General features: G+C 40.6%; 8 protein-coding genes across 12 annotated transcripts in view; 5 read left to right on the top strand and 3 right to left on the bottom strand.

Moving 5' to 3' along the window:
• Nucleotides 1-15,737, bottom strand: part of DOCK1 (dedicator of cytokinesis 1) — a 298,792-nt gene extending 283,055 nt beyond the window's left edge. The window contains exon 1 of the mRNA XM_074158901.1: nucleotides 15,625-15,737. Coding sequence (XP_074015002.1) covers nucleotides 15,625-15,670 — 46 coding nt within the window. The 5' untranslated portion in view covers nucleotides 15,671-15,737. The remainder of the gene's footprint in view (nucleotides 1-15,624) is intronic.
• Nucleotides 15,738-96,466: 80,729 nt separating this feature from the next.
• On the top strand, nucleotides 96,467-164,907 carry C15H10orf90 (chromosome 15 C10orf90 homolog). The gene is given in 10 exon segments (XM_074159095.1): nucleotides 96,467-96,563; nucleotides 96,566-96,745; nucleotides 129,423-129,517; nucleotides 131,772-132,837; nucleotides 147,508-147,798; nucleotides 149,866-150,059; nucleotides 151,046-151,244; nucleotides 162,169-162,232; nucleotides 163,457-163,556; nucleotides 163,998-164,907. Coding segments are annotated over 10 exon segments (2,325 nt in total). The 3' UTR covers nucleotides 164,037-164,907.
• Nucleotides 164,908-178,440: 13,533 nt separating this feature from the next.
• ADAM12 (ADAM metallopeptidase domain 12) lies at nucleotides 178,441-361,171 on the top strand. The gene is made up of 23 exons (XM_074158846.1): nucleotides 178,441-178,562; nucleotides 195,382-195,515; nucleotides 225,728-225,801; nucleotides 280,368-280,446; nucleotides 284,032-284,108; nucleotides 295,352-295,538; nucleotides 299,896-299,961; nucleotides 300,893-300,964; nucleotides 302,699-302,868; nucleotides 304,052-304,136; nucleotides 310,232-310,380; nucleotides 329,620-329,797; nucleotides 334,614-334,703; nucleotides 336,244-336,439; nucleotides 343,900-344,008; nucleotides 344,103-344,301; nucleotides 346,772-346,849; nucleotides 349,249-349,357; nucleotides 352,409-352,544; nucleotides 353,183-353,291; nucleotides 353,746-353,928; nucleotides 358,377-358,504; nucleotides 359,819-361,171. The coding sequence occupies exons 1-23, from the start codon at nucleotides 178,445-178,447 to the stop codon at nucleotides 359,877-359,879; spliced, it is 2,787 nt and encodes a 928-aa protein (XP_074014947.1). The 5' UTR covers nucleotides 178,441-178,444; the 3' UTR covers nucleotides 359,880-361,171.
• Nucleotides 361,172-386,346: 25,175 nt separating this feature from the next.
• Nucleotides 386,347-410,992, top strand: DHX32 (DEAH-box helicase 32 (putative)). Its single transcript, XM_074158984.1, has 11 exons — nucleotides 386,347-386,616; nucleotides 389,409-389,602; nucleotides 391,071-391,443; nucleotides 393,615-393,860; nucleotides 396,079-396,178; nucleotides 396,307-396,465; nucleotides 405,680-405,871; nucleotides 407,115-407,264; nucleotides 408,383-408,573; nucleotides 409,442-409,623; nucleotides 410,803-410,992. Exons 1-11 carry the CDS (start codon nucleotides 386,347-386,349, stop codon nucleotides 410,990-410,992), a joined length of 2,247 nt encoding a protein of 748 aa, XP_074015085.1.
• On the bottom strand, nucleotides 410,389-421,551 carry BCCIP (BRCA2 and CDKN1A interacting protein). Its single transcript, XM_074158990.1, has 7 exons — nucleotides 421,334-421,551; nucleotides 418,151-418,225; nucleotides 417,396-417,476; nucleotides 416,166-416,255; nucleotides 415,442-415,629; nucleotides 413,933-414,110; nucleotides 410,389-411,624 (listed from the first exon to the last, which is right to left on the bottom strand). Exons 1-7 carry the CDS (start codon nucleotides 421,451-421,453, stop codon nucleotides 411,454-411,456), a joined length of 903 nt encoding a protein of 300 aa, XP_074015091.1. The 5' UTR covers nucleotides 421,454-421,551; the 3' UTR covers nucleotides 410,389-411,453.
• Nucleotides 421,514-438,386, top strand: UROS (uroporphyrinogen III synthase). Of its 5 annotated transcripts, XM_074158986.1 has the most exons (12): nucleotides 421,540-421,715; nucleotides 421,930-422,025; nucleotides 426,987-427,049; nucleotides 427,191-427,280; nucleotides 428,064-428,147; nucleotides 429,487-429,583; nucleotides 431,389-431,463; nucleotides 431,937-432,011; nucleotides 434,509-434,592; nucleotides 435,035-435,120; nucleotides 435,978-436,076; nucleotides 436,798-438,386. In XM_074158986.1, the coding sequence occupies exons 4-12, from the start codon at nucleotides 427,218-427,220 to the stop codon at nucleotides 436,942-436,944; spliced, it is 810 nt and encodes a 269-aa protein (XP_074015087.1). In that variant the 5' UTR covers nucleotides 421,540-421,715; nucleotides 421,930-422,025; nucleotides 426,987-427,049; nucleotides 427,191-427,217; the 3' UTR covers nucleotides 436,945-438,386. The 5 variants fall into 5 exon arrangements, with proteins under 5 accessions (XP_074015086.1, XP_074015088.1, XP_074015087.1 ...); XM_074158985.1 differs by lacking the exon at nucleotides 426,987-427,049 and having other exon boundaries at nucleotides 421,514-421,715; XM_074158987.1 differs by lacking the exons at nucleotides 421,930-422,025; nucleotides 426,987-427,049 and having other exon boundaries at nucleotides 421,514-421,715.
• Nucleotides 438,359-462,297, bottom strand: EDRF1 (erythroid differentiation regulatory factor 1). The gene is made up of 25 exons (XM_074158983.1): nucleotides 462,143-462,297; nucleotides 461,165-461,373; nucleotides 459,672-459,738; nucleotides 458,606-458,731; nucleotides 457,994-458,118; nucleotides 457,383-457,542; nucleotides 456,048-456,149; nucleotides 455,638-455,759; nucleotides 454,520-454,631; nucleotides 453,663-453,810; nucleotides 453,450-453,558; nucleotides 453,040-453,151; nucleotides 451,706-451,966; nucleotides 450,189-450,260; nucleotides 449,923-450,073; nucleotides 447,472-447,660; nucleotides 446,245-446,445; nucleotides 445,633-445,851; nucleotides 444,870-445,093; nucleotides 444,289-444,447; nucleotides 443,864-444,013; nucleotides 443,098-443,251; nucleotides 442,739-442,854; nucleotides 441,710-441,873; nucleotides 438,359-439,177 (listed from the first exon to the last, which is right to left on the bottom strand). Exons 1-25 carry the CDS (start codon nucleotides 462,206-462,208, stop codon nucleotides 439,009-439,011), a joined length of 3,687 nt encoding a protein of 1,228 aa, XP_074015084.1. The 5' UTR covers nucleotides 462,209-462,297; the 3' UTR covers nucleotides 438,359-439,008.
• A 2,992-nt stretch (nucleotides 462,298-465,289) lies between these two features.
• Nucleotides 465,290-470,524, top strand: TEX36 (testis expressed 36). Its single transcript, XM_074159212.1, has 3 exons — nucleotides 465,290-465,340; nucleotides 466,130-466,261; nucleotides 470,276-470,524. Exons 1-3 carry the CDS (start codon nucleotides 465,290-465,292, stop codon nucleotides 470,522-470,524), a joined length of 432 nt encoding a protein of 143 aa, XP_074015313.1.
• The last annotated feature ends 96,835 nt before the right edge of the window (nucleotides 470,525-567,359 follow it).

The raw sequence follows: 567,359 nt of genomic DNA, 5'->3' as shown, positions 1-567,359 counted from the left end.
GATTTTTAATATTAAAAAGTACATTAACTGAAACACATTGCATGCACAAAGTAATCATACCACCCCATGCTCTTAAGATTGCCTTTTGTAGAAAAACAAGATGCTGATTTAGGCGAACAGAAAACATGACCGAGAGGCAGATGCCTTGGCATCTCTCTTCTGGTAACGCAGAATCACGAAGTACGTGAGCTTTGATGTTCCCTTGCTTTTCCAACATCTCACAGAAGTGATAAGTTGGCTCTTGCTATGGTGGGTCCACAGGCAACATCCTTGAAGAAGGCAAAGACAGCACTGTGCTTACCAGCATGCACATGAAGAAGGACTTTGGTGCTTTTAAGTAACTAAAATTCAAAACAGGCTCTACCTGAAGTCTTTGCAAAATTCACAAAACCTTCAATATCGCTATGTATAAAATGCATCTCATGCTGGGCATGGGAAGGAAGGAAGGAAAAGAGTTAAACACTGGAGGGGAGGAGGAACTAATTCAGCTTATGGTCAACGCTGGCAGAAGATCAAATGGGAATGAACTTGTCATGAGTCAACGTCAGGCCATGTCATTAGATGGAGGTTCCCCAAGAGATGATAAGTGACCCATGCTGGCAGCGCTGCAGCTCCCCACCCATTCCTGGCTTGATGGGCCTCCAGCTGCATGTCCCTGTCCCTTCCCTTGCGCTGCCGCCCACCTCAGCCCTCTGCCAACAGTTGCAAGGAGCTCAGCTAGCTCAAAACCTCAACGCTTTTTTTTCCGGAATAGCTCCGTAAATAACTCGGAGCAATCAGGGAAAACCAGCAAGGGCAGAAGAGTGAAGGCAGCAGCACATAGCCAAGCACAGCAGGGCGACAGCACCAACTCCAACAGACACCACCCACAGCCTTAAGAGAAGATCCCAATTAAAGCACTGCTGTTCAAAACTGTCCTGTCAAACACAGAACCAGGTGCAAACATCCCCAAAATGCAACAAGCTCAACCTTAAAACCAGCTTATGAAAGGGACTATATTAGAGTCACGCACACAACCCGAAGTCCTTCCCAATCCAGTGCTCCAGGCTGAAAAAGCACAAGTTATGCTCAAAGTCTGCACAGGCACCGATGTTCAACCACAAGCTGGTGCTCAAGTAGGGCATAAAGCTTCCCAAGTGACTGGGAGCAGCACCTCTTACACAGGTTGGATAGAAGACTGATCGTGGATGACGGACACAGCCAGTTCCTCAGGACCTTCATCCTTCACAGGATACAGCAGAACCTTTCTGAAAATACCTTTTTGGCTTTCTGCTGCCAGGCAAAAGCCAGCAAGAATGAAGCCCAGCTATATCTGCATGAGGATTTTAATAAAACCAATCCACACCACGCTCATCTTAGCTCCATCGGAAGATGTTTGACGCATCAGTCCCCTGCTTCAAGCTTCTCCCTTCCCACTGCAGCAGGTCTCTATTGCGCTGAACATAATTTTGCACAGAGGGTGTCTTTTACTAAGCCTTTCTATAGCAGTGAGCTTAATGTCACAGCTATATTTTAATAGTCATTTCAATGACTATAAAAATCAAGTTCAACACAATAAAACTGCTATCACACCACTGCGGAAATAGTTAGCAAAAAAATGGCCCCTGCAAGACACTATTCCCTGCAATATAGAGCTGATGATGCAGAGCAAAAAGCCTAAAGCAAGGGGAAAATGGGGCGATGGGAAGCAGCTTTCATTTCCTACTGTTCTTCCTCCTCAGCATTTCTACAAGGGAAAACAAAATCAGAATTCCTCCGTTGCTTTTTCAGGAAACTTATGGAGTGAGGAAGAGAGGAGAAGGGGTTTTAGGCTTTTCACACATCAAACTTTACTCAATTTATTTTGACTTGCCATCACCTTATTTGTCTCTCAGTCCTTCAAGCTGTCTCCAAGAGCAAGAACTACAGAGAAAAGAGCACGGATCCAGAGTCAAATAACCCCCGAGGAACTTGTCCTGCTTTCTTAGAAATAACAATCAGAGAGAAGAATTACCTGCTAAGAGCCACAGTTTGATCCACCAACACTTTCTCTTTCCTACAACAACTAGGCTATTGCAGAAATAGGAAATATGTGATATTTTTCCTGAAGTTGCATCTTATACCAGAATGAATGCAAAAACGTAACCATGGAAGCGAGTCAAACAGCACTGAATGCATTAAAAGATAAGAGCGGCATTTTGGAAAAACAGGGAAAAATTGTTTTTCTCCAAACCAGAAAGAAATCACATGCCTCGTGCCACTTCCAGTGCAGCAACAGAGTTGGCTCGGCAACCAGCCTCAACAAAGAGCCACTGTCCGGCTCCCTCCAGGCCGCAGAGAGTCAGGCGCATCATCAACCCCTTCCATTAGAATCGGAGTTTCCCCACAGGGCTCTCACAGGGAGCTCATATCCCGACAAACTCCGTGTTTCCCACCAAAAGTGAATCCTTGGAACCCCTACTAATTTTTATGTTCGTTCTGGAAGAAACAGGGAGAAGGAAATGTAACTGATATGGCATTCCTAGACTTCAAAAGCCCAGCATCACATTTTACTCTCTCCATAAATCAAATATACAAACTTCTGGGAAGTGGGGAAAGCCGGAGCAGAGAAACACCCAAAAGTTCTGCTGATGGACATTGAACTCCACACCTTTTTGCGCAACAGCAACCTACATTTATAGTTACAACACTTAACTTTATCACGAGTTAATCTGATTATTCTAAAGACTTTCCTAGTCTAATTAGAGTTGGTCTAGCCCAATAATCTATCACAAATGAATTTGGGAAATTCCCAGACGAGACCGTCCCACCAGCAGCCACTGAGTCTTGTCCTACTGACCAATTTGGTTCCCCGTTGCTAGGACAAGCCTCAGAAATGCATCAAAGGTGACCCTGTAAGTTATACCCTTACTCCTCCAAGCCTCAAAATCACCCTCATTAATTCAGGATAACTCAAGGCCATAACAATTTACTTCCTAAGCGTAACCACCCCAAGAGAGTGTATTTTAAAAACACCACTGATGGTCATGTATATTAATGCTAGCAGGGGGGTTAAGGTGCCACTAACCCAGCGGTAACTTGCCAACCTGTTGCTGTAAGAGAAAAATATTTTAACTATTCTTTTTCATGTGTTATCTTCCCAGCATCGTTCCAGCTCCCTGCTGAGAAGAGGGGCAGCGTTAGCACAGAGCACACACATGCTGGTAGCCCAGGGTAGGGCCAGCCAGAGGAGACAAGGGCCAGTTCCTGGCTAGAGGAGCAGATCCCTGCCATTTCTAGCACTGCCCCGTTGGAAACAACGGGTTACAAAGAACCATTTCCTTGGAACAATTTTCAAAGCAACACAGCAGATACTGAATCTGCTCCAATGTTTGTATTTGGCAAGCTCCAACAGGTAGCACAAGCTTGTGCTAAACTGGACAGTAGATCTGTCCTCCACAACCACCTGTACCTTAAAACATTTGTTTTCCCCGCTGTAAAAATACTCCATTAGTCTAATAAATAGTTGAGAAATAACCACTGGTTGAGTTATTCAGCACTTTCAGGACCTCTACCTCAAAACAAAACTATTAAAAAAAAAACAAACTAATGATACCTAGCACATTGTATGCTTAATTCAAGTTCCAATGTCCAGCAAAACGGCTCATTTTTAATATATAAATCAAAAGACATTTGTTCTGGTTAAGTTTAGTGAAAATATCCTACAAGACACCCGGACCGCTCCGCAGCCCACAGCCTGCCTGTCGAAAAGGGTGGGGAGGGGGAGAGCATTTGTGCCATTTTTGTGTAGAAATACAACTTCCTCCTCTCTATTAGGAGCCTCCAGTGTTCTGGAGAAAAACATTTTAAACTGTAAAAATGTTTCTTGGTCCATCAGTGTCCCAAGAGCAAGACTGTGTTGCTGCTTGTAAATGTAACAACAGAAACACCTGCAATGTGCAGATGCACTAAGTAGGGAAACACGGCGGTAGAGCCCAAGGCTTCTCTAGTGTTCACCAATATTTTACTTTTTACTAAATTTACTCAGTCCTTTCTCATCGCCATCATCATCCTCCCCACCTTATCAATACTTGAGCTGGCATTCAATTATTCTATTTCCCCTCTGCAAAACTACTTTCTATTTCCCACGTTCCTCATGTAAATGTTATAGAAGAGACACTATTATACAAACGCAATACATGAACTCCTAGAGTTTATATCTTGATGTAAGAACGGCTCCCAGATCAGCACAGATGTTATAGATGGTATCACGCCTGGATTGTAAAAGCCTACACAGTTATCCCAATATTTTAGATATTCAAGCCCTAATAGTACTAAAGCGTCTTCCAGAGTTCAGCCGAGAACACGTTCACCTTCCTGTGCTCTAACTGCAGAAACCAGCAACTGCTGCATTAAGCCCAAACTCTACTTTCTGTGTTTAAGACACAAATCTGAACCAGTTAAATCACTCGGTTATCATAGTTCACTACATGAACAGAAGCTTCTTTTGCAGCAAAAGTGCTTGATAAAAATCTGTTAATAAATCATTTCAGGAATACATTCAACTAGAAAATCAAACACAAGCTGAACCCACACAAAACTTCTAAAAATGTAAACAGCACCGCAACTGACTAATTCTCTCAAGCCTTTATTAAAAAGTGCTTATCTGGCTATATCCAGTCCACCGCTTCATTTTTCAGGAATAAGAATTCCCACAGAGCTTGAAGCGAGCTACTTTAGTCACTCCTCAAAGACCCACTTGCATCTCAAGGAATTTTTTTTCCCCAAATAAAACCTTGCTAATGGGACACTCTCCCCATTATCTGGGCAGCGTGCACTGACTAAACGAGTAACTCCCCATCCTTGTGGAAGGCGGCACTGGTTTAACGAAGGGTTGGTTATAATCACATTAAGACTTGCACGTGTGCTACTGGTGTCAACATCCCAGTAGCACAATTCACCGAGAGACCAGACTGGACTAAACGGAGCCTAAAGTCCAGTTCCCATAAGCAGCATTTTAGAGACACACCAAGACCTTACACCAGGCAATTCTGTATTAGCCACTACTAACAAAATTCCCTCGTCCGTCAGCATCTTATCAGTCCTGGAGCTGTTTAGGACAGCAACGCTCAGCGTTAAAGCAATCCAATCTAACATAATGCAGATGTCTCTATTATCCAGATAAATGTCCAACGCTTTTTTTTTTTTAATCCTTTTAGACTCTTAGTTACAGCAAAACATTCAAGAACAAAACCAACAAATAAACAAAGTGTAACATAATAAATACCAAAAGAATATTTGGCTCTCCATCAAAAGTTGGAGTTGGGTTTTATCCCATTTGACTCACACACTATGGAAACTACTGCCTAAGAAATACCTCTGCGCCACAGAAATATCTGTTCTCATCTCCAGCCGCTTAACTCGTGAGCGAGAACAACTGTTTTCTCACCAGAAGAGCTCAGTAACTGAAAACTCTGGGAAAAGGATCTTTATCTACTGCTTCGATCCCTTCCAGTGCCTTGTCGTATGTCACTAAACTAATTTTAAAAAGAAGTCAGTGCCACCCACTGGGTTTGTGTCTTACAGGAATTCCAAGCTCCACTTCTGCTCACTGCTGCCCATCGCCCGGGAAGTCCAGGAGAAAAAAAGATGGTCTTCTTTATGCCCAACCGTCAGCAAGCAGCATCAGAAGAGACATAAAAAAAGCACAGAACAGACTTGACAAGGTCACACAGGGGTGGAAGCCAGAGTGTCAGAAGCGAGAGGCATTGCTGACAGGCTGTCAAGGAAGGAGGCAGAGTCAGATACTGCCATAGCAAAGACATACCTTCCACAGAGTAACTCTGATTTGAAACAGAAGCCCAACTACCTCCAAAACTAAACTAAAAAAACCCACAAACCACTTCTTTTTTAAACCAACTTACTAAAAACACTACCAGTAAAACCATTGCTTTAGTTAGACCACTTACCCTGTGCATTCCAAATTTCACAGAGATCATGCCACAGAAGCAAAAAACAAAAAAAACCCACATCCAACCCCAAAACTACACCAGCCTCAAGGGAGGAAAAAAAAAAAGTCTCCCAAGTCTATTCCACCTAAGATTCTTGGTCAAAGAAACATCGGGAAGGCTATGGATTGATGGAGACACAACCAAGGTTTCCCATCAAAGTGAGGGGTGAAACAGGGATCTCCAGGTAAGTAGGAAGGAAGAAATTCCATTAAGAACAAGACGATGGGCGATGCCTGCAGAAAACTGGTGTCTAAGGATAAAATATGAGAAATAAAGAAAAGAGTTTGGAAATCTTTAAAAATTAAGAAGCATATGACAGATTATAAAACAAAGAAGGGAAAATAACCAAGTAGTGAGAAAGGTTTTGTGTATAATCATATTTTCCCCAAAAGATCCAAAGCAACACGTTGCTATCCGTGGAGCCCAAAGCCACCAGGCCACCCAGCAGCCAAGGCCAGACACCAGGCAACACCACCACTACCTCACATCAGAGAGAGCACACTACAGGCTTGAATATAAGCATTATTTTCTACATATCTGAGTTATGAATGAGCCATAGATTGTCTGACATGGAACAGCAGAAATGGTAACATGCTCCTGCGAGATCCCAAAGCAAGAAGAAAAAATAAATAAAAGAGGAGGACAAGCTTTTCAATGCCAGGCTGTATCGCAAGGCAGAAGCAAGGGTGGAGGGACTCAGAGCCTACTATACGACAGTCTCCACAGCAGCTAAGGCGGGAATAAGCACAGGTTTGGTCCCTCCTGCAGCTCTTTCCTTCTTCAGATCCATTGACCAACTGGACAAATCAAACAAGAGCCAATGAACAAACCCTCTTTTAGCTCCTTCCATCACTTAATAAATAGTAATAATTAAAGTAAAGGTAAAAACTTCACGTCTTGCCATCATGACTTTATTTTTTATTCTTATGCTCCTATTTTGGGAGAATAACCTTAAGTTTAAACGAGAGAAAGTTTAAAGCTTCCCACAGACCCTTATCTATAACTTTCCTGACCCAAGCAACTCGCTTAACCGTATCTCTTAGTCATTACAACTGCAGTGCAACAGAGGACAGTATTTATAGGACATTCCAAGTCACTGCCTTGATAATCCGCAGTCATTTCAGGGTCACGATTTGTTCACTGGAGTCATATGCACAGCAGATTTTTTTTGAAAGCAAGCGTCCCTTTAAATTGTTCACCATCTGTGTCAAGACTTGGAAACTCAAATTATCATCAGCTACTTCCATCTGGCTCAGCGTCGAGATAATTCCTGTTTCAGGGTCCCCTACAGGAATACTTTTTACATCACCAGTTGCCATCATTTCACTTCATCTCTGGTACTTGGCCCTCCCTACAGACAATACTATACACACACCACGCTGAAGCAGAAGCAACTCCTCAATGAAAGCGCCCAACGCTGTTCACTGAACCATTCCCTATGGCCAACACTTTTTCCTGCAGAGCAGCTGGCAGGACTGGGAGGATGCTAAAGGCGAAAGCAGGAGCTGGGAGGCAGCCATGCTGCTGGAGATATGGTAAAAGCAGAGCTTTCCACGATCCTGTATTCCTGCCGCCTTCCAAAAACCCCCTTTAGCCCTACGCAAGGACCACAGGCACCATCAGCACCAGGGTTTGCCATCTTAATTCTAAATTTTTTTTTTTTTTTTTTTTTTTAATTCCATGCATGGAAGTGCAGAAAGCCCTCCTCTTCTAACAGAGCACAGTTGAAGGTCCTTAAGCATGAGGTCTGGGTACGGTCCGGCATCATCAACTCCTTGCTTGGCAGCAGCAACCTCCTCCTGGGACCCATGGGCTATTCAGCCACCTTCCCTAAACATGTGTTATTTCATTATGCTCAACTTCAAACCAAGTGATGTCAGTATTTCCGTGCTTTGTTTGCAGAAGCAGGAGCAGGCAGTCAGAATAAACACAAACACCCAAGGCTGGGCTTCCAGAAGGTATCTGGATGCCTGAAGCAGCTTCACAAAGCTCTGCCGGCAACCAGGTAGGAACTCACCACACCAAGCCACGAGATTCCTCCATGAGGAAGACAATTCTTCATGATGCCACCGTACACAGGATTCCTCAGGCACTCCTATGTTCCAACAGCACCTTCCCGAAATTCCTGTACCTTGCTCAGCACCAGAGCTGCTCAGGCAGGTTTTCAAGCTCAACATTGATTAATTTGTGTAGTATAAACATTAAAGTGACACAGCTGCCACAACACTAGAGATGTACAGAACAGAGTGCTATAAGAAACCAAGTGCCTACAGGCATATATACCAAATTATGCCCACTTTTACCTCCATTTGTGTTCATAAATTACACAACAAACCCTATATTGCTCATTGCTTGTATTTTCTAATGGGTAATAGAAAGACATTTTGCAACTCCAACACCCTGTGGTAAAATCAGCCACCACAAACCTCTGAAAACATGTCATAAAAAGGTCTGTGCTAAAATAATATAAACAGTACTTGAAATAAAGCAGAAGTGCTAAGAAATATTATTAAAAAAAAACCAAATTCAAGTATATTGGCCAATAGTTACTTTAGTTATTCATCCATCTGTTTGTTTTGTTATGAATATGGATACATGATTACACATAATAGTTCTCAATGTAATTATTTCAGTTTAGTTACAAAGCTATATGGAGCGGAAAAATATTTCCAGAGATATTTCATATTTTGCTGATGAAACTGAAATTCAGCAACTGCTGCTTCTTGTATTACAAGTCTTTACATCAGAAATCAGATTTAATGCACAAATTACATAAATAAGGGAAGATAAATAATACTATAAATATATAAATGTTTTCACAACTACAGCCTGAAAATGTAGATAAAGAATTACCTCTTTTTGAATATTCTTCCAGTTTAGACAGGGAATGATTTCAATTCCCCCCCCCACCAAGCTAAAGGAGGAGAGTATTCCAGTAACTCATTAAGGAATTCATTAAAGCATTATTCAGAAAACAACTGTTGTTAGAATAGCCTTGGGATCTACCACAGGCCAGAAAACAGAATTAAAAATGTTTTTAAATTTACCAAAAAAAAAAAAAGATATGCTAATTTTTCAGTGGTCCATCTCCCTTTCAAGGAAGGTCCGTGAAGAAGAGCAGCCCCTGTATTTCACAGAGACAGTGAGTGGCCACCACTGATTGCTTTGTGAACATTTCAGACCTGGAGTAAGTAGAAGAGGAGAGGTAAGGCTGACATCTTTAATGGAGTAAATACCTTAAAACTGGATTAGCACTAGTTCCTCATTTGAGCTTCGATTCATTAATATGTCAGCTTTCAGCTCTTTATCTAAAGCTGGACACATCTATGGGTATTTAACAAGATGTATTAGATTTCAGTCCTGAAGGACTACTAAAGGATTAGACAAAGCATATCCTGCATGTGTTCTACAGCCAATACTGGACACACTCCAGAAACACAAATATTTCAAAGAAAAAACATATTGTAATGCTTATGCCTGTAGTTGCAAGCTGACAGAAAGCCTTCTCAGAGATGCTGGTTTGACTCTCAGTTACCTCCAGTTTACCTTCCCCTTCCCTGAAAACTTTGTCTATGCAGAGGGGAAAATGCATGTATAAGACAAAGAAAGCCGTGCCAAGTATTGCAACAAGTCTAAAATTAAGATCGTATCAGCGCACCTAAATCAAGCATTTGTGGCAATGAGAGATAAAGAGGAAAACTACAAAATCCACCAAGAAATTCAGATGGAAATTCAGAAATGGCTTTCCCTCTGAATGAATACCAACCCAAAAACCTTACATCAGGACCTTGTCCTACTGTCACTTCCATACAATGTAAAGTGTAAATCTTCATCTTGTAAAAATTCCCCATCCCCTTTTATTTTCTAGGAACAAGAGTGATGATTAATGGCTGAAAGTTTCCTAAACTGACTGAAAACCTTCTCTGCAGAGTTAAAGAAATGCTCTGCATTAGGCCCGTAGGCAGCCAGTCGCCTACAAGAAGTCAGTATGTCCTCTATGAGGAAAAAGTGAAGATTTCCACTAAATCCCTATAGGAATCATTTCTCTGAACAATCCCAGTCTGCAATGTTGTCACTGACCTGGACAAAACCAAACAGAGGAGTTCTCCCACTTTTCCGGTATCTTTATCCCTCTCCAATCTGCTGCTTTGAGCAAGTGTTTATTGACGGGGAGCAATAGTGACTGCTGAGTAAACGGAGCGTGATCAAGCACATGCTTACAGTCTCATTAAAGTCATTCATTTAAGAAGAGGTCCCTACCGGTCCCTCACCTCTGCTTCACGTGATGCCAGGGATGGGGGAACACAGAAATGCATCCAGGGAGTTAAAAGGTATTGTAAAGATATCACAAAATAAAACTCTCATCTGGGCATACAGCAGGGTACGTCGCCTCCAGGAGACCGAATTTGTACACGCTTTCTCAAAATGGTAATACACTGATAAATACATAGGCAAATACTGCATAGACATTTTTACCCCATCAATTTGGGACGTGTCAGAGCTTGGTTCTGCTGTCACTAACAGCACAAAGGTCCTGTCCTGCCAGACCGCTCCAAGCCTCACCCACAACACAGCATCACTACAAATCCTAAGATGCATCACTAAGATGCAACGTTTTTCAATTTCCTAAAAATCTTTTCTTCCCTACTGTAAGGCACGAACACGCAAGCACAAGATCATCAACTCTCTTACTAAACAAGAGTCTCCACGTGCCACCACCAACCTCAAGCCACAGAAGGGGAGCAGCAGCGCTCGGCCATAGCAGTTCCTGTGCTCTCAATGGCTCTGCTCTTCCCAAATTTCTATCTCCCCCTTTCAAAGAGTCATTACAAGAGCACAACTCAGTTGCAAAATTTATATATAGATCATCAATCATAGAATTGTTTTTCTAGGTCTAGGTTGGAAGAGACCTTTAAGATCATCTAGTCCAACCATCAACCTAACTCTGATAAAAACCATCACTAAACCATGTCTCTAAGCACGATGTCAACCCGTCTTTTAAATACCTCCAGGGATGGTGCCTCAACCCCTTCCCCGGGCAGCCCATTCCAAGGCTTAATAACCCCTTCAGTGTAAACGTTTTTCCTGATATCCAATCTGAACCTCCCCTGGCACAACTTGAGGCCATTTCCTCTTGTCCCATCACCTGTGACTTGGGAGAAGAGACCGACCCCCCCCTGGCTACAGCCTCCTTTCAGGGAGTTGTAGAGAGGGATAAGGTCTCCCCAAAACCTCCTTTTCTCCAGGCTGAACACCCCCAGCCCCCTCAGCCTCTCCTCATAAGACTTGTGACCTCTGTATCACCCCTTGGTCCACCAATTTGTTATAATTCTCCCCTAGTAATAAATAAAAAAATAATAAAAAATAAATATAATAAAATATAAATAAAATTTAAGAAATAAATATATTTCTTCTGGTTTGAAGATACTTCTATATATACCTTTTGAAAACCTATCCTGATCTCAGAGAGGGACTAAAATATCTTAACCTTGAAATGTGGCCCAAGTCCATCCTGTTTCAAAGCATCTAAGTCAGGCTAATTACAATTTGCTCTGTCATGACACGCATCAGTAACTCACCAGTCCCAAACAAAAACACAGGAACTCCCAACTGGTGTGGCTCACGCTAAAATTGGTTTGGTTTGTGGGAAAGGTTGAGCGCACCTAGATATGCCACAGACATGCAACAATTGTACATACACAGTCACAGAAGTACAGATTTATTTCTAAAACGCTGGTGTCTTTGACATACACGTTATCTTTGACCTAATACATGGCATTAGGAAGCACCTACCCAGGCATCACGAGGTCTCCTGAAGCAATAACCCCCATCGCAGCTCCCCGCACAGATATCCAGCCCTTTCTTCCTCAGGGTTTGCATTTATGAAGCTGTCCAAAGGCAGGAGCGCTTTGCCTGCAAGGCAGAGCCCGCGCTGCCTTACTGGTCACGGCATGGGCATGATTATCCATGTTTTCCAGTGACTCATCAGGAATAGCAGAGGAAAGCAGAGTCAGCATCCTGAAAATTAACAGGATCTCAGAGAACGCAAGCCCCGTAGCCAGGAAGTTCTTCTTCTCTCTGACCATGCATGGACATGCCTGGCACTATTTTTCTATTTTCCCCCTTTATTAAAAAAAAAAAAAAAAAACAAAACACAAAAAAAAAAACACCAAAAACCAAACCAAAACAAACAAACAAAAAAAAACCACAACGAAAAAACCCAGATTAAACTATCGTAGTGGTGGATTAGTTACTCCATATCTGCACATACTTTTGAAGACGGTATTTGTGGTAACCGTAGTAGTTCCAGTTCTACCTCTTACTACAGCTCTAAGTCCAAAGGAAAAGGGTCAAAAGGCAGTAGAAGCCAAGAGGATTTGGAAGGCACTAAAGCCACTTTCTGCTCTCTCAGAAGCGCTATTCAGGTTCACAGACTTCCCAAAGCAGCTCATAACATCTTCTCTCCACCAGCGAAAGGAAGAACACCAAAATTACAATTTTCGCACTGCACTAAAAGCGGGAAATGCAAGACTGAGCAGCTGCTTGGGACATGGAGGGTACGGAGCAGACATAAGCAGCTTCTGGGGCTCTCTGAAAGCCTCTAATGTGCCTTCCGAGGAAGCTGCTCACCCAGGTGGCCGTCTCACCACCACTGCAGCCTCCCCACCGGCTCGGCGAGAGATGAAATACAGAGCCAGGCACCGAGACGAAGGAGAAGGATACGCCACATAGGGGGGGGAGAAAAGCTACTTCAATTAAGCTGATCGTTTTCCTGTTTCGGATGGTTCCCCGTACGTTAATCTAATAACTGTATTATACCATTATATCCACACCCATTCCTCATCCAGCCTCCCCGCACGCCGAGCCCTGAATTCTCTCAGGAAGCGGAGCTGAGTCACGCTCACAACTGCCTGCTGAGATAATGCCTGTGCACTTCGAGACAGCATTCCTCATTTTAAGGCAATAAATTCAGTTTATGCATGTGCTGGACATCCAGCATCATCTGCAAACCCCACCGTGCAGGGTGGGAAGGGGTCAGCGGGAGGAGCGTTCCTTAACACACCTGTATCCTATCACAGTTTCAGCACAGGTGTGTTGCAGTAATTTATTCCAACCTCATCACAGCCAGCAAATCTTTGGGACGGGAGATGTTAAGAAGGCTTAGTTGTGCATAGGAACACACTAGTCAAGAGGAGAAAAAAGGTATATGTATGTATTACATATACACACGTGCATATTTATATACACACAATTTATATATATATACACATGTATGTATACACACACGCATTTCTGAGCTCCCACAACTGCAGCATAAGTAACAAAACCCACAACCAGAGATACTTCCCTGTTATTTCTGCTTCAGTAAAGCACACGCGCTAAGTATATTATATGCATATGACTAAGATGGCAGTTCCAGTAACAATCCAATTAACATCAATCAATTAACAGTTCAATTAAATGGAAAGAGGCAGATGTTTCTGTCCCACCGTCAGACTCCAGGACTGGCCACAGTAAATTGTTAGGAACAAAAATACTCCTTTATTAGCGTGTTCACCTTAACAGTGCCTTCTCCATTTCTGTTTCGGACTATATATCTGCTACTTCAATTCTCCACAACCTGGAAGTTTCACAAGCAAGTTTTTTAACACAAAGATGTGTAAAACACATGCATCCAAACTGAATATTCACCTTCCTAAGGAGGAAACCCAGTGGCACCAAAAAGAAGCCACCCCTCCCAAAGCGGCGTCTAACAGCACAGCACGGGCCAGTGAATCGCAACGTTCAATTAGCTCTAAATCCGATTTTATCTCCTTGCAACACCACATCTACTTTCCACTCTCACACCCCTGCAGTTCAGCAGAGAAATACCCTAATTTTGCTGAGGATCACTCCTCCCAGCTAACTGGCAGGGAAAGGAAAAGAAACTTATCATAGAAAAACAAACCTATTATAAAACCATAACAAACTTCTCTCCAGAGCAGCAGGCGCAAACAAAAACCACTAACCGAGCACCAATTGAGCACGTAATCCTGTGCTTTTTGAAACTGTGAAACAGGTTTTTTTTTCTTAAATTACATTGCAGTCTAGTTCTCTTACTACACATACAATTTCCCACACTGGATATCCAAATACATTTAAAGTGTATTTCACAATACTCAGTTTATTCCATGTTTCTTCTTCTCTCACCCTTTCAAAAGCACTTCCAAGATATTGATTCCTGGAAACCCAGGTCGGGGAAATCTCCTTTGCCACAGTGTTAGACACAAGTTCCTATAAAAGAGGAACTTGCTTTCGAGTGTCACTGACTTTTAACACCAGTGTATACGATTTTCTCGTTCCAGTCTTTCAGAAATACCCTACCTGAAGCAGGTACTATGAAAAACTTAATGAGCGGCTGCTACCTGTAGCATTTCTGCTTCCTTATATTCACCCTGCATCCTCAGCACTGGTATTTCCCCCAGCTCTCACACAGTCTAACTGGCCGTCTAGGATTTGCCAGTCATTTAAAAGTCATGCTCTCCTTTTCTAGGGATGCACACCCAGAATTTTAAATTAATTCCTAAAACTCACTTGGGCTCTACTTAGACCCAGAAACGCCCTTCTTCCTGCTCACATTGTTTATACAAGGCTTAGCTGGGGCTATATATGAAAAGTAAATTGTTCTTCACAACCAATAGAGTCCGAGAATGGTGGTAGACACTGAACTTTGTATTTCCAAATTGAATAGTCAGATTTATTATTTCCTTCCCCAAGACAAACGCTCTCACTCATGCCAGTAAAGTCTTCTTCTCCATAACCCCTAAAAAACGCTTTCGATCAAAATGAAACATCTTCAGCGTCAGTACAGGCCCTCTCGGCACAACACTGCCCAAAACCACACCAGAGTTTGGTTCCGTTTAATTAAAAGCGGAGAGGTTTTAACTACAGAGAACAATCCCCCTCTGTTTGCGAGGGACGGAAGAAGCAGAGTACGAAATGGATCCCCGGACAGCAGCGCGCAGGGGGGAACCCTTCATCTGTATGAAAATCACACTCCCTGCACAACGAAGAGCCTTTTCCCTCGGTGGCCTTAAACCCAGCCTCTCCCGAGGGGGGACAGGAGATGGGGGAGCATCCCCATGGTGCTGGCTGGGCTGCCCAGCTCCCGCCGAGGATCCCGCACCGGGAGCGTATCCTGTTTAGCTGCCATCAGGGAAGAGAAAGAAAGAAAGAAAAAAAAAAAAAGAAACCAATGTAAAAATAACTCAAAGCCCTCTTCTATTCAGACAAAGTAGCACTCGGGAAGAATAAAAGATATCTAGGAGAAAAAAAAAGCCGACTTTTTTTGCGCGAGGACGGCTCAAGCGCAGGTTGCCCGGCGTTTCCAGACAAGTTCCTAAACTTTCCCGCAGCAAAGCCCGGCGGGGAGCGGGGGCCGCCGGCCGAACCCCCCGCTCCCTCCCGGCCCCGCGGTTCCCTCGGGCGGCGGGGAACCGGCGGGTGCTGCCGCCCGGGGAAGCGCGGCCCCGGCCCGGGGAGCGGAGCGGGCCGCCGCCGGAGACCGGCTCCGGGGGAGCCCAGGCGGGATGGGGGGGAGGAAGGCCCGCGGCTGGGGGTTCCCCGCGGGCAGGCGGAGCGCAACAGGCGGGAGCGGGGCCGGGAGGGTCCTCACCTACGCCGTATTTTTCCTCCCTTTTGGTGGGAACCCAGCGGGTCATGGCGCTGGGGGTGGCCGGACCGGGCGGGGGATGCGAGAGCCCCGCTCTTACGCCGCCATTTTCCAACCGCGGGACGGGAAAAGTTTCTCCCGACGGCGGAGTCATGTGGTGCGGGCGGAGCCAGCGGCCTGGAGCCCCGGCCGGCCCGGCCGCGGGGGAGGCGGGCGATGGCGGGACGATCAGCCCAGCTTGGCCAGCGGCGGGAGGAGCGCGGGCAGTCCCTGGGGTGCTGAGGGGGACGGCGGGCGGCCCGTCTCGGGGGGTCCCCGTCCCCGGGGTGCTGAGGGGGACGGCGGGCGGCCCGCCTCAGGGCTCCCCGTCCTTGGGGAGCTGAGGTGGACGGCGGGCAGTCCGCCTCAGGGCGTTACCCCGTCGCCAGGATGCTGAAGGGGATAGCGGGGACCCCCTGAGGCAGGCCTCCCGCCGTCCCCCCTCAGCACCGCGGGGACGGGGACCCCCTCAGGCAGGCCGCCCGCCGTCCCCCTCAGCGCCCCGCAAACAAGGGGACCCCCTGAGGCGGTTCCGCCTCAGGGGGTCCCCTTGTTTGCGGGGCGCTGAGGGGGACGGCGGGCGGCCTGCAGTTGAAGGAAAACCTGCCCAGGTGCCGGCTGTTTTCCACCCAAAAGGAAAGCTGGACGGGAGGTGGTGCTGCCATGGTGGTCTCCCTAATTGTGTCATTTTTTCTAGGTACACCTGGCCTTGCTTTTGCCGAAAAGTTCCTTTACCTACACAAAACCAGCGCTGTAGTGAAACCGACAGGATTTTCCTCGGTGCCACGTTGCCAGGCAGCTCCAGCAGAAGGATCCCGGTCTGCTCCTGGGGAAGTCGCCAGTTTCTTGGTTGTTTTCTGGCTCCTGCTGTGATCTCTCCAGCCACCTGGCCCTCGAGGATTTCTCTGCTTCCCACCTAGAGATGCGGCGCTAAAACAAGGTTTCTATTAATGTTTTATACCAGCATTTGGGTGTTGCCACGTTGATGAGCCCACCATTCCTGAAGAAGTCCTTCCTTGGCCATAAAGATCAGAAACCTGATTTCTAAAGCTAGATAAAAAACCTAGTCCAAACTGTACATCTCCTGGCTAATTAGAGGGTGGAATATGTGATTACAAAAGAATAAGCAAGGGAAAGGAGCTTCCTGATTCCCCAGCCCTTGTATTCCTGGAGAGACCCAGGACAATAATTTAAAAAGAAAATTAGAAAATAGTCTTTAGCAAAAAGAAAATAAACTGAGCAAAAGGAAAATAAACTGTGTTAAAGACAACAGAAAGCAGAAGGACCTAACAATAACACGTAAGAGAAATGAGGAGAGGTGAAATGCCTGACTGGCTGTCATTTGTTAAGACACCTCCTTCACCAAAGGAAAAACCCCGTACTGCAAATTAAAGAATGAAAATAGGTCCTCTTTCAAGGTCAGGGTTGAATCTCTTTGTCTCCTCTTATTTTCTTGTATCATTAGGAATTTCTGCAACAGCATTTGCTATGACCTTTAAGGTCCTTTCCCACCCAAACCATTGTATGATTCGTTCATTACTGTCAGGTTTTTGAGAGCAAGTGTTCATCTCAAACATCTGAGGAGTCCTCTTTCCTTGTACCTTCCCTTTTCCCATCCTCGAGATGTGTTTCCCAGGTCACCGCCTACACATTCGAACTAACCTGAATTTCCTTGCTCCTGTCCTGCAGAACTGACAGGCCCTTGTGACGGAGCGAACTGGTGCACCTTTCTGCACGATGCCTGGGAGTGAGAAGATCAAAAAGGTTTTCAAAGTCAGTTTCATGGCTCATCATCTTTATCCTGCATTAATGGGTAAATGATTAGAGCCTTACCAAAGACTACTTACAAGTGAGCGCTTTGATTTAACAGGTTTATTTATATAAGATAAATCAAAGTGAAGTAACTGAAATAATGGACGTACTTGCCCTGTTCCTGTAGTGATCTTTGGTTTTCCACGCAAGGGAAAGGAGAAATGAAGTGTCAAAGCGGTGCAGCAGTAGTATTTATTTCTAATGATGAGTATTTGGCGGTTCTATGCAACTGAGGCATTATTTTTGCAGTGCTACATATTTATGTGCTGCAAATCTGCCAAAGCTGCTCATTAAATGCTTTAGAGATTTTTAAGACTATTACTTTAATAATCTGTAAATCGGAGAACCTGATTGACTTTTTATTTAGATGACTGATAACCAGGAACCACTTCCCCGAACACCATGGTGGCTTTGCAGACACAGGGTGTGAATAGGGGATACGAAGCAGCCCTTGATGTTAATTTAAACCTGCAGATAGCTGTAATTAGCTAATGAAGTGAGCTATTGCTATATTCTCTCCTTTCTGAGCCTCGAGGTTCCAATCTGAAACACAAACAGTGGTTTTTGTTTCTGTTTTGAGGTTTCCCTTCATGAGAAATGTACGGCTGACAGCCTTTCTTCAGGTGTTAACTAAGGGTTAAATTAAATTCTCCTATAGGTTGGCCCTCCTTAGTCTCGGTTTACATGTATATCTGCACTAAATGGGAATTATATACACCTAAGATTAAGTACACTCCTCAGGCAGGAAGTGTCAGCTTCAATAAAACGAAAGCTAGAGAATTACTCATGGCTTCTGCATTTGAAACCCACGTTCAGTATTACAATAGCGACATTTATTTTGATGTCAGTGGAAAAAGAGGTTTGTCCCGTTGTCTGGTCATGATCTGTAACAGAAACAACACGAGTGATCCCATGACAACACAGAGCCCCACAAACACCCATGAGGGTCTATATTAATTTAATTACTTTCCACATGTTCATTTTAATGAAAACATGTTACAAATAGAGCTAATGCCATTAAAAATTTGCCAAACAGTAAAAAATTCTCCTAATTCTTAATGCATAATCCCAGTGCTGGTGTTTTGCAGCTAGGGAAAAAATGGTAATGGGATAGGACTGTAATACTGAGAAAATAAAATATTTTTATTTTTCTCTGGCAAACATGATATAAAGTATCCTGAAAAATATTTTTCATTAAACTGTAAAATGTTCAAGCTGACATATTTTACATACTTAGGCATAAAGTATTTCTTCACATTGTGCGTATATGTTCTTCATTTATGAAGAAGAAACTGAAAAATGCATCTTTCCATAAAATGTGAAAGTTTTATCACATCATTATGTCAGCTCTTTGGATTCTCACCTTATTTTTTAATGCATCCCATTGATTTGGAGGCAATTCTCTTGAAGCAAAGACACATTCCTTTTCATAACATTAACTCCAAGAAATCCAAATGCAGTATTTGGCCATGAATGATATTTGAAATTCTTGTCAGAGAGATTAGGGGTATTTTTTGAAGAGGCTGAATGGAAACAGAACCATTACCCTGCCTGAAATATACGTGAAATAAATAAGAGATACTCAAGATTAGGGGTATCTTTTGAAGAGGCTGAATGGAAACAGAACCATTACCCTGCCTGAAATATACGTGAAATAAATGAGAGATACTCTATAAATGTACAGATGCAATCGAGTTACATTTCACTGCATATGACTACACGAGAGGAATGTTTGTTCCGTCTCAGTTGAATATCACAGTTTTTGTAATAATTTTTTTTCATTGTCACACCTTGTAGGTAAATTCAACGTTTTCAGTCGACACATAAAAGTAGTTATTCTACACACACAATGCAAATTCCTCTTGGAAACATTCTTCCCAGGAGGTGATGTGGACGACCTGTAAAATCATGTAATAAATAATTGGTTTGTTTTTCTATTTCTATTGAAGACGTTCTGTTGGAAATGTTATTGCTTCCATTCCAGAGACTCATCATCTATTCCTGCTGTACAATTTTCACTTGGGGTGAGTGACCTCTATGCTCTCCATCATTTCTGTGATGAATGGCTACCTGTGTTTCTTGTTTGGGTAAGAGTTTTTTATACTTGATGAAAAGACATTTGTAAAGACGCTTTTTTTTTTTTTTAATGTATGGCTCTTAATCAGAATGGAAATAAAATTAAGTTCATGAGTTTGTGTTACAAAAATTACTTCAGCCTTGGTTTTAAATATACCTGATATAGGTATGATTGTCTTGGGGATGTCTTGCAGACAAACATGGGAAGTTTTCAGGGTGAATTAAAAAGCTAAAACTGAATTTCCTTTGGTGTTCCTGTTGGCTTCAGTCGGCCAAGGCGTGGCATTTATAGACCTGGACTGAAGTTTGACAATAGCTGGAGGGAAGGTTTGGGCTCTTCCAGGCTTTGCCCACGTGTTTTTGAAGTACGATCAGTAATCTTTAATCTTCCTTTTACTTTTATGGAAGCATTTTGGTTATATATGGGTGTGCCTTAAGCTTTTTTTCCAGTAGGATGACATTTGTGATAACCAGCTTGTTGGATGCAGGGCTTCAGTTGCCAGCAGAAGTATTCGAAGGCACGATTTGAATTTATATAGCTATTATGAATTATACTACATTCATGGCACTGGTGTGGTATCTTTCAGATGGGTTAAAGAGAGCGCCTCTCCTTCCATTCTGCTGCCTCGTAATCAGCATTTACTTCCTTCTTGCATTTGAATTTTTATATTTACAGATTACGGGGCTATTAGGGATATAAAGGCCAATTAATTCTTTTCAAGTTCAGAAAGTAGATAAAGATTATTAAGTAGTATTTTTTATTAAACTGTTCATGTTTTAGCTTAAAAAATGGGGCTTGTGTGTATGTAATGAAAGGGATTGTTTCATAAGTTATGTTCCTTCAGAAATACTTCAGGCTGTTCTTACTGTATTATATTGAAAGTGCTATAACGAACAAGACAACTTCAGCGGGTTTGATGTTTAAATGCAAATGTGTGAACATCTACTTACTTCTTATAAATACACAAGGATTTCCAAAGTGATGTGTTTTAGGAAGGATATGATTATCATACATACAGCTTAGTTTATACCCTGGTATTTTATCTTGTACTCTAAAATAAAAAAAAAAAAAATAAATTACAGGAGTTTTACAGTGCTACAGTAAATGTAAGCGGCTTCATTTCTGCAAAAGGGGAAAATCTGTTTTCTGATCACGCCAGAGTGCAAGATTCTACATTCTGCAGGGAAAAAGCGCCATGAGATTTTACGATGGGTCAGTCTCTGACCCTATGTGCTCTGCAGAAATACTGTTTACATCAACAGCGCATCTTGTTCTGTCAAAAGCATCGTAGGCATCACCTTCAATAGTGTGGTTGTTTGATTTACTGTGTATCTTGGACATTGACTATTAACTAGTTAACTTTGGAAAGGTTGCCCTATTAATGGTACCTTTCTCCACAGGGTGATGAAGCAGCGAAGCCGTGTATTTGCCCCGCTCTCCTCCTTCTGAGGGAGGATGTTTATTGCTGCAGGACTGAAGCAGCTGAAGCACCTGGGAAATTATGTCAGCAATTTCAGGTTTATCCAGCCTCATCGCAGCCCAAGATTTCACCAAATCCAGGTTTACTTTTTTATTTCCAACTGAAATACGTAGCAACATGAGCAAGATAGATACACTCACATGAGTGTTACGTTGTGAACTCCAAAGCACACAAAACTTCATTTTTCATCAGTTCCTTATGCGAGCTGGACTTTAACCCTTACTTAATAGCAAGGGACTCACACCCATGAGTAAGTGCTTGGGAATATCATTACAAATTTTACAGTCAAAGCAGTTAAGGGGAAGGGGAGTACAAATGCTTGCGTATAGTTTACTGTTGGTTAGTGGCAACCTGTTCCTCTTTCCAATAGCTTAAAATAACATGGGGTTTTTTTCTGTTTAGTGTTTACTGATGCATTTTTCATATATTTGATATTTATACTCAAAATGAGATTATGAATTCAATTTACATACACTTTGGCAAACTCAGAGGTAACTGGTAGAATAAAATGCTCTGTGTAACAAGATAAGGAAGAATGATTCCCAGAGACCATTTAGTTTAAATTTATGAACTCCAACAGATATATGATTTTAAATCTGACACATTATGTTCAAGTCTCATGATAAAAATTAGGAACATTTTCCAAGAAAAGCAAGAAAGATATTTTCTGGGACTATATTCTGGTAAAACTGTTATTTATTAAAAGCTAGATAATGATCAGACAGAAGAGTACAGGCTCTAGATGAAAACATAAATTATTCCTGTTAATAACGCTCAGCACTTATGTAGCACTTAACATTTTGAAAGCACTGAACAAATATTAACTCTCTCTTGTGAGACAGAAAGCCGTTCTTATCTCCATTTACAACCGAGAGGCAGCTGAGCTAAGGCCAGCTCTCTCAAGTGTGACAGGCGTTCAGAAATGGAGAAACTCAGAATATCAGACCACTTCTGTCACCTCTTGATTATGTGATTTTCCTAAGGCCAAAAGTGACACATTAGCCGGGGCAGGGTTAGATTTTATGATTTCCTCGGTCTGCAGACAATGTTCCCTCTCATCCTTTGATGATATGAGATGACAATGAGAAATGACAATGAAAGAACATGATGTACTTGCACCTGTTATAAGGTTTGAGAAACTAGTTACTGAAATACCAAGTATTTGAAGCAATGATGAAAAGGATTTTGTGGGAAGAAAGAAGCTGGCAGGATTCACAGAAATGGACTGCACATATAAAAAAAAGTGTTAATTTTTAAATAAAAAATAAAAAATATCCTATCGACTTTTAATCTATAATTACAAAGCCATTTGAGCACTTAAAAGAGCAAGTTAGAAGGGGATGGGAGGATGCCCAGGAGGCCGCGTGTGGAAGAAGCTGACAAGGCTTTCGATAACAGCTTCTGCTGCTTCCCCGTGGCTTTGGATAGAGTCCACCATTCGGCCACTCTCAGAGCAGATGAAGGGATGGGAACTCCACGCTTCCCAGCAGTGTTGGCATCACAGGCCCAGTTCCATTTGGAAAAAAAAAACAATTTCCATTGAACCTCATACCTCACAATTGATTAAAGTAGCTCACAACAGCTTCTCCAAAATGAGGTACTATTTATCCACCTGGGAACATACAGCAAGCTGAGAACTCAGCCACTTGCTTTTGAACTTCTATAAGTCTTAGCCTTTTTTTCCAAGCCTTTTTTTCTATTTTGGCACAGTCAGAAATTTTAAAGATGAAGCTTCTTTTAAGCTTCTCTACCTGAATAGACCCCACACAGTTACTAGCTCACACTATTTTAACTTTGACTTTTTCTTGTCCATATTGCTACACAAATTTTTAATAATTCTGATACAGTCTCCTTGTGGTTATTAACAGTAAACGTTAGCTGATAAATATAAAATAGCTAGCAACCGGGTTCACCGGGACAATTTTGAAATTTGCTTAGGAATAAATATTCCTTTCTGAAACTAGCTGCATTTTTTATCTTTTTTTTTTTCTTCTTCTTTTTGTATAAGATCCAGGATCCTGGAAAAGTTCAGTCAGATGCTGCCTCCGTTTGCCCGAGTCTCAAGGGGGAGGCAGGTTCAGGTTTCCACATTGAGCTGTTTTGCTATTATACTGCAGTTGGCTACCAAAAATTAAAGGGTGCATTGCTACACCTAGGAAAAAAAAAAAGAGCTGATCTAATTCTCAGTGCCTTCCTTCTGTCTTAGAGAAACATCTCAAAATTCTCTCCTGTCATGCTAGAAAAATGTCACTTTTTTTACTTTCATGGTGCTACTGCACTGAGATGAGTCAAATACAATAAAGTCAGTCTCTGTGTTCCTGAGCTTGCTCTGACTGTGCCAAAACTTCAACTTGCAAACTATTTATGTGGAGTTGTTTGGGAATATAAAGTTGTGAGTGCTGTTCCTCGTTCTACAGTCACTGTGTCACCCGTAGTAACCGCTCACAAACGGGCACAGACAGAGGTTGAAATGGAAATGCAGAACTCTTTGTCCGAAAAGGAGGAAATCCTCCTCCTCTGCAGAAGCCTCTGCCTGAAAAACAATGATTTACTTATTTGACAGGGAGAGAAATACTGATAAACCCTTATCTAGACCATTTTGAATGTTCTTCATCTGCCTACATGAATATGCACACATATCTATAAAATACATATATTTGCCATAAACTGCAATAAAAATATTAATATTCTGGACAGGAATGCAATTTTATCTTTAAGCAGCATTTGCAGGGGATTGCTAAATCATATAATGGAAGCTTTGTCTAGACAGTTTTCTCACTGGCCAACTTAATTTTTTTTTTTTTATTTTGATTGTTTTTAGTGTATTTCCTGGAACAGAAAGTCCCAATAATTTGTTTACAACCTTTTCTGGAAACTATGTCAGTTTTATAATATTCAGAACTGATAATAATTTTTCTAAAGCAAGCCATATATTCCTGGAGCCTGAATGTTCTCAGAGAGAACCATTAGCTGTAAATTCTCTCAGATTGTTATAAAAAAAGTTAGGTTTTTTTTCAAGTGAAACATTGTCAAGTGCATTACTTGGAAAGGGGCAAAGCTTTCTTTCAATGACTCTGAGATGTTTCCATCTGATGATTTTTACGACCAGTTACTATATATAAAATGACTCAGTGTATTTCACAGTGGAAAATCCAGATTATGATCGTTATCAAATCCACCACTACGACAGTAGTGACATGGCTTAGAGTCTCAACAGTGGTCTCACTGGAAGAAAGGGTGAGAAGGTTTTGAGCAGGGTTTTTAAAGCTGCTGCCTTTATTCTGTCAACCCTGGCCTTGGTCCAGGGTCTCTGAAATCAGTGGAAGGTCTCAGTGGAAGGTCTCACATAGATTTTAGTGGGCTTCAAGCTCTAGAACGGCTCTGGAGTGAAGAGGTTTCAGACTTTCAGTCTCAATCAAAACCTTAAACCAGGCCTGACAGAATGTTACTGGTTTGGACAATGCTGCAGGTGCTGCTCCTAAGGCCTGTAATGTCATGTTTTCATTTACTTTTGAATCCACTTCATTAACAGAGTATTATTTTCTTCCCCTTTCAGGGTGTGTTCCTTGGATCACCTCAAAGGCATACAAAGAATGCTAAGACACATTTTAAAGGCTGAAATGGATGTATGAAGCTGAATTATCACCAAAGGCCACAGGTTCATTGGCAACACCTTTTTTTTGATTTGTGTTCTTGGTGGTTTTTTTAAGTGAACTTTCCTTTACACACTTTCCCCATTTTTTTCTTTCAAAATGAATTCTCTTTAGCTTCACACTCCCTGCTTTCTAAGAACTTCTGCATCAGTCAGAAAGGAGGAAGTGAAACCCGTTAATTAGATGAATAAAGCAGAATTAGTCCTGCCAGGAAACTGAGCTTCCTGCCTCCGCAGAAGCACCCACCAGTAAGTGGTCCTGGTAAGTGCCTGCTGGTGATTCCGCCTGGAAGGCTTCTTGGATTGCCCTGGTACACTGGGCACATCCCAGATGAAATCGCCAGGTACCTTTGCTGGCATCAGGCCGTATGGTTTCCATGGCCATCCCCTTCCTCTTGCTGCTGGCACCACCGCTACCTTAAAATGCAATGGTTTCACTTTCCCATTTAGAAAGGTCTGTGCTTATGTATTAAAATCGTCACATTTTGACAGTTCTTTTCATGCTTTAAAACTGAACTTTTAATTCAACTTCAGAGTAAGAAATATTTTTTCTTGAACCCTTTGTATTTATATAGCTATCTGTCTTTAGATTAGACAAGCAGATACAAGAATTGTCTTGTAAAATTGTAGTTTCCCTTTAATAAGCCACTCTGACAGGCAATTATTCATGCAGTCTGCTCTGTGCTAAATGTTTTTTCATGCTGTGCATCCCTGTCTCTTGATTGCAGGAATGTGCTCCTGTGAATTATAATTATAAGTAAATATGAACTGGTATGTACAAAATGATTTACTAGACCTTCCATTGCTACATGATATTGATTCTGTTCCTCTGCATTATAAAGATACAGGAGTTCTAACAGATAACATGTATTTTTTTGTTCTTTGGACTTTTGAGATTGCTGCTAGTGTTTACTGCAAATTATTTTGACAGAAGTTGGAGATAGTACACACAAAAAAAATTCTTCAGTGACAAATTGTTTGCTAATATTTAAATTTCAAGACCAAAAAAAGTGTTAAGGTTTGGTCCTGGAAAAATTCATGTATGACACAGATACCACAAGGTGAGTCAAATTCACCTTTATAATTATGCAATTTTCAGCAGATACTTTGAAACAAGCAAAAGACATTGTGGTACTGAATGCTGTCTTCAGGTTTGGGAGCTTTCAAAGAACAATTCAGATTATTGGTGTCATTGGTTTTGTTTTTATTAGGTAATAATTTGGGGCAGAACTTCTCTACTTGTAAGGAGTTGGAGCCTGGTTGAAGCTCATCATCTGGGATGCCTCATGACCAGTGGAGAAAGGAGTTCTCTGCAGGAAGCACTCATCCCATTTATCTCAGGTGCATCAGGATGGGATACATCATCTCCTGATGGTACCCATCCTTCTCCTTAACTGGACAGCCTATGTAGACTCTACAGACTAGAGACCAAACAACTCTTCAGGTACTAACACCTAAACTGCACTTACCAGTAATTGAAAATTCTATAGGATGAATATATATGTATGAAGTTAAAAGATTTTCTGCTGGGGAGAGATTTATGCAACCAGCGTGTCATATTTAACATCACAAAATAGACATTCACTCATGATAAAAAGAGAAGTCTGGTCTCACTCTGTATAGATCTGTGTATATTTGGGCTATACCAAGTAAAAATGTAAAACTGTATAAAAACTATGTAGTAATAACATGCCATTTTGCTCTTTGGCCTCAAAAATGAGCTGTGTGAAAGAAATGCACCAGGAAAGCACAAAAATTGAAATAACATTGCGGGTCTTTTAGGATATAAGGTATTTTTACTCTCGAAACAACTACTGTTGACTGAAATGCCATGCTTCCTCAGAGAAAACATTTGAAGCTAATGTAAGGTTCACAGCTGCATTTCATTTTAAAAACAGTATCACTTACATGGGTATGTAAAGAACAAATCATGCCAAACAAAAAATTATTACTTTTTTAATTAAATTGTAAATTAGCAGAAGAAGGGAAGGAAGTACATTAAAGGATCTAGAATTTACTAAAGCATTTGACATGGTGTGTCTCAAAATTGTGTTTGACAAATGAATCAAAATGGATTACATAGAAATGCAATTACGAGTACAAGTAATTGGCTGAGGAATGTACTAAGGAGTAATGATAAACATGAGAGTGAAATCCTGGTCCCACGCAGGACTTTATTAGGGTTTCACTACACTGTGTGGAAGGAGGTTTCTGGTTGTTGCAGAACCAATTTAACTTACTCACTGGGTTGTGTACCTGGCAGAAATGAGGATTCAAGGTTACACAAATATTTTTCCCTTAATTCCTGCAATCATTGCTGCTTTCTCTAGCTGCAGGCGTTGGTGGGCCCCAGAGATCTAGAGCTTGGCTCTGATATCAGATACACCTATTTTACATGTTTAACCTTTACTGATTCAGCAGAATGATTTCTCTGATTTACAGTGTTGCAGAAAGACTTCAGTGCCCAACATCACCTCCTGTGCAAGGCTGTCACCTTTTGAAGCTGTTTCCTCATGGCTCAACCCATGAAAATGCTAATTAAACCATCGTATTCGCTCATGACAGGACAGCAGTAACTTACAGACCTCAGTTTTTTTCTGACCAAGCATATCCCTGCTGACTGAATGCTAGGAATCACGACGGAAAAGACTTCCTGGCTGTTAAAGCTTTAAGGCTAGACAAGAAATAAATGTAAGTCTATGTGTCAGCTCAGCAATTGCCTTCACAGTGAAGAGCAAACCTGAGTAAAATACAAGCTTGGATTACACAGCAAGGAAGCAACAGGCTAGGGTGGAAATAATAATTGGCCTATTTGACAATTCTACCTTCTGTGTTCAGTTATAACCCCATAAAGAGAGTGCAAAGTGTTGCAGTTTGGGGTTGTGGTCCCGGTTTCCCCTTTATACTGTTTTGCTCTGGTGTAAATGATTACTCAGGTGCAGAGGTGATGGATTTGGCTCTGCAAATACAGTGCAGCTGTGATGAGCAAGATGGGGTATAAAAAAAAACTAAGATCAGTTCTCTAGAATATATAAATAGATGAAAATGAAGCAAGACCTGTATCTTATTGCTCAGGCTACAGCACCACGGTGGTCTATTGAGCAGTACAGAAAGCTGAATATTTACTTAAGCGCTCTATCAGTTATAGTGGATTAAAAAAATGCTGCATACAATATGGGATGGGGTATGGCTTCTAGGCCCTATATTCTGCCACAAGGGCTAAATGTGTTCCTTAAGTGGAGTTTATCAGCATTCATGGCAGCAGCTCTGATTTTAGACACGTAGACGAGGTGCTGAGGGACATGGTTTAGTGGCAACTTGGAAGGGTTGGGTTAACAATCAGACTTGATGATCTTAGAGGTCTCTTCTAACCAAAACAACTCTATGACTGTTCTCACCATTTCTGTCAGAGCAGTTCAGCTAGGTTATATCTCACCTACCTAAAATAGTTCAAAGAGTAAATATTTAGTCTATGCTTTCATCTAGTCTCCCTCAGTGGTCAGTGAAGGGAGGATAATTCATCTCATTTTAAAATATGTACAAAATAGGTCACAGCATAAATCAACTCATCTTTTTCTGTTGCATAAAGTTATCCTAAGCAACTGCACCCAGCTGGACTTTACCAGCCAATAGAGGTGCATTCAGTTCTTAAAATCCAACAGTTTTGTTACCCACCTCAGCTTTACTTACTAATAAGGTTATTGACAGTAGCACATCCTATTTTTTATTTTGCCCTACATTTTTTCTCCTACCTGCAAACTCCTGTTCTGTCATTCATCCCTTCTGTCGTGCAGGGATCTGCATTTGAGGTTTTAAAGTAGACTTGAGTCCACCTCTGCCATGCAAATTACATTCATCAACACAGATGATCAATCTTTAGAAACCATCAGGAACTTTTTCATTAAACAGAAAATAATTTTTTCCTCTAGGGAAACCTTTCCACCAGCACTACAGTGTTAGAAAGAAGCCTTTCAGCTGAGAATGTTTTATATATAATAGGGGAGCATTTGGCCAGAATATTTCAATCAATTCAATTAATATATTTCAATCAAGTTGATGGAAAAGCACTGAGTTTGTGGAGGTGCTTTAAGGTTTTTTTGATTCCCATGAGTGTAAACCAGCTCCACCTGCCCACAACTGAGGCCACCTGGGCTGGCAAATCCCAGTGACAGGCCTGAGCTGACTACCATGGATGAATAATACCATTCGTAGTATTTTTAAAAAATTAACTGCCTCAGTATTCAATAATCAAATAGCATAAAGACATCTAATGACCTAGTAGTCTTCAGTTTTATTTCTACATCAAGCAGGCACCAGCACTGAGCAATGGATTGTCGCAGTTGTGAGTAATGACCCTGAAAAGTGGACACTTTCTTAATTTGCTAAAAATAAGATTTTAAATTTCTATGAAAGTGGTTTCTCTCACTCCTTTGGATGATTAAATACTGCGCTGAGATGTTATGTGACATAACGTACAGAATGAGAGAGAAGTCTCTATTTAAACGGAGCAGATAGACTGCCTAAAGTTCGGTCTTTAATCCTTTCATGTATGGTGGTCTCGGAGGGAGAATATAAAACATGAATAGTGGAATCATAGTTGTAAAATAAAGAAAGTAAAAGGGCTTAACATTGGGACTATGAAAGCAGTTTTCAAACAGTCCTTATTGAAATCAGTTTTTAATCTGGTAAAAATAGAGAATACATTTACAAGGTTCTATATAAATGGACTAGCAATACTGTGTAATAAAAAGCTCCATAGTTTATCCAGTGTGTTACTGTTCGCTTTTATGAGAATTGTGTCATTGACAGAACAAATACTGTAAGCATTTCGTGATTTTGTCCATCTACTTGGGAAAATAACAAAACACAGAAATCATTATTTATTTTTCTCTGTCTGTTTGTTCTGATAGAGCTCTCTATCTCTCTCCAAGTTATTTTTCTTCAGTCTTTGTGATAAATGGGACTTTATAGGGAGCAATCATAATACTCTCATAGTTTGTTTGTTGCACATTGCTTATATGCGTTTTAAAAGAACATTGTGTCATAATAAACATCCATGAAAAATTATTTATACTGATCAGTTGTACTAACAAGCATTTGTAGAATAAATCTTAAAATTCACGTACGTCTAATCCTTTCAGTGGATTCTGTTTGCCAGACTGCAGGGCATGGATTTTACTTCATTTTTCTTTAATTTTTTTTTTTTTTTTATTTCAGCTTTGGTTATTTTTAGACTTACTTTCCCATACAATTTGAAGGTGTATCATTCATCCATCCATCCATCCCTCCCTCTCTCCCTCCCTTCCTGCTTCCAATGGCACTAAAAATGGGATTTCTATGTTTGTCTCCACCGAATTCCAGGGGGGTTCTTTCCATTTCTCCCGCTGTGAGCTCTGTCGGAGTTACGCTGCAGGACGACGTGGATGCAAGCTCAGATTCTGACCTGTGAAGAGCACATTCGTCTCAGACAACTTGGCTTTAAGTTCTAGTTGCTCAGAGAAGTCAAACAAGATATGTTATATCGTTATGTTCTCTCTAATGAAGTTAATCTCCCTTTTCCAATTAGGCTTTTCTTTTTTATCAGTTCACACAGTTAATAATATCTACAATGACTAATATAAATTTTAGTTAATAGTGTCTATTAACAACTGACTTTATAAGAATTTATCTCACATTTAAATATCTGTGGTCATAGTAACTGAAATAATTTAGGACTAAATGAGTTTTCAGCCTTGAGCATTTAATAGATTGCATTATTTCCTTTTTGTTATTTATACAGCATCATAAGTATGGATGGTACTTTATCAGGAGCTCGCAGTTTAAATTACACCTATCGCACAGGTATTTTATGAGGATCATAAACAACATATAGGAGAGTGCTGGAGTTTTTCATTCTTGTGCAGTATTCTTGACAATCCCTTTTTAATTTAATTAGCAGAGATGATCTCTGGAATGATGGCCAGGAAGGAAGATCAGCAATGGAATGCAGACCAAAAGCTGTCAATTTTGAACAGAATTTGTTTACACCAGCATAGGCTGTGCACAGGTTTGATACCTACATTTATTGCCGAATCATGTTTTTCTGTTTTGAATGTATGTCAAAAAACCCCACCTTTTCTTCTTACAGTTTTGTTCAAATCTTTTGTTTTCAATTTCAAGGGGATTTTCAGATGTAAGATTTAGTAAGGCAAAAGGAAGATCTTTAATTTGACCCATATAACGACCCTATAGCTAGTTAAAACTATACAGAACTTAAAACGCATATCACCTGATTAAAAATAGCACTTAGTAGGCATGCAAATGTCTTTTTCATGTGTCACTCACCTGGCAAGGTGTTTAATGGCTGTAAAGAGGCCAGCAAAGGTGAATGTACACTGGGGCTCCACAGCACCACCAGAGCAGAGCTCTGTGGAATCCAGTTGAACAGGGACCCAGAGCATTGTGTACAGTGGAGTGGGCTTTCTTGGAAAGAAATGAGTGAGTAAAGCAAATCAAGATATAAATCTATGTTTTTATACTCTATTTTTGCTAGGGTAACAAAAGTGGGAAAGGGTCAATATCCACTTATTTAAAGGCACAGAATAACAGTACTTTTCCTATAAATCACATTTTCTTTTAAGATAGAGCAGATAGCACGGTTGGTCCCTCCAATGCATAGGACTAATATTCTGGTTTGCAGCCCATTTCAGATCCATCTAATGATGTTCACACCTTGTTGCGGTGTTAACCAAGGATCTGTGTGTCAACAGCATTGGTGTGGCACCAAGAGCCTGCCCTGCTTCAGCTGCAGAAGAGGTGATGTAGAAGCCCAGTGCTGGACCACTTGGCCACAGATGTTGCTGCTTGCAGATCTGCAGGTACCAGGGCAGGACCAATCTACCTGGGCAGTTGTCTCAAATGGTTACTACATTCCATTCCCTTCCTGAAGGGCTCACGTTGAGTTTCTTCAGGTTCTCCTGCGAGCAGAGCCTGCTCCTCTCCACTGCCCTGGCCGCATGCTGCTCACCCATGTGAGCAGACACTTTCTGTATCGTTGATGCCAACAGCAGGATCAGCAGGTTAATGTTGCTTTTCTTAACCTGAAATATCATCCTTCTCTGCTACCAAGTGATCCGAAGACAGAACTGGACGTTACATGATGAAGAGATTTCAGCACAGGTTTGGTATCTCTCATAAGTTCCTTTCTTGTTAGCACTTGTATTTCTGTACCATCAGAATTCAGAAAAGTTACTTTCCTATTGAAAAGCTGTACAGTTGCCACCCATTTTAACCACTGAACAAGTCTGGAAATGAAGTACAAAAATAGTGCCACACAGAACAAACTCCTGAACAGACAATAATTCTGTCTAGTCCCAGCTGAGGCCAACGCTTCCACTACCAAAATTTCCATAACCATAATTTTTAATCAACGAAAATGAAACCTACAGCGCAGCCATGTGAATTTCATGACAGATCAGAAGGCAGCAGTGAGTTACTGTCAGTCTGTTTCAATATATTGCTCATCATTAATTAGGGCCAGATCTTCTGCTGGGACCAAAGGGCATCACTTTCAAGCTGTGGATAGTGTATGGGACTGTGCTGCTTCACGCGCACTGAGGATCTTTACTTGCTTCCTGTCTAAATTTAAATGATATAAAATGGTGATGTAAAAGTAGAAAATTTCAAGGCCAAAAGCTGGTGAAGGATCTGGACTCAAGGATGGATTGATGTGCTAAGAAGCTCTTACCTGTATTACATGTGCTAACCACTCTCTGCATGTTCTGGGGTTTTTTTCATCCCCTTTTTCTCTTTTCTTTATCTCTACATTCTGTTTGCTTTTTTTCTCTTTCATTATATTTCTTTTCTCATACTAGCGATTAGTGTAACCTATATTCTTTTACATTTTCCAGGGACATTCTTCCCCTTTCTATTTTTCTTGATTTATTTTTTTCTCTTTACTTTTTTTGGTAATTTCCATTTTGTACTCTTTGTATGAAGATTATATTAAGTGACAAGAATAATGTCAAATAAATGAGATTATATTAATGAACAGATCTTGTCGCATTTCCGTGATTCACAGGAAAAAATATTCACACTGGCTGATTTTTCAATTAAATCATTTGCTGTGTTATCTGTTCAGCGTATCTTTATGGATATGCATAACTGTAATGCATTTAAATTATTTCAGGTCTTTTGTTATCCTCAGAAAGCCACAAGGTGCCTACTAGCAAAGTAGGGGATTTTTTTTGCTTTTTGTGTAAAAATCAGGATACTTTGTTTTCGCCTTGATATCTTTTTCAAGGAAGTACAGGGGATTTGATGTTTGAGAAAGCGTCTTGATTCTTTCCAGAGATAACAGACTTATTCTTTTGTTGTTCAACTTATTTCATCTTAAAAGTATTATCTTTTTTTTGGTTTTTTTTTTTAATATTTTCTATAATGTCTGTTTATCCCATGAGGACTCTCACCACTAGCAAGTGCATCCAAAAATGCCTAGTAAAGAATCTGTGGAAAATTAGCTGTAACTTCAAAGATATTAGAAGTATTAATTTTGAAGTGAGAGATTGCTACTACCCACACACAAAGGGGACCTTTTGGGAATGCAAGTGGAGTTTCTTGAACATTTCTTTCCTATGGCTGTGAAAGAATTACAAGGTCTGGCACATGGTTACTGGCAAGTGCCAGCACTGCTTATTTCCAAGCCTGTAACAAAATGTTGTCTAGATGTCGCAGTTTTAAAATGAAAAACTTTTATCATCAGCTGAAAAAACGTACTCTCATGGACATGTTCCCAGAGGTTTTCTTTACTGAAATTACTTAAATTGGTTCTCCAGTGAGATTTCACTGAAAATGAGACATCAATGCCTTATGCCGTGTGTGCCACAAAGGAGCGAGGAGGATCTCCCTTTCCTCTCCGGACAGGAGGCTCCAAATGTTGGACAATTTGGGGAATTATAAGGGAAAAATTACATGAGCTGCTAGTTGTTTTCTGAAGGAAATCACGCTGTGTGGACATACCTCCTCTCCAGACTCAGTCTGTCACCCTTTGTGGGCTTTCCCATTTGATCTGGATTTAAATGACTCTACTAGGGACCACGTTAAAACTAAAACATAAATAGAGGATTAAAATATTGCAGCAGCACGTGTTTAATTCAGTATGTAATTTTATTGCGGTTGTGCAATATATGTTTCTACTTTATGTGGCACAGAGTACCGTAATAATTTTTTTGCTTAATGGAAGCTTAACAACCTTCTAAACTTAGACTTTATGTCTTTCTATATGTAAAATAAGACTGCTTGCTAATGTGGAAAATATTCTTTCATTATAAAACATGATATTTTATGTATTTGGTAAGTCTAGAACAGCAACAATATTAACTAACAATCTCCAGAATATTTTATTTGAGATTTTTATGGAATTCATCAGAAAAATTTGGGTGATATCTAAATAAATAACCCCTTGTCATATATCCTCTTTGTAGCTTATCAAGTCCATAAATGAGGAGAATATAGAAAAATATTGGCTTAATATGTTATAGGCAAATCCAGAATTAAAAATATCATGTGCAACCAGTATTATCCAGTCAGTGACAGGGCTGATAAGGAATATTTTTGTCCCTCCAGTGGGGGAACTGTGGCTGGTTGAAGGAGACATTGCAGTGTGTTGGGGAAACGCTTCCCACTCGTAACAGCAAAACTAATGGTTATAAAGACAGTAAAGACAACATTATGAGGAATATTGTATCCTATATTCAGGAATATTAGATGTTAAGATGAAAACTAAGATGGTTGAATAGGTTAGAGTCCAAGGACAGACAAGGGACCATGGCGGTCCTCCTTCTCTTTCTTCCATGCTGGTCAAAGCTCCCTTCTTTCCCCAGCGCAGGGTCAGATGTTGGGGTCAGATCACCCTGCCCTCACTCACTGATTAGGGTCAGAAGTTTCCACTTCCATCACTCAGTCTTCTCCTACTCTTCTGTCCCCTCCGGGGCAGAAGGGTCTCCAATTTCAGTGACCTCTTCAACTCTCTTGGATATGGGTCATTCTCCCAAAACCACTGTTCCTTGTTGTCCCCAGCTTCGTTAGTTCTGATGACCACTTTGACTTTGGATTGCTTAGGCTCTAGTTAGTTTAAATGCCTCTGTCTTTTGCTGACTCTCCTCATTTTATAAGAAATAAGTGTCACTAATCGATATCCATTATTCTGTTAAATTCATTATATCTTAATTGCTGACAGGGTGCTTGCCCTGCACCATGTCCGCTGTAGAGTTGGAATCCAAATATTGCCCATGTGGCACTGCCGGAGGTGAAGTGTTTCACCTCTACTCTACTCTGTTAACCCTCAGGATGGATGTTTTGGTGGGAACCATAACACAATAACCAGAGTTTTGAAAATCACATCACTGTAACATTAAAAATACAAGTAGAATTGACTTTCTGCCAGAAGTTCTTGATTTTCTGGGAGCGCTGTTCCCTAAAATATGCTTGAATTTACACCCTCAAGGGTTTAAACAAAGAAGATAATTAAACAGATCCTTCAAAGCAGAGACCTACTGGTGTGATGGAAAACGGTGGTTAGGCACATTCTTTTATTTGAAAACTGTACCTTTGCACATAGTTCTTTTATCTTTCCTCACCCATCTTTTATGCTTCCAGAATTATTGTATGCTAGTAACAGCTAATTCAGTTTTGAAGGCAAAATGAGAAATACATTCTTCGGGTTCCATCTCAGGACTCGGATTGTGAACTAGCACAGTCCAAAATTTTCTCCTGATCCTGAAAAAAAGCTGTCATGCCAGGTCTAGAATGAGAACATCGCAGCTTGTTAAAACCCCTTGGGTTTTAAAAATTAAAGTTTTCAAAAATTGCATCAGTTCTTCTGCAAGGCTCTCTTAGGCCCCCAATAGACTCACTGGTTTCCAGTAGGCAGGAGAGAAAGAGAAAATGGGGAGAAAAAAGCATGATCCTTTACAGAGTAATGTGAAAATAAAGTTAGCTTTAGTAATCACCTTAGGAAATGAAGTCTCTCAAGTCTTGACTGCCTTCTTTCACGGTATAATTATTTCTATTTTGAAATAGTATCTTTAAATCACTTGCAAATATTTATTGAGAGTAACTGCATAATAATATAATGCTATTTTGTGATTTACAGAAGAAATAAATCCATCCATTACCAGGGGAGTCAGTGGGCTTTGCATTCTCAGAGCGGCAAATGTCTCTTCCTTCCCTCCTACATGCTACAGGTGTGACACAGAATGACATCACACCTTGCAATCTTTGGTACTGTTTAGTCAGACTATTGTGCAAACAAAACCAGACAAAATGACAGAGATATTTGTAACTCTCAATATTTGAGCACTGTTGTTAACAGATGGGCAAATAAATAAGGATTTTAAATCTTAGATTGTTTTTCCTCTAATTACATAATTAATTTCAAACCTCATCTCGTAGCTTCTTAAGAGCTTAGAAGGATATATGCATTTTTTTGAGTCTCTTTAAATAGACTTCAGTAGAGCTGAGAAATAAAAGTGAAATCTTGTGTTTCAGTGGGAACCTCCTTCAGTGAAGCAAAGCTTGAGGACAGTTCAGCAGCCCTGGGAGAAATGAATCCCTACAACACAGATCCATGAAGCGGCACTCCAAAAAGTTTCCAGTGAGATGAGATCTCAGGAAGAAATTCTTTGCTGTGAGGGTGGTGAGAGCCTGGCCCAGGGTGCCCAGAGAAGCTGTGGCTGCCCCATCCCTGGAGGGGTTCAAGGCCAGGTTGGACCCAACTTTGAGCAACGTGGTCTGGTGGGAGGTGTCCGTGCCCAGGGCAGGGGGTTGGAACTGGATGGTCTTCAAGGTCCCTTCCAACCAAAAGCGTTCTATGGTTCTATGGTTAAAGAAATGAGTGATATTTGGAAAGGTGCCTAGCTGTAGGTTGCTGTACATGATATATTTGCTTTGTACCTATTTTTTGCTTAGCTTTTGCCCACATGAGCCATGGGAGAACTTAATATAGGGCCAGGAAACCACTCGTGGATGCCAGGTTTCCACTACATGTGGGGAAAAAAGAATTGAACTGGAAATTAGAGCATTAACAAAGAGTTTCACAAAAGGAGTGAGAGAAAATGGGCAAGAAAATGAGAGATGCAAGTTTGCTAAATTTTAAAGTAGCTATCTTTGAGGATTTTTATGTTCCACTCATCTTTCCTAGTGCATCCCATTGGGAATCTGTGCATGATAGTTCAGAGCTCCATCTTCATGGGAGATGAAAGGCGAAGCCATTCAGTGGTGAGAGCCAGCTTCTGAGAAGTGCATCCAACCTCACGGAACTGCAATTAAATTAAAGTACACAACATTACTGGTTAAGGGGCAAGTGCAGTACTCAGCGCTCTACAAGGTAGAATGAATAATAAGTGCTGAAAATAGCCATAGATCAGATAAATTTGCAACACTGGTGGTGTTAGCTGAAAAATTAGTTACTGGGGATTAACTGGGAGAGCGTGCTGCTATAAATTAGAGACACATGCTAAAGATCATCAATAAAGTTTTAAAAAAATGCTCTTTAAATTAGCTTTCTAATTGATCAGGAAAAGTTCTGAGGAAAGATATGAAAGGACTAGATGATCTTTAAGGTCCGTTCCAACTCTAACCATTCTATGATTCTATGATTTGAGCCCCTGAAGTCTGTAAGCACATTCTGGACCTTGAAAAGTCTCGGTAGTTCTTCATAACTGAAGAGTTACGCAGAGAAGCTCTCAAAACCTGACTCACCTTGCTGTGTTTCAGCTTATGGAGAAGCAGAACTCAGTGAGTCAGGAGAAGGAAACGTTAACTGATTCAATGGGTGCTGAGAATTAAGATGTTTTCCTTTCTTTTCCTAAATATTATGAAATATGACTAATGCAGAAGTTTTAGTGTTACTTTGCTTGCTGACTTGCCCGTACATTTAGAGGAGCAAAGAATAACAGGCATTTATTAGCAGAAATAGCTATGTGAATGTTTAAGACCTGGAAATATTTCTCTATTTTCAGCTGAGCCTCTGACAGAACTGCAGAACACCGAATCAATGAGGTTTTTTCTGGGTTGTTTTTGAGTTTGTCTTCTTTCCTATTTAGTTTCCACTTCATTCCTAAATTTGGGTAATTTTCCCTTACTTTCAGCTGTGCAAGATATTATGGTTTAACTCTGGAAAAATCCTAGCCCCCTGTGCCGTGGGGTGTGCAGGCAGTGACGCTGATTCATGGAGTGGGCATCACCTCATCTGCAGCCATGGACCAGCTGAGAAACCAGCCCATATTCTGCTGGCAGCCAGGACTGGCTGAGCTCCCCCCCAAAAACGCACATCCGATTTCTGCTGAGGCTGGTTGCATGCAATTTGAATGCCGGAAAGGCTAAAATAAAACTCATCGGCTGTTAAACATAAGCAGAAGAAGATAAATAGAAGCAGCAAGCATCAGTGGCCACATGAATTATTTTATCTGTCTTCTGAGATCCTGTCATCGCATTGAAGTTTTAAGACAATCCTAATAGGATTCATATTTAGGATTTATAGCAAGTAAGTCTGTGAAGGTTCACATTCCTTTGCCTGCCTTGGGGTGGCATTACAAAATGCAATAAGCAGGATATGTCATCTTCATTCCCTGGTTCAGATTCCTTCACCTTTCCTGCCACTCACAGCACTTTCAAACATCATTAATCATGTCATGATAAAAGTTCACTTTGCATATGTCTTACTATGCTCGCAGTTGCTTCAGTTAGCTTGTAACAGTTAGCTCGTCGTAGGTCAAATGATAAAAGGAGATGAAAGAGCAGGCATTAAGGATACCTCTTCTGAAAGGGTTCTCCTATCTCCTCATGTCCTGCCGTCACATATTTCTACCTGGGAGAGCAGGAGATAATTATAATCCCAGAATGGGAAAACAACCATCTACCTCCTAACTGCCACCCTGGGGAGCATATAAGCACTATTTAACCACAGGTTAAGCGTTGCTGGCTTTACAGTAAAGTTTAAGTACGACTGGCTTTGAATAAGTACAGGGTCTGCTCTCATGGAAGTGCTTTGAGGGCAATCATCTCTTCAGAGACATCAATTGGTAAGATTGGCTGGCACCTGAGCTGCCTGCAAAAAACTCTTTCAGCAGTTGAGTTGCTGAAGAGTTCAATAATTTAAAAATGGAAGAGATGTACTAAATTATCTAGGTAATTTCCTGGATATGGGTTTAACTTAATTTTCTATGTCTGAAGCAAAGCAGTGCCCAACATTTCCCTTGGGACCCGTCCTAATGAATCTCATTGCCAGAGAATTTTCCCTTATATTCAACCTAATTTTTCCCTGTCTTAATTTAATCCCATTACTTCTGCTTATGCTCCCTCTTGCTAGACTAAATAATTCAGTGTCAGTAATTAGGTACAATTATAGATGCATCAATTAACGTTCATCAGCGTGGCTACAATGCTATGGGAAATGTCCACAAGACCTGGCTGAATTTGTGGAGTTCCAGGAACTGATGAACATGGATGAGGAGATTCACTCGTCTGGTCCCTTCCAGGCTTTCATCTCCTTCCCACTTCTGCTCTATATATAGCTGAAGTTGCTGGGCAGAACAGTGGAGATATTCTTATCAGCTTTTCATTATTCTGATGACATTGAATTGTGTCACATGATCCCCCAACGCAGTAAGTCCTGTGTAGGCTAATAATTAGCAAGATAGATCACTGAAGGGCATGTGGATATAAAAACATAGATGTATAAAACCATCACTAGTTGTAAGAAATACTTGGGTTTGTATTAACCCCGTTAATGGTTGAAAGAGAGCAGTAATGCCAGTTCAGCTCATGCCGGTACACCATATACTGCTTTGGTGAATTTTTACAGTCTTGAGACTGAACAGTTTGTGATACTGGTTTCTCTGTTTAAGGCTTGATGTTTCCTTTTATTAAACAACACCACACTGTTTCTCTTGTTTCCTCTAACAGTAACTGTAATACTATATATATTTTAACTGCTGAACACTCAGCTGGAAAAGATTGACTGTAGCTGTTTTTATAAATATGTTTGATGCACAGATGTTCTAAGAACCTATTTTGCATGCTTGCCCGACTTGGTTTCCTTTCAGTTTTTTAAGGGAGATTCCACTTATTACATCCATTTGCAACTCCTCTACTCCCTTGCCCATAACAAAAAGAACAAAAAATCTTGACCTGCATTTTCCTACAGTTTGGTTAAATGGATCCCACAGTAAGCTCAGCGGATGGACAGTGTGCAGCTGATGGAGCCAGAGAGAATTCTTCCATGTCAGTAATTCAAGACCCTCTTCAGATAGGAAGTGTCCTGTCCAATGCAGCAGTAGATCTGCAAGAAGTGACAGTACCTGGTCAGCCCAACCACAGCGCTCGTTGGCATCTTCCCTGGCTCCACAGCCCCAAACCCAGCGCCATCACCCCCTGCAGCGAGGAGGCACAGCCTTCATGTTGGACAGCCCTTGACACTCTCTGTTGGTAACAAAGTTCTCTGATTCCCATGTATTTTTGATGGCATGAAATTGTTTGCTGAAACTGCAGAATAAAAATTCATAGAATCATAGAACGGTTTGGGTTGGAAGGGACATTAAAGACCATCTCATTCCACCCCCCTGCCCTGGGCAGGGACACCTCCCACCAGACCAGGTTGCTCAAAGCCCCTTCCAGCCTGGCCTTGAACCCCTCCAGGGATGGGGCATTCAGCGGGAATGCTCCAGGAGAGGCATTGGATAGGATTGCCCCAGAAACTCCAAAATCGGCAATTTATTTCTCGCATCATCCCTATGTTCCATGGTTTGAGGGGTACCAGACCCAGATGTTAAAGCCTATCCGTATTCCAGCTGATGACCCTGGATCTCTCCAGAGAATTAAAGAGCAGTGTTATCCGTTCCCTTGACCTATATTATACTTCCAGTTCAGCAATAGAACCAATCCTGTGATACTATTATTCCATATAAATTGGCTTATCCTTTTGAAAAGATCTGTGTTTGCTCTTGTTGATATTTCAGCAGAGATCCACATGAACTTATTTCAATGCATTTTAAATCTTTAAAAAAATTAAAAATCCCGAAATAGCATGAGCGAATGAACGGGAAACAACTGTTAATTTTTTCATTTTAGGAAAAAAAAGCTACTTCAGCTGGAAAGAAGGAACCTCAGGGTGATTTTGCCAGAGAAGTTCTTGCATATCTTGTTCTCTATCCTATCACCAATGTAACAGACCGTCTTCCTGACCTTAGAGGGGAAACGAAAAGGTGCTTAAGCTTAATGCATTTAAAAATAATTAATCATCTATTATATATGGCTAAGTTCAAGAAACAATAAATTGCTTTTTATCTTTTATCAGGGAAATCATAATTCCAGTTTGAAGAACAGATAAATCTAGGTCAGTGGATGGATTTTCTGTGGTTTCTCTGACTTCTGAGTAAATTAAAAATACATTTTGAACACTGAACAAATCAATCACAACGTATCCAAAAAATGAATATGCCCAGAAAAGAAATTTTGGGATTGGTCCCTCAGTAGTTTGCTTCTCAAAGCATGGGTTCAGCCACAATTTCATAATAAACATATTTTAAATTGTATTATGCTCTCTGACATGGCCAAGCTACTATTTTCATTGTGACTTTTGGGCATGTAAGGCGAGCATTTCTCTGGTATAACTTATTTTGGCTTTTCCTTTCTTAAAGTCAAGCTGTGACTGTTGGTTGTACTTTTCCCACACCGTGGCACTGCCTCACTCAGAGCTTTGATACAAGCATCTTTGTCCTGGTCAGTTGTAATTAAGTCATAAATCCATCAAATTTCAGCAAGGTGAAATTGTGCTATTTCCTGAAAATTCTCTTCCTACACCTGACACTTGTAGTTCTCTGTCATTTCTTCCTCCTCTTGGTCTTCTCTTCTCCAGGCTGAACAGCCCCGGGTCTGTCAGCCTTTCCTCATCAGAGAGGTCCTCCAGTCCCTTGATCATCTTCGTAGCCTCCGCTGAACTCTCTCCAACAGTTCCCTGTGCTTCTTGAACTGGGGAGCCCAGAACTGGACCCAGTGCTCCAGATGTGGCCTCACCAGGGCAGAAAGGGGCTACTGTTGTACCCACAGATCTGAACACCCACCCCAGGACAGACAGTCCCTGGGGGTTATCTGAGCAGTTAAAGCAGACATAAAAAAGAAAATCTGTGATCCCACTGATGCTGTATTCAACCTTTGGTCAAGGAAAGCAAAAGGAAAGGTAACTGCAAACTGTGATGGAGCAGAGGAAAGAGTGCTCCAGAGTATGTACTTAGTTCTGCCATAGTTGGACTCGCCAGAGGTAAATGAGGTAGGGTTTTTTTTCTGATAAATAACTAGTGTTTATTTCATCACTTGACAACAGGTTCTCTTCAGGCACCCACTGCATCTGCAAAGAATCCATTAGTTGAACATCTTGTTTCAATTATTTTGGAGGCTGTTGAGAGCGCTAGTCTAAAACATGAAAAAACCCACCTCTTTCCTAGTTTGCTGGTTATGTGAACCCAAGAAAAAGACTCCAGACAACATCTCTCCAATTTTGTTATGGCTTTTTCCTTGTACAGTACAACCCCATTTTCCCCTGACCCCACACCCAAACCCCTGCCAAAATTTGGGCTTCCCACTCACAGGATTACACCTTAAAGAGGCTGGAGGATTTCATTCTTCCCCCACTTGAAGAGTATCAGAACATTTGTCAACTATTAATGAGATGTGGAAGATGAGGACTTTTAATTTCTTGATTCTCAGGATATAGTAGTTATATTCTGTTTTTCCCACAGGATGAGATTCTCCTTTGGTGCACAGGTCCTGTGTAAAAGGGTAAAGTTTTCCCGGGGAGGTTTGGTCGATGCAGAAGTGATTCTGAGCCACCCTGTACAGGAGAGAGAGCACCGTGGGATCCAGATCCACACACACCAAGGAGGAAAGACACCGCTTCTCCTGCATGGGCATCCCATGAGGGGAAGCCCCAAATGGGAAAAAGCAGGGCTTCAGTGGAACTTTGAAGTTAATCTGAGTAGTTTCAAAGCACCTTTCTTAGCCTTAGCTAAATTGGAGCAAAACAAGAAGGAAACTGAAGTTTCTTACTGATTTGGAACTCACAAACTACATAATTTCAAATGACGGTAGGTTTGGTAATTTTAAGACAGATTTCCTGGGAATCCCTAAGGGCAAACTTTACGCAAGCAAAAGCAGAATGATGGATGTGCTATCTAGGACAGGCAGCTCCACATCTGCGGATATTTTAGTAAAATAAGATTAAATGAGGAGAAACTGTATTCTTTTTAATTTCCCTTGGGTTTGGTTAAACCTCCAGAGACAAAAAGCTTCCCTATAGGTACCAGACAACTGGGAAAAAAAATAATCAGCCTCCCAATTGGGAAAGTGAGACAGCACATCCACAAAGTTCCTTCGTGGGAAACTGGAAGTTGCTGAGGGATGAACCCGACACAAGAATCCAAACCCAAAAAGGACATTACTGTCTTGGCCCCTGTGCAGGGAGGGTCCCCATCGTAGGAGCTCCATGGCAGCGTGTATCCGCAGCACCGGCCCTGTGATAAATCCTCGCCCGCTGCAGCAAACCCTGCCATTTCTCCAGACGCACCCTGGCTGCTGATTTACTCCCGTAAAAGAGAAAGCAACTGCGCTGCCACAGGGCTTTTAACATCTCCTCGTCTGTCTCTGAGCACCGGGGAGCCTGAGCAGCGGCGTAAAGCGCAGGGTGAAGAGTACAGTGGAGCCCACTGGAAAAAAAGCTGTAGTCATTAATATGGATTCCAGGGTAATTTTATATTTCATGAGCTTCTTTTCTCTTTCTCCTTGAGCCCCCAGGAGATGGCAGATGTTTTTGAGTATCACATGGAGAGCAATGTGTCTTTTCTATTTTTTTTTTTTTTATTGTGAAGATTCCTCCTCACTTGAAAGGATTAAGAGAGGAAAATCTTTTTCTTTTTTTTTTTTTTTTTTGTCAAATGCCTAACTCAGATCTTCTTCCCCAAATGCAATCAGCATTGCTGAAAAGTTTGCAGTCATAAAGCCTCATAGAGCATTTGCCCTTTCAAAGGTATGAACGTGTTCATTAAAGCTGGCTGCCCAGAAAGCTTGGATCCCTTATCTCCTTCAGGGGTACAGCTCAGATGCAATAAAAATATCAGGATCAGTGAAACTGCAAAATGTTTGTGCTATTCTCAGATTGTACATTTGCTCCACAGACATTATCGTCCCCTTCTAAACCAAATTCAGAGCAAAACACCTTGTTAAATCAAATCTATACATAATATTTGAAAAATTAGGTCTAATCTTGCAGTCTGTAGCAAAAGAAAGATATTACAAATAAAACCATTGCAAAAGCCACATTCAATTTCTTTTGGCAAAATCCGACATTAGCAATAAACCACTGTAACAATGGGCATGATCTCAGAAGAAAAGTGAGGGGACATAAAATCTCTATTTTCCTCACTATAGCATTACTCTATCTCAGCATTGCACATGCATCTATTGAACTTATCTATAATTGTGCCTTCAATTCCATTTTGTTGGTTTCTTGATTTCCTTTAACAATAAAATAATTTTCTTCCTCTTCTGCATACAGATGTAAAGGTGGTAAGACAGAGTACATGTTTTTCCTGAAAAACGGTAAAAATTACAGTGTATTAATTCATTGTACCCGGTAGTTGCCTAAATACAGAAATATCTACCATGAAGGGCCACATCAATGGCTGTGACTGTGTCAACGGCCAACCAGCTCTTAGCGCCGAGTTCTTTGCACCATGGATTTCTACCTAAATCTTTCCTTCTCTACCCAGACTGTGGCTTTGGCCAGAAGATACTGGACCCTTCCAGCCTGAAGGCAAGACCTCTGCACCATAACTTTCAAGTGCTGGATGTATTCAACCAAAAAAAGGCAAGTTCAAAAGACTGGTTGTGCATTCATGATGTGTAAGGGTGCTGGAGATTGCACCTTCTCCATGGCCTACTCCAGGAGTGTTTTGGAAATGCTCCATGAAATGGGGATGGAGACTCATATTGCAAATTTTGGCTGAGTGGGGGCTATTGGTGCTCAGTCACTGCGTTGCTACCAGTGGGCAAGGCTGGAAACGTCTGTGAATTCTCTTGGAGTGTGGGCATTCAGTGAGGGTGAGTCAACCATTAAAGGCAATAGATATAAATACAGCAAAGGAGCACCAGAAGAAATGTCAAAGTCCTACCAACTCTACTCCCTCACCCAACTTTTATTTTAGCTTAAAATGTAAGAAATAATTTACTTCTTAGCAAATATGGAGGCCAATTCATGAAGTATTAATTTCCCCCTACCTTGGTGTTTAAGGTGGCTCTATTTTTTTTCCTCCTATTTCCAGGGAGGGGAACAGACAGCAAACATTCTACTGAATGAAAGATATATGAACCATAAAATTGCCAGAGAATCTCTAATGTACATGGTCAAGTCATCAAGCTTCAGCTCTTTTTAAGTGGGAGTGAGGACTCTGACTATTCTTGTGTTTGGCTGACACTAGAAGGTTTAAAAAAATATTTTAAAGGACAAAAGCTAAAATAACTTTTATATATTTCACTTAAAGTAACCAGAAATATATTACAGAGCGATGGAGATTATATTTCCTTACCCTAATGGGAAGAGTCCCCCAAACCAGATCTTGTAATATTGGCTGCACGGAGGAAAAAAATATTAATTTTAATGTCCCTTCACAATTTTACTCTGCCTTATCACTTTCACATGATGCTCACAAAAATAAAATGCTTATGGACATGGCAAAAAAATCCTTTTAGTATTTCTCATAAAATGAGATACATTAGGCTCTATCAGAATCTCCTGACGGTTACAATAGAGAGAGGCAGCTTGAAGCCCTAGACTAATTTTGCAATAGGTGTGTTGTTATACAATGAGAACTTGAAACAAAGAGCTGGAAGGAGGATAAGATGATGATGGAGTCCTTCCTCAGTGTGTGATGTTCCTTTTGCCCATTCCCAAGAAACAAGGAAGAAAAGTTTTGTAAAAATTGTCAGCAATATGAAAGCACATTATCTGGGACACGAAAGAAAAAAAAGATCATAACTTTTGCTCTGTATCCTGTCTATTCCCCTGGTGTCAAATGATATAACTTTAAAATGCTCCTTTTTGTTTTATTCCTTGGAAAAGTGGAACAAAGTTACAAACCTGAAGTCTTAGATAACCATATTTTAGAAGAAACTTCTTCTAATGATATTTTTGCTTAAAAATGACTTGATGTGTGATATTGTGTTCCCTTCCTGGGCGCACGGGGTAAAGGTTTGCTCCTGGGATGCTCCAGGAGGTGCCCAGCTTGTAGCAGGCAGAAGGGGCTGTGGTGGGCTTGGTCGGAGGGGAAGGGATGGAGTTGGGGTTCCCTTCTGCTCTGGATCTAGCACGAGGCCTTTACACGCTGGTCTACTGGAGGGTGATGTAAATGGATGTGGGGAAATTGTTTAAGCAAACGGTACGTGAAAAATAAATAAACTACAGACCTGAAAATACCTCAGTGCAAGTAATATTTGCAGAACTGAGAGGTGACTGCTGGAAGTGGGGGAGTACCAGGGAAATCCGTCAAAAATGGCTGCGTTAGGGTAAAACATGAACAGATGTATGAGCTGGCAAATACGCAACTGTCCATAAGAACCAACTAAAATATCAATAGACCTGAATGTTCTTCCCCCTCCAAATAATTCATTTAAATCATTGCAATTTCTTCATTTCTTTTTCCCCCAAGGGGTGAATATTCCAGCTAAAAAACCCACTACATGGAAGAAAACCCCAAACCCATTAAATTAGCTGCCATTGTCCATGCAGCAGTTTTTCCTCACATTGTACATCTCAGGAATACCTGAAAATAATAAAAAAACCGTGCTGTAGTACAAAATCTGACTGGGGCAGCTGGGGTGGATTTCACGGCTGGCGTGAGAATCAGACAGGGGACTCTGGAGAAAAGGTGGGAAACCAGAGCCACACGACGGATGGTCTGGCAAAGGCTGAGGTTGTTTTTGCCACTCTGTGGAGGCTCTTGGGTTGGCGTGGGTGAGCGTGGGGTGCAGGGCTGCTGGGGACCTCCCACACCAGGGTTAGGGAGGCTGAGCTCTTCTGCAGATGTAAGGCGGCAGGATGGGAGCCTGAGGTTCAGTGAGCGTGCAATTATGTGTGAGATTCAATTATGGGCTTTTGAAGGCATGCCTTCTTCATTTTGACCAGTATTTATATAACTTCTGCATGATATATATAGTTCTTACTGCTTACTAAACTAGAAGCAAAATCCCCATCAGAATAAAAAGTTCCCCTGGAATTTGATTCCTGATGCATTTTTCTTATGTAAACAGCTTCTGGGAAGGGAATAATCTCCGGAAGGGAGTTACTGTTCTCTCCACGTTGATTCAAAAGAAGGGATGAGAATTCTTCAAAATACAGTTCATCATTTCCTTAACCGTGGCTCTGACATGCTCTCCTGAGAAAACACACACCCATTCTATCATTTCACATCAAGCCTGACACTTTCGAATCACATTTCACTGTCATGCATTTCGCCCTAGCATCCACTCCACAATTTATTTTGACGGTAATATATTTCCCACGCCTTTTCACAAGGCAGTCATTACCAAGGGGTGCAGTCCATAGGAAGCACGGGTCGTGGTCACCCAGTGACGATGGGACTGTCACGCTGAGGAACAGAGGAACAGCACAGGGTCCCGTTGCGTTCTGGCTGGGAGCCCCTCTCAAAGGAGAATTTATAAAAGGTAAGCAAAAAAGAAAATTTAAACCATTAGGTTTTCATCTAATGTAGATTAATGTATTTCTTATGTGTGTTAGAATTGTAAATTTTCTCCCCTTTTGCAAAATCACAAGAACATGGTTACAAATGCAAATTGTTTGACCTCCAAGGCTTATCACCATTTATACACACAGATAGACAAGCTGAGAGGAGCAGATAGTCCACCACACTAATAAAGCCTGCTGATGACAGAAGCCAAGATAAGGACCTAAGCTGATATGACAGAAATAATTTCAACCTGTCTCCTTGTTCTGTGTTGCTGTGTTTGAAACAGGGAGGTATTTCCAGGACCTGTGGATGGATTGCTGACGTGTTCATAGTAACAGCATTTTGCATATTGCCTTCTACTCCTGTGCACTTCAAGGACTGAAATGCTTCTACAAATAGGAAATTGAGAAACAGAGGAGTGATGCGATTCCTTCGAGATGAAGGGCACTTGATCAGGAAACAGTGACTTGGGGAAAAAGCCAGGAACAGGTATTTCATTTTCGGATTCGGTCCTATTCCCAGGCAGTGCACGGTGCTTTCCTCTGCCCCCTCTGGGTGCTGCACCCCTGGCCATGCGAGAGAGGAAGAGTCCCTTTCTCCCCGGGGAGGACAGCATTTAATGTCTTACTTTAATGTGCTTTTACAATGGAAAATCTTCTCCTCAGCTACTTCTGATTAGTACTTTTGGTCTTCAACAATAGCACTTACGACAGTGAATGGAAACCTTTATTCAAGGGATATATATGTGGAGCACAGATTAAGCACACGCTGCTCATAAATATAGTTTATGATCTAAAGTAAGTTTTTTTATATGCAATTCATCAGTTAACATATTGTCTGAGTTCTTCTTTTTCTTTGAAGATATTTAATGTTTTGGGGGAATTTTTTTTAACAAATAGGAACATTCATATTTAAAGAATAATTTGAAATAATATGCTTGTATTTCAAATCTATTTTTACTCTCATTACTGATTTTTTTATAAATACCTCTAGAAATCTATAAATTAAAGAAATCTCCTTAAGCAAGGGACTAATATTGATTGTTTTGAGAGGAGAAAACGCAGGAGAAATTATAATAAATGAAGCAATCGCTTGAGGCTGATCCACAGCCATGGTCAGTGGGAGATGCTTCACCAGAGAACTTCAGATAATTCCCACATGCACCAGAAGAGGAGGCCGTCTCAGGGACACAAGAAAATAGAAGTGGAGACAAAGCATTAAATGCTCTTTGTTGTTAAGTTCTCTCCAATATTCATTTGTTACAATTTTCCCAATTGTGCCCTTTTTTTCTTTTTGACTGAAAAACTGGAAAATATTTTTTCCTAAAATCCTGTTATTCAAATGTGGGAACAGTTAGGAAACATAACTAATGGAGAAAGCCATCGTCTGGGCAACAGGAGAGATATTTAGAGAGAAATGAGGTTTCTCAGACCAGATCTCTGAGGTTAAAATTTATCTGTTCTACAGGGCCAGCGGCAGGAAAGTGCTACCAGAGGAAAACGAAGCTTTTCGGGAAAAAATATTTCAATATTGTGACTTCCAGCTGGTGGCAGTGTGAAATGAGGGCTGGTTCATTCCCCAGGGTGGGAGCTGGGGTTGCCCCAGTGTAGGGGGCCCACCCACCCCACGAGTCCCTGGCTTTTCAGGTATAACTGTGGACATGGGTGAAAGACATCATCCAAATGCTGGTTGTTTCACTCCAGTTTAGTGTAATTGCCTGGGCAGGGTTTGTTCTGTGTCTCCACCAGCTCCCCTGGGTTACAGTAAATAGCTGCATACTCTCATTTTTGTCAAGTGATGGGTGGGATAAAGCGTGATCACACCTTCTTAACTAGTAAGTACTATGGCCTTAAGTGCATAAGCTTAGCTTGTTTTTCATTATTCTTCTGTTATTCCTATCAAATCACATCACCTGAGCTTGTGACGTATCCAAACCAAAGTTCCTATAGCCACGTTGTCATTCTTCTGCACAGGTAGAAGTTACCATACACAACATTAATGTTGAGCACGTGGCAATGTGGAACCAGGCGTTTGAGCCTTAGTTCTGCCTTCGAAACAGTTTGATCGTGAAGGATTTTGTGCACATGAACATTTTTCTTTGCAGAGGGAAGAATAAAAGCATGCAGATTGTGTTCTAGTATGAAACTCCTCTGCTAAAACACTGCTAAACAAACACACACGCTAAACTGTGCCTATAATAAGCACAAGCTCTTGATCTAGAAAACAACATCAAACAGCTTTTCAGAATCCAGTTAATTATTAAACGACCCATGAAGATTTTGAATGCATGACTGGCTTTTATGAGCTCATCTGATGGACTGAGTTTCTCTGTTTAGTTTATATAGATAACTTCAATTTCTTCTCTTTTCTTGAGAATATATCTTTACGGATAGATGAGAACATGTGTTCATTTTGAGTAAGGTACACTTTTATGAGGCGTGACAGAGAAATGATTGCTCCAGAAATGTTAAAAGTAGAATAAGAGAGTCACAGATAAGTCCATTCTTGGCACTAAATAAAGGTCAGATTCAATTATTATTAGAGGTTATTAAGAAAATGCTGGAGGCAAAGTAATCACATTGGCTGACATACTGAGGAAAACCAGGTGTATAATCCCATGGTCCTTACAACCAAAACACATTCTCACTAGCAGGTTTAAAAAGCCCACATTGTACTTGTGCGTAAACATTTTCTGACTTTCTAAGCCCAGTTTTAGAAGCCCGTACAGGTCTGTCGTTTCTGCTTTCTGCCTCTGGTCGGTTCCCATACTGTTTTTCATTGCACTTTTGAGGAGAAGCGCCAGGACACAGGAGATATTTGTCACACGGCTCTGATGATTGCCATTTCTGGGCAAGGATACCAAAACGCTGCTGATGGAACATTGTGCGTTGCGTGCCGTCCCTGATGGTGCATAGCTTAATTCGAAAAAGCATGTAATTAAGTGTGTGTTAATTTTTCATTTCCATAATGAGCTTTTATAATTCTGTGCAGAGCATGAAAAAAAGACATTTCCAAAATAGAAGTGATTTACATTGCAGGCCTTCCTGTGGATTGATTGCTGCTCTCACCGAGCTGCTGGCAGATGAGCAGCGTCCCTTCACCGCAGAATTACTTAGCGCCACTATCACAGACCTCGGTCCTACTCCATTACAGGAGCTCGGTCAGAGGGACCCCCTTATCTACTGCTGCTAGGTGATGGGCACGGCTAAAAAGTGAAATCTCTAACGATAGAAGAAATGGAATAACTGCATCGTAAATAAATCCATTTCAGACACTTAAGAAGGGCTAAACTCTCTGATTATTTCTCCAGAATAGGAATTATTATTTCTTTAGTAACTGGAACCCGTGAAGTAGGTAATAAAGTGAACCCAAGTCCTAGGTGAGACGACAACTGGCATATAGTCAGAGCTACAGACTATAATGATTAGAGCATAATGACTATTCCTATTATTTTTGGGGGGATCACAATCAAATGCCCCTCCTGCCAGCACAAAGCCCTGTTGAAATCAGTGAAGTTCATTGCCAATAAAAAATGAGTTTACTCCAAAGTCACTATTGGGAGGCTTAGTGTTATTTAAGTATTTTAAGTGCTTATGTTTATACAAGGAATATTTTCAAAGGAAGTTACCACAATTGAATTGGAAGAAATTCTTTAGCATGAGGATGTTGAGGCACTGGCCCTGATCACCCAAAGAAGCTGTGGCTGCCCCATCCCTGGAGGGGTTCAAGGCCAGGCTGGATGGGGCTTTGAGCAACCTGGTCTGGTGGGAGGTGTCCCTGCCCAGGGCAGGGGGTTGGAACTTGATGATCTTAAGGTCCCTTCCAACTCTGACCATTCTATGATTCTATGAGTATGCTTGTAGAGAAAGATGGGTTATGTATTACCATAGCTACCTCAAAAAATCATTTTCTGAGAAAGCACATTATGCTTAAAGAAACTGGTATAAGATAAGATAGAGATGTATATGCATGCTTTCCTCTTCTTGGTACAATACTCTTACCTTGTTCATCTCCAGCAGATCAGTATGTAGGCTTGGTTCTCTGTCTTTTTACTCCTTCAGCTATTATTATCCTCTGATTCAGGTCTTAAATATTGAGTAGATTCAAATCACGATCAAGTTTCAAAGTGATTGAGATCTGTGAGGAAGTATTTTAAGATAATTATGGGGAATCTTAATAGGAAAAAGTGGAAGTTTTGTGCAATTTGCATGAAATCATATTAAATGTCTTGGAGTGAGCCAGAGTCAGACCTGCTACTCCACCGGTCTAAATCAGCTCAGCCACATCAGGCAAAACTGAGTCCATATTTGAAAAATCACATATTTAATTACCCTAAACCCGCACTTGTGGCCCTATACTATACTGGCTGTAAAATGCTTTCAAAGCAATGTAAAAGTTGTCCTCTGGACAATAGAATAAAACTAGTAATTTGTTATAGATGAAAAAAGAACTTCTAGTTTTTGATCCTGTAGTTTGCCGGTCCAAATAAATGATTTTATATTCATGCTTTGAGGTATCCTCATTCTCTTCAAGCAAATGTTAACGCTGTAGTTATAATGGGAACAAAGCTCCACCAGTTTCCTCAGCTTTTATCTGCTCTTTTCCCCACCATTGTTACTATAATACAGACATTTTAATGCTTTTTAAACACTGATCTTTCTTTTGATTGCCCATTGATCCTAATGTCTAAATCCATACCTGCTTCAGTGAGGTATATCTTACTATATATTGATAAATCTATATTTTTACAATCCATTATCCAAAAGAAAACTAAGTTCAATGTGATGCATAGTTTTATGTTACCGTATTATTTGTGTATAAATAACAGTGGAGCTGAGGACAATCTGTTTAACCTGCCTGTATGCTGTCATTCCACAATTACGGTCATACATTATTCTTAGGTTTTGCATGCTTCATGAGTAATGAAAAAAAGTAAGCCAGATATGGATCCTTTGTATATATTAAAATGTAGGATTTTCATTGCTTTATTTTCTGTCGTAGAATGTGGTAAATTTTCAGCATGTAAATAGACTTCATTGATTTGTTTGGTGCTTAAATATGTTCTGGCTTCAGATCTTAACATGTAAGGAGACAAGTCTCTTCTTAATAGCACTGATGTCAACTGCTAGTTTATTTTTCGTTAGAATGAGATTTTCTCAAAAAAAGAGAAAGACTGAAGAAGTCCCATTTGAAATCACACTGAGAATACATGGCCATGGCCACGACGGGCCGTGGCACCACCGGTGCTGCACGTGGTGGGAGCGAGAGCAGAGTAAACATCCCTGGAGTGGCCCAAAGAAGGATGCTGCCCATGAGTTTTCTTGCTAACGCAGCTGTCTTGACATAGGATAAAATTCTTTTTAAGGCTGTCTGACATATTTCCAAATGGTCTTTCCATCCCTGGAAGTGTCTTAAACTCAGCCTCAACAGTATCTTATGGCAAAGAGACATAAAGGCCAGCTATGCATGAGATGAAAAATTAATTCTATTTTATTCATAATTTCAATGAATTTTCATCAAGTAGGACTTTAGGCAAGGCATAAAAGTAGATTGGAGAAAACAGAAGTACATATTAACATGCTGGGGCTGAAATTAACTCACAAACCACTTACCTAATTATGTCTCTGAGTTACAAACATTGGTTTGAGTTTAGACAACAGAAAAAGAGGCCTTTTCTGTTCTGAATCTGATAAACGGGCTGATGTCCCAAACATGATACACAACACATTTCTAAGAAATAGCTTAAACCAGGGGGGAGCAAGAGTTTGATCCAGAGCAAATTAAAGCCTGGAGACACACCTGGAAGGCAGGGGTGCGTTCAAACCAACCATCCTCTTCTTCCCTCCAGGGCTCAGGGACCCACGGAGCTGTGACCTGGAGCAACACAAACTTTCCACCCTGCCCCATGGAGAAACCCCTCCACTGATGCACAATGGCAATTCCGGCTGTGAAATTCCACATGAATTTCAGCGTGGCTGGCCGAGTTGTACACATGCACTCAACTCACATGGGAATATGGTTGTAAAAACATTTTAAAAAATATTTTGCAACCTGGACCATGTAGACAAGGAGGGCTGCTGAGACAGCTCTACCAGTGCCGTTGCACAGATTAAAGTCATTGAGAGGAAACTCCAGGAATTCATGCTTGTGGCAGCCAGAGTCCTGCGATGCTCCACAGCATCTCTGCTCGCTTTAACTCCCAGATCCAGTCCTTGTGCCACACTCAGCTATTGACCCTGTATGTGAGCAAGGTGGGGGGGTTTTGGCCAAGTTTGGGTTCTCTAATGGTGCAAAACCCTACACATAACAGCTCCCTCATTTTTCCGTCTCTCAGAAGGGGCCGAGTAATGGGCAGAAGCCACCAGGTAGGACCATTCAGGTCCTGTGGCTTGCTGCAGCTGGACATACTGGCGTCAAAATGCGATGTGATGCTCTGGGGACAATATAACCCCAAGAGGCGCTATTTCAGAGTAAAACTTGGTAAAACAGCCCTGAATCTTCTATTCTGAATGGGGAGAATAAGTTATTTAGCCCAAGGGCCAGCACTTTCCCTAACTGCCAAAGGTATGTTCCAGTCAAGTCCCTAGCACTGTCGTTACAAGACCTTATGTGATCAGCATCGATCCCCTGCTCTACATTCTTCAATAATTCAGTCTTCAGTAACTGCCCATTATTGTTGTTCAATTTCCTGCTGGAATGACCAACTATAGCTGCATTTTATATCTTATTCTTTCAGTCTGTGAATCTGTGCTGCTTTTCATGTTGTTTTTTTATATCTGATTAATAGGTTTAAGCTCTACGTTTATATTATCTTGTCTAACACTTGCTTTAGTCGTATCAATCAAGTCACTTAAGGTAGCCCAGCGCAGAGGAGCTTATTCTTCTCAGCATTATTTCCTTCTAGCATTTTTCATCCTTGCTGCTCTTTACAACTTATTTTGCTTTAAAGGTTATGTGGATGGCCTGTTTTAAGAAGTGGTGTTTTAAGAACTACTTAAACAGGATGCCAGCTGTGCAATATTTTATCTAGACTTTAATAACAGCAGCAGAGAACCAGTTCTCCCTTCCTTGATGCCAGGAACACCCATGTGTCAGTTCATTTCTGCTGTAGCCCACGTACAGGACCATTGCATATGCAAACGTGGAGGTAGGGCAGGCAATTTAGATATTGTCAATGAAAAGCAGAAAGGAGGTTTTTTGGAAGTACTTGCTTTGCCTTTCCCTGATAATTTGACACTGAAAGGCATAAGCTTCTGTGAAGACAATGACTAAAACATGCATAAAACAAGGCCTTGTGATGGTTAGAATATACTGCAAATGGCAAGGAAATGGCATGGAAATGGCATGGAAATGGCAAGACACATTTCCTAACGCCCCTACATATTAGGATTCCTTTTCTTCTTACCCAAATATGTGACATGTAACTTTACAGCATAGTACAACATCCAACCCCATAAATAAAAACAATGCTGAATGTTGGTGCTTCATTTCATTTTTAAATTACAATGAAATGAAAAGGAATTTAATCACCCTATACTGCTTTATAACAAATAAAGTCATTGTCATTAATGTTACTATACACGATACCTAATTAATTTAAAATTAAATCACTCTTGCAGTCAGTTAAGTACCTACAACCAAAGCCGGCAGCCCTTTCTGAAATGACACGCCAACTAAAAGGTCACTGAAATTCCTGATACCAGGCAAAGTGCGATACAAGGGGAGGAGGCAGAGCCCGGAGAGAAAGCTCGAGTGAGCTCAGGAGTGATTCCGTTTATAGGCAACGGAAAGTTTCGAATGGATACATTTTTTAATGAGAGGAGATGGATTAAGAGTGCATGAATTTCTAATTCGATTAACAGATCACAGCTGCAATTCTGACTTTACCTCTTTGGCCTCATTCCGCTCGTGGTTTCTGCACTGCCAGGTCCATCACTTTTCTACGTTTAATTGTAGGATTACAGAAAGTTAACAATGTTAATAATTAATCCTTCCTTTTGAGGTGGAATATGTGAGGATTTGGGGGTGGTGGGATTCTGCCTTCTGCCCTGACTTGCTGTATCTGAATGTCCCACCTGCTGTAGGGCAGCTCACCGCATCAAGTCTTATTCTCAGCGAGAAAGAGTTTGTAAGCCTGAGGCTGCCTGGTGGTTTTGGTAGGTGTGGGCACGTTGTAAATACATTCAGACCAGCAGTGGTTAAAGCAGTTTACAAAACTAAATCCATGCACGATAGTAAAGAGTTCCTCTCTCTTTTTGAACCAAAAGTTCGATTAAAGGCACAGAAAATATAGTTATTTTGTCAAGTATTTTTGATTCATTAGCAGAAACTAAATAATTTTGAGACCGGATTTAGAACCGATTTTGGTTTTAAAAGCAATTTCTTTGCTTTCACCACAGGAAGGGCTGTGGCCAGTTCTGGGGTTCAATGAGGCATTTTGATGGGACAACTCAGATGGTTCAACAAGGTTGTTCTGCAGAGCTGTTCAGCTCAAACACCTAACTTTCCTCCTCCCACCGCATTTCGTCAGCCCCCAAATCTAAATACACTATGATGTAATATTAATTCAGGGTGAACAAAAGCAAATGAGAGCAGCTGGATCCGAATTTCTGCCGTCGTTGTTTTCCCGGGGACCAGAAGCAGAACAACACAAGCTGTGACACCAACCCTCCCTCCCGTGAAGGAACAGTCGTCCCCTGCCACCCCATCTGCACAGCTCTGCCTTTCCCTGGCGACAGAGATGCCTTTGTTGGCCGAGGGTAAAACACAGAGTCCTTTTTTTGTACTGGAATTCATAATACACTGTAAATTGTTTGGGAAAGAGTAAACTTTTTCAGAGATTCTAAACAGATTTTTTTTTTTTTTTTTTTTTTTTGCCAGAAATTCTAAGCAGTTTGCAGAGTCTTTCCAGGAAAATGCTTGTCAGAGATACGAAAAGAAAGTATTTTCAGGCAAAAAGGTTGGACAGAAAAACTCCTAAATACGATAATGATTGTTGCTGAATTCACTTGAAGCTTAATATGAGAGCAGCAAGAGCGAAGCTCTTCTTATCACTTTGTTTTAGAGTACCCGGTAGTTTTAGTGTTTACGGCTGATCCTCTCCAGGGGATAAAATCTCCACATTTCCTATTCAAAATGCTAAAAACGTTAGATGTTTTAAAAGATTTCTGTTCTTTAAAAGGCAAAGACAAGCGGGAAAACATGGCAGTGACTCTCATTTTATGACAGTCATATACACCGAAACTGTTCACAATTTATTTATCTGACAAGAAACCATTACTTTTCCTTAGCCGATGCCTCAGGATTTCAATCATGAGCAGAACTGAACAAGCCAAGGAGGAGTTAGTTCATGCCCTCTCACGGAAATTATTATCCATCCCTTCTCTCTGTCTCTCTCAGGTTTCGGTGACAAACCCCACCTCGAGCACCACGGCGTTGGGAGGTGCCGGTTCACATCATGAGTCTTTCAAAAAACAAGAACCCTTTGTTTTCCAATGGGTTTGGGGAGGCTTGAAGTGACTTTTGGCTGATGCAGCAATTAAATAACAACAGTTGAAGGAGACTTTGGCATCATAAAAAGCTCTCCCTACTAGTTGCATTTTCTGCCTCAGGGACTCTGTTTCCGAGAAGGTGACAAACTGTATGAAGCCACATACCTGACTATGCCCATGAAGTACCTGGAAGTAAAAAAACTGCACATCATCGGCTTTTCAAAAGAAACTTAGTTATCACTTCATGAATTCAGAGTAATCTATTTTCCTGCGCTTAATGCTTTATTGGATCTGCACAGCCCCCTGCAGATAAGCACAGAAATGCTGCATAACCTGCAGTGGCAGATCTTTCATAGCAGTGAATGTTAATCTCATTATAAAGCAGATTAAGAATTCGGAGGCATAAATATCTGGCACATAGCACCTGTAGTTATTTTACTTTTTTAAATAATTCATTATTTAAATGCTTAAATGCATATTAAATATTGCAAGTTCTATTGCATTGCAAGAGAAAAAGACTAAATTAATCCTCAGTCCCTGGAGCTGATATACACTGAAAGATAAATTCATGAAAATGCTCTTCTTTCACGGTGTGGAAGACCACACATTTTTTTGGGTCCAGTGCAGGTGTAGGGGGACTAGAAAATAAAGCAGTGCCCCTCGGCCATCCCTGGCCACCCACTCGATGGACACGCCATAGACACATGAAATGCAGCGGAAGAAGTGGTCCTGTCCCTCTCTGCGCCCTACTCAGAGCTTATTTATCTCGGTGAGAGATACACGATGATCGCTACCGACAAAACCTCTCTTTGCCCCGAAGCTGCTGTTGCAATGTCGTTGCCCCCTCGGACATGGCTGGGCTTTAACAGGGCAATACGTCTCCTCATTTAAGGAGTCAAACTAATCATCCCTTTGCTGTTCTTTCCCCTGCTCTTTGGCCAACGTTAGGGCTTGGCTGGTTTCCTCAGACAGTCGGAACATAAGGACGCAGCCCGGAAACACCGCCCAAGATCCAGGACATAATTAGAGCAGAACAAAACGCTGCATTTCACAGCTCGGGGGGAAAGCCTTTCCATCAGCACAGAGGGGAAAGTTTCACCCGTGGTGCCAGCCCTGGCAATTTAGTGCGCAAAAAGCAGAGGGGTAAGAGTATGGTCAGCTCTCAAGGGGCAGGAAAACTCTTTCCTTTCCCTGGACACCCTTCCGAATTAAATCACTATACCAATGTCAGTCCAAGGGCAGCTCAGGAACAGGCTGTGTAGGTCCAAACAGACACAAGCACAATGCCATTACAGAAATTACATTTATAAATTAAATTTTTTGACAGGAAGAGCAGATTTCCTCAGGTATACAAAAGCTACAATCCCACAACTGCTGGCACACCAGATGACCCTCTCTCCTCCACTGTGCCCCGGGCTGTTTTGTCTCCCCCCGTGAATGGTTCCAGCACAGAAACCCCGAGGTTTTCACACCATCAACTTAATGGTTTTACGGAACAGTATTAGTTTATTTCTCCACTCACATGACTTGTTGCTGTCAAGTTGCATTTTTCATCTGTATGTTTGGTTTTCCTAGCACATTTTCAATTTTAGCATGGAAAATAGTCTGAAATAGCCCAACATCTATCTCGAAGCAAGACATACACCTGCATCAAATCTTGCAGCAAACTGTGAACATAGCCAGCGTACTGTGTAAGTACACAGGCCTTTTTTGAATACATTCATTGTGGAAAAACTTGTTCTGCTGCTTCATTGTATTATCACAAATGTTTTTGCTGACTTCAACTCCTCTGATGACTCACACAGAGGCAATTGGGCTCCCAGAATAAAACACTGTTGTAGCAGTTTTTTCATATAAAAGGCAAGTGTTTCAGGGATCCTGCTTCAACAGGATTTTATTTTTTAATGTAGATAATACGTGTTCATTGTAATCTCTCATGCATTATGTGGAAGCTCTATGTTTGTATGTAAACTACCAAGGATGGTCTCCCACTGAAGCCGTCTGGAGGAGGAAGCCACAAACCTTAATAGGCCAACTAAATTTGGATGAGAAATAGATTTGTCTCCTGAGAGAGCATTATCTCTGTATGGTTTCTGTGGTTGCTAGTTAGGGTCATTCTACTCCTCCTCATGAAGTCTCTCTCTCTGAAAAAAAATCTAATTGAAGTATTGCTGACACATTTATATTGTAGCATGGACATATTTGACATGAGCGACTGACATTTTTCAAGCCACGTGACTATATTAACTGGACACATTTGAATTGTGAGCACTTGTGAGCTGCTGAAGAAACGCCACCTGTACCCTAATGCCCGTGTCTCCTGAAAAAACCAAGGTGTTAAGATTTGCAGGAGGAGAATGAGATGCGTCATACAAAGGCGGTGCTGGCTGTCTTTGAAGAAAGCCAGTTCTGCCTAATAAAGGCAGAGACAGGCAAATCCTGACTTTCACTAGAGTTCCTGCAGTGGAAGGACTGGCTTTCTGTTTGCTTCTTAAGTTTTTTTTTTGCCAGGGACTTTAAATGGTGTCCGTTTATTTTCATTTTGCCTGTTTAAGTGAATCTGCCTGGATTTGGCACTGAATTCTTCCTTGTAGACCCAATGGCTGAGCGCCTCAGACCATCCTCCCTGGAATTCAGCCACAGAAGCAGTACTGCATGGTGGGGGACAGTTTGTGTCCTACAGCAGGCAGCAAAATCCTGGTTCTTCTAAATGGGCAAATTTCATTAACTAACTTCATCAGCACACAGTACTAACCAAGGTGTCGTTTATCTTTTTTTTGCTGTGACCCTTCTTTGCCTACACAACCCATTTGGGCTTGGTGCTCTAGACCTGCTGAACCTGTAGCCGTTTCCTTGCTGTGCTTTGGTACAACACTACCATATAGACATGGCCTCTTGACGATAAAGAAGTATCAGTGGTAATGTAAATTAGGAGAAGAGATTTTGTTGTTGTAAATCAAAATACTTTACGAAAAATATCTAGTAATACAGTCCTGCCAGTGTGTGAGGATTCAGCTGTCCTAAAAGCATCCAAGAGTATACAGAACTCGTTGTTGCACCTCTGTTACACGAGCCTCTTTTATTAAAGAATAATTTGACAAAATGTACTCTGTGTAGGAATTTATTTCTTACTCAAGTGTATATCCTATCTTGTCTAACTGTTAGGATGCTGCTTCTGTTATACGCACCCTCACTTATCACTCATGTTAAGGAAAAGAGCTTTTGCAGCTTTTTTCTGCAAAACTCCAGTGCTCTGGAGACTCTCTAAAAGACATTTAATAATTATTTAAAACCGGACCTTTGAGGCTAAAAAATACAGCTACTTGCCTGGCAATTAGATACTGCGTTTCAGAGCATCTTTCTCAGTGTGAAATAAGGTCGCGCCTTTGAAACTGGAGCGGTGGGAGACACCCGATAACCGTGGGACGATGGAGCAGCACCACGAACACGGGGTGAAACGTGGGCCAGCCGATGCTTTCAGGGACTTGGTAGGGCAGTGTAATGCCAGGGATGAGGATCTGCATGCCAAAATATCTCTCCGGAGCTTTAGATACAGCAGGCTTGAAAACTTTATCTCACGGTTTGAAAGCAATTGGGCGGGGAGGTTAAGTGAGCGGGTTTGATGGCAGCTCCAAAAAGCTCTCAGCACCTGAACGGAGAACAAAGAGGGTTCTGTTCCTCCGCCGGGCGTCCCGACAGCACCAGCGTTCCCTCCAGCATGAAGGATTCAGGAGATTCTGCTGCATCTCTTGCAGGGAAGAGTCTTCAAGTGATGCTGAATGTGTGCTCAAGAAACACCGGCTACGATGCTCTCAGACACAATCTGAAGACGCTCATGCGGTGAGAACCAATTTTGTGGAAAGTAACTGAAAAAGGAAAGCTAAAAAAAAGAAAATAGTTTTGTCTGCACCTGCTAGGCACTGGAGGACAAAGACAACTAGCATGTGGAAGGTAAAGATGAGGGTAAATTCATAATTGCGGGGAAAAGTGTCAATCTGCTGAAGTGAGAAATGTTTAGATACAAGTAGAAGCTTCAGACGTTCTAACTGACACCACAGCCGTGTGAAATCCTGAATGATAAAAAGTTTAAATTGCATTTTTCTTTTAGATAATGCTTAGACTAAGATGATGAATGTGAGATAGTTTGCATTAGTAGCTATTTACCAATATGGAGAAGGAAACAGATGTACAAGGGCCCAACTTTGCAGCCTATTACTTGTCAGGGACCTCGCTCCAAGAGCATGGGATTGCAGCGAGAGGCTCTGCACATTGTCACTTATTTATGAAACAAGGATTTCTCTACTTCCAAAACTTCAACATGTCACTTCAGATTTAATTAATTGTCCTATCCTTTAAAGTTCTAGAAAGAAAATAAATATCAGAAATATAGATGCTTTTTACTGTGGGTCTTTTGTTTCACTTCTGCATATCTCATAAACTTTCGGATATATTGTATGTCTCAGACAAAGCAAGTCCCCTCATGTTTGGGAGAGATTATTCTCACAAAAGAGAATCGCTTTGTCAAAACAATGAGAATAAGAAAGTTTTCAAGATTAAAATGTCAGGGAGATAAACACATTACTTTGAACCCTATTTGTATTCCATGGCTGGTTCAAACACTCAGGCAGTTATCTCTCAAAAAGTAAACATGCATGAAATCTGATCAGCTTTTTATTGTACATGGAATAAATTATGCAAGGCATTGTAGTAGACTCCTATATGGCTCATTTACACATCTTTTGATAAATGTAATATGCAGATTCCTAGTCCTTTGTGAGACATTAACCTTCGTGCATATTGATGCTGTTATTCTGAAAGATGACAGGCACTCAAAGACCTTTCCATGTCTCTCTGAAAGCCAGTGAGCCCCCTTACGAGGGAGGGACCTGCTCAGTGATGTACTAATGAACTTTCTTTAGACTTCAGTCTCATCATAAATTTTCATCTCAATGTCAAAGAATTAAAGGTTTCAAGTATTTTTAATGGTGGTATAAAGCAGTCAGGATAGGAGACCTGCAGTTAGTGCACAATCCGAACATTATTTGGAAGGAAGTCAGTCCTAATTCACCAGCTGTGGGAATTAGTAGAAAGTTATTTTACTTGTCCTGGATGATAGAAATTCACATTAAATGGCTAAACTCTTTGAAGATAAATGATTTGGGATCCTTATCTCAGTTTCAAGCACCCAGCGAGGCTATTTTTCAGGAAGGGAAGAACTCCTTAAGTATCTCAATTTGGCACTCCATACCTGAAGTGACAATCCCCGCTTGCGAAATGCTGGCACGGAGAACTGCTGGAAGCTTTTCACAAGTACCCGTGTAACAGTAGTTTTTGCTAATACCTTGTCTGATAGGGCTACAAAGCAATATAGGCATGTCTTGCTACAGAACATTTGCTGATAAATGGGATTGAAATTATGGGTATGCTCTTTTTTGTGCAAAAATATTCCTTTTCCTTATTTGGCAGCAAAAAGAGAATCTAAAGGTGAGAATCTAAATCTCTAAAGGTAAGGATTTTTAGATTTTTATTTTGAAAGAATAAAATCCTAAGGAAAATCTGAAGGGTTACATTTCTATTCTATTTTAAAGTCAAAGCTAGAAGAAGATCTTTTGGCAAAGGGAGAAAAAAAAAAAGGAAAAAAGAAAAAAAAAAAGCAGCATTTCGTGACACATACTGTTCCTTGCTTGGGTTAATTATCGGGTCAGAGCACTTTTCAAACATCGGCCCACCTGCTGTCCTGAAGGGCAGCGCAGCGCATTGCAGTCAATGCCCTGCTCGCGCTGAAAGGTCCATTTGTCTGAGCCTCCCACTGCAGGTTTGAATAACCTTGGCTGGAAGAGCTGCCCGGAGGGGTGAGGCTGGAGGAGCCGCGGCACAACCTGCTCCTTGGGTCTGTGGCCGGAGGGGCTCAACTGGGTGGTGGGTGCTTGTCCTCACCCATGGCTGGGGTCGTTTGTTTAACCGATCCTCTGCTACATATGGGCAGCAGAGAAGGTGCTGATGTGATATCAGCAGTAAAATAGAATAAAATTGGTAAACCGACCTCTCTGAGAGATTTCCTCTCGGTTCAGCCTCTCCTGTGGGATGACCCCAGCACGTGTGGGCTGGTGGATGTAAGGAGAGTGGAAGTTTGCCGGATTACACAAGTCTCCGGTTAAATAAAACAGCTGGAGGACTGAAACAGAAGATGTAATTTGCTTGACAACACAATGATTCCACTTGACAAGGTAGGGAAGGACTTTGTTGCAAAACATCCTCAAGCCTAGACCTTTTCTCTTGATTCCCATTTTCATTCTGGCCAGGAGGAACTGGAAAGGAATTGAGGAGCTGGAGAAAGAGGAAAAGAGTAAATGACTTTTTCTACAAATCGTTAGAGTATGGAAAAATCAAGCTGTTGCAGATAATTGAACAGAAATGTTCAAAATAAGCTAGAACTTGGTGAAACCTCCAAACAAGTAGGTCTGCTTTACAGTAAAGGAGCATTCTTAAAAGCCACAGTACCATCAGGGTGGCATTGGCTTAGTCCTCATGCAAACATGGTAAAAGGAACTCCACCAAAGAGCTTTTCAGCCTAAATTAGGTCTTACTCAGACTTTCAGGACTGTGAAGTCCTTTGCGTTGCTCTAACACTAAAAAACTTCTAACACACTTCCCAAAAAAGCTCTATAAATTGTTAGCCACACAAAACTCTCATTTTAAGTTTGCAGAAATATAGTTAAAGATAATAGCTGGTATACTTGGTTCTGCGTTGCTGTTCTACAGGGGAGAGTAAATTCCTCATCTTTCCTCTGTTTGCAGTAAAGATGTAGCCAAGATGCAGGGTAAGAGCAGTCATTACATTAAAACTGTCATCAGGTCAACAAGATAGTTACTGGATCAAAAATAATGGGATTAAGGTAATTATATGTATACAGATATACAGTAAATGAGAGTATATTGATTATTTTATGGGTTTGAGTGTGTAGGATGCATTTGCTCGAAAAACCTGGAAGGGCATGTACGACCGTCCGAGCTTGGAACAGACTTTCATCCTAAAACAAAAAAAAAAAAAAAGGAAAAAACAAGAACAGGAAAGCAAAGAGCAGAGTGCAGTCATGTGCCTTTAGGAGCCATGTCAGGAACACGCTGCAACGGTGAGACTTGGCAACACCGCGGCCGTGCCAGAAAACAGCATTATCAGGGGGATTAATTCCCGGTGTCTGCCTGGCAAGAAACGCTTTAAAGACTGTTGTTAATGGGAAAGGATGGACTTGAAAGGGATCAGAGTGAAAAAACAATTAAACAAACATGCTATTTCCTGATCCCTCTTACGCCAATTCTGGACTAATGAGAAAGATCAGCCTACGGGCCCCCTGACTTGGTAGAACATTTGATAACTACACATTTTCAGTTAAATCTACAGCTCAGTGGATGTGTTTGGTGCTTGTCTCTGAAGGGAAGAATTACTCACTCTCAAAATTACTTGCTGGCTGCTAGCATGGAAAAACGTTCTTTGTATTTTTCTGCCCTGGACAGGAAGGCTTTCAGATGTTTATTTTAGGTACCAATATTTCCCTGTTAAATGATATACGAACATCTGACAATTTTTTTATGTATGCATTTTCACAATGCTCCTGTGGGATGAGTAAATGTGATTAATCTATTTTCCAGGCAGGGAACTGAAGCAGAGAAAAACCAAGGCTCAGATCTGTGGAAATCTTAAAATGCCCAACGACACTCTGAAGTTTAAAAGAAAAAAATACCAACCCCAAAAAACCCAACCTTGTTCAATATCTCATCAAAATCTTCCAGCAGCCCCTTGGTAGCTTCACCAGCAGACTGTCCTGGATAAGGAAGGAGATGAATCTCCCCTAAAAGTCAAGAAACAGTCACAACTTTTATCACCTTTACCATCCTGGCTGCTTCTATACCAATGCCCATGTGTCAGGGCCCTGCTGTCGGCAGCATCAACAGCTCCAGAGCAAGCATCTGAACCATGTAATTAGTTTTACACTCCTAATTAAGATTCCTCTAAATGCAGTGATATAGCCAATGAGGTCTTCAGAAATCCAGAACCTCCCTAAAATCAGAGTATATCACTTACTTTTGGAAAGGTACTCACAGACCACTTCTTTTATGTAGTTCTGTCCTGACCTACTTTGAAAGACATTTCTAAAATAGCTTATTTTGTACAGCAATAATTGAGTAAGCAGACAAAAAAATAGTGCTGTGATGCCCATTTTCTGCAGTTGTGCAAGCACCGTAAAAATGTGCTTGTTAATAGGAAAAAATAAATTAATTATTTGTTCCAGAGGGATAAAATTGTCAATAAAAACTGAAAAAGAGAACAACATTTCACAGTGTTCCATGCAAAAAGCACCCCAGACTATTTTGCATCATAAAATAAGAAGGAAATGTATATTTTAGGAGGAGGAAAGCGCAAGGATTATCCCTCTGTTGATTATTTTGGTGTAACATGTCCTTTCATGTCAAACTTGCTCAAGAGAGAGTGGCTTGGGCTCTTCCTTCCTTCTGCCCCACGTTTTGGGAGTTGCTGAGGAGCAGCGGAGGGTGCGTCGCATCGTCTCCCTTGGCACATTGTGCCTTTCACGCTGCGCTGAAACACTTTCTTGCTTCAAAGAGGGTCCTCTGCCTTAGATATTATAGCCAGAGGAAGCTAGAGTGAATTTTTTGCTTTTCTGCTGCCTTATTCTGGGTTTTAAAACTGCATACTAAAAAACCCCCTTCAAATACAGAAGTAGGATTCCGTACTACCACTATGGCTAAGCTAATTTAGGGAAAATATATCGAAACCCAAATTCCAGACAGGATATAAAAATTGCAGCTTGACTCATGGAGATTAAACCAAGTATAACATACCTGTTTTCTCACCCACTCCGCAAGTTGAAGGCGAAAAAAGGACTCATTAATTATGGCTCTTTTCAGGCAGCAGTATGTTCTTGAGTTAAGACTTCCCGTTGATAATTGATCTGCATAGATAAGCAGACTGTAGAAGTGAAGACAGACACGTAAGATATACTTCTGACATCCAGACTAAAATTATCACAGGGAGTAGGGAAAAAAAAATGACCAAAACCTGAATTTGTTGGTCTTGCCAGGCTTTCTTTAGAACCGGGAGGCTGTTTGAACAGTAGCTCATGATGTATATAGCAATCTGAAAATTATCCTCCGGTTCCCAAGCAACCACTCATTTGGAGGGTGGGGTATGGCATTTTCCTCTGACCTTCATGAACCAATGGAAGTTCTAAAAAGCTAAGAGTTGAGTTTTATTCTATTTCTTCAGTCAGCGTTTTCTACAATGAACAAAATCAATACAGTACAAAATCTACATGGGGTTTTGGATGAGTGGGCTGTAAAAAAACCCCAATGAAGTGTTCAGAAAAGGTCAAGTAAAAAATAAAAAGGCAAGACCCGCATGGCAAAAAAAAATCACCAATTCCTTCAGAAAGTGTCCCTTAACTCTTTGCACTGCTTCGGTGACTGCAGTGCTGGCTACGGCTACAGTTTCACAGCAAGTGCTTGGCAGAATCACACCACATTACGCAAACCCCAGAATCTAAATACTTTGGGAAAATTTTTTACAGCCATTTGCTCTGCTCCTGATAAAGGTGGATCTACTGGCTTGTATCTCATCTGGTTAATTAGTAGTATCCTGCCCCATTAACTATGTGACAAATCGTGCCTCATTGGCATAACACAATGTACATAAAATTCTCTAATGAAAAATAAAAAGAGCTCATGTTTTTACAAACTAATTTTTTTCCCCTCATGTAGTGCTAGATATCAAATTGTAACGGATACAGGTTGATGATAATCTAAGTTGCCTACAGCAAAAATTTTGAGACGGGCAGATATTTTCTTCCCCATTCTGCAGATCTGTTATTATAGAAATATTGGAAAGTATTTAAAAGAGTACTTGTGAAATGTGCAGTGTTAAGTAAAAAAGGGAGTTACAGAGAAAAGAGTCGATTCTGAGTTTTTTACATGCTGTGCTGAAAGGTCGTTGTGAGCAGCTGAGATTCAGATGCATTTAAAAGCTCTGAAACTAAATTGAGAGAGCAGAGACTCTGCAAAGGAGGTTGTGGGGAACTCGAGGGACAATTTGTAGCTGTGACTCTTTAGCACCGTAAAATACTTTGCAGGAGAAGATGTGCCACAAACACCCCCCACCCCCCAGCCCCCCCATACGTGCACACAAAACACAGGTGGAGCTGGAGCTGGTGGGGCTCACATCCAGACCTGGGCACTGCTTAAAGCCAATGGACGCTATCTTTAAACCCAAAAATAGAACAAAAGCCCTCTGTAAGGCAGAGATCCACCCGCAGGACCTTCATCCACCTGAAAGTAGCCGTCTTTTGCTCTTTAAGAAGAGATTATAAACCTGATGCTGCTGTAACTGGTTTGATTTGACCCAAGCTGGTTTTTTCTCCATCCGCACCTGAAGGGCTGCACAGGAGTGAAGTCACGTCAGGTCCTGACACTGAGGAGCTTTTCCCATGAACTTTTAATGCCTTTGAAGTCAACGCTGTTAGAGGAAAGAAATTAATCATGGCTGTAGCCAGGTTGGCTGGAACACAAGCGGGGACAGAGGTTTTGCACAAATCTCTGCGCTGCTCAAACCCACAGGTGAAGCCGGGGCACACGGTGCCTACAGGAGAGGGGGGGTTTGCCCGAAAGAGATGTCGGGCAGTTGTCGGTTTATGACTGTAAAGGCTCTTCCCCCTGTGAAATGAGTGTGTCTCCTCAATCTGAGGTGAATAACAGGCATGGTCTGGGTACACCCACTGGAAAAGCCAGGAAAGCATTTCATCTCGGTGCAGCAGCAACAGCATCTTTCTAAATTCTGATTTTCAGCCTGTGTGTCACCCCCCCCCCAAGGTTAAAATAAAATACAGACCAGCTAAATATTCCCACTGAAAGTGATCACATAAAGGTGAAATTACACGTAAGTACTATGCTTTATTTGAATAATGTTATATTATCTTGTCCATAGAAAAAAAAACCCAATTTACTTTTTTTAAAGGCTACTAAAACTCAGGTTAGTTGCAAAAACTATGGAGTGATGACATTTTTATTCATTATTTTTAATCTAAAAATTCTACCACTTAAAATCAGACAAGGGATATTATCTTTGTAATAAAAGGCAATTGAGAATCTAAATGAGAAATCAAATGCTTTTTCATGCTGATTTATTTTAGATTAGAAAAACTTAAACCAGATGTAAACACGAATTGCTGAAGCATGAAAAGGGAATCACAGCAGAGTGATAAATCTGAGTCATGTTGTTATAGGTGCAGATTTGCATTAACTAAAATAAATTGATCTGTAAGCTTTTCTAAAACTTAATTAATGCTGCAGAACAAAGCTGGAGATCAATTATCAGCTTGATATCTTGGCACAGATAAATTTGAACTAAATTAACCATCCAAAAGTGTATGTTATCAATATCATACTGAAATGATGACTGTCATAGGGTAGAGATGGATCCCGGTGCAGCCTGAGCACAGGCTCCTCCATTATACCCAGATGTTGGAAATGCAGGAAGTATATCTGTAAATTCTAACTTTCTCTTTGCAAAATGTGCATTTTCTACTGAAATAAATGAGAAGCGAGAGACTAGCAAAGAACAAACATAAGTATTTTTCTAAACCTGCTCAGGAGCAGGCATGACTAAGTTTTTTTTTTCCAGAGGACGAGAATTCACTGTTGAGCTGGTGGACAGCTATCATGAAATTGTTAGTTACTGTCATGAATTTTGTGGCAGTATCGAATTAGTGAGACAAAGATATAATTTCCTTTCCTGGAGTCTGGTAACTCTTCTGGTACTTTCTTTTTGCCACTTTTTTTCTGCTCTTTCTTTAGGCCAAATGTTTCTGCCTTTAGGTCTGCATTGTAATTAGACTTTTTTATTAGAAGTCTGTACAGTGCCATGTTGTCTGTGTCGTGAAATGAGCATAAGAGATGTACATAGAAATGCAGAGTCCCTGGTTAGGAGGTTCAGAAATACAGATAAAATGTTTAGGTATACACTAAGGTGAAAAGTTGTCCTGGAGGATGTATTCAAAAATTCTCTAAATTCATTAATTTACTGCAATCTCAACACTATTTGTAATGAAGGCATGCCTGAAAAGTCCTATATCAAAGCATCCCAAATGAGATTCATGACTCCAAGACTGCATTCTATATAAGAAATATAAGTTAATAGTGCATCTAATCCATTGCATCTGAATCTACATACTTCTTGTCGTGGTCACACGCTGAATCTGAATTTCCTGTTGTCTTTACAAGACAAATTAAAACTCCAGTTCAATCAGTGCACAACTTGGTTTTCAGGTAGGAATGAATGGATGGATGGATGGATGGATGGATGGATGGATGGATGGATGGAAAGATGGATGGATGGGTGGATGGATGGATGGATGGATGGATGGATAGTTGAATGGGTAGGTGGGTGAGTGGATGGATGGGTGAATGGGTGGATGGATGGAAGCACGGGTGGATGGTTGGATAGATGGATGAATAAATCAGTGAATGGGTGCATGGATGAAGGGTTCTGTGTTTTCCTTCTCTTATCTGCTAAACTACATCTTGTGGAAGCTAAAAATACATGAGCGGGTGTCTTGTCATCGACATCATCTTCTCCATGATCCCTAATCTTTCTAAAAACATGACAGGTTCACCAACTCCTTTTCACACAGTTTTATTTAAAGGCAATGGCTCCATTTGAATTTTTTTTTAGTGTTATTTGCCCCCATTCTAAAAGCACCCAGCTAATGGTGTAGGAGGCTGTGAGGCTGGCATGCACTTCAACCTCTACTTAAGCAAGGCATTCAAAAAGTTTTCAAGGCAGAAATAAAATAACCCAGACATGGGTTTAGCTCTCTTCAATCAATTGTATTGATCAAACAGCGCTCCATTTAAAATTCTGAGTCAGATAACCCTAATTTGTTTATAAAGGGGTCTCTTTGAAGATTGTCTTAATTAAGTAGAAGGAAAAATAACATGTCATTAATGTGAAGAGAGCAATATAGACAGCTAAATAAATATCCCATCACTGAAGACACTTGCTAGTGTTAAACCTTTATAAGAGAATGATTAGGGAATCACTAAATATAAAGGTATTTGTCCTTTGATCAAGGACTTCTGCTTGAGTCCCAACCAGATAACAGACAGCTTCCTCATTTGCTGTATTCACCGAATAGCAATGACTGTGTGCATGAAGCGCACTGGCAAATTCAGCCTCAGAAATGTGATTTATCCAAATGTTTGTCTACTGCCCAGCACCAGGGGGACCCGTTCCCAGGGGGGCCTCTAGGAGCTGCTGTAATTCAGGGAAACCACAGAAGTCCTGTGACTCATGGGGGCTGGTTGAGTCAAAAGTTCACTCTGATCATTTGCCTGTAGCCACCACCCACAGTGAACTCGATTATAAATCAAACACAGCATCTCCTGCTGAGCTAATAGCTGTATTAACAAAAATGTGAATAAATAGTATTTCACCTCTCCCGTGCTGCTGCATTGTGTCCTGTGGGTGTACAACCCTGCCGGCTTCATTACACCTTGTAGGAAAATACAATGGACTCGGAATAATTCTTCCCCCTCTAACAGTTTTTCTCTGTCACAGAGTATTTCAGTATGTTGGTTGATCATGGCTTGTTACTTAGTTTTTACAGTTCCTTTGAAGTCATCAATATCCTGGCTTCATTTTGTGGCAGAGTTAGCTCAGGGGAGAGGAGAAGGAACATATCATGCATTCAATTCCACAGCTAACTGCTTATTGGGAGGCTGATCCTGTAACCCTTAATCAAGCAAAAACTGCTGTCCTCAGTGAGAGAGGGTGAAAATGCTCCGGGATACTTCTTTGACTTGTTTTCATCCTGATACTCATTATTTGAAGATTACATATCCAGTAAGTGCAAAAATAGGGGGTTGTTTTTATGTCCCTGCAAGAGAGTCATTTCATCTCGGAAAGATAGCTAAGAGAAACGAAAGCCTTTCCCATAAAGTGTGGTGAATTGCTTCCTAGCTACAAGACCAGCTTGTGGAGCTTTTATTTCCATTTCGCTTATTAACTATTAATAATGATATATGCTCTCTGAAGTACACTCTGTTTACACATAAAGAGCATAATGTAACGGCAATGACAAAGAGTAAGGTAAATCTGGATTTATAAACAAAACGTTTTGAAATGATAAAGCAGTTACAAGCAAAACAACACGAGAAGAATTTTGGTCACTTGGGGTACTGTTGCTGACTTTGGGGATTATCGAAAGATTGCTGAGTAAATTAGATTAAAATCACCACAGCACACAATTAAATATTCATGAAAAAATGAATTTTAAATATTGATGATAATCTTTTCTTACAAACCACTTAAAAAAATAACTCTAGCATCACTGAAATACAGTGGCACGAGTGAGAGTTATACAAGCAGTAATATCCATTCAGTGCGTCAGCGTAAATCATCTGCAAAGCCAGCCCCGTTCCTTTAATGTCATCTGTGTGGGCCAAACCCTCCAACGCGTGGTCAGACTTTGCCGTCAGGTTAATGGAAAGTTTCATTTCAGAGGCAGACGGTGTATAATAAGATACGTAGCCAGGGCTGGTATTCTTTCCACTGAGGTAGTCATCTCGAACTGCTGAAGATTTGAGAGATTTTCAACAGGTCCAAGTGACAGGTTCAAGACCAGGTTGGACGGGGCTTTGAGCAAGCTGCTCTACTAGTGGGAGGTGTCCCAGTCCATGGCAGGGGGTTGGAACTAGATGATCCTTAAGGTCCCTTCCAACCCAAACCATTCTATGGTTCCATGACAGACAACGACTTCCCTGATGGAAGGGAAAGGTGGTTGTTGCAGGAAATTCTTGTTACTCTTTGAAACAAATCTGCTCTCTGCTGGGTATCCCTTTCTCCATGCCCTGACAAAGCCTCCGTGGAAGGTGGAAAAATACACTCAACAGATGAGAGTTATACAACTTCTCATTCCAACAACAATCTCCTCCCTGCTGCTGACAGGGGAGACCGTGCTTTTGTAGGGTCCCTGCTCCCACGCCTTCAGGTCTCCTCAGTCTGGTTTTGCCAGGTTCTGACTCAACAGGCACAAGAGGGAGCAAATTGGGGGCAGAGAGGTTACACGCAGGGAAGGAACTGCAGGTAGCAATGGCTTTTCTCTGTGTTTTTTCTTTTTAAGAGTCTCAGGAGCCGTGAATGTTTCCAACGGTGGAGTTATTTAGTACTACCAGAAAGGCAAGAAAAGCAATGTTATGTTAGCTACAAGGTAAAATGTACCAAAAAATGCATTTATAGAGTTTTCATATGCAATTATTTAGCATATAATTTAAAATGTAAAGAAGAAACTAAGAAGAGGAATACTGGAGTGAGTTTTCTTTGTGGGCCACTGCAGTACGTTCTGCTGTTGGTGCTGAGTAAATAATTTCCCTTAATACATTAAGGATGAAATCTGGTGAAGTGACGCTGCTCTTCGGATGTATTCCTGGGTGCTCACCTGGTTCTCTGGGTAACCAGAGCAGAGAATAAAAGGTGGTGAAACAAATGCATCTTCTAGGTCAAATCTTGGCCACCGAAGTTAATGGCAGAAACCTCTTTGACTTTCCTTTTGCTGTTTCAGTCGGGCCAGGATTTCATCAGGAGGAAACTGAACTTTCGATCTCAGGTTTAAAGTAAAAAAAAAAACCAACCAAGAATTGTTCTCTACCTTTGCACTCTGCTGAAAACAGTGAGAATACTTCTAACAGAGCAATTAACAGGATATACTATTTAGGTTTTGATTTATGGCTGGGCTGAAAAAAAACAGTGTTTTTTTTTTTTTTTCATTGAGGTTAACTGTGCCTCATTCAAATAACTTAAAAATAAATAATGTACCATTGTTATTCTTTTCTCCATTTGCAATTTTCTTAGCATTCATTGTAATGTAGAGATAGTTCTTGTTTCTGTTGCTATGGAAGTCGTGTCTTAAGGCTTACCGGAGAAAATAGTTTAAAAAAATGTAAATGGGAGATTGACTCAAAGACATTGATTGTTTCTACAGAGTGCATTATAATTTCATTCTCTTCTTGCTATATACCTTTTTTGGTATCAGAGTAGAAATTGAACTTAAATTTCAAAGTTATAACAGAATTCTTACATCAGAAAAGAATTATGTCAGTAATTATAGGAGATTTTTAAAAAATTGTGGGCAATTTAGACCCTGAAAATGGTAAGGAGAACTGTGAATGTAAAAAGAATAGTGCACAACTCACCGACTTTATCAGTCCAGGTAGTAAAAATATCTGGAGTTGTTGAAAGTATTTTTTTTTTATTGATGTCCTTTAAAGAGAAAAAAAAAAAAAGCTTATTTCAAATGATGCAAAGAGCTCAGAATTTCTCTTTTAGGAATGATATTTAGAAAAAAAAGGTTTAAAGCCAAGCACATCTTGACTTACACATTCTGTATTGTTGAGAAATGAGTATTATTTCCTACTTGTAGACTTAAATCTGAAGCTTTGGAGCAAGTGCTCTAGAAATCTCATTCTTTATATACTGCATTTATGGCTTGGGTTTTGTTGATTTTTTTGGTTGTTTTATTTTCCAAGGAGTAGATGACTTAATTCCCTGAGGAAAAAATATACAGCACTGAACTTTGCTGTGAAACTGTATTATAAGAATCTCCAGGACAAATTAGCTATAAACCTTTTCATGCAGTATGAGGCCACTTGAAGATAAGTGGGTAGGTGGGCAGGCAGGCAGATGGGCTGATAGATAGATCTACAGATCTCTACAGGAATTCTAAACTTGTTTGGAATATTGTCCTGAACTGCCCTGGAATCACAGCAAAATTGTTCAGCCGAAATGTATAAAGAGACTAAAACTAGATTTTATAATATTTGAGCAGGGAATTTAAAGAGTTTTAGCTCCAGCAATATATAGGCTATTTGTAGCAATTAAATTGCTGGGTTACTCTTGATTAGATCAGAGAGCTGGGGTAAATGCTTAGAAAAATGCAATACTGGAGTCTGTCTGATAATCAGATTTACATTCTTAGGCTCCTCAGCAACTCTTGAAAACGGATTATAAACCCCTTGGTCACTTAGGCAACACAGGCATTTCTCAGGAAAATACCCTGAAACCCCCAATAACCCAGCAATAACATTAGCCATTGCTGGAAAATGAGAGAAAGAAGAAGAAAAGGCCACTCACAGCAACACATTCACTCTATGCTGTAGCAACCTGTCCCTCTTGTCCCGGCTGCCTCGGAGCCGAGCAGAATGGAGCCAGGAACGCAACATGGCTTTTTCTGCAACCTATGTTGCTTGGTAAAACCGTGGTTCATGAGCTACTCGTACTTCACTTGTACATTCTAATGATCACAACCCTTCCAACCTTCACCTGAATGTCAAGCTTACCTTTTTCCTTGCCTGTCTTTGCTTCAGCTCCCAGCCTGATGGGTGGAACTGGTGGTTGCCCTCCTAGAGCCATTCCAGCGAGGGAGATATCAGTTAAAACACTCTAAAACATACTCTGGCTTTAACATGGCTTTTGAAACTATCTAAATTATGGCCTGCAGATTCGTGTTACTCTCAGAATCTCTTTGGTTTCTCCTGTTTATTGGACACGACATCATGCCTGCAACCTTATTTCGTTCAATCACCAACATAACAAACAAGTTTTTATGCATGATTTGCTCATTAGTGGCTGCTTCAAACATCCCATCTCCCGGTACATAATCCAATTTTAAAAATAATTGGGAAAATGATGTAGTGTAATTAGCATTCAGAAATCTGTTTTAATCCATATGGCTCTCGATCAGTTCAGGAGAAGTAATTTCAATTAGTCATTAATTGTTTGGATTGGGGGGGAGCAGGGGGAGTTTGTGTGTTACACAATCCTGCGGTATCACCTCCTGCTGCGGCCGACTTGGCCGAGGGGGTCCATGCGGCAGGGAATCAGATCTTCCAGAAAACACAAACTTGCCAACGATTCACTTGGCAGAGCTTTTTTCCCTTGATTTATTTCAAATGCGAGGATCTGATCTTGCACCTTTTGAAGCTGGAGCAAGTTTAGCAATTTGCTTCCGCGGAGGTGAGATCGGAGCTTAAATCCCAGGTTAATGCAGACTGACACAGTCGTTGGAACCGGGCTCGTTAAGAGTTCCTGTGGTTCCTCCGTGTGTGTATGTGTGCATGCATGTGTGAAAGTGGAGTGCTAATGTTAATACCTTGGCCACCTACCAATTTCAGTAATGCCACATAAGTAAAATTCAGCCCGAAGCCTCAGCCAGGAGAGCTCTTCACAGCCAGGCCGGGAATGCCCTTGGTAAGTGACTCATTTGTGGTGCTGCCCAGGTGGATACTGCTCTGTGACATCTCCTGTTTAGTCTCTCGGGATAAGCTAAGTAGGCAAAAAGTAGCAGTCAAAAGAAACAAATGAGAGCAGACATTATTAAGGTTGGGAATATCTTTATAAAACCGTCCTGTGTGGATAAATGGAGATTTTTATTGCTATGCAAATGACTGTTATGCACAAGTCTAACAGGCTGCAGTGGAGATGAATCATTTAAATTAACTTAATCACTACATATTCTGTTAAGGGGTTACCTGCAAATCTCATGAAGTATCACTGCTAATGGTTGACGTGTTTAGGACATTGTTTTGAAACTCAGAAGTCACAAAATTTCCCACCTGACAAAGGAGTAAAATCCTAGAAGCACAACAGCCTGACTTTGTGTTTTGGATGCTTCATTTAATAACTCCTTGGAGAAAAAGAATGACAGCATTGGGATTTATGTGCTCACTTCAAGGTATTCCACAATTCATCTTGAGAGACTCTGAGCATTTTCTTAAGCAATTTAAAATAGAATTATTTAGGGTTGGTAAGTATATCCATTTCTAACTTGTTGCTTGCGCACTTTTGAATTAAGTACCTGGGGATGCTACAATTATCACATTGCTGGGTTTGCCAGCACTGTAACAGCCCCCCTCTCTCTCACCTCATTTAACAAAATTTAACAAAAACACTATTGATACAGGACGGTGCTGCGTAGCTGTATTGCACGCATTTCTAAGATACCTCAGCCATCAAATTTCACAGTTTATGATGCTGGGAAGGCGACATACCTGGTATTTCACATCGGCACCGCTCAGCTCCCCATCTGGGACTCACGCCACTGAGAAGTCCCGCTAGCTTCCTTTTTTTTCCTCCATATTAGCTTTAATTGTACTGGCTAATACAAGGATTTAGTGGATCAGCTTGGGCAATATTTCTTAATGATATAAAGTAGTGTGGGAGGGCAGAGCTTGAAGCAGAGGGTTGAATTCTCAGGCTTAATGAGACGCCAGGTTTCAGCTTCTCTATTCAAGCAGGGATTTTTATTGACAGAAGGAGCATGAATGCAAGGCTTGGAAGCGAAGCGAGTACGGCAGCAGCTTCCCAGAAGATCACCTTGACTGCAGCTCCTGCGGGCAGATGTCCACTCTGTCCTCAGGCTTCCAGGAACCTTCTGCGTTATCCCCTTCCTCAGTCTGAACCGAAAATCCAAAGATTTGAACTCATCCTTCTCATTTACTCCCCTGGCAGAGCAGCTGGCACAGGGGCCTGCCTCTGCCCTCCCCATCTTCTCTTCCCTCCCTCAGGAATTTTCCACTTTGCACCCCCCTCCACCTGCTCCCCTAACTTGTTGCAAATCAGATTGGTTTTATGCAAAATGGACTTGATCCTCCAGAGCTGTGCCAGTGCATGCAATGAAGGAATGCATAAATATATATATATATATATACTTGCTCATGATATTCTTAGCTACTATAGATTATATGCATGGGGGTGTAATTTGCAAACTCAGTAGTTTAATACAGTCTCTTTACCCACATAATTTTAAATAATTTTAAGCTGGAAGAGGGGAGATTTTGATGAGATATTAGGAAGAAATTCTTTGCTGTGAGGGTGGTGAGAGCCTGGCCCAGGTTACCTAGAGAAGCCGTGGCTGCCCCATCCCTGGAGGGGTTCAAGGCCAGGTTGGAGGGGGCTTGGAGCAACCTGGTCTGGTGGGAGGTGTCTCTGCCCAGGGCAGGGGGGCTGGAATGAGATGATCTTTAAGGCCCCTTCCAACCCAAACCATTCTATGATTTTATGATTCTATGATAATTTTATTGCTGCTGTATCATTGAGGCTGGTTGGGGTGGGCACAGAAGCTGCCCCCCCTCTCTGGGCAGGGATGTCAACAGGTCTGCAGAGGAACATGACATCTGGCTTTAATGATGGGACGGTGGAATTATGTTAAATGACGTTAAGATGAAGAGGGTGGGAGCAGGGTATTACAGCTCAGGCTGCTGCAGCAGGGGGATCCCAGGGGATGCTGAGCATCTGCCACTGAAAGTGAAGGATTTGAGGCACAACCCCAAACCCAGCGTGGAAGGTGACAAAGCTAGTCACATCCAGCTTTTTATTTCTGGTGATCGCATGGCACGCTTTTAAACCTATCAAGAAACACTCAAGTACTACCGCTGCACTTCTTTATAGCTTTAAAACTGATGTAAATTTACATGCAAATTAGGTGCAGCCCTCGAGCTCTTGGCGATTTGCCACCGCAGCCTTCGATATTGCCCCTGAGTAGATCATCTTTTATGAGAAAGCCATCAGTCATCCCGCAATACTGGAGGAGGATAATTTCCCTGCATGAGCTGCATGAAGATGGCACTGCGCATCCAGCAGAGCACAGCCCCCAGTGCTCTGCTACCAAAAGGATGGAGAGGAAATAGTTCTGCTTTCAGGGATCGCTTGGATGGTTGGCTTCTTTTCTAGGCTATTGAGCAACTGCAGAAGTTGGATTTATAGGATTAAAACAATAGTTTTTTGGAACGGAAGTTCAGCGTTCTCATGGATTGGATCCTTGGATGAAAAGTACAATTTAACTGTCTTGTGTACATTCCCTGATACAGCTCATGGAAAATATTGTATTTCTTCCTACTTCACTGGTTTATTGGTTCAATTTACCTGCCTGTAAGGAATGTCACAGAGAAAAATAATTCCTGGGGGCATAATTCCCATAATGACTGGTCATCCCTACAAAAATATTTTGGAGGAGCAGTTACTGCGTAAGAGTCATTACAATTGCTTACTGCTATAAATTCCTACTGTTTACTGCTTGATTGCTTGTTTTAGTGAAATGTTAATAATGCAGCAGTGGATAGAAAGAGTCGATAATGAGGTAATGTGTATTTATGGGATATATGTCCAAATGATCCTTAGTGCGTGGTTATTTGAAAATAAATAGTGTATTGATTGAAACAGCTACGGAACAAAATGGTATTTCAACACGTGGTGATAGTTAATAATTACTTAGAAGCCATTTTTTTGTTGTTGTTAATATAGCAACTAGTCTATTTTTAGCTCCTTTGTATAGAGAGGCAAATCCACTTAGGAAAATATGATAATGTTTTCCAGAGGTTTCTGTATCGATTTGAAAATTCTGCCTCTGATGAAAAGACAATATTCATCCATATGTCCCATCACGAGGATATCTACATAGTCCCATTTTGACATGGTCAATACCAATTTGAAAGAGGTTTTAAATGGCATTTAATGTAGCCATATTAATAATACTTCATTAAAACCACATAATCTTCTGCTATGGGAAAAATCAACAGAACCCATTACCATGAGCTTCATGTAGTGGAAACTTATAGGGTACAATATCCAAAAGTACCCTGAAGTTTTGGGAGTGAACTCTTTCACAGCAATATTTTTGGGTAAACAGATGAAATTTATTAGCAAGATGAAAAAACTATGAAAAAAAAAAGCAGGGGAGGACTATCAGATGAATGGATTCTCCTCTGTGATTTGGTGGACCCTGATCTCATATTCTGTTTTCCTTGTTTTCTAAAGGAAACAGATAAAATTCCTACACAGAGGACGAGCTGAAATAATTTACTGGGTTAATATCTGATTTTTAAAAAATAAATCAGTTTTGAAAAAGCTAGAATAGTTTGTAAATTCGGAGTAAATGAAGCACCAGCTTCAATAAAAAAAAAATAGCAGTAACTTGCTGCTTTTTTCATCTGAAAAAAATACATGAAAAATTAAAGATGATTTTTAAATCATTAACTATCCGTATTCTGACCTGCAGGCAGTAGAATTGGATTTTATTAAATATTTGGGATTTGGGGATGTTTCAACCAAACATTAGGTATTGATATTTACCACTGAAAAACTAATCCCAAATATTTGGCATTGACTCTTGCAAAGGGATGTAAATATTGACTTGCAAAGCTGATCTCAGAGAGAAGAAGATACTTTACCTCTCTCTGTTTTGCCTTACAGTCAACACACATTACAATTACTAACTTCATTGTCTAGTACTGTGATTTTACAGTTGGAAAAAATGTAGATTAAAGACTTCTGAGGACTTTTTCGCTCTCCAAAGTATGACATACCCAGCATGTAACGCAAAGCCTCCTCCACCTGCCTTTAACCTTTAAAGATCCCTTTCAGATAGGTCACAGCTAAGAGGAGCACAATATCGTCTCCTGTAGGCATTTTTAAAGTGATATTAGAGGCATAAAATCTATAGCCATCTGTCCCTTGGCCTCTTTTATAATTCATCAAGTATTTTGCAGTTGTGATCATCTATATTAAGTATTTCCAAACTACTAAACTATGAAGTTCAATCACATTTAATTGCCTGCCTGCAGCATCAGAAAGCAAAAAATTGCATTATTTCTTCATTTATAAACCGTCTCTGCACAGCACATCCAACTTCCTAGATTTAAGAACAGCTATCTTAATACCTGTTAGTTTAAAATGGAAATGAGGATAAGCATTTACCAAACAGCAGTGGTATTTTTTGCTCTAGGAAGGCAGAAAGCAGCACACAAGTATACCATTTTGGTAATTTGAATGGTATTTAAGGGTTTGAGGGGTGGGGTTTTTTTGCATAGGAAAAAGCAGGGTAATAGGGCATTTGTTGAAGCAGTTGTAAAGCCAACCCAGTTTCTGTAATTGCCAGTACGAGTCGAACCGCGCAGCCCGCAGCAGTTGCACCACTACAGCTCTGTTTATTGATCCCTGTGATTCACTGTTTTTGCTCGTGGGCGTAAGTCAGCACTTTCAGCAGATCAGCACAACGGCTGAAGGATCAATCGTTACTTCCCCCTCCTGATCCATTTTAATTGTGATATCAAAGATGGAGTAATCCTTTCTCAGCTTAGAAGATGTATATTTGAAGCCGGGACAAAACTGGGTTATAAAAGCAGGGAGACTCCGTTATGCAGATCTAAAGGAAAACCTACTAATTCCAGGAACCGACCTGAAAGGAGCAGCCAGCGATGCTGAGCTTAGTTTAAATTGTTACAACAACCAACTCAATAAATAAAGTGGTTCACTTCCCTCACCTCTCCCTTGGCAGCAGCCAAGAACTGAAAGGCAAACCGTCTCTGCAGGACAATGGCGCTCCAGGGAAATTATTAAGCTCAGACTCAGAGTCTTTATTTTGACATTCAGGAATAACCCAGAGTGCAGATGTGTTAGCAGGCATGTGAGGGCTGAGCTCATTTGAACTTTAGCTCTGTCTTCTTCTTCTCTTTTTTTTTTTTTTTTTTTTAATTTCTCTTTCCTTCCATCCACAGTGTTTAACCAATAAGAAATAATTTCTTAAAAAAAAAAAAGCTTTACAGAACAGCTGCTGGTTGTTGTACTTAATGAAGAGGTGTAATTAAAGGGCTGGGATAGCAGCTTGGCAAAACACAGGATTGCTGTTTGTGGTGGGGTTAGGGCTTTTGTTCCTTTGCTTAGAGGTTTGTCCCTTCTGCCTTTGGCTATGTTGGATATTAAGGCTTCCATACTCTATGTGGAAGATTGATCCATAGCTTATGAGGTTTTACTGGCAGCTGCCCTATGAAGGGAGTCTGTTAGGAGCCACGAAGAGAGGCGGAGGGAGAAAGGAGGCTTCTTCAGGGCTTCTGTACTGGTGTGCCATCAAGACAATGTGCTCAAGGTTGTTTGGAGTGACACATAATCTCCTGATCTTCTCCCACCTTGTTTGCGTTTTTCTCCATCCTCTAGTCCTAAGAACTCTTCCAAGGAAGTTAGAGTCGGCAAGTTTTCAAGATCTGCTGTAGGCTTCTAGGCTTCCTTGCCTAGGAGAAGGCATCTTGCCCCTAGGCTACTGCTGTCCCTTGCAGACAGCCTCCTTCTCCGCAAAAGCAGAGGAATCTCAGAAGTGGACCAGGAGAATCAAGAGGATTTTCGTCTGGGAAAGTCTCTAGGAATTTTAAGTCATTCGGCTGCTACTCAAGAGGTGTAAGGAGGACAGAAGAAACCAGGTGTAAGGAGGACAGAAGCCAGGTGGGGTGGCTGGAGGTTTTGATCCAGAGAGCAACTGGCTAATGCAAGAGCTGCAATTAAAGGGTTTTGCTGGAGAGGTGCAGAATTTGCCCCCAAGGTCCTGACCAAGTCAGTCACCATGTGGGGGGAAACTGCGAGTGGCTGTAACACCGGACATCTCTCTCCTGCAGCCGGTGGAAAGGTGAAGCAAGGGCTTTCTGGTCTAATTAATTTAGAGTGGCCTGCAGATAAATCAAGGCTGAAAACACACAGCTTGCTTTAGCTTTGAAATTACATTCGAGGCACATAGTTATCTGGTGGCTTTTGTTCTGGGCTCCAGCAGCACTATCTTATGGCAAGAGCATGTTCCCCTGGTTCCTGCTGAGCTGCCGTTCACCTGGGCCTGACACACACCTGGCAGAAGCAGGCTTGGGCCCTGCTGCAAGATTAATTCCTTGCTTGTTCATGAGAAATTTACTTAACAAGGGCCTTTTGGTGAAGAGGAAGCCAAGGCAGCTGCTGGCCTCTCTTCGCATCCCCATGTTCCCGGGGAGATGTTGCACCAGCGCCCTCAGATTCATGCCTGATTTCAGCTTTCCCTGGTCCATAAGGGAGAAACATCCATGGATGTGGAACAAGGAGATGGGACATAACAGGCATTGGGAGACAGGGCATGAGGGATTGGTTTTTTTTATGTCTGTTTTGTCAAATTTTGTTTTCTTTGAGAACTAGGGATAATTTTGCCTTTTGGCCAGTCCAGTGTAGTTTCACGCTGTGTTGTGGGAGCAGAGAGATGCCAACCAGAAGCAAGACTGTGTGTCCAGTATTGGACCTGGAGACTCCTCAGCTGACCCCTGCAGCACCCTCACACAACAAAGCATGAGGTAATTCTGGATAATTTGATTCCTCAAATTGTCCTTCAAAACTGACATATTGTCCTCATTTAATTTTGCATTTAACTGCAATTGCAATGGTTGACTCTTTCCTATTAGTGATATTAGATTAAAAAGGCTTCTGTCTACACAAATTGTGTAGCGTGTCCTCCCACCTTATTTACATCCACAAATGGGCAAAAATTCAAAATCATCCTGTGTACATTTGAAGTGGTGAATCTGTGACAGAGATACGGTAAAGATGGGAGCGCCGAGTGGGAAAGGTATATGCGTAAATAAAATAATTAGGCAAAAAGTGTCAGCATACAAAGCAGGGGAGGGACAGAATAAGAGAAGCAAAGCAAATGCAGGTTCAGTGGGATGGGAAGGCACAGCAGGTGTTTGGACAGCAAACAGGCAATAGTAGATGATTTTATGGCAACCCCACAGTGAAATGAGGTCATGCTGCAGACGGAGGCAAATTAATGGACAAAGATGGGTGCCTTTAAAAATTAAGATGTACAGAAAGAGGTTATTGGAGGTAGAACTGGCATAAAAATGCAGAGATGGATGGAGAGGTATTGACAAAGAGGAAAATGGTAGGAGAGAAGAGAAGGAGAGGAAGTGTATCACGTACTCCCTGTAGAGAAAATGATTATCACTTCCAGATAACTTTAATAGTCAGAATCCTTGAGATACTGTTATCAGGAGAAGGAGCTTGAAATACAGCACTAGATAAAAGCAAATCGGAGCTCTGACACAACTTCTGTAATAGCATCCCACCTCTGTAAGGCGATGCTGAGGAAGTTCAGATTTTGATCTGCTGCTGCACTGCGCTGGGTGAGATCCAGTGCTCCAGAAGTCAGCACGGTTTGATGCTCGGCGTATGACTTTCATTGTGTTTTATGTCTAAGGCAAGGCAATTTTCTGGATTAACAGGTTTTCTCTGAAAAATAGCAGTTGGGCCAGGTAGCCTGGAGCTGAATTGAGGACAGAAATGCAGTGGTTTTGTTCTGATTTGCTATGAAGCGCTGATGGTTTGTTTTTTTCTTTCCCCATTTGGGAACCAAAATTCAAACTATTTGCAAAGGTCTTTTCAAGGCTGTTTTCCTCACTTCACATAATTTATTATGTATATATAGGTAGATTACATATATAATATAGATATAAACTTATAAATATAAATTATACTACTGTAAGCTATACTTTGGTACTCCTGCCCTGCCATTTTAGCCTTTGGTGGCTCTTGTGCATTTATCTTTTATTTTCCCTTTCTTTTCTCATGTATATGGTGATCTCAGCTATTTTCTAATCTGTAATAGCATTTCTCCTCCCCTACCTAAGGCATTGGAAACCAAAAAATTTGTTGCCTGAGAAGCAGTGTCAGAAAATGCACTCTATGAGTTAAAGGTATGGCTCTGTCTAATAATCCTGTTATCCCTTCTGTTCAGAGCACTGAGCCAATACTTGATGTCCTGCCGGTTGTTTCCATTAGGATGAGAAAGCGATGACAGAGTGGTGTGTGGTCCCTCTGATGAGCCCCTCTTTGTTTCTAGGGCACGTTCATTCTCCCGTTTCCCTCTGTGCGGCAGGGCTCGAGCTGTCAGAGCTCTTTTCCTCACTCACCACACCGATCCCCCTCTACTCAACGTTCGTTACCAGAGATGTTTGCTTAGCTTTACCTCTGGGCAACTCCACAGCTCTTCTGTGGCCCTGGGTAATGCCTCTATGCTGCCTTATCTTGCCGTTTCTTCTTTTTTTTTTCCTTTTTTTTTTTTTTTTTTTTTCCACCAATGCACGAAACATCCCAAAGCAGTCTCGGAAATCTCTGCACCTGTGTGTGCTTGGCACTCAGGGGGGTTTGCATGGCGGCTGCTGCTCTTCATCCATTAATTCTGCTACCCACATTACTGAGAGAGCTTACTGTGTGAATTATTTTTTCTAAAAGACAGGGTGTTTTTTTTTCAGCTAGTGAGCTAAATCAGAGCTAATCCAACCTGCAAGAATAATCTCTCTGATCTGATACCTGACCGGGGCTGGCTATCATTGCACCTTGTTACAGGTATGCTTCTAATAATAGTATGGGGGTTTTACTGCCCCTTTCTTTAATATTTATTTAAATTTTCTGTGCTATCAGTCTGAGTAGCCAAAAAGAAACGTCTTCTGAAAGCTAGGTCATACTGTGGGATCTTCCCTAAGCCAGGTGGAAAATCCCTCTTGCAAATCATGGCTGAGTGTGTAATAAATGTCAGCTCAGTGTTTGCTTTGCAGTAAAAAGTTGCAAACTCGCCTATGAAACCATCTACCAGAGCCATCCACTCTACGGCAAACGCCCGTAATTCACGTCAAGGGTGTGTTTAAAATAACAGGAGAAGTGGAAGATTTGCTATGGTGGTGAGACGCTGCAAGGTTGCAAAGAGAAGGGCCAGCTGCTCGTATCTCACAGCCAAATCCGCTCTAGGAGCTCGCTTTAGGGGAATCTGTGCTTTACCAGAGATATTGAAACCCTCCTCGGGTATTCAGGTAGACCAATGACTCTGTATCTCCATTCTTCCCAGCTTCTGGCTGAAATGGCTTGATTATTTTGTAGGTTTTGTGCTGTCTTTTTGTCTAAGGCTTTGATAGTTGTATTAAGGGGAAACCAACTGGAGGTGATAGGCGTTGCAGCCAGTTCTGAATGCGATGAGGTCAATGATGAGGTCATCCTCACCTGGTTGTAATGTGTGCCACGCTCCTACCGTGATTTCTGCAGGGGTTGTCTCTTGTTCTCACAGGCCTCCTGGTGTTCGGCATGGTTCATTTACATAAAAATAAAATAAGAAATTACTGAAGAAAAGCAGCGTTAAGTAGCTAGTAAGCTAAAATGCTCATTTTTAAGAAGTGGCTCATGTTTATTGCACGATGCAGGGGGAAAAGTCCTTTAATTAATATTAACAATTGAGAGAAGATTAGACAAAAATACCCTATTGCCACTTTCTCTAATCCACCTATAATTGTGTACCAAGCTACCGGGGAAGCACTTAAAACCTGAAAATGCCTGAGTAAGAACCAGAAGGCAATTGTCCGCTTCAGCATCTTCGGCAGTTGGACATGGACATAATCCAGCTACTATTGTCTTTTATTCTGCACTTGAAACGCTCTTCACCATCCTGCCATGGTTTGGGCTGTTAAATGGAGTCCACGAGGTGTAGCCAAACACCCAAAATGCAGAAAATGCCACCAAGGAGGAAATTTATTGCAGCGTGATAGGAATAAGGTTGTCCTCCTGGATTTTTGCAGTAGAGAGGTACCCTGTCTTCAGAGATCTGCCCCTCTGTATTAGAAACAGTACATGTTTTGGCATTATTAAAATAATTTAGATGACTTTGCCTGGAAAAATGTGGATCTGATTACCACTAGTTTGCACCCCCTCTTACTTAAGTTTGGAGAAGGCAAACCTCTCCAGTGAATTAATTAATTTCACTCAATTTTGACAGACTGCTTAAATCGGCTTAGAGGTGCCACAGCTGAGTAAACCCATCTAGCAGTTTATGATTGCTTCTTTTGGAAGGACCTGCTCGATACCGGCAGCAACTGAAACAGTGCGTTAAGGAGAACCACTTAATTAAATAACTGCTACAAGAGCAGACAATGGTAAAATGTGTACAGTTCTTATAAGAAATTGATATGAAGTTTTAGAGAGAGTTAAGGATTTATTTTTTTTTTTTTAACATTCCTACATTTACCTTCATGATTTAGTGGAAGAAGTTTCACTGTGTCACAGATCCGATCGCCCTTTAGCTTTCCAGCTCTCCGTGTGTATACACAGCACGCTCGCACCCCACAGACAGAAGTCTGCAGCTGTCTTTTTCCAAGAGATTTTGGAAGATATTTTGTTGGTATGTAATTAAATTACTTAATTAACCTGAAGTTTTCAGAACTTGTATGTTAAACATATATATATAAGCATATACATAAATATATATACATAAATATATATAAGCATATATATATAAACATATATATATTTCACTCACACTTTTGTCTCTAATATAAATTTCACTCTTGAAAGTTCCATCAGACTTTCATGTGACAGTCTGGCATGAACTCTAAACTCATGTGACAGTCTGGCATGAACTGTCCTAAAGAAAATGTACAATTAAAATGTACACACCTGTGAGGATGAGCTGGCAGACCTCTAGACCAAAGTGGCTTTCCATATTGGTCTGAGTGCGCACAGCTTGTGGACCATCTTCTATGAAATATGAATTCCTTCCTTGCCTACCTTTTAATTGTTGTGGTTTTTTTTTTTCTTTCAAGTGCAGCAAAATTTTAAGATGGAATTAATGCATAGTTTCTTAATTAACAGATCTCTCTGCCTTTAACTTCTGCAGAAGATATTTTCACATGGTTTATTTTTATCATGAGAAAAAAATTAAAATGCAGTCACCTACAACTTAGAGATGGGAATAGCATTTGTGTTATCCTTAATCACTGTTGTGTTTTCCCGAGTCCCAGAGCATAATTGTAGCCATCAACCTCATTGACCTGCTTAAGTTCTAATTTACTGGAGACCTGCCATTACTGTGACCTCTTCAGAAATGATACCCTTCCTAGCAACAGTCGTAGTCAGATGAACTTTTGTCATCTCCTGATTTGCCTCTTTCCTTTTGAATTATTTACAAAGGTCATGAATTTCCTAGAAAATCAGGCAACAAGACACTGAGAAGTTACAAAAGCCCTCTGTATGTTTGTATCTGGGAATTAATTTACTTGAATTCGGAGATGATACTATGGCCAAAGGGAAAATGTGAAACCCCATACACCACACAATGAAATTACTTCTTGTTGCACATTGTTTCAGGTCGAGCAGGTTACTGTGCCTGTAAATTTCTTTTATATGAGACCCAGTTGCTGCAGACGACAAAGTAATCAAAACCTATACACCTTGGGGAGCCTCAGCAATTTACATGGCAAAGCAAAGACGATACGGGATTTGTACCTAGTAGCAGCCGATGTGAGGTTTTCCATCTGCTGCAGAGGAGCCAAGATTTCATCCAGGATGGCTTTGAAGAGCTTCTGACTAAAATAGACCCAAAGAAAAGGCACAGCAGTAGGAAATGGTGATCAGTAGATGAGAGTGCAGGATATGTTCCTGGGCTTGTTCTGACACTTTGTGGTAGCATGTACGTTTTCATAATTTTATTCAAAAAATTAATCATTTCTGGTTTTAAACGTGTTGGGGCCACCAACATAAGAAGGACATGGACGTGTTGGAGTGGGGGCAGAGGAGGCCATGGAGATGCTGTGAGGGCTGGAGCCCCTCTGCTGTGAGGACAGGCTGAGAGAGTTGGGGGGTCCAGCCCAGAGAAGAGAAGGCTCCAGGGAGACCTTAGAGCCCCTTCCAGTCCCTAAAGGGGCACCAGAAAAGTTGGGGAAGGACTTCCTCACAGGGAGGGGAGCCACAGGACAAGGGGGAATGGTTTTAAACTGAAAGAGGGGACTTTTAGATGAGATGTCAGGAAGAAATTCTTTGCTGTGAGGGTGGTGAGAGCCTGGCCCAGGTTGCCCAGAGAAGCTGTGGCTGCCCCATCCCTGGGGGGGTTCAAGGCCAGGTTGGACGGGGCTTTGAGCAACCTGGTCTAGTGACAGGGGACTAGATGATCTTCAAGGTCCCTTCCAACCCAAACGATTCTATGATTCTATAATGAAAGAACTGAACAGCACAGGTAATACTAAAATTGTGATCTAATTCTATTCCATTATCTAAGTAATTCCAAAGTTGTAGTGGGCAAACAGGACTTTTTATTTTCTCTTCTGTCTTTTTTTTCATCATGTAGATTTCTGGTAGAAATCAGTGCAGCCTCTTAGGCTGTGAATCAGTACGTTTCTGAGCAAACCAGCTAGATGTGTGGATTTACCATGATCAAGGGCAGAGGAGCCGAGGGACGGGTTCCTGGGGAGGCTGCGCCACCCCCATCCTTGGAGGTTTCAAGACCCACTGGGGGGAAAGCCCCGAGCAGCCGAGTCTGAGCCTGGAGCCGGCCCAGCTCGGAACAGGGTTGGACCTGAGCCCTCCCAAATCCTTTCCCATGAGGATTATCCTGGGATCCTGTGAACTGGGCAGAGAAGACAATTTTCTAAACATCAACTGAGAAATTTTGTAGATATTGTAAAGGCTTTCTCCTGGTTCACATGTACCACTTTTTTTCAGCTGACCTCTCATGTGACCCACGGAAATATGAAAGGGTAAGCATTAAATTGATCTGGTCTGAAATGATCTATTTATTTTGGTGTGGCTGCCAAATGGAGAATCAGGGTCCCATCTGTACTGCAGTGCCGGCCAGCCGTCTCAGCTCATCGGGACAGGCACTTAACAGAAACTGAAATGTGGTAACGCTGCCAAAGAATTTACTGTTGAAGTAAAAGCTGGGAAAATATGGGTGGCTCTCACAAAAAACTGTGAGAAATACAAGCTGATCGTGAGGATCCCAAGCACTGTCCTTGGACTTCAGTTCCTTGACCGTTATCGAGGTGTTTGGTGGTTTTTCTCTGCAGGAGTCACAGCAGAGGTGAGCTTTAAGGGAGGGCTGGAAAGAGGAAAATCAGATCTCCTTTTAGATTTTGAGAGGGGAATTCTTTCAGTCCATTAAGACTGGAATGAAATGCAATGAAGAACTGAGAGGTACGCCAGAGCAGCAGCCAGGGCTGTGTCCCTATCAGAGCAGAGGCAGGGATCAACAGCTCCGTAATAGTTTGTGTTTGCAGCAATAGGGAAGAGCGGGCAGTGTAGGGCTGCGAACAGAAGAGTCATTTGGCTGAAGCAATGAGCCAGAAAAATTATCTGTGAAAAAGGATGGCCATAAGTGAGCTGGTTTGGGATTTGTCAGGGTCAGAGAGATGTTTCTAATAGTCCAAGACAGAGGTTAATCAAGACCAATACGAGCAATGTGCAGTTAAAAAGCAAAACTCTTTCATTTGTTGTCTAAGAAAGACCTTAGGAATGTTGTGCAGGAAAAGCACAGAATTTGACTCTAACTCCATCTAACTTATTTCAAATGATGAATGTGAACTAATGGTAGGACTTGTCTCTTCATAAACTTGGATAATGTTGCTTCTGGGAAGCAAAGGCAATATTAAATGATTGGATCTATGTAAAAGATCGTAACTTCTTCTCCCTCTCTTTATTCGCATTCAATGTGTTTAGGATTCTTTAAAACAGTAATAGTGTTGTGTTGGTGATGCAGAGATGAAGATATAATCCAAGTCCAGGATTGCTACTCGGGACCCATGAACAGCACTGCCAGTTACCAAACTTATTTCTATTTCACTACTTGAACTTGATTAATATAAAATGGTTTATTAGCCATTAAATGCCTTATGTTTAAATTTAAAAAATGTTTGGGAGATAAATATTTGAGGAAACAGAGGCTATTACAGATGCTTTGTCAGTTTAGATACTTGGCACGTCGATTTATTATTATATTTATTGTGAGAAACTAAAATGACTCAGAAAAGCAAATGCTTCCTCTCTGCACAAATTGCCCATGACGCGAATCATTAAGTGATAGGGTCTATCTTTTGTACAGAAGAGTTGCTCTGGGCAGCTGATCGCTACGGTCCAGACAGTGCAATACAAACTGTCCTTCGTAATAGTCTCTGCTGTGTTAACAAAGAAGTCTAGTGAAGAATTTAGGTGGCATTATTTTTTAATAACAAAAAGGAAGGGATGTTTCACTCCAAGTTTTAGAGACACTTGTAAACAAAGCCTCTTGTTTCTCTCTTGTGTCTGTGAATATGATGTCCTGTAGCACAGTTATACAAGACATCCTCCCTTTTTCCTTGTCCCTCTCCAGCAGTTCCACGGGGTCTTCCTTGGCCATCAGGGTCTCTGGTGGTGGACATCAGTTGAGGCATTGGGCATGCATCTCTCTCATGCTGCCCATCTCTGTCCCGCTTCTGCAGCTGAAGGCAACTGCAACTTCTCTTGCCTCTTATCCACCACCAGCTCAGAAGTCTTGGTCTGTAGCTGAAGTGGTGGTGATTAATGACTTATTAAATCGGTATTAAACAAAGAATGATGGCCCACAGGCATTGTGGAGGTCTGTATCAGAAAGATATCCCTCATATCTAAGTAAAGAGTGGATGGCATTAAAAGGATGGGGCGTATTAGGCTTCTGGTAAAGTCTGGTCACCTATAAAGGTGTGGGCAGATCTGCTATTGTCTCTGAAAGAACCAAGGTTTCACCTGTGTTGTAGCAGACCCTTGGGAAAGTAACTCTTAACTACAGTAAAATACTTCACCAATATTTAGAATTTTAAAGTCCATGCAAAAGGTATTTGAAGTTACCAATTACTTTTTATATTCATAAAATAATGATATTCACAGAATGATATCTAAATGAAGTTTAGAGAAGTATCTTGATGAATAATGACGGGAAGAAACCATTGTGGGAACAATTGCTACAGAATTGCAGGGGACAAATAATATGCAGCTTGGCTTGCTGTTGTGGTATGAATGTTTATCAGGGAGACATTTGCTACCCGCATTTTCTTGGTGATTTTGCAAAACTGCACTGCTCTCCCTTCTAGTAGTTTACCGTCAACTAGTCCCACTAATGGGAATTCTGAGCCCACGTTCATCTCTGGAAAACCACTGCCTGAGTCTGCCTGTGATGAAGGGGGCTTGCGGGAGATCCAGTACTGGATTGCAGCCAAAAAGGCTCTGACCTGTATTGAGAAAAATGCTGGGTCTCTTTGTTTCCCACCGATTTCAGTGTAGCTGATTATACTCAGTATTTTGTAATGCCATGTTCTACTGTAGGGAAAAAAAAAAAGTTAATTACACTCCATACAAATATTTAGCCACTTTATGTAATGCATCTGAAATGTGAGCCAACAAACTATCCCCTCAGTCCACTTATCAGTATTTTTTCCTGACTTTCTAACTTCAATTATTTTCTCATCATTGCACTGTTCTTCTTTAATGTATGGATTACATGATGGAACAGTAATATGTTCTTGTTTATTCAAGGGAAAAATTACACGAGTACTTTTATTGCATGTCTTTATAAACAAAGCAACTTGTTTTCTGAAGTGTCTTCATACATATTACAAACATAGAGGAATTATATAAAACAGTACTATGGTATTTATTAACAGATAATATTTTCTTTCCCTTGACTCTGTCCTGATGTAAAAAACATCCTTGCTCTTAGGTTTAAATTATGTTTTAATTATGTTGTTATAAAATCACCTGTGACTTTATTAATCTTGCAAAAATAATAGTTGTTTCATGTACATGGTGGCTGGAGAACAGTAGTTTGTGTTTGTTTAAACTGCTTGTTTTGTTAAATTAAGTGCTTAAACTAATTAAAGACATTTTTTGGGATGTCTCAGCTTTAGCCTAATAAATGAGAGGCATAGGAAGGTACACATAGATACTTCCTTATTGCCTATAAATCCGTACTTACTACAACTGTAAAGTCTGGAATGTAGTTTTATGACTCCCATTTCATTGAAAACTATATAGGCTATTACTGATGCTAGATATTTGAATAAGAGCAATTTTGAATTTTGGGTTTGATTGCTTTTAATTGCGAATTATGCTGAAGCTGCTGTAGTCATTATGTTAAAAACTATTTAATTAAATGTAAGTATCCAGCTGTGTGTATTTTCAAAGAGTCAAAATGCTCTAAGATCTTGAACAGAAGAGCAATATATAGATGTATCGCAAGGTTTGCAAAAACCTTCCCTCCTCAGTTTTATTAGAATCTCTTACTTTGGGGCGTTTCATTTGCAGCCTTAATGATTGTTTTAGTTGCTATTTCTTGTGTGCAATTTGAATTTTTGAAATAATAAGCAGAAATTAAAGATGGGACTCAGCTATGAGGTTCAACATGCAAAGCATCCTGGGAAGAGGGAGGAAAGGAGACTTGAATCATGTTCCAGCCTGGCTACCAGAGGGACAAATCTAATATGCCCTGACTCTTCTGTCCACTGCCGCCAAATGTGAGCTTTTTTTCTCTCTTGATTTTTCTTCTTCAGCCTCTCACAGTCCTAATTACATTTCTTCCCCTTTGAGAGAGCATTGTCCTCCTTCCATTTTCACTCCAGTCCCCATCTTTGTGCCAGATCGATACCAGATCCCTATCCAAGTCGCTCTCCTCTCACTCTCTGGGTTTTTTTTCACAATTATTCCCTATCTTTCCTGTCTGAACTTCTTTCTTTCCCTGGCCAGCTTTTAACTCATGTCTTCTCTCTTGGTTTTCTCATTTGTCAGTGTCCTTAATCTTTCTTTTTCTGGCAGTCTCCGGGATGAGCTTATCTCTTCTCTCACCTCCCTTCCCCTACCTAATTTCTCAGGAAATCTGTCTCTTGATTGCTCCCCTTTTTTCCCCCATACCAGTGGCATCCAGCCTCTTAACTCAGCCATTCCCTTTTCTCCTCCTATATTTATATATGAATTTGTGTGTTTATATATGTATTTTGTGTAAATTTGTGTATGTAAATTTGTGTATTTATATATGAATTCAGATGTGTGAATCCTCAGCCAGTTACACAAACCAGCAAGAGTTCAGCTGAGGCTTCTGCCCAGCCTTCAGGCATGCCTCCGAGTTAATGACTTGAGTTAAAGAATCAGCATTAACTTTGAATTTTCTGGCTTTTGACTTTTCTTTTCACAGCTTGACATTTTTGTAATGCTTTGTTTTTCTGGTACTTCAAAAAAAAAAAAAACAGATGGGGAATAAAAAGCAGAATGCACAGCCCTGGCTTTGGCAAGTCTGCCACCCCATTACCGCAGGGCTGGTTAATGGTGTTGTCCTCAGTCATCCTGGAGCATTGCCCCTCCTGGTGTCACGTGCCAGAAGAGCCACCGTTTGGTGTCTTATCTGAAAGCTGGCTTGGCCACCTTGGGTAGATGTCACCTCGGGTAGGGGCCACCTTGGGTAGGTGGCAGCCGTAGAGAGGCCTCTCAGCAGGGAGCACATGGCCTGCCAATGGGCCAAGGAACAGCAACTCAAAAAAGCTAAATAACCGAGGTGACACGCTGAAAGACAGCCAACAGGGAAGGGTCAGACATGGGCAGAGCAGAGAATTGATTCTCTAACCTCCTAGATGCATCTCACTGATTTTCTGCAATACCTTGACAGAAACCAGATACTACAGTGATAGCTAATTTGAAGGTATCAATAGACAGTCACACTCCAATCTCCTGAATCCCAAATCTATTCTGTAGTCACAAGATCACTTTGTCCCTCCCCAGCTACACAATATGCTTAATCTGTGAGATATTATACACTTCTTCTTTGAACTGTGACAGACACCTTGCAAACCATTTCAAAGGTATGATGCACCTTAGTATATTCTAGGAATGATTTCAAGTAATTACATACATGGATGCAGCTTTGCACAAAGGCTTTTTTTTTTTTTTTTTTTTTTTTTTTTTTTTTTTTTAAATGAGCAGTGGAGATTTACTGGAGGGATGTAGCTCTGAGGGTCCCCACTGGAGCCCTACGCGCTGTATCTCACAGGTCAGCGGGAGGCTGCATAGCTCCCCCGTATCCACATCCCAGCTCAGCTGCCTAGAGGAAACAAATGGAATTAAAAATGCTTGATTTGAACTGAATGCCATCATCTGGATTTTTAAAATGGAATGGAATCAATTTGATCTGAAAAAATATATGATAACGTAATTGGGGGTTAAAGTGTTACTAGGTCCTTCTGAAATGTAATTAGAGAGATACTATTCATGTTGTGAACAGCACACCTTTAATCTTAAACTATTTCAGAAGCTCCATTTGTGTGGTTTTTTGTTCTGCATTTGCAGGAAAGTTCCAGCCTAGGTTAATAATATAGTGGCAGTACTTCACAATGCTCTCCACCGTACAGAAGTAGCTATTAAACTGTCAACAGCACTAAAAGATGATATTTTGATGGCAATGGATAGGAACCCCATCTTCCTGCTCATGCTACTCAACGTTTCTGTAGCTTTCAAGCACAGTCAACCATAATTTGTCACTGACTTGCGTACGTGACAACAGCTGAATAGGTAGTCTGAGCTACAACTGCGTCAATCAATTTTTCAGGCAAAACTCACATGGCATCAGTAGGCAGCCGTTCCCATTCCTTCTCTATAGCTCTTGCGCTCATTCCTGTTCACCAGCTACCTGGAGACCTCTAGAGAACTTGCAGGACATGCCAACTTCATTGCTGAAGCTGTTCTGCTGATATTGACCTGCATAATCCCCTTCCACAGCTGCAGCCAGAGATATCATTATATATATATATTATACAGAACGAAGAGCAAATTCAGTCTCGGTGCATCCTGCGGGGAAATGTTTCCCAGTACTGAGTTGGCCAGTATCTGTCAGTCTGTCTTCTCCTTTTCTGCCTAACCTTTCCTTTAGTGTTGCACGTATCCTGAAGGACCTTTTCAACATTTAGTGCAGGTGAGGAAATAGTGTTATTTCGGGTGAAAACATATTTTTTGGCCACCATAGGCCAAAAAATTATTAGAAGTCCACCATAGGAGGGACTGACATCAGCAGTGATGTCTGAAATCACCACCTTGAAATCCTATGGTATCTGCAATCTGGAAGAAACAGCAAATTCTAGTTTGTGTCAAAATCTAGCAAATTCTGTTCCTGCTGCAGTTTTAAGCTGGTGATCAGTCTTAAAAATCATTCAATCCCATCTACGTCAAACACTGAATAAAGTCATGCTTTTTTCAGCCTAAAACAGTCTAGAATAAGACTATTAGAGGCAGAAATAAGCTTTACTTGTAAGTTCTCGGGCAAAATGAAATTACTTCATATCCTTGTGTCGAGGTTGTTTTTCTTTCTTGTCTTAACTGGAATGATGAAAAAATGGTGGGAGGAAAAGTGCATCCACCTGGGTTGTTCTAGAAAGCCTCAGCAGCAAGCATTATGAAGTCTGCTATGAAACGTTCATCAGCCTAATTTGCATTACAATGTAATGGTTCTCTGGATGAAATCTTGAGATAAGTGCAAGTTTTTTTGATTTCAAGATTACCAAAATCACTATACGCAACTGGTAGGAAGATTTGTACTGGAGACTTCAATGAACCACAGGAACACAATACAACGCTAACAGGATTTCAAGAAATTTGTTCTTATGTTCTCTACATTTTAAGTCTTTAAAGCTGTCCTGAGTCCAGTAACTTTTTGCTGTTTGTCTGGCAAAAGCATATCTTCTGGAAGGGTATCTAGGAAAGGCAGAGGTCACTAATGTACTCAGTAGATTTTTGTAGCAGGTAATCACCACCTCCATTAGAAATATGTACCTCAGAAGTACTTCTGTCCCAGGTATTTTGTCCTTGTAAAGCCCTTTATACACTGTAGTCAAGTTAACTCTTAAGATCCTTTTTGACAGCAAACCAGCTTGATTCACATGTTTTTAAGTCCTTTATCTTTAGTGAGTTCAAGTAATTTCTGCAGTGATTTTCTATGCTCTCTGATTTGCCAGTGTCCTACTTAGAATATGGATACCAAAACTAATATAGTATTTCAGTGCTCTTCTTGGCAGTATCAGATAAGATGGTAAAATCTGTGTGTATATAATGTGTTATATAACTACATAGGTAATTGATTAAAAAATCCTTCATTGTGTTCAATGATAAGTTTTGGGATCAATTAATCAGAATTATGATTACTGTTATTATTTTCAGTCAGTGTAGGTTTCTAGATGGTAAGCATTGAGGAAAATAATCATACTGTTGATTATTTAAAAAAGATTAAATAAAAAAATATCACATTGAAAAAATATCACCTTCAAAACCTTCTTTTAAAAATAGCACTGCAATGTACGATGATTTTTTCAAAAAGTAAATTATAAATTTGCTGGGATTCATTGTGGGTTTTTTTTTCCCTATCTTGTGCTTAGAACAAGAACATTTTGGAAGCCAGGTGTCAGCTATTTAGCAGTCCAAGAGGTCATTACAGAAATATGCGCACAACCACGTGCGAGCAGCGTACTTGGAGATTTCCTCTTAACTTCCCTCAAGAAGCACTCAGAAACAGAGAGCCCAGCTTCAATATCTAAGTCCAGAAAATGAAACATTCGTGTGCTGTAGCTAGATATTGTTGCTGTAGCCGAACAACCCACACCTTCGGTTGAGGATGCACAACCAAATTCACATTCTGGCCGTAAAACCTGTGTTTAGGGACACAAAGTCTAACCAATCAGACTAAATAAATCAGCAGGCCCAGGTTTTATCATCACAGATAACCCTCATTAATCCAGCAAGCTTTTCCTGAAGACAAAGGACAAAATGAATCGCTTCATTGGAGCTGCCTGAGCGGCATGCTAATGCGGGGAGGTGGAAGGCATGAATTATTCATGCCCTTGCAGCCCGAGAACGGGCAGATCCTGGTTTTTCCTGTCACCATTGCAACAAGTGGCGGTTGTCCCAGCCGCTCTCGGGCCAACGCACGTCCCGGGAGAGCACGGAAATGCCTTCGGGAGAGGGAAAACCTCCGTGTCTCCGCTGCGCCCGACACAGCCGGGTGGATTTTCAGGTTAAGCCTTGTGCAAAATGGACCCGGGAAACACAGTCTTTTGTAACTCAGCTGTACTTGACCATAAACTACTCCTCTTGGAAGAAAACAGGTGGCTGTGGTAAGTTTGTGCAACTTTTGGTGTTTTCTGAATCCGCTGTAAGCTCTTTTCAGTTTACAATAACTTTAAAGTGCATTGTTTTACCAGTCCTTCTAAAAATAGTCTGCGTTCTTTTTGCTTTTAAAATGACCAAAAGAACCCCAAAAAGGCAGCCAATATATTTATTTTTAGCTCTAGAAAACATGTAAACAGTATCTACAGAACTGACTCTAAAGTTACGATCAAGCCTTCTTAAATTAACTTGTATTATTTAAATGTTTAAAGCCCCATAGCACACTACTAAACCAAAACATATTTATGATCCAAGTCTGATTTCTTGCAACCAAAACTGAGAGTAATGTAATTCAGTGTCAAACTGGAGAATCTGAAAGAAGATGTGGTTTGTTTTTTTTTTTTCATAAGAAATGTTGGTTCCCTGTTGAGACTTGTAACCTGTATTGTTGCTCTTTATTCAGCCCTGGTTGGGCTGGGAACAGGAACTGAGACCTGCAGAACATTCTTACTATGCATTAAATATTCTGTTGTATCGTAAAATAGTTGAAAAGCATCAGTAACTTACCCAATTTTACTAAGGATAGGGAGAAAATATATTTTGTATGTAAAGCATATGGCAGTGACAGACTAAGGCTAGACTTGCCACTTCTTTAAAGGTGACAAGCTTGTTTTTACTTCATTATTCCTTATCAGTATACCTACCTATAATATTTTTTTCAATTGTTTGTCTGATTTTTGTTATTTTCCAGTAGCGATACCATCAGCATTGCCTGAGAACTCTCAGGTAGCTCGCTACCTGGCACAGTTAAAAAACTGATGTAAAGAATCAGCTCCCAAGAGCAGAGGCCGTGGGTAGGAGCGTGAATATGAAATGAATCCTGAATGAGTTTTGATTGTGGATAACAAGCTCCCCCTCTTTTTATTTGTTTGTTTTTAATTACATAGTCCAGATTCTGCTGCTTCTACTTTATTTTCTTTGTTTTGATCATAAAAGCATTTTCTTTGACATCCAAGAGACAGCCAAATTTCGAAAGGATAAAAGTACAGCATAATGATATCTAGTGCTAACAGTAATTAAATGCTCTGTGTTTTAGATAAAAAAAAAAAAAAAAAAAAAACAAGAGGTGAAAATAGGGATATGTAAATAACAGGAGATATGCAAACAATGGATGTAATCCTGCACTCCTTAATCATGGGAGTAATCCTTATTCACGTAAGTAATCCTGTTGGTTTCAATAGACTCGCATCAGAGGTGCCGGAGTAGAAGGCCCATGTTTTTCAAGGAGATAACAGTGTCTGTTTTACCTGTTTTTTCTGTAATGTAATTTTAGCAACACAGTTTTTAGTGATGTGTTTGAATGCATTAGTGATAATATTAAATTAGGCTTTACCAAATGTCTATTTTGCTTCTAAAAGTATAAAAGAGAAAAATGGAATAATGGATTAGATGTGTCAGTAAGAAGGTACAAGCCCCACATATTTCATGAGAGACGTGCTTGCGGTGGAATAGCACTGCTCACCCTGTTGACTGTGTTTGTAGGTTACTTTGTGGTACGTGAGGTGTAATAAACTTTACTTCTTTTAGGATAGGATGCAACTTCAGCAAAAAATCACTATGACACCTGATGTCTCACCAGGTACATTTGGGTCTCCATGAGAGCGATGTTGATAAATATTATTCATCTTTTGCATTTAAATACACGGAGTTTGTGGTAACGTCCTGTGAATATTTTTATTGCTGTTGTGGTCTCTGATCTTGCTAAAATAAAACCTGCAGTTCTGTCTTGGGAGTAATGCATTTGTAGAAATGTTGTGGTTGTGTTACCCTCCTCATCAGCCCCACTTGGTGCTTCTGAGCTTTCCACCCCAAGACCACATGGTGCTGCCCTGTAACCACCTGTGTGCCCTTCCCCAGGCAACGCATCTGTTAATGAGGGAAACTAATTACTTAAAAGCTTTTAGAACAATGGGGGTTGAGAGGTATAAATAGTCATGAGCTGGTGCTCTGCAAGCCATTGGCCTGTGTTCGTGCTGGATGCCAGCAGTGGTGGTGTGGATATGAACATCACCCTACGACCATTGCAGTCATTGCTGGGTTAAGATGCTTCCTTTGTGGAAATATTCTCTTGTGTGCCCCCTGAAGGGATCAAAATAGAAATGAGGTAAAAATGCAATGGACGGCGGTTCCAGATGGCATACAAAACTTACATTGAAGTGAAGCTGGTAGTAAGTACCCGTTGGCTTTTTGTTGGTTGCATTGAGATCTTGAGAATGAACTGATTGTTCTTTAATCAGCTTCGTTACATGGCAAAGATTCTGGTGTTTTGTATTTGCAGGAGCATGAAGTTTCTCCAGGTAAGTTCCTTTCTGTCCCCTGCCTGTGAGGTCAATTATAGAATCATAGAATGATTTGGGTTGGAAGGGACCTCAAAGATCGCATCATCTTGTTCTAATTCCTAATCCCTGCAGAACCCCACATCTGTTTGTTGCACATTAACTTGAACTTTATAACCGCAGTTTTGCGGGTACTTTTTCCTACATCCATTCTCCTTTGTTGACTTATGTAAAAAAAACTCCACATGAAGCTATTTTTCTTTAAGGATCTCCTGGCAATGGGCATAAGTCAGGTGCCCGTTCTAATTTTTACTACCTATTGGGAATTTCAGAGGTGGCTGTTCATGCAAATTTATTGAAGAATCTTTAAAACTTGGCTGAAAAAAGTGCTCTGGAGTCATTCAGCTCATTTTGAATCAAAAATCATGCATGTGGTGACTTGGAGCAGCCTGTTTGCTTTTTTTTCTTTGTGCATACAAACTATGTACAGTAAGGGGTGTTTTCTTTAATCACTGGTAGGTCATCCTCATGATTCCCTTCATTAGAGGACGCCTGTGTCTCCTTGCTTCCCACCCAAGGCAGAGGGCACGGGGGATGCGTAGTCTCCGCTATTTCCCCAGGTTAGAAGCTCTGTGCAAGCAAAGCTCTGGGTGTGCGCGCTGCGAGCGGTGGCAGGAGCAGGTTCCTTGTGGTTTGGCAGCACTCCCTCCTTTGTGCAAGATGTGTTTTGCTGCTCTTTGGGGCTGGTGACACAAAGGCAGCGCATTGTGGCTGTTCTGCCTGGCTGTGGGCATTGCTAAGGTTGATGGACTTTGCTGCATTGATGTGGAAGCATCCTGAGGTTCCCTACTTAGGGCTTCCATGGCAAAGCTTGAAAAAAATGGGCTAAGATATTTAAAACAACACAAACCTCCAGTTCTAAGCCCAAGTAATGCACAAAATAAAAGGCGAGTTTCAAAGTACAGGTAGAGGAAATTTTTTGGCTGTAGTTTTGCAGTTGTCTGGGAGCAGGTGGCAGAGAAAGCGGACAGACTGGAAAAGCCAGCGTGCAGCCCGCACAGCGTGGGGATTGAGCAAAGGCTGGGACCGTGGCCCTGGGAAAGCCAAGCAGTGGCTGAACGTCAGCCACTTACTTTACTTTCTCCCAGGTCACAGCCACGTAGCACAATTTGGCCACTGGCTATGGAGCAAAGCCTGGAGCAGGAGACGCATCCCGTGGTCCAGTATGTTCTTGTGATGGGACACTTGCCACATTTGTTGTGTGTAGGACCTTGGGGACAGCAGTGCCACGTGCATGAGCAGGGAAGAGTCTCCAGCAGAAGGAAACCACATGACATTGTGGATGACTCGGTTTGGTCTTTAACCTTGACAAAAGACTAAACCAACATAACCACCTTAATTAGTAGTAAGCTTATTAGTAGCTCTCTAGTGGCTTCTAAGGGGAAAAGCTGGGCTGATATGACAACAGCACAGATAAAACTGCAGTGCATATGAACTTCCTAAAATAAAGGTTTTTCACTTGTTCTCCATGTGTTCCTTTGCTGTACATCCCTTTCTTCTGGGAGCAGCCAGGCCTGGAGAAGCAGCAGTCCTCACCCTCTTTGCGGTCTAGCCCAACCCCAAGCTGATATCTCCCCAGGGCATGTTTCAAGAGCGTTCTTCTTTCATATAACACTGCTCCTGTTTCACATGACATTTCTGTCTGTGTATCCCTCCAGAGAGGGAGGAGTGAGCAGAGGACAGTCACACTCAAACCTATGTGTGTGGTCCTGGGCCCAAACCTTTCTCAGATTTCCATCGGCGCTGTGCAACATTCATTATCGTGGTTGTGTGATGGTGTAACACGTCAGTTGTACTCCCACGGCATGTAAAATTCAGGCATGAAAGATTCATCCTCAAGTTTTGAATCGCATAGTTCTTTGGGAAAGCGCATTTCTTCCTCCCAGTGGGGTAATTAGTTCAGGAATTAGCTGAGCTCCTGAGGAGGATTTGTGTGTGTGTGTGCACCCAGTAGTGACACCTAGTGATATCCAAGGCAGATTTGATTTCTTGAGCAGAAGAGTGGGCTGGGAGCAAGAAGAGAGAGCCCCAGACTCTTTCTTGGTTGAACTGCAGATGATGAAATCATTCAGAGCTACAAAAAGGGAAGTTCTGAACCTGAATGTCAGCCTTAATATATGTAAATGACAACTACTGAACTGTCACCTAATGGTTGACAGTAATTACTAACAGGCAGAAAGCAACTGTTTTTATAACCTGCATTTGAAGAAGCCTAAGCTGTAAAGCACATTGAGGGCCCATGCCACAGCCTTGTCATGTAGCCACGACTGGTGAACAAAGCATCTCCTCCAGGCCTGAAATTGCTATAGTAGATGAGTAAAAAACATTGATTGAAAACTTTATATTTCATAGCCTTCAAGGGCTGACTTGAAGCGCTGTCTGTAGCGCGTGTTGCTGTACTGTGCTGAGTGCAATTAGTTGGAAGAGTGTGTTCATTTTCATTCATTAGTTGACAGTGGTGCCTTTCAAAATGATCTCCAGCATTATGAGCAGTAAATGATGGTATGCTTTCAAAGGTTAAACTTTTTTTTTTTTTTTTTTTAAGTATAATTCACTTACATTCAGAGAAGCAATGTTAGAAATATTATTAGACACTGGAGTCTCCCTCTAACCGTTACGGTAATGAACAACTGTTGGAAGCTGTTTGGTATTTCCATGGTTTGAGGCATCAGTGGCCCCAGAGGAGAGAAATGTGTTATCTTTCAACCAAGTCTTTAATTGTTTCCTCAGTCGGTAAAGGAGTTAATCTATTACTGGCAAGATACTTCCTTCAGTTGTGGGTGAATCTTAAAAAACCTTTTCAGTCGCTGTCAGAGTCAAGCGATCCGAGTGAATTACTCTGAATAATACTGCGGTGTTTTTCTGTAGCATCCACTTTGCCATTTTTGCTGTTTTCACGTTTCCTGGCAGTACTTTTCTGAAGGGCTTTGATGTCGCTGTGGAATTACGCTTGTGACCCCCTCCTGTGGCACTGTCTGGCACCTGACAGTCCACCAGCAACAACTGGAAAATTCAGCATAAACTACTGCCAGGTGTATGGCAATGACCACTGCCTGTTTTGAACTTGTTTAATCTTTCCTCAACTCCCTGCAAAGCATACGCAGCCCCTTTCTGAGTGTTGTATCCTGACTTGATGGTGTGTTACAATCCTGTGCAGGACCCTAATTATTAATGGTATCACAAACAACTAAAAATATGCCTTTGCCTCCTTTATATAAACCTTTCCTGATGATTAAAGACCATCAGTGCAGCCTTTATAAGGGACAGAGGATGTAATGGTACAGAACAAAACATGTAATAAAAAGTGATGAAATTAGCTATTTCCAGTTACTTTGGCCATCTTTTGGAAGATGAAGAATTAAGTCAAGAGACTATAGATACAATTTCCTTTGTATCTGTAGTAAAGCTCAGGATAAACATGGAATATGGAAAAGAAGAAGTGTTGCACATCAGAAGACCGAGCAGAAGGTAACGCAAGCTGCAGCCCTCGTGGGTAGCATGGAGCGCCTCTGGGATTGTGTTTCAAATCTAACGATTTGAATTTAATTGATTGCATGTATTTTTATACTTCTGTCTATCCAGACTTGTAGTGGCTCTTATTGCTGCATACATGTAAAATAAAGTTGGGGGGTTGAGTACACAGCAACTGGGCAGTCTGGGGAGATACCTTGCATGGCTTGGCTTGGAAATCGCCAATGGGAAGTGAGAGCAAGGCAGAGCCCGTGGCCGCACACGGGCAGCTACTTTCTGCAACTCTTCTGCCTATTGTTTCTTCTGAAACCACCAACTGCTGTGTTTTGGATGCGGAAAAGGAGCCCGTTCCCCTCTCCGTGTCACCAGTACAGTGCTGGTTCAGCTCTCCTCACATCCAGCATTTCTGCCACGGAGGTGAAGCAAACACAGTCACAGCTGTCAGACGATTCTACGTGTAAATCAATCCTATTTCCTATTTTGGAAATGTGTTTTAAATGATTTTTTTGAATTTTTTTGTTCCCGATAATATCAGAATTTAACAGGCGAAGTTCCCCTCCAAAGTCTTACAGAAGGAGGGTAATTTTTTCCTGGGTAGTCAGGTTTTTTTAACATATCACTTTTAAGGCTAAATTATACTGAAAGCAAGGTTTAATCAACAACGATGTGGCTGGTCTTCGCTTTGCTAAATTTCATTCAACCATCTTTTTGCTCATGTGACTGCGTGAATGAAAATGAGACACCCATTAAACTGAAGGCTGGTTCTCACTTCCATTAATAATATTATGCAGCATTGCAAAGCCAGAAGAGAATTCTGCAGTGAGATTCCCTGCTCACCTGCAGGTAACAGCACAACATTTCTCGGCGAGCTTTTGCAAAAAGGAATAGAAGCCATGGGATTTCATTCTCATTTCCTACATCTAGAATTGGATGTGGACAATACAATGTGCATTGTCACAGTGAGTACGATATACCATAGAGTGCGTTCTGGATATATCTCTCATACAATCATTTCCATACAGAATAAAATAGTTGGATGGAGATACAGACTTAATGGGAGAAAAGAAAATGCTGCCTACCAGAATGGACCTAGCAAATTGTTAACTGCTGCTCCAGTAGATTTAGGAGGGTTGCTATGGTTTCTTTTATAAAAATCTTCCAGCCACAGAAATGACTCTTGCAAACAAGGCTGCGTGTAGGTGTAAAGAGACGTATCACACGTGCAGCACCAGCCCGTGCGCACAGGGCCACGCTCACCAGAGAACGTTCAGCTCTTGGTGGGTGCTGAGCATGGCCAGCTCGGTCATTCCCTGTCCTCACCTCAAAATTAAATTGTCATAATGCAAATAGAGAACTGCCCAGTGGTAACAGCCATTGATTGGTGAAAACGTGAGCACATAGCATGGCATTGCTGAAACACCCCAACTCTGATTTTCCTGTTGTATCCTCCTCTTTTTGTTATCTCATATTTCTGCATTTCTCAATGTTGAAATTTTTAGGGCAAAGGCTGCTTGCTTCTGGGTGGGGTTTTTTGTTCTTTCTTTGCTTACGTAGTGCCTTGAACAACAGCTCATGACCTAGTTCTGTCTTTTAATTGCTACTGCAATATGAATTTTAATTCCAACTAGAGTCCAGATGTATTGAGGATACGCAGCACATGTCAGGGCCAGTGCCATTAATCTTACAGGCCAGTGTTTGCCAGCCCTTTGAATTCAGGGAACCCTTAACCTTTTTGAAAAAAAATTTCTTAAAACATCATCATGTATTTCACTGTTGTCTGGTGATGGGAAATAGACATAATAACTGTTAATCAAAATGCTAACGTGTATTTTCTCTTACAGATTAGTTTGTTTTACTGTTATTTAAGCTTTGACTAAAAATACTAATGGAGATGAATGTGAGCCTTGTGTTTGCATTCTTCAGTGCCCAAGAGAACCTGGCCATGGGCACTGCCAATTTCTAGGAGCTCATCTCTGCTTATAGATACTTAAAATTGTTTGCTTCTTTTCATGACCATTTTTGGTGATTTATGGACATTGGTGGTAGAAGAGTGGGTCATCAAGAACTGTAGGTGTTATGCATCTGGTGAAGACCACAACTTGATGAGCAAAGTATTAGATTTAGCATGCTCCAAAATTTGGAGCAATGTAAACTTTGTTCACAAAAAATATCTTTATTTACTTCTCTGCACTTCAGAAGAAACACTGGCTACATTTACTGCATTCTGAGCATCCCACAGATTTCCTCTATCGGTTGATATTTAGCTGTTGCGCTTAGCTAAGATTTCCCTCTTTTGCTTCACTGAAATGGGTAGTGAAGGCAAGTTATCAGTATGCCTTCTACTGACTGCTCTAGAAAGGGCTTAATGTTAATCATTCTATGATTGCAGCTTGTGAAATCCTTTGGGAGGGAAAAAAAAAAAGCATGTATAAAAACCTAAGCTGTTTTAGGTTAGATTAGATCTTGAAATACTGGGATACACTAGTACTCAGCATAGAAGTTTAATTATTCATATTAAGGAAGCTACGAAATGGAGAAAAAATAGCAGGTTTTTGTGCACACATAAGCATGTCCTACCCAAAATATACACATACGAGGCACATGTGAGCAAAGGAGTTTTTCTCTATATTGTACCAGTTGATGTAGAATGCAGGAAAAAATATAGTTGGTAATACTCTGGAGAGAGAGAGAGGAGGAGCAGAAAGCTGAGGACACAGTCATGGACAACCACTGGAGATGGGGCTGGGAAGAGAAACCCAGCAAAAGACAGCACGTTAATTGAGTGCTGGTAAAAAGCTGGTAAATCTGGACCTAGGAGCAGAGCGTCTGCCTGGGCTGCGGCCCCACGGGCTCCTCCATAGGCAGTCAAGGCTCTGCATCATCTTTGGGAAGGTGCACAGAGGAGGATCCTTGTCTTCGTCATTACTCTTTCCCAAAAACTACTTGCCAGACCCCGGTGCTTGCTAGTCACTCTACCAAGCAGAGATTTAAAAGCACAGCTACATCAAATTGTTATCACAGTGATAGATTACAGATAACAATGTATATTGCAACTTGTTCTCACAGTAGACGTAATGTTACTGTCTTATATTATTACTGATATTTGATGTACAATACAGCTATATTTAATTAGCTAAATAAAATGCATTTTCTATCAGAGATATGGTGAGCAAGAGGGAAAATCACCTTCTTGGAGAAATGCCTCATAGCAGGATGACTAAAAAAAGCAGATAGTACAGCCTGAGAAACAGAAATTTCATACATTAATCCCAAAGACCGCCCCCCCCCAAAAGCTGTGGAACCTTGCAGCTGAGTTTTCAGAATACAAACCAGCAATTTAGCTGTAAAATAAATCTCTTTAAAAGGAAACCATCATAATACTACCTATAAACATTTTAGAACAGCCAATTAATCTAAAGGTTGTGAGTAAATTAGGAGAAAGTTGCTTCTGTGCTCAAAGGATAAGTACTTTTGTTTCGGGGAAAAGATCTTCTGTTCTTCAGCCAAAGGGCTGAAGTCTTGCCCGGGGAGTCATCCCTAACACAACCGCGCTTATGTCACCTCCTTGATACCCACATTCACAGTGGCAACATGGGATCATTAAAAAAGGTTTGATCTGCTTTTTGCATCCTCCGTGGAGGCAGGAGACCAAGTTTGTTGGCCAGCAGTTTGTGTCGGTCTCTCAGCTCCTCGTTGTGTGGTTGATGGCAATTTCTACGCTGCCATGCTGCCCAAAGCCAAAGCCTCCCTCGGCAGCGGAGCCATCAGCAATCACTTTCATGTGCGTCGCTCCTGTGGGAAACGTGGGCTGACTCGGTTATTGTACGTGGGAGGAGGATGTGAGAACAGGAGCCAAACACCTCTGCAGGTCCCTTTTCTCTTGCAGGTGGAAAGATAAAAGGGCTTGTAAATGGGTCTCTGAGCCCTCTTTCATAAAACCAGGGTTTTCTTCTTCCTCAGGGCTCATCAGGGGGCTGGGAGAAAGGTCCCCTCTTGCATAGGCATCTATTGTTTTCACCCTGCAAGGCTGGCGTAGGGTGCAAGGGCTGCAACGGGGCAGGATCCCAGCTCCTGGTTGGGGCACGTTTGTGACTCCAAAATTGTGTTGCTATCTGCAAACCTGCCCCAAAACAAATAGGACTGCACAGGGAATGCTTGTGAGAAGTGTTAGTTAGGCTTTAGAATGTGGGTTGATAGGCTTGTGCAGAGTTAGAGAGCTGTTTTGGTGGCTCCTTCCAGGAGCTCATCCAGCTTGGGGAGCAAAAAAGAGTCAGGGGGGAGAAACCTGAGGAATGGCTCAGCGAGCTGCAGGGAAACTTGTGCTCCTGTCTGCATTTTACGGGCTGGTAAATGAAGTCCTGTCCAGGGTCTGTGAGGAGCAGCTAAGGAATGAGCACAAAATGCTCTTGCTGCTGGGACCACCTTTCCAACCTTCCAGCTGATAGATGATCACGGCAGGTTCCCATGTAATGACTTAGTCTTAATCATCTATGCTCATTTACTGTCTGGATCTTCAGTGAGCTTCTCTTCCTCTTACTCACATCTGAATTCTGTTTTATTACTTTTAATGTTGTTTCTCTTCCCCTGTGCGCTCCTCAGGTAGCAACTGCGTTTTAGCGTGTTTTCGGAAACCAGCAATAATATTTCCTGAGACGATTCATTTCTTTAATTTGTTGTTGTTCTGGTGTCTGACACTTCCCGCTCGTGCAGAGCTCTCCCTGGACTCGAGAGTCTCTCTGCAGTACGTGTATCTTGAACGCAGTTTATTTTAATCAGGGCTCCCGGAATTCGGTAATACTTCAGGCCAATTTCTACAATAAATCTGAACACGCTCAGCAAAAACATGTGCAGCCAGTGATCAGACATAATTGCCAACAATTTCACACCCACAGAATCCTTACTTGACTCTAACATTCCTGAAGCCCCATCTTTCCCATCACCGTTTCAAGCAGGAATCTAGTGGTTGCTAGGGGATGGAATTTTTTTTATGCGCTTATATATGAAATATTTTTAGCATGAAGTGGAGAATTATCCACACAGTTTTCTGGTTAATATTTGCTGTATTAAAATGGAAGGACCAAAATGCAGTGAGAAACAAATCTCTAGATGTCCAGAGACCAGGTTTGATACAGGTACTATCCAGGCATTCAAAATATTACTTGAATCCGTGTCTGCTGAATTTAGCCGGAGCTCTGACAATTACAGGCTGTCACCGGAGACTTCCACTTCTACTCCTGACTCAATTACCAGGTCTCATGCTTCTCATAATATTACCATTGCTGTAAATAAAGTCAAATTCATTCTCCTTTTTCTTTGCTGTTCTAAGGAAAAAGGAAGTGGCTGACTTCTACCACCTAGCATCGAATTGAGCCCAGGCCTCAGAGGAACTCTTAGTTGAATTTGAATTAAATATTTTTTTCAGAAAATTTGGGGTTATTGATGCACTGAGCTTAGGAAACAAAGCCTTCCATATTTATTGCCCATTCCCAAATTCTTGCTATAAGAACACTCGGTACCTAAAGGCTAAAAGTAACAGATATACCTGAACAACTTATGTCTCCTTAAAATTTTACAGATAAGATCAGTAGTAGACAGAATACTTTAGCATACCACTGGATTATGTTTAGTGCTACTGCACTTTCCATAATGCATTCTGTTCCTTATGCAGCCTAATACTTGTTTTCCTTTTTGCCTATTCTCGCATGCTGAAAAGATGTTTATGTTAAGCTGTTTGTGACTCTTGGTCTTTTTCCTAAGTGATTAGTTGATTGCAGCTCAATAATGTTTGAGTAGTTCAAATTATTTCATGCACTTCATGTTTGTAGCCATCTGAGTCTGTCTATATACAACTTCTGAATTGTGTCCAATTCTGGGACTCATTAAATGTGCATGTGTCAGGCAGACGCCGCTTCCAGTGTAAGGGCTTTGCTTCTCTTGCTTCTCTCCTTCTCCAAGGGCTTGCACAGGCTGATTCCACAAAAGGGTATCAGCAGAGGATCATCCCTGGAAGCGCTCTCCTGTTGAAATGAAATTCCTCTAAACCTGGGATTCCCAAATGGTGAAGTGTGCACACCATAGTGCTACTAGAATATTGGATGGGTTGCTCCCACGTGCCTTCGTAGAAATACTTAACTGAGCTGCGTGAGATAAATGCCTCCATACAGGCAATACCCCAAAAAAGAATCAATATCTTGTGGAGGTCCTTTCCATAACCCTATAGCTCTACCCTTCTTCCAGCTCAGGTGAGCTCCCCCTGAGACCCCACTTAGCTGCAAGGTATTCACGCTGACACGTGAAGAGGTGGGGTTGGATTTGACTTCTGGATGTCAAGTATGGTATCGAGGACGGAGGTGTGTGAGAAATGGTAGAAAGGCTGGGGAAGTGGGAAATATTTTGGGGTCCTACATTGGTCTGTGAGGATTTGATATGGTTTAATAGAGGAAGAAGTACTTGATGCAAGTCTTGCACTTGTGCACCATGCCTCTCTGGTCCAGGACGTATACCTTTAATCAGTTTAACCAAGGGTGATAATACAACGAAAAGAAACAGGTGGTAGTAGGATGAAAACCCCATGGAAGAAATGCGGTTTAGCAAACAAGGGTATATTCTGTGTTACAGAGCTTACTGCCACTTATGTTGGTTTTGCAGCAGCAAAAGGGAATGACTGGGTTGTAGTCTTGGTTCTTATTTTTTAATGTACTTTATTCAAGTACTTTTTGTAGTGCAAAATGCATGAGCAGTCCCTGGAGCAAGGATTTTGTTATAGCAGTGGATTGCCTCCCCTATTCCTTTATGTGCTTTCTTACATCCCATGAACCTTCTTGTTTTTCTTTTACCTGACCCACCCGCTAGCCCAGCTATGGGTTTCTTCTGGGAACTGGGAAAATACACTTCTGAATCTCAGGTCTAGAGTCCATCTCCTGGTTCTTTAGCCCTTTAATGAGCCATTTACCTATAACTAGAGAAAATAGCTGAAACACCTGATGTGAAGGAGTGGGTTTGGGCTGAGGATCCCAGCGCCTGGGAAGATGGGAGTTGAGATATGCCCTCCCCATTAGCCCATCAGCTGGTTTGAGCACTGTCTCCTCCACCTCCTCTCTTTGAATTCTCACACCTCTTGTCTCTAAAGCGTGAGACTTTTTCGATGGATTCATGGGACCAGGGCACCTCAGAAGACACCCCTGGCTCTGTGCTGAAGCTGGAAACTGGCCTCTATTGAGTCCATCTCCTCAGCCATGTACAAGGCATGGGCTCAGATCAGCCCAACCCCATGAGTAGGGTTGCAAATTGGGAGAAAGTCTTCAGCACAATGCCTTGGATGCAAAACTCAGGCACGGTGGTAAGAGGGAACTGTACGTGCAAGAGGACAACTGCTATGTGAAAATGAATCTTCTCCAAAAAACGTAGTTCTGCATAGACATCCCACCTCTGCCTTGTACCACCATGGACTGTACACCCACCTGCCAAAATACACCAAGATCCACAAAATGTCAACAGCAAGAAAATGCTGCATTTGCTTAGAGGTTTCACACAGATTCTGCTGTTTCTGGTAGGCGCTGCTGGAGAGAGGTGAAGTCTCTGTCTTTGGGCAAATAGTGCCATCACTGAAGCTTTGCATTAAGAGGGTTCATTAACTCCACAGTGCTCTTTCTGAAGATGAAAAGTCTTCTTTTCACAGTGCAGGAGTTTTAACTGTGCCCTGGCTAAAGATTACCTCAACCTGCTATAAATTGAGATGTTTCACTAATTGGTTTCTTGGTTCATTAGCCAAATTGTGTGTATGAGGGAAATGGGAAAAGCTCAGAATGAATTTCCCTTGCAATCCTTAATTTAAATGGTGAATAATAATTTTACGTTGAACAAAAACATGTCATGTGATTTGCGGTTGATGAGGTTAATTTTTTACTTTGGGATCATTTGCTTTGTGGGAAAAATGATCCTCAGCTATGCCTCATTCTGCCATGGTGTGACACCAGGTAGGAAAGTATAATCGTTATAGTATAATGTAATAATCACAAATTTTATACAGAATTACTTTGTCATGGGCAGTTCCTCCTCATATATTGCTTTAAGTAGCGAGGTAACAGAGATAAACAGCAAAAATCTTTAAAAGTCAGCTTTACTGCAATGGATGCTGGGGCTCTATTTCCGCTACAGCTACATGAGTAACAAAAAATACGTGTTCCTGGTTTACTCTGTCCAATGTGGTACACTCAGCTAAAAATCAAAGATTAACTCTGAGCCGCTAAAGGGAACAAATTCCACTAATTCATCAAAGCGAACACTGTAGAATTTAATCTGTTTTATGAATTTTCTACCATTGATTGTTATGCCATGATTGGGGCCCGGAAGGTCATCTGTGAGCACTGAATTGCTAGTTGTGTGACGGTAAAAAAAGAAGGCTAAAAGAAAGGTTAAATTAAAGAAGCTGCTAGAAGCTATTTTTGTAAGATGAATGTATATTATCTAAATTAATGACAGCAAACCTCCAATTAGCTGAATGTTGATGCAGAATTACAGCTTTATAAGGTAAATACATGTTTCCTCAAGCCAAGGGGTTGGGGAAGGAAATGTTTAGCCTGCAACTGCGATAGGGTTACAGGTAGATGAATATTTTCTGTGTATTGGGGCACAGTGACCTCACCACTGTTGCTGACAAATCTTTACAATAAATCTGTCGTTGCTTCCTAACAGCAATACAGACTATGAAAGTTATGACCTTGTTCTCCAGAGGATCCTACCAAAATATGGGATGGGCAAAAGCTTTGAATGTGCTGGTTTGTTTTTCCATAAACAGCTTAGCTTTTATTTTAGAACAGAGGTTTCTTTTTCAGCCCAGCGTGTGTTGTTTTGGCACAAATAAGTTTGAAGTGGAACTTCTAAACTTGTTTCTGTTTCATTAATTTATTGAATTCCTCTGTAAATATACATCAAAGAGAACAGTAGCTACAAACTCCTTTTGCTGTGTTTTTTTGGTGCAATTTATAAATACTAAAATAATTGCATAATGGATTTATTTGAACAATTTACTCCTTGGAAAGGGCAGAATTTTCTTGCAGATTGTCTGTGTGAAAGGTGGGTTAATCTAGATGTGTCCGCTCACATTCATGAATACTTGCGGTATACCATTTAGCTGTGTATAGGAGTTTAGTGTCATTATGGCTTTGAAGATCACCAAAAAATGTCTGATCCATAACAAAAACACCCCACAAACCAACAAAAATTGAAAAAAAAAAAAAAAACCCAAACCACCACAAAAACCCCACTAACAAACAAAAAACCCACTAACAAACAAAATCCCATCCCAACCCCCAAACAACAATAAAAAAACCACCCCAAACCCACCTTTGTATTATTTCTTGAGATCTTATTTTCCTAACTATTTCTAAAGGATGCCTACATTATAGAGTCCCTGTGACAGGAACATAACAGCAACACTGGGTCAGAGCCAGGATCCAGTTACATCATTATCCTGATTATGGTCATTTGGGTTCATGTTTTAGTTAGGTGTTGTGCAGAAAAAGTATCTTCTGACATATGTGTACCTACCCAGTAGTTTCACATCTCCCCATGCCTCTTCCCATGCATCTTTCGAAAGCTGTTTGTCATTTTTGTAGATCTCTACCTTATTGCTTGACTTTTGTGGACAAGTCCCAACTTATTTAGTATCAGTATTTTGCAGTAATGGTCCTCTTCCTGGGCCATTCTGGAAAAATATTGGTTCTTAGCATACTTCTGCTGTTTTAGGATGGAAATTGAGTTTAAGGAGATCTTGAGGTACTGCTGTGTGTATTTTATTTATTTACCTACTTTACTGCATATTTTCCTTGGTTTCTGGCTCTGCTCCTTTGTCAGCCTGGTCTTCTGTCATTTCTATATAATTTGTACTGGGTTTTTTTTTTTCATAGTGTCCACTGATTTATCTTAATTCCGTCACATTTCTGAGATGCCTGTGATATCAATATCCCTTTTTTAAAAATAAACAGACATTCTGGATTACTCAGCGCTTCTACGCGATGTATGCTTTTTCGAACTCACACAGTTAGCATTGCTTTGGTTGTTATTTTTACGCTCCATGTATAAATGCAGTCTTACTTGTCTTGACTGTTCTTTGCAATTATTCTTTTTTTACCAAAGACTCACCCTCCCTGCTATGTCCAAAGATAGAGAGGCTTTTATAACCAACTTTTCTTCAGCTTTTAGTTGGGGGAAAAAAAAAAAAAAAGAGAAAAAGAAAAAACCAACAAAGAAAACTCAGCTTTAAAAGCATTAACTGTGCTGTTCTATTCTGGTGTAGATGGAGCCAGGCTTTCTTTGCAGTTCTCCTCCTTAGTCCCCAGAGTTTTCCCAGTAAAGCTCTCCTTTTTCCTTCTCTCGGTTGCATTTTCCTGCACAGGCACTGCTCTGTTAGGATGGGACTATTTTTTTTCTGTGAGGGTTTTCCTTCTTTTCTTCATCTTTCCCAGTTTCTCTAACTGACTACCTGAGGAGAAGTCTCCCTCGTTTTGAAAGCTGAGTGGCATTTCCAACACACATAATCAAAGACAAATAGTTATATATGTTTCTTGACCCAGATCACTGGCTGGACACCAGCTCACCTTTTCCTTAATTCATTTTTTTCCTAGCTTTGATCCCCACTGCTGTTTATTTTACATTTCTAGCAATCTCTAAGAGACATTTAGCAAAGGCTTTGGATACAAGATGAATTCCAAAATCCATAGCTTTTCCTCATACTGTGTTTTCGAACTGAAATCCTCTTGAAAGGTCACTTAAAGGCTTGAAATACTTGAGCATGTAGGTTGATGTTGATTTTTCTCGTGGTGATTGACTAGCCATCAAGCTCATCATGCTCTTTTACTAAAAACAGAGTAAATGGTTACATAATCTTCTCTAGTAAAGAAAGAACCCCCTGAAATTCTTTAATACAGCTGCTGGTGGAACTGCATTATGCACAGATAGATATCCACAGAAATGACACAGGTATGAGAACAATAAGGGTTGACCCTGTTGTGCAGAGGAGAAGCCATTTCATATGTGTGCGCTGTAGTTAAAGGAAAACACTAATCTATTTTGAAATGCTGATGATGGCTGGTTTATTTTCACAGCTCAGTATGGCAGCATTTGAGTTGTGATGGTTCTATGCATCCCCAGTGAGATGTGATGGTGACTTCTTTATTGGCAGTAGCTGGTTTGTCTAGAGTTTTTTTATTAAGTGAATGGTCTGTGTCATCATGCTAATAACATGTTTTTAGTTGTACAGTTAACTGTGGATGTGTTGTATAGGATAATGTATTTATAGCTGGAGGCTTGATTTGATATCCTGTCACCAAGCCTGGCTGAAATAAGGATTATTGAGTTCAGTTCTACAGGCAATCCCAAATAATGTATAATGTCACAGACATTTAATGGTAGATTAGCACATAGAATTGACAAGTCTTGTGAGGAGTGGCTGAGGGAGGTAGCGGTGTTCAGCCTGAAGAAAAGGAGGCTGAGGGGAGACCTTCTCCCTCTCTACAACTCCCTGAAAGGAGGGTGTAACCAGGGGGGGTCGGTCTCTTCTCCCAAGGAACAAGTGATAGGACAAGAGGAAATGGCCTGAAGTTGCACCAGGGGAGGTTTAGGATGGATATTAGGAAAAATTTCTTCACCAAAAGGGTCGTCGCACATTAGAACAGGCTGGTTAGATTGTTGGTTAGACGGTAGTAACTTCTTTCATCATTGACTTGCCTACATATGAGTTCAGTGCTGTTTTAATTAGTCTTTTTAAGCCGCATGATGAAGCATGTAAACTTACATGTGTCATCTCAGTACTCTTTTCTCTCTGAGATCAGTATATTTCTGTTGTTCCGCTCCTTAGTTCATGGCCTTAAAATACTTTTCCATTTAGCTTCCAGGCTTTAATGATCCAGCTCTGCATTGACAAAATGCAGAGGATTGAGTTATGGTAGAAAAATGTTAATAGCATACAGTGATTTTTTTTTTTTTTTTTTTTTCTTCTTGGGAGAAGATAGATCATGTAAATGAGGCAATCATTGCTGAGAAGCTAACTTATATTTTTTTGTTTCTCCAGTACAAAGTGCCAAGCCTTTTTAAGAAAATGGAAGATTGTAATTGCTTGATGGAAATCAGTAGCAAAAATATAATAGCTCTGTGTATCCCACTTTGAAAAGCTGCAAGTTTGGTTTTTTTTGTAATGAGTGAAAAAGTAAATTGTATATTATTTCTGCAGAGAATTAGCTTTTATTTATTTAAGACAATCAGTGTTTATTATAATTTACGCATTTGGAGAAGCAGATTTTAAAAAAACATACTCTCTTGGATTTACAATGGGAGTTGTGTGTTTAATTTTCACCACAATTAAATGAAACCTTACCCTTAAAAAAGAACTATTAATGTTCTTCAATTCTTATTAAATGTTCTTCAATTCTGTATAATCCTGTATCATCTTCTATTTGGCAGCTGCACAACAGCTGTTTGCTCACTGTCTTTTGATTAATACTCTTACTGTTCCATAGTGTAATGTACCTAGTTTGTTTAGAGAAAGGGAATATGTTTCATATTTAAAAATCCCTTTTACTGCAGTTACTGCATCTTTGCAGATTAAATTAGGTCTCAGTCCCTTCCAAATCATGTAAGTCAAAGGTCCCATCCTACTCGTCCCTGAGGCATCATTACAAAAAGTCCCCAGATGGAGTCTAGTTTCTAACTGATGACTTTACCATATAGGGGCTAATTACTTCTAATCTTACACATTGATGAGACTGTATGTTATGTCTCTGAGCCACTGAAACTGTAACTGCCAAATTATCCTCTACTGTAATACGCGGGTTATTTCCCCATTAAATGGACTGGCTTCACAAATGACAATCCCTTCCTGCCAGGCTCTTGCATTTTAAGCCATAATTATTTCTGGCGCACGGTTTTGTCTGATGAGGCCTTGTTAATCCACGTTATGATCTCGGATAAACTGCTAGCGCCGGGCTGATTTAAGCCAGGAAGGGTTGAGCGGAGCAAAGCAGGGGAGCTGGGACCCTGAGTACCGGGGAGACGTGGGAGACTCTCTCTGGGGCTGCAGCCGGCTGGCTGCCTTTCACTTAGCCCTGCCTTGAACCTGCCTTTTTTCTTTTTATGAGCAATAACCTCCATCAGATCTTCAAAAGAAATGACTCAACACTTTCCCCCTCTGAGAGGGAAAAATTGTATTTGGAAGTCTATAATGCATGAAGGTGTTGGAAGCCTAATCTAGTATAAGCTGCCTTCAGTTAGCCCTCTTAAGCACCAGGGAAGAGAAATGAATATCTAAAAAGCAGAAAATAACTACAATTGCACTCTGATTTCATGGCTATATGTGATAGAGGTCAGTAACATAAAGCTGTTTATTTCTTCATACAAAGCAGCGGCTGTTATCATAACTTGCTGTAGGTGAAGGTATTGGAAACTCCTCATTCAAGGAAATATTGTATTTTATTACAGCATTACTTCATACTGTGTAGCCTCTCTTTCCTTCTCCTTTCTCTATTAGTTTTGAGCCAGTCTGATGGATCTAACCTCGGGGTTGGTTCCTCAAAGGAGGAGTTTATGCCAAGAATCCGAACGTGAAGTTGTAATAATTTGGGTTTAGTATATTCCAGATCTTAATCCAGCTCTGCCGATAAGTGACCACTACCTGGAAGCTTTGGTAAAAAAGCAAGGGGGTTGGAAGCATAAATTTTGGAGATGGTAGAACTTTCCCTTGGCTAGTCTCAGGGAAGTGAACAGCACCTTATTGAATTAGCTATTACTTTTTAAAAGCAACAGGGAACTAAGTTGGCAATACTGTCTGGAGGGGGGAAAAAACCTCAAAACACCAAAAACCAAACCAACACAAACCCCCCAACCTTGAAAATCCTGGGAAAATTCTAGTGTAATCACTATAGCTACCACAACCAGAAACACTAACTCATACCCAAGGTGCAGAAACATTTTGTGTTCAGTTTCAGTACTTTATTTACATTAAATTAATAAAATTTTAAAAACAGCCCATCACCTAATTGTGGATTAATAAAATTTCCTTAAATGTTGAATGAAGTATATAAATCTGCATTTATATACCTGTCAGCATTAATATTCTGACCAAGGTGTTAATCCCAATATTACTTTAACTAATGCAGTAATACATGTAGAGTAATAAGATAATCCTAAATCAATATGACATAGAGTACATTGATCTTCCAAAGCAATGCTTTCAGTCTAGGGTATGAGAAGCATTTTTTCCCTTTTATTTTAAATACCATAAATCACTTGGTCAGACACTGGAATAGGCTGCCCAGGGAGGTGGTTGACTCGCCATCCCTGGATGTGTTTAAGAGTTGTTTAGATGTGGTGTTGGGGGATATGGTGTAGGGGAGAACTTTGTAGAGTAGGGTTGATCATTGGACTTAATGATCCCAAGGGTCTTTTTGAACCTGAATGATTCTATGATTCTATGACTTGCTGAAATTTTTGTTTCTTTGTTTACATGATAGATGGCTTCTATCCCACTAAGCGTTCAAATATGAGTGCATTTGATTTTTATTTTTTCTTTTTAAAAAGGCAGTATCCTGAAAGCCTGTGTTTTAGTGAATTTAAGGGGGTCAAAACCTTTAAACCAAAGAAACGTAAGATTAAGCACATTGTTGTGCCTGCCCTTGCAGGTATCCCTGCAGCCTGTGTGTAACCCCAGTCCCTGCTATAGGATTGTGATTAACAGGATAGATTAAGCAATGTACAAAAGAGTAGCCCTGAATTTGCTTTTTCTTTCTTAGCATTATTTCACCTTAGTCTTTTCAGTGATTAATGCAACACATGAATTTTGTGCTAATCCTCTAAAGCTGGCTTCAGTTGCTGGGATTTTAGTTTACAGTAAATACTTCTCTTGTAAAGATTGGCCTTTTAGTTTCAACTCTCTTGAATAATGCAGTACTCTATAGAATCAATACCTGTGTATACACATCTGTTTACCGTTCTCACTGACCAAATTGCATGGGTGCATCATGGGAAACAAAATACAAGATCTTTCAGGTCCAACAGGAGGATCAATGTCCATGGTTCAAAATAAAACGTTACTGGCTTGTGTGACTCTGTTTGCCTCCTCGTGGTGGGGCAGCTATTGGAATGCTCTCAGCATGCATCTATACATGTCGCAGCAAAGGCCAAGCTTTTATCCGTTTTGCCTTTGGACATAAAAGTCACCAAGTTTGCTTTTTTGGTTTGTAATGAAGATTTTTTTTATGTCCATCCAAAAAAGTTAACAGCAGAACAGCTAAAACCCCACCCGATCCTAAAAATTGTTGAAAGTTAACCGAAGTAACTTCTAGTAATGCAATAAAGACATCTACCTGAGCCTAAGGGCCCAAGAAAATTAGGATAAAAAGAGGATGCAGTTGTGCTATGAGAAAGGCTGGGAGAGGGTGCAGGCTACTCAGAGGAGAAGCGAAGTTGTTATTTCTGGAAGGAGGTACATCATAGTTGGTGGAAATGAAATACTTCACTGGCCTCTCACAGCTACCTGCAGTGGTTTTGTGGCTGGGAATTTAGCCAGGACACCATCCTAAAGTGGGAAAGCATGGGCCCAGCAGCAGAGCGACAGACAGGAGTGTACCCACAGTAAATGCCTTAGTTACCTGGGGTTACCCCAGGAGTATGGTGGTGGGGTGAAGAAGGGTGGGAGCTGTATTTTCCCAAGGATTCAGAAGCCAGGTAGAACTAGTTATTGTGTTTTGCCGATACATGCATTAACTAAGTGAGTTAATGTGGCTGGCAGTGAGTAATCCACTGGTGCGGTGTATTTGCAAGTCTGGTGCAAGGAGGTCGGTTTAATAATTGCAACCTATTCTATAAAACGCCCACTGTTTCCAAGGGATTTTCCTTTGGTGCTTTTGCTTGGGTTAGAGAGGATGAGGGGGGAGAGTTGTGAGAGAGTTCAGCTGTGAACCAGCCCAAAATGGAGAGCAGAGACTGCAAAATATGATTTGCATGAGCAAATGTAGAAATTTGCTACAAAATTTGCACCGCAGCAATATAGAATGGCTGTAGAGTTTTATGTGTAAACTAAATCTCCAGCTGAAAGTTTCCTAAAAGAAAATTCCACCTGAACTTCTCTTTTGCCACAGCTTGTGCTGGCTCTCTCTGCACAAGGATGAATCTCCCCTGCTCCCCGTGCAAAGTTCATTGCTCTTGGCTTCAGATAGACCACCACCTGGGCACGTCCCACCTGAGCATCGATGTCTCTAGTACGGGGTTGTGAACTCTTAGTGTTCTCCTTGTTAAGCCTGAAAATGCTTGGTAATGCCCTATAGGTCATTCTGCAGCTTCTAGCCGCAGGATTTAATGGTGGCTAATGTTAGAGAGAATATCGATAATGACCAAAGAGGTTTTTGAAAGCACATTCAACAAAGTCTGTCTCCTGTAACTGGTGGATTCAAAGAGACCTTTGGGATCAACTCTTATCTCAGAGCACACAGTGAAAAGACTGAAATTCAGAGGGGTCAGAATTTGGCTGGGGGAGCTGTGCTGGATGAAGAGTGCAGCTAAATTATTTAATGGCTTATGCGTTGGCTCTGGATCAGAGATTGTCGCTGAACAGAACAACTGTAGGACAAACAAAGTGGTGGTGGTAATCATCCAGAACAACTTAATTTTGCCTTCGATAGATAGTTAGTTCAGCAGTTCATTATACCCACCTAAACTGTTCAGTTATTACTTCACAAGGCATGATTCCAGGTATTCTCTGTAGTAAAATTTGGGTGTCCAATGCTGTGTCTATCATAGCAGGCACATTTAGGAAGATAACTACTCCAGTAATGGTTTGCTATGTGACTTTAAAGAGGACAGATGTTGTACATGATTACGTCTAAGGAAAGGCAATACTGCGGTCAAGCAGCTACAGCATCATTAGATCGGCCTCCAGTGCTTAACTTTTCTTTAAGCCTCCAATTTCCATAATCCTAGCATGAGATTTCCATATTTTTTCAGAGAATTAAAATGAAAAGATTAAATTGAAAAAACAGACTAAGAAGGAAGAGACCAAGCTGATGAGTTGGTACCCCAAGACCCAAGTCTTCCTGGTGCTGCTCCCTCCTCCCTGCATCTCCTCACCCACCCCCTCTTCCCCCTGTCCCCCCACCCTGTGCCTCCTCGTTGCTCCTGGGACAAGGACCAGCGCCCACCACCACCGATGTGGCACTAGGGATGTCCTGCCCAGCTGGTAAATGTGTTTGTGTATCAAAGAGGGGGAGACGTGGTGAATTCTCTCTGTGGCAGCCTCTCATTTCTACAAAGCCATTGATTTTTGCAATAAGCTTGTTGGAGATCAGCTATCGACCCTTCCGTCATGTTGGCTGAAACAGCCCGCAAGCTCAAAAGCTCCAGGTTGGACAGACGGAAGGATAGGGCATAAATCAAAATTCCCTCTGGAAATCAGGCTAAAAATTTGTTCCAAGTAGAGAGCACAGTGCAAAAGTGTTGTTGGAGGGGTTTTTTTGGTTGTTATTATTTCTTTAAATTTTTCACTTGTTGTAAATAATAATTAGGAAAAATCAGGACTTCTAAAACACAGGGACAACTTCCCTGCAAGCATAGTTTTGTCGTGCTACCCAGCATACCAATGCCAGCGTGAACGTGACCCTTTGTGATTGGCCCTGAGTCAGTCTTAGTGACCTCATCATTAAAACACTTAAATATATGAATTACTTTATTCGTAGAAGTCGATTCTCGGGGACAACTATTGTGAAAATAACTACTCACATATTGAAATATTTTCCAGATTGGTCTGGCACCAAAAGGTGCTGGGGACTGTATGTATATTTTGCGACTGCAACACGGAGAGCAAGGAAGTCTTGCAGCCAGTAAAGGAAAATACGTATTCTTATCCATCTGTTGCAGCTCTGATGTTGCTGAATGCAATAATTTGGGATCTGAGCTTTTAGTTTTGCACAAGAAATGGAATATACAAACAATCATGAGTTTTGGGTTGTTGCTAGGCAGCAGGTTATTGCTTGTGGGAAAAGCGGCCACGGCTGCCTGGTCCGGCCGGTGGGGCCGGGTGGGTGCTGGCAGCTCCCGGCCCTGCCTTCTTATTTGGGTGACATCTGCAGCCAAAAGAGAGCTCAAGAACTCTAAATGTCATTCCTTGCCACCAGTATTTAAAAGACACCAAAAATTAAGGTTCTGAGGGCTTTAACAGTTAATCATTGATTCCAAGCTTTTCTGCCCCCTGCCTTTCCGAGTTGAAAGCCTGAGTGATTAAACAAACAAGCAAACAAAAGCAATTACCAGGTATCTTTTGTTGAATCTGGTAGTAAACCCAAAATCCACCATGCCCTGTTTTATATTTGTATTCCTATATTTTTGCTTTAATCTCTGGCATGATCTGTGTTTCTAAACCTGTTGCAATGGAATTCAAAAGGGCTAATTCCAAGATCAAACAAATCACAGCTGCGTGGTAAAAGAATGCTATGAATAGAGATGGGTTTTTCAGTTTCCCTTCAAAAGGCAAATGTAGGTATTATTTCACCAACCAAAAAGTTTTACGTGGTAGAATAATTACTAAGTTCAGTTGTGTGAAGAGTTGCTAGATTTAGAGTCAAGGCAAGTCAGTGGCAACTGCAATTAGTGGGAGCTGCATAGTATTTCTTAAATTATGCAAAATAAAAGTTTTTACTTTGTGATAAAACTAGTGACTTAGAAACTTTACTTTTTAGACTCCATACTTACTTAAATCTTAGCTATTGTGGTTTTATCCTGTGAACACTGATGTTTTTTTCTCTTGGTTCTAGCCTGCTGCATCCCCTATTATCAAGCAGTTTCTGATGTCTGTAATCACAGCAGTTAATGTGAAAGGCTCTCCAGAAAGAAAAAGTATCCCAAGTATTACACAAAAATGAATGCTTCTATTATACAAAAGTAACATGAAAAGTCTATATTAAATCTGGCATGACTGGTGCTCCACTGAGTTTAGTTCCGTTGTACAAATTGTTCAGTGTCAAATTTGGCTCATGTGAACATCCTGTTTCTTTGTTTTGGAAACAAAATTGGTCTAATACAGATGTGTGTTGGAATCACTACTTTGATGTCTTGACAAAAGCATCTATACCCACAGCACACATCATTTTCTGGAGCCACCACTGTATTAAGAGTATTAAAAAGGGAAAAAAAAAATCAATAAAGCAAATACCATTGTTAAGCAAAAGCATGGTGAAAAATCCGTGCAGCAGGATATATATTGAGCTATAAAATGCATGGATAACAGACAATGCACAGGTTTTCTCTTGTCCTCTCTACAGTCTCTTGTCTTAAAGTTATGCTCTTACAAAAGCAGATAAATGTAAGAAATACTGAATCACTGAGGCCAAACAATTACCTCTAGCTCTTATTATGCATAAGCAGCTTTAGGCAAATGTGCCTGTTTTGTAATTGCTACCAGTTCTGAGTAACATGGGTGGAATTTTTATTTACAAAACCCATTTGTACCATCAAATTCTGTGCATGTTATGACCTTTATATGAATACACGTAATAGCACTAAAATAACTCTCATAAATATATTTTTTGGCTGCAGAACTGCTTCTCCTTTGTTTGCTTATGCATAGTATTTGTCATGTTTACAGTCACTTCAGAATTTTCTGGCGATCTTAAACATTCTCATACTGTCAGAAAGGGATGTGGTCACTAAAATGTGGATGTCTTAATAACATGCTGCGAAGGGGATTTTAAGAGTGGTGGAGGATCCCTTCCAACAGTTCTCTCCGTATGAAATGTTCCTGTTAGTTACATCTTTATTTTGAAAGTACATTACGTACTCAGTTGTCAATAAGCCAAATAATGTTACAATAGGTACTAATGGATCTTAGTGCAAGGATCTGGACCATGAATAGTATTGAGAATGCCTTAAAATTAGAGATAAGAGGAATGGTAAAAATGTAAATGCTGATGTTCCTTGCACTCTCTTCCTTTCTTTGTCTCTATCTCCCATCTACCTTCTTTTCTGTAGAAACTTCTGGCACATCCAGTATTCACGTTTAAATGTTTTATTCAAGTTTCTCTAACTCAAAAGTCAGCATTAGGTATTTCTTGCATGAAGCAACAGGCCTCCAGTAGTCACCTTGCTCTTGGTTTTTCTCCTCTCCAGCCTCCTGCACCATGTTGGTGACAGACTTTCAGAACCCATCAGCCCTTCATCTCCATTTGGTTGCCATCAATCTGCCTGTTCATGCATGGTTCCAAATATCACCTCCAGGACAAAACCTCTGCAGGTGATTCCTCTGCTTCCAGAACTCCTGGAGCCCTACAGAAGGACTTGTTTAAAAAAATCCCCAAAAACTTTTTAGTGACAGCAGCTTTCCAAAAAAATAAGATGGCCACCAAACAAGCACTTTGACAAGAAACCAAAGGTTTCTCCCTTGTGCTGCCCCGTGCCTTGGTGTGAGGATAGAGCACCTCACACAAGAATCACATTTGTCAGGATCAGAGTTATAGAATCAGAGAATAGTTTGGGTTGGAAGGGACCTTTAAAGGTCATCTAGTCCACCCCCTCCCTGCAATGAACAGGGACATCTTCAACTAGATCAGGTTGCTCAGAGTCCTGTTCAACCTCACCTTACTTATACCTTCTTCAAGGATAATTTGGTTTATTTTGCTGCTTGTGCACAACATCTCACTGCTTCGTAACATCCTCTTAGGAAAACATGTCCAAATCATACAAAAGTATCCATCTCCCAGAATCTTGGTGAAATATATCGACAATATTGCATTGCTTTTAGCAGTGCAAAGAGATGTCTGGAAGCCAGTCCCACCAGTCATCAAAGCTGGGGGAACCATGGAACTTCAAGACCTCTGTTGTTTGGTTCATCTGCATTGAGGAGCTTGATGGCTTGCTCCTTGTCTCCAGTACTTCTTACTGCCACAGGAATAGGACCCTGTGACATTTATGACATCTTTTCCATTTCTGCAATGAAAGTATTGAAGAAAAATTATGAAAGAAAATGATTTGGCTATTAAACTATTATCCCTTGTGATCCACCCCAGTTCTCCATGCTTTACAGGTATCCTTCCTCTAATACCTTGTCTTTGAGCTCCTCATTCCCCTCCTACCACATTTTATAAAGATCTTGGAGGAGCTCCAGCAGGGAGATCCAGTGACAGACCATGTTATTTAGACTGAAGAAATCAAACCTGTGTCAGTTAAATCTTCCTGTGTACTCCCATTTGAGTCCTTGGCCTGAGTTATGTCCACACAGCTGGGCTTCGGCAGGTTTGGTGAGTCAGTCACTGCTTCTAGGGACTGAGATTTGTCAGCATAAGTTTATGCTGCCTAGAGAAACCTAGGAATGTGTTCCCCCACATACCACTGAAAATTAAAAAAAAAAAGAAAAACAAACCAAACAAAAAACTTGGAGGATGAGGAGAAAAGGGAAAAAGGAGAAAGTGAGGAAGGTACTTAGTTTTGTTTGTGTGTGTGTGATGGATATGTTGGGGGTGATTCCCCACTTTATTTTATTAAGTGAAGATAAAGAATCATAACAATGCATAATGAAAACACAATATTTTTTTCTCTTATGCATGGGTTTCGAGATATAATTCCAGTGCTCTTTCTAACCCCCTGATGAGTACCTTGCTTCTAATGGCATGGATAATGAGAGATTTATGACTTCTGGCTTTTTGATAGCAGACCAGAACTCATTTGTCCGTTCCGTGGCAGATCCTGTAATCATCTCTGCAGGCAGCCAGCTACAGCTTCAAGGTGTGCAAGCAGGGAAAGATAATTCAGTTAACAAATCTCATGATGCTACTTGTAATAGAAGAAAATCCATCCTGACATCTTAAAAAAATATTTTTCTATTTTGTTTACATAATGAATCCTGTTCAGACTGAAATGATTTCAGGCTGTTTTCCTTACCTTGATTTGAAAATCTTCCCAACAAAGCTGCCTTAAAATACTGTTATCTTTGTGCAACTGTGTTCAAGTACTTGTTTTTGTGGCAGGGTACTTGTTTGTATTGGTTTGGCTTTTTTCATGACAAGAAAGATTTCAAGAAAAGAGTTGGCAGCTGCTTTCTCCCCTTTTATTGCTGTTTGACCCCCATTGTAAGTAGGTGCATGCTACTTCTTATGAGTTCAGCAAAGATGCTTTAACAGGGCTGATGGGCTCTCCCTCTGTCATCCTCTCTTGATGGGTAAGTACAGTGTGGTTTCTAGCTGTGTTTGAGCTATCAGGATGACACCGTGTGCTCCCTAAGTAACTCAGTGAAAACTGCTGTCTCTTCTCACATGAAGGCAGCTGAATGGCAAATCCTGCAGAGGTGATATTCGGGTGCATTTTTATGAGATCGTAAGGGGATAAAATCCACGTGTGGCTATGGGGCCCTGCTCCTGCCCTGTCTTCGCTGGGATGCTGCCCTCAGACCATTGTCAACATGATACCTCACCTCTTTCTTGAAGTTAACGTCAGTTCTGAAGGCTCAGGATAATGTCCATGATGGATTCCAAGGCTTTCTGGAGATGCATCACTCTGTCCACTAACAAGTAAACACAACATTCACCAGTAAAGTCCCTATAAATCAATTTAATATCAGCAGGGACTTCGGTTTAAGGTAGGATTTTCAGCATTTGTCTGCCTCTACTTTTAATTCCGGGCATGTGAACTTTCGCTTCGTCGTTTAGTTTTATTTTTAGATTACAATAATCTCTGCAATTTCATGATATTCTTTCTTTATGACACATGAAGAAGATCAGGAGGTGTGGGTTTGGTTCTGGTGTTCATTCTGACTTGGCTTTCATCTTAGATGTATCTGTAATGACCGGATGGTTTTTCTGAATGACTCACTTCAGATCTGAAGAAGTGAATTATGATCTCTCCCAACCCTTACTGAGAGGGAGCGTGGTGAATCTTTAATGATGACACTCCTTTCCTCAAGGCTTCCTCAGGTATTTGAGTTAAATAAGTCACAAGAAAATTTAAACAAATCCAATGTTTTAAACAGAATAAAGTATAAATTAATTCCTCCAAGTTGATTTTTAAGAAGGGAAAAAAGGAAGACCTGGGGAACTACAGGCTGGTCAGTCTCAGATCATGGAGCAGATCCTCCTGGAAACTATGCAAAGGGACATGGAAAATAAGGAAGTGATTGGTGACAGCCAATGTGGCTTCACTAAGGGTAAATGGTGTCTGACAAATTCGGTGGCCTACAATGGGGTTACAGCATTGGTGGACAAGGGAAGAGCAACTGACATCATCTACCTGGACTTGTGCAAGGCATTTGACACTGTCCCGCAAGACATTCTTGTCTCTAAATTGGAGAGACATGGAGTTGATGGATGGACCATGGAGGATTTGGAGGAGGTGGTCTGTGGACCTGGGAGGGACCCTGACTCCCTTTGGAGTCATGACAAAAACTGGACATGAGGCCAGGCCCACTGGTCTAAAGTCGTTCCAGCTCTGCCCAGTGTCATCAAACGACCGCCCCTAGCATGGCAGTCTGTATGTGTCTAGCAAAGACCTGAAACGCTGGCAAAATAGCATTATCCGTGGACTATTTTCATGTGGGCCTCAAATTTTGTACAAAACCTCAGCTGGCTACAAACTGGGCTGTCCTCTGCATGCCAAATATTCGCGGTACACTATTTTTCACCAGCACCCTCACCTTTGCAATCCATCTGTGTTTTAGCAAGCTGATTTACAAGTACATCTTTTCTGAATCATTATCTGAGCTGTCTGCCAGTTGGCCCGAGGCAGACATCCAGGCACTCGAGACTGGGAGAATCGGTTCCAGCTGCACTCCGTAATTAGGAAAACCCTGGTCTGTAGCCGGATGTCCAGATGCCTTGCCAAGGAGCATATCATTTGGTTCAACAAACAGTATTTGCAGGGGGAAAAAATAAAAAAGAGTGAGGATGTAATAGGACAAAGTTCATATGCCAGCGACTGCTCCTCTGTTCCTCATCGCACCTCCCATTTGTAAGCTGGAGAGGTGGGTCACGGTGGGAAGGGAAGGTCTGGGGAGGTTAAACAAATCCTCAGGATTTCAACTCGGATAGAAATAAGTTTCTCATACTCCCCACGGGGATGGAAAGTACTTGAAATGCCATTTCTTTCATGCTTTCGCACCAGGGAAAAACTGAACTTTGCATTTGGTTGTGTAACAAGAGTTACAGCGCAATGTGTTTTGTCAGCAATAAGAGTTTGTATGAAAACCTCTGTATGTGAGACAGCTCAGCTAAAACCTTGTGCTCCCTGAAGTTTCTTCATTTCAAATGCAGATTTAAGCTCTTTTTAAAGGTTTGGGGTTTTTTTTCCCCTTGTTCTGTTGACATGAATTAACAAATGTGAAGCTTCCTAGAATAGATTCAATAATATCATGAAAAATACCAGAGCTTTTGCCACCAATGCCATTTAATCTATCTCAGCGACTAGTTGAAATGACTTGCCAAAAGTCTGAGTGTTTTTCAACAATAGGATTCCCATAGTAATATGAGAATGCCGTTGCACAGGATATGGTACAAAATGCAATGCAAAACACCACTCTGGACGATTTAGCAAAGACAATAAACGTTTCCTCCTCTTCTTCCCACCTCGCTTCTTCCTATCTCTCCTGCTTCAGAAACAGCTACTTTTTAGAGTTAAAAGCGCATGAACTAATTAATCTAATCCAAGGGATCTGTGTGAAATAGGAAGGTTCTACCTACAGATTATTGCTAATTACAGGAGGTTACTTTGATAAGAATAACTTACGTGTTATACGTAATCTACTGTGTGGATTTTGACAACTTGTTCTTGTTTGACCCTGTAGTATTCAGTCTTCCTCTTGTGCTGGAAATACATTTGAATGAAATTCATGAAAAGCCATCTGGCAAAACATGCCTGTCTGGAACTGATTTATCTCCGGCCAGCCTTCTGGATTTCCTCGCACACTGGTTGACATTCACATGTTGATGTTCTCCTGTTGTAGCTCTGCAGCCTGATCTGAGACAACTGTGGTTTTCTTACTGTACAATGTTTGAGGAAAATATTCATAACTTACATGAAGTTGTTGCTTTAATTAGATACGTTTTGTTTATCAAACTTATGGATTTTTTTTAGGTCTTGCTCTACATCAATTCAACAATTTCTTCTTTATCCTTCTCTGCAAGTTATTCCCTACTTAGTTGTTTAAAAAAGTAAATAAGACAGCGCATGTAGTAGCTCTTCATCATGAAGGTATCACATATAACTCACCAGAGTACTGATACACTGAAAATAACCTCTCCATCAGGCTGACCCAGCAGTTACCCCTATCCCACTGCTCCTGGATACAGGTGGATTTTGTCCTTCGCAGGAAGCGCGTCTCCTCACTGTATACCACAACAGGATGAGGACCAGGCTCCAAGGGCATCTTGCCCGTGTTTTGTGCCAGCAGTTACCATCATCCAATGCTAGATCAGGTTCATTGCATTTTCACTGATTGCAACTGTGCATTATTTCTTTGCCAAAAGATATGTAGTTCGGCCCTCTGCTCCGGCTATTTTCTGGATTCTCTTTTTTTCCATACTGTGGCTAATGAGTCCAGCTGTTTTCTCTGTTGCTCAGGACCTTCTTTTGCTCAATGACAAAAGCAAACCTCTTTTTTTTTTTTTCATGCCAGCTGTGAATTACACAGTGGCATTGGCATCTTGGAGCTATGCAAATAAAATATACTCTAGTAAAGTATACCTTAGCATACCTTATTAAACTAGAAGGTTAATCCAACATCCTGGTGGTGTTTTGTGGTTGCTGTTCTGTGGTGGGACTCAAGGAGATCTCTCGATGGGAGACAGACCTGATACCTTCCCACTCTTTCCCTTCCACTCCTTAGCTGCACCCAAGGAGATGAAACCATCCTGTTATAGTGGATATGCTTTAATGAGCAATTTTTAATGTGATTTATACTCCTTTGTTAATATAATGTTACATATAAACTGAAATTCTGCTGGGTGAAAAATGATCAACTTCTGTGGCAAGCGAAGTGAAAGGAAAAAACAAAAGGTCTTACTGGTGGCGTGACTTGTTGCTGTAAAGCAGCAGCCAGTAATGTCAAGGGATTTCAGTCCAAATGGAGAATTTTTGAAAATTAATTTTGCATGCTTATTACAAGATAGAAAGTAACGTCATTTCTGGCAAAACTCTTGACAGCAGACGTAATGCATCATTGCAACAGCCCAGGCTCCGTGTTATATGGAAATTAGGTCCGTGTAAAAAGCTGCAGACAGGCTAGCGCTCACAGAAAGCAAAAGATGACAAAATCAGAGACTGAGATACTGATGTAATAGTTATCGCTGAATTAGAAAAGCTATGATGTAATAGAATTTCCAAATATGATTTAAAATTTCTGTAATTGTCTAAATGTGAAGGTGACTTAGTTCAAATGAAATCAGACTCAGAGCATCCGGCCCATTAATGTCCACACTTGTGCTCCCAGTTCTGCAGTTCCAGACTACACAAAAGTGACATTTGTTGAAATCCACATTTCCCATCTTCCCTGACTCCCCCACACTCATGCCTGAGGCCGTGGAAATCAAAAGCAGAGATATTCAAGCTTTGGATCAGCCCTGAGCACACTGTTAGACTGTCCACAAACGCATCTTTGCAACAGGATCCCAGGGGTATTTCAAGCGCTGCTCCTGGGAAGGGGGAGAAATAGGATCCCTCTGATAACAAGATCCCAGGGCAATCAGATCATTTACAGTAGCTTTTTCCCTCCTGCTGGCACGACATTCAAACCTACATTCTTGAACTCATCTCCTCCAGGACACTGAAATAATATTACTTTCTCTGCTCTTTTTTTCCCCAGGAGTGACACAGAAGCCATGGGGCACTGATGGTCAGAGGACATGCACAGGCCTTCAGAGGCAGAGTGCTGTGGAGGGAAAATCAGGCTCTACCAAGGTAAAATAAATAAATTCTGTTTAGACAGCGGTCAGCAGAATGCATTCAGGTTTTAAAAACAATCAGTGATTGCTGAGCAGGGTATTTGGAGTGGGTTTTGTTTAGCTAGGCTTAGCTCAGGCAGCAGAAAAGCCAAATAAAATGATGGCTAAATGTTGTGATTCGATGTGCTCTTGGTGAGGAGGAAAAAAATTGTATCTTTTGTGAGGAGAAAAGAAGTTGTTAAAAACACCTCAGGAGAGTAAATCAAGTGGTATCCCAAATATCAGTACACTCTGTCTCAGATGTTCTCAAGATAAAGCCTGAGGTTTTCAGTTCACCACAATTACTTTGTGTAAGTGCAGATTTTTTTTCACAAGATGCAGTGAAGCTTGAAAGCTCCCAACGAGCATAGGATCAGCTGGTCAAACCTTAAAGATCCATTTATTTGCCAAAGATCGGGAGGAAGGAATAATACATATACTTAAGCAGAAAAAGGAAAAGCAAATTATTTAAAATATCGGTGCATGAGTTTGAAGCTAATTGGGAGCATTTTTGACATGCCTTTGGACTCTTCCAGGATGTCTCCATCTGTGCAGCCCTTAACAAAAGAAATAAATGTCAAATTAACTACTGGAGCATGAGAAATGCATCCAAAATAAAGTATTTCAAGCAACATTCTTCTTCAATGCCCTGTAGAAATCTCTGGGAAGTCAAGAGTTTTGGAAAGCATGCAAAGGTCTTAAACCTGTAGGTAGAAGTAAATGCAGTGCAGAAAATATGAGGTAAATGTTGTTACAAACCATGAAAGAAACAAAGACGGAAGAAAATTCTTTCCCTGGGGCTGAGAAATTATTGAATTGTCAAAACCACAGGCAGCTGGTTTAAAGAGTTGATAGAATTTACCTGGCACTTCACTTTGTTAATAAACTCTTGATCTAACTCTCCCTATTTGGGTTCCCAAATCAGCCTTCCCAAGAGTCACAAAGGAGCCTGTTGTCTGTGTTGCTTCCATGGATGGGAGACAGGAGCACAGGGATAGTTTTCCCCAAGGGCTTCGATGCAGGGTCCTGTCTCTTGCACCCAAGCCCTGAGAAGGATGACTGTGGCACCTGGGAGGCCACAACTCTGTCACTCACACAGTCTTCCCTGAGGGAGAATAATATTATGTTTTTGTGAAATACTTGTCAAGTACCAGCATTGGTTATCAGATGATGGACACCCAGGTACGACTGAGATGAATTCATAACAAGCAGCCAGCGAATGGCACCTAAACCCCGAATGAACTTCACCGAGCTTTCATCATGGAGCTAATCCTCAGAATTTGCATGCCAATTCAGTGTTGGTTTTTTTCCTATTAGGACCGGGAGATGTAGGAACACAGGGCAGGAGCAATCTAATCAGCCAATTTACAGCAGCAATGAGATTAGGCCAGATGCTTTATAGCATGTGACTTATGTGACCAGCCGTGTGGATAATAAGAGCAGGAGATTTTAAACTCAGGTTTACTCTTTGTCAGATAGCTTTAACATAAAAGCACCTCCTTTATCACATCAAGTAAAGTAATGTCCGGTCTATCAAGATAGATATTTACTGTCATGGTTGGAAAAATGAATCTGGGCCCCTGTTGATTAATCTCGGACATATGTGGTTTTCCATCGTTGACAGGTGCCACCAAGTAATGGTAAGCTAGAGAGAACTAATGAATTAAAATGGTACCTGCAGCCCTTAAAGGAAACTATATCACTTGCAGGAGGGATCATAGAGAAGTTTTTTTTAACCGGTGAGGTTGTAGAGCAGTCATGACCCTGGTGCCCACATGTCCTCTGCAGCATGTGGTGGCACACGTGGACCTTCAGGATAACGATCCACAATATATTTAAATGCATTTTGAATTCCAGCAGACTGTCATGAAAGAACAGTTTAGAGTCTGAAACTGGCAATTGCCCTTGATGTGCCCATTTTTAAAGAAATGTAGTGACTATAAATCCCAACTGCAACAATGGGTTAAATACTGAAAATAATAGTATAGAATACACATTTTTTACTTTATTTTTTTTTTTGCACCAGAGTGATAAGGTTTTTATTGAAGTCTCCCAGACAATTCAGGGCTTATTTCAAGAACGTGTGTTTTTAAATGACAAAAAAGTTAGGATGAATAGAAATTTAACAAGAAATCTCAAACAAAACTGTCCAGTGTGATAGATGGTAGATGAGAAACGTTTATATATGTTATGATAGAGTATGTTGATAATTTGAATCTTTTCATTTGCAGGAATCTCTGTCATCACAAAATATGAAATTGATTTCACCAATACTTATTTCGCAGATGATTGATGAGAATAAATCAAAAGAAAATTGGCCCGCTTTGCCTATGCAGTCCACCATCCCCCAGCCCAGTGCTTATCACATGAAGCAATCCTTGGCTAACCATCGTGCATTTACGGTACTTCCCAGCAGATTAGAAATTCAAGCATCTTTAGATGACACCACGTCTCCATCAGACTCTCCCATCGCAGAGGGAAAGCAGTGTCAAAACCAGCCGAAAGGGTTTGCCTCCATAACTATTACAGCCAGGCGTGTTGCTGCAGGCTCCAGAGACCCAGCATGTGGAGCTGCAGCTGCACAAGAGCCCAACACCATGTCCCCCACCTTGAGCAAAACCCCTGCTGCCCTCCGTCACTGGCCTCCACTGGGCCACGCAAACCAAAATGTCTCTCTATTAAAGATTTCTGAATCTTGCATGCAATTAAGTGAAGAGCCACGAAAGCGGATTTTTGACCCTGGAAACGTGAAGAATGGCGTGGATCTTCAAAGCAGTGATGGGAGAGAGAAAGTACCACCTTCGTTCATCTCATGTGTCCACCTTCAGCTTTCTCAGCAGTGTTCAAATACCATCTATTACTTAGACAAGTCGCTCAACGTGTGCATTGACCAACCTCGAATTAAATGCCAAAAAATTCACAGATCAGTGTTGTCCTTCAATATAAATTGCAGTTCATCTAGATTAACAGCAGATGGAGTAGATGGCATAGCTAATGGAGAGCCAATAGAGGAGATACATAAGACGAGGCTCCTAGGAGAAAACAAGATTCCACTCATATCAAACTGGAGTGCAGGCTTAACAGAAAAGAATGTAATTAATAGAGAGACAACAAATGAAGGCTATTTGGGTAGTACATACCCTTTACAAAGTGTCTTTGTCTCTGAACTTCCAGCATTTGTGGATATACCCAGAGGACCTCATAACGTAGTAACAGCAAAGAAAGATGATGATAAGCAATCTGGCAGCTATTGCACTGCATTTTGTCTCCAGCTTCCTAATTCAAGTGATGAGGCAGGTAAGTAATTTCCAGAAACCTCAGGCTGGTGGAGCGGAGGTTCAGGCTGGAACAGACCCACCACAATGATTTTATGTGAGCAGATAATAGTAATCTTTCCTTCTGCAAAGGCACGGTGAGTCAGAGCACAACCCAGACATTTTCACTTCCAGGACTACCATGAATATATTTGCCATGCTAGTGATGCGTGCTGCTCATCAGGTGACACAGAAAACTGCCTGTGTTTTCTGCATTAAACCTCTATTTTTAACCATTTATAACTGCAATTTAGTGTTTTCTCCCAGCAACATGCAAGTGCTTAGCCCCTGAAAATTTCTTTGCATAAGGGCTGAATTTCAAGGTGTGATATTAAGGAGATGGCTGCACTGAGCTTGGTTTTGTGCTCCTTGTGATTAAAAAGGATCATTTTCAGCTTTTATTTAGAAGGCTATAGCAATAAGCCCAGGCCTTTATAACTAATGGCTCCGGGTAAATGGTTTGCAAATCTTTAACGCATTTGTTTGAAACATCTCCAAGCATTTTGCCAACATAAAATTTTCTTTGCAACGTTGCTCTCAGGGAAGGGAAAGGCACCGTGGGGATTGCTTCATGCCCAGAGTGGTACAGCTTCTGCTGCACTGGGCTGTAGCAGCTATTTTACAGTGCACTCGAATAACCACAGCTGAGTTTATTGACTCTCCAGGAAGGGAGAGGGAGTGTGGATGGGAAGAATGTCAATGAGCGAGTCTGGTTTTTACCAAAAACACTAAGGTTAAAACTTACCCCACATGTATCCTGCGACCTTGGGCTGCATTTAGTTGTAATTACCTTGTTCTTACGTGGTCTTTTCGATCTAAGGGTCAGTATGTGAACAGAAGCTGCTTCCTAAGATTCATTTGTACCTTCATCTTTCCAGTGTACAAGTGTACAAATGAAGAGAAAAAAAAAAAGAGAAAGATGAGAACTTGTGTGCTGTCTCATGGGATGGACAAGGTACAAAACCCGGGCTGCACCATTTCTTTGCACCTTGGTGTTACTGCTGAAACCAGTGGGACTGCTCTTGCAGTTATCAAGTGAGAAGGTGCTGCTTTATTCGGAGGCCTCCTGCTTTAACCTTTAAGAAAATTACCAACAGAGCCAGGATCTTCCACAAAGAAACTGTTGGTGTCAGTAATTCCAGAGTCAGGCTCTTAAGTGAAAGCTGGGGGGGTCTGCAGGGTGAAGCACCCCTTGGAGTGGCTGCTGAAATAAGCCTGAGATTAAATCATAGAATCATAGAATGGTTTGGGTTGGAAGGGACCTTAAAGATCATCTCATTCCAGCCCCCCTGCCCTGGGCAGGGACACCTCCCACCAGACCAGGTTGCTCAAAGCCCCATCCAGCCTGGCCTTGAACCCCTCCAGGGATGGGGCAGCCACAACTTCTCTGGGCAACCTGGGCCAGTGTCTCACCACTCTCACAGTGAAGAATTTCTTTCTAGTATCCGGTCTAAATCTCCCCTCTTTCAGTTTAAATATTTCTTTATGTTTTATAAGCGTAATACAGGTTGCCTGTTGTTGAAGGGGAGATGCCACAGTGGGAGCAGGAGAGGGAAGATGCTAACCAGAGCTAAAGCAAGGAAGAAATGTAAAGGGGTGAGGGTTAGTGAGGACCTTCCACTGACCAATACTGGCAAATTATGTCTTTCAGCTTTGGACTTCATTGCATACCATCCTAATGTCAAATAACAATGTCCTCCTAAGGTTTCCGTACAAAGTACTGTGCATTCAAGGCTTTTTTCAACACTACCTAAGGTCTGTTTGTGATATACCACAGAAACAAGGATTAGAATAATATTGAGCCTTCCCTGAGCTTGGTAATATGGTGGTGGTGATGAAAGGATCACTTTTACTAGAAGTCATTAGAAAGTGAAATAGGACGCTTCTCATGGTTCCACAGTTTTACTAAAAAGAGGAAATAAGTGAGGTAACCAGCTGAGAAATACTGGGTTTTGAAAAATTATTTCCACCATTTGTGTACATAAGAATACAGGTGTAAATAAACATGGGAAGCGTTACCTTTTTAACTGCTTCCACCTTTTGTGTAAGCAATAATGTAGAATGTAAAGATATATATTTCTCTTGATCAGACCCTTTGTAATATAAGAAGGTGTTTATCAGCTTACTACTTACTTACTTTCCTGTGTGAAATTTGTACCAACAGCCAGAATAATACTTCAAAACAACAGTCTTTCTCACCAGGATCCCCAAAGTAATGAGCTCTTGCATAGCCGTCAGCTATTAAATGTGACAAATCATAAGAAACCTAGTTAAATGCGTGAGACATCCGCACTGCTCATTAAAATGAAAGGCAATTGGTATGATTTTAACCTGGGAGAAAATGAAAAGGTGAGTTCCCTTTAGTTCCGAAAATGGGTGAAGTGAGGGAGAGAAGTGATTTCCGAGGTCCAATTCTCTGTTCTGGTGCAAATCTGGTACAGTCCTACAGCCTGTTATATGTTGTTGGTGTTTTTTTTTTTTCCTGGACTAGTTTGAAATATCTAAGGAAAGCTCTAATGGGACACAGTTGCCTTCCTGCTTTTTGCTGTGGCCTTTCTGTGTACACAGCTCAAAATTACAAGACCTGTGTTGCAAGATGCTGCTGTACGAGCAACACAAAATGACTGCCCCATCAGCAAAGTCCTTTATACCATTACAGATTCCCAATTCTTTTAGATAATTTTTTCCTCTGATGTTTACTAGCTCAAATCCATTCACCTTAAGCTTTGGTCTGACACATGTTTATGGAATGAAGTGTTCGTGAAATGAAATGTTTAAAAAGAAGGAAGAACTTGCAAAGAAGGGGCAGCAAACAATTTTTGACACCGTGTTAATACTTTAATGTAGTTATCTTATGGATGAAGGAACTGCGGAGAGCGGTTCGTCCATCACATTTCTGATGACCCAGAAAGTTTGAGTTTATATTAGTTTGCAGCTGTAGGCAATACCTTCCTGCCAGCAGAAATACAAGTGGTAATAACATCACCATGGGGAGAAAAAAAAAAAAAAAAAAGAAAAGAAAGAAAAATTACTTTCAAGGCTAGACTTTTCTGTATGAAATCTGTAAATGTAGTTTCCAGGATGTACAGGCTGCCTTATTAGGAGCTGAAGTGGAATGAGTACCCAAATACTTCTCTGCTTTACAGGTACTGGAGCCAGGTTTGCTGTTTCCTATAGGGCTGGTTGAGTCATGGCCTCTCCGGAACATCCTTTTTCTAATTTTTCATGTGGCTTCACTAACGTAATGATGATTCTACTTACAGTATTACTCATACTATTTCATGTTCAAAGCCAACTATTCAAGACTTGGCTTTACACGGACCTGGATAACCTAATCTAAGGCCCTGCTTGCAGCAAGTGGTTGGTCCAGATAATCTCCAGAGGTATATATTTCCACAATATGCCACACATGAAATGGATATTTTAGGAATATTAATGAAATGTAAATCTTGGGCTATGCTCATGGATGGTAATTATACCTAGAAATCAAAATCTCTCAAACTCAGTTAGCGTTCAAAGCTGTGTTTCATGCTATTGCATCCCAAGGATGGAATATGATCTCGTGATTTCACCACCATGGACGGTATCTTCTACTGGCTCTGTTGCTTTGGTTCCTTTACTTCTAATATCTGGCAAGAAACTGGACTGTAAGTGCTGGAAAATCCATATTACACACAAAGTCAGATTTGATCTGTGGGAGGACACAGAGTCGTAGGACATAATTGTATTTATTTTAAGTGAGTGGCCAGCATTTAAATCCCCTGGGCGGTTCAAGGAACATGTACCTGTGAAATGGCCCACTGAGGGCCACATGACCCACCTCAGGGGTACAAGCAAGGGTACAAGCTCCATGAGGTCCTTGTCACAGGTGATCGATGTGCATCACCCTGCCTTCGGTCACAGCTTTTAACAATCTGTCAGAACTTGCTAACGTTGCTTTTAAGTGAATGCTGCAATTTCCTTTACTGTCTGTAGCTGATGTCTCATAAATAAAAGGTAAGTTAAAAATGAAAAGATTTGTCTTGTTTCTGCTGAAGACAGGAGCATTTTTAATCTTAATTTCTCACCTACCTTTCATGAAGAATATATTCCACACGAATATCTAGTTTTCCATCCATCTTTTACGATATATTACCTACTGGGGTCTATGCTGAATTATTAAAAAGGGGCAAAGAGAAGAAAATGGGACAACTTTAAATTTATTTTGACCTCTCGATTAAACAATATCATCACTTTCCTATGAAAGATTATAAATGCCAACATCTAAATTTATGTTTAAGCTTAGATAATTGTAAATGTCTTGATGCCTGAGCACCTTCACGAATGTCAGCTACGTTATAAACGGAAATAATTTCTGCTAACACCTCAACTTCTATCACATCTGCACTTTTGTTTTTCTTTTGTTGTCACGCCCAAAACTGCGGTGCGGAGTTATTAAGGAAGAACAGCTGAGGTGAAGAGAAACGTAAATCCAGTTTGGATGGTAGGTGCTGTGCTGGCTCCCACAGCCCTATGTTGAGATACAGAAGATGTGAAGAATGAGCAAGGAGGGTGGGGGGAAATGACAAAAGGGCATCTCATGAATCACAGTTGTATGTAAACTACCCACAACTAGGGAAATCAGGACAGGAGAGATTGAGAGGGACTCTTGATCAGGGAGGGGAGTGATATGGTGAGGGGTTACAGCTTTAAACTGAAAGAGGGGAGATTTAGATTAGCTATTAGGAAGAAATTCTTTACTGTGATGAGACACTGGCCCAAGTTGCGCAGAGAAGCTGTGGATACCCCATCCCTGCAGGTGTTCAAGGCCAGGCTGGATGGGGCTTGGAGCAACCTGATCTGGTGGGAGGTGCCCCCGGCAGGGGGTTGAAACTAGATGGTCTTCGAGGTCCCTTCCAACCCAAACCATTCTATGGTTCTGTGATGAAGTATGAGTGAGTCAGCAATGGAAGGTGAATATAGTGCAGTGGTGGTGGTTGTGACCATGGACATGGGCAGCAGTAAGTGCAAACACAGGGCATGTCTGGGCTGGGGGGCTGCACTGCCGAGGTCCCTTCTGCAGAATTCAGGAATGAAGCACTCAAGAAGGGGAAGAACACATTTAAATCAGTGAACAAGACAGATCAGAGAGCTGATATTGTGGTTGCCTTTTTCCACAAGAGAATGGCAGGTGACTTGAAAGCATAATTTTCTTAATTAAAGCAACCCAAGACAGTGAATAGGGAAAACTGAAATGGGATCTGGGCTTTTGGGGTGTTGAATGGCCCCAGGTGATTATAGACTTCTGTTTCCTTCTTAAACAAGAGTTTTATTAACAAGTGCTGAAGCCAGCAGCATGTTTATTAAGGGGTAAATAACTAGACTAATTTGTTTCAGAAGCTATTTTAATTTTTTATGTAGTGTGCATGTCTCTCTATATATGCTTGTATTAGAGTAAAATCATAACAGTTGGTGCTGTGGGATTTTGATATGTTGCTACCTGTAAAGCAAAAAAACGTTTTTGTTTTAAATACAGATTGAAAATGGCATTTGAGATGTTTGTATATCAAGAAAATATTTGTAGGTCACCTTTAAACTAATATATACTCAGGGTAATCATGATGGGCTAATGTAGGCAACCTTAAAGCTGAAGACTATTAATTGTATTTACTTTCAATTATTAAATAGTATTTGAAGTGTTGCGATGAATGAATGTGGCCTGTCTGGTGTTCTCACTTCATTTTCTGTTTATGGGAAAGTCACCACGCAATAACCCAGAGAACAAGATAGTGTGTGTGTGTGAAATATATATATATATACACGAACAAGATATAATTAGACGAAAGCTGTTCCTTACAATATGGAATTTATTGTATAGAAACTTGAGTAGCTACAGCTGATGCTAATTAACTCTCCAGCCTGAGAATGTGTACAGCAGTAGTGATGGTGAAGACAGGAGAAATATGAAATATGGCACAGAAGATTTTACTTTAGCTTGCACCTGCTAAGCATGAGGAGCCAAATCTTCAGCTGATGTCAACCAATAGAAATATCTGCCTTCAGAGGAGTGACACTGGTTTACATCAGCCGAGGATCTGGCTGGGGACATTACTGACTTGGCATTATGGACATAGCAGCTGGTGCTGACTTGTTAAGAACAAAGGACCGCATGCCAAAAAGCCCATTAAAAGGAGCTCCTTTGATGTTTCACTTCATCTGGTATAAATTTAAAATGGAGGAGGTTGTCAATTTTCCTTAGTCTAGACGTTTTGTGTCATTGGGTCTGTGTCATGTTGCAATGTGACCTTCATATACTGTATGAAAGCTGAGAAATTGAGGACTCAGTCCTTACAGATGTTGAAAACTCAGTGAGGAAGTGGCAGTCCTTGGCTATGAGTGACTCTGGAAGATGCTGACAGCCTTTGAGACAGACCCCAATCTGTGTGATGGGCAGTAGGAGTTGCCTCCCCTTAACTTGGAAGTTTTTTTATTCATTGTAAAAGGAAGGGTATGCCTCCTCTTTTCTGGAGGGTCCTTTTATGTTTATGGAGTACCAACGTCTTGAGCTTTGCTCCTTGTTTCAAATGCCTGTTGCCAATTTCCCTATCCTCTGGTGTGACAAAGGAAGGGCTGATGCTGCTTGTCAGGTGTTAAGAGGAGAATCAAGGGATCAGTGTGGCGTTTTCACTTATTTAGAAAAACTATGAAGCTCAGAAGAGCAATGTGGACTTTTGCCCCATCATATGGATGTATAGCTACCATTAGAGGTCATAGCATCAGACGTAAGCAAGAGGGAGAGATGGTGCCCAAGGCTGTGTCAGCCAAAGTTACCCCTAGACTGGTTTTCAGTGATGGCACTGGTGATTTGGTGGCACTGTGATGTGCCTGTGAATAGAGCACTCGCATTTCCCCTTGGAGCTAACTGTTCTTTAGTAATTTCTTTGTGGTTTTAGGCAACAAGCAGCCATGGATGGGTGGGAGTGGGGCTTGGTTTTTTGTTTCGTTTTGTGGGGGTTTTTCGTTGTTTTTTTCCCACTTGTTTAAGGGCATGACCATAAAGTAATTTGACTGGAGCTGAAGGAGCTCCCCACCTGCAGGAAACATGCCTTTCGCAGACTAAAGGCTTAGTTTTATACTATGGGGCATAGCAGTGAATCTTTGGATAGAAAGACCATTGTTTCCATTGAAGTCAGAAGGTTGTCTGCCCTGTTAATGATGCACAGCATTCCATGAATGAAACAGATAAATTAGAATAATTTTCCCAAAGATGATCATATTGTCTGCTGAAGATCCAAATTAAAGTTCAGCTCTCCTTGTTTTGGCACCTGAAAGTTAAAGGTTTGATTTTTCCACTGTTTTCCATCTTGTTCAGGGTGGACATTTTTATCTTGAGTTGTCAGAGTTGGTAAAAATGTGAGACAATTTGAAGTGAAAGACTCTGGAGGGGGCAAGTCACTCGTTAGCACTCAGGGCAAGCGCTGGAGGACTGAATACTAGAATCGTTAAAATAATGATTAAGAGAAAGAGATGGGCTATGTGGATTCGGTGACTGCATTATGCCACTGGAGTAAAGGGCCTCATTTTCCCCTTATTCACACTTGGTTTAAACTAGGAGCAAGTCTTCTGCAGTCTGTGAAATGAGTACTTGGCTCAGTCTGGCTGCGGTAAATTATCAGAAAGAGCTGAACAACTAGGTGTCTTTGACATGATGAGAATACCAAGTGGTTGATACATTTCTTACCCTGCAAATCACCATTTAAATGTTCTGAATCATCCAGAATTTTTTTTTTTTTTAAAGTCACACTGCATCAGATTACTCCTTCAGTCACTACAATAGTGCCTGATAGCTTCTTGCATGACACCCTTGAAATGCAAACATGGGTGTCTAACTCTGAGATTTTTGTTACGTGGATGTTACAGAGAATGTCTCATAAGTACAGCAGCAAATTTCAAAGTATTTTCAATAACCATTTCCATGGTTCTTAACAATATGAACAGAGATCCTCTCAGTCGCAGGACCAGTTGCCTGGGAGTGTTGGGTTTGTTAAAGACACACATAGAAAGGCCCACAATTCACGACAAGAAAAACAATGATGATTCGAGGCATGAGTCTAAAATCTAAGACCAATTATCTTCAATGGGAAAATAATTACCAGGTGATTGACCAACCTCCAAATTATGAAAGGTTTAATGAAAAGGGAATATTTTTCCTTTTATCCTATCCCAGTACATAGGAAGCAAAGGGGGAAAACATTAGTAAAACACACAAACGCCATTGTCGACCAGCTGGGTATTGGGAACTCACTGGTGCAAGCAGTCAAATCAAATCATGTGGGTGGATTATTTCCTGACCGCTAAAATATTCTGCAGCAATAATATGTTCTCGTGATTCAGAGTGTAAGAGGATCTCCTGCAGGTGCCAGGCAGGAACATATCCTTTTTGCTGGTACAGTCATTGCAAATTACACTCTTGTTCCACCAAACTTCTCAGTGCGCGGTTGGGAGTCAGCGCGTCACATCCTGTCCTGAGCGGCACGTTGCTACCCATTAGCTCCCTGAAATAAGTGGCGTTCCCTTATTTAACACCAAGAGAGAGAAGATTGATTAATTATTTGTAAAGTGTTTTGAGAAAATAAATTGGCAGTCACCACAGAGAGACTTATTGTTAGGTGCCGTTGATTAGCTGCATTATGGGATTGTTTGCTCTGAAGCCAAGTGTTGGACTACACTCTAATTTTGCCAAAAGCCTTCTGTAAACAAGCTGTTTCTTGACATCAAGAGGCTCTTCCTACTTTGGACTGATTATAGGTTTGAAGCCTAATAGCTCTTAGGTACACTTGATAAGCTTTCTCTTTTGAATTATTACAGCTTTCTACAGACAAATATCAGCTTTTGCGAAAAGAAAGCATCTTCCTTCTGAGAAATATGCCCACAGCTGTCAACGTCATTAAAAAAAACCACCAAAAAAACCAACCCCAAAACCCCAAAAAAGCTGGCTAGAAAAAAAACAGCCTTTTTTGTTAGAAATATTTTTTAATCTAGACTTTTAGCTTGAGCTGTTATTGATATATCTGAGATAATTAAGTCCTATCCTCACCAGGCAGGGCTGTTTAAGGAAGCATTAGTATTGGTACAATGTCATATTAATTGGGAGTAACAGTCTGGCTGATTCTCTTGGTTCAAGCTTGTGAAGTTCCCTTGACTTTGGGTGTATATAATTCTGGGAATGGAGCTGAGGACATGGCCCAGCCCTGTTTCTTAGGATCCAGCCCAGGTTTTTATTGAAAGTTAAATCCAAGACCTCGTTAAGCATTACGTTTTGATCAGGGAGCATGGGCAGAGCTACATTACTCTCAGGTTTTTTTGCTATTCAAATAGTTTCCATGGATGCCAATGCTGAACAGCATCTGACACTGGAGCCATTTGACAAACATCGAAAGCCAGTTGGGGACACAGGTGTCACTGCTGGTCAGCAGAAATTTTAGTAAAAACATTTCACTTTTGCAGCCCTCCTTGCCGACTGACTACGAGTGATATCTTTTCCTCGGCAGTGATCTGAGCAATGAATTATCCATCCTATCCTCCATCCCTTGACAAACACTGAAATAACTAATAATATTGTCATTGCTCTCAATGTTTCCATTTTTCTGTGTTACCAGGCTGTTGAGATGATGCGGTCTGTTTACTTATATCTAAGATCGTATGGCTTAGCTGTGGTAATACTTGATTCATGAGAGGAATTGAGTCATCAGTCTTTGTCATCGGGAGGCTGGAGTCTTGGTTTGGATCACGGGTCGCTGCTTGCCCGCTTGAGGCACGTGTGGGCTCTGTACAACCTACGCCTACGTGTGCCTGGGTCTAAATCTCGATGAAGGTAGAAGTTTCTCACATTTAAGGAACGTTAATTGCTGCTCCTCTCTGCTTGGGGTATTGGCAGTGTCAGCTCCCATCACGGAGGTCTGGGAGAGCTCAGCAGCCCAGGGCATGGGGCTTTTATTAAATTTAAAAAAAAAAAAAAGAAAAACCCAGCAGGTGGTCTGTAATGTAAAGCCTACCTACAGTGGCGATGTCTGATCTCGTTAATGACACACAGTGAATCAACGCTGTGTGTCTCCTTCCCCGGCCGCCTCTTGTCAGGCTTGCTTGGTGGTCGGGGAGGATTTGTAGCGCTGCGTCTGTTAAAAGGAGCTTTGGCCAGTTTCAAAGAAGTGCTTTGTCATGAATTGTCAAAAATCCACACTGAAAGGCTAGGAAGAGTTTTACATGAAAGTATGAAAAGCTGCATTATCCTGTTGTAAAGTGAAAAGGGGGAAAAAAAAAAAAGTAACAATGGAAAAGTGGATGTTTGCCTGAATTGTCCGTGTTTCAAGGAAAGGCAAGTTTAACCTGCTGTAATGCAGGGTCACTTCCTGTTAGCAAAACCCCCTGAAGGGAGAGGGAGGAAAATGTAAAAAGATACTTTACAGTAAAACAATATACTCATTTTACTCAGAGATCAAGGACTCTTGAAAAAAAAAAAAAGAGCTTTTGAAAACCTGCCCCTGGTTTTACAGAATATTTTTAACTCCTCCAATATCATATGGTTTTCACTAAGTCATTATTTAAAAATTGAACTGTTGTATTTTTTTTTTTCTTGCATAGGGCAAAAATGACTTTTTTCCGAATGTAATTATGATTTTGTTCCTTAACTTTTTCTCCTGTAAGCAGCTGAACTTTTACAACCAGGATCTGTATTTGCTGAATTTTATTAAGGGAGTCATTCTGCTTTCTGTTTCTTCAAGTTTTGTTCTCCTGTATCTCCCAAAGCATTACACTTGCATGTCTTTGTTCATTAGTTTTAAAGTCTTTCTTCAGCTGGGATAATAGAAAAAACACATATTGCTCGTCATCCAGTTGCAATTCTAGCTATTCTCAGAGGGGCATATATATTTCAAGTTTGGTGTGTGGGGATTTAGATATACAATTCCAGATAGTCTTAATGAGAGTAACAGTCCTAATTCCCCACATAGTATATTAAAAATGGGTCCAGAACGTACAGAGTGAAACTCTGTGATCTTACCTTTAAGTACCTTTGCCTATTTCTTTTTTTTTTTTTTCTAAATATCATTTGCATCTGCATCCGTTAGTTAAGGTAATTGACAGCTGCTTTGAGGATGAGGGAGTTGATCTTTGGAGTCCATGTCTGGTTTGCTTTGCTGTGTTTTCCTGGGAATTGACTGCGCCTGGGCGTACCTTTTGCATTGAAAGGTTAATTCAAGAGGGAGTTAGAGGAAAGAATTTAGCAAATCAGCTCCGTTATTATTCTGATTGCCTTCTATGTTAGACAAGAACAAGGCGCACCTTTTCTTATTGCCTTAATTAACTACACAAAAAAAATCCCCACCATACTATGAATCTAATAAGGATTAAGATTTAGTTATAATATTAGTGCAAGATCTAAGGAAGGCACTTTTCATGCAGAAAGGATGCAGTGGTTTTATACCTGAATTTCATAAGGAATTGTGCTTTTTTAAATTCTTTCCTAGGCATCTTTTTGTTGCCATAAAATGCTAAGAAGCAGCCATCATCTTTTTCTCTCCCCATCCACACCTCTGCAGGCATTCCCCAGACCGTATGGGCAGAATGCCACTGGGGATGTTTCTCTTAGCAGGGAAGGGGTGCAGTGCAAAAGGGAAGGCTGTCTCCATTTGCACTATATGTAAGAAATATTCCTGGGGCTTAATTCTCAGTTCTTGAAGGTTACTGTACTTACACTTGGAAGCCAATATCCACAAATAGGGAGTTTGGTACTTAGGAGTAAATGGAGTGTGAATACTCTAGGCAACTCTTCTTTCTTTTGTTCAGATCTGTATTCTAAGACTTTAGAGAGATGTGACTTACAGACAACTCCTTCGCTCACTCTGGTCTCCACTGTTTTATTCTGCTACCTGGCAGCCCATTTTCACCACCATGATGATTCGTGCTGTAGTTTTGGATACCAGTGCCCAGCTGCAGCAAATAGCCTCTCCTGGGGACACAGCAGTGGTGGAAGCGCTCTGACGATCCGTGTGAAGAAGCTGTTTGGCTTCACAACACACACATTTATTGCACAGACCATTTCTTGATACGAAGGCAAATTATCTCCTACTGTGATGCTGCCTTGGATGAGCAGAAACTCTTTCCTCCGTTCCACTTTCTTTTCTTCTCTCTGCTTTCTGCTGGCCAGTAAACTATTTTAATTTAAAAGATGATTTAAAGAGATAATCTGTTTTCCATTCGAGTTCTTTCTGTGGCTTAGCTGCCCTCCTTTTTTTTTCTTTCTATCCTTCTAGTATCTTGGCTGCCTTTGTGAAGAGACTTCCTTCTCTGCCGCTCTGCAGTTACTTAATGCTACCTGCTGCTTTCTTCATCTTCTCCTACCATGCTTCTTGTTTCTACCTCCTCCCACAAACACTCTTTGATGCCCATGACCCCATTAATCTGTCCCAGTGGTTTTTTTCCCTTTATATGTCATAAAACATTTGTAGAAACACAGTGTGTAACTGCAGGTATGGGATCGGTTGGGGAATGAAGGAACAGATCACTGTGTATGCATGAGCTCCAACTGGGATAGAATTGAGTCTATCCAGTTTGTTGAGAGTATTTGCATCAAAACTATATTGAGAAGAGAGCTAAGCTTTGACAAAAGACAAGGAGAATATTTGCAATGTGTGAAAAACAAGGAGAAAAGTAAGTTATACCAGGGAGAAGAGGGACAACTTGGATGCTAGCCTAGAATTTGGGAGCACTGTGTGCACTTCCTTGCTTTCACCAGATTTTCTCTATGGCTGTGAAATTGCTTAGGACGGGGTTTATCACAGTGAAGTTAATTAGAAAAAAGTTAATTTTTCTGTCTATGCTGATCTTCATGGATCCCTGATGAGAGGATCTCCAGAAGAGTTGAGTCCTTCTTCCTGTATGGGCAGTTACATAAATCTTTTAACAAAGATGTTAAAAGCTTTCTGATCTGCATGGTAAAGGAAGAACATGATGCTGTACCTTAATGCCTCTGTTTTCCTCAGAAATACAGGTTGATCAAAAAAGAAACATGAGCCATTCAGAACATTAGAATGTGTAGGAGACCGTCATTTTGTGGCAAAGAATATTTCTCATCTATTGTGAGTGGATTAAGAATAGGAAAGAGAACTGAAAGCTTCCTGCACCACAGTGCAGGATCTAATTTTACTTAATGACTGTGACATAAGGAAGCGTCTAACGTGATGTGGCATGTCACCTGTCCTCGTGGATTGGATCAAAGGAGAAAAACACTTCTAATCTTCCCTCTGTCCTCAGCCAAGACATTGGAAAGAAGTGTTTAGAGAGGGGCAGCTGTTGAGGATGAGTCAGCAGAGAAAAGAATTATGTGGCTGCTTTTGAAAAAGTGTTTGTCATGAAACACGAGTCGTTTATTAAATATGTTATGTCCACAATACAGAATGGGACAAGCCCTGCCTGATTTGTTTGGGCTTATGGTTAAGTCTGAAACCACTTGGGTTTTTTTTTCCCTTCTACCTCCCAAATCTCTCAGTTGCCTTCTTTCAGAGTTTTTTAATAGCTATTGGTCATTTCCACCTACATAAATCTCTAGGTCTCGAGTCAGCCTGTGACTAGGGCTGCTAATAGACAAGTTATGCACATGATTAAAAAAAAGAAGAGCAGAGTCGTGCTGTGTGCATGGCCGTGTGGGTCCCGCATACCAGGGACCACTGCAGGGTGGTTTTATAGAGACATAAAACAGTTCCCATCTGCTCATTCTTTCTCTCCTCTCTTTGCTGATTCTGATGCCCTTTTCATCTTGTCCCTAATTCTTTGGATTTCACCTCCTGATTATTTTTTTTCCCCTATTCTCTTTTCTCCCTTCAAAATTCTGCCTTAAATGCCCTTTGGAAAATGGACACTTCTGTGTACTGATTTTCCCAGACTCTCAGTTTTCTAGGGTTTTGCTGGCAGCCGTGGTGGGCAGCTTGAATCATCTTCCAAGGTTTGTATAGCACAGAGCTTTCCTGACTAGCTCTGTCGCTTTTGACGTGGCTGTCCTGCAGCTGTAGCTGCTGTGATACATCCTCCTTATCAAAACAATTTCAGTGGAAAACATATCTTGCACAAATCTGACCTTTTTGCTGCTGGTTCCTGCTGCAGCTTTGCACAGAGGCAGAACAGGGCACTAGAAATTTTGGAGATGGGGGATGCTCCTGAGGCAGCCACCCTGCTATGGAGAGCTTAAAAACCTGATCCCCAAACCACTTTGACATCAATTCTCATCACAGCCACTGTTGGATCTGAAATGATAATTTTGATCAGGTTTAACCAATCTAAAATATTCCTCTCAAGAGAATAAGAGGCAAGAGGAGGACACATAATGTACCTTTATGTTAGAGGTATCTTGACTCCTTCCATGATGCTCATCAGGGTGTATCTATATTATTTAGAATGGTAATTTATTTTTATGAAGAGTATCCTCTGTGATTATTTCTATCAGAAACATTTTGTTGCAGCACAGTCATGATAAAATTTGTATCAGTTACAACTTTTAAAATATATGACCAGAAGCAGTTTCACAGGAAATAAAAATTGTGAGGACCAGAGAACTGAGAAGAGAAATGTTCCCATGCTGTAGTATTTGGGGTTGGTTTTTTTTCTTTTCTGTTTTTCACAGGAACACAAATGCTGTCGGGAAGCAAGAAGCAGCAATGCACCACGGGCAGGAGCAGCGCAAGGGCCTCTGGCTCTCTTCCAGACACAGCTTCCAGAAAGGCAAGCGCTGCTGCTACTGAGGGCTCATCGGAAAGGAGAGATCCCTCCAAGGGCACCTCCAAATCCAAAGAGATCCAAGCACAGGGTGTCCTGAAACCAAAAATCTCTGTCTCCCGGAGTATGTGCAATATAAAAGCTTCATCAAGGATCCTCTGGGAAGAAAATGTTCACATGCAAAACCAGCTCCTAAAAAGTAAGGTACAAATCCTACTGTGGTTGTTAGGAATATGGTTTCAATAATAAGATGAGATCAGTCTCAAAGAAAAAAGTGAAATAATGGAAAGTCAGTCCGTTTTTGTCCAGCTTTAAGTGCTGAGTATGAGTCATCTGGTGAGAGATCAATCAACTAATCTGACTGTATACATTGCTATGGTTAATAGAAAACAAGATTAAAATGGGAAAGATAGGCTTACTTTGTAAGTAGATTCAAAAAGTCTTGAAAAAGCATTAAAATTGCAGAGTCAAGCATTCCCAGTCCAACCAAGAAACACCAGAAGTGAGGTTAGTTTTATAACCTTGTTCTGATACCTTTCTTTCACTTCTGTGATCTTTTTTTTTTTGACACAACAACCTGAACTATGTGCTGCACAAGCATAGCACAAAATACCTCATTTGCAGAGATTATTGTGAAGAAAAGAAAAGAAGAGGTTTAACAATTGATTATCAGCAAGGTTTCAGCACATAAAATGTAATTTCTTCTAGGTAGCACCATTTGGGATGTCTTATTTCCAGCACTTATTCACACAGCTAAAACAGAGATGACACAAGCAGATATATTCATGCACAAGGTGTTCTTGCAGAAGGCATCTGGGATATTCTATAGATTAATTTGTCTTTAGCATCAATAGGTTTGTGAGAAATTTACTCCAAGACGACCTTAAAAATGCTATAATGATCATATAGCCTTTTTTTCTTACAACATTTTTTACAGATTTTTTGCAGGCAGGTAGGCAAAGCTTTTTCATTATTGACTATAAAGCTACTGAATGTAACACCCATTTAGCTGAGAAAAGCCCACATTCTGCTTTCAGTGCCTGAAGTTAAATCATGCCATGTCACTAGCTGGAAGTAACTTAGTTTTACAAAAGTGAAGCATCCACTGAGATCTGTCAAAGATAAAGTTAATCAACACCTCTGTAAACCTGACTTATCGAGGAGTTTAATTTCATGTTCGCAAGTTTCAAGATTTTTTCCAAAATGTTAACAAGAACAGTATTAGGGAGGAAATGCAGTTCAGGCTTTTATAAGGCACATGTACCCAACACAGATCATTTTAATATTTTTTTAAGTACAATATAATATGTACAATATGTCATAAAGAGGAAAATATTTTAAGTTTATTGTAACCAAAAATTGAAATAAAACAGTAATGGGCTTTATTCCCAGATATTTAGTTCTAGAAATCAAATTATTTGGCAAGGAAGAAGTACTCCAGTGTGACTTTTCAAAATAGCTCATATGGAGCTCTTCTGAAGTTCTTTTGTTATTTTGGATTAATTTTGTCCTCTAAATGAGAATCTTGTCAACTCTGGGTTTTGAGCACATAGCCTCTTTTGGTCCTAATTTGTGCAGGGAGTATCAGTCATAGAGCATTAAAGCATAATTAAAAGTCTAGAAAAAAAATCTTTTTTTCTCAATGTGAATTGACAGCTTTCATAATAATAGGCTATAATGCATGTTAACCTTTTGTTTATTATTTTTTTCAAGGAGTCTTTCCACTGGAAAGACTGAATATATAGAATGAATATATGAATGAATGAATATATAGAAATGGTAATGAAATCATATTATCAGCAAAGGAAAAAGTAAAAAGAGTAGTGTTTATTAAAGTCTCAGTATCGTCAAAGAGAAATGATATGTGATTAAGGTCCATCACAATATGTTATTTCCTACATACGTGCAATAAATTGAAATGAACTCAAGCTGCAAGTCGCAGCGGGGAATCCTTTGCTTTCATGATGCCACTTCTGTGTTACAGAACCGTCTTGCTTTTGGGAAGCAAATACCAGCAAATAGAGCTAAGCATCTGAGCGGTTTAATTATGCTTCGATGTGATGTCTGGCTTAATGTGAAAGATACTCTGGGTGTCACAGGGCAGTGAGTAGCACCTATGATTAGATTTGATCTATTCTGCTTAATGAGGCCTATTAATAATACCTTGGCATTCTTATTTCAGAAATTGCCCTCTATGTCTAATGAGGTGGAGAACCCAATAAAAAATTAACCATGCACTCTTAATGAACTTTTAAATCTCTCGAAGGTGATTATGAATTCTGTGGTTCAAGTGACAAAATAAAGGAATGCAAGGAGGAGGACAAGTGGGAGCGAGCCAGCCGGGTAATGCTATCCGTGGCTCTCTCACCAGATGCTGCTCGTGAGAAAAACAACGCGCTCACCCAGCCAGAAACCGGCTCCCAGCCTGAGAAAACCCCACCAGTCCCGTGGACACTGCGGGTAAAATATCAATTTGTTGTTATTGTTGCTGTTAATATGGGGATTGATTTTTTTTTTTTTTTTCTTTTTTCTTTTTTCTTTCGTGGATGGGCTTTGCTTCCTGGTAAGTGGCTGAGGGCAGAAGTTTGCATTACCTTGACTTTTCTCCTTTCCAGTGAAGTTTTGGTAACTTGCATAAGCTGCTAAGACTTGCTTGGCTGTTTGGTTGTACAGTGTCCCCATTCTAAGCTCCACCTGCCATTCCTGTAGAGGAACATGGTAAAAGTCTGAGGATTTACAACTTTCCCAAAGACACTTTGGAGACACAAGACACCCTTGGAACTGCCAGTTTCCCAAATGGGGATGACATCCAGCGCCATGAGCGGCAGCCGTGGGTATGGACGTGACCCCAGGTTGATACCAAGCACCGTCACCAGAAGCGCTTTCCTGTCTTCTCCTCCAGCATGTGTTGAAGATCAATCTCCACTCCCATCTTCTGCCCTGAGACATTCCTAGATGCTGAAACAGCCTTTGACTGGGAAGCGTTCTCTTTCTGGATCATCCACGAATAGATCTGCATGACAATCTAAATAAACAGGAAAGTTTGTGAACTGTTAGTGACAAGCTGCTTCGGCAATGGGGTGAGACAAGGAAATAGGCAAAACACCAAGAACTTGAATTTGGATAACTTATAAAAATACGTACTTCAAAACCTTTTGGATCTGTTTTCTGAAAGTTGGGTTTGGGTTTGATATTTTTTTGTTGGTGGTGGGTTTTTTGTTTTTTTTTCCGAAATTCTCCTTTGTCTGGTCTGGAAATTTCACACCAAAGCAGCTTTCTAATAGCAAAGGAAGTAAAGACATACAGGAAGGTAGTTTGCTAACTTCTGTGTAGAAAAGCAATGATTTTCATTAATCATCTCTTACTGAATCCACTTAGATGCATATCACAATTTTTTCTTCCTTTTAATTTTTTTTAAAACAAAGTGTTTTCTCTGTTGCATTTAGGAAGCACTGGAAATCCATAAGCCTCAGTTCATCTCTCGTTCACAAGAAAGGCTGAGGAGGCTCGAACACATGGTCCAGCTGAGGAAAGCCCAGCAGAGCGATGCTCCTGCAGGCAACCACGCAGCCCTTGCTCGCAAGCTTTCTTCAACATCCACTTCAAGCAAAAAAAAGCAATACACCATTCCTCACCCTCTCAGTGGTAAGTTGAATTGTGACCCACTACAGGTCTGTAGCTGTCTTTGAAATCTTGCCACGTGTATAGTGTTTCCATATTAATTTTGTGAGAAAACATGAGACCTGCTGCTCCTGTTCCACCCCATCACCGCTCCAGCATCTGTCCCAATGCTCGGAGCAGAAAGTCTCTGAAGCACAGAGATGGGTTAGTGGGGATGAGGTGTTTTCTGTGGTTTGTGGCAGCAGAAGGAGACTTCCTGGAGGACCTTTTTGTCATTGTCACCTGCAGTCATGTTCTTCGTCATGATGCAAGTTGCTGCTAGTAGTAGAGGTGATAGCAATAAATGGCATTTCATACTTCTTACAGCTCACAGAAAGAGCAGTCAGGGGAGAGATGTGACAAGTAGGGGGACAGGTAGGGTTTGGGAATAGGACTCCCAATCTGGTCTTCTCAGCAGCTTCAGGTGTGGACTTCCCACTTGACTGATGAAGCCCTCAGCAGTGAGAGAGCTGTGAAAGTACGCTCGTCTGCCCAGCAGCTGTATGCAAGGCTGCTAAATCAATGCATCTAAACTCTATGATTTCTTAATTCAAGTTGATTAGGTTGTTTTATTGCCCTGGTGGTAAACAGACTCAATATCCAATGAGTTAAAACAGTTCTCTCTGAGAAGCTCCCTCGCAGCTGCCTCCCAATGGCACCTCTGTAAATATTATCTAGAATCAGGTCATTAAACAAATTACTTTTGTTTTTCCTTTCTTTTTTTTTTTTTTTTTTTAATTGCCATCTGGCTGTTACTTAATCCAGTTGACTAAAGAAAAAGATTCATTTGATTGATTGGCATTCCTCTTTCCATTTCAGTTTTAAATCTGTGGCTGTTTGAAGTCACATAATTCTCCTGAAAAGTAAATCAATTGAAAACATTAAACAACTAGTTGGGTCACCTGGAAGAAGCAGAAAAGAAAATCTTTGATACCCTCAACACTGGAAAACATGTCTAGTTTTTTGTGCTCCCTTGGGAATGAGATGGTGTGCAGGAAAGTTGGGTGCACTCCCAGTCTTGGGGCTCTTGGAATGCTTTGCATTGGAGAGTCCCGATTTCTATCACTACATCTGTGCCATCTGTTATGGTATGATGGAGTCTGCCTTACATCAGATACTATAAAAACCCATTATGTTAGAGCTAAATAAACATAAGTAAACAAAGCACAAAACATGAATTATATTTTAAAGAGTCAATAAAATTAATTCACTACTTCAATTATCCAAGTTAATTTTCTTGAGTTCAGATCTCTCAGGGCTGTGCTGCTCCGTGGTGTTGGTGCTGCCAGCACCAGCAAACCCTCTCAGCAGGCAGCGGCCCAGGCCAGGAGTTTGTCATATACCATAGAAGATGTGGCAAATATCTCCGCCTTTATTTGGGCATCTTTGGAAGTCCCCCAAATCCCTCTGCAATTCTTTATGAAACAAAAAACTGAAAGGTTAAACCTATTTCTCCTTAAATTATAATTAAAGATTAATCTTTATGCTTGTTTAATGAGTAATAAAAGCATAATATTGAAATATATTCATTAATTATTCAAGTAAATTACTATTTCCCTCTTCTAGTGGTTAGTCATTAAAGATAAATTTGTCTAAAGAGACTCTTTAGTTTCCGTAACTCATCCGCCTTCCTGTAGCTACATGTAATTTTCTGTTTGTAAGATCTTAATATTTTCATAATGGCAGAAGTGTCACGTCTGTTATTTAAACATAAGTGTAATTAATTTTGTAAATTTTAGGTCCCTGATAAAGCACAACTGTGTAGGCTGCAGTTCAGAGGGCTGTGCAGGAGTGTACTGAGCATATTTAATTTGCTCTGAGTCCTGGCAATTGGTATTTTAGGACTTCCGCTGGCCGATGCTGTTGTGCTGAAGGACTAGTATCGTTAATGAGCCCCAGAGTGGGGGATCTTTGTTTCCTACAGATGCTCCCAAACTTTTCTAGCTGCAACCCCTCTTGCAGCAGAGACAAGGGCTTCCCCCTCGCGCTCACCAAGGGCACTGCCTGCCGGTTTCCTTCTGGTGTCTCCCCTGGTGACACCGGGGTCACAACCTTCTCCTTCCCTTCTGCCTGCCCCCCAGAGCTGGAAGGAAGAGAAATTATCATTTGTTGTCATCATTATTCTGTATTGTCTGGAAAAAAACCCCTCTTTAGCAGGTAAAATGGGCTTTTAAAGCAAAGAAGGACTTTGTCTCATGTTTCAGAAAACAAAAGTAAAACAAAATGAAAATGCTGCTGTAGTCGAGGTCAGGGATGCAAGCACAGTTTCATTTACTGAGATGGGAAGCAGACATCAAAATCCCAGTGATCTGAGGGTGTCATTTCACATTATAACCTGGGGCAAGGAATACCGTGGGCACAGGCGGCAGTGTCACCACCTGCTCTGTCGCTGTGTGTGGCCCATCCGTGCCCCCATATTTCAGCTGGATCTAGCAGGAGCTGCTTTTTAATGCTTTTTTTTTTTTTTTCTTTTAAATTAGGATTCCCTCTTTGAGTTTTTGTCAAGCCAAATGACTGACCCAGCTTGTCGAACAGTGTTGTGATGGGATGAGCTGGCGCGGGGGAGGTGAGAGGGAGGGTGGGTGATGGTGAAGGAGGAAGGGAGGAGAGCAGCACCTCCTGCCTTGGCACCCGCCTCTCATTTTTATGGGTGTAATGAGACCCAAAGAGAGCCCCCAGGCTGCTCCTGCGCTGCACCCATGCACAGATGACACCAAAGCTGGCTGAGCAAAGGAGACATGGCAGGGTTCATCCCTGACAACGTACTTCAAAGCCAGCTTTTCAAGTAGTAGAGAGCTTGGGATTTATGCAGGGCACAAAGTGCCCAGGAAAGGAAAAATATCCTCAGGCGTGTCTGAATGTCCAACCACAGAAAGTCCTGAGTGCCTCCTCCATCTCTGGCTAAACCTGGTTGTGAGTTGGTCGTGGTCCAGGAGCCGCTGACTGTGACACCAACGCTGGGGACAGGAGCCGGTGGCTGGAGCTCAGTGCTGTGTTATCACAACCATTGTTTTCCAGGGTATGGTCCCACTGCCCAGGGTGCACTGGGCAGGAGCAGAGGGCACAGACCTGCCCTATGTCACCATGTACATTCCTATGGTCATCTGGAAGCCCCTGTCTGTCGCAGTCACCTATAAAGGCCAAAACAGATATTAGAGCTCAGCTGTCATTAGAAGTCAAGGGCCTTAACTGGGCACCAAACACTTCTGTGCACGCAGGGCAGTTGCTCTGCCACGTCCCAACAGTCCCAACAGGAAATTTTATTTGGTACTGGTATTAATAGTTCTCCTCTTCTCCCTGCTAGTCTTAAAAAACCTGAGCCAGATGCAGCCCACCTGCAGGTTTCTTGCTCTCGGGAAGCCAGCTCCTCTTTCACAGCAACACACATTGAAACAACATTTGAAAGTAAGAACCCAAGAGAGTAAAATGATGACCTGGAAACTTGCTTAAGTATACAGCGTCGTATTGATGGCACCTCTAGGCTTCAGGGTGTGATCTTGTGGTTGCTTTCTTTCAGTCTGACAGTTTCCTCCTTTCTCGTTTTTTCTCTTCCCTGATGTCTTTGGGATTTGTGGAGGCAGAGGTCTTTATGGCTCTGAGGTTCACAGGGCTCGTTGCCAGCACACCCTCATACATTCTCCAATGGTCCTTTTCTCTAAGAGGAGGTTTGCTGATGAGTTTAATTTCCACTGACCCCGACACAGTGACCCCGAGGAAGGATTATAAGCACATTTGTGGCTGGGCAAGAGCAGATTGTCTCTGTGCAACCCAGAGATGCTTGCAGAGCAGGTCGCTGCAGCACGCTTGCGGCAAGCACTGACAATATCATTATTAATTTTCTGCCACCGGCAGACATTCCTCTCAGTTCTCCATGTGCACGGGGAGGTGGCACGGGGGGGGAGAGCCGGGACTGTCCCTGTGGGTGCCAACCTGCTTTTATGGAGGTGTAAATGGGGGTTAAACTGCAGCCCGAGATGTTGCCCTCTTCGCTTGACAAGTTTGCTGCAGTAAATATCTCTCTGAAATAAGCTTGTTACATGTGCTTCACTCTGGACTTGCAGCTTTTATTTCAATAAAATAATTCTCACCGAGAAAAAAAAGCAATGACCTTCAGAGACTTTTCTCCACCTGACATTGTTCTATCAGACTAAAGTGTCTTTATCAATAACAAAAAATTATTAGCTAGCATGGTTTTCCACTGTTTTGACAGTATTGTTACAACTATAGTTTCTTGTAGGAGAAGGAAATAATTGGCATTTCACATCATTTCCATATAAATACCAACATCTGTGCAGTTTCCGTTTACCTTCTCATCCTCAAAAACCCAAAGTTGTTTACCATTTTTAATTGTAACTCATGAGCAGGATTTTACGAAATGCTGAAAGTAATCTTAGAAAAATGAAAATGTTTATCCTGCAGAAGATTTTATCGTCACAAGAGCACTTTGAAGGCAGAGAACCTGCAACTCTCATGCTAGCCTTTGTGCTGTGTAATGTGTACTGCTAAATTTTGAGAGTGCTAATTAGTCCAAGATAGACTACTCTGCTGTTGACTATGTCGAACAAATTAGAGATCCCACTGTGATGAACTGAATAGAAACAATGTTCAAATAACTGGATTTAAATCTCGAAAACCGTAATGTAATTACTTCAGTGACAGGACTACCAGCTGTTTATAGGCCTTTAAATCTGCATAATGAACAGCCTTGTGATCTTAGTGTACACAAGCACTTTCAGAGGTTTAAAAAAATTTCTCAGGCACACATGGTTTTTTCATACCTTGCATTTTCCTCTCCTTTGAGAGGGTGGTGGTTCACTGGAAATGGCAATACAAGTTGAACGTTACTATTCAACCCCTACCACGGTACCTGCTGTGCATCTCTGGATTTGCATCCAAATTCTTTATCTTTACTAATATTTTGGAAGGAAGTTTATACCTCCTCAGCTGTGCTTCTAAACCTTTCCAAAATGCTTTATTGTAACTGCAAAAGCCTGGAGGCTAAGGATGACTGTTTGTTTGGGTTTTCAAGGGTTCTTGAGAAGCTCTACGCCAGGGAGGTTTTTATTTGGTCTGTAGAAAGAGAAGAAGATGGCAATAGGGGAATTTGGAATAAGTGTGCAGCCGGAAAATCCTGCAGCCACTAACGTGCATCCTTGTGGTCTTCAGGTGCTGTTGGTGGCTGATGAGATCTTTGCAACCATCAACCTGTCTCTGTTCATGTGTGACTTTAGTTGTGCTCTTTCTCAGGTTCCTTTTCCCTGTCAAAACTCATAGCTAGCAGTAGCGCCACCAGTCCTGTTGGCGCTTGTCCTCTTGGTTAAAGCTGACAGCTCTGAATAAAGACCAACCTGCAGTCAGGTAATTGAATTAGGATGAGGAATAACCTATTCTTATGGTAGTATTCTTCATCACATTGAGTGGAGCGGTGCCTATGAGTCAGCTGAGCACAGCGGCACATTGCAGGTCACTGGCAGTGGGTGACAAGGTCCCTCTGGAGCCCGATGCTTGAACTCACTATGACAACAGGGGAGGAGGTGATGCAGTGAGTGGGGTGACCAGTATGTCCCCTCTGTGCCCTCATCCTTGCCAAGAGGGGAGATAGCCAACCTCTCTGCAAGGAAGGTGGCAATAAATTGGAAAATCTTCAAATGCGAAGAGTTTTGTGTGGGTGACGACAGCACTGAAACAATGTGCTTTATAACGGGTGACTCACAAAGCTCGGTCAATTTGCTGGGAAATAATTTCACTGGAGTCTTAAAGCAGCCAAATAGAAAACTGAGCTTTTGATGATGAACTTTTAAATCCAGGAGTAAAAGGTCTGATTTCACCCCTGATTAGAAACTGCAACTAAAGAAGCCAGGATTAAGAAGCTGGTGCAAATTTTACCAAAGATTAAATTAATCTTTTGATTAATTTACCAAGATCTGCTGTACCTTCCTCATTAATTGCTTTTTTTTGAAAGAATTTTTATTCTTTTCAAGACTACATGCTGTAATCAAACAAGAATGATTTTGGAAGTTTGGAAGGCCAGGTGAGTAGCTAATTAAATTTTCTGGATGAAATCCGTGAATGTTCAAGTATCATCTGGACAGAGGGGTCTGAAATCTCCTGCACCACGTCCAAAATTAATGTAGTATGAAAAAGTTTTCATAAACCTGTGAACTTTACAGCTTTTTTTAGAGATACTAGTTATGTTTTCCATTTTCAAGACTGAAATATTAAGGAGGATGAGAAGTCTCAATAACCACAGTGTAGGACAGACCTGAAGAGCTGGAAAGCCCACCTTTGAACCACCTTCCGGTGGGTCCTCTTGGGTGAAGAACCACTTTTGAGCTTCAGCGTGTCTCTGAGATGAGCAGAAAGTCCAGGCAGTCTTACCACCAAACCTTTAACTAGTGGGTTATTGCAGTTTTTTATAAATAATACCAAAACCTCATCTGTTGACCGCAGCTAAAATAATTTGCTACATGAAGTCATTGACATACAATGTGCAAAGCTTTGGGCAGCACCCTTGGGTGTAGGCAGTAGTTCATATTCTCTGGATGAATTCCCAGTCAAGCACTATGGGCCTGCTAAGCTGAATGCCACCTTGACATTTATCTCAGATTCAAGGCTAATTTATTTTTTAGGAGACTGTTGATTTAAAAAAGCAGTGTCTAAAAAAACTCTTTTCTGTCTTAGGAGTTCTCTGGGTGAAGGGGCTTTTGGTGAGTTATTTTTTCAGTTCGGTAAAAAAGCAGTTTAATTAAAGAACCACCACTATCAGTGCTTTGCTTTTCAGGGGCTGGCAGCACATCCTCAAAGGCATGTTTTAGCTCCTAACAAACTTTGAGAATTTGCATTCCTGTTAGGAGGAAAATGTATGTATATTCTGATGGGCAGAGTTTAGCCTTTGATAACTTTTGCCACTCTTTTTCTTTTTTAAGTGTCTCAGTGATTTAGTGGTAAATAGGAAGTCAGGGGACAGTTCCAACACAATCATTTTATCTGTTCTCTGTCTAAACATTTACTAACTTCCCTGCTCAGGAAGTTACTCATCCTGTCTGAGGTGCAGTTCAGCAGTAGTTAAAATATATTACAGTGATGACCCATTTACTTTCATTTACAACTTGCTGAAGTGGCTTCTTTCTCCCACTACGGAGACGTCAGATGGTTGCACACAGTGTTGGTGTAAATACCAGAAGTTCGGTAGTTTCACAAGGTTTGAATAAAACACCAATTAAATGTTTCATGCCCATCTTGTTGTGGACACCCTATCCCTGGAGGTGTTCAAGGCCAGGCTGGATGGGGCTTTGAGAAACCTGCTCTAGTGAAGGTGTCCCTGCCCAGGGCAGGGGGGTTGGAACTCAATGATCTTTAAGGTCCCTTCCAACTCTAACCGTTCTATGATTCTATGATCTGTCTGTAAGATTTTTAACTGCCGTGCATCACTGGAAATGCTGAATGTCTGCTTTGAAATCCCTTCTTTTCTACCCTTCAGAATAGTTTTCTGCAAAAGTAATACAAGGCTATGAAACTTGATAAGGAACTTTGATAAAATGCAATTTAGAGGACTATCAGCCTGGGGAATTGTCCACCTTATGCTTCACTTTGATCTTCGCTTGGTAGGAAAGAATGTTAATTCAGGTCTTCATGATGTGTTTGGCAGGTTATTATAGTTCTGAATGTGTGCTTCCACTTTGAAATATGTTTTCTTCTTGGTGTTGAATATTAACAAATATTTAAATGCACATATGATTTTTATTTTCTCAGTTACACTAATTTATATTTACTGTTCAGATAATTTTTAAATTCTAGTCCTAAAATCCATCAAGGATTAGTCTTATTTCTGCTCGATTGCTTGCATGTAATTTTTTTTTTCTTATACAGTGTCCTGAGAGCGAGCTGAGAGACACTACGTGAATGTTTACTCCTAAGTGTTAACTTTTTGACTCTGAGCTGCTTCACAAAGGGTATTTTTGTAACCAAGGTAGATTTATTTTTTTCTTGGAGGATTTTCCCCAGAGTCTCTTTTTAATCCTTCCCTTCAAAGCCACCGGAACAGCCACATACATAGTTCTAGGCAGAATCATGGGCAGTGATGGGGCTGCTGCCCTACAAGACCATCAGGAGAGGATTGTTCTGGAGGAGTTGCCATACGCTCCGGCAGCCCCACAGCTCTCGGCCTCTGTGGTGCTTCCCAACACTCGAACACAGAGGCCAGCCTGTCTTAGTGACTCATAACAAAAATACAAATTAACTTGTCGTGCTGTTTACAAGACAGGTCGCTGGCCTGCAGATCCCTGGCTGGGTTTTTCGTCCCTTGCATGGTGGCTACGCACAGAGGTCTGGAAATGTTAATGTGTCGTTAACAGCTTTTATTTAGGAAAAATGCAGAGAGGGGAAACTCTAAAACAATAAGTTTTGTTCTAGAAATCCTACGTCTGAGAATTTCTGGAATAAAAATATCATAAATTTGAGCAGATGTCTCTTGCAGTGCATAGGAAATCATATAAAACCCAGGCTTTGTGCTGTCTGATAGTGTCGCATCCTGGGAGAGGTCTGCCTTGACCTGCTGCAGGAGGACATGGTGCAGGTAGTGCAGGTTTCTGCTTGGGGGGTGATTCCCATTGCCCTCAGCTGCTCTTCTGTGCGCAAGGACCTCGGAACACACAAGGGAACTAGCTGTCACACCAGGGATCTCATAGTGAGGACCATATTGCCACACAGCCAAAAAAGATGTCTGAAGTTGCTGTGCAGCATGAAACACCTCCAATTTTTGTTTTAGAGCTGTAGAGAACCCATAGTGATGACTTTATACAATTTCAGCCTGATCCCATGCCATTCTCTGGGACAGAGGACGTGCCTCATGGGAAAGGATGCATCCTGCAACCCTGAGCTGTCAGAAGGAGGTGTGCAACCTCCAGCAGCAAGGGACTATGCTGAGGCTGCTCTGAAGTGTGCTGGGATCCACACCGATTCCAGAAAATCAATGATTCCAGACCTTAATCCTTCTCCAGGACCGTCCAGGTCACAGGCAATCTGCTCCCTCAAGTTTCAGGGTTATTTGGACAGCAATAGCATCCAAGTGTTCATTCCTTTTAAGTTAATGAATATATAAATGAACATAAAAACACTAATAAATAAAAAGCAATTCATATTTTCCTGGCAAATTGAGTATGTTGCTTGTGTGTACTGGAGATTTAATACGCATGATTAAGTGTTAGAAAACCGCTGAGTAGAGAAAAGTTAGTCCTCGGGCAGAGGAGGCTTCTCAGCCTCCCCTCCTCTCTCAGTTAGTGTTTTGAAAACCCTACCAGTTCATAATAGGAACTGTTGCAAATGTCCCTTTTATTTTTACATTGATATACAACAGTGATCTTAAAGGACATGTAGTGTTTTCCTGAGAAACACAATAATCTGAGGACGACTTTGCCTGTGGGTATGGCCCCATAAGCTGCGCAGGCTCTTTGGTTGCTAAGACATCTTGCATAAAAAAAACCCTGAAACATTTGGTGTCCTAAACAGCAGGGAAGGAGAACTGGTGGGGAAAGGGTAGTGCTTGCTGTATCTGTTCAGGGCCAGTGTCTGCACTGGGCAGTTCTGGAACGAATTCTGTACTCTGTATTTACTTCTCTGCCTTGATCAGTGTATTTTGTCTTTTCGGTGAGATGGCAGAAAGAGGCCAGTGTGGTGCCCGCTGTGATATATGTCTTCCAAACTTCCTTGGAAAATGGAAGTGCTAAAAAGTTTGCACATATATTTATCTCATACATACATTCTGTAAAGATACTGGCAAATACCTTTGATGTTCAGATTGCTATGACTACACAGGGCATCGTACCCCTGTCCTCAGTGCCCTGGGGAAACCACTTGGACCTGGCTGGGCATAGGCAATGCTCTGATTGTCCTTGTGTTGAGAGACTGCAATGTAAAACCATTTTTTTCCTACACCTGGTCTGAGAAGCTCAGGCTATAACCATCCACGTTGCTTGCATACAGCAGGGTGGCAGCTTGTGCTCCTCGGGGTTGTTCTTTCCCCCCTCTGGATGGTCCTGCTGGAAAGAGCGGGACCCCATTTTTTCTTGCATCATCCTGGTGTAAATATAAGTAATGCAGCTGTGCAGGCAGCAGTCCTCTTCTCCCTCCTCTCACTGATAAGTGTGGTAGACACAGTCTCCGTCATCAAGGACCAGTTCTGGTCCTTGATGACTTACACATGTATAGTCTACATATTTACTGGGTTCCCACTGATATCCCTTCCCATTCAGAAACTATTTTTGCAAGGATGGTGTTAAAATTACCTATTCCTGAGACTCACCAACTGCTAAGATTGGTAATTATTTTCCCCTATCCAGGGAAATGCTGATTGGAAGTATCACAGATATCTTCATATTTGATCAGGAAAGAGTAATACAATTTTCCTCCTCCTAACGCTCGACATAATTATTCACAGCCCTGCAAAACAGGTGTAAATTGAATCAGAAATGATCATACCAGGCCAAGTTCCCAACACACATCAACTGAAGATGTGGCCAGTGTGTGTGGGTGCAATTGCCTGCATATGGGGAAAATAGGTGGCTTGATACAATAGTAATCTGCCCTGGTTCTTAATCTGAATAAAAGGTGTACACAGCTGTATGTGAGAATGACAGAAGTCATATGCATTTAAAATAAATGAACTCTGCAATGAAGCTGGTTGCTATGGGTCTTCTCCATCCTTCCCTTTCTGCAGGGTGGCTTCGGGAACTAATTCGGCTCCAGATGAAGTTGTTAAATGTCCTTTCATTGACCTACAGAGAGTTGGATCTGGCCTTAAGTCATCAAAAATTTAATCAGAAGTATCGTATCATGACTACATGGAATGAAACATTTAAAATTTCAGTAAATGCAGATTCCTCCAATATTAATTTTATTTTCCCCCCACTAGATAACCTCTTCAAACCAAAGGAAAGATTCATTCCGGAGAAGGAGATGCATATGAGATCAAAAAGGTACAAATCGCTTCACTTTAGAGTTCACTGCGAATCACTGCCATCTCACGCCTAAGGCAGTGTACTTCCGTGTCATCTCCATTAGCTGGAGGGTTGGTCTGTCACGCTGCTCACCACACTTTTGTGCAACGCTCATGTTTTTCTTCCACTGTATCAGTTTGATGTATTTGGTGCAGCTCTGCCCTTTCAGCATCCTTTGTCCAGCAGTTTCAGATGGCACGGGGTACCATTGGGTGAAAACAAAGTCCCTGAGAGGTACCTCATGCTGGACCTTCAAAAATGTAAGCAGTAGAGTCACTTTGGGTTTTTTTTCATTCTGATTATGGCGTGTAGTGTGGGAATTACAGCAAACTCTTAGAAATGGGGTGTCTGACCTTTAGCTGCATTGCATTTCACGCCATCATTTACAGCAAGGAAAGTGGCTACTGTGCAGAATTCACACCATTTTTAAGAGTGTTCAAGATGTGTCCCATTTTTCTCCTCCAAAATACAATCTCCTGAGGGCAAGAGCTGCTTCAAGAACTCAGTATTGCAAAAATAGGAGGAAGAAAAATCAGAACTAACAGGCATTGCATGCATGCAAAGAACAGGACTGCTGCAAAGGAAGGTCCAACTTTCTTTTCAAACCCCTGGAAATTTTATCACTGATTTCGCTGGAAAAAAGAATCAGACCAGAAGTCGCCTTTTTGAGGGCAACTTGTCTTATTTTTAAAATGGACAGATTATGTTCTCCTTGGTAAAAAGAGCTCCTAATGACAGTGAAAAAATGTTAACAGCCTCCAGTCTTATAATGATGGTTTTCTTACATTTTAGAAAAATATTTGAAAATAATTGCTTGGTATTAATTTTACGACATAAATATTAAAAAAAAAAAAGTGTACAGGCCAGATTCTGGTTTGAAATATGTTGCTATAAATCGAACCCAGCTCCACTGGGCTCATTAGAAGCTACTCCAGAATTACGCTGCTGCATTGGGATAACTTGATCCCATCTTTTTCTTCACTTTTTAGTCCAAAATTATAAGTGTTTTTCAACAAGTCAGATTTTATAAAAATGTTAGTGTTAATAACTTCTAATTTCCATGCCATAAGTCTAATTCAAGCACTTGGAGATGCCCATTAATGAAAAGTATTGCATTGAAGGCAAACATTTCCTATAGGAAACCCAAACTATTTGTGAGTCCCAGGGATGACGTGTGAAGTTAACTCTCTAAATTCATTCCAGGATTTATGACAATTTACCAGAAGTAAAAAAGAAACAAGAAGAGAAACAGAAACGCATCATCATCCAAAGTAACAGACTGCGTGTTGAGATCTTTAAAAAGGTAAGGATTTATTGTGAATGCAAAGCGTAACTTTGTAACCTTTCTTTACCTGTGAATGGGGTCCATAGAGGCAGCATCTACCTCATGGGCAAACCCTGAGAGGAAAGGATGTTTTTTTAAATCTTGTCCTTGGGGTTAGGTACTTCTTTTCAACTTCAATTTCAACTTTAAACCAGCTCCATGATACACTCAAGTACCAGTTTTTCCTTGTTTAAGTGCTCTGTTCCTTCATCTAATGATACCCTTCCTGTCCAAGATGGAAAAGCTTTCAGTGTTTTGGGGGTTTTTTTTGAGCAATGTAGCCAGTAGATTTGAAGTCTGAGAATGCTGTTGCCATCTCACCTGCAGTGTCACTGAAGATTTCTGCAGTTCTATCCACCTCATGTATTTTAACGATATCTTAAGGCTGTTTTGTTTTGTTTGTTTGTTTGTTTTCCCCAGCAATTACTGGACCAGCTCCTTCAAAGAAACACAGAGTGATGAGGGATTCTCTTGCACATCATCCTAATTGGATCTTGAATGCCTTTGACTGCTATATAAGCCATAAAATTTACTCTTATCTCAATTACTTGGAGGTATTTTTCTGATCTTTGGCTCTTTATATAAAGAAAGATTGTTTATAGTTCAACTGAAATTTTAGGGCAACTTTCAAGTAATCAAAAACAGTCTAAAAGGGAACGCAGCTGTTTCAGAGCATCACCTTTTGGTCAGTTTACCCAGAGGAAATAATTTTAAGAATTTTTAATGCAAATAATGAATTACAGTGCTATTATTTATCTTAGTCTTTTAAAAAGTATACATCTCTGTAGCAATAGAACTGGGTTTATAAGATCTGGAAAACTTATTTCTCTGAAGTATTCTATTAATTGATTTCCTGTGAGTTAAATACTTGAAGTAAAGAAAAATGAATATGATTATTTGTTATGTTTAGAAACTAGCTGAAATAGCATTACCACATAATCATAGCAGCAGCAGTTTCACATTAATACTTAACATACCAAAAGGGACCAATATTTTAGCTCTCTGAAGAACTCTATTTTTGTTTATATAGTGAATCTACATAGCAAACTTACCTTTTAAAGAGCAATATTTCAAAAATTGATTATAACACTGTTTTTCGTGTTTTTCATTGTAACATATATTTTACTCCACTTCTGTGAGCATTAAGTATTTATAGAAATGGCATATTAAGAAGTGGTGCCAAGAAGTAAGTTTGCATCAAAACTGCAGAACTAAAACCATCTGTAATGTTTCCTCCAAAAATATTTAAATCTTTATTTGTACATTTTGGAAGTAAAAACAACCAGCTTACAAACCAATGGAGTTTATTTATGGAATAAAAGATGAATATAATATTGATCCAACTGCTATGTTTTTATTTGGTACTGTTAAATATAACACAATTATTGAAACTGAGAAGCCATGCCTTTGTATGCCACAAATCCGATGGTAAAAAAAATATTACCCATAAAATCATTGTGAGTGTTAACCTCTGTTGCACGAACACTCAATTGAGAGTGTTTGAATGGGGCTGGAATTTGGCCTTTGATATATAGGCTTTATTTTTCTAATCTAGCCTGAGATGTAAGGTCAGTTTTTTTGGAAGAGGGATGTTTGTGAGCAGGGCTTTGGCCACTGAGACAGCCTCCAGCTGTGTGACCCTGACTGGACACAAGGAACCTAGTTATATTTTGTGCTCTGACTGTCTCCATTAGATTACTTTGCCTCTTTGTGTGTTTCAGCTTCCCAGTTTGCAAAATAGGATTAATGATGTTAATTTTTGCACACAGAGAAGATAGAGAGTTATTGAACAAATATATTGGATTCCAGATAGGTATTTTTAAAAACACATCAATTAGTTCAATACATTTTGAGAGGGCATGTAAGGTAAGGTAGTGCTCGCTATGTAGAAGGAACTGCCTGATTCTTCCCCCCAAAAAAGTCTTTTTCACCAAGCAAACAGTGCTGTACTGGGAACCAACATCAGGGCTAGACCACACATGGCTCCAAGTAGAACTTGTAAAAGGCATTGCGAGAAGAAGCATCCTCCAAGCTACGCAGCTCAGCTGCCTAATAGATCTGCTCTCCTGTGGGTTTATTGATCCCTCTTGCTGCTTTCCAGGAAAAACATGTGGCCTGCCTCAAGCAGGAGGGCCTTTCTCTCTGGTGGACTTCTGGGTCTCCACCACAGAGTGATAAATTATAGCCATAAACACACCCTCACACATGGTCTCCCAGACTGAATCTGAAGGATTATCTTTCAACCTTTCATCCAGTTATAATCTGCTATAACAACTAGAGCCATTTCCTACTGCCAAAATCCCCTTTGATTTCAGTAGGAACCTCGCATTTTTCCCCCTTGGTTCCTTAGTCTCTAGTTTCTTGACTTCAGAGAAATGCAGCTTTGGTTCATCAAGTTTGCACCCTTCAGGAGAATTATTTCCTGCACACATCCATAGAGGAATACTATAGACCCTTATCCTGCTTCACTGTATACATTTAAGCCTGCTTGTAGTCTTACCCTAGAGCCACAGCAAGATGTTTTAGTACGGAGACAAGACATTTGGTATTTGATGTCCATGGGCATCTGGATGGACTGCAGAGGAGCACACAGCAAGATACTCACAGCCTGGGTAAGGGATGGCCCCTGGTCTGGCACTGACACCTAGTGCCACCAGGAGAAGAGAGACCCAAAACTTTTCCCACTTCTCTGGCAGAGTGAAAGAGCCAGAATCTTCCTTGTTGGGAGTGAAAGAGTATTTTACATGAAAAGAGTGTTTTACATGGAAATCAGAGTTCGGTCCTGCAGGATGCCCAGGAACTAAAGGGATATGGCTTAATCTAACTGTCATAATATATCCCTCCTCCATGTTCATACAATTTTATATGCATATGTAAGTGAATCTAAATACATATGCATTCCCAGACGCTGGGAATATCAAACAGAGAAGCTGATCCTCCTTGGAAGTCACAGCACCCAGGTTCTTGTAAGGAAATCCCACATGAGCAACTGGGATGAATGGCACAGGGTTGGTGTGACATGGCTCAGCGTGGTTTCTGCCCCTTGGCACCCCATCGGCATGCTGACCCGGGCAGGACACTTCTCAACTGGCCTGGTCTCCTCTCATTTCTACTGACCATCCTCGGAGACAGGGTACCGCACCAGCCTGCTGCATCCTCACCTCCCCTGGCTCATGAGCAACTCCACCTTCTCACAGACTTAAAGCCGGTGAGCTATTCACAAAATTGTTTGGGTTTGTAGAAGGGTTATTTCCAACTGTTTTTATTTTCTCTAACTGTAATTTTCAAAATCTGCAGGACAAATTTGTGGCAATTTGGAGTGGAAATTCTCTTGTATAAATAACCTTGGGAGTATACCTGGTGACAAAATGCACAATGCAAAGCACTGTCTGAGAATATATGATATGAAACCTTTGCTTCAGAAGACCAAAAATGATCTCTGTTGCAAACCTAATTTCTCTTTCTGGGCCTCAGAAAAGAAGGTATCTGGTAATGTACCCAGCAAACAATTCTGACATTCATTTCAGCTCTACAATCCAGTCATTGTGATAGAAAATAGACTGCACGGGAAAATGTTACTTCAGAAAAACATGAGCCTCGCAGCCTTAGCCCTATAAGAGCAGGCATCAACTTAATGAAGTTTAGAGTTAGGAAAAAAAATTGGCATAATTTCACTTTGGACTTGCAGGCGTTTCAAAGTAAAGAGTACATTTGCCATCGCATAGAACTCAACATGGAAAATTCTCCAGCCTAAATTGGAGATCACCCACTCTTGTCAAAGACTGGAATTTTCCTTCTTGTTGGATGCTGTTTGAGTTCAGGTTCTCTGGCTGTTGGCCCGTGCCCTGTGTCTTCAGGAGGGACCTATTTTCCTGCTGGTACAACTCTACAAGGATTAACATCTCTGGTAACAGGCACTACCGTTTGTTCCCCGTCTCCCTTGTTGGGTCATCTCTTTTAACGCTGCTGATTTGTACACGCCAGCAGAATGGTATTTAATAATGAATGTTAATGTTGGTTAGGGTGAGGTATTTAGATGATTTTGGGGCATTAAGGCACAGAGCCTGCATAGACTTGCCAACACATTGACTTGGCATTCTCCTTCTGAAACAGAAAACCTCTCAAAAGGGTTGACATTTTGCATTACTCAAAATGGAGCCCACACGGGGAACGCAGAGTGTCTGAGGTGTGCAAGACATGGCGTTTGTTTGCTTGCTGGCATCATTAATTTCATCTGACAGAAATACCTCATTAAGGGTTGCAAGTCATTGCAACCTAAAGCACGGAGGGTTACAGTATTCTGGGGATTTATTTTAAACCCAAATATTTTCCTGTGTATGTGTATGCAAGTCATTAGTTACTTCTTCGCGTTTACTCAGCTGGTCAGATAGATGAGGAGACTGTCTGGGTAAGACTTTTTAGGAGTTTTGTTGTTGAGTATCTGGGATTGGTCATGTTAGTGTAATGTTTTCTGTGAGAGAGCTGATTTACAAGGAAAACAACACAGAAAAGCAGGGATAAAGTTTCTGGCAGCTCTCTCCAGAGGAAACCGTTCCCTGATACAGCCATCGCAGCAAGAGCTCCATGGCTAAAAATACCCCTGCTTGCCTCATCCACAGAGATGGTTGCCCCTTTCACTCCAGGGACAAAAATGCCTGTGTGCTTTGATGGGTGGGTAATTATCTTTGCAGGAGCATTGACTGGCCACTTGTTCACTGATGGAGCAGATCAGTATGTGGGGTTGTCCCACAGGGTCATATTTCATCAAGCCACTATGACTTAAGCCTGTGTAGTTTATTACTTGGTGTGCTTTGTGCTGAGCTGGGTGACGGCCGAGTGGATGCCTGTGAGATGCCCTCACTGTGCTCCCCCGCCGTCGTGGCCACAGGTCAGCACCAGGCAGTGGGAGGACTGAGAAGTCCCAACCCCAGCTGAGACCATTCCCAATCTGCAGTCTTCTGAGTAAAAGATTATTAGGAAGCAGTGACACAAACTAAAATGCAAAGACACCTGGGCATAAAAACGGATTAGGATGAAAGAAGATACTGAAAATCTTTCAAATGTATTGTATGTAGAGAAGCTCAGTGTATGTATGAAAGCTTTGATTTAAATATGCATCTACTGATATCACAATCACCAAAATCCTTGCCCAAAATCCTTATTCAGAGATTTTGTGTTGCTCATTGATTCTAGGCTGGTGTACCCAATGATAATGGCATACCGACGTGCCAGGATCTGGAAGCAAAACTTGTCTCCCAGCTGAACCACTGGAGGTGTTTTGGGAGGTCAGGATTTTCTCTCTTGCAATGTCCGTTTAGCTACGACAAAACTGTTGAAAGAAGTGTGTCATACGAGAACACATTTCTATGTTGGAAATAAAAAGCATCCCCTTTTTTAAGTCAGGCATCTTACTTTTCCTAGTTCTCCTTGGCTCCGTACCAAAGCTGTAGGAGGCAGAATGACTTAATATCCATTTTAGATGACCCACAGAATAAGATAATGAGGTGTATCATCTTCCTACCAGCTGCAGAGTGATTAACAAAAAAAAAGGGGGAGAAAAAACTGCACAAATGTGCTCACGGTACACAACAATTATATAAAATTAGTAAATAGGAAAAGTGCAATGAAGTGCTTGAGGTTTGTGTTGCATAGATAGGAATATGTAAAAGAGCCCCTAATTGCAGAGATTTTTGATTTTTTATGTTGAAATTGGTCACAGTGATGTATTTTTACATTTTGTGTTTTAAATACTTTTATCTTTTACAGTATCTGTTAATACACCATCTAATGTGCTCGTGCAGCTCTGAAGCTCTGCTTGAAGAATGGGGAGATTTCCATTTTTATTTCATGTTTCTGTTGCTTTTTAGAACTTTTTGTTCTCTAAAGTAAGCGAGCGCTTTGTATCCCCTTCTGGGGGGATGTGAGGGAAGTTAATAAAGAACGTGACCAAAGGATGGCCATGGGAATGGTGTCCAGTCTGATATTGGACTAATCAGAGGATTACCTGATAATGGTGTTTGAAAAAAAGGTCCCTCGGCAATCATTTTAATGAATTGTAATATATAATTGTGGCCAGGGAGTTTAAAAAAAAAAAAAAAGCATATTCAGGACAGAAGTAGGTTTTTGTAACAGGGTTGTCCTCTGAAATTGTGTCACTGCAGAAGGAGGCAGGGAACGAGGCTGGAGACGGACATGTGTCATGATTTGGGGTAGAAACGAAGAAAGGACAACGCTCTTCTCTACAGATAAATAATATCGGAGGACTGCCCAGCCAGGGCTGCTGGACGCCTTGCCCTCAATGACAATAACACAGAGTATTTTGAATAATCCCCCAGTCACAGCGCTGTGGTCTTCAACGGCATTGCAGTGACGGCAGGAAAAGGGAATTACCACTGTATTCTACACTGCCGATTTATAGAGAAATAAACCAGTGCTCAAACATTATACCCACATTAGTTCTTCGTGACTAATGTTGTTACAATGAATACCAGAGGAATTAGTAATGAATACCCACTTACTGTAAAGTGTCGCCAAATATATACTTAATTTGTAATGCTACTGGGAGCACATATATAATTTTTGTGTTTGTTATTATGTAAAAATATAACTTTGAGGGCTCATTGGTCTAAATTTAATTATGTAATGGCATAAGTTAAACTGCATGAAACATATATAATTATGGGATGACTGTTCTATCTAATACCATTAGCTGATGTTACAAAACCAACATTTTACTTCTGTTTGGTTTAGTTTTGGGAGGTTTCACTTACTGTGTTTGTGACACAATGCAAATGAAAGTTTTGCAACAGAATCTAACAATCAGAAAATGCCTGTAATCAAAGAGGTTCTGTTTCACTCTTCCTTTCATAAATAATATGAGATTAAAACCTAATTGATTTCATTCACCCGTGGTGTATACCACAGTACTGTCTAATGATTTCTCTCAAATTTCCCATTAGGAATATTTATTTTTCTTTAAAAACACCCCAAAATATGCTGTCCTCCTAATTTACTGTCCCAGCATTTATGATGATGGATGTTGCATTGTTTTGTGGTTTGCAGAGGGCTAGACAGGAATGTTAAAAATATATGACTTCATAATTTTTAGTCTGAGTTGAATACTGTCCTCTTGTGAGACATGTAAAAATTTGTGGCTTTTTTTCTTTCTTTTGTTTTCAGGGAGACACTGAAATCTGTAGCAACAGATCAAAGTGCTTATTCTCAATGTTTGGTCTGAAGTCAGAAAAACATATTTAATGGATTATTTGTTGTATGAAAAGGGGTTTTAGCACAGGAAACCTTCCTGCCATGCTGTCCTGTCCTGTCTGGTGTCAGGATCCTGCTGGAGAATCATCGCTTCTCTGAATGAGTAGTGAAATTAGCAGGAAAGCTTAAAATGATGTTTCTTCCACCACACTGAAACAAGGATCTATTCAGGTCGTCTGAAAAATAATGAGCTATTCAGGTTCTCAGGGGGAGGGTAGAGGATGTCCAGAACATAGGCACAAATTACTCTGGTCTGGACATTATCAGGATTTTTCTGTAGCAGGCTGTTGTGCAGAAAAACCTTGGTGCTTCTTCCTATGTGGCAGAATTTCATTCTCACTACAGTAAACAGGGGTTGATCAACAGCAGAGCACCAAATGGGAAGACAGCACAAACTTTTTATTATTATTATTTTGCAAAATATTAATTCCTGTCTGGTAACATTCACAAGGTGGCGTGCCACGGCTCCTCGCTGTGCACTACGAGGGACAGAGGGGGGTCATCGCTTACTGCAATAAGTTTGGGTAAGAAAATGGCAGCACCAGAACAAAAAGTGGAATTTTAGGGCTGTGCAGGCATGCTGAAGTTTATTTATTTATTTTTTATTTATCATAGAAACACAGAATGGTTTGGCTTGGAAGGGACCTTAAAGCTCATCCAGTGCCACCCCCTGTGATGGGCAGGAACACCTCCCACCAGAGCAGGTTGCTCCAAGCCCCATCCAACCTGGCCTTGAACCCCTCCAGGGATGGGGCAGCCACAGCTTCTCTGGGCAACCTGGGCCAGGCTCTCACCACTCTCATAGTGAAAAATTTCTTCCTAATATCTAATCTAAATCTACCCTCTTCTAGTTTGAATCCATTACCCTATTTTTGAAGATAAGTATTTGGTCACGTGTTACTAAAACAGAAGAAAGTTTAGTTTGTGTGGCTTTTCCCTCTTCCTGGAGAAAGGCTGGAAGAGGAAAATGTCAATGGCTATTTTGACGTGGGATGAAGCTGAGAGCTGAGCCCTCTTTCATCTCCCGGGACACTGAGGTTGTTGGGTCAGGGTGCTGGGGGCTGTGGGGGCGCCCCAAGGGATGCTCATCTGTGGGGCGGGGGAACGGGATGCTCAGCTCCGGTGGTGGCTGTGTTCATGCAGAGCTCTGTGTTTTCATGACTGAGGGTTTATGCTACAGGAAAAGAATGTAACTCGGGACCGTGTGAGGTTTGGGTTTTTGTGTTTTAACTGCCGAAGAATTTCGGGGGTTGCTGTTGTTGTTGTTAAGGTCCTGTATCCTTGGAGCGGTGGGTTTCTTTGTTTGCTCTTGCTTGAGCTCCTCTTGGCTTTTTCACCCTTGGCCCTGTTACAGCAGCCTGCAACAGTCGCTGTGTAGTTTCCCTATAAAGCAGTATATAGAGCTTAATCAGCATTAAAGCAGAGCTGACTCCCCTGCTTTGTTAGAGAAAATGAGCTGTTTTCCAAAACGGTGTTGTAGTGGCGGGGCAGGATGGACTGGGCAGAGAAGGCAGGGGAAGAGGAACATGATGAGCATGTACCACTCACCATCAGCCCTGCTATCTGTCTTCCAGGTAGGAACGATGCTAGCAGGCAGTGTTCTCCAAACATGGCTTCGTGGAAGGGGCTGTCTCCCTTGGATTGTTTTATCCCTGAGACAGACTAAAAATACTGCATCTCATTTATTAAATATAGAAATAACTGCAGAATGGCCGTGTCGATTTTACTCATGTGAATATTAACGTTATAATTCTTTATTATTCGAACAAGGTAGAGGTTGCTCTAGTTTATTCTCTAGCAAAAAGGAGGTATCTAGAAATATTTCAGTTTGGGGGTTCCATGATAAAATGGAAAAGACGAGGGGTAATGGGTACAAGTTACTCCTGGGGAGATTCCAATTGGACACAAGAGGACAATTTTTCCCAAAGAGAACAATCAGCCATTGGAATAATCTCCCTAGGGAAGTGGTGGATTCCCCATCATTGGACACTCTTAAGATCCAGCTGGACAGAGTGCTGGGCCGTCTTGTCTAGACCGTGCTTTTGCCAAGAATGGTTGGACCAGATGATCCTTGAGGTCCCTTCCAATCTGGTATGCTATGATTCTATGATTCTGTGAAAATTAATTTAGTATTATATCTTGTTGATCAGCTGCAGCGGTTCAAGGATCTCTCCAAGTATAAAGGACCACATTACTTCAAATAGCTCACAGGTACGTCTCGGAAAGAAGCAGTCTCCACTCAACAAAACCCCAACTGTATAAGCGTGTCCCTTGCATGTGTGCAACAAGGGAGAAGCTGAGTAAGTCCTTGGTTCGCAGAGTCAGGAGGAGTCTATCCCTGGGATTACACAGAACTTTATTGAAACTCATGGGGCACCAGCTGGGCAATGGGAGTCCATTGACTCAGATGAACTGGCAAACCATGGCTTCGTGGCCAGCGTCTGGTGGCAGCAAAGCACCAGCTGGTTTTCCCCCTGCTCACTGCTCCCAGCTGCACTGCCAAATTCAAAGCTGTAGGGCAAAAATGCCAGATAAATTCAACGTTATGGTACCTTTAGGACAAGAAGAGAAAAGGGTCGAAGCCAAAGTAGGGACCTGCAAGGGAGGAGGAGGTAGGAATGTATTTATTGATAACAGAGAGGTCAGATTGCTGCCTGTGCATTGCATTTCATGGGCCAAACGGCTTGGTCCAGACTCGCTGTGCTGCTCAGGGCACACGCTGGGTAAAGACACGGAGGGTGGAATCTTGCCCTCCTGGACTAGGAAATCTATAGAATGCAACTTCTCTCAAGTATGTGCAGTAAACAATATTTACAGCCAGTATTTTATTTCAGCGTGCAGAGCTGATGGACGCTATTCTGGGGAAGCATGCTATTTCATGTCTGAATGCTGCGACAGGGGTCCGTGGCAAAGCTCCGTGGCTAAATGTCATGCTGTATTATGGTATATCTGTGCCTGTTAATTATAGAGAGCTCTAATCTGCCACTGCAGTCACAATTCAGCTGGATCTTGATTCTGCAGAGAGTTCATGAAGTGAGGGAGGACTGGAGACACAAAGTCTCAGCAGCTGGCTAGGGGACACACAGATTTCAAAGGGAAAAGCTTTTTTTGTTTTATTTTGTTTACTCTAAGAAGCAAAAACTTCAGCCCGGAGGCCCCAAAACTGTAGATCCCTGTAGCTAAGCCCAGACAAGTCTTCATGCATTTTGGCACACACGGGAATAAAAGGACTTGGATTTCTGGATAATACTCGATGCTGTGACTACAGCGAGGTTTCCTGGATATCCAAAAGGAGATCACGGCTGATCTGGGACGATGTGAGAGCAGGGTTACAGAAGTGCTTTCTCCCCACCAGAATCTCTTCTCTTGAAATTGTTCAACTGTCTGGTGGTTTATTCTCTCTTCGTTTAACTCAGGCTATAATGCAGGGATGCAATTCCTGCTCTAGCAGAGAACGATACCAGACATAGCTTTCTTTTTCTTTTTCTTTTTCTTTTTCTTTTTCTTTTTCTTTTTCTTTTTCTTTTTCTTTTTCTTTTTCTTTTTCTTTTTCTTTTTCTTTTTCTTTTTCTTTTTCTTTTTCTTTTTCTTTTTCTTTTTCTTTCTCTTTTTCTTTCTCTTTTTCTTTCTCTTTTTCTTTCTCTTTTTCTTTCTCTTTTTCTTTCTCTTTTTCTCTTTTTCTTTTTCTTTCTCTTTTTCTCTTTTTCTTTTTCTTTTTCTTTTTCTTTTTCTTTTTCTTTTTCTTTTTCTTTTTCTTTTTCTTTTTCTTTTTCTTTTTCTTTTTCTTTTTCTTTTTCTTTTTTTCTCTTTTTTTCTCTTTTTCTCTTTTTCTCTTTTTTTCTCTTTTTCTTTTTCTTTTTCTTTTTCTTTTTCTTTTTCTTTTTCTTTTTCTTTTTCTTCTTTTTCTCTTTTTTTCTCTTTTTCTTTTTCTTTTTCTTTTTCTTTTTCTTTTTCTTTTTCTTTTTCTTTTTCTTCTTTTTCTTTTTTCTTTTCTTCTCTTTACTACTCCAAACCCTATAGCATACCATAATCCATCTCACAAGTGCCATAGAGTTTGTTACAGTGCCTTCCATCTAACGTCACTAAATCATACAGTATCATAGGCTGGAGGTTTTAGACTTAATATATGTTTTCTCCACTCCTTTTTTTTTTTTTTTTCATGTTGTTTCCATCAGTTGCTAATTCCTTCTCAAAAGCCCTTTGACCAAAGGGAAATAATGGAAGTTGACATTTTCCTCAGTGCATCCTCTTCCTGTCTGGTGTCTGTACTAACTCGTATGTTATGCTTGTTTCCAGGTGAGTTATTCCATGCTGCTCTCTTCCATACTGCTCTCTTCCGAACTGACCTTTTTGGTGCCATGTGAATTAAAGCTCCTGCATGAATTACTAATTTGATAACCAGAGTCTAAGACAACTGCCTGTATTGTCATACAGTCAAATATTAACTGTTAAAAAATCATGAGTGCTCTTTACGTCAAATTATTTTGGTATGTAAATGCAAACTGAAAGCTAAGAGACTTCAAGTTGACCTATTAAGGTGACACTGTGACACAAGTCAGAGGCAGGTACGAGAGCTGGAGAGGAAAGGTTGCAGAGCCCTGCTTGGTGAATGACAAGAGGTAACGATTAATGCAGGACACATTCCTGAGTACCAATTCTCACAGCATCCAGCTGAAGGAGGTGCGTTAAATGTTTCCAAACCACTCCACGGGGAAGTGGGGGGTGATGCAGTTGAAAGACATGCCTGAAGAGGGGTCCCAAGAGGGTCTCAGAGATCCTTGTCACTTCATTCCTTGCTCTTTCCTCGAGCCATAGGTGACCTGCGGCCGCAGGGTGGGATATTTCATCCACACATCTTGAAGTACAGAGAAGCTACCGCAGTGGGATGGGTCGCTAGTGACTGGTTTGCTTTTCCTGCAGAGGCTGAGGTTTAAAGCAAGGGGCAAACCAAGCTACCAGCACATGCCACTGTCTATAGGAATACGGAAGAAATAGCAGTATATTAGGTTTCCCTTTCCCAAGGAAAAAAAAAAAATAGCAAAAAGACTATCATATGTCATTGCTATTGCAGGATAGCCCTGAACTAGCGCAGAGCAGAGTGCACGCTTTGAAAACAAAAGCTTCTTGTGCTTGAAGTAAAGAAAAACTAAATACATGTAGCAAGGAAGATAAGGGGGGAGGAGGGGGAGGCATAAAGAGCTAGTAGCAAAAGATACAAAAGTAAGGAAAATCCCAGAAGTGGCGAGACACCCCCCCCACACCCCCACAGCCCTTCCCCTGACAATGCTAAAGAACAAAGCTGGGAAGGAAGGAAGGAAAGAAGGATGGATGGATGGATGGATGGATGGATGGATGGATGAAGGATGGATAGAGAGGCATTGCCTGCAGGAATAACCTGGAGAATCAGGATCGCTGGCGCCCTTTGAAGCAGCCACACAACCTGGATGCAATTTTCATTTCCTGCAGGGAAACCCAGCCTTGTTCTTCTGAAGTGGATGAACCAAGCCTCGTAAAACTAATTGTGGGAGCTGGTTTGACATGAGAAATTAAAAGTCAAGGTTTGGCCTCTCTTATTCACGTAGTAGTGAAGCAGGGGCACTTTTTCCTTATTGGTTTTTTTTTTCCAAAAGAGTTTTGAAACTCCTGTGAAACTGTACTGTTGTTCTCCAGAGCCAGGGGTATCTGCAATTCAGTAGCATTCCTTTATGGATGTCGTTAATAAATTATTTGGGACTCTTGTGATAAACTATCAATTTATCTATCAACTTCAAGACCATAAAATTGGTGTGGTAAAATCTAAGTGTTCCTTTCTGGTTAAGTTTTGGGGGAGGAGGAGGAGTTCTGATAATATCTAGGTCATTCATGCTAGTGAATGTCCAAGATATAGTTGGCTCCTCATTCTCTGTTAGCAAATATTGTTACTCCAAATAAAAATATTACCATTTAAGTGAAAAGCCATGTGGGATTACCAAAACCCTACTTAGAAGTCTTTAGCTCCCTTTGACTGATTTTTTTTAATGGGGAAAATACCTTCAAAGGATAAAATGTCTACATTGCTTTTATGGTGGCCTTCCACAAAGGAATCGTCTGGTTTAATACTAACATTTTTAAGCAATGTGCAGTGTGGAGCATGTATGTCCTTAACGAGATAGTCAATAGAGTTCATTAGTTTATATTTTAAGGGATGAAATGTTGCTGACTTTAGCTGTTAAGATGTAATTGATAATGGCTGGGTAGGGATAATTTAGCATTTGGATATTTAAAGCTGTACGTAGGGTAATCCTTGGCTGCTCGCAAGGACAGGGGTTTCCTGGGAAAGGGGGTGGTGAAGAAAACGCGTGCTGCTGAGGGGAGATGTGGGGGGTAAATGTAGGCAGAGTTCAAAATCCAGAGTTTCTACTGGGTCATTTATCCCCTGAGCAGGGAAAAGGTATAGTCGGGATCACTGTGAATAGTTACCAGCCTCTGCTCCAGAACAGACCCAAATCCATGGTCCCAAAATCAATTTTTTTAAGTAGGATTGCATGGCTGTTGTGCCTTCTGACGTACAGACATCTATTAGGCCAGTTTTGCCAATTGTTTCGTGCACAAGGAACATGGGGCCAATCTGCAGAATTAAGCACCAATATTCAAACACTAAGATTTGGGAAGAATTTTAACAAATTCAAAATAAAACTGCACAATAAAAGTCTGTGAGGATTTACAGGATTAGGATCTTTCCTTCTACTGCTCTACAGCATTCTGCGCAACATGTGGGCATTATATGTATTTTGGTGGTATGTTAAGGAATAGATAATCTGTATTTAGTTATTCTCCCAGACAGTCAGTAATAATAATTCGAATGAGGAAGATTTTAAAAAACGCATCTGGCAACTCTGTGGGTGTGTTGCTTGTGGGTTTGTGTTGGTTGGTTTTTTGTTTTTTGGTTTTTTTTTCTTTAAAAAGCCCCACAGTATAAAATAAGTCGGAGGCACCAGAAACAACTCTGAAATAATTATGGAACCAATAAATAATCCCTGAGCTCTAACGTATGCAGATGGCTTTCCAGAGGAAGCAGCCAGGGCTGCGTGTGCAGCAGAAAGGGGGAATCCTTGGCAGCTGGGGGATGGGGGGGCCCGGACCCCAGACGCCCCCCCCCCGCCTTCCGACCCCGGAGCCGCGGAGCTGCCTGCGCGGCGGCGGGCGGTAGGACCCAGCGGAGCGGCGGGCGCGGAGCTCATTTGTTCCGTGGTAATGAGCGCGGTGAGCGCAAGCCAGCGCGGACGGGCTGCTCGTTAATTGCAACGGTCAGCAGCATTTTCCTTGCCAAAAAAAAAAAAAAAAAAAAAGAAAAAAAAAAAAAAAAGCCCAACCCCAAACCTCTTTAAAAAAAGGAAAAAAAAAAAAAAGCAACTTTTTTTTCTTTTTTTTTCTTTTTTTTTTCCTCTCTAAGAAAGCAGAGCCCAACTCATCAGCAGGAGCAGGAGGGGTTTTGGAGTTAACTGCATGCAGGAAATCTCTCACATCCTGAGTCCCAGCTCGCTCCTCTCTGTAACTGTATATTATGGTGCTGCTCTCCAGCCCCAGCTGATGAAAGTTTGTCTCCCTCAGTCTGGGCTAAGATGTCAAAGCCTCTCCATGCAGAGCAGCAGCGCTTCCCTCCTCCGCACCCCCCAGCCCAGATTTCCATGCTGCTGCTCAGCCTCAGCTGGCTCTTTTTAGCATCACCCGCAGCACAAGGTAAGTTAACGAAATATAGCTATATATGTTTTGTTTTATTTTAATTTATTATTTTTTTTTTTTTTTAATACTTCCTCACCTTACGCTGCGTTTTAAGGGGATAAGGAACAGAGAAATTACTTTTAACAAAGCGCACCCAGCAGGACTCGGACGCTCTCGGCGCGGATTTTGCGCACCCCCCCCCCCCCCCTCCATCCCGCCTCCCTCCCCCGCACCGCGGCCGCGGTGCGGGGGAGGGAGGCGGGATGGAGGGGGGGAACCCCCAGGGGATGGGGGGGATGCCCTGCAGGGTCAGTTATCCCCTAAGGGTCCCCTGCAAACAGCAGGGTTGGGGCTGAATTCAGGCTTTGGGAGTGTTGTCAGAATTCCGACTCTTGTTTCCAGCCGGGAAAAATTTCCCGAAAAAAAGCCAAATCCTGCTGGTAAAAGCGTCTTTTTTTTTTTTTTTTTTTTTTTTGCTGGGTAAAAGTTTACTCGCCGCTACGTTCATTCAAAGGGAGCGCAAGTGAGGGGATGGGTGGCTTCAGTTTTCAAAGATGTTTTGCAAGTCCTGGCTCCCCGCTTTCCGCGTTTGCAGAGGGGGGAACAGCCTGGAAAAAGGGACTCGCCTCTTTGTATGGCAAAAATGGGGCTTTTTCAGGAATCACTGGAGGGCCCAGGCCCTGTCCTCTTCATTAAGCAGCAGCTGACAATGCATATTTTATGTGAGAGAGGAAGGGAGATTCTCTTGTGTAAATACACGTAGCAGCGCTGCCGAGTGCATGTGTCCCTACGTGTTACTACAAACTCTTGTCCCCCCGGGGTCTTTTTTTTTATTGTAACTTTAAACTTTGTAAATGTTTGCTTGTCTCCGAATTTATGCACAGCGACTTTCACTGGGACTTTGGCTCTGGACTTGCTAAGAGAAAGACAGAGATATACTTTATCACATTAACCCGCACGTTGAAGTCCTAGGGCAGCCAGAGCGAGCTGTTGCATTTAATCAAGCAGCGAGGATTTATGTTAATGAATTAACAGGAGTCGAAGCTTTGCTTTGCCTCTGTCAGAGGTCTTAATTACTCTTCGTCAACATTTGTAATTAGACCAAATCAGCATATCGGGGTTAAAGGCTGCAGCAATTCTCAGGTAGGTGAGGAGAAATAGGTGCCCAGCTCCCCTGCGGCTGCTCCCTTTGCATGGGTCAAGGGGGGGGTTGTTTGAGTGGGGGCAGAAGACACCCCTTTTCTGAGCATGGGACCTACTGTGGCTGCCCAGGGCCCACCGTGAGCTGGAGGTGGGCTAGGACAGAGGGTAAACTTGATTACGCATCCAGGAAAGTTTGAGATAAGATGCTTCTAGCATTCCCGTGTGACAGAAATCAAGAAATAAACATACTCCAAATTAGTTCTTCCTCCAATAAAATAAGAGGGCAAACGGTATGTGGCTTTTGTCTGGCATACAGATGAGAGGGGCGGAATGGTAAATGGAGGTGGAAATCCCCTTACCTGTGGCTTGAGATCCCCCGAGAGCCAAGCTGGAGTTCTAAAGTGATGTTTGCACTGATGAATTAAGCTCTCGCTAAAGTTTGTGTCAGCTGCTCATCTTTATGGTGCCCATCTTCAGATGTCTGAGCTTGAGCAACAGCGCTGCTTGCTGACCCAGCTGGGTTTTGGGTTTGCCTTGCTACATCTCTCCTACTCTTCTTCTACCCATAACAAGTCTATAACTTGTTCTTTTGCCTCTGCAGCCAGAGTGCTCAGCGAGCATCCTCTCCTTTAATTCCCTTTTTTTTTTTTTTTTTTTATCCTGTGGAAGCAGAGAACAGCTTTAGCTTTGCCAGAGCATGTGCTGCTTTCTTGGTCGCAGAGGTGCTGAAAGTTACCACCGCGTGTTTCGAGACCCAGCAAAGCTGCCCGGTGACGAAAAGTCCTCTTAGCTGTGCTGGCACACATCTCCACCCGCGTCCTGGAGCTTTGCAATCCCTACCTCAGCTGGCTCTACTGCTGCGCCAGCCCTGGGCCCGGTGTTAGGGATTTGAGGCGCTGCCAGAACATCCTAATTTTTACATAAACACATGCTTAGTGATTAATATAGAATTTTAAGTTACGATATTTCTTGAAAACTGGTTTTGAAGTGTGGTGAGAGACATGCATAATGTGGAACTGCCCTAGAAACAACTCTAATATTAAACAGAAGTTATCAGGTTATGAGCTAGACAACTTAAAAGTATCCTTGCTGCTCGCTTTTTGTTTCCTTTCCAATTTTTATGGTTTTACAATGGCCTTTTCCAGTTTTCGGTATTGCTTGCTCTTGGCTGATGGCTAAAAGACCTCATGGACAAAAAGGAAAACTAACTCAAGTACCAGCCTCAACAAAGCAAAATTAGCTTTGCTATCCTGGTGGAGGATAATATCTAGTAGGATAAGAGCTAATCTTACAGATTTAGTCAAATGCCTTAAAATCTACCTCCACATAAGCTTTGTGCAGCTTCCTGTATCTGCAGGGCAGACAATAAAGTGACGGTGCATAAAGGTAAACTCCAAATTAGTGTGTGTGTGTAAACTCTTACATCTCTTTCGGGTATTAGGTACTAGCTGGAAGAATGGTGGAAAAATGAAAATCCTAAAATTGCAGTTGAAAGTTCTTTACCTTCAATTAAAATAACTTTCTGCCAGATTTTATTTTCGCTGTTGACTGCAACTGCATTGGCTGTAATGGAAATAAATTGCAGAAGAAGAAATCTTCCTTTCTCTCTCGCTTTAAAGCTGATCTCTCTGACACACTCCACGTTTTAGAGCTCGCTTTCTAACGCTCTCCTCTTCCAAACTGTTCCAGCGTTTGTGTCAGATGTTTACGGTCTGTGTATAATCACCTTCTTGTCTGACGATTATCCCTATCAGGTCGCCTGCAGATAGCCTGGCATGAGCTGTCACTGTCCGTGGGGCTCTGTAGATCCATGCCAAAATACACCAGCTGAGGACATTATGCCCACTCTTCAAATCACGTTCACATCATTAACTCTCCCGCTCTCTGGGGAACTTCGCTGGTGTTTTGTTGGGACTTCCCATCTCTTGCTTTCCTCGAGATTTTTGGAAAGGTCGCCATCCAGCCGCAAAGAGCATCCTCGAACTAATGATCAACACGGCTACGTTTTCAGGCAGCTTTTCATCCTGTTCTAATGACACATGAGTGACGGCAGCGGATCAGGGCTGTGTTTATCTGTTACTTCCACTCGGGCTGCCAGCTGCCGCTGACGCCATTGATCATGAAATTCTGTTTTAAAAAGGCTGAATTCATGTAAAGGCTTATTTGGTCCTCCACCAGCCTTGTTCAGACCTCGCCTACCCTACTCCTGACAGATTTATCACTAGCGGTCCCTATGTTTCTAACATATCCCACCTCCCCAGTGCAAAATTGTCCAAGGAGTCCAGCTGGGCTGTGTTTTATTAGCATTCACCTGCATCTTTTTGGGCAGGACCGTTTGCACGCCAGGGCTGCGGCGTTGCGTGCCAATGGTGAGCATCAAGCTGCCTTTGCCAGCCTGGGGTGGCCGAGGAGTGCGTCCAGCCCAGCTTCTGCCGGGGGTGCTGCCAAGCCTCCTGCCTGAGAACCTGACCTTTGGAGACTGCACGTTTGAGGGATGATGGGGTGGGGTTTGGGCCTGACTTTTGCTGGGAGAGTTGGAAAGCAAGAAGTGATGTTTCCAGGGTGTTTGCAATTAGGTCTGAAATACCGTTAACGTTGATATGGCCAGGCTCTGCTACACCAGCAGCTTCTCCCAAGCTCTGCATCTTACACAGCATCCAGTCCTGCTTAGGATGCCAAGCACTTCATGCTATTTACATTGGAGGGATTTTTTTATTTAATCCCTTTTTCTGATGGCTTTTTTTCCTCTACAAGTTCTCACATAATCTACTCTACTCATCTCAGACTTTGCTCGCCATGTCGCATGCACGTGGTACTTGCGTTTCAAGTAGCTTTTCAGATTACTCCTAGGACAAAAGCACATCAACTCCAAAACTTTATAGTACAAAAGGCCTAAATCACACCTGCAGAGGCTTCTTGTGGGTTCTGTTGAGTCTCCAGGGCAAAGCTGTGACAAACAAAATTAAAAATCCATGGCGTGAGTAAGTCTGTTATAGGGTTGCGGCTGATTCTTGATAGGACAGTGTAGTCTAAAAGGACAATCCATTTTGTTTCTCGCTAACACAAAGTGCTTCAATTGCATTAAATTGGTATTTTTTTGATAAAAGGATTGCACTAACTGAGTAAAGCTACCATTTCTTAGGCGATCCCTGCTCCAGGATGTTGAACCTTCTCTTTCTGGTGTCACATAGAGTTTGAGACTATGTTGATATTGAGTGTGATGTTGGCATCCACGCTTCAGAAAGTGACTTCATCAACTGCATCATCTAATCAGAAATGCTGGCTCCCCTGTTAAATTGTTTAATGTAGTTTCATTAATTTTTTACCCTCCATATAAATGAGATTGCTGCTTTCCATGACTTGAAGCTAGGTTGGGAAATATTTGGTTACCTTGGGGGCGGGAGGTTGTCCATTCACAAGGTCAACAGGATGAAACCATTGATTCGATGAACACATTCTTTCTTGTCCAAAATACATAATCTAATAAGGCAAGAAGTGACTTTTTTCATGGCCTGTTAATCATGCTGGATAATATACAGCAAGGCGTAAAAAGCTGGATGCAGAATTTGGCACAAAAGGATCTTTAACTAGTTTATTCTGAGATACTTGTTAAGAGGAACTGTGTCAGTCTCTGCAAATTTGTCTAATGGTTTTTCGTTTAATGCATCTTATATATACTTTCTTCTGACAATGGTTAAAGTTTGCTGTTTTCGTGCTTCTAGTTAATGTTTCCTAATTCCGAAAACAGCTGACAAAGTAAGAGAAATGAACCTCATATGTGACTGCTTACCTTTGAAAGAATATCTTAGAATATAAATTTCACTGAAACCCAGTGTTTATGGGATTTTGTTTTGATATAGTCAAGTAAAAAAAAAAAAAGTTGAAAAAATAAAATAATATGGAGTTTTTCATAATGCTGCGTTTAATAAGGTGAGCATATGGACCTGACCATGCATGGAACTTTGCTTCACTAATATTTTTATTCAGCAGCTCTGTCTGTATGCAGTGATGGTAGTGCTGCTGAAGATCCTCTTGCTTCAACAATTAGAAGACGTGAGAACTATTCAGTCTGGATTATTTAAGTCTATATTGCATTCCTTTTCTGCCATTGAGAGCACTGCGGTGCCAGAGCTATAGCTGAGAACAAACTGTGGCCTCTGAAGCTTCTAGAGAAGGATACAGCCTCTCATTTCTGATCCATGTTCCTTTTTGAACTGGAGGTCATAAAACAATATCCAGGTTAAAAGCTGCTCTTGTGTGCTGATGCAGATTTTCATTCCAAATGAAATAATTTATTTCCTCATCTATTGTCACTTAAATGAGGAAAATGCACCCCACTGAAGAGACACTTTGATTAAACACTTGTGGTTGAGGGGGCACTGCAGGGTCATTGCAGAAGTCTTCACACTTTAGCAAGAAGGAGTTTGTCTATTTATTTTTGTCATGTACATTTCTTGTTTGTGGGTCTGATCCTCAGTTGGGAGAAATTGCCTGACCTCCATAGATCTGGCTCCTTTCTACAAGCTGGTGGTGATGTTCTGTGCTGTTCATTTAAAATGTGCTTGGCAGGATCAGAGGATGCTCATAGACGAGCAAAGCTGTGTTAGTGACTTGGGAAGACATCCTGGGTGTTGTCCCTGCCCTGAGGAAACAATAACAATAACAATAAATGTTCATTCCTCCTGTAGCTCACCTCCTGAAGAAGCCCATGAAAGTCAGGAGTTACGGACTGGTCCAGTGCTGATGGTGACATTTGTTCTAAGGTTGCACACATAAACCTGAGCAGGAGAGGTGGCTTCAAGAACATTAAGTAACTCTGAGTTTTCTGTTCATTCATGTTTCAAAAAATAGGAAGACAGACTCAGTGACAGCTTATGTTAGTACAGGTGCAGTTAATTCTTCTTTTTCTGCTGTTGTGTAATGCGAGTAGCAGGTATTCCCCGTACAAACAAAATCGCGTGATGGATATTGACTCCCCAGCCCAGTAGCTCGTTTGCTAGGCTTGGGGAAGAACTACAAATCGTTTCCCAGGCACATTTACCTAAATGAATACTGAAATTTGTGTCAGCTGGGTTTTCTGCATTTTCAGTGTGATTTCCCAGAGAACATCTGAATGAATGATTTGTGTGCATGTGATGAGCACAACTCAAACTCCCAGTCTATAGGTTTTTCTCACTGATGATTGTATATGGGAAGGAACATCCCTCAATACAGCTTTTCTAAGGATTCCTTATACTCGGTGGGGGAGGCTAGTAAATCATTGGAGAAAGGGATTGTGCTGTACCTCTTAAAAGACCGAGAGGAAATTGTATTTTGGGCAGTAATTTTGAACTTTATGCAGTGAAAAGCAGCCTTTCTTGGGGGATTGGAGGACAGGAGCTGGAGAGGAATGCTGGATCTGGATTTTTGTGTAATTATGTGGACTCACTGCTGAAAAGTAAATATATTCAGCACTTTTTTCTTTGACATTGGAGCTCTATGGATTAGTTGTGTCTGTGCTTGTGAAACACAGGTTATTATTTCTCTACTTGAGTGAGTGTTTTTGTTAGGCATTGCATTGCTGATGCTGAAGGGTGCGAAGTTGAATTTAATTAATCAAAATGAGAATCTCTGGGACTGGGATCCTTTGGGGAAGGAGCAACAGTTTAGGAAGAAGCAGATGTGACTCAGTAGTGCCTATGCTGGGATGATGCTGAGTTAAGATGGGACATCCTTTGCTATGGCATCCTAGAAATACCTATGGGAAAGGCAAACCTCACTGTTTTTTACCTTTTATTAGTCCTGTCCTGTTTGTTTTCATGAGAAAGAAGGACTGGGCCAATTTACATGTTGTGCATCAGGACCTGGAAAAGAAGCAAACTTAAAGCAGGATTTGCAGCAAGAGGAGAGAAGTTCTCCTAAACTGTTATGTCACTTGCTTTTCAAAGCTGCTTTGAGTTTGAATCCTGTACTTACAACTTGTCCTTTTCTGTGAACTCTATGGGCTAAGCAATTCCATGGGGGGAACCTCTTGATAAGTACCCATCACCCTGTGTGCCAAAGTGGCCTCTGCTTCAATGCTTCACTACTTTTTCTCTCATATTTTGAGATGTTCCCTTCTAGGAAAAAAAAAAAAAAAAAAGACAACTCTGTCTTTGGACTGGTCCTGAATAGTAATTCCTTAGTCAAACAGAACAACATCACAAATGAGGCTGGACAGCTGTTTCCCAAATATAGTATATGTATATATATTCTATACACGGTAATAAAGCTTGGTTTTCACTATTTGAAATGTTCTGCAGTCTCCCTGCCCCCTCCTGCAGTCAATGGCAAATGTTCTGAAAACTCCACTTGTCACATTTTGTTCTCGAGAACAGGGAGGATATCGAGATACGCTGGCTTCTTTCCTTGAGTGCATTTCAATATGTATTTTGTATAATGAGAGCCCAAATCCTTCTCGCATTACTTATGTTTTAATCACACTGTGCTCTCCCAAGATTGCTTTAATCGCATTTGCATCAGCAGGAGTAACTCCGTATGATGAGCAATATTTCATCTGCAAACAGAGGGGACCAATCTCGGGCGCGTGATGAGGAAGGAACTGGCTGTCCTGGATTCGTTACAGCGCAGCTCTCTAGTGAAGGATGGTGTAGCATCCTGATTTGAGAAATGGATATTCAAGAATTAGAATGAACAAAAGCTATTTTTTACAGTTTTCTTGAGGACCTGTCAAGTGTGATAGTTCCCTTTTAATTTTCTGGTAAATGGCTTTTTGGCATGTGCTAACTCCCAAGAAGCGCGATGCTGCCTAGTGCAGCAGACATCGTTTTGTACTCCAGCCATGACATTACCGTATATGAGAACTGAAAAGTTATATAGATATTACACCAATATATAAACCATGTGTGTTAGAAAGACAAGTTCAGTTTTGAAATATTTGACTTAGCTATGCTTTTCACTTTCAATCTGTGCCAAACATGTGCTTGAATGACTGATGGAGTCATATGGTTCCCTGAATAAAGCACTTTATTGTGCGCAAACTTAGAGCCTTCCAACAGTTGTATTACAGAAGCTTGAAGATTAAGATGATCCAACTGCTTAGGGGGTATGTTCCACAATGAACATTTTATTTTTCTTTTTTTCCCCCCTCTCTCTCTATTTTGTCACCCTAAAATGTGTCATTAGTTTGTTCAGCTGGTCGCACAGTGACACTGACCGCAGAGCCTTTGGTGGAGAAGAACAGCAAGTTACCCTCAAATTTAATCTTTCACTCCCGTGTCCATATTAAAATGTTCAACACATGACTTTTTCCATGGAGTTTATGGGCTTTCATGGGGGAGGGGTGGGAGGGCTGTTTCCTGTGGCAGATTATTTCATCAGCAGAATTAGATTTAGGAAGGGAATAACTCATGCAAGAACAAGCGATGACAGGAGATAGTTCTTAGAATTATAAAATCAAAATATTAAAAAGCATGTTTTTAATGCTGTTTAGTTAAAAGGGCTCAGTGCGTCTCAAACTCCTATTTCTCATCTGAGCAGTCAGTGCCCGTGAAGCTGCTCAGTGTGAAAGATCAAGTGGAGACGCTGCAAAGTCATACACGGATCAGTTCAAAGTTGACAGACCTGTCAAGCTGGAGAAGGGATCTTTTTTCATTAGAAGCAGAAAGAACAGAAAATTAAATTCAGAAATGCATGGAGTTGTCTTACTGTTGCCTGTCCTCAGGCTCATCAAAGACCTTTGCTGACTTTTGATGTTTTAAAAATTTTGTACATGAGTTGTAATTTTGCAGTGTGAAGGAAAAGGCAAAATTCAAGCCCAAGACGATCCATGGAATTAGTTGCTTTCCAAAAGTTACGTGTGCTTAAATGCTTGAGGTCTTGGGTTTGGAAATGGGGGGAGGAGTGAGAAGACAAGTAAAACTTTGTGTTTAGTTAGGTAGTTTGCTAGTTTGCTTCTTTTTTTTGCCTTTTTTTTTTTTCTTTTAAATAATTATTTTCCAGGCAGCCCATGAAAGCCCCAATTTTACTAGATTTTGTAGAGAGAATCAAATGCACTGCTTAGATGTGCAAAGGTCAGTTGGAAAAATAATTTATGATTTTGAACAACTAAAAACTTTTCTGTAAGAAAAAGATTTTTATTTTATGCACAGTCAAATCTTGCCTAGACCTTTGTGCTTATATTGAGATGAGGGCAGAGTCTGGCACGTTATGTGCTGTCTCTTTTAAAGCTGTGTAAGCGCTGTTAGTAGGATAATGGGAAGTACCTTATCAGTCTGGTAAAGTTTCTGATTTGTGTCCATCCTTTTGAGAGGTTGGCTGTCTTTTCAGCTGGTGGTTAGTGTAAAATTTAAGACGGATGGACGGTTGACTTTAAGGCAAGCTATTGCTTATTTTACCCTATGCAAGTTATTAGGCTTTCTTTCTTTAACCATTGTGTACTGGAAATCTTGTACTGGTTTATTTCATAGCATTTTAATATTTATTATCAGATAATATTATAATTTGCACTTTTTTATATTAATAAGTGACAATTTATTATTTTTCTGATCTCAGACGGACTAGGTACCATTCTAGAAGGTGGTTTCAGCAAGATCTGTACCTGGACAATGTTTTATCTTTTGCTGAAAGATGGAGTGAACCAGAGGATTGGAAACACGCATCCTCCACACTCCTTGGCCAGATAGTTGGATAGTTGACGCTTTTTGGTTTTGGCATGATATAGTCTGAGTCCTAATGTTAACAATTTCCATTTAAAGCAAGTTGATTTTTAATTTTTTTTCCTTAATGCACAAGAGCTGGCTGTGATCCTCTTTGCTCTGAAGTTCTGCATTGCAATGCAATCTAACCTTATGTATAGCTACTGTATACTCTTGCCATCTATAAATATATCAGCACTGGCAAGATAAATACCAAGAGCTAAAGGACATTCATGGGCCCTGTCCTCTTTGGTTTTCTAGATTATGCAAAATAGTTCTTTTAGTTCTTTTAGTCCCTTCTTTTAATTCTTTTAGTCCCTTCTTTTAATTTAGTCTTTCCACTTCCCTGGCAGCTTTTCCCATCCACCAGCTCCAGGCTGAATTAATCTTCCATGAACGCAGGTGAGGAGAAATGCCCGCAGTATTACAGATGGTCTTGCACTGGTAACACTCAGGAGTAACTTCAATATCTGATATTCACTGCAAACACCTCTTCTGATGCATCATTCCAGGACAGTCTTTGTTTCATGTGACAGCAGCGTTATACTGAATAGCATGTAGGGGTCTTTCTTGTGTCATTTGCCCCTGAAGATTACCACTTAGAGTAGAAAACTTACTAGTCCCTGAGAGTATGGTCCTCCATTCTGTTCTACTTGGTCTCAACCCTTTGCTCCAGCCTGCAAGTTAGTGGATTCTCTTGTAATATTCTTGTCCATCTCCGTGCAGATGTTGCTTCCTAACTTGGAGCACTGGATTTGAGGAGGACACTTCTGCACATGGAGTAAAGGTTGCTGATTGATAGAAACATTGAGGCTGATCCTAATACATTTTCTTACTGAGCCTTGGTAGCAACCTTCCCTTACCTGGCTGGTTAGTGATGTGCTTGGTGGGCAGTCTCTGCTCCTTACCCAGTTTCACACCCTTCTTAAATTTCCTAAGTTCACCCTGATCTTGAAGGGCAAATGCTTGGTCCTCTCAGTGTACAAGCTTGGTAATTTTGGATTTAAAAGTTCTATTTTGAGTCTGAAATGATAAAAGAGTTGTCCCATATAAGGCATGAGAGAGAAGCAACTGATAGCAACGTGATAAAGCTCTTTTCCATCTGGTGGACATTCCTGCCAACAGTGGGGTTCCTGCCCAGCTCACTGGTATGGTGGCACAGGGCAGACCCAAAGTATCCTGGGCTATCAGGGAAGCTGACTGGCGACAGAGCCTGTGGGGATGCCTCAGTTCCCTGCCACAACACTAATTGCCAATGGTCCAGTGAGTGCAGGAGGCATCTGTGGATATACAGCCCTTCCTCCATAGCCAGAAATGGCCCATCCAAGTCATGGATCCCACTGTCTGCGAACTGAGCTGAGGAAGCTGGAGAAAATGAGGAGGAAATGGATAAAGTATGCTCTTCCTGTCTTCCACGCCTTGCAATACAGAGCAGTGCCGGTAGCTGTTTTCAGTCTGCTGAAAGATTACTCTGTTCTATTATTCTTTTATGTCCTAAGGTTATTCCGGTGCATTGGTGTTTTGTTGCAGAGGAAAAAGTAGATAGTCTGCAATTTACAATGGTGAGCCCATTTGTAAAATTAAAAGTAACACAAGGATAATATAATTTAATTTAATTTAGCCTTTTATTTTATTCCCCCACCCGCCCCCTCTGTTATATCCATAACTCAGCAGTAACTGCAGTGGGTGACATGAAGGGTGCCCGGGCGCAGTGCTCTGGGGAGATGGACTGGGGCTGGGGCCAATGTCCCTGGGCTGGGCTGCAGGGGGTGCTGGGGCTGTAAGAGCCCTTGGGTGCCTTGGGACCCTCGTGGGGTCACGTTAATGTGTGTTGGACAAGACGTGCGGATGGGACTCCCAGAACATGCACATCCGCAGTGGGAAGGAAGCAGAGTATCATACGTTGGCTTTATTGTAAACTTACATATTAATAGATGGATGTTTTTTAAAAACCACCCAGGTCTGACTCTGCTCTCCTGTGCCGTGCCAGGGCAGCAGGGAGCAGAACCAGCACTTACAGCATGTCAAGAGTGTGCAGTTGGGAGGGATTTTTTTTTTCCCTTCCACTTCAGCCCATTTCATCCAGACCCACTCAGTAGTGAGAGCATTCACCTTTTTGTTTGTCATAAGGACAAATAAATTGCACTGCCTAACTAAAAGCTTATTAATTTTAAGTAAATGCAAAACTGAAGTGTATCTGGGCTTCTTCAGGAGGCCACAGCCATTAAACAAAGATGTCATGTCGCATGCTTGGAGTTTATTTTACATAGAGCTCGGAGGAACTGAAATACAAAGCAAAAAGACGAAAACTATTCTTAACTTCTTTGGCAACAACTCCTCGTATGATACTGTGCAAAGAAGAAAAGTTGTAGAAGTACATGGCAGATGAAAAATATTTAAGCTGCACAAAAGTCAGTGACAGACAACATCTACTCATCTCACTATTTGTACAAAGTATCTTTTATATTACTGGGGAAAAAAAAAAAAGAATAAAGGGCGCTACATCAGCTTGTGGGCTGCTTGTGGATCAAAAGCGTTACCTTCAGCGCGGGCTGAAAATAGAAAACAGATAGACATGACTGTGAGTTTTTCATGTGAAAAAGTGGGAGACGGGCTTGCGTCAGGAAGAACTGGACAGGATTTCACTGAAATGGAAAATAAGTAGGTGAGTAAGTAGGTGCATGTGACACAAAAGATAGCAAGCCTGGGTCTAATAAAAGTTCCTGGTAATACAGATGGCCTGATTTTCTTCCCCTCTCATGACACGTTACCAAAATTTAAATTTTCTGATTTCAATTATTACACTATTTATATTGCTGTAATACCAAGAGTCCCCATAGAGAAGAGGCCTCATTATTAATGTAATGCAAACAACTCTAATGGTTCCAGCTTCAAAGAAATCCTAATGAAAATGGGTAAAGGAGATGAAGAGTGGCAGAGGGGAAATACCAGCACATCTGCGCGCATGAAGAACTGCAGCACTGGGAGCTCATGGGATGTGATCAAGGTGATGGAAACCCTTCGTTAGCACAGATCTCCAGTCCTGTCCCACCTCTCCTGGTGCTCCTCGGATGCTCTTTGGGAGGGCTCTGCTTATGCTCGGAGATGGGTGGCCCAAGACCAGCAGAAGAAAACTGGGACTGTGTTTTGTTCAGCCATTGTGCAAGAGCCTGGGTGAAGTAGCCCTCACTGGGACAAACTCTTTGGTGTTTCCAACTTGGAGGCGAGGGCTGTGTGTGCCGAAGGCTCTCCAAGGTTGCCAGCAGCCATCCCACCCGGGTAGCTACCCAGAAGCCCACACCTCTGTTCAGACTCTGGCTGCTCTGGGGCTGCACATCTGCTTGTCCCATTTTTTCAGTTTCCTGCACACTTCAACTGCAATTTCTATGCCTACAGTTTCAGTTTTTTGGCCCGGCTCTCTTTTCATGTTTTTTTTTTGTGTGCTTTTTCCTCCTGACTTCGAGTCTTCTTCTACCTTCTACCCGTATCTTTTCTGTCTGCATCCCATTGTTTGGTCAAGCTCAGTGGCCCTTTAGATGCTGTCATCTTTCCCATCTCGACGGATGTGTGTGGGTCGCTCTTTGTTGGCTGTGATCCCCAGTTTTCTGCAACATGTTCTTTGAAGCTTTGCAATATGGCTGCAGAATCCTATTTAAAGGATCTACCTTTTTATCTTCCTCCTACTTTTAGATTAAAAGACTGATCTAGAGCTTACCTATCAGTTATACAGGTTTCTTTATTTTGTAGTTGTTCAGTAAGTAAATATAACGAATTTAAATCAGAAAAACATTGTTATTTGATCAACAAAAGAAACTTTAATGTGCATGTATCACACTGAGGACAGTTGGGAGTTAAGCAAGTGCATAACATTAAGCATGTGCCCAAGTGCTTTTCAGATTGAGGCCCTGTGACTGGGCTGCAGTGCTTTCTCCTTCTGCAGGAAGCCGTGATTTTTATCACACCCAATAATTTTAAAAAAAACCCAACATTCAGATAAGGAACAAAATATTTGGCTGAAGGAAAGCAACTAGACAGAAATTGATCTTGTGTTTTATAAATGCTATGGCTTCAGAAGAGTTTGCAAACTCTAAAGCTTGTCTGTTTTGTTTCCCCCAAATAAATTATCTTTTCCAATAAAGATATAACTGCTGCCTATAAACCTGTCTTGATGTCTGTCTCCAGACTATCAACGCGTCTGCACAATATGCATTTTCAGCGTGCAGATAAATAAGCATGTGTGTGAGATTAAATGTGCTCATTGTAACCTTACTTTGTTATGCACCACAAGCATCACTTTGTCATGATAGAATAGGAGTGGCAAAATCGAACTGCATTTTGTGTAGAAATTGTTCCTTTTTCCTGTGATATTTTTACAGCGGTTGTACATTCTGGACCATGTGATGTAATGAGGGAATAACACAAGGGTGCACAAATGCTGATCCCTCTCTCTCTCTCCTTTTTCTTCTCTTTTGGGTAAATTTCTGATGTTAATGCTTTGCAGAATTAATAAGAAAGGCAACTTGCACATGTAGAAGTCCCAGAAAGACTTTGGTGCTTCCTGATAACTAGCTGCAGCTCCATGGTATAAGACTGCGTGGAAGCACTGCAGACAATGCATCCGTGGGAGGAAAAGTATGCTTATAGGGGTTCTTAAAATTTAGATTTCATGAAGCTTTCAGAGTGTAAATCCTACAAAATAATAGAAGGACCTGAGTCATTTAATTCATATAGTTGAGACTGCTCTTGTGAGCCAAAAAAAAAAAAAAAAACAGGGCTAGAGCCAAACTTTTTTCATTTCTCCGAGATATGCTTCATAAATTTCTGTTCTGTGCAGGGACCTCAATGCGTGATAATCAGAATAAAGAGCCGTAAGGTTCTGTCTAGACCCTTCTAGGCAGATGGGATGGTATCTCATAGCCTCTGCAGGGGTGAACCCAATCGTGTGCGGGGTTTGGAGCATCCCTTCCAAGGGCTGACACTCCCAGACCTCTGTCAGTTGGGCTTGGGCTGTGCTGAGGGTGGGGTGAGAACCCTTCCTCTACAGGAACACCCGTATAACAAGCAAATTTCCTCTTCCCAATATACTTTATCTTTTTACCTTAGTCTTCTTTTTTTTGGGGGGGTGGGGGGGTGTTTTAGGCAAAGTGTCATTTTTTTAAAAACATGCTGGAAAATACTAGTACTTGTCTCCCTCTCACTTCAGCTTAACCCTAATGACTGTGTAGATGTTTTAAGCTAATTCTAACAGTGGCTACGTTGGGCTCGTTCTGCCCAGAACATAGGTTGTGATCCTCAGAGGGTGTTAGGTGACCAGAGAGGGCAGGTCAGGCTGCTGGGATGGCAGTACCGAGCACTGGTATCTGTTTGGGCAGGTCTGACCCAATAGCTCTCCTCTCACTCCCATAACAGGGTTCAACCCTGAGCCGTGGTTGAGCTGCTAAAACGCTGCCCCATCACCTTTCCTTGCGCCTTATAGCCCAAAAGCGATGGGAACAAGGAGGAAGACAGGTAATGCTGGTGTTTCTCCACTTTAATGGAGGATGGATACCTTTCCAGAGCACCTGTGAAGACCCAGGTCTCATCCTCAAGGGGTCCAAGTGCACCAGAGAGCTCAGTATGATGGTAGATCAAGAGAGTGGCAAGCTCCACCAGCGTTTTGACTGCCCCATGGCACCTGGAAGCTATCCCTGTCTTCTCTTTAAGATTTATTCTCAATATCATTTTCCAGCTCTTGTACTAGGATACCGCTTTTTAGGACTCTGCTTTGATGGGCACAATACCATTAGTATGTTTAGTGAGAGGAAAAACGCTTGATAAATGTTGCATGCAAATAGCTTTTTTACACTGTAGTATGAATTGAAGTTGTCTGGCTGTGTAGGAGTAGGGCATCATTTCAATGAGGGTTTATATTCTCTTCCAGTCTTTTTTTTTTTTTTTTTCCACTAATGAGAACGTGCATCCTTGATGTTATGGGGTTCTCAGTACTTTGTGACCTCCTTGCATGTTCATATAGAAATGCTGAGGCTGCTAAGTAAATATTCAGTCTTTTGTTGTACAAAGTTCAGACTTGTTAAAACGGAGTGCAACTGCACATTTCCATGTTTAGCCGACTAAGACGGTGCATTAAGAAGCATTTGGGGGATAATAAAATACCAAGGATTAAACCTGGTCAATTGGCCACGTACAATAAATCTGGAGCTTTCAGGAACCCCAAACCGGGTTGTTACATCTATGCTGTGACTCCAACTCTCAAAGCAGAAATGGGAGGGACATAAGGGAAAATCTGAGGTCACTGTCTGCCCTTAGGGAGCCTGTGCCGTGCCACCGAAGGGTTTGTTCACCCTGGGGAGAGGAGGGCTCCAGTGACAGCCCCAGGGCACTGTCCCCCCTCCCACCACCGCTGCTTTGGATCTGATTCAGTGTGACTGTATCTGGGAAGAGGAATGGGGAGAAGAGGGGTTGGGGAGTGGAATGACCAAGGCTAATTTCTTACCTTAATTGCGGAAAAATAGTTCTGATAAAATCTTCTCATCTAAATCCCTGCAGCTTGCTTGCCCTCATAATGATGACACTGAAAAGACAGCCACCCACTTGCATTCCCCCCTGCTATCGTCTTCAATGGAAAAAAATCCAAACTCTAGTGTTTTTATTAAAATAACACTTTAAATAGTTGGTGCCAATACCTCTCCAAATGTTTTTATTTAAGTCTTGCATCCCAACTCCTTATCTTTGTATCCTGGTATCTCTATTCCTGATGTGCATTCTTTGTCTTCTGCTGCTACAGAAACACACCATCTAATCAACAGTGGAAATCACAACCCTTCTCTCCCAGAACCCCAGCTCTCGGAGACATTTGTGTGGGTTTCAACACTGCCAGTATGACCCCACAATGTTTTAAGGTTTAATTCTTTTCCTGAATTATTTCCTTTTGAAATATGCTGCCAGGTCCCTAAAATAACAAGGTTCGTGTTGTCAGATGCTGTTCCCGACTAACCCAAAGTGCTTCTCCCTGTCCCTAGGCGAGAATGTGGACGGAAAATTGGAGTCCTCGAGACAGCAGATGCCAAAGGACCAGTCAAAAGACTATGAGATAACCATTCCCTTCCTTTTGAATGGAGAACAGTGGAGACCAGTAAATGGCATTTATTCAAAGGTTAGTCTTCATTTTGCCTGTTATTTTATGCTAAGGTTTATAACAATTGGAAGGTTTCTGGGAAAAGTAAATGCACTTACTTCATCGTATCAGTTGTAAGAGCATTTTTTTTATATTTATGTAGAGAGTCTGCTGTCTAAAATTATTTCTTACCTAGTTTAAGAAAATGGGTAAGGTCTTTGGTTGAAATGAATACATTTTTACTGTAAAGCAACATTCTTATTTCTGACGGCAGAAAGGGAAGCTTGAAGCAAAATAGGCTTTTTTTTAAGAAGTTAACATACATTGCTTGAGATTGTATCGCACAACAGCAAAACAGCCCCAAAACTGAGGGAGGGGCAAATAAAACAAACACATTTTTTTGGTTAAATACAGTCTGACAGCAAGAACTTTAAGGAAAGGTGTAAATAATGTTTCTTCCCTGACTGCAGCCTGGGGCATTACCTGGAGCCCATCAGGGGAGATGGCCCCCAGATGCTGTGCGGGGGAGTCAGGGGCGAGTCTCCTTCACACTCTGCTTTCCCTTTGCCTAACAAGGGGATAATCTGTCACTGGCTCTGACTAAGCAGGGGTTGTTTCCCCCTTTTGACAGGCCCTGATAAGCTTTCTTCCTTTTTTTCCCCTCAGACATTGGCTGATAATATGGGTAACTGTTTTTAGGAGAAAAGGGCTGTTTTCTGTCTCCTGCTTGAAGCATGAAGACAGGTTGTTGTTTATTATCACCAAAGATGTCATGGCAATCTCTTACCCAACCTTTTTAACTCAGATCTAGTTTTGTTCCAGCTTGTTTTTAATATTGTTCTTTTAATTGTCAGAATGAGGAGAAAAAAAGTAAAATTTTTAAATATTTAAAAAAAAAAAAGAAAAAAAGAAAGAATCCAAGCAAAAAACATCACACACAAATAATGCAAACAGCCAAGACAGCCTGTTAGAAACAGCTTTCTTTACTGCACTGGGAAAGCATTTAATAGAGAAATCCTACTTGACTACTGCCACTGTTTGCAGGACACAGTTTTGAGTCATGCTGCTGATTGACAGAGGTAGGTGTGAAAAGAGATTTCAAAACAAGGGATGTGACTTTCAAAAATCTTGTCTGGATTAAAATTTTGCTTCCTTTTACTTTTTCCCTTCCTAAATGGGAAAGAAGGGCCAGTCCTAGTTTTGAATATCTGCAGTGATGAAAGGGATATCATAGTGGGTGGATAATGGCTTATCTTAGAGAGATAACACAGATGCCTTGGTCCTAGATGTATGTGCAACTCTATTTTTAGATCATTTAATTAGAAACAGGCATTCTCCATATAGAGTTCTTTTAGCTACTCACTGTAGCTTTCTGAAAGAGTTACAAGGGTATCTTTATGTGAGTAATGATAATGTGATTTATATCATTAATTTGTTTCCCAGAATTGCTTTCAATTTAAGATGAACATTAGAAAAGATTTGTGGTTTGGTAGAAAGATCCACGTGCTGCATCAGCATTTTTTTTCTTTGAATACTTCTTTTCCATGGAAACTGTTATAAATTAAATACACAAAAGTGCAGATTGGGCTGTGGGAAGAACAACAGCATTAAACTGGTAGAGAAGAGTAGTGAATAGCTTGTCACATAAATATTGATCAAAAGCACAAAAGTTAAATACTGTTGTAGTTGATGGTTAAATAGGACCTTTTGTTCTTCAACTCATTTCAAAATGTTGCTCTGTTTTATTTTAATTTTATATAAGGTAAAAAACAATAGTGAAGTAGCATGTACTCGTAACCAGGGGAATGGTATTGCAATATAATATATAGTAAAATAAATAATGTAGTGGTTATAAAAATGCCAAAGTATTAAAGTTATTTGTGTATAGATAATTGCCTCACAATGATAGCTCCGTTCCCCAGTCCTTTGATCATAAATACTCCTGCTTAACAATTAGTCCCTGAGAAACCACGCTAGTCATTTAGTGTAGCGTACTCTTTCTTTCCCATCTTGAAGATAAAACTGTCCTTTTATTCACCCCAGGAGTCACTGCAGTATCTGTTGGAATATCTCATTCAGAATCTGTCAGAAATTATTATTAAGCTAATGACTTTCTCATTGAGGGCCATCTATGCAGTACACTGTGTGGAGCAGAGGCAAAAAAGCTGAAAGTAGTCATAGAGACCTGCCCACCAGCAGCAGTAAAATTGCATTTACTGAGAAGAAAACAATGAAAAAGTTACTTAGCTATAACCTGGGTTTACTTTAATACAGTTAGGGTGTACTTCTTCAAGGACATCTAATGATTTAGGTACTGCCAAAGAACGACTGTTCAAATTAATGGTAGGAAAAATCTAATTTTAAAATCAGACATGTAATCAAATTATATTTAAAGAATTTGGGCTTCCCAAAGTATAAATGTAGTGTTTTGTTTCTAGAGAGAACCTATCATTTACTGGGCAGATCAATTTTCTCCCTGCCCTCTCCACCCCAAGTCAAAGCTGTAAGAGACCAAGACCGGGATCTCATTGTGGTAGAATTATTTCAGAAATGCTGCTGCTTCTTTCTTGTTTAAAAAGAGGAACATTTAAAAAATAAAATATGTATACTTAAGAGAAGTTAATATGGAAATGCATGTATGTTTTTGCAACTGTATGATGCTGTTCATCTAGTTAGTGGTTGTTAACATTTCTCCTGACATCTCCTGTCGAATTCAGAAAATTTAAATCATTTTCAGTTGGAATTTTTGAACGGTGCCCAGTTACATTCTTTTATTAACCGGATATAGTATCCCGTTGCTAATCCTGAACACGCTGCTAAAATTAGTGGCTACTATTTTGAGTATCCCGTTGTTGCTAGTCAGGACTACTGATGAGTAACTGCATTTGTGGGTGTGTGACAGGGACATCGGGACCCTGAAGGGTTGTGCAACGTTGCTCTGTGCTTTCAAACAATAGCTGCCCATATTCAGCGCAGATGTGATTTCCATCCTCGCTGAAATTTTGGGTGCATTATAGAATGTGTTGATAGGTCATTATACAGTATAGCTCCAGTTCTCCTTCCACTTCATTTTTTCATGTATTCATCAATTTGCATTCTGTGTCAATTTTTTTTCCAGTGCTTTGTTTAAACCCAAGAGGGTTGGGTTCTATTTTTCTTAAATTTTTCTAAGGTTTGAACAAAATCGTTTCATTTTTATATTATTCAAGTGCAGGAAAAAGACTCTTTTCCCTGCATGTTTCCAGCTGAATATTTTTCTTCAGACTTGGCTTGAGACTTGCAAATCAAGCCAAGTTCGATGAGAGTTGGGCAAGTGATGTTTTAGTACACAGAACACTTTAGGGAAGATTTTTAGAAGACCATCTGTTTGGCTTCAGCTTTTATCCTCACACCCTGTTAGGGACACACACTGGTTAATATGTGCCAGATCCCTGCACTGCAGGAGATGCAGGTCAGGTAATATTGGTTGTGTTAGACCCGAGCCTGAAGCACGTGCCTACTCTTGGAGAGACAAAGCACTAGGTAGGAGGCGTTTCACATGGGCATTAAGGGTTTCTTGGTTCCATCTCTATACTTAAAAGGTCGTAACTGTGGGGAAACTCCCTGCCAGAGACCTGCCCAGGGCAAGCATGAAATAGTTGTAGCACTGGGGGGGACCCCAGTGTGGCATTGCCCTGGGCTGACATTCATTCTCCTGGACTGACATGGTCATTAATGAAATTGGCTTTGTATCCAGGTTTTAGTCCAGATCTTAAAATGCATTAAGTTTCTGGGAAATTGAAAGCCTGTTGTGCATATATGGTACGATCAATTGTGCAAGTAGACACAAAGTCCTCAGGTTGTGGCATCTGTCACTCAGGTGTGGGGTTTTCCTCTGGTCTTGGCTGTGCAGGATCTATAATGCCATTGCTGGCACCTGCAAAGACTCAAATATAATCATGAGGCTGACCAAGTGCTTCGAAAGGTTTAATCCTTTGCAGATTTTAAAAGCATACGAGCAAGTTAGGTGCAACTCTCCTTACTGGGTGATGCTTTACATCTTTTGACGCTTATGCTCATACTCTTGTAATTCTGATCTCTGTATCCATTTGAGCACAATATTAAACTGCTCCATACATCGCTATATTCTCCAGTCAGGGCACCATTGCCATTCATAAAGACAAATTTGAATGTAGTTGAAGCTGGGCTGGTATTGAAGGACGTGTGGGCAGGCAGCATGGAGCTGTGCATGGTTTCTGAAGAGCCACATGAGAAGCTGTAAAGCCCTGAAATGTTTTAGGTTGCTTGGGTGTGCAAGTTGTCAGTCCAGGTTGTTTTCAAATGATGAAGAGAATTTCACTAAATTTGAGTGATGCATAGAGGACAATTTTAACACTAAATTTGAGTGATGCATAGAGGACAATGAGCAAATTTTGCTGTGTTACTGCTTAAAAATAATTAACTATGATAAAGGAGTTGCACACAATATACCTGTCAAGGGATTAGACCTGTAATCCACTTGAATTACAGTGAGTCTCACCTGACTCTCTTAAAGCACTGCCACTGACCTCAATATATGAAAAGTATATTGGAAAAGCAACCTCTCCCCAACCTTGCAGAGAGTGAGACCTCTTGCTCGGTGGAAGATGCTAGATGGTTCTCTACACACCAGGAGATTCAGATCTGTTGCTGTTGGGGTTGGAGTCAAGTGAAGGAAAAGATGCTCATGGTGAGGAGAGAAGATAGGAAGACCTGCAGAGGGTCCCCTGATGACGAACAGCTATGACTCCAACACCAATGACTTTTAAATACAAATAAAACAGAAATTCATTTCCTCTTGGGAGAAATGGGGGTGGATTCAGAGAACATTAAAACTGCAACACCAAGTTTAAGTTTTCAAGGACAGATTCTGAGGTAGCGTGAATCAGCTTCCTTCCTTTGGCTGGGCTGGTATAAATCAGGTTTGCAAAGCAAAATCTTAAAGAAGTGTTTTCAAAAAAGGAGAAAACAAAGATGAAAAGACAGAGTTTCTTTTCTTGTAGCAACAGTCTTTTTTTTCTTAGTGTTACATTGTACTTTGAATATAGACTCTAGCAATGAAATGCAAAGATAAAAATGAAGGCCAGCTATAAATATATTCTTAGACTATATTTCTTCTGGTTTTTAAGTGTATGCTTGCCACAGCTCAAAAGATTCTGCATGTAAAGTGGCAGAGGATTACCATTTTTTACTGCTTAGCATGCATTGCTTCTCATTGAGCTTGCAAAGAAGCGGCTTTTGCATTGCTGCCTGCCTCATTCGTGAAGGATGGTGTTGTGGGTTGCGTTTATAAACAAACATCAGAGTCTTGATTATCTGTATGTCACTCTGGACATTGATTACTTAAATCTCAATGTGAAATTCTACACTATCTGTAAAAGTATCATGTGCTCCAACAGTTGTTAGTTACCTTTATGGTTCTCCAGATTTATCAAATGTATCAGATATTACACTGATTCTTTTCAACTTTTTTTGCATTTTTTCATGCCTTCACTGGAAGGCCCTAATTCAACACCTACTGAAACAGGGATTTTTTGCCATTGAAACAAAAAAATCATTGGAAGGAACAAGAAATAACTTTAAATTTGTTACAAAGTCACAGGAATAATGCTGGAGATTCAAGAACATATTTAAAGCTGCCAAGCAGGGATGAGTCTTACCCATTTGATCCTATCTTTATACTCTTGCATTACTGCATTTCTCTTGCAAACTGACAGAATAGGCACCTTCTATCACAGCCCAGTCTATCATCCGGAGTTATGGTGTGCACACCAGCTTCAGTATTATCATGAAGTTATCGGTGCACCCATTAGAAAGACCCCAATTCAACAAGATCTCTCTGCTGGTTCACATTTCCCCTCTTTGCTGTACCTCTCAGTGTTCTCGCGTGACTCAAATATAGGGTTTGATGCATGGAGTACAGCTGAGAGGCCTGCTATGTCAGATAATTAATTTGGTGCTCAATATTTTCAAGAGAAAACCCATTCAAGTTTATTTCATAACTGGCATAGCCCTCGTGCAAGTGATAATTGTTTATATTCCCTTCAACAGAGCCTCCTGCTGTTCTTTTTCATTTGAAATAATTACCAAAGTTTAGACTTCCAGACAATTGTATTAAGGGGAATCATACAGTGCTGCTTAAACAAGTCTTTGAAGACTGAGAGGACAGCTTTCATAGCTCTTTTACATAGCTGTTTTACATATCTTAAGAGAGAGAGGCATAAACAGAATTTATAGTGCTCTCCATATTTTTATGACTCATGAGTATCGAATATAAGAGGCAGAGCTGTGCATGCTGCTAAGGCTGTGTCATCAGCTGGGAATGTAGCTTGGCACAGGCAGCCTCAGCGGTGTGAGAAACTGCACTAATCCTCGATAAAATTCTCTGGGAGATCTGCTCCTTGAGCCTTTAATTAGGAACCTGGTAGTCATTAATTTAATAGCCTAGTAAACAATCTGTTATTTTTTTTGCTTTTTATGATACCTATACCCATGCCTTGTAGGGCCACTGTGAGGGCTAATTAGTTCAAATATGCTCTATTATTTAATAACTTTTCAGCATTTGTTTAATTCAGAAATAGCATAATTTTTGCATGGAAGCTATTAGGAGAGGGAGTGTGTCACCTCCTCTGGTACTCGGTTGAATTTTTGTGACTATGCTAGTAGGGCTGGATCACTTCACTGGGTGAGAAAAGGCGACTTAAAGCCAACCCTCTCACCTTATCTTGTGCAGGAGGAGGTCCTCATGGAGAAAAACGTGTTCCCTTCTCCTCAGCCGGCCCCGTAACTGTGTTTAACCAATCGATCAATCTGATAATTTCATTTATGAACCGGCATACACCTACCAACGTTTCTAAAAAGTTTTTAGGGACTTGCTGGATCTTATATAGCAGCTAGAGGCTTGAGAAATTCCTGGAGCTGGGACCACCAATAAAAACTTTGTGTTGGTGATTGAGTAGGGGAAATTCTTTTCTCTGTCTGCACTGAATCAGTGCCCTAGTTTCAACTAGATATACTAGTATTCATTTCCTGCCTGAAACGCTTGGGCATACTGGGAAGTGTTAAGCAATTGGGATTCATCCCAGAAAATGGTCCATTTCATTTTTAGCTTAAGTGATACAGTGTGTTAAGTTTGTAAAGTTTTGTGCGATAGTTTATGTACAATATAAATAGCAGATATTATTGAGAGAGATTGCTATTTCAATAAACAGAAAATGTAGTTTTATATTAACCATCCACCAGACATTCCTCCCCTCCCTTTAGCATCTTGGAGCCCTCAATAGGGTGAAAGTCCCTTTCATGAGCTTGTATCACGCTGAGCTGCTGGGAGGAATTTTGTCATACTTGGCCAGTAAAGATCGCCAGTGATATAATAGTCTTGGGCGAGCTCTTTCTCCCCGTACCACCCGGCCTCCCTCTGCCAGCAATTGTATATGATGGGACTCAGCAGAAGGGCTTTGGTGCATTTGCTGCCTGTGACCCACCAGCTATGAGGTAGTGTCTCAGATTTGAGCTTGAGGAATCCATTCATATGCTCCTCCCTAAGGTGGTGGGGCTGAGGTGATGTTCTTTAACGTCAGTTTTCAGACTGGTATTTAAAAAAAAACAAAACAAAACCCAAACAACCCCAAACAAACAGATCATACTTTCTGTAATAAAATGGAAAAAAATATTTTGAACTTAATGGTGCAGTTAATGCTAGCAACCCTTTAACGTGGTATTAAAATCTTAAACTAAATTCTTGCAATTATGTGGCATTATGCTGGGTTTGTAAAGTGCTTGTACCGAGGCAGTTTCATATTGAATTAATTTAGTTTATACTTGGCTATTTCATGTCTCTTGCAACAGATCTTGTGAGCGTAAGGTATGAATTTCAGTGTTGGATTAAAATACTACTTTGCTTTCCAGCTATGAACATGTGATCAGTTTTTTACAGGCAAAAGGAGAATCTCTCTTGTTCTTAATTCTTATTGTGATTGTCTTGGGTCGAACTGAACACAACGCAATTCCTGCAGCAGGGTCTCTCCCACCATGAGCTCTTGGTGTTCAGCTCCTGCAAGGAGCCACTTGAGGGCTTGCAGGTGATGGCAGAAGAACTTGGTGCCTTTCCAAGGACTAAAGTCCTCTAAGCTGGGAAAGACCATGGAAACTAAGAGCTGCTGACACATGCTGTGATGAAGACCCTTATCTCAGGAAGCCGTAGTAAATTGAAATGTACTCAGTGAATATTTTAGGGATGAAGAGGTAAATTTAGCTGGTCGATCCACTGAGTCCCATTGTTAACAAGCCTGATACCTTTGTTGTTGAATTAAAATTCTACTTCAATATGATTTACTCAAACCCCCGTTGATTAACCTCTTCTATAGGAATATTTCTTATTTCTCAGAATTGTAACAAGAACTCATAGAGGTTATATGCAGTTTAAAGCTCAATAAGAAAAAAAAATTAGGATTGATAATAAGCTTTTTTAAAATGCAGTGGTAATATCTTGACAGGAAAAGGATTTCAAAGTGTTGTTATTTTTCTAGAAATAAAATGACTGCCAAAAAATCCACCAATTGTTTTTGAAAGCTTGTGTAGATGAGGTAAAAATGATCTGTATCATTATGATATCGTAGCAGAAAGTTTGTGTTCAATTTCCATCTTGAGGAAATTATGTGTCCCTTTTGTGCACTGTCTTTCCTCAAGGACACAGTTTTAAAGTATAATTGAGCATTCGAAGCTTAATTTAACAAAACGATTGTAATTTACAGAATTGTAGACATGGTGGAGTGATGAGGCTTAGCGAGACTGGAAACGAAATGCATTTCATGATAATTTGTGGGATGCATTTCCATTTTGAGACACATATGTGGTGGGGGTGCTGCCAAAGGCTGCAAGCTTTTTACTGGGTTTGATCTCATCCCTGTCCTTGTGATTGTGATGTTTCTGGTCAGTGTAATGATAAGTCTGCTATTGATACTGGTTGCACTGAGGTATGTGTTTGCTTCCCCTGATACAGAAGTTAGACACACACGGTGGCTTTGATGGGGCCACTGAATCCAAGGAAGGGTCTTGTCGCCTATCATTGCTCCTCAGCAAACCAGAGTCATAGAATGGTGAGAGTTGGAAGGGACCTTAAAGATTATCAAGTTCCAACCCCCCTGCCATGGGCAGGGACACCTCCCACCAGACCAGCTTGCTCAAAGCCCCCTCCAACCTGGCCTTGAACCGCTCCAGGGATGGGGCAGCCACAGCTTCTCTGGACAGCCTGGGCCAGGGTCTCACCACCCTCACAGCAAAGAATTTCTTCCCAAGATCTCATCTCAATCTCCCCTCTTCCAGTTTTAAACCATTACCCCTCGTCCCATGGCTCCCCTCCCTGATCAAGAGTCCCTTCCCATCTCTCCTGGAGCCCCTTTTAGGGACTGGAAGGGGCTCGAAGGTCTCCCCGGAGCCTTCTCTTCTCCAGACTGAACCCCCCCAACTCTCTCAGCCTGTCCTCACAACAGAGGGGCTCCAGCCCATGCAGCATCTTCATGGCCTCCTTTGGACTCATTCCAACAGGTCCATGTCCTTCTGATATTGTTGCCCCCAGAGCTGGAGGCAGAACTCCAGGTGGGGTCTCAAGAGAGCAGAGTAGAGGGGTAGAATCCCCTCCCTTGACCTGCTTTTGATACAGCCCAGGATGCTGTTGGCTTTCTGGGCTGCGAGTACACATTGCTGGCTCATGTTGAGCTTCTCATCAACCAACACCTCCAGAATGCATTAAGCTCCATTTAGATCTCCAGCTCTGGCTTTGTCATTGCCTTTTCATCCTCTGCCTCAAGTCCCAGGATGCTAATATGTTGTTTCCTCTGAAGTTTGAATCACTCTCAGGAAATGAAGTGCTCTTAGATCCTGCCCTCATTCCTTTGCCCTTACTGTGTCTCCTGCCTTAAGATCAACTTTATTTTGCTTCTGAATGAACTTTCCCCCCTTCCTCTTCTGGCCATCTCACGCCACCAGGAGCTACTGGGCGGTTTCTTGGCACGGTTCATCTCACTCCTTCTCTCTCAACTGACCATGTCCTTTGAGGAGCACTTCAGCAGTCCTGCACAAAAAAGGTCTTTTTGGGGTGAACCTGCCAGTCGTCACTCTCTGGAGTGATTTGCCTCCTTCTGAGGTAGCAGCATTTTACACTTTGTGCTTAAAGTGAATCCTATAGATAATTTTAATACTCAGAAGGATTGTATTTGTTACCTGGGGCCACTTAAAGGGCACAGGAGCAATCGTTCTTAGTCAAAGCTGCTGCCTAGCTAGGGGAGGATCAGATCTTCATTGAGATGCCTCATTTTTGCACGCTGGTGGATGCTGTTTTCCGGCACACTTCATTTGTGTGAGTGTTGGAGATGGCAGGCTCCTTCGGGCAGCAATCTTGGATGAAATCCTAAACTGGTGTCTCTGAAATGACATTATTTACTTTAGTTTCACCCATTCCATCATCTTTCCCTAGATGTTTTCACATTAAGTACATCTTGTACTGAAAAAGCAGTGCTGCTGAAGGAGGTCTGCTTCAACTCCTGGCAAGTGAAGAGGAGACAAAAGCTCTTAGATGTGTTAATCTAAACAGCCATAGTATCCCTGCCCCAAAAAGGACTGTTTCCTTGGCAGATACTGAATCTGCCTTTTTCAAAGGAGAGGGGAGTTTCTGGAAATGAATCTGTTGTGGGAAAAGCCAATAAGAGGAACTGTGTAATTTTGTCCTCAAAGCAACTTCTAGCATATTGCCGTTTTAACATTGCACACTCCCTTCTGCCTGACATGGTCAGGGTGTGTTTGCAACAGCAGGAGAAAAAGTGGGATCCCCAAATCCAGTATCTCCAACAGAAAGTGCCTTTCTCTTGGTTTCAACAGACAGAAACATTGTTTAAACCAGACTTTTTTTGGCATTTACTGGCATTACTAAGAAAGAGTTGGCAAGGAATGCTGGCAGAAGGAGATGAGTTGGATAAGCTTTAAAGATTTTTTTTTTCTATAAAATGAATATCCAGAAGCTGTGTAAATGTACTTTTTTCAGTTTAAAGAAGTGTATAGAAGGACAACATATACAGATTTTTGACTGAAATAGCATCTAAGCTGATTGTGCCCTTCAAATTCTTTTCCCTCAATTAAAAAGATGTGGGGGAAAAAAAATGAAAAAACAAAACAAAACAACACCTCAGGAAATCCCTAGAATGTTTATTCGGGAACAGACCAGCCTGCTACAGTCATTAGCTTGCAAAGGTATTTCTGTTATAGTCAGAGGGCAAAGTGAATTTTAACCTTTTATTGCCAAGAGATGTCACATTTGTTACTGAAGTAGCTACTAAGATACGTTGAGGCACTTAAATTATTATCAATAAGTGAGTGGCGTATGTAAAAAACAAAACCAAATTCCCAAAGTACACCCTGCAGAGAGAAATTAAAACCAATTTAAATGCCCATAATTAAACATAAAGTACTATATTTCATACTTTATTGTATTTCCACTTATTACTTCAGCATTTCTGGTTGTAAAAGGCTTTAATTGCAACCAAAAAAAAAGATTTCAAAATATTGCCCTCCTTTTTTTTTATTGCAAGTTTAGTGCAGAATTCCTTACTGTCATAGTATGTTAATTATAAAGGAAAAAAGAGAATAGGGCTGGAGTGGTTTAAACTGTGATCTGTGGGAGCCCTCTGGACCCAAGCGGTTGTTTCCCAGGATCCCCATAGGAAGGGGAGAGGAAAGGAAACCACTGCTCTATGGAGACCAAGCATCAGGAGCCTGGGAAGACTGCAAGAGGGCAAATTTAAGATATGGATAGAAACAGTTGTTGGTTTTTTTTAAGATGGAAACCTAAATTGTTTGCTTTGTACAGTCAAACATCTCCCCTTTTATTGTCTTGCCCTTTTCCATCTATAAAATGGGAACAAGGTTTAATCCAAGCCATGGGGCATCAATTTGATTTTGGTAATGGCCTTTTCAGATTATAAGTGTTATTTGTGTTTGCACAACTTTTAGGGAGTAAGGGTTTGCTGTTCTGGGGGAAAGAGAGATGTCTTGCATGCGTGGATAAATCACACGTCAGAACAAGTGAACAATTATTTGCAAGATTTTAGCTCTCAAAGAATTAAAGAGGAGTGTTTGCAATGCTGCATACAAGAATTTTCACTGTTACAATCTTGGAGGCAATTTAAGAGCAGCTTGTAAGTACTACAAAGAACAATAATTGAGATTTTTACAGCATATGATGAGCTATATAAATCAGTCCAAGTTTAGCACAATCACCTGTCTTTGAGGAAGATTAACATTGACATGAAAACACTTCATTTTAAGGAATGTTTTTAGAAATAATATTTTAGTGTATTATGTATTTTTCTTTCATGTGTACATTTTTACTGCTCTCAAATAGGCAATTTAATCATCAAGCATCAATTTATTTTTAAAATTGAATTTATTAGTTTTAACACACTTTCATACATCTTTTATTAAGTAATTTAAAAAGAAATCTCTATGTGTGCAATTGAAATCAACTCTAATTTCAGCCTTCATGGAATTAGTATTTAGTTTTTTCTCCAAAACTGTGCGTTTGAGATGGAGAGAATGACAGCTAGGTTTGAGCCATTTCTTTAAAAGAGATTCTTGAGGCCTTCCCACTGCATTGTTGAGTTTCCCAGTTGGTATATCTGTATCTATATTGACATAGTAGATATATGAATATCTATATTGCTATCTATATGCATACATACATACAAACACTCTGTTTCCAACCTTGCCTCAGGATTCAGCTCTTAAAACATGGTTTGAAATATTTTTACAACAATATGTGAGGAAAAAATGGCTGAATAAGGTTACAGCTAGATTGTGTGTTGAAATCAAATCATAAAATCAAGTAGTTGAGAGGGAAGATACATACCATTGAGTGAAATTCCTATCAATGTTTCTGCTTTGCTAGGACATGTTCTTAGGAAGGAATTACATTTAGAAGCAGAGAGCTTATCAGTGTGTCCTTGTAACACACTTGCCAATGTCATGAACTTCATATATGGAGACAGACTTGTCCTAATTTTAGGACTAGGCAGTGGAAAAAAACCCCAGCATATTGTAAAAGAAATAAAAACAGTATCCGGTCATTGAAAGTGTGGATATTATCTGTGTCATCGTGAAAGAGCTTAAAAATTACAACAGGATCAGCTGCTACAGATATTTTGGCTGATGTATATTTAATAAGTGTCTTGTGGGGCTCCCCCATTCTTGTGTGTTCGAGCTGAATATTTCCTATAATTCTAATAATTTTGGGCAGGTAGAAAAGGGAGCTTGAATATATATATATTTTTTTTTTTTTGCATAAAAATATTAAAAAAATTCTTTGCAGCCTTCATTACTAAACAATTTAGACAAAGAGCCCAGTCTCTGCTTTAAGTCTTCAAAGGCAATGTCAGTTTGTTTTTCCAGCAAAATCTTTATCTTTCTCAGTGAAAGTCAAATCGATATATCACTGGTAAAACACAGAGCTGTGTCTCACCAAGGTATATTACTCAAGCTGAATGTGAAATCTTACATTAGCTGTCACAAACAAGCCAAATTATTTGGAAATACCACAGAATGCTTGTTTTTTTCAGCAGCCACTGAAAAGCCATTTTATGTTTTTACATTCTATATTTTTATATTATATGCGTATATTTTCTTGTCATAGCAGTAACAATTTCAAAAGTTCCTCAAGAGCGATAGTGAAATTACTTTCATGATTTGTTCTTCTGGTGTGCTGTCTGGCACCTGACAGTCTAACCTGAGCTAGTGAGAAATTTATTCAGCATAAAATAAAGTCTTATGGCAATTTATTGCTGTCTTTACCTATCCTACAAAAATCATTCCTCTGCATCTCTCGGAATGTGCAAATTCACTTCTTCAATTTTAGGGAGCTGTATCTTGTTTTTTGATGCAATGTCACCGTCACAGCCTTGATACATGGAAAAGAAATAACTTGTCCCACGTATTTAGCCTAAGGTAAAGCTTGTATGGGCAAGGTATTCTTATCTGTGAATTTCGATTCACAAACTAAAATTTGATTGAGTTGTTTAGGGCAGCAGTTGATACACCTTCTTTATCAAATGTATCATGAAATTTAGGTTTCTTTAAAAACAGAGTCTCTACGTAAAGGCGAGTAACTGTTGTCTGAGGGAACAATGCAGCATCCCTCAGCTGAGGCAGTTCAGAGTCAGTTGCTCAAGAGTCCCTCTGGGGATGAGTACACACGTGCCATCTTTGTTCTTCCTAATTCTTTGTCTAAGTGCAACCAATTCATTCAGCTCTCAAATGTTATTTTCTTGTGCACCTCAATGAATGGTCCATCTGAGTTCCTCTCTGAAACTTTGCAGTCTTCTGGTGAGCAAGACTTCCCATTTAAACTTTGTGATATGGCTCTAAAATGCTCCTTCCCTCATCATCTCAGGAAATCAGCACAGCAGGGGGAACCCCTGCAGAGACTTTCTCTATTTATATGTTGATAAGCCTGGATGAAAACTTCCAAAAAGACTATATATACTTTTAAACCTGCCAGAAGACTCTGGCTTGCTCCTGTGCTTCAAAGTCCTGCTCTAAGCATACTGTGTTAGCTGGCACTTTGCAATATGGCAAAGTAGTACCCATATCTGGCAAACACTTGCTATTTATAGAGACACTAATGAACCTTTCCAGAAGCCTTCCTCCTTGCATTCTGCTGACTTGTATGACTCAGGAGTACAAAAAACAGAAGTCTGGTGCCATATGTCATGTTTTAACAGGCAGTTTCATACACTCATGTTGTTGAACTTCATAATTTCATTTAAATATGTAACATGGTGCAACATTAAGCCTTTTTTTTTCTTTTTTAAAGGGCTATAAAGGAGTGGCAGCTCAGTAGTTTAGGTGCATACCTCAATGAAACATTGGACTTCTTGTTTTCTGGGAAAAAAAAAAAAACAACAGGAATGTTCAATGGCTGAAGAGCAACAGTGGGATCCAAATAATCTAGTGGCTGGAGTACTCATGAGTGTAGGCAGGAGGCTGTGGATCAGACCACTGAGGCACTGAATCTCACAGGAGATTGCAGCCCTGGAGACTGTACACATTTCATTCTAGATCCTCCTTGAATAATTACCAGGAAGGAGACCAGCCATGAAAATAAATGAGGGAAGGGTCACCTGGGGAGAAGACAGGAAGGAGTGCAGGGAATGGTTGGAGGTCTGAAACCATGGCCCGTGGTAAGGACCAACGAAGTGGGACTGTCAGTCTAGGGGGGAAGGGGCTGGGCAGAGACATGATAAATCTTCTAGTATGTAAAAGGCTGCAGGAAAGTAAGAGGGAGTAATTAGTTTCTGTGTCACTGTTAGATATGCTCCCCGTCTAACAGGGACAAGAAGAATGGCCTTACAAGGCAGCAAGTTAGAGCTCAGTAATGAAGATAATGAGAAAAGAGTGTATTTACATGCATATAGTGAGGAAGAGAAGCTTTGAAGTCTCTCAGAGTGCACTTGATTTTCAGAAAAGCCAGAAACAGCTGCTAACGAGAAAGGTATCATTGATCCTGACATGGGGCAGGAACCTCTCAGGTCCCATAAGCCACATTTTCTATGATTTGATGTGGAGACCATTCTTGCTCCTTTATCGAAACCTGCTTTGCAAACTTTTACTATCTCTACATTTCAAAGAATAAGATTTGGATTTTTCTGGGTTTTTAAATACCTAAAACTTCATAGGTTTTTCTTGCCTAGGATGAAGACACTGTTGTCCAATAGCTTCTCTTTATCTTCTAATTATTAGTTTTGCACAATTTAGAACCAGATGCTAAATAATACATAGACAACTATAATCATGTCTCAACTGGACAAAGAGAAAATGTTCTAGCAGAAGTTCAGCCTTTTGTTAGTTCTTTTAAATTTTATTATTAATTCAAGGATAGACAGTGAAATCACAGAGGTGGATCAGGATGCCATGGAGGTTGGCATATTTATAACCTGGAGAGGTTTGATTTAGGAAGGAATTAGTTATGGCTCTGGCAGGACTTGTTAAACCTTGCATGTGCTGCAGAGGTCCCATATAATCATGGACAAATCAATTGGCTTCTCTGTGCTGCAGTTGCTCATCTGTAAATGGAGATAGTGGCACATCTCTGCCTCACAGGTGCTTGGTTGCAGCAGCGATAGAGGCTCTTTTGACTATACAAGATAGCTTTTGGAAACAGTAGTAGACAGCCTGAGGAAATCCTTTCTTTGTGGAATTTTGGAGGTTCAAAAAAGAGATGTATAAACCATTCTGTTGAGACAGGTTATGAAAAAATACAGTGTCTATGTGAACTATTGACTGTGTTCTGTAGTAGGACACTTTCCTTATTGCCTCTTTCCAAAGTATATGCTATAAAATATTGTAAACAAAAATTGCATGGGGAGATTAACCTTTTGAAAGATGGGTGAAGTTTCTTTTATATATCTTTCTGGATTTTATGGAAAACTTTGTCACATAGAAATAATCAGGCTTCACCAGAGGCCCTTTGATGGCTTTCTGGGAGTACAATGCCATAAACAATGTTGGGTGGCAGCAGCAGACTCATATCTCTGTCATCTGTTACTCCAAGAAGCATCAAAGCTTCAAAAGATTTTCAGGAAGGGGGAAGGGAGGAGAGGATTTAACTGCAGTGCATCATAAATAGACCAAATCCTGAGATGACAATTTCAACTGTTTACAATAAGCATAAAGTAATTCAAAACACATTCTGGGACGTTTGGGTTGTAAAGTCCTGGTAGATCACATGGGCTGTGTCGCAGAGCTGTCTTATTTTTAATTAGCAGCGAACAGAGACATGGTGATGGGTTTGGGGTAAGGTTTTTTTTTTGTTTTTTTTTTGAAGGATCATCTGAATGAAAACATGTTCAGTCCAGAGCTGGTGGTGAGTCTTTTTTCCTTTCAGTATCTTTTCTGCAGTTTTGTGTCACTAGCTATGAAGGATGTAGATGGGATGCAGAGCGTGGCGTGGTTGGGGCAGATAATGCTGTGGTTGGCCTATTGTTAGAAGTTTTCAGGTGCTCAGCAGATTTTTTCACTCAGTGCTCCTCAGTAATATATCTTTTTTGTGGTTACCAACTCTTCCCAATGCTAAGCTGGAAAATATGATTTTTCTGTTTTCATTTTATCTTTCTTTTTTTTTTTTTTTTTTTTTGTACAAAGCATAGTTAGTTTGTAGTCTAGGTCTAAAAGGAAAGCTCCTCTGTGTCTTAAAGTGAGAATTTTCCCCCAGAAGACAATAAATCTCCAAAGCTGATGGAAATTCAACAGCATATGGCACGCAAATACCTAAATACTCCATGTATCATAGCCCATCCCTGGGCAAACTGTTGCATTTAAATTTCCATTGGGGTTGAATCCTTGGGGAAAAAAATATCTCTGAAACTGAAATAAGAAACAGAGAATTTGAGACTATCACCAACACTTAAATCAGTGTGCAGTCAGAGCTTTACTGCATTTGCTCAGGCAAAACCACATAAAACAGACTTGTCTCAGACAATCTTTATTATTCTCTCTTACCTGTGCTAATTCATTGGCTTCTGGTATTGGGGAAGGCAGGCAAAATAGATCAGGGCTCATACAAATAATGGCATGACAAGAAGAGGGAGAAACATTGTAAATACATGCTTGAATGATATGTTAACATAAAGGCAACTGAAAGCTGTCCAGAAAGGCAGATAGAATGTCCTCTCCCATGATGGGATTCTCTGGTAGCCTGGGGTTTGCCCAGGAAAGAACAATTTTGTTTGGAAAGAACAATCAAACAGTTTGCGGCATATAACTCCCCTTGCTCCTCATCTTTTAGCTGCACGAACAACTGCTGCTTTCTTCCATAATTTCAAAGCTACTGTCAAGTCTATTTTCCCACAGTCCCTATGGGTATTTGACTCTAGCGTCCACTGGCTGAACTGAAAAATATTCTTGCTCGTTCTGTTTTGCTGCATTGGTCCATGAGGCTGAGGTTGGGTAATTGAAACATTTTACGAGCCTTCTGCAGAATTTTCATGTTTCTGTCTTCTAACCCTGTGCAGTCAGTTCAGCAAAGAAACAGGAATATTTTTGTTCATTTACACTGGATGGCAGAGCAGCTGAAGGTGACAGCGGACTTTATACTTTTATCACATGTTGCAAATGCCTTTGAGATATTTCTTTCTTTGTTATCTCAAAATACTGTGCTATATTGATTTTTGCTTTTTCTCTAAGGGGCTGAAAATTTCAGTACTAACCCTGAAGCCAACTGAAATAATTGATTATCTGTTTTTACCTCCTCTTCAGTTATTTACCTCATGCCCTTCAATGGAGAAAGGGTGTTCTATTTCTAGATGATTTAGTGTAAAGCAGATCTTTGCTGAGCTTTAATATCAATTTATACAACCTTGATACAGGGGTTATTTTTTAGACCCACAAGTTTATCTAATATGTCATGAGAGAACTTGTTCTAGAAATACCATTTTATAGACTATTCTTATTGAACCTATGAGTAATAAGAAATGAAACAGATTTTCTGTAAGCTCAGTTAGCAATTGAAAATCCTTAAGCAAATTATCTACAGGAGGAATGAGGTGCCTCCTGGCCTTCTATAATTTAGTTAGCTTTTAAAATATATTTTATAATTAATAGATACAATTTGTTTACAGTTTTTTGTGCATATTTAATACTAATGGTACTTTCATCTGTGTTTTTTCTTTGCCTTTGTGGCAAGAAATATGCTGGTCATTAATACTTTAAATCTCTGGGTATCATTCAGAATAAAACATATGTTTTTGTTCTAGGGAGTACTTTCTTAGATAAGTTTTCTGAGATTTCCACACTACTTTGGTTCGTTTATTCTCTATGAGAATGCAAAGGTATAGATGTCATATCTGTAAGTAAAGTCTCTTTCTAATTAAGTAGAAAAATGTGAGATGCTGCCCACAAGTTTGCAATGTCATTTGCTTTACTAGGAAATCATCAGATCCTTCTTTCTCTTAGGGCGCATTCCAGGATATAAAAATGATTCATGTGTCTTGGAAGTACAGCTTTGGAAAGTTTGTCAAGTTATCTTGAGTAGCCCAAGACTGGGGTGAAATCTCCCCTTCCATTAGTTTAAAAAATATTAATATTTTATCTGTCTTTGTATAACTCATTCATCATCTTCAAAAGATCATCAGAGACAAATTACAGTTTGAAAGAGTGGAAATTAGATACCAACTCCACTTCTGGTTTGCATTCCAGTATTTGTGATGCAAAAGGGAACTTGAATCCAGAAGCACATCTGTGATTGCAATAACAAATTAGCAAAGAAGATTTAATCTGAGCCACATAATATGAAAAGATGTTTAGGGAGAACGAAGTCTGAGCTCAGAGATCTTGGCACAGACCTGGTGCAGTGGAGCAGTGTGATTGGGGGGGAGAGGGAAGAATCTGAAAGTGAAGAACGGCATGTGAATTAAGCCAAATAATTAAGTGATTTAAGCATTAATCTAGCCAACCCTCCGAGTTCATTCAGGGAAGCAAAACATATATCATTGCTTCTCTGGAGATTGTTGCATTGTCAAGAATTCAGTTTAGCCAGGATATTCAGACCTACCCTTTACTTGCATTAAAAAAATCTTAAATTTTTCATTGTCTGAAACTGATTGTATCTTTTTGCCTTTCAATAAGTTTCATTTAGTTGCAATTACTCTGGCTTCAAAATCTTGAAATCAAATGAATTAATGAAAATGGAAAATCAGAACTCTTTCCTAATTAAGAACTGAGCTTTTCAAGGAATATGAAAGGATCTAATTTAGAGAAAGATGTTTGGAGAGCATGAAATGTGGCTTCAAGGAGATACATGTGCATTTAATATAACTTACTGAGCCCAGCCAGATTTGTATTGACGGGAGACAAAAAGCATCTGAAATCCTCTTTCAGTGATAGAATAATTTATGGGCTTTCCTGAAGCATTCTGAGTTGACTTTTAGTTCAGTGAAATGGGTGGCCAGCTCAGTTTGCTTTGCAGTGGACACAGCTACTACTGAATTTTGCATTCTTTTTTTCTGTGTTAGTTAGCTCAACCATGGAAGTATTGGGAGGGGGTTGTGGTTTTTTGGTTTCGCTCTTCAGCAGCTTTGTCTCTCTTCTGTATGGATGTGGAGAAACCTCCATTCTGGAAATGTCGCAGTTGCAGGAGGCTCTGAGGGTGCAGGTGATGCTGAAGGGATGTAAGGAGTGGGCAGGTGGCTCAGATAAGGTCTATAATGGGCACAGTTCAAAATCTACTTAATTTGCTATTTACCCCGAAGCACAGTTTTCCTGGTCTGCCTCTTCCCCAGCATACACAAATACGTTGCGTGTACTGTCCCCATGCGTAACACACGGAGCTCATCAGCTTGTGCCCTCCTCAGCGTGCCAGGCAGCTCCTGCTGCGGAGAACATTTCCAGATATTATCTGGAGCACGTGTCATTTCTTGTCATTGGGAACTGAGAAGTGATTATCATCATAATTCTTCTCCCCCACAGCGCAGAGCACATTGCGAGTTCCCCACAAATGTACACTGCAATAATTACGCACAGAGAAGGAGAAAAGAGGTGTTTCTAAAGAGGGTCAGGTTTGCTGTTCATCTCTGTTAAAACACAGTGGATGTGTGGGTGGTAAAACGAAGAGTTCACAGAGAGTATGGCAGGAGAAAGGCATAAGGTGCATAAAATATACTGACAGTGGGTAGCTACTCAGTCTTTGACACAGTCCATGCTTTGGTTTTTTGAGTATATTCGAAGACTATGTTATAATCAAACTTCAAGCAGGAGGTCACAGTCCCCAGCTCCCTCACAAAGAGGAGGAATTTTACTTTTCAAGCTATGTGTGGCTTTAAACCCAAATGGGATCCACTAAATCTACATGGCACAGTCCTCAAAGAAGTTCACGTGCATTTTAAACTGGGAAATATCAACAGCTGTTCATTCACATTATAATTACCCAAATTGCAATGGACCGTCTGCAACAAGTTCTGTTCAATAACTAAGGCTACCCAGACCCACTGCAACTGCTTCCGAGCTGCCAGCTCTATGAAGTTTTGTTTTATAACACTTTACTACAGTACAGACATGTTTGTTTTCTTTGCACAGCCTTCCACAAAGCATTGTTTAAGCAGCACATAATGTATTCCAACAACGAGGTACTTTTTGCTCCCATCTGTTTGATAGCAAAATGAACAGTTGTGACTCGTACGTACAGTGTAAATACTGTATAATGACTATGGGTTTACTTTGAGTAAATTCCAGGTTATTTCATTCCTGTGCCAGGTTTTAGTCTGGTTTTGAGTCAGGGAAAGATTTCTGATGTTGGGCCTGAATTTTTCAGGTGTTAAGCATCCCTTTAACAGAGTGAGCCATCATTGTCCAGAGGTGACAGTAAAAAACTGCCACGAGCAGACTCGACAGTGCAGCAGGTATCGGGAGGATGAGCTACCGCATGCTTCTCAGACCTCCAAGGCTGTGTGGTATCTAGTCACCTTTTCTGAATAGAAGGCCATGCAGACACTCCCCCAGAGGCTTACAGTGCTGCGGGCATTTCTACTTAAACCTTTTGGGGCAATACAGTAAGGACAAACAATGTAGGGGAGGATTTAATTTTTAACAAGTCTTCAAGTCTCTTCAACAAGAGACTCTTCTCTCAGACTCTTCACCAAGTCTTTTTTTACTATTAAAAGGACCATTGTATTTGGAGGTCTTTCAAAAAGCTAGAATCTGCATCACTGCAATCAACCTCCTGCCCAACCTCTTCAGTGAGGTCGCCGTGTGTCAGAGGACAGGAAGGGCATGGTCTTTCCAGCCCGTTTAGGGAACTGGTTGTGATAGCAAACAACACAGCCTTCCATCAAACCGGGATTAAAAAGCACTGCTACTCTGGACCTGCTTCCAAGCTGAGGACCTACCAATTGTACTAGGTCTGGGTAGAAAGTCCTGTGCTCTCTGAAGTTGGGTCAGTACCCAAATGACAAAATTTGGTGGCCTTAGATAGCTTTGTGGAGATAATACTTCAAAGAGGTGGCAGCAGCACCTTAAGCAGGGGGCTGTTTGGGATACATCGCAATAAATCATAGAATCATAAAATCATTTGGGTTAGAAGGGACTTTTAAAGGTCACCTAGTCCAACCCCCCTTCCACGAGCATCTTCAACCAGATCAGGTTGCTCCGAGCCCCATCCAACCTGGCCTTGAATGTTTCCAGGGATGGGGCATCTGCCACCTCTCTGGGCAACCTGGGCCAGTGTTTCACCAGCCTCAGCGTAAAAAATTTCATCTTTATATCTAGTCTGAATCTCCCCTCTTTTAGTTTAAAACCATTATCCCTCCTCCTATTGCCACAGGCCCTGCTAAATGAGAGCTGGCTAAAAGCATACAGATTTTTTTATTATTTTTATTAGTTGTTCTTAATACAAAATTGAGTTCACAGTTTGGTGCAGTCATTTCAACTCAGTCGAAACCATATGTTGCTTCATTTTCCTTTCTTCCTTCCTTTGTGATTCGTGAATCTAACGAATCACCCGCTCCCAGATGCGGAGCAGACTCCTTGCAGGTCATCAGGCACGCAGAGAAGTGTAATAAATACACACCGAATGTTGGTTTGTGTTGGTTTGCATCCATCCTGCTGCTGCAAAGATACAGGAAGGGCTTCAATACCTCGCATTGGCTGGTTTGTGTTACAGCACGCATCCTTCTCCCAAACCACATCCTGAGACAGAGGACAGCGGAGCTCGCTCCCAACCGGCTTTTTCAAAGTGCTGGCAATACCAGTCCCCTTTTTTTCATAATTCACTAATGTTTGTTCTCCGAACTTGTTTTTGGGAATCTTTGAAAGATTTTTGTTTCAAAGTTCGTCCTGAAAAGGGACTATTGATTTTGACCTATATTCAACCAATATAGTTCAGCAGATAATTGGATAGCTGCTTTCAAAACCAAGGCTGCCCTATTTGCTCCGCTCAGATTTAATTAAAAAGAAAGAAGAAAGAACACATTTTACTTTTTTTTTAATGTATAAAGTTGTGAATTTTCTGTTAAACCCTGTTTAGCTGGCCAAATGCACATAAATATGTTTTAGTACAACTTCAGTGCCTGATAATGAAAATATGGTGCAAATGTTGAATTCAGCTTTCTTGCCTGACATTTTACTGGCACCAAATAAATTCAGAGCATAACAGCTCAGCCTTAGAAGATACAGATTTCTTTAAAACATCAAACTAGTTATTTTGGATTTGCTTCTGAAATATTTGCTCCATAATGTTATGACATTTTGAGCATGTTTTAGCTAGGTTATTTTTTAATTTAAAAAAAATATAAACCAGGAATACCTCACAAAAAGGATGTAGCTAAATTGTAAGCATGCTTTCCCTTTCCCAGAGTAGTCATTAGCTTTGTATTTCTGCATGGAAACCAGGAAACTGTGTGCTAGAGCTGTGTAGTTTTATTGATTTTGGTCTGGCACGATTAACTTCTCAGTTTCCTCTTTCTTGAGTGTTATTTGCTTGAATTTTTAACTCTGGATAGGGATCTTGAGACACCAACAGTGAGCAAGAAACTGTTAATTTAAATAGCCCTTTACAGGGATTTGTAGGAGCTTCAGCAGATGCTGCCAGATGACCTGATGGCCAGCAGCTGGGACTGCCAGAACTATAGAGGTGGTGCACCTAAACTCTTATTTTTTTTACATTTAATTGAAAATCTTTTTAGCTTATTAAAAGAATCCTGCTGAATTTGGATCATTCCCAAGGTTGTCCTGTTGCTCCTGTTTTGTGAGTGTCACATGAGCTCCATGGTGGGGTTTTCTGTTCCTGTGAGGAAGCTGGGGAAGGGGCAGAAGAGCTGCTGCCTTTGCCTCATCTCTGCTTTAGGACTTCGTGTGTGATGGTTTCTGCTGTGTCTTGTGGTGGGCAGCGGTGTAGGACGCAGGAAAAGAAGAGGGTGGAAAAGCCTGACTACCTCCAAACAGCAGATTCATTTGCTATAGGAGGAGGTAAGAGAAAGCGTAAAAAAAAAAGAAAATTCAGTTTAGAAACTATGCCTTCCAGAAAGAAGAATCTTAGACCTATTTGTACAGTCAGCAAGAAAAAGTATGATCATTGTGTTTTCAAAGAACCACTTCATTTTAAAGTTGGGAACAAACTTGGAAGTTCTTTGGTTTCCTACATTATTGGAGTGGCTCAGCCAATTTGTTAAGGGGCTGTGATTCTTTGCTACACCATTAGAAAAAAAAAAAAATCAAACCAAAAAAACAAACCACAGCAAAACACTCTGTTCTCTTTGTTGCTACTCATTATATACAGCCACAGGGATACATGCTTGTCATTTGACAGTAAGGAAAGCACAGCTGAATTCACTGCCCCCAGGAACTTGCAAAACAATATGAATTAAGTGTTTATACTTTTCATGTCCGCATGAAATATCACTTGGTTTTGGAGGTGTTTGTAAGAAACATAGACTCTTGTGTTTGCTTCTAAACTAAAGCCAGAAGAAAAGGAAGAAATACTTATTGATTTAAAAACAATGCACACAATTTATAGTGGTTTTTTTTGCCGTTTCTAATGATCTTAAATGTATATATTTTGTAGACAGCTTGCATTTGTTGGATTGAATTCCAGTTATCATGGTAAGATTCCCCAGGTGGCTTTATTTCTTAAAGATTCCCCAGCTTTTCCCTCTTTGTGTATTACAGACAGTAGAGGAGTAATATCAGCCCAAATATCTGATACCTATAAACATACCTTTCAGGTTGTGAAGGCACCAACACAGAGTGTCAGTGTGCGACAAATAAGGGGGAAAAAAAAAAAAAAGGTGTTTTCATATAGACAGCAGAAAATGGCATAGAATGTATCCCTACTGGAAATAATGTACTCTTTCCTCAGTTATGTAATTTCTAATTCTTGATGTTAACTTTTCAGATACATTCCACACAAATCTAGATGCTTTTTCCTGTATCTGATATGTCTCAAAAGTCCTTCCTTTCCAGAGCTATGCTTAAGAGATAACATAAACTTATGACCCTCACTTTTTTTTGTGCTGGGATTTCTGTTTTCAGGAGCATAGAGGAGAAAGTAAATAGGGTCTTATCCTTAGAGTAAACTTTGGTGCTTATTTGCACAGTTTAAGACTCTGGATTAAAAAATGCTCCTAAATTATCCCCTGGTAGACTACTTTGACTATCCAATCATCAAGCCTGGTGTGATGTGTCTTAATGGTGGTGGAATCCAGGTAGCCAAAGGTCAACAGTCCTCATTGGCTGTCTTTGGCCAGTGTAAGTAATTTCTGCATGAATATCTATTTAGTTTTGTCTAAATACACGCTGAAGTTTCAGAGACATATTCTGGTTTCTCCACATTATGGAGATCTCTCTTCACTGTTCCTCTCCCTCTTTTCATAAACAAACACTGATTTGCTTCTGCATCCAGCTGCCTTGTGTAACACTGTGCTAAGCTACTATCCACGACCACATACAGGTCAGAGCCAGGCTGGCTTTGCGGTAGCTGGTCAAAATATATGACACTCATCTCTTGCATCTCTGTGTTATTTATGCATCCTATGGGAAGATTGCAGTTTCTTGCCGTGGTTTGGTGCAGGGATGACAAGCTTTGCGCATGGCTGGAGTGGCTTCCAGAATCTCTTCTCCTGCGCTTGTCACTGATGATGTGATTTCTCTTACTTCAAACTTAAGCCCAGGCACCTAGTTATTAAATGTGACAGTCTATGAGTATTTGTTGTACTTTTATTTTCGCTCCATGTTGAATGTCAGGAGCCTTGTTGCATACAACTATTTGCAGTCCATAGTTCTCCATATAATTATTTTTTTCCTTATCATCTTGCCAATTTTTACCCATTTCAGACTAAGAGCGTCCCACCAGTGACCTCTCAGGGCAGTTCGTGCAAACTGGCCTGGCATGTGACAGGCACTTTGTGGGTGTAGGTCAACTTGACCACATATGCAAAGTTGACCCTGTTGCAAGGTTGGCTTTAGCAAAGTTAATACCAGCTCTAGAGAGACTGGAAACCACTTTGCATTAAACAAACCTGCCTATTTCAGTCTACCATTTTAGGATATAATTTGAAACTTCGAAACCAGAGAAGTAAAATCACCCTTTTTTGTTCTATTTCTCTATTCTCAAATCCTAGATTTGGACAACTGATAGAGCCGAAAACGCATTTCTCTTTCCAAATGAATTAATGCTGCTGTTTTGAGTTTATTTATGCTCTTTCCCTTGTCTATAAGTATTTTCTTTTATTTCTATTATTTATTTGCTAGGCTATTTTTTATTTAAAGTTGTAGGTGCTGGTCTAACTCATGTATCTTAATCCAATAAAATCCTTTATCTTTTATAGAGAGGAAGTTGCAAAGATATATGCATTAGGACTGTCCACTTCATCAGTTTTCTGTCTCTTCAAATGTAATAAGAAATGACTTGAAGTATTCTATCCCAATCTAAACAGTCAGTGTCAAGGGAAAAGCTCATTGCACCACAGTGTGATCACAGTGCGTGTCAACTCCACAGCCCAAAGGAAGAGATGATCCAGCAATGATTAAGGCTTTTTTGCTAGATTATGGTGCACAAAAATATGCTCAGTGACAACTACTTTGTATTCAAATTCCAGAATGGGCATCCCACCACGGTGAACAGATCTACTCCAAGAGGACAGCTACTAGTAATCCAGGCATAAAGAAAAATATTTGTGGGTTTGGGCCTTTTTTAGGCTATTATATCATTATTATTAGAAAGTAGCCCCTGAAAGTATAAGGAGTTCAAAATCTGTTACTGAGACTCTGTCTTGGTATTCACGGTGACGTGATAAACATGGGCAACAAATGGAAAAAAACTGTTACTGCTATTTTGGAGCCACTGTTCTTGTAATGCCTTGACGTCTCTACCAGAAGGAAGGTGCCTATTTGCTCACCTCTGTGTTTAGGAAGCATGCCTTTAGAACATTTTACGTGCTAGTGATGTAGATTTTGAAAGTAAATCCTCTAAATAAGAGAGAAAAGTCAAGGGCAGTACTACTTCAGTTGTCCTGAAGTCAGTTCTTCCTCTTAGGATATCAGGGAACGGTTTGGTGCATGGATGAAATCTCATGCCACAAAAAAACATTGCCAAAAAGAAAGCAGCAAGTTGTATTTTAAGAGTAGAAAGAACTAGAAAACATAAGTCTGTAGAGAAAAGAAGGTAGAACCATACAAATTATTTATTATGGTTTAAATAACGCTACTCTCATAAGGTTCACTTTACTTTCACATTTGATAATTTTAAAGGGATCAATGTGGGAATAAGTTGTGGTTTCAGCATGGAAATTATTTTCTGTGGTTCTTAAGAAAGGTTCATAACAAGTGGTTCTTTCCGAAATGTTCTGAGCAGAATATATGCCCTCACAACGTGCTTTTTCAATTATTCTAAACAGAAAACACGAAACAGCGATCTAATATCTGTATTTATAGTAATTCCCATTTCATCTTGCAACTCAGTTTTGAAAACGTTGATTGTGAGGGAAGAATATTATGGTTCTTCATAAGATTCAAAATGAGCTTTTAAGATCTTGTAGCAGAATTGTGCAAATACTTTAGGGGAGACTCCACCGCCACTGCAAAAAAAGTAAAGTAAAAGAGTTTAGTTCATTTCACAAATGTATACATTAAAAAAAGGGAGGGGGAAAACCCCACAAACCTAAAATGCCCTTTCTGAATGATATTTTTTTTTTCTCATTAGAAGTGTATAATTTTAAGTGCTTATGTGCTTCCAATCTCCATACCACCTGAGCAGTGTGTAATTTTTACTGTATTTATGCTTATGACTGCCAGTCAGACTAAGAAGTATATTTTCATCTCTTCCCAAATGGTAAAAAGGGAAATGACCCATTTGTTCAAAAGAAAAGTCTATGGTAAAGCAAGAATCTGAACCTGGGTCTCATGCAAAGCAGCCCAGCATCCTAACTGGGGACATTATTGTGCTTGATAATAAGAAGTTTCAGCTTTAGGGATTGTCTGAGAGATGTTTTTTGTCTTGTAGCAGTCTCGTTTATTCTGCAGCTGCTTTTTTAACTTTACAACTTACTAACATCACTTGACTGTCAAACGAGTACCATTGTGAACTCATGAATAAACATGGTTATCATTTATATATTAACTGAGGGCCTTTAGCTGAAAAGAAACCATTTGTGCTACTGCAATATCTTAATTATTTACTGTGTTATATTGTAATTAATTGTATTTTACTCTCGTAAAACTCTATAGTATATATATCTTATTGGGTTTGGAACCAATGCACTAATATTAAAGTGGTAATCAACGCTGCCTCTAAATATTCATGCCAATAAATGACTCCCATGTGTTTGCTGAATGCCAAGGATAGTCTGGGGCATTTATTTTGCATTCTAGCAGGATCCAGTTTCTGCAAAGTTCACATAGATGCAGAATTTCGATATTGTTGCTGTTTAGCATGGGGAGAGGGAAAACAAGTTTGAATTTGCTTGAGCATTGGGGCAGGACACTTTAAAAAAAGCAATGGTATCTCAGTTACAAGCTGGGCTTAATAATGTCTGAGAGCACTGGGGAGTTGTCAGCTATTTTTTATTATAATAAAATTACAATTTTGTTTAGTCTACAACAGCCTCCTCATAATTTCACTTTTTAATAAACATCTACAATTTTCCAAATGATTTAAAAATCCTTACATCTCGTGGGCGGGGTGCTCTGACTGTCATGCAGCCGGGGCTCCATCAAGGCACCGCAGTAACAATCGCAAATTCAGACACATTTCCCAATAAATCAATTAAATACCATAACCCTAAAATTATCCTGCTCCAGTATCACAGTTGGCTGACATAAATCTTCAGAAAAGCATATTGAGTGTCCAGAGGAACAACTGATTTATTGAGCTACTGTCAGAAATTCAAACCAAGGAAATACTGTCTCGCAATCCAGTAAGTTTGTTTAATGAAATGTAAGTTAAGTGTAAACAGTCTTAAAATATATGTGAGTTCAGTCTTTTGGGTTAAGAGTAAGTAGCATATTGTAAACTGTGTTTTCTCATTTGAAGTACAGTTTCAAGAGCTGGTATAGGTGCTCTGCCCCTCTCTGCAAACAAGTGGTTGAGCCTCCACTCCCTCCTTTGTCCTAGGGCAGATGGGTCACCAGAACCTTCTGATGTTCTTTCACAGTTTCCAAAAAAATAGTGGATTTACCTTCGGATGCTTGAGATGAGAAAGAACTTGTTTTATAATCAGGGGAATGGCAACATGAAGATCGCACGCAGTCGTGATGGTGCTGAAAATGCAATCCAGATGTCCTGATTCCTGCTCCACGCTGGAGTGCAACTGGGATTTCCGTGTGCTCTGCTGTTGATGTCTTGTTTAGAAAATTCTCTTAAATACTTGTATGCGTACAAATAGTTTGTCTATTGTTCTCACAGAGATACTTGATAATACTGTTGGCCGTATTTCTAATTGCTCCAGCAAAAACTTAATTATCTCTTACGAAAAGTTTAAAATGCATACTAAAATATTTAGCTGTTTATAGGGAAAAAAATAGTTCAGCATGACTGTACTTTATGTTTAGTTTCCATGACAGTCTTAGATCCCGTGTGCCGTTCTACGTGCGAATATTTAGCATATTCAGCCTTAAGGGAAAGAGCATTTCTGTTAGAGCCACGCTGCTGACTGTGATCACAGCACTACAGGTCTGCTCTGAATCCGGGAGGTACCAGCTTTGAACATGGATTTCTTAAACTGAAAATGGTCACACAAAACCCAAACCTGTTTACCTGCACCTTGCCTTAAAAAATAGTACAGCAAGACTGAGCATTAATAAGAGATTATATTAGTGTTTAATGTAGTCACGCTGTTATATGGAGAGGAGAAAGACAAAATTCAAAGCTGTCAGATGTCTCCTGGAACTGATGTGTACTGCATTGCTATGCTTATCTTCTCAGGCAAGATGTTCTCTGATCTGCAAAGTTGCAAGTGATGCAACTGCTTAAGGGCTCACCATGGTGTCTAGGAGACCTATGCTGCCTCGTGATGTTTTTTGCACTGACCTGTGTCTAAAGAGCTGGGACAACACAAACCCTTCTCTTGGTAGTTCCTCCCAAGCAGGGCCTGATCCTACAATGCCAGGCGCGTGTCCAGCTCCTTGGCAGAGCGGGGTGTGGGATGATGGGCTTAAAAAAAGGTTTGGACCTAGGTTTGGGCTCAGCCAACTCTATTTTCCTTTTTCAGAGTCACCCAGCACTGCTGCAGTTTGTAATACAAGCTGAAAGTAAACATCTCGTCATCAATCTGGAGAGGAATGAGTAAGTACCCTTGTTGCATGTTCACTTTATACTACAGGTTCTCGGAGGAGGGTTATAATCTTAAAATTGATGGTTTAAAAGTAACCCGTGGCTAAGTTTGCTACTCGTCCCTTGTGGAACAGGCCACTGACAAGAGAGTTTTGTTCCAGTTTGGAGTGTGTGTATTTGCACACTGATTATAAAGCAAGAATCTCTATCATCTGCATTTATGTGGGACTGAAAATGGACGTGTTGCCTCTCAGAGTGTTCCTGTTGATCATTACTTTAGTTTTGTTTGGGTTTGTCCTCCTTTCCTGTGGTAAGCCATTTTATTTACAGTAATGTGGAAAATCCTACAGTCTTTGGAACTTTTTTGGAGGACTCATCCCTCCTAATGCTGCCTGAGACCATGGTTGACTCCGTGCAGTGGCCGTTGGCATCTGCTCAGGGAAGATGAGTCAAGCATTTGGGCTTAACCCCTGCTGGACTTGAACAAGGGAGCTCTCTGAGTTTGCTGGCAAGGGGCTGACAGTGGGTTGTCTGTGCTGTTCACAAGGCCAGGGATCAAAGCTGAGTTTGAGCCCTTGTTTGTGGGCTGTAAATATTTCATCTTCTTCCACGTGCTCTTCACAACTCCTGCTCACGTTCATAAGCTTTCAGAGAGGGATACCAGGGGCTGCTGTAGAAATGGTGCCACGGGCAGAAACCCAGCAGAGTTTTTACAAAGGGGTACAGAACCATACAGAAATGAAGTCACTTCCCTGGAAGTACATGACAAATGGAACCAAAGTCATCAAAGCCTTGGTCTACCTTCTCAACTGTTGAACTGCTTTTCCTCTAGCAGCATCTCAAGAATATATTGTAGGAATCCAGATCAGGACGACTACATGCTGTTTGTCAAAGAAAAACCAAAGATCACACTCAATCTAGGGAAAACTTTTTATAAATCTTAGCAAGGATCTGTGTTCTGTAGGTTTCCCTGCTGTAAAATAAAAGCAGCAGAGGTATTTTTTTACTGTAATAGAGAGGCCATAGACTTAAGCAGTGCAGCTTTGTGTTAAGAGGAAAGAATGTGCATGTGAAAGCAAATGTCCAAGGGAGGCCGGGTACATGCTGCCTCGGGCTGGTGATGGACAACTTCAATGGGAAACAACAGGGCACCTCTTTAGTCCTCTGTAGTAAAACAGCACAAAATGCTTTTTATTTCCAGTCATTTGGATGAACCCTAACATTACCCAGCTGTGATAAAATCCAGTTCACTTTATTATTCAACATCAGGCCCAAATCTTAAGCTTTCTTTACGTTATTTTTAATGCTCCTTAGTTGTTAATTTCCTGTCCTTGAAGGGTATGTAGATCCCCCATGCATAGGTTGCTCTGTTTCAGTAACTAGAGGAGGATTTAATTCCTTTAGTAAACAGGCATTTAACTTTATATTCTCTTAATCTTTGTCAAAGGGTGTGCCTTCCTTCAGGAATGGGAAGTATGCAGCAATTGAGGAAACTATTTACATTCCATGTCAGCGATTAAAAGAATGTAAAACTGCTAATACAGACCTTGCTGAACATAACAAACTCTCTTGTACCTGTAATAAAGTCAGATTTAGAAAATTGTAAGATACAATCTTCACCTCTTTTAGAAGCAGGACATGAAGGTACAATAAATTAACTCTCAGTCTGACTAACCAGATTTAGAGATGTTGAGATCTCCTACTTAAGATATGTAGTGAAATTATTATTTTTTAGTTTATCTCTCTTTGTGGTGGGGTGTCCACCAGAAGATTTGCGTTCTAGAAGATTTGTGTATGGTGTTAACATCATGAGGTTCCTCATATTATTCATAGATCCCAAACCACATAAAAAGTTTGCAAAATCATTTATCCCCTTTCTCCAGTATTACTGACTTTGACTTTCAGAAGAAACTATGGTCTGAGTGGTACAAGTCCGTGCAGAAGTTGCATCGGTGGGTGTGTGCGTAGGTCTGTTTGTTACCTGTTTCTGTGAATAACACTGTCTGCACGTCTGGTCTGTGCTCCCCAGGGCAAACAATCTCAAGGCCTCTGTGCTTGTCTGTGGAAATTGGTGGTTGCATTTCTTCTGCCTGCAGTGATAGTGTTGGGCATGTTGTCACTGGCGTGGAGAGGCAAGTGGCAGCAGAGGAGGTGAGGCGGTTGGGGCATGAAACAAGCAGTCTGGATGCACTGCTGCTTCCAGGGGTTCATGGGGCAAAAAATAATGTCCAGGAGGGAGAGAATGCATTTCTGCAGAGCAGAGGATGGGGAATAACAGCTGGTGGCAGTGGGCCAGATTGGACCTAAGGTAGATTATGGACTCCAGAGGTGTGAGAAGGTCATCACACAGCTGGAGAAGTGAGCAATGTTTCCATGCTGAAGCTCCTGCCCATGAGTCTCCAAGGCTGCAGAGAGGACCAGCAAATGCACGTACAGACCCTGTCTCCTCCAGCCTGCTCCATCTTCCTGATGCTGGCATGAAACATGCAGCTCAAATACCTTGAAAGCATTGATGCTGTGCATTGGAGTAGCCATTAAATCAGCATAGTTTAGGTAGAAGTAGAGTGCTAAACACAAACATCTTTTCTTGAGTAATAAGTGACAACACATATGAAGCTCTGATACGTGTGCTGTTATTTTACTGTAGTTTTTCATATAAAGCATGATATTCCTTGGAGAGTGGTGGGGGTGGAGGTTGATGGGACCCCTAAATTACATAATTTCTGCATTGGGTTATGCAAAAAAAAACTGGATGTGATTTTCCATGGTTAGTAGAAACAGCTGCTTTGAGTAGTCTTGACATTAAACTCCATTTATTGAAAACCTTAGAGATTTTCCAAACCTTGAGTTATATTTCAAAACATGATTCAGATGCATTAGGCAACCCCAAGTGGGGACTGATGTGTTAAACCATCTGTTATCTATGGAAATATTTAATGTCAGTTTGGTGTTTTCTGATATTTAAACTCATCAAGATGTGTTCGTATGTACTGGGCAAGATATTATAAGTTCTGGAAGAGTCACTGGTACCTAACTTCACAGCTTAGAGTTTAAAATCTCTATGGTTTCCAGCTGTTAAGTTTACTTTTGTACATATTCATTAAATACTTTAGTGATTAATTTCCAGGCATTGCACATTTGTAATTGCAAAAACAAAATTATTGGCCGTGAACTCAATTTGTCAATCGTAGCGAACCTGCAAGTGAGCTTATGTTGCAAGTACATTTCTTACTATGATTTAGTTGCAAAATATGATTGCACTCTTGAGAACCTTAAGCTCTGTAGAGCCTTAAATGTTTTAGAAACACTTGTCATATGGAGAGATTTCCAGAATCAGCAAATCATCGATCAGCTGCAAAATAAACCACCCTTCAGAGCGACTGACTGTACTGGTGTGCATTACATCAATAATACTGATGCACTTCTATTGTGCAAGGGACAGTAATGTATGCACATATAAATTCCTTTTGAGTCGATGGCAGCATGTGGGTCTTAGAGGAAAGTAGGCTTACTATTGTGTAAACGAAACAAAACCCCGGTAAGATTAAATCTGAGTTGGAGAGTGGAACAGTATGTGACTACTGGCTGTTTTTCTGCAACTGGAAACGTTTTACACTCTGTCAGAAATAGGTCTGTATACAGCAAAGTACTTAAGTGTTCTTTTAACTTTAAACATATGAGTAATCCAGGTAAAGTCAGTGGAATTACTTATTTTCAAAATTAATTTCATGCTTAGATGATTTGCTGACAAAGGTCATAATTATGAATGTCAAAGAAATATAACTTTGAACAGATGTTAGAGAACTTTTCCTAACACTGACTCCCATATATACCTGAGTCTATGGCAGATAAAGATAAAAAAGCTGAGATAAGTCGACAGCATGTGAGGGCAAGTAAGGAGGTAGGGTGGCTTTTTCCTGTGGATATTGGCATCAGCAGCATCTCAGGTGTCCCCGGCATGATTTTCTTCTGGTGGGACTTCATTGACCAGCTTTGCAGAGGGAGCAGTGAGGGGTCAATCAGTGCGGTTGTGGCTGATGGGCCATTGGCAGTTCCAGGGGAACGTGGAAATAGAAAGAAAAAGCTCAAGCATTTGAGAGAAGTGGAGTTCACTATTCATTTCCCCATACCTTTATGCTCTTTTTCATCAGGTTTATAACATGACCTTTAACAAAGCAATATAAAAGGGGGAACATATGAGGTTAGATTGCTGCTTTTTATTCCCTTAGTGAAAATTCTTCTGTTTTATCAGGAGGCAAAATCCACCCCAGGCCATGGTATAAGTCTCCATCTTACCCTTTAAATCCTCTAGGATCCCAGAGATCTCCAGAAGTTTAGAGCATCTCTGACTGCTCCCCTTGCACGTTTACCTCTTCTGTATGGAGACACAGTGCCAGGGATGTGTCGGGATGAATGGTCCAGAATTGGAGGTCACTTTGTGAGCTTAGCTCTAGGACAGAGGAGGTTCCAGCAGTATTCCCTCAGTCTGAAAAGCAGGCAATACGCATCCTCATTCATAGTGCTAATGTGACCTGTTCAAATGAGGCTTTAGTGTTCAGAAATCTTTTCTATTGTTTTTTGGCTAAAAAAAAAGGTAGTTCTCACTTCTCTTCTGTCTGACCTTTCTGAATAGGAGCGCTGATTGGTGTGCAAGTGACATTCTAGCTGGATTAATTTAGCAGGGAAACAACCCATTTCCAGTGCCAAAGATAATAGCTGACAAAATTTGTTAATGAATTGACATGCTTATATACAATCAATGGCTTGAAATACAGATAGAGGAAACAAATCTAAACAAACAAATACCAAATAGAGAAACAGGACCTCTCAGAATATACTTGCTATTATAATTCCATGCTGTAACTTAGCCAAAAAACTGTGACCCTTGACTGTTTTATCTGCAAATGTTGGAGCTGGCAGCTGTACTGCAGCGTTTCAGCGTGAGCTGACAATTGGGGCTTCACTTTAATTGAAGTAAAAGTTTTGCTTTAATGGAAGTAACAATTTTTCCCTCCTGTAATGGCAACAGTCAAATGGTCTACACCATTCTGAAATGTCAAAATTCAGCTACGGTAATGACGGTATCAATCCGTGGCTCTAAGGGTACAGGTATTTGTTATAGCTTTGTGGTATAAAGGTGGCATATTTAGTGTGGGCATTGAGATACCAAGATTTGTTTTGTAATTGAGGGAGTATTAGCATGGGTTGGCATTAGCAATGGTAGTCAAGGTTGTGTGCCTGGAGCTGCCTTTGGCTGTGTTGTTGTGGAGCTGTGTTGGAGTGAAAGGGTTCAGTTTCATCAGCAGAGAAACTGCTGCTTTCTTGATCTGTTTTTTTCTCTCCTTACATAAATACACCAACAGAAAGGAACAATGAGAGAAGATATTTATACACTGATATAATATGTTGGAAGTGGAGAGGATAAAAAGACTGGAATTTGTATTCTGGAGAGCTCCTTGTGGCCGAATGTCATAATCTGTAACACGGTCAAGCTTCTTCTCTTCCCATGCCCCATAAAACAGCGGGGGAATGGGGCTGTGCCAAGTTCACTGGAGAGAGGACTGTGTCCTCATCACAGCCCGAACCCCAGGGCCGGGGGAGTACGTGGGGTCAGGAGAGCCAGTGCTGTTCCGTCCTTGCTCCCCAGCCTTGGCACACATGAAGGACTGGGGGAACGATCCCCTTCCTCAGATGGGAAAACTGAGTTATGGGGAGGTTTAACGTGTGTGTACTGCAGAACAACAAACCTTGTTCATAGCATGCAAAAAAATTAGAGGCTGATGGATAGGCCAGGTACTGTTTTCTCTGCACAAATGTTTTCCTGAGAATAGTAGTTTCCAGTGCTGCATCGGTTGACAGCTTTGAACCAAGTTAACACAAGGTTTTGCTTGTTCACTGTCTGTCAGTCAGAGCAACCCTAGAGCTCTACCTTCCAATTAAATATATAACAATAATGGAGAGGGGAATATCCTTGCTGGTGCAATAAATTTAATAAAGGAGTGCCTGCTCTAGATTCCGCTCCCTAGATATATTGCAGCAGCAGAATATTATATTTTCAGAACTGTGTTTTAATCTCCCTTTGTACTGCAAAATGTGAGGTTTTCAGCGTTTCATTTTGACGTTGCTCAGCAGAGGGGTCGGGGAGGAGAGCTGGCTATAGGAACACAATAGGAATGTGCACTCCCTCCCTCCCGCGGGCGGGCTGGAGTCAGCTTGATCACGATGATAACGAACACACAGGCGAAATGTAATCATCTGGGACTGTAAAATAAATAATTAGGGGAGAGACGAGAGATAAAAACGGCTTTCTGGGAACCTTGCAATCTCCCACGGATAGTCCTATGCCAGCCCACGTGGCGCAGAATCGCTTTGCGCCCAAGGAGCGATGGCCAACGCCGAGGTTGGCAGGCAACGTACGGGAGCGTCCAGCTGGACCCAGGCTTTGCTCACAAACCTCCTGAGTTTTCCTCACGCATTCCTGCTATCTGCTGCTTGGGCAAGTTTCAGATTGCTTTTGTTTGTTGGGGTGTTTTAATTTGTTTCTATAACAAGAGCGAGCAGCTTCGATAGCGGATGAAGGGGAAGCACTGCATTCTGCTTCGCATTGTCATGTGCCCCAACATTACCTGGGGTGTTTGGTTTCCCTTTCTCAACACGTGTAAAGATGTCAGGCCAAAACCGAGAGGACTCTCCTGTTTTTCAGGAACATTTGTAGGTATTTCTTTCTGCTTCAGAAACACAGGGAGGACTGTAAATGAGCTTTCAAGTCAAAATTGAGGCTGAACCTGCATTTAATGAATTTTCTGTTAGATATTTTCACTCTGATGCTCAGTCTCAGGGGTCCAGTGTCTTTGAATAAGAGCAGACATGTGACGGTATGTCCAGCGTCTCTCTTTTTGCATCTAGTGGCATTTTGCTGGCACACGCTCAGTTCCTAGGATCTCAACTTCTCCTGGAGGCTTTGCAGAGAGAAGAACAGTGCTGCCTTCATAAAATTCTATAGGGAAAGATGCCAACTATTTAATTTGCTTATGGTGTTCACTGCTTCATGTGTTTATTTTTAGAGGGTTAGTAAATAGAGAGTACACTGAAGTACAGTTCCTCAGATGAATTCTCCATTATTTTATGTTGCATGTGGAAGTGAAGTATTCAACAGGAACAATTCAGTTCTGCTCATAATTCCTGTCTGGGAGCCTGATCCGCATCCCCACCAGGAATGGGGCTGGCCACAGCTCATGCCTGCCAAAGTGGGCACTGGCTTCCCAGCTTTCCACTGATCTCCACCAGAAGAGGCCACATACCTACTGCAGACCTTCCTGGTAGTCTGCAGGGGATCATTCCTAGAAGCATTAACAGTTGATCTCCTTGTCCATGCACGTGTGCAGGGCTCCCTGCACTTGTCCTCTCAAATGACAGCACAACTGTCATTAATTCCTTATCATGAATATTGAGTAATGGAGTCAAGTTCTGTAATGCAGCTTTGTGTCTATAGATGTCCAAAGTTATGTAAAACATAAATTAATCTCCAGCATCTGAGTGAACATCCCCTCAACCCTCTGACCCACCAAAGCACAAACTGCACATCTGTGAGGAGGAAACCTTACTGTTTCCCTAAAACAGTATATATTTTAGCACGGTGGACTATCTAGATGTCAGATTGCCACTGCTGTTGGCACCTGTTGTTATCATGGTCCATTCAGGTAACTGAGTTTGCAATATTAGGATTTTAGCTGGGTGGTGGATGTATCAGAAAGGAGATAACAGCAGGAGGAGGATGTCCCATGTCCTGGCAATACATGTCCATGTTCTTTTTAAACTTCTCTTTTGTTGTGATATTTAAGACTAATATCCTCAAGCTTTTCTGCTCTGTCGTAAGTTAAAAGAAACCACACCAAAACAAAACCCTAGTAATATTGTCTCAGTCATGGTAAAATCCTAAGGTTTGGCAGCTTTGCCACGCTGTGGTCATGGAGTTTAGGTACGCAGGTTCAAGAAGACTTTCTCCCCCACAGACTCCACTCCAAGTGAATTGTATTTTTAGGTCCTGGGGCATGGTTTTACATCCCTGTAGCCTTAAAGCAATAAACGTTTATGAAGAACTGAACATAGGAATATTTTTAAGGGGCCAAAGAGAAATTAGTCATCCTGTTCTCGTGAAGAGTTCATACCTTAGGTTCCTTTAAAAATCTCAGTCAGGAATTGAGTGCAGGAACTTCCACATAAATTTTGATCTAACCTGTCTCTCTTTTTTCCTTTTATCTTTTTTCCTTCTTTCTTTTTTTTCTTCTTTTTTTTCTCTTTTCCTTTTTTTTTTTTTCTTTTTTGCCCTTTTTCAAATCCCCTTTTCCAGGTGCATATGAATTTCCATAGACAAAGTAGGGCAGCCTTCAGCAGTTCAAGCTTTTCCCTTCTGCCAGGGGTGCAGGTAAGGAGGCCAGTATGCACAGACCCTTGTCCAAAAATATTTGGGTCCTCCTCTCTCGCAAAATACAGGGAAAGAGGAGGGCCAGTGCGTGGAAAAAATTAATGTCCCCAGTCGACAGGAGAAGAGTATGATCCCTGGATGTTTCTTTGGGCACGACGTGATTCAACATCACTGATGTAACGGTTTCTTTTACATTTTTTGCGAGAGGCGTATGTGAGTCAGGCATCAGGCATGTCTGCAGAGCCGCTCGCTGCAACAGCTGTTCCTCTGCATCTGCTTATGGAACGTTTTCCTCTTTAAACAAAAACAAAAAAAAAAAAGAGGAAAAGAAAAGAAAAAAGAGAGGAGAAGAAGAAAACAGAAAGAAATGAAGAAAGGAAGAGAGAAAAAGCCAGACGCAAGGTACTTAAGGACAAGAATCTTCTGTATAGGGCTGGATTCAGAGGAGAAGCAGATACTTTCCTGGACGCTAAATGTGAGACTCTTTCCAGAAAATGTCAGTTCCTTTCCAAGTGACAGAGCAGTTTCTCAGGGCTGCAGAGGATGGCAGAAAGCACTGGCAAAGAAATAAATACCCGCCTGCAAAGCATGGTGGGGTGGGAGCAGGAGGTGCTCGGCCACCTCCAGTTCTGTGAGCCCCGAAATAGGGCTCAGGGTATTTATTTATTTCATTTCCTTCGAGCGGAGCCTTGAGGATTAATTTGTTCACATTTTGAAGATGAAAAGCAGCATATGAGCGCTAAGTATTGCAATATCGGCCAAGAGGGATGATTCAAAAAGCAGAGTCTATATGAAAAGTCTGAGTGTGGAGGAAATACATATATGGAAACATAAGCTTGGCAATAGGGCACTTTTTTTTCCCCCTCTTTGATGTCTGGCCTCAGTAATCCAGACAGATTCCTTCAAGAAATTGGTCCAATTTATTTCTGTGCTTTTATCTTACTACCTGCTACTTGTTCATTTGAAGTAGCGATGAAAAAAACCCGAGTACCTGGCTGTGTGCAGCAGTGTGCTTTTTGTATGAATAAGGTAATTTGAGTACACTGTAATACTCCCCCTAAATGGGACTGTTCTTGGCAACCTGTGCTTCCCGAGTCCTCTCGGGATGAGAGCAGAGCCTGCCTGTTCCTTCATCTGACCCACATATTTGCACTTTCTCAGTCTTGCTTAGTCCAGTAAAAGCACACTGTCCTCTTCCTATCTGATGCTCTTTTTTCCCCCTAAGGAAAAAAAGAGTTATGTTCAGTTACAGCTCTAGTTATGATCTGGTTTCAACGCAGCCTCTATCACATTACATGTTTTATCTGACTAACATTCTGGTATCTGTGTTTTTCTAGTGCTTATATATAAAATAATTATACCGTATTACAGTTTTTCTGTAAAAAAGAGAATAAAAGGAAGTATGTATCTCCTGTGCTCTGACCAAAATATGTAAACTTCTGGCTTCAGAAAAGTTGCCTATGACATTTAGATATAAAGTAAAGCAAGCCTCTTAATCAAACTTAATCAGAAATACATATATGCAGCCCACTCTGACTTCAGGGGAATGGTTCTTGATTTACATGAGAAAAGAATTTGACAGATATGAATGTTATTTTTATTCTGGATATTAGAAAAAAGGGGGGGGGAACCTGAATGGGAATTAGGAGATGAAAGTAGAGATATTTTTACAACTTAGCCTTTTCTACATCTCTGAAACCCATGGAAATAATAGGGTTTTTTACATTACACAGTCCCTCAAATATACCCCAAAATTTTCATCTGCTTCCCTCTGTCACTTGTATTGATATGATTTACAGACAGGTTCTGCCTTTTCTTCTCAACATAGGTCCTTGCTTGCACTTTGTGCTCTCCATCTCTTCCCCTTCCAAACAATAGGCAAAGCAAACTCCACGTTCTCCCTGCCACCTCCCCAAATCCTTTATTCTTGTTATCATTTAATACTAAGGCAGTAAATGCTTTATCAGTTTTGAAACAGCAGTCTGGATAATTCCAAGCAGATGTCTCTCTCTCTTTAATCACAGCATCAGTTATTTCTTGGTCAGTCTTGATTAGCTGATTCTTACATAATGAGAAAGTATAGTTAATGGCCACTTATATGTGGGTTGAACATGCTGAAAAGAACAGCTTAGCCCCTTGAGAACAAGAGGCTGATGAGCCAGTAAAATCAAGCTAAATGGAATGAGTCTTCATTATGAGTCATTAGAAAAGATGACGCTTTGGCTAACAGATGAAATATCTTTGATGAAGACCAGTTGTAAAAGCACAACTTAATGCTTAATAAATGTATTGGGGTGACTCATAAATTCAACGTACACATTTGTTTCTTTGCAGTACGTGTCAAGTCCGGTGCAACACCATTTCCTGTCTTAGATGTGTCCCCTGGCTGGCTACGGGCTTTAAAAAGACACTCCTACAATCACTGGGTGAAAGATGACTGTACGATAACATGGCAGAGGATTCGAAATGAAAATAAGGGTGTTCAGACCCACTGCATTTGACTGGCTGGAAAAACGGGCAAATCTCCCTTTACAGACTGGCTAGTGACTGTTAGGTGTATCATAATTTGATTAGATTTGAAACTAATTGATTGGTTGGAGACTGGGTTGGATTGGATTGGTGAAAGCTACAGTAGTTTAACTTGTTCTACAGACCTATTGGATAGCTTATGCGGTTTTAGTTGGACAAATAAAAAACTAATTTATGAAATGGCAGGGATTTTGAATGCTACAAGAGAAATGAAATATAGAATATATCTCTTATCCCCACATAAAGAGCAAATAGACACCCAAATGCAAAGTAGATAATCTCATGTTATTAGGTGGGCCATAGTGTTGAGGTAGCATAAAAAAACGGCAATGATTTTAGCATAAATGCTTCTGAAACAAAAATATTTGAGGAGGAAATGTGATAGGAAGATTTTTTTGGTTTTGTTAAAGAAGTGAGAATCGTTAGTGTCTTCTGAAAATAAAGCAATCAAAAGCGAGTAGCTACTGTTTGCACTTTTGCTCACATTTGGGTTGAAGAGTAGTATGATCTTTGTTCATAGAGGAGTTGCATCATCTTTAAAAGTCTTCATCACTTTATTTTGTGGATGTAAATTGTGACAAATTAATGTCTTTCCAAACTATCGTGGGGATAGTGCTCAAGTAGGACATGTGTTTGACTTTCTTTGAGCTCAGAGGCATAGTGATTTTGTATAATGACCTTTTTTTTTAAAAAAACTCAAACCAGTTCTTGTTAAGATATTTTTATCTAGTATCATCTGTTTGATCTTTTTAGATAACAAATGCTGTTATTTTCAGAAAAAAAATATGGTTTTTTTATACAAAGTTAGAGGAGTATCCATCAAAATGGGAAGTGACAGATCCTTGAGAGGAGTCACAGATGCCTGAATGTAAAGATGGCTTTATCTTAACAAAGTTTACCCAAGCTGCTCTGCAAGAAACAAACATTTTCCCTTAGTTTAGCAATTCCTGGAAAAAAAGCACTCACCATTGTCTAGGCAGCATCAGAGGGACTGCTTTATTTTTTGTTTCCCAGGGGCTGAATTCATTTGTTGGATTTCTACAGCTCCTAATAATTTAATTCAGATCAATGGTGCAGGCCCAAAGACTTTCTGTCCTTCTTGCTACAGCAATACTGACATTCTTATGGACCCAAAACCTTGTAATAATAGGAAGACATATACCCACATCTTCAATTTTCTGCCACTGCTTGTGCTGCCAGCACAGCGCCTTCTCCTTCCCCCTGGGTTGGAAGTGTCCTAGGGGCAGCATCACTGCCCCCACCAGCGAGCCCCAAGGTGTTGGGGTCCAGCAGTGAGTCACTGGGAGCAAAAGAGCCAGCAGCGAGTATATATTTTTAATAAGTAATGAATTCACTTAGTAGGAAAGGGCAGGGTAGAGAATGAATTGTTTAACAGATTAATGTGAATGTCTTTTATATTTTATAAACCTCTTAAGTCCCTGGTGTGCTGAGCCAGGTTTTGTTTATGTACATGGAAACACGAAATCTTTTCCAGTCCCTGTGCAAATAACACAGAATTGGACTTCATTACATTGGCTAATTTAACAAGTCCTAGGAGGCTTTTTGTTACTCGGTAATAGAGGAGGAGCCACAAACCCCAGAACTGCTGCACCAGCACAATCTCTTTGAATGAAATAATCTTCCTCGCTTTCTAAGCTCTTCATGAAAGTTTTTTGCCCGCGAGGCCCAAGTTCACAAGGAACAAAGATTTGGGTTGAGACCCAGGTTTCCTCCGGGGTTACCTGAACTGCTGAGCAGCCGGCGAGAGCCCTGGTGGCAAGCTCCAGCCCAGGTTCCCGCTGCGGCATACTCTAATGTTAGTTTCCCAACAAACAGTCAGAAGCATCCAATTTTGGTGAAGCTATGAGCTTAAATGAAGGATTTGAAGAACTTTTCTTTACGATGAAAAGCAGTAAATTCCAAGACTGGGAATTTATTTATGTCTCATAACTGGTGGATAATCACATGGTGCTGATAAGCCAGGCATTTTAAACTGCTGATATTATTGCTGCTATGCCCATTAAATAGAACTAATGCAAGCATTGCATAAATATTTTAATAGCTTTTTACAGTATTTCTTTAGAAAATGTTTAAAGAGCCACCTAATGTCAGACAGAGATACTTCCTATGTAAACTCTTGTTAATTCTCTTTTAATGACTTTATTAACATTATTTAATTGAATATTGATGCATTTAGCAGCCCTTTAAGCATCCTGTTTTATTGAAGTTTTACTCTCACATATTGATAACTAGCACAATGTAAGAGCACTGATTAATTGCATCTTTGCTTAATTCTATTTGAACTAGTTCGACATGAAGGATGAAATATAGGTACAGGAGAGCTCTCTCTTTTTATCAACTTTATGCATTTTATATGTATAGTTTGTACCACTTAATTTAGGTTCATTTTGATTCCCAGTATGCCCAGTTAGTATGAGTATGATCACACTCTCAGAGCTAGGGGGCGTCTAAATATTTTACTCTGTGAAATTTTCTGTCTTTTATCTCTTCTGTTATGAATAATTTACTTGTTGGTACTGCTTCAGAAGTGAATCTGGTTCTGCAAAAGCATATATATTTTACTGGAAAAAGTAAGTATTACAGTGATATTAGCTTTCTCCTTGGAAACTGTCCTTACAATATTAGAAGTCTGCAGAGAGGTGGATGCCTTGTCTTGTGTTACTTGGCTTAATAACCAGCTGCTTTTCTTGTATACTTCCACAAGAAGCGCTGGCATTAACCATACATATTTAATCATAACATGGTTGCTTTTCTCATCTCAAATGTTCTTCTTTGCTTCTTTATACACATTTTTTACAAAGTTCAAGCAGGGTGAAAATCACTTCAAGAGCAGAGGGACTGTGGAAGCTGATGTAGTGTACTGAAACCAGATCTCTAGGGCTTTTGCTGTTGCTGGATTTATGCATAGGCTTTCCGCACTGGGGTGAATTTCATACATTTTCCTAATACTTAGTCAACTATTGTTAAGACAATTAGAAGTGTAGCAGTTTTATGAAGTTAGTTTTTCGTGCTTATTTTCATTCACACACTCAGCTGAAACCATAATACCCTTTGTGTTTGCGTAGACTTACCAGGTAGGTTTTGAATGGTCTGTCAATGTCCGAGAGTTAAAGCAGAGCAGGATGTGACCTTTCCTAATTTCAGTTCAGCAGGAAAACATTCTCATTTTTGGCAGTAGAACTGAAAGGACAAAATCCCTCTTTTTTTAGCTTTCCCATAGTTCTCTTACTAAAGGAAAGCTATGGATTTTCTACCCAGGTAGACTATGGGGAGAGTATTCAACCTGCAGCACAACATGTTTGTAAGAGACTCAGATCCTGAGATCTGATCTCAGCTCTATGGATTGTGCTATGTTTCCTGAAGACCATGCAAGGGCAGGTATGTCTGTGCAAATTCATTAAGTGATGGCTGAAATCCCCAAGCATTGCAAATCCCACAGGATTCCAGAATTTTGCATTACTGTATATTTTTTGAGAAATCAATGTGTTATGGTGATTGCGGTCTACAACCTGAGCTCTTCCTTACCTTAAAAATAGAATTGATCTTAAACATCAGCCAGATGGAGTTTCCTCCTCCTTACTTTATCTGAAGGGATCACCTAAAAGAATGCTGCTTTTTGCGACAGTTGCCTTGAGCAGTACCCTGGCACTGCTGTGGGACTGTAAAACACGGTGTAGCTGTTGTGCATTATTAGAAACATTGGAGGAGGAACACAAAAAAGGAGCTTTGCGTAGGTTACACAGGTTGGAGTACCAATTTTTGAGTAAAAGCCTAAGATGGGAAAGTGGGATATAGGCAATCTCTTCAGTCGTGATTATGACTTCATATCAACAGCAAAATGAAACCACTGTCACTGGGGCTGAGGCTCTTGACTGGTAGTCGCTTCTCGGGAATGCCATCCTTGGCTCACGTGTGAAATGTTGGAAAATTGTCCTGTTGGTGAAAGACTAAATCTGAAATTTAGCTTTTGAGTACTAAAGTATTGAGTATTTTCACTTTGGGGAGCGTAAAACACCTGGGGAGTAACTGAACAGAAATGCGCCTCCATTTGGTTATAAATCAATAATTCACTTGAGGCATGGGTTGGATCAGAATCCAGTTATCTCTTCTAGAGTTCTGCATTGTTAGCAGAAATATATTTGACATAAGTTAACTAATGGGAATATCAGACACAGAGCAGAAACTCATTAAATGGGACTGTCATGTTCTTTGTTTACCAGTTTCAATGAGGCAAAGGTAAAGAAACAATGTGATGGAGCAGTGACAAAAGAGTCTGAGGGAGGAACTGGGTGTAGACAGAGAGCAAAATTGATATGGGCAAGTCATTCATGGAAGAAGGAGTAGGACTTTTACCATCATTGACAATTTAGGGGGAAAGGGGAGAAGTGGAGATCCCTTTAGTGAAGTTTTAACACTGAAATGTAGAGGTCAGTAGGAAGAAAACCCTTGATACTGTTGGCACGATAAAAGGAAAAAAAAATGAAAAGAGCTGAAGGTAGTAGAGAAGTTGTGACTAATAGTCTGGAAGATGTAAGAGGCAGTGCTGGTACTATGAGGGTAAGGAATCTGGGGGGATTAAGTCACTCTGAATGCGGATGGGTTTGCTGATGCCTCGAGATCACAGAATTAACTCACCTGGCTTTCACACAGGCATGAAATCAAGCACAAGGCGGCTGTGATTGCAACCTGGTTTACGTAACACAGCTTATATGCCATATAGTACTCCATCCTGGACACCACTTCCAGCTCTTCACAGCAGGCTAAGGAGCACTAGAGAGGCAGATGTATGCTTTGTGTAGGTAACAGCAGAGAAGAGAGGGTCAGGTAAGCTATATACATAGGAATCTTCCAGGGAAAACCTCTCCTGCACAACAAGCTTGGACAGCAACTGCTGCTAAGAAAACGGAGTAGCTGTGGTGAGCCCTGGAAGTCAGGAGATCACGTATGCACCCAGCTGGACTGCTGAATCTTGTTTTGGTTTTCACTCCCGGAAGGATTCTGAGAACAGAATTTATTAAGAAGGGATTATTGCAATGCAGAGATAAGGAAAAAATTAAGATAATACCTCAGTCCAACCAAAGGAAGAATGTCAAGTATGTGATTGACAGTGCAACTATTGATAGGACTAAAATATGCAAATTGCTTTAACCCTGGAAGTTGCACACCAGGTACAAGGTGGAGTGCCCAGCTGGTATTGGAAGAGGTTGTTGGGAAACTGTCTTTCCCCTTAGGAAATTATGTCAGGACTGAAGTATAAGGAAACTGACACAACATGATAATTCATGAATAAAACTTGTACAGGAAGACCAGGTTAGGTCAAGGGGACACATTACTCATTTAAGGTCATCTTAATTTGTAAAGCTGTAATAGCATCAACCATGAGCAATTCTTGTGTGCTCTCCATATCCTTATTTTCAGTTGCTTAAATAAAAAGATGTTTTCAAAGAAGAGAAGAGGTAGAGAGGAACACAACAGGTAGCAATGGGAAAGAACAAATTGGTCACAAGATAGCTTCTTTGCTTAACAAAATATATGTTAGGCAGAAAGCTACTCGAAAATATGCCATAGCATAGAAGTAAAACAAAACTTAATAATTTACAAGACTTGAAAATATGCTCATTCTATAATAATGTGTATTTTTTTTATTTTCTCTGGGATCTTGAAAAAACAATTTTATTGATATCAGAATTAGCTGACTGATTTTGATTGTTCAAGCTTATATGGAAGAGGAAGCAGCTCTGTTTTCCATAAGAAAATACAAAATCTTATATTTAGGAGGGAGGGAAACACGAGGTTCAGAAGCACAGAATTTTCTCGAACGGAGCACGGACAGAAGTCTTTGCATCCACTAGCAAATGAACAAAGACTTGGCAATGGTGTCCAGTTGAGGTCCAGTCAAGGAAGAATTAGGAGCCTTCAGGCTTAGGAAGAGGTTTAGGATGTGACTTAAGTACTAAAATAACCCAATTTGGAGCTTGGGTATATTCATGCTTTGTATCAGCTGCGTGCATTTAGTTCAGAGAAGAATGGAAACTCCACTCAGACATGCTTAGAGAAGAGCTAATGTACTATTCAGATATTTTAGCAAAAGTCAATTCTAATTTATTTCCGTGTATTACTAGTGTCATTGCATGAATCATTGCAAAAGATATGGAGATGAGAATAAAAAAGAAAGTTAGATTGGAAAGGCCTAGTATTTTTCATACCTTGTCAGTTATGACATTTAATCTTAATTGTGTCTGAATTTGACTGATTTTCCAATTGCCTGAGTTTACCAAGAGTTATGTTGTTGCTAGGACACAGCTACTTCATGTGATACATCTATCATAACGTAAAAGAATGATTTTAAAGACTGATTCTTCTATTTACACTCACAAGTATATTTTGAGCAGCAGTGTCCTAAATGCAGAAGGACCATAACACCCTTATCCTGAAATAAAGGCACCAAGCGGTGGTTAAGAAATATTTCCTTTTTTAATCTCTCCATGGATAAATAGGAAAGAGGAACATGCTTTACTCTTGTTCTTGTTTCCCGTGACTCCTTAGTCATGGTTTGTTTATAATTTTCATGTTGGCAGTAGTGAATTTTATTTGTTCTGTTTCTTTTCTGATGCATGTGAAAGGTATCCTGGTACCATTCATTTCTGCTACTGATTTGTTTCCTCCTTTTGAAAATTAATCATAAATTTTTAAGAACAGTTGCAGATACTCTGCTGGTTCTGTGTTCCCTTGCAGGGTATCTCTGAATTTCTTTTATAATTATTGTTATGACATAGGGGAATTCACTGCATGTGTTCATATGGACCCTGAACCATGCATGTATTAATTCTATTCTATATTACAGGTACAAATTATATAGCGGTGACTTCCAAGGCAAACTTTTGTAATATTTTTATGGAAAGATTTGAGACACTGATTTTCCAGTGGGCCTGAGTGAACTGAATGCCTGTATCAGCAACAGTGCTTTCATTTCTGACTCTCATACCCCTGAAAGGCCGCAGTAAAATTTCTGTAATGATGTAAAATAAGACCTGTGAGGTCCTTGTCATGTTTGATTCATGTCCCTAAAGCCCACAGAAGCTCTGCAGGGGGGTTGGATGTAGAATTGCTCCCCATAGCTGTAGTAAATGAACCTCTATACTGTTAATTGGTTTGAACTATTTATATCTGTGACCCAACAGTTACAGCGTGTCACAGCCCTGGCTACATTTCAAGAACCGATACCCTGCCCTTGGTGACCTGACAGGTTGGATTTTTTTAATCCTGAGAGACAAGTAGCATGGAAATGGACTCATTAAGACTCATCTATTAGTTAGGGGTCTTCCAAATTATGGCCATGTCTGGGTCCTAGTAAGTTTACACCATGGCCTGGCCACAATGAACTAGCTTGGTCACATTTATTGTCACTACACGGGTAGTAAATATGTAGGATGGCAGCACAGCTACAGGAGCGGAGCTGGGAAATCCTTTAGCTTTATTCTGAATGGGGCTCCAAAATAATCATGAATTTGAACTGAATATAGCACACATTTTTTTTCCTAGGAAATAAGAGGGCCATTCAGAACACGTTAAAACATTTAATTTCCCAACTTTATAGAGAATTTTATCTCAGAACTGCTAAAACTTTTTCTTGATATCAGCTCTTTTGTTGGAACTTAATGTTTCAGCATGGCGACACAGTGCAAGGCCAAGGCCATAGTAATGTGTTATGAGAACAGTTAGAATGTCATTCATCTTCAGAGTTCATGAAAAACTGAAAGAAGTTTGAAATTTATGATGGTAGAAGACAATGACTATTTTAATAGGGCCATTTAGAACTGTCATTTGCATGAAATTAAAGATGGTCGCTTATAAATTTATGTATGAAGTTCTGACAATCCACATCATTTTAGAGGCAAAGATTTAGAATGTGATACTGGAATAACATTTGGTAGATATATTGCTAGATCAAAGTCTGTTGACATTAATATGAAATCTCAGTTTTCTTTATCTTTTACAAGGGGCTTTTTTCTTTTTTTTCTTTTTTCCTGGAGCGGTCTCCAGTAATCAGTGGTTCAGCATGCCTTATGCACGGAAGAGTAGAACACTCTTTAGCACTCGTTGCTGCTTGATGTGTTTAAAAGGTTTCTCCAAACAGGCACTTTTGAGGTGAGGATTCAGTGCGGGGAAAAAAAAGCTCCTTTATCCAATATGAAAGCTCGATATGCCAGAAGAACAGATAGACATTTATTGATGTACAGAGAAGCTCTTGTGCTTTGAGGGTGGAGTAGCATCTAGGACCATAATATAAATTCAGATGCCATGAAAGAATGTAAGCAGTAATGTTGCATGCCAGAAAAAAAATAAATGGATGCTATTCTACTAATAAAATATGCTCATGTTATCACCCTTGGCTAGCGTCACTGACTTAGCTTGAGTTTTGTATTAATTATTGAAAATTGTGGGTTTTGTGCTCCCCAGAAGAGTGCTTTATTATTACAAATGCAGCTGACATCTTGCAGCTGCCAGCACCTTTTTAAAACAAATTCCATCTTCTTACTTCTTCTGTGTTTTAACGTATGCATCAGCTTGCCAGAATGACACTGTGTTAGAGTATTAGGCAACATGGCAGGGACAGGCAAAGCAAGTAGCATAAGTTAGGCAAAGCTGAAAAATAAAAGCAAAGAAACTGGTAGAGTAGATCTGTCATTGACATGAAATCAGTGGCCCTACACCAATTTATCTGAGCTATGTTGATTTACAGTAGCTGGTGATCTCGTACAACAGGTAGTAGGAAAAGCATATTAGAGTAGATATAATGACCTAGCATTCATCGTTAGGTTAATGACTAATTGACCTAGTGCTCATCTTTGGTTAATACATTTGTAATCATGATTTCCAAAGATGTTCATGACTTCATTCATGGTCTGTAGCCATGTCAGGCAACGTCCTCCTGGCTGAGACCTTGCGCTGTGATTGCTTTCTCCAGGTGTCCATGGCTACTAACCTGGTCACATTTGAAGCCCTCTGCATCATGAGGTTGTAAGTAAAATATGCTCTAGACATCTAGTTTCACTCCTATAGCAATTAAAAAACCAATAAATCACAGGATGTTTACACAATGTAACTATCTCTATAGTTACAGAATGTAACTATAACGAATGATTTCCAGAACATCTGGATGGACATGGATAACAATATGCAACTGTAATTTATCTGGATGCAACTGCACTTAATTTATGATTAATATTACATCTAGATGGTCATCTGTAGAAATATTGTTTCAACACAATAAGTTTTATTTTAAAATGTCTATTTATTCTGATAGTAACATAGGGTTTCCTTTTTCATATGGATGTAGATGAGCAAGTACAAATGTCTCCAGGCAATTTGGCTGTCCGGGTGTTCTCAGCTAGAAAATCTGTTGCTGATGGAGGGATCTAAGACAGTTGCAATACCTTTGATCTCAGCTTCTGACCTCCTGTGGCACAGCAAAGTTTTATGACTTTTGGGCTTCTTTTCTGAAGGCTTTTGTTTTATTATGAGATTCTGGGAATTTCTCAACCTGAGATGAATGGAAATGATGTTATAGACACCCTTCTGAAATGAACATTTATTACCAGGTGATTCCTTCTACTCCTACATTCCTGTGATTCTTTTGCAAACTATTATGTCATGTGGTTTTATCAAGCAACACCATAGCTTAGTCATTTGAGGATGGAAATGCAAAGATCAGGGACCAAGGATATTGGGTGAACTTTTGTGGCCTATTGAATTTAAATGATATCTAAGCATATATGTGTTAGGCTCCCTGAAAACAAAGCTACAATCAATTTTTAATATGTTAACGAGGTGATCTTGTCTGCTAAATAGAAAATATTACTTTATCAGGTACAAATTATCCTTAGATGGTGCTTTAAAAATCCTGTCAATATTAACATTTTGTTTTTTCAACTTCTCTTGAACTCAACTTTTTGGAATATCATTTAAGACCTCAGCTTGTATTGCAAGAAAACAGGTATGCAAGATTTGATTAATATTCCAGTATGGATCAGTGCTAATGATGTTAACACAGGAAGATAAATCAGAATAAACATTAAATTATTTTTGTATTTGTGCTTGTGTCCATGCAAGCCTTGTGTAGTGCAGTGACTGATTTCTTTAGGGGAAAAATATCTTTGAACATAGTGTTGTATCAGTTCCCTGCAATCTGTCTAAGTCAAGCTTTCAATATAATTTTCAAGCATGTTTCTTTGAAGAAAATATTTGACCTAGTAGATCATCATATTTCACTGTCACAATTGTCGTTCCCTTAATAATTAGCCCTGTTTATCCAGCTTCAGTTGTTCTGCTGTGCTATTCCTCACTGGTAGGAAGCTGATGCTTTGGAAATGCAGTTCTTGCAGAGGATTATGCGACCTCAAAGGATGGATGTGCAGTTTCTGTCCACGTGCTCTTTTCCCACCTCCTTCCTGGGGACCATGTGTGGACAGACAGTGCCTAGTAAATCAGAGCCTTGCAGAGGGTGGTGGGTCTTCATAATTTGGTAAATTCATAGAATTATAGGATGGTTCAGGCTGGAAGGGACCTTCAAGATCATCCAGTTCCAACCCCCCTGCCCTGGTCAGGGACACCTCCCACCAGACCAGGTTGCTCAAAGCCCCATCCAGCCTGGCCTTGAACCCCTCCAGGGATGGGGCAGCCACAGCTTCTCTGGGCAACCTGGGCCAGGTTCTCACCACCCTCACAATTCTGTAATTGGAGTGGGGACCAAGGTGTATGGCATTACCAAAAGGACCTGGGATCGGCATGTCACTGCCTATCAGCGATGTGGCAAGCCGGGCCAGAATGGAAAACTTCCATGAAGGCTTTGGAAATAGGGGTCTGATCTCCACCACAGTTTTGTTATAGCTTAGGGAGATTCAGCAATTGCATGTGGTTGCCAATTTAAAGCGGTTTGGATTCCAGTGTTTTAATTTGTTCCTTTAGCTGAAAAGTTTGTATAACATAGCTGTAGCTGAACTCTCAAGCATGTGAAAAGGCATAGCATGAAAAAGGCTTGGAAGAAGACCCAGCTGTTTAGTAACCAGTCCGAATCATCAGCTGTGAATCCTTTCGTTTGAGGAAATAATATCAGATTAATAAATGAAGCATTCAGGGTCTGGGCTGGGAGGTATGCAGGATCGAATAACACACATGCTAGGCAAAGACAAACGCAGACTGTAAATGGAGCTAAGAAACCCTCCGAGTCTGAACAGTGCGGGCTGTGTTATAACCTCATTTGGTCAGGGAATTAAGAATTGATCCTTTTAGGGACTGACACTGAATTGGTGACACTTGTATGTATCGTCCAGCAGCTTTCACATCTATGTGAGACTTGTTACACTGCAATCTAAAATATCTTAATCTAAAAATCTATTAATGTTGGGGTTTTGGTGTTGTTTTTTTTAAGGCAACTTGTTACAGTGAGATGGTTTGAAAGACTGGGACAACAGCAAAGGTGCTTTTGCCATTTGTTTGCAAGTGTCAAAGTTAAACTCTCATGCTGTAAAGGACTTTTCTACAGATCACACAAAACCCCAGCTAGGGCTGTAAAACTGACTTCCCTGGTTTGCTTATGGAGATTCAGAATTATTCCTTTTTCTCTGGGGGTCACAAGGAATCAGTGACAGAATATAAAGGCTGTGCGTGAGATTTTCCAGTACTGACCTACTTCTTCTCTCATTAAAATCACTTTGAGTTTTGCCATTGACTTTTCAGGCAGAGTCAGGCCAATATTGTATGCTAATGAAATTGCTTTCCAAAAAGCTTCTCCAGTAGTTGTGTCCAACCGTTCCAAGCCATGGGTCACAATATGATTTCAAAAGTACTGAGGAGCCCGTCAGCATTGTGAAACATATTTCCTGGCCCTGGGTGGCTCAAATTTGCATCTTGTAAGCTGTGGCAGGAAGGACAAACCACACAGAGGGCCCATTCCAGAAGAATCTGCTTGTGCTTTTGCCTCTGTGGTCTCCTTCCTCAGGTCTGGTGGAGCAGAAGCATCACGTGGAGGGACCTGGCAGGAATGTGTAGGGATTGCAGAAGACAGGTAGTCTCAGAGAATTCATTGCCTTAAGATTCTTTCTATCGTGTGAGCCTAAAACATTTAGGAAGAATATTTTTTTTTTTCTTATTTTTATTAATTCTTTCCTACTCTGCACCATAGCTCAGTGTTTCACACTATCTGGACACTCGACAGCCAAGAGAGCTCTGCCAGAGCAGCACAGGCATAATGAAAAAGGATTTTATTTGGAGTTCAATGCATATCCTAAAGAAGGAGCTTTACCTGGGTCAGGTTTTTCCTCAAGTATCTAGAGGAAATGCTGAATAAGCATAACAGCCTAAATGGATGGAAGCCCGATTTTCCTAATATTAAGGGTAGAATCAGAGCCAGGGATTTGGTTTTGGTCTAAATGAACTCCAGGACATAAAGCCGAGACCAAAAGAAAAACAGAATTTTAAACTGTGTGCTTTAAAGTTAATGAATAGTTACACTGTCTGGAACGCTACACAGGAAATAAAAACTCTGGGTTTTTTTTCAGCTTTTTATTTTTGGGGGCTTTGTTTTTTTCTTGCACAATTTAGCAGCCAGAGTTCTATAAAAGGTAGACTTGTGCATTCAGGTAATTTGGGGAGGTAAAATATTTTTTCAAAGGAAAAAGAAAAAAGTTTATCTGTCCAAAAATATTTGTGATGAGCCTGTGAAAGCCTGCGAAAGCAGCAGCAGTGTGCCCTCCAGTGACAGCAGCTGCTACAGCAGCAAGAATGACAGTCTCTTGCAAGCTCTCTGGGGACTTCTCTCCACAGGGAAGCTCGGAAAGTTAAGATGAATTAGTCAAAAATACGAAGTTAATACAGGAGAAGTGAAAATATCTACATTCCACTCTCACCACCCTCCCTTCAGCAGATGCTTTCATTCAGATGTGAAGTGCCCTTAATTTTCTATAATCTTCATACCCTTGGACATTCGTAGAATTGTTTTTGGCTTGCAGACTAAAATACACCAGAAAAAAAGAATGCAGTTTCCACATACATAAGTAGCTGTCAGTTGTAATAATTTTATATACTTTGATGGATAGTCTTACAGGAACAAGGAGCTTTGTGTGGTGCGGTACACAAGACCTTGATTTTGCAACTGGATTCCAGAAGGAAACCCAGTGGTTTGGGGCAGGGAGCTGTGACCGGGGATGTTGGGCATGTTGCCCTTCCTTCCACTGGAATCACTCCAAGGACTGAGCCCTGAGAGAAAATAAGCTGGGTCACTAGGGAGGAGAGAGAACCTGGCATTTCCACTTTCCTCGGGGCAAAACACTTGTGCTGGGGGGAACCAAAAAGACCATTGCAATGCAGGGTTTTGGGCTAAGATATTCAGCATTTGGCGGTTTCTTCAGCACTTCCAACTTGACATTTGTTGGTGGGGCATGACCATTTCTTGCATGGCTTACTGCTGATTGGGTTTTTCTTTTCCACGTTGAGGCAGTGTTGTAAACTTGACTGATTTTACAATGAGCATCTTTACAATTATCTCTTCATTTAGGTTTTCAGCACTTGTCTGTCCTTAGGGCATCCCCAAAAGACAGGCAGTCAAACGGTAAATAGAGGTGTATTTGTCTAAAAATGTGATGACTTCAAACCTGGATCTTATTCTTCTGCAGGGAGGGGATTTAACTACCAAGATGACAGGTTAGAGTTGGCATTTTTTTCTGAACCCTCTTTCATTTTTTGAAGTGTGGATATTGATGCAAGATTGTCTCACCCTCCCTTTCTCTTTTTCTCATGCACATACAACTGTATTCAGAGAGAGAGAGAAATCCCAGAACAACCGGGAAACCAAAAGAGGAGAATGAAATCAAGAAAGCATAACAAAAGGCAGTGTTTTTTAAGAGTTGTGTTTTGTTGATCTGGGTGATGTGAGCAGAGATTTATGGGGTTCCTTGAGCAATAGTCGAATTGTCTGTCATCTTGCTCTGCTGAATAATCATATTGTACACAAGGTCTGCCTTAACCACATGAAGAGGGAAATCCTTTCTCTCCAGTGAAGCAAAGAGATCATATGGAGAGTAGCTAGAATTGAGCTAGATCTTGATTTAATAAAATATTATTTGTAGTGACACTGTCATGGCAGCGCTTTGGAGTGGCACTCAAAGTAGTTGCCCAGTGGGAATCACTAGCTTTGTAACTTTTATTTCCTGGCTTTTTTTCTGCGCTGCTTTTTCAGAAGAGGAAAAGTACAAGGAGACCTCACCTTACATAGATGTAAGCACAAAAAGAGATATTTTGATTAAAAAAAAAAAAAAAGATATTTTTGTCAGATGACTGTAATACATCGTCTGAACTAATAAGTTTAGAGCTTTAGAGTGCAGCTGTTTGCACATTCCTTTCACACCTTCATGTAATTTTGAAGAGAAATAGTTGGTTTACAGGGTGGAAGAAATTGTTGGTTTGCAATAACTATGTCATTGAAGAGAAGATGCAGGTAAATGAAACCACCTCAGGTTCCCAAATGGTTGGAGTAATAGGGTTCCCTTCTCTTAAACACTTCTTAAAGAATGATATAATTTGATTTTTAAAGCATGTAATACAGTGTGCAAATTCTCTTTGGTGTCTATAATTGCTCTACTTTTTAATGGGAGTCATCTATGATAAAGAAATAAAGCTCAGAGATATTGACTGAAAGCTCTTTAAAACCCTTTGTTTTAGTTTGTTTAGCACCAAGGATAAAATTATTTCACATGTAGCCCAGGTTCCTTGACTTTATTTTCAGAGTAATAATTAGTAATAGTAGACTAACATAAGCAAATTTCTGTAAAACAAAAAAGTCAATATTTTGCTCTCTTCCAGTCCAAAGTGCTGTATCCTGGTCCAAGTTGGCAGCTTGTGCAAACCCTGAATATTTCAATAATGTTGATTTCAGTGGTACTTTTCACATGCTCATAGTTACTCATACAAGTATCTAGTTGGAGAAAGCAAGCCTAATATAAAGAAAAAACGCGTGCACTCTTCCACAACCAAATTTGTTGATGACATCAGCGGGTATGACAGGCAAAGTTCAGAGAAGTTTAGCTTGTGCGTGTCTGTATGCTTAATACACCTTATATTATTCAATTCCTAATCCCATTTCCTAATTTTTGCAATCTGAATCATACAGGCAGATCTTTATTTTCTGTAATATCACTATGTTGATCAGATTTTGGGTTGCTCTGGAGGTGTGTGGGTGAGGGCATGGAAGTGGAGGCATTTGCATGTACCTATAATAGAAATGGATTGAAATTCTTAAGACTTTCATGGCACTGCTGAACACATTTTGTTAAGGAAAAGGAATTCCATTGTGGTAGCATTTTGAAAAGAGAAAATATTCATTCCTGTATGTGCTTTAAATTGATTGAGCAACAGTACATTTTTGTCGTTTTATTTCAAAAAATACGCAACTGTTTAAATGGATGCTAAAAGAAAAATGTAAAACTATGAATAAAAAATGTACCAGACATGATAGGGCTAGTAATTTCTGATTAGAAATCACTGCTACAGTTGTTACTGTTGTAGATCAAATTTACAGCTGTCTGAAGGTGTTACATTGAGAATTGTCTCATTTGGAAATCATTACCAAACTTTGAATACACTTTAGGGGTTTTGCCTGTCTTTTTTTTTTTTTTTTTACCTTTACAATCAGCATGTTGAAACAGTTCTTACTTCTGTTTTTCTTGTTTACTTCCTATTTATGTTATTAGGGCTGCAGACTTTTAAAAGCAAATTTATTCATTAGAGAGGAGGACCACGCATAATATAGAATTCATGCTATTTATCAAAGCCTGAAAAATAATTACAGAATTTGTGCATGAAGGAATAGAAGTTACACATGTTAGTAGGATGATATTGTTGTTTATCCACCAGAAAAAATCTGTTTGCCTGAGGCCAAAAAAGTGTAGTATTTTGCAAGACTCACTTATCAGAAGCCTCCTAACTTTGTATGAATTCTTCTGTGGATTTAACTGTCAGCCATGTTCTTCTCTGAAAGAAAACTTAATAAAAATAAAGTAAGAGCCTTCAGTAAAATGTGTATTCTTTTCAGCGGTTTTGAGGTATTCCGTCTCATGCTGACCTGTCAATTAATTGGAGATCTTTCGAAGTAGCTTGTCCTAGTGAATGTGCAGATCAGCCAGTCTGGGGCTGCGCTGGGCAGCTATTTCGGGTGTGATGGCTATCTTGAAGAGAAATTACTCTGTCTTTGGGTACGTGAAGAATTTAAGTGCACGTTAGACTCAACTTAGTTTTCAGTGGAGGTTTTTGTTAGGAAGGTTTAACTACAACATTGATTTTATTGTCTCTGTGAGTCTGCCTACTGAAAGTTATCTTTTGAAGCCAAGTCATTTTTGCTCAGTTGAATTTAGCCCTGTTTTATTTATATTTGTAAATATTTCAGAAACCTAGGGTATTTCTAATGACTTAACTCACAAATTATACAGCAGAAGGTGTTAGACCGAATCTTCCTCTTACCCCAAAACACAAGCGTTCCTGAACAAGGAACAGCACAACCACAGCCATAGATAGCCTTAAATGGGTGTTGTAGACATTGGTTTTTCCTTTTTAAATCAGAATTTCAGTACTTTTCATTCAGTAGGAAAAAGTAGAAAGAAAGGAGAGAGTCATGTATCCTAATGAAACCCCTTCCCCTGCAAAACCCCACCTGAACAATTTCCATCTGAATTAAATCTCTGTAGACTTTGGTCATGACAGACATCATCCCAAGCATATCCCTAAAGGCATGAAAATAAACCACCAAAACCTTTCCCTTCAAATATTGTCACCAACAAGGGACTTTAAAACTTTAATCCAAATGTTTGCCTTTCTTTGAGTTAAAATCTTCTAGGTGCACAACAGCTAAACAAAAATTAATGCAAAATGGTATTTTATGACTTATGTAACCTTCGGCTGTTTAACTGAAGAATATACACTATTTTATGCAATAGCAATTTGGAATGCTATAAAAATAATTACTTTTAAAATCTATACTGCACATATGCAGATGGTTAACAAACTCTAGCTCACTCACCAGATGAAAATGATATTGGGAAAATCCATGCTCTAGAGATAGTGCTTTTCCATTATAAATGTGCAAAGTATGCAAAAACATTACATCTATATTGTTTTCCAGAACAGACTGTATCTTAATGCCAGATGTTTTATTCTTTGCATATCTTGTTGTAACTTAATAATTATTGTTCTTTGAGTTTGTCCAGACTAGGGAAGGAAATGTGTGGTTTAGATGCACTAGGTAAATGCTTGTCTGGTACAGACGGAAGGGGTTCTAGCTCGTTAATCTATCTACCAGCTCTCTCCTGGTCATTCATATTGCCTAAATTACACCTAACTCATTTGTTTTTTCCATGATTGAGTTTAAAGCATGCAAAAACATAGCTTTTGTGCCAGTCAGGACAACTGTGGGAGTTTCTGTCACCTGGAAAAATGGCTTAGGCACTAATTAGCTACGTGAGCCACTTCTGCTGGCCTCACTGGTCTCATTGGTTTGTCTCGTAGCCTTTGCCTGAATGAAAATTCATCAGTGATAGGAAAGAGTGGCTGAAAATTTCCATTTTGTTATAGGTCCAAACTATTTTGAACTAATCTGAACTACAGATTTTACTGAACTGAAATTTGTAACATTTTAAATTAAACATTTAGATGTACTTTTAGAGAAAATTTGTATCTATATTTTCCATAAAACTATTTAAACCTTTCCTTTATATGGGATCATTGCCAAAGGGCGCAGTACCATTTCGCTCTACCTATGAATAGCATCACATGCCTCAGACATTTATAGCTAGATTTTTTTCAGTGAAATCAATATTTAAAAAGTCATTTGTTCAGTTAAGACTGAATGATAAACAGTAAATTTCCCAGTTTTCTTTTTTTTTTTTTGGAAAACGGCTTTTCCCAATATTTATAAAGCACAAGAATATTTTGGAGTATACAGAAGGATTTTTATCATGAATTAAATCTATTTCATTTATCATCCTTTATCATTATTACTGAGTTACTTAATCAGTAATTTCTGAGAGCAGGCATAATAACTGTCACAGATATTATAGGAGCATCATCAACACTCTGCATGTTAATAAAATTTTTGAGTTTTGTTAGTTTTCCAAATGTTCCTCTTAAGCACCAAAAACTATTGCCAGTGTTTTGCCCACAGTATTTCATAATTGAAGGAAATCTTTCTTTAAGTATGGACTGCAATTGTAGGAGTCTTTTAAACTGCAATATATAGTCTGCATAAGTATGCGTTAGGAAAAGAATCTAAAATATGGCTTAACAAGCATGTGACAATAAATTAAGGAAATACATTTTGATATGTGAGAAAAATTGGTTTCCACAAAAATACTCATCTCCTCCTAGTCACAGCTGTGACTTTTGAATATGTATTAAGCTCTGCAAGGATAGCTAAGCTAGGAATTTGGCAGTAATAGTATATTCATAAATATACATGAAATGTGAAAAAATAGTTTACAGAATTGAAAGTGAACATTGGAAAGGGTAAGCATACATACCTGGAGATAAAAATTGCAATTCATTGTCAGCATGAGAAGCTTTTGCTTTTAACTTATAAATGTTATGGTGTCATTAGATTTTTCTCATATATGCTGCATTACTTATAATTGAATAGTGTATTAACAACCGAATGGCTGTTTAAAGAAAGAGAAGGAACCCTCTACCTGGGTAGTTTAAGTTTTAATATCTACTCTCCAGCAGAAACAATTCATTTAACATTCAAAGAGAGGTCTTGGCTTTTGGCTTTTTCTCTCAACTCACTTTACCTCAACAAACCAGATGGCAAATGTCTCACTGAAAGAGCCAGCGGAAACAGTGTCTGCATCTGCCCACCCTCCTGTGTTCCTTGCCAACAAAGGGGAGACGATATTAAATTTAGGGTCTTCTATTAAACACTGGCAGCTACTTTTCTAGTTTTTCCCATTTGCATTCTGACACTTCATTGTGCCAACATACTGACAGATTTTACTTATCCTGATGTAGAGCAGGGAATGAAATGTATTTATTGACATCATATTTCAGGTGACATCTTCCAACAATGAGGAAATGTGCCTTTGACTGGTATTTTATATTTTCCTGTAAATTTTTCACTTACGTAAGTAGAGATCTGTTCATTTCCAAGGTGTTCATTTGTGACTTGAAGGCAGAATTATCTTGTAAATAGATGGTTAATATACAAACCTCCAGAAGCCTTGCATAGCACAGATACTGGCTTGATTTACCAATTTTACAACAGTTAAGCTTTCGTATTTAGAGTAGCCAGAAAACAACTGAGTTTATTTCTTAGGGTTTTTCTTACTTACGTCACCACTGAGAACTTTGGAAACGAGCATCGCACATTGCCTTCAGATTGCTGGGGTTTTTCTGCTCCCTGTCAGCTAGTAAGAGTCAAGAAACAGGAATAATGGAGCATATGGAAATTGTTTTCATATTTCTTGCTGTGAAATCTATTTGGCATTAATATTATCACATTAAGAATTTGATTACTGGCTGATGAAATGAAAAGTGAGGTAATAAATCAAGTTTTCAATGAGTTCATGTAGGAAGAGTGGGTGTGTTTTAAAGGACACATTAAATTATGACTAAACTTACAATAGCACAAGAGTTTCTGGTCCGTGTTGATGGTAAAGGGGTGATCTTTAGAAAGGAAGGATATTGGAAGAGGGAGGGTAATGTACTAAGACAGTAAATTAAACTATTGAGTCGGATTGTGTTTAGTAACAGCCAGTGGTTGCACCTTGCTTATTTTCTATTGCACGTATAGATATTTTCTTTAATTCTTTTGTTATTTAACTTGCTCCTTGGTGAGTTTTGCAGTGGAGAGGTATATACTGCAACGTGGCTCAGTGGTTTTCAAATATTCAAAAAAAACCCAGATAAGCAACACGTTGTCAAAATCAGCACACTTGAAAATCACAAGTGAACTCTGAGCAACAGTGGTGCTTTCGTGGACCTTTGCCTGAAAGCACAACCACGATTTTCAGTAGAAGGCGGGGAGTAGGGAGAAGAGGGAAATCAGATGTTTTTGATGTTTTGAGATTACACATGAGATAAAAAATAGATGTGATCAGAGAATCAGGGTAGATTTTGTCTGCATAAATTGTAGCTGCTCTACATACTTAACCTTGAAAGACTTCAGTCGGAGAAATGCCATTTTTGTTAAAGAAGTATCAAGTCTCCTGCTCTGCAATACCTCATTATTCTGGAATACCTTGCATTCCCGAGCAGCCAGCAGGCGCTCTGAACACTGTTGTCTGCTACTTGTCCTTTCAAAAAGTAGTGTCCAATTTGTTTATCCAAACAAACAAATAGTGCTTGTGGAGAATTCGCATTAATTCTGAGCAAAAAGTCCTTATTGGAAATTAATACACGGACTAACTAATTGTATTTTCAGACCACAGTATAATTTAAAGAAAAATATATGAATTTTTTAAAAATGAGCTTTTCCTGCTGCATATTTTAACTTGCATCACAGTAACCTGATGGATGTTTAGTAATTTCAGGCAATGGGTACAACAGCAGTTCAGAAGGATTCCATTAAATTCAAAGAGGAAGGAGGTCTCTGAGTAGGAGCAGTCAGCAGATGTATTGCCAGCAATGCTCCTCACCTTTGTGTTCTCTGCATAAGAAATGTGTGGCTTTCAGAAGGTCTGGTATGACACAGAAGTTGAGATCTCACTATTATGAACTTTATTTTAAACCACTGTTGCTGAGTAGCGTCATAAGCACCTTGGTATTCTCCAAGCCACTTAATATGCTGCTGTCTGTCCCCCCCCTGGGTACAGTAAAAAAGGCCAGAGCATCCTATATCCATGATTCCTAATTGCTGTATTGCCCCGGGAGATGCATTCCCAGCAGCCTTTTTCTCCTTGAAATATTTTTGCATCTTATCTCTCTGTTCTTGGTTGCAAGAATTTCACTAATAACATTTCTTTCTGCCTCCGTGGTGGATATTTACACACAGATGCGTACAGAACATGAGGTCCAACTGTTATTTTCTCTAGTCTGACCTTTTATTTATTCCAGACCGCTGGATGCTGTTGAGTTATGCCCATGCTGGCATGGTTGGCAGAGTTAGCTACCTGGGGCATGTTTTTTGCTTGGCAGCGCAGTGCAGACCTCCCTCGGCTGCCACAGAGCTCCCTGACATTCCTGGTGAGCTAACTCAGACCTTCCAGACAGTCCCAGTCTAGATCAGAAGAATCTTCCTCAATATTTTACTCTTTTGTGAAGCCCTCAGAGTTGTGAAGCTCCCTCTCTCTTCTTTGCTATATTCTTAAAGGTCCTGTAATTATCCTTTGAACCACTCACCAAATTATCTCAGTTTTCTGCTCCTTGGGGGCACTTTTCCTCATTCTCCCAATTTTGGGTCATTCTTACACTTGGCCACTTTTTGTCATGTCTGGAGACTTGGATGGCTGATGTTGTTACGTACAACCCTGTTTTATTTTACAGTCAATGCTTTCCAAGAAAAAGCTCCCCACTTCTTTCTCACCAGTCTGTGGGTATGTGCTGCATTCACACCTGTTTAAGGAAATCAAACCCACCCCTGATGTGGAGATGTTTCTAATGGATCAACATCTTTGTATTTTGCTGCACCAAGAGACATCTTCCTTGAAGTGGTCCTTTCTTTCTCATCATATGAATTTCCTTCCAAGTTTGAGTAAGCTGCATATTTTATGTTTATTTCAAAGTTGTTGAGTGCAGTGCAGAATAACACAGTGCCTGCTACAAATGCCTGTGGAATTCCACCAGGAACTGAATAAGAGCATTCTTTGCTGACACTCATTTTTTGAATTTTCCTGCTTCACTAATCCCTGTTTCCTTTGGAGTGTCTTGTACATGGATCTTCAGTCAGTTCACTGTACAATACTAGGTCAAATGCTTTACAACTGTTTAAACCATGTAATCATCTTCACAAAAACAAACAGGTAATCATATCAAAGAATGCGATCAGTTTTGCTGGACATGACCTGTTTTCCCAAAATGGTGCTGACAAAGATTCGCTTGCAAAACTTCCTTTTGCTTATAATTGTTTTATAGGTCTCAGCCTTTTCAAAATGCTAGTTCAGTGGCTTTTGTCCTCAATCCAGGTTAAGCTCTTACATTCTTGATTGGCACAGCAGCTCACAGTGAAAACCCTGCAGGGATATTGCTCCATAAAGCGGGGTGGATGAGCTGAAGTCATTCTCGGTTAAACGGCTTCTGCAGACATCTGATATTGGGGGAAAGAAAGGAAGGGTAATTAGAGGTATGAAGTGCGCCCTGATATAAAAATGAAGCACATGGAAGCCTCTGTGATGCTGCTTTAAAAAATGTTCTTACACTAATGAAGGTTGGGACATTAAACATCCTGGATTTAATATAGCCCCATCTAAATTTCTCTTGCTTGTTGGATTAGACTCATTAACAAAATATTTCTTGTTTTTGATTTGAAATACAGTTGTATTATGGTCATTATTATTTACCTGTGACTTTTGGCCTGCTGAACAGTGCCTCACTGGCTCAGTTTTACAGAGCAGCTGGTCAAACTCTGAGCCTTTTGGTATCGGTGACGGAACTTCCATCACGTATTCCCTTTTAAAATCTCCATTTCCTAATACATGGAGCAAATGGGTACCATTCAGGTAGACACAATAGTGAATATGTCAGTGGAAGAAAGGCTGGAATACAGCTGAGGAGAATAAAATGCTGAAGGTATGAGATGGAGAGTACAATGGGAAGCTGAAGAGGTCTCTTCACTAAGATTCAGCCAAGATGATAAGATCACAGAGTCTGTAAGTGCGAGAACTGGCAAAGCCACTCTCTGTAGAATCATTGCAAAATTTAGAGCTGGAGAAATAGCCATTAAGGGATGTCAGAATCCAGGTCTGGCTGCTTTGTATTGCCTTTGTATTGCATATGTCTGCACCTTACAAAGCACTTGAAAGCTTTGTCCTCCTGAAGAACAGGGTATGATTTTAAAGAGGTGTTAAAAATGTGCATTGAAATGTTAAGATAGGAAAGATGAGTTATAATTTTAAGGGATTTTAGCTGGTAATGCTGAGTTCCTCTCTAAGTTTCCTTCAACCAACTAACTGATGTTAAAACTAGCATTTTGGGGATGATGGCTTTGAAAAATAAATGAATTTTCAAGATATCCTTTTTTTCTTTTTAGTACTTTATGTAAGAATACTTCTTACACTTGAAATAAGTGGCAATTGCTATTTACCTATAGCTCATCACACGAATCTGAGCTTTGACTTTTGATTAAATGGGACAAGAGTGATGGATGAGAGTGTGAATATAAGAATAACCTCTTTAGATCAGTGCTTGGAAACTTACTGTGACTGAGAATAAAATAGAGGCCATTTGCTGCCACTTCTTCGTCTGTGCTCGCACTGTTCCTCATTGTTTCTTACCGGCTAAATAACTTTTTTAAAAGGTAATGAATACTAAGTATTTTAATAGAATATCAGCTATTGGAGGTAGCGTAAAACTGATAAAACCCGAATACCTGACAGCAGAACGACAGAGCATATGTTTTTTGAAGACACATCTAACAAGGTTACAGTAGAGTTTTATTGGAAAGGTAAAGATAGAAGTATTGATGCAATTCTAAAACAAACTAACAGTAGGAAGATATGCATGATACTAACACTGATACGTTTTTAGTATTATTTTCATTATTCCTCTCTTGATGTGAGATGTCTGAATTATGCTTCAGTTTTAGTGAGGAATTTTATTTTGCTTTATAATCTTGCATAGTCTGATAAAACTAGATATGAAACTCTTCATATCGTATAATCCTGGAACTATATATGTTTCCTAGCATCAGACTCCATACGGCTATGTGATATAAATGGTGAAAATCGACAGGTACCACTGTCTGGTCTGCAGCACTGGAGCATGAGAGCATAACTGCATTTCACAGATGAGGAAACTATGGAATCGGACAAATGAAGAGGGTTCCTGAAGGTGCTTCAGCAGAGGAGTTAGGGGTAGACCCAAAGGGTTCTTTCTTGCGGCTCATTTTTCTCTTTTGTCTCCCTCATTACTGACTGCTCTCAAGTATTATTTCAGATGTTTCTCTTTTGGTCAACCTTTAAGTATCAGATGTTACTTTTTTTTCCCCCTTCCCTTGTTCTTCATCATATTAAGGAAGCTTCAGTGTGTGTTTCAGGGATGATGGATAGTTATTCTTGTAAGGGAGAGAAGGGTTAAGTCTATCCTAGTGCTTCTCAGTATAACCAAACCTCAGCAGGGACTGACTGATAGTTATGCCAAAAGACATACTCTTCAATTTCCTTCGCAGTCTTCCCGCAAAACAGCAAAACTCATTCACCTTCACACTGTGAGATACAATCATAGTGCAGTTCCATAAATGAAAGTCTGCCAGTACCTCTTTATACTTTAACCCTTTGACTTATTTCATTTTATAATGATGGATCAATACCTTCACAATAGCCTTTACCTGGGATGAACGTCCTCCTCAGTCTGTAGCAGTCAGACTAATGGCCTTTCTTGCCACTGTCATTCCATTTCTTTCTTTTCTCATGCTTACATTGAAAATCCTGTTCTGTTATCAGTTGCTGTTTTGAATTCATTTGTAGTGACTCAGCATTTTACAAACTCACATAGAAGTCTAACACTGTGTCACAGTATTAAAGTGTTAGATATTAACGTTAGTGTGCAAAGCAGTGAGAAATAGTGAACTAGCTGCAGTCGCATGTTTAACAAGTTATAGTTGTTGGCTTGAACTGGTTGTGAACATTTTGGAGGCCGCATGGAAAAGATGCTTTTATTCTGGAAATTGTGTAACCACTCACACCTCAGAGTACCATTTGGACCACTTGTACAGGATAATGACTCTCCCTTGTGCTATACCACAATTTCTATTGCTGTTCTGCACTGCTTGGCTTAAAATGCTGGTGAATCTGAATGTTGTGGAGACCACTGCTACTGCAGACTGCTGGCTTAGGTAGCACCTGGTGCTGGCCTGGAGAAGACAGGCAAGTGAGGAGCTGTAGAAACAAGCCACCAGTTTCTATGGTGCAATCTCCAGATACTTTGAAGTTACTATAAATAACTTCAGAAGACTGTAAACTGTGTTTTATTTCTAAGGCTTCTCCAGTCATCTGATTTTTCATAGCCGTAGTCCTTGTCTCTTCCATTTTCTCTAAATATCTTGAAATTTCTCCAGTGAATTTTGTTGGATTTCATTCTGCCTGGAGTACAGAAGTTGCTGATATTGGAACTGTAATTAACGTGGTGGTTTCAAACTCTTTTCAATAGTTATCCCTTCTTTAATTTTAACGAAGATTTTTGTGGTGTTTGCCAAACTTCTGATTTGCCAAGCTAATCAGATGACAGGAAGAAAGCTTTTGATACTTGTGGATGACCATGAATACCTGGGGGAAGCAGAAGCTGGCCTTGCCTTGTGTGCTGCCCAGATCCTGCGGCAGCATGAAGACCACTGAAACCAAACTGCTGGTGGCCCATCAGCCTGGCATTCAGTGGCTCAGGGTCCACCTGGTTTTTGGGAGGCAGGAGCCAAGCAACCAAAGGACACTGATTTCTGAGCCACTTAGGCTGTATGCCTAAGGGTAGCTATGGAGAGAGAACAAGTGAAGTAGCAAGAAAAGAGAAACCAGATTATGATTTTCTTTTATGAAAACACTTTTTTCTTGTCTGTACCTGCCAAACGACTTTGCGAACTCGTCCGTGTTTCCTTCATGATAGGATGGGGTGGCAGTTGCCGTACTCTCTCCTCATGATGCTTGATTTGCTTTCATGCTCAGAGGAGCCAGCATTTCCCTGTCTGTTCCGAGATATAAGAGCTGCTGCAGTCCAAATCGTGCTCACACGTTTCATAGGTACACTGAGTGCTGGTACTTTGCTGCTCTTTGTGTCTTATGGATGATTTCTTCGTTTGTTAAGTGGGCCACAGTTAAGAGTCATACATCTGTCTGGATGTTTTCAACAGTTACTGTGCTCAAAGGAGATGAAGTACAATTCATTTTTTTCTTCCTGATTGTTGCATGTTGGCTTTCCAGATATAGAAACATCTTGGCAGAAAGTGCCCTGAGCAAACCTAGGCTTATGTGCTGTACAAGTCCCAGTTAAAACCTGCACACTTGAGTGCTGCTTCTCTTCTGAGGGGCTCCATTACTTAACATTTACTTTTATCAAACAGTTTCAAAAAAAAAAAAAAAAACAAAACACTTTAAAATCTTCAACCACGTGCTTAAAGACTTCTCTGAAGAGAGCTGGAAATAAGCATGTGTTTTTACTTAAATGGGTGCTGAAATCTCAGCTGGATCCTAGCCATAATTCTGCAGTTTCCTATTTAATTTTGGTAGGCTTTGCCCACTGGGAAGAGGAGGAGATATTTTTCAAAACAGGAAAATGAAATCGTACCCCCCCACACACAATTGGCAGGCGAATAAAGGGAAAAGAGAAAACTTGAAAATACTCTTCACTGCAATTTAAATTGACTAGACTTCATTTTCTTGGCGGCAGTTCACTGCTGGGATACTCGGTGCATGTCTACCTCTGTGCAGACAAAATTTAGCTCTCCTATGTATTATCTGATATGTTTCTGGAAGTCTTAGATCGAGTGCTGTCTGCTGGCTTACTCCTTTCTTCTTCTACCTACAGATAAACCATATTTGCAGTAGTGATTTGAGTGAAATACTGACCCTGATGAAGACAGCTTGGGTTTTTGACTCCAGCAGACAGGTTTTTATCTTGTGTGTCAGAAAGTGACTGTGTGACCCATAGCATCATCTACACCAACCAAGTGTGAAATCAGTTGTGCCGAGCAGCTAGAATGTCATAATGAGGAAATAATTTCTCTGTGGAAATAAAATATTCATGCTACGGCACACCTGCTTTTTTAACATAGAGACATACGGTGAGAAAGAGGATTTGTCAGCTTTCTTCTTCCTTGCTACCCACAGCTGACACCTTGCAATAAATACACGGTAGGTTCAATGCTCTGCTACAGCAAGAGCTGTGTCTTCATGGAAGAACAGTGTTCCTAAACACTGGTGTTTGCACAGGGGAAAAAAAGATCTGAACGGTCCACCGAGAGCTGCATCAGCGAATGTGGGCTGACCTGTAATGTGTTTGTTACACGTGGCAGCTTTTTCTGAATTTGCAGCCCTCAGAATGACAGGTTCCCTTTCTCCCCCATCTCGGATGATTTTTTTGTAGATGTTTTTAAATCTTTGCTACTGGAGAGATATTGTTTTCTTGCAGATTTCTCTTCAAACCGGTATGTTCTTCACATCTGTGATTTCGAGAGCAGATAATTATTAGGGAGAAGCCAAGTTTAAAAAGAGCATTACACAGTCCCAATTTTGCTGGTGGGCAAAAGCCTGCAGGTGATCGGTCAGTCTCGACCACAGAGCACATCTTTCTGTTACCTTGGTACTGATGCCGAAAGCAAAAAGGTTTTCTTCCTTCAGCTGGGAAGTTTTCCATAGCAACTCAGCACATAAGTGCTGTGATTTAGCAATTTTACATGAATTTGCCTTTTGGATTAATCTTTGACATCTTGATTTTGGCACGTTGTGGAAAATATACACTGATATAGAGGGAATTAGTCTACTACAGCACTGACTGCAGTTGAGAAAAGAGACTCGTGCCTTTGAGAGGCCAGAAGAGGAATATTCTGGGAAGTAATTTGAACTGATATTGTTGGGAGGGTAATATTGCTTGACGTATCTGTTATGACAGCTGAAGATATGCTGAAGCACAAAATAGAAAAGGAAAAGACAGTTGTTAGGCCAACGACAAGATGAAACTGTACTACTTATGACAGCTGTTGGCAGCATGATATCACTGTCCTCAAGCTTTCTACTGATCTGGAGTATTAGAAACTTCAAAATCATGTTCGTTGTGTGTTTCTAGAGATCTTGTTAGGGGTAATGCTCTCTGACAGCAGCCAACTGTAATTGGCAATGGAGGTTCTTCAAATACAAACAAATATACAAAACGTCAACATTTTCTTGATGATCCTTTCATAAGGGGTTTGGTCATTGCTTTCCTAGTGGAACTGTTTGCATCTCAAAACGTTGTAAGACTTTCCTGCTTCTAGTCTGTCAAAGCAAAAAAATATATGAAGAAATAGAAACAAAAGTAAGCTCAGTGAGATGCAGATGGGCATTTTTGGAAAGTGGGGGAAGCTTTACCTTCAGTTTGTCGAGGTGTAGAGTCACAAGCTGAGCTGATATGTTGTGTTATCCATCCAGCTTTAGAAAAGCTTTCAAGTAAACAGTATCTTTAAAGCTCTATAGATATCAGCAAACTGTCCAGAGATGTTCCTGTGTCCTCCTTCTTCCAGACACATTCCTGGCTATTTTTCTCCCACCTAGGCTTTCCAGGTATTTTTGCTGAGGTTCTGCTACCCTTCCAGCTTTTAACCATTAGGAAGCTGAGACAAGCCAAATAGTCTCTGGTCAGGTCTTGTTAAAGTTTAAAATGCCTTTTTGGCAGCACTCTCTGTCTCTTGGCAGATATGGGTCTCTGTAGTTGCAGTTGCTTTCCTGTTTCAGTGACACTGTACTTTGAGACTCTCATCCATCAGAAAGGATAAGAAAAATTTTCTCTTAAGAGAGCAGATTTCTGGAATTCCAGTGCTGTGATGTTTTTTTTCTTCTTTCATAAGCTATAATTACTGTCTTGCATTGAGTTCAAAACTCGGCTTCGCTTGCTTGCTGCCTGATTTTAATCAAAGGACCCAGTCTCTTTTGCATTCTATTTTTTATTGTCATATCTCTTTCAGCTGATACGAATCACCATAGCTCAGTAGGAGATAATGAGGTTCTCCTGATTTGTACTAATAATTATGAAACACTGTTTCCCGCGCACTTTCTAGGTGTGTCCAAAATATGCTTATGAAACCAAGTATGTACATTCATCAGTTGATGCAGTCTTTAAGAGTAAAGATATTTATCAGATCAAGGTAAAGAAATGAGGACCAAGGAAAAGTTCCTCATAGCTCTTGATGCTGAAAAACCCCAGTGTATTGGGCTGCAGACCAAAGCTCATCTCTCTTGGCGGGTCACAGTATGGGGAAACAGCAAGTCTCAGAAGGTCATGTGAACTCCTAGCCATTGCGCTTTCCAAAGTACAGCTGGAGTCCTCTCCAGAGCATGACAAATTGGAACAGACCAAGGGGAAATCCAGGATCAAGCAGACTGGCCTTAACTGGCAGAATCAAGTAGAGGTATTTCATTAATGGCATCTAAAAATGTTAGGGCTATGGTAAGAGTGGTTATTGTGAAAACTTCTATCCTACCTAAAAGCCGTGGCAGGGTACACATGGTTTATTAGTGAAACAACGGGCCTGACTCCTATGTGGAAAATTAGGCCAAAATGTGAATGTAATGAAAATTAAATTAAGAAAAAACAGACACTTCCCATTAAAAATAGTCAGGAAGTGTGGAAGAACAGCACTCAAAGCAGTAGAAGTTTGTCCTAAAGCATTACTGACAACTGGGAAAGGCCTGCAAATATTAGGGAAAAATTCTACATACTTCTTGGGTGATTGTTGCTTTGATTTTCTAGGTGTTTATTTCTGTTTCTTTTTTGTTCTTTTTATTGCATTAGTTAGCTGTCTGAGATGCTGGACTAACATCCCTGGGACTGATGAGCTTTGCATGCAGAATGTGTAAGCGGGTTTTTCTGCACTCCTCTCCACCCTGCCCACTTCATCTACCTTGGTCGTGCTCTGCCTCCTCTCTCCTAATAGTGAGAGAATGGTTGGGAATTTATACAGTGTCTTCTTCCTGCTCAGGCTGATAACAAAAGCGACAGCTGGCAGAATTGAGGCGGGGGGGGAAGAGGAACGTGGCAAGATTGAGTGTATGTACTATGATATCACTGTCTAATCTGAGACCGGCTCATTTTTTGCAATCTACACATCAGCCACCAGTTGCTAAAAACCTTTCCGTTATTCTGGACAAGGATCTAATTAAAAACAGAAGTCTGGAGGAGAAAGGCTCAGTATCCTATTACGTTTCCCAAATTGTTGAATTCCCTGCTATTTTGTGAGTAGCTCTGATTGTGTCTTCTGTTCCCTCACCTAACTGAGCTGGAGGAGAGCTTTTTTTTTGTTCAGTATCATCTAGATCTCCCTGACAACCCGGCAGCTCTTCTGTAACGTCGTGCTTTCTCTCTAACCTTTGTGGGCAACGCTGTTGTCGGCTTGTCCAGCTTTGGGTAGCAGAGAGATATGCGAGTGGTAGAAAGTCTCCATGCACTTTCAGTGGGTGCTGCTTTGTTTGAGCAGCTGGCATGGTAACAACAAAATTTTATACTCTGCTTTTTGCTATGGAAGGATTGTAGCTAATTCCTACAGTGCAGAAAAATGAGACATCTCTCATCAAACAAAACAGCTCAAGATTTCCCTGTCAGTATTGACCTTATGGCAGAGCCCAGCTTAGATTAAAAAGTCACACTATATTTTAGGTAGGATAAACAACAATAAAATATCATCTGTATTTTTGGGGGACATAAATACATTTAGGCTTAAAATTCAGCAATGTGCAAGAAAGCAAACTGAAATTTTTGGTGTTTGCAATGCACTGGACAATTATACATTGATTACACTGAGCTTCTTGTAGTGTCTCAACAGTTCTTTGGAGAACTCTTTTGGAGGGGCTTACTCTAGGGGTTTTGTCATTTTAGCTCTCTGTCGTTAAAAGGAATCTCTTGGCCTTTTCCAATACTATCCGACCCTGAAACATGGAGGAATATGTCCCAACTTCTGAGTGGTTTGGAAATAACCAGGAGATAAAGCAAAAAAAATCTTTTCCTTTCATGTAATGAATTAGCCTTTCTTTTGGTATTGCAGAAGTGAAGGTTGCAAAATTTTCCTTTGGGCTATTGACTGACATTAATGTGTGTCTCCACATTCTCTGTGTCGAGGTTTCTCCAGTTTGCGATGTGCTTTTCTGGGCAGAGGTTTTTGTCCTAATGGCACAGCCCAGTTCAAGGCACTGCCTTCTCCTCTTGTTGTCAGGAGGAGACAAATTTAAGGGACAGAATAATATAGTCTTGTCTTTTCCATGTCACAGTCTACTCTTAAGACTGTTGGCAAAACTTTTACCATTACGAATTCCTTGGTGGTGAGTGCTGTTTCTCTGACTGATATGCATAGGCAGGGGAACATTTCTACATCACTGCCCAAACTTTCTAAAACATACTTAAATAATTTACATAAAATCCAAATCTACATGTGAAATATTCTCATGAGTCAAGGGTTTATTCACTGTGAATTCATTCTGTGAGTAGGAGGAAACCTAAACTGTCTTGGATAAAATGACCTTTATAAAATATAGATCTATTTCCCAATATTTATGTCATATTCTACTCATTATATTTTTTTTCTCTTTCTTACCTTAGTCTGAAACTACCTCACCAACCCTGTGCTAGCACTGCTTCACATGGATGCTAATACTAAATCATTAGAGTTTCTTCTGTGCCTGTGTCATTAAATAGTCTCTCTCTGATTTACCAGAATGTGGATTATAATAGGGGCATTAAAAAGGCATGTATCTGTAATTGCTTTTTAATGTCATTGCTATTTATGGGTAATTTTATTTTCAAAGTACCCTGGAAAGCCATGCAAAAACACAAACCATTTGATGATAAAGGTGTGCCAAGGAAAATTCATCATACATGATGTTATTTAATTGAAGTATTGTTAAGGATCCTAGAATGAAGCAGGTTTGTAGGTGCAGTATATTATTCTTATGCAAGTCAAACACAGCGTTGTACTAATTATTACATATTCATAAAAAGTAAATAAAAGTCATATGTAAGTTTTATATGAGTATTATTAACAATTACCATGGCAGTTCCAGTATGACAGACATGGTCTGATCCATAAATAGTTGAAAAAAATATTTCTGTTGATGTTAATTCAGTGTTGTGTGGAAATGCATGCACTACATTTATACAGCAACCCAGATTTTTTGTGTGAATGACGTAGTTCCCAGTGCAGAGGAAGCTGAGTTAGCTCAGAAGTCTCCTAATGGGTTTCACATCACTAAACTTTCAATATATCACTTAAATCTTAGCTCAGGAAGGATGACTCTCCAGAATCCTGTTGAACAGTTTCTCAAAAGGTTTGTTTCTTCACTCTGAGCATCTTCTAAGTCAGTAACACCTACACAAAATAAAGCTGCCAAGATTTCTCCACTCATGCCTGCAGCAGTAGTGTACATACACTTTATTTAGGTATGAATAATTCTGTGCTAAGATGATGGAGCATCAGGTACATATATTTCATATAGGTAACAGACAAATATAAGTATGACAAATGTCTTCCAAAGGGATTTTTTGTGTCCAGCTTGACCAAGTGCCTTAGAGAAGACTGATTTTCAGAGGATGGTTACTCAAGTGTCTGAAGGTGTGTATCTGAAATAACCATTCACTTTTAAGAGTATTTTATACATATAGTACTCCAAAGTTTATGTGTGCTTGTGTGTGTACATACACATCATTTATGCATGTTTGATTCATGTCCTTATATATGAATAGTTTGCATATAATCCTGTGGGAGTTTATTTTCTGGTAGATGAATATACATTAATTCCTAAAACCCTGAGCAACAAACAAATTACTTTGCAGTTTTAGGGGGGAAAACATTACAATAAAAATGAAGCATACTTTTAATTATCTGTAGTCACTCAGATGAAATCTGTAATGAGCTTGATAAATGCTGATGCTCTAGGCATCAATTTTTCAGATGACTGTAGAACCAAATATATCTGGAAAGGCATTGTTAGCTTAGACTACACAATATTTTTGAGGTCTTGGTTAGTAGGAATAATTAAAATGACTTATGTAAGATAAGTGTCATATCTCTGTCAGCAACTAAATGTTAAATGTTATTATAAACTAATTACTTCCTTGAATTGAAAAGAAAATTATAATTTTGTGTCTTAACTGCTAAAAGAAACTGTTTGATCCTCCTCTCACCCAAATTCTTTACCAGCATATCTTCAGTGACTTCAGTGCAATGAGATGCCCACAAAGTGAGTGAGAAGCAAGTTTGGACCCCTGGGCCAGCAAAAAAATGTATTGTAGCAAGAAGTCAGAATGCCTTTCTGACATAAATCACTTCCTAAATAAGTAAAAGCAGAAGCAGCTGATGCTGTGGGGTTTTCTCCTTGTGTTTCTGACCGCAGGCTTGCCACTGGAGCAGGGAGATGGGATCCTCATGGCCCAGCTCCCCGGTCCTGCGCTTGCTTCCCACGTCTGCCTGATGCAGCTCTGCCACGCTCGTAGTCTGCAGGGAACCAGCTCACCTCGCTAGAGCCACAAGTGTTGATCTGATATTTTCCTGCAGTCATTTGCTGTTGAATTAATGTGCTTGATTGGTTCATGAAAGGTTCTGACACATGGCAGAGTCAAGGAATTAGATAGAGTGGAAGGGTGCAGTAGAGAGGTTAAAAAAAAACAAGGAAAAAGGTAAAAAACCTAGTTTACCCTTACCCCAGTGTTCTGATTTCACTGGCCATTCTTCCTTTCCTGTCTGAAAAACATGAACGTGGAGCCTGCCCTGACTAACAGGGATGATGATGTGTGTTATCACCCTTACACACTTGAAAACCAGACGAGCTCTCATAGTCAGCCTCTAAACAAAAACTTACAGGTTACTGAGACAGTGAGTATCTTACTGGCTGTTTTTCTGTCCTGGTAAAATGGTGCTGGGCACCCAAATCAAAGCCTTATCCATCGACTTCCATGGGAGCACACTTCAGAGCACACCACGCTGTAATTGTTGCCATTAGCCTTAACGCGTTGCCTGAAATCTGCAGCTGCAGTCTTGTTGTGTTACCAAATTAATTGATCTTCACGGAAGTCACTGCTTTAATTGGAAAGGAAGAGTGTCAGCGGAGAGCGAGAAGACCCTTGAGAAGAGTTCTTGTTCAGTCTCATAGTCTCCACTCCACATTTGTCCCTGCCTCATAAAGGATTTGGAGGCAGAAGAGAAGCAGTATTTCAGGGAAATGCAGCATGTTTGCTCCCTTCATGAGTTATTTCCCCAGCATTGGCCGCTGTTGGAGACAGAATATAGATCTAGGTGGACTTTTCGTCTAACAACCTGCAGCCAATCCAATGGCATTTGCACCTACTTAGTTTTAAATGAGCATGCACACCAGATTTGTAGGCTTCAGATCTAAACATAGATTTCGCACAAGAATTTCCTTACACAGCACTGCTCTCTCCATCTAGAATTTTAAAAGGTTAGAGAGAGACATTGAGGCATAGGGCAAAATGAAGACATATCTAAAAGTCAATGGTGTTCCGCAAGTGAAATATGAATACAGCCTACTTAGAGCAAGTGGCTCATTCTTGTGGCAAGGAAAAAATTATGAGTTTAGTAAAACAAAAGTACTATTTTATGCTTCAACATACTGGCAGAAATGGCAAGACAACTTCATTTAAATTAAAAATGCAAATGCAAACCTACAGGCACACACTCAAAAGCAAGCATAAGATACGGAGAGGATATGATTGTTGGTTAGAGTCTAAGAATAAACCTAGGTTTAGTGGCTTTTCATTAATGTAAGCCTGGCTTTCTAAAAGTATTGCAGATGTTTGCATATAACCTTTTGTAATCCCACAGCACTGTTTACATTTTGTTAGTTACATTTCAATAAGTTCTGATTTTTCATTGGAATTGCTTAAGTTTCCATGTTTATAAATTTTCCGTGTTAGAACCAGTTTTCTTGGATGTTTTAAATAGAATTCTGTACTAGTCTGGAAATGTTCAGATGAAAGTACAGTTAGACAATTTTCCCAATGACATCTGTTCAGCAGCATAATTTTACTCAGCTACAAATGACATATTTAATTGAACGAAACATTTCAAATAGACTTTGACAGTTTTCCAGCCCAGTATCTCCGAACTTACTATTGAATGAAAATATGACATCCTAGAAGTGTTACAGGGACTATAAAGAATTTGTTTTATGAAAGGCAGTACTGTGATGTTAGAAAAGAATGCATTAAAATATTATGACTGCCATTTGTGATATATGTAATTCTTAGCTTCTGAAGCATCTCAATGTTTTCTAGTGAATCTTTTGAGCCACGATTTTATGGTCCTGTCTGTGTTGCCTACATCTGTAACTCTAATGCTACATGTAAGATCAGAATGTTAAAAAAAAGCTCCTAGATTATCTTGTACAAATTTTAGTGGGAGCATAGTAATAGGAAGTATGGATTTCATAAGAAACCACAGTATTGTCATCTGAGGAACAGATCCATGGAAGGGGAGCCAGAAGTTTCAGAGCCGTGTTAGTCTTCAGTCTCGCCAAAACCAATTCAGAATACTGGGCTGCGTAAATTTGTCCGGGATCAGCCTGCAGCGTAGCAGTGCACATTACTTCTGATCTTTGCCATAGATACTTCAGAGGTGTAGTAGTTCAGTGGTTATTTCCAGCATAATGCTTTACTTCTGGCACGTTGCTTCAGGCTTTCACAGCCAAAATATTTTAAGTTAAAACTACTTAATATAACTCACACAGTAAAGTATCTCTAAAGCAGTCAGCCTACATAGTTTGCCTAAATGTAAAGAATTGTATTTTCCATCAAAAATCAGGCAGCCAATAAGCACTGTCACCTCTCCATAGCTGACAACAATTTGTGGCTGGAGTTGTTCTGGTGCCTTTATGAAGGTGTTTGCTTTCCATGGCATGCTGCCCAGCTGAACCAATAACAGGATTTCTATTATTCCACTACACAGGGAAGCTCGAGGAGGCAATACAAAATATTCCTCCCAAGGAGCTCTCCTAGGACAGTTCTGTGAGAGAGATGCTGAAAATTGTCAAATGCTTCTCTGATTTATAGGAGTTGGCTGGTGAAAAACAAAGTCAGAACATCTTTGAGTTTAACATGGGCGTGATGCTGGGAAACCAGTTCCGGTTTTCACTTTCGGTGGGTGGGAGATGAGCGGGTTTAGTCAAAGCTCACTGAAGTGGTTCTGTTCCCTCTTCTGCTAAAAAATTTCTACTATATCTCCAAGCTCTCTTGAGAAGACAGAGCAAACCTTGCTGGTATTGCTCTCATTACCCCCCGTACCCATGAGGGTCGCTTCTTCTCTTAACGACCATCTTAGGTGCAGGGTCCCTAAAGCTATCCCATTATGACTACCCTGAGGGGGTTTGGCCCAGCTTAAGCCATTTTAAGGAGAGAATCTGTTTTTACCCATCTGCTTGGTTGGAAAACACGTTGTTTATCTTCTTCCAAGGGAGAACGTGCTTTCATCGCAACAGTGGTTAGCGGTAGTCTCTTCATTAACGTTTTGGAATTAGAACGAAAAAATAAATGCCACAGTTCTGGCAAGTAAATGTTTGCTATAAACATTACAATGAGTGATGGAAGCAGCGTGTGCAGCTGAGAGCCTGGAGCAGCACGGGAGGCCGCTGACGTGCTTAACTTCATGTCAATCTTTTTCTATTGAAGTCTGGGGAGGTGAGGTGTATGTTTTATTTTCCAAGCAGTCAGGAAATAAGAAAGCTCTCCATCATTCAGTGATTGCCAGCCAGGGAGGTGGTCTTCTGTCTTAGTTTTTCAGATTTGTTTGCTTAGACTGTTCTTTGGGTTTCTATACGCTGCAACCTCACGTAGTGACTAGTTGTGAAGACAGGGTGCTTGTAGGCTTTAATAGCTGTGCTTGATCCTCTTGTCTCCCTGTTCCCAGCACACCAGAGAGAAGCTATCAATGAGAGTCCCTGTTTTTCAATGCACTCTTCAGGCACAACTCAGAGCATGGCTCTTGCTTTTGACGTTGTAGCACGTGTTTATGAAAATTTGCTCTCTTTGTGCCAAATACTGTTCCACTCGTGCAAGGCGATGGGAGTGGAATTTTAGCATGATCTCCAGTTGACTCAGGATTATATGAATTTCCTTATAAAAGGAACTGGTTAGAAGTACAGAGACATATTTTTCCAATGTAGCATGTGATTGACTCAAATTGTCTGCCTACAGACCATGTGAAATAGGCCAGAGGCTACTACCATAGAGTTAATATTGAAACTTTGGATGCTTGGTTGATTTCCTAGCTATTATAGTTTTATTTTGCTCCCCTATTTTCCTCAGAATTGTTGTGCTAATTAAGCTCTGCAAATTTCAATCTCTCAGGTTCTTCAATTATGACATTGCAGTCCCTCTATGGCAGCACACTGGAGTGTAGCAGATAGGATATTATGAAGTGGAGACATTCAATGGGAAAACGTCCAAAAGCATTTCAAATCACTTAAGATAATTAAACAAGGGGAAAGAATGTGGCGTGTTTAAAGAATATGTGGTGGTGTTGCGAATAGGATGATGTTAGGTGTCTGTGCATGGGAAACTCATTACCCATGCTTCACTCATTCGTTATATTGTAATGAGAAAGAAGAATTGAAAACCGCCTCTGTGAATATCACCTTTGTGAATATCAGGAGGTACTTGCACTGAGACAACCACTGCAGCAGCAGTAGGTTTAATAGACTTGTTTATTCCTACGGATATACCTATGAAGAAATACAGCAATTGAAGAAATAACAACTAATTCCAGTGTAAAGGTCAAAATGACCTGAATTGAGATGCTTAAGAATTAATGGAGTACGCTGGTGTCAGTAGGCACAGGTTTAGATGACATTTTTTATAACTGCCTATATGGCATCCTGTGTCACTCTCCTCACCTCCCCCGTTTGTAGGCAAAGTTCAAAATGGGTAGCCAGGGGCGGTTTAATAAGAATTTGTGTAACAGAGTGAGGCAGTAGTTGGATGGAGGAGAAAACAGGCACTTTGTCATTCGGACGGAGGAGAGTAACAAGTATAAGTAAAGGTCAGATGTCTGTCTGAGCTGCAGGCAGCATATCAGAGGAGAAGGAAAGCACCACAGTCAGGTTTGAGTCAGCCTTGCATTCCCAGTGGCTTATTATGATCAATGCTCCCACAGAGTAGGCAGAGCAGATGATTGTCATCATTTAAGAAGCCACAGAAATATTTAATGTTCTTCCTAAAGCACCAGTTCTTAAAGTAATGTAACTATACTGAGATATTAATCAAAGCCAAAGGAAAGCAGAAAAGCAAACTTAAGAGCATGAAAAGTGTGTGTTCCTCTTTGAAACTCAATTGGTTGAGGGGAGATTTAGATTAGATATTGGAAAGAAATTCTTTATTCTGAGGGTGATGAGACACGGGCCCAGGTTGCCCAGAGAAGCTGTGGCTGCCCCATCCCTGGAGGGGTTCAAGGCCAGGTTGGATTGGGCTTTGAGCAACCTCATCTAGTGAAAAGAAAGGTCAAGTTTTATGCTCAATGTCATGCCAGAGCATGGCATAGTCCTTTTGAGATGTGTAACAGTGAGCCACGTGCCACCCAGGGTGTTGAGGAAATGTGTACCAGACCATCCAGACATCATATTGTTTGGCTTTAAAGCACTGCTGTTGAATCTCGGTTGTTGGGTGTCACTTCAATCTCACAGAGCAGTTTGGGGAGACTTGTAGATCCATTTCAAAGGATAACAATGTTGGTGTCTTCCCCCTTATATCTGTATTGCAGGGGGATGACCTGGAACAGGGAGGGCATCCAAAGAAGTTTCATCCTACCAAACGGATGGAAAACCAACCCTGTGTGCTGTTAGAAAGAGATTTACTCCTTAGGTTTTTGTCTGCTGGTTTCTCCTGTATCACCAAGGGAAACCCTGGTGTCTGCTCCTACTGTGATGATGCTTAGATTTTTCCTGAGTAGCACGAGCACAAGAAGTACACAATTCTTGTCGTTTTTTGTAACCTGATATGCTACACTTGGCACATGGATGGTTAAGGGAGAATTTGATAGTAATCTGCACCTATCTGAATGATACATGTACCAAGAAGGAAAAGCAACTGTTTCAGCTAGTGAAAGAAGTGTAACAGGGAAAAACTAGAAAAGGCTGAATATCAGGAAATGCATCATGACAGTAACAGCTGTTGGAATGCAAAGCAATCTCCCTTTGAAAGTGGGGGGATCAGCATTGCTTCTGACATTTGAAGCTCGATGAGACGGAACCAAATTTGATCTACAGCGTGCTTGGCTTCCAGGGAGGCCGTCTGTATGATCCACTGGATTTTTTTCCGTCTCTAACTTCTGTGACTCTATCTTTCTGACTTTTCCCTGGGTGATGAAATATCATTATAACCTTTTGAAATAATATATTGGTGCCTGGAGAGCAGAGAATGATTTTCTCATTTGCAAGTGAGAGACAGTGAGTTAAATTACCACTCCTGTCATTAAATGGATTGAGTAAAAAATTTGATGTGTTTGAAACAGGACATTTTTTCCCCTCCCCAAACAGACCGCCGAGAATTTCACATTGCAGGGGGCCGAGAAGGTGAGGGTTAGAAGTTTAAATAACATTCATCATATTCCCTGAGGCTTAAGTTAGTGGAAGCTGCTTGACACCTGAAAATGTTTCAGCAAATCTGACAGGTAAGCTTCCTGCTGATTTACAGAGGATGAGGAAGCCTGTGCTGTGTCTGTCATAGATCAGGAGGGATAAAACTTGTCCTTCTTGGCGATCGAAGCTTCTACGTGATGATTTGGCTCTGGGAAATGTGAAAAAATCCAAGGTGCTGACAAACACAGTGACTAAGTACATAAGTAATTTAACTCAAGAATTGCACTTTTGCATCTTCAGAGAATAAATGAGGAAATTGTGGTGTTGCTTGAACTGATGTTTTTTAATCGTATCCAGCAGCTGATGCAGTGCTCAGTAGTGTTTGTTTCTTCATGCAGTGCATAAAAATTGATAATCATCTGGTACCACTGAGCGTCGTAGCTGACGACATTTGAAACTCCAGACATGGTGATGAATTGCGCTATGATATATTAATGTTATTTTGATCCCTGCTCTTTCAGAATTACATTGATCCAATTAGGTTAAGTAGCTTGCCATCTAAATTAATTTACTTTCCTCTATTAATCTCCTTCACTGTGGGTCAAAAACAGAAATGTAAATCAATCTATTACATTGCATATCTTTGGGCGGCGGGGGGGGGGGGGGGCGGTAATTAAATTACCTGATAGATACATATGTTGAATGCCATTGTGTGGTATGTTAAATGTTATTGCCGTAATTCGAAAGTGAAGTGGTGCACAGTCAGTTGTGGAATTTGAGTGCTTGTTACACTTAGTTTTCATAACCTTTCAAGAAATGCCTTTACCTGACTTGCTGTCCCTGGATACAAATGTTGAGTGCTTATTTGGCTACGCAGCCTTTAAGGTATTAGACATTTTGAAAGTGGGGATAACAGCTTCTTTCTCTGCCAGAAATTGTCGGACTCCCTGGCGACATGTCTTGTAGAGGTCCCCAGCCTCTACAGCGAGGAGGAAACCTTTCCTCTGGCTTGGTCTCGAACTAGCATTAGCACCGTACGTGGCAGGAAAACAGATGTCTCAGCAATGATGTCTTAGTTACTAAACTGAAGGAGTGTTAACACAGACTCCTGAAAAACTTTCTCTTTTTCTGAAAAAAAGGTCCTTCAGTGGTACATGAAATTGCCATGAATTGAAATCCCACTTTGGCTTCTACATTGGGGCATACTTTTTATTTTATTGGGTTAGACTCCATTGTCTCAGTGTTCTTCCCATTCTTTTACTACTTGCTCTGGGAATTCCTATGTTCAGCCTATATTTTCATCATGGTAGATAGCAAACTTTCATCCTGATGAAACATGACTGATGGGTAGATGGATGACAGCTACACAAGGAATTTGTTTACCTGCTAAATTTCCTCACTTTAGTAAGTAGAACTGGCCACGAAAGACTCAAACGAAAATGAAGCATTGGTGTAAAGGAAGGAGATCCAGTGGTTGGAAACTGAACATTGACACAGTCAAGCTAGATACGAAGTGCAGTGTTTTCCACTGAGCTTAATTAACTGTTAAAAACTTACCAGGCTTGTGATAGCTTCTTCGTATCAGGAGAGATCTAGACAAGGGCTCTATAAATAAGAAAACGGATCTGGTTCCATCACAGTCATTGTACCAGAAGATTAATTCAAGTCAAATGACCTATATAATGCAGCAGGTCTGATTGCTGATCACAGCGCTCCCTTCTGGTATTAAAATCTATGAATCTATGAAATGTTTTCTAAATCTGTGCCTGAGGGTAGAATGAACAGAAGCAGAAAGGTCACCTTTATCATCACTGCTGTCAAACACTTTGGAAATAGCAGAGCACAAAGCCAGTCTATTGCTCAATTGCTTTGCCCTTATGCTACATCTGTTACCCTATCAATGCTTGTATTTTGTCCCATTAAATAAAAATTGCTCTGGTATCCTATATGAAATCCCATTTCCAAAAAGCACACAGCTGTTGGCTTCAGCAGCAATGGATCTTACCTTTTGCCTTTACAAAGGTAATGAATGCCTGATAAGTGCAGAACTTAGCAGTATTGTTATATAAGTAATAATGATAAGTAAGAAAGCAGCTGCTCTTTGTGATAATAAGAAACATGGATACAGCACACTTTGTTTCAGGCAGGCCTTCCAGAGGCTGCAGGTGCAAGGGGTGAGATAAACGTAGGTGTCAAGTGCCATCTGAGATACCACAAGGTGATCAAGGTGTCCCTACAGAGTTGGTTGGTGAAATGTATAGCCTAGCTAAATCAAGGCTAAGTGATGCATTAGGCAACCAAATCCTGCTCTGTATGTGGTGGTTGGCTGAGATCCAGAGCAGTTCCTGTACAGCCCACCAAACACTGCAGTGTTTTAACATCCAGTATCTATCAATATGCTAATATTTCCCACAAGCTGAAAAATGCAAAGTGAGAATCTGTGCTTGAATACCCATTGTGTTGGGGTTTTTCTGTCTTCATCCTTTTACAATGCCATTTCCCCCTTCCCTTCCCTTCCCTTCCCTTCCCTTCCCTTCCCTTCCCTTCCCTTCCCTTCCCTTCCCTTCCCTTCCCTTCCCTTCCCTTCCCTTCCCTTCCCTTCCCTTCCCTTCCCTTCCCTTCCCTTCCCTTCCCTTCCCTTCCCTTCCCTTCCCTTCCCTTCCCTTCCCTTCCCTTCCCTTCCCTTCCCTTCCCTTCCCTTTCCCCCTCCCTTCCCTCTTCCTTCCCCCTCTTCTCCCCTTCCCCTTCCCCTTCCCCTTCCCCTTCCCTTTCCGTTTCATTCAGGTGTTTGGTTTTTTTCTTCTACCTGAACACAGAGGGTTTTAAAGACAGGTTTTCCTTCTAATAAGTATTTGTACAGTTCCTAGCACAACCAGGTCCTGACCATGACTAAGCCATTAGATATTAACGTGATGCAAACAAATCAGTAATGAAGATGAAATGTTTGTTCATGTTCTAGTTTTAATGTTTATACAAAGTGCAAGAAATGTGTACCGAGACCATGTACTAGTTCACAATGGTCTTTATGCAGAAGTGCAGCATTAACCAGCTTTAAATAAAAGAAAGGGCCTGGTTTGTTCAAATGAACCACCCAAGGGAGAAACTACTCATTGTGAAACTCTATGTAAAAGATTTTCAACAGTCCAAACTCTCCAGTTTTCAGAAGGTGATGGTGGCATTTAGTCTTTGGTTTCTTTTTTATCATGCTTTCCCATTTCACTAGAGTATTTATCAAAACTCAAGCACATTTCTATTGAGATACGTAGCTTAACACCTATGTTAGGAGTAAATGTGAATATATAGTCTTCCTTCTGGCCCTGTTAGAAATGCTCTTTAGATAAGGAGTTGAAAAACAGATCAATAGCAAAATTTTTTCTTATTTTTTTTTTGCTGCTCTCCCTATTCCATGAGTTTACTACAAAAAGAAAAGTTGTCATAGTTGTCACATGTATGCCCTTCTCTGGAGGTTTCTGGAAAATGTTAATTGCAAGTCAAATTTTTTTATGTCACTGCCAAAGGCAGGAGTGGAAGCATGGTGAGAATGAGAACAAAATGTCTCATCACAGACATGGTCACTCACCGTCTCCTGCTACATCATTTCAAGTCATTAGATTTCCATTCATGACTATCCTTTCCAGATGATCAGAATAAATCCAGTACTCTCACTTCTGTAATGTTCTTTTAATGTTTTTCCTTGAGTGTCAATGGAAGAAGTTTGTTTCATTTACCGAGAGCTAAAGTAGTCTTTGGGTGGTCACTTGATGATGAAGACAACACATCATAGAGTGAAATAAGTAACACAGGGAAAATATTTTCCTTTTCCATGAACCACCATTACTTAACAATACTCCAAATATCTAGATTTCAGATTTAATGTAAAATGTGTTGAAAATTACATGGAAGATTCAACACTGAGATGTGCTGGCATGCAGTCCTCATTTGGAAGAGAAAGCAGTCTGGAAACTTTAGTCTTTTCACAATTAATGAAGGAAGTGTTCCTGTACCACAGCTTCAGTATTTGGAGTTATATTTTTCCTTATTTCGCACATATCCCTGGTATTCACTGAATCGTTAATGCTTGGCTTTGATCGCTATCTCAAACAGAACCACTTAAGGAAAAAGTCAAGGTGATGTGGCCTTAATATTGTGTGCTCTTTTTTTTTCAGGGGACTGATAGCCAGCAGCTTCACAGAAACACATTATTTGAAAGACGGCACTGATGTGGTTCTCACACGCAATTACACGGTAAGGTTGGTGTTTCGTGTGTAGATGATGCTTCATCGTTAAAACCCAAAGTGCTCTCTGCCGGGATCTGAGCCGTGGGATGAAACAGCTAGATGTGTGATCTTTTTTTATTGTTGCCTTCAGTACCTTTTTGACTGCTGTGATCCTACACATGAATTTTTAGAGAGAGAGAGACTTTAAAGACAAGCGGTGGGGTTTTAACCAGGTGACTTTTAAAATCTGTAAGATTTATCCAGCTTCTTAGAAATACATCCATTAATATTTTATAATAAATGCAGCCATTGTTGATCAGTTATGGAGGAAAGTCCTGGTTCAGTTAGGAAGAAAGTCAGAAATAGCTGATTTCTGTAATGTGGGGGCTTACATCAGAGGTTTTGGAGGCCTGGGTGTCATTCTGCATTGAGGGAGCGATGGCTGAGGTTTGAGAGAGGAGGTTGGTTCTTTGGGTTTATTATTTAAACCAGACCATAAGACTGTTAGGGACATACTTTATATATATGTATATGTATGTATGTGTATGCATATATATATATAAAAATATGGCTAATATGATCCTTGTTAAAATCAGAAGTTAAAAACTGCTTTTTATAAATTAAAAACACTTTAAGGCAGTAATGTTTTTGTCTTCTGACAGTATGAATCCCTTAATTAGAAACAAGGCAACAAATGATTTTAATTAAAAAGTTTATCTTTTATCTGCTTAAGTCTTATAAAGTGTTTGTTATGTTACATTACTCATTTATTGACGCTGTCAGAAGAGGCATCGTGCTTTGTGTTCCCATCCATAATGGTATCACTGAAAGGCATTATTTCTATGCATAACTTCTTACTTCTGAAAAAGCATCCTCATTATAGCCCCAGACCTCCCAAGTAAAATTTTGAAAACTTTCAGTGTTTTCTTTTTTGCTGGATGCTCGTATCTTCTTCAAAATCAACTTAGTAGAAAATAGTAATTTGTTTTAGAAACAGAAAGGCTATATAGACTCCTAAAGGAAGTAAAAGGAAAGAAATGAAGCACACAATCCTTTGACAGTTTAACTTTACTTAACATGAGTATGCGTACAGCTAATGATAGCTAGGCTTTCCCTTACTAAAAAAAAATACATGTTTTCATAATGGCAGTAAGTCATGATTAATACAGACAGTGCATAATTGCTGTCTAAAATTTTTTTTGAGAGATCAGTGAATTAATTTTTTATTAAATGCTACAATATGATTTTAAAAAGATACGTCTCTGTGATTTTACTTTTATATCTCTTCTTCACTGAGGACATCAATATAGTCTGTAGTTGAAACCAAAGCTAATTTCCCGTTGGAGAGTTGCTTGGTCAAATTCTGCTTGGAGGTGAAACCACATCAGGCTTGTGGAGGTGCCATGTGGGGAGTTTCTCTAGCACACGAGACAGTGTCCAGGTTATTTTTCTGGTTTATAGCAGTTGAAATATTTGCAGTTTTCAAAAGCTGGTTTTTATTAAATGCTCTCAAGTCAGGGTAGAGTACTGTTTTAAGTATAACAAATCAGCCACAGTAATTATTTGTTTTTAGGGGGTCATCCATTTTATATACTAGTTTACAGGAATAAAAAGATTTGAGAGGAGAAAAAAAAAATCCTGCAGTTCAGTGGAGTTACTGAGCTAGAAATCAATTTTCTACCAGTCCAATTGCAGGCCATGGTCTGATAAGTTTACATTTTTGGTATTGAGCTTTGGCATCATATAGCATGTGGATCTCAGAGAAGCTGTGAAATGGGGCACAACAAGGAGCTCAAAGTTAATAAAATGACAAGTTGTGTGTGGAGAGGGAAAGAAATCAGGACCTTTGCCATAATTCTCTCTTTGATAAAGACAGCCAGACTGCAGCAGCAGCCTGTGTGGGGCGAGATATCAGCTTGTCCTCCCCATTTCGCTGAGGACTGTGCTTAACACCCGTGATGCTAAACCCCAAAGGCTGCCTTCTTAAGAGCTCTGAACTGCACTTCTGCCTTATACTCGCTTTAAGTAATAAACCTACTTTATTTTAGTTTTTAGACTGTTTCAGGGTCACTGTGTGAGAGACGGTGCTAAGGTGGAGGGCACTGTTTTTTCTTCTGCCTTATCGACTGGATGCTGGTAACTGCTAATATTGAAGTGAAATAATACACTCACGCTGAAAACTTTGGCGTCCACAGCAATTGTGACTGAAGCAATCATCCCCAAAAAATTCAGTCTATGACTTCCTCCCTTTTATTGCGGCTTTATCCTTGCTAATGTGTTACTGACTCTTTATGAGTACTGATGATAAAAATGCCCAAGAGTAAAATACTATTACCCTGTTTCTGTCATTTCTTTCACTGTGAAAAGCTATTGAGGTTTGTATTTAGAAAGTTAGATGTTGCTGTTCTGTTCAGTTGCTTGTGTTGGAAATACAAATGCTCTAAGCAAATATTTTTCCATGGCATGACCTTATTTGCAGAAAAATCATATCTGAATTATGCCATCTTGCCCAGCATTTTTATGGCTATTGCTTTCTTTAACATAATCAAGGTGGTCTTTAGAAGTCTGCTATGTGAGACTTTGTAAGTGAAAACCATGCCCCAAACCTGAAAAGGTTAATTAATGCAGCTAGATGGATGTGAATGAACTGAGTAGTAAAAAGGCACAGTGAGATGACTGTCAGGTTGAAGCATGAGCGATAACTTTCCTTTGCACTAATAAGATAGGAACCTTTTACAACAGTATTTGCAGTTTCCAGGTGGCATTCAAAGGAGCCATGAGAAAAGAAACGCTGGATGTGACACAATCATTGCTTTCCAGCCAGTCACATAATTGGGAATGTAATATAACCTTTAGTCAACAATAAAATTAACCTTGATTCCAGACAGATATGTGTATGTGCTGAGAAAGTATCTCTGTTGTGGGTGCCTTTTGCAAGCAGTGGATTATTAAGGAAATACAATAACCTAGCCACAAAATGAAATTGGATTGTTGCCTCTCAAAATAGAAGACCCTCTCTTCTTGGTTGTTCTTAATAACATGCCGCCACTTGGTTGGGTAATTCAATAAAAGGTTTCCTTTCCAACCTGTTTCCCTTCCCCTTCATTTGCTCTGTGATTTTTTTTTTTCAAACTACAGGGTTGGAGTCGGCTTTTCTTATGCTTCCCTTTATACATAGCGATCTCCTATAGACGTACATAGATGTACATGACCTTAAAAAAATGTGTCTATAGAAAGTAGTAAAATGTGTCAGCTGATTTGTTAATCTGATTAATTTTATAAAAGATTCCATATTGTAGCTTTAAATAAAATAACGGAGAAAAAGGTGGTCAGTCATGCAATTTAAATACCATTAACCCTCTTTAAGCACAACACAAAAGAAAACAAACAAACAAAAAAATACTCCCACACGTTGGTGTATAAAAAACACCCAAGATTTCCATTTAGGAACCATTGGGACTGTTAAGTATAGTGAATATTTAGTGGGGCAGGAAAGGTGCTGTAGCCTGAAATTGATAATCACTTTGAAATAAAGGGAGTGGGAAACCATGAGAAAACAAGAGAGCAAAGAGCGTTTGTAACTATTGAAATGTTTTCTCCTTTTTGCAATCAGGGTCACTGCTATTACCACGGCAATGTACGAGGGTACCCCGACTCCTCAGTCAGTCTCAGTACCTGCTCTGGACTCAGGTGAGCCAAGATTTTAGTAATTCTTGAAGAAACCATCCTAGTACCCATTGAGTTTTTGGGTTGCCTTTTAACGAATGTGCTGATATCTGTTTTTCAAATGTTGATGCAATCTCTGTAAAACATTTTCCCTCTAGTTGCTCTGAAGAGAAAAAAAAGAAATAGATAATGCAATTTGGGGGTTTTCCATGATGTCCCTTCTCTCTTGCTGCCCATCCTTGTCTATACCCTTTTCCAGAAGAGCGCTGCTTGGCACATTTTTGGTCTGGCAGTGCCCGGTGGCCCTCCAGTCGTCCTTGTCCTCAAAGCTGTTCCACCAGTGATGGCAGGACTGCTTTGCAGCTGCAAACTCACTCATATAGTGTCCAGCAGCCTCCTCTTTAGGAGAGTTTTCTTTATAAATGTGGCTGTGGAACTCAACAAACTGCGTTCATGGCAGGTATGATGCTCAGCATTCGGATTTAGCTACTTGTTAACAGGAGAATAGCAGATTCACGTTGCTGGAAACCAAATCTCTTCTGAGTCTGAGAAAGGAGCAGGCTGACAACATATTAAATACACAATGGACACAGTTCAGGAAACAATTATCTTCCTTACTTGGACAATCAGAGACTGGTATTTACTCACAGAGCTGTTCCAAATCACAGTAATTAACTGTAAATTGGCTCTAGTGTTCTCCCTGGAAAACCCAGTTTTCCTGTCAGATTTCCAGCTGTCTCAACCTTTTCTGGGTTTGTTTAATTTATATACAAACAGCATGAGTAGCTGGAGTCTTTTTCCCTTGATTTCGCATTTTGTGCAATAGTGGTATTATCAGGGCTTTTGTAACGGAGCTCTGGGACAGAGAGCAGCGGCAGGAGTTACCAGGACCCCTCTCCTCCCTGTCTGAGGGACCCATTTGCTGTAGTGGATGGGATTCCTGTGGTTCATTCCCACACAGAGAGAAGGTTTTATGGGTCCTTTCTATGTATCTGGCATCTTCCACAAGTTTACTCTAATTAACCCCTCGCATGGACCATGGCAGTCTGCCTTTAGCAGTTGTTCTCGCAGTCTGTAAAAATATAATGCAGTGCTCTCAGTATTTTAAGCACTGTTTAGTTAAAGGGATTGTGTTGCTGCAAGGTCCACTGGGAAAATTTTCACTGAGTGAGACACAGTCTGGACCAATGTCTTTTTCCAGAGCTATCTTAGAAATGAAGAACTCTCAAGCGAAATTACTTTTCTCCACATTAAATGCATTTCCTTTCTTCTCTAATTTACAGTTTTTTGCTCTTTTTACAATTCTTGAGCTCACAGAGCCATTTCTCAGTTTTAGGTAGTCAGGTATGTCAAGGCAACATATGCTGGCAGTGACATTTTTCTCTCCTCTGGCACTATCGCAGATAAATCCCCAAACTGCAACCCAACAGCAGTAGGCTCCTTCCCTGTAGGAAAAGTGTAGCAGCACCTTTTTCAGTACAGTTTTTCAGAAAGTTTCATAAAGTTTCCTTGCCAACGTATGTTTTGCTCTAGCAGGAGAACAACAGAGGACGTATCTCAGTGTCCATGCCCGCTTAGCTGCTGCATTCGCTGCTGGGGTTGGTTAAGGGAGCATCCATGAGTGATAACAGTTTGTGATAAGGGTGCTTGCTGACTTACTCCACAAAACGCATTTCACAGCCTGATAGGCAACAGTAACAGCTTCCATCATTACCTGTGCTTGATCTGAGCCAGCGATGTCCACTTGAAAGGCTTCATCATGCACTGTCAGCTCCTTGAACCATCCAGCCTCTCATTAAAACTGGTTAAGGATAAAAGGCCAGATAGTGTGAAATACCATGTTCCTGCACCGAGGTCCTGAGAGGACTAAAAATCTTCCAGAGTCAAGCCCACAGGTCACCATGTACCTCTGCCACTAAAGCATTATTGTGGCAACGCGGCCATTGAGAATTTGGGTGGAAAGATCTAGTTGAAGATGTGCCTGCTCATTGAGGGGAGGTTGGACTAGATGACCTTTAAAGGTCCCCTCCAACCCAAACTATTCTATGATTTTGTGATTTTCTGCACGTGATCCAGTCTGAAATAATATGAGGAGAAATAGGGCAGTTCAAAACTAATTCATGGCTTACTTTGCTGGCACCTTTACTGGTTATGGATGGGATGGGACAGGATAGGACAGGACAGGATAGGATAGGATAGGATAATGTACTTTCACACCAACTTGCTGGAGTAAGGTCTCTTGCTCACGGTGTGATAAAGACACAAGCTTCAGGGGTAAAGACATAAGACATCATGTGGCCAAGGAGCCTCAGGTGAGGACAGTCCCTGGGGCAGCCATTTTTGCCTGCAGCAGCCTGTGGAAGGAAAGACTAGTCTCATTCTCAGACTGTTCCTGGCTTTGTGACAGTTTCTAAGTGAATTGGACAAATCTCTCTGTCTCAGTTTCTCCATCTGTGAAATTCATTTAATGATTCTTACCTACCTCACACAGCTGTTGCATGGGACTAAAGTTTAAGTGCCTGAAAAACATCTAATGAAAGGAAGTGCGAGCTGTTAGCTCACTGAAATCTCAGAGCACTAATATCCTCCCACTCCTGCCAGACAGGCACCTTGGGCATCGTTCCAGGTGTGGAGAGGTAGGGACCGTGTCTTTTCCCTCAGATTAGGAGACTTCATTAAAAGACGTGAAACCAGTCATAAAGAATAGGTTCCACATTTTAGCACACTCTGAAGCCTGAGTGCTCAGTGGTTGTCAAAGAAGAAAAAAGGATCATAGGAATTACTGAGTCAGAAATAGAGGATAGAACAAAAACCCTCATTACCACTTTATAATCCATAGTGCATTTGCATCTTGAATTCCACATGCAGTTCTTGGTTTCCCCTCCCCATCCCCACCTCAGAAAAGGAAGCATAATATCCAGAAAAGGTACAGAGAAGGGCAAAAATTATGATCAAAGGTGTAGAACAGCTTTTATCCAAAGAGAGAAAATAGACTAGGATTTGTCACTTTTGAAAGGAGATGACAGAGAAAAGGGGTGTGATGAAACGAGGTTGAATGTCATGCTGAAGAGGGGACAATTACTGAATATTTTTCATAACCCCAAAATTAGGAGACATCAAATGAAACTTTAGAGCAAAGTATTTTTGTTCACCACGTAATGAAGCTGTGGAGCTCACTGTCACAGGTGGGTGTCATTGTAAAATGTATCAGTAGATTGAAAAAAGATTTGGGGCAGGGAGCTGGGGGAGCCTCTCCAGGGCTGTCAAACCCAAAGATGTCCCTGATACTCACGCTGTCAGAGCTGGGGGTACCAACTGGGATGTGTTTGCTATGTTCTGATATCTTACGTATCCCTTGTTGGCCAGGGACAGAGACAAGGTGCTGAGCTGGAACAACCTTGCTCTGACCTACCACAACCATCAAGTTCTTACGTACGGTGCAGCCACACGGTTGAGCATCCAAGACGTGTTATTACCTTGTCAATGCGACATGATTACTCTGTGATGAGGAAAAATCAAGTGTGAAATCTGCAAACTAAGACAGGTTTGACTAGTTTACGTTTTTCAGGCAGATAGAGAGGGTGAGATATAGAGATAAGGGAGAAGTAGACTCTGTTCTCTTACACACACATACTCACGTATTCCAGCTACGTTACATCCTCTCAGACATAACATTCAAGCGCCTTGCTTCACGTAGGATTACAATGGCATAAATAGTTGGATCGACACTGATAGCTGCCTAAAATGCAGGTTAGACAAGAATATAATCATGCTATAATCTGTATCCTGCTGGCTCCTCCGGAGGAGGAAGAGCTGAATGGCGGAGAGGAGACAGTAAATGCTGAATGCACGAAATGGGAACAATGGGCAATCAGGATTTCCGGCACTTCCATCTGGGTAAGAAAGCCAATTAGACTGCCAAAGCTTGTGGGAAGGTGAAGGTATGACAAAGTCAAGTCATTTCCTTCCTGTCCTCAGGAAATACCCTTCTGTTTATCTAGCTCGGAGGCTCTTTAAGTTTTTAGCAAATAATTTTGGCTTGTAGCTGCCACAGACATCTTCTGTGATAAATTTGTATGGACTTGAATGATTTTTTCCCTATTACTTCCTCTGCAAGTGCAGAACCTAACAAATAAACACAAAAATACAGCCTGAAGAAGAGCACGATCTCCATGGTCCAGGGGACAGCAGAGGATGCTGCCATGGGGACATGCAGCTACAAAGGCATCTGCAGTGACCTCTCTGGTGGGGGGACCTTGAGAGGTGCTCGCAGATATGCCTTGGTAGTTTAAGGATATAAGTCTCCCAGTAAGCCTTTTCTTTCTGAAACACCAAAATGCTCTTAAAAATCCTGAGAATCCCTCAGAGTTACCCAATTGCTAGATAATTAGCCTGTTCACACATACAAAAAGTATTCAGTCATTGTCCAACCTCATCAGTGACTGGAAGACGCTGTGGCCACAGTAACAGTGATGGGGATAAGGCTCCAGAACTGAACAGACAGTTGTTTTTAATGGGATTACATAGTTATACTTCATGAGGCCGCCAATACTGGAGCCATCCATTTTTCAGATCGTCTGGCTGAGCTCACAGCATCCCAGACACAGTCAGCTGAAGAGGGGATTTAAATATGACACTCCAGACATCAACTATTTAAAAAAGGAATGGAAGTAGGAAACCAGTGAGAAAAAGATTTAAATTCCTCACAACTCCTCAAGCACGATTTCCCACAGAAGGGGAGATTTCATCCAAAAAAGAAGTTAGGAGAAAATCCCAGTTGAGAAAAGCACTGGTTTGGACGCGTGTTTTTTCTCCATGCTTTCTGAAGAGCTTGTAGTTCATATAAACATCTTGCATGGTTTGCAACTTAGCTGACTGTGAAACTACTGGAGGTTTTTGAGCTTAACGTTAGAAAGCGTTCAGCTTCTGGGGTTTCATAGCTTCTGTATTTTGCCTGTTCAAGTGGTAAGAAGCTCCTGGATCACGATCACCTCTGTGATCTGAGATGAACACTATCTCCATTCTTTGGCAATTGTGTGCGTGCTGTCCCTGGGTGCACAGTAATCCCCCAAGCATCCCTGCTACTGCTGGGACAAGCGTGAGAGATGATCTGTACCCAGCTATTTGTGCCTGCCTTTTCTCCATCAAGTCTGTGTCTGACAGCATTTAGTGAGAAAAAAATAACAGAAAAAAAAACAAACTAAAAATATTTTAATACATTATGTGGCTTGCAAAAGCATTCTATGAGCCTTAATGTGATGTGCAAGTTTGAATCAAGCCTTCTTTTTATACCATTTGCTGCACAGTGCTATGAAATGTGCTCACTAAATTGGCACTGATGCCAATTCCTTCCTTCATTTTTCTCTGCTTTCCTAGGTCTGCCTTGTCACCCTCCCAGTCGAGCTCACATGTGATGCTTTCTCTGATAACACAATTACTGCTTCTTGCAACCCAAGTGCTGGACATAAAATTGCATTATCGCTTTCAATTCAAGTAACTCCCTGCTTAAATTCCAGGCATCAAAGTTGCAGCCCAATATGCATTCACTCCGGGCAAATCTGTCTTGCACTGAGAAAGGATTAAGTGTGTGCTACAGTCGCCTCTGGGTATGACTACATTTTAGATGCTGTGCTATAGAATATATTTGCAGGTTAATGAAAGGCATTGGTTGGAATAAAACCTATTTGACTAATGATGTTTCTGAGTGAGAACATCTCTACCACGACTGCAATATGTAAAGCCAATAATGCTACTGCTTTAACCTCCCTTTGAGATGCTGCCCTTCGTTGATTTGGGTCAGACTAGCTATTTTAATGGAATCCTGGTGTGCAGCATAGGAGGATAACGGTATTACTTGGGTCTTGTGTGATGCCCTTCATCAATAGATAATTATTGTCTGTGGCTACTAAAATTTACCCCATTTTAAAGGTGGGGAACCAATGCAGGAAGACATGAATTGCCTATCCAAGGCTGCCCAGGGACAGCGGTGGAGACAGGAGTACTTCTGTTTCTGGAGTCCAGCTCCAATTCTCTGTCTTTCCCGGTACTGCGAAGTTAAAGAGTCATCAAATCACTTGGAAAGTATCTAAAGATCACCTAGCCCATTAGAAAAAAAGTCTATAGATCATCTTGTTCACTTATCCCAATTGTATTCATCTGCAACTTATTAAAACATGCTAAAAGTTAAGTTTTCCTTCACTACTACATTTTTCTTCCTCTTCTGTTTGTGTGCCTGCTTAATTGCCTGGGAATTTGTTGTACAAAGCCCTGAGAATGTAGAATTGGTAAGAAAAATAAATAGAAATCCCTTATCGTTTTACAGGTCACCTTCTGATATCATGTGTGTTGAGAAACACAGCAGCGAGTAACTGCTGTACCTCCACCATCAGCATCAAACAACACCACTCCAGGGCCAAAAGAGCCCAATTCTGGTATTTATTCACCTAAACCTACCATTTAAATCAGTGGTACGGTTGTGTGATCAGACCCTTTGCTTCAGAAGCCATAGAATTAATTATGAAATGAAGGTCCTGTAGGTTTTGAGGCGGCACATGAGGACTGCACAGCCTTTCGCTGTGTCTGTGGGCAGAGACAGACTTCATGTGAATATGTGGTGTGTAAGTGTGACAGCCCTCCATAGTCTAATTAATTTCTTACAAACTGAAAACATCTACATTCCTCTTCCAGTAGTAACAGAGCTTTTTATTATTATTGTTTAGAAATGAGTATAACTTTGAGCTTCATTAAAACCAAATGTTTAATTGCTTTCATGGGTATCAGATTTATTGATTTACTTAACTTTCCCTGTATAGTACAGCAGAATAATATATCACAGTTTCATATAATGCTGTCATAGCCAAGTTTTACTTCAGCATCACAATTTCTCAGACAAGTATGCATTGATGGTTTATGTTGGCAGGGCCTTTGCTTCTGCTGACAAGTTGGAAAAGAAAAATCCCATTTATATTTTGAGATTTCCTAAAGCCTGTTGATTTATGAAATACAACTGGCCTTGCATTAGGCTTTCTTTCTAAGAGAAAAAATATCACATTTTACTTTATCAACGATTTAAATAGTGGAATTATTCCATCAAATTACACTTCCCTAATTGAGAGATTCCTGGCAAGTTAAACAGCAATTAATTAAAAAATAATTATTTAATTAATGTTTTAATTTCTTTTTCCTTGAGATGGAGGGAGTTGTCCCACCATAGGCCATCTCACAGACACATTTTCTATGTGTCCATACGGCATATAATGACATACCATAGGCAAATACCAATGAGCCATTTGTGTTTAGAGCTGATTAGGAGAAATGTGGATGTGGGTTTTTTTGGTGCTGACCACCAGACACGAGCAAGGTTCAAACCCTGTTGAGAGGTAGAGTAAAATATTAGCTCAAGACCACACTGAAGCTGCTTACACTTGGCTTGAAGCCTGTGAACTGATGTCTGGACATACTGTATGATATAGATTATTTTTTCCTCCCTTTCTGCTACCAGTGATGAAAAGGACAGCCCGGTAGGGGTTGAATTGTCTCTTTTCTTTTCTGCCCAGCTCATTCACAAGATCTTTCTGACTTCTCAGCATCACCATGATTTGGGACTGGGGAAAACACAGGTGCCATGAATTAGATATCTGGAGACCAAAAAATTTATGCTTTATGTCGCATTTTTCCCAAATATTTATAAGCTTGGGAATTCTGGTAGTCTTTTGTCTGGTAGATGTTAGAAATCCTGCAAATTTCAGTAGGAGAAGTTGGTCTTAAAGAATAGCCACTCCTCGGGATACTTCAGAGTTGCTGAAATCCCTTTGGGATTCCTTGTATCATTTTTGGTTGGGGATATGTGGGGAAGACAGGCTGACCCAGGAGTGTGGAAAACCATGTTTGAGAGGAAGACACAGAAATGGTGTAGGAGTAACAGAGGCTTTTTTGAAACACCTGACAAAAGTGGGAGGAAAAAGTAGTTCTGGATTTATTTTATTTGCATCAAATTCTAAGTACTGAACGACTGGTAGGGATTGTTCATCTCATCCTGCCACACCAAAAAAAAGAAAGAAACTATAGCTTTTAACTAGTTACATTTTTAAGGTGCTGTGCTTGGCACTGATCAAGGGGGGAAAAATGCAATTGTAGGAAAAGAAAATTAGTCAAAACCAGAAAGCTGGCCAAGATAATTCATATTTGATATTCATTATCTTATTACAGATGGTCACAAGCCAGGTGCTGATATCCTGTAGGCGGCACTCAAAGGATAAGTGTGCATTAAATGGAAAGTATATTTTCCTGTATGCCGAATCTGCAGAATTTTTTACCATGGGATTGTTTCATACACAAAGGTGGAAGTGTTCTTAAAAACTCTTCTTAAAGGCTCATGCCATCGCTTGTGATGGGAGTGTCAGTGGCAAATTGAATAGGCTGCCCTGGCTCTGGTGTGCTCTGTAGGAAACCAAATTTATCACTTTGGTCATTTGTCCATATCCTCTGCTGCTAAAGAAAATGAGGGGTAAAGAAATGGTTATTTAGTTATTTTAGACATAGCTGGGTATGCATGGGAAACCTGGCATTGATGTAGCATGTTTTGGCTATGAACTCTTGACACCAAGATGCTGGCTTTTTTTTTTTTTTCTTAAAAAAAAGAAGAGAGTGAGCCCATTACCCAGTAAAAAGATTTTACTCTCTCCCTTTCTAGTGTAAATAATTAAATTGAATTATTTAAGTCTATATTTTTTAAGTGAATGTTCTAAGCAGGACAAAGTTTAGCATTAAAAATAAGACCCTTCATGGTTTTATGTTGTTTTGGAGTTGTCAGTAAAGGGAGATGGTCAGGCTGGCCCATTTCAAACAGTGACTAATGGTCTTCTGCCTCCACTGCTGGTTCCAGCTGCCTCCAAAATCAAATGATTAATTGCACAAGGGAAAGACAACAATCCTTATTTGATTATGCTGGCTGATTACAGAGTTGCTGATTATTGGAGTAAGGGGAATATGCTGTCCTAGTTTCCTAAATTCTGCAAGGAATAAGGCGGATCTGAAAATAATTTAAAACTGTAGGGTGTAAGGTTACTCAAGTCACAGGGTGACCTGCTCAGAGGTCTCTAGTAGGTCACACGTCTGCAAATGCTGTTGCACAGCCTTTTTAGTATGGGTTTCCGGTCTTTTTTTCTTTCTCTTGGACTTCGAGTTGTTCTAGTTAATAGTGAAATGGTCATCTGTTGGCTTGGCTGAATGGATGTTAATGTTGTTTTGTAGCAAAACTGTGCAGTCAGCTTGGAATGAAAATTTCAGTCAACTGGTTAGGAGGCAAAGGCTTTGAGTTTCTTCAGCATATCTTGCTAAGAATAGAATAGCTAGGGCAGCTTTTTCCTAAAAATTTTACTTCTTATTTTAAAATCACTCTTGATGGTGTCATTAACCTGCTTCTAGTTCCTTCCTCTTTTGTCCTTTTTTTCTTTTTTTAGCTTTCTGTAGAAGAATTGCATAGAGACACGTATCAGTCTCTCAACGGTTTTAGTATCTTACCTTTGTTGCAGTACAGACAGAAATAAAAAGAGCAGACACTTCCTATACACCAAAAAGACACACTAATAAAATTGGACCAGTTTGGGGCTGAAAATGATTGCTTTGTAAGAGCATATATAGACAGTATAGAGCAGTTTAGAGGATGAATTGAAGAAGAATGCCTGGGCCAATTAAAAGTTCCATAGGAATTCCAGAGAGGTAGATTATAATTATTGCTGCTGAACCTTTGCCACTTCTTAGGGATTAATGCCTGCATAATTTAAAGATGGGGAATAAGTTAATAATGCACTGCACAATTCAGTGTAGCATCTAAATGATGAAAGCTTACAACATCCCATAGGCAAATGCTTATCCCTAGTTTAGAAAAGAGAAATGGGTTTGAAAGGCTGCCTTTCTTTGGTCACACAGTTACCCAACAAAACCTGATGTTCAGCTTGATGTGGGAGCTATCTAGGACCCTCCTGGGTGGTTGGCAGCACGTGCTCAGAATGCCAGTTAGAGACTGAATATTAAATTCCTTTCTCTTAAAGTAATTTCTACCTTAGCCCAGTCTGTAAACCTACCTCATGCCTTCTTATGCTGTGCCAGTCCTGATGTACAGCAGAGCAGTCTTTTTACTCTGTGGTCCTCCAGTTATAGTTATAATTACTAATTCCAGCGGTATCCTTGGACATCATCCTACTTTATGCTATAGAGCACCAGAAATCCTATTCCAGCATGTGCAGACCACGGACACCCATAACACGCTGCCAGTATTCCTCTGCTGATCTGAAAGAGCAGCTGTATGTCGGCAGCTTCCTCAGCAGGAGGAATGGGAAAGAGATTCAACCTTTTGATAACTTTATTTTACTGTAGCAGCTCAGAATAATTAGGCAGGACCCAGTAGAAGAATCCAAGCACCGGTTTTATTTGGTGAGTTGTCTGGAGCATACTGGGAGAGCATATTTGGTTAAGAGGCAGCACACAAAGCCCAGAATTGGCTACATGTCCTATGTTCTTCCGTATTTTCCTGGAGAAAGGTGTTCCATCTCTTCCTAAACCCCTCTTTCCTCTTTGTATGCTGTAGCTGAGAGTAATGCAACAAGAGTGCTTTCACTGATGGAAAATTTGAGATCCTCAGAGAGCAGGTGATGTTGCTGTAAAAATTATTATTATGGATAGTAAAATGTGTTAAACAGGATCCCACCAGTTAATATAACCAAGCTTTATTCTGCTCCCCCATTGTGCAATATTTAATAATCCATTTTAATACTGCAATGCATCTTTCGTCTGGCAGAATTGATGCTTGCATCAGCATTTGGTTTAAAACATATAATGCCCACTGCAGATCATAATGAATACTTTCACTCCGTACCTTTTCTTACAAAAGCATTTCACCACGCTTTTGTTCATTACTGTTTGTCATGGGTCCTCAGAAGCGCACACATCGTGACTCCATTCAGCAATAGCAATACATCACTGGGAGAATGGAAAACACATGAAAAACAAATGTAATTTTGTTCTACAGTACAGCACCTCAGAAAAGGAAAATTTTCTTTGAGCCATTGCTTCTTTTAAAGTATAGTGTGCTGCAATGACAAATACACAGCTTTTATGTTTCCTGCTCTACCCAACCATGACGTTGTAAATCAATGTTTTGCTTTTTCATATGCCATCATTATTAAAACCTGTTGTAACTTTGGTGCAGAAAAACGTGCATTAGCTCTTGAAAACCGTGTATCTTACTCTGTTCTCTTCTGTAACAGGGGAATTATTGTATTATTTGAAAACAAGAGCTACATTCTGGAGCCATTAGAAGGTGCTACAAGTGAACACAAGATCTATAGAGCAGAGAATTTGAAAATAGCCCCAGGATCTTGTGGCCACCAGCTGGGCATCTCCACCATGCGAGCTGATGACAATGACACCTCACACCATTCTCAAGTTGGCAGGGTAAGGTGAATGATGCACTTTTAGGTTCCTGGTTTGCTGACTACATCTCTGGTAGCATTTCCATATTATTGCCCACCAAAACTCTTTGTTGCAGAGTCCCTCCAGAGCAAAACATTCAACTTTCTGATTTCTGTTGACATCATGTTCCTAAGTGCATGATAAAAATTAAACATATACCTACACAATTTGCTAAAGCTTTATTACTTTTTCTTGATCCTGCATGCATAACTTGCTTTTTACTTTCTTTTTGTAATGAGACAGCACAGAAATGTTTATGGTTTCATTGTATGGTAATATATATTTGGTTCATGTATGATTATAACAAGAATTTAAGACCCCCCCTAAGAACGCTAAGCAATGTCTGGAAAAGTTCTTGCCCACCCAAGATGGAAGAGAACCTGATAGCTGTGATGCTTTTCTAATATTAGGTTTTGAGCCTTTACATTCTAGTAAGAAAGTGTCTTATGCAGGCAAAAAAAATTCTCACCATATTATTTTACAGATGTATTATTGTAATTGTTTCTACATAGGAAGAAATGCACTTCATATGAAATGCATCTAGCTAGTGGAAACTGTAGAAAATTAAATGAGCTAAAAATCAGGAAGAGGAAACACTGTAATAATTTCCTCTGCATATTGGATGGGGATTGTAGAAAATACTGGTTTAGGTGTTCAGAAACTATACAATGATACGAATCTGCCCTCAGCATTTATTAAATATCCCATATTAGGATTTATACTTACATGTACTACTAAGCCTTTGCATCAAGTTAATTCTTAAAGAAAGCAACCTAAATTCCATCCCTAGATATGATTTATGTAATGGAATTATATTCTTTTACGTTTTAGGAATATTAAATATTACTTCTAATGTCTTTTCATACACAATTTTCTGGGCTAAGCTTATTTCTGAAAATGTATGTAGGTTAAAAGCATTGGAGAAGTGCTTTTCACAACTTTTCACAACTTTTTTGGTTGTCCCAAAATCTCTGTTACTTCTGACTGAATTTCACTGAAGTAATGTAACACTAGGAAACTGAAATAAAATGTGTGCACACAAATAGTTAATACAATCAAAGCAATTTTACTATTACCCTCACGGTTCTCACATTCTGTTGATGGCTTCAGCTACATGTCAGAATTCACCTTAAGTATCTGAAAAATAGTTTTGCTGTGGTTGAGTGGACATAATTATAAAACCTGTCAACAGTCCCATCATATGGATAGGTACAATATATATAATGAGTATATTGGATACGCTTCTAACGTATGAATTTTGAAAGTTGTCAGTTGTAATGTGTTGACTGAGTTTTCACATTTCAATGTTGTCATCATCATCTAAGTAATCTGTCAGGACATACTGAATAGAGATGACCTGTAAAGTACAGAGGTGTAAGGCTGCTCCAAATTACACTGGGTGACAGAATTAGCAAAAACCTATCTCAGATTCAGGGCATGATGAAAATTTTTGGTTTCTTGACAGGTTTGATGGAAGCTTTTGGTTTTCTCCCCTGACCCTTTACTCAACTACCTACACAAAACGCTTATTGAGCAGAGCTGAATTGTGAGCTCAATATATCACAAAGTTAGACTAGCCTTTGGGTTAGATTGAAATACAGATAAATGATGGGACAAACAGTAGACTCAGCTTCCCAGATCCAAACAAGGGGTTTAATAGAGCAAGTCACATCATGTAGCAGATGTGCGCAGACACATTGCTCCATTGGAGCTGGGTCTCTATAAATACTGGGTCCTTTCATAACTCGATGGACCTTCAAATTGCAGCAGGGAGTGTGTTTTCCAGTTGAGCTCCATTGAGATAGGATCCTACAGAAAGCAAACCTGCGTAAGACAGCCCTTACAGTATGGCTTTTTCTCTGTAGCCACACAAAATAGCCATTTTGGCGGTGCTGGTGGACCACAGATCAGGCAGGTGAGCCATTTGGGGCAGTTGGATCACAGAGAAAGAGAGAGGCTGCAACATTGCAGTGTGAATTCGAGCCATGCTTTTTTCCAGGGAGGGGAGCATGAGGAAGGGATGCAGTGGCATGGGACAGTGGCTCTGTGATGGGATCAGTTGTGGTAGAAGCCAGGGAGAAAGGCAACAGTCAGCAGAATAAAGCATATCGTTTCCCATCATGTATATCTATCATGGCTGTATCATTGACTCTTCATTTTAATTCTGAAGGATTAAATAAGGCAATGGTTTGTGCATTGATGCAGTTGGCTGCAGAAAGCAAGCTGAAAGAAGTCATAATTAGGTACATTTCATAAATAAATATTATATCCAAGGAATGCACATAGCCTTTGGGCAAATCACAGGAATGGACTTGTTATGCAAGTCAATCACCAGAGGCTTAAATGATTATACCCTGCTAGCCAGCTTCTCTCAGGCCAGCCCTCTCCAGCCCAAACAGTTTTACTCTTGGTAAAAGTAAATGGTTTAAACTGATTGATGTGAGAGAGTTTTTCTTATATCTTTGTACCTGGATTTTCATGTCTCATTTTTTACTCTTCATTTGGAAGAAGACTAGAGGCACCTTGGGGGTACACCTCTGATGAGGACTGCATAATAAATTTCAGGTTTATGCTAGACTTTTAGTGAGAGGTCCATTCTGTCACAAAGAAAACCCTTGTGGTCATTTGCTTTACGTGGCATCTCACTCATGTCTGGTATATTTTGCAGGGAGGTAAATCGAGCTCCGTCAGAGCATGGTAGCTCCAGCTGAGGTCTACTAAGACATGGCAGGCCCTTTGTACTGCATCTGCTGCTGTTCCAGGAGCAGCAGGAGGGGACATGGTGACTCCTTGGTGTCCTGGTTCCCAACCAGCATACCACCAGGCACTGCTTATGACCTGGGTGGCAGACGAGGTGTGGGCATGACCACCAAGTCCCCATGGTGGTGACAGTTACCCAAGAAGTTAATAGAGAACCCAAATGCCAGGAGAAGCTGTAAGAATATCTACCTGAGCTCATTTGCTAGACCCCCTAATAAGTGCAATCCTGCAAAGTGGTTGTATCATTGACGTTTAGCTCATTAATGATAGCTTTTACTGCTTTCTCAGTTCATAAATACTGTCCAAATGGAACTCAACTATTTTCCAGTTACTGCAGTTTGAAGGCCATGTAACACTATTACATATGAGTTTGAAAGTCAGAGTTACTAAAGGTTACATCTGTCATTTTCCACTAAACATAATGCTCTTGCAAAACATTCAAAATCATTAGTCTGCAGATAACAAAGAGGAACACTTTGGTAATGTGACGAAAACTTTGTGAAATTTGGCTGGAAGGTGATGTCCAGCACTGACTGAGCTTCAGGGATCACTGTTTGCCTTGGAATAGTTTGCTTTGGAAAGCTTTAGTCATGTTTTAGGTTAGAGAGCATTCGTTTAGTTCAAGACATCGTGGTCATTAGTAGGTCATACATCTGCTTAAGCTCCTTCAGTTCTGGCATGAAGATCAGATATACTGCTGAGAACTCTTTTCTCTAACTGTCTTATTCCAGAAACAAGGGAGGAATGATAGAGTAGCTGTTCAGCTGCTGTAAATCACAGAATTTTTGCAGACATTAATAGGTCACTTAAATTTAGGGTAGCAGAGGAGCTGTGCTATGACTAGTTCTAGTACAAAATCATTTCATTTTCTTCAGTGATCTTTTTGCAGCTAAATATTATGATTCTTTTAGACCTGCATTTAGAACTGCAAGTAGCATGTCTGCCTGTTTGATATGAATATACAGATACAAAATTAAATGTATGCCTTCAGTTTTTAGGGTATTAGTTTGCTTCCACAGACACTGACCGTTCATTCCGGTTTTTTCTGCAGTTTTTGTTCTGGGTTTTTTTCTTCCTACATAATTTATCAGTTGACCACTTGATCTCTTCTCTGCTTCACTCAATATCCCTTTATCTCTCATTTTTCTTAGTAGCCAGTTTGTCTATTGTGTGAAATGTTTGCTAAAAGTCATCTCATCATTTCTTTAAATGATCCTTGGAAATAACAAAGGTCTTTCTTCTAGAGATGATATTGTCCTGCGAGGAAAGATAACTCAAACATTTCAACTGCAGAAAGCTGAAAGGTTGAGAGAGACCTTGCACCACTTTCCTCTTTGCTGTGATCAAATCTTGGGTTGTTTTTTTTCTAAGTACCAAGTAGAATATTTCTGTTGTGGTAAATAAAAGGAAAACTTCCATCAGGAGAAGGAACACAATAAAATTTTTTATGTAGTGAAACCTTTGGAAACCTGAGATGTTGTGTTTCTGCTCTCTCAAGTGCTTTGTTGGACGGAGGGAGAGCTGATTCCAAGGGTCACTTATTGCAAAAACAAAATACTATTTGCATATTTTTTGACAGTACAAGAGGGAGACTCTGAAGACAACGAAGTATGTGGAGCTTGTTATTGTGGCAGATAATCGTGAGGTAAGAAACTTAAAACTAAAAAGTTATGGAAAGCACAAGTAGGAAACAGGTAGCTCAGTTCAGCTCCATGATACTGTGAGTAATTAGCTCCAGATAGTAACATGGGGGTTTTCAAAAGTAAAGCTCCTTTCCTAATTAGGGCTAAGCAATGGAAGACACTGTTAAGATGTCCATGCTGAGTCCATCCCTGGAGGGGTTCAAGGCCAGGGTGGTTGGGGCTATGAGCAATCTGGTCTGGTGGGAGGTGTCCCTGCCCAGGGCAGGGGGGTTGGAACTGGATGATCTTTAAGTTCCCTTCCAACTCTTACCATTTTATGATTCTGTGATGTCCTTGAGCTAGTTAAGTTTTCATTTCCCTTGACCTTGCCCTTGGTGGGACCTTTGGAAGACACTGTAGGATCCTGCACTTGCTTTTGAAGCAGTACTTCCCCACCACATTGCATGAAGCACAACTGCCTTCCTGACAGTTTGCAAAGAAAGCTTCAAGGCTAGTAAGCAGGACTGACTATAGAAATGTTCCAGTGAGTTGAATGGCAACTAAAGACCTAATTCTGGGTTTGAATTATTTTGCTACCTACATATTTTGTATCCCTGAACCCTCCTAGTTAGGAAATTACAATCACTCTGCTGCAAGAGCTGAAAAAACTAACAGAAGAGGCTTCTCTTTTTCACAAATCAGTCCCAAAAAGATCTTTATGTAAAACTTAGAGATTTTAAAATCTTTTTGTGAGAACCAAAGTCCTATCTCATGGCCTGTCGTTATTATGAGGCAGACCGTGGTCCCATGAAGCCAACAGGAGTCTGGTGATGGCCTTTGGTTGCACTGTGTAACTCCTAAACATCACTGACAATGTTGGTGGAGTAAGGTGGCTGTTGAGGGGAAATGCTATGATATTTGTACAGCTAGTACATTGATCCTTTACATTCCAAGTTTCAGAGACAAGGCAAGGATGTGGAAAAAATTAAGCAGAGGCTGATAGAAATTGCAAACTATGTTGATAAGGTAAGAACGCGAGCGTTATTTCACTTTTTCCAAACTTACTACACTTTCTGAAAGATGTTGCTGTGAAGTCTGTGTTTCTTCTACTATTAAATTAAGAAAGTCGCCGTGCTCAGATCAGCAGATTGCACAACCTTTGCCACATCAACTTATCCACCCACTTTTTCAAAGAGCTAACCCTACTGCTTTCCTAATACTCTAGTATTTCAGAGCAATTCTTCTCTCCAACCAGTAAAACCCAAAAAGTAAACTTAAACCTTTTGTATGCCCTTCAACATACTAAGCTGTGAACTCTGCTCTGACCAGTGCTCAGTAACGCATGAACCATATGGGATGCATATATCTGTGTTCCTAAGGAGATGCACCATTTAGCCCTAGGATTTTATTAACCTGGGAAAAGGGTGGAGATAATCACACATGGAACAGCCCATAGAAAAAGGCTGATTTTGAGGAGGAATTTGGAGAACAAAGTCCTTTGAGCAGGAAGGGAAGGTCCAATTGTAAGACCAACAAAGGGCCTGTGAAGACACAGTCAATAACGTATATAGCCCAAGGAAGAAGGCAAAATTAAAAATATGCAGTATCTAAGGAAGAGGAAGTTGATGGCTGGGTGAGAGCAGTAAGAGAGAGACGTACGCTGAATTTTTTTTGTATTTGAAGTAATTTCTTGACAATAAACAATAAATGCTAAGAGTCCTCTACAGTGTTTTTAAACAAATTAAAGTTTATTTTTGTTGTGCTGTATGACCAGAAAAAATTAGGAGTCCAGTAGTGAAATTACAACTGAGGGAGTCTTAATTTAGCTGAGAACTTATCAAGTGATACTTCAAGGACAATAAATCAAGGAGAAGCATTCTTGATTAAAAACAAGCTGCTGAAGCCACCTCCACCTCTTCCATAATTGTCTCTCTGACTTATTACTGGAGGATACGTGTTTATATGTTACCTGCTCAAAATTAATTTTGCATATTATAATATATTTATGTTTCATGCTTAATTTATGCCCAGCAAATGTAATGTTATCCAAATGACTGTAATGCATATAAACAAGACAGAGATCTAGTACATGCTTTTCTCAGACTGTCAGCAAAATCCAGAACTTGATCGATTCTTGAATCCTTTCTCACATTAGTCTCACATTAGAATTGTTATCTCTGCTCCATTGTTAATGCTGCTCCTGCTCCCTTTTTGTAACAACAGTGGCATTTACCAGTGTGACAATAGATAATAGACCACAGAGCTAAAATCCTTGGGTTTATCTGCTGTGAGCAAAACTCGATGACTCGGGTGGATTTTCAGCGATTATTTTGAACCACAACCATTGTACAGCACAGCTGCCTCTCCCTCTCGAATTGCATCGGTGCTAATGATGGTGGGCAGCCATGGAGAGAGTCATCTGCCAGAGCAATGAGTTTGGTCAGGAGTGAAGGACATGTGAAGGTAGTTGCGGCGTTTCATCTTGAAGGAAGATAGCGAACTCGGGTGGGACATAGAGAAGTAACATATCTCTGGATGTCTTTGAATGCCTTCTGGATATTTAGTCAGGTCAGAACTGTTTTCTTTAAGTCATGGAAATGTTTTGTCATATCAGGTGGTCACTTTTGCCCTGGAGAAAAGACACTTTGGGCCTCTGCAAGAAAGGTTCATATGCACACTATGCTTCCCTTGAAATGTTCTAATCCAATGTGGTCTAAAATGGGTTTTAGAGACATGTTTCTATTTTTCTTTTCTCATTAGTTCTATAGGTCACTAAATATTCGAGTAGCCCTGGTTGGAGTGGAAGTATGGAATGACATGGATAAGTGCTCTATTTCTCAAGACCCTTTCACCAGCCTCCACGAGTTTCTGGACTGGAGAAAGCTAAAACTACTACCTCGTAAACCCCATGACAATGCACAGCTGATAAGGTAAACTTGACGCTTTATGTAATATCAGCCCGGATTTCAGTGACTGGAAAATAGCTAGACTGAATTCTTCCCCAGTTGCTAATCTGTTGGGAGGAACATCTGTGCTCCTGAGGGTTTGTCTTTCCCCCCTGCAAACACTAAACTTAAAAGAGCTTTGCAGAGCCCTTCAGCAGATGCTTCAGGTGAATTTCCTTCCACCACCCTGCAACAGCCCCGTTACTTACAGACCTTTCCTGAATACAACTCATGTAGAAGTGTAGATGTGTAACAAGCTGGTAAATACTTACGGTATGAATTTACAAGGGGTTTAGGCTGGTCTCAGTCTACTGAAAAAGACAGTCCTGCCCAAAAAGAGCTAAGGGGGCACTATGTGAAGCCTGTTTGTTAGTAGAAAACCTCAGTAAACTTTAAAATGCAGGCTAAACTGGACAATTCATATGCATTTGCGTCTTAAAAATTAAACCATACACGTCTTTTACCCTGCTGTTGTTTCCTGGATTAAAGTAATTGAGTTAACACGCTCAAAATAAAAGCACTCTTTAAAAAATACACCTAAGAGAAATACCTCTTTCTTGAACCACGTATCTTTTAATCAATTAACTATTCTTTATTTTATAGAGATAAACAAACCTGACATCTTAGTAATTAAAAGGAGCTCTTTACTCGTTACATAGATATTCTTACATTATCTGTGTAAGAATAGAGTGAGCTCTTCCAAACTGTCCCTCGTGAGATATTTGATTACTCTCTATGTATAATTATACTTTGTTTAGAATTATTGCATTCCAGGCTGTGTATGAAAACGAGTAGCATATAAACTTCTCACTGCATCAAAATAACCCTTCTTTGAGCTAGAGACATTATTTTTATGATTTTATTTCTATTCCCAACTTCAGTCAGGGGAAAAAGAAAGGAAAAAGGGTCCTGTTACAGCAGTAAACCCAAAGGATGGTGATCAAATGGATCTTTCTCATAGCAGGGATGCTGTCATTGTCAGTTCAGCAACTCGGCGTGACTAATGTGTGCTTTTCATTGTTTTAAACCTGCAAATGTCTGGAGCTGACACATTTGAAGTGGGATCTTTGTTAGAGACTGGCAGAAATACAAGACTGAAAATAATAGGGTGGTATCTTGGCAGTGAATGGTGATTCTGTGGTTCTTCTCCTTTCCCTCCCACCTGCAGCGGGGTGTACTTCCAAGGGACTACCATTGGCATGGCGCCCATAATGAGCATGTGCACAGCAGAGCAGTCTGGAGGGGTCGTCATGGTAAGTGGTAAAAGCACAGGACTTGACACTGGCCCAACTGGTGCAACATGATCTCAAGTTTTGTAGCGTCGTGTTCTGTACCAGAACATCAGCCCCATTTGTGCCATTTTCAGTCTCAATATTATCTATATATATGTTCAGATTGCTTGGAAACGATAGTTGCCATAGTGAAAAAAATCAAAATATTGCATTAAAATATAGTATGACATCTTTGCAAGAATCCTCCAGTCCTAATTGTTATTAAATCAGGTGCTGATGTGCTGTGAAGGATGACAACCAGAAAAAGTATTTGCTATGCACTTGGGTATACTAGTGTTACAGGCAGCAACAGTCTATCCTGAATCTTTTATTATATTGATTTTATTCTGTATTTACAGGGTTTCCTGTGTAAGGCCTTATTTTCCATCTTTGCAGCACAGTGGTTTTATTACATTGCCAGAGAATAAGAACAAACAATGGCAGCATTTGTTCTACCTGAGCCTCTCTCCAAGACTATTACTGGTAATGCTGTTGTTAGATGCTAGACATGATGAACATACACGTAAACATCTTAGCCAATTTCTGAAGTAGTTCTGGAACTTTTTCTTTCAGAACTTTTTTTATTATTATTATTTTTAACAGTTATGAGCAAAAGCGGGGGAAAGAAGTTTTGCATTAACTAAGCTTTGAAACAGAAGTACTTTCCATAAAATTAGATGTGGAGTCCCAGAGCTTGCAGGCCACTAACAGGCTCAGGTGGTGACCTCAGAGCTCAACTCCAGAGCAGAAAACCAGGAAGACCTGAAAATCTCAGATAGTCCCAAGTTTAGCCTGCATGTGCTGAAAACCTTTGTGTTTTCTACAGCTTTGTGGAGATTTCCAGCACCTCAGGTGGTGTGGTGGTTGTCTCCACCTCTGCTGGACACCTCAGCTGCAGATCCCTCCATAAATAAGGTGGGATCTCAGGAATGCACAATGTTCAGAGTTTGCATGGTCTCAAAGCTCCCAGTTCTTCAAAGCTTCATGGGACTAACCTGGAGCCCAGGACACTAAGGCTTTTGCCTCAAGACAATCCACATAACGGGATAATCCCAGAGATACCCCGAGTTGTGGATGCCCCATCCCTGGAGGTGTTCAAGGCCAGGCTGGGTGGGGCTATGAGCAACCTGGTCTGATGGGAGGTGTCCCTGCCCATGGCAGGGAGTTGGAACAAGATGATCTTTAAGGTCCCTTCCAACCCAAACCATTCTATGATTCTATGATACCCTGAAGTTACTGCACTTTCTTCCTTCTCAGCTAGCAGCCAAGCTCAGGTTGGTCCACAACACAGGGCCCTTTTGCGGTGTCTTAGACAGTAGGCAAGAAGCCAAGCTGGGATGATGTATGCATTGATGGAAGATGATGTATAGACGGTTCAGACTGGGTGAATTTACGAGGTGAGCAGGGAAGCTAAGGTGTAAGAGAGTTGGAAAGAACAATCAAATCACGTAATTTGGAGAAAGTCATGTCAAAATTGTAGACAAGACAAAGGCTTCAGTCTCTTGGTAGCTTTAGAAGCTGAGTCTCTAATTGGTGTTTGTAACAGCTGCGAAACTGGGTGCCTGGGCAATAGGCACAAAAGGAAAAGGAGGAAAAGAGGAAGAAAAAGCCGCAGGAGTCTCCCAGTGTACTTCCAAATCTCAGCAAAGGCACACATGAGGCAGAAGTCCCATTTTATCCATTTCACCCTTGGACCAGCAGTCACAGCTTTGGCTTTATCTGCAGTCAGAGATGCCCTTAATGATGACTTTTTGGTCCTTTAAATTTTTGGAATAAACTTTAAAATACACTACAATGTATTTTACTGCAAAGTCAGTCCTCTCCACTCTGGAAACTGTCATTTTAAACAGAAAGAAAAAAAATATTTCATTCCAGTAACAAGAAAACAAGAATCAGCATTTCTTTAAGTGCTCTCAGGGACCTGAGAGACTGATTTGCACATCCAGGAGAAGACCAGTGTCTGTATATGAATCTTGGGTCAAGCTGCATCTTCGGTCATGCAGGGGAGCACGATGTTTTCCAGAGGCTCCCACCTCGGTGAACTGAAACTTTTGAGGTGCAGATTAACTCAGAATCACAGAATGATATGGGGTTGGAAGGGACCTCTGGACTTCAGCTAGTCCAACCCCCTGCCAGAGCAGGTCCACCCAGAGCAGGTTGCACAGGAACGTGTCCACGCGGGTTTTGAATGTCTCTGGAGAAGGAGACTCCACCACCTCTCTGGGCAGCCTGTTCCAGGGCTCTGCCACCCTCAAAGTAAAAAAGTTCCTCCTCACATTTAGATGGAACTTTCTATGTTCAAGATTGTGCCCACTACCTCTTGTCCTGGAGGAACTCAAGGGTCACACAGCATAACGAGAAATGTTTTCCAGTTCTTCTAGCAAATACTCAAAAAGGAGCCAAATCCCAAACAAGCAAACACCCTCAAAACCCAAACAGGCAGCTGCCCAACCTCCCCCCACCCCCAGCAGTTAACACAGGCTAATTCAGGAATATACAAAAAAAGGTTTTATATGTATACCGGTACCTACAGAAGAAAGCTCTAAAGTTGGAAGATATGTAAATGAAAGAATGAAGAACCTGAGAGGCTACAATGCTCAACCATCTCTACACTGGGCAACTGAACATTTGGCTACCCTTATAATTCAGCCAACCTCTTACCCATCCCACTCTGAACACTCAATACCAAAAAGCTCCCAAACCTGTTCAGAAAGAAGAGAATGGAGAGATTGCATGAGAAATAACTTTTGAATACAAAAACTGGAGTCATCCTTGTATGATCTGATTTTCCTGACTGTCTTTGCAGTTAGTCACCTCTACTATATATTCTAAATTCCTCTGCCTTGCCTCCCTGAGAGCCTGCCCCTCTCTGCTTTTCTATAGGGCTGAATTCTCTCAGTGGTAGGTGACACCCTGTCTCCCACTAATTTTTAGAGAACTCAAAGTGGGGAGAGCAGTTATCTGAGTATGAGAAGCTTTTGGTGTATCAAGGGCATTGTAATTTTATTTTACTGTGATGGTTCTGTCATGTTATAGAAAGACCAAACAGAAGTTGACATTGAAGTGAGTCTTTGACACACGATTCAGGCTTCATTCTTCAGTTTCAAAAGATTGCCCACTAAATTCATGGATTTAAAAGTAAAATATTGCTGAGATGCTGTAATGTAATGTAGGATTCTCACTCGTCAAATTTTTATTGACTTTAGTAGGAAGTTAGGCTAAATGACAAGTGTGGAACTGAGGCACATCTCAGTGAATTACTTCAATGGAATAAAAGTCTGGTTTAGGAAACATTCCTATAACTGAGTGAACCTGCATGGAAAGTGCCAGGATTGGGGCATTTGCCTGTTCTAGCTGTAGGTGACAGTATTCTATTACTACGATTTGATCTGAATCTCAGCGGAACAAAGCAGAGTTCTGCTGAAAGCAGCTGCATGTTTTGTGCAACAGCTTATAATGTCTTAACAGTAGATGGTTGCTTATTCAGTGGTTGTGAAACTTTTTGGTAATGACTTTTACTGCTAAAGTTAACTTTAAAAGACCCTGGTGGAATAAATCAAAGTTACATTGCTATTCATTTCTTTAGCCCTTGTTGTACTTAAATGGTCTCGGTATCAAATGGGACATGTCACTGTTTGTTTTGATAATCCTCATTTACGTTGTTTTCAAATAACCTCTTTTGCTGAGACATCACATTCCTTGTCTTAAGAACCCTCTCTAGAAACTGATAAAATTGCATTCCAAGTGGATCTGAGCAAGTAATGAGAACCGCATGGGCTGTAATAATTGTTTGCCTATTCAAAACCCAAATTACATTTCAGATTATTTATTGCTCTAGTTTCTGAGTGGACTGTGTGAATTCTGGTTTTTAATTTTAATTGCCAGCTTTAGAGGTGTTCAAATAAATATAACCTCTGTTCAGTAAGAGACTGACAAAATGAAGAAGGACTGAGCTCAGTAGCTCAAAGCTCACAGGAGTTTCTGTCTTGGCCACATAGCCCAAATTTCAAGGCATCGCTCCAGTGTGCTGCCGGGAAATTATATGGAATTATACCATTGTTTTCTTAATCTTCAGTCCTGGATTGTTTTCCAGTTGAATGAAAGGTTGTGCTCTTTTTATAACATCAGGTTGATTACATTGAATTCTCTTAATATTTCATAAATTGCTATGAGTTTGTGACTGGTAACTAGATAAGACATCTCCATATGTAGGCATTGTGCAGGAGCATATATTTTCTTGATTATTACAGATTATTTTGCTGCATAGGTTTACTCTTGTTTCTTTTACTACGACAGGTTGAACAGATTCTTTCAGCAAATAGGCATCTTAGAATACAACTGCACACAAACTGGCTGTTGTTAGTCACGAGACTTTTATATTAAATTTTTAAAATTCAGGAAAAAATAAAAAGAGATCCTTTGTTAAAAGATAAAATTCTTCTGGGTTTATTCCAAATGCAGAAGGAGTAGTTTCTTATTTTCAGAATGACTGTATTCTCTTTTTAGTTTGGCTTTCTGTTTGAGAAATTATTTACTAAATATATTAGCAGACACATGACACAAGAAACTCTTAAATCTACCCCAAATCATGTATTAAGGGCTTCATTAATATATAGCTAACATTTTAGACAGTTTTCCCCTTCACTTCTTTTTAGTCTGAAGGTTGGCTCAGATGATACTAAGAGTTATTTAAACTGAATATATTCATATATGCTTTTAGAGCAGGCAGCTGTACATAGTAATTCCATTTACTAACTGATAAATAGTGGATCATGCATTTATATTACATGCTTATACCTTTAGGGAAAGCCTTCATATGAGTACAGTGGAATTTTTTTCCCTCAAGGAAAATGATCAATGTGGAAATGTCTCTTTACTTGTGGTTAAGCCAAAGCATCGGTCTGATCAGCAGGCTGTAATCAGACCATGCAGGGAATTTCTCAGAAATAATTGTCCCAAAAATCACCATTTCAACAAGGATTAGTGTTAATATTTCAATTTTGACACTCGGAACATTTAGAATATTCATAGTTGGTAACAAGAGGCCGTTGAAGATTTCGACTTGCTGTGTCCTTTCATTTTGAAAACGAGGTTTTTAAAGGTCCTTGTCATTTCTTACAAGGCTTGTGAAATCTTAGACTTTCTGATATTAAAGAAACAGTCTGAAGAACGATATACTTTCTGATATTAAAGAACAGTCTGGGGTTGTTCAGCCTGGAGAAGAGGAGGCTCAGGGGAGACCTTATTGTGGCCTTTCAGTATTAAAGGGGGCTTATAAGAAAGATGGGGACAAACTTTTTAGTAGGGCCTGTTGCAATAGGACAAGGGGTAATGGCTTTAAACTAAAAGAGGGGAGATTGAGACTAGATATAAGGAAGAAATGTTTTACACTGAGGGTGGTGAAACACTGGCCCAGGTTTCCCAGAGAGGTGGGAGATGCCCCATCCCTGGAAACATTCTAGATCAGGTTGGACAGACCTTTAAGCAACCTGATCTAGTTGAAGATGTCCCTGCTCATGGCAGAGGGGTTGGACTAGATGACCTTTAAAGGTCCCTTCCAAAACAAACTATTCCATGATTCTGTGATTCTAAGAATATTAAATTGACTGAGTGGAGTATCTTGCTGCATTTGTAATTTACCTCCTGACATGAAAGATCTCACTTTTCCCTCATCCTCACCCATAAATGATTACCCTTCCCAACACTCCATATCTGTTTGTGTTCCTGTTGTCTGCCACTGCCATGTCTTGGGAGTTTTGGGGACTTATTAGGCAGGGAGGTTTTTAAGACCTAAATGAAGAAATGTTCAGATATTCAAAGCTGCCCAATGGTCTCAAAGGTCTAATGTGCTGTGGAAAGTGGATGGCCAGGACAGGTAGACTGCCCTAAAATTCCTGGTCTGCACTGTGTATGTGTGGATGAATTTAAAATTGTGTCCTTTTAATAGCAGTGTAACTACAGCTGGTAAGTTTATAAAACATTTCAAAGGACAAACAATAGGACCTTAGAGGGGGAATGTGTATTTTAAATTGTTTTTATATATTGACTTCACTAGTTCTTTTATGGTTTTTTTCAAGGATCACTCAGAAAACCCTCTAGGTGCAGCAGTCACTCTGGCTCATGAACTGGGACACAATTTTGGAATGAATCACGACACATTGGAGAGGGGTTGTAACTGCAAAGCATCTACCGATAAAGGGGGTTGCATCATGAACCCCTCTACAGGGTAAGTGCAAGGGTAAGCACTGGCAGCTTACAGTTAGAGTGGGAAATTTTTAGTTTCATTTTGTGTCTCAGGAACATTTAAAGGGAATAAAGAAAAACCTTTTCAACACCTGTCAAATCTTCTCACAGTTATCGCCCTCAAGCTGAAACAATTAAACTTATCAGAGCACATGTACCATTGTACCTTTCTATTTCCATGTTACTGGTGTGAGAGACAAAAATGCCTTAAGCAACTAGTTAATTTAAAAAAAAAAAAACCAAACACAACACAAACAATGAACTGCATTGCAAGTGTTGAATCAGAATTTCACCTTCTCTCATCTTGCAAAGTATTAGTCATAATAAGAAATGAGCAATGTCCCAAGGCCAAGACTAAGATGAATGTGTAAAAAATAAAGCAATGCAGGAAATATATTATTAGACTCTCTGTAAAGCCATTGTCTTGTGCAGACAAGGTTTTTAGTTTTGCCCAAACGTTTGTATTTCACGCCTTGTTATAAGAGTGTAGCAGTATTAGCATGTGAGCAAATGCAATCTGTAAGGTCAGTGGGGTTAGGGCTGTTTAGTGGCCGGAGGGAGATCTTCCAGGAAAAGATATAAGACACTGTGGGAAATGAAGCCAATGAACCTGTGGTCATCTCTCTGAGTCAGTGCCGAACAGTTGTGCTGATGATAAAGGCACAATGTCAACGGAGAAGACTGGTGTTTCTGTAGACACAAAAAGTTCAGGCACCATGACCAGGGTAACGAGTTACAGCTTGCTTCTCTCTATTTTAAAGTACTGTTAGGAACTGAACAACATAATGAATGAGTTCTCCATGTCCATATTCAGGCAAGAACTGATTGGATTAAATGGAAGTAAGAGAGAGTAGATTTACCAAAGCTTTCTGATGGTAAGCGATGTGCTGGACTGGACTGCCAGCAGAAATGTTACTGCCTGTGACTGGAAGCTGGTAAGAACCAGTCAGACAAGTATCCGTCAGCAGTGTCTTGTAGGTACAGCTGGATTTGCTTTGGGGCAAGAGGATGGTCTAGATGATCTTCTGATGTCTCTTCCAGCTCCAGCGTACTCTGTGTGTGCTTAAACTTCATCTGTTGCTTAAAAATCTCTGCTGGGAATTGTGATCAGCTCAACCTCTGCCTTTCTCCAAGACTGTTTCTGGGAAAGGAGGAGAGCAATCTGGGAGAGGCCAGGGAGTGCTGGGCAGGATTGCTCCCTGCTGGTCAGCCTAACAGCAGCCTTGGCGTTTCTTCAAAGGCGTGCTGTCACCCTCCTCCAAGGCAGAAAAAGGGATTCTGGCCAGAGGCCAAGCTCAGCAAGTTAAGAGACAAACAAAAGAGAGTTGTGTGTGAGAAAGAGTGATTTCTACAGTTTGGAAAAGAAAAATAACTTGGCTCTTCTAAAACAATAGGTAGTAAATATCCGTATGGAACTGCATTCTGCAGCACATCAGGGCTTGTGTGCATGCTGTGGAAACAAACTGGGATTGGAAACGGGGCTCTGAGGTGATGTGATGTGATGTGATAACTGGTTGGCAGTGGGCAGATAGGTCTGGGCTCTGAGCTCCTGAAAGATGCATGCAAGCGTTAGTCATCTCAGCTGAGTTACTGGTTGGGCATCCGGTTACTCCACTTTGGGAAATAAATTGCAGGAGATGGTCTCAGGATGGAAATTTCTAGATGCTTTCTGAACTCATCCCTGGTTGTGTCTTCTGCCCTGAGTCCTTTGGTTGTATCTGAAATTGTCCTCTGTGCCGGATGTGCCAGTCTTGGACACTTTGCTCCGAGTTGGCTCAGGGCACGGAGAGCAAGGTTGCACCCTCTCAGTGTATTCCTCAGATGTGAGTCCAAGCAGCTCAGCTCACTCCGTGTTCGGGTTCCTGTAGCACCTCACAGGTTACAGACTGTGCTTCCTTCAGCATCCCACAGGTTTGACAGTGTGGGGAGGGGGCCATCAGGTACACTGGGATTTTTACCAAACTTTTTGTACAGCTTGTGCCTGAGGAAGAGTTATGGCACTCACAAGACTGGGTAGGCTGTTGTGTTTGCAGTGATTATTGATTTATAAATGGAAATTTTAACATCAGCTTTATAGCCTTAGGCTTTACCTTCTTACTGCGCTGTCAATCTGTAATAAGTATTCCGGGAGAATACTTTACGCCTTAAGCCAAACTGCATTTTACCAATAACACTGAATATTTGCCCAACATCTGACCAATAACAGTATTCCTCTGAGCACCGTTATTCAAGGAACAATGAAGAGTTTTTGACTCTGGAAGTATGCGTCTGTTAAGGGAAAGCCAAATGAATATTCCCTACCTGAAATGCATTCTTAGAACAGCAAAAACATCAAAACAAAGAGCATCCCAGGGAAGCCACATACATTTAGAGAGAGACAGCCGGCTCCCTCAGTATACTCACTGGCACTCACTCTCTGTTCTTCTAATTTCTGTTGCTTTAAGGCAAAATTAACAAGTGCAAGAAAAAAAAAGCCTTTGGGCTGAAGCTACCGTAAAAAGTACAAGTCTCCGAGAAGCCCTTATCTGATAATCTGGGTTATAACAGAAAGGCCCCTATAAACTTAACTTTGGAGTCATTTGTGCGGTTGTGCAGCAAAAGGGAATGTTTTAAGGCTTTTTACTTAAAAGTGATTTCATTAATTATTGCCATTTCTTTCAGTTCTTATGTTTCAGTCTTTGAAGAGGTCTTGGAAATTGCTTCTTGGTGGAAAAAAAATCTCCTGGGATCAGTGTGGAATTTAAACTCTGTTGGATCTATTCTTTAATGAACTTCCTATAGCTTTTACTCTTGAAAGATACCAGCAAGATGTGTACCACTTGCGTGTGAGCTACAAATGCCTTAAAGACCCGCTACGTTAGCAAAATATATTTTGTATAATATGGAATTAAGCGTATAAACCCCCAAATTTGTGGCACTTCAGACCTTTTAGAGATTCAAATATCTGCTATGGAAATCACATAAATCCCACTGTAGGAGTTTGGGGCTTTGCTATAAAAATAGTATCAATAAGGAAATATTTAATACTAACACATTGTCCCCTCTTTTATGCATATTTTAAATAATGTTCTTCCATTTCTTTTAGATTTTTTTTGACCATGGACTGTTCCAAGTGAAAAAGAAGGATATAAGGAGTCTTAAAGAGATTTACAGTTCTTTTTTTACTGAAAACTAAAGGACTAGGCTGAGCCAGCAAGGCCATTTCAGTATTCCACTTTTTTTCCAAATATCTCCCTAAAGTTTCCAGTCTTAGGAATGAAAATATTCTTCCTGACAGCTAGATAAATACAGAAAAGTTCTGGTGAAACCCAAGGCATTAGTCTAGATTTATACCACTGCAACTAAAACAGAATTTAGCACAAACTGTGGAGCACAATTATATGAATTAGCAGTGCTTGTCTATTTAATAATTCTGGAAATGTGTTTTTCATGTGCTCCTTCATCAAAATTGAGCACAGGTATCTCCAAGGAGGTTGAAATTAGGTGAGTTCCCCCAAAGCAGTTGAAAGCTTAAGAGTTCGTATATGCTTGACATTTCTTGCCAGGCTTAAGAGAAGGAGAAATTTTATAGTTAGTCTTTGTCCCTCCTGTAAACCCAAGGGGTTATCCTATCCCTCACCCACATGCCTGTGTCCTCGCCGGTAGCTTGCTTGTCTAGTTTATATATATAGGTGACTTACACAACTAACTTGTCATCAAGGAAGCTGAACATGCTGGAAACGTGTTCTTCCTTCCGTCTTACAGTACATACAGAAACATAGAACAGTTTGGGTTGGAAGGGACCTTTAAAGGCCATCTAGGCCAACTCCCCTGCAATGAGCAGGGACATCTTCCACTAGATCAGGTTGACTCAGAGCCTCATCCAACCTGACCTTGATGTACCTTGAAGTATTCCTTGATGCCTTCCCATTCCACACCCCCCTCCAATTTGGGTGTTAATGAGAGAGCAGGTATCCACTAATGACAGCTAGTTTTACCAAGCTCAATCAGGTGTTGATCCTACTGTAGTCTCCATCTTTTTGTGGAGTCCCATAACTTGCTATAAGGAAAGTGTCTTTCATTGTCCTCTTGAAGAAGTGTGTTGCTCTTACCAGGATGACTCCTTGCTGCTGAATCACCCCAGCCATGGCTAATTGAAATGCAGGGCAGGCTCCTAGGATAGAGCCATTTGTTTCATCTCTCTTTGCACTTCTGTAGACAAAAGCAGGTTTTCACCATGCTGATAGAAAAGAGGATGACGGGATAAGGGCTGCTTTGTTGTCTCTCCGCTAGTCCCCTTTGCACCTGGGTGTGGTAATGACAGAGATTTTTCCTCCAGGTCTGTCCTGCTGCCCACACCCCATTTCTTTTGCTATCCATGTATTGTGAGATGAAATACCTCATATTGACTTGGAAGGGTGCATGCTTTAACCGTAGGCTGAAAGCTGTCTTTACGGCTATAAATCATGGGGAGTTTTTACCCATCTATCCAGCAGACCCCACTTACCCTATTGCACTGAAACTACAAATGGAAAATGCAAACCAGCTGGGAGTTTGTCCCTGCAAAGAAATACAATAGTAGGAAGGTGGCATGGGTTTGTGCTGAGGAACCATGACTGTGTCTGCAAGGGCAGGCCTTCAAATGCCCTTGAGCTCTAGCATCAAGCACCATCACGTTGTGTCTAGTCTTCCAAGTCCTGCTGCACACAGAGCCCACCCTGGCAGCACCTCGTGTAAGTCTGCTTTGACTTTTATTTCTGTCTTGGCTGTAAATTGCTTCTCGTCAAAGACCATGATGGAGAAGAGATGAAATAAATGCAAAATAACTGAAAATAACAAATCCTTAGGAAAAGAAAAATACAATGTGGGATTTTGTTTCAAGACATGAAACAAGTGATACATATTTAGGAAGTGCAAAAACTAATGAGTGAGAGAGGGCAGGGCCATTGCTGTTTGCTCAACAGACTTTTGAATGAAAGAATATCTCTTCAGAAATTTTTGTTTTAATCTAGGTCCCTAGTAGACCTGGGTTTTTTCTCTCTGTTCCCAGAGTTACAAGGCATGTGCTGGTTTGCGCCCCAGAGACGGCACAAAGCCTTAGGGACAGAAAGCCATTTGGTGCCACGCAGGAAGGTCTGGGCCAGTAAATTAAACAAGGAAACAGCTTATCTATGATTTCCCCCCACAACAACTCTTCTTCGTCACGTTCCTTTTAGTGTGATGTTCCTTTTGAAAAGTCAAAGAATGAATTGAATCTCTCTATGTGTGCCTTTTTTTTTTTTTTTTTGGCATTCTTATCTTGGATCTTGTGTTACTGTTTCCATTTTCACAACTAGAACTTAAAGTCGGTATATCTTTCTGATTCGGTCATGTTTTAAATTCAATTTAGGCAGATAAATATGACTGCATATATTCCAGGGAAGTGGAGCTTGGGCTATGACACCATGACTTTGTGCTGTGCTGCAGGACAGCTTGGGGCTCTGCTCCAGCCAGGGGACCGGGTTTTGTGTAGTGATCATAAGCGAAGGAAAAGGAGAAATGGAACTGAGATCAATTCTTTAACATCTCAGATATGGATCATCATTTTAGAGGGTTTTTTTTTTATGGAACCGTGCCTCTCAGTAGAAAATACCAGCTAATTTTGAGTAATTGCCTTTCAGTACACAATTTCACTTTAATTACTGAGTTTTTGGAGGCAGGGTTTGGGGGAGGAGAACAATTGGAAACACACAAAGAGCACATAGTAGAAATCGTACAAAGTATGTAGAAAAATACTGGTTCATTTACTGTTGAAATTTGCAGAAGACTTATTTTTAGCCAATCTAAAAGCCACCCACTGTTATCAGCCTGCTTTTAAGTAAAATTGAAACCTTGATGCTAGAATTAAAATACATAGCCAATGGGAAGCTGCATATTTGTGAATGAGAGTGAGAACAAAATACAACCTGTTAAGAATCAGCTGAGTGACAGTCTCAAATTAAATTGATTGGCTCGATCTAAGCACTGCTGAGGAGAAATGGCAAAAAATTAAAGATGGAAAGGACTATCAGGGAGCTTCTTCCAGATACTACTGAAAAGAGCATAAGTATGTACTATATTTTACTTCCCTCTAGGAACTATTAGGTATTCTGCACTGAACACTGAGTGCATTAGTTACAATTAAGGCTAAATAAAATATTTAAGTGGAAACACAGTGTTTTTTCCTAAGTAATAGTACCAGATGTCTATGAGTAGCTAAGAAGTGACACCAAGCAAGACCATGAGTTCCACAGAAGATATCATAAATGTGAACATTCCCGGTTGCCTGACTGGTGTTAAGTTGGTCCATAGGTTTGTTATACAAGTGGCTCAGGCATCCAAGGATTAGGTTAGGACACATTTGTTCTTTGTTGCATGTTATAGGTCAGTTCCCAACTGTTTTGAAAATGTAGTGCTGTATGATCTGGGAGAAGAAGCTGTGCTTGAAAGGCAGCTTTCCTGCAAGTGAGAAATAGTTATATTTGACACTTTCCTTTTATGCGTTAACTTCAGTGGCCAACGGGATGTGCGTTGCACTTTAGTTTGTGTCATTTATAGCACCCATTTCTGCTGGCAGAGAAAACTTGGTTTTATCGGCTACTCTCTATTGACAGCCCTCTCTGGTAGCAGGTATATTATCAGAGACATCTAAAATAGCTATTTCTTTGCTTTCTTCTCTTCCTCCCATCCCCAGTTCATGCTACTTTCACATTGTTGAAGGTCTGTCTTTGTTTTGTTTCCTGACTTTCCTAGTGTAAATGCCCTGATTCAGATTCTGCAGTGCTCAGACTTTTAAGATTTCTCCAGTGTTCATGCTCAATGTAAGGGTAGGGTTGGCAGAAGTTTTAGCACTTGAATGTAGCTGGTGTTTTAGAAGTCCAGCAGTCAGTGTCTTCCCCAAACTGCTGGGGTCTAAGGGTGCTCCTGGTAATGCTCCCCCGAGCTACCGAGGTGTTACAACTTGGATTAGGTATTTGTTCTCTCTACAGTAAAGTAGAGAGAACAGTAAAATAAACAGTAAAATTAAATGATAGGTCATGAGCATGTGACTTATAGAAGCTATGTACAGGGTCTCTATGCAAAAGCCATCAGATATTTCTTGTTATAACATTACACCCACAGCAAACACCATGACGTGGATTTGGGCAGAGAAAATTGGCCTGTGGATCTAAACCCCAACCTGGTTTTCTCCTGTGCTGTAGTTTACTTCTGGTGAACTGGAATCCTGTTTTGTGGGGCTACATGATAATCCAGCTGATGGAAATCATCCAAGTTAAAAACAAGGCTCGTGTGCGCAGAAGAATGTATGCTAATGAGGATTATTTAGTGATCTGCCTGGCAGTTCAGGAGCACAGTCATCCCATAACTGTAACCAGCAGGACTGGGTCAGGGTGAGGAGATGCTCACAGCTTCTTTGTCTTCCTTCACCACCCAGGGCAACATCTGGGGGAACAGCACCCTATCATTAAGTGTCTTACACAACTGATGTCCTTTGATGGTGCTGAAGGTCTGTTCTTCCCCCTGTGTATCAGCCATTACCATTAATGAGCTCTAGGACTACACATCAAAAGGGGGTTAGTAGCAGTAATGCTGATTTTATAATGCATAAATATATATTTGCATGATAGATGGGTGGCTGGTGTCTCCTGGAGAACTGTTTTGCTCAGTAGGGTTGACTCTCAAAGGCTTTTGTGGGGAGCCTTGTTATTTTGTCATCTGCTTTTGTTTGATTTTTGTTTTTAAACTGCCATACAAAAAAGAATAATATTTAACTACATTATGAAAATGTAGTTAAATAATTAAAACATAGTTAAAATCTATTAAGGACAAGTTAGGAAAGTGCTAATCATATGTGTCATTTACCGTACTAAGTATCAGTTTCAATCACATTTCTTCTTTCTGAAAAATGGTCTCAAGGAAGCAGGGTATAAGGTCACCTTGATTTTGGTTATTCAGACTCTGAACTGGAGTCTACCAAACCGGGCTATGAAAACATACACCCTCCAGAGATTTCCAGCATGTTAGCTTCAGGAGACTGTCAGGTATGCCATGAAAACAGCATCTTGGCTTTGGTACCAAATCAACTTGAAGTGAAAACTACTTATTCCAACACTTTACAAGGTAAAAAAAAAAAACCATAATAATTAAAAAAAAAAAGATGAGGGGAAAAAAAAGGGCAAAAGGTCATGCTAGAAATGGGACAGAAATTGGAAATAGAGTGTGGGAAAGGACACTTTAATTTACTGACTGGTTCCCTTTTCTTCTTTCTAGACATCTCTCAGCATCTTGGAGCTGCAGAGCTGTTAAGCATTAGATAATCAAACCATTAGTAGTTAGCACAGTATCTCCTGACCCCTCTCAGTTTGTTTTCAGCTGTGCAGACCTCACTTTGCATTTTTCAGTCTGGCAGCTTAGAGACATTAAACTGTGGAGTCAGCGGTGCTATCTGGAATTACCTCTGTTACAATTTGGAGAAAATGAAATTATCTTTAAGATGTAAACAGTTTCTAATTAAACTCTGAAGCTGTTTATGTTTCCAAACCAGTCTGAGCTGAGCTCTGCACAAAGACAGACTTCTTCATTGTCTTTTTCTTTTTTTAATAAAGTTGATATACTGATGTAATAAATTGCTTGTGACAGAGCTAGGTCTGTTGTGCCAGCAGTGCAACTGCTTTTTTTTTTAAAAAAAAAACTGAAGGAACATATCCCTATGCCCTAGTAATTGAGCACATTGCATTCTGGTCCTTCCTTTAGTAGGAAACAGCCACGAGATTACAGAATAGATTTATGTCAGTCTTTCACTTAACTCCAAGTAGCCCCATGTCTGCAGTGCATTTGGCATTCCTTTTTGTTAATAATTTCCATACATTACAGATATGTTTAATTGTTGAAGTAAATAAGATCTCGGTTGAAGAATTACTAACGTTGGTTGAAATACATTGCGTGTTTCCCAGTGCTTTACAGGAGTGGGTCGCTGTTAACAATTAGCACACAGAGCTGCAGGGTAGGTCTTTAAAAGAAAGAAACAAAAGGTTTTGCTTTTTATTTTTGTTTAGTCTTTCGCATTTCAGTAGATGTGCCACTAGAAATGAAAATATTTGGCTTTTCTGGTGTATTCTAGAGGAGAACTGGTGCAGATTTACAGCACACATTTTCTGTAAGCGAAGCTGACAAGGAGAGAGGTTACTTCTCAAATGAAAACACATTTTACTTCTGGTGTGATTATTTATAGCAGATACTTAAGGACAAGTCCTGTTTTCTACTATGTGATGTATCCAGGACGGGTGCAGTTTTACTGGCTTGGATGCTGGTATGTGAGAGCTCAGCTGCATTTTGTCTTGTCGGTGTAATATCTATAGAAATTACAGCTCTGTAAGGGACATTTTTCTCCTGGAGTACTGCTATTGCCGTGACCCATGAGAACAAATCATAGAAGGACATTTTCCTTTATCTTAGCTTTCTGTTTCATCAAAAAAAAACCCAAAAACTTTTCAACCTGCAGGGATGAATCTGTAGTGCGGTGCATGGAGAATTAAGCACACAACGTCCAGTTTTAATTGGTGTTAATGAATTCCAAATTCCCAGAGTATAAATGGAAACATACCTTAAAGGGCATATTCTTAAGGTCACATGAATGCTCCTTTTTGAACATGTGTTGTATGCCCTGCGGCACTTTAAGGAATTGATGTTGACTTGGAAGTCTGAATCACTGTAATTAAATGATGCCTACAGCTGCATTTGCCACAGTTGTCATGGGAATCACAGAGTCTTTTGTGCTTGGGATAGATGTACAAAATGTTTAAAATTCAGAGAGGGGAAGATGTCCATTTTACCCCAACAATTGCTTCCTGCAAAGTCATTCTTTTCTAATGTCAAAGCCTATTACAAAGTCTCCGACGCATTTACTGTGGGATTCTCATGGCCGAAATGCAGGGAGGCTCCATTTCAGCTTTTTAAAACTGAATGGCACAGCCCCAGTGGTGAGCTGAAGATAAGCAACCACGCATTTTAGCGTAAAGCCACTGAAAATAAAGAGTTGAAATAACTTTGGTGTCCTAGGGAGCCTTTCTGGCTTCTTCTAACATGGCATGGAAATTGTGTTCATCTTGGTCATTGATGTTCTCCTGTCAGCCGACCAGCATTAGATGTGAAATCCAGGCTCCCTCAAAGTTGATAGGAAGGTTCCTGTAGACTTCAATAAGGCCAGAATTTCATCAGGGTACCTATGGATTCCTTCAGATTTCTCAGGAGCCTTTCATTCCTGTGAGTGAAAGCTTTAATTTGCTTGCTTAAGGATCCCTAGGTCTCAGATCATGGCTCAATCCATTCCTTTCTGATGGCTTGAATTAATGATTACTTACAATGATGCTACTAATTAATTTATTTTCTTTGTTCAATTTCTGTGAAAAAGAAAAAGGAAACTAGAAAAAAGTGTTTCATTGTTATTTTATAATTATTACTTTTTTTTTAAAGAATTCCGCTTTCATTTGTCTGAGGTGATTTAGGTGATACGGGATAAACTCCTTTTTTCCCAGTGCATGTCCTGTAGCAGAAGAAGGGAAGGTGTAAGTGCTGGGGTAATGCAGGGTGATCTCTGGCACTGTTATGACTCACTTATCTTTCCTTTGGATCTTACAAAAGAAAAAAAGAAATTGAGCCATGCTGCTTGCAAGCCAGATACTCTTGTCTTGAACTCCTGATTTACTAAGAGCCCAGGTAGTACAGATGTTAAGTGAAATCAATAGGAGCCTGTCCTGCGGGTATATATTCTTTCCAGCTTTTTGCAAGGCTCAGACATTTTTCTCTGAGCACCCACATCTCGCTGACTGGCATTTCCATTTCTCTCAGTGCTTCTGCTCTTCCTGGTGGGCTTCACGTGCTTTGCCCACAGGGCTGCTTCCCAAAACTCTTCTCCCTGGCCTGGGTTCCTCTCTTGTGGCATTTATCCCTCCTCAGAGCCCTCTTCCCTTAACTGGCTGTTATTTGGTCCACTCACCTGATGTACAAGCTCATCCTTCCCCAAATCCATCTGCTGAGGGCAAGTGACTGCAGCTGGGCAGGTCTTTAAATCAAGCTGGTCAGGTTGATCACGTCAGCTGGGAGAATAACCCTGGGTGCTTCTGTCGTTCTTCAGGGTGCAGTGTACCACGAGTTGTGTTTTGGATACACACGGGCAGGACAGGAGCTTGTACTGGTGAAAGGGGGAAGTGTCCATAAATAAATACCGTGGGTTGGGTTTTCTATATGACAATTCAGGTTTGATATTCCTTTTTGTTTGACCTGTTTTGTTTTTTTAAAAATTATTTTGTTCTTCTCCCTCACCCAAACACACTCTCTCTAAAGTGATCCTCTCAAAACTGAGTTCCCAAAGCCAGATTATTGGGTTTTTTTCCTCCCAATCTGCTCCTGACCCATTTGAAAAACAATCCCAAGGTTTTTCAAGGGAGAAAACTGAATGTAACTCCCTAAAACAAAAGCTGATTGCAAAATCAGGTTGGGAACTAAAGGAAGTGTCATCATGATGTAGCGCTGCCTTTCAAGCCAGGTCAAACGGGGCCTTCTGTCTGACCAGAAATCAGTAGGAACCTGATCTTCAGTGAGGTATTTTGAGCAACGGGATGGACCATTTGTCTTTAATTGCCTGTCACGTGCTGAGGATGTTGAGTTTCGTACCGTTTGTCTTTATTTGCTTGTCACGTGCTGCGGATGCTGTGTTTTGTGTGACAAATTTAAACACAGGGCATTCTGGTTGTGCTGCTTGTCTGCAGTTTCCTTCATTGCCGGCATCTGCTGGCAGGCACGGTCCGCCTGCTACCCTGCTTTTCTTTAGCCTGGGACCAGACCTGACCTGGCCTTTTTGTCCCTCCCTCCCCTCTGGGTTGCTTTTTCGCTTTTACTGTAGTCAGCATTGGATTAACCTCAAATTCTAAGTAGCAGATTGTGAAACCTGAACTCCCAGCAATCCAGCAAATTTTTATTAATGAGGTAGTGGTCTAAAAGGAAACAGAGCAAAAGATGAGCCAGAGGCAAATTCAAACTGATTATAGCTACTTTCCTCGGCTGTCTGGTTTCCAACAGGAAGAACAGTTGTCTGAGTTCAATTCCCATAGAGCTTTTGTAATGCAGATAACTCCAGCGCATAGTCAGAATACTGTCAGGATTGATAAATTGGTTTAGTATTGCTTCACCCCCAGAACACAGAAAGGAAAGTCACAATAGGCCTCTCAACAAGAAAAAAAGTTCTCTGACCATACATTTGTCAAAGTAAAAGTAACTGCTAATAATGTTTTATTTGGCAGTTTTGTGACTGCAGAAATATCAAGCCATGACAGTGTATACTGCGTAAAACCATTAAGTGTTGTTCTTTTGCAGAAAGTATTTTTCTGAACCATTCAGCTGTTTGTTTCATCACTGTTTTCTGCCCTGAAGTCCCACATTCAGTGTCATAAATCTGCCTATTTGAATATTTCAGGCAGTTAGATTTTCACCTTCCATGTAATGGGAGAGGTCAAGTCTCATCTGGGTCTATAACAACCCAATCCAGCACCTGAAGTGAGATTACTTGAATGCATCCTGGGAATCTGCACTGTCCCCAGGGCCAAATTAAAATGAACCTAAAGCATTTGTGTGTGAAGTTTAAACATTTACTTGGAAAGACTTTCTTTTCAATAACCCTGGAAATTTCATTGTAGCACAACAAGCCGTTGCCACTACACATCAATTAAATTAACCACTAGTGTGACATATTCACAGTTATTTATTGGAAGTGTAAAACCTACCATGTAGTGAACATGACAAAAGCTGCAGGAGAAATCTAGGCTTGTTTTTAAGTCACTGACCATGAACTCAGACAGCAAGAGCTTTGATGTCATGCATAACTACATGGCCCAATTCCGTGCTCTACTTTATTGATGCTCTAGGGATTAAAATTATAAAAGAGGAGAAAGAGAGTGAAAAATAGGCTAGAAAAATAAGTATGAGTTGTCAGACTTCTGCCTTTTGAAGCAAACTTCCCCTTTCTACACTTTATATATATTATATATATATATATATATATATATAAAACCACTCTACATTTTTAGCTAAATTCATCCAACACTATCAAAGCTCTCTCATGCACTGCTTGTAAGGGCCTGCACATCTTCCAGGAGCCCAAAAGGTCTCCAGTTTATCCCATCCTCCCAGATATCCTGAGTGTTTTCCATTTGCAAAAGCTTTGGGTGGGAGAGCATCTGCAGATACCTTGAGGGTCTCCCTTTATTGTGCTCATGGGATGTACTTTAAAACTGCATTTGTGTCTTTCACCGTCAAAAGTACTTACAAATGAAGATATTGTTTAAATAATAAATTAAAAAGCCCTTCCATATTATGGCACTTGTCTAATTTTAAACAATTGTTATTAAAACGAGAGGCGTATGAAATAATGTGTAATGACAGAACTTGATACACGAAGGGATCTGTAGCATTTGAACACCCATTTCAATATCAAAGAAAACTGAATTTTCTTTCCTGCTCAATACCTAATTCTATGAGGTTCTTTATGCTTACTAAATCATTAACATACATGCTGTACAGAATAGCTGAAGTGTCAAAAAATGTCATCTAATCGCAAATCCAGTTTTATTCTAGCAGGCTCATAGCTCTTAGGAGACCATAAAAAGTTGTTTTCAAGAGATGGAGAGCAGTAATAATGTCTAGAAGGTTAAAACCAAGGGGGATGCTTTTTAGTGGTAAAGAATTATGTCAATTAGATCAGGAGTTAGAGGAGGGTGGAAAATTGTCATAGTTCCTTGAAATCAGCACCTCACTGAGTCCAGAAACATTCATGTCGCTTGAGCTTCTACCTTCTAGAGATTTATTCTTGTGTTACTCTCTCTGCTGCTGGAATTTTTTCCATGGAAAAATCACGTATACCTTGGTTAACAAAAGCAACCCTATCTCTGTTTTTTTAAGTTTAAAACCAACTATTTTTAGCTGGGATATGCAACAGAAAACCATAAGCATAAGTCACGGTGTGTAAGTCATTCTATAGAGTCTGAGAAAGACGGAGTTCAAACTCACATCTTCTGCCACCAATAAAGGGACCTGAGTTGCTCTCCTCCTCTCCAGTTGTGAGCCACTGTGCAGCCCAAAATCAAGAATTCTGGAGACTAAGGAGACTGAGTATTCATCTTTGTGAATCTGAAAGCATCCTAAGGTCGAGAGAGACACAAAGAGACACTGCGAGGTTCAGTCCAAACAAGGTGCTGTCATGGAAAGCATTGGAAATTCAGGTGCTTGGTTGTGACCCAGAGGGCTGGGACTCAGCTCCTCTCTTGTCTTTGAACAGCTTCATGCTCCTAAAAAACACGGCTGGTGCCTGGGCTGTTTCCGGATAGGGCCTCCCAGGCTGGATTTTTCAAGCATTCTGGACAAAGCCCAGTCCCAGTTTTCTGCACCTTTGAAAATTAGCTACTCAGCAGTTGTTTCAATAAGTATGGTCCGGAAAATCAAAATGCCCTTTTAAAATTAATATAATCTCCAATTATCATATTACCTCAGGGAGGAAGGCCTGGTGGTACTTAATAGAGCTCTTTGGGGCTGTTGTGCATTTTAATTGAGTGAATAATTGTAAAACACTTCAGGGCCTTTTGCTAAAAGGCTCTGTATAAACATTGCCATAATGCTGAATAATCAGGTTGTGATATGAACTGGAATAAATAAACTGGATATGAACCCTATCAATAGATACATTATACGAATATATAAATTATATATGTGTGTATATATTCCAACATTTTGGAAAGAACAAGGCAGTTTCTTTGTAAAAGTCCTAAAGTTCTTGAATAACAAATAACCCTGAGATTGGATAGTGATAATGATAATAATCAAAATGTTAGTTTTCAAGATATTGTGAACCTGCAGTTTATCCTCTTGTGCAATGTGTAGAGAATTGCCAGAAGCATTGATGGTGTTCCTGCTTCAGCGATGCTTCTTGAGAAACGGCAAAATAGGTTGTGGAGGAACACAGAGGAGGTAGATCCAAGGTATTAAATGTTTAGATGCCTAAAGATGTTGATAGATGTGATTTGGAGGAACCAAGGGAGTTTCACTTTGGATGGCTTCCCCACGGTGTTGCTGCAATGCAGGGGCAGGGTTTGGAATGGAGCAGAGATCTCCTGCAGCCCAGGTCAGTGCTCCTCCAGGCATTTTCCAGATGGAGCAAGGGGAAGGACAGCAATGGTGAACACGTCACGCCAGCCTCAAGGCTGGAATTGGTGCTAGGTCTGTGGCTGATCTGCTGTGTTACCCTGCCTGAATCAGTGGCCACTGTTTCTCCTGAACCATCTCTTAAGACTATAATTTTCTGGGGCAGTGACTCTCTCTGTTTCCGTGCCTGTACTCTCTTGTTATTCAGCCCGTTAGGAGAAGGAATGCCTCTGAAATGGAGATGACGGAGATGAACTTCTATAGTTCATGCAAAAAAAAGCCTATGCTGGGCAACCGGTGCTGGTACAAAGCACTCTCTATTTTTAAAAGGCACTTGACACAGTGATGATGCCACTTCACTTAGTTAATGAAAGGAACCATCTAGCACAGGCTAAATGCAGAACTATGTAGAGGAAACCAGCGTTTGAATGGCTTGAGTGCTTGAAATATAAATGAATGGGAGACGACCAGACTGTTTCTAAAGGAATCAATTACCAGGCATCCTCTTACTACTGTGAAGCTCTCATTTGCAGGAGCAGTCAAAGCTATTTTTGCTGGGAACTAGGATATCCATTGCTTGAGATTAAGCGCATCTTTTAAGCACCAAGGAGACACTGAGGAATGCTGTGGATTCAAGAGAGACAGAAAGACTCTGAAATAATTTTCCTTGCTGTAAACCCACCGAAGAGACTGATGTAGTGCTGGGCATGATTTGAGTTCTGGAATTTTACCCACAGACAGAGTGGTTTGACAAAGTGAAGCATTGTGAATTAAATCTACAGATTCAAAGAGTGTAGAAAATATGTGGGCTATTCAGCATCTTAGAATAGGAATTAGGATGGAGTAAAGATTCCTTTCTCTTCCCCGCTGCAGAAAAACAAGGATCTGTAAAAGAAAATGTTTTGGGTGATGGAATATACTGATTGCTAATGATTTTTTTACCTCTGGAAGGTTCTCCAATGGCCTATATGAGCTGGTAGCTGTATTATTTTCCAATAGGCTGAGTGTCTCATCTACCACAGAAAGCTCAAATATCTCTGTTTAGCACGTTACTGAAATCTTGGAGACAGGTCAAGGACTGGCTTTACTGTGGAGACCCCACTACCTTTTCCCACCCAAAGGTAGTTCTTCCAGGTGAGGTCTGAAGCCTCTTAACAGGGCAGCGCGAGGAAGCTCACTGCATCTGTTCAGAGGACGAGTTTCTCTCACATGACCATTACTTCGTGAGTTTTCACAAGCTCCAGATTCACTTAAACGTGGTGCCTAATGCTACTGACATCTGATAGCTACAGCTTCCCTTCCCATCTGCCAGGGATTTCATGCTTCTGACAAAACTGCTTTAAAATTGCAAAGACAGCCAAAATGCAGCCCAAAATCACAATGATCAAACGCTGTGGCTGTTACATGGGATTTCTTTTTGTCAAAAAAAAAAAGAAGAATGGTGGTGTGTCAGAATATCATGGTATTAAAGATCAATTATATTCCCAATGAAATATTGATGTGGGATCTTCTCTTGCATGGTGTGGCTACCCTTCAGTTGCTCTCTCTTTCCACTTGTTGGGTTCAGCTCTGGTTTTGTGTTGCTTTCTTTTGGGCTTACTTGGTAAAGAAAGGTATTTTCAGAAAATTTCATCAAATAACATGTGCTGCACTGATGTCAGCTGAGGAAATCAGCATCAAGAGCAGGAAAAGCCAGAAGATGAATGGATCTCTTAGTTCAAAATAGGAAACAGCTTGAAGTTCCTTTGGGGGGAAACAGAAACCTCATTCATTAACAATGACATTATTTCACCTCTGGTAGAGAGTAAGGATTCTGTTCTCCTGGTGAAGGACAGCAAATGTCCCTGAGCATTCATGGGTACAAAGGAACGGCCCTAAAATATCAGCAGTTTTGACCGGTGAGCTGTTCCCAGGGTCCGCGTGGGGCTGAGACACATGGCATAGGGAAAAACGCATTATTTGTGTTCCGGAATCGATTTCAGTCTGTGTGAGGTACGTATGTCTCCCTGGGTCACCTCGGTGGATATCAAAGTAAATCTGTGTCACTGAGGGGAAGGATCTTGCCTGGATGATGCACTATTTATTTATTCATACTTTGATATGAGGATCATGTCTGATCACGCATTCATGTATTTTGTGCAGGATTTATCAGTCAGATGTACCTGGGTTTCCTGAGTTTTTGTGTTTGATAGCAGTGTACATCCATCTACTCGTCCATAGTCACATACACAAAATTTTGTGGGTTTTTTTTCCAAACTAAGAGCAGAACAGGAGTTTGTGGTGTCCTGTTAAGAACACCTCCAATTGCTCAATGTGAAATGGTCAGTAGGAGGTTTCCCAAGTGCCTTTATTTTCTGTTCCATTACTTTGAGTACCTCCCCTGTTTTCCCTTGGGGCCCAGAGCTGCAACGAGCAGCCTGACTCCTACCTCATGTTATTCTGAAATTTCTTTATTTATCTTAGACTCTGTCATTTTGCCTAAACGTTGATATTTTCCAGAAATCAGCTTTTTATGTGGAGATGCCTATTAACTTTCTGAAGTCATAAGTCAGTGAATCACAGAACTGTTTAATTTAACTAGACAAGCCTGATATTGATACACAAAAATTATTTCCTTCTTCAGAGTCATGTTTATGTTCTTTTGCGATGAGCTGGCTGTTTCATTGCAAAAGGATCTGTAAAAGAGGTAATTTTAAATGGGCACAAAATACATTCTGTTCTGTTAGGTACCCATAACCTTGCTAGAAGATCCTAATTAACCTCCTTATGTCAGCATAGGAAACTCTATTGCATTTGTAATTGTCAAACATTTCTTTTTTTTTTTAAATAGAAATTATCCTTTTCTGGTACCTATAGGCACTATCATTCACAAAGCAAGCTTTTCATTGCAGGGTACTAGAAACAAGAGTAGATCAATCGAAGTCTGAAGTTCACCAGTGCAGAACTTCTCTCTATTATCTCACTTGTCGGTAAAGATGATGCCCTAATAACACGAGTGAGACAAAACATTTAGTGAATAAAGTCCTGTCATTATCGGGTTGGCTCCCTGTGCTGCCATAAAGTTGAATTACTGCTGGGCCACGGAGCAGCGGTGACGAAGGTACTGAGTCTTGGGGGAGATGCTGGTTTATGATTTGGTTGTGATACAGATTCGACATAATCCTCTCAGCACAGAGGGGACACAGCAGACTTTAGGACATGACACCAATGGCCAGATCCAGGTGCCCCTCTGTCTCATATCTGCCAGTCGAACTGCAAACATGCATTAGAAAATTAGAATTAAGTCCTCCAACAGAAAAACACAGGTTATCTGGTGATATTTGAGCTACAGTGGATCATTTTGCTAACATTGTCCGTGTCAGAGCCGCTATGTGCCTGCACAACAGGGTCAAATCCTGCTTTTAGCGGTGTGAATTCAAAATATGGATATTTTCAGTAGTGTCTTTACAGTCATTCTGATTTCAAATAAGAACTCTATTTGCTTTAATCACGCAGTTCCCAAGCTCGACTGTGATGAATTGCAGAGGCAGGCTCTTATCAAGTAACTTGGTGTTTTTCTTTTTTTTTTTTTTTTTTTCCTGAAAAGAGCAGGAAGTTTGCCATACTGCAGAGCGAGATGAACGAATTTGCCATTTGAAGCTAAATTTTCCATGACGGATTAAGATGTTTTGCAGTCCTATAAATGCAGCAATCCTCCTTGCAAGCCCAGTGTTTCTTTAGGATTGTGATCAAAATTTGCTCTATATCTACATATGCAAAAGAGGGAGAAAGAATTCCAAATGTGAACACAGCAGCTACAAATTTAAGTGAAAATGATGGGAATTCCCTTACTGTCAGAAATTATAAATGGTTTTGGTTCCATTTTTACAGTGATTTGTTATATCTCAATCCTATGTTAAAGGGTTAAAAAAAATGAAAACGGTCTTCTTGTTTGTGCACAGAGGGGCTAGAAGGTCACCAGTGTGACAGGAGAGAGATGTTTTCATCTGATAAAACTACCTTTCTTTTTTCTTGTCTCCGTGTATTTTTCTCCTAGCTATCCATTTCCCATGGTATTCAGTAGCTGCAGTAGAAAGGACCTGGAAAATAGCCTGGAAAAAGGAGTGGGAATGTGCCTGTTTAACTTGCCTGAGGTCAAGGAGTCCTTCGGTGGACAGAAGTGTGGGAACGGCTACGTGGAAGACGGGGAGGAGTGCGACTGCGGGGAGCCTGATGTAAGACACCACCTGAGAATTGCTGCTCACCTCCCCACTGCAGGTTTTTAACAGTAGAGAGGAAGCAGAATTGCTTTGGCACTTTGAACCCTCTTTGGTGTAAAGCAAAACTCTCCCTTCTCTGCTTCTATCTAATCAGCTTAAACCTCAGAGTCCTCAGACTTGTGGGGAGTTTCTACTCAACTTGCATTTGAGTGGCTACAGTTCAGGCAGGGCTTTAGTTAAGAATGTGCTCGATTCACCATCAGAGAACAAACTCTCTCATGGCTCGTCCAACGGATTAACGTGACTAACTCTCATGGTCTTAACAACAGAAATTCCTTTAAGTACTAGCTAACGAGCTAAACTCAAAAAAAATTTGTTAACATTGCTCAAATTTCTCAAGATGCCATGCGTTAATTGAAGATTTTGTTCTATATATAAAAAGCCACTCGTATATTAATATTAATGCAAATATAAATATTCATATACATATTAATATTGCTTAGGTACTTTTTCATTGTAGCCAGCTTCAGTTTTTAGGTACAAGACCTTGCCTTCCTTCACTGTGAGATTTTTCTTTTCCCCTAACCAATTACCTTACTAACAGAAATTGCCTCTACTGCCTCCCAAAAAGATTGCTACTACTTCAAAGATCGTTCCATTTGGTTTAGTGAATGTGTCAGAGGACTGCTCAAATCAGGAGGAGATAGGTAAAACCTGGGGGTCAAATAATATCCGAGCCAACATCCTTATCCCTTTGGCTTCCCATGCTCATTGGCTCTATTGAACTTCTCACTGATTATCTGAATTAAACAGCAGATGAGGGATTTCTTTCATGAGATAAATATGGTTCTACAGACAAAATAGATTGGGGCAGTTAAAACAGCGAGATATTGCTGTATCCTGTCTATACAGTGTATTGGATTTACACAAGCCATAAGGATTTCCTGACAGTTCACTCATTCTTCAGGGTAACAAGGTTGGAGGAAGCAGGCTTATCTTCTTGTTTAAAGTCAATAGAGTGCAAGCAGCTTGCAAATGTCTTTCTAACCCAGTTATCTTTCCCATTTTCACTCTCAAATGTTAGCAATACCTTTTCAAGTCAAAGCCAGCATACTGCTATAATCTGAGTGGTACCAGAAAACCCGTTAGATTAGTTAATAATTCACTGCCTGGTCATTTATACCAGCTGAGATTTGTCAATAGTGTTGCGATACTTTACGGCGTGGAAAGCTGTACAATAACATATGCTAGTTGTATTTTGTCAGGGATCACAATTAAAAGCCGGGCAGACGTGGTGCTGAGGGACATGAACTAGCAGTGGTTTTGGCAGTGTTGGGTTAATGGCTGGACTCGATGATCTTAAAGTTCCCTTCCAACCTAGACAATGCTATGAAGTACCAGTTTGAATACGCAGATGTAGGTGGCTGGTAAGGAATATTTCTCCTCTAGGTAAAATATTAGCCCTGTCTTGAGGTCTGTGCTCACTGACATTCCTTAGCAGTAGGACAGCAGTGGATTTGCGAGGGTGGAGAGTTGCAACTGCGGCACACCTCCCACCCTTCAGACACCTCTGGAAGTCCTCATGCAGTAGGGACTGTTTGATCACTTCCATCCACACTACGGTCTCCTGTGCACCAGGAGCTTGTCATCTTCTTGAGTATAATGGATGCTGCCGTGCCCACTACCAGGCCCAAAGTGTAAGACCTGACCAAGGATGGTATTACCAATTAAGCTCCAACTTCATTTGGGATTATATCACCAAAAATGTCTGACATGCTACAGTGTCTGTGGAAGGAGAGTTAAAGCAGATTGCACATGGAAAGATAGAAGAAGGAAAAAAAAAAAAATATCCTTGGTCCCTGAGAACTGAAAGGTGACAAATGTGGCTAATTTTATAACAGGCTGCAAGGGGGGTCAGAAAACTACAAATTGGTGAATCAGAAGTCAGACAAATTACTTCCAAATATAATTAAGAGCTATTGCCTGAACAGCTGTGACATGCCAGGGACGAGTCAACACAGCTTTTGTGCCAGGAAATCTTGTCTTACAAACCTGTCACAGTGCTCTGAAGGACTTAACAAGCGGATGGAAAGGGACGATGCTGTTATTGCAGCCTGTTAGGAGTTCAGAGAGGCTTTAGACCAAAGCCTTTCACCAAAGCCTCTTTAGAGGTGAAGCAGCTGCAGGATGAGAGAATATTGCATGGGCAAAAATTGGGTTAAAAGATAGGAAAAGCAACCAGGTATAAATCATCCATTTTATGCAGTGGAAGGAAATCTGCTGTGATGTATCCATGAGATGTGTCCTGGGGACTACACAATTCAGCATATTCATAAACAGCATGGGAAGAGAAATAGTCTTGAATTTGCTGATGGTATTAGTTAGGATGGTAGAGATGAAAGCTGGCTGTGAAGAACTGCAGAGGACCCTTCTGAGACAGCTGGACTGGGCATTAAGATGACAAATGGGATTCAGCGTAGAGTGATGCACATTCCAAACATCACATATAAGATGATGGACTCTGAGCTGACTCTGACCATAGAGGAACAAGACTTCATATTGCAATAAATAGTCTCATGAAAATGTCAGCTCAGTGCTCAAGAGTGGTCTAAAAGGTAAATAGGCTGTTAGAAATTACTCGGGAAGAAATAGGAAAACAAAACAAAGCACCAGTAAGCCTCCATAAATCTGCAGCGTGCTGCGTCTGAAACCACATGAGCGGGTTTTTCCTACCCCTCCCTGGCCTCAGGAAGGATAAAGCAGAATGAAAAAGGTTGAAAGAAAAGCAATAAGGTGGTTCAAAGTTTCGGAGGGGCTCTGGCTGGAAAAGAAGAAAATGAAGGAAGATGTGACACAAGCGGATGAAATCTTGAGTGAAATGGAAAGAGTGAGCAGGGAGGGATTGCCCCCAACAAGAACTGTGTGAATGAAGTTACAAAATGGCAGGTTTCAACCAAGCAGAAGGAGCTGCCCCCCCCAGACTGTGTCGATTACTTGCGAGTTCCTTTCCATTGAATGTTAGAGGTGCTAAAAATGTCCGTGGGGGCAAGGGAAAGCCAGGAGACTAGGAAGGTATCAAGTCTGTGTGTTCACATTCTTGCCCTTAAGCATTTTCTGCTGGCAGCTGTCAGGGGGACACAGCACTAGAAGGGTTACAGGCCAACGCAGTGGGGTCTATCTTGTGCTCTTAGAAAAGCGGCATTGAAAAGTAAGATGTCCTGTCTGCAATATCCAACATCGTATAGGGGATGCTGCAATCGCTGTTGGGTTAGTCTGTCTGAGACGCTCAGATGAGCCCAAGAAACCCAACTCCCATCATTGCTGTTGTTACTAATAATAACCAATAATAATAAACTACGACACAGCAGTAATTTTGGGTGGCAGCTGAAAACCTTGTGAGCCTTTTCTGTTTGCCTGCCTGTTTGTGTTAAAACCATTCCTGACAATTTAATAGCCCAGGCACAAAAACTATTTACCAAGCTCATTCCCTGCAATGAGTAATAAGCGGGTGAGCAATTGGAAATTTCAAAGGCTGCAGTAACATCCTTCAAAGAGCCGTGTCTTTATCCCAGGCTGTCTGTGGAATGCCGATTGCTTTCCATGGCTGGCTGGTGTAGGGCCAGATGATGGGGTACAGGAGCTGACTGTTTCAGAAGTGCCTTAATTGGACTGACATCGCTTTCCTCCACTCTGCTTTTCTCAGATTGCTACTGAGGTGAATTTATAAGATGGGCTCTGTGCGGAGGAACGTTACCGCTTAAATACACCAGCTGCACAGAAATATTTGCGTAGCCTTCCGGCATGATCAAAAATAGGTGCAGGAAGTTGTTCCACTGGTTCAGAGCAGCACAGTTAGCTTTGTATATTCAGGCAAATATTATCTAAGGAAACAGTGAAATACTGAGAATCGTTTTGCTCTTTATTTGTGAGTGCAGTGGTAGCCCAGTCTTCCAGTTAGAAAGCTTTACAAAAGCCAATAAAGTAACAAGAGGCTGTGAACATCATTCTAACCCACTTATTTTTCCTGTGCTCCCTATATTGTTAGTGATCCCTTGTTAAGTCAAGCTGACTTAACACAGCTGAAGAGCAATTTTATCTGCTGCTATTTTTGTTAGAGAGCTGAGATTCCAGCGCAGCTGATGTAACTTGCAGCTTGTGAGCATAATCTTGGAAAAACAAACCCATTATTTTCTGAAACTTCTTACTAGCTCATTCTGTGGAGAATAAAGTTTTCGTAAGCCCACACATGCCACCATCTAATCTGTAAGTGTGAAATTGGGATGTATCAGTTAGTGAGAATGCAATTTATACTCATTTCGTTTCTCAAAGCTCTGTTACTGGCATACCCTGATAAGAGACTACATGGAACGGCGCCATCATCTTTCTTTGGGGCAGTCACTAGTCTCCATGAAATACAGAAGTTTGGTGAGCAACTGTCCCAAAATAGAGAGCTGTGGTGGTGATGCTCAGTAACTAACATGTCCTGGATCCTCGCAGGAGGCAATGGAACCATTCCACTGATTTTTGTAGAAATAAACCACAGTACTACTGTATCAGGATTGGTATCCGTGTACTTAAGTTGTTTGTGATATTTGGGATCGGATCCATAGCTAGAATAAACCAGCCTTTCTCAATGGCTTCTCTGGTTTTACTACAGTTATTGTGCTTGTTGAATCTAAGGCCAGACAAGGCAGTTTGGATCAAGTTGTAGAATTTCATGCATAATTCATTATTTCATGCCTGGCTTTTCTTGGCGGAGCTATAGGCAGCCTCCTGATTTACAGCGCATTGTGACTGAAAGTTGTCTGCTCTAAATTTATCCTCCGTCCAGGAATGTACGAACCGGTGCTGCAACGCAACTACCTGTGCCTTGAAAGCGGGAGCCGTGTGCGCACACGGGCTTTGCTGCGAGGACTGCCAGGTGAGCCGACGGGGACACTTCTTAACCTGCGTGGGGTGGGCAGGATTCCACGGTCTTCCCTTCCCATTCTGCATGGGGGCAGAACAAGCAAACTGGTACCATTAAGCATGAAGGCACTTGAATTTCATGCCCAGAGAAGCTGTGGCTGCCCCATCCCTGGAGGGGTTCAAGACCAGGCTGGACGGAGCTTTGAGCAACCTGGTCTGGTGGGAGGTGTCCCTGCCCAGGGCAGGGGGTTGGAACTCAATGTTCTTTAAGGTCCCTTCCAACTCTAACCGTTCCGTGATTCTATTCTATGTAAGCAATTCAAAATATTCTCAAACCATAACAGTTTCTGAAGGAGCAGATCAACAGACTTTTAAAATAGTGTCTATGCTATTTGTCCCTGTTTCATTTGCTCATGCAAAACCTCTTCTCTTTTCATGAACTTTTGTATGCTTTGATTTTTTTCATGCTGATACGGATGTTGTGCTCTGGCAAGCAGTCATTAAATGCTGGACCCTCCTTTTATGGGAAGACTCTTAAAATATTAATTCTGTCAACAGCATATGTATTTTTAATGGTAGATCATCAGCTCTTGTGGACTCCTAACGTACTATAAAAAGCCAACTTGCCACAGGCATTCACCTTCTTGAATTCTCAGACCATGTCTTGCATATGGGCTAATAAAGCATTCAGCAAGTTTCCATTGTGTCTGTGGCAGCCATCTGCCTAAAAGCTCTGTAGCAGCGAGCTATCAAAACAGCCAGCAAACGCTTTTTAGCAAAATCAATCTTCATGTCTTTTTGCTTTTTACCAAAGGCACCGTGGTGATGCAGTTAATATTCAGCGCTGCTCCCAGAGCACACCCATCTCTTGCAGTTGCTGTTGATAAGTCAATGTTCAGATTGGCACGTTCCACCATTGCCCACTAGTTGCCTTCAGCTCTGAAAGAAATGTATTTACCCAGGGAAATCAGGACAGGAACACTGACATGGCCTAGTTGTATAATTAAGCTGAAGGAGGTCTTGATACCCATGACAGAGTGGCGTTTCCATGAGGAAATGCAGCTCCATCCCAGGAAGCTGTCGGGCAGCTGAGTCCAGAGTGAGGTGGGCTGGTGGCTTCGTGAGCCATAACATACCACAGAACATAATGTTATGTGATCAGCTGGTCACTGCCGTGTTGTTAAAGCCATACGGACGACGAGGTTTCTGGTCTGACATTTGGTCAGTGCTACAGAGCATCCTTTGCAGGAGGCACTTGGAAAACTTTGGTTCTTGTTTGAAAACTAACAAAAGGCTGGGTTTACCTTCTGACCCGAGCCACGTGAGCGATGTTTGCAGCTGCAGCTTCGGTCTGGCCCTCCTTCCTGCCAAACCCTTCGCAACCTGTGTCAAATAAATGTACTTAAAGGGCTGCGTAATCCTTATACTGTCCTCTGTGGTCAGTTGGTGCAGAGCCAGTGGAAAAAGCTGTTCACGCGCTGCATGGGTTATACCACTGCAGAACTCTGATTGATGGGAATTACAGCAGTTGAGGGGTTTTGTTTGTTTTGCAGTTAAAACCAGCGGGGATTTCTTGCAGAGAGTCAAGTAATTCCTGTGACCTGCCGGAGTTTTGCACGGGAGCCAGCCCTCACTGCCCGGCTAACGTGTACCTGCACGACGGGCACGCGTGCCACGGGGTGGACGGCTATTGCTACAACGGCATATGCCAGACCCACGAGCAGCAGTGCATCACCCTCTGGGGCCAAGGTGAGTTTGAGAACCAGGAGATCCAGTTTTGTGAGAGAGAGACTAAGAGGAAAAGAAAAAAAGAAAAACAAAAACCCAAAGTGTGTGATTATAGATGGATTTGGAGGAATTTTATACAGTACCAATCTGTACCTATTCTTTTCTGAAATGGAGAACCGAATAATGAGGGAATCATTTTGTGATTCATTTTAGCCTTGATTTGCTGTCGTGTTCATTTCTTGCAGCAGGAGGTAGAGAGCAACAGTAACTAGGTTCATTCTGCAATACTGCTGCAAATGGCTGGGTGAACTTAGACAAATCACCTAATACTGACTTTGAAATGGCCGTGTGTCACCCTGCACAGCGCTGGATGCTCTTGACAGGTTAAAATCACATCCCTTTTCAGACTGGTTTTTAAGCTTCCTTCTGTGCTCTAAACTGCTCATCTCAAAACATACATGTCTGTCTACGTCCCAAAACAGAGCTCAGTATTTGAATTAACCTAAGATTCTTGTATTATTGTGTGTATTTTTTTAATTGGGGCTACCCTGTAAACCTACCTCCTGACAGTACTTTTAGCAGAGTACGCACTGAAGCAGAAACAGATTTTATTCTCCATTGAGAATTTACTTACTTTTTTGCAAAAATGTAATAGCGTGAGTTCTTGGGTTATCTGAAACATGATATCACAGGAAAGTGTTCACCTTTCTGTAATGTCCTGTGGCCCTTCCACTGGAACTAACTCAGCATTTTGCTATTGCCTCCTGCATCACTGGGGACAGGTCTCCTTCAGCATCTCACTACCCCCTCTCTCAAATGGGAAAAGAGAAGAGAAGCATTATATAGATTTAACTATTTCTTTTAAACTGACTTTTTCAGCTCCCTTAGCCTCTTTCAATTCACTATCTCTCTGCCTTCAACTCTGTCCCAAAACTTATGTATCAATATAATGATGCCCAGATGTTTCCCTTGGTCAAAACCCTCATCAGAAGTCTATTGAAGGATTTATCTTTTATCTTCACAGGGACTCCAACCACTCACAATTTTTGCTTTAAAGATCATTAAAGCATCTCAAGAAATAATGCCACAGCAGGTTAACTTGGTCATGTGGGTATAAGAACATGTTAGAGAAGTTCCAGTTCAAAATTAAACTCCCCATGTGGAACAAACCATGTACCTGATATATTCCTCCAAATCCCACTCGTGTCGTAGAGATAATATGAGCTCATATAAGCATGTACAATTATAGCCTCCAGTCTTAGTCATACTGGGATTTTCAATCCCCTGGATACAGAAACATTTTCTCTTGTATAAAGCAAAATCTCCTTATGAACCAGTTTCCCATGCCATGGAAAGTTACTCAGTCGGACTGTTAATAATTTCAGTCGCTGAGAAAAATTCAGCTAAAGGTCAGGGAGCTGGATTGCTGCAGCTCCCTTGCCAAGTCTGTTTTCCATCCTCCAACCCCCCCTCCCCAGGCTTCCCTAATTCTTTCTTGTCTTCCTGCTTGGGACTATTCAATATGGGTACTGCTGTGGCTGGAGTCTCCAGTGGTGAAGGTTATGAGGGTCTGCTTATGAGAAAGATGACTTTGTTAAGAACAGAGCTCAGACTTAACTGGAATACCCTTATTTGTCTTGGGAATACCAAGGATAAAGATTTTGAAAGGGAGGATGGGATGTTATCAAACCTGAACTGAAAGGCTTGATTCTGATCACATTGTTGGAAGCACAAATTAGAAATGATGTCAGTAAAGTTAACCTTCAAACAGTTTAGTGGGTAGGGTTCAAGCAAAAAACAAGGCCTATACTCTGGATTTAAAGACTAGGGATGTGAACGTCCACCACTTGATCATATCTGGTTGGAGTATGAGCTAGAAGATGCGGGGTAGAATGGGAAGAGGGGTAGGTGGGCAAAACAGTTAGAAAAATGTCATGGCTCAGATGAAAAAACTTCCCTTCCAGCCTTGCTTGTAGCAAAAAGAGAGTCTTGACATTCTAAGATATTGTCTCCGGACATTGTACCAAAAAGATATATTTGAACCTTTTACCAGATTGTTGTAATTGATTAAAATTGTTTTCAACAACTGCGTGTGTTGGAGTGCAGCGGGTTTTGAAAAAAAAAATAACCAATACTGTAATGAGAAAACAGATCATAGTTCATTTACATGAATTCCTTTTTTCTTCTTCCCAGTAGGAGAAAACCACTCAGAACAAAATGCAATAACTTTCTTAAAATAATATTCAGTATGCTGAATTCCTTATCAATGTCCTCTCTTGTATATCTTTCTTTACTTATCAGATTACAGATGTCCAGTAGCCCAATGATAAACATCAATCTTAATATTTTTATATCCAGTTAAAGAAAAATGATGAGCACTGTCAGAGCTTGTTAATGTTAGGTTGAGCAATAGGAACCTGTTTCCATAAAGAGGTACTTGCATTTCCTTGGGCTTTTTTTTTTGTTGTTATTTTCAACAAATAAATTAAAATCAAATGGAGGAATACTTTTTACTATTCCCTGTCTGCAGTAGCATGGAAAACTTGGAGTGAAAGAGGGGAGGAGCACTCTGAAAAGAGGCAAAAATTCCTCTTTAAGACCAAGTTCATTCCAGTCTGCTCCCAGAACACATAAAATTCTCTACTCTCTCTCTCCCACCTTAATTCAGGTCATTTTTATCCTTAAGGAGCAACGTGCATGGATTGCTTGTGACCTTTTTTGTTTCATATTTAAAAAATATCAAATTGCAGTGATCTGACCTATTTATAGTAGCACGACTGAAGGATACATCGATAGTAATGCCTCTGTGTCATGTCTGGTACTCCACTGGCATTTCCCGGGAGCAACTACATACACAGATAAAGCCATTTAAAAGAGAGAAATTATTGATTACCAAGGAATAGAAGATTCTCAGCTTTAGACTCATGGATTTTTCTACATTGACAAGAAAATGACTCTTTAGGGAAGGGAAGGAAGGAGATGTTTGTCAGTGTGTTTTCCTACATTCCCCTGAGAGGGCCAAAAGCAGTGATTTGGGGGAGCCAACGGCAGGCATTGACTTAATAATTAGAACATACTTAAATTTGTTGCATGGAGACAGCCATTTGTTTAGGCATGAACAGTCTTAATTTTAATGTCAATATTTGTTACAAAGGCCTGTAATTGGTGTAAGAGCTCTGCAGTTTTTTCCAGGTACAACCCTATATGCAGAATAGATGGGCTTCCCCATCTATGTTAGCTGACTAAACTATTGCTAACAGCTTTTTTTTTTTTTTTTTTTGCAAAAATACTAATTTATCCAAGCACTGTAAAGATTTTAATTCAGTAAAAGCAAACCATTTTGATCACCACAGATTTATGGCCAGGTCTTTTCCTTTGGAGACGTGAAAGGCATTAAGCCATATTCTCAGAGCTAATGAGATGTAAAAAAAATGTATCTCATAAATGCAAAAAATAACAGGACCCCATCTTGCTCTTGCACAGACCTAACAATAGGGGTCACCGAGATGAAGAGAGAGGCCAAGAGGAGCTTGTGGAAAGTTTGCTTTGCATCATCAGTGCAATAAAATGAACTTAATGAGATATAAAATCCAGGTGCAAATCACATGACAGAGAACTGTATTTTTATGCTTGTATTTATTTATACAGTTGTTCGTGGTGCTTGTTAATATACTCAGAGCAACAGCACTCCAGTCTTCTAATCAGAAGGGTTTCATTTCCCCCTCCACACCCATAAACACCATCTGTTTTTTTCAAAATAAGTCTTGAGACAATGTTGGGAACCGAATTGAAATATCTTTCTTCTTTCTTTTCCGCTGTCAGCCCGGTGACGGGTGTTTCTCCGTTCTGGGAATCAGCACCATGGTCAGAAATTTCTCTCTCCTCTTTCGGGAGACCGTGACGGTATTTTCTCATCGCTGCAGGTCGTGCACTGATCTGAAATGACACAGCGTTTCTGTAGCGCTTCCAAAAGCCTAGAACATCTCTTTTTTTTTTTTTTTTTTTTTTTTTTCCTCTTTTTTTTACAACTGTATAGGGAGAGAATTGGGTTCATCAATATACACGTTTGGAAAAAAAAAAAAAAAAAGTAGTCTCCAGGCTGACAACCGCAGTGGTGAACTTTGACCTTCTGCAGTTTCAAATGGCTGATTTAATCCCTTGAATAAGGCTTGGTGTGGAAAGGCTGACAGGACCTTAATTACAGGGTCACGAAACTATAATTAATCAATAGCAAAGTGAAATAAACTCTGCTCATCCAGCTCAAAGCACTTAATAACCACTGGAAATGTTTCACAAATCATTTTGCCTTTGCCTGTAGAGGTAGCAAAATAGAGAAAGACAGGACTTTCTGCTTCAGTTTATACGGTGCAATCATGATAAATGGGTTTCCTCCAGAAACACAACATTACAATTCTCTTCCTTAAGCATCCTCTGAAAACCTCCTCTTAACTTGGTGGCTCCATCTGTTCAGTCTTACTCTCTGATATGTTTTCATCTATAAAAAAGTCCAAATATTGTGAGAAACCAGTCAGGAGAGGGAGCAGCCATCTGAATCCCAAGCAACAATGTGTTTTGGTTTGATACCAAAGACAGAAATTGAAGCTAGATTTTGGTTTCCAAGCCGCAGATGATCATTGGGTACCAGGTGTTTTCATACACAGACTGCTCTGAGCCTGGCAGGGGAGCATTTTTTATACTCCATGAGATCTGTTTTCTTGTCAAGTATTATTGGTTGGAGGTAAAGCTCACTGTCTGAGCCCTGCAAGGATGCTGCAGATGTGTTCTTCTTCCTGCAGGCTGCTTTCCATCATGTGTAGTGCACTTGACTTCTACACTCAAAAAAACCCAATCAAACAAAAAAAGTTTCACCAGGTGAAAGGGGGAGATAAATACCTTAAATTCTCTTTGTATTTCAGCGAGCCCTTTCTCTTTTCAACACCATTTCTGTAATAAGTCTTTGTTAGGTCATTTGCAGTCAATGCACAGGATGTGAGCATTCATTTTGCTTCTGGCAGCTTTTGGAGCCACACACCACTCTGGGGACAGTGTGGCTGAGCTCTGGGCTGCTGCTGACACATCTCCAAGGAAGCCTCCAGTCATTGCGATGATATGCTGTTGCCTGAACTGGTTGGGGCACAAGGCTCCTGGCCAAGAAAAAATGAGACCCAAAACAATTACATATGATCATGGTAGATGGCTGGGGGGGCTTATTCCTTCGGCGAGGTAGGTCCAAGCAAGTCAGTCTTTGCAGATGTGGGAAAAAAAAAAGTTTTACTTGGCCTCTTGCTTACAGAGTTTGTTTTTTTTTCTTCCCCCCCCCTTCCCTTCTAAAGCTGGCGTAGTATATGCACATGTTAATGTTTATATCAAGCTGAATAGTTAATGTGCCTGCCCTGGAAAGACGGGGAGGAATCTACATGCTGAAAAAGGAAATTTTACTTTTGCTTTTTGCACAGCGCCTTGTCCGGATGCTTTTGTTGATTTTTTGATTATTGCTTGTGGTTTAATGAAAAGAAGCGAAAGAATCCGTATGAGTCCCTTTTAATAGTTCCAGATTTGAGAAATATTCTGAACTCAGCAAGCTTGATCGTAATCTTCCAAAGAATTTCAAGCTCTTGTCCTGCTCTCCAGGGAACCAGCAGCTCATATTCTGTTCCTTCTGCGCCTTTCTTTCTGAGTTTTCCAGTTTCAGTATGTAAAAATGTTAGAAGGAGAAGAGGGTGCCATCTTAAGCCTCTCAAAGTTTTAATATTTTGTCCTTAATAGCATTAGATTGCTGTTCAGCAGTATATAGTATTAGTTAAGCTTCTGACTGTGAAATGCGGATAATTAATTGAGGTTTTAATCTCCGAGTTATTAGTGAAAAGATCCACATTAACTGGGAGTTTTACAATCATATTTGTGTTTTCGTCTCCAGGAATGTGACCCCTTTTCTAAAAAAACCTCATTCCTCTTTGAAGCCTTTCAAATGGAATCTTCAGGATGGTTTAAATAAATGATATGTTTTACCCACAGTTAGAGGCATACACACTTGGAAGAGGCTCAAAACATTTGAAAAAAAAATGTTATGTTAACTCAGATATTGTGTTTCTGTTAAAGATCAGGGAATGCTGTAGAAATTATATATTCTCAGCCTGTAGGCTATCACATCATTTGTTACCAGTTATTTTTGTTTTAGTTTGGCTGATCTATCAAAAGTACAAAAATGTATCTAGCAGATATCTGTGAAGAGTTTTAGCCAGTGTATCTCCTTCCCACCTTGTCTCCTCAAAGACAGTCTGTCTATTGGAGTAGTTGAAACGTTGGCAGTGACTCGATTGTGCTATTAATTATCTTCATGGAAAGAAAATATGGGGTAGTAAAGAGCCCTAGCAAAGGGCTTCTTAATTTGGCAAGGACCAACAATTATTGGCTGGAAATAAAAGCCACATTTCACAATAGAATGAAGGGATTAAATTCTAATACATGGACAAATTCATTGTTGTGCCAATCAAATGAGGAAAGTAGATTCTCCACCTCTTATGCATTTCAGATGAACGCATGTATCTTCCCCTAGAAGATATTCAGCAGTTGGTCTAGGGAACTGTTTTCTAGGGAAAAACGGACAGGATATTGTCTGTATAAGACATTAGAATCTATGTTCTAATAGTATCTTTGAACTTCTAACATGTAGAGATGAGTAATTTGTCCGCACAAACATTTCCAGTACTACTTCCATCTGGGAAGTTCCTTTGCTGTTAGGATATGTCTCCATCATGAAATGCTACAGTAAATAAGAACCAGATGCTGCCTGTCTTCCCAGATTCCTCCTCCTACCACCATGGCAGAAACAACCCTTCTTTCAAGTCCGTCTTTCCTCTCAGAAGTGAATTCACTGAGGATTAAGGCAGGGATGGCTTCCCTTCCTCTCCCCACTACATTAGCTTCTGCAAACAGCAGTGGATTCTCTTTTCCATGTTATGTGGTCGTGTTTTTACAGTCACATAGCATTCTAGTTTGCAACTGGATTTTTTCTGGTTTCTTGTTCTTCTGAATTGCACTTACAAAGGCCTTTCTTGAAAAGTATTTTCTCTGGCTTCAGCTGTTGGGCTCTCAGTAGAATAGTGTGGACTCCTGTAAAAAGAAGGGACTTAACCTGCCAGCTGGCCTTTGTCTGTCTTCACCAAACTAGATTTGGCATTTGCTAAAAGTTTTTGTGTCCTAGGAGGATTCACAAGAGGGATATCATCTAGAGAAATTCTGAAAGAGAACGAGTTCTGCATTGTCTATCGCTCAGCAATGCCAAGAGAGGCAAATAACAGTGGGAAACCCGCACATCCAGGCTCTTCAATTAGCATGCTGATCCAGCGCTACTGTTTTGTTGTGCTTCATCAATATGCAGATCACATCTTACCTTCCCCTAAAGCATCAGCGGAGCTCAAAGAAAATTATTAAAAACACCTTGTATGAGATGAAAGTTCTGATTAGGTTTTTTGTTTCAGGTGCGAAACCTGCTCCTGGGATCTGCTTTGAGAGAGTCAATTCCGCAGGGGATCCTTACGGCAACTGTGGCAAAGACTCCAAGAGCTCCTTCGCTAAATGTGAACCCAGGTAGGCTCTTCCCCCACAAACACAGGTGGTGGGAGAGGGCTTTATAACATTAAAAATTATTTAACTAATTTTCGGCTTTGTTTATTTCCTTCAGAGATGCTAAATGTGGAAAAATTCAGTGTCAAGGAGGAGCAAATCGACCTGTAATTGGTACCAATGCTGTTTCCATAGAAACTAATATCCCACTTCAGGAAGGTGGCAAGATTCTGTGTCGTGGTACCCACGTGTATTTGGGGGATGATATGCCAGATCCTGGTCTTGTGCTGTCAGGAACCAAGTGTGAAGATGGAAAAGTAAGGTTCTGAAATACTCCCAAACAAGGAGAACATCACTACCCTCATGCTGCCAAGTATTTAATACTAAACTGACAGGGTTTTGCTTTGGGATATTTTTTTTTCGATAAAATAATTGTTTCTCATGCTCACACTGAGTCAGATTTTTACTCCCTTTTTCTGTTGGCCACTATTCTGGATTTCAGATTGGCAGATGTAATAAAAGTTGCTTAAGTTTATTACTGATTTTTTGAGGGCAGTCCCAAGTTTCTGTCCGTGTAGCGTAGAGGTTTTCTGCAAAATAAGTACAGCAAAATACTTTACGGGATTGTGAATGAGTTTCTGAGGAGTTCAATGTATTCACTTTCCCAGTGTCTATGGCATCACAAAATTGTCATTAACTTCATTTTAGGTTTCAAAATGTGTTATATCTGCTGATTATGGCTCCCCCTCCTCTTTTTTTTTTCTTGCAGAAGAAGCTATTAGAAAAATAGGAACCCATTGATGCTCGGCCACCAAAACTGATTTTTGCAATCATATTTTGCAAACTTTGTGAATTATCCATTGTAAGTGTAGTCCAAATTTCATATGGCTGTCCCATTCTTAGGTTTTCTTTTGTGAGAAAAGGAACAGAGAAAAGTGGGAGACAGCCAGGAGTTTACAGGGGGGAGCAACAGAAAAAAAACCCCAAGAACTACTGAAGTGAAGAGGGTTTCCATACCCTCGGTGGATTACTTGCAATAAAGAAAAAAAAAAAGTGCTTTGATAATTTGTGGTAAATTCAAATAAGCCTCTGCATTTCTGAATGCTTTTGAGTTCTGCTGGATTATCACGCTGCACTGGGAACAGGTTTAAAATATGTCCCTAGTGAAACTACAGCTCTGTTACAGGAAAACAACCCTTACACTATTTCTAAGTCAATCTGTTATAAAATGTCTTTTCAAAGAAAATTCAATGCTGGGAAAGTACCCCATTATGTTTTACTAATGAGTATTTAATCTTTCTAATCTATCTAATCATACACATACACACTATAGAATACACAGGCTAATACTTATGAAATTGTATGTTTTACTTTGAGGACATTAGTGCATTTGTATTATGGATTAAGAATATGAATTTAAATATTCTTGAGTTTTCTAAGCTGAAGATACACAATTTGAAATGCAGCCATTTTAATGTGATCAAAATTCTGTGAGCTACTGCACTATGAATATTTGAATTGTGAATGCTGCTGTAATCAGACCATATTCTCTACATGCGTGCATGTTGATGCCAATTCACTCTAATTTCCTTCCCATTTTTCCTTCTCCCCAGGGGATAAGTGCCCTGATTAAGCATCCCTGTCGTCTCCTTCAACACTATTCCCTGCTTAATGCTAATTATAGTGACTGACTTTTAGTACTACTGAACTGAACTGCAGTTAAACATGAGCAAAACTGTGCAGTGATTTTTTTTATTTTTTATTTTTTGGTCAACATAGCATAGCAACAGTTATTCCATACCTGATTTCTTCTTTCCTTCAATTTTGGGTAGGATAAATTCTCATTACTGACATCTTCATCAGTCATTTGAGTGCTTGATGGTATTATTAGATGGTACTAATCTTGCTTTACCTCAATTTTCAGCAATATTGGCAGAGTAAAGCTTACCTATAATGGAAAATTAAAAACATTGAGTTTTATTACTTGCATATGCTATTTGTTTACTTCCATTTCCTATAAGTTTATTATTACACTTTAAATAATGATGGTTTATATTTGACACCCAAAAAAATGTTTAGCTTGGGAAAACTCCTAGAGAGGTCTCAGTTTTGCTGAAGACCGGTGATGAGCCCACATATATCAATGCCCTCAGCTAAATATTCTGGCTGTCCTGGGCCCAAATTCTGTACTAGCACAGGTAAGTATTGCACTATTGATAGAAACAGAATTATGCTAATTGACACTGTGGGGGCGTCTGAATCTTTCCTTGAGGAACCACCTGCCACTTTGAAGACACAAATGCAGCCAGATCAGATACATGAAAGAATCTTGCTCAACGCATTCCTCGTCCTGAAAAAATGCAAAATATTGTTTTTTTTTTTTACATTGGCTTAAAAAAACCAAAGCCCCAGCAGCTCACCACAAGTTCCACTTCAGTGAAACTCTGAGTGTTTATTTACACAAGCTCAATACATCAACCAAATATAAGAACTATGTCTGAAATTCAGGATTGGCCAGGATGCTGATCGAGAGCAGTGTCCAACTTCCACAGGGTTGGACCTAGAAGACTTACAAAGGCATAATAATAATAAGAAAACATCTAATTCTGGTGTCCTTATCTTTTTGTCAATGTAACATTGTCAATGCAGCATGTGTATTGGGAGATCTTTCACTGCTGAAACAACCATTGATGGATGAGGAGACGTAGAGAGCTGGAGAGGGACACGATGCCTTGTGAGCGCCGGCACTTCTGTCCCTATTAAAACTCCTTTTCTCTTATTTTGCAGATTTGCCTTAATCGTCGGTGCCAGAATACGAGTGTTTTTGGTGTACATAAATGTGCAACGAAGTGCCATGGACGTGGAGTAAGCATTATAGAAACACTTTTTTTACCATCAGTCAATAAACACTGGACAAGAAATCATTTTATGTAATAGCTTCGGGATCTATGATTGTTTGTAATATATCAAAGTCACTGCAATACTTTTTTATTATGTATTTCCATTTTCAGTGTCCCTTATTTGAACTGCAAGCAATGAAATTATTTTTCTTTAACAAAGAAATATTTATCAGGTAGTTGTTAATTAAGGACAAGTTAATTATCTGTGATAAAAAGGAATATTGTCATCTTCAAAGTGACTTTAAGTCTAACCTTCCTTTGTGAAGAATTCCCATTAACATTTAAAAAAATACAGTTTCTATGTGGATACAGAGAAGTTAAAATGTGCATTTGAATTGAGATTCAAATGGAATAGCATTTCCAAAAGGATTAAAATAAAGTAAAATCATATTGATGAGTTTCATGGCATCAAAGTGGTGCAGGAAAAAGTTGATGATATCGGTTAATAATATCAAAGTGTTTTGAAACCTAGTTTATATTATGAAAATGTTAATTATGTCAAGCTATGCCTTATTAACTTTGATTTGCTGATGATCTGTTTGTTTCTGTGAAAAGCTGTGGCAACCACATTGGAGGAGGCATAGGAAATTCTCTGTCCTCTCCTGAGAAAGGATTTTAATTTGATTTAACTTATCTTATCATCCCACATTTGAAAGAAAGTGCGGTGTTGATGGTGCTGGATTCATTGTGCTGGAATGAGCATCAGCTTGGACTGGCATCTTTATGTCTGTAGGATGGAGAACCTCTGGTGACTCCTAAGTAGCGAAAAACGACCTTGTGGAATTATAGATGGGAACTCCTGTAGTGCTTTAATTTAAAAAATAATGCTTAACGAATGATATTTTTAATTATCTTGCTGTCTCTGAAAAGTAGATCTTTTTTTTCTTTTTGCATTTTACATGACCATAGCCAGTGAATGATATTTTAATACTCTGCAGACGCAGCCAGTACAGGCTTTCTGAAAGCCATCCAGCTGACCTTGCCAGAAAAAAATGCATATTTGCAAAGTCCTGTGAACTACCTAGTACCTTACTCATAAACTCATTTATTAATCTGTTGTGTGGTTTCTCCGTGGTGGTGGTAGATCAGTGTTAGCACAGAATTAAGGACCATATTGACAACTAGCCCTAAACCCAAAAATTTTCCTTAAAAATCATTTTGAGCAGCTACGTGTGACTGTGCCAACTTTCCCTTCTGCAGCAAATTTTACACCCGTTCAGTTCATGTTTTCTGTCGATACAGCAGGGAGTTTTGGCCTCTGCATTAGTCACATAATTGGTTGGCAGCAAAAGGATATGAAGAGCAGCCCTTCTTTTGACAGGTGTTTGGGACTGTCAGACCACCTGCAGAAGAAGCCTTGAGTCTACTGGCCCCTTCTGCTCTGTGCAGTGGGAACAGGCTGGTGTTAATGATGGTAATGGCTTCAAACTAGAAGATGGTAGATTTAGATTAGATTTTAGGAAGAAATTCTTGGCTGTGAGGGTGGTGAGACACTGACCCAGGTTGCCCAAAGAAGCTGTGGCTGCCTCATCCCTGGAGGGATTCAAAGCCAGGTTGGACGGGGCTTTGAGCAACCTGGTCTGGTGGGAAGTGTCCCTGCCCATGGCAGCGGGGTTGGAACTAGATGATCTTTAATGTCCCTTCCAACCTAAACCATTCTATGATTCTATGACTCTGGTCCTTTGGAGCTCTCTTATTCTGCAGGGACAATTTGGTAAATCAGGTCTTGCTAGTTGTTCCTTAACCCAGATTAAAACCACCGAGGACTGTATCTGTATAGACAGTGCAGGTGTGGTATCAAAAGGAGGTTTCCCTCAGCTCTGATTCCAGTTTCACATGTTCTTCCAGCAACAGTTCTTCTTAGAGCTGGGGGATCTGAGCAGTGGTGAAATCAGTATGCAGCCTAGAGAAAGCCCTTGATGGATAGGAGTGTTCAAGTGGGCTGACAAAGCTTTACGGCATTAATAGCGTAGAGAGACTCTTGTTCTTATGAGGGCAGAGAGAACAGAAGTTAGAAAGCAGATAATGTTGCTCCTGGAGGCAAAGAGAGAATAAGACTTAAGAGGTGTGTGATTATCCTTATATTATTGAAGTCGTCAGCTGGTACAACTCAAACGATTACCTGCCAAATAAATAATGCTATTTTTAGGATCCCTGTTATTCCGTGGCATCTTGCATTCAGAGTTGCTCTATGCCCTCTTAGTTGTGCCAACAGGCAGATACCAGCAGCACATCCCTTTCCTTCTATAAGCTTTATTTCTTTCAGATGGGTCACTATCTGATTAGGAGGCCTTATCAGCCAGTGCTGCTCTCAGATGTACAGGGTAATCCTCCTCATGTTCAGTCATTTGTCTTGTTTTGCAGGTCTGCAACAATAAAAAGAACTGTCACTGCGAGGCTGACTGGGCTCCCCCCTACTGTGACAAGCCAGGGTTTGGTGGCAGCATGGACAGCGGACCAATTAGGCAAGCAGGTAAGTAGTAATTCATGCCTTTACCTGTTGTTCCCATGATAAAGAGTGGAAATACAAAGTATCCTCTTGTAAGTAACGAGCAAGATTGGGAAATAAATCAGTAAATCAAATGGCTTAATCCAAACGCATTGGCACCAACTTGAAAATTTAGTGAAGCAAAACCAAAGCCGGAGTCGTCCATCAATTTGCTTGCCTAACTCAAGGCACGGTGGTCCTGGCAGGTTCTTTTCCTTGCCTTTCTTGTTTTTTTTTCAGGATACAGGGTGAAGTTTAGTAGCTCACTGCAATAAGTAGGAAATGGTATTGATTTAAGCCAAGGATGAGGAACTAACTCCCACTCTTGAGCTAATCCTGTTGCCATGGTAGGTGAATGTTGCAGTACTCTTGGATTCACCTTGAGATACGCCAAGCTCCGGTGTTCTCCACTCAGTGCATCAGGACAGGACCACCTTATTGTACACGTAACCTGCTTCTATAGCTGTGTGCCTACCTGAGTGGATATTGCAATGATTATAAATGCAAAATTATTGCATAATCAAAAATCAGAAATATATCTGATATTGTGCTTCTAAGGAGGATCTTTTGTATTTTGGAAAATAGCAGATTCCTGACTATCTCAGATTAAAACTACATTTTATATATAGCTTCCACACATTTACCAGGAGTTGCCCTCACGTATAATAGTAGTTGGAGACATGCATTTTCTATAACTTGTATTTCAATTCCCCCTTGTTCAATCTGCAGAACATTGGCTATAGTATCTTACTTCACCTTTGGCCAACCTCAGAAGGAATTATTTCTACACATTGTGAACTTTTATAGGATTTGATAATCATCACATGCCAATTTTCCCCCGGAGTACTGTAACTGCAGTGACTTCCACAGAGATGTTTCTGATTTATGTCTGAGTAAGTGACAGGACAGGCAGTCTACTCCCATATACATATATAAACTAAAACTTGCTGGAAAAATGATCTGTGTGTTTTCATATGAATAACACTATTCAAACCCAAAATAGATTGTATTCTCTACATGCCAGAGCCTGCAGTGAATTGTAATACTGGATTTATGACATCACGGTCATTTCCATGACAAAGCTTCACATTATGATTTCACTGTTGAAAGATCTCTTTTTTTAAATACCTACCAAATGGTACGACAGCGAAGAATCGTGCTCAGGCACTGAACAAGTGTGATTACTTGTGTGTTAAATGTTTTCTTTTAAGACTTGCTCTAAAGCATTATAGTCGATTTTCAGCTTACCTGAAAGCTAAGTATCTAGGGGAACTACAAAATATATTACAATAATGTGTTGCACAGACAGCACTAACTAGAGAAGACAAATAGAGGACATCTTTGATAATTCTTGCTAACTCTTCAATTTAACAGAAAATTGTTTTAACAATAGTTTAATATAGTGTGGTAGTTTTGCTATTTTTCTCAAAAGACAGTGCTACATTCAGTAATACTGGGAATAAACAAATATGGAAATTGCTAGAGGACCCAATTTTCTATCGCTGACACTTGGATTGGAATATGAACACTTGATGGGGTGGCTTGGATTATGAGCTGAGTAGTTTGCACATCTCTAAATCAAATTACAGAAGGATTAGCTCAATAAAATACTTTCACCTTAGTCAAACACAGCTCATAGTCTCATTAGTATTTAGTAACTGATTTTACCTAGCTGACTTAGAATAAACGTATGTGTTTGACACTATATTTTTCTTACAAAGAAGCCTTAAATATTTAATTGTTAGGTAGAGATGTTAATTAATTTAAATTGCATAATCTTATCTTATTAATTGTATTAATCTTTTAGAGACAGTGAGGGATTTATTACTCTGCAGCGCTCTAAGGTAAAAAGCATAGCACTTTACGCCCCATCAATTCCCATGTGGACTTTGTTCGGTCAGTGCTGCTGACTGAGCATCCCAGTGAGCTCAGACCAGTAGAGAAGAGCCAGCTGGCTGGAAATCAATCAGGATAAGACTGAGACAGTGATGATAGGTTACCATAGAAAAGATTAAAGCTGTTGCTCCTACTGTGGGCGGGTGCATTTTTTAGGTCAGCAGTCCCGAAGAATCACAACAGCCTCTCCTCCAGCCAATGACCGTATCTCATATCCAGAAGGATCAGAGCTGCTGCTTCACTCCTCCTAAAAATAAGGCTTTCTCTCAGCTGTAAGTCATCTAGTCAGGGTTCACCTCACTGTTGTGCCTCACTTAGGTGCCAGCAAGGTACTTAAAGAAGCTTAAAGCACTCTGAAAACTGGAACAAGTACAGAAGGTGGCAGCCCCTCGTTAAGCGGAGCATTCCTCGGAGAGCACACAACGCCGTTGCTGAAGGCTTTCCTTCGGCTCCTCGCTTGCCTCCAGATTCAACTTGACAGCCATCTGGGCTCACCACAGTAGCCCAGATTTCAGACTGTTTTCCCAGTGTTAAGCATGAAGAAACCCTTAAAATGTGGTTAGAAAGGAGTTAGGGTTACGGCTTGTGTTTGAGGGGCAGAATATTTAAAAGTTTGCACTTTACTCCAGCCATGATTTACATATCCCTGTTCCTTTTCTCTCCCTCTCAGCCTCTGTCTCCCTCCCACCCTGGCAGAAGGCAGCCCATGAAGAAGGTGCCAGTTCACATTGCTACGGGTGGGTGGCCGGATGAGGCCAACACCTCATAGACCTTATGGCCCATTTGCAGGTGACAACCCAAGCAGAACTTCAATATATGTGCAGAGAGAGTACAGGGAGATGTTCCTGTTTGGACCCAGCTATCTGACTAGAATAGAATAGTTCAGTTGGAAGGGATCTACAACACTATACATTAACCAATTTTTCCTCAATGTTAAAGAAATAACTTTAAAACAGGCAAAAATTCAAGCATCAAGCTAGAAGAAATAAGAGCTTATTAATCTTTAATTCATAGTTTATTACCTTCACCAGCATTGCAGTGAGGAACCCAGGCCAGGCAGCAGTGTCCCGCTCCATCCTCATCGCACATTCCCATAGAGGTGGCTCCTGGCAGAAGTTAACCCAATGTGTTTTGTTGCAGATAATAAGAGTTTAACCGTAGGAGTGTTGATAACCATTCTGTGCCTTATCTTTGCTGGATCAATCATGTATCTGAAAAGGAAGACTTTAATGAGATGGTTGTTTACAAGTAAAAAGACAACAATAGAGAAACTAAGGTATGATCAGTTTTGCTAATTATGCTCTAATAGATATTAGTAGAGAGTATCTGTCAGCGTGGCAGCTCTCATTTCGACATTCGTCACAGAATGATGTGAATATGTTAGGAAGAGCCAGCCTTAACAAAAATATTCAAGTATCAACAGCAGTGTTTTTCCTCGTTTAGCTCAGCTTTATCGATTGTCAGCAGATAATGTAGGTTTTGGTTTGACTCTATACATCTCTTATGTTGTGATAAAAAAAATATAGAAGTGACGGAAGTATTGCCTTTATTTTCATTTGCTTGAAATAGTTTCATTACATTGCGTGGCCTTTTATCTAAACTCAGTCGAGTGAGCTGAAACTTTCATATTCGAGGTCATTACTGTTTAAATGCTAGATTCATTAGAATAGTCTCTTGGGTGTTACAAAGCTGCATTTCCACAGATTGCAGAACCTAATTTAACAGACTACTGGTTTCCAAAAAATCAATATTTATTTTTATTCTTGCAGGAGCACTACACAATTTTTACTTTCCTTGTTTACTATATCAAGTCAGAAAGTCCTTGCGAAATCTCATTTTAAAAAGAGGCTACTGTTTAAAAAAAATGTTATAAAGCAGAATGCTGTGTTCAGTAAGTATGTGTTTGTATTGCAGGTCTGTGGGTCCAGCGAGACCTTCCAGTTCATCTGAGCCTAATCATGTTCATACCACGTCTCTCAGTAAAAATCTCATCATGAAGCCACAAAATACAAACATACAAAAAGTGAGTCCCTAAATAGTATAAAAAAAAAGGGGTGGGGGAGGGAAACTCCCATATTATATATTTTGGATCTCATTTAAGTAATTTATTATAACACAATTATTACCTGATCTTAATTTCATGTAGAACTAACAATGTGTAAAATGCGTAGAAGATGTAGGCTTCAAAATAGATTTATGGCTTCCAAGTTTTAGACAGACGGAGATGTCAAGTGGAGAAAAAGAAATAGTTTAGTCTCCAGGACAGAGCTATTGGTTCTCACCAGAACACGACATCTGAATGGTGAAGGATGCTTGAGCAGGACTCCGGAAGCTGTTAATTGCTTCTCTGGTTGCAGAGGTGTTGAAGGTAGATGAAAGCAGAGTAGAAGAGAAAAGCAAGTGAGTAACATAGATTAAAAGTTGCTTATGTCAACTCTTGAAGTTTATAGCTTTTGGTTGGGGTTGTTTATTTATAGAGAGATGGTCCAAGACGACCGCTGCCATACCAGATCATTGACATCAGTAACCCTGTGAAGACACAGGATTTGCCACAATTAAAAACGCCGCAGCGAGTCCTACCGCCCCTTCCCCAGCTGCCGTGTCACCAAGCTGTGCCTGAAAGACCCTTGCCAGCTCACCCTTCACTGAGGTTCACCCAGGTAACCATTGATTTTCTTTACGCTTCCCTTCTATTTAATATTTAGTGTGTGATTATCTGCATGTGGTGAAGAGGAACAAAGCATCCTCTCACCTTTCATATTGGTCTTTTTATACATTATTTCCTTTAGACTTTGTACAAGTTTAGAAATGCGGTGTAGATATATCAGTTTATGCCAACTGAGGCTGTGATCCTAAAATTTAGGATCCTGAACCCTCTCTTCACCACTCAGAAGGCACAAGAGTATAAACAAGCTTCGTATTACGGGCAAACACAGGCTCATTCACCAGCTGCCCAACCGGAGGAGAAACTGTGCGGTTTGTTAGCAAGGTGCCAAATACAGTGATATAGTTTAGGAAGTCAACTTGCAGATCACTTGTGCAAGAGCAAAAGGTACATTAGCTTGATGTGCTTCTCTTCTGCCAGGGGCTCTATGAATTGCGTTTATTTTTTTTCCAGAACACAGACCTGAAAAGCAGACTTGAAATTACCCACACTATTTCCCGTAGACATAGCTTTCATTGCAATGTTTAAATAGAGCTGGCAACCCTTTTTTTTTTTTTTTTTTAATAAGACACATCTCAAGGTGATATTCAGGGTAGATGAAGTTGTCTGTGCAGTTGTCTATATTAAATTGTCCCTTTTCTTGTCACTGGCTTCTCTCTTTTGGTTGTATTTGTAGCATGACGGTGTCTAAGCAAAGGAATCAGGCACCCAGCTATTTCTGTTTAGTTGACATCATGCTATTCTGGATATAGTACAAGATTAAAATGAAGTGAATGTCATTATCACCAAGCTATCTTAAATGAGCATCATATTGATTTGGATGCACATACTGCAAATCTGTCCTCAAATAGCTGTGTCTTGAGTGACTGTGCCTGAACCTACTGGGATGTCCAAGGACAGAGCACCTTCCTCCCGCAGCAACCTCGTGAGCTATCCCAATTTATAGGAGGATATGGCTATGAGAAACAGTCGCTGCAGTGTGGTGCTTTGAAAAGTGGTTGTAAAAATAACACAAAAAGGGATGAGACACTGCTGAGCTGCCACGGCAGTTCGCTTATGTATTACAACAGCAGAAAAAGTGTGTCTAGTTTTAATTTTGTCTAAGTCTGAACACTGAATCACTCAGACCAACACCAAATAAGTGTTTAAGCTTTTTCTTCTTCCCTTTTCCGCCTTCTTAGTCATTTATTTTCCTTTTCAGGGGAATGGGAAATACTGATTCTTTCTAAAATTAATTATATAGGAAATCTGAAGTAGCATTGGTTTGTGTTGGTTTTGTCTTTAGCCCTAATGGTTCATTATTTATTTTCTTGCATTCCTTAAAACATTCTGCATATTTCACAGTGGTCAAAGTTAAGATTTTAAGTAAAAGTAAAAAAAAAAGTAAAGAGCTTTTCTCTTTCTTAATCAACTTGTTCCATTAAAAAAAAAAAAAAAGGAAGAAAGAAATTTCTTCTATTTCTTGTTATCTAGCAACTTATAAGGTTACGCTGTCTCCTGCTAGCAGAAGACAGATGGAGGAAAGGCTTTCCAAGAAAAAAGTAACCCTTTCTCATTCTGATGGTGCATCTGTATCTGCCCCAGCCTATCATCACACATCACAGCAGCCCGATGCACCGCTACAAATCACGTTCCTAAGTGCCCTCCCCTTCAAATCCCACAGAAAGGGCAAGGTAGAATATGAGAGATCTCTACTACTGTCACTACCAAAGACTGACAGATCTGAAACTGCCAAAAAGCTTTTCAGTTTGGCAGATGGTTCCTCCATCAAGAAAAATATCGCTGTTTTCAATTTTCAGTTGCTGCATGAAACAGAAGTAGGACGAACAGGGGATCAACTCAAGGCAACCTAGTGAATAAGCAAGAGTGACTTCTTTCAAAATGTCCATAGCCTCAATCCAAGATTGTCAGAAACAACTACTTTTTATATCCTAGGGACACAGAAAACACTGTATGGGAAGAAAATCTTTTCTTCTAAAGTTAACAATTTTACTCCCTCAAAGCTTGGAAGAAGTAAATTAACTTGAGAATAGTTTGGGCCTAGTTTATATAGATATTACTTACTGTATTGCTTCAACACTCTCTTGGAAGTGCATCCATCAGGCCATCAAGAGGAAGCACTTTAAAAATCATTGCTAGGTTGATAATCTCATCCAGATGCTCGGTACTGCAGTACAGTGCTGAAGAGTAGCTGAGACTGTTCGCTCTTTCTATGGCTCCACAGCTTGGGCTTGTCTCCCCACCAGAGTTATATTTATAGTATCAATGCTGTTTCAACATACTTCCTCATGTGGATGTTTCTTCTGAAATAAGAAGGCCTAAAGAACTAGTTTGGCTTAGGCATCAAAGATTATATTAATGCTCAGCCGTAAGAAGATGCTCACTGCACTGTTCTAGATCAGCACATGTGGATTAGCCATTCCAGCCAGTTTCCCCTGCAAAAAGGGGGAAAAACACAAAGGAAAGGATCCCATCAGTACTCTGAGCTTCTCAAAAAGCCCATCTTTCCCTGCTCCCAGGTGTTGCAGGTGGTGACAGGACATAGGACACAGTTAATAAGCACAAAGAAATAAACAAAGACCATTTTCCTCTTGTTTTGTTCATTCATCCTTACCAGATCTTAAGTTCTTCAGACCCCTGTTTCTCCAGACTGACCTCTGTCTCTCCAGACTGCTGAGCCTGGATTCCTTCCTCTTCTCTATTATGGTACCTAAGCACCCTGCCAGTCGATGAGTAAATAGAAATCATGCAATAACAATTAGGGACTGATCAAGCACACAGCTGAATACTCATGTGATCAGACTAATTCATGTGATTAATCATCTAAAAGTACTTGAGGGAAAAGGCCACTTCTGTGGAGGCAATCAAGGGAATAAAGGCTTTATGGTGTTCAAAGGTGCATTATGTTTTTGCTGCATTTAAAATGCTGATGGGTTTGCATTTGATACAAGTTTTTTTTAAATGCTGTTACAATCAAGGTGATGATGTATATACTCTCCCATGTAATAAACATCATGACTTTTAAAAAATTATTACAGAAGTAACTTAAATTTATATTTACTGTAGAGGTAATTCAGTTATTTTAAAAGTATCGGTTTATTCTGTGATCTAATTTGTTACAAATTGGTATATTTTACTTTAAAACACATATGTCAAGATTTCATTGTGTAAGAAATTTGGTGCACAAAGGACCCTTTGGTTAAGTAATACTGATGGTAAGATTTCTTCTCTTAATAGTTTTAGGGTTCTAGTTCTGTGTCATAGGAAAGATTCTGTTTTGAAGAACTTCTTTGCAGATGTTTAATTAAGGCCTGTGACTTTCATCAGGATAGTGAAATTTGGCTACTACAATAAGATAAAACCAGAATTTTTTTTTTTATGTTGCTATTTCTCATTCACTCAAGACCTAGTACATGTTATGTCAATAGTGAAAAAGGGAAATTGTATACAGCTTTGAAATATAGTTTGTGGTAAATTTGAAATGACTACGTACAAGGTTTACTGAAGCTCCATATTTTCTTCTTTATCAAAATGCCTACTGAAAGTCAACCTGCGTTTTCTTCTTGAAAGAGCAAACATTTGCCATGAAAAGTAAGAAAACAAAGGAATGCTCAAAACAAATAAGGAAAAGTTGTCCTTTATTCATGAGCAATTCGTGCCTCTAATTGCTTATAAGCTCTTGTTTCTTTTCAATCAACTTTACTAATGATAGTTATGGCATACTAATAATAAAGAATTGCGCAGAAAAAGCATGACTATGCAGTTCAGATCGCAGAAGGATCTGAAGTGAGCTTTTGGATATTTTGGAGAGTTTTTGTATGCCCTGAGCAAGTCCCTTAATCTATCCCAGTTCCTCATAATGAAGACCACAAATAGACATGTTACAGTGTTTGCAATGTTTCGGGGACCACACAGAAGAGACATTAGCTCATGCCTGACAGCAGATGACTTCTGTTCTTTATTAATGAATCATTTAATTCCACAGAATGAAAGAACAGCAGCATCTCTAAAAAAAATTCCACAGATGATACCAATTCTAACTAGACTTGAGGAGTTTGTTTCTGTGGTCATCTGAATTTGCATTTTAAAGGTGTTTCTAGTATTTCCATCTTTTTGTATAACTCCTTTTACAGTTTTATGTAGTCAATTATGTTTTCTTCGTTTACCACCGATTATTCATCAACTCCAGTATAGATGCACCCAGTTTCTAGAGTAAAGAATCAAAAGAAACACAATTGTCAAAATATAGTGTTAAAACTTTGGTTTTAAATTTAAAACCCCGTTGATTAAAAATAAGTTATGTCTTACTCATTTAAATATACCTGGTCACAACTACACTGAACTTGTCTTCAATTTAACTCAATTGTTGGTGTGTTAAATACGTTATGCTAGTGCCAAAGACTAATATGTTTTATTTTCTAATACGTTTATGTTTTATAATAGGAAACCCACAAACCAAACCCTCCTCGGAAGCCTCTTCCAGCAGACCCTCTGACCAAAGCGCGCTATAACAGCGGGGGCCCAGCAGTGCCCCGACACACAAAAGCTCTGCCTCACGTTACTCCCATCAGGTTAGTTCTCCTCATCAAAATGCCTTCATTATTAGCACTTTGTTCAATTATAGGTCTTAGGTGTCTTGAGCAACTATGCTCTGCTGTAACTCTCGCCGAGAGCTACGCAACAACCATCTTCTAGTGGTTTATATAAAATCAGGCAGTGTCTGATTCTCACTGGGCACAACTGCACCACACAAATATGAGAATTTATGCCGCGTTTGAAGGTTGGGCTGTAAGCATCTGACTGTATGTTTACAAAAACTGCCCAATAAATACAATCCCTCTCAAAAAAAGGAGTTAATAAGCACCAATTTCAAGAAAAACAAAGCTCTCAGAGAAAAAAAAAAAAATCCTCCTCAGACCACCTGCAGAATTGGGCTGAGACCTGAATGCTGTTAATATCAACCACCAATAAAAGCAATTTTTCATTCACACATCTCACAATGGAACATCAATTTATATTACCTGAACATAATACCCAAAACATTCAGAAAGCACACAAATTGTACACTTCCAAAAGAGGATGTTGAAAAAACATAACCTGGAAGTGAAATAACTACACCCAATGCTAACGGGCACAGTCACATAATATTTTCTTACCCAATCTTCTGCAGTTTCCCACAAATAAAAAGTGAGCTCCAAGGAAGATAAAAGTAGTATTCTAAGCCACAGGAATTTCACTACTGAGGCACTCCACATTGCTCAGAAAAATTAAAAACAGGATCAAATTAGTTTCCTAACATTTCCAGCAAAAAGATTGCAAAGAGCAAATTTTGGGTAAGCTCCTGGCTGCATATTCTAGTAAAATACTCCGAAACTACTAACATCTCAAGCTGACTACCACAACTTTTTGAAGCTAACTGCTAGTTTCCAACCTTAAGTAGCATTTTTTTGAACAGGTGCAAAATTGATGAGCACCCAAAGAAATAAAGAGTTTAAAGAGCAACACCTGAAACGTTGAGCTACCCTGTCCCACTGGCCAGGCAGCAATTAAAACACGAACTGAAAAAAGAGGAGTCACCTGGTACCATTAACTCTTCTTGATGGGACTTTTTTATGTAGTAACATAGAGTCATAGAATGGTTTGAGTTGGAAAGGACCTTAAAGAGCGCCTCATTCCAAGCCCGTGCCCTGGGCAGGAACACTTCCCACCAGACCAGGTTGCTCAGATCTCCTCCCAGTACAAGAGTCCCGTTCTACGTGTCTGAAGTTACCTTTGATAACTCTAAGAGGTTTTACCATTCATCTTCGTGCCTCAAGCATGATGCTGACAGTGAGAATTAACAAAGTTTAATTTTTCTTAATTAATCTTTTCTTTCTTTCCAACAGACCTGCTCCTAAGCATCCACCACAGGTACCCAGGTCCAGCAACGCTGCTGATGTGAAATGACTAGAAAATCCGACACCTTTATTTTAAAAAAGTGAAGACAGAAGTTTGCACTATCTTTAAACTCCAGCTGGAGTTCATTTTTATGACAATACTTAGAATTTTTAATGTTTAAAACAGCATTATTTTTAAGAATTCTGAGCTACTGCCTTTGGTGCTGTGCTGTGCTATGGTGCTCTGTATACTTGCTCAGGTACTTGTAAATTATTAATTTATGTTGAATATTTATTACAGTGCAGTGCACTGTAGTAGATATTTTTACCATAGCTGAGTTTTCCTAAAAAAGGAAGCCTTTTTTTGTAGTATTTCATTGAACTTGAATAATTCTGCTCTATTGGTCCTCTGTAGAGTTTTTAGTTTTGATCTATTCTTCAAGGAGTGCTGATACTCTTGGAAAAATCAAATGTATAAGCAACTCAATCTCAATGGTTCATAACAAACTTTTGAATAAATATGTCAGGGTTACAAAAAATCTCTTCTGGAACATGATGAAATGCCCGATATCTGCACACAGATGTATTTAACCAAAGTATCACTCAGTGTTAGAAGTTGTACTGTAATTTCAACTTTCACGTTACTGTTTGAAATCGTCGAGAAATCTGTGCTAAAAGAGGACGTATTCATTTTGGACAAGTTCTCTTACTGAAGAAGTACTGTATATCATGAAACTGTATGTTTTTTAACCTCATTTTTCCTCAAACGCAATATAGTTAGTACATATTAATGCAGATATCAGGCCTTCCAGTGTCATTACCTTTTTGATGCTTTGGTGATTAAATTCCACCTGTACTGTGTCAGGCAGGACCATCTCACATAGCTCTCCTGTTTAGACCGACAACACATTACATGCAGGGGCTAGGGGGAAGCCAAGAAGCGTTACAAAGAACCACATTTTAAGAATCAACTATTATACTTATTTCTTTTGCCTCATTGCTCTGCTTATCAACTGTATTTTGCATATTTACTACTGTTTTGTATTTAACTTCTAAAATATTGTTCTGGGTTTCTTAATTTTCAAATCAAAATGTGTATTTTAATACATAGACTTTGGTTATCCTAAGAAATGGCAAAAAAAAATTCATCTCTTTATTATGTGGTAGCATTACATCTGATCTCTTCTGTACCTTGGCAGTAGCACTGCTGAATACAGTTGTTTCAACTATGCTGTAATAAAAACAGTTTTCAAATATCAGTTGAAATAGGAGAAGGAACTATAAACTTATATAGGTTAGTTTCCTCATTGCTTGTACTTTTTGTTTCTTTAAGCAAAAATAAAAGCATTGATAGAAACTTGGATATCATTTCAGTAAGTGTAATTCTATTTAATTTTACCAGTTATTCCCCATTGTAGCAATACAGTTCTCATGTTTATTGATTAAATAAGCCATAGCTTAGTTTGTTGCTGAATAGCAAAGTAAAAGCTTCACAAAAGCAGTTCACAGAATCATAGAATAGTACAATGGTTTGAGTTGGAAGGGACCTTTAAGTGCAGGGACCCCTCCCACCAGACCAGGTTGTTCAAAGCCCCATCCAACCTGGCCTTGAACCCCTCTAGGGATGGGGCAGCCACAGCTTCTCTGGGCAACCTGGGCCAGCATCTCACCACACTCCCAGTAAAGAATTTCTTCCTAATATCTCATCTAAATCTCGCTTCTTTCAGTTTAAAACCATTCCCCCTCGTCCTATTGCTCCACTACCTGATCAACAGTCCCTCCCCATCTCTCCTGTAGCCCCTTTAGGAACTGAAAGGGACTCTAAGGTCTCCCTGGAGGCTTCTCTTCTCCAGGCTGAACAACCCCAACTCTCTCAGCCTGTCCTCACAGCAGAGGGGCTCCAGCCCTTGGAGCATCTTCGCAGCCTCCTCTGGACCTGCTCCAACAGGTCCTTGCCCCTTCTTGTGCTGAGGACTCCAAAGCTGGACACCAGAGTGGAGCAGAGGGGCAGAATCCCCCCCCTCGCCCTGCTGGCCACGCTGCTGGGGATGCAGCCCAGGATGCGGGGGGTTTCTGGGCTGCCAGCACACGTTACCTGCTCATGTTGAGCTTCTCATCCACCAACACCCCCAAGCCCTTCTCCTCAGGGCTGCTCTCATCATGTATAATCTATATAGAGTTGCTGGTGATGGGCATTAAAGCATGGACTAAGGTTTTAAGAAAGTGTAAAGTAAAGTACCAGGGCACTGTAATACCCCTGTTGCCACTTACAGCCCACGCAAGGATGCAACTCAGAGTCATTAGATTGGGACAGAAACCATTCATTTCATTTTGGCAGTAAGTAAAGCCTAGCAACTTGGAAACTGCCTTAAACAGATGGTCTGAAAAAATTTTTAGGTAATGCCCAAGTAGTCTGCATGAGACTTACATATTTATATAAAAACATAGGTCAGGAACAGCTGTGAAAATTAATCAAACTCCTTGTTTATCACTAGCATAAATTTGAAATGTGTTAGGAAAGTATCAAAAATTCATTCAAGGAATAGATTCAGTGCTTACAATTCTTTTCCCTAAAAATATATTTTGCATAAATTTTAGACCATTCCTTCCTTTGCAATTATTTTCAACTTATTACCTTAAATTACTAACCTAAATTAAAGAAAAATAACAGTTCTGAAGGCAGAAAAATCCTCCAGATTTACTAGAGCACAGAGATTACATAAAATTCCAATATTCTCAAGCATCCAGTAAAACATAACAAGCTACACAACAATAGCTTAAATGTGATTTGTGTGGTTTTAGCCTTCTGAAGCTGGCATTTCCCCTCTCAGGCATGGGTAGACCTGTGCCTTAGCAGCCCTGCAGTAAGCACATCCACACTCGCATTTTGCTATTCAGTTCTCTTCAAGAAAGTCTGTACAATCTTGGCCCTTCCACATCCAGCACATCCCTTCTTCACATATTCCCTCTTTATCATTTTGGGGTCTTTTTCTATCATTCATTCTATATCCTTCTTTTTGTATCCTCTTTGTGCTCTGTTGTCTTTTTGACAGACTTACGCCTCCCTTAGCCAATTTCATCTAAATGCTCTAGATGAATGAGCTTCTTTTTCCCTTCTTATTTCAGCCAGGCCTGTTTTTTAAGCATTATCTTTGTTTTCTAAGGCATGTGGATTCGAGCCGTTCCCAGGGCAGCGCTGTGCCCGGCTCAGATGGGCACGCTTGGTATTTCTGTAAGTGAGGAGAGCCCCAGGTCCCCAGAAGCACACTGTGGGTACAGCTCATTTGCTAAGCCAGCCCAGAGTATAAAGCCAAATTCCAGATTTACTACTTGAGTAATTCCCAGTGTCAGCTTACAACTCCACAGCACAGCAGTGCAAATTTTGCTAGGGCACAATTATCTTGCCAGACCTTTTTTTTCTCAGCCATTCAAGCCAATCCCAAACCTAAGCGTGATTACAAAGGAAGATTTTACACAAGCCTCTCTAAGGAATCTTCTTTTTTCATCCCCCTCTTTGTCTCTAGTTTCTGCCATGAAGTTTTGCAACCTCAGATGTACACTACTAATATCCAGACGTACCATCATAAATAACAGAATAGTTAAATGGATTGATCAGAAAAGTTTAATTACATTTTCAATATGCTCACATTTCAGATTTCCTACAACTTTGACTTTTCTAGACTATTAAAACACCCTGAGACCTTGTTTCTTCATTCTGTGAGCCTGTACCTGAACGCCGTCTCAGCACTGACTGTTTACATTCCCCCCATCTGGAACATACTGAAGTTTCTGAAAGCTGTAACCAAAATATTTTTTTCCAACGAGGGGTCTGGCTGCTGCTGGAACTTTAACTTAACCTTACCCACTTCTTATTTCACCACTTCAGCTAATGATTACTATTCCTTCTGTCCAAAAAACTTCGTTATTGCAAAGCCAGTACTTTTCACAGCATCAAGTTCTAATCACAGATCCTTTAAATTGGTTGGTTTTTTTTTTTTTTTTTTTTTTTTTGTATGGATAAGATCTCCTTGAGTGCACAGTTAGTGCTATCAGAAACGCATCCAAGTAAACATATTCACCATCTGACTCCTTTAGAATGGGTACAGCTACAGGCCCTCCACACCATAAGGACCAACCTTTCCGTAGAACTCTATGAAGTAGCCAGAGCGGAAATCAAAAGCCGTAACAATCTCTGTCCTGAGTGACAGTATAGTCACTGAAATCTTGGGATGCTTAAAATACAGATACAACATTGGTTCAGCGATTCTAGTAATGGTGAACAGGGCTCATCTCATCAGACACCAAGCAACTTCAATGCCTTTCTTACAGAATGTGTCTATTCCAAGTACTGAGGATTCAGAAATGCAACAATAAAAATGTTACAGCTGCAAGGAAGTTCCAGAGAATGTATTGAATTTGGTACTCTTCCAAATGATATTCATCTCCAATAGCAGCCCAAAGTCAACCACAGTACAACATGAAAATGGGCAAAAGCTTAAAGAAGAAAGGTTATTTCCCAGTGTAATACAGTTCTTGGAGAGGCGCTATCCTGCACCTTGCCCTTCCTCTTCAAACTCTCTCGTATTTTGAGAAACAAACATAGATTACTGCCCTTTATTCTCCGGAAACAGCATGAAAAAACTCAAGACAAATGCCTCTCAGCTGCTAGTGCTAAACAGAAAGTTCTCCAAACTTCACCTCTTAAGACATGTTCACCCACAGCAGAACGTGCCCAGGGGCAATGCCTCCCAGAGAACCGCAGCTCCCAGGAAAGAACTTCTTCTTCCTTTTCACTTAAAAGCATCAAACCATAAGCATGGGTAGCATGTTGTACTCTACAGCATTACGAATAAATTAAGTAATAAGAAGTATATAATTATAAGCAACTTAGCCACAAAATTACTAGTATAACAAATACTCAGCAGCATTAAAGCTATTAAAACCAAAACTCTGGTAACCTACTGATGGCTGAGACAGTAATACAGGGTAAATAATGAGGGTGCTCTGCTCCATCCTGCTCTCCAGAGCCGGGACATTGCTCCATGCCCCAAATCTCCATTTCATAGTTCACCTCCTCCTACTCTCCTCCAAAGGCAGCATTTCTCCCCCCAACCCAGGTTGCTGGCCAAAGTGAGTAACCATAGGCTTAGGTTAACATTGGGAGCAGAGTGACAGAGAATCTCAGCACGTCACAGTTCCCAAACAAGAGAACTCTGGAGAGAGAGGAGATTTATAAGGGGAGAAAAAAACCCAGCTTCCCCCTCAATTCTATAAAAGAGTATACACAGTGTAAAAGTTTTGAGTAACAGCCATACCGTTATAACACAACACGTATTTTCCTGACTATCTTTAAGAAAACCATTATCCAACAAATACCTGCTCTTCTCTTGCCCCTTGCTCTGTCTGAGCTTCTGCAGATGCCTCTATCAATCTGATTTTTTTTTCTTAATCTGAGCTTGTTTTACAGGTCGTCAATTTAATTTCTCAGTGCTTTAGGTTCTCCACTATTGTCAATTAGAATAACATTATATCCATCAATCCTTATCTCTGAATCTTCAGCTTTTCATTTAGCCTCCCAGCAGTCTTGATCAGAGCTTTTCAACACCTTATCAACTGCAACCACGTTGATTAAATTATACCACCCATTTCCTAATATTTACCGAGCCATTACTAAATACGTCCAATTTTGTTTGCTAATGCACATTTGTGTCTCTACGATGTGAAACCAAAACTAGGCAATCCTGCCTATCTCCTGTTTCACAGAAGCCTGCAAATAAAACACAAAATCATACTTCTTTTAAAATTAAAAATGTACAATTATAGGCAAGGACTGTTCCCTGTTATATCCCATATCAACTGCTAATGAGAAAATTTCCCTTACTCCCTGTTCCCTATCAGGGAACTTTTATTTTCCCATTAATTAAATATAGCTGAAGAGGAGAGATCTAATTACAAAGCTGCTACAATGAAAGCATCCCTGTCCTAAAGTCTTAGAGGTTATTCTACTTATTGCTATCATATTAGCAGGGTTTTATCCACTCCCTCGTTTTTCAGTCATTTTCACAGTTCTTCACTCTTCTGAACCCACACCATTGTCATCCTCCTTTCAGGCAAAAAAGTTTCCATTCAGCAGCAATACCCTTTTGCCCAAAGGATTCAGAAATGTATCGGCATGGGACTAACGTGGGTATAAAAGATTAACCTCTTCACATTTGGGACAATGCTGTCTTCTCTGCAAAAGGTATAGATAAAATACCTACATGACAGCCACCATCAATCATCCATTCAATAAAATGACAATGTCTTCCACCTGCAGCTCAGTGCAAAGCTCTACTGCCTCCCAGATCTCAGCCTTCCCAAGAAGCACCTCATGATCTCTGGTACTTAACCATATCCAGGTGACCAGCAACAGTAGTTCACATCAGGCTGTAATACTGAAAATACAGAAGAAAAGGAAATTAATCTGCTGCAAAACCAGGGCATCATTATCACTGTTCGAAAAAATTTAAGTGTGTTTATTACCATGTAAATTTCTGATAAATAAGAGTAAAAATGTACCAAGGGTAGCTTAACTCTAATACGGGAGAGAGCTGAAAGTACTCGGCCTTGAAAAGACAAGGAATAACACCATAAATATATTTTTAAAGCTTGATGCACTCCTAAGAGCTTTCTGAAACCTCTTGAAGGGTTGCCTCACTTCAGAGGAGGGTGAGAGGACAGACAGAAACAAGCGCTGAGAAATCCACATTTGAATCTCAACTTTGCTACTGCCTTAACTATCTGTTAGTTCAGAAAGGGGATGTCATTATATCCACATTTTACACCAAATGTTATTCTCCTTCCTACCGAATTCTGTTCCCACTCTGGTGCAAGGGTGTTACATTTGTACTTCCAGATATCAGCTGGAAACCATTGAATCCTAAAGGACCTGGACTTAGGCCTCTATTCCAAAAGAGACAAACTGTGGCTCTGAAAAAAGGTTTCTTTCTCCTTGAGTAAATTCTTAAAACACCCTTTTCATACTTAAAAGGTAAAGGTATTTAAGATGCTTTTATTCTCCAGAGGTTTGTTACTGCATTTCTATACCACCTATTGCTGGAGGCCAGGGGCACTAACCACTAAAATCAAACCAGCAGAAAGGTCTCTGATAGCTCTTCACATGCTCTTCACAATAGAGTTGAGTGTGTGTGCCTGGAACAGCTTTCATCAGCTGTTTAATGTCTCCAGCAGCTCTCTGGTCAAGCATTTTCTCCAGCACAAATGGTAAGATCTTAAACTCTGCACCTTTTCTTCAGTGAACGTCTCGAACTGCCTTAATCGTAGGATCATACAAACTGGCAGGGACCTCAGAAGGTCTCTAGTCCCAGTCCTGCTCAAAGCAGGGTCAGCTGTGAAGTCAGATCAGGTTCCTCAGGGATTTATCTAGTTTGGTCTTGAAAACTTCTAGGGATGAAGACAGGGCACAACCTCTCTGGATTACCCGTTCCACTGGTGGGCAGAGTCCTCACGGTGAAGAGCTTTTTCTCACATCCAGCTAGGAAACTTTCTTCCCTGAGTTCATGTCTGTTGTCAAGTCGTCAGTGGACTTTAAGCATCTACAGGATTAGACTGACTGAAGATGTCAGTGAAACGTTAAAACGTTAGAATAACAAGGGTTTGTCTTGCATTTTCGCCCTCATCCTTTCTTTTTATTGAATGGTGTGCTCCAGATGCTCTCAACATCATTTACTGTACTAGCCACACCAGTGCTTCTTAGATGATCACGATGCTGATGGAGAAAAACTTTTTTTTTTCTTGAGATAGATACCTTTTTTTCCCTTCTGTGTATTACAGTCAGACCCAAATCTGATTAGTGATTAATTATCTGCATTTATTTCTCAGAGATACAATTAACAAAACTGTAGGACTCTCAACTAATGAGTCTTCAATGCAGTGCTTGGCCAAAGGACATTTCTGTGTCAATCACGTCAAAAACAAACCAAGTTCCAGTTACCAATAGTTGGAGTTTTCTTTTTATTTCTCTTGTTTCTAAATGAAAAATCATTTACGTTTATGACAGTGCTTTCCCAAGTACTAGGATATTTTTATCCCACTAGTAAGCAGACCAACCGCCATGGAAATAGCTACACTATGGTTAAATTCACATTAGAAGGCATGTTGTTCTGGATATAGCAATGTATAATGTGATTCTAAACACAATATTATACTGGCTTACCCTCTGTTACTGATGTAATAATTCTATACCATATCAATACATTTACTAAATATGTAATAAAAATGTAAATAAAGCAAATTAAGCCAAGAATGCAAGTGTGATCACTGCCCATCACCATCAAACAGTCACAGTCCAGCTGACATAGCAGAATATGGATTTTTGGAAAGAATTGCACACGGGGCCCATGGGACAGTGTTGAAAGCCTGTCATGTACCCCGCTTAAACAAGCTGGCCAAGTGAGCAAAGGCAATTCCCAATGCAGATATTTAGTCTAAAAACATTATCTCAGCAAGTAAAAGCAACTGTCCTGTTTTACAATACCCTGTGTCCATTGAATGTAGAGTTGCACAGTGATTTTAGCTAGAAAACCTTAAATACATTGTATGCTCAGAAACTTTGCAAACCCTGGCTCCTTGGTTACAAATACATATTTTGACAGAGACAAAAACATGCAAAGCACAACTTTTTTCAAGCAGAGACAGTAAATCATAACATCCACCTCTTCAATGAATGCAGAAGAAAGATTACACAAAGTTTGGGAGAATATGTGTATGAAATTATACACAAGCGAGTGAGCCCACCAGTTCTTCAAACACTTTAAGCAGTTGAAGAATGATGGGCAGGTCGTGAAAGAAACCAAGCAACACCGTTCCCTCCTGTGCAATTTATCAAAATTCCATGCAGAACAGCACAGCTACCTGTGGGGCATAAAGCTGCCCAGTAAAACCAGCACTGCTTACCAAATTAATGGGAAAATCAGCAGAAGGTAGTTGACAGATAATGGATGCTCCAAGGGAAGGACCTACTGAAGTTGGGTGGTTGTCCCTCCAGGTAAGTAAATATGACAACACTGCAAGACAAGAACATGAGTTACTTATTAGAGTTCCAAGCTACAGTACAGGAGAAATATCTTCTATGGATGATCAGAGCCCAGGGAAGAAAAAGCCAAGGCAGTTAACGAAAATCATCACAGGGAACACAGGTTTTAAGCACAGGATTGCTGGAGACCAACAACAATTTTATCAGCCTCCCCAGGTTCATCAGTTCTGTGATTGCCAACCATAAGGGCTGAAGAGGTGTCAAACAACGCGCCAATCAGCACACCAGGATTTTTACGGATTTACAGTTTAACTAAGAAACATCTGCCAAATGCCAAAAGTAGTCTTTATGTTGAGGTTCTGTAATTGAAGTCATTGGCCTACCAGCAGATGCTCTTTAACACACAGGATGGATGTGGCGTTTGGTAACAGCCTAGAAATTAAAGACAGAATTACCCACCTACAGAACCCTAGACCTAAAATGACATTATTTGGATGGTTTAATCTACAGAAAATTCCTTAAATTCTGTAAATGAAGAGCAATGCCTAATGCAGATTAATTTAATTCAGAGCTATCTCCCTCTTTCTTCAGCATTATGCTTTGAAACTGTGCTTCTGCACATCCATCACACTGAACTCGCCTACCTGAGCTACTTCACCGCAGCTTTTTAATCCTGCAGTAAAAGGGACTTAAAAACTGACCTACAACAAACAGAAACTGGCATCTGACTACTTACTGGATTTGCAGTGAAAATAGCACAATGCTACTTTCAGAATACAAGGGAAGATAATCAGTAGGACACACAGCACAGGGATGTTAGAGTGATTCCGTGCTTTTGAATATGGAGAAATAGGTTTTCTTCAAGCAGCTCCCTCACAAAATGCACATGAAGTGGAGAGGTCTGACACAGCAAAGGATGCCCGTTGATTATCCATCAGTGCTCCCGTCTTATCTGGAAGTCTGCTAGAGTTTAGCTTGGGACAGCCATTTTTAAATAAAGATTATTAATTTTCTTTGATTTCTTTCTTTGCAAATCTAAGAATACATACATGGATTAGTGAAAGGAAAAAAGATCACTATTGGTTAGAGCCAAGTACATACCAACCTTCAGTGATGCATAAAGCAAATACAGACAGCAAAATTTTCCTCTTCAGACCCCATCTAAAAGACATCACTTCTGACCTGCAACATTCAGCACTCAGAACTGAGGCAAAAGTGGGTTATCAAAGCCTCCCGGTTCCCCGAGCAGCAGGGACATGAAGGCCCAGAGGCACAATTGTGCTAGAGATGGCTACGGGGCTGTGTGCTATTATCCCTCGGCTGCGGGACACCAGTTTTCTGGCTGGAAATCACTGTCCCCCCCAGAGAATCTGCGAGCAAACTCTGATCCACTTCAGTGCAAGTTCAACCAGCTCCAACCATAGTCACTGGGTATTAAAGTAAGTGGCTTAAACTAAGCAGGTGAGAACCTGCATCCTAGGCATGGGGAATGGTCACCTCCAGCCAGTGCTCTGAGTGAGCGTTTAATTGTTTTCATCTTCAACATCCATAGCAAAACCGGGAAAATCTCACACAACCAAAGATAAACATTAGCAAGATATTTTTTAACTGTGATCTAAACTAGATTATAAATCACAATCTCCAGATATGAAAAAGCAATGACATAAAAAATACATCATATATTTTAATATAGATCTGGTATCATTCTAGATACCTAAAGCAATGTTTATTTGTCATATAGTTTCTATCTATCATAAAAGAAATATATTCACACTATGCCTGTGTTTTCCACTTCCATTCTTCTGTCTCTTTTTGCTTCAATTTTGCTTGCAGAGTAAGTTTTAGCTAAAATTTGCAAATATAACAGCTAAGCCTGATGTAAAAGAAGATACACTGATAATTGAATTTTGAAAGTACAATAGCATGTCATTTATAGAATTATAACATTATAATGGCAATTATAATGTAAATAACATTTACAGAACATTGTATAACACCATTATTAAAACATTTAAATAATATTGTAATGCTATTTAACACTTCTAAATCTGTTCTTTTAGTCCAGAACATTTTCTTACCCTCCTTGAAGAATGTAAAAAACTGCCTCTATACCATTTACACTAACAGCGAACGGAATTGTTTTCTATTCATTGGTTCTTCTATAGAAAGTAAAGCACAAAGCATTTTTTCCAAAAAGCAGTTGGCCACATTAATTTTAGTCGTATAGTATTAAGCTACCACTGTCAGATGATTCATCTTCACTTTCCATTATACAAAGTTCTGCCATCTTTTAGTTTCCAGTTTATCTACTCCAACAACAGAATCCGTACCATGATTTTCAGTGAGCTATTTTTCACGTAATATATTATTCAAAGTTGTGATAAGATCTGGTATCATTAGTGTGACAAAATATTTCAGATATGGCCTTTGGAGACTTTGAAATGGCTTCAGAGTCTGTCTTAAAGTCCTTGCCCATGGCAGAGGGGTTGGAACTTGATGATCTTTAAGGTTCCTTCCAACCTAAACCATTCTATGATTCTATGACAGTAAATAGGACTGAATTAAGTGTTTGTATCCTTTTGCTTGCCAATTAATTTTAACTTATTTTTCTTAAAACAAAAGCAGAGCTTATGTTTGGATTTTGTATTTTTACAGCTCTTTGTGTTTATTAGTAGGTAACCCAAAGCAAATGTTTTTCAGGTAAATACATAACACTGGAATAGTCCCAGCCTCATTCAGGGAGGCCCCTTGCAGCCGCTCCGTGTACGAAGAGGGGAAACAAGGACAACGAAGGCTCAAAGAAACAAGTTGCAAAACCAAAATCTGACAAACAAACCTAGAGGCAAGGGCAGAACAAAAGATAAGAATATAACAACTGAGCAGAGTGACAGTGCTTAGCTGCTAAAATTACTTGCAAGGAGGGGGAAAAGAAAAGGAGATACAGAAGGGAACAAGACAAGGAAGAAAAAGTATGAAAAAACAGGAAGGAAAGAAGAAGAAACCACTCAAACTTTCGTCAAGTTGAATTGAAGTCTTATATTTCACTGTGTTATATGTCCCTGGAAAACTTTGCAACTCTGCTGCAAGCCTGGAAATGAGCAGTCAGAAAGACAATACACACTCAGTAGGACAAAATCCCAACTCAAAAGAAGAGCAATAAATTAAAGTAACAGAGAGCTTCTGGAAATAAATACAACTAAATGAAGACCTATGGAGAAGAGAAGGGGCAATGGCTGCCTTCAGCTACTGAAGAGAGGATGCAGAGAAGATGCATTTTCCCTTACACGCACAATGGAAAGGGGGGTGGTAACACCCTTGCCTTGGATGATGGGAAATTCTGACTTGATATAAGGAAACAATTTATTTTACCATGAGGTGGTAAAACTCTGGAACTGCAGCCCAGATAAGCTGTGGGATCTCCGTCCTTGGAAAGCTTCAAAACTCAACTGAACAAGGCCTTGAGCAACCTGCTGCAGCCAGATCTGATCCGAGCAGAAGGTGGGACTGGATGAGCTGTGGAGGTCGCTTCCAGCCCACAAGAGTCTGTGGTTCTACATGAGAACCCTTTTCCAGAGCAGAAAATTTGGTACAATTTTTAACAAGAAATTAATTTTTTGGCTAGGAAGATTACACATGTTTTTCCCTTGGTTTCACGCAAGAGATTTGACCTTTCCAAGGAAATGTGATTATTAGATGAAAACAATGAATCTGCAAGGGTGAAGGTGACATATTTGCCTTCTGAAATAAATTCTTCATGCATTATTTGAGCTGCTTAGCTGCAAACGTGCAGTCGTATCGCATGGTGACAACACCTTTATTTGCAGAATTTAAGGCTGCGCTGAAAGCAGTGAATAAATGGTGAGTCCATTGGGGAAGACATTCACCAATTAACAAGCAGCAGCTGTTTGTCTTCTTTTCTTAGGGTACAATTGATTAAAATTGCATGCTTCATTTAAGCAGAATTCTCTTGTACTTTACCAAAGGGGGAGAAAAAACTTCTTTCAAATAGAGTAGTTTCTTTTCTGATTTATTGAACATCTTCCCAGCCGAATACAAATTAGAAACCTATTCTGTTTTGTTGTGCATAATATGCAGACACTGTTTTAAAAATCAGAGTTGGAATATTTTGAATGTTAATCAGAAATAAACTGTAATGAAAAACCAGTTGGTGCAACAAGTTATTTCAGGCTTAAACTATATCTCCTTTTCTGTTTAGTCCACATATGTACACAGATACACGCACAAACACACATATGGATGTTATCTATGTGTGTATCTATGTGTGTTAGATGGTACGAACCGACATCATAGTATTAAGACTTTCTGGATGTTAGATCAAGCTGAGGACTGCTATGAACCAGCACGGTCTAATCCGCAATGTAACCAACTACACCAAAACCTTTACGAGATTTCTGCTTTGTGCAGTTATGGAATATAAAAGCTTGAACGCAGTTAGAAAGTATCTAAACAGGGAACAAAACCTGATGGTGACATCACAGCTTTTCAATGTAGGAGGCAAAGGCAAAGGCAGAGTAAGATGCATTGACTGGAGACTGAAACTAATAAAGTTTCCACCAGAAACAAGGTGTACCTTTTTAACAGGGGTAATCTATCTCTGGGACAATTTACCTACCACTGTAGTGGATTCTCCGCAGTTATTCCAGTTCAGCCATGAGTGAGAATTTGAAAAGAAAATCCTATTGCTTAGGTTATACCAGCGATTAGATGCTGCCTTTTAATGATCCAGACAATTTGTGCACTAATACTTTTCAATTAAAAAAATTATTTTAAGCAAGCTCTGATTACTTGAAAACCTGATGATTTGTTACAAATGCATTAAGAAATAAGTCCCAGATTTGGAAGATCTGCTTCAAAACAAATGAATCCGCTTAAGCTTACTTTGCTGCAGCTAAGTCTCTCAAATATTCCATAAAAAAATTCTTAAACACCATCAGTTTTAAACATCAAATGCATCTGCAAAAGCATATGTTCACATTTTAGGAGAGCTCTCCTTCCCTATGGAAAAAACATCTGCGATGCCGACTTGGAGATTTAATGAAAAAGGCTGATGGTAAAAACATAATTCCTGAAGTGATTTCAGGTGTCATTTAAAAATATGCAAAACTAGAACTTCTGAAAAATTTGAAAATGAGTTGCCTGATTCTAAGTAGACATTATTCAAGCCTGAGAATATTAGGAAAAAAAAGGTATTTATTATTTTTATCATTAATTATTTTTATATTATTCTCATGATAGCTGAATATCTGCCAGTTACAGAAGTTACTCTTGCTTCTCTCTGCTTGAGAACACCCTTCCTGTAGTTGGTCTCATCCCACCAAGCACCTCCAACAGCAGTTCTTAACAACTTCAAAAGTACAATACCTTCAAGGCAAGGTACTCACAGACCAGGGTCTGGGACACCTGAGAAGAAATGTAACTTATATTCTCAACAAAAAAGGCTGCCTAAGGAAGCCACAGGAAAGAGCATGCATGTCTCTACTTCCATTGGTAGGAACATTTCTGGTGTCATAATCTTATTCTTCCTAAATGCAGAAGGCATGAGATGGACTACAGAAAAAGTACACAGCTGCTCTCCCACCTGCTTATCTTCAGTGACCAATGCCTGGCTAAGGAAAAAAGATTTAAAAAAAAATAATTAAGAAAAAAAAAAAAAGAGAAAAAGAGGAAGGAAATCAAATAACATTTTATTCCCCTTTTTTAAAATTATGTTAGAGCACTCCAGAGACTTTTATAACTATAATTTAATCTACAGAATAACTTTAGTCCATGTTAGTTAATCTGAGTATTAAAGTAAAATTATGTGATTTCCCTAATTTCTGCTCAAAACCCACATTTTTTTAAGCATTACTTTTTTTATTTTTTTTTTAAAATCTGTCTAAGGAGTCCTTGAATTAGTCACTTCATTATAATTTAAAATCTGCACTACTTTCTAGTAGGGACCACAGAGATAACTAGACTATAAGCAAAACCTCCTCTAGGGCTAGCGACCTTTAATCGATAACTGTAGGACATTCATGGCTCACAGCCACCGACGACACGCCGTGCAGCGTGGCCTCTAAGAAGAAAAGAAAGTCTCATATGTTCCTTCAAATATTCCAAACATCTCAACATGTAGCAAGTGATCAGAGATGCTTCTACAATGCTTTCAAAACATGGGCATTAGATCACAAAATAAAGTGTCCTCAAGTTCTGCATCACTGCTCCCATACTGATGCATCTGTCAAATCTGGGCACCAAGATATAATCTACACTGGAACATAATGATTTTTTTTTTTTCAATATAAACAAGTCATAAATTAAGACCAGAATACAAATGGTCTAATCATCGTTTTTCCAATTAGAGCAGAGTTTTTTCAGTTTTGCTTATGTCCCCGACTAAAGAGATTGAAAATTGTCCCACACAGGAAAAGCCTAATTTATAATTAGCCTTAACTATGCCCGTGAATTACCCGTTCTCATATGAAAAATGGCATTTAGAGACAAGAAAAGACATTTGCACATGTAGATACCTCATCTGCACAGGTAGTTAAAGCAATATCTTAATATTATACATTTTTGGAAAACACCAAAGAGGAAAAAAAAATGTTTTCATTTACTGATCATACTAAATAAACTAAATATTAAAATACTTGAAAAATTTGGGAGTGAAGATTTCAGAAGAAAAGCAGGTTTTATCACAAATCCAAAGTGAAGCATTAATCAAATATTTACAACAGTTGTGAAGTGCAGCATACTATACCTGCTATTTAAAAAAAAAAAACCTCCTTCAAAAGAGATGCATTTATTAGAATTTATTTTAACATTTAGATTGTTTTGAATGCTGGGTATAGTCAAAGAGGTATTTGTGGAATACAAAGAAGCCAACTGGACAAATCCTAAAAAATATTACTACTAATACAGTCTAATTCTGCCACCTAGTGACCAACTTTTCTATGTAAATTTTCAAAGGACATAACTATATGCGTCACTAGAAAACACGTTCATCTGGAGGAAAAGGACCAAAGCATGCAGCCTTTATAACCGAGCCAGCAAACTCTGAAGTTTTCTACCACCACCACTTCATATTTAGTTCAAAGAGACACAGAGAGTCTCTGTACTCATTTGTGACAGTACCTAAAAAGTGAATAGGGTATCTAAGAATGTGGAACTATTGGTTTGTTATAAGCAACTCCAGAATCGTCAAGAGCTTATTTGGAAAATACCTAAACACATAAACAGGGTCAAAAAAATAACCAGCCTCACTGAAGTGATTAGAAATTGTGCTCGTTATCCCTCCATAGACTGATTCTCTCGATATAAGCAATCACACCATGAGAGATCTGAAGAAGGAAGATATGGCAGATCCTAGGTATGCCATAGCTCTGAAATTATTCAGGGCTTGCAATGTCCTGTTCTGAAAAAAAATCCACGTACACAAGAATAGAAAAATATTCCTTGATAATATTTACAGTAAAAATGCTAGCAGTCAAGATATTTCTTAATAAATTACTTTAAATGTTAATAATATAATACGAAGTCTAATCCATAACCTTTGAGAAGCTGTGGAGATCGGGGGACATCCCAGAAGACTGGAAGAAGGCTAATGTCACCCCCATCTACAAGAAGGGCTTAAAGGAGGATCCAAGAAATTATAGGCCCATCAGTCTTACTTCAGTCCCTGGGAAAATTATGAAATGAATCCTCCTGGGGCCTGTCACATGTCAAATGAAGCACCTGATTGGGAAAAGCCAGCACAGATTTACCAAGGGCAAATCGTGCTTGACAAACCTGATCACCTTCCACAACAAAGTAACCTGCTCCGTTGATGTGGGGCGAGCAGTGGACATTGTCTACCCAGATTTCTCTGAGGCTTTTGACTCGGTTCCCCAAAGCCTCCTCCTAGAGAAATTGATGCATTAGGTCCAGACAAGTGGTCCATGCGGTGGGTGGGGAACTGGCTGACAGGCCGCACCCAGAACGTGGTGGTCAATAGCTCCTTTTCAAACTGGCAACCTGTTACCAGTGGGGTCTCCCAGGGACCGACACTGGGCCTGATGCTGTTTAATATCTTCATAAGTGATCTGGATGATGGGATCAAGTGTACCCTGATGAAGTTTGCTGAGGATACCAAACGGAGTGGGGAAGTAGACACTTCAGAAGGGAGAGCCACTCTGCAGGAAGACTGGGTAGGCTGGAAGAGCAGGCTGACAAGAACCTTATGAAGTTCAACAAGGACAAGTGTAAGGTCTTGTATCTGGGAATACATAATTCAGGAGTGCAGCACAGGCTGGGATCTATCCACTGGGGAGCAGCTCTGTGGAAAGGGACCTGGGGGTCCTGGTGGACAAGTTCCATATGAGTGAACAGTGTGCTGCTGCGGCAAAGAAATCCAATGGGATGCTGGGTTCCATCAACAATGGCATGACCAGCAGAGATAAAGAAGTCATTATCCCACTCTACTCAGTGCTGGTCAGGCCACACCTGGAATATTGTGTTCAGTTTTGGTCCCTGCTATGCAAAAAAGCTGTGGCCAGGCTGGAGAGGGTCCAGAGAAGGGCCACAAAGATGATCAAAGGACTAGGAAGCCTAGCACGTGAGGAAAGGCTAAGAGAACTGGATTTGTTCAGCCTTAGGAAAAGAAGGCATAGGAGAGACCTTATATCCATGTTCCAGTATGTAAAGGGTGGCTACAAAGGAGATGGAGTTCCCTTTTTACAAGGAGTCACATGGAAAAGACGAGAGGTAATGTGTACAAGTTACTCTTGGGGAGATTCTGATTGGACATGAGAGGAAATTTTTCCCAATGAAAACAATGAAGCATTGGAATAATCTCCCCAAGAAAGTGGTGGATTCCCCATCGTTGGACACTTAAGAGTCACCTGGACAGGGTGCTGGGCATCTTGCCTAGACCGTCCTTTTGTCAATAAAGGTCTCTCCCAACCTGGTATTCTATGCTTCTATGAAAATACTAACTTTACATACCTACAAAAGGCAAAGATACTATAGTTGCCTCCCATTTCAGAGGCTCTAGATTTTTTTTAATTGAAGTATTTATTATAATAAGAGATACCAGATTTCATGACCCTGCCCATACAGCCCTTCCTAACATACTGCAAAAATGTTCCAGTGCTGCAGTTTGCTTTGGCACTATCAAAGGAAAAAGTCCCAGTTACATTTCTGGAAACTTTTAAAGTTAAGGTGACATGAAAGGTGAAATTGTCTCAGAAGGAGCAACATAGTTACCGAGAATGACGAAAAAATAATAAAGAAGGTATTTTTCCTAATTGACATGTAAGATTATATTTACTTGCTTCCACAGAGGTAAACAGAATTTCAGGATCAAGAGATCACTCAATATCTAACATTTACTTTTTTGCTTGCATCTGAAAACTATAATGAAGTTTGACCCCACATAAAGGGTTACTCTACCTTGAGAAAATCAGCTGCATTTCCATAATTCTTTTAACCACACATTTCTCACAGATACATTAACAGCATTTTGCAGAAGAAAATTTGGCTTGATTCATATCAATGGCAAAATTCCCATTAAATTCAAAGGCCAAACATTTAGTTCTGCATCTGTAACGAGGCAGACATTCATACTAAATATTATCTGCATATACAATAACAAGAAGGACTTGATTTGGCAGAGTGTAGACATGCCAATTCTCATTGACTTCCCTAATATTTTGGCTTGAATAATGACTGCAGGGTAAAAGCCAAAGAAAAAAGACTGACTCCATTTAAATCTGTAGCAAAACTCCCACTGACCCAATTAGGGTAGGAATATTGTGACACCTTGGGGCAAAATCAGCCCAAAATGGTGGCCAAAGCAATGACATGGGATTTTCAGGTTGTAAGTCAATGACCACGGTGTTACAACAGCTCTGCAATGAAACCCAACGGTGCCAGTGGCCAAATGCAGCTGAGAGACACCGAGCCAGGGCAGTGTCACATGAACACAATCTCCAATGTCAAAACAAACTATTATTTCAGAGCACAGCGATCCTTGCCAGCTCCCAGTGACAGTAACTGTGTGACCAGACGACAACAGCCACATCAACTCCAGCTCAGTTCAAACAATACCAGAAAAAAATTGCATGCAAAGCCAATTCTTCATAAAGGCAAAGTTCTCATCCTTTTGCCTCTGTTTTCATTTGCAGTACTGCAGCGTCGTGTTCTGCAGGAGCACAGTATTCGTTTATCAGAAGACATCTGTAACGTGCAATATTTTCACATCTCATGCTTCATTAAAGAAGTTATTAAGTTACAAGTTCCTTAAAAGTTAGTAAGGATAAACAAGTACTAACAAACGAAAATTTTTGGAATGTGAAAAGAATCAATAAAATTTTTACCTACAAAAAAGTTGCCACAAAATACTTTTTATATTAAGAAATAAACTGGATTACGTATGGTTTTTCCATTCTGCATGATCTAAAGCATTAGAAATCCATACCCACAGAGAAAGGAATGGACCTCTGTGTAGAGGAAGGCAGACACCTGCGACATAAAAACACTTGGGGGAGGTGTGTATAATATATTTTATTAGCCAAATATAAAAAATAGCCACATCAATCAAATCCTAAGGAGGCGGCTGGAATATCTGAGGATACTGAAAATTAACTCTAGAGTAAAGAGACTTCTCATTCTCTCAGTCCATCAGGGTAGCACTGACCACTCTAACAGTTTCACGCCTGCTGCCAAAAGTCATAAAGAAAACTGAAGCCGTGAATTCACAAAAGCACTCCTCAGCCACACTCTGCTGACTCAGCCAGGCTGTCGTCTCTGCAGTAACCTGTGCTACGGCTGGAAACATCTTCTGATTTTGGGTTAGGGAATTTGAAGAACGCCTATAACTCCTTCTCAAACTCTTTGGGTTAAATCATGGCTCCTTTTCATCAACTGCACAGGCCTGCTGACGGCCGGGTGACTAAAGGTTTGCCTTCCGCTTGATTCCTTGTCAGCTGCCCATAAATCTGTCACCACCACTATTTACCACTATCTGTAAATGCTTCACCTTGTTCACTTTCCATTACATCGCACACCTTTCTCTTTCATTGCTCAGCATCCCTTCCGCTCTACCTCCCCAAAACCCAGAAATTCATATTCCAGGCCATGAAAATATTCCAGCCTTCTCATTCAAAGAAAAATATAACCCCATCACTAATATTTTCACAAACATAGTTCCCAACTTGTTCCAACAGACTTTCCAGAGAATATTTTTCATCAGTTCATAAAGCAAAAGCACTCTCTGACAAACAGCCTGATGTTTCTCTATTCCCTGTGCTGCTACAGCACTAGTTTTTGTTGCTGCCCCATCAGACGTTTTGGCCCCAACCCAAACTTCTTGTCTGTAGTTCCTGTCATCTGGAACAAAACGTACTAATACTGTCTAGCTGACTCTTCATCTCATTTCAAATCCAAGTTCAAAATATCTTTTATTCTCTTCCCTGTGAATTATCTCTATTTCTCCCTCCTCCTCCTGCTGTTCCAGCTCTGGAAAGCGTTAAGACTGCAGTATGCATGAATATTATACTAATGACTTGAGAAGAGAATGCTGGTCTTGCTTCTTCTAAATAGCATAAAGAGAATAGAAAACAGATGAAGATATCCCATTACATTAAAAAAAAAAAACCACTAATAAATTAGAATAAAATTCCATTTAGGCCTTCTATCATCTGTCTTCTTAAGATGGCTTGGTGTTTAAATAACACTTAAAGCCATTCTCTAAAACAGCTCAGGAAAAAAAATACTTGCAGAAGATATGTACAGCTACCACTTTGCTTTTCATCTCATCATTCAAATGAAGAGTAAACAAACAGATCTGATGCCTGGCTGACAGTTTGGTGGATAATGTCTTACCACAGCTATACTACAGATAATGAGATAGACAATGGTTTTACTAAGCAAATGGTGGTGATAAAGATGGTAATACATAAGAAAAACTTGTTTCAAGCTTTTAGTATTCAGTCTGTGTCCCATATCAAGCCAGTCCACCCCACAGTCCTCTCCTGGAGATGACCCAGGGACATAGGGCAGAACCTCCCAACCTCTTTCCTCACCTCCTCCTCCTCTTCCCAGCACCCATCTCAGAAATGAAGACGCTCATCAGTCTCAGCAAAATCCCAGTAGCTCTAGGTTTGCCCGGCAGGGTGTTAATTGCAGTACCAAGGGGGAACCTAATGCCTGGTACTCCATGTGGACACAATGCCAGGTCTTCCCAGAAGTACTGTTTAGACTTAAATGGTGCATAAATTAATCCTTAGTTATCCTTATCTACAAAAGGATATCACTAATGAAAATCATTAAAATTGCTCCTGCTACTTATTTGGGATGGTGGGACATGGAACAATTAATAAAATACTGAATCTGTATATTTAATATACTTTTTCTCTTTTAAAAAATAAAACTTACTTAAACTTCTTGTCAATTTAAGACAAACAATATTAAGTCCTGAACTCACTGTAACCCATGGGTAGAAATAATACTCAAGGGGTTTACATTTATTGCCACTCCTGAACTGAGCAAAGTCACTGCATTGTACCCAGAGACTGCTGGAGAGATAAAACAGCTTCTGACCATTAAAGGCTCCACGTGAAAAAAGAATATTTTCTTGATTTGAATTTTGTAGTATTATACTAATCTGAAACTATCCTCTCAAGTCACTAGCTATTAGGCCACACTTCCTTTTCTTAATAAATTTCATTAGAATTTTAAAATAATATAATTCTGTTATTATTTTCAATATTATTGCATATGTAAAACAACTACATTGAGATTTTTGAGTGAATTCCAATTTCAGTCCACAATTAGCAGACAAGAAAAAAAACCGCAAAGAAGCATCTTACATACTTTTTTACTTCACTTTCACATAAATATGAAAATGAAGAATCTCAAAAACGAGCAAGTATATTGTTTACACATGCCCAATTTCAGCTAAAAACCCAAAACATTCTCATTCAATACTGGCCAACCGGTGAGCTAAAACCAGATTTATTTTTTTTTGTTTGCTGACTTGAAACGCTTTGTTCTAAACCAATCTATCACGGGCTGTCAGTACTTTTAAGAGCAGTAATGCAAAATTAATATTTTACCAGCCAACAAAACCTTACGTGGAAATTAAAACACAATAGAAGTGTAACTCATCTGTACTGCCACAGTCTCACTTATATGATGGAAATTCTCTATTTTAGTTGTAAAGTTTGCTCAATAAACAGTAATATAGTTACAGCATAACCAAGGTTAAATGCTGCTGTCAGTTGGCCAACAGAGAAGTTAAGTCTTCAAATGAGATGGGGTATTTTTCCATGTTTGTTTGCTGCCTGTTGGCCAGGTACCAAGCGTTTATATTCATAGGAGTATAAAAAGTAAAAAAAAAAAAAAAAAAAAAAGAGAAAATTCCTGCAGAGACTATTAAAGTGTCATTTTTAGTAATAGGACTCCATAAATCATGGCGATGTTCTCACCTCCAGGTTCTATTAGTGCTTGGCAATCAGCTCCAGTGGGTTTATGCATACACGTTACTGGTTTTGCTTTTATTATGTACAAGCAGACCCCTGTCCCTGTCCCCTGTCCTACTTTTATCACAGATTTAACATGGGCCAAAATCTAGCTATTGCCCAACCCTCCTACTTGTAGCACCTGCACTGTCTGCCTCTTTGGAAGGGTGACCCCACAGCATCCTGGAGGATGACCTGCAGGTCCAGGTGACAGCCTGGGCTTCTCCTTGTCCTGGACATGTTCGTGGCGCTGGAGTCCCACCACTGAGGCCACCAGCTTCAGGCCATGGGAAACCAGAGGTGGCTCAGCGAGGTAACCCAGTCCCATGGAATAAACTAAGCTACCTGGGCAGGTAAAATAGAAAGATGTCTACTTTTGGAGGCCATCTGTCTTCTGAACTGATTTGCTCCACATAACCCTTGTTTGGTCTCATTAAGAAAAACAAAGATTCAAACAGATGACAGCTCCTGGTCTGAAGCGCAGAGGAGCAATCGGGAATTATACCAGGCACACAAGTAGAAACGTGTTAACAGCATACATCTTTTTTTTTTATGTTAAAAGAGAAAATTAGCAAAGCTTTCAGGAAAAATGTAATTCAAGGTTAGGAGCAGCCCCTCCACTTCCAGCTGCAAAGATGCAGTTCCACGTCCCGGTGGAAATATATGAGTGCTGGAAGGACATGGCATCGAAAGATTTTGTGCTGGACAATAGGATGGAAAGAGGAACTGTCCTTGACAGCATCTGCCGGTTCTCATCTAACAAGAATAAACTATAATTTTGCTTTTTGAAATGTGATATATTTCACAGGCTTCATTTGCTTCATATAAAGTAAATTTAATCTGAAACCATCTATTTAAACAACATTCTTAGGGAAAAGAGAAGTGACACCCTTAAATTCCCATTGCAAACTATAGCTGCCAAAATGGGGAAAGAAAAATGGAACAGAGAAGAAAGAACATTGTAATACCACTGATATTGCAAAACCAAATTCTGTATAAATTATACGCAGAAAATCATCCTCTGAAAGATCTAATAGCAAAGCTGCAAAGAGTACCTATATATTAACAAGGCTTTATTAAAGATAGAGAATATGTTACGTGGTATTTACTGCTATCCTCCAGCACATTATCATAAGCACTTGCACAACAACATATAATTTAAATCAATAGCAAAGTTCTCATTGACATCTTTGAAAGCAGCTTATACCCTAATTTACTAAAAGCACTCATCTGCAGCGAGTGTTTCTGTTATTTATTAGAATTAATTAAATGCTTCTGTATCATGTTAAAAAGCATATCTCGTAAATGCTTAAGGGCCTCGTATAAGGACAGCAATCAGAGGAGATGATCAAGAAGCCTTGTGTCAGAGAAGGGCGCAACACTCCAAAGGGAAGAAGAGACCTTGCTAAATAGCAATGCCAACGTCAAGAATGATGGCAGCGGCACCGCAGGAGACATTCGATAGACTGGTGAAAAGCAGGGGGAGGGACAGTGACCAGGACAGAAGAGACAGACATCAGGAGGTCAAACTCAAGGACTGAAAGATGCAAGATCAGAAAAGAACACTCTGGAAGAAAATGGCAGAGCTATAGCAATGAGGAGTATTGAGTAGCAAAGAGCTACTGCTTGGATGTCTTAATTTGCAAAGGCAATGCTTAATCACTCTCCTTACCCCGGTGTTTAGCTGTGCTCGTTAGACCACTTGTTTGCCAGAGAAGCTGGCTGCTGATGAGCGCCGCTGGGCTGGTGCTCCAGGAAGATGCTCAAAGCACTCCATCAGGTACCTGGCTGAAGATCAGGATAAAAGCTTTTACATGGCCCATTTTAGCAAAGATAAATCACGTAAATCAGTTAACAACCTGTTCTATTAAAACAGCCATTATCATGAAAGGAATCTTAGTTTCATAATATTTCATTTTCAAACAGTAAACATTCTTCTTGATTTGGTAACTTATTTAAATTTGCTTTCTTTCATTACAGGTACCAAAAAGGAAAACCAAAAAAATTGCTGTGGTATGACCATTCAAATTTGTTCATTGAACAAGAAAACATTGCTGCCCAGTTACGCTTTGAAGAAAAAAAGCTCATATTGGAATTGAGGAAATCAGGGAGCACATACTGCTCCTGCTGCTAAGCATGTGAAAAATAAGCAAAATGCAGGATAACAGCAATCTACATGTTTGCTTCATGCCATTTTAAGCTGAATTTCACAAAACCCAATGTCTGTAGGATTGCGCTGTCAGTCCCCTCATGACATTTATGCCTTTTTGAGGGATTTCAACCACATCTGAGAGAGGCAGAGATCTCAGTGGCAGTGAGTCTGCAACAATAAATAGGAAGGATGCAGCAGAAAATCAGATAAAACATTAGGCATCAAGTGATCCACTAAGGTCACAGGAAAAGTGACTTCCAAATTCAGCTGAATGTGACATAATTCAGTTTCATCTTCTCAGAAATCACCATATGTCACCCTGTCACCTTCACAGGTATCAGGTACCATCAGGTATCACTGATGGTTAGTCAAAAAGCACATTTTGCAGAGTTTTTTTTTTTGCAGAGCATATTTTGCATATTTATCTACTGGAACAGCAGATAGCAGGCAGATAAATCACCTGGTCCTTTTGCCTTTCAGAGATGCTCTTCCAGAAGATCACGTTTGGTTTTGGCCCTAGAACTGGGCAGTTTGTTGGCCCTTGCTGCCAGCCACTCTAATTGCCGATAATCAGCCTGATTTGTGAGCAGCATGTAATTAGACTTATCTCATTTGGATTGAGACATTCAGACTGCTGAACAAAAGATTTTCTCCTACTTTTCTTTGTCGGTTTTCTATGCTGCTGTCATCAGAGAAGGCATTAATAGCATTGTAGTCAATGTGGTCCAAAGCTACGAAACAAGAAAAATATGTAAGAAGAGGCAATAACTTTTATTATATTACTTAGCACAGAAAAAGCTTGATACAGCAAAAGCACACAAATGTTGTGCTCACAGTCTGTTCATCAAGACCTTATCAGTATCGTGGTTCAACAGGAGACTTGCCTCTGGGACTAGAATAAAAAATGTTATTTCATATTTGTGTTACAGTACACATCAGTCAAGATTAGGAGACTCTATTTTGTTTCTTTTGAGTCCTAAGAGTTGGAGTTACTTTATGTCAGTAATTTGTTCTTCCCCCATCTTTCAAGGCCACTTTGGGTGCCCTTGAAGGATTAGAATTGGCATCCCTCTGCTTTTTTTTTGATGTAGTAAGTATATTTTAGATTTTTAATTGCAGCAAAAGCTGTTAAAGCCTCGCAAGATTTCTGAGTTAATACACAGAGTACATAAAAAGACTCTTTACTACTCTGACTTCCTAAAACACTGCAAACAACATAAAATAAAAGCAGTGGCTTGTCCTGAGGGACACTCTCACGCAGCAGTTACCTCCCGTTAAGTGCCCGCTCCCAGCCCCTGCGCTGGCTTTGCTGCACCCAGGGGTGAAGCCCATTGTGCCGGGATTAACTGGCCACATGACCATCTCAGCAACCACAATCATCACCCCGTAGCCTCCTATTCACGGTGGCCGGGAGCCAGAAAGGTCAGGCTCAGTGTGTTCTTTCCCAATTATTCCCCAGCCCGGCCGAGCAGCAGCAGACCATGAGCAAACACCCCGGCAGGTCCTCACCGTCTGGCTTTAACACCCTACTAAAAGCTACTCAGCTTCTTTTTAACATCTTTTGCTTTAATCACCGCTGTTTTGAAGAGTTTGGAGGATTTTTTAAAATATATTTTCTCTATATTTAATACTCATTCGGGGTATTAAACCACTTGAAGTGTGACAAACAGACCGCAAAGAAGGCAGCTGGAACCCACGATTGAACTTTTAAACTGAAGAGCTGGGAAATACTAATCCTGAAGCCAACAGAAATGGATTTCCTCAGGTTTAGGGGGCCTGAATGATCTATCACTCACAAAGGACTCCTTCCCTTACTAATGTGTTTTTGCTGGGAATAATACATGTAAGAAAAATGGAGTTTTTAACGTTTTCTCCAGAGATCCACTGCTTTTCGGAATTACTTGACTGCAGCGATGGTGATGAAGAGGAAATACTAGTATGTGGAGAAGATTTAGAGCTTAATCCTTTTGATGGCTTGCCTTACTCTTCCCGTTATTATAAACTTATGAAAGAAAGAGAAGAACTTCCAGTATGGAAAGAGAAATATACTTTTATGGAAAGTTTGCTTCATAATCAAATTGTGATTGTGTCAGGAGATGCTAAGACTGGCAAGAGCTCCCAGGTCAGTACAATATAACTTGGTTGGTGGGTTTTTTAAATTATTTTAGAACATTTAATGTTGTACACTTTTCAGAGTTACTATTACTATTTTACTAGTATTAGACATTTTTAAAACAGAAAAAAACTTTACTATTCACTGCTGTTGCCCTTTCATTATATTAGGCACATCAATATCCAGATTTATATTACACTGGTACCTGGTTTCTGTTAGGAGTGGAGTGTTGCGAAGCTGAGTGCTGTATGGTATTGCACTATAATAACACCCAGCTCCGAAGAGTTCAGCTGTGCTGTGCACACACATAGCTGCATTGAGTTTAGCAGTTCTCAGTGTAGAAACAGATGTGCAGCCACCTATTGTAATCTGAGGTTTTAAGGCCAGAGAGGGAAAGTGAAAGGTGACAAAAGATTAATGCAGTCAAATATAGATGTGAAATATATCTATATAAGCATATATTTAAATACTTTCTTCAAATATTCACAAACAATTGACACTTACTTTATGTTTGTCCATCAAAAGCCATTTTTACTTGCTTGATGCTGTCTTTTGGACTTCATGGTAAGATGAGGTCTGAAGACTAACACTTCTCAGACTGTGATTGTCTGACACAGTGTCATAACAACTAACAAAAATCTCAAACTACAAATCTTTTTTGTACTAAATACTAAATTTTAAAATATCAAGCCATTTCTGAGCACTGAAGACCCCATGCATTAATTACTGTAGTTCAAAATTCAGAACCAAATATACAAATAACCTTAGAAAAGTTCTGTTTAAAATTTTCGTGCATCTATCAGTACATGCACTGTAAATTATTGCTTTGTTTGTATAGCACAACATCACATCTCAAATTGAAAAACTATCAACTGTATACTTTAAAATGTATTACAGAATGTATCAGCTAAAATCCTTCCCTGCTGAAATTACAGGTGTATTTCTAGTGTCTTCAGAGAGGCCAAGGCTAAGTGTAAAATACTTTAGGACTTATTTCAGATTGCTTTACTATTTTATCAATAAATCATTCCTTCCACATTTCTCTGGCCGCTACTTTGTTCCACTGGAAAATTTTATTGCCTCCTCCCTGATATTGACTAAACTTGCCACTTTATCCTATTTTTGTCCATCATCACATTAAACATCCAGGGGAAATGGTAAACTCTGCAATGCCTCTGTTGGAGTCAATGCATATTTCACTGAATTTCACTGAATTTCACTGAATTTTGAGAGTTGGAAGGGACCATAGAGATCATCTAGTCCAACTCCCCTGCTGAAGCAGGATTGCCCAGAGCATTCTTACTTGCAAAGTGTGTTTTGGTTACGATTAGTGCTGTATCAGGAAAGAAATAAACAAACTTGCAGGCAGGTCATAAGAGAAGGTGAAAAAGTTCTCAGGGAGTGAAGTATTTTAATCAGTAGGGCTGTTTCTCAGGGAGAAGTAATGGTCTTTCCCTCCCTTCAGCCAAGAGCAAATGCTTTTTCCAAGGATATACAATTACTTTACAGAACTCATGTTAAAAGACGTCACTGAAGCCAAGATCTCAGTTGACTCTAAACACACAAATATCCACAAGGACTATCAAATTCTATTGTAATAATATATAACTACCTAAGCCTGTTACCACAGTAAGCAGAGAAGAATTTTCAAGCGTTACAAGCCAAAACACGATTGTTTATGACTGTGGTCAGGAGAAAACTTTCCTGCAGGTAAAGCTGTGGGATAATTACTGTTGCTGGCCTCCCATATCTGCCAGATGGAGATAATGCTGGACACGGCTAGAGATCAGATATTAAACTAGAGACATCCTACTTCTCATTGAAAATTCCTGTGTTCCTATAAAAAGGACGCCCACCCACCTGGTGCCTGCAATATTTTTTGGAGTGCGAAGTCTTTACCCCTTGTTATTGACTGTGATTTACATACAACAAATTTTGAATAATAACAAACTACTTGCTAAGAAATTTTTACTTTTTAAATTGTCCTTAAACAAGCGTAGCAAGATGTAAGATATTGCTGGCTGTTCTTTAAACATTTTTAGAAACATAAACAACTATACAGAAATAAATTATATAGGGCTGATGCACCTAGTTTATATATGTCAATGAAGTAAAGGATTTGAAACCTAATACTTGCACTAAAATAATATTCATAATGTGATCTTCCCTTCTCATGGCAAGCACATTAATATTTTCTAGTGTTGATTTTCTACTGTAAATATATAAATTAGAGAGCTACTGTGTAAGTTTCTGGAGGAGTTCAGTTTCAGTTATCTTTGTTTACAGAGCAATTAAACTAAAATTACATATACTTACTGTGGCATTTGTCAGTTTGAAATCCACTTCTTCCTGGGACATGTTTCTCATGTCAAGCACCTGAATACAATACAGCACGGGCAGGTTTAGTGCTGAGCCAGCTGAGAAGCCCCCGCCAACAACCACAAAAACATTCTTGGATCAATCAGCAGATGCTTAAGAGTGATAATGCCAGTGGTACCTGCTCCCCAGAGGCCAATTCCGGTCCCTTCTGCAATATATTTGAACTAATCTGAGTCCAGTTGAGAAATTCGCAGGTAAAACTTGTAGCCCACGTCACTCCAACTCTTGACTACTTAAAGAGATTATGGGTCTTGACATTTATCATTAATTTCTGTGTTAGATGCAGCTCATCCATCAGTAGCCAGATGGCAAGTAGCAGGTGCTCAGGTTGATTTAGTTCTTCCACACTGCCCACTTCTTTTGCATTGCAGTCTCTGCTAAATGTGTTAAACACCAAAATACATGTGTTTTCTTATTTACAGATTCCTCAGTGGTGTGCCGAGTACTGCCTTTCTGCCCGCTACCAGCACGGGGTGGTCGTATGCACCCAGGTACACAAGCAGACAGCGGTGTGGCTGGCTCTGCGTGTAGCGGACGAAATGGATGTCAACGTCGGCCACGAAGTGGGGTATTTTGTCCCATTTGAGAGCTGTTGTACAGCAGAAACTATCCTGAGGTCTGTGCGTTTCGTTTTCAAAGCCTTCAAACTAATATGTAGCTTGCAGTTCTTTGCAAGCGCAGAAGTTTGCAGCACTCCACTAGCACGGTCAGGACAGAAAACAGCTGTGGGGGAACACTGCTATAGTTGCAAAAGGTTTTTGCATACAGTATGAAAACAAAAAAAAAACCCCACACTGCTTTATAAAATTGCACGTAACATTTTAAAATGCAGATTTTGTGCCTAAGCAATAAGCTGTAAAAGGCTTGAAGGAGGTATGCTGTTCTAAATTGTAGTAGAGTTTTAAGTGGGCAAGGTTACTGTCTGCGTGAAACTTCATTAAGCACCTCAGTAACTTCCATTAGACTTTTTCTTTCTCAGTTTTCCAGAACGAGAGTGTTCATAACCGTAAGAGAATATGGGATAACCTACCACAAAGTAAAACTGGAATATAAAAGCAATCCAAAATCATGGCTAGAAAAGTGTATATTCAGGGAGAGAAGGATAAGAGATGTAAAAGAGAGCATCTGTTGTTCATTTCAGTGGCCAGTCAGACCCAAACCAAGAGAAAAAAGCATTCAGGACGATTTTTAAGAGACAAGAAATGCACTTAAAGCATTAAATATAGGCAGGTGACAGCAGCAACACAGGGATTCAGGTTTTGAGCCTCTCTGAAAGTTAGGAGAGTTATTTTCTCTGGTTCCTTAATATGGCAGGAACAAACCATAAAATCTAGATCATAAGCCTTTTTCCCAGCCATGTGAGCTCCCACTGCCTCCCAGTGGGGAATGGATACTCACCACTTCTGAAAATCGAGTTCAATCGCTCTTCCTTTTGCATGTCCTTTCTCTTTCACGGAGAATGACGTAACCCTCACCCCGCAGCATGTCTTCCTGCAGCTGCTCCTGATGTGAAAGGGAGATGAATCCTGTCCTCTTGCACATCGACACCTGGTTCAAGAAGATTCAAAGTCCTGCTGGGCAACACAGCAAAAAATAATATCCTTTTAAACAACTTTCAGTAGCAGGAATAATAGGGATAAAAGCGAGGAGGGCATCACGATAAGAATTAACCTCTCATCTTTGTTCTGGCACTGCCTCAAGTGTGTGTGAACACCTTCTTTTCCTCATCTGAAAGTATTAGTTCCTCAACAATTGGTTATGGCATGCAACACGCTTAGATAGTTTGGAAGACAAAAAGCAATGTAAGTAATGATTTTAGGGCAGAAGAATTTCTTCCTTTGCCTAGAGCATCCTTTCAACCATAGTGCTATTTAGTGTCATTAAATGACATTGAATTTCTAGCTATTTAAAGAACAATCTAAACATGTAGTTTAAACATGGCTACAAAATAGACTCTCTGTTCTTATCAAATCTTTCCTGTTAGAACAGGAAGAACCAAACTGTCCCAAAGACCCTGAATTTCTTACAAATAAATCTGAGTATTCCTAGAAACTCTTGTAGAGTGTTCTGTTTGTGTGTTGCAGATACTGCACAGATGATATGCTACAAAGGGAAATGATGTCTACTCCTCTTCTGACCTGTTATGGTGTTATCATCTTGGATGATGTGCACAAAAGGACTGTCGCAACAGACGCGTTACTTGGCCTTCTTAAAGATGTCTTGATATCAAGACCGGAACTGAGGCTGGTAATACTCACTGCCCCTCACATGGCCAGTGAACTGCGGAATTATTATGGCAGTGTTCCCTTCATACGGGTGGAAAACAAGCACCACGCAGAGGTTGTATACTCCTGCAGTGTTCACAAAGACCACTTTCTGTCTGCGCTAAGACTGCTCTTTGAGATACACCACACCAAAGAGAAGGGTGACATTGTGATCTTTCTAGCATGTGAACAAGTAAGTAACTTTTCCAACATTTCTGATTTTAATCAAGAAACAAATTACATCTGTGTTTTTACATGACCTACAAATATTTTCTTGCCACTATCTAAGACGCTGGACGTTGCCAACAGTTTTTATCAGTTCAGGTTTTTCCTATAAAGAAGTTATGGTACAGATAATGCTGTATTTTATATATATAGCATAAACTAATACAAGGAACTATCAGATTTCCTGTAGGCTTAAAGAAAGGCCATTGTCCTTCTGTGCAATGCAAAAAGTAGCAAAGGCAGCACAAAGGGACAAGGGCCATAGATTCGGGGAGTTAATACATCGCAACCTATTCTGGGACTGTGTATATCCCACTGTGTTAGTCCTGTTTTGCAGGAATGGACGTGTGTCCAGTTTGCATAAATGTTCTACTTTGCCTAAATGTTTTTATCTTAAACCTGCTTACAAGGCAAATATCACTCTGGAGGTGCACAGACAAGCCAGGAACCTGCACAGGCTATTCTAAAGAGAGGCGTCTTTGAATCCCTGAAGACAGCAGAGATGCCCTAAATTCACTGCTGCCAGGATTGCACGATCATGTCCTTCTCACAAAAATTTCACAGCACTTTATAGCTGTCAAAGCAATCCCCCATCAAATAAACATTTTAAGACTTGAAGTTATTATAAATTATTATTATGATTTATTTCCTGACAATGACCTTCAACCTTCCACTTTGTACCATTAACTCTGCTTTAGAACAACAATTTTGCCTTAGTTGCTACAGGAGATAATGACTTTTCACATGCAAAGATAAATTACCATAAACTACCCAGGTAGTATTGCTTTTCATGGCAAAAGAGGGGGATGGGCATGTAACACTTTTAAGAATGCTAATAATCAATTGTAAACTTTATGGACACTAATTTTACAAATTATGAGTTAATGAATCCTCTGTATCAGTTCCCATATTTAAAATAGGTGATGTTAGAGAGAAAACACAGACTCTTTCCACTTCAAAGGACTGGGAACAAAGTTTTATTTCTGATTAATTTTTTTTTTTGATGGGCAAGTCCCACACAATACTAAAATAATAATTTATTTCTTGTTGGGAAGAGATTACTTAGTTTTCTCTCTCACGATGAACAAAACATTCATTATGAGCTGTTAAGGCACAGTTCACATCCTGTGCATTCTTGCTTAACTGTGATTTAAAGGTTCATATCGCTAATGGCTCACTGTTCCCTAGCACCCGCCTGCCTTTTAAACTGAAAAAAACTATGGATAAACTAAGAACATTAAGATTTATGTGTTATCTTGGTGTCAGCCTTGCTATTAGACGCCACTGTCATACCTTTATAAGAATTTTTATAGAATATTTTCAATCTATAACAACTACGAATGTAGTGTCACTCTCAAATAAAAACTCATTCTGTTTTTTCAATTTTGAAAAATGTTTGCTAATAAAAATGCTTTTGAAAAAAGCCCAACAAAATCCCTTTCAAACTGAACAAGCCTATGAACGATTTTTGTATACCTTTAAAAGAAATAATTCACAACACAAAGGATTTTATATTTAAAAAAAAAGGCTAAACCACCACCAACAGAAACCTGACACTGCCACTCAGGTAACCCACGTGCATTACTGGTTCCAGTAGAAGACAAAACATTTTGGACACAGCAGTGGGGCACCCGAGTACCTGCTACAGCAATTTCCAGCCCTACACACACGACAAATTTGCACGAACCTCTTTGGCAGTAAATGACTAATGCGGATGCACCCTACTTGTCCCATATACGTAAAGTTTAGTGACAGTTTCATAATTTCTCAGCCTTGCTATTTCTATACTATATTTTTTCACTTCTGTCTTCCCCTGGAGGTTGGTTTGGATGTGATTAAAGCCAGAGAAAACTATTTTGAAAACTACAGGGGAGAAAAAGCCATTTCAAAAACTAGCCCAGTTTTTCCCTGGTCTCTATTTAGCAGATAAAGTCAGCAAATTGTCATACATAGTTCTGTTCCCTTTTTTTTCCCCCCCTTTAATTAGTAATCACGTGAGATTGAAATGTTGTTATAGTTTGATACAGAGTTAAAATTCATTTTAGAATAAAAAAAAAGTTGCTTTACAATTAAATATTGATATTTGGTTTTCATACTCACGAGAAAAAAGAAAAAAAACCATCTTTCTCCTGATTGCAGGAAATTGAAAAAGCTTACCAAATGATCAGACAGGAACAGTCTAATTTAAATCCTGACCTTGGAGAACTCATCCCAGTTCCTCTATACCCCACAAAACAAGACCTAATACCCAAACCAAATCAAGACAAACAGAAATGCCGCAAAAAATACAGAAGAAAAGTGCTACTCACCACCAGCTTCGGAGAATCTTTGATTTGGATTAAAAATGTAGCCTTTGTCATTGATGTCGGTGTTGAAAGGAGAAAGGTTAGTAAAGTTAACCCAAATCAGTACGCCAAAAATTAACTATGGCATAAGTTTTCTTCAGGTTGGGGGAAAAGGAAACGTGTACCTAACAGATCAATGCAAATGGTTTCTAAAGGATCAAATATTTTTCTATTCTTTTATAAGTCAGATTCTAGAATACTTTTTACATTCAAATTAACAAAATTTAAATAATTTTCGTGGACATGAAAGCCAAGCAAGAAAACACAATTACTTTGTAAATTCTGTTAGAAAACAAATTTTTCAAGTTTCTAAAGCCAGATGAACACTCCCAGCTGAAACTGACACTTGTTTGGGCACCAACCCATTGTCAGTTCATTTGCAAACTGCATCTCACCTTAGTTTTGGCCTATCAAACATAATTATCTCTTCAGTATCTTATAGATGGAGCAAAATACAACCAGTTCTTGGCTACCTATTGGCAGATTACCTGGTTTTGTAGACTAACCTCAACCCTTGTTTAACAACTTTGCAATCAGTGTCATGCCATAGCTCATATAAGGCCAAAGGATGCTCACACAGGGAACCACTTCTTTTTAAAGTTGCTTGTGCTCCTTCCTGAAATGTGCTTCCACCCAGGTACCTCAAAATGCTGCAATTTATGGAATTAATCTTTGACCTTTTACAGTTCATTCTAAGTATGTCGTCAGTTCTTGTTTTCCACCCCATCCGGGGAAGGTTTAGTGCAGCTGCAACAAGATATCCCTGGTTTCTTTCATTTATGCAAAACTGATGTCCTAAAGAATGACTGACCATGTAGGAACAAGTCACTACATGAACTGGAAAGTTAACAGGCTTTGTAACTGGCCTACCTGTTTTGCTGGGCAAAATAAATATTCCACTATTAGGCAAAAGAAACAATACAATACAGTTTCTTTGTATAATCCAGAATGGAATCACCAAAATTGAAGTTAAGTTTTCCTAAAATTTTAGATTGGGGATCATTAATCCTGATTAGCCCTGGAAGCAGTTCAGGCAAAAACTTGAGAACTACCACTACTTTTCATCATCATCGGAAAAAACTGTCTAACAGTCACTGCCAAGGGTTCTCATTTGGGGGTTATAAATTAACTCAGCCTCCAGTCAAGGGAAAAAAAAAAAATTACTTTCGTGTGAAATGAAAAAAAAGCCTAAAAGCAGTTTTCAATTAGACCGTGCATAACTCATGTGTAAAACTACAGTTGTCTTGGATGACGGGAATGAATCTCACTTCCATGGTAATCTGAAGCTTCCAGATTTCTGTGAATCAGAAATACGAAGCGAGGGGAACAAATCAGTTTCACCACACTCCTGATGGCCATCAAATCACCTCTATCGGTTATGCAATTTTAACCCTTGAATTCAGTTACTTTGTCATAACAGCTGAAATTCAGTCCTCTAATATTCCATCCTCAGCAATTCAAATTCCCGTTCAATCCATGTGCCTGAAAGTCAGTTAAACAGAGAGAGAACAGGGAAAGTTTTGTGCAGAACAAAATCCCACGGAAGTCTTGCCACTGAGACATATAATAAATTTACCTGGAGAAAAAGAAATCTGTTCTGCACTGAAGCACATTTCATGTTTTTTATTAAAACCCTGCTTAAAGTAGACAGGGTCAGTTCAGATGACATTAGAAAGTTGCCTTATCCAAGTGTTGTATGTCTTGTCATATACTACAGAAGCTTAGGGACATCATCTGGTGGTAAAAACAGGGAGTGAATGGGCTCCTCAGTTTAACCAAAATAAAGTACAGTTAAGAAAAAAATAAAATGAGGCATAGTACATCTCTATTACAGTCCTTGTTTCCTGTACTGAATTAAAAGATTTCAGTATTAAGACAAAAATCTTGGAGTTTTGGAGCCAAATGTTATCAGACAATGTTGGGATTCTGTCATTGGAAGAAATAAGTAATTTTTTTTCAATGCTTTTCTTGATGATACCACAGATACACATTTTGTCTTTAGTAAGGTAGATTTCTGCAGAAAAAGAAATTTATCTAGGAGTATACTTACAGAGTTATTGCAAAACATAAGTGTCTGTCCATTTACCAAATCGTTGACTGTTCTCGTTTCCAAGCTGGTGAAATACGTAGTTTAAAAAGAAATGAAGCTGTTACTACACTTTCTGTAAAGTGATCTAGACTAAAATTCAATATAGACCAGTAATATTTTTGTAGTTTTCACTTACTTATCTGATACTTAATATCTCTTTCATTTAAAGGTGTACAATCCTAGAATCAGAGCAGACTCTGTTATAACGCAGCCTATCAGCAAAAGTCAAGCAGAGATCCATAAACAAATTCTGGGCATGTCTTCATCAGGTAGAATTATTAGCTCAAAATTTAAATCCATTAGCTCAAATTATTAATAGAATCAATGTGGCAATGCAAAAGAAAAAAAAAAAAAAAAAAGAAAATAAAAAAGGTAATTTTCCTGACATCTCTTCCAGGAAAACTTTTCTGCTTGTATCCTGAAGAATTTACATACAAAGAAATGAAACCACATCAACCAGCCAAAATCCAGGAATCAAAGCTAACTGGAATGGTTCTCTTCCTGAAGAGGATGGATATAGCAGGCTTAGGACACTGTGACTTCCTAAGCAGGCCAGGTAATGATGATGCACCAATTTTCCATCTTCTTATTGTTATTCTTGCAGTTATTTAAAGATTAATTTTGCCCTGTTATTCACAGTATGGTTTTTTATTGAAATACTTGTAATTATATTGCCACTGCTTTTACCACTTACCTGCTAGAACAGTTCACAATAGTAGTTCAATAGTTGCACTTAGAAAAATGGTACTGAATATGAACTGTTTGCTCTGGAAAAGACCATAAAGGATCTGAATGGAATCCGAATGAAAACAAAATAATTTTAAAAAATCAATATTCCAAATACCTTCTCACCTAAGTTTCATATTATTTTCCTAGACCACACAAAGAAAATTTGTGTCCCATCACACAAGGCGTTGTACAGATATCTCTCAAAATATATTCCTTTAGTCAAAGGTTTACAACCCAACTAAATGACTGTTGTTACCAAGGAGATATATTTACCCTCAAATTTACAGTAAGTTGTTACTTAAGGATAATATTATTTATAAAATAAACCTGAATAAACTTTCAATACTAGACAGGGAATACTCTGAATTTTGAGGTCAGATTGTGAAAAAAGTTGTTGCTTTTTTATTTTTCTAAGTTTTAGGGCTTTTTCTATAGAAGGATATTCTCCTCCATTCTGACCTATCGCAAACCCCAAGTACCACTGCAAATTCTGCCGTGGATTTGAAGCCAATTAAAGTGTGGGAAATACTACTGATTTCACTGGTTTGGGGAGCATGCGACCTATTGTTAGCTTTATTTACAATAATTTTCCAGTGCAAATAGAAAGAATTCTTATATTATCCTCCCTTTCCTCATGCACATACGCAAAATTAGAATGATCATTTGTCTTCTACATGTTGTGCACTGAAATTAATGTTTGATTCCCACTGCTGGATGTTGTGATAGATTGTAAGTGAAATTTTTAGAGTAGAATTTATTCTACTTTTCCCTTGTCTGCCTGTTTAGCAGAAACATGCCTAAAAGAAATGTGAAAAAAACATTGCCAGTCTGAGTGGTAACTAATTCAAGACTGATGAGTATTGGAGCATTTTGGCCTTGTGAGTATTACCTCCTGTGTTGAATCTAGGAAACCTTCATGGAAAATTGTTATGGAATACAGTTGGCTTCCACTAACATTTAGAAAGAAAAAAAAATATTCTAAAACATATCAGTGTTTTTACCGGATATAAAGAAAATTGTTCTTGAAGGGTAGAATGAATTTGTAAAGTTACATTAGGAAAAGTATTCAGTGTTTTTGGATGTAAAGGCACAATGGACACAGTTGTTATTCAGAGAAAATGAAATACTAGAGGCATTTAATGATTTCACAGATGTAGGAATTCTAAGTTTTGTCTCTATTTTTGAGATAAAGCAGCTGAAGAAAGCATCTTGCTGATGTGGACAAAAATTGTAAAAGCATTTGATAGATGTATCAGCTTTACTTGGACGGGCATCAAATATGAAAAAGTTTTTGCTAACTAGATCAAAAGTGTGAGGTCAAGGTATTGAAAAGTTTGAGGAACCACTGGAACAGTGTGAGGAATGTTAGGCAAACCGTTTGAACAAAGAAAAAAATCCCACAAACCTTCTAGGGGGTCCACTGAGAGGAGATGAGAAAGTCTCCACAATTTCCTGGTCTCCTTCCCACCTTAAGGCCCCACATAATTAAATGTTTGAAACATAACTTTAATTGTCTAGTACAATTCTTCCTTTATCCTAGGACAGCTCACACATGTGCTTTCTTCTTCCCACTGCTGAGTGGGCAATGAACCTCTTTCCTACTAACACTTAAGTTATATCCCTGCCACAGTTCTCCAGATGACTATAAAGCTCACACTATCAGAACACAGACCGTGTGAAATACCTGGTGTGAAATACGTTTGTCTGAGAGAAATGGGAATACTGAAGGAAGCAAATTTGTAAGGGGATTTATTGTGCTGTATTATTATATCAGACCAACTGAGAGAACTCCAAACAGATGTCCAGCTTTCAAGCACATAAAACCTTCCTTTGGGCCCTTCATCCTCCCAAGAACTTTGAGTCGATGATCTCAGCCTGTGAAAGTCCAAGCTTTCTCATTCCGTGCTGAGATAGCCCCAAGCTCCCGCACATGCTCTCGGCCACAGGGGTCTCCAGTGGCTAAAGCAGCAGGACATCCTCCAGCAGCAGCAGAGACTGACCCTAAAGTCACACCACAGAGTCCCTGATGCCCAGCTCCAAATACCTCTGCTACCCAGTTAAAAAGCAGCCCTAAAGCTTTTCCATTGCTAGTCATAAGGGCAAATAGATGTTACACCTTTCTGGGTTACGTGCCGCAGGAGAGCGTTGCAGAGGAGGCAAAGAGAACAGTTATCAGATGGAAAGCGTCCTCTCTTGAGCAAGAGATTTTAGCTTCCCAAAAAGGCTTCATTACCTTTGCTGCAGTCAGTTTACCTGCATAAGCCTTCTGTAACTCAAAGTGGTGAGGAGGGCTGAGGAAAAGGAAGGGGTCTCTCAGATGGTATATAGACCTAAGTGAAAAAGATGAGCAACAAAGCTCACAAAACAAGCAGGGTGGCTTTTCTGACCCTAAGGGAACTCCTGGGCATCACAGTTCTTATTCTCATCTACTAGCGATGTACACGAAACCAATTTGCCCACCCTCAACCAAACGTGGCACAAGATCAACCGGACCAAGCCAAACCAAAACCAAGCACTAGATCAACCGGACCGAAAAAAACCAACCCCAAAACCAAGCAAACAGAAAACCATGGCAGTATTTCTATATGCTCTCATCTGACCTGGCCAAATCAAGTGCTGCTCAGAGCATATGTATAATAAAAATACAAATAGCCTTTCTATTTTTCCCCAGCACAGTTTGTCCTGAGCTTGACTATTCCATGTCCCTTCACCTCCTTGGACTTGATCTGCCCTCTGAGGAAACACGCTGCAGCATCTCCCATGTGCCACACACACCACAGGCACCTTCCCATGCACCCTTTCTGTTCAGCAAATATTCTCAAGTTTTCTTTGTAATTGGAACAGATGGAGGCTTTGGGGTTTTTTAACCAAAGGTGAATCTCTCCTAAGCAAAACAATGTTTTCACTGAGATGACAGAGTACCGTATGGACACGAACTGGTGAACAAACAAATCAAAAGCACACCCAAACTCATAGCAAGAATTCAAAGAGAAGTCCTTCACAGTCCATTCCCTGTACACGAAGTAGAGAACATACAGCAGATAAGTAAAGAAACAAAAATTACATTGGTAAAACATTTTATTTCTGCTCCACAACAATGTGCATAGGGTTGTGGGTTGTTTTTTTTCTGCTGCTCTGTGAGGGAAAATAAAAGCCTGGATTAACTCTGACTCATTACTGCATTATGAAAGCAACAAACATGTCAGGCTTACAGCTGCTGCATTTAATTCACGCTCTAATCGAGCTGAGCGAATGCAGCAGACTCGTAACCCTTTTTAGAATTCATGAGCCATAGGAAAATGTATTTGGCACTGCAGTTCTGAAGTGCATTATTTGAATTCCTGTGCCACTGCAGCAGGGATGTCTTTACATTTTTATCAGTTAATCGGCTAGATTTTCGCTGCGTTATACCATGGGACAAAAGAACTCCTTTCCCACAGATTGCAGCAACATTATGTATGTTTGTAAATCACGGGAAAATCCTTATTTAAAGTATGCAAATCAGTGTAACAATGAAGCCATGTAAAACTTCCATAAGAAATCAAGTTGAAAGCCATTTGCAGGTTCTGCCTTCATGCAGAATTACCATCAACAATTTTCAGATTAAAGTATTTGTTGATGGTCATGGCTACCATGACATTTGAGAGCTACGCTATTATAACCCCACTGAGAATATATTTCTAGAATATCCACAATAACAAGAGTTGTATAAATGCATATAATTTCAAATTGTTTCAAAAACAAAATTTGCTTGCAGTTTTTTTCATCAGAAACAGGCTGTCAAAGACAAAAACTCAAAGCCCCGTGTAAGGTCTGCTCAACAGAGATCACTCCATGGCAGATTTATTACCTTAAGTTCACTTGTTGATCCTTGGATGTTTTAATTTCTGAATTTCATCTATTAAATGGTATTATATATTTCCTAATGAAAATCTAATGAAAGAGAGTAACAAAAGAAACCAAAATGATTAAAAAATATTTTTATGCCATGATATAATATTCTTTAAATTATACTCTTTGCGAATATACTACATGCTGCAGAATAAGTGCTTTGAGGATGACACAAAGCAGAGAGAAACCCGATTTCACTGAACAGACAGTGCTATAACTCAGGTGTGTGGCTATAATTCAGTATATTTATGTTAGGGAAACGCAGGTCAGGCCCTGTCCTGGCAGGAAAGCACAGCAGGGACTCCTCCAGCCAGCTTGGAGGAGTGATGAACCAGTGTAAGGGAGAATGGGAAGACTGTAGTGTTAGTTTGTATTTGTTTGTAAAAGTAATTTTTAATGATCAATTATAATTTCGAAATAACAGTTAAAAAATTTGTGGCATCAAAGCATGGCAGACTCATAAAAAAATCACACCTCAGAAGTTACAGGGGAAAAAAGAGAATCAAGATAAAACCCGTGCACAGAAGCTTGTCCTTGCAGAAGAAAAATCATCACATAATTTGAAGAAAACTTGGCACTAGATCTCTCCGTATCTTCAGTTAGCTATCCAAGGAGCAATGTTAAAAACAATAACAGAAAACACCATTCCCCAGAACTATTCTCCCTGCAGTAATTACTTTGGCAGTTCTTCTTGCTGTTAAGCCTAACAGGGGCTGGGAAAAACTTGTTTGCCAGGCACCAAACCAGCTCTTTAATGACAACGTCCCTTCACCTGACATTCATATCAGGGAAAGATCTATCAAAAAGCAGGTATTTTACATAGTCAAAATTTTCACAGAGTGGGAAATCAGAACACAGGACCTGTAAATCCTCCAGATAAGCATGTTATGGCAGTTAAATGGACTATTAATAATCATGACATTTATGTTTTGCTCCTATGTCTAATATTCACTTATTACAGAACTTTGGGCAAATCGCTGAATCACTTGCTTCCTTATGCGACAAGAATAATACTTTTGTAGTTATTTTATCACACGGTAAGTACTTGAGCTTCAGCCATGTAGGATGTGATACTGGAAAGATGAAAGGCACAGCTGCCTTTAAAAACATAACCTGTGCTGTTTGTGTCAAAGGTACAAAAACCTGAAACGAAGAACATCATTTTAAGTCAGCTTGAACCCTCAGATAAATGCTTTCAGTGCTAACATTTAGTTAGGTATTTGCTTTACTAAGCCTAAGGATGATCAAGAGCAGGATCTGTATTTATATAAACCTGGTCAGATTTCCTGAGACAAGCCCAGAGCAACCCAGTCTTAAGCAGCCAAAGAACACAGGCAACAGAAAAGAAAATATCAGATAAGGAAATACCTTTTAAACTTCCACGGATGCGACAGATTCTTGTTGAAAGCACAGGGCACATCTTAAGAGCTTCTTTTTAACTTTGCTCCTGTGCAAGCAGCAGTGGAGTCCCAGAGACTTGTGGTTTGCCTCAATGGCATCAGTAGCTGCGTTGGCAAACAGCCCAAAAAATAATGACACTTGCTAGAAATCATTACAAGACAATGCAGGTTTCTGTTCTTTAAAGAAGAGCTTTCCATATCTAAACATTTACACTCCTTTTGTTTTATCGTAGGTTTCATTAAATGGGAACCATACCATAAAGGATTCTCAAATGAGCTTTAGCTGTTCTTATAATGGCTTTTTACCGATTGAGTTTGTGCCTCAAAATGCAGACCCATATCTGAAAGCCCTATTCTTTTTTATATTTTTTTTTTTTACTGTTCCTTCACCTGCTTTATCTACCTTTTACTATCTTGTCCTTTCTAACACAATAAAACTCCAGGAGTAGTCTTTTTCTTTTTTGTAACACTCATAGCAAAACAGGGAAGTAATTTGTGCTCATAAATCTTAAGGCAACTAACTCTAGGGGATAAAAATGCAAATTACTGATGCTATCAAGGGATTGAAATTGGCTGCCATATAATCATATATTTTGTAAGTTCTAGCACAAACTACTTTGTTGATTTCTGGATATTAGCTTTCCATGATTTCCTAGTAATTACTATATGCCTGAATGACCATTTTACTCTCCCTGTATTTTCAGTCACTGATATCTATTTCCTGTCACTGACTCTTACTCTTCATCAGCTGTTACTTTTCATTTCTTTAAACTTCCTAAGTATTTTCTTTTCCGATACCTCAGCTTTTGCAAGGGCTCATCTTTTATCCCATTAAACCTCATACGTCTGATAAGAAGTGTTCTCTCTAGACAGAAACCCCTCATGTTGTACAGGCAGAGATAAGAACTCTAATACTGAAATGAAACAGGTTCACAGTTTTAACAGGAACTTACAGACTCCTGAGAGAATTTATCTGAAAACTAATAGTAAGTGTTTTAAAATTAACTGAACACACAACAGTAGCAGCTTTACACACTGGAAAAGTTTTGTAAAAGCTCATGTAAGGGGAATTAATAAACTATTTTTCCCATTCAGACATTAGTAACAGAACAGGGGTTAAAGCCAACAGGTGCTTGCTTGCTTCCCATTTGACTTTTTTTCTTTACTTCATTATAACTAGTTAATTACAGAATGGTGGCAATAAACTAACAGTTCGCTGCCAACGAAGTAAAAGCTCAAACTCAAGATTTTCTTGCAGGAAGGCAGGGTGCCTGAAGTGTGGAGTTACAGCTAAATGTGACCTACCAGCTCCTTACAGGTTTGCTTTGTTTGTAATCTTCAGGATGCAGAAGTAGCCTGCCAAAGACATGTTCCCGTTCATAATGAATTCAAGCAATTATTTCTAGTCATCTACTAATGAAGATACAAGAACAAACCCTGCCTGTGTGGACAGCTATGGTTGTGTTTTGGGTTTTTTTAGAGATTTTTTGACATTAATATGCAAACTGACAGCAGCCCACAGAAGTCTGAAAGATTGCCAGTGCAGTCATTATTTCCCCAGTGCTGGGGATGAGGCCAAGTCCTGCTGCAGTGCAATTTTTGCCATCATCTTCAACGGGACTAGAATTTAACTTGTTATGCATAAACCAGAGAGAAAATATCAAACAGTTCCTTAAACTGGAATAAGGAGAGACTTGTTGCAGTGATATGAGAGCAATTATGAATTTAAATGAACTGGCGCTCAAAAAGATATGGACCATTACAAGAAGACCTGGAATAGAAACCTACCTTTGAAAAGAGCTGGGAGGAACGAGCCTTCACACTTCAAGAGTTCCCAAATCACCACCAATGTCTTTCATGCTCTAACAACTACTTTTTGGAGAGTGTAGGCTTGACAACCTCTGCTCAGCTCTCAGGTTCGCTCTCTCTAGCCCCAGAACTGTAGCTCTCATGGCCGAACATAAAGCTCTTCTATGTTTGTTTTGCCAAAGGGACCTACTTTCATCAACTGCAGATTTCCTACACACCCGCTCAAATTCTAATTTTAAGTACTGATTTGTGTAATCCTGTCCTTTCAGACATGTTTTCTTATCGCTGCAACTGTGAGGGTCTAAATTCATTATACCATTCCTTCAGCAGAACAAAGTGTTGCTGAGAAAACACTTAAAGACTAATTTTTCCAAATTCTGAAAAAACTGTCAGTATAATGCTTCACATTCTTCTGGGCCCATCTATCAAAAGAAAAGGCAGTCAATAATAATAAAAGGGCTAGGGAATACATAAGGCGACTCTGCCTTTCTCTGCTGAGATGCAGAAAAGTGAGAGAAAAATAGTGGAAAAAAAAACGGTAAAGGAGAAATTCAGAAAGATACTTAATGAGAAAGGAGAGTCTTTGTCAAACTCCTTTGTTATTTACCCCCATCCAGCTGAGAGGTTCAGAAGAGCTACTGCAAATGCCATCTTTTGGTCAAACAAGAAATAACTGATGAGATGTAATGATAACTGATGAAATATTTATGCTCGTGTGTATAAGCCATTTTCTGTACCTTCAAATCTTGTGGGTTGTTGATTTCATTCACCCTCGTCCATCAAAGAGGAAGATACACCTATGATTTGTGGAGGTACTCATAGACTAAGCTTAATATGCCATCAATCGAAACTGAATTAATTGTACAATTAACTGAATTAATTGTTGATATTCCAGCAGTCTTCACGTGGACTACTTTAGCCTGAAAGCCGTGTTCAATGTATGCAGAAGCAAACCTCCCTACCAAACACTCCTGGCAGGCCTCCACATGCATTTATCTAACATTTAAGATACAAAAACCATCACTTCTGTCTTCGTTCTCCTCTGCTGTCACTGCTCAGACCCCCATCTTAAATGCTGAACTCTAACTCACGATATCCTTCATGTTTACATCTGTTCAAGTCCATCTTGTACTCACGCTCCCTACTCACTGTGTGGCTCAAATTCACGTATTTCCTACTTTTTTCCCCAAATTAGTCTCTCAGCCTACCTAATTATTTTCCCATATTCACACATTATTAATGTTTTCTGCCTCGCTGTTCTCACTTCTACCTATGTGGAAGTTATAACCTACAATAAGGGAAATCGGAACATTTAATTTTGTGCAGTGAGAAAGTAGAGCCAACTTCTGGGGAGACATTTTCTTTTACTATGTTCCCATTTTTCTTCTGACATCACGAGAAACTATGTAAAAAGATAGTAATAATTATAAAAAAAAGGCAACCAAGAGAAGTCCAAATACCTGCAAGAATGATAAGAGAGCTACAACTTCTGTAAATGCTTTTCTTTTGGTTATAATCCTCTTTCCTAGAGCTTTTGTCTCTCTCTCAACATCCCTCAAACATGACCACCCGTCTTTAAAAAGAACAAACAAAAATACCTGAGAACTGCTAATGATGCAAGATTTTTTTACGTAGTCTGGCAGTGATATACTATTCAGCACTCACTGTGTCTTGACTTTTGACAAAAGCTGCTCTGACAGAAAAAAGATCAACAGAGTTATTTGCAGCCCTATAATTGTTACCCCTTATTTTCTTTCTCCAGAATGTTCTCAGCCTTCTGTTAATCTAATTTATTACTTTATCTTCTCCATTGTCAAATGACAGAAGCTGACTTCTGTCATTTTCACATAAGATATACACAACTGAAATATCATGAGAATTCAGGCATTCATTTATATGCAGCCATTCTCAAGAATTTGAATTATCTTTCCTTTTTATCAGCTCCTGAAAGCCTGATGCAGGCTTTGGAAGATCTCGATTATCTAGCAGCACTGGACAATGACGGAAACCTTTCTGAATTTGGAATTATTATGTCAGAATTTCCCCTGGATCCACAGCTGTCCAAGTCAATTCTGGCTTCATGTGAATTTGAGTGTGTTGATGAAATGCTCACCATTGCGGCCATGGTAACAGGTACTCAGAAATAACGTCTCACTGCACAGCTTGTGTCACCTGCCGAATCCACGTAGACTCTTTCAAAGTCTATTCACAAGGGCAACCCAAAGGCACACTTTCGTTACTCACAACCTGCTTATTTCAAGTAAATTAGTATCTTTGGCTGTTTAAGTCTTGTCTTTAAGCATGCAATGAAACACAAGTAATGAATTAATAATAGCACTCCAATTCCATGCTTCAGATGCCCCATTAACTTCCACCCTTTTGTCAGAAACCACACACAGACCATTCTGTCGAAATGAACCTTCTTATCTCATATTCACGTACATTTGTTACAGACTGAAGCAGCAAATTAGTGGAAGTTCTAATTATAAACAATATTGAACTGTTGACCTACAAAGAATTAGCTTCTGGTTTTGCTTCTCCACTTTAAATATTTTATAAAACTAACATAACCTTAAGTCTCTGTACCATTCTGTCCTGATGGATCGTCACTCTGCTCCTACACGACAAACCAGCCGGCCCCAAACACTGGACATGCGAAGTCTGGAGCAAAAGCATTTATATTAGAAAGTTGTTAACTACAGAACCCCTTTCACTTCACGTGACAAAGCTTTCAAGCCAACAAATAAATTAGTGAGGAGTCTTAGGCTGCAAGGGCAGGAGCCCACACCGAGCTGCATTAGCGCTCCTCCTTATAGAACAACTTGGTTTTATGCTCAAGCTGGCTCGATTTTTAATTGTGGGCCTAAACTTGTGATAAAATTTTTAAATACATACAACAAATGTAAATAATTGAGCATAGACACACTTTAGCTTTTAAAAAGCTCAACCATCTCAAACGACACAATTATGTAGTACACAACAGAAGCAAAATGCACTGGAAGGCACAAGTTTCAACACACAGGAGCAAATTAAGGCACGACATCCATAGATTTAGTTTATTTCTACATTAAAAGAAACCATATGCTTGGATTCTGGATAAATTGGATCATGCCATTATGAAACATTTTTGGCATAAGTCTAGGAGAAAGCTGCTCACTTTCTTTTGTATTTACAGCACAAATTAACTAAACAAGAGATTGAAAGAACACCCGTATAAATTCTTAGTGAATGCACTAGATTCAGTTCCTCAGCAGCAATCCAACACTGAAGATTAAAGGGAACTGAGAAAAGAAAAACCCCAAAATATCAGTGGAGTTACTAATTGTGCATGCACCTACTCGTCTTAATAACCACTGGCTTGATTTATTTTTCTAAGCTCCTAATTGCTTCTTACCCGCACCTCCTGGCACAGAAGAGATTGCTCTTACTTGCTGGCGAAAATTCTCACACCCTGCAGGAGATCACTTTACCCTTATCAACATCTTCAATGCCTTCAAGGAAGCCAGCGCAAACTCCACAAGCCAATGTAAGTGCACCCATACGGGACAAAAGGAAGCACACGGTAATCAATTTGGGAAAAAAAACCAAAACAAACCCCCCACATTGTTGGCATATAATTAATAAATATGAATTATTCTTTTTGAATGATTCTTTCTAGAATTGCTAATTTGCAGAAAGAAGAGAAATCTAAGTTAGTAGCCACTACAAACAGTATTACTTTTAATTTATTAACAAATTGAAAGCGACGTAGGACAGAGCACCTCATTTAACAAGGATATGTCAGCACTATTACGGTTGTCATTTGAAGTGACATAGTGACATTGTTCCAAAAACAGGAAGATGTTTCCTCCTGTAAGAGCACGTAAACCAGGTTTTACAACGTGAAATGACATAAACGCAGTTGAGAAGGGATTTAATTCCCCCAGCAGCCTAACAACTCTGGTGGTTTTCTGAGAGCTGTCAACTAAAAGGAGAGTTGAAGGGACCAAACTGAAAGAAGTAGAGTTCACATTTACAGGAAACCAAGTAAAAGCCAGGAGGCTGCACAGCGGACAAGCTTCCTGTGCTCAAACATCTTGCTCAGGGTGATTTAGCCTGAGTCAGTACTTAGACATTGCAGTGATAGATTTGCATACACCGAGTGAAAAATTAGTAGAGGACAAGTAGGATTGTTTCACATTCAGCCACGCTGAATGCTGGAGGGAGGTCCAAGAGAATCTCTCCAGTACCAGCACGCGGGGTCATCACCAGCTCTACAAACGTGATTTCAGTTCCATAACCTGGCCTGGATGCAGAAAGCCTGAAAACAGAGTTGCTACTCATTCCATTTGAAGCTATTACTTTTTACAGCCCAAATAAGGGATTTTGAATATTTTTATTCAGAAAGATATAGCTAAAATTCTATAAAACTAAGTAGGGATATCAAGTGTTTCCCACTCACTTTACAAGCAACTTCAACGAAACTAAGCTGTCCATATGACTCTTGTTATCAGAATTTTGGACAGCTCTGACACAGCTACTGGCTCCAAAATGTTTTTAATCTATTGCACCAGTCAAAGAGCATTTTACAGAGCAGTAACTCTGTGGATAGTACCTATCAGTCAGACTCTGCTTTAAGCCAAAATACTGTTTTTTTTTCCACAGACTACAGTAATGAGAAATGGTGTCGTGATTATTTTCTAAGCTGTTCTGCACTGAGGATGGCAGAAATTATCAGAGCTGAACTAGTAGAGATTATGAAGCGTATTGAACTTCCCATTTCAGAACCAGACTTTGGATCAGAAGAAAATATACTAAGCATTAAGAAATCTCTCTTATCCGGTTACTTTATGCACGTAAGGAAAAATATTGTGGTTTCATCTTACTGCATTGTTAACTTATATAGAATGCTTCCAGAGAACATAAGTTAGGTAGTGGAATCTTTTGATCACAAGAAAGGATAAAAGCCATTTTTTACCACAGTGTATCAGACAAACACTTCTGCCAACTCCACTCTTCTCTCTGGGGTTGAGCTGTTACAGCAGGAAGTCCCCACACTTCACTGCAACAGGAAAACTGTCAATGTGCCTTTTGCTGAAAAAACCCTTTACCTTGTAATATTCTCTCAGGCCTTATCTCCTTTCTGAAGACGTTTTTGTGAAAATACCCTGGAAACAGAGAATTGACTTGTTGATTATGTTTAGGTTTCCATAATATACAGCTTTCTTCCATCTCAACCAAATGATGTACTCTAACTGTAATTGTAAACTTAAACAAGATTAATTTATTCCCATTTGAAACATGCTTTCCTTCACATCAATATGCTCCACTTAAATACAAGAATGACCCCTCCAAACTACACTACTCCAAGTGCCTGGCCACACATTACATTTTAAAGTCTTCTAATTCTTTATTATTACATCTGTTTTCACAGAGACCCTTCAAACCCAAGTTCAGATACTTACTGTATAAGCCTGTCCTCATTTGTTGCAGTTTCCTTTCAAATATACAAAACAACTTTTTTTTTTTTTTTAACTCTAAGCCTCATTTCATAGTACTCAGTCCCTAGCTTTCTCCCAGAAATTTGGGAAGAGGTTTAGGTTTTCCAGTTGAAGTTATCTGAAGACAAGTTTAATTCCTGGTTTTAATATAATAGGCAAACACTAATCTATGCATCCTCTACTTTCAGTTAAGTAATGGATAACTCTTTGCATTTTTTTCTAGATTGCTCGTGATGTAGATGGCTCAGGTAACTACTTAATGTTAACACACAGACAAGTGGCCCAGCTTCATCCTTTCTCATCATATTACAACACCAGAAGGGTTCCTGAATGGGTTTTATTCCACGAGTTCAGTATATCAGAAGACAATTCCATCCGAGTCGTCTCCGAGATATCACCCGATCTGTAAGTTAACAAACTCTTTCTCCACTTACACCTCTACCACAAAAGCCACAAACAGGGTTAAGTCACAGAGGGGGTAAGGACGTGTGTGTACGTTGGCCCTTTCCTTTATCTCTGTCATAAAAGTAGCTATCTTGTGGTTCTGCAGAGAAATCATGCCAAGCATAACTGATTCACCCAAGGCAGGGATGATGTGGATTTAAAAAAAAAAAAAAAAAAAAAAATCAGTAGAATAGGTATAAGACAAAAGAACAATCTTCATACCTAGTTAAGCAAGTGGAGTTTGGATCACTGGAAGGGTGAAGAAATTGTTGGTTTTCCACACTTTTAATATTCAATAGGGAACATGTTAAATAAATTTTATTTCTTTGTTGGCAGCATTGTTCCGTCACTGTGTGTAGCTTTGCTGGATGTCTTCATTTTCATGCAGAACACCTACTGCATTAGAGCTCAGAACTATTAAAGAAGGGAAGAACTGTGACCACACCCCCTTCCTATTCTTTTAATGCAAAACATAACATCACTTAAGTCAGCCTTTTGTATTTCCTAACGTGCTGATCTGTTCAGGTACTGACATAAGTCTCAGTGTCTGCCACTGTAACTGTGATCAATTCATCCACTGAAAAACCACCTTATAAGTTTCTAATGAGGTAAAATATACAGAAAAAAAATTCAAGGGAGAGTTAACACAGCAGTATACTCAGAGATTAATCCAGCTGGAAATTTCTTTGTTCCCTGAAAAGCTATTTTCCAGCAAATCTTTTTCTTGATATATTTTATGTACCCAGCCAGCTAAATCATTCCCTATCAACTGCTTATGGATTCAAGAAAAGACTACAGTCTTCCTTCTGCAAAAATCTCTTTACACTGAGAATATGCATTTCACTGTCCTATCTTTTCTACTTCCAATGCTTTTATAAGGAAGCCTTTTTCATAATTTTATTGGACCAAAAATATATTCAAATCCAGAAAAATTACTATTTAACGCAATTTGCAGCATCGAGAACTGAACAACTATCACCCGAAGTGCAGAGAGTTTTGGTTTTGAGTTGAAATACCAACTTTGTTGCTGTCTGCATTGGCATGTTGCTGGTGTCTTTTGTACAAGCCTCGAAATAGCTATTCAAACATTCCAAAATTCAGTTAAAAAAAATATAATCTTTTGTCTTATTTCCTCACCAGATTTGTGGAGCTGGTACCTCAGTATTATTTTAGCAATCTTCCTCCTAGTGAAAGTAAGGATATTCTGCAGGAAGTGATCAATCACTTGTCACACGTTTCAACCGCAGAGGAACAGAAAACTAACAACGACAACAAAGAAAATGAAAAATTTCCCCAAACTTCCACTGAACAAAGATGTATTATTCAGTGATTTTCGGCTCAACTATTATATACTGGACAAATATAAATAAAAACAGTATACGCAATATTCATCCACATCTTAAGCCCATGTAATTATTTTGAACTTTTGGCATATTTAACAGAAGAAACATTTACAAAAAGCACTTTTCTTAACAAAAGGAGTTGTATGCATTATTTCATAACAAAAATATATGATTTAGTTTTGCTTAAAAACATATTGAGCAGATCTTCAAGTTTTCTTGTAACATTGGGTTTTTATTGACTGTTTAACAATGATACCGAAGTATAGTAAGATCTAATATTTAAAAATATTAATTTGATTGATATTTTCAGTTGTACCACCTTTTTGTCTTCTAAGTGTACAGAAGAAGCACTTGAGCAGTACAAAACCGTTAACTCGACAGCAGTCTTAGGGAAATAAGTCTTAGCTCTGCATGGCCGCTTTATAAAAACCAGTGTTTTTAGAGAAGTTCAGAGTGAGAGATAGTCTTTGAGTTTATCCATAATTTCATTAATTCCATCAGCTGGAACTATCATAACAGTCCGCAAAGGTTTCATTGGTACATCATCAAAGGACCATCTGCCACCCAAACAGGTGTCACTTTCTTCTTGCACAGAGTAGTTGAACTTCAGAAGGGCTTTCTAAACAACAGAAATAAATGCAGTAGGATTAACATTTTTAATTAGCATGAAGATTAATACATCATCTAAACAAAGTAAAAATAATGACAAAAATCATGCACATGCTTATTAAGAAGTTATTTTCTTCCTTCTCAAAAGGCCCACCAAAAAAACCTACAAGACAATCCACTATTAAGTGCTTCAAACTATTTGCTTTTCACAGAATTTATAGAATTCATAAGAAATTCTCAAACGCTTGCTATCATTATATTTTGGTACCAGAAAAAAGACCTAAAAGGGACAAAAAAGCTCCCTTTATATGCTTACTGTGCCCCGTTTTAGATGATTTTAAGACAGTATCTCATTCCATGTTATCACATTAAGAAATCCTGACCCTGAGAAGCTATTGTGCCAACTAGCAGGGATCCTTGACCAATAAAAGAAATACCAGGCTCTTAATAGACCTTCAGCCCTGGAACAAGAGCAAACCACTGTGTAATTTTAAGAATTAGCAGATCAGCCAAAACCCAGACTGAAGGAATAGTGAGAGAGCGCAGGTAGAATGGAGCCTGCATTAAAGATGACAGCTTGGTGTGGGCAACACGTGGAAGGCCTGTAGCAATGAACAGGCTCTGCTCTTTTCATGGCCTACTCTAAAACTGCCAGGTCCTAAAAATTAACCTATCTGTAAGAATATGTGGTACTGTAATCTTCTCTTTCATACTGCCAGTAGAAATTATATATTAAGTGGATGGGCACTAACATGAATCCTGATCAGAATTTCAAAAAGCCCTTGGAAGGTCTCTAGGAGGCTGGAGCCAGTGAAAGACGTATTTATCAAGGCTGCTTCTTCAAATAGGCAGGTGTCCATATTTCTTATTATTTCGTATTATTTCTTTTCAGTGATATATACTGCAGACACATAGAACAGTCCCCTTTTACTAGCTTTGCCACACAAAATGCCTGATGGATACGAAAAAGTTACCTAACAAACGTTTCTAGTTCTCACACAAGTCAGATTAAGAAGTATGAACTGAACTCCTAAGTGGAAAAACTTATCTAACCTCTTCCCTTTGCAAAGAAAGTTAAGATCCAGTATCCTTTAAGGTTTGCTATTTCCTAACAGTATCTCAAGGTTGTAAATTTAATTTTGGAAGAACCATCAAATTGAGTGGTTTTGCTCAAGAACAAACAATTTGAGCAATGGATGCCCTAAACCTTTAATCAATTCCAAGTCTGGTTATAATGGAATTTTTCCTCTGCTCCCTCAATAACATTTTAAAGAACAGAATAAAGCACAGGGAACTGACAAGTGCAAAAAGGCATCTTTCTGTTTTATTTGGCTCTAAGCATCTGCCTCACCACATTTAATACTATTTTATGGCAATTTAATTAACATTATGTGCGATCAGGGAGGATATACACTCCAACACTAATTTAACACATATACATCATTAAGTACAGAGACCCACTTAATCTAATATCCTCCATAATGTTTAAAATGAATTTGTTAAAACACTAGAAAGACTGTTAAAAAGAAAAGCATGTTCAGTTTGAATCTATCTACTTGAGTTGAAAATTATTGCAATTTAGACAAAAGCACACAATTTAGTCTTTAAAATGCCACTCAAAATAACAAAACAGAGATAAATACAACATAGGCCTTCTAGAACATCACACTCGTGGACACATGGGCATCACAGGCTTCTACCCCTCAGTTTTCCAATAACATATTTACCCAGAGTTCAGGTTCAGTTGGTAAAGCTGCTACAGCAGGAACACAAAAACAAAATCCCAAACTTGTTACTGCACAGAGGCTACAACAGTATTCCCTACAGCTAACAATGGATTCCTCCCACCTACATCTTTCTTCTTCCTAAGAAATAAAATTACAGCCATATCATAGCCTCTAACAGAGAATGTCATGAATGATTACACACCGGAACCTTTCCATTAACCATATGATGCATGTACTTTATCCTGTAGGCGCTGTCAGAAATGAAAAATAACATGCTCTTGACAAAGCAATAATACAGTAGAATAATATTTTTAAAGCTTTGAAGAAACCAAAAAACAATGAAAAACTCTTTGCATTTCAAAGTACATTTTTAATTTAATTTCCTGCATCTTCCCCTCTCCTGATCTGGTTTGGGAGCACCAGAATTGAGTAGACAGGTTCCCTCAGCAAACAGGAAGTAATAATTTCATTTCCGTATTTTAGCACTTTTTATTAATATACTTGTCCTGATTAAAACAAGAGACAGAAAAGGGAAGAGATACCTATTTAATTGGATCTTCAAAAGTTTTTTATTCTAAGCACATACGTTACCTCATAAAAGAATTCTTCCTCTGCATTTGCGAACATTAATTCCTCCTTTTGCTGATTTCTCCCTTCCCTCCTCTTAGATTTGCTCTTTGTGGCTTCTGTGAAGGTCTTGCTGATAAGGAGGTAATAGTGGCACTTTCCACAAGGTTTGTTTGTTCTCTGTGCCTCAGTCAACTCTTTCCTAAAGATAAATAAATGTTTACACATACAATTTAAAAATACATGTTTACATACACAATTTAAGCCCTTAACAAGTGTATAAGTAAACCTTATAATGAAAGGATATTCATATTGCAGCCTATTCTTTTACAAGTGCCACAGAACATAAATTTTGCACACACATTCGTCATACTCAAACATACTATTTGCACTTTAAAACAATAGAAATATGGATATCTTTCCACACTTCACAATATAACCCTTTTTTCCCCAGAATCTTGTTCAGGGTAGAGAGTCTGTGAAATGATTCTAAGGTCAACTCTGCTGCAAATTCATCACATTATCGCTTGTATGAGGAACTACAACTGAAGAGCCAGAAGATGCTCTTGCCCACCCTTGTGTTAAACATGTCACTGCAACACTCCAAAACCTTTAAGGACGGAGGCCGAGACCTGAATTTTAGTTATGACAAGTGCTGTACTAGTGGTAAACCTCAAAGCCAGGCCTTCAAGCACCACATTTCTTTCTTTAAAAACCTTCTTGACCAACCATATCTACATGTTTTATTTCATATCAAAGTCATAATTCCTTAAAGGTCTATTTTATTGTTTAAATGAGCCATGACAGCAGTCATCTTAATCTGACTTCTAATCTCACCTCACATGAAAGAAAAGAAGAAGAAAAAATAATCTTCATTTAATTACTGGAGCTCCTTATCCAACACAATTTCCTGGTTCTCAACATGGCACTAAAACAATAGAACACTGTATCTCAATGGATTTATTTACTTACTGTCACACAATCTATGATATAAATCCATGAATTAGTAGAGATCAATCAGCACCTAACCTGCTTCACTCATTTACTTGAAACTAATCACAACACTGCATATGCTTTTCATGGGCCTGAAGGTAAGCAGGTCCCTCAGTCGAATTCTTCCATTCCAGAGCCAGACACTAACACACGAGCAGAAACATCCACGTTGTTCATTATCAGCATGCTATAAAAAGTTCTCATTTTAAAATTTTCCTAGATCAATACCAAAATAAGCTGCAACACAAAGATAAACTACAATATACACACAGCTATTTCTGCAGTAGGACAGCACATATTCTTAAATTATTTCCTCCATCTTAAAGTATAAAGAGTTTGAAAAGCCTAAAGATATAATAAATATTAAAAAATTAACTGAAGACCTTATACGAGACGAAAATGACTTTTTCTGTTCATGTCTTACTTGTATCTGTAGTATCACCTGTCTTAACATAGTTCTATATACAAAAGATTTCTGAAAAAATATGAAGAAAAAGTACTATTCCACATCATGTCAAAGAAAACTCCAAACAAACTTACTGGAGCTGCTGGTGCATGGGCAGAGCAATCTGTGGTGGTACGTTAATGAATCTTTCACTTAGCAGAAGACCCACAGGTTTAGTGCTGTCATTTAGGAGCTTATTCAGTTGTTCAACTACATGCTGTTCACAGTTCTTCTCACACCGACTCAGAATCAGCTCTTTGATTTGTTCAGCACACTGTGTACCCTAGAATCAAAAGATGTATTTTCTTTACATTATAGAACAATTATTTATACAAGAAAACCTTGAATGTGAACTTCAGGGGAATATTCTACAGGCCAACTGGCAACTGCCTTAAGCCGTCTCTAAAGCACTGTACAATTTCTCTGGAACTATTTACCAACCTTGATGCTGCGGGCAAACAAAGGTTCTTAACTGATGGGAACGCAGCGAGGAGCTGCAACACCAGCACACTCAACAGCAAAACTCAAAAGCCACCAAAGATGAAAGTGAAATACCAGAAGCTGGCAGCTTGGTTACCCTGGAACTACTTCTTGGACCCAGTTTTAACTATTCCACTCTTTGCTTTAGGTTTGACCTTCAGCAAGTTACACAGGCCTAGATCCAAAAGAAAGCTGAGTGAGATGCAACTTTTAAGACCATAGTCCTCCACAGTGGAATTGAAAATCCTGATCTGGCTGTCTAGGCTTGTTATACAAGGCAGAAAAGCAGGGTGCAGTCTCACTTATTACTGTCTACAGACGTTAATAAGGAATACCAACCTTTCTTTCCGTTAAGTTTAAGAAGCTTATAAAACCAAAGACTTCATCATCATCATCATCGTCACTACCGTCTTCTTGGACTTCTGCTTGCTATTTAATGAAAGAAAAAGTAACAACTCATATTGACATTCTATTTCCACTCTCTGCAGCAAGAACTGTTTTTCTTTCCAGAAGATGCTCGGCAGATGACAACCATCTAGGTAATCTGTACAAACACACAACCTACAAATTCTGGTTACGGTTATGAAAGTGCCGCATCATTGAATGTCTCTGTGTGCTTAGAGCCGGCTATATAGGGAGCCAGGTCATCTGTCTCCTACAGCAGGATCTTTTGAAAGGCACTAAAATTTGATAGCTCACATATAATAAGCAGCACCTTGGTACAAGGCATGGCAGTATCTTAAGCAAAACCAATTTTCTTCAGTTTCTAATGTAGGGAAATAAACCTGCAAAGTATTAAAAACCACAGAACAATAGAGCTTTGACAGAGAGTGAAACAAAAGGCTCGACAAAACTCTGCAATGAAAAACCTGGGAAAAGTACTGCGGGTCATGCAGTTGTAATATAAGGATCATAATAAATTTGGGCAGAAAAGCTGTCAGCACAGGACAAAAAGGGAATGTATAGCAATGATGCCATGCAACGTGGTACAACAGCACAACTGTGCTCTGTGGGGGCAGCTTGTTTGGGTTTGAAAGCAGCCATAGCAATGGCATCTTGAGCACTATGCAGTACTGAATGGCTTCCCGAGCCAGGAGTAACTCAGGAGCCTCCACAGAGCACTCCACTGCCAGAGCAGAACTTCTTCAGGACTCATTTCAGGGTCCTTTCCTATGCCCAGAGAACTCTACACAAAAGGAAACTGGGCATTTTTAGTCTATATCTCTGTACATACTGAGAACGTAGGGAAATTTCAAGGTCCTATTTCTTACAGGGATGGTAACAAACTTCTCCATAGCATTTTCAGCATTATTAGTCTGCTACACCAAAATTCAGAGAGAAATATGAAAAGCCTTCCATATGTAAAAACAAACTAACCAAAATAATAAATCAAATTCCTTGTTTCGTTGAAAGTAGGCAAGAAAATTCAGCTCCTATAGAAGAATTATTCTTGAAGAAAAAAAGTAAGAAAGCACACCAATTGCAAAGACAGGATCACCTTCTGAAAGTCTGTCATGTCATTTCAACATAAGAATTGTACTTCAGTTAAAAATGTAAAATCTGTCTTACCTTGATAATACTTCCAATATGATTCTGTTGTATTAATATATCAGTTAATTCAGTGGTGTTAACAGGAGCTTTCAGAAACAACTGGAACACAAGAAACAAGTATTAAGAAGTTTTAGGCTGATGATATATCGTGGGCCACTAAACAGAAAATAAAGTAGGGAATTTAAGTTCTTATGCAATTCACTGTTCCATTTTTGATTTCCATTTAGAGAGTTTGTTTATTTAACTTCCTTCAATATGATACTGTAAAGATTAAAAATTAGTCTCTTGAAGCGCTTGCTCCTTGACCCTCCACAAGCTGGCATTTTGCATACCTGGTATCCTTTTGAGTTTGGTATGACCTGAGTGCTCGCTGAGCATGGGCTTACACTAGAAACAGCCAAAAGACGACTGGAAGCTATCAGATTTAACAGCCACATTACTGGTCTGTTTTTTAAGGGCTGTAATTTACAAAAAAAACCTCCAGGAAACTGATTAACACTGAATGAGGTTTTCTGAGCAGCAACTAACACAATAAAGATGGAAAGATTATACACATCGTGGAAGAACAGCCCTGTAGTTTACTGGGTAAGGTTCTTGAAACCATGGTTTAGGTGACACGTGTTCACTGTGGCTGTAATTATTAAATTTTCATGAGCTGAAGCACAATAAAACTATAAATCAATATCGATAATGTGAACTAATGACTTTGGATAACTCTTTAGATATTATTTATTAATGGACATATCAACCAAACTAACAAGAAGTCAACGTACCTGTTGTAGTAATTTCTTTATCCCATTGTAGTCATTGTCTGATATGGAATGTGCTTCAAATTCAATATTCACTTCCTATGAAGAAGTAAAATAGAGAATATCAAACATTCTTGGCAAGAAGCTGTATCAAAACAAAGCTAAACTTTAAGAAACTTTAAGACAAGTAACGGTCAACATCAGAAATGGAACTTATTTTCATCTTTCAGTAATCTCAGCAGTTGTTATAATTTCTTCTGTAATCTTCAGAGAGTGTCTGTGAAAGTAACTTTTTAAAACTAACTTATGAACTGCGTTGTGAACAAACCTTTAATGCTTTTTTCCTGTAATCTCGTTCAAACAGTTATGTTTACCATAGCCTCTTACTGCAGAGAGGCTTGATCCAGGCAGTTAAACTCTTAAGACTGCAGGACTGGAGCGTAATGCCTTGGCTGAAGATGAAGATTGCTCCAGACATTTAAACAACTACATCCAAAATCGTACTTTTGCTATTTCCTCAAATCCTAATGGTATCATTAACCCCACTCTGGAAGTCTGTTCAGTAGGCACATGATGAGACCTTGTCACAGCGAAACAGAACGTGAACTCCTGCTTCTCCTTCAGAACGTGAACTCCTGCTCCTCCTTCCAGAACGAATGCTGTGCACCTACCAAGCATTTTTACTGGTATTCCATAGTAATAGTACTGCCTGCCAAAGCTGCCTTGCCTACCTATTCTTCTGTGAACCACTGTTTGAGACCATCCAAATTTACTTTGCCTTTTAATTGTTGGTTTGGATTCTACTTTCTGAACAATCTAACAACTGAGCTCTACTTTTGTCACCAATTAAGCTCATAAATCTCTCCAATCCCATATCAAAGTCATGGTCTTTACTGTCCACTGGGAGAACACCCGTAAAGGCCTCTTTACAACGTAGAAAACAGGTACACAAACCATTTGGGGGAGGGGAAGGGGGTATGGGAAGGGAATAAAAATCAGGAGACATGCTCAGATATTCTTCTTTGGTGCAAGGCAGCTCTGCAGAGGTAACTGAGAGTACATTATTTACTTGTGAAGCTACCTATGTAAGAAAACAGATTGTATCTTTGGTGTTAGAAGCATTCACTCCTGGCATCCTGGAACTTTCTGACTGCTTTAAAATTCAAGGATCTCACTGAATGATTAAGCCAGTAAATTCTGAACAAAACACAGTTTACGGTGGTTCTGAATACTGTGCAAATCATAGCCATAAAATTGATATAAACCACAGAAGGACTAGATGTTCTAACACTGGTCTTGCTTCATGGCTTTTCCACTACCCAAAATAACAGCCTGGTATGAGAGGGTTTACAAACCCTCCATCTTTCATCTATTCAAAAAAAAAAAAGGCAAATAAAGACTCATCATATATTTTGGTGTGTTCCCATCTTGCTACTGTGTGCTTATTCTCCTCCCCCTGTGCTGCATCCAGAGGAAAGCAAAAGCCTGCAAAGCAAGGTGTTATATATAACAATACTCTGCTACGTACACTGAGCAAAGCTCCTTCTCAGCAAAGGAGTAACGAAAAATACTTTCCTTTTTCCACCTAAAGTGGTAAGGGAAGGGAAAGGTGAATATGGCAAAGAGAAAACTACTGAAATGTACAGAGAAACAAATACCCTTCAAGTATATGACTTTACATATGTCTAAGTTTGTACAGTTCTAAATGTTTAGTACATTTCTTTAATATTAGCAAGGCACACCTTGATGTCTTATACAAGAACTGAGGGAAACTCAATGTATCTTTATATCAAGACTTCCAAACTGAAATAGACGTAATAGTGATATATCATCCTCAAATGTTGGGACTACTATATCAAAATAAGCATTATATTGCAAATTTTACCCAGTGCACAAAAAATTGCAAACAAAACACATCAGTGACACCAGTGCAGGACATATAGAAACCATCCTCAAAACCCCTGTCACTGAAGACTCAAGAAACTTCATCCACAAACACCACAATATAAACCACTGTCCTACCTACACTATGCAGGAATGCTGAGCATTTTAAAAAACAAAAAAAAAAAAAAAAGGGGATTATTGCCATTAGCTTTAATTTCATCGTGGTTAGACACTAGTGAAACATCTATCAGTTTACAAACACTGAACATTACAGGAAGGACTAGCGCTGCTAGACAAGAACTTCATAAACATATGTTAGCTCAAACTAAGTCAGTACCCATTTATCGTGGCACACATTTCTAGCAAGTGGTAAAAGTGCTTTTCCATCATGTTAGTATGACTGACAACACAATTAAACCTGTATTTTTTATCATGACAGTTTTTTTTAAAAAGGTAGGGCTTTGTTTTATTTGCTAACAGAAAGTAACTAAGGCCTCATGTAAGAAAAAGCAAGATAATCAACTCAAAGTGAAATCCTAGTGAAGACAATCAAGTTAGCAACATATTTAATTTTAAAGGTACCGAGTTAAAACCCATAGATACTTCTACTCTTTGACTCTTTTAACCCCTGTGAAGATGACAGATTGCCTTATCATCCCAAGATTTTAATAAGAGTCCAAAGTCAGTGCATATTTCTTTCATAAAAAAAATGGGGACTCCTCCCTTAGTGCTATGTTTCACAACTAAATAACGCTTTTTATTTTTTCCTTTTCCTTTCTGATAGAAAAGGAAATTGGAGCAAATCCTCTGTGTTGAAAGCGCTGTTTACAAGCGGCTGCCTCCAGTCCCACTCACGGACACACCACAAGGGCCAGGTCTGTACCTGACTGCGGCCTCGGGGATTCCAACATTTAAAACACAAGAAAACGAAAACAGAAAAAAAAAAAAAAAGACTCTCTAACAACTAACCGAGTACATTTTACCTCAGGGATTGACGATTTACCTCACCGATTCATGGCGTTACCTACGCTTTACCTCAGGAACCGGAGCCCGCCGCCGCAGCTGGGCCCCCACCCGCGGCTGTCTCTCGCGGGCCTTCACAGAGGGACGAACCCCCTCCCCAGCCACGGCTTCGTGACCCCGGCTGCCTGCTTCTGTCGTTTTACAGCTTATTTTGGTCACAGCGAAGGAGGAGGGGAGCGACAGGCTCCGGAGGGCAGCGATGGCCGGCACACAGCGGCACCGAGGGCCCATGAGCGGAGGGCGGGCGCAGGCCCGGCGCGCCGGGTGAAGGCCGGGAGGGGCCCCGCTCCCCCCGCTCACCTCATCGATCCTCTCCTCCGAGTCCGAGTCTGACTCCGGCTCCGACCCCGACTCCGACTCCGAGCCGCTCTCCCCGGCGGGTGGCTGAGGCTGGGCCCGCCGCTTGGCCGGCGTGGCCATGCTGCCGCGGCGGCGCAGGCGCTCGGCAGCCGGAAGGCCGGGGCGGAGGCAGCAGCCCACGGGCAGGCGCGGTGCCCGCTCTGGGCAGCGCGGCCGCAGGCCCTGCTCCCCGGGTGAGCGGCGCTGCTCAGCGCGGCCCTGCGGGGCCGGGATCCTCGGCAGGGCCCCGGGGAATCGCCGTGGGCCCGGGCCGGGCCGGGGCAGCGCCGCCTCCGGGTGTGTGTGGTGGCCGCAGAGCAGAGGGTTCCAGGCGGGAGCTGGGGTATGTCGTGGCTGCCGTTCCCTGGAGTGAATCCCAGGGAGAGGCTGGGTTGAGGGGCGAGGGTCTTGGGGAGGGCTCCCGGGCCTGTCGGGACGTGTGGGGAGCGGGGGGGACAGGGGAGGACACGTCCCGGGCCGCCCCTCTCCTGGCTCCTCAAAACCCCGGGATTCCCTCTGTTGGTGTCACCCGCTTTAAAAGAAATACCTTGTTCTAGGAAAGTCATTCGGGCTCTGCCGGGACTCAGAATACACTGGAAAACGGTGTTAATGGTCGCAGCTCCCTGCCCTGCTGAAGCGTCGTCTGTTTAAAGGCAAGCAAAATAATTGTCCCATGCCACAAGTGTCCTCAGGTTTCCCCTGCCCTGGCCACCTCTCTTCTTGGCCTGTTGCTGCTGAACCTGTCAGTTACGCTGTTGTAACGAAAATAAAGCCAAACGGAGGCTGAAAGACAGTACTGGGGCCTGTCAGTCTGTCCTGAGCATCTATGGCGCTAGTCAAATTACTGAAAGCCAAATTAAAAAAGGAATCAAGTGCTTGCTTACTTAAAAAAATAATTCCCAGACTAGTTATATGCAATTCCAGACAAACAAACAGAAAAGGCAGTGAGGTAGAATACAATAAACACAACCTAAATGATTTTTTATGAAAGTATCCATCAGGAAAATGTGTTGAATAATCCTGAGCACTACAAGTATAGAAGTGGCCATTAATGTTTGAGCTCATTCATGCGGACTGTGTTCTATTTAAGTCTTCGTGTCTAGTAAATGCAGAAAGGTAGGTGTTAATGAAGTAATTTCAAGAAGAGGATCGGGTGTTTGCTGTTGCCAGCCAGAGGAAATGCAAGGCACTGGGCCTGGGATGTAATTTTGGCTTTATAAATATAATCCAAATAGGTTAGAATTTGCATCTCTCTTTAAAATATCAAACATATCTGTGGGGTTTTCTGTTTTGGTTTGGTTTTTTTGAGAGCTGTGTCTGGGAGCATTAAGGTCATTGCCAAAAATATGAATACTGATACACAGGGAAAGAATACAGTGTGGGGAAAGATGTATTGGCAAAGCCCTTTACTGCTACAATAAAACTGCCACTGTGAGTTCCCAATCTACATCTATATATAGTTTGCCATTGTATTTTTGAAACTGCATCAGTCAACAGTGACACTAATTACTGACATTGCTTTTGGTAAAATCTAGGCTGTAGTAGAAAGGCCTGTCCTTTGTTGCTTCTCTGGATTGCCACGTCAAAGAACGAGTTTTGTTGTTGGGTTTTACGACATAGACACCCAATAGCAGGAATTATTCTCAAATCTTTTGTTGCTGTTGTTACTTGATGATGTATGTGTTACCTCATCTGTCAGTTTGGTAGATTTCTGAACCATACTTCTTGGCAGCCTTACAGGTAGGCTTTTTTCCTTCTCTGGTTATTAAACCCAACTAATCATAGTAAAAGAATATTAGTAAGAAATGCATAGCATCAAATATCCTAGCCTAGGGGTTTTAAGAGGTTTTTTAAAAATGGTATCTCAGTGGTGTCTTATAATTCATCTCCATTTATGTTTATGATGGAACAGACAATTCCCTTTGCACTTGGCAATCAAACCTTACTGTGTGACCGATGCAGTTGCTTGTAATCAGAATAGTATTAGAAAAGTTTAATATATTTTGCAGCTCTTGGTGTCGCTTAGCAGCAAGAAACAAAAGGACACATTTATTTCTTTTTACAGGCTGTCCTCTGTATTAAAGATAGTTTGCAATTAGTTTGGGGTCAGCTTGCGAAATGAAAATGGAGTGACCCCCAGAGCTGTTCTTTCTATATATTGTTTCATATAAAAAAATCTGCAAAGGTTTTTTTTTCTTTTTTGTAGTATGAGAGAGTATTGCTCATTTTTACTGTACTAATATCAGGGACGCACATTGTAATCAGCTTTGTATTGTAATTGAGGGCAGAGGGATGTTGAATTTTACTGTGTGGTACTGTGAATGGGAAGAGTTTCAATTACACCTGTAAGCATAATATTCTGAATATGCAATATGACCTAAAATTACCCTTCTTTTAAATTAAGATGGACTTAAAATTAAGTAATGTGGACTCAGAGAAATAGCAGCAAGCTGGTTTTAGCTTCAGTCATGATGTAATGCCTCAGACACTGCAGTCGCTCTTGTAGTTTATTATCAGAGCTAATTGTATGGTTCCCAAACCTCAGGCTGACTAATGCAAGTTTTTCTTCATCTTTGTGTCTGTGTGCTCAAGACAAAAAACCTGTTGTCCTCTTTTTAGCTGTTTGCAAGCCTAATGGGTTTTAAATGGTATTTTTTTAACATTTGAAGAACAATCTTTGCAGGGTTGTTATTGCGCTCAGGCAATTAAAGTGCTTGTGTAGCAAGCCAAAAGTGGGTGGCCAGCGTCATCCTATAAACAAAGACTTGGCAGTGGAAAGCTTCAGGTTATTCATACACATTATCTTTTTCAGATATTGATTGAGCTCTGCTGCTAAGTCCTTTCATCGTTTTAAACAGAAGGTTTTATGGTTGTTTAGAAGTTTGTGCACACCTCTTGATTAAATATATAATGTAAAATATCTAAAACATATGTTTGTATTGTAAGTACTTCCCTCAGAATACATCAAAAATTATCAAAGATGCTGCGTGTCTTACTTATGTGCTTTCTCTTAATGCTCTTGGATTCAGTAAGAACGTTTCTCGGGGTTCTTGACTCTAAGTGTATTCAGCAGAAAGCTGGTTGTTTCAAAAATTGTATTTTGGTCATTTGTAGGGCGCTTCTTGATAACATCCTAAGGACACAAGTAAACCAGTAAAAATACTGTATTTCTTTTACCGTTCCCAGTGCAGTGGGACAGTAAGAAGGTGAGTCTGGTTGGGTTGCACCCAGAGCGTGGGGTTTGAGGCCCTGGCATTTGGAGATAGGTATGTTCCGCCAGTTTTCATGTGCTCATGCCTCTCACCGAATCTGTGCCAGCCTCTCTGAACCGCACAGGCGGAAAGAACAGAACGGTCCGACAGGTTTATGGCTGCAGAAGAAGAGACTTAATTTTTTCAGCAGTAAAACCAACAGCAGTCAGAGGGTGGCTGAGATCAAAATACATGTTATTCACGAGTGCGCAAACTTACAGATTCCCTAGGTCAGATTTGTCTTGCATTGGACACTTGTAGCCCCTTTTCGGAGGAAATAAATGAGCTTCCTTCTGGCAGGGTTGAAACTAAGCCAGTGGCTTCTGGGGGTGCCAGGGCTGTGAGCCAGATGGCTGAGTCCAAGATCTAGCTTGCATGATTTCTTTGCAGAGGAGACAGCCAGGTAATTGCATCTTGCAGTAGTTCATGATATTTTATGGCTTTGTAATGATTCTTTGGTTTCAGTATATATTTTTGCATGCAGGAACTATACAAAGTAATTAATTTGATTATCGTAAGTCACCTTGTTAAGCATGGATGTTTACCCATTTCTTATTGTTACTCATTACTTGACGCAGTATTAAGGCACAGGATGGGAAGTTAATTTGTTTCTAACTACCTAAAGTAATTAATTAGAAATCTGCTTTCCCCAAGTGTACCTGAATGAACTCTCTCATGTCATCTGGGGGTTTTAGTACAATACTTTTGGAAATTGCTCTTTGCAAAAAGTAGTATTATCCTGTATTATACAGTTTGGAAAGATTTTTTCACTTACATTTATGTTTTGATGACTTCATAATGTTATTAAACATTATATATTCTGGAAATATGAAGGTGTGGTAGCTCAGAGTTAACATTTTTCTTGGTGCTGTTCGACTGAGTACTAATAGAAATGTATGATACTTAGAGCATAAGCACTGAAGGTGGAGTTAAAGTTTGTGAGTAACATCAATATCAGAACAACAGTCTATACTGCACAGAACTATGCACAAAGTATGTTTTTACAAGAATATTGGATTTTTAAAGTGAAGACTGTTACAGTGTTAAAGTGACTGAGAGTCCCTCAGCTCTGCCTCCTCCAAGCCACCAGCAACTGGGTACTCCGAAGCGTGTGGGAGTCCAACACTCCATAATTATTAGTTTCAGAGAGAATTTGCTAGTATCTGATCTCTCAGGAAAGTAACACATAGATAATTAAGGTTAGAGAATGGATTTCTGTTTGTTTGTGGTTTTGCATTTGTGTACTTTGGTGCTTGTTGTATTTGCTTTCCTATTGTTACAGGCTTTGAATTCAGCACCCAAGTCAGCTTTTAAGGAACTGGGAACCATCATCTTCCATTTTAATGGCAGAATATGTTTTTTTCAGTCTTGCATTGTTTACTATAGATATATCAAAGAAGGCGTATGAATATTATATATATTATATAGGCCCAGGTGGCCAAGAAAGCCAATGGCATCCTGGCTTGTGTTAGAAATAGTGTGACCAGCAGAAGTAGGGAGTTGGTTGTCCCCCTGTACTCAGCACTGGTGAGGCCACACCTGGAATATTGTGTCCAGTTTTGGGCACCTCAATACAAGAGAGATATGGAGGTGCTGGAGCGAGTGCAGAGGAGGACAACAAAGCTGGTGAAGGGCCTGGAGAGTACGAAGAACGGTTGAGGGAGCTGGGACTGTTTAGTTTGAGGAAGAGGAGGCTGAGGGGTGACCTCATCACTCTATAACTACTTGAAAGGACACTGTAGAGAGGTTGGTGCTGGTCTCTTCTCACAAGCAAATAGCGATAGAACAAGAGGGAATGGCTTCAAGCTGCAACAGGGTAGGTTTAGACTGGACATTAGGAAGAAATTCTTGACAGTAAGAGTGATCAGACACTGGAACGGGCTGCCCAGGGAGGGGGTCGAGTCACCATCCTTGGATGAGTTTAAGAATCGTTTAGATGTGGTGTTGGGGGATATGGTGTAGGGAAGAACTTTGTAGAGTAGGGTAGATGATTGGACTCGATGATCCCAAGGGTCTTTTCCAACCTAGATTATTCTATGATTATATTCAGATGTATAAACATGTATACATATGCACGTTTGGGTTTATTTAAATTTTGAAACACTGCCCTGCACGTATTTCTCCCCATGAAAAGGGTGGGACCCAAAATGCGTCAAGTTAAATCCCTTGATACATAAGCCCTTTTATACTCATTACGATGTGCAAAGGGTGGAAACTAGCATGGAAATGAATAAAATAAAATAAATGTTTACAGACAGGAGCTTATTACATTGCTGAAAGTGACTGCATTGTAGGGGTTGTTAATTCTATGAAATATCCTCCTTTAATATGTATTCTCCTTTCATTATGGTTTCTCCCTTTAGGGGTATTATCTAAAGGCAGCACGTTATTTGTTGGCCTTATCGGGGTGGATACGCCCAGAGAAGGTCCGTTAACTGCTTACTCATTGTATAGAGAGCAGGGCAGCTGTTGGCAGCCCAGGACCTTTGAAGCTGAGCTATTCAAGTCCCTGTTCAGCAGAAACCCCTCTAGATCTAATTTAGATAAATTCCATTATTGTATTTCAGAGTTCTTTTGCAGTTGTTTGGTAAACAATGAAGGTTCTGTTGCTGAAGGATCCCAAAGACAAAGATTCAGGACCGGATCCCTATATTAAAGTGAGTAAACTTTAAAAAAAAGTAAGCAATTGTGTCACTTCACTATTAAATAAGTGTCATGTGTTCAGCAAGGTAGATTAATTGAACTGTTTGAAGTGAAAAACGTGTTTAATCAAAATTAGGAGTGCATGTCTGAAATTGTGATTTTTAAGAAAAAAATCAAAATTAGTGATGTGTGCCTGAAATTATGCTAAGAAAAAAGTGTGCTAGAAAATTTGCTGTCACTGAAAAAATGATTTGTTATGAGGCATTCGTACTGAATTCACTGTTAAAGCTCTCAGCAAAGTACTGATATTAAAACAATGTCATTGTAATTAATTAATATTGATTGTGTTCATGTGGGTAGAATTAAGATTACAAAAAATGTTAACAGACTTACTGAAAATCTAATGTGAAGGAGAGGTTGCTGCGGTCCTTTCTGCTGTTGCCTTTAGCCATGTGAGTTTTACTCATAAGAGCAGTTTTACTGACTTTAAAGAGTGAGGGAGAGATTTTGAAGAACGTTTGCAGGCCTGTGTGATGGTTTGTCACTTGGGGACTGGTGCACACTGTAACTGCAGTAGCTACGTAGGAGGCCTCGGTTCCACAGCTGTTTGTTCCGTATTACGTTGCAATACTAAATAACTAACAAAACCAAACTAGATTCACTAGCAAAAGCAAATAAGGTGCCTTTGCATTTTACTTTGCTGACTTATTGTGCTGACTTATTCAATTCTTTGAAAAAGAGAAAAACCTACTGTTTGAAATCTATTTCAAGAGCTGTAATTTTTTTTTTCTTTATAGGAATTGGGATTATATGGATTTGAAGCAACTTTGATTCCAGTTTTGTCATTTGAATTCATCTCTCTTGAAAGCTTATTTGAAAAGGTAAGTTTTACATTATTTCAGTTGTCTTGTATTTGAAAAGAACTTAGGCCGTGGTTGCCAAGTTGCCGTGTTTTATCTTGAGTTAATAATACTGCTGCCCTTTGTGGCGCCTCTCTTTGTGTTTCCACAAGCGCAGTTGTGTACAATACCATATTCTGTACAACACAATACAATATTGTATACAGCGTCGAGCATGTTGCCCGTACTTGTTGACGAATTAAGTTGGTCACACAGAATTCACCGTTAGATTGTTGCACTGTAGGTAGTCACAGGTATCGTGGCGTTTTCTCACAACAAAAATGAGAGGACTGTAGTGACAGCTGAAGGTTCCTTGAGGCTCACCCTTAGGATGTGCTGAAATCCCGTACTGCATCTCCTCTTCACATGGAATAAAATTCCATAATCCACGCTTTCTTCAATGTATATATTTAATTTTTAAATGTTGTTTTCTGAGGGAGGTTGCCTTTATTGACAGTCTCCAACAGCACTGAATTTCTTAGGGGTTTGGGTGTATCATGAGCTGCATTTACAAGTGATCCAAAAACACTTTTCCCCTTTTTGTACTGATCTTTGAGAGCCCGTTAGTTATTGTAGATGTTTCTTGAGGGGGCAGGGGACAAGCAGCTGCCTGGGTAGTACCCTCTGTGTTACAACTTGGAATAACAGATTTTTTTTCTGTTATTTGAACTTGTAAGTACCTCATACATCGCCCCCCCGTCCTTCCAGCTCATTCCAGTGGCAGGAATCCTGGTCCGTTCCTACAGATTCTCAAAATTAATATAATCTGTGCAAGTTTAGTTCTGAATTTGGTATTTGTTATACATTTCTCTTATAAATGCTCTGGCTGCTGACAGCGGGGTGGCAGCTGCGTGCTGTGGTCAACACGCCCAAGGGACAAACTTTTTAGCAGGGCCTGTTGCAATAGGACAAGGGGTAACGGCTTTAAACTGGAAGAGGGGAGATTGAGATGAGATCTCAGGAAGAAATTCTTTGCTGTGAGGGTGGTGAGACCCTGGCCCAGGTTGCCCAGAGAAGCTGTGGCTGCCCCATCCCTGGAGGGGTTCAAGGCCAGGCTGGAGGGGGCTTGGAGCAACCTGGTCTGGTGGGAGGTGTCCCTGCCCAGGGCAGGGGGTGGGACAAGATGATCTTTAAAGGTCCCTTCCAACCCCCCAAACCATTCTGTGACAGTAATGAGATATTTACCCTTTTCAGTTCCAGGCATTTATTGAAGCCGTTTTGTTCTTCACAAGAGTATAAAGAATTTATCAACTTAATTTTTTCATTTATTTACTCTTTTTTTTTCTTTTTTTTTTTTTTTTCATTTACTGTTTCTAAGTAGCTCTCTCATCCAGAATGTTACGGAGGCTTAGTTTTCACCAGTCCGAGAGCATTAGAAGCCATCAAGATATGTTTAAAAGAGAACAGTAAAGATGAAGGTAAGTGCATATTTATATTCCTTGTCTTTCCGTTTCAGTATTTTGTGAAGTTTGTAATTTTATTTCCCCCACTGCTCGGTGTTTGCAGTATGCCTCTTTTAGAAAAGCTTTATCTCATAATTCTTTTGGCATTACAAAGGCCTCATGCTAAGTTGAGCTTTTAAGGGACTGAGGGCTGGGTTTTCCGCACTTATATGCTGTTTTCAGAAATGAAAGGAAAGAGCTTTTGGTGCAAATTGCTAATTAGTGTGAGCTGTGTCAGCTGTGGTTATCTTTGCTGAAAGGAGTTGCAAACAGAAACTCCTGCATGAGGAGTATTTTGCTGCAGCGCCTGGTTTTGCTGAGCGACGGCTTTCCTCCAGCGGAGAGAGGAGCGTTTGGAGGAAGTGGCCACTGCTAGTTCTGTGTAGATGTCACATGGAGTCTTACAGAAAAACACATTTCTCTGTCTCGAATGTAAAATTTAACAAGGGAATTAAACATCAGCTAAAAAGCAGTGACAAAATGATGGTACATAAAAGCAAACAGATCCCTTGTGAGTGCTAAACAGAGATTACCATATCGATGATCTGCCAAATTCTGGTGAACTCTTCTGAATTCTTTGAGTTTCTGTGTGCACTTTAATTGTATCATTAATTTATCTGTTCCATATTTAGGCTGCAGTCACACTAATGAATGTACAGTGAGTGAGCTTGCACCCTAGAGTAAGCATTAAATACACTGTCATTTTAGCATTTTCAACAGCAGAGGGCTACATCTTAGGATTTTTGGTCAAATGTAATCTCTTGTCTGGAGTTCACCCCTAGTCTTGATTAGGAGTTTTGGGAGCTGCTGAAATACGTATTTTTATCAATAAAATGAATCTTTAGTTCCTATTTGTGTTCCTTTCAAAGGTAATAAAGCCTTTTCTTTTTTCTTCTTTAGAATAGTTTCTTCTGTTTTTCTTTTTTTAATCTTTTAAATTTTTGAGGGTTTTTTTGTTTGTTTGTTTGTTTATTTGTTTTTTTTCCCAATAGTAGTAGAAAGGGGCTCACTGTCCTGTGCTGTGCTGTTTTAAGACAAGACAGTGAAAGATTTAGTGTATTTAGTGTAAGATTTTTGACCCATTAGGATTTCAGGCGTAGGGATCAGGTAGCTGGATCCAAGAAGTGTAATCTATAACATACTTATGACCTGAAGGAGGAAAATAATTTCTTAGTAATTTTATTTTGGTCTCTGGCACATTTTGTTTCTGAGCTGATAACTTATTTTTTTGTGTGTTTAAAATATAACCAGGTTTTATATTTTTCTTGTATAAGAAGGAGTTGCGTTATAGAGTACTGTGGTGCATGGATGTAGGTTTTTACCCTTTTATTTGTTGTCATAAAAGATTATATTTGTTTTTTTGCCTAAGCCTTAACTTTTAAACCACCAGTTTGTATGTCTAAGTTTCCCTTTGTACTCTGTGCTGCTTTTTCCAATGAATTTTGATGCTTTTTAAATTTCTTAATGCCAGCTGAACATTGCGAGTTGGACCTGGTCTGGCAGAGGGTAAATGTGCATTAAAAATGCTACTTACCAAAAGCAGCTAAGAACTGTTTACTCAAATTAGGCTTTTAGAAACATGTTGTTCACTGTTATTTACACAATGAAAAAAATATATTAAAAATTCATTTTGTACAACCAGATTTGCTGAAATAAGTAGCGGAGCATTAGTTGTTATTATTGTGCTGTATTTGTAGATTAGACAGAAATCCAAATACTGATTTAGCATTCATGTTTTGTTGCCACGTGCTTAGATTTAATTTAATGGTTTTTTTTTTCAGCCTGGTTAAAATCTCTTAAACAAAGATGGAAAACCAAACCGACATACGTGGTGGGAAAAGCTACAGCTGCCCTAGGTAAGGGAGGGACTCTTGATCAGGGAGGGGAGCCATAAGGACGAGGGGCAATGGTTTTAAACTGGAAGAGGGGAGATTGAGATGAGATCTCAGGAAGAAATTCTTTGCTGTGAGGGTGGTGAGAGCCTGGCCCAGGTTGCCCAGAGAAGCTGCGGCTGCCCCATCCCTGGAGGGGTTCAAGGCCAGGCTGGATGGGGCTTTGAGCAACCTGGTCTGGTGGGAGGTGTCCCTGCCCGGGGCAGGGGGTGGCACTGGATGATCTTTAAGGTCCCTCCCAACCCAAACCAGTCTATGATTCTAAAAGAAATCTTCGATCTTCATGTGACTACTTCAAATGCTCTGATTTATTGCTTTTCAAGGAAGTCTTTGTGTGCATGAATCGATTTGTGTCTCCCTTTTCAGCCCAGGTTGTGATAGTAAATTTGAATTGTTCGTATAGATTTCATTGTTTTCCTTTGCTGCTTTTGTTGTAGTGGAAGAAATTGGTCTTATTCCACAAGGAGAAAAGTCTGGAAATGCTGAAAAACTAGCTGAATATATTTGCTCAAGTAAGTATCTACAAACTTCTACTTAATTTAAGTTTTTGTACCTTCCATTCTTTCCGGATTTCCTATAAATGAAATCATGTGTGCACTGACGCAGGGAAGTACATACCGCGTGTATCTCAGATGTAGAACTGTGAATTCAGAATCCTGGGAATGTGGGTGATATCTCTAAAAGACAATGCTAAATACTTTGAAATACCTATACAAAGTATTAATTTACATGAAATCTTAGACTCTGTAATTGGCTAATTGACCCAGGAGATGAACTTTTTTTTACTAGAATCATAGAATGGTTTGGGTGGAAGGGACCTTAAAGATCATCTCGTTCCAACCCCCTGCCCTGGGCAGGGACACCTCCCACCAGACCAGGTTGCTCAAAGCCCCATCCAGCCTGGCCTTGAACCCCTCCAGGGATGAAGATCTGAGCTGTAGTGATTGGAAGTTGCTGCTTAATCATAAGATTTAAATGGCTGTGACCTATATAGAAGTGCTGGTTCTCTCTGAACTTCAGGTGACTTTCCTTGCTTCAAACCAGTTGATGCTGGGGATGGTTCACCAGGGCATAGGTCAAAGCAGATAAGGGGAACTCTTTTCTCCTGAAGGAACGTGTGGTTTCAGAGGAATCTATTTTTCAGCACCAAGGGAGAACGGTGTTGAAGGGACACCTCCCACCAGACCAGGTTGCTCAAAGCCCCATCCAGCCTGGCCTTGAACCCCCCCAGGGATGGGGCAGCCACAGCGTCTCTGGGCAACCTGGGCCAGGCTCTCACCACCCTCACAGCAAAGAATTTCTTCCTGAGATCTCATCTCAATCTCCCCTCTTCCAGTTTAAAACTGTTCCCCCTCATCCTGTGGCTCCCCTTCCCCGTCAAGAGTCCCTCCCCATCTCTCCTGGAGCCCGTTGAGGGACTGGAAGGGGCTCTAAGGTCTCCCTGGAGGCTTGTCTTCTCCAGGCTGAACCCCCCCAGCTCTCTCAGCCTGGCCTCACAGCAGAAGGGCTCCAGCCCAGATTTAAAAAGGGAAACAGAAACCTTTGTCTAGAGGAACCCAGAATGACCACTGCTTTGAAAAGCCACGTTATTCAGCCGGTCGAGGTAAACACCGTGTCTTTGGCTCACCCTGGGCAGAGAAACACGTGACAGTCGGTGCAGTTATTCTAGATGTTGGATGAATTATTGTGTTCGCTGGTTTAGAAGCCCTGCTGCTGACCACACCGTGAACTTGCTGAACAAGGTGCTGGGTGCTTCAGTTGTGGAAATGATGTCAAGAACCCTGACGTGGTATTTTTGGCTATTTTTAGCATAAGATTAGATATGAAAGAGAGTGTTGATGAGCAAAGTCTGCGTAGTAGCAGAGATTTACAGGTAAAAGAAAAATGTGATTGGAGCTGGCAGGTATTGTTATTTATGGGCAGAGTGCTCTATAATTCATCGGCAAATAAAATGCTTTAACTGTATGGAATATTTCATGATAAAAATGATAGTTGCCAGCACAAGATTAAATAATAAATTGTGAAAATTAAAAATGAAATTTTCAAGACAGAAATGCCATAAGTGAAAAATAACCCGTGTCTGTTCTCCAACACATACTTTAAACAAAGACGGGGCTTTAGATGATATTTTAGTGCTAGGAAATCTGCTTCTGGTAATGAATTAATGTTTGCAGAAGGAGGGGCTTTTTGAGAAGGAAGATGAGAAAAATACCTGTGTCTTCTGTTGTATGAATGCGAACAAAGCCCTGGATCAGGTCTAGAGAAAACAGGGCATGTAGTACCGGGAGTGGGACAATTCCTCCGTGGTGAGGCTATGAGCGGCAGTTCCTGCATCGGAGCATCCCGAGGGCGGTTTCATACTCGGACACCAGCAGGACATCTAAATTAACAGAGTGCTGCTGCTCTTCTGTTAATTATCCCTGAAAAAAATCACTGCCTTTGAACACCCCTCAGCTTTGATAACCCCCCACTGGAGGAATTTCAGTCATTAGGGACTCCTTGTTGTTGATACATACAATCGTACCCGGTGATTTATTGTATTTATGTGTCCCCATTTATCGTGTAGTTTATAACAACCTCTGAAGTACAGATTAAATTGCATCACGTAATATTTTATTAATATTAAACATAAAAGCTGAGGCTGGTTGTGTCTGTGAGGAGGAGGAGGAGGAGGGAGGTGACTTGCACGGAACTTGCTCTGCTTCGTAGGATGGCAGGGGGGGTGGAAACGCAGTTTATCTGTCGTGAGATCTTTTCAGCCAACATATTCATATTAGAGTTATAGAATTTTTTTTTTTAATCTACATGTTAAGCAGCCTTTCTCCTCTGAATTGTGGATGCGGTCGCACTGCAGACGTGTTCTGTTCTCTTGGGGCTGTGTCTGTGACAAAGCACATGGCATTTACTGCAGCGCTCAACATCCCATACCTTTAAAATGTATTAAATGGAGCGTGTTTGCTCTTTATTAAAAACATAAGTTCATTAAAGTTCCTGTTTGTGTGTTTACAGGAGAGAAACCCAATTCCTCAGCTCTTCTTTTCCCTTGTGGAGCCCTGAAAAGAGAAGTGCTTCCCACAGCGCTGCGAGAGAAAGGTGGGACTTCCCTCAGAGCCTCATCTGAGTCAGTCAGTTACGAGCAAAGGTGGATCTAAAGCTCACGAACCCCATTTGAGTAACTGAAATAAATGGAATTTGCTGTTAACGTTGGCCAGAAGTTGGAGGGTGGGAGTAAAAGCCTGAGGCTGGGTTGCTGCCTGTGGCTCTGGGACGGAGCTGGGACCTGAGGAAGATTATTTGCCTTCATCTTCACCCGCGCTCTCCTGCGGGTGGGAGGTGACTCACCGCTGGCCAGGTCCCCGTTGCCAGGTCCCCCGATCCCACATGCACGTATCCGTGTATATCCTGACACTCTAGAAATACCTTTTCTCTACCTTTTAAATCTTTTTAGTACGCTTGAGTGCAGTTAGTACGTTGAGAGTGTTTTATTGAAATTAATGAAGCCCTGTTTAATTATGACTGTATATTCTCATCCCAGGAATCCCCCTGGAAAGCCTTACCGTTTATCAAACGACCCAACACACCGACCTGCAAGAGTCGCTGAGCAGTTACTTCTCACAACAGGTACTGGGTGCTGATGTAATTATTTGAGAATTTTGGAGGTTTATGTTAATACCCAGCAGAATGTACTCCCTTTTGCCAGCTGTCTGTAAGTGACTCTCGTGGTGATACAAGAATATCCTGCACCGGCTTCTCGGTTTCTTTCCCTGTTGCCCGCCAAAAGCAGTTCTCCTTTAGCAGAAGGTTCAGACAGAACGTGAGTCCCGTGGTTATTTGTTAGGACAATTGTAAATGAGTTTGAAGAAGAAAACAAAACCTTTCACATTTTGTCCAACTTTCAAAATACGTGTATGTTTGAGAATTACTGGGAAATAACTGCATAAATAATTACATATTCAGTTTATTCCTTTGAGCTGGACAAGGCTGCTTTTTAGTTCATACCGTGCCAGAAATCACCTTTAGTGAGGATATTAATTGAACGGCTTCGTTATTAATTTTTACGAGTGGAATTGAAATATCACTGGACATCTTTGCTACATGTTACAGATCAGAATCCAGCAGTAGTGCCCTGCCCTATGTAGTTCCAGTGTTCCTGCTCTGATTATCCAATTTATGAATGTAATAATCTCATTTCCAGTGTTACAGCTCCAGGTGACGTGCTGTTGACAAGTGCACTGAGATAGATTTGCTGGAATTGTTATTAATGTTTTTCCCTTTTTAAAACCATCTATAAACGTCCTTAATCACGGATCAGTGCATAGTAAGAGATTTGAAGGTACTAATAATTGCTTTTATTGTTTTCAAGACTTAGTTTCTGAATTTGTAGGAGCCTACATCGTATGTAGGATTAATTTTATTCAAAATACAGGCTTTCCTTCTTATGGGAAGTAGGGCTAGAACCTGTGCTTACTTTTACTCAGGGAATTCCAGCAAGTGTCGTGTTCTTCAGTCCGTCTGGTGTCAAATTTTGCCTCCAGCACATCCAGAAGCTTTCAGGGGATTTTCTCAACCATATCAAGGTACCTTCTCTTTAAAAAATGGTGAAATACAATAGAGAGTAAGTTCGGGGCGGGTGAACGAGGGATAGGAAAGCTGTTACACACGTTACAAACCTCCGTTTTCTCCTTGGTTCGTGTTTATTTCATGGTGAATACAAATGTTCAGGTTTGTAAGTTGTTGATTTTGAATAAAATTCTTGGTACTGGCAGTTATGGATCATGAGTAGTTTGTTACACAGTTGTTCTTAGTTACCTGTGTCTTGCAGCCGTCAAGTTGTGCACAGGGTATCTATTCCTCATCCCCTCTCCTGTTATATACTCCACAGATTTTTTTTTTTTTTTTTTTTTGGAAAAAAGGAATTGTTTTCCCCTAGAACTGTTTTCCCCACTGGGCAGAGGCTTTATTTTCTCTTAGTGATGGGAAGGTGTGAGTGGCTCTTCCTGCAGTCAGCGATTACAGACCGAGGCAGATTAAAATTTCCCTTTCTTGTGGGACTAAGAGCTTTAAATGTTTATAACGGTGAGAGAAATAATCATCCTTCCTAAGTAATTTTTTAAGTAGCTTAATTGATTGGTGGTTTTTAATACCAAGAGCCTGGTTGGTACAGCTCAGTAAGCTCAGCCGTGCAGGTAGATACATTGAGAGCGTCAGCAAAGGAGGAAGAATATGCACCTAAGTAAGGAGGAAGAGCTGATGCCACACCAGACTACGCTATTGTAACGGTAAATGATGTCATTTCAGTTCGCTGCCATCGGCCCAGCCACTGCGGAAGCCCTGGAGGCCGCAGGAATCCCGGTTCCCTGCACTGCGGAGAGTCCGACTCCCCAGGACCTCGCTGCCGGGCTCCAGAAGGTGCTTCACAGGCAGAACTGCCGTGTGCCGAAGTAAGAGCGCGGCGGGCGTTTGAAAGCGAGCATTGGAAGATGGTGTCCTGCAGGAAAGTATTTTTCAGGAATAAGCGGCGCTGCCCTTTCAGGGCCTGGTGGGAGAAGTTTGCATCTAAATGTCTGGGAAATCTAGAAGTTGTCCAGCATCTCTTAAAGCATCTGGCTGTTCCCCTTTTCCCCCTGTGGGCAGCGTAAATATTTCACGTGGACTTTCCCAGTATATTGAAATAAATTCAGTGTATCACCTCAGGTATCTCCTGGCACACAAGGCAAGGGTTTCCTTTCTCTGTGTAATCAGTTTTACACACACATCATCTTTTTCTTCTGTAGGAGAAAAGGGTACTTAAAATGAAGTATTTTCTGTTGTGAAGTTTACTTGTTCTGTTTTTCAAGGATTTATATTTAAATGACGATTGTAGGTTCTCACTGGACCGTGTGGAGCTCCGAGCAGGTCAGCTGTCGCCTCTCAATACCCTTACAGTACAGCATCTTCAAAATTAGATTTTGGTTTCTATTCCTATAAAGAAGGAAGATTTAAGAGAGAAATAAACTGACTTATCACAGTTAATAATGGTGTTAAAGTTGTCTGGTTTGGATGTGATTTATGCTTTAATTGTTTATCTGTGAAAGGAGAAAAAGTAATCCCCTTTAGCATTAATGCTAAGGAATTCATAGAAGATTTAAATCATAATATACTCAATAATAATCCTTATGGAAGCCATTCACGTTGTTTGTGTAGTGGGCTCATAGAATAACAGAGAAATCCTTATTTGCTTAAGTTTCTATTAGCTTAATTCTGAGTATTTGACCTGAATTTCCAATGGGGTAGGATGCTCCGGAGCTGGAATCAGAGTTAACCCGAGCCCAATTCCGTTCATAGAAACTGAAGTCATTTCCAGTTGTGTGTCTGGATTCCGTGCACTTGTAAAGCCACGGTTGAGTTGTCAGGATAGAAATTTCTATGAACAGGGGGTTTCTGGCTGAAAACATGCTCCATTCAAAAAAAGCATCGCTGTGTATCTCGCACCATGAGAGTGAGAATCACCTCCTCAAAACAAGCACCTTAAATAGTTAATCTGCTACTTGTAAGGGTAGAGAGAGTAAAAAAAAATACATATGCATACTGTTACTACCTTTAAATAAAGTGTTTTATACAATGATGAACCACATTTATTTGTAGAAAAACATTAAGATTTTTTTTTTTGGGAGTGTTGTCTTTGACTAATACGTATTTCCAAAGCCCGAGTCCTCCCATGCTGGGATTAGGACTATTCTCATTTGTTAGACCTGATTTTACACATTTTTTCCAGCCCCCGCTGCCTTTCAGATGGTTTAAGTTCTGTTGAGCAGTTTATTTTTCTGATGAGGGTCATTAGTCCCAACCAATAAAAAGAAAGCAGACCGCTACATGAGTTCATATTTAATAAATAAATTTCTTTATTTAAAAATACACTCTCATTTATTCACAGTTTCAAGTCTGAAAAAGATAATACTATTCTTGCTCAATCCAAACATGGCTAAAACCATTCACTGGCTGGGGTAACCGAAATCCCAGCCATGGCTGATCTGTGCAAGTGTTTTGCATCAAAGCTCGAAAGGCACAGAGTTTTGTGCGGGACGGGAACTGTAGGAGGAGTAGTGTGTCCCCACATTCCACAGGAACGGCCTCATACACCTTCAGTCCGTGTGTTCCAAGGAAGCTTTGCTTATAAAGTACATTTCATTAAATACCAAACTAGAGCAACTGTGAGATTACACTTTTATGCAAAACATTTATGTCACTGCAAAGCCCATTACCTGGAAGAGAAAACTCATTCATTTCTCCAACACAAAGAATTGTTAACGTTTATATCCAGAACCCCAATTCGGCATTTCAAACAAAGAAACACCAGTAACCGAGCCCTTACAGAGCTCTCAGGGGATAAAAAGGAATTCCTGTTCTTTCCCAGACGTACAGTGTAACGGGGCGATAGCATCACCTTCAATAAATACAAATATCACATGGGGAAAAAATACCAGTGATCCCAGGGCAAGGCACCGTTCCTGCTGGTTGGCAGCACTTCAGTCACTGAACGCCCCCGTTGCCGCCTTCGCTGGGAGTCAGCTGCTCCAGGAGGTTTAACATCACCTCTGTGCGGTCGAGCAGCGTCATGCTTTTGTTAGCGGTCGCCCGCAACAGCAGGGAGTAAACCTGCTTGTTTGTTTTAACAACAGCTTCTTCTTCATTAATGCCCCTAAAAAGAAAACAGGTAATACAAAATATTAACCTGACCACAGTATTTTCTTCTGAAAATTATCAACGGTTATTAAACAACATCGATGACGATCCCTGGGAAACCACATGGCTGATGTTTTGATTTGAGTCTCTTAATTCCTTTTTCCTACCATTTCCATACATATTTCCCTACACAAAAGGCCTTTTCCTCTCTTGCCAGCCTGCAAAGCTCCCACCAATTTTCTCTATTTGACAAATACTGTCAATCCCTTCCGCTCTTCTGCTTCAGCACCGTCACCCCTCCTCCTTCCCCCCTGCTCTGCTACATTTAATGGCCAAGACTAACAAGTAAGTGACCCAACTACAAGAAAAATAAGAAAAAATTAAAATGCTGCTATTGATATTTTAAATAAATTAAGTGTGTATGTGTGCAAGCAGCAATCAGTTTAATTGCAAACGCTTCGGGAATAACCAAGAAATGGTGAAGCAAATTAAATTCATAACACTCGGCAGAAATCAGACAGGTTTATTTATCGAACAGAGCAGGTAGTCAATAAAAAGCCACTGAAATGCAAAGTATTTCCAGAATAAGTTACAAGAATTCCCAGAACAAAATATTACTTTCAATTACTTCTTTCCTCGACTTAGAGCCAAGTTCTGTTACGCTGATGCATTTCACTTTGAGGGTAAAACTCCGGTCTCATCCAGTCTTATTGTTAGTCTGCAAGTTTCCCTATCAAATCTTAGTTTTACCCCATTCTCCTGTTCTCTGCCAAAGGGCATCACAGACCCCGAAACAGCACGTGTGAGCTCCCGCTTCCTCCCTTCTCAGCCTGCTATCGGAGCAGGAGGCAGCCGCTGCCACCCTCTGCAGAGCAGAGGAAACACACGCCAGAAGCACACAAGGTACGAAGAAGGTTAAGTGAAAGGCAGTTTTAAGCTCAGCCTCAATCCATCACTGTTTACAAAAGTTTAAGATGTTCTAGCGCTACCCCTTCACAGTATTCAAACTGCAACACACTCCCTGCGCGGAGTCATCGCTACAGAACCCCACTGGAGGGAGACGGTGCGGAGAAAGTAAACTGGGGGGGGACACACCCATAAAACAAAAACCGAAGAGTTTTTTTGTTTTACACCACTTACCCATGTGGCGAGGTTACAGAACTAAAGCAATTTCCTCAGTGACTTGGACACCTACTTGGTTACAAAGAAATTACACTTTAATCTCTGCATTTCCCGTATGCAGATTGCCACCTTGTGGAAGCTCTTTAAAAAAAAAAGAGTGAAAGCCCCGAACAACGTTCCTAAACAAACTGCTGCTAAGAAAGGACCGGGCTTTCCTCCCGTCTCATGTTTTCCCCCTTTCCCAGCCGCCTCCTCTCAGCAGACAGGTTACTGTGCAGCGTGAATTCATTCCACAGCTTCCCTTTAGCAAAACAGGGCTTGCATCTGCAGTGCTTCCATCGCCAAAGCTATTCACGCGACTTCCAACAGTAAAAGAATTCTCCAGAACTATATATTAGAATTAATGCCACATTTTTATAATTTAACTTTACGTAGCACTAGGAACAGCAATAATAAGCCGCTGTAGCTTCTGCAAACACATTTGCTGCTGAGGAAATAACGGGTATTTTCTGGATCCCGAAAGCCACACCACCCACGTTCAAATCTAAGCAAGAGAAAGCAAGAGCGGTGTTAAGGAATTCCACTGCCAGCATCATCCCAACAACACTTCAAGGTCAGCACAGAAAGAAGCCACGTTTTTTTCTGAATCCCAGCAGCAAGAAAGATTATTTCTTCATTGTACTCCATTAGGCGTTAGAAAATTCTTTAATGCCAGTGAGTATCTTCCCCACAGACATCCCTCTCCATTTACAGCATTACTGATGCACCTACATTTATTCTCAAGTATTTTGTTTGATAAACTGTGCTGTCACCAACATGTTTTATTATCAGGAAATATCAAAAGATCAGTAGAACAGAGGAGTTTCTCCCCCACTAACTTCAAGTGCTCCATCGCAGAGGAAGACCAATGTCAGTTAAGATAAAGGACACCACATACACGTACCTCGTTCCCTGAGCAAATAGTCTGATTAAAAAGAGACAACGAGAAGTATTCCAGCAAAATTACGGCAGTACAAGTGAAACTGCTTTGTGTATGAATTTATACCTATGAAGGACATAGCATTTATATCCTCTAAAGGATAAGTTAGATATCACAGAGCATGATAAAGCATCAGTGACTCAGAACTGTAGCACTCAGAGTGTTTGTCACTGCTCAGCCCTGGAGGAGAAAGGAAAGAGGAGAGCAAACAGCCGCCTACACACACTCAGTAAAGATATTTCTTGGTCATTCCCTCAATTACACACAAAACCACAGAAAACGTTCAAGATGCAGATAACCAAGGAGTTTCTTGGCTCCTTCTCCACACAGAAGAGTCACCTCCATAAAGGAATAAATACCACACTCTTGCATGCTTACGAGCACATAGTTTGTATGGATTTACGGAGGAGAATCACATCCACACACACATTTCAAGGTTTAACTTACCCAATTTTTTTTTTGGTCGAAGTTAACAATTTAATGGATTGGAGGAGAAGGAAAGACATTCTGGACTCAAAAATACCAAGCAGTTTCAATACTTCTTCTTTGTTAAGGCCAGTAGAGGAATCATTGGGTGACACACTCTCAGCACTACCTTTATCCTTGCTTATCTACAGGGAGAGAAAAACAAACCATTTCACTCAACTCCACCGTTTAAATGCACTTCAGTTAAGTCAGACAACCACACTGGCATCTCCACTTACTCATTACAGGTGTGGGACCAGTGTCACAACTGCTGCGACACCCTCTTTATGAGGCATCAGGAGTTAGCTCACACTCACACACCACACAAGTTATGCCAACTGCCTGTGATGCGACACGTACGTATATATTGGAATATTTAGTTATAAAAATATCAGGCAAATACGGGTTTGACTACTCAAACTGTTGCTCAAACTGCCAGCAAGAGATGAAGACACGTCAGCATATAGTGCAAGTAATTATTTATTTAGGCATCAAGAACTTATTAACACTAGCAACAGATAACCTTCCACGTTTTAATGCTTCAATATTAAATATAATATAAATGGGCATTTTATATATATATTATAGAATCATAGAATGGTTCAGGTTGGAAGGAACCTTGAAGATCGAGTTCCAACCCCCTGCCATGGTCAAGGATCCTTGTACATACATTCTTAATTTCTTTAAGAAGACTTTTAAGGGATAATAAGGGACCTTTAAGGGATAATACAGAGTCACACAGAGTCCCATTCACTCACCCAGTCCATATACATCCACATATAAACATGTTTTAATCCACGTCTGTATCATGTTCTAGAGCAATTTGTTTTATCCACTTCCACTTAAAGGCAGGAACAGAACCACAACAGGTTCACACCCTGTCCATGCTATTTAAGCAACCAGCTCTACTGAAAAGTAACTAATCAAGACCTTAATTGCCAAATGACCAGTTTTACGTGACTGCGATAGATACCAGGGAGCAGATAAATCACACCACCAGACTTTTGTTACCTGCTCGCTTTCTGCCACAAGCTCCTTTCTGATGAGCTGAAACGCACCCTTGGTTTTCACCATTATATCCAGGGCCCCAGATAAAGTCTTCAATTTCCCCGCACTGCTGTTCTGACCTAAAAAAAGTTAAAAAAAAAATAATGAAGGACACAAATGGGTTATGTTACAGATTGCACTTTTTGTTCCATCCAAAGACTTCCAAGAGTTTGGGAAAAGCACATACTGTTTAGTCAACTGAAAACCAGTAAGAAAAATGCAGATAAAAACTCCTGCTCTCATATACAAAGTTAACTAAAAATGAAATTAAATAGGTCACGGTAGTTCAGAAAGCTGTTGTAGTGAGACAGAGCTAGACTTACTCGCCATCTGGAACTCTGCAAACGCCACTCTTTCCAGCTGCACACGAAGGAACTCACAGGGTGCATCCTTCAGGAGCTGGAAGAGTCGTACTGCTTTACTGTAATGAAGATCAGCGAGTACCCGGTGCTGCTTCCTCAAGTGTTCGTCACCCACCTGCACTCACAGGAGGCACATCGTAAATCCCAGACAGTTTGTACGGTCACGAGGTACGCATTAGAAACACAAGGTACCAACAATCGTTCCCCAGCTCATTTCATAATGGTTCATCTAAACATCTAGAATACACCACCAGCCTGCTGTCTTTGAAGCTATTGTAATTTCATAGCTCATGCTCACAAATTCACACCAACTAGAACTGTTAAGCACAAAGAATAATAATTTGGAAAAAAAAAATCAGAAAGTGACAGGCAAGTCTACACTAAGGCTTTAATAATTACATGCTCGTGTTCTAGCAAAAGGCCATCTGGCTTCAGTACCACAAGGGTGGCTGGATGCAAACCAAAGAAAATAGTTATTATCACATGGATCTACTTAGAATAGACAGAACCGTAAAGTTCAGCACACCTTATAAAGGACAGGCTGCTCTCAGAAGTAACATTATATTTCACAATGATTTGCAAATAAACTACCTCACTTCTCTTTGGTTAAATCATTTAAAGAAATATATCTTAACTACAAGTAGAAGCATAAATATCAATCTCCTCACATATTAGACATCTTAAGTATAGAACCTACACAGAAATCCAAACCAGTTTGTACTAATACCTGGTTTCTCAGGCAACTGTGGTACATAGAGGCAAGCCTGTGGTGGATGGTTGCAGCCCGGTATTGGCAGAGAGGCTGACGTGCAGACACTGTATCAACATCACAGTATTTCAAGGACTTCATCATGGCTTCACTAACTTCCTTCTCTATCTACAAGAGAAAACAAGAAGATGCAGTGTGATTACTATGAAACTAGACCACCACTATGTGCAAGTGGAAGGGTTAAATCTCTATCTTTTCATTCAGCAAAACCTTAAAAATGCAAGTGACTTAACATTTTATTGTTTGCAAGAACTACTTCGAAGAAGTTCTTCAACCTAATGAAGGTCTACAAGTTATTCCAGTATCCGTTTTCCTCACTGTTTAGTTTCTCATTAAGACAATGGCTTATTTTTTCAGATGTTGTCACAAACGCTCTTTATTACCTGTTCCTGAGCTTTTCTAGATAAAGGAGCATAATCCTGCTGCAGAGTTGCCATAGTGAAATAAGTAGTGGAGAGCTCCCAGTTCACAGAATCCCAAACAGCTGGATGCACATCTCTCTTTCCCAGTGACCTTAATGCCTTCAGATAGTAGTCAATAGCCTGCGGATGATAAACCAATACGGGTACATGGTTACTGCTTTACAGCAACTAGAAATTCATTTCCCTTTACTCATTCTCAAGGAATCATTCCAAAATAATCTGTCTGAGCCTTCTTCAGGATGTTCCTTACACCCGTTTTGGTCATAACTTCAATGGTGACCATGCATCTCTCTCTCCCCTGTGTGTAGTACTGCACTCTGTTTAAACATCAAGATCTACATACCTCAGCTCTTCCTATATCAGAGCAATGGAATCAAACCTCAACAATACTGAGGCCTATACAGCAAGGACCAGGATAACATGAAAGCAGGAGAGTTTTCACAAGGTGTTACATCAAGACTTACAGATATGTACAAAGATATTTACAAATATTCTACCGTAAAAAGCATATTAGGCATATTCTACAAATAGTACGAAGTTACCTTATTATAATAAAGGGCCTCTTCTGGGGAAAACTCTCTTTTGAAGTCCCCTTCAGTCGCACAGTGCGCTTGAGCACAAATTCGCATCAATCTTCCCGTGTTGCAGAGCAGAAGAGCCGCATTGGTTGCGTCATCAATGGACTCAAAATTCTGAATTCCTTCTTCAAAGCAAGAGAAGCTTTTCTTCCAGAGCTGCTGCTCTGTTGTCGATACATTTTTGCTCACTAGGGTTAAGACATGAGGCTTACCATCGCATTCAAATTCTTGAAAGATGCTGAACAAACATTTCCATTATGTTTTTTTTCTTGTAAACAGTCTTTTAGAATTTACCTACCAAAAAATTCATAGACTGACTGCACTAAGGCTATTCTTATGTTTAAATTAAGCTTAGGCTTGTTCATGCTGGGCTAAACCAAACACATCCAGAATGCAACATTCCCTCCCTTCTATAATAGAGTTGGTTTAAAGTTTCCATCGTGTTTTTTGAGGGCATTCTACACATTTTAAAAGAATTTCTCCAAAGCTATAGATTCCATTACTCAGTTTAGGCCCTGATGCACAAGCCACAGTAATCAATTGTAGACAAATACTTACAATGGACAATAAAGTTACATCACATCAATTACAGGAAGGTGTTTACAATGAAGTTCTTCAAATGCCTTCTTTATAATCAGAAATACTCAAGATTTCTTGCACTGCTAACGAACGTGATAATTGTTGTAGCTCCACGTAATAGCAAGAAGGGAAAAAAAAGACTACTTGCCCACTCTTTCTGTCTGTACTGCAGCAGCCTGGTTCATGTAAAACACTCCGATCTCGTTCCTGATATTCCCCATCCTCTTTAGCACCTGTATTCGCTGCTCTGGGTTTTGGTTTTTTACATTACTGAAAAGTAAAATTTCATAAGCTGCTTCATAACATTTACAGCTGACGGAAAGCTGGCATTCCAAGTCTGTAGACAAGTCAGTAGCCCAGGCAAACACTAGAAAACAAAATGCAAAGCCTGCACATCAAAGAGTATTTCCAAACAAACTTAAATCTGCCATGATCATCATTTTGGGGATTCTCCTCTAGACTAAGCATAAGACCCATGTCAGAATGATCCCACAATTTCTACAGATCGGCACAATTTACCCATTACTTAAACAATTACTGTCTTCAGTTATTTAACAGCTTCAGGCATGTCACACAATATCTTGACAGCCTCCTTGCACGTGACAGGCACAGTAAGCTTTCGCTGAAGAAAACAGGACTGAAGCGTAATAAACCCTCCTCCAGAAACGATACTGGTGCACAGTTTTGAGGAAGCACAACAAAATTACTTATGTCTGTCATATAATTCAATCATGGCAGTTATCTTATATCAGCCTCATACCTTGGCACCTGGATTCTCTATGAAGACTGTGTAATATTTCTTGATCTTCTTTTGTCTGGTAGTTATATTCTTCAAGATACGCTGCTCTGTTGTTTGCATTTTGAGCAAGCATTAATTGGATATCTCCACAAAGGGTTAAACACTGACAAAGAAACACTAACACCTCGGGAAGCATGCTGGCGCTGAGACAACAGTAGGTATCTGTTAGGAAAAAAAATCCCATGGATGAGAGCAGGGGGAAGAAAAGAAGAACTAAACATCAAAAGGTTTGACACAGACTGACAATGTAATTGGTTTTTATGTTACCTGTCATGCTTATTCTCTATAGTCAGACGCACATGTTCTTCTAAGAAGAACTAACCTATTTTAAAGTCATAGTTGCTCTACACAGCCGAGAGTTTCAAAAGAGCAACTATGTTGTTCAAGATGAGCAGTGAATCTAGCAATTAGAAATACTAATCTCAGATTTGACTAAAGAAAAACTTTCTACAGATTAACTCAAGTGAGATATAGCCTGAAAAATTAATTTCCAAAATGTACAGTTTAAACTTGAGCCTTTAAAAGACTAAAAGCTGAAGAAGGCTTTGAGTTGTTGGTCAAGCATATTGATGCTTTGTGTTAAGATCAACTGCCCCTGTCTCCCTCCACCCCTACAAATATGGAAGCAAAACAGTAGTTCTACAGCACAAACCCAATGGCATTTTCCAATTAGTTATTCTCATTATTGTAGCAATATTCTAAATAGCCTGATTTTACTTAATTTTCCTCAGTAGTACTTGAAGATTTATTTCATTTTAGAGGAGTATCCGATTCAGCTGATGAACCAGTCTGGTATTTCCAAGTCAAGAATATATTTAAATGAAATGGGAACCAAAAGGCATTTCCAGGGAAAATCCATCCATTTGCAGCGATAGTGCTCAGAGCACAGAACACTATCTGGGTCCTGGCACCAGGACTGACTCCCCCAACTTCAAGTGCTCCAAAGCTCCAAATCTGCGCTCTAAATTTCCCAATCTGTCAAAATGCGAGCACCTTTCTACCAAACAGAGACAGGAGTTACTCTTACTACAGACTTCCCTCCTCAATAATGAGCTAGACACTTAGTTTAACTAAACATATGGCTGTCAGACTTGTCACTGCATGCCACCAGGATAAATCATGTATTTGATATTGCAAAAGGTATGTAGAGGCAACGGCACAGATGACAAATACATTCTAGCAACTCACCATGGCACTGTAAAGCCAGCTTGATGTATCGTAATGCTCTCCCATATTTCTGCAGAATCATTGCAGCGTCAGAGAGGACATAATAAGCCTTTGATGATTTCAGAATGAGCTGGAGTTTCATTTTATATTGCCACGATCCAGGAATCATTCCTGACTGACTGGAATGCTTACCCTTCTGAAACGAGCCCACTGTAACATGAACAGAACCTCATCAGTAAATCTTATCTCTATAACATATGCCAGAAGTTGGACACAACTTCATCAGTACACAGACAGAATGTAAATTGCCTCATTACAGCTCTGCACAAGTAGAGTTACGCCAACTTGTCTGTCACTACATTTTTCATCTGCAAAATGGACCCAATACTTGGAACTCTTCCACATACTCCACCTGACAGTGGGATGCTCGAATACAGTGAGCACACCGACTATGCAGTTAACCTCTCATTCTTTAAACAGCTTGTGAAATACAGGTGCAGTGGCCAAGACTACTCTGTTAGGTAGCAGTAGAAAAGAATAGTAAAGCCACAGGCATAATTTGTCATGTTCTCCACCAAATCCTGACAATATATGTTCTGTTTCTGTATAAACAGTCTCAAAGCGAGAAAGCCTCCATTTGTGGGTTTGGCCTCCAGCACGGGAGCTGGATAACCTGCTCCTGTTGCAAGGAAAAGCCAGTGTCGTCTTTTTCTTGGAACGCTAGTTCCAAGACATCCTCAGTGTAAGATTATGAAGGTTCCTTCTTCGATGCTGCAGTGATTACGGAACCAGAAAGAACAAGCCACTGACTTCAGGATACCAATGGACAGAATTTTGTCCTGACAGTATCTGCACGCAGAAATGAGTCTCTTGCTTACAGATGGACCTACAAGGCCTGACCTACAAGCTCCCTATCTTTATTAAGTTCTAGAAGAACTACATGTTTACATTAGTACAAAGACAAATCTAATACAATAACACCTCATGCAGTTGAAGACACAGAATGCATGTATCGATATACTATTCAGAAGTAGTTCTCTTCAAGAATTAAGAGCACTTATCCTTTCTATATGTATGTACATATACACATGTAGCAGAGAAACTACATAGATTGCATCACAGAAAACAAACCAACCCACATACTGAAGAAGCAAAAGTTTCTCCCTGATGTTTGAACTATTTTTCTCTAGGTTGAATTCAGTCCTTATGACCCAAACAAGTAGCACCGTTGCTACTTCAGGGAAGAACTCCAGCAATCAACGAAAACATTTTTTTCTGAACTGTGCAATATTTATCTCCCACATCCCCCAGGAAACACTTGTTTCTAAACAGAAAAAGTTAACATGTGGCCATTCTCCCTGCCAGCTGGCAAGCAGCTGCAACGTGCCACCAGTTCCAAATTGCGAAGGCAGAAGACAGAGTCTGGCTGCAGGAGAGCTGAAATCAGCACTCTGTTCTCCCTGAGCTGACCTAGGTAAAAATCTCTCAGTAGATCTTGGTAAAAATTAGTCTCACAGTCCATATTAACAGTACTGTGCACAATTTACACAAGCTCAACACAATGTAACCTTCTGATGGAGGTGTTTAACTCTGTGGTCACTTATCTGCTAAAAACTGAGACAGTACATGTATGTCTCCAGGTCACTGACGTTCAAGAGACAGTAGTGAAGTTGGAAGAGAAACATGAGTGCACTTCAATGAACAACTCAAATCTGAACTTGCTTATTATTTAGAGATTTTTTTTCAAAGGGGGAAGGGAGGAGAAAGGAACAAATAAAGAATTGTAAAAATATGCAAGACCTAAATTTCTTCCTGGGTTATGCTTATAGGGCTTGCTCTCCCTGCAGAGAACTCTACTGCTTTCAGAAGAACAGTTTTCCTATACCCTTTTGTGGCACTCCAGAGAAAAATAAAGTAGGCAGACTATAGCCTGAAACTTCTGGAGTTTGAGTATTTAAGCGAACAAAACATTTATTTGTTTCTTCCTCTCACAATTGTAGCGATAAAAGAAGGAAAAAATCCCAGTTAACATTTTATATGCAGTTCAGCAGCAAGCATGATGCAGGAGAGAAACCTGCCAGAAGCGAGAAATTCCTCCACAAAACTTCCAAGTCAAAAAAACCCCAAGAAGAACGACTGTTTAAAAAACAACCCACACAACTTACGGTGCTCCACATACCAAACCCCAAAATACTAAGCCCATACAGAAGTCACCTGCAAGCCACATCTAAATAGGGTCCAGTAAAACTATGTGTTTACTAATAAAAGATGCTTTGATACGCAAACTAACACAAACGAGCTATTCTTTTCATATTTAAGGGAACAGACTGTTCTCCAATTTTTGGTGCAACACTTTGGCTTAGGCAATACTGTAATTAGTGACTTGTAAGTACGCTGTTGATAATCAAAATAAAGTAGCAGCAGTTTGTGTTGGCACTGGAAAGGTCTTATTTGCACAACAATACAACTTACTTTTGTCTAAAAATAACGCCATCTGTTTTTCCAGACACTCAGGACCACCACTGGTGGATTCATCTTCATATTTCAGTGGGATTGGTGTGCTGGGGTCAGCTGCAGGAAGGTCACCCTCTTTTTTAACACTGCTGTCAACAGACTTCAAGCCCTGCAAAAAGAAGAAATAATTTAATTTGCCTTGAAAGCAATATTTAGCAAATACAGAAGACACCAAGAATTGGGTAGTAGGTGAAGCATCATTAGAAAGTTGATGGTAAACTTACCTCCAGGACGTAGTTGAGCACCAGCCTGCAACGCTCCTCAGTGCCGTGGCAAACTGGAAATGCACAGCTGGGCTTCAGTGAGGGGCAGTGGGGAAGAAGAAACAAGGAGAGAATAAACGTTCAACACATGAAATGTCACAATTACTGGCTGGAAGATGCAAATGAGAGTTAGCATTTAGATGACCTGTTAAAGGAACACCTGAACTCTACATTATAAAGCAGCACAGTATTTCTTTCCTTTATCTCAGTGAGCAATTCATACACCCGGTCGTCTACCCTTAGTAACGCCAAAGACAATGCAAAAAGAAGAGATGAGATGATTCTATTCCACAACACTAATTACCAAAACATCCAGCTGGCCTGCAATGCAGACCCAGGAAGACAACCAGCTTCCATGCTGTACAGAAATTATTTCTTCAGCCTAAACATCAAAATCGCGCCTTCACCACCTTTGAACAACTAACTGCCTTGGGGGTTTTTCTGGGGGGCTGTAATTTTGTTTTCTTCTGGGGTAGAGCAGAAGGGGGAGAAGAAAGAAAATTAGATGCTTCTGCACATGTACAAGTTGTTGTGTTTTCAGCTGATGGACCTTAAAGTGTTAGAAATTAAGATAGCAATAAGAGTTACTTTTTTTTTTTTTGGAAATCTTGTTCTTTGCTACTCAGCACAAACATTAGAAAAAAAGGCTTAGCTTTTGACCAATGAGAGTCATTTCATAATCATACCCCTATATAGATAAGACAAGTAAAACATCAAAAAAAGTAAAATGCTATGAACACTGATCTTCCAAGTTTCTCGCACTTCTCTATTTTGTTTCAATAATAATGCACAGAAAGCACAATGAAGGTATAAACACTACACTTCTGCTGTTTCATTGATGAAGCACATGTATGTCAACGAAGTTTCAGGAATACTGAGGTTATGCACCCAGTATTCCCCTTAGACACAGCACACACACACGTGCAGATTAAAGCTTCATCTCTTTTTTTTTTTAAAATTAGTTATAACCAAAATTCCAAGGAAATAGAATAACTGTATTCTGACCAGCTTCCTTGGAAAGACAAATCAAAGAGGGAAATCAAAGACTAACTCCATGGGTACAAAGTAGCTGGTGCTCCCAGAAAAAAAAGTTAATATTGCTCCAGAAGAAAAACACAAAGATAATGTAGATATCCACACAAACCTGTAGTCATCTACAGCTCTTACACACGGCCACAGTCAGCAGTATTTTCTCTGCTGCTGTGACAGGAATAGTTCTCCTGCAGCCAGCTACGCTGAATCAGGCCATAAAGGACATGTGCAAGGTGGCAGGGGAAATCTACGTTACACCTGCTACACTGTAAAATTCAAAGACCTCAAATTTTATGAGCAGCTCATGGAAAGTTTCTTTCCCCACTGCCTCATGCTTCGGTTAACCTGAAGAGAAAACTAACAGCGAACTGAATTTCAGTAACAAACCTTGCTACATGAGCTGAATCTTTCAAGAAAACCCTTAAAAAATCCACAACTTCACTTACACGTATTCGATGAACAGACTTGTATTTTTCTGGGACTGATAACTCTCCAACAGATTTGATTATAGCCACAGCTTTATTGTCATCTGGTGGATCAGAACTGTTACTGTAAGAACCGTTTTCATCACTGTCTGGCATTTCTTCCTCCTCCTCACTGTAACTTTCATCAGAATTTCCATTTATAGGGAAGTCCGTACTGTCTTCTTTTTTAGGTTCATCCAACTGAAAAAGCTCTGATAACATGTAGTTTGCTGAAGCAATAATCTTTTTAAATAAGATAAAAACAACATTAGTGATTTGTTTTCAAGTTAAATTTCTCTTTTCAGAGGCAACATCAACATAGTTTGTCTTAGAATAAGGAATAAACAGTACATGCAAATAGGTATTTGATAAGCTGCAAATACAGCCTGTACACACACACGCTGTATGACCATGTTTTTGAGCAACAAATTTTATCAATATTTAAAGAAGCAAATGGCTAAAGACAGTATCTTATCAACTATCCATATATGTGCATGCAGCCCCTGCAATCAAGCTTGCCCACACTTGGTTTTAATTCCCAGCTTACAAGGTCTTCATCTCTTGTTTTCCAAGTGAGAGCATAAAGGTAAAAACTGGGAATACAGGCCACCGTGGCCCAAGATGGTTTTATTTATTTTTCTTTTAAGAAAAAAAAACAAACAAGGGTAGCTCTTGATCACCCTATTTACTTCATTTGAGTACAATCCTTACAAACTCCTTGTTTAGTTGCATTTTTTGAGTTTTACAGATTCTCTCAAACTGCAGCTATGCTGCATTCCTGAGCAGCTTTTACCGTCTCCGCTTTTGTTCTAATTCAGGCAAGAAAGGTAAAAATCTGCCTTAAGATAAAAACCTAGCAGCTACCTTCTTAGTTAGTGATAAGGAGGTATTTATCCTATCTCTCCTCTGGATTGCTGTTGCATGGAGAAAAATAAGGAAGCAATGAAAGCTATATTCTTATATTCACATTTTATGACGTCTAGCTAAGATCTGCTTCAGTGTCTGTGCAGCTTCCAAGAGACAAAAGGGCTCTTTGTGAGTGAGAGCGAAAGAGCAAACATAATGACAAGTTCCCTTTTAGAGCAGGACAGCAGACTTGTGCAGCAATGGGGGTCAGTTAAGGCTACCAATTAAAACCGACCAAAAAAGTCCGGGGCTTCTTTAAACGTAAATCAATTTCTAAGTTTATAAGGAATTTAAATTCTCTCCCTTGCAGAGGGAGCAGTAAAGAACACACAAAATAAAACCAGGTGCATTCTGATGGCAGCATTGCCATTATATTTACACAAAGCTACAGGAAAACACACAATTCTTACTTGAGGATGTCTGCCGTTGTCCAGTAACTTAAGACAATTAAGGAGCAATGTTCTGATAGTGCCATAGTGTTTTTTGTTCTGGTTTTTCTTCAGCATCATATTGCAAGCAACTCTAAAAAGGAAGTTAAACAAAATAGTAAATCCCTGGATAATTTTTTTGTGCTAGAGGAAAAAAGCTTTAAATAATACTGCAAATGTAGATCTCCCAAACTTTAGGGCTTACTCAGTAAGAGTGCAGTTTACATGAGAAACAGCGAAAAGGATAAAGTCTGTTTTGGTTTAGTGGGACTGAGGCTTACCAAGCTTATATGTAAAAGAAGATTTTTCATTCCGTAATTTTTGGTCCATACTCCTAACAAATGTAACTGCATGAAGAACTAAATATTGCAACAAAAACTGTAAAAACTCACTTGTATAGAAGAATTGCCACTGGCATTGTAAAAGGGTTTTGGTATTTGTCTTCTGTCTCTTCACAAAGGGTGGTCAGGTCATAGAGCTTGACTATATCACTCCCACTTGCTGAAAGTTAAGAGCTTTCATTAATCAACATGACATTAACAAATCTTTTAAAATTGATTCTGTGATTCTATTCTATGATTCTATATTGATCTAAATCTACTTACCCTTAAATAGCCAGTAAGTATGTCCTTCTTTGGTGCAATTCGATTTCAGAAAAGACAAGATATTTTGAGCAATATCTTTTATTACTTTGGTAGAAAAATTAGAGTTCTCCAAATTGGGAATATCTTCAGTCTTAATCATTTCATATTTCTGCAAGGAATATAGGTTAAAACTCCAGATTAGGAAGGTTTTCTGCCACCTACCCCCCCAAATCGATACATCAGTGTCTGCTATCAGCTGCTAGAAGAAACAAAGGCCACTATTATGATAGTGTCACGATAAATTGAGTTAATTTCTGTGATTTACTTTAAAAGCAAGCACATCTTGGTTACACTACTGAATAAAACTTGTATGACAAACACAATAAAGTAAAAGGAGAATAAGAGGTGAAAAAACCCCACAAATGTGTAACACCTATTACTTCAATAAAACCTGGTCAGCCCAGTAACGATATGCTACCAGGTACAACAGAAACTCAGCTGGTTTGTGTGGGCTATTGTAAAACAATAAATACAAACAAAGGTTTAAAAAGCACGCATCTCTCTTGGCAAGCAAACACTACAGATTTTAAGATGCAACACACTGATGTCTTTCTGCTGTTACATTTTTTAATTTTTGCCTTTATTCATACATTGGGGGAAGTGGGAACCTTGCAGGCATGGAAGGGAGAAAAAAAAAAAAGAACATGGGATTTTTGGATGACTGTTGCAAGCCGTGTAGACACTTCTCATTTTGCAGTAAAGGATTTTTGTAATCTTTTTGTCAACACAGGAAGACTAGAAAGAGATCTGTTATGACTGCAGCTATTTCAGAAACTGAAGAACAGATGAACTAGGCAAAGGCAAAGAGACAGTCTTACCTGAACAATTCCATTAACATGAAAGCACATCACAAGCTCTGGTACATTGCATATTAAGTTGTCCAACCAATAGTCAATTCCTGTTAGCACATTTATTGGCTTGTTGTTATCCCTAAAAACAAACATTTCAATTGTTATTTAAGTCTTTATTTGCTCTTCAGAAAATATTAGATATTTACTAATGGGATTTAGATTTAAGTCACCTGAGAGTGGACAGATATTAAAATAATTATTTGTGAATTGTTCTATTCTAAGAGCAGCATACAAGGAATCATATCAAAGAAAACAGATGGACTGATCTCTTCAGTGGAATACACTCACATTCCCTCAGCAGTTTTGAATTCTTGCCCACACTAATACTGAAACTTTAAAAGCTTCAGATGTCACACTATTACCAAGGTGAGAAGTACTTAAAAAGTTCTAAACGAATGGCAGTATTAGCTGCAACTAATTATACTGCAAACCTTCTCCCACCCTGTCCAAAATTCCTTGCAGAGTAAGGAATTTTTTAATTCCTAGATGTGTCTTTAAAAGATGACAAATACATCACGCGAGTTTCAAGTTTTTGCTCATTCTTTGACTACACGTAGGCAGGAACAAAAAAAAGGTAATCAGTGATCAACGTAAAATATTAGTGAACAGTGAGAGAGTCAGAACTTAGTGCTGTTATAGTCACCAGTTTTAAGTACTTATGAAGTGCCCCGCTAGCAGTTACTGGAATTCAGAATCCCAGTAAGAGGAATATTATTGCCCTCTTCTAAAAATAGCCATAGAATGAAACTAAGGACTAAAGGTATGGAAGTGTTTTCACACTCAACATTCACACTGAAGTGAGGAAAGGCTGCAAATCATCAGTACTTCCAAATAAAGCTTTAGTTACAGAGCCAGAAAAAGCAGCAGAGTATCTCAAGTCGCAGTGCAGTGCCATGGCTATGGGACTGCTGCTGTTTTCCAGCACTTTACCATGCCATCACCATTTAAGTCTAAAGCATGAATTTTATTCTTTAAACTGCACATAAAAATTAGAGTCAACCAAAAAAAATGCAGGTAGGTAAATAGAAAGCAAAGCAACAGTCAGTCAAGGCTGCCATGCATTTCTCATTAACTTAAGAACTCACCTGAGACGCAAGCTCACAGCAGGGTATCTCCCACCTCCGAATATAGGCATATTGGACCCTACTAACATGTGGATATCTTCAAAGGTCCACAAGATATTTCGTACAAAGTCATTTTTAAGTCCCTTCATTAAAAGAAAAAAACTGGTCTATAAATCTGTTATAAAACGTTCTCTGTGACATTCTGCGGAATTATGAGAAAGCAAGAAGCAAAAGCAGCAAATAAAAGACAGCACATAATGAACTATGCTACGCATTCACATTAACTTAAAAGACTGAGATCACAGATGCCACAAAAGCTACTTCTACAAGGGGCCTTAGTTTTTCTCTTGGTTCCAATTTAGACCAAATTTTAAAATATTTGATTAAATTGGGGGTTCAGTGTTTGAGCTCAAATTTCACATATAGCGTACCTGACTGTTTTCCCCGTCATTGAACAAAGTAGTCAGGTTTTGTTCTTTGGGGGCTGAGGCCACATGCCCCACTATATATGAGGGTTCAAGAGGCACATTTCCCTGTGAAAAGCACAAGGATAAGGAGTGATTCTGCTGCTGAGGTAAAGTTAGGCCATTAAAAAAAAATCTGAACAACAAAAACATATAAGGGAAAAGCCCTTACCTCTAACATCTTTAAATAAACAGGTATTAAATGACAAAAAGCCTCTGGTCAGTGACTAGAATGGTTCTTTTTTATAGCTACTACCAAAGTTCTGTACTTTATATTGTCATAGACTTTGGAAAGAAATCAGAAAGTTTTTACAGAAATCCTTTATTACCCCACAGTCAGCACCAGATTATCAGTCTCCAGAACGTAAAACCTCTGTCCTGATGTCTTTTTGTAAATTGAAGTGACACTGTACGAATGCACAACAGCTTCTTTATGATAAAGTCTGTGTATTAGGCAATAGTTCCTCAAGAAGGTGGAAGAGAGAAACAGTTCTGTTTCTAAAAGCTTTCAAGTACTTAAGTATTTCTCCACTTTAGAATATTACTACACCATAACACCCGCAGTTACAATTTCATGGATAACGTATGTTCAAGCCTTCCTAAGTTAACTGACCAAGTCATCTGGCCTAACGGTCGGTAATACTGGCTAAGCATAACCATAGCAACATTATTATATTAACGTAGTCTGAATAGAACTTTTGACCTCTCAAAAATTGATTCAATTCCTTTATTATATTACTAAAAAAACCCACAGGAATTATCAGTTTTTGTAAATAAGTTTACCACAGACTGAAACCCTGGATAAGGCCTACTACTAATCATAGTTTGTTGCATAATTACTATAAACATATCTCCCTTCCACTTGCGTAATTTCATATCAGTACTTGTAAGTATTGCTTAACTGTTTTACAAACATTTTCCTAGATCTTCATTTTCCTCTTCCCCTAGTAAATTCAGGGCCATGACACATTCATTTCAATGGCAGATTTAAAGAGAAAGGCCAAAACCTTAGGCTTCCATACACACCTTCTGAACATCAGATTTTCCTACTTTTAGGTAAAGCCATTGATGACTACTCTGAGCCAAACGTTTTGTTTCTCAAAACCACATAGATAAGTATGATTTCTGAAATTTGGAGCTCTGAAACACTGGCATAAGCTAAACTGCACATACTGCATAGTTCTTCCCATGCCTTAGTTCATTTCTCTCAGCAAAGAGTACTGCAGCAGCACCTCTGAAAACCTTTCAACATATAAGTCTCTACAAAAAGTAAGGTGCCATTTAAACAATATTTACACTAACCTGGTTTGAGGCACCTGGATCTTCAGATAACGAAGAAGGCATTTCAAATGGAGCTGGCCAGGAGGCCCGTCCTGCTTCATCGCTCTCACCTGAAACAGGACCCTCCTGGTGCTGTTTTGAAGTAGAAGGAACAGGCTGAGCAGCTCCATCACCATTAATGCTGACAAAGCAATGTTAAAAAGTTCAGTCGATGATAAGCAAACAGATCCATTTCAGAATTCTTATAATTGATGCATTGTTCTCAGACAATGACTTTGCTAATACGCTAAAAGATTGCTATATTGAAAAGTTGTTCATTGCTCAAACTCCTACAAAATTACAGCAGGTGTCACAATCTACCTTGCATATTTTAAGCTGTTCTTCCCTCAAACCCAGAAATATTGAGACATGCAGTCAATGAAGTTATGCTGTTTAATTTGCCTTTAAAATACTTCAATTTTTGTTAAAAGATTTACATGCTACTTCCTGATCTTATCCCTCAATTTCCTCTGTATAAGGATAAATCAGTAAATTAGATAGACCACAATGGAATTTTAATATTTACTTCAAGACAAGAAACCACGCAAAAGCAAGGGGTGCGGAATTCAAGACTCGTGCAGACATAAGGTTACCTGTAATACAAAAATTTAGAAAGAATAGCCTTCTGGTACCAATGTTCTTTACTCTTCTTTTTTCGTTGCCACTTCTGATCGATCAGCCTTTGATAAAACTCTTTCAGCCAGGTCCAGTCCCCTGTCTAGGCAGTATCATAAATATGAAATTAATATCAAAAAGCATCTGCAAAGTAAAACAAGCGCCTTATTAACTTATGAATACTCATCCACAACAAAAGAAACCCAGAAAAACTTCACAGCTAAAGTCTTGAATTGGTCATTTAATGAAAGCGTATCTTCTAGAGAAGTTATGTTCTTAGTGAAAAGCAGACTTCATTAGGAAGTCAGATACATGGTAAAAGGCTACATAGCAACAAATACTTATTAGTAATAAAATAATAAAATAGTATTGCAATACTGAAGTAATTACAGGGAAGTGGGACATGGAATTTTAATCCTACAATACTATAAATATAGGACATCAGATGCAGTTTGTGGGTAAACCAAATGTTGCAGAATAGAGCACCTTTTTCACTTACATATGGCTCTCAGAAATTTTGATACATACACTATTCTTGAAATAATGCATTTTGACCATGTAACATACTTAAAAAACCCCAAATGATTAACCTGAGATGATCTCATGAAGAGCTCTTGAATATCTAGTTCATCCAACAGAAGCGTCCGCCCAATGCGATGCACTGCCATGCTCACATGTGACTTGCTATAAGGTATCTTCAGCAGTTTTTTAATATTCTTGCAGGAGAAAAGAGAACAGAGATAACATTCAATATAATCATACTGCAATGTAAGACAATTCTTAGGAAACTGTAAGCAAAGAATACATTACTAACATTGGAGTGGCACAGGCAGGCAAATAAAATTTTATAGTGCCAGTGATTTTAAGGCCGTTCCACAGAACTTGCATTTGTTAAGGTCAAAGAACATGAGTGACAAAGAGACCGAGCAGTCAGTATGAACTACATACATGATTTATACTCTGTTTGGATCATCACAACGAGGTATCATCAAAAGTGACAAAAAACACAAGCAGATGGTCTCGATTTCAAAAGCTTTATCTTCCCCACATGAATACCAGCACTTTGTCAAATATCCAGAGGAATTTGGACAGACCTCTAAGCCTGAATAAAAATCCGTCAAATGTGTGTTTCCTGTTCTGAATAGCCTCATCTGACTTCTGCAGACATTACCAGCACCAAAAAAACCCAGTGAAAGTCAGAGGAAAGAGAAGTTGGAGGGAAGCTCTCTCATAAAAAAAAAAAAATGTATATCCAACTAACCAATTTCACACAAGACAACTGCATTGCAAGACTGATGTGCTGCATTCACTAAACTGCATATTTTAGCTGATCATAGAATGGTTCAGGTTGGAAGCGACCTTAAAGATCATGCGGTTCCACCTCCCACTAGACCAGGTTGCTCAAAGCCCCGATCAGCCTGGCCTTGTTGATTGCTTATAGAAATTCACAGGAAATATGATTTTATCTATACATTTCTTACTCAGTGATCCCAACTCCCTTAAATGACAGAGCAAAAGTCAGGTGATCTGTTTGTCTTCCACTAAGGGATCTTTACTTTTCCTCAAAGGGCACAAAGATGACAGAAGCTATGACAGTATCTTAAAATAAGGTTTATATAACATAAGAGTTTGAATGATGGAAGTATTTATACGTACCTCTGAATCAGACACAACATCGACATCATTTCCAACAGAGTCAATGAAGTCATACGCCATCCCAAAGCTGTTTATAAATTATTAGAAGTTAAGAAATGCAGCGTGACAGGAAAGAGAGATCTTTCTCCAAAGCTTATTAAATCTTTGAAAGCTTTTCTTCATCAAAATAAGAATCTAGCTAAACATTACCAGGTATAACAATCTAAAGTTAATTAACAAAATCACTTTGACATTCTACGAATTTCCCCAAAGATATCACTGGAAGTGCTCAGATTCAATTTCAGGACGTAGTAAAATGTATTTTAAGTTTTGTTGAAATAAAAAAAAAAAAAAAATCAGAACTACTTAAAGTGTTTGTTAAGACAACTATGGGAAAATAGAGAAATTGTTTTTTTTTTTTTTTAACACTAAAAAAGAAAACAGTTTTCCAAAGTGTTCACGTTTAAGTCATTGAGCATGTTAAATTCTTTTATTTTAGCAGCTGTCATTTCATTTTACCCTTTAAGTTTTCTAAAGCTGGCCTACATGTTTTAACAAACACATCCTTGTATCTTTATCCACACTTGTTAAAGCCTCTTTAAATTACAAGGTATTAAATTAGAATATTTCAATGTACAGATCATTCTTCCAAATTTAACCAGGTATTACTATAACCCAACCAAATACATAAACGCATGTCTGAAATTAAACTTTCACTATTAGCTTTTTAAATATTGAAACAATAGACAGAGATTAAACTACCAGCCTCTATCTGACAAGTAAACATAATATATAAAGGAAAGAGGAAAAATTAATAAAGCCCTGAGAAACACATTACCCTGCTCAAAGATGTACACTTCCTAAAACAGATTATGAGGATTTAAACAAAGACCCTTCACAAACTTAAATTTCACTAGTGTGAATTTGCTCACTCAGCACAGGATTTAAGCTTTCCATTTATAAACACTCTGAAATCTCATCCATACTGAAAGGTAACACTGCTTTTTGGTTTTGTCCCTTATGCCACCTTCTGACATGACTATAAAACTTCTTTTGCCATTAGTGAGGCAGTTCCCATGCCTAAAGATCTAGAAGAACTATAAATTGTCTCCATAACTTTCAAGGGGAACAACATTTGTTCCCTTTTCACCTGTTATCAAAAGCAGAATGGCGGGCTGAACCAGTCTGGTTTGATTTTGACCAACCAACAACAGCAAACCGGAGGAGAACATGGAATCAGTTTGACTGTCTCAGCCAAGGTGTCAACATGTACTTAAAAAATTAATAATAATCAACAGCATTACCACCATCGTTAATCACTTACAAAGGAGACAAGATTATACCATACAGGCAAGAACTAAGGGTGAAAAAGCAGAGGAAGAATGGTTATGAAAAAGCAACAGCAAGTTGCTGTGGTAAAGTCTGTAATTTATATCTTGAATTACATAGGGTCTAAGTTCACTCTTAGTATTATTCTTAAAGGCCTGGAAAAAATAGATCCTGCTGTTACTTACCTTGAAAATGGTTTACTTTTTTTGTTGTTGCCAAGAATGGTTGTACCTGCCGGTCCCAGCTTCGCGCTTTCGCGTAACCAGTTGGCAGGTGGAAGTTTCAAGTCGGTTTTCTCCTGAAGCCGGGCAAACGCTGCTTGCGGTGGGGCTGAGGAGTATTTCACCACAGCACTGCTTTTCACTTCATTGCCACCAAGAAACAACACCGAGCCCTGGTTTTCAAAGAAAAATTAGTCTTTCATTTATAAAATAACGGCAATTAGAACGATCAGACTTGCTCTCCGATAAGCTATTTTTAATGGTAAGCAACCAAAGCCCTGTCCTGCATTCACTCGTCATCTTCCCTGCTACATGTTCACGAGTATTTCGGTTACCCCGATTCTGACACTTGCGTCAAGCCTATGCCCCACTTTATGAGTTATAAGACTAAAGCGCTATTAAGGTTAGCTCCCCACAGAATGTGAAACTACTCAGAAAGGCCAAAATTGAACTCTAATTCCCACTAATGCTGCAAAACCTCGTGAAAGTTAAGTGTTCACTAACAAACGCCAACACTAAAGCTAAGCAGGTTTCAGCCTTAATTAGTAAGCCTTATGACTGTGTACTTCTTTTCAAATATAGCAAAACACGCAGCTGTCACACTTGCATTAAGAGCTCTGAACTGATACGTGTTAAGGGAAAAACAGATCCACAGGATAGTATTTACGTAAATGCAACGCAGCACACAGCAGTTAGGCATAACAACAAAAATACTGCTTACAATTAAAGCTTAATCATAATTAGCACGTTCCCTACTGTACTCCGGTCCTGACAATAGCATTCCCTCACTCGCCAAACCGGAAAGAGGACGCACGCCTGTGAGGCAACTTAAAACATTCCTGTGGGCTGTGTTTACAGCCCCGCGCCTCAGCCTGACCGGCCCCGCTGCACCGGCCGCCAACAGGGCGGGCAGAGCAGGGTTCCCCCCTTCGCTACCGTTACCTGCTTGGGTTCCTCGGCGTCTCCCCTCAGCGGGCCAGCGGCCCCCACACCGCAGAGCTCCTCCATTTTCCGCCCTCCCTCAGGCGGGGGGCGGCGGGCCGCTGTCAGCGCGCGCTGCCGGCGGGGGGGGGGGGTGTGTGTGTGTGCCACCGGCCGGGAACAGCCGACTCTCACGAGACTTCCCGAGAAATCCCGGGAGGCGCGGGCCAATAGGAGCGCGCGGAGGGTGGGGCTCGCGGGCGGGGCGGGGTCGCGGCCTGAGGGGAAGGGGAGGGGAGGGCGCCATGGCGGCCGTTCGAGGGGTTCTGTGGCCTTTCGCCGGGCTCTGGTGCTGGTTCGGCTTTCCTAGGCGGCTTCCCGCCCCTCAGGGGTGCTGAGCCGAGGCGGGTGGTTGCGGTGGGGCAGTACCATCAGCAGCTGCTGTGCTGCTCTGTGCCGTACCAGGAGAGTAAGGTGCTGCGGCCTTCAGGGCGCCTTTCTGTGCGGCGGGGAGCTGGTGAGCCTCTGTGGGCTTCTCACCCCCCCGTGCTCCTGGGACCGTGCTGACTTGGGTTGTTCCAGTCCGGTCCTGAGAAAGGACTGGCACGTTGCCGTGTTAGGTAGCTTAGGTAAGGGAATGGGCCGGTAGGGCTTATTGATGGGTTTGCAGACATGCTGAATAACTGTAATCTTCAGAAACCAGTGAGCATCTGGTGATGGAGCACCTTAAGAGTGTGTGTGGGGATCAAGACTTGTAGCGTGTTGGCTTCTGCTTATAGTTTGACAAAGACTTAGCTGTGATGGCCTAAGCAAGTAAATGATGCTTTGAATAGTGCCCAAAGGATTTTTCATATTTTTATTTTCCTCTTAGATTTTATTCTTCATTCTCAATGACGCAAGAGGCAGTACAGTTGTGACTGCTTAGGATGTACAAATGCTGACTGGCTGTCATTATCCTCTCAGACTTTTATATAAAGAGAGAGCAACTGGGCCTGCCTTTTTTTATTGGGGAACTTTTCTGTCCTGTCACCGATCCTCATGGCACTTAAATGACTGTAGTCCTCTTTGAAATTTTTTTCTTTCTCTCAAAGTTGATTGTAAATGGTGTGAAGATTTGAAAATTGCTCTCGGATCTCAAGAGACAGAAAATACAGTTGCATAAGCCTTGTTTCCTTTGTAAACCACTTGGTTTCTACAAGCACAAAGTATATGCCTTTTAGCAGTAACAATATTATAAACATAACAATACACTTTGGTATGAAAAGACACATAAATAATGATATTTCTTAAATAGATTCTTAGATAATGTTTTAAAGCAGTTTTTAAAATTTAATTATTTATTCCTTACATTCCTTTAGAATGCTTTTATGATGTTAGGAAGGGTCCTTTTTAAGTTTCATCCTTAAACTTTTTCAGCTTTACCTATACCTCACTGGGAAACAGCAGTAAATACAAAACTTGCTGCCCTTCAGAAAAAAAAAAAAAAGGAGATTCTAGTGGAGTAATAGTTTAAAGGCCAAAGTGCTGTGTGTTTGAGTGCGCAATAATGGCCCCCAAGTTACTGAATCTGAAAGTGGAATGGAATGACAACAAATTATCTGTTCCTCTGCCTGTCACACTTTGAATCCTTCTCTAGTTGTTTCTATCACAGTCTTGGTCTTAAAAATAGCGTGAGTTATCTCCACAGCCTTCTGATCTGATCCTGGCACATTTAGACGTTGTGGCAGTTCATTACAGTCAAGGCTGAGATGACAATACAATCATGAAAGTGTTTCAAAACAAGTTGCTCTTACAGCTTGTTTACAGTTGGTGTTTTGTTTTTTTTTTTCCTTAGCCAAAATTGCATTCTCTGGAACAGCTTATTTTTCATTAGCAAGGTTTACATTAGCCTCTGTAAATCATCGTAAAAGTCATTTACATACTTTTGTACTTAAAAGTAACTTGGAGGATGGCATCATTAATATCAAGTTCCAAATAATCGCTCTTCTTTGTATTATCAAAAGCTCAGCAGATACTCAGAGAGACAAAGTAGGTCATTTAGAAGAAAGCCTTGAAAAACTCCATCATGGCAGCCGGTATTCCCGAATATCATTACCTGTGTCTGATAGTAAGATGGGAAACTAGATTTTCCCACCGGAACTTTGTAATTGCGCTTTGTAAATGTCTGAATCATTCGTACTTAACTAATCCACGTACTGCATTTTTTCTTGTCCCATTTGCCAGCCTGATGTGTCTGATTCCCACGTAAATTGGCCTTGAATATCGCTGTACTGGAGACCAGGCCACTTAAACACACCAGTGTCATGTTCTTTATGGTCTGTCGAGGCCTGGGAGGCAAAGCCTTGGTTTGTGCTTGGTTTTGTGAGATGTTCTGTCTCGTCTACAGCTCCCCCACAGGCTCATATCGCCATAAGCAAGAGCTTTGGGGCCCCGGTTTTTATTTCTGAAATAAGCCTTACAGTTCGGTTGGTTCTCCCCATCCACAAAACCACGTTACAAAATGTTATACATGGAAAAAAAGCCTGCTACATCCATCGTAGGGACTATGTCTGTAATACAGTGGGGACTAGGGACTTTTCTGGCACGATGCTGATGGCATCCACGCAGACGGGGCTCTCGCCCCCAAATGCCTCGAGGGACACAGTCCCCGATGTGTTCCCGAGCCCCTGCCTGTGCGGTGCTGGTGGCTGACAGGTTTTAAACAAATACTGCTTGTGTGTGAGATTAAGACGTGTATGTGGAAAACTACTTTAAAAAGAGCGTGAAGTTATGTCTTAAAAATAATACACCTGATGTCCTTGGGTTTTTTTTTTCTTGAAAAATGACCCTCCTTTCTTCAGATACTACCACTGGGATTGTAAAGTGTCATTCAAGTAATTGTGCAGAACTAATTAAATGGAACTCCATTTCTCTCCCGTTTTAAGGCAGCATTCAGTACTTTTAATAACTGGGGGGTTTCCCCTTGTGCAGTCGATGGGTAAGATCAGCCTTGCCTTCGCTCGGCTCGATCTTACTGACACAGCAGTCACTTAGTGACGTATCAGGCAGGGTCTGACGTCACACGGGGGGGGTTCCGCCCCTCTCTGTGAGCCGGACAAGCGGCCGCCGTGGCAACCGCGGTGCCCGGGGGGGCGAGCTGCAGAGCGGCCAGGCCGGCAGCGCGGAGCCATGCTCAAGGGCAAGTGCGACCAACCCGGCCAACAGCGCGCCGGCGCCTGGGTGAGCCCCCGTGTCCCTTTTTATCCTTAAACTCTCCAAAAAAAACCAAAACCGCGCTGAGGGGGACTTTGTCCTTAAACCAGAAACGAGGTTTCCCGTTCCTTGTGTTTATAAGAAAAAAAATGCCACAGGTATTCAGAGAAAGTGCACAAAAGCAAACACCAGCAGGACTGTTTTTCAATTTTTCCAACAGTGCTGGAGGTCTCTTATTTTATATTTAGCCCTAGCTGGTTTTCCTTATCTTCTGGAAAATGCCAGCAGATGTTTGCCTCGGCTCTCAGCCTCAGGAGTGCCACGGCCCCATCGGAGGTGTCCTGGGCTGGGATGTCTGGGCATCCCAGGGCACTGGGACACACGCCTGGCACAGGCTGTTCTTCAGTCCCTGAAGCCAAGCTTTCGGCTGAGCTCTTCCCCAAAAGTTTTGTGCTTTCAAACATACAGCGAGAGCAGCGCAGGGAAAATAATAAGACATTAGAACATAAGTGGTTGCTGGATGGATTATCACTGTATAAACAATTTTCGGAAAGTTCCTGGAGAAATAATATTCTTGTCTGTTTTACTGATCTGTGTCGTAAGGTCTTTATAGTAGGCGTTGTGTTGCGTGTGTGGGAGGCTCCAGATTTTTCCGGAGGCCACTAGGTGCTGCTGCAATCCAAATAATAAAAAATAAATGGGAAAATTGAATTTTGCCCACATTTCTGATTAGATTTATTTGTGGTTTTTTGTAGTTGGCTTTTTTTTGTTTTCAAATGCATCACACCCCCCCCTACAACTTTTATTATTTTCCAGTTTGCTCACGTTGGAGTGTGCCAGAGTCAACCTGAGTCAACTACAAGCTCGGCACTAAAACAAGTCCAGAACTTAGGAGCAGCTCAGTCTATTGAGGAGAGATTGCCGCAAGCGTACAGAGCTCGGGAGAACGTGAGTTACCGTGACAAAAGAGTCAATTTCCAGAGCGCCTTTTTGCAAGATATCACTTGCTGAGTTATAAGTAAGAACAGCACTTCGGGTAGTTAGCAAAGCAGTCGTCGTGGACTGGCAGACGTTGTGCCTCAGGGAGTAAAATGATTGATGGCTGTGCTAGGGAAGAAACATGTTTCGCTCTTACTCAGTTACAATTTTGGATACTCAAGGTCCTGCTGCAGTTAATGCTGATTTCCAGCATAAGTTACTTTTCCCTTTTATTAGCTGCTATAGATGTTTGAGACACATTTATGTGCCAGAATATATTATGGTCGATTTCAGTCCAAAACCTGTGTGTAAAGCCCTATAAGAACATTTAATTGAAATTTGATGAGCTGTTTTGAACAGAATGTCAGAAATTCTGTATATTTGGGCAAAGGCTTATTTTTTGATCATTAAGAAGTTAGAAACTTCCCATTTTAAACATTTTTAAGACTTGCTTAAAAATGAGGAGATTTGGGACAATTCTGGAAACAAACAAAATACAGTATTTTAAAATCATGGGTATTTAAAATGTTACAATTTCATAAGCATGTTTTTATATCCTTATTTTATCATCACTGAGCTTTGCTTTACCCACCCACTTTGTGCACAGAACATTTTCTATTTTCATTTTCTATAAGCATAGCAATTATATTGAGTTCATTTCACAGATTTTGCTATAATGAAGAGCAGAAATGGGCTAGGAAGGAATATTTAAAAGGGAAGCTTGGGGCTAGTGAAAAGAAAAGAAGATTATACTGTAACTTGAGTATGCATTATGGTGATATTATATATAACTTTGTGTGGAGCATCTGGCCTTAGGCACTGTCTGAGGAGAACCAGGTCAGATGGACCTTTTATCAACACCAACGTGACCATTCACCTGATGTTTTATGCCTTGTATTTACCGGCCCTTCACTTTTAAAAAGAATTAGTGGAATTCCAATCAGTCATAAATCAAGAATTAAAATGAGGTTAGCAGTGAGAGTACGAAGATGTGTTAAAGGCTAAAATGTAGTGTCACAGGAACAATCTGAGGAAGTTTATGTAACTTTTTTAAAAAGGGCTCATAGAGTGTTGGAAGCTCACTGCATGTGACGCTGCATGGCTCTAATCTCTTTGTATGAGGGAACTCACTGGCTGTGAGGTTAATTAATTTTTTCAGAAATATTGTACTGTTTAAGTCTATATTACTTCTTATTTCTTGCTTCAGGGTAGTCCTATAAATATTCTGTAATAGTTTTTTTTTTAAAGATTAGTTAATATGAGGAATCCTTCCAAGAGGTGATACTCAATATGTACCATCTTGGTTTTCAGTTTTCCCTCAGCATATAGGCACTAGTAATAAACACTATTCCTAAATGTTAAGATTGGTGTGTAATTGCAGTAGGATATTTTAGTAAGTCTTACATTTTACTGGCTTAGAAGGTGCTTGTTTTTAAACGCATATATGAGAATGTATCCATTGAATTTACTTATCCATTGAACTACGGTCTGGTTGAATCTGTATGAGAAATGAACATGTGGCATGTACCTACAAAGGATATAGATCTGTCTTTATACCAAATATCCTAAGATACGATCATGCAGCTGACTCCATGCAGGCATATTTTGTATTTGGTGATTCTTCTTGCTGGATCAGGCCTCGGGTTATATTTATCTTTAGAACTGATTCAGATTTTATCTCATAAAATCCACTTAGTCTTGAAACACGCTTTTAAAATTGTGTTACATTAAAACTTGCTCTTCTGCTTGGTGGTGAATGTCATAGTTGGAAAATGAAAAATGTGTTCCACATAGTTAAAAGTAAAAATTGCTAGAGCATTTACAGAAAACACATTAAATTCTCATCATGAAGCAGGAAAATAATGCTTGAGGAAGAACAGAGGCAATCTAATAGTCCAGAAGAGTTTTCAGTGTTTAAATTTTTAGCTGTTTTCATAATATTGCAATGATAGATAATAAACAACCTTTAAAAAATATATATGTGTGAAATTACTTTTAAAATAGTTCTTTTGCAGTTGTCCTTTCTTCTCCTAAAACTCTAGTTTCATTTTGGAGACTGGATGAACATTATGTTAAAGAATGAGATTATAAATTAGTTATGCAATTAATACCTCCTCCACTTCCCCTGCAACAAGCAATGTACATGACATTCAGTACATAAATCATAGATTAATTCAATTTTGAGGTCCCTTTTGTAGTTCATTTTAATTAGCTTTAGGCTTACTAGTGAATCAAACAAGGCAATCCTGACATATATGTAGTATTTTGCTGCTTGCAGACAGAATGCAGCATTTCTTATTTCAAAATTCACACTTTTATATTAATCGTGTATATATTCAGTAAGTCAAGGGAATGCAAATCCTCCTGGTGATTTTGTAATAAAATAAAATACAGAGGGTCCATGTTGCCCCCATAAAATTACGTGCAGTTAAGATTTAACATATGAATATGACTTCTGTGTTAGGACATAGGCAGCTATCATTTCAGCATCTGTCAGACTCTAAGAACTAAGACTAGTAGGTTCCAAACAGGGTATGTGAAAATTCATATTTTTTTTGCTAAAATTTCTTTTTTTTCAGAGAGCAAGGAACAACAATTTCCCATTTTCTTCTCATGACAACAGACACTGTCTACGGAATGTGGGAGAGTACTTTGATTCTGTAAGTACCCAGCACTGAGAAAAATTAAGCAAGTTCATATCTCTCAGTCTGCCAGAGATTAAGTACAGTATCTTTACTCTCCCCTGCAGAAATTATAGATGCTAAAAATTAGGAGAGAAGAAAAATGGAAACAACAAAGAAAAACACACTTCTTATATAGGGAAGGGAGTACAGGGATGGGATTCATCTGGGGCTGGCACAGGTGTTCAGCAGCACACATGGTCATTGAGAGTGGCAGAATACGAGGGGAACAAAAAAACCCATGGTTTGGTCTCTGACAGGCATTTCTGGCAGTCCTGGTTTTTAATCTATTAACATAGTTTTGTACCCAGTTACATGTCCTATTAGTCTGCTAAAAGTCATTGCCCTCGTGATGAACTTTTGTAGGGGTCTTAGCCACTCATAATTCACAGTCCTACATACTTGGTTCAGACTCATCTTTATCATAAGTTTAACCAAAATCCATAGGACACCCACAATTTATCTCCAGAATGTATCCAATCCACATCTTTATAATACATCTGTTTATATATATGTTGCAGAAGCCACAACTTTGCATAGAATTTAAATTGTTTGGGGATTTTCTGTATGTGCAACAGTTTCATGGTTTTCCACTTTTCTTACATTGTTGACATCTTCCAAGGCAGCGAAAGAAACAGTGCAGTTCACAAGATAATGAGTAGGGGAGGAAGAAGTGAACTGTGATATTGAAAGCTGGTCTGGCTTTGGGCTCTCTTAGACCTAGATTTTTTGATATTCATTATTCACTGAGTAACCTCCATTTCTGTGCACTTTGTGCAGTGTCTCATAGTTTTAGAGATACTGATCAACCATAATTCCAAATAAATTTCCTGCAAGCTATGGAGTGTGAAAATCAGGCCCTGTCTCTGTGTTTGGACACAGAAGGGATAGTTCTGAAGATTCAGGTTTCATGGTCTGTCTCAGTTTCTTTATTGCAGTCTGAACATAAAATTATTAACCTATTTCTTTGGGTTGCTCTGAAGATTAATATAGCCGAGTATAGCTAAACAGCTTTGAGTATACACTATGGTACAGAAATGTAAAGTATAAGTGGTTTATTAGTACTAAGAGGTGGAAGGTCAACAGATTTCCTGTTACATATGCAACCAGAAATGTTCATACGGGCAAGTCTGACAATATTATTTTTAACTTGCGAAAGATCACCCATGAGTTCTTGAAATCACTGTGGTAACAGCTTCGTTAACTTCCCAGTGGGGTAGTGACTGTTACAAGATTCATCTGTGAAACTGTGATTGTAAGTCATATGTTTACATGAATTTTTCTTTCAATTTTTTTTTCCTAGGGTATGGGCCGGAGGAAGGTGGAACCAGAGAGACGGCAACAGAACTCGCACAACTTCTTCCTATGGGCTCACGAACCAGTTCCTAGCAACGAGGATGGCTTAACCACTTACCAGACATCATTTATGAAAAATGAAAATACTGAGAGCCCATTTTATAGGCGGTTTCCAAAACACCACTTGGAAAAATGTTGCACTGACAGAGCCCTTCCTGGGAATGGAAAACAACTGCAGCCAAACAAGTCATCTTAATTATAAAAACACCTTTCAAGCATCGACTTACCATCATCAGAGCCTTTTCTCAAGATCTGAACCACTCATTGCTCAAATGGATAATGAAATAAATATTTGTGTGAAGTGAATGTGGTAGTACGGTTGAGACTTCGTTGAAATCAACAATCACGTGTTACTCTAAAGACATACAATACTACAAAGATTTCAATCAAGAAGAGCATTATAAGGAAAAACACGTTTGTACTTATTTTAGAAATCAGAGAACGGAGGTTGTGATTGTACTTGTGTTATTTGATACTGGTTGACCTTCATCTTGATACAAAAGCTCCTTCAACTTCAGAATGAGTGGTATGGCTGCACCTCAAGCAGCTGACAGCACCTGTGTTGACAGAAGAATATGATGGAACTGGATCCTTGAGGGTTCACCACAACAGGGAGCCAAAACCACATGTTCAGGTAAGAGAGAAACTTTTCAGAAATGTTTCATGGCTATGAAGGCGTTAGAGAAACGAGATAAAAAAGAAGCTGCGCATTAGATTGCTGTGCAAAATAACTGTGATATTTGGTTATAACACGGCGGTTGTGTAAGTAAAGAAAGAAAGGATGTTGTAAACAATGTTTGTGTGCTTGTGTGTGCCCTCACAAACTGCGAGTGTACGTGTGTGTGTGTTATTCATGGCAGTAAGGGGAAAAAGGCTCAAGCTGAAGGTGGAAGGATGCACAAAGGTTTTTATGTTTGAGGCAGACTGGATCTGAAAAGAACTCATGATTTAATAGTTACATGTCCCCAAGGAAGTGAATTCAGAACCAATCCTCCAAGTCCTATGCTCCCAGGATACTTACTGGCTTTAGGATATGGAAAGCATTAGAGTCAGACTTTTGCGCTCTCCTCTTCTGGATCATTTCCATCAATATCAATAAAATAATAAACCAAACTGCGTGTCTTAAAATATACTAGAAATGAGCTTGTTGCTATGCAAAATAACGTTGACTAAAAAAATTGAAGCATGTTTATGGGATAATTTCCTTTGTTTACAAGATAAATGGAAAAATAAACCCTCAACCCTTAGAATTCCCTGCATTGTAAGAGATGCCTTGAAAATGAGCTGTGTTAAGAAATGATTTCTGCCTTTCAGGGAACAGATATATCTTTTTCTATCAGCATGCAGTGACTGACCTTTTTGTGTGCCATCAAAATAGGTTGTATTAGAGTATTTCCCCAAATGTGTAGCAATTTTATTAGCACATGCTGAAATAATAAACTTTTTTTTTATGAAGTTCCCCTTACAAAAGTTCTTGGGGTGCTGCACAATATGGAGAAATGCAAAACATTAATGAACAATGTAAAAACAGATAAAAAGCCAAGTAACATAGTGTTATTAAAAAGAATTATTTTTTCTCAAAGTAAAGACAGCCCTCCTGACAACTCCGGAGTCAGAATTTCCAGAGCTTTAGCCAACAATTTCGTCTCCAAACTGATTCAAAACTAAAGCGTGTGCCAATCACATGGTAAATGCAGTACCCCATGCTGTTTGGCATACTCAAGAGGGCAATCTTGGACCTCCATCAGAAGGAAGAAACACATTCTTGCTACATTAGTAATGTTTATCTGTGGTTTAGCATTACAACTGGATATGGGGAAATAAATTGCAGTAGTTTGTTCTGCCTTAAAACACCAATAGAAAGATTCCAGATTTCTTTTTCTCCCTTGTTTTTCCCCCCTCAAGTTTTTACTCAAACATGGATTTTTCTTTTTTTTTAAGTAACTGTGGATTAATATATCTTCTCAACAATATTGTGATAAAGATTCCATTGTGATAAAGATTCCATTGTGATTGTGATAAAGAGGAGAAACTGGAGAGCTCATGAAACCTCAATACAAACTGAAATATACTGTGCTTGGTTAACAAAACAGGTGATTCCCACGTATCTCATGCTCTGGCTGTGTTTCTTGGGTAAATAACATGAGATAAAATACACTGAATTTGAAAATGAATGATAAATGCCTCAGATAAATTCCAGAAAGTCATAGCCTTGTGTACGTTGGATAGAAACCATTAGTTGTGTTTAATCCTGTGATAATAATGTCTCTGAGAAGAACCACCCTATTGAGTTAAAATATTTTTGCAATATGTTTTTTTTTTTTTTTCCTTCTTGGGGGATGGAGGAGAGGGGAGAAGGGCTGGTAACTCCCATAAAGGTTTCCTGGTCAGTGCGGGAAAGCGCTGCCAGCTGGTAGTTAATTAGAATCAGACGAGTGTAGGGAGGCTCAGCAGAATGAGCGTACTACGGGTTAATTAAGTTCACTATGGGTTAACTGCTCTGAAGAAGTAGAGGTTATGCTTTAGGTGGTGCAGATAAAGAGGGACTTTTTTGTACCTTGTTTTATTAAAAAAATGAAACAGGCGAGTTTGTTGCAAAATTTCCTTGAGCAGTATTATCAACAGTTTGAACACAGCCAAAACCTCTTTGCAGAAACAACAGGCTTTGCACTGTAATCCTTTTGAATGAGCAGCAATCAGTGCCCTCTGGTTTTTCTCCTGAGCCTGCATCAATGTAGGGACTGTCCATACAGCTTTCTTAAGAAGCCTCTTTCGTGTTAATTGAAAAGTGTTTTTAATATGTTAGCTAAATGCACAGAACTCAAGCAAAATTGATTAAAAAAAAGTAAACCAAGGGGCTGGGCAGATGGTTGCAAGTTCCTTTGGTGAAATGAGTTGCTACTCATCAGCTGGACCCCACAACAGGCTGAAGTTCACGATTAATATGGCTTAGTTGGAAAATACCGACTTTGTCACTTAACTTCCCGTGCCCTGGTTGAAGACTGCTTGTTTCTCAGGTTGCATCAGTTGAGTTGCGTTGGGATACAATCTTTGCTTCTGTTTGCATGGTTATGTCCACTTGTTTAAAGTGTGTTTTGTTTTGTTTTTTCTTTTTTCTGCCCTGGCCGCTGATAAACTAGATCTGAGAAAATGGTCTCCCTCAAAGCTGCCGTCTCTCAGACCGTGTGGCCTCCTGGTAAGCTACGTGTCAGCTTTCCTTTTATAGCTGTTTCATTTATGAAATGTTGTGATCTATGAAATGGTTTTAATAGTTATTTTGACCCTGATAAGACAAGCTATTGATGTTGTATGATAGCAGATTGGATTTGGTACAATGGGAGGCAAGACTGAAATTTTGCCTTTTGTTTACTTGGTGTCTAAAGAAGCTTTGAGAAGTGTTCAGAGCCTGAACTGCCTGGTTTGGGGAGAGTTGGGTGGAATGGGGAGTGCTGCTCCTCGTGGAGCTAGTCATTCAATGGGGATGCAGCGGCTTGACTTCCAAGTCATCTGCTGCTAATCTAATCACTCCGTGTTCATAATTGAATCATTCTGTGTAGCTGAAATGTTGTTTCTTAGCGTGTACTCTCAAGGTTAGTCGGAGTGAAGTAACTTGATAGAAATGTTGCACTGAAGATGAGCCCTTTTCCTTCCTTGGGCTACACGCTTACGTTAGTAGCAATACTGTTGGAGATCTGTCTAAACCCGAAACCGGTGCTGATTTATTTACTAGTGATATAGTTCGAGTGTGGATAATACTAAGCATCTATAAATGTTCTTATACTGGTTTAATTTTCCCCTTGCTGAGCGAAATATTGGTATAACTGTGATGGTGCTAATGTTGAACCGAAAGTATAGGCCTGTATCTAATAGAAGTGCTTATGCTGATACAGCGACCATGCTGGATGACAAAAAGGGAAATTTCTGAAATTGAGTAGACACTTTGGATTAGACATCTCTATGTTTAAAGCAGAGACTGCAAACCTCTTTTTTAAATTTTTTATTATTCCTTTCCCCTGCTGCATTATCTAACGAGCAGTTGATGACAAGTAGAGACTCCCTCCACCCTAAAGTGGGAAAGGACTATATAGAGCTACCTCATCCCAAATTTCTTGTTTTATGCCTGTCTCCCCAACAAAGTGATAAAATAACAAGCTGTTAAAACATAATCTCTGTAATTAAAGGGAAGCCTATTCATCAGGGAATTATTCCTAGCTGACCTTAATTTGGTTGTATAGCAATAGAGGGTGTGAGTGAACCATTAAAGGACCCGATTTGTGATTCAGTTAGGCAGCTGTGTAGCGTTTATGAAAAGCACGTTATCAACTTGCTCTCGTGGTTTGTTATTCACCTGAAAGTGAAATATCTCAATTTATTACCTCTTAAAAGCGGTGTACAGAAAGAAATGTAGTTTGAAATAGGTAAGTTTCTGCCCAGTACGATCAAAGAAGTGCTGCTTGGAGGGGACTTCTGGGATGTGTCTAGTCCAGGTTCCTGCTCAGGCCAGACCCTTTTCACAGGATTGGTTCAGCTGGGGCTTTGTTGATCTGAGTCTAGGTACTCTCCAAAGAGTTTACCAAAATGTTTAGCTGCAACACCTTTGTAACTGTTCTCAAGTAGTCCCAGACTGGTTTTAAGTTCATCTTCACCAGCCCAAACAAATCCATTTTTCCTCAGCCTCTCCTTACAAGTCATGTGCCTCTCACCATCTTACTTTTTCCGGGATCTGCAGCCTAAAGTTGGTCACGGTATTCCAGGTTCAGCCTACAATAGTGAGGGAATAGGAATGTCTCTCAGCCTGCTTATGGGAACTGATTCTTGAAACCTTAATCTCTGTTGAAGCCAATGGATTGAAATAATCTGTTCGGACAGTCTGTAAAACAGAGGTTAAAAAAATAATTTTTTTTTTTTTTTAAAATGCTGAGGAAGTTTGCATTTTTTACCTTCTTTCTGAGGTTATGCAGCTAATTCTCTACGTAGCAAAAGTGGAAACTATGTAGAATTTACAGAGACTATATGTGTTTGAACACTTGTTAATCTGATGGCAGATGCTAGAGACACCCGAGTCTTAATATGCCAGTTCTGGACAAGTCTAAAGTGTCTTAGTCTTGACAACACCAAGCTCAAACCTGTATCAGGGAAAAGACCCAGAAATTAATTATTCTCATGTTACCGCTGTGCTTTAAATTGGGAGAATGCTCAAATACATCAAGTTCTTCAGAGAGTACATGACGAGCATCATGTCTGTGTACGAGTTTAATTATTACAACACCTATTTGAAATAGGTTCTGTTCTTTCCTCTGGTCTTGCATTGTTTCAGGGAGAGGGTTATGGCTTATTACACAATGATGCAACTTCTCTTTACTTTCCTCTTCCTGAAGCTGTCTCATGTGCACGGAATACTTAGATGTTCATTAAATCAATGAGAGAAAGTTCAGGTGTGTCCATGAGTGGGCATGATGATCTAACCAGAGGCAGGGTGTTGCCTACATTGGGACCTTTATATGGCTTTTAAATTTGAAGTAAACATGAAGCAAAGACTGGAACTGGGGTCTGCCTGCTCACAGGTGAGTGCCCAGCCCACTGAACTAGAGAAAACTCTGTGCTTTCTTTCAAGCTCAATATTTAATTATTATATACAAAATGTAGCAGTGATTTCTCCATCAGCAGCAAAGCCATGGCTATGAGGTGAGGAGTCCTGACTCCTAGACTTTTTCTGTAACCAGCACTTCTTTCCCTGTGTGCGGATTTGCTATAGAGTATTTAGAGCTTTATTAGACACCTAGTTGCCTGCCAGTGTATTAATTTAAGAAACTGATGGCTGTGTATATGTTTTAATGATCCCTTTTAATATTCTATGGAGTGAGAGACAAATCTTGTAAGTCCAAGTGTGCTATTTCTGAAACGGAAGTGGTTTTTTTTTAAATTTAAAATGAACATCCGCTCATGTATTTAGATTGTCCAGCATATTCTGATACCTGCAAATGGCAGTGCCTACTATGCAAACAGACCAACAGCAGTATCAAGTACTGTGCTCAGCTGTAAATTCTTGGGGGATCAAGCACTATAATACTAACCAGACATTCATGCCTCAAATGGCATTTTAGGTATGCATTAATGACCCTAAGCGACAGACCTTCTCATCTTATTGCTTAATTAATCAATGGCCCAGTGGCACATTGGCAGGGCTCTTTTTCAAGCTGTGCCTCCCCTCAGATGGTAATCAGATGGTATATGGCTGTATCTACTTATGGGAAAGTCAAAACCCAATAAATAAAGTTTAATTTCCTGATTCCCCTGGGATATAATGATTCTTTTTAACAGTGCTTCTTCAGTTGAGTTGGAATTAAAAAACAGCATGATCAACATATTGTGTAATATTTCATGGATGGAGTTAAGTACCAGGTTTAAAGACTTAAAAAAAAAAAAAAAAAAAAGAGGACTGGTGGGGGTAAGACTGTTGATACAGAAGCAGAATATTTTCCATGAAAAATGCCTAGTTCTGTTTTTGTTACTTTTTTTAAACTCTACATTTTCAACTTCTAAACATTACTGTGAAGTTTTCTGTGCATGTGTGGCGTTAATTTTCCTTCTAAATTAAGCTTGCTATCATTTGGAACCGAATTAGCATTTAATCTGAAAAATGTTTTGTACCATGCAATACAGTTAGGTACCATCGGAGGGCAGATGTGTTGAACGGCTTTGTTGTGATATGTGTTACGTTAGTGTAAGATCTAATGTAGTGAGTTGAATTATCCGATACATACATGTACCACTGAGCTCTCGGTCATGTCAGAGAAATGCAACAACTTGATTTGGACACAACGGAAATATGTAAGTCTTTTCTGGGTTTTGTGGATTTAAATATCTTTTTCCACTTGTTCATTTTTGATGCTTACAAAGTTCAAAGATTTTTCAATCCACAGTTATTTTGTTTTGCCTTTGAGAGCCTATAATCTGACTACAGTTACTTACTTAATCACTGACAATACCCAGCAAATTAACAAAATTAGTTCTTTAGTTTACTACTTACATTTATTTCAACTTCTAATTTTTCTAGTGTCTAGTTTTCAATACATGTTAATTTATGCTACAATTTTCTTTATGCCTCAAGTTAAATTCAGGCTTAAATAGAAAAGATCTCTAGCCTCTGGGTTAAATAATTCCTTATGAAATTTGAAATTCCATTCAATCCATATTTGCCTTTTCAAGTGAGTGGAAAAATGAATGAGACTTGTTTTGCTGGAGGAAGAAGCGTGTGGGTACTTCCATGGCTGAGACGATCCCTTCTCACAGAGTAGTTGGGAGGGACTCTGCTGCAGTGATGGGTTCCCACACACTGAGCTCATGCCATGGTCCCCACCGACACACTTAGATTCAGAAACGCTGTCTTGGAAAATAGTTGTCGTCTCCCCAGTCTGTCTGGTTCTGTTGTTCCTGACCCCGAAGCATCTCAAACGGGAAGGTCCCCGCTGAGTTGTTAAGCAGAGGCTGTCCTGCAACCTGGGAGTCCTGCTTTCCTGTGATGGCTGTTGAACGACGGCTACCAATGGGCAATACTGTTTCTTCTCAAAGTGGAGAAGAATTTCCAGCATCTTGAGCTGAAAGAGCAAGATGAACGTTTCATCTATCTCATATAATGAAGTCCCTGAAGTAGAAGAGGGCTTGTTAAGCTGTGAAGACATTAAAAGGCACAATTTGTAAGACAAATCCAGTCTTTGAGATGCAGGAATGACTGTGGCAGCCTTGACCCTTCCTTGCTGTTCAGCTGACCCCTCTGTTTCCATCTGAGGCTGGCCGAGGCTCTCTCCAAATACACCATAGCACCTGCAGAAGGGATTCAACCAGATTTCCTACAGCATGAAGCAGCTCTAAATTGCTGTGGAAGCAAATATTCTTAGGTCATGGGAGGATGATGTGGAAGAGTGGTATTTTGTTGTTCCCAGCCCCAACAGCCCACAAAAGGCAAATCAAACCCTACTGTGCTCTAAAAATAAGTTGTCGCAGAGTCTGTTAGCAGGTAGGTCAGCCCTTGCCTGCAGAAGTGGACACTTTTGTTCCATATCTTTCTTCTACAACACAGCTTTGGACTATCAAGTTGTACCAAAATGTAGTTTTGGGACTGTACCTTAGGGAGGAAGATCCCCCTCACCTCCAATCTCTCCCGTATTCTCTGGTTACTCTTATATTTAAACTTACCTAGATTCTGATCTTACTGCCAAAGTAGATATCAGAAGCCAATATGGCAACTGTCGTACAGGCAAAGATCCTGCTGAGGTCTGTAAGAATAATTCATGTGTCAGTACACAGCCCATCCTGATAATTTTATTTATCTTGTTGTGCAGGTGTCTTGTTGGATAAATTCAGAATAATCTCAGACTGCTGCCCAGTGTATGGTCTAAATGTTGGTATCTGAGACATGAATAAGATCTGTCACAACTGTTGATGTCCTTAGTACACTACACATGGGAGGCCTGTCTTCACATTTTCGTTGAGCTTTAATAACGAGTACCTACAGCTTTCTTTGTACAACGAAACCCTCTCTCCCCTTTTCCTGAGCGGTGTGACCGTAGGCTAACGTGCCAACATTGCTCTTTTAGAAAGATGCAAGAACTTTTATAGCCAGCTACGTTTTGCTGTTTCTTCCCTCCTTCTCCCCACTTCCCCTTTAACTCCCCCCAGTAGGATTTTTGCAATACATTTCTAGAAATATTGTATGCACTCTGACACAAAACAATATCTTCAGCAGTAATAATAAATTAGACGCAGTGGGAATTGAAGCTTGTTCTTTTGTCCAAGGTGATATAATGGAAGTCATTCATAATGAAGAAAAAAGTAATTGTTATGCAGCATTTTTGTATTAAACATGCCTCCCCAAATTATCCAGAGTATAAAAGAGAATGTTTTTAGAGCTTTGTTACAACCATGGCTGAGCAAAATGCATGTGAATGTCCTCTTATTTACATAAATAGGATTTCTTAAAATACAAACCATTCGTATTGTGTTAAGCTCCCTCAAGCCTTGCTACCTCGCAAGACATATCATAGTTTTATCATTAATCAAAACAAAGCCAAAATCAATAAACATGCATAATCAGGAGTCTCTGATTCCAGTATGCAAATACACTACGTATTGATGAAATGTTTCTGAATCTAAAATAGTTTTACTCTTTTTTTTTTCCCTCTCAGAAGTCCCTGAGCCTTTTAATTTTAATATTTTATGCATTGCAATGCAAACAGTAGAAGAATGAGTTCATGTATCGGAGATAACAAGTTAAAAGATAAATGTTGGATGAATCTCCTAATAGTTTTTGTTCACTTTGTTGACTTTAAAGGCAGTTTATGCTTCTGAAAGGCTGGTAATTACTTGACCTTTAAAGGCCCAATCCTGCACTTGGCAAAAGCAGTTGCTCTGCTGGGCACTTCCCTGCTGGTACCAGAGCACGGGCAGCCGGGTCCCCGGGCCCTGTGCCAGGGCCGTTTGTTAATTAGTGAAAATGAGTTGTTCCTCATGTGTAGGGCAATGGAAATGTTACAGAAGTGATGTTCGGTCACAGGTTTGTGTCCTTGACGTGTGGCCAAAATAGCGATTGGTACCTGCAGCTCCACAGAGCAGGGGCACCGCTGGGGGGACACACGGGCTCTGCTTCTAACCCGGGTGGGAGCTCAGCTCTTCTCACACAGTAACAGATCATGCAAATCATTACTGAGACGTATTTAGTGCTGCCCTCTGTAGTTTTAAATTCCTTATCAAACATACGTACATTACCATACAAGAAACGTTACCATCTGAAGATGCATCCATAAATAAACATTTCAACAAGAGACTCAATTTCATAGGTTTCATGGGGTTTGCACCACTACAGTGAAGAACCCCTGTCAGTGTAGGGCTCAAATTAATGCTGCAAATTCCTTTAATCTGAATCACAAGTTTCTAACAAGTGAGCCGTGATGAGATAAATCTTATCAGCAACTACTGCTTACCTTGCTCTGAAGCTGTGCATATCCATAGGAAGTACAAAACACAGACCGAGACATGGGCGCGTCAACAACCAAAGGATTAAAATAAAACAGAATTCTATGAAGGCCAAAGTTAAAGGAGAAGAAGGATGAAAAAGATCAGCGGTGGAAAAGCCAGGCTGCAATTAAGTTGAAAAAGTTCCTTGTTTGCTAGTCAAATAATAAGCTGTGTCAGAGCTGTGGAATTGGCTATTCCAGCATAATTGCATCTCTTGTGTATCTGTGGGACTCTGCTAACCACAGGCACGATCCTCTCGTGAGAGTCATCCTCTCTGAGCTGATTTATTAGCCATGTGAAAAGTTTAAAGGTGTGATGTTTATTTTATATTATAATAAAATAAATGTGGCAGTGATCATAGATTAGGAAGCAGAGTTTCAAACTGTGAGAGTCTTTTAGGCTTATTAAGTTGCCATGGATGGGTTTCACGATGCGTATGTCTGTCTGCCAAGTCATGCTTATTTACCTTTGCTCAACACTTGTTTTCACAACCATGGAGTGTTAAAAAAAATAAAATAAAAAAATAAATACTTTGGTGGAAATAGGTGCTCACCTGAAGAGAAATGGTAGATCCTATGCCTAGGTGCCCACCTTATCAACAGGGTTGTGTGTGTGTATATACATATATTCATACATAGAGATAGATGCCGTGGTTTGGGCTGGACGCTGTAAATCTATAATATGGTGAGGGGTGCAGCGAGTTCCTCAAAGTCAGTTACTTCCTCATTATCATTTGCTACGAGGATGGTTTATGGGAAGCTTTGTAGTTATGCTTTTTTAATTGATTCTTCAGTGATAGGATCTGAAACTTTCTTTTAAAAATAAGATAGAGTGAGAACTATTCGTCTTTGCTTGAACCTTTGCTTATACATTCTGAGGTAGACGTTAACCTCTAACCTTTTCCTTCCTGATTTTGGTAATTGTAGTGCGTTGTTGCTGGACTGTAACAAGCTCACTGTGGCTGTGTCTGCTTTGTCCGCTGTCATTTACTGTATTACATGCATGAGATACAGCATGGAGTCTTCCACATATGCTAGTTGTTTATTTTAACTGTAATTTGTCATTTTGGCAGGTCTAAGGCTAATTAGTAATTGTTGTGACCTGATGTACCTTGCATAAAAGTTCTACATTACGTCTTTTTGTACTCAGTTATTTTCAAAAAGGAAGAAAAAAAAAATCCCTCAGCAAAACCAGGAGAAACAAACTACAAAGTCTGTCTGGTTTTGGCAAGGATGGTAGAGGAAAATACAACTGAGGCCATTTCCTTATTGCCTGTGGAAGGTATTCAAATAAATGAGACAGAATGAGAGTACTGATGCCAGTGATTAACATTTTTTTAGGCTCTTGGATTTCTTTGGCTCAAACTTTCTAAAAAAAGGGTGGAGTATTAACGTTAATCACAAGTAAGGACCTTCAGTCTCCAGAACTGTCAGCCTCGCACCTCCTCTCATTGTTGCATTTAAAAAAGGAGGGAATAAATAAAAATTACCTGCAGCAACATTGCTGTGGGGTAACAAGCTGGGGGGTGAAGGAAAGCGTGATCTCCTCATCCAGGTCTGAGGGCTGGAAGTTTTAACGTCAACATGTTCTGCAACTCAAAGGAATGATACTGCTTGGGTTTATTAGTCTCTAGCTCCACAGACTGCCACTTACATTTAGACTCACACAACGTTTTGCGTTTTGAAAATATTTTTCACATGAGACTTCTGAAGTGCATTGAAGAGAATAAACGGACCTCTCTCCACCCTGGAGAGGTCTAATTAACTACTTGGCAAAGATAGGATTGGAACCAAGGAATCCCCTCGCCTTTATCTCCTTACCCTGCTCTAAACATTTTCATGACCTTTTTTGGAAAAGTTTTGCAAAAGTAATATTGAACAGAGGACTTTTTTCCATGTCCTCCTCTGTTTTGTTGCACAGTGTGGTCTGTTTTAAATAAGCTCTACAGTGCAGTCATTTAAGGAAATGAAGATATTTCATAGCACGCTTAGCATTTGCATTTGAATATAGGCCACCCTGCTGTTTGATTAAACTGGAGTTTAAGAAAACTATAAGAATTGAGGTTCATATGCAGTGCAGTACTTCACACTCAGATTGCAAAGGTTGTTGAAGGAAAAAAAAATGATAATATCCTTGGAAGTACATGACTAATGAGAATATATATAGCACTTCTGAGACAGCTCAAATATATAATTATTGTGAGGATTTCACAGACACATAAATATAATGATCTTCAGCTAAGTAAATTGCTACCTACCAATGAAATAAATATGGTCCCTTCAGAATTTGAAATAATTCAGTGCTGTAGGTGGTGGGAAATGATTCACCTTAGCTGTTATCTCTGGAACAGTAATATAGAAATATATCTGCCAGTACTGGTACATTTACATTGTTCTTCATATCCTGTGGAGTTTGTCAGAAGATCTGTGGTCCCCGCTGATTTCCACCCCCTTATTTTGATAAGGCTCCGCACAGCATGGCTCAACAATGGCTTGGAGCAGCTAATATTGTTTACCACAGTAGGCATCTCAGCCATAATATTTTTCCAAGAAACACTGATGTGTTTAAAGGTCAGGTTGATACTGATTTGACTGCTAAACATGAATTCATTTTTCTCCGAGTAGAAGGGTGTACATGCCTTGGGATAAAGGTTAAACTGTTGTTTATGCACTCGATAGGTGGAAAACACAAGGCTTTAATACCCAAATCATAATAGCCTATTCTGGTCAGTCAGGGAAATGCAGTGCTTTACGTTTAAATGGAAGCTTTGAATCCACAGGCGTTTTCTGGCTGTCGCGGTAGAAGAAGACTCACTGAAAGTTTCACTTCCAGTGAGTGCCTGGAAGATCTAGATTTTGCAACCAGTTTAAACTTTTTTCTGGACACTGTAGTCCTGAACTCATCTAGGTCTTTGATGGTAAAATTGAATTTTGCTACCTCTGATGAAGTCCCAGAGACTTCCCTCCTGCTATGGTGAGGGGAGCGAAAGGAAGGAGGGGGGGAGAGGTGGACAGACCTACAAGTTGGGATTTGCTGTTCTTGCCATCTTTGGGGGAGTGATGTGGTGGTGTCTGCTTTTGCCGAAAGGAAGGTCACCTCCCTTCTTGTAGACACCACCTCTCCTGTTCAGGTGCCTTTTTCTGTTGCAATGAAGTCACAGTCAGTAAGGCTGGTTTAGCCAAGGATCTGCTGCCTCTTTTGCTTATGCCAGTTTGACATTCCTGGCAGGCAGTGCCAACAGTTTCCTTTCTTTCTTGTCCTGTATCCACATCAGTCACCACCTCCTTTACCATTCCCTTCCTTTTCTCGCATTCTCTCAAGGTCTGAGTCACCTCATTTACCCATCCTGTTTATACCTTTCCTTCCAGCTTTCTTCCTTCTTTCTGTAATGAGAAAATCTTTAATGTCAGGTTAGAAAACAGTGACTGTAGCCACGTGGGAGGCTAACAGACTTTTCAAAGAAATAACCAGTGCCCTCTGATCATATTACCTATTTCTTTAACTGCATCTTTTGGATTTTTAGGATAGGGCTTTTGGGGCTGTTTAGGTGTGTAGAGGGGCTGTGTCACCTGTGATGCTCTTTTCAATACAGTACTTCACTCCTGTCTTCACTGGGGCAATGGGCTGCCTCTGCAGTAGACCAACACCAGCTCTAAAGATGTATTTTAAGAACTCAAGTTTACTTATTAACACTGATAAACACACAATTCCTGCCTTAAACTTTGCGTTGTAAAATGATCAGTTATTTTCACCATTTGTTTTAACTTTCATTGATTCATTTGGATTGTAAACTCTGCTTGAGAGCCTCAAAATCCATACAGGATTTTTCCTATTGAATTATGTAATAAACATTTTCTAGATTTGTTGTCGTATTTTATCTCTATGGATTTTGTTTCTGCAAAGACTCCAGTCCTGGCACGGCTACACAGGTCACTTCTTTGATCCGATTTTCAGTGGGATGTTCTGACACCTTGACCATCTTGGCATTTGCTTTGAGAACAGATGGAGAAAACAGTCCATAATACGCCTGTTGGCCTAAAAGCAGAGAATGTAGCAGTGCCATGAGTGGCTCGCTGGCTGACATCAATAGCACAGGATGCTGTATTTGATTAGCTTTGCTTTCACAAGAAAGACCCACTGTATTGTTTTGAAGAATGTGTTCAGTTGTTTTAGCAAACTTAAAAATCCCCTGTGGCTACAGAAATAGAACACTGAAGTGAAATGGCTGCCGTGTCACGGATAAAAAGCCTTGCAAAATGTTCTGTCTACAGATCACACTCAATCCTGAAGCTCTATCAGTTCAGAAAAACTTCTGGATTTCTTTTTTGCTTTCATCTTCTGAAGACAGATAAATCTAGAAACCCTGCAGGAGGATTTCTGACTTAGCAAACAGTGCTTGACGGCATTTTGGGTTGGTATTTCAACTCAACATTACAAATACTTGTGTCAAAGATCTTGGCTTGAATCCTGGAATTATTTCAGATGCGATGGTGTGATAATAAGAAAAAAATCCTCCCTGGGCTTTCATGCCTGCCTCGTATTTCTGCCAGGTTGCTGTTACTCTCTTACTGAAAAAGAGAAGTTGAAAAGCTAATGTTATATTCCTGAGGTTTCTTACGGGAAGATGATTTCTGTGGATGTCATGTAAGGAAACTTCTTTACTGTTTTTAAAAGGAAAAAAAGAAAAAAGGTCCACTTGAGGAAAAACAGCACCGGGCTGGAACTGAGAACTTTCATTTTCTCTCTGCGGTATGTTTTTCTTCTTCCGCCCCAGCTCCTCATGCCAAGGCAAAGTCCTGTGCCCCCTTTCCCATCCTCGGTATTAATCATTTCCCTGCGCTTATATCTTCTAATTGCTTTCTTAGAAGGCCATCTCTCTGACTTCCTCATAAGTGGTGCCTTATCCCTTAAATGTTGAGCAGTAGTAACAGCCACTTGTTAGATTAATTCCACATATGTATTTTACAGGGATAAGTCCATACTTCTTAAACATTTTGAAAAGTACTTAAAAATACTATACTAAAATATTTACTCTTGTTGATCTACTTTTAAGGAAACCAAGTGAGTATTTACATTTGGTTGTTATTTTAGAAACAATCCTACAGATTTTTATAGAAATCAGAAAATTGAAAAATATGGGATAAATATTATTCCGTGTTAGGGTTGTTTCAAACCAGAAAGAGGAACAATAAAAGAGCTTAATCTGTTAGATGCTAGGTTTTTTTTCCTTTTCAATAAAGTAACACATATTCACGACAGAGTGTTAGTTTAAAAATATGAATTGAACTAGACAAAGAATACAATTTGATTTTCTGTTTATTAGTGAATTTGATATCAAACTTGTTACCACCGTATCTGGACGTTTTTGAGCTGCCCTTTAAGTGCAATAACTGGCATCTGTCATAGTTGTTGTTTCTCGTCTTACGGAGTTTTTTTTAAGCGCTTCATCCTTTGGATTGGTACAGTCTTGATTAGGTACTTTCTGTCCCCCGAAACGTACTCACCAGGCAAATAAACCACATACCGTGTACTGAAAGTAGACTGTGAAGCGTATGCTGAATTTTTGGATCCTGAATTGCTGATCAGAAGACTAGGTTGAGTGATGCCTCGAGTCTGAACATTTCCGAGCTTTGCATCTGTTTTCTCACCAGAGCATTTATTGTTGCTAGATAGATAAGCTCTGTCTTTAATGGAAACATAACAAGCATAATGGGTAAGGAAGACATAAAAATACAATATAACGCCCGGTTGTACAGGTGGAGACATGGTCTTGCTCAGGCACATTGAAAATGACTTGAAAGGAACTGAAAAATCCCAGTGTTTTCTCAATAATAGCACAAAGCAAACCTTTAACTGTGAGACATCGCCTGGGCAACTTTAAGGCCTATTTAATAGTAAAAGCAAAACAAACATCTCAGATTTACACAAAAAAAAAAAAAAGGAAAAAAGAATGTGGTTCTTGTTGATGGTATGAAGCAAGGGTTGTAGACACCTTCAGATTAAAAAAGGCAATTAATATTTATTTCATATCAAAGTAGATTGCTAATTAGGGCTGTGCTCTTCCCATCCCCCAGGGAAATAATCAGATGAGTGAATCTCATCTGGAAAGTTCACATATGGCAATGAGAAGCTCATCATGAAGATAAAACCAGAAAAGAACCTGGATGACCTGATGAGATGTTCAGGCTATCTCATAGACTTTGCTCTCTAATGGGGTTTAAAAGACCTAGGATTAGTGAATTTATTTTACTGGTTTTCTGGTGACACTTTCTAAGAGGCCATGATTATATATAGCTCAGTCACTTGTCAGTGTCCTTTCATTAACATGCCTAAAGAATCTTAATTGCTCAATCAGAATAGCAGATTTTTCCTCTGCTGGTAAAGTTTAAGAGGTTATTCAAGCCAAATAGAGAAAATGGAAATCCTGCCCAAATGGATGCAATAGAAAGAACAAACTATTACAGGAGAAAGTAAAGCAAGACTAAGAAGGAAATTGAAGAGCAGATAACAGAAGACAGAAAGATAAACAAGAAATTATTTCAAATGTATCAAAAGCAAGACTGGCAGAGAGCGAGGGACAAAGGCAGTGCTGAATATTGGTATGTCAAACAATGACAGAGCTGAAATAAACCAAACAAATGGAAAAACAGCATTTAAGCTAAACTAGATGGACTTCAACATTTAAATGTTGGAACTGTTCAATGAAATATCCAGTCTTTCCTACTGGGTACAATGCTGTATTATGGGCACACAGTAAAAATTGTGTGTACATTTAAGTAAACACCCAAGTGATTGAGGAAGCCCATCATTGCTGTAGGGAGATCACTTGATGAGTAGGAATGATGCAAAATTTTCTAATAATGAAGAATTGCCGCCTTTTTTTTTTTTTGGACAACATCTTGTCTGTATGTGTGCAGAAGCTGTTTGTTTTCCATTGGAAAATTTCAGCTCCTGCCAGCCTTCCCAATAGCACCATCAGGATCCTCTCCGTTGAAAACTGAATGTTTGGGGTTTGGATGAAAAGTTCATATTTCTGTCTTAAAACCAAAATTAAATAAATTCTTGGGGACACGTCCTGTTTCCAACCAGATGTAATGATAACTGCACTGTGAGAGATTTGGGAAAAATATGACTGCTTTGAAAATCATGTCTTTCTGGTCTAGTAGAATTTTTATTATTGTTAACTAGTTAACATAGTAAATTTGGGCTTTCAAATGTCTATGATAAGCTGGTAGGAGAACTATATTGTCAGAGAGAGAATTAATATTTTTTCAGTTTTGTAACTACTTTTTAGTCAGGAAAAACCCCCACCATTAGAACAACAGTCAACTTCCAGCGTGACAAAAAATTAGCAGAGATGTATCCCAAGGGTTCCTATCGGGTCTCATTCAATCTCTTAACATTCAGGGTATATAGTATGAGCCAAAAGATGCTAAAATTTGCAGATGAAACAAAACAGCTACTTACTGAAGGTTAAAAAAGGTGGTGAAATTTTGGGGGAACCAATACACGTTGATGTTTGGATATCATAAAAGAAATGAAAATAGGTGTTAAAGTTGCATTAAAGCATATTTAAAAGAATCACTGTAGCTAACCACGTGGATATAACACAGGTAGTTTCTAAATTAATTCCAGACCCTCAGGGAAAAGATCCAGAAGTCCCTGTAAGAAGATTAATGGATAAACTTTAAGGAGTATAACTTTGAATAGTTAAATATAAGGCTGTTTTCAGAAATGCATAGAAGTAAACCTATTATAATGTCTTGTATCCATTCTATGCGCAGTGTTACCTGAATTGCTTTACGCTATTCTGATCAACCGATATTAGAAAAGATTTAGTGGAAATAGAAGAGCTAACTTATATTATTACAGCTATGGGAAAAAAAACTTCCCCAAAGAATAAGTAAACAAAAAGCCTTCAAAATAATCCAACTAAAACCTGGTAAATTTAGTAAAAGAACTGTGCGATTTTGGTGACGTTTTCTTGTGTGGGTGTGTGCGTATTTAAACTTCTGCAAATTGAGTCTTTGATGTTTTGTAGATTGTATTATGTGCTTTGAGGTTTTTGTGTGAGGAAAGGTGAATAGCTGCAATTTTTTCTTTCCTTTCTTTAGACACCCTGTTTGCTATTTCAGATTTAACTGAAAGATAGAGGTTGTCTCCTAGAAGCTTAATGTTATTAAATCAGCAGCAAGATGTCTGACATGGTTTGCCATTGTTCTTAAAAAATAATGAGACAGTGTAGTGGAGTCAATCCCAGTGGAATACAGGTATATCTGCTTTATAACCTTTAAGACTCGAGTCTTAATTACACCCTGGCAGTAGTCACTTTAGCACTTCAGTCCATTTTGCTGGATGTTGACATTACTAAATTATCTCATGTTCTAAATGCAAAGTAGCTGATTTTTCCTAAATGCATTTCTTGGCAACCAAGAGATAAATTGGTCTGGTTCCATTTTTAAGAAGGGCTTTGTCCTTTAATGGTCCTTAAATTAATCCTGATAATTCCACCTGAGAGGACGGCACTTCTAGAAAGCATAGAACAAAATCATGTATTGTATTGGTTTCACGCATTCACAAATATTTTGTAGTTGCTCCTGTGCACGCAGAGAAGAGATTTCTAGTTATTTAAGAACTGAGATATAAATAGATAAATGTCATTAAAGAGCAGCCTTCCTGCCTTTGAATTTAATGGTAGAGCTTTAGATGAAGTGGAGGACAGTTTGTCCTAGAGGAACGCAAGTTCATTTTCAGCAGAACAAGATCCCTGAAATTAGGTGATAGTGATACATTTCTAGGTACACATCATACCAATTTTTAATACATCTCCAACACACTTTCCTTAGTTCATCTTAATTCTTAGACTGATCCTTTGGAACAAGAGACTGTTAGTAAGCTCTGCCGCTCAGTGTTTGGGGATCTACATCCTATTGCCTTTCCTTCTTTACATGGGGCAAATTTTTAGGCACAGAATTTCAGTGACTGTTCTGAGATCAACAGTGTGTTCAGAGGAGCCAGAGCAGAACCCAAGCCTGACACTTGTTCCCAGGGTCTCTCCAAAGAGTCTTTTGTTGGTGTTTTTTTTGTATAAATCTTTGATCTCATAGTGTTTTACAAGTATTATTTTGGACAAAAGTGGGTAGGTACTGTGTTAGTTTAGCGAAAGGGAAGCCGTAGCTCAAGAACTCTTAGAGAACCAAACCTGCAGGGTAGTGATGCCAAGAGCTGGGCTGGACATTCCCACACCATCTGGTGCAGCCAGGCTCTCTCCTTTCCTCCCACAAACACACAGATACCACCTCTACCTCCACCACATCAGTCTGTAGCTAAAGCAAGGACTGTCTCACACCCCATGTGCAGGGAACGGACACCGTGTGGCCTCTCTCTTCCTTTCTACTCATCTGAAGGACCAGGAAAGAGTCTAATGATGTGCTGCAGCCTGAGAAGCGAGGAGATCTTTATGTAGCGCTGATTCATGAGACCCCCTATGAGTGTCATTTACAACCGTGGACAGTGTCTACCACTTGAAACTGTTGTCACAACTTTTCCTTTCTGTTCTTTTTGAACATGCAGCAGGAATCTGCAGTGTAGCACCAGATGTGAGGCTTCCCCGGTAGATGGTGCTGCTGTAAACTTTTGCAGAGCTCGACGCTCAGCTCATCCCTCGGGAGGTACAAAGAGGGCAGCTTGTGCGCTTACAGGCGCTGTCTTAGGGCATGGGTGTTCATCACAAATTTCCCAAAGAGGCCTTTCCAGCTGAAAAGACTCCAGAAAAAAAAATAATCTCCTTTACTTAACATAACATCATGTGTTTTGAGCACCATAATTATAGCTACATATGCCAATTAATAAATAAAGTGATGCAAAAAGTTACTCAGCCAATATACCAGCTCCATCAGATCAGAAAGACATCACTTTTGGTGCCTTCAAAGAAAGGCTTCCTTTACTGGCCAAAAAAAGGAACTAAATCAATATAAACAAACTATTAATAAATCTGTAGCAGTGTATCAGAAAAAGAAGGGACTATGCGTGCTCCCTTTCACTCAGTTATGGTACCAGAAAATCTTTATAGTGCGGTGTACAATAAAAAAAAGAAGAGGACTTAAAGGGTATCTTTATTTACAGTGCTTTTGTCTGATTTCTGTAAAAATTATTTACAATTCTGTGATTCTAGGCTAAGACAAATAGGTAAGGGTAATGACAGTATTCAAACTCTCTTCCCAAATGCTTTTTCTCTGAAAATTTGAATAGTAAATATCCATCTTGGCCATACAAGTAATGAGGAAGGAAAGAGCTCTTTTTAAGAGTTAAACCTTTGATTCAGTATCTGAACCTTTCTCTTAAAATCCAGGATAGTCAATGGAGGTGTTAACGCTGTCCTTAATCAGCAAAATCCTGTGCCTTCTAGAGGCCTCAGATAATTTGGATTTGAAACGAGGAAGTATTTACCAGTTACAAGATTAGTAGTAGATTAAAGTGTCGCCTGCATCAGACTTTTGCAGTTATTGTAGATAAAGTTAGCACAATGTGCTCCTTTTAAATGAATACAGCTAAGGTCCCATCATACCTCACTTTGAACAAACTTCTTATCACAAACTGAGCTGGACTTTCACCTCTCTACTGACATGCCCATTGCAATGAGGGCAATTAAGTAAAAAGTAGTTAAGAATGTGTTTTGCAACTGAATTAAAATGGTTTAAGTCCATGATGCTGACAAAAGGAGCAGTCTGGGCTCTCGCCTGGTTCTTGGGCTCATGGTCCTGGTCTGTCCAGCACTGACAGCGAAGCTTGAGATCAGACACTCTGATCAGCAAGCTGATGCTGCTGCAAGCGCACTCATCTGAGAAAGGAAAAGGAAAGTTTAGTTTCTTGCAGGGACTGCTCAAGCTGAGACAGAAGCAGCACTGGAGATGCACAGTCAGGATGGAAAGGTCAAGATCACCCCTTTTAGAGCTAACCTAAGTCTTAAGTATTCTTCAGCTGGCTGCTACACTGTACCCCTAGGCACCTTAATATTAACTAAAATTTACTGACTAACTTCAAAATGGAGTTCCAAAAAACTTTAACTTCCTGGCTATAAAGACCTGAAGGTGCCCAAATCTTTAAATGCTTCTGTTCCTTACCCGTGTTTGCGAATTGCCTGAGAATCCTCCTTCATCTGAGTATCAGCTTTGACAAGGCCAAGTGAAGAGCTCCAAGACCTGATCCCCAAAAAGATTCTGAGCTGTAGCTGGGGAAGGGTGGAAGCAAAAGGAGGAAAGTAATCTGAACACCAAAATGTCTTGCAAAGAGCTGTGGTCAGAGTACTTATACAAGTAAATGTGTTGCATGAATAGAGATGTATGTTTAATTTGCTCCTTTGAATAGTGAAATTCAAATCTCATCTCTCAAGTGATTTATTTGAGGTATAGATGGATGGGACAGGAGCATTACTAGTTTTTCCTGTTCAAGATTCATTAGTCCAGTGAACACTGGTAGGAACAGGAGTCCGTAACCCAGTACAGAGGGCACTCAGTTTCGAAAGGGAAGGGGCTGAGTGGTATCTGTCTTAAATCTAATGAATGGCTTGACGTTCAGAGATGTTTTAAAGGCGGTCTAAAACCTATTATATATTGAGTTGCTGTGTCTCTAGGAAGTTATCAAATCCTATTAGTCCTAAAATCAGACCTTAACGTAATTTATTGAGGGATCACAACTTGTGCATTTATCTCCTTGTCATACTATTTGCAATATAGAGCTCTCTCTTTTTATTTGCAATATAGAGCTCTGTGGCGGTATCGTCTGACCAAGAATGTCACAAGCCCTTGGACAAAATGAATGCTCTACATTAACTTTCTGGTATTGTGTGTATGAGTATTCGCACTGTAACCGAATTAGCCATGTGCCAGGACAGTAGTCAGTTGAAAATCTCAAGTTTCTGGTAATCCCACGTGAGAAGTGCCTGTACGGAAATGGTTTTGGTTGATTCTGCTGAAAGGTTATTTGGTTCAATCTGAACAGTGGCTTTTTAAAGACCAAATCTGCTTCAGAAGCATTGCTTGAGAGTTTGAGGTTAGAGAGTTGGTTGGGTTTATTTATATGGGGTAAAGATAGAGGAGGTTTTAGCAGTGACAGTATATGCTTAAGGATGTTGATTTTAGTACAAACTGAACTCTGCATCCACTTCTGGAAGATAATGAAAAATGGGACCCTTTTCCCATAATTGTGATTAAATAACTGCCCTGTGGCTGCATTTCTGGTGTCAAAATTAACTATATCTTGCATTGCTTTTATTGCAACTGGCAAGTGAGCAAGTCGCTAATAGTAACAGAGCTGTTGTGTAATCAAAGCTAATCCTTACTCATGGTAAGAATCAGAGTCAAAAGCCTATAATCCTACTGTAGGCTACATTCCTCTGCAGACTTCCTCTTAATATCTCTTGTTTTTTGCTCCTTGTGAACTATTCTCTGTATTTTTAGATTAAATTCTTGACCTGAAATTTGTACTGTTATTTTTTTGAGTTTTTTGTTTTGGTTTGGTTTTTTTTTTTTTTTTCCCATGGGGAATGTGTTCTTTGAGTTTGCCTCAGTGCCCTCTTCATTGCAGAGCAGCCTGCCTTTGTCTTCAAAGACAATCACAGCACTGGCAGCACTTACACATTTCTATTTGCTGCATTGCTCACATTCCAGAATTTTAGATTCCTGCTTTATTCCTGAGAGTCTCAGCTTTTATTTAATAAAGTAAGAGGAAATAAAGTCTCTGTGGCTGTGGAGAAAGGTCTACCATAAAGTCCTATAAAAAAGGGAAGAGTAAAAGACCTTCACATTCAGTCCTGTGTTTTTGCAGGCCTGATTCAGAAATTTCAAAAACTTCCAGTTGAAGATATTAACATTTGGTTTACAATTGATGGTGGTTAAAAGGGACATTGTGTACATGCAGATGTAGGTGCTTGCAAAGGCTTTTCCTTTTTTGCTGTTGTTGAAGAACTGTATCAAAGTCCTCTGAACTAAACTGTTCATTGGTTAGTGGTTCTGGTAACAGTTGCTGGAGATTAATTATAACTCTTTAGTGCCTGGATATGTTGATTGCCTGATGTACTGAGTTTATCAAATCAGTAATTAATAAGTAACAGCTGCTCTGTGGCTTCTTGCACAGAGTTATTTTTTTGGAATAATTTATATAAGTTGTATTCCCCAACGTTATTGTGTGGCTTTGGTGCCTATAATGGGATGGACTGTAGTTTGCGAACCAGTCCCTCCCAGGGCTAACATCTCAAACTGGAGAACACGGACCACAGGCGCAGTGCTCACCCACACTATTCACTGGCTTTGTGGGAAAATTGTTCTCTGAGACCCTCCAGCGATCACCTTATGGCCTGGGGCATGAGGCCGAGTACTTATTATCTTGATTTGAATGGCCACAAGCTCTATAAAAGGTGGAGAAGTCCCCCACCCTCCCTTCCTTGTGTGCCTGACCTGGGCAGGGGACTCTGCAAAGCCAGGCTGCCTCTGGGGTAAGAAGATGCCAGGAAACAGGGGAGAGCGGCACAGCCGGCCAGACCCCCACCCCTGCCAGCCCAAGTGGGGCTCCTTGCACTCTGCTGGGAGTAGGTGACTACTGTAGCATGGATGGTGATGTGAAATAGGGGATTTAGCCAGCCATAGCGTTGCCCTACTGAAATGGCACGTTTTTTGGGCCACGAAGATGATTTCCTCTTGTCCTGTCCCTTCTTACATGGGAGAAGAGACCAACTCCACCCTTGGTACACCCTCCTTTCAGGGAGTTGTAGAGAGCGAGAAGGTCTCCCCTCAGCCTCCTTTCCTCCAGGCTGAACACCCCCAGCTCCCTCAGCCGCTCCTCACAAGACTTGTGCTCCAGATAAGCTCTCCTCTCTTCCTTTCTCCCTACTCTGTTTTTCCTGTAAACTACTTAGAGTTGCTCCTTTTCGGGTATTTTTCCTTTCTGAAACTTCATATAATTCTTGCAAATATAATCTTGGGTATTGAAGGACGCAAAAAGGAGTCACAAATCCGTATCTAGCCAAAGAATAGCCAGCTTGTTAAACAAAGCTGCTGTAAAATTGTTTTTTTCTGCCTAAAAAAAGAAAAGATTATAACTGAGGGGACACTACAGTGTTGATCAATGATGAACTGAATGAGGAAGTTTGTAGATAGACATACATTGTGGCTGATGGGATCAGAAAACAAGATTTATGACCTGTCTTCAATGTACTCGTACTGGTTTAAACTCTATTGAAATGATTTAATTTTGTATGTGAGTTATGTAATGCTGATGGAACAGAGATCGGTATCTGTTTTGAGTTTGTTGTTTCTCTTCCAATTGTTTCAGGTGGAAAAGAAGAATAAAAAAAAGTTCATTTATGAAGTTTTGAGTTTGTTAGAGTTTCAGGAACCAAACTCCCCGTTGGATACAGTGCCATTCTCATTCTTTCACCTGCAACAATCAACACTTCATTATCACTTGCCTTATAATCTGGAAACTTAATTATACCATTAATTACTACCACTGAACAACAATTTCCCACCACTTATCCTTCCCTAACACAATGCATGTACTAAACTTCTTGTTCAATGTAGAAATTAAGGAGAAAGGTTTCCATGCAGTTTCAGACAGGTAGTTTGGATTTGTCTGTTCCTTAGAAGCGTCCTGCAATACTGCGTGTTGTTGTACGCCGCCTCTTCTGTTTCCAAATAAACTATGGTAGTGAAGTGTGAAACCAAAAACACTTGATACACTGTGTCTTGAAGTCACAGGGAATTAAAATAAAAAGCTTTATTGTCTAACAAAGAATGCTTATTGCTTGTCATCAGCAACAATAGATTTTTTTTTTTCTTGCTCTTAGAGTTTGGAAATCTCTGCCAGTAGACAAGCATGAATGAAGGGTTGTTACACTGGCCGAATTTTTTTGTTTGTTTTGTTTTTAAATTAATAGGAATTTTGTGTATTTTGGAATGCAGGACTTCACTTGAAGCTTTATTTTAAATTATTTTAAATCTAGAGGGGCCCTACTGGCTGAGTGGTATGCAAGGCATTGGAATAGATCTTACAGAGGGCTTGTGGTGGCGCTGTCTCTGGAAGCTGGTTGGCCTCGGAAGTTAATAGGTACCAAAATCCTTTTTGTGGCTTGAGATGAACTAAACAGCCTCGAAAAGTCCCTCAAAGTTCTATTATTTTGTGATTAAGCAGTAACTTGCCAAATTAGCTCTCCTACGTATCCTATTTAAACCCAGGCTCATGCCACTCAAGTGAGATGAGGCTTTATACCAGAATGTCTCATCAACCTAAGTATGCTCCGCAGCAGTATTTAATAAGTACTGATCTTATAGAAACACTAAATTAGAGGGAAGAGAACTTCTCTTGAAAGCAAAGACTGTGTGTACCAGGGTGCTTCCCTGTGGGAAGGTAAAGTATCCCAGGGGAGGCAAGTGGAGGAAGGTGCAAGTAGTTACAGGAACTGGTTGTTAGTTCTTGCAAATTCATGTAAGATATGGAAATTGTATTATATTCCGGAATTACACCTATTAAGGAATGAGGGTAAGAAATGACAAAGATCCTAAAGCCAATTAGGTAGACCTGGAAAAATCCAATAGCAGTTGTCTCTTCTGGCACCGTGTTTGATTTTTGAGTCCACAGTCTAAAGAAGCAATGAAAAAAATAGAAGACACAGAACTATAAATATAAAGACATCAGAGGAAAGACGCAGTGGATGAGTATAATGAATGGCAAGAGATGATTCAACGAGGAGGAAATGTCAGCATATATTATACATAGGAGACAAATGTTTTTTTAAAATATACGGTTTATTTTGCTGAACTTTGTTCATTGCAAGCATGTAAGTTAAAGGATCAAACCCAGTTTAATGCACTTCATCTCCTTTAGCATCTGATAATGAAGATTGAATTGATAAATGCTATGGTGAGTTTCTACCAGTTCAATCCACCGCCTCTGCTTTCACGTACACACATTTTCTAAGCTGTAGCAATTAACAGTTGTGATTCTGAACAACCCCCTTTATGTGAATAGATTTTTTTTTTTTTTTAATATTAAACTGAGTTGCATATAATACATCTCTTTGCAAGTGGCGGAGCTTTGGGTAGCAATAAACATCCTCTTCCTGCTATTAAGAGTTTGGCCCCGTGATCTGTCTTCGACTTGTAGCTGTCTTACTCCTGTGTAGCTGGTGATGGGAATTGGTATTTACTCACTCTGCAGAGAAGGTGAAACACTGAGGCCCAGCAGAAAATGACAAAAGCTCCACCGGAGACTTTACAGCATTTTGCACACATTTTATGGTGCGGAATAGTGTTTTACTCTATTCCAGCTTTCAAGAACTGACTGAAGAGTAATTTTGTATTTAAACTAAGTAGACATTTTAAACTGGCTAAACCACTTTATCTGTCAACATTTGTGCCTCCTGTCAAATGGCTAAACCTTGCCCTCCCGTGTATTTGCAATTTCCTTTTAACCATCACGCCTTTGCAAATTAGATGGCCCCATACGCTACTTCCGGCAAATCTGGTACTTCATTTAAGCCAGAAAAGGTCATTATGGTCATTAAATCTAGTTTAGTCTTGCATGTAGCATATACTCCAGGATTTCACCTGGGTATCTGATTTTTGAGTGCAGTCATTTTTCATTGAGGAGGAAGAATCTGAGTTCAATTTATAAAAACAATCTTTGTTCTCATGTAGGAGGAGAATAGAGTCAGAGATAATCTTTATCTCCCAGTCTCTTGATATTACCAGCTATCTTGAGAGCTGGCTTTCAAGTAGGATGGAAAAATTGTTTTCCTCATGAAACTTCATTTTTAATTTTCAAGTAATTGGAAAGTATGAAAAAAAATAATTGGCGGAGGTCATGCATTTGTGATCACTGCAAATAAACTTTAAATTAATTACAGTTAGCTTTTTTATGAACAAAATGTTCTAAATGCCTCAATTGACAAATATATTTAGCTAACATGTATGATAAAGTGATGAACAAGTCAACAAAGGAAACTAAAAATAAGAGGTTATTCTCTTTGTAGAGGATGCACATGAATTGCAAGTGTTGGCAGAGGAGCACCGTCATCAGAACCAGCGGGTTAATCTGCACATAATGAGGGCTGGGCTTAAAGTGGGAGGAAAAGTTTCAATAACAACAATGGGAGCATTGTTGGGAAAAATGCAGAAAACCCATCTGCTGAAGAGATGTGACTGAGTCATACCCCAAAATGCAGAGGAGAACTGGGCATCCTGGGGCGCAATCTGGTACTCAGCTGAGAGAAGATGTGAGCTAGAGACAGGCTGGACTTGCCTTCTGAACACCTTAATGGGGAAAAAAAAAAAAAGATACTAAAAAGAAATTTCAAATAAAAAGTTCCCACTTGTTCACATCATGGAGTGACCTTTCCAGAAACTCTTTAGAAATTTCCAACCTCTGAGTCTTAGGTTTGAAATATGAATTTAAAAAGGGTGGGGGACTGGGGGGAGAGGTAGAAGGGGAGTGTGTCATTTCTTTTGGTATTTTGTTTCCAGCTCTATCCTTTGATCTCTGCAGCAGTGTAGTTCAGACAATCTGTAGAAATATTGCTAAACCAAGTTACTTTGTTATATTTTACTTCAGCCATTTGTCAGCATATGCCATAAAAATTTTAGTTTTCTCTCTTGATCTTTATCAGAGATTGCTGTTTCTCTTTGATGTCTCCCTCCTTATTTGACATTTGGGTCTGGTTTCCCATTTAATTATCTAACTCTCTATTGCTATTTTAGTTTAAAAGTTCACTGCAATATTTTACTCCTCCTGTTTCTCAGTCCATTCCTCTGTGCTCCAGCTGAGGCACAAGAAAACAATGAGGGTCGTCACCGTGTCCAGGAATTTTATGCCTGAGCCCTCCTGTGAACAGAGGGGAGCACAGACGCGTTGCTCAGTGAGCGTGGGTTGTAAATGGGAGCTCAAATGCTGGGTATCCTAAATCAAAATTTCCAGGGACCATTCTTTAATTAAATGGTAGACTTAGACCGTTTCATGTAGGTTTGAAAGTCTGAAATGTAAACAGCAACGCAGTCAAAATAGCTGTAAAATATGTCATTTAGTATAGCCACAGCTCGTACAAACCACCTCGTGAAAATACCATCCTCACTGGTAGCTGTGTCGGAAAGCAGAAGGAATTCCTCGCATTTTGTAGCCTAGTCAAGAAGCTTTGTCCTCAAGAGAGACGAGCTGAAGCAGGATGGACATTTCACCTCCCCTCTGAATTTCTAGGAGTGGACAGAATCAGTGAGGAGCTGAGACTCAGTGCCACATTTCAGCAGATGTGAGGTGTCCGTTGTACTCACTTGTTCCAGCAAGATGTCTTGTAATAGCTGGAAGCTCTTCAGGACAGATGGTTTTTGAGGCTGTTTTGCAAGCTGTAGGCCACTGAGCTGGATGGGAATGACCAAAGAGCAAACAATACTTGATCTAGGGGGTTTATTACTGCATAGTGTGGCCACGTGAATGTGGTATATAAAGTACTGTCTTCTGGCATGGCTGGAGAAGTGTAGGTAGACCAGTGAGGTAACTAGCCATGTCACTGATGTGATGAAGTCATAGAATCATAGAATTGTCTCGGTTGGAAGGGACCTTTAAGGTCATTGAGTCCAACCTAACAGTAACAAAACCACCACTGACCCATGTCTCTCAGCACCACATCTGCCCAGTTTTTAAATACCTCCAGGGACAGTGACTCCACCACTTCCCTGGGCAGCCTGTTCCAATCCTTGACAACCCTTTTGGTGTAGAAATTTTTCCTAATATCCATCCTAAACCTCCCCTGGTGCAACTTCAGGCCATTTCCTCTTGCCTATCATGTGTTACTTGGGGGAAGAGACCGACCCCAACCTGGCTGCTACCTCCTTTCAGGGAGTTGTAGAGAGGGAGAAGGTCTCTCCTCAGCCTCCTTTTCTCCAGGCTGGACATCCCCAGCTCCCTCAGCTGCTCCTCATAAGACTTGTGCTCTAAGTCCTGGTAAGCTCCTATGGGGTCAGCAAGTGGAATAGAGCAATTCCAGCTTCATGCAGAACAGGAGAGGTCAGAGAAACAGAACTCTGGGCACTATTTCTTGCTCTGGGGCACGGGGCAGGTTAGAAGAACCTCTCTATGGGTGCTCTGAGATCAAGGATGAAAATATTTCCATTGATTATTATTAAGAGCAGAACAGGCCTTGTACAGCTACGGGGTAAGTCCTGACATATGGGCTGAGGGTCTTTAGTGTGGGGTGTGGAGCTCCATCTGGCAGGCCCAAAGATGCATATCCACTGGGAACTGCAGCAGAGCCACTCTGCAGACTGAACATATTGTGCTTCTGGCTGGGTGACCTCCTCCTTCACCCCAAATTTGGCAGCCAAGATAAAATGGTGGAGGGAAATACTAGGTTTGATCAAACCATTCTTTTTTTTTTCCTTTTCATATGAAATCTTTGAAAGCAAAGAAGAAACTCAGGAAGTGATGGTTCTAACCTGCTTACATTCAAGAATCAGAGTTCTTGTCTAGAAAGAAGCAGACGTAGGTTCAACCCCCTCTTTTGCCTAAGGTGACTGGAGTTTGCATTTCCCACCATTAAGGAAAATAACTCAACCACTGAGATATTTGGAGATGCATTCAGATAATGGAGATATTTTCAGGTATTTGCATCTTCTCTGTTAAGCCAGTTCTTCTTTATTTGAAGTACAAAATATTGATGAGCAGAAGAGAAAGACTGTGAGAGGGACTCCCTGGTGTAATATTTCAAGCCAAAAAGTATTTTCTGCTCTTTGCACTGCAATAACTTATTTTTGTCTGCCAGATAAGGCACTTCCAACAAGATGGTGCTTGGAAATACAGTCCTTTGGAGACAGGCAGAATATATTCTCATGCTTCTGGATTCCCTGGACATGTCCAAGGTTGTAAAACCTCATGTACCACATCTGAACAGGGTTGTGAGTCCCTTTGCTTGATCTTCGCATCAAGTTTTATTCTAGCTGAAGTTATTCAAGATTTCTTGGGCAGTTTCTAAGTTATTCTCCAGTTTGGTGTTCAGGGGATGGGGAACAAAGTTGACTGTTAATTAGGAAAAGGTCATGATTTTATGAAGCATTTTTTTAAAGTACAGGGAGGAGTTTGAATACTGCGATAAATTTTCTAGCAGTTATGGGTAATAAACTGGGAAGAGGAAGAGAGGAAAACTTCACTGACATCAAACCACTTAACATTAGACTGAACAGGGCTGTATAAAAACCACCGCCACCTTCAGGGAGGTTGTTTTCAGTAATATTTTCTTTTCTTTGGTTTAATTCTGTTCAAGTCCACTTTCTGCACGTATAAAACGCCTCGTTTCTAACGGGCAATGACAATAATACACCAATGACAGAGGGAAACCCCTTTTCCACTTAGCACCTCAAAATACAGGAAATCTAAGTCTTGGGGATCTCAAACTATTGAGCTGTCTGTTTTCCCACCCAGGGGCAAAAAAATTGATCTCATCCCTCCCGATACACCAATAAACCTCTTCCTTCTCTTGCGCACAACTCCTTAGTAAGTGGATTTTTCTGTGAGGACCCGCAAGGGGGCTGGAGGAGGGACTGCCGGTGTGTGGCTACCCAGTCCATCCCCACATGGGCCCGCGGGTGGCCCATGCAGTGACAACGGTCGTGTCCCTGGCTCTGTATTTTGGTAGATCTCTTGGTTTGCTCTAACAGCGGGCTTTGCATCCTTTGTATGGACAGGATGGTTTAGCTTCAGGTGACTGCAGAGTTGTATTTACTTCCCCAGCATCATGTGTGTCCCCGTGGAGGAGAGAGTTTGTATTGGATTTGTAGCTATGCATTGCTTTAAAAAGACCACTAATATCTTTCTAAGTTTCTTTTCAAAGTTATCACACAGGGGAAAAAGAGAGCTAAGGCATTAAGGACTTTACGCGCTCAGAAGGACGGCAGCAGAAAAACAAAGAAACTTAATCTGGGATACACAAAGAAGAAGTCGGGGGGGGAGCATGATGTAGCCATAATGAGAAACGGCAAGATTGACATGAAAAAGATGGGACAGGCAGCAGGGTATAAATAGTAGCCGCAGTTTATTTGTAACTTTCATTTTTAGGTGGGGATGATTGACACATGGATGGGCTGGATGAAGGTAACCTCCATGATCTTTAACTTGCAGGTCACATGGAGAAAACTTTGAGAAAATACTCCAACATGTAGATGTCAAATTGAGTGACAGCCGCGTGTGAGGTGAATTGCATTTACTGGCTTTTTTACATGCATCACTTCACAGAAATGATGGCTGCCATTTGAACAAAAAGACATCCTTCCCGACCAGGGTCAACAAACTGACAGTGCCCACCCATTAATAGAAAACACTGTCATTTAAAATAAAATGCTATGGAGAAAACTTCAAAAATCTATTAGCCAACACAGCGGATAGTATCAGTTTATGCACATGAATTACTGTATACCATTCCAGTGTTAATGTACAGCGCAGTGTGTGGTACAATTTTCATCTGTAACAATATATATAGAATGCCATATGGCTGACAGCATGTACTACACATGTCAGGCTCTTCTGTTTTCTAGCTCTGTACATCTTATTTGCTTCTGTCTAATTATCTTGTTCTGTTGAGGGGAGGGAGAGAAAATAATAAAAGCCAATGAGAATTCGGGAATCAAGGGCAGCAAATAGTGCCAGTTACTTAATCCCAGCGTTAATGTCTTTCTGCAATATTTCTTAAAAGATGCAATTGGACATCCGTTGCTGGAGGTGGAATGTGATGCTGTAATAAAGGCTCTATCTGTGGCATTTCAAAAAAAGAAAAAAGCAAATGAGAAAGAACAGCTTTGCTTTATGTTGTCCGCTTATATTGTTTAATTCTAGGCATAATTTTTCCAGCTGCTAGAATGTGCCCATATTGCTTCCTATTCTTAACTCTGTCTAAAAGTAGTATCTGGACTTTTTTTCCCAGCAGAAACAAAATAGTGCTGAAAAGGAACGCTATAAAATTGGACCCCAGGATCTGAAATGGTCTAAGGAGCTTCTCAGAAGTTTAAGCCCTGGATTTAAGTTTTTTTGTTTTGTTTTGTTTTGTTTTTTTTTCTGAGGGATTTTATATTGTTTAAAGGTCAAAGCCCTAAGATTTGTCTTCAGAGATTTAGTCCTGGCTCGTCTGTCAGTCACTCTCACCCTCGTAAAGGCCAGAGGCGATTGCTGGCGCTCCCCCCTCTGCTGCGCTCCCCTCTTGTTGAACTGTTGCTCCACTGAGAAATACCTTCTCCTCGACTGGAAGGAGGGAGCTCCCATCTCTTCTGTAATGGGAACTGGAGATAGAAAAGAAAAAAGTGGGACTTCCACCTACTTGCAAAAATCCCAACTAGGCAGAATTACTCCCTCCGCTCTACTCCTCCTGCAGTGGTTGCAGTGATGGAGTCGAGGACTGTTAGGGAAGATGGGCTGAGAGAGTTGGGGGGGTTCAGCCTGGAGAAGAGAAGGCTCTGGGGAGACCTTAGAGCCCCTTCCAGTCCCTAAAGGGGGCCTACAGGAAAGCTGGGGAGGGACTCTTTGTCAGGGATTGGAGCAATGGACAAGGGGTAACGGTTTTAAACTGAAAGAGGGGAGATTTTGATGAGGTATTAGGAAGAAATTTTTGCTGTGAGGGTGGTGAGAGCCTGGCCCAGGTTGCCCAGAGAAGCTGTGGCTGCCCCATCCCTGGAGGGGTTCAAGGCCAGGTTGGACAGGGCTTTGAGCACCTGGTCTGGTGGGAGGTGTCCCTGCCCAGGGCAGGGGGGCTGGAACTGGATGGTCTTTAAGGTCCCTTCCAACCCAAACCATTCTATGATTCTATGATTGCAGAGCTTATGGGATGGAAGGGGAGGGGATGGGATATGTGGATGCCTGGGATCCTCCTTGGATTTTGACCCATATTTCACATGAGAGGGGGAACTTGTCAAGTCCCAAGTACTTTTAAGTTGTGCTGCTCCAGCACTGAGGGTGGAAGGGACCAGAGGGGTTGGGACCTGCAGTCGCTGAAGCCTTTGCACAGGGCTATGAAGCAAAACCCTTAACTCTGTGGTTAGAAATGATTGGTTGGTCCCACCGTGAGCTTAAAATAGTAACGTTTTTGGATCATTAAGTTTTACTAGCTGCTGCTCTCGAAATGAAGCTCAATGCCATGCTGAAAAGTCAATATAGTTAGAAATGAATTACAAAATTGGTCAGGAGAAGCGAATGACACAAATAACTGGCTTTGTGCACCGATTTTAGGCTGACAGATGCTAAATAGTACTAGTTAACATTAGTCTGCATATATAATACATTCATGAGTTAGGGGTATAAAGTGAACTCCATTTATAATCCACAGAGCAGAGTCTTCCAAGCAGGAAAAAAATGCTGAATCCATGAACGGGGTGTTCAGAGCTGCTTTGATGTGGTACCTACGGTCTACAAAATTGGGATGTTCCAAAAGGGGGCATTCTTTGATCAGCAAGGCAATTTTTCCCTAATGTTTTCAACGGCAAAATCTTTTTTATAGTAGAAATCTGATTGAAAATTCAGGAAGCAGCCAAAGTTAACAGCACTCTACTCTGTTGTATGAGGATCCCTTGCCATATTTTCTCTTAAACCTAATTAAACATGACTATCCATTCAGGAAGGAAGCCCTAGCATAATTTTCCAAAGTTTTCTTAATTTAATGTATTATCACTTTATACCATGACATTTTGATCAGTGATAGGGCCCTTTCTGCTAAACTTATAGCATGTTTGCAGCTGGAGTTTCCTACTCCCAGAAATATTTGTTCTTGCTGTGAGTTGTCGTGATCTTTGTATCGATTCCAAGTATGTGATATTTCATTAACACACGTTTCTTCTCGTTCGTATTTTTGTTGGTTGTGTCAGATTCCTTCTGAACAAATTCCATGTAATTATGAGGAAGAAGCATGTTCCGCACTCCCATTTTGGTGTGAAACCTGTTCCAGCAAATGGCATATAAGTCGTCTCTCCTGATTTTTGAAGTGGAGTTTTAATTTTCACAGCAGAGGTGTCTGAAGTTCCAAAATAGGGGTGTAGTGCAGCAAGGCAGAAATAGAGAACTTTTAACATAGAAATGATGAATATTTAATACAATGAAAACAAAAAAAATTGAAATTCTTACAAATACACCCTGAACAGGGTTTGGTTTCCCCACTGAACATGTCTCAAGTGAGATTTGAGGCTGCCTCGAAGCTTCAGAGACAACAACCCCCGTCTCAGTGATGGTGAGGCCACAGCAGAATTTTCTCTACATCCTCCTCACTGCAAATAGTCTGGTATCTGGTAGGGGTGAAGCACCAAAAGAAAGATTTCTCACATACGGAAGGAGCCCCAGTCCTTGTGTTTATATTAAAAAAAACAAACAAACTAGTTTTTGCAAAGTTGAGAAATTACAACAGCATTGAAAATACTTTAGGGGAAAAAAAAGGGCTGGGGCAGAAATGCGAGGTCAGGATGGCCCTAGAGCCACAGAAAGGAGACGTTGAGCTGTGCTCTCCCATGTGTGCTCACTCCAGGACACAAACAAGGTTACCTTCGCTCTACATTTCTATTTTTCCCTCTAAACCCCTAATAATTTAGAAAAATCAAAATATTGGTACATGTGTGAGTGAGCATCTTACTGAATAGCCACATTGCTATATACATATTTTTACAGATATTTTATACCATGAGGTAAATTCAGCTCTTTCACCCATAGTCGTGGAGATTCAACCCTCCCAAAATGGATAGTTGACAAAGATGTGGTATGAATGGAAAAAATAGCTCAGTTATCCCTGGCAAATTACACGATCAAGTTCTACTCTGTGTCATTAGTGCGATCCATAGTATTGCAGTTATTTGAGCATCATTTCACTGTCTTTCTACCAGGGCAACTGAAGCAGTGGAGTATACCATGCTCTAATGTCTGTCAGACTGATCAGACCGAGGAGTATTTTGGTAGTGAATAAATTATTTTTATGACATGTTGAACATAACACTGAGCCAGGTTCCCCTCTAGGCTTGGGCAAATGAGGCAGTTGCCTGGAGCAGGAGAGCAGAAGACTGTATGGGAAGCAAAATGGCCATGGCCCTTATCCACTGCCTGCTTGCTACAGCAAAACCCCTGGAGAGCCAGAGGGGCTTTTGCCACTGAGAAAACCATGGTCCTGGAGGGAAAGCGTGGCAGGTATGGCCAACAGGAATAGGGTGTGAGGAGCACCCCCAGCAGCAACAACAGATCTCTTTCTTTTCCGTCCTGTGGTCAGCAGAGTCAGCCAGACTCCCCAGCGCCCCTGCTCCCCTTCCTGTACCCCACTTCTCTGTTTCATATATGCTCCCTGCCTTTTTCCCTTCTGTTTTGCTCCCCGTAGGCACAGCGCAGATGCAGCTCTGGCCAAGCCCCATGCTCTTATCTCCGGGATATGAACATTCAATATTGCCCTTGCTGCTGGGAAGCCTCTGACACAAACCTGTGATGGTTGGGATCCCTACACAGTGGCCACAGATGTAATTTTGTGACAGTAATATCTCAATAAACTGACCTGCCAGAATAATATCTCCGGTGCCTCTCCTGGAGCTTATATGCAAACCTCCTGTAGCTAAAGCTAAATGTTCCCTACCTAAATATTCCCTCCTCATTAGCTGATCACGCTGGGTTTCTCCTTCCCTCCAGTCTATTGCTGTGAAGAGCCATTACAGAGCATCTCTGTTACTGTCTGAGAAAATGACTGTTTGCATTGGTGTTTGGTCTAGGGCTGGCTTCTGGGTATTATTAATCATTAATTCTAATGAAGTTAGTGGTTTGGGTCCCATTTCTGTGTTGCAGGTTTGTAAAGAAGTCTTACATTCTTAGGGTGAAAGGTTCAGAATAAATGTGAGGTATAACCTGTAATGGGTATGAATAGCTCACTTATTGAAAACAGTGTGAGTGATTAGCTTTGGCTGTTTGGTCATTAATTTTGGTCACAGGCACTTACAAGAAAGCAGAAAACCTGCAAGGAAATCACGCCAGGCCTTCGCATCTTCCCTTTCCACCAGAAAAGACTTTCCTGCTGCCTCTCCTTTGTGATTACGAGAGCTATTCCATACGTGGAATGAGTTTCCATATGGAGAGATTCTAGTTATATGACCCTGTACAGTTTTCAGTTGTGTATGTGAGTGTAAAGCGTGTATAGATCTCAGTGGCTTCCTCTGCTGCTGCCAAATAATTCAGTACTGACACGGGTGGGGAATGGGGAGCCTGTGGGACTGCAACTCTGAGGGGCCAAGTGGAGACACTTCCGTGGTGTCCATAGCTCCTGGTTCCTGGGAGAAGAAGCTTCATATCCCTATAGACATTGCAACCTGGTCAGGTTATTTCCCATAAAACCTCTATGGTTGTGACCAAGGAGAGGCTATTGTAGAGTCTGTGGTCCTTCTCTGGCACTTGATGTGGACCATCCATAATGGTCCTGCCTCAGCCTTTGCTCCAGGTTCTGTTGCTCAGACTTTCAGGAGATGTTGGTGTGCCAGGAGCCAGGTGTGTCTCTATTGCTGCCGTAGGCTGCCTGTTTGTAGGTTACACATCTCTGCCTTGTTCTACACATCTCTGCAACACTCAGGCCCCTCAAACCCAGCTCATTTCTGAGAAACCAAGCTGTTGCTGCAGACCAGCTGTGTCTGGCCTCACTTGTGCAAAAGCCTCCTGATTTCTCCCCAGCTGAGCTTTGAGGTGAGCAGCGTGCTTTGTGCTGGTGACTCTGCACTGTCTCCTCTTGACTTTCATAGAATCATAGAATCGTTTTGGTTGGAAGGGACCTTTAAGATCGTTGAGTCCAACCATTAACCTAAATGACCACTAAACCATTTTCCTCAGCAACACGTCTACCTGTTGTTTAAATACCTCCAGGGATGGCAACTCAGCCACTTCCCTCAACCACTTCACAACAAGCCTGTTCCAATGTTTGATAACCCTTTCGGTGAAGGAATTTTTTCTAATATCCATCTTAAACCTGCCCTGGCGCAACTTGAGGCTGTTTCCTTGTGTCCTATCACTCATTACTTGGGAGAAGAGACTGACCCCCCCTGGCTACACCCTCCTTTCAGGGAGTTGTAGAGAGCAAGAAAGTCTCCCCTCAGCCTCCTTTTCTCCAGGCTGAACACCCCCAGCTCCTGCGGCTGCTCCTTGTAAGTCTTGTGCTTCTAGTTCTCTTTACCCAAACACCATTGTATTTTGAGTCTTTTAATCTGCTATTGGAACTGCCTACCCTGTGCTAATATTTCCAGTTCTGTGTATCTGGCTACTCAGTGGGAAAGACAGTTCCCAGAGCAACTGCTGCAATAAATGCTTTTTGGCATCCAGATGTGTATTCTTTCGCTTCCCGTGCTGTGCTGGCTCTCACGTCCGTGCATCAACAAGCGTGGACAGGTAGGGAGGCATCTGGTGGCGTTATTTCACCACTGACACTGAAGAGGGGCTTTCTCATAAGAATGAAACCATCTCCTACGCCTGCAGCGTTACAAAGGAGACCTCTAAAGTCAGCGGCAATTCTGTTCTTTGCTTGGGTATAGCATTATTGCTTACTGTGTCCGGTTCTGGGCTTGCCTGTTCAAGAAGGACAGGGAAGTGCTGGAGAGGGTGCAGCAAAGGGCTATGAAGATGATGAGGGGACTAGAACATCTCTCTTATGAGGAAAGGCTGAGGGATTTGGGTCTTTTTAGTCTGGAGAAGAGCATCTGAGGGGGGGATCTGATGAATGCTTATAAATACTTAAAGGGTGGGTGTCAGGAGGATGGGGCCAGTCTTTTTTCAGTGGTGCCCAGTGACAGGACAAGAGATAATGGGCACAAACTGGAACATAGAAAGTTCCGTCTAAACATGAGGAAAAGCTTCTTTACTTTGAGGGTGGCAGAGCCCTGGAAGCGGCTGCCCAGAGAGGAGGTGGAGTCTCTGGCGACATTCAAAACCCTCCTGGACACGTTCCTGTCCAACCTGCTCTGGGTGACCCTGCTCTGGCGGGGGGTTGGACTAGATGATCTCCGGAGGTCCCTTCCAACCCCTGCCATTCTGTGATTCTGTGATAGTGTGCAAGTGAGCAATTTGCAATCCATTTCAGCCACAGGTATGGCTGGAAGCATCCCACCGAGAGATCGTGTGGATGTGCTGGGCTGTTTGTTAAGCAAATGATTCCCAGACAGGTAGGCTGGGAGAGGAGGCCAATCTTGATGTGACAAACCCAAGCTGACATAAACGTGCTGTCATTAATCCCTCTCTGTGTTGGATCGCTCTTCCAGAGTGACCCTTAGTTACAGAAAGTGGGCGCAGAGGAGATCCGTGATTCTTGGTGGTGCTTTATGCCTCGTTCCTAAAACTGCAGAAAAAAATTAATCCATTTTATTCCAGAAAAATGAAATTTAGATACAGAATTAAGAAAAATGCCTCCCGTGGGATTTCCTGCAGCCCCAACAGCTGAGTTTCTTTTCTGCTGTTATTCTCTACATGCATTATGCCAAAATTGTACAGAGGATCTACAGATTCAGAAGCTGTAACGGGGGACTTTTAGCTCTTTGAATTACTTTATTATCTTTCCTCTATCTGTACCATATGCTAAATAATGCTGTTAAATTTGGCTTTGATTTTTATTGTTTTACAGTCTTGTAGTATTCATCATCTTGGCTAATCCTAAGAGTGTTTATTTGGGAGCCTTCTTCATTATTTAGGCCAAAATATTTAAAATGTCTGTCAGTTGTGGGGCCTTGCTTTTTTTTGGTGAGTTTCATTTGGGTTTTCTGGGCTTGTCTTTTTGCAGCAGTTGCTGCAAGAAGAAGAACAGACACTTCAGAGGAGCATTTCTGTCCTGTAAAGCAGAGGAACGCTCTGCACTGCCCCGAGCACTGGGCTGCACGATGGGTCTTTGCTGTAGATGTGAAGTGACCCTTTGTCATTGCTAGAGACTGGGCTGCACTTCAATGAAAAAAAAATAATAAAATAAAATCTTTAGCTGTGTTAGCCTGGCCACACTGCCCTGAGAGATGATGGTTGCTTTTTCTCAACTCCCCAGCAATGTCTGTAGGACACAGCATTCAACAAAACCTCCTGCATCAACTTCTCTATTCTAGTTGTGAAGTCCTGAAAAACTGATTTTTTTATCCCTGAACTGCTACTTTTCAGTATTGAGTAAACCCATTTTCAGTACTGAAACCCCATTTGTTTTCCAGAGTTTATTTTATTCATGTGTTTCCTGATGATGCCTAAGGGCTGACAGTTGTACAAACAACGAGCAGCAGCCAGCTCCTGCCCTGCAGAGCTCCCAATCTAAGTAGACAGGACAGTCAGGACGGTGGAGGGATGGGTATGAGACGCAAGCAGGACGAGTGGCACGGTGACAGCAAACGGCATGCCAGCTCCATGGCTGTGTGTGGGGTTTGTGAGTTGGAGTGGGGCTGAACCATCAAAGAAGCAGGAAGCGAGAGCAGAGGACAAGCGAGAGAAACAGGAGTGAGCTGCGACTGGGAATCAGCAGGAATCACAGAATCACACAATTGTAGGGGTTGGGAGGAACCTCTGGAGATCATCTAGTCCAACCCCCTGCCAAAGCAGGGTCACCCAGAGCAGGTTGGACAGGAACACATCCAGGCGGGTTTTGAATGTCTCCAGTAAAGGAAACTACACACCAGGGCTCTGCCAGCCTTGAAGGAAAGAAGTTTTTCTTCATGTTCAGATGGAATTTCCTGTGTTCCAGCTTGTGTCCATTGCCCCTTGTCTTGTCACCAGGCACCACTGAGAAGAGTCTGACCCCATCCTTTTGACACCCACCCTCTAGATATTGGTCAGTATTGATGAGATCCCCTCTCAGTCTTCCCTTCTCCAGGCTGAACAGCCCCAGGTCTGTCAGCCTTTCCTCAGCAGAGAGATGGTCCAATCCCTTGATCATCTTCCAGCCTCCACTGGAATTTTTCTAGCAGTGCCCTGTCCTTCTTGAACTGGGGAGCCCAGAAGTAGACACAGTGCTCCAGATGTGGCCTCACCAGGGCAGAGTAGAGGGGGAGAATGACCTCCCTTGACCTGCTGGCCACGCAGGAAGAGGTTGAAGTGAACAGTAGAAAGCAGTAAGAGCCCTCTCTCTGGTCTTGGAGTGGTGTGGGAAGGAGAACCTGGTGCTGCTGAAGCTCTGGGAGCTGTACGTGGAGGAGCAGAGTGGTTGGGTGCCAGATGAGCAGGCAGTGCTGGCCCTCATGCTCACCATTGGTACCTGGCTCCTTTTGCCCATGCAACTCTGCATCTGCAGTCCCTGATCTTAATTCTTGGCCAAAAAGGTTGCAATGGGCTTTTCTTCTCCTGCAGAGTACCTCCTGCAGGACAAAGCCCTGTGCAGCCATGGCTGTGAGATGCTGCTGTGTATACCCAATGCTATAGATTAATAAACCAGAATAACCGAAGTCTCCTATAATGACAGCAGCTCGACTAACCAAACAGCCAGCTTTTTGAAGCAAACTGCATTTACCTGCCATCGTGAGCTCAGAGTGTGGCAATAATCCTGGACACCAAATCTATAGACTTTGACACGGCACATGTTCTTGCAGAAAAAGGACATCTACCACAAAACTTGTACATAGCCAAGCTTTTTGGTGGTGATGAATATTTATGCCATGAACGTAGAGTGGAAGGTGGCATCTTCCTTGATGAATTGGGGGCTAGATGCTGCGACTACATTATTTAGATTGCTTTATTATAAGGGGTTACAATTTTTATTGCCTGTTGCAAAGCAGATAGATACAGTAGATCTTCCCAAAGATCAAAGTGTGTCTCTAGGGCAGCCAGTAAATTAGTGGAGATTATAAATGAGTGCATAGTCATTGATGTCTTGAGAGCTCGGCTCAAGAGATCAGAGAGTATTCTTTCCCCTTTTCTGTTCATAAGTCTCTTTCTAGAATAGATTACTTTTTTTACACTTAAAAGCAATATTCATGGACTTCATAAGAACAAGTATTTCAGTAGGACATGCTCTGATCACATCACTCCCTGTTGTATATGGTCTTATTATGGACCGATGCTTCCATGTAATACAGAGTCATGGAGACTGATGTCAGTGATGTGTGTTTGGGGAATCGTATCGCTTAACTGATTTCATCATATTTTATAGCAAGTATAGCCTCCGTAGGAACTTTTTCAGCAGAATGGGAGCTCTTCGAAGCTCTGTTATGAGGTGCAATGAGTGTATGAAGCAAAATAAAAGCAAATTAGAGAACACTTCACTATCCTGAAAGAGGAGATTATAGCTATGGTGGGGAAAAGTAAATATAAACCAAATCACACTATGCCAAAAATCGCAAATAAACCCCCCAAGAATAAACATCCATTTCATGAAGGGATTTGAAGTTAACTTTTAATATCCAAGATGGGAGATAAGTCAGAATTGTGTCTTTGTGCAGAAGATGGAACAGAGCTCTCATTTACTGTAACAAATCTGGAGTCTGTATATTGTAAGAACAACCTCAATCTGAAACATTTTAAAACTTTTTTTAAAGTGTCCGTATATTTCATGAAATAGAAAAAAAATAATCCCAAACCAGAATTTTCTGGACCACTCAGCTTTAGAGAAATGCTTTGCATGGGAATTACCACTGCAGAAATAACTGGTAGGATTATACTACCAAGTTTTAAGACAGTTATCTGGTGGTGTCAGTGGAAATGACAGATTTTCAGGGGTGGCTTTGATTCATTCATCCTAGTGCCCTGTTACAGGAAGTTTCTGCTGCCGTCCCAGTGGATGCTCTGGTCTGACTGGTCTGAGAAGTTTAACCCAAGAAAGTGGTTCCTAATGGAAGGGAAGACTCATAATGCAGTATGCAATACAATAAGCAGATCAGTTAATAGTGTTTTCCTACCTGTCTGTCTGCTCCTGTCGTACGCTGAATGTCTCGGACAACATTGCAGTTCTTCATTTGACTGCCCTTGGGCAGCTGAGTCACTTTTTGTCAGGAATATGCTACCTTTTCCTTCAGGCCTATTCTGAACCTTGAACCAAATTCCCCTGAGTTCAATAAACCAGACTTTTTTGCCTTTTGCAATGACAAGAAGGTCAGCTCCATTGGTTTTATTCCTTGTTTAAATGAGGATTGGCCAGGATGAAAATACTACAGAAGCTGGCAGGTAGAGCAAACTCAGTTTTGATAGGCTGGGCAACCTGAGTAGTGCAAATATCTTGGTGAGTGGACAGGTTATGTTGTCTACTCTTCCAGTCTTGCCTTTAGCTGGTGGGGCCAGGTCCTGTGTTGGGTTGCAAACATGTATGGGCACAGCGGGATGATGTTTTTTATGGAGAGTAGCATTTCATGACCGGCCACTGGAGCCCGTGTGATTGCAGGGTAAGATGTTACCAGCCCTCAGTGCCATTTCCAAGTGAATCAGAGGTTCTTTTTTCTAACTTAATCCATGCCAATGACTCGAAGGAAGCCAAAGATGTCCCAAGGATGCCATCGAGCCCAATTTGATTGAAAAGTTCTAGATGAAACGCCATGCCAGAAGTAGCTTCTTGCCAAGAAGAGGTTTGCCAATATGAGATGCATCATTGTGGTGCACTCAGAACTGCTTCACTCCTCACCGGAGGGACTTTAGATGTGCCTTTGCCTTTTGCTGTGGCTGGTAGGACTAACCAGGCCTGGCAGTTTGCATGAGCAGAGCAGTGGATTTTCTTCTGTAGATCAGCATGTTATGGACTGGCTCCGAGTCACAAATTCCTTTAACTGAAACAACACTGCAAGTTGTAGACACCCGTCGGCCACCTTTGCTGCCACAGGAAAATTGGACATGAAAGTTTACAAAACAACTCTCTGTCTTTGAAGATGTTCACATTTTGATGAGGAAATCCAGTCTGTAAGAAATCCCTGATGATACCTGTTGCTGTGGTAAATCGCATCAAATAAATTGCGAGCTGTAAATCGCAGCGCGTGGGCTTTGTTTGCCATCTTTGCACTATCACCCAACTGAAGTGAGTGACATACCCCAAAGTGACATCTACCATGCAGTCCGCAGTGCATCGCTCCTGCAACGTACTTCCTAAGGGCTTAGCACTGAAAGCTTCATTTTGGTGAGCATCTTAAGCTGTAACATCTGCTCAGAACTGTAGCAAAAAACGATGTTATTAGTTTTTACAGAAGGAAATTCCTACTCCCCATGTGAATTCCTTTGGAGTTTGTTTTCCCTCTCTGGATGCAGAGAATTTAATGAGTGACAAAATACCATGTCAAGAACAGGTCTGATTATTGATCCTTTTTCATATGGAGAGGAGTGGGTTATTTGGGGAAATTCTTTACCGGAAACGTGGATCCTATTTTCTAAGGTGATTCCTGGAGGGATGAAATTTTTGCTTTTCCACCTCCCCTTACAAAATATTTATGCTGTTTTTTGAGACCTAACACAATACTTTCTTAAACATCAGTTGGTACCAACTTTGCTGACATCGTATGCTGCTTTCTGTGCTACTAAAACTCTAAACACTTTAATTTCCTCTCTTGGCTGTGTTCGGAGGTCTTGATTACCCACTTTGGTTGTTACACAGTGGAAGTGTTTGCTTTATTGTTAAGCTCCATCTGAGGACAAGCTGGGCTGAATGGCCAGTGCAGTGTAAACACGTGTGACTAATCCCGCTGATATGGTGCTGGTCGGTCTTTAATATTCTGGGCTGAAAGATAACGTCAAAATGGTCCTGGCAGATGCGGTGGGAAGGGGGCAAGAAGCAGCTTCCTTTGAATCTGAAGAATAATCTTGAAAGGCTATCAGGTGTTAAACTGAGATTTGAACCAGTCATCAAAATATGTTTAATTTGGGGATATTTTTTGGGGGGAGTGATTGTGTGAGCCAACCTTTCATTCAGGTTTGAGTGCTGTGGGTGTATTAAATAGCTAAATTACCCCTTTTGTGTTTCTGCACAGGAGAAAAAAATACCCTTAAACATTTTAGCTTTTCAAATATGGGGAAAAAAATCCTGTCTCTGTCTGCTGTGGTGGAAACGTGTGGGAATCCTACCTGAATTATCTGGCATGACGTGTTTGCTCCCTGTCACTGGATTGCTACTCTGGTTTTCAGTTCTTTCTGGGTGAGAAAACGTCTACATGAAACACAGATTGCGCATGAATGTTTCTCTGTTTCTCATGTGAAACCAGGTGAATTGACTCAGTGAAAAAGCATTTGGCCTCAGAAATGTAGATGCTAAATGTTACTACTCTGGTATAGTAATGTGCTGTGTAAAGTGACGGGAAATGCAGAGATGTTTGAGTCAACCACGGAAGAATCCTTTTCCTTTGGGGAACGTGGTATTGACCAAGTTTCTCCTGGTACCTGAGGAAGTGATTGAGTTCAGAGGGGGAGTAAGAAACATGAGGTTTGCAAAATAATGAGAGACGGGGCAGCGGGAGCAAAAAAAAACGCATTTATCTCAGTGCAGAGCTTTGCTCCTTCGACAGATCCCACATCCTGAGCCGCAGCCCGGTTTGGAGGGGCAGGCCAGCAATAAGCTGCTCATCCGCCTCCCACACGTCCAAGAGGATGGGCTACGGCATCTGCATCGCCCCGGCCACTGCCTGGCCGCAGCTGATGGGCCGTGAGCTGATTCATATTGATCGGGATGCTGCTGACACCCGCTCAAAGCTCCCCGCTCCCATCGCCATGGCAACCAAGAGCCCGAATACTTGTCCACATACTTTAGGAACCTCATTAAATCAGGCAGCAGGACAGCAGCTGTGGTCTCAATGTGTTCCACTGACAGCCAGGGACTCGGTTTATGATGCTCAGGTGATTTTTGGCCCTCTCTAGGCCAAACTGTTGAAAATGTGGGGATAGCGGGACAGATGGCAGAATAAATAAATATTGCCAATATGTTTAATGTGCACACGTCTTCTGAGAGGTGCAAAGCAACTGCGCTCAGTTTTATCAACTCTGGTAATTTTAAACAAAGCATAAATAAAGGATAAAACAGTACAGCTGAGCTGAGGGTTTTTTTTTTAAATTAAGTAGCTGATTTTAAGATCAATTGGATTGAACTCAAGGCTTATAGTAGATCTCATAAAATGTTGCACAGGTATAAGTAATTAAAGTTCTCTTATCTCAGTATCTAACCATTAAAATTCAGCAAAACAGGGCCCAGATCAGGAATTTTTACCACTGCTTTCCATCAGGTTCTGCCAGACGTAACAGCAACAGGATAATATCTGCTGTTTCTTCAGCAGAGGAGTTTCTCATGCACCATAGGAATGAAGTACTCCAGCCACCTCACCAGTTTTGGCTTTCACCGAGCTCTCTCATGCACTCCCCTCAACTGGGGGTTGGTGTTACTAGTGTAAGTGGGACTTTATACCATGGAGATAAGCTAAAGATAAATTTAGCCCAAAACCACTCGAAAATTATACAGAGTGCATTTTGTGTGATAATGATTGCAATTATTTCATGTTCTTCATCGTTCACCTATTTTGACTTAGGGTGTTAGCAGTAAAGTCAGAATGTAATTAGATGCTTCGTGTCCTAATATTTTGCATAATTTTGAGTTGGTTTGGGCTTTTCCATTATTGCCTAAATAAAGTGGAAAAATGGTGGCGTAGAGTTCTCATTTTGCTTTTTAATGTAAATAAAATTGGTTGCATCCCTGATGAATTATTCCCCCTCGTGAAAGGTGATCTCCCAGAGTATATTCATGGTTCTGGTCATTTCCAAAGGACCAAAGAAAGCAAGGAAAACACTGAGCAATGTAGAATAAGCATGTTACAAACCCTGAAATCTTAAAACTGATGTGTCTCAAGAAGAGCTGAAAAATAGCAATACCGTCATCCAGGTGCCTTAATTTTCTGTGAAAGGAAATGACAGATGCCTCAGACCCTAAATTATAATTTGTAGATACTAAACAAAGAACCTCAATTAACCACTAGTAAAGCAATTATTAATATTGGCTGGAATCCATTCTGCCCAGAGTCTCAGACTGCAATCCAGTCCAGTCGGCTGCCCAGGACTGTCTGACCTGGTAGGCACCTAAATTCATTTGCTAATTCCCTACATCATTTGAAATTGCTCTGGGTCCTTAACCTTATAGTCAGAACTAGGTTCTTTGTTTTGCATTTGGATTTTTTTGGTAGCCATTGATGGTGTCCTATAAAACGGGCATGTAGTGTAGGACATGTGGCCTGAAATGCAAGGGTTTCCGCCTGCCCAGCTGGTGCAGGGCAGTTGGAGGGAGTGAGATATTGTCCAAGCTCCTCTCCAGCTTCCTCGTGAGCTGTGCGTGTCTGCGGTGTTGGGAGGAAAGACAGAGTCCTCTCAATCTGATTATATCCTTGGGAGGTCGATTCAATTGCCCGCGATGCCTAGAACACAGGGCCACCTTCTTTCGTCCCCTAGACTAGTACGCAAAAGCAGACCCCCACTGCTGCTAGTCTGATCCATGAGCACACTCGGAGATGAAGAGACCTAGAAGACCTGGATTCATGGTGGAAAAAGGGCACCTGATGTTTCTTACTGGTTCTCTGTCGCCTCAAAGAGGCAGAGTTTCATCTTCTCATCAAAATGAAATCCACTGAGGGATTAGTATATCTATAAAAACCACCTCTTGCTCAAAAAATAATTTGTCTGCAAACAGTTAGTGAATGGGAGCACTGGTCTGGCCACTCTAGAGGACCGGACTCTGCCAGAGATGGACCTGTCATCCTGTCTCAAGTATGACCATTCTTTTGTTAAACCTTAGTGGACTGGTTTGCTGTCTGGAGGTGCTTAAATTTTGCCATTGGGAAGAAGGAAGTACATACATGAGAAAGGCTGGATTGTTCTCTGGGATTCGTCAGGTTTTCCATTAACTGCATTAAAGATGAAGCAGTTGTATGAGATGGACTCGCCAGCCCCTGCTCACTGCCCCTTGGGGCAGGTACCTAAAATCTCAGTCGCTCAATGACTGAGATCAGTATGTCAGAGGGACTGTCAGGGTATCCCCCTTGGAATAATATTTTCAGATTACTCCAGCCATTTTAGGAATATGATCTGTACTACACATGGAAAATCGGACCCTTTCTTTTTTTTGGCAGGTTTATTTTCTCATCCACTCTCTTACTTCTTTTGTGTATTTGGAAGTCAAAATAAATACATTGCTTTATATAGTTCGTGATCGAGGGCACTTGTTATGCAGCTAATTTTATTCCGTCTATTGAAAAGAAAAATGATACAAATACCTTTTTTGACTGTGGGAATAAGATGAGCGAAAAGAATCTAAATTTAATGACCAAATCTGGGATGCTTTTCTCCTGCAGTAAACTCAAGGGAATCTGCTTAAGTAACTAACGTGCACAGAATCAGGCTTTAAATGTGGCCGTTTTACCTGAGAGCTGAAGGACTGACTTAATGGCATTCTCCGTGAATCCCGCACAAGAGAGAGATAATGCCGCTACGTATGCAGATAATATGTGATCATAAACTGCAAGTAACTAGGTGATAAAAACGGCTTTTGGTTGCCAGCACAACCCATAAGAGTTCAAGGAAAGCTACTGGGGCTTTTCTGTAGCCAAAGTGCTGCATGGAACTGCTGAGAAACAGTCTCTCTTGGGCCAGGTTTTGCTTTTCCAAGTGGAGCACAAACTGTTTCTGACACCTGCTTGTCAGGGCCACTCACCTCCGCTCTACCTGGAATTTGTAACTGTGTAGGTCTTGGCCTTGGAAAAATACATCATTGGAGTTTTGACTTTGGTAGGGTAGAATTACACTCTGAGTCACAGATAAAGTATTTTCATTGTTAGTCTGTTAGGCTGTACCACAAATTTCCAAACCAGTATCATATAAGAGAAGGAAAAATCTTAGTTATAATGGCCAATCATTAGTAACTGACACAATTATAATAGTGACAGAGGCTGTCCATTCCCGAAGTAACTTATAGTGATGTTTAATAACGGATAATATCCTTATTCCTTTCCTATATTCATTTTATGGGTGCCTGCTTAACATATAAATATTTGTATTGTGTAATTAAAATGAATTAATGGATTCCCAAAAAACATGTATTAATTTAAAATGACTCTCAGTAAACTCAATTAAACAGCAAGTAATTGTTTTACTTTGTATCAGTAGTTTTAAATTGGCTTTTTAAATTGAGAAGCAAAATATAGCACCATGAATGCACCTGTGTTTCTAATTAAGCAGTCCACAGTGAAAAAAAACCCAAACCCAAGAACACTTTAAAATGATAAGAAGTGCAATCCAATTCAGTGCCTATTTTCGTATTTGTTGTGCCCAAAGATAACGCCTGAATCTCATCAACTTCAATGAGACTTTGGCAAAGTTATAAAATTTCCGTATGTACTCCCGGACTTTGCTGAAGAGTTAATTTAAATCACGGCGGGTGACAGGCAGCAGTCCCGCGGGACTCACACATTAGCACAGGAGAAAATAAGTTGTCCTACTAATCTAGAATTTCTATAATCCTGTGACAAATTCCATTTCATTATGAGCTATTGAAGCAGTTACTCACATTGACATGACTGATAGGTTTCAATCTCCGTATTTCAGTGGAGTTCGCGGGAGTCATGACAGAGTCCACAGTCTTCATTTGAGAGGAAATATCTTAAATTTCTTGGTCCTTTGGTGTCAGAGAGGTCCAGTTTACTCTTAGAGGAAACCTACCATCAGCTAATGGGCATCCAGGTGGGGAGAACCATCTTCTCAAGTTTTTCTTGAAGCACATGAACTTGTGCACGCTAAAGAAACCTCAGAAACCTCACTTACTCTCAAGTAGAAATGACTATTTTTCCGGTAACAGATGATTTATTCATTAAAAAAAATAATTGGTCAGTCCAAAATTTTCTAGAAGGCCAGCCCAAACTTTACCTAAAAATTATTTTTCATTCAGTATTTACAAAATAGCAGTGCTCCATTTTTCTTCTCCTGTGCTAACTCAGGATGATGGTAGTAAGCCATATGAGAAGCCTGGTTCCTCCCTGAGTGACTAATTCAGACACCCAGAATATCCCAACAACTACCTGGAAAGTAATTTAAGGTGAAACTCTAACTCCAGTGGAAAGGATCTGGGGAAGGAATGTGCTGTGCAGGAGGTCTCCACCAGCTGGGGAACATGCTAGTTTGAGCATCTGCTCCCCTGAGATCAGGGTTGTGCTGCCAGGACTTGGAGATGCTGCCTGAGAGAGACGTGTCCTCATCTGGAGAAAAGGTTTAAAAGCAGATTCAGGTTAAATTTATTCTTTCCAGAGCTGATATGACTGGGAAAATCATGTATGTTCATCTCTCTACTGGCCCAAGCCTAGTTTGCACATCCTATGGGAAAAGGGTTGGCCACTTGGCAAAGCCCCTTTGTGAGCCAGTAGACTATCAAATAGACTCTCAAACCTCGTTAGTAGCATCACTTGGACTTCTCTGTATATAAATACCAGTGAACCAGGAGGTGAATGTATTCTTCAGTGAGTGTATAATTTTACAGATTGGTTTTCAAGCACTAGCATACTTTAAAAATTAATCTCTTTTAAATGAAAAGTTCATTTAAAAATGATGTTTAATGAGGTCTAATGCATCCTGAGATGCTGGCAGGAGAAGGTTTGTTCTGCAGCTGATCCTGACAAAGGAGGGTGGGGAGGTAATTAACAAAGACAATCAAACTTTCATTAGTATTAATAAAGCCTGCAAGTTAAAATTTTTTGATGCAAACAACTGCTATTTATGTTTCAAAACACCAGTCTCTCTTTTCTATCAGTACATCTTTTAAAGATGCTTTATTGTGTGGGTTTCTAGTTGACACCACACGTTAATAGATTTCTTGGAAATAGAGTTTAACCATTAAACATGAGGTTGTATGTCATTATTTTCTTCAGCTAAATGCCTGAAGGTGAAGCTGAGTGAATTTAATGCATTAAGAAAGGTAATTATCAGATAATCTTGATTGCCAAGATTCTTCGTCCTCCAACAAAAACTGATGGTGGCATAATCTGTGTACACGAACCATCTCGTTTTTCCTTTATGGCTTTGATTTCGATTTGACAGCAGTATACAGCAATGTTTCTGGGCTATTTTTGTATTTTTCTTTTAATATTTCTTCTGTGTTTCTCATCTATTACCTTCTTCATCCCCATAAATTACACCTCTTTTCCCTACTCTTTTTTTTTAAAGTAATGATTATATGGTCAAATGGATTGCTGTGCATTAAGGGCTAGAGGGAAAAATTGGCAAATTTTCCAGTAACAGGGTTTTTTTCTTCTTTTCTGAAAGCTGAGGTGTAAGTTTGTCACAGCTTTTGCAAATCTTCTTTCTCAGCAGTCATGCATCAAAGGCTTAGAACTGCAAATGAATTATTTTGATTACTGCTGCCCTGGGAGGATCTCCAGGGATGGGAGGTGGCAGGCTTAGCTACTGTCCCTTCCTGCTGGGCCAAATCCTACTCCCAGGGAAGTGAGGCATTAGGAATTTTGCCACTGACTTCTGTGGGGCTAGCATTTAGTGTGTAGAGCACAGACGTTTTTATTTAGAGGAAAAAAAAATTATACTCAGGGTCCTGTGTGCTCATGGCGGTTGACTCCCCAAATATGGTGGAATTCAACATTTTGCTTCCCTGCACTAACTAAGCCAATATTTAGGTCAGTGATGGAAGAGAAGGCAAAGTGAAGGACACCTGAGGAAACAACAAGAAATAAAAGAAAAAAAATGCTTTCCAGATACATTTACATCATAAAAGGCAGAAACACCCTTTCTTTCCCCAGTTTTTTGCTTTTGTCTGATAGATCCTCACTGCACTGACTCTGCCACCTTGCTACGGGAAAGCCTTGGAGGTGGTGATAAGGACAAAACTAGAGAGGATCTAGAGAAAATAGTAGAAATCAAATAGACTCAAGATTTTCTGTGGGATTTTTTAACCAGTTCACAAAACTCCACGCTAGAAGGCATATAGGGGTTTTTTCATTACAGTTTCTCCACAGTGCCCAACGGGAGGGGGAGACAGTTGGAGCAGGAGGAGTTCCTGAGACTGGAAGCCTCTCTCCGTGTGCCAGTCTCCTTCATTGTTGGCTCAGCAGAGGTCACCTTACTGGTGCTTGGCAGCTTCCTCAGCCCTTTAGATAGGCTCAGTCTTAGACTCTGCTCTCTTGGGATCCAAGTGACCCCCATTTTCAGTCTCTTTGAGCTTGTCTGCCTGGCAAAGTCATGATGAACTTGGATTTCTGGTGCATTCCAGAGTTCTTCCAGTGCAAAAGCTCTTTTTGCTGACTCTCTTCCCGAGTATCCTTGCTGCTGCTGAACCTGCACCTGGAAAACCCTACACTTGCCTATGCCTTGGGAGCAGAATAAGCAAGTCCACAAGGGGAGTAAGGGCACAAAAGCTATTCTTCAACCAGTACTCCATCAGTAAAGCCCCGTATAAGCCTCCACCAGCTGTGCGTGTTCCTCCTCAAAGCAGTTTTTTAACATATCAGTGTCTTTTGATCTCAGGGCTATCCATTTTGGCAAATAACCTTGTCATCAATGCCTGGTACTTCAGAGTTGATCCTTGTGCCTCAATTACGTGGTGTTTCTCTTTCAGAGGATGCTCCTCTGGACCACTCTTACCTTTCCCACTGCAGTCTTCATCAATCCCTTTTGATCTGGCCCCGCAGCAATAAATCTTCACAAACAAAAGTACGCTCTTAAAAAATGATAGGGCAATTTTTCAGTTTTCTATGTCCCTCAGTTAACTGAGGCCAGAATAAGTGAACTGCTGGTGTGTTGTTCCTTGAATATATGAAAAGACTCTTTAAAAATGCTTCTGTTTTTCTAAATAGAAAAGTGAGATAAATATATGGAGCATTCCTGGCTGTAACAAAGGCATGTATATTTTTCCTAAGCACATACAACCCAACAAGGTTTTGCTTAAGGCTCTTCTTTCTGTTCCTAGGTTCTGAATCTACCTTTGAGAGGCAGTGTTTGCCTTCAGGGCAATTTGGAGACTGTATTCTCCCCTTTTCTCCCCCTTTCCTTTGTCACCCACCCCTTAGGGAAAGTATCTTCTTGCGCCCCACACGGGGGTATGGTCCTCTAGAAAATTATGGGTAGCACTGTGTCCCCAAAAGTAAAGGAAATTGTAGGAAGAGTTCTATAAATTGGATCGTTGCAAAGGGCAGACAAGAAGGTGGAGGTGGACTTTACTGAAACAAGAAAATAAGGTCTTGGAAGAAAAGATTGAGGTTTCCTTAGTTAACTGAAGCAGAGGGTCTGTCTCAGGATGGATGTCCTCTGGCACTGTGCTGCTGTGGGGCTGGCCAGCTTCCAGAGCAAAGCACTTGGCTTTAGTTTTCTTCAGTCCAATGCAGGTCTTCCCACAGCTTCTTCTGCCCTTCTTGGTTTGAAATCCCTCTGCCTCCTTGGTTTTGGTGGTGGGGAGATGGACTGACCTCGTTATTCCTGAATACTTAGCATGATCCCAATTTCCCTGCAGACCATGTCTTAGAGTAGTACAAAGGGATTTCCTCAGCCATCTCCAAATGAAAGGATGTTCTCTTCGTGTGACCCAGGGAGGCTCAGACAAAGTCCAAGAGCTGGGAACCCCCAAGGGACATTAAATCTTAAATCACAAAAAATCCATGGAAAGGATCAAACGCCCAATAAGCATTGCTGTATTTACACAGCAGCAATAGTGGATTTGCCAGATAGCATGAAGGCAGAGTTCTTGCCAAGGAGGGCATATAAAATAGTCTTTTATTTTAATTAGAGTAATTATTCATGGGAGTCCAGATGTTTTTAAAAAAGAAAGAACAAAACCCTCTGCCTGCCAGTGAATAGCAACATAAATTGTCTGAGTTCTCTGTGTCAGAAGGGCAGAATGGATCCACTGATCAATATATTTCTCCAGTTTTATAAAATAATGCTAATAGCTATTGCTGTCAATATTCCTATGGAAAAATAATTTAATAGAAGATTATTGTCATTCTATGACTTTTCTTAAAACCCCATTCATTAGAATTATATCCTTCTGCAAATTGTCTGAAAAAACGGCTCTGAAAAGGACTCCCTGCTGCACTGAATTCTATAGGCCTTTAGAGGAAATTCCATAGAGCTGTATTACATTTCTATAGATTTAATTCCTGGTGCTTTCTATGGGAGGTTTTTCCTGGGAGGACACATGTGAGAGATCTAATGCTCTATTTGCTTTAGTATTCAGTAGTTTTCATCCTTTTTTTTCATTTGTGGGCTACCGAAAAATTTTCCACTAGAACATGTGGGCTCTTGTGTATTGAATTTAAGCTCAGTGACCATAGGCTTAACTGCTTTATGCGGGAATTAGGAGTCGACAGACTCCAGTGGATCCATGGGCAACACATTGAGAACCGCTTCTTGTCTTCTTTCTTTCCTTTCCACTGGAATAGAAAATGTAACCACCGCTCCCTGCGTTTTTAAGCGACTGAGAATCGCTGCCTCCACCTTTGGACTTGAAATGCATCTCTGTAACCATCACCATTGTCATTTATTAATTTACACAGATTCACGTCTGCTTTTCCAAAGTGAACATGGGGCTGGAATTATCCCCTGAAGTAGGAAAACAGGAGCAGTTTTAAACTATAAGTAATATTACTGCCATGGTGTTAGTTTTCAAAGGAGCAGTGTTAGGGGATACTCAAGGAAGAAACTATCCCCAGGCTGCTGGGAAATCCAAATAGGACAGAGTCTGCAACTAATAAAAAAATCTGCAACCGCAATACGGAAATGCAGCATGTGTGTTTGAACATGTGTGTTCAGTGTTGGATTCTTACTGATACTCATTAAAATACAGGAATCGGTGGACTTTATTTTTTCAGAGACCAGAATTTTGCCCCCATTTTGGTGTTGAACAACAGAAGAAGAACCTGTATAATATGGCACACAATTAGATTTTCTTGACTTCTAGACAGAGAGTGTTTCTTGTTGTATCCCTCTCTGCAAGTAAGCTGGACAAATCATTTATGGAAGTGTTCTTGCCGGCTCTGAGAAATCATACAGATGAAGGAGCAGAAGTTTTAAATTATCCTGATGCAAAACAATTCTCGAGGCAGAATAGACTTTTTTTTTTTATGTTGTAAGAAACTTTGCAAGTCCCCATGAATCAGTGCATTTGGAATCTTATGGAACAGGTTCAAAACTGTCAAAAAGGTCTATTCAATATTGAATATGCTTGCACTGTGAATAGCAGAGAGGAAAACTCAATGTCTGCCAAAAGAATGTAAAAAAGACTGATAAAACAAGCAGAAATCAGTTCTTTCAACTCCAAAAGGTTTTGTTTCTTTTTTTTTTTTTAAGAAAAAAAAAAAAAGTAAGTAAAAAGACATAAACACAAAAGCTGCAGTTGACAGTGTCTCTTTGACAGCACTTTTGTAGCCGTTTAAGCAAAACAATGCAAAGCAGCTTTCTGGAGGACGCTGGCAGAACATACTGTAGCTTTCAAACTTCACCCAGACTGCTGAGAGATGCAATGTTTGACTGAGAAGCTGATGTGGGTTTGGCAACATTGCTTAATTGATAGTGTAAAAAGAAAGAGGATTCTGCTTCCACCATCTGCAACAGTAACGGGGACCAGCTCTTTGTCTAATAGCATCTGTAGCTTTCCTTCCACCTCTGCCTCGCCAAAATAGGTTAATTGCAAGGAAATGGTCCAGCACACGTACCTGGAAGGATCGAAGAGTGTGAATTTCTTTTTAGGTTTAATTGCTAATATGAAATTCCTTTTTGGTCTTTCCTTGTTCCTGTTGGCAGAAAGATAGCTTAGAAAGTGAGTTAGGAGCTGGTGGGACAGACCGCAGAGGTCTCGGCTGGGCTGTAATGGCCCTTCCAAGGCTCGCAGGTTGGTGCAGAATCATAGAATCATAGAATTTTCTAGGTTGGGAGGGACCTTTCAGATCATCAAGTCCAACAATCAACCCAACACTGACAAAACCACCACTAACCCATGCCCCTCAGCACCACGTCTGCCTGGCTTTTATTTTAAATACCTCCAGGGATGGTGACTCCACCACTTCCCTGGGCAGCCTGTTCCAAAGCTTAATCAATACCTCCAGGAAAAGGGATATGAGGTGCTCTAATGTGGGACTTCCAGGGTTGCTGGTGCATTTGGTAATGTGATTGGGATTTCCTGCAGTTTACACATTAAAAATACTTTGCAAGCCATTCGTGGTTTTCATACTAATCCTCGCTCCTCTTAGAAAGCTGTGGCAGACCCACCTGCAGAAGCATTCAGGTGAGCCCTGCTGAGCCTCTGTGCTTCCCCACACCTCAGTGCAAGAAAATCTATCCCATTAATTTTAGATGTGATGTTTCCCGTGGGTGTAGAGTACAGCCTATACCCCACCATGCCAGCCAGAGGTGTCTATATCCCAAGTTAACGGTCTTCCTCTTACCTGACATCTACCTGCTTATGTTTGCTTTATGCCCAAACCACAACAGTCCTATTTTTTTAACAAATAGATCGAATCCCTGAGATTGCTGTGTGCATTTTGACAACGTGCTCTGTCCTCCCAGAGTAAAAGTGTTTTCTTGTCCTTTAGCAAATGCAAGAGTTGCCTTGATGGACCAGCGCATGACCTGTTTATTCCAGCATCCCATCTCTGGCACTGGCCAATGCAGGGAAAATGCAAGAAATATCAACAGGGTCAGTTAATGGATAAGCCAGACCAATTCAGAACACTTCTTCCCAGTACTCATAAATCACGAGCTAAATTAAACCCTATGACAGAAGGTTTTAAATCTCTTAGGAAAAAACCCAATCCCAACATTTATTTTCAGGTAACAAGAGTGGTCTCTTGCGGAGTTTTCCACACTTCCCTCAGCTCCTTCCTTGTTTTCCTTTTTAATATGGAAGGGGACCAATCTAACACTGATGTTGCACAACTTAAGCAAAGAGCAAGTTTCCCAATCAAATTACTTGAGCATCTGTATGACCAGATCTAGGAATAGAGCGCTTAGTTGTCAAATTTTGACATGAAAGAATTTTGCAGAAAGCCTCTGGTAAGCATGAACGTTTTATCGCACCAGCATTTCACTTTCTCTAATGCTTAAGAGATAAACTATAGGACAGTTCTTGCTATTGTATAAATATCATCTGTGAAAATCATTTCATGTGATGGGGGTGTTTGTGACTGAGAAGTTGCACCGTGCATTGCCATTATCGGCTTAATCCTCCTCTGTGTCCATCCATCTGAATTCCATTCCCAGTCTGCCTTCAGGCATGTTACATACAATTAATAAATCATCCTTAGCAACTCGGGTTTTTTTCCATATATGTAATTTTTGGCTGAATTATGTTCAAAAAGGGGGGCAGTACTATTGTACTAACTGAAAATATTTTTGTGTTATGCCTGATATACAAAGCCTTTATTTCTCATCTCGTCTTTGTTTAGTAGCATATATCATACTGCTCAGACAAAGTTGTAATCCTAATAAATCTGTACCCAGGAGACGAGAACCATCTCTTGGTCGAGCAAACCAATTATGGTTCTAGTAAGGAATACACATGAGGTGACAGTGGACAATTTGAGCAGGAGAAAATGAGTGAAAAGTATTGAGAAATTATTTTTATGAACTTTTCACCCATTTCTGATTTGGACCCCTGAGTACAAAGCTTGTCATCCTTGCTCTTGGGAGCATTCCCTCCCAGCAAAGATTTCCTGGCTTTCTCCCACCGCTGCCCTCGCTCAGGCTGCAGTCCAACATCAGCGCTAGAATGTCTGCTCCCTTTTCTCTCCCATTTTAACCATTAAACCTGCTCAACCAAGGCCCACACTGCAAGCTGGTGAGGTGCCTGTGCTCCGAGTCCATCTGGGAACGTTGCTTCTCTTTGGGAACATGGTGGGGTTGTGGAAGGGGAGAATCCCAACAGGAGCTGTGCCACAGCTCAGGTGGGGACAGCAAAATGTGATGGAGACTTCTCCAGCATGGATAGTCTGAAGGCAGTGTCACCTTGTACACTTTCGGTTGACCTTCTCTTGTCTAGTGTCTTGTACTGGAGTTAGGTGGGAATGTTAGACCATTGTGGTTGTAGTCCCCTCCCATTACAAGCAAGGCTTTCACTTGGCCCACGCTCCAGCTCTCAGGGGAGAAGAAGGGAGCCTGCTGGACCTGGCCAAAGCCAGAAAGCCATTTCCCTTCAGGAGCACCAGCACTCAGGTCAACAACAGAGTCATGAAGTGAAATTACTTTGTGTGTAGCTCTTCAAGATTTAGTCCTTAAATGCAAATAAATATCTCTTCATTTTTACACGTACTAGCTAGAATTCAGACTTTTTCTAAAATGTCAAAGCTGCAGTTGTAACTTGCAAAAATTTATGCCTTAAAAAATCCGGTGACCCTGTTTGCTGACTCTATATTTATTTTTAAGTCCTAAATAAGCAAATACATTTTCTTGAAATGGTGTAACCCAGAGGGAGGCGTTTAAATGCACTGGCCTCAGAGGAGATGACCCCTACTTTTGTGACTTGCAATTAAGAGCCTCTCATTGAAATTGCCAGGAGTGTCTGTTCATTCTGGCTGTCGCTGGTTTTTACTCCAGTTGGCTAACAAGAAAAAAAACACTTTTCTTGAAGGTTTTTATCTGGAAACATCACAGCAACCTGTTGTGACTGGTATAGATCTGTGAGAGAAATTATAGCAATGTTTTGAAATGTAGCACCGGTGGTAATACTTCTGTCATCGACACCCAATGCTGACGGCGGCAATAACTTCACCAGGGGAGGAATTTGATAAAGTAGTCTCCAATAAATAAATTTTGTCCGGGTTGTAAATCACTTCAACATTCTTCGCAGCGTTTTGATTTCCTCACTGGCCTTCAGAGATTTGGTGTCTTCCCTGTATTCGACAAGTGTTTGTGTCTCTTGCCTAATGAGCAGTTTGGGTGGGACAGAGGTGGGAAGTTCTGAAATCAGAGTTTAGAGGTTTATAACTGAAATTTTAGGGGTTTATTTTGGCTTCCTGAAAAGCTACCAAATGTTTTGGGGGTTACTTCATAAGCAGTAAGGCTGAAGAAAGGTTTGCAGAGGAAGCAGAGTGTGATTCTATGGAAACCTTTCCGAAAAATGTGAACGTTGATTTTATTTAAAAAAACCCAAAATTTAAAGTTTTGTAAAAATTCCACATAAAACTAGATTTTTTTCTTGGCTTTTAGAAGACTTACTGATTACAAAAATCTGCTGCTCTCACTACTCCTGTGTTGTACATAAGCATTACTCCTGTACAATATTCGAAATGAAGCATCACTGTTCTTACCACTTCTTTTTAACAAAATAGACCCCTCCGATACAGATAAGAATAATTCCTCACATTTTATGTTGTCCCTTTTCTTCTTGGGACCAAGAAAATGTTCTTGGGACAGAGTGATGTTTCTGGAGAAGTAGTTTGTCAGTTTGTACAACCCAAGGGTTCGTGAGCCAGAGATGAAGGCGGCAGCAGAAGTGCCACCGGAGCAGGCTGGAAGAAGCAGGCTTCTAATGATGTGCTGCAACCAAGCAGGGAGACTTCCCATGGGTCACCCCTCATTAATTGATGTTGGCATCATCAACATGAGATGGCAGCCGAGCAAAGCACCTTTCCCGGCTGGGCTCCTCCATGCCTGGTGCTCTCCAACAACTTGTGGGGACAGGCAGTGCCTGGTTTGGCTTCCTGGGGCCACCCTGCAGCTCTTGCTGGGCTTCCCTCATTTCCCTCAGCTTTCACTGCTTCTTCGATATAGAATCATAGAATGATTTGGGTGGGAAGGACCTTAGAGATCTTCTAGTTCCAACCCCCCGCCCTGGGCAGGGACACCTCCCACCAGACCTGGTTGCTCAGAGCCCCATCCAGCCTGGCCTTGAACCCCTCCAGGGATGGGGCAGCCACAGCTTCTCTGGGCAACCTGGGCCAGGGTCTCACCACCCTCACAGCAAAGAATTTCTTCCTGAGATCTCATCTCAATCTCCCCTCTTTCAGTTTAAAACTGTTCCCCCTCATCCTGTGGCTCCCCTCCCTGATCAAGAGTCCCTCCCCATCTCTCCTGGAGCCCCTTTAGGGACTGGAAGGGGCTCTAAGGCCTCCCCGGAGCCTTCTCTTCTCCAGGCTCAACACCCCCAACTCTCTCAGCCTGTACGTTTTATACTTCACACTTGGCTAAACCTCCCCTGGATACGAGCGTGTCGCTGTACATTTTCAAACTCCTCATGTGGCCTGCCTTGCAGTTAGCTCATTCTTTCTGCTGGATAGAACCTCAATACATTATAAAAAGGATTAGTATGTGCAAGCACAAAAAAAATCAGAATACTGTAGAGCACTTAATTGGCCAACTGCCGTCAACCATTTCAGCACTTGCATCTTCCAAGCTACTTGTACAGTATTGTTAGAGGAGAATAAATCATTTGACACAACTAGGTTTTAGAAAAATATGTGAAAACCATTCAGGCAAAAAATCAGTTGAAATGTATGAAATTTTCCATCTGAGTGCTTTCTGCTAAGAGAAAATATTTCAGTGAGGTGCAATATTTAATCTTGTTTTAAAATAAGTAGTTTACTGTATAAAATCACTCAGGGTGTGATTTTTTAAAATGCAATGTGATTTTATTTTAGTTTTAAGGTTTGTAGCGTGAAATGCTGGAACATGAAAAAAAAGGTCTAGGTAAACTTGTGTGCTGGAAATAATTCTGCCGCAGTTGGGTTGTCTGAGACAGGTTTAAAATCTATGAAATGCTTAAACTGATGGAAAGCTGCAGACGTGGCTAACGCAGAGCAGAGCCCGTGCTCAGTTTTATACAAAGCGTGGCTTTCCCGCCTCGGCAGCCTGGGTGAGATGTTTTGGCTCGTTGATGCTGTTGGAGATGGTGGATCTGCAGTAGCTCAGAGGAGGAAGCGCAGCAAATAAATGCTGGAGTCACGGTCTGAGCCCAGGTGGCTGTTCCCATCTTCTGCCAAGGCATCACACGGGGTGTGCTGATGTTGGGGACCTCTGGCCCTTGGTTCGTTTGCATCTTCAGAGTATAAAAACACAAAGTTTGTGGAAGATCAGTATATATAAAGGTTCTATTACAGACTCAGCTTTTTGGACAGAGATCTAAATCTAGAAAAGGGCGTGTCATACCTAAAGTAATGCATTGAAAGTGTCCACTATAGAACGTTTTGCTAATTAAATTATTAAAGCTATAGGGGTTATGCAACACATCTGTGCGTATACCCGGTCATGGCTCATTAAAGTCTTCATCTTGAAAGCTGCTGAGAACAGTAGACATTTCTCTGAACTGCGCAATCTTTTCCTCTGAAGTTTTATGATGTACAGGAAAACAGTGCTGCATCCGACGTCGATACATGACCGATACAATCAAACAGTAAGTGGCTCCACATGCATTCTCTTAATTGGTAGCTGTCGTATTGAGATTAAATTGGGCATTAAATTAAAGTTAAAGAGAGATTAAATTGTGACCTGAAGTGTAGTAAAGTCATATAAGCACTTAAATATAAAACCCGTTGTTTATTGGGAGTAAAACTGAGAACTCACGTTGCTTTGTTTGTAGAATTCAGTGTGTTCTTCCTAATATAGATTAAGAAATTTTCAAAATAACTTCTAACTGTGTACAGTCTGTGTTTACTCTCACAAAGGCAGAGCAAAAGAAGGAGCTTTAGGGGCCAGGAAGCTTTCCCATGATCCTCCAGCTGCTCCTGTGACACTCTCCTCTGTCCCCAGGTGGTGACCAGGAACGTCCTTGGAAAATCCTCCCTTCCCAGCTGGGCATCTTGGCTTTTGTGGAGCTCAGAAACTGAATTTGACTCATCCTTTCTGAATGTGTAGGGGAATATTTGTTTTCTTTGGCATTGGGGTTGAGTTTTGGGGTTTTTGTTGTTTTTATCATTGCTTTGGTGACTTGAACATCAAATATGCTTTATGGTCCCTTAACAGGAACCCGCACTGCAGGTGCTGCGGGAGGCGAATGGGTGGGAGGTGAGTGGTGGGCAGCAGGTCCATGTAGGCTGGGGTTTGGGAGCTGCAGCGTCTGGGGGAGGCTGCAGATCACAGCCCCCTTTCCCTCTGAATTTGAGACTGACGTGGGACTGGCAGCCCTTGTCTCCCGCAGCAGCCAGACGCTGCCAAGCAGCTAATTGGCAGCATCTTGTTTCTTTGAGAGGCCCTATCTCCTGACTCCCACCAAATCCCTTGCCAGTGCACATAACCACTAATTGAAGGAAGAGAGATGCAGTCTGGCACGCTGCTCCTAAAAGCTTGCTGATCTTTGCATTAATGACCTAATCTTTGGGTTTATTTTGTTCCTCCTTTTGCTACCATGTTTTCAGCTCTGTTTTCCGTGTTCTTCCTCTCTGTTTTTTGTTATTTCTCCATGGTTCTCAGTCACTGTCCAGCTGAGATATCCAGTGGTGACTGGGGAGATGGTAATGTGCCCTCATTCCAAGCACTTAGGCATTTTTGGGAATCCTGGCCCTAAATGATTGTGTCTGTGAGTGGCAGAATATAGACCTGGCACAGTTTAGCTCTAAAACCAGCGTGCCATTGCCCTGCATGAACCCTGGATGAGGTAGATCTTCTCTCCATGAGGCTGGGTTTTCCCCAGTGAATGTACAAACAGGATGGTCCCAGACTCAGGAGCGGGAGAACTGAGCAATGCAAAGGCTGTTCCTGCGTGAATGTTGTAGCTGAAGATCCAACCCACTATATTTTCTGGTTTTTTAAGGCTGAAAAGAATGTGAAATGTGGCATAAAGTTAAATGATCAAAACACATAGCGAATTTTGATCTTTTAAGTATTGTCAGGCAGAGAATTGGACAACCTTGGGTGAGTTTGATAACTTGCTTGAGACAACAGGCTGAAGCAGTGCCTAAGCTGGAATAGGTTTTGAAGGTTTCTGGCTCCCTGTCCCGTGCTCAGCTCATTAGACCATCCTTCCTCACCACTTCAATAACCTCTTCTACAGTTTGCTCATTTAAAACCCTTTTGTTCCTATTGCTCCATTTCTTGTTTATAAGAATGTTAAATTAAGCATTTGCCTTAATTAAATCATGCAAGTCTGTGATATACTTTTCATTTCAGCAAATATTATGAAATAAACCTTGTCATATAAACGATTAAAACAAAGAGAAAATTCAGAGATATTCTAGATATTGAGCAGTCAACCTTTGCAATGAAATGCAATTGTATTCATAGAAAAATAAATGATGAAATTGGATAATTAAAACCATATCCAAACAGGGCCATTGCATAAGAGCTGATCTATAAGAGCTCCATGAGATCAGTTCTCAAACCGTAGACCTACGGAGAAGACGATACAATGCCTCCCACTGCAAAAACCTCCCACAAATGGGCATGAGCTATAGGCATGAATTACTGTAATTACAATTCATTTAGGAAAATTAGGCTGCGTATTACTCATAGATCTGAAAGAGGTTTGGGTGTTTGAAGAGAAAAGGTGATGATCCCCATTCTCAGGAGCTGGTAGAAGGTTCTGGAAGTCAGGCAGTGGGATCCCCAGGACAGCTCCCGGTCATCAGAGGCCTCCAACATGAGAACCTGGCTTTAACTTCCAGGAGATTATTCAAGATTTAGATAATTTATGACAGTTCCGAGCCAGATCCTGGGCTAATCTGTGCTTTGTGCACATCCATGAGCTTGCCATGTTGGAACTTAGAGCAAAATTGGATCAATTTATGCAGAATTAACATGGTAGTGGGTGACTTGTTCCCTTCACTTCAGTTGACTGTGTTTTCATTGGATCTAAATTTGCTTTCTCCATTCTCCAGTTAATTGCAAGCGTCCACTGTGTGTATTCTCTTGCTGTCAGTTGGTGGTTGTAGACTTTGCTAAAGGTATTTTTTTCTTTGCACCTGAAGACTGAACCACAGGCTGTTTTCATAGAGGTTTTGAGGTTAAATGCTCCAATATTTCTATTGCTATTTCTGGTCTTGGAGTAAAGTTTTTCTCTGATATTGCCTCACTGTCCTTTTTAAAAATTGAAATTACTTCGGGCTCCCTGTTATGTTTGCAAAAGACTTTTGCGTTTCACCCCGCTGTAGTGACATATTATAAATATTTCCTTTGATGTGTGGCTTTCCTCCATTCCCTCCCACCCTCTCCTTCTCCAGAGTGGTGGACTGTTCCCTTTCTTTTTCTCCCACCCCACGGCTGCTTATCAGCCACCCAAAGCTGGGAGGTGGTTCCCTTTAGCATGTAAATAAAGCAACACTTTTTCCAGTAAGTAGCTCAGCCTGGCATTATATGCCAGAAATTCTCATCTACACAATGATGAGTTCAAGTTCATTATTGTGCGAAGGGGTTTTTTTCTTTCACAGTAGGAAAGGTGATCAGTCTGCAATTAGTCCTCTCCTTCCCCAGCCTTTTATAGCTCCCTTTTTGCCAGTTTCTCATCTCCCAGGACCAAAGCCGAAGGTAACTTTTTTTGGAATCCATTTAATGTCACTGTCCTCCCGTCATCCAATTCTGCATAAAATTAGCCTGTCCTCCAGCTGACAGTAAATGATGTGGCGTTAGAGCAATATTTGGAAAGATGTGCCTAGAGTTCACTATTCTGGTCAGATGAGCGGGGAACATGCTTTTGCATTTTAATTTGAAATTCAGTGAATATTTTGAATGCCACAGCATGTCTATAACATTATTTAAAAGATCCTGTGCACTCAGGCGTGTAATGATTGACATTGGCTGTAACTTGATGCAATGTTGCACTGTTTTAATTCTTTTTGGGGCAGTGTTATCTTTGATCACTTCGTATTCACTGGAAAAATCCCACAATTGCAATCCCACATTATGTTTCAGTGAGGATGCCAAGTTCTCTATGGTACGTAGCTATTCAAGGCACTTTGTCCACCCTCAGGCTGCTCATTAAAGTGATGGCAGTTTCTATTTTAATGAATAAGGTAGAGTGCAAATTCCCAACTTCATTCATAGACCTTGAATGGTAAAAAGGAGTGGGTTCTTTCTTCAGTTCCCACCTTCTTTGTTTTCTTGGAAATTGTGTAAATGTGTTCATAACCATGGGCACAACCCCGTGTGCATGCAAAAACCATCCAAGTTACGAGCTTTTAACTTGCGTCCAGGGTTCATATTATTAAAACTTCAGTCTGTGACCAACATCCCCCGTCCCAGATTTCATTTCTAGACACAGTTGTGTGTCCATATTGCGAGAGGTAAGAGTAGGATGATGTCTGACAAGAGAGACTTAGTTCCCTCTTTTAATTCTCTGTTGTTCCTTTGCTAATCGTCAGTGCTGTGCCAGAAAGCCTTTCTATACAAAAATAACATTCCTCGCTTGCAGGGACTGCCATTTAAAAGGCTGCACTTGCCCACAGTTGCACAGCAGGAGCACGAAAGCTGCTGCACATTTCCTCTTTGCTTAAAATATAGCACTTTAAGGTAAAGCATGAACTAAGTGCAGCGCTGAAGTGCTGCACAAGTGGGAACAGTCGGTGTCAGGGAAGGAGGCAGAGCTCCCCGCTCCCGCTCCTGCCTATTATCCCTGTGCCATTCAAAACCATCCGCCTGGATGCCTTCTTTTGACCGCTGGTACTCCTCGGTTTGCTGTGAAAAACTCTTTTTTTCCTGCCCATTACCCAAAGTTTGGGAATAGCTGTGGCTGCCAAGTGGAGGTTTTTGAAGGCAGTGCTGAGTTGCTCCTTGAAACTGGGTTAAGGAGCCCCTGTATTTTTCCTGCACCCACGTTTACTTCTATTCCCCCTGCAAGCCAGAGGCAGAAGCGTTTTGGGGTGCCCATAGATGCCTGGGCTGCCAACAGCCAGTTTGGGGGATGCACCGATGCGGAGATTTGGGACACTGGGCTCACCCCTTGGGTATCAGTCTGGTGGTGGGAGGTTTTGGTTTGCGCTCCGGTTTAGCTTCTGCTCAAGCTCTGTCCCAGGGAGCTGGGGTTGTTCAGCCTGGAGAAAAGGAGGCTGAGGGGAGACCTTCTTGCTCTCTACAACTCCCTGAAAGGAGGGTGTAGCCAGGGCGGTCGGTCTCTTCTCCCAAGTAACACGTGATAGGACAAGAGGAAATGGCCTGAAGTTGCACCAGAGGAGGTTTAGGATGGATATTAGAAAAAGTTTCTTCACCAAAAGGGTTATCAGACATTGGAACAGGCTGCCCAGGGAAGTGGTGGAGTCACCGTCCGTGGAGGTATTTAGAAGCTGGGCAGACGTGGTGCTGAGGGACATGGATTAGTGGTAGATTTGACAGTGTTAGGTTGATGGTTGGACTTGGTAATCTTAAAGGTCCCTTCCAACCCAAACAATTCTATGATTCAAGAAAAGTGCAGCAAGAGCCACTGAAGGCCCTTTCTAACCCCACAGTGCCCTTTGCGCTGGGCAATCCCCATGTGTCTTTTCCACAAGGCCAGGCCATGGGGCAGTTGGAGAACCACCAAGAGGACGCTGCTTCCATCTTTCCCTGCCCACAGCTCCTTGGACCAGATCCATCTTTTCCGTGGAGATTTTGGCTTTGGCTGGGAGGTACAAGTGGCTTTGCTTAGTGCACAGTGATTTTTACCCAGTTGTATAAAATCAGAGAATCAAATACAGGCGCCTTTTTTTTTTCCTTGAGAAAATCTGAAGATAAATATTGAAATTAAAAAAGGCCATGCTATTTAATAGTATTAAATAACTACACATGGTTGCAGGAGGAATTATTTTAATATTATTTTCATTTGCATATGTTCCTTCAAAATCCTCTTGCTGAAGGATACAGTTTCAGGGGAAAAGCCAAAACATTTAATCATTTAATAAAAGCAGCTTTTGCCCTGTATTAGTTATCGTCATGGTTTTTACACGCCAGAGGATCTTTGTGGTACAAAGAACATGATCCAGAAGGGAAAAGTCCTTCCTCTTTCCAGCTACACTAAAACACCTTTGCTCCTTAAAAGTCTTCATCTTCTTTATCCATGGGGCTCCCCAGACAAGACCCCCATGCCAGGGAATTCCCACCCCGTTGTTGTGTTTTGATAGAAACAATGTTTGACTGGAAAATGTGATTTACCGTAGCAACTAGAGGTAGGGACCTATACACCTGAGTCAGGAATGTTAAATAACCACCAAAACTTGTGCAGTTTTTTCCGGAAGGGTCTTTCTCTGTTCACTAACTTTATGTTTGCGTTTCTTACCAACCACCATTGCCTGTTTCACATACACATCCACAGAGAGATGTGCACACAGATTTCAGTTGCCGCTCGTGTTTTTCACCATTTGACAGGTTACTCTACTGCACAAAATGATCTTTTCTTCAGGCTTAGTTTCAGCAACCTGTTTTATACTTTATAATTTGGGGTGATTAGTGGTCGCTGGGAGCTCAGATTTATAGTACCACTATAATGTCATTTGCGCAGTTCCATTTTTCTCCTGAAGTCAAAAAGTGCTAGTTTTTATTACACTTTACCCTGCATTAGTGGAATTTATTACATTTTGGCCATGCAAAGCTGACAGCCCTGGAGACATGATCTCCCAGGGTTCCTCTGTTAGGCAAGTCAACCCAAAGGGAAGGGTCAACTAAAGGGGCTCCTTCCCTCTCCTCACCTGCGGAGGCTTCCTTCCCAAGGCTCCCAGCCACGCAGAGAGAGTTTGTTACTAAAACTTGCTGTTTTGGTAAGATTGGTGGCTTTTCCTGGGGAGGAGACATGTCCCAAGGAAGCCAGGCTCACTGCAGAACCTGCAGGGAAAGTTTTGGCTCTCCTCAGAGAGATTCCCTGGGATGAATCACGATGACCGGCTCAACTTCCAATCTGCTGAAATTAAAAATTAAATAAAAAGATTGTTGGGGTTTTGTTTTTTTTGCTTAACTGGTAGCTCGTAATTCAACAGAGGAAGCCACTCGGTGGCCTTTTTGCTTTGAGCACCCTCAGCAGAAAGATTTAGCATTTGGAATTTTAAATTATGATTTGATGATTTTCCACATGCCAAGATAGATATTGCTCACTATCCTTGGGCTGCATGAGCTGCAAAAAAAAAAAAAAAAAAAGAAAACCACAGAGAAAGCAGGAGAGCTAAACAAACACCACCTTGGCATACACAACTTGAGCTTTATAAAGAGTAAACCCATAATCGCAAGGACTGTGGTCTTAGCAGCGTATGACCCCTAACACGCAAAAGAAGTAGATCATTGAATTAAAAAAGGGCCATTTTCCAGAATGTAATTGCACCTCAAGGGCAAATAAATACCTTCTTGCTGCTGAGATTGGTAACGTTCCTTTCCATAACTGAAGCATCAGGAATAATTATGCTAAAAGACACTTAAGCTAGTAGAGAAAACACATAGTGCATTTTATGATGCTCTTGCTGGGCTTCTGGTGTAACGTGAGAGAAATTACATTAACACTGGTGCAGAATTACCCCCCCGTGTTGGTCTGAATGGCATTGTGCAGCTTTCCTCACTTTTTATAGCTCTATTAATGGTTTTCAAAAATTGTGGGGCAAAAGGAGTATTAAAATGTCTTGACAACGTACAGTTGCTCGATCTTTTTACTGTGGGATTACATATACCTTGTTTCTATTTGATTTTGATTGCTTGCTTGGCCTAGATTCTCCGCAAGCATTTGGTATGACTGAATAATTTTTAGTTGTACTTTCTTGCCACGCTTTATGCTAATCTGCTGCTGTTTTGCAGCTTCAGCCTTGCCAGTCAATGCTGCAGTCGACAGTCTTTATCCTTTACTGGATTTTTAAAAGGGTATTTTATTGCCTGTCATTACCATTCATTGTGGCTTTATGGACTGTGCTTGCACACTCTCCGGATGCTGCGGCTGCCGCTCGCTCCCCGTCGCATCTCCCTTTGCTCTGCCGCGGGCACCGGCCCCGCCGCCACAAGTTTGATATCGTCCTTTCCGCCTCCCACCCCTCTGGAACCGCCTTGGATGCCCCATTGTACTGGGGCTGCTGGAGCTCACAGATGGGAGAGGGTCGTTTCAGCTCCTGAATGTCTTCGTGATTTAAACTGGATGGTTTTTTTCTCAGGGTAGATGTTAAATACAAAGTTCCAGGCCAAACTCTGTTATGCTTCGGGAGTTTTGATACCTCTCAAGTGTTTTTTATTATGCTAATGTATATTGGAAGGAAATTGCAATGTTTCATTCAAATGACATAATTGAATTCATAATTATTTATTAAGAACACATTGAATTTCTCGTGCTCTCCTTATCTATTTTTTGGCTTTATATGACCACAGATGGGTATGGGTGAAAATCAAACCCATATCTGCAGTTCCTCAAAACTCTGGTGGCTTGTGTAAAACAGAACTCAAGTCTAAATAGAATGATTGTGATCCTGAGGAGGTTCTTACAGCTCAGTGCTCACCTTCTTTCGTCTTCTTTAAGAGGTACTCAATTTTGATACTTTATTGTAGTTGGAGGTGCTTTCAGGACAGTTAAGTCATTAAGAAAATATTTAAGCTGTGTCAGATTAGAGGTTTGTCAGTGTAACTTGCTGAAAAACAAATATAACAGATCTAAATCATTTTTAATGTAGATAGGACCTAATACCATGTTCCTCACCCATGGACGCATGGACAAGTGTTGCCCGTGAGCCCATCAGTATTGCCTCTGGTCGCAGGAAACAGGGGAGTGACAGCTGAGGAGGGCAGGCAGAGAAGAGCCCGGTGTTTCCTGTGGGGCATCGCTTTTTCAGTGCTGTTGTCTTTCTACCTGGGAGGGTCTGAGATCATGGAAAGGAGGGAAGGCTGGAGATTTACTAGTTTGGAGTTGGACTTGAACAGAGGTATTTATGTACGAATATGGACGTGCATAAATCTTTGCCCGACTACTCAGCAAAAGGAAAATGGATAGTTTCCTACAGCAACACTTAAATGTTTTTATTGCTGTTTTTCAAGTAAATAAATCATTCACTCTGTACTTTTTCATGAGGTGATTTATATCTTGAAAATGCAGTATTCTTTTAAAGTCTGTGTTAGATTGGGAGAGCAGGAGCAGCGCTGTGAAAGCCCTGCTTCTCAGGGATCTGCAGTGGCTGGTAACCAACAAGTTGGCTCTCCTGTGCTGCAGAGAGACACGTTTGTAAAAGCCTGGCTTAAACACCGCCCTCGGTGGGAGCTGAGTGCTCAGCACCTCCCAGGATTGGACCTCAAATACTTATCTGTATGAGCTTTCCATTATTCATTCTACAAATGAAACTGGTTGTAATGTAAATTATAGAATGAATCTTTCTATGGCTTAAGATCCTGTAACTTAAACCTCCTAGGCTGCTTATCTGCCTTCTGCCACCTACCTACAGTTTATCCTGTGCACTTGGCATTCTTGATTGTTCCTTGCATATAAATTTCAATCATACCCACAGGGTACCTCTAGTCTATAATAACTTGCATTGTGAGCAATTTAGCAAGAGAACACTGTTCTGCCCAAACAGTGAGTGAGACATTTGCTATTGGGAAAAGCAAAACCCTTGGGAAGTACCATGCATATTCCTCACATAACACTGTAATAAGGCAATTGTATTGAAATTAAAATAGAGATTGAGAGATTTAGCTCCCCTTTCAGTCACACGGTATCATGGAACTGTCCGGGAGCCTCTAAGCAAAGCAATCCCACACACGCAAAACCAGCCGTCTCGGGAAGTCGGGCTGATTGGCTAACGATGGCTTGGTACTTTCTACAAAAGTCATTAAAATTCTTCCTTATCTCAAGAGAATAACTTTGCACTGTAATAATCTTATTATACCCCAGTTGTTCTATCCCTCTGCCAGCCAGGTTATGCACGACGCCTGCCTCTCTGATTCTGTGCCTGCCTTTCATCCCGCTCCGTGTACGGCCCCAAGCCAGCCCTTCCCACGAGTTTCTGTGAAGCACCATAGATGCTGCTGCAGAAACTCCGCAGCAACCTTAAGAAGTGAAAAACGGTCACTAGAGGTGCATTTCCTTAGACCTCAGAAAATGTCTGCAGAGTGTGTGTTAACTGGAGGCCTGAGTAATGGGGAAAGCATAAAGTGAGTCTGAGGTAGCTGTGCTGAACAAGAGAAGTGACGACAAACTGTCCTCCACCTGCAGTCACACCTTCTGTCCCTGTAGAGAGGTGAGGGTCGGTCTCTTCTCCCAAGGAACAAGTGATAGGACAAGAGGAAACAGACTCAAATTGCACCAGAGGAGGTTTAGGATGGATATTAGGGAAAAATTTTTACACTGAAAGGGTTATCAAGCCTTGGAAGAGGCTGCCCAGGACAGTGGTGGAGTCACCATCCCTGGAGGTATTTAAAAGCCGGGAAGACGTGGTGCTGAGGGACATGCTTTAGTGGTGGTTTTTGTCAGTGTTAGCTCGATGGTTGGACTCGATGATCTGAAAGGTCCCTTCCAACCCAGACAATTCTATGATTCTGTGTGTCAGGGAAATGAGGTCTGTGCAAGTAGGGATGAAAGAGGAATGAATCTTGAAAGCCTGGTAGTCTTTGAGGAAGTGTAAGGAGATGGAAAAGGTTCCATTTGTCCAACATCGTCCAGGACTGTGATTTGGAGCCGTCCTTAAATTATCCCAGACAGACATGGTCTATTTAAGTGAATCCTGAGAAGCTTTGACATTTTTGATTGCATTTAAATCTGTGTAGTTTTTAATTTAAAAAAACAGCACTTGTAAGTAACAAAACAATTGCTCGTGCGATTTACCATCGCATCGTACCTTGTAGCAGCAGATTCAGAAATAGAGCAGTCCGTTTGCAGAGACTGCAGAGGGGACCCACAGCAGAACTGTTTCAGGACATTTCAGGTGAAGGAAGTCTCATGAAAGTCTTCTCGGGAGCCTAAAAGATGTATTCAGTGGTTCCTACCAGTATTAGAATAGAGCAAGAAGGATTATGCTTAAAATCTATTGCAAGTGATTTCCTTTAATAAAGTTAAGGAGATTTCTCTCTCTAATACTCATCATGTTCCTCCTGAAGTTCATTCTATTATTGTCCTCAATAGTATTTCCATGAAGTCTTCCTAATATTTGTGGGGTAGGGAGTTTTGGCCTCAGCTATACAGGGGAGCATTTTGGGGAGGAAGGACTGGGGAGGCAGTTGTGGGGCAGAGCAGAGTGCTGCTGTGTCCTCCTGGCAGGACCACAGGAGATGAAAAATGTATTTAGCAGTTCAGGAAACGAACAGAAATGCAGTAAACTACTTCTAATAGTCCTTTTCAATCTGAAATGAAAATATCTTCTCACTGAAATGAAAAACAAAACAAAATCTGTAATACTTTTTCAGGTCAAAACTGGAAGTAGTTCACTATTAAATAAAGTGTCTGTATTTGATGTGGGGCAACTGCTAAAACCAAAGAGAGGATATTTCAAGGAACAGTGGTAGTGGTTTCCTTTTTCCCAGCAGTCTTCGATGGGAAGTTCCCTCATGGCAGGAATTGGATCATCCACAGGCCTCCACGTTAGGACTCTTTCTTAAGAAATCAGAGATAATGGCTCAAGCAGCAGGTTGAATTGAGCTTGAACCAACCGCTCTTAGGTCAGTGTCCTCACGAGAAAGCTCTGGAGCATTCCCGGGCTGGACAGGCTGCACAGTCTGTCCTGTGGGGTTCCACACTGCAGCAAATACTTGGAGAAAGTGCGGGTGGCTTAATGACATGATGGTACCACACTTGCCTGGGAGAAACCTGAAAGCCTGTCTCTGTCCAAATACATAAAGATTAATTAAACGTTAACAGAGGTTGAGAAGATGTCTCAGAAAGTCTGAGGTGTGCTCTACCCTCATCCCTTCTACCGTCAGCCCTCCCACTAAAGTTAAAACAACCTTCCTCAATCTTGTATTTTCAATTTATAGGCTGAAGTCTTGGTGTGAGACATTACACGATCAAATACTAAGAGAAAGTCCTTGTCTGAAGCAGCTAATGGTCTAAAAATGAAAAAAAAAAAAAAAAATCTGTATATTCCACGTTCCATATGGGAATTCAGACCCACGCTGAGTGTCTGATCCTGAGTGGCTCCTAGAGCCCCTGGTAATCTCAATAACCAAAGTCATTACTTCCAGCCCCAGCCCACACTGAAGTGCTCCGTGCTTGCTCATTTCTTTCTCTAACAGATAGAATAATCAATATTTTTCTATGGCCTTTAGCCATCTCTAACCTGCTCCTCTGGAAATGAGCGGCAGAGCTCCTGACTTCACGTGGAGCACCAGCACAGCCAACCTGCTTTATAAACACAAGGTGGTAGTAATTACATCTCTTCGTTTGCTGCACAATGTCTGGGTAGAACTTTTCTCTGTCTTTGTCCCAGGAGCTACAATATGTCTCGAAATCAATAAAATCGATACCTTTAAAAAAGATTTGTTGATGTTTGGACTACACATAAAATTAGATCCTCTGATTAATACTGTGACAATGTGACAGCATCATTACATTACAGTACGTGAAACCCTTCCTCACTCACCTACTTACAAATAACTATCTTGTAATAATAAAGACTAAAAATTACAGCTGAAAGAATAGTTATTGACTTCCAGAAATAAGCTGCAAACTATTTCCATTGTGCTCCCTTTCCAAATGCATTCTATTGTCATTTATTCACGTCCTTCCTCATGCTGGATGTCAGAACACTTAACGAAGCAACAGACAATGTAGTCCCGCCAACGGGTTAATGCGGCCACTGCCAGTCTGTAAATCACAGCCCAGCATCACCAGCCCCTTCAGAATGGTGCTGGAGGCTCTTCTGAGTGAGTAACCATCTCCTCTCTGGTGCTGGTGGCCATGTGAGTTGTCTCTCTGAGCTCCAGAAATCTGACTGCTTATAAGTATTGGACTCAAGGATTTGTTTGCCTTTTAAAAGATTTAATGTAAGCGATAGGTGTTATTTCCAAAGTTTGCTGGTTTCATCTTATTCCCTGGACTCTCCTAACCTGTCTTCTTGGCTGTCTTCATTTCAGTCCGCGGTTCAGCAAAGAGCTTGTCTGAGATCTGAATTTTGCAGGTGTAAAGGTAATGTCATGTCACCTTTATTAATAGCCTTACATCCTTGTAAAAGAGAGCGTGAATGTGCATTAGGAATGTGGTTCAGGCGGCTGACCTTGCTGTGTGTCCTCTGAACCTACCTTGGGGGTGCAGAATCATTTTGGAAAATAGGTGTATGGGAACTTCTGAGCCTGTCCACAGCTCCAAAAGCCAGTGGCCAAACTCTCTGCTCACTGATAATCCTTTTACATCCTGGGGCCTTCAGAGACATTGTCCCTGCCTTCTGTTAACGTCAGAAGCAAGTTGGCTTCGAGTTCTCCAGCATTTCCCGTTCTTCTGCTGTAGATGTGCTATGACACTCGAGGAGCTTCTTCTCCAGCTCTTGGGCTCTGGGAGCGTTTCTGGGACTGAGGAACCAGCAACTGGAAATGCTTTGCATTCAGACTGGGTTGTCTCTACTGCTTAGGTTAATTAGTTTTATGTCCCATCTTGTAAACTTTTGTAGCATCTTATTGCACTTCCATAGGTTCACCTCTCAGTAGATTGGTTTTAATTGCAGAGCAGTGTCTCTGAATTGATTTGTTATCAAATGTTCTTCTCTGTATTTTAATTTTAGTTACAAACCTGTAGCTCCTATAAACTCAGTCTCAATGATATTTTCTTTCTGTGGTAGCTTGTGTTTCTCTTGCGTCTGTGTAGTAAGAGACTTCGCTCAGTTCCCTTTGAAAATAATTATTCCCCCCCCTCCTGAATTTTCAATCTTAAATAACCATGTCAAGGTATATTATTTTTTAAAGCCTTGATAAGAAGCTATTTTATTATTCTTCAGATGAGTAATCAAAGTCATCAGAGACTGCTTGGTGAAACAGAATGAAATAACGTGCTGAAACAGAGCCTTTTTGGAGAGAACAAAGCAGCTGGTAGTTGGCTGCATGATCCAAATTTGCCTGTTCGGTAGGAGGTGCCGGGCACAGGGATGCTGGGGGAGGTATATGGTACCCGGCTGTGGTGATGGTGTAAACCAGAACAGGGACAGGTTCACAGCGTGTTTACTGGAAACTAGGGAAAGGAAGGAAGGAAGGAAGGAAAAGAAGGTTTGAAAGAGTTTGGAAATTTCAGAAATGAGGAAGGAAGCTCCAGCTGAAGGATGTGTCACAAAGGCTTTCTGGAGAGTAGCGGAAACAGCTCACTTTTTTTTTCTCCAGAAGAGAAGCGGGAATAGGGGGATGTGGCTGTGCTGTGCGGGGGAACTGGCTTCGAGTGTGAGAGTGCAGCCAGGCCTGGTGGCATGGCCAGGTGTCAGCAGCGATGACAGCAAAGGCAGAAACCTGGTATGTTCTTGAGAGGACAGTTTTCATAAGGATGGGATGAGAGAATGGGCTACAGGTGGGTGCTGGGTGAAGTTATAGCCAGTGAGCCAGACAAATGGCTCGCTGTCATCCAAAAAGAGGTGGCCTCATTTCCCCTCTCTGCTCTGGGCCACGGTCATCTTGCTTATCTGGTGCTGCTTCTGCCACTCGAGGGCTCTCGTCTTGAGCCTTGACAGTTTGCTAGATTATCAGGGAGAAGGTGGAGCAAGTTCAGGATCTTCCCCATTGGCTGTTGGGTCATCTTGGCCACCCTGTGCACCATCGCTTTGTACCACTTACTGCTGGGGGGGACCTCAAGCTGTGAGGAGCGGGCAGAAGGAACCACACCAAGGCTGGCTCTTGCCGCTCGCTGAACCATCAGGTAGCAGGACAAGGCCAACTGATTAATCAGTAACTGTAAAGTTTTTTCTTTCTCTGTTTTTGTAAATTAAAATGGAAGATACTTACTGCAACTTTATAGCTTGAATTATGGGACAGCACGGCTATGGGAAACACTTGTTAAGATGGCTTTGAGCGTACTCACGCAATTGAAACTCTGACCTAAAACAGTCCTTTTGTTTTGAAAGAACTAAGTGATTCTCTCAGAACTGTGTCATATTTAATTTCATTTCATCTCATCACAGCGACACCCTGTTGAGTGTAAAAAAAAAAAAGGAAAAAAAAGAAAAGTGACAATTTAATTTCTTTCTGCTCTGTACGAAAATGAATTGAATGTATGAAAATTGAGGTTTTGTAATTAAGTTCTATAACATCAGGAGAAACAAATATGTCTGTGAAATGTGTGCTGACCCTGAGATGCTTGTGCATCTACATAGACCCAAACTTGCACACTTCTGCATGTTTTCTGCTGAAAATAGCCCTTCACAAGCACAGGTCTGCCAAGGAGCCCCACGAGACCTGGGGTTTGGAGGTCATATTTGCACGGAGAAATGGAGAAGAAGTCAGTTGCGTGGGTCATCCCCATGTTGTCAACAGGAACCACGTTTGGAGCAAGGTGCTGTTTGATCCCGCGGAGTTTGGAGCACGGTGAGGGTCACCTGCAGAAACGCAGGCTGCTGGAAGGAGAAACGGGACCTTGGGGCGAGTTCTGCTCTCCTTCCTATGTGACTGCAGTGGATTCTGCTGCTGCGAGGGACAGCCTGGGTCTGTGGGCTCCTGATGGTGCTCTGAGCAGCTGGGTCATCCTGCTTCAAGGGTTTGGCAGAACTATTCTGATAAAAATAAGAACTGACTCAAAGCTTTGCCTGCACAGCCTGTTGTCCTTGATTTTGCACATTCCTGAAGATGAGCAAACTCAGCAAGGTTATAGGTAGAAGCAGAGAGAAGGACTGAAAAATTCACTGTAGCGAGACTTCAGATCCACCTGTGTATGGGGATGGCCCTGGTATTTCGTCCTTGGGGTTCATCCTGCTTATGAATAGATACATTTCAAGTAAAATTCTTGCTGTTGCTCATGACATAGGGAAATGCCTGTTAGGGGACCGCTCACTCATTTAATCATTCTACATCTGTGTCAGTGAGGGTGGGAATACTGAGAGTATTTAACCAAACTCAGAGGTTCTCAGTAAGGTATTTTTGTCTTCTTAAACACTTATTCTCTCCTTCCTCCCTGTGAAGACTTGGATAGTTCAATATTCTTATGGTTCGTATGACAATTGAATCCCTCCTCTTGTTCCATCCAGGCTTAATTAGCATTTTCATGTGCATTTACTTGTTCTTGCTGAAAAGCCTGAGAAGAGAGTGAAGATATTCAGGTAATTAAGTAATTATGAAATCCCCACCTCTTTCTCTGACTGCCCCAGGGAAATTTGCCAACTCGCTAACCTGTACTGCCACTGCCTGCGTTGTCACTTGTCACCTGAGCTGCGGTCAGGCTGCGGGGTTGGTGCTACGTGGTGTTGCTTTGATAGTCATCACCAACATACGTGTTACTGAGAAGCTCTCTGACAGTGTGTGTGCTGTATCTTCACATAAATGCAAGGAATCAACTTAAAAATAAAGACCTAATGAGTCGTCCATTCTGCTGTACTGGGACCATTCCTGGGGACCATCTGGTAATTCTGGAGAGGGTGGAGACAAGGTGTGTACCCAACGCAGGCAGGAGCGAAAAACAGTAGGTAGATCTGCTCTCCAGCCTTTCTGGAGACTTTGTAAGATGTCCCTGTGCTAAGGGCTCTCGCTGAGCACCAGGCCTGTTTGAAATCATAGAATGATAGAATGGTTTGGGTTTGAAGGGACCTTAAAGATCATCCAGTTCCAGCCCCCTGCTCTGGGCAGGGACACCTCCCACCAGACCAGGTTGCTCAAAGCTCCATCCAGCCTGGCCTTGAACCCCCCCAGGGATGGGGCAGCCACAGCTTCTCTGGGCAACCTGGGCCAGGGTCTCACCACCCTCACAGCAAAGAATTTCTTCCCCAGATCTCATCTAAATCTCCCTTCATTCAGTTTAAGACCGTTCCTCCTCATCCTGTGGCTTCCCTCCCTGATCAAGAGTCCTTCCCTATCTCTCCTGTAGCCCCTTTAGGGACTGGAAGGGGCTCTGAGGTCTTCGCAGAGCCTTCTCTTCTCCAGGCTGAGCCCTCCCAACTCTTTCAGCCTGTCCTCACAGCAGAGGGGCTCTAGCCCTCGCAGCATCTTCGTGGCCCATCACAGATGATGTGGAGATTCAAAGCCCAGGCAAGAAGAGGATGGCGATCAGAAGTGTGGGATTGGGTTACTGTTGTCAACCCAGCTTGGCGTGTGGCCATGGTTGTCAGGGGGTTTGCTATCACATTTAACAGGAAGAGAGGCTGTGAGCAGGCTTTGTACAGGCTCATCCATTGTCCATCAGGGGCAATTCCCAGTTAGGTGCTTCAGGGTGCTGTTGCCCATGGGTGAGGGGCAGCAGAGGCACATTCGTGGTCCTTGTAGGACTGGCCAGCTCAGGGTTTGCTGCCCTTCCCTGTGACTGACAGCCCACATACATTTATGGCACTTTTCATACCTCGCGACAAACACCAAAATTATATGCTTTAGCTGAAAGACAGCCAAAACGTCTGAAAGGCTCATTGTTTCCCAAGTAATATTTTCAATACAAATTGAGCTGAATGGTTCTTGAAAACAATTGTATATTAAACTCCAGCAAATATACGTGCTGTTCAGGCCCACGCAGGCTAATATAAACGCCAGCGTGACTTGATAAAAGCACAATGAAAGGTTCTATTTTTGTTAGTGTCAGTGACCTTGTGTGGCTGTTTGAGGACTGTTCAATCTCCTGTTCAGGATGTATAAAATTAATATACCTAAGGGGGAGGATGTTATTAGGAGTTAGCTCGGAAATGCTACAGGAAATGCTGCAGATAGATGGCTGAAATTACCCTGTAGACATTGTTCAAACAGATCTGTGTTTAAAATTAAACTTACAAGAAAATCCTTTTATGAGTTAGTCACCAACAGAATAAGTATCTATTGATTGCGTCTCCATTTGTTACATCTTAATAAAAGAAAGAGTTTTAAAACTACATAAAAGAACAAGGGGGGGGAGAGTGTTAGAAGTGTTATTAACATATTAAAAGATAACCACAATGGATATAATAAAATACATTATTCACGAGGCATGATAGCAAAACTCAGTAAGAGTGTCTTTGCCCCTGCAAGTTCTTAACATCACTGAAAAGAATTATCTCTCTTCATCTATTTTCTGCTGCATGGCTTTACCTCAAAAGCCATACATTATTCCCCCAATCTATTTCATTGAGCAAGATAATTATCTATGCATGGATGCTTTAGCATGAAAGACGTCTCCCAAGAAGTACAACTTTCCCATTTATTTATTATTTTTTTTTAACAAAAGGGCTAAAAGAAAGGTGTGTGGGAGAAGGAAATAAGGATCAGTGTTTAAAACACAGCTAATGACATGCTAATGTGCACAAATGAATATTGAAAGAACTCAAACATTGCTTTGAAATTAATTACACCACTCCCTTTGTCCTGTAGAAATGGGAGATTAAAACCTGTACAGAGATGTTTACTATGTTTAATTTTCAATTGTTTCTTTGATGTAACAGATAGAAAGGTTTGCACCTGCAAAGTAAAAAGGCTGTGAACAGATTGCAAACATTCTGCAAACACTTCATCAAGAATTTTAGTTGTCAGCCTCCCCAAGCACAAGGGAGCCTTGATGATATCTTTGTGTGCCTTTGACTCCTTTTGATTAATAAATGCAAACAAATTTCGCTCAGTAACCTCTGGTTGCAATCTATGCATGACAATTAGGGACAACCTCTGGTGAAGGGATGCGCTGGAGTCTGTTCCCCCTTCCTCTCCGACACAATAAATAGTTGATGTTTAATGCTTTTTGACAATTAGAGAATGAAATCTTTTGTAGTTGTGCAGTCCTGGCTACTCTTCATTAGTCTATTCTCAGCAGAGAAAGATCGGTGTTTGTTAGAGTATTACAGTGGTTTGGGGGGATAAACTTTTTTGTTTCCTTTTCTGTTCCTCGCCTTCATCCCATTATTGAAATTTGCAGTGCAAATACTGCTTTTTTACTGAACAGTGTTGCCAGTTTCATCAATATGATGGATTTCAGCAAGAACTGTGAGGAACTCACATTAATAGATGGGAACAGATGCACAGACAGAGGATGCATAACTTGGTTTTTTATAAACTCTTAGGTCCTAAAGAAACGGTTAGGAGCTTGAAGGAATTCAGGAAATGTAAGGATAAAGTAAAGCTGACAAAACCTCAACCAAAATCGACTTTGCAAGGAAAAATAAAAGAGCTCCTATACCTTTTTAGGGGCAAAAAGACAGAACAAGAAATTAAGATTATACAGAGGGGGTAGGGTAGGAATAATCAAAGTATGACCCCAAAAATCAGCGTTTATGTCTTGGTTTTCAAGAAGGGTGATAGTATGGGACAGGAGATAGTGTGGGACAGGAGCGCAGAGGCTGAATGGCTGCAGAAACCAGTCTGTAAAAATTTACCTGGTCTCAAGCAGAAGCAGTGTTCATGTTGCTCAGGGTGCTCGGATTAGGGGGGATAAATACACCTTCTAATTGGAGGTGGTGCTGTATTCACATACAGTACCTGCACGTGAGAACGGGGGCACAGGAGGATGAAGGATATCCCAACAGCCAAAGCCTGAGTGTCTGATCTCATCAGCATACCAGACTTCAGATGCTATTTGGAGAGAAACAGTAATTAAAAAGATTTAATTAAATTAATTAAATCATTTGCCAAAGAGGACATAAATGAAAACAGAATAACATACATTTTTTTTTGTCCGATGATACTACCTGCCATGCTGACCTGATAACTTTCTCTGACAGGATAACTGATTTTCTTGACAAAGAAAATGCAGTAGGTCTCATCTTCATGGACTTCGGCGAAGCATTTGATACAGCCCCACATGGGAAATTAACGGTTAAAATGGAGGCAGTGGAGATTAGTAGAAAACCTGAAAGGTTGATAAGGAACGAGCAACAGGTGGAAATGAAAACAGATTGCATTAACAGGGAAGGCATCATGTTAGGAGGAGGATACCTGTAGCGTTCCCCGAAGACTGGTCTTGACACTATCTTGTGTAATATTTCCAGTAACAGCCTTGGGGAGGAGGACAGTGCAAGCTGATTTTACAGATAGCACGAAATTAGAAACATCATCGGTGCAAGAACTTGCTGTGTTGTGTACACGGACTTTGGGACTGGAATAGCAGAAGGGCGTAAGGTTGAGCGTGTGCCCGTAGGGACAAACAGGGACAATTTCTGTGATAAGCGGAGGCTCATGGGCTGGGGACACATAGGTGACACAACAAGCTGGACATGCTCAGCCATCCCAGAGGATTTTGAGCCATGATGTGATGCCGTGAAGGTATTTGGAGTGGTGCTAGTGAGGTATTCCTGTCTGCGGGCATCCTGCTGCTTCTGCTGGGCTGCTGAGTGTGGCTCTGATCCCGCTCGGCGCGAACAGCTGGGGAGAAGCAGCTGCTCCCATGCTGGGAGCTGAGATTTCGGGAGAGGATAGAAAACCTGTATCATTTAGGGCAGCAAAATAAATGCTGAGATAGGATATGATCGTTCACTGATAAACGCCAAGGGAACGAACACAAGTGAGGGAAAAAGAGCTAATGGACAGCATTGACACAGAAACAAATGGATAGGAAGTGACCATTAATAAATTTTCTGATTGCAATTGGATTCCCAGCCTTCAGAGACCCCGTGTGCCTTTCAGCAGGAGAAGCAGGAGGGAGAAATACAACTGTTTATAAGACGTTGCTTTATCAGATTCTTTGGTATTAAGCAGAGAGTTAACAGCCTCATCCCATCCCAGTGTCCCCTTAGGTCTTTGAGTGGTGGATTTTGACCCCTTTCCCACAGTAGGAAAGCCCATCACTTGCTGTTGGTGCTGCGTTGCTGGAGGTGCAGCCGTTCCTGCAGCATCCCAAGGCAGGGCAGGTCCTGGCTCCTACACTAACCCAGTAGTCTGCCCTCAAAACCTTCAGGTTTTCTTTTTTCTTTCCTTTTATTTTTCTTTAATGAAAGCCTAAGTAAGGAGAAATGGTGCCTGTAACATTTGCCAGACGTCGCATGGAAGCGGTAACACATGCTGAGAGCCTCGTATATCTCACAGATGTTTAAAATAATTCCACCTCTAATAACTCAAAATGTTTCCCTACCTTCCAGGTGAAAATAGCTCTATTCCCTAGATCTCAGTAGGGATTAGGGGTCTAAATGAGATTGACATTTTACATCAAGTAAATTTTAATTTACAAATGGGCCAAAAAAAACCAGAGAATAATTTCCTACAGGTGAAGCATCAACAGTTTTCCCAAGTTCCACAAGTCTGTAATGGTGAGTCACTGGGATTTCAAGCATATAAAAGCAGTTGTTTGCTAGGCAGAACTGAAAATTTAGCTGGGAAAGGTTTTCCAGCATATTAGAGGTGATGAGGTGGGAGACTGGTCATACGCCGAGAGCAGTTTGTCAGCATCGGTCTTGCAGGAACAGATCCCAAGTCCTTAAGTCACTGCTCACCACTCTGCTACCTCAAAACGACAGCGCTATCTCAGAATTCTTCCTCCTCTTTTTTTATGGTAAATCTTGAGATGACAGATCAGAACATCCACAACAGGCGTGAAATGTTTATGTAACTAGTGAAAAAGACTCAAAAAATAATTAGATGAAAAATTGCCTTCACATTTCCTTAGTTGCCCCTCTAACTATTAGTGATGTCCTCGAGCTCCATCTCTAGCCCCTGTGTTACGGAATATTCCAGGGCACTGCTTCACAACAGCCCTCGCAGGAAGATGCGAGGAGAAGAGATACTGGTCCAGGTGTACCAATAGTTACAGCGAAGGGACCTGGAGATGGTGCCCAGAAACGTTCCCAGGGGCTCTGTGCTCAGGATGGGGTTTGTTTTCGTGCAGTTCATGTGTATAGCCTTTTACGTTCGAGTCTTAATAATACCCAGTTTAGTGGTGTTGGGGCAGATATATTTATTCTCTGTGTTATTTAATACCCAGATAACTACTGCTAGGGCATTTAATGACTTCTTTACAAAAAAAAAAATTCACTGAGCCACACATTCTCGCATACCTCCGGCCTTATTTCATGCGCTTAATGGACTCCAGCCTATGCTCTGGTAGTTAAAAATCTTCCATTACTATCACTCCAGCATTTTTACTGCTTTTTTTTATTTGCTCAATCATTTCACAGTCCAGTTGTTCGGTTTTGGTCAGGTGGGCCATAAAATATTCCTGTAACAAGTTCAATCTCTGCAACATCTCTGGCCTCCATCTATAATGACTTTGCACCGTTGCTAGTTTCTCCCAAATCACTGCTTTCAAGAACTAACAAATCTTCTTTGCAGACAAACACACATCCCAAACACACACACCTCTTTCCCAGCAGCTCCCACACAGCAAGAGTGTTTAATCCGCTTGGTTATTCTGTCCCCATTGGAAAGAGTTCATTTAAACTTACCTGAATTTGAATAAATGAAAACTTGCAGTGGCTGAGCACTAATTTACCCCACACCTACCCCTGTTTTTGGGCTCCTCTCAGGGTTGTTGTTCCACAATCCTATTTTCCTTAATTTTTTGGGGGGTGGGGGGTTGTGTGTGTGTTTTTTCCCTTCAATTTGTTTCATGGAAGATTTCCCCATTCAAGGGCTGGAAAAGCCTGGCTGAAGCCCCGCGAAGGGTCTGTTTGGCAGAACTGAACCCCCACGTGGTGGCTGCAAAGCTCAGTCCATGCCACTGGGAGCTGCTGGTGAAGGAAGGGCTGTGTTGTTTCCTCCACCAGCTGCAAAGAAAGGGCTGCGTTGTGTCCTGTGCCCCTGTGTGTGAGGAGAAGGGGGGGCGTAATGAGATTTCCCCCGCTCACACACATCTGTCATCATTTCGCTCCCCGGCTGGCGGGGCAGGAAGGCGGTGGTGAGTCCCCGTTGAGCATCCTTGCAGGGATGCGCGGGCAATGCCATGGAGGGCGGTGACCATCTGCATCCTCCATCCAGAGGAGCTGCTCAAGCCCCAGGGAGGAGCTGGGAGCCCCGAATCGCTCTGCGAGAGCCCGTGGTTCTGTTTCCCAGCCATGGGGGGATGAGTTGATGGGTGGTACGTGTATACGTGTGCTCTGGAGCTTCCAGGCTCTCCTTGGGGACAGCAAATCCTCTCTCTGGTCCCGAAAGCTCCCTGTGTGTCTGCCCAAGCCTGCAGGAATAACATCCATGTCCAAGACACAGTTGAGGAATATTGTGCCCAGGGCAACCCCAGTCACACGTGAGTCAACCCAAGGCTGTTGAGCTCGGTACTGGATTTGGGTGCTTTCTGGAGGTTCTTGTTTGCTCTGTGGGCTCTGAGCCTTTCAATGGACACAGATCTCCATATATTTCCCATATAAGAATGGGAAATATTCAAGAATAAGAAATGGGAGATTTAATAAACCACATATTAGGGATTTGTGGTGGAACCGGGACTCTGGGTTACTGAAGGCTACAATGGGAAGGAGGAGGTGCAGCGTCTTCCTGTGGCTGATGACAAGCATGGCACTGGTTCCTGCCCTGCGGCACCGTTTGTGTGCTCCCGAGAAGGAAGATTTCAGCATCCTTCTGAAACACGTTGCAGTTCTGCTCTTGGTGAGGAGGGGTAAGGGAGAGGTTTAGTCTATAAACCCACAGAAAATTTAAATAAGGAAAGTTCCTTCGCTCCATGTCTTGCATTCAAATAGTGGTGCGTTCCCATGAGCTGGACGCGGCAGCCTGTTGAGGTGGCAGCTCCTCTTGGGAGGGTTCATTCATTTACTTGGGTTGTAACTTGACGGAGAGGTTACAATATCTGTGGGGTTTACACTGCAATATTCCTCTGCTGGACCCCGACTATCTCCTGCCCTGTCTATCCTGCCAGTCCAAATCGCTTCCTAGTCCTTTCCCACAGGTAAACATCATCTCCAGCCCCATGATGCATTTTCTATCTTTGCAGAAAGCAATACCTATAGAAGTCAGCACTTCAGTGATTTATGTAATTAAAATATGATGGATCAAGTCATTAAAATTCACTAGCGCGGGTACACGTGTTCACAAGTACACAACTTGTCTCCAACTCTGCCTGCCCCATCATCCCAATATGACCTTGTTTTATTACTTAAGCTTTTACTCTCTATCAGAAAAATTATGAATAGCAGAACAAACTGAAGAGTGGAATTAAAACCAAGAGTGCTCGGTATATTTTTCTGCTTGTATTTACTTTGTCACTTCAAAATGACAGCCTTGAAATTCCTGCATGATCTTCAGCATGTTCTGAAAATGACAGCTACTATAATTCAAATTTACTGCTGTATTTTTTTTACTAGTAATGAAGTTGTAAATGCAGCATTTCTTTCATTACCTATTCATTAAAGATATGACATGAAAACAGAGTTACCATGGAAATGGCTCTGTGAATTCTGAGTACATAATAAGAATTTCATTGTTTACACTACAGCATAGATAACTGATGGGTGTTGTTGTTGCTGGTAAAGTCTTATTTAGCCTCAGGAATGCTTGTAAGGGGGAAAAAGGTTATGCAATTGGTCGTCCACTAAGTGCCTGAATACAAGCAGAGCTCTGTAAAATCATCAGTGCAAGAGGGTTTGATGATGAAAAGGGCTGAATATGTTTGGAGCTTTAAATCTTTGAGCATCATTTGGAGTTGAATATTTAAACATTCAAAATCGAGATAGCCTAGTTTGTGTGTTACTAATAGTCTCATCGCAGATCTTATGCGTGCACATCTCCTATAAATAAATTAGCATACAGAAAATTTAGGAGTTTTTCCATTTAAACTGAAAACAATGGGTTTTAGTAGCGTGAAAGCATCAGATTGAATAAATAACAATGTCAACAGCTTTGCAGGAAGGTAAAGGTGCTTAGAAGCCTTATTTTTGCACCAGGGCTTGCAATTTCAAATGAAATAATGAAAATCGGGAGCGATGTCCTCTAACTGTATAACAAGGACTGCACTTTTGTGCTCTACCACACCTATTAAAACTATCTGGGTTTATACATAATGGGACTAGGAATATTTTTAAATACTCAAATGCCATGGTGACCCTTTGACAGCTAAAGTCAAAGTGAGATGGTCAAGAGCACTTTTTCTAGTAAAAAGGTTTTTATCTGATTCTGCACAGCTCTACAGAGCCCACAGTTTTGGGGTTTTTTTGGGCCCTGTTAAGAATAAATGAGTCAGGATCATTGCTTATGCCACAAACCCCTGAATGCCCGTTCCTCATTTGAACACCAGTTCATTCTAGGGAATGAGCCGTAAAGAGAAGCATTATAGATACTGTGTTATAAAATAGAGTGATAATGATATCTCCTTTGTGCCTTAAATAAACATTTAACTGTTCCTCATTTTAAATAATGAAATATCTATATCTGCACAAAGATGAGGAGTCTGACTGTGACCGGGCATGTCCCGAGTCCTTTGATGTCCACAACAAGATTCCTGTTGATAATAAAGTCACTGAATCGGGGTGTTTGATTTACATCACTCCTCTCCAGTTCCAGAGTCGGTTGCATGAGGCAGCACTAATCACTCCTAATTGCAGTTGATTGGCAGAATAACATTAATGACGTCCCTAAAGCAGCCTGTGCATTCATCTTCCTGGGTCCTTTGCAGGAAGACTGTTTCCTCCCAGATCTTCCAGCTGGGTGAGATAACGGGTGGAGGGAAGGGACCATCCTGGTGACACACATGGCAGTGACAGGTACAGCTCAAGAAACCAGGTCTCTTCCCATTCCCAGCCCTGTGCCGGGAGCTCACGCTGACTCTCATTTTAGTAGAATTTGGTAAGTTTGGTAAGTAAAATTTGGTAATTTGGTAAGTAAAAATTAAACATGGCAGCCATCAGACATCATAGCTTAAAGCAGTAAGACTGTAAAGAGCATCAGATGGGTCACCTACATACAAATAGCAGATAGTAGTTTCTCCCGTGAGCTGTCTGCCATAGTGCAGCGATAACCATATTAAATCTGTCTTTATGAATAATTTGATACTTCCGGTATTCTGGGGGACAGCCATGGACTGCAGGTATTGCCTAGTATGAATAATAATTTTGTAGGGAAAGGTTAGAGTGTTATTCCTCAACATATCTGAAGCTACTTTAGGAGAAGAGATTTAGGTGATGGGGGTCTAGATGCTACTGCCACACATTCACCTGTGACTTGGAGGTTACATTTCATTGCCTTAAGTGTGAAAAGATGGATAAAATACCAGATTCTCTCCTGCCCCTGGTAAGAATTACCTTCCTCCTTCAGCTATTGGAAGGGACGCTGCTTTTCACACGCTCACCCTGGTGCCTATCATATGTCTCTCTTCCCTGCGTTCAGCTGCCACATAGGGATGTGCTTTGGCTTTGGCTCAGCTTGGTCAAGTCACCCAGCAGATGATGGGCAGCCAACAGCATGTGGCATGAGAGGGAGAAGATTTTTCGCATCTTGCTGTTGATTACCAAATGAAATGTAACTGGGATTATTGGAGCTGTTCAGATTAATGATCTCGATAGTGTTTTAACTTTGCAGAGCATCTGCACCATATGTGATCCCGCCAGTGTTTTGTTGGTTGAATCACTGCTGTGACAGAGCAGAGGAAAAGTGTTTAAATCATATCTTCTGCTGGAAGCAGTAGGCAATGTTTTGCTTTTGATAAAGACACAAAGAGAATAGTTAAATGAAAAAGGAAAGCTATTTGAATAATGAGCGCACTGACCATCATACTAAATATAAAGACTTACACAGTAGGTTACATTTTGACCTAAATGGTTTGTTTGAGTCTGTTTTGCTTTAAAATTTAATTATTTTTTTCTTTTGCAGTGTTGCAAACTATTTTTACTGATTTTATATGTAGGGCCAAATTTTTCTGATTAGATAGAGGAGCACAAAGACAACAATGTTCTTCAGCTGCCTCCATGTGCCATAAATCAAAGCCTATAGGAGCTATGGCTCGGTCTGAAGAAATTACCTGGCTCCTCACATGAAGTTGCCCTCTGCGTGGTACTGCAGGGAAAGAACAAGGAGGAATTTCAGCCCTCCCTAAAAACCTCTTTGAGGGCTTGGGGGCCCCAGTTGCTGCTGGTTTGCCATTGCTGAGGGGTGCAGAGGCATTTGCGCTACATCCAGCATCAGCCCAGGCCACACTTAGCTTTCCTGTGGGACCCACATCAGTCTCTGGGGGCCCTACACGCTCCTCATCACAGAACACTTACCGCAGGACGTATAGATGAGACCGGGGGTATATAAATAACAGAGATATTTCACATTTTACTGTATTTTGCAGTTTTGGTTCTCTGGGCTTATTTCCTACACAGCAGGGGCAATTTGCACATAATATCTTTGCTGCTGGACTGTGAACATTTATGCTACATGAAGTTCAGCAGCTGGTATAAAGCCCTCAGAAATAGAGTTTTAGAAAAGAAGTGCTGACACACTTTTAATTGGAGCGCTGGCTGCCACAGGAGCACTGTGTCATCAGCCTGGGTAGTTAGTGTATCTTATTTTGCAGCTTGCAATGTCCAAGCTATAGGGCATGACTGGCTTTATTTTTAATTCAAATTATAGCTTATTTCCAACTGTTGAATTGCAGGTACGGGGAGCCTTGCTTGTTCTTAAAACTATTATTAGTAATTCGAAGAAATTGATTATCTGAAGAACAGGCAGATCCTTGCAGGCAGGGGATAAACACAATTGTTTGCTGTTAGGGTGGTTTGTTTTTTTTAAAACATCTATTAAAACTGCTAGAAACCAAATTGGCTAAAAGTGGAGTTTGCAATTTTCTGAGTGCTTTATGTCTCTTTCAGAAAAATTCTTCATAACAACAGAGTAACTGGGCTGACTCTATTTGTGTAAAACAACAGACTCTGGAGATACTAGAGGGGTAACAAAACAAATGTACAATGTCCTGATAGAAATAAAAGTATTGATCTGATGAATATTGCAGCCTAAAGACTATATGTTATTAGGGTGTAATGAAATCTTGTTGTTTTGTCTTCAGAGCTATAGCTGATCACTACAACACTGAATTATTCAGAAATCACATCTTTGGTAATTCTCAGCTGTTTTTGAACATGCCATCAGCCTTCTTGGGTTTTTTATTCTTCTCTCCAATCTAAATGTTCCTTTTTTGTCTCTAAATATTCCATAGATTCTTGAAATAAAGCCTTTCCCTCCTGCCTTTGCTCTGTTTGACAGAAGCTGAGGTCGTGGTTCATCGATACAGTAAATCTGGCACTAAGATTCTTGGTATTGGATCCAAAATGCCACAGGCAAGTGATGCAAAGTGCTGATTCAATACAAACTGACTCTCATAGTTCGAATTTATTTGAAATTTTTTGATAGATTATAGCATGAGTTTTTCTGCTGAATCAGATATTGTCCTTACTCCCACTGCTGCAAGAAAGTTGGCATGAAACCAGCATGAACTTCACCTCATCTGGTTGGGCTTCATCAACAGGAACGTGATAGTGTGCCCACTCCTCTCACAGATCAAACGTCTGTTCTGGGAAGCCCCGGACTGGGAAAGCTGGGTGTTACCGGCAGCAGAACCCCCGCCTGAAATGAAACCTGTTCTCTCACAGAGGAAAGAGGGGGTGGAGGTGTCTGAGGAGCTATATCCAATGTCAGAGACAGCTTAGCCGTGGAGCTGCCATTCTCGTATAGCCCCCCTGGGATGCAGATGGTATCACTATTTTGGTGATCGGCCCTGACCAGTTTTCCTTAGTAGTTTCTACGATCTGCATATGATCCCTCACTGGTTTTGCTGCTGAGCTGTGCTCACGCTGCTCGTTGTAGCCTGGTTCAGTGACAGTGTTTTATCTCGTCTGGAGCTGTTGCATCCAGAGCGTGGTGTACACAGCAGTCAGTGCTCCAGCCCTTTTCCCTCAGCTCTGCTTGTGACAGTGTGGTCCCCTCTGTCCCCAATCTGATCTTTACCTTCTGTACCCCTGCCCAGGTGATAATCACCCGTGGTGGCCATCATGGGTGCATCTAGTCATGATGGCTCTGTCTGGCTCAAAAGCAGTTTCAGGGAAACACAATAGCTAAGGGCTGACTTGAGCAATGCCCCCACCTCACCACAGCACTGGTCCTGTGGTCAATATGCAAACATGACCATAGGTCAATTATCTTACCCCCATAATTATTGAACAGCCCAAGAGCCCTTTGAGCTCTCCTGAACAATGGTGGGCTGCATGCCAGTATCTCCTCTTGGGCAGGGACACCTCTCAAGGTTACTCCTCGAGATTCAAAGATTCATTGCCACAACAGGTTCTTGGTAAGTGACTAACAGCATGCTAAACTTTGAAACCTTAGCTCAGTCATATAAAAGATTGATTGTGCGTATGTAATCCTTTAGACATAAACTGTTGACCAAGTCTGGGACCAGAACTCCAGACTGGATCCAGACTCCTCTCTGAGAAGGAGGTTAGGAAGCCAGAGGGTCCTCTCTGAACCTTGACCCAACAGGAGGGTCTTCCTGACGCCTCTGTCTGACTCTGTCCTCCATGCAGTGAATAACCCAGTGTGCCTTGCCATCCACTCTTATTAAGTCACTGTCACATTTACTATGAAACTTTATTAAATCGTTGTTTTATATCAATAAATATATTGATACTTCTCCCTTACAAGTGAAGTACATGACTCCATCCGTGATAGTGCTGCAGTGAAATTACTGGCCCCAGAGAGCACGTCCCATGGTGTTTCAGGTGATGCTCTCACGCTTCCTGCTCATGGACAACCCACTCACAGCAGAGTGCACCTCCCCAATATTCCAAGCAGCACCACCTCCACTGACTTCTCTCCCTTGCTCCCAGGCATGAAGTTGGGTTTATATATAACTCTATCCATAGGTATGCCCAATTTCATGTTTCGGACATAGATGAAAGACCACCTGAAAGTTTCAGGAGGTAACAGTCCATCCTTTGCTGCACATGATGTCTTCCTAACCTTCCAGCCTTGCTTTATTAGCACAAGTGTCCTTCGCTGCTATTTCACTTGAAATCAATCTCTCCAGCACTGATTGCTATGTCAGGTTCCCTCTGTAGGCAAGGCTTGCTGAACACTTTTATGTACTGCCCGCAGGCAAAGTGGTCCCACAAAGAGCCCTCTAGACTGAGCTCAAGGTCACAGGTCCTAATAGCTTCCTTAGGATGGCTGCATACTCTGTCACTAATTCACTTTCAACCTGATCTCGCTGTGGAATTAAATCCCACTCAAGTTTAGCACTGGTGAAAAATGTTGTCCAAAAGAAGCTGTTGCTTATAAAAGACTTACCTGCAGGTTTCTCTGGTTCTTCCTTAGAGGGAGTAGGTTCTGGCATCAGGGGAACTTCTGAAGTCAGACACCTATCTGTCTCCTGCAAACAAACACATAAATTCAGTGGTAAAGAGTTATCAATTCAATACATAAGTAAACGTTTCTTCAACTGAGTTTGCTCCCTGTTACCACGGCAGGAAGTGGTGAAATCCCTGCATTTCGCTTTGCTGTGTAACTACAGCTGGTCTCAGTTCAGCTGTAAATAGGGAATCTTGGTTGCTAATTACATCGAGCCTTGTGGGCTTCGTTTAGGAACAATACACAGGCTGCTGTTCCTGTGCCATCAGCGGTGGGGTGGAGGAGAGGTCCACCCTGTACCAGAAGCCAGCAGCTTGTGTGCAGAGGATGAGCACATCCCTGTTGGGTCACTGAGAGGACTTGCAGCAAGTTTGGGCCAAACTGCAGCAAAAGACAAAAAAATGAAATTTCATGCAACAATTATGCTGTGTTTGAGATATCAGAATGTCATTTGTGTCTCTAAGACAGGGGTCAGTCCATCTGCCCACCTAAGATGCAGATGTTAACACAGCCTTTGGGCCCTAACTTGTCCCAAGACAGCATTTTGGAGGTGATCCTGGACTGTAGACAGGCAGTCTGGCTTCCCTCCTCCATCCCAGGCTCTCCCAAACTGTTGATGTGAGTGGCTCCACACACACATCTACATCGTTTAAGGCTGCCATTATAGGATTGTAAGTTAATGCTCTACTCCTTTTGTTCATAACACTGGAATGTCTTTGAATCAATTCATCCACTTCTAGAGAATCATAGAATGGTTTGGGTTGGAAGGGACCTTAAAGATCATCCAGTTCCAACACCCCTGCCCTGGATCTATCTTTCTTTGGAGAAACATGTATAGTTTTAAAAACAGGGAACATGTAAACCTCTTACACATCCCGGAGTGGATTAAAAGATCAAGGCCTGGTGCAGGTTTGTCAGTGAAGTCCATAAGGATGAAGTAAAGTACTGAAGTGGAACTTTTTGTGCAGTCCCTCATAGTACCCATGTAGTGTCATTGGTGGCAGCTCTGCTCAAGCTGACCTTGCTCCTGGAGTGAGAGAATCCTGGGCAGCTGCATTCGGTGCTCGCACGGCCAAGGAGATCAATGGCGTATTGGGATATTCCCCTGTTACAACTCTTCCCTCCGCTGCCTCCCTTCTAATTTGGTGTCATTTGTTTCTTTGTCTTAGACGCCTGTGTTCAATCCACTTGTGTTTATCTCTCAATGCACATAACAATAGGTTGTCAATCTGTTTTATCATACATCTTTGTTATTACTTTTTTTTTTTTGGTGTAACTGTCAGATAAAGGAAAATAGCTAACATTTATCTCTGCAGGTCTTTAAGATATTATTATTGTTTTATTATACATATAGCATTATCTTCTTGTTGTTTAGGGTCATTATAAGATACAGTGCACTTCACCTTTATGTTCTGCACATTACGTGCTTTTGTGTGTGACCTTTCAACAGTAATAGAGAGGTTTCAAGAACACGTTCACTTCTGCTGTATACTGTTCACCTTGAGCCATGCTCTTCCCGTTTATGACATGATAATTTTCATAGCAACCACTTTTCATACAACGTAATGCAAATGAATGTGGTACCGCATCATCCCCCTACCACTCGCCCAAAGTTAAGTAGTTGCTATAATGGAAATGTTGCAATGAGAAGGTGTGAGGTAGAGACAATAGGGAAGGAGAGGCTGCCAGGAGTTGATAGGTGAGAGGTATTTTATCTATCTCAAGGTAGAAGAATGACCGATGTAAGATGACAACATGGAAAACAAGCGGTGAACAGAGCCTTTGAATATTGGATTTTTCTGATTTGGTGACCAAGGTACAGGAAACACTATATTAGTTTAAGTAATTACCAAATAATTTAATATTATATTTTTGTCAAAATGAGAACAAACAGAAACAAATAGTTCAGATTAACCAAGTGTTTTGGTCAAAAAACGGGCAAGAGGTTATGAGTTTTCCAAATCTAACACAAATGCAGTTTTGAGTCCCTTTCCACTGTGCCAGACACGGTACCATTCTTCTAGGATTTTTTTTTTTTTAAAGAAAATATGAGCTCGCTGCGGCCAAGGAAGATGGATTAAAACATTGAATGTACCGTGTAGACTTATATGCCAACCAAGATCTCCTTCCAGAGAGGAGAAGGAAGGGAATCCATTGTAAGATTGCTACGATGGGTACTTACAGACACAAAAGCCCACATGAGAAGACTCCTGTTTTCCTGTGTTTGGTGTTGTATACATTAAGCAAAGATGCAAAATGCTTTCCAGGGTACACTGTAATTTTGCTTTTTAAGTTCAAAACTAATTTACTCTTTTAAAACCATAGGTGCTTAAAAAGGACGTTGGTTGAAAAATTTAGCTTTCCATGTTCCCTCTAAATTAGGGGAAGAGACTAATTGCTGTATTTTTTGTAACTCAGTAGAATAACCTTAATATTTCTTCTGGAGTTGCCTAAACTGGGAATTCTCTGGAGGCCCCAGTCTTTCTCCATCAAAAGCAGAGAGAAGCTGTGGTCATGTAAGCTCCTTAGCTACGGTACCTCAATAAAGTACCTGCCCTCTGCAGTCCCCAGCCTGAGGATGGCTCAGAATAACAGAAAAGTGACTTTTCCCCAGCACATTCCCGCACGTCAGCTGGCCTGGGGTACCCATCTCTGGAGGCACTCGCGATCTATGTCCTTTGCAAGGCAGCACGTTGCCGTAGGTTAGTGTAAAATCAGAGAGGGTGAAGTTAACTCAAATTACTGTATGTTTTCTGTGCTCTCGGAGCGTGCACACGGAGCAGCTGATGTATGGGAACTTACTCACCTGATGTAATTTGTGGTTTGTGTGCTGGAGCCCTTGTAGTCTACAGTAATGAGGTTTTAAAAAGACAGATGCTTCCTCTTCTCCAAGGTCTCCTGGAAATATTGTGTATTTCTGATGTCTCTTTTGCAGTGGAGCTGATGTTTTAAAAGTTATTATCACTGCTCTCCAGGTCTCAGATACACTCGACTGTGTCTGGCCCATGTATAGCGGTCACCCTTTTAGTTATGAATGACTTCTCTGGTGCATTTTGGGGCAGAAATCAATTTCTTAGGAATATGAGCATTATAAAGCTTTTATATATGGTGGGTTTTGCATATTTAGGTGACACACAAAGTGTACTGCTATTAGGAAGCAGATAGATGTTGGCTGTCCTCACAGCATGACAGGCCTGAGCACCTTTACCTTTGTCATATGTGGTTTGTTCTCTGGACCGTGGTGACACCAGCCATCCGCCTTGGGTTGGCATATTGCGTGTACATCTCAATACTCAGCTACTTCCCTGCTCCGGGGTTTAGAAAAAGCATGTCCTTTGGGTTTGGGGTTTCTGAGGCTGGAGCCCCCTCAGCTCTCTTCCTCCAGGAAGGAGCCAGTGTAATTCCATGTGGAGAAACCTGAGATGCCAAGTTACTGACTTGGATCCTGGGCTAATTTGCTTGGGAGGGTGCCTTGTGGACACCTCCAGGTCCATTTGTTCTTACCTCCATCAGAAGTGTTTGGAGATTGCCACGTACACTCAGCGGTCCCCTCACACAGGGGATAACCCTTCTGCAGACCGCTCACCACCTGGGCAGATGGAAGGTGACGGCCTCACTCTTCATCAGTGGAGATGAAGATGATGAAAATGAGGCCTGGGGCAGGGAGGGTGTGTGTTTTATATGGCTCTTCTTTCCCATCTAAATCTAAATCTGTTGCTCTGTACCTGGGATCAGAGGACACAGAAAGACTCTTTAAGCAGGACAGCGACATCCAAATACCTCATCTTCATCCTTTGCTCCAAACACATGAAGTTCAAGGGGCATCAAAGTTGTCTTAAATGTCCTCCTTCAGTGTTGCAACAGCAACACCCTTTCACAGACTGAAAGGCTGAGAAATCCAACCCAATATATGCAGAACCAGTTTATCTTGCTGAAATATGCAGTTACAATGGATGCTCTTCCGTGATTTATTTAGTAGTGTTTTGTTTTTCACTCCTTCTTTAAACTCAACCGTCTTCTGCAGTACAAAGGAGGAGTCAAACTCAATACTTACCTGACTGAATACATCACTTGGGATGTTTCATTCTAAAAACCTGGGTGGGTTTTTTTGCAAATTATTTACACTTCAGAGTGGAAAAATAGCAACATTAGTATAGCATTAGATTAAATTTCCCCAGGTTAACGAGCTCAGCGTCAGGAGTGAATGATCACAAGTGTGTTGCCAATGGAGAGACCATAAAGGCACGTTCCTTTCACAATATATTCTATTCCATTAATATATTAAAATATTTTTCCCAGTGTAAAAAGAACGGAAATAGCCTTTTGTTTTCCTCTTTTCATAGCAAATGCTCCTGTCATTCGCAGCACAATGAATTCCTTGAATCTGTACCAGTCAGTTTTTATCCTTCCTTCAAGACCCAGAGGCCACAGGAAAAATCTTTCACATGGCTAAACTTTGCTGAATATATTTAACCAGTAAATTATTTGTCTTCTGAACTAGAAGAACCAATACTCATTTATGTTCTAAAAATGGTTTGTTTTACTTACTTTATGAGTTAGGTCTGCAATAGTAGCAAAGCCAAGGGACGTTTAATTAAGTTATATTTGCTTTTTCATGATCTCGTAGCTTTAGATTATAAATCACAAATCAATGAGTACTTAATTTCCTCATATAGCATTAAAAGTAATTGCTTCATAAATTCGTTTTAGCAATCCAAATATTTGCACAGGGTGCAGCACAAAGAAGTTGTTTCACTGATGAGAATTCTCACTTCTCTTTCCCCTGTTGGAAGAAACTGGGGTTTGCTCATTTGGGGTCCAGTCCTTCGTGGTACAGAAGTCTCTGGATACCGGTGTGATACTGCTATTAAATATTGATGTCATGCAGAATTTTTGGACATTGATCTCCTTGGCACTTGAATTATAGCGACCTTTTCTCTAACCTCCAGTCTGGCAAGCAGAATCTTGTGGGTAGGTCCATGTTCCTGTGCAGGGCCATTGAACAGCCGTTTGCTACAAATATTTCTGCTTTCTTTCCAAAATCCAAGCCCAGATGTAGAGACGTGCTTAAATCCTTGTGTATAGGATACTGCGTTCTTGGACTTGAGTTTCCTTTTACCAACAAGGAGCAGAGAAGTTCTTCCTGCATCACTCACCACAGCAACATACCATCTGTATAAAGACCCAGCTGTTTGAGAAGCTGGAGCCTTCCAAACATAGTTAGACACGTAAAGTACATACAATACATGTATGTACTGGGTCCTGCATGATTATGATGATTTCTTATCAGGCATTGCTGGTTTACCCAAGTGGAGGCTTATCTTACTGAGTTGTGAACAGTGGGCAGAAAATCACAGTCATTTAAAAAGGCAAAATGTCACAGTAGTGCAGTGGTCTAAGCCCTATGCAGCTCCATGGGAGCACTTTTCCAATTAAAGGCTTCCTTTGAATTGGAAAGCTTCTGATGAATTGTTTTCTTATGGAACGAAGAGGAAAAAAATGCCAGCAGCTGCTGTATGGAAAAGGGTCAGCTTTTCCAAGTTCCGAAAGGGCTCGATCGATGCTTAGTGCTGTATCTTGAACACCTCTCAGATGGGTTTCAGTGGGCTTTGTATTGGTTCTTAGCCACAAAGGTGGAAGACAGTGAAGTGACACTGTGCAGAACCATCTAGGAATAGAGCTTGTGAAAAGCAGCTGAGCTCCATCATCATCTGCCTGTGGTACTCCTAGGAACAACAATCATAGAATGGTTTGGGTTGGAAGGGACCTTAGAGATCATCTTGTTTCAACTCCCCTGCCTTGGGCAGGGACACCTCCCACCAGACCAGGTTGCTCAAGCCCCCTCCAACCTGGCCTTGAACCCCTCCAGGGATGGGGCAGCCACGACTTCTCTGGGCAACCTGGGCCAGGGTCTCACCACCCTCAGAGTAAAACATTTCTTCCTAATAGCTCATCTAAATCTCCCCTCTTTCAGTTTAAAACCATTCCCTCTCATCGCTCCATGCCCTGATCAAGAGTCCCTCCTCATCTCTCCTGTAGGCCCCCTTTAGGTACTGGAGGGCTGCTGTAAGGTCTCCCTGGAGCCTTCTCTTCTCCAGGCTGAGAAGAAGGAGGGCATCCTAGAGAGCAGCTGTAGAGCATGAAGCGTGCCTGAGGTCTGGCTGGTAGGATCCAAAGCCCATGCTCCGACTGGAGCTGATACAACATTTCCTTTAGACTTCATGCACCCCCAATCTGTGATTTTAGATGGGATATGCCCAACATAAGGCATTTTTTCCAGCTGGACTTCCAAGGGTTCGCGCAGATATCCTTGTGCAACCATACATCAGGCAACATCTCCAGGGGAGCAAACAGCAATCTGGGCAAAGTAAAGGGGAAGGGAGGAGGAGGTAAAGGAGGAGCTGCCGTGGCCATAATTCCCTTGGGTCTGAAAAAGGTTTTGAGAAGGAAGTGTTTTATTTCTTTAATGGAGATGTGGGTGGCAGGGAGGGGTCAGAAAACGAGGCCTGGGGTTAGAAACAACTGTTATATTGGAAGAAGATCTCCACTGGAGTGCAATGGAGTAATCAAGATTTATTTATAAAATATTGCTACTAAATAAACATTACAGAAACTTTCGAATATCAAGCTTATTTATAGCTTTAGGCGTGAAAACCCACATTAGTATGTTGAATTATATGAGTTCAGTGCTGCCTGCTAGCTGACAGCACGTCAAATTATTTGCAAATATTTTCTGGAACAGTAACCTTGAAGGATGCCAGCCCCGTTCAGTGTAACCTTATCACGAGACGGGAACCGAGTGATGAGCTGAGGACTGAGGATACAGAGTTTTTAGCGGCAAAGCGACCTCTGACTCGCTGCCTAAAAACAGAGTTCGCGTGGTACCTCCCTCGGCAGGGAAAGATGCTTTTTGTGTCTCTGACATTTGCGCTGATTCCGTGCAGGGGTTTGGGAAGATGGTGTGAGTGATGTCTAGATGA

This window comes from Numenius arquata, chromosome 15 (assembly GCF_964106895.1).
Source record: "Numenius arquata chromosome 15, bNumArq3.hap1.1, whole genome shotgun sequence".
NCBI classification, from domain to species: Eukaryota; Metazoa; Chordata; class Aves; order Charadriiformes; family Scolopacidae; genus Numenius; species Numenius arquata.
This window is presented reverse-complemented; position numbering and strand designations above follow the sequence as displayed.

Excerpts from the sequence above, each read along its gene's own strand:
- ADAM12 (XM_074158846.1), top strand. The coding sequence starts at position 178,445 with ATGTCAAAGCCTCTCCATGCAGAGCAGCAGCGCTTCCCTCCTCCGCAC. Across the intron at positions 334,704-336,243 it reads TTTGCTGCGAGGACTGCCAG|TTAAAACCAGCGGGGATTTC; the intron begins GTGAGCCGACGG and ends TTTGTTTTGCAG. Across the intron at positions 344,009-344,102 it reads TTCGCTAAATGTGAACCCAG|AGATGCTAAATGTGGAAAAA; the intron begins GTAGGCTCTTCC and ends TATTTCCTTCAG.
- DHX32 (XM_074158984.1), top strand. The coding sequence starts at position 386,347 with ATGGAGTTTTTAACGTTTTCTCCAGAGATCCACTGCTTTTCGGAATTA. Across the intron at positions 386,617-389,408 it reads AGACTGGCAAGAGCTCCCAG|ATTCCTCAGTGGTGTGCCGA; the intron begins GTCAGTACAATA and ends TCTTATTTACAG. Across the intron at positions 407,265-408,382 it reads CGCAAACTCCACAAGCCAAT|ACTACAGTAATGAGAAATGG; the intron begins GTAAGTGCACCC and ends TTTTTTCCACAG.
- BCCIP (XM_074158990.1), bottom strand. The coding sequence starts at position 421,453 with ATGGCCACGCCGGCCAAGCGGCGGGCCCAGCCTCAGCCACCCGCCGGG. Across the intron at positions 415,630-416,165 it reads TAAACTTAACGGAAAGAAAG|GGTACACAGTGTGCTGAACA; the intron begins GTTGGTATTCCT and ends TTTTGATTCTAG. Across the intron at positions 414,111-415,441 it reads CCCATGCACCAGCAGCTCCA|GAAAGAGTTGACTGAGGCAC; the intron begins GTAAGTTTGTTT and ends ATTTATCTTTAG.
- UROS (XM_074158987.1), top strand. The coding sequence starts at position 427,218 with ATGAAGGTTCTGTTGCTGAAGGATCCCAAAGACAAAGATTCAGGACCG. Across the intron at positions 428,148-429,486 it reads TTGAAAGCTTATTTGAAAAG|CTCTCTCATCCAGAATGTTA; the intron begins GTAAGTTTTACA and ends GTTTCTAAGTAG. Across the intron at positions 436,077-436,797 it reads ATTTTCTCAACCATATCAAG|TTCGCTGCCATCGGCCCAGC; the intron begins GTACCTTCTCTT and ends ATGTCATTTCAG.
- EDRF1 (XM_074158983.1), bottom strand. The coding sequence starts at position 462,208 with ATGGAGGAGCTCTGCGGTGTGGGGGCCGCTGGCCCGCTGAGGGGAGAC. Across the intron at positions 458,732-459,671 it reads ATGTTGTGTCTGATTCAGAG|AATATTAAAAAACTGCTGAA; the intron begins GTACGTATAAAT and ends TTCTCCTGCAAG. Across the intron at positions 458,119-458,605 it reads TCTTCATGAGATCATCTCAG|ACAGGGGACTGGACCTGGCT; the intron begins GTTAATCATTTG and ends GATACTGCCTAG.
- TEX36 (XM_074159212.1), top strand. The coding sequence starts at position 465,290 with ATGCTCAAGGGCAAGTGCGACCAACCCGGCCAACAGCGCGCCGGCGCC. Across the intron at positions 465,341-466,129 it reads AACAGCGCGCCGGCGCCTGG|TTTGCTCACGTTGGAGTGTG; the intron begins GTGAGCCCCCGT and ends ATTATTTTCCAG. Across the intron at positions 466,262-470,275 it reads CGTACAGAGCTCGGGAGAAC|GGTATGGGCCGGAGGAAGGT; the intron begins GTGAGTTACCGT and ends TTTTTTTCCTAG.